Source organism: Agelaius tricolor, unplaced genomic scaffold (genome assembly GCF_023055355.1).
Source record: "Agelaius tricolor isolate 1412-34295 unplaced genomic scaffold, bAgeTri1.0.p SCAF_3, whole genome shotgun sequence".
Classification (NCBI taxonomy): Eukaryota; Metazoa; Chordata; class Aves; order Passeriformes; family Icteridae; genus Agelaius; species Agelaius tricolor.
In genome coordinates, this window is record NW_027269263.1 from 1,901,892 (window position 1) to 2,408,589 (window position 506,698).

Sequence of the window (506,698 nt, forward strand, 5' to 3'; positions counted from 1 at the left end):
AGGACCACTCCAACAGAGTTTTTGTGGAGCTGGCAGTCGGCATTTGATGGAATCTGGTAAGGCACATTTCCCAGATTGAGCACGTACCCCGCCCAGATGCACAGATGGTATTTGTGGGAGCAAAAGGAAAATAAAATATAGGTTTAAAATAAATGCAAGAGAAACACAGAATAATATTGAATCACTCTAGGTATTTCTAAGGGTTTCCAGTTATCTTTTCTACTTCTTAGCACATACGAGTGTATGTTCTGGGCTTTGCAACCACTGAGCAAATGGAAGGGATTTAAAACCAGTTTTGTTTCAAATATAAGATCACAAAATTAAAGACATTCTCCAGGAATGAGATTTCTGTACAGAAGCTTGATGCAAAAGGAGCTGAAAATGCTGCTCCTGCATATGCCTGGCATTGATAACCAAGCTTGTCTGAAGAGCCTTTTCCATGCTGAATGAGAGGACTTTGCTGCTGAATTTCAATCAGGGCCCTCTGCAGGGTGGCTACATTTCCTTTGTTTGAAATGGATGAAAAGACACACAGCTAGGAGGAAGAGGCAAGCCATGAAGTAGTGAGGAAAGAGTTTTAGAAGCTGTTATGATGATATAAGGAAGCCAGAGTAGCCACAGACTGATGAGAGCTGGCAGGCTGTGACCATGACTGGGTTGGGACACAGATCCAGGTGGCAGCCTCACTCCTTCACCCTCCATCGCTGCTCCTTCCCAAACCAGAAGAGCTGCTGGCCTCTGTTACAACAATACCAAGGTAGCTGCTCTCAAGATCTCATAAAACCCAGCAGAGGAAGAAGGAACAGGAGAAAAACAGCACAGGTTGGAAGTGGTGGAGAGAGGTGTGAGAAGAAACACAAAAGCCCACATTTCCTGTTGGAGCCTCTGCTAACCCAGAGGTGCTGATGTGTGCTTATTCTGCCATGGCAACTATTGAAGCTCCCCAATGTTCAACTTTTAGTCATCTCCTCTCATCCTCCTTCTAGAGGATCCAGCTCTATGTTATTTTACTGATTAGTTAGATTTAACTTTTGGTAAATCAATATTAACTTCTCGATTTCAAGTTCCACCTTCTCCTCTTTGGTAGACATGATTCAAATACATCCAACTACTTACCTACTACACTTAAATTGCAATAAAAACCCTCTTTCTTTGGATTAATCCAGTCTCTCTGAAGTCTTCCCCATTCCTCCTGCCACCCTTCTGAGTTGCAGCCTAACACAACAGTGTACCAACCTCCACCTCACAACTGTGGGTAGGTAGGAAAGCCCTCCAGTGTTATTTCTTGCAGTACTACAACTACTGCTCCCATGCAAAAAGCAGAACAAAAATCTTTGATATGAGGAAGCAGCAGTGAGAACTCTCCATCTCCTCTCTGGAACTCTCAGTCTCCCTTATGGGCACAGCTTCTGGGGTAGGAAAGGAAACCAAATGTTTGTGCTCTGACTTCTGCCATTTAAAACTTCTCAATGACCAGCACACTGCATATAAAGACACTTGAAATCTCTGTCACTTGAGTGACAGAGACTCAAAATCTGGGTCACTTGAAGTCTCCTGCTATTATTTAATCCAGAGCTACTAAAGAACCCCAAAAATAACCAACCAAACAAAAAGAAGCCAAGGAAAGTCTTTAAAGAATGTATTTCAAATTAACACATCATAGAAAAGATGTAAGCAAAGAGCAAAACTTCCTATCAGAAACATATTTATGACAGTATGACACATAAACTAATTATATATGTACATCTGGATTACTTGATAGCTACATTTGCAAGTGTCATTCATTTTATGCTGAATTTATTCAAAAATGAAAAAAAAAATCCTCTAACAAAGGGTCTACACTTCATCCAGTCACAAAATGAACATTTGCAGGAACTCCAGCAAAAATAATTACTTAAAATTTTTACTAGTTTCTCCAAAGAATTTAGCACAAGTATGTTTTTCTTTTTAATCTATTCAACTGAAAGAAATGGAGCTGCAATGGTTTAGGTTTTTTAATCCCAAAGTGGATTATACAAACATTTTCATCAAAGATTTTTTTACAACAAGACTAGCATTACTGGTTATATCTTATTATTAAGGTAAGCTCTCTTCAAAGAACTGTATGATTGGAATCTCTTCCTGATACATAGTGACATGCTATTTGCTGGCTGCAGTGAGAAGAGTCAAAATGAAAACAAAAATACAAACAGGCTTTTTTTTTAATCTTGTCTTTATTGATTTAGACTTCAGAGCTACAGCCAAAAATAGTGCATCTGTAGAAAATTATCAAACACTCTATCAATACAGCATCATGGCATGTTTAGAATTGTAAGCACTTGACAAATCGCAAAGGGAACATCCAATCTAGTATTTGGCAGTGCAACCCATGCACAGGGAATACAGGGAGAAGGATTCTTTTTTTTCCCTCCAAAAAATAAACACTTCTGAACAGGAACAAAAAGCTTTTGTTCAAAAGAAGAATTCCAGTTACCACGGAAGACTCATTGGCTCACTCAAGACATGATGGTACAGTGCCGGGAACTTTGTGCGGAATGTTGAAGGGGACACGGAAGCTACAGCTCTGCTACAGGAGCCACGCTGTCTTCAGGACTCTGTAGGCCATGGAGAAGGTCACTGAGTAGCCAACTGCCCAAGACAAACCTCTGCCAGGCTGGGGAAGAGGGATCAAGTATGCAAAAGTGTGAAAGATCCTAGCCCCTACAAAGATCCTGAAGTGCAGCAGGGCCGTGGACAGCTCAGGGCCACTAAGAGCATACAGCAGTCCAATGCCAACAAATGGGACAATGTTCTCCAGGTCATTCAGGTGGCCTCTGGAGAAAGAAGCAAAGTTAAAGTGTTGTATTTTGTTGAATAAACCACTTCAAGCCTCATTATTTTTCAGCACCTTCAGAGCATGCCACTATTCAACAACTCTTGGCTTCCTCTGCAGAGGGGACCTGATTCATTACTGAAATGATTTTGGCATGTTCGCCTGACATCACTCTGGTCTCTCCTGCTGCACCCCACATTTTCAAGCTTCTGATCTTCTGTGTGAAAGGTATTAGTTTTTCCCCAGGATCTTGGTAATACTAAGGACTTACAAGAGGTGTCTGAGTGCACCTGGGTGTGCAAGAATGCAGTCAGGGAAGAAAAGAGGTAGCTGTTTTCTTGGAGCTTCTCTCAATTAACATCAATTAACTGGAGAGCTGTGACTGAAGCTATTACAGTTCATGGCCTGGATGGACTATTCTAATCCCATAAATCCAGTTTGTGGTGTCCATAAGAAAATATGAAATATCCTACATAGGAGCTGCTATGTTCATCAAATGTTCATGAAGTTCCATCATCTTGAAGAAGGTTATTTTTGAACATCTAACAGGTGTGACAGTTACGCTTTTCGTTCATTTTCTTCACTTTGAACACTAAAATAGCTGAAAAAATGTTTCAAATTTTGAAACCTTAATTTACTAAAAATGTGTTGAGAATGAACTCATATATCTTGAAGTGTTCTTTCACACCCCTTCCTAAACCTTCCCAGCTCCCTTCACCTCTTTAGATAAATTATACTTCCAGCCCAATTTACTATTGAAACAATGTCTAAGCCTAACTAATGATGTCAAATTTCAGAGCCAACTGGAATTAGGTCATGGCACTGTCTTGCAGTTGCTTTTAGAATATATTTATAATTACAAAGAAACATAGCCTTCCAGATTTTTTTATTCTCATTCCCCATAAAAGTACTCTGAAGAAAGTAATTCTTTTTCTTGAAAAAAAAAAATCTCTTTTTCTCCACAAACTGAACACATTCCAATCACTTATACAAAAGAGAAGCCATGCTAAATTTATGTGGCATTATCTATTGCCATGAAGCTTGTAGGAGAAAACATATTAAACTTCTACTAAGAACCACAATTGGGGGGATAATAAGGATGCTGCAACACCAACATAGTAACTAGAACCAAGCTTACTTACTAGGTCTAGAGATGTCTGAGAAACTACACAAAACAGGATTTGAAAATTTAGTGTTTTAAAAATCTATTCTGTGAAAATTACATGCTGGTTGTCATTTATCTACCACAACAATTTGAGTTAAATGAGTGATAAAGTTAGTCTCAACTTAGCTGGCCTCTTACAATTTACGAAGAGAAAGGAATTACCCCTCACCATAAAAGTTCCCACTTTTATGTAACACCCATGAAATTAAGCAACAGCTTCCCTGAACTACTCAGGGGCACAAAAAGAAGAAGCAGAACATTTTTACAGCCCACTTAGATTAGGCTCTTCTTTCTGAGATTTTAATCCATAAGAGGCATACAGAAATATGCTTTGTGAAACAACAGCCATTATTTGCAAGGATGCAGTGTTCTTAAAACAGCACTGGTACATATTTTCAAGGTCTTCCCTAATGGAGGTTTAAATGAGAAGAGTTCACTGACATTCAAGTTTTTGCTATAGAAATAAACTTAGCTTCATCAAGGAATAATCCTATAGAAAGCATTCAATTAAAACTTTCATTGTTAGTATAGGTGTATCAAACAGCATGTCAAAATTTAGGATTTTGGAAAATTTTGCCATGAGCTACATCAACTTATGGTTATATTTTACAGTGTACTGTACTCACCACTTTGCCCATCAGACAGGACAGCACCCAAGAGTCAGCTATTATAACTAGACAGAGGCTTATTGTTTTTAGAATGCACAATGACCATTTGAGCGTGGAATGGTTTATTCATTTAAACTAATTAATGTATTAGATTGCTACATACAGCACCATGAAACACACAAAAGCTTGACCGAGAATGGGGTGAAATTAACTCCTTGATTTAATATTATTCTGTTATTTAAAATAACTTTTTCAGGTTCCTATGTATTACCTGCGTACACGTTCAACATCTGGATCAGTCCTCAGGAATTTCTTAGCACTCTCCCCTTTTCCAAATGATGCTGTATCTTCTGGGTTGACAAATGCCTGTTTCAAACACAAGCACACAAGTGACATTAGTAGCCAAAATGTTTTATCCAGTCAAAGCAGCTTGCTATAAAGGTCACTCTTTTTGCCAATGCCTCAATATCCTCACTTAACTTACCTGAAGTTAAAAGCACAGGGAATAATACAATGTTTGCTGCTTTCTTGAGCCCAGCCTGTACATTTGTGTGCTGACAAATTAATGCAATGCAATTTATGCACTTAGATAAAGCCTTCTTGTGAGATGAACAAGCCTGCAGTAACCCCAGTAGTCTGACAGAACATAGGCACCTACAAGGTGGAAGCTCTCAAGTCTCTTTTTCACCATTCCTGACAAATTATCTGAAAGTCCTTTTGGATCCCTTCCTTCTGCAGAAGCCTACACAGCAACAGCATCAACAGCCTTATTCCCATTCTCATTTATGACCAAGGAAGTGTCTCCCTTTCCTCTTAGGTACAAATTCTTACAATTACATGACCCATCATTACCTCATAATACTGCAAGATACTACTTGAAAAGAACATTTAATTCAGGCAGTGCAGACTCAACGTACAGTTGATTTCTCCCTGCTGACACATGTAGTAACAGATGCATTCTGTGGACTGCTAAGGCAGATACAAGTCAAGAAAATATTTTGATTTTAGGAGAGCTACATGATTGCTTTCCAAGGCAGCCTTGATCCCGATTTGTGAAATATCCTCAGCCTCAGAATTCTAGAGATGCATATATATATACATGAGATCTCTGTATTTCAATATAAACGTCAGTCTGTTCTCCCAGCCAGTATTTCCAAAAGATTACCTTCCTTGTGATCCTGAAGTATGCTGTTATCAGACTCATTAGCATCATCTTCAGAAGAACAATGGCTGTGTAAGTAGCGTAAGCCCGGAAGACTTCATTGTCAATTAACTGAGTCGATTTGGCCATTTCTCCCCCTTCTCACTGATGACCTCTAAAAAACATTAAAAGTTAGTTAAAAAAAAAAGACATCGTTGCAATCCAAAGTTCTGACAAAAACATTCTGCTAATAGCCTTGTTTTTTTAGCATCACTGCAATTACAGCATGATTCTGCCACTGTGGAAAGTTTCTTTTTAAGCAATTTTCTACCCTTTTTTTTTTTTCACAATAGCATAATATAATACCTTAAGATGATAAATTATAATATTTTGCTTCCATTATAAGTGCTTATTAAACTGTCAAAGTACAAACTACCAAAATATTTAATGTAATTGCAGAAACAACACTTAGTCACAGAAATTAGTACTCTTCTGAAATAACACAAGGATTTAGACCAATTTTAGACCAATTCATTTGAATTAGCAAATTTCCCTAAGCAGTTACCAGGATAGGAGGAGTATGTGACAATACTATGAACTATGAAATGTAAAGAAGAAAATTAGTATTGCCTACCCTTTTTTGTGTGTAAAATGACACGATTATAATTGCACTTCAGCTTTCAAACTAACCAGTATCTTCCTACCCAGCAGTAACTTGTGATCAAACCGAGTTAAACATGCATTTTTCCCCTTTGAGACCTTGTTCTTAAAAATTGCTTTTAGCATGACTCACAGGCAAAGATTAAGTTGTAATGACAAAAAGGAGAGGACTATTTCTGCTTTTATCATGGGAGGTTTAAACTAATGAAGTCTCTTTCCAATGAGACCGTACCAAATCCACAATCCTTTTATCAACACCAGGAAGTTAAGAGGTGCTGAGGAGTGAATGCAGGTGGAAAAAAAAGCACATCCCTGAGCACATTTAATTTTTGCACTGCCCAGACCCAGGCTTTTTCCTCACCAAGTGCTTCAACATGCATTTAGTGACTAGGAATCCATACAACTAGGATGTCTTAGCTTCACTAGAGACCCAAATAAATGATTTTTTTTTTTTTTTTGTTACAGCTAACTCACTTCCTGTGATATAATTTTAACAATAGTAATAAAAATGTTAATATTCACTTGATTACACTTTTAACAACCTCTCATCTCCCTTTCAGCACAGTCAGCTATTGCCAAACAAGGGGAACTTGATGAGCAAAGAGCACGATGGAAGACATGCTTTGAAGGCGTGTCCTCGTTGAGGAAGCGGGCAGGATGGAGGTAAGCAGCTGTTTGCTCAGTGAAAACAAAGCTCAAACAAGCCTTGCCTGGACCTGCCTGCTGTGGTGATGGGACTCTGCTCCCTCTTTTATCCTTGGGTCACTGGGCCCAGCACAGGGTCTGCAGACCCTGGGAAATTAATTCAATGTAACTCTCCCTCCTCTCTCACTACAGTCCAGCTCCCAAGATAAACAGCGGCTTGGCGAAGGCCCCTCTCAGAAACGGACAGTAACTGTTCCCATTCATTTTAACAATCTCGTTAACATGTTACAACAGAACTGTCCCGCTACTCTTAACTTTGTATCACAGCAAAAAGCACACAGTGCTCCACACAACAAAAAATAAAGTAAATCCAGGTCGCCAGAGCATTTTCCCCTAAACTATGCTGTAAATGCAGCCAAGGATGATGCCAAGTCATTGGCATGGGACAGTGTTCAGCAGCACTTTGGGAGCTTCACCACATTTATCCATCTCCCCTCGCTGCCCTCCGAGCTCCCGGCATGCCCAGCCCAGGCCCTGCCTTCAGCACAAAATGGAAGGGCACCGAAAAACCCGGGATTTCAGCGCCAGCGGAAACCGCAAAAACAAACCCCAAGTACACAAACAGCGCGGGGTTTGAAGGGATATGCCCATTACGGTCACAAACAGCCTGATGTACAGGGGTAGTAGTAATAATAATAATGGTATGGCTCCGCAGCCGCCGTGCTCAGACCCTCCCGCCGCCCCCGCCACGCGTGTCCCGGGGCCGCGGGCGGCCACGGGCCCACGGGGGCCGCTTTTTGTGCGTGTTTCAAACGCGACTTCTCCAAGCGCCGTGTGGCCGCTGGCTCCGCTCCCAATCCAGCTGCAGATTTCCGGCCCGGCCCCCGGCAGATGCCGCCTTCCCGGGTCGCCCCTCACGCCGCGCTCCCCGCACCGCCCTCCCGCACCCGGGCGGGCTCGGACCCCGCCGCCCCCGCAGCGCCCGCACCCCGGCCGTGCCCGCACCTCGGCCGTGCCCGCGGCGATCCGAGCCCCGCTGCTCCCCGGCGGACACTGAGGCTCGGCCCGGCCCGGCCCGGCCCCGCCTCGCCGGCCGCGGAGGCGGGTCCCGCCCGGGCCGCCCTCACGGAGCCCCACGGGCTCGGGGCGGGAGCGGCGGGTCAGGCCCGGAGCACGGCAAAGCTGGGAGGAAGAGAGGGAAAACGTGTGAGAACGAGCGAGGGAAAGCTCTGCTGTCTGAACACCCTTGGGCAGAGGGAAGCAAAGGCTGTCACCCAGATAGGCACTCGTAGTGACAGCCAAGTCCAGCGATTGTGCAAATTCCCAAGAGGGCTCAAACCTTACCTAAAATCTCAGTATTTCGTCCCTCCCTTGTTCTGGTGGGCCTTAACTTTTACCAAAGGGCAAGGAAATGAAACTTGTATTGCCAAGCTGCTTGTATTGCCAAGCCATCAGCACTGTTCCAATAGATATGCATCGTGTTGCTTTGCAAAGTGAAACAGAAAATAAAGGAATTCTGAAGCTGACCACAGAGTTCTCATACCAATGTGCTACAGTGTGATGAATGGAGGCAGCCTGGTGTCCGAGCTTCCCCGTAGTTCTTCAGGGAGAATTATGCTATCCCCACAGCACTCCTCTTCAACAGGAGCAATGCTTGTGACTAGGCAGCTCATGATAAGCAAGACTGAAAAAAATAGACATTAATGTACTCAGATGCCTAGAAAGGGTCCAAAGCTAATCCTAAAGATGTGTACACCATAGGAAAGGGATTCAAATTTTAAATCTGCGTTCTTATGAAAAAATCTCTAAGGTACATACATTCAGTGCTCACTGATGTTGTTTCTGTGCTTCATGCCATGTACTGTCATGTCATGTCAAATTCCTGTGTAACTCTTCTCTAAAATCATAAACCACAGTAAAACTCATTTGAGCAAGATCTCAAATTTTAACAATCTTGTTAACATGTTATAACAGAACTGTCCTGCTAGTCTTAAATTTGTATCACAGTTCTGTAGCATCAGAACTGTTTTGAAATTCTTGTAGGGGTTGGGTTCAACAACCTTCGTTCTCACTAAGAACACGGCAAACCGTGTTTCTGCTGAAATCAACCAAAAAACTCACAGGAGCGTGGGTCCATCCCAGGGAATGGATTTATTTCAAAAACATGGAAGAATTTCTGCAGCTCATGCCTTAATTCAATGCAGGAATTGTGTCTTCATAGTTTTTTTACCACGCCTAACACATATCATGATCACATGGTGTGACTGAAATGAAACTAATTATCTTCTCTTGCCACCTTTTTGTTTGTTTGGCATTCTAATCCTTACTCACAGTCAGTTTAAAAAGCAGATAAACCTATTAAGTTAACAATAAAACTAAACACACATTATTACACTTGAGAAGAAAAGCTGGTAATTGATTTACACAAGTTCTCATAACTACACCTGGAAACAACAGAATACCAGAAAAAAAGGTGATTTTCATTCTTTGTAGATAGGATATAAACAGAAGCAAAAATGCATGTAGAAATTCTACTATTTGCATGCTTTCCTTTGGATTTTGCATTCCAGTTTTTCAGATTCTGGAAATTCTGATTGATTTATGTGACTTTAAAAAAGCCCTTCTGAAACTGAGAAAGCTGCTGTACTCACAGTCTTTGAATTTTGAGGCAAACATCTTGTTAATTTTTTCCTACCCTCTTTGAATACCTCTAATTCTGAGAAAGAAGATTAGGAGGAAGGGCGAAGGACAGAAAGGGATGAAAAAGAAGAAAGGTGAAAAGAGAAAGAATTTTTAAAACAAAGCAGGGTAGGGAAAAATATGAAAGAGAGAAAAATATAAACAAAATGAGAAGGAGAAGGCAACAGAAGATAAGAGAAAGAATAAAAAGAAAAGATAAAAGGAGACTAAAAAATAAAAGGAAATGTTAACAAAGGGAAATTTTAAAGATTTAAAAAGAAGAAATAAAAAAAAATTAAAGTAAGACTGAAACAAAGGGGGGGAAAAAGAAAGGTAGAGAGGGAAAAAAGAAAGAAAGAAAGAAACAAGAGAAGCCAAGATTTCTTGCAGACCCTGAACCACTTAAAAGGTTCAGGTTCTTAGAAGGAAGGCTCTTTGAGGGCAGAGAATAAGAAGAGTCCCAAAGTGGGGCCATAGCCTGTAAAGCAGAAGTGAACTTGTGCCCAAGGTCTATTTTCTCCTCTGCAGCATAAAGTGCCTGCAGAACATTTGGACAGGTCTGTGAGGCAGGATCTGAGTGAGGCTGGATGCATAACTGTGCTGGTAGTTGCTCCTGAGGGGCCCATTCCCACAGTTCTTACTCCTGTGAATTGTCCCTCGGATGCTAATGGGATGACTCCTGTAAATCAGGGATGCCACATCAGCCCAGAGCCCAGGGTTGTAGTGATCATGAAGGGTTTGATCTTGCAAGCCTCATTCATGTCAGCAACCCTTTTTCATGACAATTTTCCCATCGGCTTGAAGAACTATCCGTGTAGCCAGAGACAGGAGAATCAGGACATGAGTTTAGGGTCAGCATAAAAGTAGGAATAAAAGAGTTTTTCATTTAACCTCCAGCAAGGAATGGATACTCCCCTAGAAGGCCAGATAAGTGCAGTCATTCTCTTTTAACTGCAGGGAGGGCAAAAGAGAGGCAAGTATTGATCAGACTTTTTCTGTCCTGTCTCCTTCTCCTGCTCCATCTATTCACCATAATTAGAGTGGTAAAGAAGGTAGCAGCAGTACATTTTCACCACACCTCAAGCTTTTGTTCACCACCCCCTTGCTTATATAGATCAGTTTTTTCTTCAAATAAAACTGGCAAATTATGCCTGCTTCATTAAATAAACCAGTGCTTTGCAGAGCATGGTGAACACTAATCAGATCATGAATAAGATCCAATCCATATTTTAACTTAAAATCTGAAATGCTGTTTAAATACTACAAGAAAATTGTTACAAAAATGTTTAGTGTGAGGGACTAGAGTAATTTTTTGTGCTACCCTATTAAAACCTGCACCTTCTGGTTAGCAAGAATTTTCACTATATTAAATGTTGACACCTATGTAATTTCACTGTGATTCACACACTTCCTCTTCCACATGAGATCTCAAGCTGCTGTCTGGTTTCTTTGGGGAACTGCTTCAAAAACAGCAAGAATGGATCCTTTGGGAATTCTTCCTGCTGGGTATAGCTCAGTGAAGGCTTCTCTGGCATAAGCTGCCTTTTGGTAGAGCTTCTAGCACCAAAACAGCAGTGTCCATCCTATCTTTTATCCATGCCACTGTTTAGAGGACATTCTCAGTATTGGAATTTGCCATTTTTTTCAGAATTCCAGATGCTCACTAGTGAGACAAAAACAGTAGAAAATTATTGAAGTGACCACTCACAATGGGTGGTGACCAACAGGCAGTGAGAGAAAAAGGTACAAACTCCCCAAAGCACAGGAATGGTTACATCTACTGGTTATATGTATATGATATATACATCATTTATCATTGTGCAGAGACCCCACAAAGCTCATTTACTGATCATTATCAAGTTATCATCTAAAGTTGCTTAAAAACTTCCAGATCAAAAGTCAGGTGCAGAGCAATCATAACAAATAGTACAACACAGGAAAATGATCTGTAATCTGTAATTCCTACCAGCTTGATGTCCCACTTGAGGAACAACTCAGAAAGGGATTGGGGGGCATATAGGAAAATCTTTTCAGTAGGTCTAAACATGGAAACATGGACCTTTTTCTTTTGCCTTGATTCCTTTTTCACTGCATAAGAACACTGCAACAGCCCTGTTGCTCCTGAAAATCAGTCTGCAGCATAGACTTTGCATTACTTTGCAGCTGGCAGTAATGTGGTGAGGTGAGGTGTTTAAAGCCCCATGCTGAACTGGAGGGGAAAGCTTCACTCAGTTTTGTGATGCTATTTGAGCTGTACAGTTGTTTTGGTTGGGAAAGCAAGATATTATTACCATTAAAGGACATAAGAAAGATGATACATGCTCATAAAACAGATTTTGCAGCCACCACAGTAACTTTCTTTTAAACTAATGCAATGAGAGAGTTATTTGTTAAACATTATTACATACAGCTCACAGAACAAAATCTGATCCTTTAAAATAACACTGAAGTGGCAGAAGGAGAAAATATTCACTATGAAAGCAGAATGCTTTTCAAATCTCACTTCACAGATTGAAATTACAGAGTGTAGAGAGCAAAAGGATTTTTAAGACACTGAGGTTTTGATCATTTATGTAAGAGTCCAGTGGGTTTTACTTGTTATTGTACTGCTTCTCTACTCCAGAGACACATGGAAATTATAAAGCTGGAGACCAGACTGGAAGATTTCTTGCCACAGTGACATTCCAACTGCACACAGAAGGCTTGAGGGAGCTACTGAGAAGACAGAGATGATAAAAAGTATCTAGAAGAAATTGCTAACTTATCTCTGCAGACAAGATATTTCTATAAGTAAACAAGCAAAAGCTTTACAGTTATTGGAAATACCTGCAAACAGACAGGCCTAGTATGTCTGTGGATAAATTAGTAGAGTTATAAAGTTGATTTCTGAAGCTCTCCCAGATCCTACATTGTACTGCTTGTGTAGATGTACCTATTTATGTAAGACAGTGAAAGAGCTCAGCCCTGGGGATTGCAGCAAGCTCATTTTCTCATGAGGTTTCTATGCCACTGTAGGATGGTTTGAACCCTTGGTTTCTTTTAATCTTAACTGAATTTATATCACAGTTGAATGTTAATAGGCTAAATGATCCTTGTGTGTTATTCATCATCTAAAATTGGAGTTTGTTAACACTTTATTTGGACATACATATATCACTAATGGGATGTGAACCATGCTTAGCTAACAGAGCAGCTTCTGCCTGGCATTTTGGTGATGATTGTGAGAAGAAGGCAGGGAAGGAGAGGGATATTATTGCCCAGATGGTTATTTTTGAGGAGTAACCATCTGAAAGATTTAAATGTTCCATGTAAGTAAAATACTGATCAGTAGTAATCACTTGTCCTTACAACAGGCAGGTCTCACTACCTTGTGGATTTCACATAGGATTCAGCAGAAGTTCTACATCAGAGGATGTGGGTAGAAGAAACAGCCCCCCCCAAATTTGGGGTGTCTATTTTCATCCCGCAGGAATGGAAGACAGGAGATTTCTGCCTCCAACCTTTCAGCCGAGTCCAGCTCCAGGACTGAAAGGAGCTGTGTAAAGAATGCAAAGTGAGTAGATTTTGCTAAGTTAGAAAAGAGTGCCCAGAGACTGCTTGTCTGGGAGTTACATTTGTGTGTGAGTTGTTCCTACAGAAGGGTTAAGAGGCAGGCTGTTAGGCAGTGTGAGGCAAATGTCACTGTTTTAAAAAATCAATTATCTGCAACTGTAGGGCCTAGTCTAACAGTACCTTTGCAGTATGCAGAGCTTCCCCAGGTAGCACAGCTATCTTTATTAGTAATCCCCCCTCCTCCAGCTCTCTGTACAGAGCCAAGTTTAGAGTCAGCAAAATTACTTGGAACCAGCTCATTTTATCCCCAACAGCCCAACCAACCACAATTAAACTGTATTACCATACTTTAGGCTTTAAAGGGTTCCTTTAGTGCAGTGTATAAATGGCTTTAAGGAGAGACAGAGAGGAAGAGGGGAAGACAAACATTCCACGTGTAACAGGTTAAAGTCCTTCTCCATGTCTGTCCATTGGCTACAGTTGGCCAGGGATGAATACAGACAATTCAATATTTAGCAATCAGCAGCTTTGCTTAGTCAGCAAGAAAAGAAACAATTTAAGGTCCAGAGCCTTCCCTGTGCTCCTTCTGTTTCCCTGAACCTCCACTCAGTTGCAGCAGCTCTCTCCTAACAGAAATGACACTCTGCAGGGTTGGCTCTTGGATATTTTCTGCTGTGGTGCAAGATTGCTCCTCGTGGTTTTATGGGGCAGCAGCAGACTTTAATAGTCACTTGAGACAATTATTCAGATACTGTATTGTGCAGTCAGATTGCTTCTGAACAGCTGCAGAAATACTTAGCAGAAATACACTCCCTAAAGCCCTGGGATGGGAAATAAAAACAAACAAGCCACTGTAGCAAGACAAGAGTCTGTGTCTTACTGCATCTTTTAGCTGGTAGAAAAATGGAGTTGTGTAATTGATTTAAAAGTTAATTGGGACAGGGACCATATTTCATTTAGTGGTCCCTATAATGTCCAGTAATAATAGGCTACAAATACATCCTCAGTCACTACTCAGACATAAATCCTCTTTGGGCAGTGTTGTGACCCAGTGTATGGTTCTTTGCCAGGCAATTCTCATTAAAAAGATAAAAAGGTGATAAGATAGGGGTAGAATTATTCTCTTCAGTAGTGATGATCTTCTTTGGTGCAATCCTATTTACAAAGAACATCACAAAATCATACATTCCTTTGATAAATATGGGCAATTTCTTTTCTTAAAGCTTCAGCCTTGCTATTCTGAAGAATACCATGTCTTAACAAAAATACCATTCATATTTTTTCCCCTCCAAATCACTATAAACACTCTGCTGCAACTAATTAATTTCCTTGCCATAGAAATTCTAACTAGTCCTGGTGAAAATCTTTTGACTGTTACAGCATGTTGTGGCTTGATGCTCTCTGTTGTTTTAACTATTAAAATACAAAGGTATTTTCAGCTGCACTGTCAATTTTACTTGAATAAAGAGTGCTCATAAACACATAAAATTTTATGAATCTCTTAACAGGTATCTGGTCATCAAAACCTGCCTCCAGCTCGGGACTCAGGAGGATCTGAAGTACAGCAGGGGAAGAGAAGTACACTTGCTTAGTTTGGACTCTGAGAGGCTCCCTGTTTCTTTTTAATTCAGCTGGGCAGTTGGTGGGGGCTCAGAGGGCTCTGCTAACCCACTCCTCTGCTGCTTCATAACTGCTTTTCTCTTAAGACACACTTTGAATATATCCTCACCATTTTGTCCCGGGATGGCCATGCAGGCAATGTTAAGCTGGGACAATGTTTTGCACAAAACACAGCGCATGATATGTTGGGAATTTAGTGGCTGAAAGACTGCTTGTTCACTTTTTACTCGTGTGTGCTTCAGTGAAGTTGCTCTTGATTTATAGCTGGATCAGCAAAATCAGAATCAGACCCTTGCTGCTCATTTTTGTGGGAGCAGGGCTGGGCCTCCTGTGCTCTTGTGCTCATTATATATCTCAGCACCAAGTCTCTCAGCTTTGATTCATAGAGCTCTCTTTAATTTGGTACATGCAGCCTTCCAGACTAGATCACATAGCAGCAGGATAACAATCCTCAGGAGAGCATTTCAGTTTGAGAAATTCATGAAGAGGGTGACTTTGCTGCTTACCTTCAATGACACTTGTGGAATAGGAAAGAGAAGAGTGAATGAAATGGAATTGCCAGCCTGTTTCAAAATGTATGCTCTGTTATCCAGCAGATGACAAATAGCATCCTCAATAACGTAATTCTGGGAGCTGTGCAAGTTTTTGTTGGGTTGTTGTTTTTTCTTCACTATAATCTGTCTTTTCACACGTAGGCCAGGGTTTTCTTACCTGTGTGCACTGCACACAGGAGCTCTGAAATACTCCCTTGTGCCTTTCTGCAGGGAAGGCATCCACAGGCCTTGCCTGGGGTGAAGGCAAGCAGGAGGAGCAGAGAATTTTTACCATGCAGCTGGGAAAGACCTTGAATTTATCTCTTCTCTATTCCCATCTCCAGCACTCTGACAAGAAGTGTTGAATTCAGAGCTGGAGAGAAGTCATACACAGATCTGTAACAGCAGATGTTACAGATCTGAGGCAGGTCACTTCCTCTTGGTGCAAAACACACTGCTCTTCTGAGCCTTGAAAAGCCATGTCTGTGCCTCCTTACATGGCAGGGATGGCAGAGCAGCAACCTTGCATTGTTCCAGCAGGAATGAGCCACTTTCCTGCAGGAGAGGTCATTTTACTACATATTTGGGTGTGCTGAAACTGAGGGGAAAATGTGTCCTTGACAGTAGCTCTAGTGAATCATCAATATATGCATATGTATAGAATGAGTGTTGGAGCTGTGCAGCAAGAGAGAATGAGAAAGGGTTCCTAAAACAAAAGTGAGCATCTTCCCACTTTAAGAACAGTAGGATTTTTCTCCTTTCTGTGGAAGATTGGCTTCTCTCCCTGGTAGTTGCACTAAAACTATTTGGAATTGAGCTCTTGGTGCTTTTCACCCTATCCTAACTTCCACACAGGTCCCTATTGCAAAAGGCAAACTTGGCCTCCAATGGTAGCATTAACTGCCTTTGTACAAGAATAATTACTTTCTTGTGAAGCAGAATAAAGGATTTTCATGGTGTTTCAAGTTGAAGAGAGTTGGAGAAATGTGCTTGACAAGAAAAGATCAAAGCAAAGATCCCTGACATGCCACCTCCTCCCAGTCCATGCCATATTGCCCTGGCAATAGTCTCCCAGAGTGTGCAGATCACAACCTGGACTCTACCTCAGTCATGACCTGAATGATCTACAAGAAGAGGTGAGAGAAGCCTTGAAGAGGAAGCTTCAGGTGAAGGATGGAAGCCAAGTTCTGTCTTTTCCCTTGTGCTGGAGCTGACTGTTCCTCCTGGACAAGACTACAGGATTTGCCCCTTAACTTTGTAATGTACTTAGTTAACTTTTAACAGAGTTAAGTGTTTATTCTTGGTTAGTGTAGATTTTTTTCCATCTTTTTGTCATTTTTTTCCGACTGTTAACATTGCACTGCATGATACACTCAGACATGGCATTGCCTTCCCAGCCCAGAGCAGCCAAAACAAAGAGCTGCTCATAAATGAGCCCCTTTAGCTGCCCTGCATAACCTTCCAAGCCAAGGGCAAATTCTAGCCACACATTCTTAGATTTTATATAAGGTCACCAATACATTTCATTCATGTTTTCTTTAATTTTTGGTGAAGTTACTTCAGTCATTTAGTTCTGAAATTTCAGGTACACCATCTCAGTTTTAGCCTCTGAAAAGCCTCTCTGAAATTGTGCCTCCTCTACTTTGGAAACCAGTTCAGGGACTCTTATCACTCATTCTTGCCACTCAGTATTCCCTCTACTCTTCCCTTGACAAGGCAAATAAATTGATATTAATGCTACATCAGGAAGGTCAAGGGCACATCAGAGTGGCCAGATTTGCCTGAATGCAATTTTTCTGCTACTGGCTTTCCACAGAAGGTGCTGTTAAAATCTGTGGGCATTCCATTAATTCCATGAGGAGGAGTGCAAGTTTCCTTCCTTCTCTAAATTTTATTGAATAAACAAGCCACCTACAAGGTTTCATGACCTTTTACAATATGTTCAGAAACACCTAAAATATAACTATTGCTTGATGAGCTCTGCTGACTTGAATTCAAGTTTTTTGACTGCTATTCTTGCAGAAATAAATGTAGTTGATTTGTTTCTTCCACTGCAATAGACCCAATCCAAGTCCTATGAAACCCAACAGATGTTTTTTCTTAATTTTTGGGACATGGCTCACATCCAGCTTCAGTGACACACAAAGGATTTCACTAATTTTCACAGCTTTGAAAAATAACCACAGTTACAAGTAGTGGCACCTCTTTTAAACCTGAATTTTTTTGGTGATGAAGAAGATTAAGAGTAGATGTTGAATCAGTACAGCCTATGTGCAGCTCACCTCTCTCAAGTGCAGAGAGCAACAGCAATGGCATCTATTTTCTGAGAATTTTACTCTGCAACAGCTGGAGATAACTTACCAGAATAAACACTGATGGGCCAAAGTTTCCAGCTAGCTAGTCCATGCCAGCCAGTAAATTTGGCACCTCTGATAAAGCAGTGAACTAGATTTTTCACTTCTGTGCTTCTGAGCAATAGTTTTAACAAAGAATAGTGGGTGGCACCCTGTACAAATTCCATAGAGAATCAAAGTTCATTGTGTAGCACTGCAAGGAAGGAAAATAGTATTTTATTGTGTTGTATTGTATTGTATTGTACTGTACTGTATTGTAATGTCTTTCTACAGAATGAATGGTTGAACCAGAATTTCTGCATTTCTCCAGAATCGTGGTTAAAATGTGCTAGCCAAAAGTTTTTTTTAATGTTTTGTCAGTTTGATTTATGCATTGGGAATGTTGGAGGTTTAAGACTGGTTGTAAAGAAACAAGTTTGATTTCTCTATTTTTTTGGTGGTATCAATGCTCAAAGCATCGCATGCTGTATTAAAATAATACGAGTGCTGTTGTTTGATTTTTTTTTATTTGGAACAGTAGCTACAGGTTCCAGTCTAGCTACATGCTTCAAAAGCATAAAATAAAAGTCAGACCTGTCACAACACCTAGAAATGGATATATATGCTTAACTGTGCAATTGCATTAATGTCAGTAATGTGTACATTGCACAAAAATTTAGACACGAACATAACTCACTGCCACACTCAGGCTTATTGGAGCAGTAATAATTTTTTAATTTTATTTTTTCTACTTGTTTAACAAACAATAAGAGAGGGTGACAGGAAGATTTAGAAGTTATACCTGGTAAAGTCTGATTATATATTGCACAACCTAGTGATGATTCCTGCTAGATTTGTGGAAATACATGAATGAAACTGCAGAGGGATTTGAATAGAAGGAGCTGAGGTGTTTATGGAAGCTCCCTGTGTTGGCCCTGTGGGGGCTGAGTGAGGTGAACTTTTCCTTAACTTCTTCCTTGTAACCTGCAGGTGTTGTCCCATGCAACTCAGCATTGCTGATGTTTGTGATCATGTTGCAAGTCCTTTGATACTCTATGTTTTTCCTGAAATCTGAGTCTTGCAGGCAGGTGAATCTCTGAGAATTTCTCTTGGTAATCCTTTGTGCTAGTAGGGGAGGAAGGAGTTAAAAACTGTGGCTGAGCACAGCCCTAAAGGTCAAACAATAACACAGGCAACACTGAGAAACATAATCCTCATTCAGAAAGGGAAAATTATAAATATTTTCATTTAATTGATTTAAATGAAATTAATTTATTTTTTTTCATTACAAATATTTTCACTTAAAGACTTTGCTTTTTCTAGACCTGATTTTTTTTAAAACATTGGTTTACTTCCTGAATCAGTTCCTTTGGTTTTAACTTGGGTCAAAGGTTTGGCAACTGTTTCCCCCTATTTTTATTTTAATGAGACTCTCCCTGATTTTTATATTGTCTATTAAAACAGTATTTAAAAACTGCAAAGTCTGCAAGGCCTACTTTTCTGGTCACTACAGAGTGCCCTCACATCACATTGCTCTTAATGGAAATTAATTGTATCATGCCTATAGACCTTGGAGCAGTTTAGCAGATATTAGATTCTTAGACATCTGTGGTGTTTTATTATTGATTAAAGAACGAGAGGAAATCTCATGGTTTAAGACCTTGTGGTGGGATTTATGAATTAGTCCTTTTCCTATGTGACCCTTGGCAGGTCATTGAATCTGTCTTTCAGTTTTCCATCCGTGAAGCAGGGAATAATGATGATTTTCTGCTGCTGCTCTTTGTCCATCATGCCTGCTTAAATAGCGCACTCTTTGGAACAGGCCTTGCTGCTGGGTAGTGCAGAGAAATTTCATTCTGAGATCTGCAGCTGTAATACAAATAATTAATACCAGCATTAAACAGTCAAAGGTATTACATCCAAGATGCATTTGGCCTGAGGCCTGCATAGTTCTTAAAATGATGGATTTTTAATTGATTATTTGGAATGAGACCTTTCCTCAGACTAGCTAAACTGCTTAGGACCCACGCACACCAGCTATATTTAGAGGTGAGGAGGTGGCAGAGTAATTCTTAAAGTGCTCTGTTTCTAATAACCCAGGTGAGTGACAGTCTGGGAGTGCTGCCTCTCTTAAAGCAAACATGACTCACAGCCCCCAGGCTGCAAGCATGTGCAGGTTAGAAATTGTGTTGAACTGTCCCCATTCAAGGAGCCAGGAAATGCAGCCAAATTCATCAACATGTAATTTAATAATTTCAGGTTAGTACAACAGGGTAGTCACACTAATGGCTTAGCATCTCTCACAGCAAAATGCAAAAGGACTGTGTAAAACTGGGGCAAGGTTAAGGTGAGTCTGGAGTAAATAAGGCAATATCTTCATCCCACAGCTCATGTTGATGCTTTCAGAAAACATTCTGCAGAAATTACATTTTTATAAGAATATCTCCAGAGTCCAAATCAAAGGTAGAATGGGAATGGCCATTAATTCTTGTTGAAATGGACACACATACACACACCACTGGCTGTTTCCAAGGCATTCCTTGTCCCAAGCAATTCCCAGCACCCATGAATGGTCCCTCTGTCCCTCAGGGAGTGTACATGGTGAAATGAAACCATGCCATGAGAAACTGCCAGGAATGAGCATCACCTCATGCCTTTTCACATTTCTGATCAAAGCTAAAATAAGCAGCAAAACACAGCAAAACTGGTTTCCCAGTGGGAGAAGAATATTCTAGTTTCTTGAAAGATGCTTTATGTCACTTGGACTCCTGGAGACAATGGACCCAGTAAATTCTTATTTTGTGTCCTAAGCTTGTCACTGACCTTGGCACCCAGCCACATTGCAGTGTTTCTTTTTCTGTGAGATTACCCAAGGCAAGCTCTTCTCTGGGAAACTGAATCTTGCCAGGAACTCCCTCTGATGCAACCAATCTCTTTCATCACAAGCTGCAAAGTTAAAAGCACACTCTCTCAGTTTTAAATGCAATAACAGTCTTCAGCCAGGCTCTGGAATAGCTGCAGCTTTGTTCCAGCAGATTCTCATTTAAGAAGTTAATGGCTACATTAAAAATTAAGCTAGTTTTAACTACTTTTCTTCTAAAGGGAGTTTCAGTAGAAATCAGATGTGGTCCCTTCTTCCCTCAGTCATTGCCTCTCTTTTAATAGTTGAATAGTAACAATTTAGTGTTTCATTGCCAAATAGTTGCATTTAGTAAGTGTGAAGATATGTGGAAGGCACAATGCAGGGGTTTTGGTTGAGTTTCCTCACCTCTTTTCTTCCTTTAGAGCAAGCACAATATTGACTTTGTAGCTGCCTCCCAGTTCTGCTCCTAGGCACTGAACCCAGTGACAGGTGAGAGAAAGGCACAATATTTGCTAAACAGCCAGTGCACACCCAGCTCTGCCAATTTCCCATGTCAAAAAGCCAGGGAACCATTACTAAGACTAGGAATCTCTGCATTCTCCTTCTTGTGGACCTGAGGGAACCTGACAGGTCTGAAAAATGAAGACCAGCACCATGCTTCAAGAATCTGGTAATGAAGGATGCTCAGTGCCCTCCCACCTGCTTGCAAACACACCCTCAACTCTGACCCTCTTTGCTGGGTGCTGTCTCGTGTATTCCTTCACCTTTTTAAGATTTGTGTGTGTAAATAAAGGAATAATACTTAGATATATACATCTTTCATCATTGTAAAGAGGCTGCCAAGTTCTGAAGCTACCAGGGTATACTAGATGAAAGGTTCATCTGGTTCCTGTAAAAGCTGGATGTTGTAAAAGCTAAGATCAACTTAATAAAAGGACAGGGAAGGCTGAGAACCAGTAAGAACTGCAATGGTTAGTGTTTTGTGTAACTTCTCTTAACTGGAAGTATTTTCATGCAAATTATTGCCAAAGATTCTGATTTTTTGTACTACTTTCAGAAGTTCCTTTATGTCCACAACACTACAGTTAACTATTTATTTGGGGGAACCTAGTCAAGTACTCTTTGTCAGCTTAAGCTGCTCAGTTTATAGTTGCCAAATATCTGAAGCATAAAATTTAATATATTTTCCTAACATTTGTTCCTCAAAATCAATAATCCTATAATTTTCATTGTCTGCACAAATATCCAGTTTTTTGTTGTACATTGTCAAGTTCTTGGCTTCCAAGAGCAATTAATGGCAAAGTCCAATTATAAGCTGAGTAAAAAGTATTGTTTTCTCAGGGTTGGATTTCCTAATAGTGTTGAGCTGAATCTTTTTTCTGATTCTGTGTTATGAGACAGTGAGAAAATAAGCTCCCTGTATCTTTGTTACTGAAACTCACTTTCAGGATTAGCCTTTTTATAAAGGGCAGGCTCATTATCCTCATTTAACCAAGAGACAACAGTTTCAGGGATAGATGGAGTGATTAGCAGCTGAATCATACTTATGTTTCAGGCTAATATTCTCAGGTTTTTCCTTCCTTAATATTTGCTTCTATCACAACCAACTTCAAAGAAAGGTTTTCCATGTGCTTCCTGTGCCCCCCTGGCAATAGTTAACACTTTGTCTTCCAAGCACTCTGCCTCTAAAGCCCAAAAGAAATAGTGGAAGGTCCCTATTGATTGCAAAATGCCTGTAATCAGGTGATTACAGGGGAAGTGAGGTGTTAAAGGGAAAGTTTTCTCGATTATTTTTCTCTTCTGACTTGGCCTGGGAAGATGTGGCACCATTTCCAGACTGTTTCAGTCTCACTGAGAGAGGATTAGGAGTTTTGTTGGTTTATATAGAAAAATTTTAATACATAAGCTGACCTTTTCTCCTAAACCCAGGATTCTTTTGGTGTGTGTTTTTTCCCTTTAATGTTCTACTTAATGGGTTGTTGCCTTGAGTTGTAGGTTCTGTTTACTACAAGATCTAACTTGCTTCATTTGTCTGCCTCCACGATGCAGGACTTTAATGTGGAAATCATATCCCCTATAAGCCATTAGTCTAATCAGTCCAGCTCTTGAGGAAGCTGATAAATCAACAGTAATCTCAACCCCAGGTTCCCTTCAAGGACCCTGTGTCAAAGGACTTTGGTGTTCATGTCCTTCTGTGTAATGAGCTCTGCCCTGGAAGGACAGAGAAAATATGGCTTGATAGCTGATGAATGTTTGAGATTCCTTCTCCTGTGATCCTCCTGCATTTCAGTAAAATACTTACAAGCTAATTTAGTCAGTGTGTTGGTGGTGGTTAGATGTGGATGCTTGACCACTAAAAACTGAACTGGCAAGCTACATGCTCCTTTCTGCTTAAAGTCACTTAAGAGAAGGGGAAGTGATTATCTAGAGTGAGCTGTCAACCTTTATGCCAGCTTTCCTCCTGATATGATTTATAAAACAGCTAAGATAACCTCTGGGGGGGAGCTTTGCAATGGAAATAGCAAGCGATTTTTATTCTAATGAACATAACACTGTCACAAGTTTAAAGTTCAAATCTGAGGTACGAAGGTTGGGGGGAAAAAAAGAGGCCGTAAAATATGAATGTGACAGCATATGTGTTCCTTCCCTGCACAGTGCATGAAACAGGAGAAATAGGCAAACTTTATTTTTCTAATGAGGTTTAAAATATTTTTTCAGTCTTTATCAGGCAGAAAGTCCTCAATACCAGTTGTTTTTTGGTGGCTGAGGTTTTTTTCCTTCACAAGCTTCCCGATTAAGATGAGGCATTTTTCTCGTAGCACGTTGTGCTGTGCCCTTTGGTCCTTCAGCATTGCAAAATGTCCTGTCACAATTGGCACTCAGTAAATAACCCTTGGTTGGCAGCTGTGGCCAACAGGCAGAAGGCTGAATGGACTACAGGAATTTAAACTGCTGGAGGACACTTGTCCTGACCAGCATTTAAAACCACCAAATGACAATTTATTGCAGAACTTATTTCTTCCCATATAAGCATCAATTACTGGGCATTTGACAGTTTTCATTGCTATCTAGCTTACTTCAGAGCTGCTTTAAAAATAAAATCAAACCCTTTTCTAGAAACAGTTACATGCAAAACAAAAACAACAACTAATTAGAAAGTTTATACATCAATGGCAGGTTACCCTACCCCTGAATTTAGCCAGCAAATTTCTTATGATGAGAGCTGTATGGATGGAATTTAGGCAGTGAACCATAATGTCTGCAGGCTTGCTGAGGCTGATAGCTTTTCACTTTCTAGTCAGTACCTTTCTGTCTCAAGGCTAGAGTTGCACTACATCCTTGCTATCAGCCAAAGCAGAATCAGCTGACTAAAAATGGAAAGAGAACTAAAACTTCAACAAAGCTCTAAAAACGCCTAAATTCTTTTTATTAGTCTTACTTCCTGAAGACATATCTCACCTTGAAACCTGGTATTAACAGGAAGCTCCTTTGTTGTGCCAGCTTTGGAGCACATGCCTGGTTGGAAATGAGGTGGTTTTGACTCCTGGGATTCACAATTTCCATGCTGGTCTTTGCCTTGGTGGCCCAGCCACCCCCATCCAGGTGGAGAAAGGGACAACAGGCATGTGGCAAACTCCTGCTCAGTGGAAACCTGGAACTTTTCAGTGGGACATCAGTGGAATGATTATGACCTGGAAGAAGCAATATTGAATGTATCAGGAATTGAAAAAAAAAATTCCTTCTGCTGGTTTGGTAAAGTTGGTGTGAGTTGTGCAGAAGTGTTCACAGCCAGCAGGAATAGGTGCCACTGGCATGCATTTGCTTTCTCTGGAGTCCTGCCCTGCTGAACTTCCATAATTAGCAGAAATATTAATTTGATCCCCTTATTTCTCTTTCTAAATGCAAGCTGTACACTTATAAAAAGGTACTGAGTAGCTTGAAGACACAAGGAGTTAAAAAAGAGGAAGCATAGCTGTGCTTTCCAATATGTCACATGATTTCAGCTCACTTTTCTTAGTGAAAAACAGAACAGAGGCTAAATTGCTTTCAAAAAACAAAAAATCCCATTCTTGGGCAGTATTTTCTTAAACTTTGTCTGTTTAAGTAACTAACTGCTCGGACAGATGGTAGATAAAAGAAAATGAATCTCCAGGAAACCCCCAAATCCCCTTTGAATTTTTGAAAAAGAAGAAAAAAACCAGGGAAAATTAAGATACCTTTTCATACTCCAGCTGTCTCCAGATGATAGACACTATCACACCCTTGGGAAGTTTGCATTTACTTTGGGAACCTGACTGCTTGAGGCACCTACCTGACACTCGGGGAGGAGTAGCCAGGTGACAAATATTCTATGTCTCAGTGGCAAAAAATTGTCCCCCCACTGAGTGGGGACAATGCAGCTCAATTTTCTTCCCCACATTAATGTCTCCTGAGATATGGTCAGCACAGAGTTGGGTTAGGGAATATAAAAGCTCAATATCACAGCTTGTTTAAAAAAAACAGGAAATCATTAGGAGTTTTTTCTTTCTATTTCAGCAAAGTTCAAATTTCCACAGTGGGAATAAAATCAGTAATTTCTGATACATCCAAAGCTTAGTATCACAAAAACTTTGAAGGTAATAAAAATAAGCAGCCTCTCTATTTTCCATTAGCAGGTGTCTGAGGCTTTGCTGAGACTCCTACTGGCACAGAGAGATGCTAAATGCAGTATTTTGCCACCGTCAAGGGGTGATTTATCTGTGGAGTATAATTTTTTATGCAGCTGTTATACCTCAAGTGGTAAATAAGGCTTTGTCTGCGCTCCAAAATTGTGCCACTTTAAATATACCGCTGTAATTAAAGTGCTACAAGCCATTGGCTGTTGTTAGAGCCCTGTTAAACATCATTCTGTCATGTACTTGTCCCTGTACAGCAAGGGGAGCAGGGTGATTTTGTACTGTATTGCACACTGAAGCTTTTTATTGATGTTACGGTTACATCCAAAAGAAAAAAAAAAGCTACTAAAATGTTATGCTGGGAGAGATTTTGAGTGTAGATAAAGTCTAAATCAGAGGGATTGTGAGCAGTTTCAGGTACAAACTACATTTTTCAGTGGTCAGGGATAATGGTAGCACATTATAGTCTACATTAAATACCATTAACAATGAAAAGAGTGTGGCAAAAATATTTCACCAAGATAGAAAAACACCAAGTTTGTGGCAGTAGCATCAGCAGCCTTACCAATGAGTGCAGAAGGATTTCTTAGCATCCAACTCATGTGCAGAATTAAAGCCATTTTATGTTCTCAATCAGCAGTCACATTGTCACCATGTTACAAAGTAGAACTGAAGTCTGGGCCATGGTAAAAAATTGCGAAATAACTTAAAATACTTGGAGTACAGTATTTGTTTTCTGATTTCAAATAAGCAGTGAAAAACAACTCTTGCCAAGGGTTTCCAATAAAGGATTGCAGCTGGGTAAATTTTATTTTAATGCCTGATTTCAAAAAATCAGATTCACTTAAATTAATTGCCTCTTTGCAATGCAGAGCAATTTAGAGACTATCTGAAATATTATATCTAGAAAATCTAGAATAAATATTCAATCTAGAATACCTAGAAAATTTCTGTGGGTTCTGTGGGTTATTCTCTCAGCAAGACAAATATCAACATAATGTTCAGTATCATGACAGAAAAGCTTTAAAAGGTATGCCCCACACGTAAAGCCCATTGTCTGATTGTCACAGTGTTGGATATTTTGAAAATTCTTTTGAATTTTGAAGAATATTTTGAATATTCTTTTTTTTTCCTCTCCCATGTAAAATTTGGAGTGGCTTTGATTCAACCTTATGTAAGTAAGGTCATTATTTAAGATCTTAGTTTTTCCTCCGATTCTTTTTAGGATTCTTCATTTCTATATTTGGCCCTGCTGTTAATTTGCAAGGGAGCCATAGTTTCTCTGTACCACAACTGACCCATCTCTAGCATGGCAAACATTCCTTGCCTATCTGACAGAAACGTGCCAGACTTAATTAGCAGCAGACAATGTTTTCAGAAGTGACTGGTTAGAGACATCCTGTGAAAATTGACGCTCTTCAAGACTATCAAGTTGAGCCTCTGGATACACATTCACACTGAAAATTCACAAATGACTCGGAAAACAGTTGGTGCACTGATAAGATGCATTTTAAACACATTACTGCATATCACAGCAAATATATTAATGGATACTTTCGGGCACATATTTTGAAACCTAATTTTTTCCCTTATTCAGTGCCAAAGACTTGAACTCCTGCCTAGTCTTGGTTGGTGTATTCCATTTTGTCCAGCAGAGAAGGGCAAACTCTGCCCATCACACCTGCAAATTCCAGAGGTGAAGCACACTATGGACCATGAGAAAAAACAATTTTAAAACTTCGAATTTAAGCTTGGATCTGCTCAGGATTTTAGAGCTCCATCAGGATTTTACAACTCCATGAAAGTGTGCTTGTGTGACTGCCAAAATCCTCCACTGTGAAAAATGTGTATTGTGATTTCTTCACCAAACTGGGGGCAGCAGCCACTCACACAGCACACACAGGTGCTGTGCAGCTGTTCATGATGGATCTCCTGCTTGCTGGCCTGATTTCCACTGGTGTTAACTCAACACAACACTGTAAACCTCTCTGGATGATTAGAAAACATTCCTCCAAAGGATGTGAACAAACATGAGCTACGAGCACTGTGCTGGAGATTATCTTATAAATGTAACATCTCTGCAGTGGGACAAAATAACTCTGCTGGTTTTTTCTCCTGACAGCTGCCTGGATTTTAACAGTTAGTTGCAATCACATTAAACGTCTCCCTGCCATTTTTTTTTTTTAGCAGGAAGTATGATTCTTTTCTCTTGGAAGGAGCCAGACCAATTTGTGTGCTCTGTCATCCATAAGTAAGTGTGAGAACTGATCTGAATTCAATGTTTATTTTCAGGTAGTGCAATGTGATAATCTGAGAGACATAAACTCACTGAAAGTCTTCCATGGAATGGGAACTTGAAATTGTGAGAAGACACTGGAACCAAAGGTGTCTTCCTCATCCCTTGGAACACTTGCCAGACTTTTTTTTTTTTGTTAAAACTTGAGGTCTTCTCTCTGAAATTGATACCCACTGTTACACATGGAGAAAGGCAAATATTTTGGTGATGTGGCTGTACCACTGTGAAACCCTGCAGCCCATGTGGTCTCCTTGTGCATCACTTGGCACATAGGCTTCTCCTCCACCATTCCAGCTCAGCCAGGGCAGCTGGGGGAGGAAAGTAGGGTGTCCTTGTGTTTTTCTTTTCCTGTCAGATCCTAGTGTGATAGCCAAAACTTGGTTTGCATTCCTCCACCTTCATCTCTTCTGCCACAAATACAATTACTTGATGCTCATCTCACTAAGAGATTTCATATCTAAGATCTTCAAAAAGTCTGTCAAGGAGAAAGCAATAGGGAGAAAAGCTGAGAAACTCAAATGTAGGTTTAGGTCAATGTGCATTATGAATGTGACTAAACTACTGATGTACAAATACTTATGCATCTAACTGTAAAATGGAAGCACCTAATGCCAAATTTATTTCTCTATTATTCCCTTTCTTTCTTTTTGAGTTTAGGCTCTCTTCCTGTAACAGTATCAATTATTTTTCAATAGTGTCTCACATCCCATTCTTTCTCATCTCTTTTTCAGTACGTCCCTTTTCTCTGCTAAATCATCAAAGATATTTTTGTTCTTTTATTGTGGCAGAGTCTGTAAACACGACCTTAGAAAGAGAATTTCTAAGTGCAAGCATTTGTGATGCATTTGCACTAAAAGCTTTGAATTGCTATCTTTGATAAAGCTATTTGGTCTGATTATATTGTTTTGGAACCATGCATTCAGGTGCACCTCTCTAAAAAAAAAAAGAATTTTTCAAAATGTATTATATTGCATGTCTCAAAATGGAGGAGGATTATTTTTAAACTCAGTATATTCCATGTAAATAATTGTATTTCTGTCCTGAAATTCACACACCAGCATTTAAACTGAAATTTAAAGTCCAGTGTTTAAAAGCCAATAACTCCAAATCTTAAAGATGTATCAAATATAAATAAAGGTAATAATTTTTGTAGTTATATTTCTCTTACATTGCTTCCATGCTTTCAAAACTGCCTGGGCAGATGTTGCAGACATCTCTTGCATTGAACATGACAAATATTCTGTGTGAGCACTGAATAGCAGGTGGAAGAGCCACTGATGGCTGTAAGTGGGATTTTTAAGTGGAAATTGAAAACAGCATTTCCAAATACAAATTCAGATCTCATAGACTGCGATCCAAGTGGCAGCAACTGTGCTTTGGGAAATTCAGTGATGTCTTTAAAGAGCCAAATGCAGTTAGCAAAGGGTGTACTCACATCATCAAATAGCAGAGGCCCAGAGGTGCAGCCAGCTATAGAGTTGGGTGATGTGTTGTTATCAGTGTTTGAGGCAGGGGAAAACCTCCCCTTCCTTCATAAACCTCTGCAGCTGAAAGCACCCAGCACCCACCCATTCCATCAGTGGAAAGGATTGTGTGAACCTTCTGTCATCTGTTTTGGTCCAAATCAGCCAGGTTTAACAGTAAATGGAGTTGAAAAAGTTAATCTGGTGTATGTCAGTTGAAGCTAATTTTGTAACAGTTCTGCTGTACATATCCCCAGATTAAGAGTGTAACTTCAGTTTCTCTCATTTTAGCTAAATTGCTGGCAATAAAGGACATTGTACCTGAAAGCATCACCTCCTTTTACCTGCTGACCATGCTGACACCTGTCATGAAGATCAAAACCTCGATCAAAAATCAGTTTTAATGAGAAAATATTGGCCATTACAAGAGAAACATTTTAAATCTTGCCAGCTTCTCCCTAAATCAAGCAACACAAGGCACTGTAGACAGGGTCTGTAGTGATTAAGAGTTCTCAGCTTGTGGACATTCAAGTTTGCAGATGGATAAATAAAATTATGTTACACTTCTTTCTGTGTAGAAGAAAGGCAGCTTACAAGGCAGAAATGTGTATGAACATATAAGGGAAATAGAAAATATTTAAAGAGACTGTCTGAAACTTCCTGCCATGAATCTTTATGTGGTCACCTGTGTGACTTTATATGGGCAGACAATCTGGGGTTCATCCAACCATTGACACATCCCATGCAAATTTTTGAGATTCCAGATATTATTTTGTGGATAAAACTGAAAACTTTGGGTACTTTTTAAAATACTTTTTCCTTTGTTAAAGGATGTACTGCTGGGTCCAGCCCTCAGCTCTCATTTTCTACCATTCTTGGGCCAAAACTTTACTTTACTCAGAGGGTGCTTTTCCCTCTCCTGTCTGTTGAAGAATTTCTCTTCTGCAGACATAATTAACTATTCATTGACATGGAGCCTTGTATTTGCCTCTTCCCAAATTCCAGGAGGGCAGCCCTAATCTCTGGGTTAAGAAAATCAGCTCCCATACATCTCACAAATCTTGACACAATGTGAAGCAGGAGAGATAAAAGACTACCTGGGCACTGCAGTTGTTGGAAATCTCTTCACTGAGGTGGGAGATCTGCTGTCAATCCCCTGGTCTGATGGAGATTTGCTTCTAAAAAAGATGCTGACACCTTTTCCTGGCTCCTCTGAAACCAGTTCTGTTGGATCAGGGATGAATTTAGAGCAGAAACTCCACCACCACATAGCACTTATATATGTATTTTAGAATACTAACCACAGTCTACTAAATGGACTTGAATATAAATGAACTGTCACTATGCGAGAATAGTTGAAATCATCTTGGATGTACAGATAATATTGTCTCAACTGTGAGCTCTACTTTAGAATCTCATTTCAGCCTCTACCTAAAAATCTATATGTCAAAGAAAATATCCTGGGTGCCATCTACAAACTATAACATGACACAAAAAAGCCATCTTTCTATATGATAGAGCTACTTCTAATTTTCCCATTAGACCAAACGACACCATAAAGAATATCTGCCAACAACATGATATAAAACCACACCATGCATCATGAAAAATAATTGCAATTCAATTACTCCTGAATTATAAAACCGTCAGCTAGGTGCAATAAAGACAAAAGCTTTAGAACATATGATAAACTGCTTAGCATAGATAATTAGATATGTTTGAACAAAAACCCCAAAATAAAACATGTACAGTTTGAAGGAACAAGGTAATCATGCCAAAATAATTCTCATTTAAAGGTTTGAGGATCAGCAATTTTAAAACATCTCCCTGAAAAAAAATTATCAAAATAAATTAGCACTCATAGAGTGTAAAGTAAATCCCTCACTCAGAGAGGTCATGACCTGCAACTGGGCAAGAAACTTTTTTCTTCTTGCTTTTTTCATCTTGCTTAGAGTCTACTTTGCCAAAGTATTTGGTGGTGCTGCTCAGCATCACAGAAGGCTGAGGAAGGAACCTCTGGTTGGTTTGAAGGAACCTCCGGCAATTTTCTGCTCTACCCCACCTGCTCAGAGCAGAGTCACTGCAGCAGCTGCCATGGAAAAAGCCATGGAATTCCTGCTTCATGCCAGTTCTGGGCTTTTGCCACACTCCCTGCTTAAATAAGAAAGAGAGAGGGACAAAAATTGCACTGGGGGGAAAGTGGGATTCAGGGAGAAAGCTTTTGCAAGACAGGCAGAGAAAATAAAGGTTCTAGCAGAAGATGTCCTGTCTACACTCTCCATCAGGACCTCTTGGGAGAGGGATTTAATTCTCTTTCTTGGTCTGCTGCATTTCAGCAGAATAAAGAAAATGGCATTCCCACACTATTTTTGGTTATTACTATATTAGGAAAAAGCAAATATACCTCTTAAAATACAGCTTTTCCATAAATTTAAAGTCTCAACTTGATCTTGCACTTTCACAGACAAAAGTGGCCATGGAAAAAGACATAACATCCCTCCTGCAGCAAGGCAGAACTGGGTGAGGTTTCCAGTTAACATCTGGCTAAAGTGTTGAAACTTTTGCCAAAATACTTACCAGAGAGAAAATAAAATCATTCAAAGTTGATGTGGTACCATAGTTCCAGAACTTCTCAGAGAATTTCTCATATAATTAATAATTTTTAGAACTGGTTATTTTATATCTGCCATTTTTCAGCCTTCAAAGTGTCCTTTTAAAAAAATGAGAGATCTTTATAAAATATAAAACAATTTTATTTTTAGTAGATTTGCTGACATAACATTTCATAAATTGGCTTTCTCAAACTCATGATGACTACATTTCAGTTTCTTAATTGACCTTTTACATGCTCCACAAGCACTTGAGGTTTGCAGTATTCATTCTTCGGGTATGTAGTCAGAAAAAAACTAGGCAGCATTTTTACTGATGCTGATGAAGTTTCTCTGAAGCATCAGATATGGGATTGAAATTGTGGAAACTCTGAAAGAAGTAGTACCAAAATTGGTCACTGTTCTCTCTCAGGCCAGAGTACTCTGAGACTCCAGTGACAGGCAGTGCAGAAATCACTGAAATAGTCTTCTGAGTAACACTTCCAACAAAAGAAGTTTCATTATTCACCTGTGAAAGAAATAGGAGATGTAGGGCATAGGAATTAACACATTGTCCAACATGACACCTAAAGATTAAAAAAAAGGGATCAAAAAAAAACCCCAAAAAATTAATAGAAAAAGATAAAGTTCAGCCTAGAAGCTAAATTGTTTTGTTTGAGTTTTTTTGTTGGTTTTTTTGGGGGGTTTTTTTTGGTTGGTTTTTGTTTTGTTTTGTTTTTGTTTTGTTTTTTAAACTATGAACCTTTTGCTCTGCATTTCTTCTGTGTTTTAAGTCAGTGGTCATTGAGCCAGCTTCTCAAACCATGCAAGTTAATGGGAATCCTGGTGCTGACTAAAAAGATTTGACCCACGTAATGTTTTATTTACAAGTGTCAAAATTCTTGTGTTGCATTGTCAGCCTTGTCCATACCAATTGTTTCCACCCCGAATATTTAGCAGGAACCACAGCCACTACTATGATGACGGATAACACCTCTCACATGCTCTTTAAAAAAGAATAAAGAGGAATTAAATTTACTAAAAAAATTAGAGAGACTGACATTTCTAGACCACAAACAGAGGTCTAAGGCCACTATTACTTTTTAGCTAGAACTGTTGTGCTGGATACTGAAGTTCTGCCTCTTCAATTTCAGTAAATTACACCTCTACAAAAAAAACACTGACAATTATCCTTTGTCCAAGAAAATCAGTAGAAAATTTCAGTCCAACCTGAGCAGCTTAATTCACTTGCTTAATGTTAATGCGTAGGTTCCAGTATGAGAAGAAGTAACCTTTAACCTTGGGTGGAAAGGCACCAAAGAGCAACTCTTTTATTACCAGACAGATCTCTCCTGGGCTGACACCTCCATGTGAGAAATAAGTATTTTTATAAACCTCTCTCCAAGATGTGACTGCCACATTTTCAGATCTTTAAAGAAGATTTGTTTAAAAAACACACCAAGTCCTTATTGGCAGACAGAAGTACTGCCAGAAGGGCTAGATTTTGAAATAGGAGTTATTTTATGTGTCCAGTTTCTAGGAGCTTCAGTAGATATAAATCTCTACATATGTTAATGCAAATAATAGAGGTTTTTCATCAGGCTTTATGCAGTTTTATTACCTTGGGTAAGAATAAGCCAACTGAATGCCAGATGATTCAACTAGAATTCACTAGAAAACATGTCAAGTTAATAGACTGACCACCTATAATTGCTGCAGGAGTGATTAAAAAAGTAAATCAATAAAGATCCTATTGTTACATGAAGCTGTACATTCTCTTAGCACTGCACATGGTAATCATGTACTGATTGATCTGGGACTGTCAGCACCACACCCTTATTGATCACATGCAAGGGCAATTCAAAAGTAATCATGAAAATCACCCAATTCCTGCTTTCTAGGGTATTTATAAGGCTTGGTCAATTATGCCTTTTTCCCAGCTTGCCACCCCAAATTTGGGTAAGTGAAGCCACATGGGGACTAAGAGCCATCCCAGCTAGGAGCCCTGCTCTCTGTGCTGCTTCCCTGATGTGATTCACTGTGAGCTGCCAGCACCCATGAGAACAGGTAAACTTGGCACTCTGAAGGAAAACAGAGTATTTTACATCCAAATGTCTATTATAGCAAGGGTTTATTTGTCCTTATGTTTTCTATCTGATGTTAAAATACAGTTGTATTTGCTTAAGGAAAAATTATTTTCCTTATGAACAGTTAGATAAAAGTAGCTTCATGAAACAGAAGTTATGTGCACCTCTGAGTTAAAATATTTTATCTGTCCTGTGTTAATTTGAGATTGGCTTCTTTAGGCTTTGATGAAGAAACTAAGCTGAGTTCTACTTTTAACTTCTCTGGCTGGTTTGCTCAAAGGAGGATCATTTTAGCTATCATGGATCAGAAAACAAAAGTAGTTCTTGGCATAAGTCGCAGCTGTTTTCATCCCCAATTGAATGTCTCTGAAAACTGTGAGGTTTTTGCTGTCTGAGTTCTTGTTTTAGACTTGTAATAGGTTAAAAGTATATTTAATTTTAGGAAACAACCTATTACTACTTAGATTTAAACTTTAGAGTTTTTAGGCTTTGCATTGGAATCACTGTTGGGTTTTTTTTTGGTTTTTTTTTTTTTTTTAGGTAACCTTGGAATCTTTACTCATGCTGCTTATATACTATTGTGCTTCTGGTTTGTGATGTAGTAGGCCTCATATTCTAAACAGATCTGAAGAGGCCAAATTTGAGTAGCTATAAAGACAGATGGAAGCAAAGAGTAGAACCCATATCTCAAAAAATGCCATCAGAAACGCTGAGAGCTCTGTTCAGAGAATCTGACCTGGTGTTCCACTTCCTTGTAACTTGTGCATGCACTTATATTTGCACAAGACAGATGTGGGATGCTTCCAGTTGTAGGTGGGAGCATTTTGATTAGATGTTAGTGATCTTTATGAGCTCCACAAAATGGAGAAGCTGACCTGGGAAATCAGCAGACTTTGTTGTGGATAAAGTAGCAGGAACATTATAAAGCACTGTAAGTTTCGCTCTTCCTAATTCCCTTTCAAGGCTGTAGTAGATTTTGTTTGATATGAAAGAAAATATCAAATATTGCCTGTGCCCCTGCCCCTTCTGGTGCATGGTACCTACAGGGCAGAATCTGCCTTAAGAAACAGTTTTGGACTAGGCTGTTTTTAGGTTCCCCTTTTTTCTTTTGATTATAAATCCAACTTGCTTTATTTCAAAACTTGCTTTTTAACTTAAACCTAGTAGCATTGCTTATTTTTATAATTACCTTTATCTGAATTTCAACCAGAAATAGAAAGAAATAGCACAATCATTTGATAATGTTAACCTTAAAAAAAAATCCCTGTGTTTATCTACTTGCTGTTTTTCGCTTGTCGCCTAATTAAAGTATTGGATGGTTTTAACCAAATTATTTTCTCAATCTGTTATTTGAATTCTGCTGAAAATGTTAGCTTTCATGTGTGTTTAAACCTTTATCTTTAACATACAGATTGAGTTTAGCATACAGTATTGGATTCACATAATTTAATAGGTAATATAATTCTGGGGGAAAAAAAATCTCTTTCACCCCCAAGTGAACCAATTAAATCAACTACTTAACTTCCTAGTGTTGCTGTATTCAGAAACTGAAATGTTCATGTAGTTCTTTGATTTGTTGTTGTTTTTGGGGGTTTTTTTTAACTATTCTTTGATCCTCTGTGTAATATCTCAAAAGTGACAGGTGCTCTAAGAAATTGTAGTAGCAGAGTGTGGAATTCAAAGCGAGACTCTTACCAGTGTGCTAATGACAGTGAAGGAGCACAGAGGTGTACCTGTAACTCAAGCTGATCTACTCAAAAAAAATTAAAAAAAAAAGAAAGACAGGCATGCCTGACGCAGACATGCAGGAGAAGGGATTTGTGAACCACATGGCTGACAAGGAGCAACGAGCTGGGGGAAGCAGCCGTGCTGGGAAGCAGCTGCCTGAAGGTGAGAAGAAGCTGCACGAGGCCGTGTGCGTGCTGCTGGTGGAGCTGTGCGAGAGGTTCACCTTCTTCGGCATTGTCTGCAACATGATCCTCTTCTGCACTGCCAGGCTGGGCTACCCCAGCCACCAGGCAGCCATGGTCAACATGTGCTTCGTGGGCACCTCCATGCTCACCCCAGTGCTGGTGGGCTGGCTGGCAGAGTACCTGGTGGGGAGGACCAAGCTGGTGTGCATCTGCATGTTCCTGCACTTCCTAGGTAGGTGACAGCGCCGTGTTTTACCGGTTCTCTTGTAGAAATGTGCTCTTGAGCATGTGTTTGGCATCTCCATTCCCCAAGCTTCTCTAACAGCTGGTTACACAGCTCCTCCTCTGCAAAATGCACTGCAGTGTTTTCACCTTTGCAGCTTTCAGTGAGACAAAGCAGAGTTTGTGTGTGCATCTTGTGTAGCTGGTGCACAACTTGGCTCCTCTGAAGTGGGGTCAGCTGCTGGCAGCAAGGATGCTCACTCAACTCTTAAAGTTGGTCCCTAAGGTTATTAGTGTTTGGCACTAATGCCAGGCTTCAGTCAGAGAGAAAATTCTAACTCCTAACTGCTTTCCTGCTGTTAGGAGTAAGATAATATGTAAAGGTACAAAGGACTTTTGTACTTGGACAAGAGGAAAATTATTTAAGAACACACCAGTATAAACAAACTTTGCCTTAAGTATCCTAATACCTGCACTGAGGGCCTGCCTGCTGTTGGCATGTTCTGAACCTTCCTTGAATGTTATTTTGAGCACTTTTTACAGAAAAAGCACTGCTCAAACAAAATCCACCTGCTCTGTAGCAGGTAGGGAATCTCCCATGTGCTATTTTGGCCTCCTGCTGTAGGGTATCTCCCAGCACAACCTGCTGGTTACTCTGGCAAATTAAACCAAGTTGATAGAAATGCTTTTTGCTTGGACCAGTTGTTGAGCAAGAGTGATTTCTACAACAGCCAGACAGTTATTGTTATTTAGATACACAATAAAGCAAGTTAAAAAAAATCAGAACATTCCTGAAATGTTCTTGAGCTGATTGCAAAACCATTATTCAAGCAGTCTGGAAAAATGTTTGCTGTTGTGTTCCACTGTTTCTCCTTTGGTGTTCTGGTTTAAATCTCTTTCTGCCACTTGTCCTTTCAGTGCTTTTCTTAAAGTAGAAGATTGGAGACGCAAACACAATTTGATGCATTTGGGTATTGTTTTAACTAGAGCACTTCTTCCTTTGGAGATAAATCATTAAACATTCCTGATATATTAAAGTTTAATACACAGTCATAGTAGTGGCTAATAGTGGTGTTGTTGAAACAGCAGTGTATTATAAGCTTAGTCTCCATTAAGACTTGAAAAATCTACAGCTGACTAAATCTGAAAGACTTGCTTTGCAGACTAGAAGTGGCAAATACAATTTGTGGCAATGCTTCTATAGTTAAATTTTCTAAAAATCATATTTTCTATGAAGCTGCTACAGAAAGAAGAATTTTTCCAAAAAAAGTTTTGAGAATTTATTTCTTAAATTATGATTCCTATTACTATTCTGTGATTTTAGAAGAAAAAAATCTGCATTCCACTGTGGGATGTTTTGTGGGTGTTTTTGGTTAATTGTTGATTCAGTTGATAGAAGAACCTGAATCCTTGCAAGCACTTCAGAGGAAATTTGGTTTCTCAGAGGTCCAGAGTGGTATTGCTTTACATAACATCCAAAAATTTCTGCCTCTCTACAGAATTCTGCCTCTATGCTTTTCTGTTGTTTATCTTTGATTTTCCATCTGTCTTTTCATACCTGCATAGAACATACATGCTCTAAAAAATGCAAATCTTATTCATCTGGTTCTACTTCTTTTCCAATGACCATTTCCTTTCCATTCCAGGCACGGCACTGTTACCTGTGGTGTCATTCCCCTTTGAAGACGTTCACATCGACAGACGACACGTCCTCCTCACCCTGCCCAAAAGGGAGCAGAAAATTGTGTTCTACTTTGCACTCCTCACAGCCAGCCTGGGAATAGGAGGAATAAGAGCCATTGTGTGCCCTCTGAGTGCCTACAGCCTCGAGGACTGCGGGCCAAAGGAGCTGCTTTCATTTTTCAACTGGTTGGTAATTTAATGTTGGCTAAATGTCTGTTGGGAGTGGTAGAGCATTGCCTTGAAATACAAAGGTTCTGTGCATGGTGGGTTTCATGTTTTGTTTTTAACAGCAAAACTGAGATTTTTGGAAGAGTTTCCAAGAGTTAAAACTCTTCCTGACTTCTTCCTTTTGCTCATAGATGATAATCTATTTTGGACACCTACAGAAGTGCTCAGTCAGAGTTTTTAGGATTAAAAAAATTTACCAAATACTCAAAAGATTGGCTAACCTTTTTGCTGTTGGAACAACATACTACATTTGGTTTTCTGCCTTTGACATGGCTATGCCTTTAGGATATTTTGCTGTTGCTCCCTAACAGTGTCAAGATTCAATAATATATTGAGATTTACATCAGGGTAAATTTTTAGTAGTAGAGTACTGGTTTGCTGGAAGTCAGGGTTGTGAGTTGTCTCATACTAAATTCAGTGGTAGGGGTCTGCTGTATTATTTCAGCTTTGCTGCTGCCAAGTTCTGGCATCTGATAAACCTCTTGGCATTTGTATTTTGGTTGATATTTTTCCCCCCCATTCATAGGAGTAATTGCTCTTAAAATGGTTCTTAAAATCAGGGTTTGGATTTTTTAAAATTTTTTTTTGTATGAATTATTTCTTTCTCAATGCATCAGGGAGGTAATTTTTGATGGTTAGTTTGCCCTTATTTTCCCCTTCTGTAGCCCTATAGAGAGTGCTATATTTTCTGGTTAAACCATGCAGTGGGACTCCCCATATTTCTGCTTCAAGGCAGGGTGAAAGAAAGCCCTAAACTGCCCTTTTTTTCTCCTTTACATGCGTGGTTATTAAAATAAAAACTGAGCACATTTGCATATTAACAATACAATGCTGAAGAATCAATGAAGATCTTGGTGAATCAGGTCTCTCTTCCTTTGGGGATGGCTTTCCTGGCTATTCTTTTTTCCTCCAATTATGTTAATATCAAGGAGTTTTGAATTAAATCCAAACTTCAGTGAATAAAGTAGCTTTACCAAAGGTGGATGAGACTGTTTAGTTCCGTAGAGCAGATTCTGCCTCCTTGACCTGCCCATAGCAGAGAAGAGGGAAAAAAAATCCTTCCTTTTTACTTTATTCTGAGTTTTAATCCTTAATTAGCAACATCATTTTGATTAAATAAGACTCTGGGGGATTAAGACTGGAGAGCAATCAGTTGTTCTGAAGGATAGCTCTGGAGAGTTTATTGTACTGTGGTCTTAGCCATTCAAAATTGTGTTTAATCAAAGTGACATTTTTCAGTGTTGATTACAAAGGAGATATAACATGAATAAAAAGTTCCTTGGGGGAATCCAAATGGGTCATTTCTTGGAACTTTGGAAATATCAAGAAAGGCACATGTGCAATTCAAAAAAATTAATTTTTGCACTGGCACCCAAGGAGGGGCTATGGAATGCAGTCTCAAAATTTAGAAAAATGGGGGGTTCAGTCTGAGCATTTTTTATCTAATTAAACCCTTCAGAATATGATCACTTTTTCTTGATAGCCTGTTCTCTCTTGGTGGGTGTTTGTCATGGGATTGAATTTTAAAATTATATAAAATGGGATGACATACTCTTGATGAGTTTGAGTCTGGTCTTATCCAAGTTCTGTTTAAATAATCAGAATTACTGAATTAAAGATTGGGTTAAAAGTCCTGGTAGTTACCTGTTTTCTAATTCAATCCTTCAAGAAGATTGATTGGCATATCTTACAGCTTGGTTCTAAGCTGCAGTATGTACTGTGGCTCTGACCTTATAAATAAGTAGAATATACCAATCCTAAGTGAAGAAGCAACTTGGATTCTGTTGGATTCATTTTTTCTAGGTCCTTCTGAATTTCCAGGATGAAGGTTATGGACTGGTTCTGTTTTGCACAAGGATAAATATGTTCTCTCTGTGGGGGCAGAGAATGAGAGCAAAGGGTACAGTGAGAATGGGCAGAGCTGTATCTCGTCTTACAAACTTGTAAAAAAATGCAGAGAATGTGGGACCAATGGTGTTTTCCACCCTCACTCTCTCTGTTTTGTTTCCACATATTGCAGATCAATTTCTGCCATTTCCTCAATACACTTTATTTTGACTTTTTAAAAACCTGTTCTAACCTCCTTGGGACTTTTTTCCCCCATTTTGTTTTTGCAGGGAGCTCCATAGTCATTCTGAGAAAACTGACCCCCTCCTGCCAAGCTGTATAAACATAAACAATACTTTTCAATAAGAACCACCTGGATGTTACTTCAACGTTTTCACCACAAATGCATTTCTGTAAAGTGTTTTAAGAAGAGTATTAGGTTTACGTGGGATTGTAGCATTTAAGTTTGTATCTGAGCTGCAGTCTTGACACGAACCTCTTAAGTTGGCTTTTGGTTCTCACTGTGAAGAGGCTTTTCAGGAAGGAGCTCTTCCCTGGCAAACTAGACAGAATATTCAGCTTGATGTATCTAACTAATCTGCCATGCCCTGGTGTGAGGTCTGGGACTCTTTATGTAATAAAGGCCTGAACTTTGTTCTGCTGCTGTCAGTACAATATGAGCACAGCCCAGAATTCTGGTATGGGTGTTGAGGTTAGTTTATCTTTCTTGCTTTGGCCATAGGGATTGCTGAACACATTGGATGGGGTTTTTTTATTCTCTATTTTGTAAAAGGACAGGAACTTTACATTTCTGTCATAAAGTATGTTGCTATGCAGCAGTGAAAAATGAAAGTGCTCTCCTGTTTTTTCTGCTCTTCAGGGTTTTCTTTGGATGCTCCTATTTCCAGCCAAACACTCATAGAATCATGAAAAATGTCAGGACCTTGGGTAGCTCAGGCACAACTCTAAAAAGTTTGGAAAACAGCCACTGAAGCTTCTGACTTAATAATTGTCAGTTAAGAATTGATTCAAAACTTTTACATAAGTTCTAGCCAAATGAGTCATGTAATTATATCTTTTTAAAAGCTTTAGTTGAATGGGTCAATATTTTTATGTACGAAATCCCTCCAACTGTATCATCATTGAGTAACATAATTCCAAATCTTTTGTCACTGAGAAGATAGTTCCAGATTCATTAGCCCAAACACTCAAGTTCAAACAGCATGCATGATGCAGAAGTGGCACTGAACAAGAAAATGAGCTTTTCTTCTTCCAGTAATATGTATTAAGCTTTATAATTGTGTATTTCACCTTTAAAGTAAACAATTTTGCTATGGTTCCAGCAAAGGCAGAGGAATCTCTTGCAGTTGCTTCCAGACTGTAATCTTTGACACATTGGGACAGCAGTGCTCAATAATTGTGCTCTTTTCAGGGGTTCCAAGCTGCAGAAGGCCTGGCACTAGTGGTATGCCATCTGCTTCCAGGAGTGTGTGATTTATCCTTTGGATATCTTCTGTGCTTAGGAGGGGCCCAGTACTTACTTGGGAAGCACCTCTACTACAAATTACAATCTCAGAGAAAATTATGGTGGGGAAACTCCTTATCAAGATATTCCAGAAGCCAACAAAAATTCAAGCTGAGCCTTGCAGCTAATAACTGATAAATCAAATTTCAATATTTCTTGCATTTTTTTAACATTTAATATTTCTTAACCAAAGGGTGGTGGCATTAAGACATTTCTCTTAATCTTGAAGCATATGATTGGATGATATTTCATATGAAAAACTTGTTACCAGATATTAAATGTGTAAATGGTAAATGTTGATGTATTTAATTAATGTCACCCACAAGAATATTTCCAGTACCAGACTGATAATTTGTTCAGCTCTGCTGCCTTAGTACACTTACTTTAATCATATACCTCTTGGAGCTGAGACATTTGAGTGAAAATCTGTTTTAATTGCTGTGCTAATGTGTGCATGGTACTGATGCTGTCCATGATTACTATACTTAACCATGCCTTTAATTGGATGTTTTAATCTTCTGTAAAAGCTTTTATATTATTCAGCCTCTCCACTTTTCTCTCTCTTGTCTGTGTGCTCCAGGTTTCACTGGCTGGTTAACTTGAATTCAGCAGTGGTCTTTGTCAGCATTTCTTACATCCAGCAGTCTGTGGCCAGGAACCTTGGCTTTCTTATCCCATTTGTGTCTGGGCTTATGGCTATGATCACAATTCACATGGTTCGGGGTGAAATGATTTACAAACCCAAAACAGGTAAGGGGCAGCTCTGTCTCAGGAAACATCTTCAGAGAGTACTTTCACAGAAGAAATCAATATCTAAACTATTTCTTCTCTAACTCTGCCCTGTTTGGTGGTAGATCCTTGGGGTTTAGCCCTCCAAAATCTGCCTGTGAGAAATTCTGTCCATCCTCTGGAGATTCTGGGTAGACTGTAAAAGTGGGAAGCAGTCTCTGGTAAACTCTGGTTTTCTGTCATGTCAGGGCATGTCACAGCCTTTGCCTGTGCAGGAAGAGATGTAACATGCCTGCTGCTGGTGGAATTGAACTTGTCATGTTTTGTTCAACCTTTTATCTGCCCAACCCCTTCCATTCCAAAGGAAAGGAGAGGGCCATGACTGCTTTGGAGATCAGGTCAGATGAGCCAGGACACAGCTGTGTTGCTGCTTTATTGACTCTCTGCTGGGCTTGTCAAGGGCCCCTCGGTGCATCTTCTGATTTCAAACCTGACTGAGTTCAAACCCTTGCAGAGCAGTAGCACCCCATTAGTGCTTCTTATTCTCTTTTTGTGTATGCCCAATCTCCAGTCTAGAGCAAAGCAAAACAACATTTCTCTAACTTGAAGCATCTCATTACAAGCTCTGTCAATTAATTGAGCTAATACCAAATTTCCTGTTATCTTTTATTTACTTCTGAAACTAACTCTGCTTTGAGTAGAGCCCCAAGTCCCACTTATTTTGTGGTTAGCTTCTTAGTCAATTCACTCTGGAATTCTGAACTTTTTTTTCTTTTAGTCCTCAGATTTGCTCTTAAAATAATCTAGGTCTGAAACTTAAACATCACTTGCAATGAGTGGTGAGAATAGTTGCCAAGTACAGTCCTACAGAGCAATAAAAACTCTACCAACTCTCTGTTTTTGGGTTTTGATATGCTATTTCAGATTTTATTTTATAAAGACAACATTCTGCAAGTTAATTCCATACAGCCAGGGAGTTATAAATATTAGTTTATCTTATAATATGTCCTTACTTAGTACTTTAAAGAAAGTGCTTCCACTAGGTGCCAATGGATATTTCTAGAAAATAATTTCCACACCAGAGATAGTAGGGAGACATTTTCATTCTGCAATCTTAGTTCATTTTGGGTTTTGGGAAGTATTTATTTATAGATACTCAAATTATTGTAGTGCTTTAGCACTCAGAAAAACATAAAGTGCCACAACCCCCATTTGTATGGATGGCAATTTGCCAAAGGTAAATGAACCTGCATTCCCAAGCCTGAAGCTAACAGTTTTGTGCTCATTCTACTTTTATTTCATCTGAAAAACAAGTTGGCAATTCCTGAACCCACTAACGAGTCAATAAGTTTTAATATGTCAAGTACTAGACTGGAAACTCCTCTTTTGTCCTGTGTGCTGCTTGGAAGACCTGAGATGATAATTCTGGCCTTGAAATTCATCCATGAAAATTCTCTTAAGCCTTGAACTCTTTTTTTAAACTCCTTTTCCTTCTCACTTCACTACTGCCCTTCCCTTGCTACCAAATTTCAGCAGGCATTCAATAAATGGAAAGAAAGTATGAATTTCCTTTGTTTTTTACCTGCTCAACCAGAGAAACACATGGTGGTGTGTTAAATAAGTGGTAATAAAGGAGGTCTTCTCCATGGCTGTTGGACAGGATTGCTTCTGTAACTGGGTTGTGAACCAACTGGGTTCAAAAGAGAATTTTTTAAAACAAATCCAGAGTTATTACCTTTCCTCTTCCTAAAAAGACATAAAGGTGAATATACCAGCTTGTACTTTCGCTCCCAAAGTGTTTTGTCTTGGCTGATGTTTATCTTGACAGCAGGTAAAAACATATCAATGTTCAGACATGTCTAACTTCTCTGATTGCTTGCAGACAGTTCCCTGCTGACAATTTTTGGGGTGATTTTCAGCGCCCTGAAGATGTGCTGCGTGCGCCACCGCTACCTCAGCACAGCCATGCCCAGCTGGCTGGACCACGCCAAGGAGCACCACGGTGGCCACTACAGTGAGACTCAGGTGGAGGGCACAAAGTCACTGGCCAGACTCTTCCCCTTGTTCACCTTCCAGATTCTCTACAGAACGTGCATCATGCAGGTGGGTACACAGCTTTTAAACAAAAGTCTTGAAATAGGCTCTGGCGCGTGTTTAGCACCATCTCTCTAGGTGTGTTCCTTCTGACTGTTGCTTTGCCGGCTGAGCAGCCTTGCAAAGTAGCTCTAATTGCCTAAGAATACACCTTGCTGTAGCCTCTGATCCCCTCAAATAATGAGAATTGACTTGGTCTAGACTCATTAAGAAGCTTGTGTGAGTGCTTGCTGCTATCTTGGAACCTTTCTACTGGCTGAACCATCTTGTGTGAGTCCTGATCTCCTCGTGATGTAATCACAGTTACCAACACTGAGACTAAGGCTCTGTGTTCCTGAAAAATGCAATTTTCCAATATGTTCCCTCACTTTTGGGGGGAGGTAGCAAATCTTTATTTGCTGTTTTGGTTGCATGTTTCTCCTACAGCTTTGACAGGCTTGTGTGGCTGCTGTACCTACAGTGGAAGTTTTGGGTGGGTTTCCAGTCCTTTCACAGCCCCTCTGTCAGGCTGTCCTGGGCGCGTGTGTGTGATATAGATGTAAATGTGTCAAGAAGCTCCTTAAGCTGACACAATTCCTTCAGATTCCTTTCTGTCTGGATGATCCTGGAGTTGGAGGCAACTGGAATGATGAGTTTATGAGCCAGCTCGGAAATTAATTTTTAGTCATTGGTGTTAAAATGCTGCTTAAGGAAATTCTTACAAGTGTGTGGCATATACTGCTTCACAGACACTTCTTCATGCCATCACTCCATGTTCCATCCATCTCACTCTTTCTTCTTTTCCCTCCGCAATTCCTCCCTTTCCTGCAAAAGTATTGGAATTGGAGAGTTGGGGAAGATTTTGAGAGGGTTAGAGAATCCAAATTTATTGTGAAGTACAAATACTTATATAGTATTTTAGGAAGGCTGGTAATGTTTTACTACAATGGTTGGGTTAATCATCCCATAAACTTATACATATTACAACATCTCTTGCTTGCATAAGTTGATGTAATTTTCTTTTTCTGGTAAGTCAGTCTGATTTAATCTTCTTGCAATCTTTAAAGCTGTTTGTTCTTGCCAAGACTTCCTGTTATCAAACCTCTTATGCTAACCAGGTCCAAAGTCCATCCTCTGTCTTGTGCGTCCCAATACAAAAGCACAAAAAATCCCATGCAAACCAAAAAAAAAAACCTCAAACCCAAGAAACACACATACATGACCAAGGTTATGCATTAGTGACCACAGGAAAATTAAAGAGATATTATAACTTATCAAGTTGATTATAAAGCATTTATCTAGAAAATACAGATGTCTTTCCACTGCTGAAAGAAGTTAATCTTTTGGCAGAATTTCCTACAAGTTTAAGACTCTTCCTCAAACTCAAAGATAGATCAGTATCTTTTTTGTAAAGATTAATAGTATTTTTTTCATATTATTAAGTTAACAGCTTTCAGTGCTTGTGATTCATATTGATGATATTTTAATTCCTATTCAGAATTCAATTCTTATTTGCAATAGGCATTGGAAAAAAGGAACCAATGAAATTTGACTCCATTCTAAACATACATAGTTCTGTTACTGTTTATTCTCCCTTTTACAATTTATATTTCCTTTTGGAGGTGGAATGTAGGTGAAAAATATTTTTGTGAAGAGCTAGCATTTGAATAATTCTTGAGCACTGAACAGACTCAGAGTGGGTAGGATTGGCTATAACCATTGATGAGAAACCCTACATGAGCTCAGTTAACAACTATACATTGATTTTTGGACACCTATAAAGCAGCAATATTCTCCGTGGGTTTGAAATCAGTGATCATATTGATCAGAGTGTGCAGGATGCTGCAGGAATCCAGAACTTGGAGACAGAGTAAAGAACCCAATTCTAGGTTGAGTTCTGTCATGACTATACTCTGTGAATTACTCAAGTTGGAATTTCCCAGTCTGTGTGAAATACAGTGGATTATGGCTCCCTTCTGCACATGAAATTAATTAATCAAGCTTCCTCAAAAAAACCCAAACAAACAAAAAACCCCACTGAAAAATCTGTAAATCTGTTGGTAGAAGCCATCAGGATTTCAATTTTACACTTTTTGGTAAACACAACAGCTCTTCTGTATAGCCTCCCATAGGCCGGAGAAATAATTTGCTTTTTTAGTGAGAGAGTCTTACAAATCTACTTAATTTTGTACTCAGTTGGCTGCATCTGGGTTCCTCATTTTCTTTTTGTCTCTGCTTTTCAGTTCCCCCAGGTAAAAGGAATTCCTCTATGGGTGCCCTGACTGTGAGTTGCACTAAGCTGATTCTAAGGCTGTACCCAAATTTTTGTCCCCTGGAGCTTTTCAAGTGCTCTTACCCTGAGCACAGAATTGTAACCCTGTGCCTTGCAATTCTAAAATTAAATCACTCTGCATTTTGCAATTTCAAGATTCTGATCTGTTAAACACTGTCTGGGTGAAGTGACTGAAGTTTTGGGTGGAATTCAGCATTGCTGCTGATGGCTCTAAATAGGGCTGATCAAACAAACTTTTAGACTGTTGCTTAATTTGTTAAATGTAGGAGAAAATCTCATAAAAGGGAAATGTTATGTTCTGGCAGAGAGCAATCTTGTCATTATCTAAAAGGCTTTCTTCATGAATGCTCATTCCTTTTTTGCCAGCAGGTATTTTGTTTAATGTGACTTCTTCAGAAGGAAAAACTTGGAGAGGTTTCCAAATACAGTGAAAATCTTATCCATGGACTGTGGTTTTATCCTTCAATACAGATTCCTTCAGGATATTATCTCCAAACCATGAATTCCAACCTGCACTTTGGTGGATTTGTCTTGCCAGTTGCAGCAATGAACGTGATCAGCATCGTGCCCCTACTGATTCTTGTTCCTATTTTGGAGTGCATAAACTCCTGGCTCTTTAGCTCCAAGGACACTGGGCATTCTCCAACAATTTACATTGGTATGTGAAAAACACACGTGTTTATACAGCTTTAATATATTTTCTGGTTTTGAAAGAGAAATTTCAGTGTGATGGATGATCCTAAACAATTATATCTGACTATAAATGTTAACATGGATTTGTTTGGGATGATGCTCAGAAGTAAATATGTTTCAAAGAAATTATTGAAAAATTCCCAATCCTTAAGCTTAAAACTATTCCCTTCCATAGATACTCTCATTAAACTTCCTACATTTTTTATCTTCCAGTCTGCATTGCAAACCTCAGATGAAAATATTTATAAACTGCTATTTTCTCAGTGTGCTGCTATTAATTCAGTGCCCCATGGCAGGCAGCACAGTGAGTACTGACACACACAGAGGTATTAATCTGACTAAATTAGCCTAATTAAGAGTGTTATTAAGTTTTATACAAACCAGAAGCATATAACACAGCAGGTTGCAATTAGCCTAGTTTTTAAAATAACATCTGCATTAAAGCACAAAAAGCACATTCAGATAATCTTTTTCCTTTAAACCATGGAAATTTCAAGTTAGTATTAATGTTCTATCCTGTTATGTTGAACAGCAGTAGAATATATGCAGTGGTTTGTTCTTAATAGGTTCATTTATCAAAATAGCCTCCTGTTAGGGGTGATAAACTACCTGAGGCATAAAAATACCTGTGAGTACAGGCAATGGCTTTAGATATCCAAGAATATGACTGCACCTGCAAGTATGGTAGACCTCTAAGTGCCAATATTTTTGCCAACAGTTAATTAGGTTCTCAATTATTTTCAGCAACAAAATTGGAAGTATAAATAGGCAGTTGGTGTTAAGCCAGCCTATAACTATATTTTAATTCAACTCTTGTAAGAAGAAGAAGAAATTTAAATAGTTTTCTGGAAATAGTCAGCACATTAAGAATAGCAGTTTTCAAGGATGAACCATACAGACAACTGAAATACCTGGTTGCTCAGTATTAAGGATCTGCATAAAAACTGTAATCTGCTACATTCTCTATAGTTGTTGGTTTATTCATGAAGGTCCAATACGGTTTCTAGATATTATAAATTAACCTTGTCCCCTAAATATTACTAAAACACCCCTAAATATCACCCCTAAATGTTACTAAAACAACTTGTTCTCCTGTAAAACCCAAGCCCCAGGGAAGTCTCTTGTTTTATAGAGGACTGAAGGGAGAAAAGATGAAAACTGTACCTCCAAGGCCCTTGGTTTCTTCCTCTGCCTCTTAAAGTCTTTGGAAAAAAAAAAAAAAGCTGAAACTTTTGGGCACCTGGAGGTTCCTTTTTCTGAAATGTATTGGCTTTTAGTAAAGGAAAATGCTTCAAGTTTGTTTCACTGTTAGGAATACTGAACTGCTGGAGGTTTCTTCAGTACCAACATAATTTTTCGCTAGGAGAACTCTTGCTTTGGATCACTACAAGAAGCTCCTTGAGGGCTTCATACTTGCTTTGATAAGGTGCATTGGCCAGAAAATGCTGTTGAATTCCCTCCTGTCATCAATTTTCAAGAAATAATTCACTGATATTCTCAGTAAGCACTAGAGGAGCCTAAACAGCTTCCAAGGCTCGGGTTAGGCGGGGGGGGGTAGGATTTTTAAAGCTGTGAACATACAGGAAATTGTGCTGGAATAAGGGTGTGAGAGTTTGGTGCTGAGGAAGAAAGACAGAGGCCTGCAAAAAACACAGCAAGGCTAAGGCCACTTAACTATTTGAGTTTTTTATTCTTTTCTAAAAAACACTGACACTAAAAAAGACAAAGTGTATATATGTTTAAATTTAATATGAAACAAAAGCTGTTGATGTCCAATCTAATAAGTGAAGCACTTGCTAGTCATGAAGGCTTGGTAAGAAAAATATAGTCTAAGCATTTGAGCCAAAACTGTCAAAAGCAACCAAATTCTACTCACATTATAGCTTAAAAATGCTGGCAAATCAGAATTTTAGTCAAAAAATCAATGGGAGCTCAAACCACAAGAAGTATAGATAATTCAGGTTCAGAGACTTGGAAACCTTGCTTTCTTTGTATTTTTCTTTTCTGAGAGGATACAACCATTTCGTACTGCCAAGATCAAGAAATAGAAAATAATATATTTTAAGATTATTAAAATATTTACTATCCCACACTTTACCCTCTATGCAATGGGTAAATTGTGGGGTAGTTATAACACATCTGAGTTTTGGAAAAATTTCCTGCTGCCTTTTGGTTTTGTTCTTACCATTTCTCTTGTATTATCTGGAAGGACATTTGCCTCTTCTTTTCTCCTTCCTTTTCCCCCTCAATCTTCAAAAAAAAAAAAAAGGTCAAAAGTTCTCCTTGGTACTTTGATTTCCAGAGAAGTTTTTCCTCTCTCATTTATTCTGAACTCTGAAATTGTGTGTGTGCTGAGCTGGTGTCCTTTTGCCACATACACATAGCAAGCACTCTTTATTTGTGTTGAGGTGTCCAGAAAAACTATTTGGGGTGGGGGTAGGAAGCTTCTTTTGCATTTCTTAGGAGTTTTCTGCACTCTAAAGCCAGGATGGTCCTGTAAGTGTGGCCTTGGTGAATGTTCTGTGCCCTTCACCCAGTTGTAGGTCATTTATCTGCTGCCCTTTCCGTGATGGCTGCTGGCTTCTCCGAGATCCACCGCAAGCACTTCCCCCAGGTGGAGCAGACTCTGTCTGAGGAGCTTCTCCTGGTCTCCTCCATGCCTTGCTTCCACCTGGCTCCTCAGTACGTCCTGCTTGGAGTGGCTGAAGCCTTGGTGACTCCCTCCTGTGAGTAAAATCGAATGGGCTAAAGGAAGGGTGTCCTGGTTCTCAGAGAACTGTATCAGCTTCCTAAAAATAATTACTGTCAGCTGATATTTTATCCCTGGCTCTCTTCCACGGGTTTAATGAGCAGATCTGTGCTTTACCTGCTTCAGAGAAGCATAATTTGTGTTGCTGGCTGTAGCTCAGGATGAGCAGTGATGCTCCAGATCCAGGGGAAGGGAGCACAGCCCAGTCAGGTCCCTGGGGAACACAATTCCCTGTTTGGTCCTGGACCTGAACCTGCTGCAGGCAGGGGCTGGACTGGTGAGCTCCTGAGACCCCTTCTGAGCTAGAGTCTCCTGTGATGACTTTATTGGGTTGGAATAAAAACACATCTGAGAGCTGAGCTGCGGTTGTGCTCTGAGACCACCTAAAAGGCCACAGTCAGAGCAAGGTGAAGCAAATTTGATTTTTGGGCCCAGCTAATGGAATTATCATGTGTTTTTCACTGGCACAGAGCATATGTGGGCAGGTTAACCTGGAGAAGGGTGTAGGCAGCTGCAAGGCTTTTGTTAGTGCTCCAATCAGGAGTCATGAGAACATCCCTCCCCAGATCCTCATGTCTTAGCTTGTGACATGGAGACAGAGATAAACACTCCTGTTTTTCAGAGCTCAGTTTGTGCCTGCCATCCACACATTATGTAGTCATACTCTTGATTGTGAGTCTGAACCTTTTCTGCTTTCCATAATTTACTTTTCTGTGTCTACACTGACATTTTTGAGGCTTGTTTTCTTCTGAGGAGCATGCAGCGTGCTTACCAGTGTTTTACCTTGCAGAGCTTTTAAAATAAAAAAAAAATTAGTATTATAAAAATCTCAGCAACATTCATTTAGAGACACAGGTAAAGTAATTGAATGGCTGGTCTCTGCAGGCATTTAATTCTCTGGGTTGAGTGTCTCTTGTTCCAGTACAACCCCAGAAATGTTCAGGTTTGTGTTTAAGAGCAGGAAATAACTTCAGTGTCTCAGCTTCATTCTTATAGTCTGAGACTACCGAGAGCTGTGGGTCACAGTCTGTCATTAAAAAGGTAATTTTCCCTAGTTTTAAATACTTAGCACTTTCATAATGCCTCTTCATCTGATAGCTCTCAAGTACTTAACTGAGACAGGTTTCTAGGCAGGTAATTTGGTTTCTAGGTTACAGGCTAAGTGTAACTGAAAACTGTGACCTTCTCTGTTTAGCTTAACAAAAAAAAAGGTTAGGAGGTGACTTGCTTACAGTCTTCTCATGCAAAAGCAGGAGAAGAATATTGCTGGTAGAATAAGGCCTTTTAATCTGGCACACTGGGACACAACTGGAGTCCAGTGACCAGAAGATTACATTAGCCTTTAGAAAAGAAATAAAACTCCTTCTTAGGGCTTGTCTTCCTTTTTTTTTCTTTTTAAGACCTTTTTTAAAGGATTGTGGTTATAATTTCTTAGGAAGAAAAGCTTTCCTTCCCTATTTAAATAGGGATTAAGCATTGTGCTTAGAGCTGTAGTGAGAGGTGTGACTTAAGAACCCAGCTAAATGGGACTAAGTCTAAAGAGTTGCAGATAAAAAGCTAAAGGGAGGTGCCTAAAATAAGATATTGCTGTAGCTGATGGGGAAGGAGGTCTGCATTCATGGTAAAAATTGGTGCCTGTCCCTGTTTGTCACGGAGTGTCTTGGCTCTCTGCAGTCTGAGAACTCCAGCTGCTGCTGGAGAGGAGCCTGACTTTCCCCCGGGTCCTGCACTGGCTGAGGTCCACTGAGTCATCTCCAGCCTCTGCATTCAGGCTTCTGACCTTAGCTCTGGCTTTCCACTTCAGTTTGGTTCCTGAACAGCAATTCAGCTCATCCAGTCACTCTCCATGGATGTCAGTGACAGCCTAGACCCTCACTAGAACCGTCCCACCTTTCCTGACATTTTACTGCCGTTCTTATGCAGATGGTCAAATTCAGTCATTATTATAATTTACTGGACCTGAAAGTGCATGATCCAAGCTGAGGAGGGGAATGTTCACTTTCTTAAGCAGAGGGAAGAAAGGAGATAGCTCATTTCTGAAAAGCTTGGTTAAAGATGTTAGGTTTGGCACACTGAGCTCTTTATTTTCATTAGTCCCTCTCTTATTGAGGTCGTTCAGCCTGGGGAAGAGAAGGCTTCAAGGTGACTTAATTGTGTCATTTCAGTACTTGACAAGAGCCTACAAGAGAGATGGGGATTATTTACAAGGGCATGGAGTGACAGGAAAGAGGGGAGCAGGGACAGGCTGAGAGTAGGTTCAATTAGATATCAGGAGGAAATTCTTTGCTGTGAGGGTGCTGAGGCTTTGGCACAGGCTACCCAGAGAAGATGTGACTCTCCCACCCCTGGCAGCGTCCAAGGCCAGGTTGGGCTCTCAGTAGCCCTGTTTAATGGAAGGTGTCCTTGCCCAGAGCAGTGGGGTTTGGAACTGGAGGACCTTTAAAGTCCCTCCCAACTTAATCTATTTAGAATTTGGTCCCTGATACTTAGAACTGTATTTATACAATATTTTTTATTATCTTGTTGACAGAAGTTTTGAATAATCATCTGCTTTGGGTGGCATGAGCATCTCTTAGAATAATATCTGCCACTAAGCAAGTCTGAAAAATAAAATCAAACAATGGTATTGTTCTCCTCAACAGTGCTGCAAAGTTCTCACAAGCCTTTGACAGGCTGAATTTGTAACCCCAGCTTGGTTTAAAGCAGGAAGCCACAGCTCTGTTAGTTAGAGGATATATTGGGGATGGCTTTGCCCACCAATAAATTGCAATAGTCTCCAGGGGGAAATGCAGCAGCTGTTTAAGAGCTCCCAGCAGCACTGTGGGGAAAGGGAGGAGGGGAGCAGGCTATTGAAACAGCAGGGGTAATTTAGGTAAGTAGGATGCAATTACCCAGGCTGAATTTGACCAAGATGCATGTTTTGCACCCCTGCTTTTAGAAAGGAGGAACAAGCAGAAACTTTTAAGTCTTTTAGGGTCTCCAGTTAGCTGTACAATGCTTCAGGCTGTTGCCTCTACAGATGGTGACCCAGGCTCACCTGCTTTCTCTTGCCCTCAGGCTTCTGGTTCCTATTGTGAGTTAGGAAGAAAACACTATCCATGGTATTTTTTTTCTTTCATATGTTTTCAAAGCTCTCATTTGGACATCCGAATTAAGAATGGTGAAAGACAGTGATTGCAAAGTTTCATTTGTATTCAGAAGGGCTTCAGGCAACTCAGCATCCAAATAGGACCCTCTGCTGGCAAGTTTTTCAAGCTGGAGGTCATTCTAATTCAACAAATAAAGCAGGCGGGGACACTCCAGGGTTGGGAGAAAAAGTGTGGAGGAGAACTCAAGGAATGAAATCAGGAAAGAAAAGTTTTTGGTGTTAGTGAAAATTGCACAAAGAGAACAGCTATCATAAAGTCTTGCTGTTATAGCCAAATTAAAGCTGGTGGGATTATTTATAGTCATCCATGCTACAGCAGCATGCTGCAGCTTCCCCTCTCCACCAAAGCTGCTGCTGCTTCTGGTTCAGCCTTCTGGCAAGAAAGTGAGAAATGAGGTCTTAAAAATGAGCCAGCGATCCTGGGGATTGCACTCCAGGGAAGAGGAGCATTGTCCAGCCTTAAGGTAAAGCAGGCTAACTGTCCAAATTAAGGCAGAGCTCTAGATTTTGGAAGTGTTTACAAGTGGCTGTGCTGCACTGGCTCTGAGACAGGAGGTCCTGCTGTTCTGCAGTTAAATATCACATCCTTTGTCTTCATTCTTTACTGGCTGTGGTGGTGTTTCTCTGCTCTTGCTCATGGCTGAGGTTTTGAAAGGTGCAAGCAAATGTCTGGGTGAAAGATCTTTCTGCACTTGTGGAATATAGATAGCTGTGTGTGGGCAGTTTATTACAGATATTCATTTAAGTTTAGATAATGTGTTGTTACAGGGTACATATTAACATGTTATAGGGTACATCTGATTGCCCCTTTGCAGAAAGTACATTCTCTGCATAAAATATGGATATTTACTGATAGAGATGCTTTGAAATTTTTGTATTATCTATGCTCTACCATAATTTAACTCTTTTGTTGTTTTGGTTTTTTTTTAACTTGTAACTGTATTTTCTTCCTTCCTAAGGTTCCTTACTTTCATTCTGGCTTGTGCCTGAAAGAATGAGAGGGATTTCCATGCATTTTTTAGCTCTCTTTAATGGAGCTGGCTGCTTCATGGGAGCTCTCATTGTTCAGACAGCCCATGCAGGCACTCAAGGTAAGAGTATGCTCATGGTGAGTGCTCCTGAGCAGTTTTCTAATATTATTGATTTGGAGAATCAGGCAGCAGAATTAAAAGGGATGCCAAAGTTTTATTGATTTGCTCTCACAATTAAGATGGAATTAAGATAGGAAATAGCCTTCCAGCTGTATTCATCCAATTTTAATGAGTCATCTTAATTTTGGTAGTCGGAGTAATTAGAGGATGGCATCTTGCAGGAAGTCCTCCTGTCCAATCTCTGTACTTCTGTTGTGGAAGACTGAAAATAAATTGGCTAGGAAGCACCTTGTTTGTGTTCATGAAGGAGTACATTCATATTGTTCACACTTACATGGAAGCCTCTGGCCTTGAGAGCAAGATCTGGGCTTTAAGGAATGGGAAATATTCCTGTCTGTCTGTCCCAGTGTGGGACAGGATTGGGGTTTCAGGGCTGAGGGTTTCAAAGCTGTCTGGGAAATTCATTCTCCTGGACCCACTGGTTCCTCTGGCTTTGCCCAGCTTTTGGAACAGCCAGGTTCTGTGACAATGCTGTCTCACTGTGGGCTTGTCCTTTTGCAGATGAATGCTGCAATTCCCACAAATCTTCCAGTTTCAAAAGGAGTTACTGCAGGTTCAGCCTGTTGAGGTGCATTTAGTGGAAGCTCTGAACTTGTTGTTCCTGGGTTACTGACTTTCAAAATCAACCAGCGATGTCTTAAAGTCGGTTTTCCTTTGCTGCTGAATCTTTGTTCAATACAGAAAAGACTTGTTCCACAAGGAACTGAGAGACAGGCATCCCAAATTTGTTCACAAATTTGAAATAGTCCCACTTGCTGAAGGAATATTTCTGAAGATGCCATTGCCAAGCTCTGGTGGAACATTTACAGAGAATTTTCCACTAGAGACCACAACTGCTGGCCCTAATGCATGGCACCACTGCAATTGGTGCAGGATTTTCTAACTGTTTAGGGTTAAAGTTTTGGGTTCTTCTCTTTCCTTCATCATGTAATTTAAAACCAAGAAGAAATGGGTGTTTTGAAAGTGTGACAAGAAATTTTTATTCCTACTCACAAGATCTAAACAAACAAATGATGCTTTGACATGCAGTCCTGTTTTTAAGTTAAAAATTCAATTAAAATTTTATTACAAGGTATAAAACATCACCTGGAGATGGGTAAAAAACAGGAATGTCTGCACAGATGAACCAGGCAAAGAACTACTAAGCCCCAAGCCATCCAGTGTGGAGAACTGAGCTCCTTGAATATCCCCTGGTGGGAAAGGTTGTTTTTCATTATTCTGAGTTCAGTGTAATATGGGGTAAATTATACAAACCTTTTAAGACAGACTGTTGCTGAATTTTTCTCTTCCTCTCTTTGAAGTATGGAAACTATTAATTTTTATGAAACTGAAGTATTTAGTAAAAATGACATTTTACTGTAATTTGATTTTGGAAATAAATAATTGCAAAACAATCAAGCATAATGTCAGCACCAAAATATTTTGCCTGTGTTGTGTCACTATTATGTAATTAATTTCTTTACTGAGTATTTCTGTACTCTGTGATAGAGGAAACCAATTCTTGCATTTGATTTGCAATTCAGTAGATTTTTTATGGTTTTCTATCAAGGTGATTAATCCATTATTTGTGAAATCATTTAATTGATTCATAAAACGTTTTTTCTTGCCAGAAATAGTGTTTTAACAGAGATGGTGAGATGGTGAAACCAAGAAGCCTGAACTCTAAATTCTCCACAGGCTGCAGTTGCCACAATCTATCCCCTTTTGTTCAGGATTCTTGAGCAAACTGAAAAATTTCCTGGCTAAAATATTCCTTACTCTTAGAAAGTTGGGTGGCAAACTTCTCAACTTAGCTTTTTTCTTTTTTTTTTTTTTCTTTTTCCAAAGCTGTCTTTGTTTAACTTTGTCAGACCTGCTGTTCCTGTAGGTGGAATTGAGTGCACCATTATCCTGAGCAAAAGTCACTCTGGAATTTCCAAGGGAATTAGTGACACTCTGTATTCAGATTAAGATGCTGTGATGGGAATGACTACTGCTAAGCAGGAAAAGTCCTCTGCAAAACTTGAAAAGCTTTAGGGAAAATCAAGTGAAAAATGCTTGGTGATTCCTATGTGGCTCTAGTTAGGAGAGTGTTAGAGATTAATTTTCCTATTAATATGTAAACAACATATTACTGGGCTCTTACTTTTTATTTTTAAAAATAATTAGGATCTCACTGGCTATCTCTGTGTTCCTTGAATAAGATTAATAATTCCAAATTACCACACAATTCATAGCTTGCAAGTGATGATGTTCCTGGGAGTTCATTTGTGTTCTAACACTCCTCTGCTCTTCCTGGCTGTTCTCCTGCTGACTCCTGGATCAGAGTAGGTTTAGGATCAGACTTTTGGAGGTGGGGATAGACTACAGCAAAACAAAAATGCATTTTAGACTCCCTTTTGGTTTTCCCCTAGTTTGGTAGGAAATGTTGTACACACAATTTTTACAGTGGACAGCTTCTTACAGGGGACTTTGGTGCTCATTACAATCAGCAAAATAATATTTTTTAATTTATTAAAATCTAGTGGTTGCCTAATGAATGCACTAAAGATGACTGCTATAGGGAACAAATTTGTGGCCTCTCAAGTCAAATTAAATTCCAATGACACAAATTAAGCTTTTTACTTTTTCAGGTCTGTTTAAAGAGCTTGTAAATATTCAGTATCTGGACAATTTATGAAACTGGGAGTAAAGCAAACCAACCAGAACTTTATTTTTTTCTTCCTAAAAAAAGGCTCAGCTAATTTACTAATTTACTTATATTGGAAGAGCAAGTTCTTTCTCTTTTGCAGCAAGAGAGGATAGTGCTGATGAGTGACTCCTGGGCTATGGATGCTTTTGTCTTGTCCCATGATTCTTGTTTCACTGAAACCTGAGCCAAGACTATTTCTGGTTCTCCCATCTCTAGCACTGAGATCATGTTTTTCCATGTTCCTGCAGCAAAGTAGATCCTCCACTGTGTATTTTGAAGTGTTGAAGCACAGAGGGTGTTGACAAAATTTAAACATTTTTATATCCTATTTTATGCCACTAGTTTAGAATTTTATTTGGGTTTTTATTGGCAGAGTTGATCAGATATCAGTCACAGTCAAAGCTGCATTAATCATTTTTAACGCATCTATGGAGGATGGTGTGAATATGATAAAATAAGACTTTTTTTAAAAAATTTGACGAGTGCAAACAGATGATGGGTGACAGTGATATTTTCAGTACAAGCTGGGAAACTGCTTTCTTTTGGATCTCTTACCTCTCCTAACATTTTAACAGAAGAAGATGCAAGACAAAACCTGTCCTCTTATGCCAATCATTTCAGAATACATTTCTCTAAAAATATTAATATAAATATGTAGGAAAGAAATAAAAATAAAAAAAAGGTCAGAGGAAGGAAGCTGTCCCAGACACAGTTTTCCTGCTTGCATTTAGAGAATCATGGGGGGGGGTGTTGTGGTTTGAGTTTGGATTTTTTGGTTCTTTTTATCATTTTAGTCTTGTGTGATTCTAAATACCAAAGATGATAAAGCTAAAGGATATTTCTTGCAGTCCAGATGGTGGTGGCCACTGGTGCCTACTTAGCTAATAGGGATTAGAGGCAGAGTGAGACTTTAATTTGGATACGATCAAACACTAAATATGCGTCCACTAAATTGATGAAATCAAGGAAGGCAATACAAACCTTGTTAAAATGAGAATTAATTTTTTTTATAATCATAGCATAGGTTACAGGATAGCTGCAAAAATGCAGGAATGTTACAGGATAGAATAACTTCTGGCATTTGTTTTTTTCTTCAAGGTTTTCCCCATAATAAAATAGAATAGTGCAAAAAATCCTGGATGCCTCCCTGTGCAACTTTCCCTTGAGCTCTCTGAGGGTGCCACCAGAGCAGCAGAAATGTTGTGTGCACTAACATTTGTCTAAGACTGGCCCTTTTTAGGTTTTGTTCGATGGCTGGTGTTGCCAGCAGCTCCTTGCTGTCAGTCACCCACCAGAAACAGCCCAGGAAAGTTTTTGTCCATGTCCTAATCTCTGCTTCACCTCCATCTCTGCCTGTTTTGGAAGGATCAGTTGTTTCCTCTTGGTATTGTAAATTATCCCTTCTCAGACTGAGTGATTTTTTGGTGCAAAATTGATACAAAAGGACTCAAAAATGTCAGTGAAAATTTACCAGGTGCTTTCTTTACATGATTGCAGAGCAGACTTGAGGAACAGACTCTGCCTAGGCTTCATTTTCCAACTTGTTCTAAATTTGCCATAAAATACATAAGCAATTCACCTCTAACCAGCAGAGAAAATCTATTTAAAATAATGCACCTAAAGGAAACTCTGTTTCTTTGTGGTGATTCATGCTACTAAGTATTTCTATTGTTGGAATAAAAATGGAAATCAGGAGCTTGTTGCAGAAAGTTAATTCCCAGTGAGCAATTATCTGTGTGACAAACCAACCTTGTAATTGCCACTTTTGTTGGCGATCTCCACAGAAAAGAAGTTGCACAGAGCCCAAAGGCAGTATCTTTTGGGGGAAAGTGAATTGTTAGCATGTTGCATGCTGGGGCAAGGATGGGGAAGTGCTGGACTCTTTAGTCACAGCAGTGCCCGTGGTGCCTGATTACAGCAAAACCAAAAAACTGGCCCAGGGAGACGCTGGTGTTCATGGCTGAGGGTGAAATCCTGAGAGGATGAACCCCAAAGGCAGTCAGCCTGCAGAGAGCTTGTGGGAGGTGTTGGTGGGGTCAGGGGTGAGAGCATCTGAAGGGATTCTGGTGCCTGAAACACGTGGGTGAAGTTCTAGCACTGATGACTTTTCTCTCAAGACTTTCTGCAAGCAGAGGAGAGGATTCTCTGTAAAGTGAGTATAAGCAGGTGTAAAATATAGTCCAGGTATATCCCCTATTTCATGGGGGGGGAAAAATTAAAAGGAAAAGTAATGAAAGAGAAAAAAGGAGTGAGAAGTACTTATTTTTTGGCTGTAAGTAGGGGAGGGTTATATTAATTTTTGCTGCATCCACTGATGAAAATGTATACTGGAAGGATTATAGTCTGGGTATCCTTAAGACTACTGCCATCCTTGTTCCCCTGTAGAAGAAGGGACAACAAGGCTTGTTGTCCCTCTCTGTGAGGAAAAGAAAGCCTTGATCCCAGCTCTGATAGGAAAAGAAAACCTTGATCCCAGCTCTTGCTTTGGACAGAGCAGGAAGCTAGAGAAAAATTGTGTGCTGTATGGCAGCTGGAACCTCACCATATCCTGCCTGATTTTGTCCCTGCCTATGCTGTTGATAATTTGGATTTTCCAAAGGCTCTCTGTCATTATCCCGGCCTCACTGTTTAAACACTGGTAACTCCTAAAAGATCAGGGAGGAGAGAAAGCAAAGATCTTTGACCCAGGCCATGGAGAAGTGAGAGTGGAATTCAGTGCTTTTCTTTGGTGTCTTTATCAGTGATAACACAGAGAATGGTGCAAATGGACCTTTGAAACTCAGAAGCTGCAAAATTGTTTTTATCAACTTTTTAAGTACATGTTTTGTCTTCAGGTTCCACTGTAAATGCCATTCCATGAGGAAGCTCCTGCTGCTCCTGCAGTTAGCCCAGCCAAGGTGGATAACCCAGCAGAGAGTGTGAACTCTGCTTTGGCAAGCTGCAGTGCAGACCCCCATGCATGATTTCTCTTTCATCACATCCACATGCTCTGGCTCTGCCTTCCATTGGCCCCTGGGGGATGCAAAATGATGCAAAATGAAAAACTACCTGATTGTGAATGATGACAGTAAAAGTTTATAAGCTACTAAAATGAAGTTACAGCACCTAGGAGCTCAGTCACTTACAGTGTGGGATGATGGGTTTTTAAAACTGGCTCTGAGATAATGCTGCCAAAGGAAGGGAGCAGGCAGAGGTGTGGTGGTGCTGCTCTGTGATGGGCAAAAATGTAACATGGCATGGAGAGAGCTGTGCAGGAGCTTAGGAGAACTGATGGCATTTGTTCTCTGTCAGCCCCAGGAGAACTAAAGGCAACAGCTCTGGAAAGAAATGTATTTATAGCTCTAAGATGTGAAGGGAAGAGAAAAATGTAAATATATCAATGTGTGTTTGGCAGGGTGTAATCCTTTGGTGTTTCTCCCATACTGTGGAACTGCTCTTTGTCTCTAATTAGAAAAATATTTACAATCTAAGGATGGCAATCAATGTGCAAAAGTGGCATTAGTGGCCAAAAGATCTGTTAAGGCCATCAGGTTTTTACAATATAGCTGTGGTAAGAAGTCTGGGTTTCCTTCTTTCCCCATTAGCTCATTCAAGGGGTGGATTGCCACATTATTGAGATGGGCAGGATTTAATACCACTTTCATGCAGGGAAAAGGTGACTTTGGGCACACTGATGCTGCTGTAGTTCAGATCAGGGGTATGCTTTTCATCTAAATCTCCCAATGATCTCTGATTTGCATCGCCTGCTGCAAAGCAAACTAATTCTGCTGCAAATGTCTCCTTCACCAGGCAGCTGGTTCCCACACTTGCTGCATGAAGGTAAATTGGAGAGGTTCTTCTTCTTCTTGGCATCCTTAATGATGGTGAACACCCTGGGGTTCTGGGCCATTGCACACAGGTACGTGTGAGAAAATGAAAACTTGGTGTTTTGTGTGTAGGTGCAGGTAGAAATTCTAATAAAATCTGTGGACTAGTGTGTAATAAAGAATTGGTAGTGATAGATCACATGTGGAGGGGTAAAAAAAACCTAAACTAAACTGATGTAATTAACCTTAAATAGTCAAAGGGTCTTAATTCAAAAAGCCCTAAAGAAAGAAGAGCGTGGTATTCTTACTTTCATCGTATTCTTACTTTCATCATATTCTTTCTGGAAGGGTGTTAATTTTTTGGCAGGGAGTCCAGATGGGAGCACAAAGCTGTACTGGCCATGGAACAGACCTCCACTGGCCTTGGTTTTGTAGCCATTTCCAGAAAGCATTGCTGCTCTCCCAGAGAGCTCACACCTTCAGTGTGGGACACAGGGGTGGGGAACAAGCTGCATTGATGCTTGTGTGCAGCAGTTGCAACACAACAACCCCCAAATATTTTCTGGTACTGTGCTGGGCATGGGAGGAAAGCAACTTCCTGCTGGAGGCAAGAGAGCTCTATGCCACCTGTAGAGCCTGGGTTTAATCCCTGTGTTTTGCCTGTAAAATGCAGGAACTCACAATTCTGGGCATTTAATCCCAGGTGATTTTTCTGTTGTCAGCATTATAAATAAATACATTTTCTGTTGTCAGAATTATAAATATAAAGTCAAGAAGAGCTTTGCAGCTGGTTTACCAACCAACCAAGGTTTAATCTTGTTGATTATCCCAATGTGATTCTCCTTTTTTAAACTGGGCCACAACTAAAAACATTTCTCCTGAGTGTACCTTGTACTCCTCATATGGGATTTTATTCTACTGTAAATTGAAATTTTCATGTGTGGCATTTACTGCTGAAAACTAAGAGGTTTTGGTTGTCAAAATGTTAACATAAAATTGGTTTAAACTAAAAAAAAATGTGCCACAGCTTAACATTTTTATGAAGAAATCTTTTGAGCTCAAGTCTTCCTGAAAATAGGAAACCAAACATTTAAAAAAGTTTATTTTAAATCAGAATTTCACTTCAGAATAAAGGTATCTAATTTTTCAATAATACAAGTTTTGACTTACTAGAAATATGCTTTTTTGAAATCAATTGTTATTATTTCTTTTTTTGAAGAATAAGAATTCTCTGAGCAGGGAGGAAAAAGACTGAGGACTATTCAGATCAACACTGATTTAGGCAGGGGGGGAAACAGACCTTAAAACTTGTAAGAAGAAAAAATACACTAAAATTTCTCTGAGGGAACACAGAATGTTAATTATTAGTTATTTTTTTAAAGGACATAGTACAGGTATTAACATCTGCACCTAGTTTGATTCTTCCAATACTGAAGTTCTGAAAGGCACTAGGAAAATGCATATTTGCATTTTCCTGGGGTTTTTTTACTGCCTTGAAGCCCAGGACTTGGAAGGCACTTTAACTTAAAAAGTATCATATAGGTATTTATATATTATATAAAAAGTTATATATAAACAATGGGTGAAGCCAATACCTTAAAGTGTGATTATTTTGTTATTTTCCTTCTATATCTCCCCCAGATACAACAATCTTCATGAGGATTGCACCAATGGGTTCAGAGGAAGTCTTCCTGGAGAAAAACTTTTGAAGCATGAAAAAGCCATCAAGCATTATAATTCTGTCCTGGAAAGTTCTCCCCTTTTGTCTCCTGTGGAGAAAACCTGATAAATTTTCACCCTGATGAAATTTCAACCCTAAATTTTGGTTTTTATCTAAGGATAAAGTACCCAGCACACTTAAGTGGAACAATGTTCTGGTATTTATGAATTATTTGGTGAATAATAATGTTCTTTAGAAGTTAATAACATAGCAATATTCATAGGATTTGGCCTTGAAGGAGGCTGCACTGTCATAATTCACATGGAGGCCAAGGAGAGCTCAGTGCCTGCCACAGTTGGAGAGAGGCTTTTAATCTTTATATGGAAATGGGTATCCACATCTATTTGTATTTAGGAGTGGTGAAAAATGAATAAACATGCTAATTTGTTTGTTAAGCAAATTACTTTGTGACAGTATAATTTACAAGTGATTTTGAAATCTGCTATTGGCTGGTTGATGTTTGCAATGGTGGGAGTTTTGTGTACTGCTCTTGGCTCTTGCTGCTTTAGTTTCTCTGTCAGTGAAATGGACACAAACATTATTTACAAATTGCTTTGAAATCTACCAAAAATAAAACTTAGAAACTTGACACCAGCCATCAGTCCATAATGTGTGCCATGAAACACTGATGTTGGGGCATCCAGTCTCACTTGGCAGCAGCACTGTGAGATTTTCCATTCCTGAAGGATGATGTGAAGAAAATTGCTAATAGGAGAATGGGAGACTGGAATATATTAGCACCAAAATTACTAATTGCAGCCCACCTGAAGGGGGTGAAGGGAATTAGGAGAAGAAGATTGGGAAAAGGTAGATGCAGCTGGAGATGTGGGGAAATAATTATTAGTCAAATGCTTTCCAGTTAAGGATCTACACAGTGTTAAACACTCCCAATACTGGCTGATTTTGTAATTGTGAGAGTTAATCTAACCCTTAATATTTCTATTCAAAAGTCATAGAACTAAAAATAGTGATGAGAGAAGTGGGGTCCTTGTGTGATAAAGAAACATCTCAAACCCAAAAAAGCTAAAGGCTAGTTCTTTATACTTTGATATCAAGGTGTTCATAACATAAGGGGCAGTGAAGTCGGAATGCTTGCTGGATATGAGGAATGCTCTGCCACAGGAGAAGCTACATGAAAAGGATGGAATTGTGAGTTGAAATTGTGCAAGAGTTGGTAAAAAAAAAAATCTGAAAAAAAAAATCTGAAATCTCTTCTGCACCATTAACCACACTTGATGCTGTAACTTTAGGGTGAGCATTGTGGGAGTGGGAGAAAAATGTAATGAGGACACCCCTTCCCAGCAAGGGACAGATTATTTCTGCAAAAGTGGCTGCATGAGCTGGGGCTGTGAGAGGAGAGGCAGCAAAAGGCTGAAGGATCTCTTCTCTGAGGGCACTGGAAAGTGTGAGACAGGCTAATTTCCACGTATTTGGGTAAGTTTATCCATGACACCTGGCAGTTATTAGCTTGTAAGGTGTTACTTTCTAAATCATGTTTGCACTGCAATAGACCCAGGTTTAAGCCATGAAAAATATTAGTTTCTTTCCTGAGAAATTCTTGAATACTTGATCTCTGTCCTTGCACAGAAAAGCTACAAAAATGCTGGTTGGAGTCTGCTGATAGGAGGGGTGTGATTGCACTCAATGTATTTGAGAGTTATACACAATGGAACTCTGTAGTAGAAGGGTAAAATTTAAATTTTGGTCAGATTAATATGATTGGACTGTAGATGTTTTATTAACTAATGTAATTTTTTTTAACTGCAAAAGTAACAGCAGTTTGGAACCATTTACACCAAGAACAAGACAACAAGAAACTTAATTGTATGTTAAGGTAAAATGTTTTGTCTGCTGTACTCTCAGGCTGGATGGCCTCAAACTTCCCAAGACCACTTTCTTTTTTTCTCTCCTCATAAATTGAAACATGAGATTAGATGACAGCAGATAACAGAATGCAGCCATTTGAGTTGAATTGCCTGATGAAGATTCTGCAAAAAAAGAGCATTAGTTAACTCCCTGGATAGGAATTCCTTAGAATGGGCTTTGGGCTGAAGAGTTGAATATTGACTATACTCACATGGACAGGAGAAATATTTTTTCTATCAGATTTAATAAAGTATTTGGCCTTTCAGATGGATGGCAGAAGAAAAGGGGGCACTGGATGCTGAATTTGGCTTTAGTTCATTTGGTGGAGCAGAGGAAACTACATGCAAAAATCAATCAATCAATCAATCTCACTGTTATGACAGAGCAATTTAGCACTCCAAACCAACAGACAGGAATTTTTCTTGAACTGCAGCATCCAGGACTCCATTCAAAGTGATGGAATCCTTTGTGCATACAGGGCACTGCCTAAATTGTATAAATCTTGTGCCAGCACACAATATAAATCAATATAAAAGACTCCAAAAGTTTGGTCTTTGAAGGAAGCTGCTTTCCACTTGTGAAAAATATAGTGAGTTTTTACACTAAAAAAAATTGGAGGACAGAAAAAATGATGTGTGTGTGCATACAAAATGATGCAATAAGCAGCTGGGAAATGTTAGGAGAACCTGCTTTCATTCAGCCTTTTGTTGATCTGCGGCAGTTTTCAGCAAGCACTCAGATCTGACTGCTTGGGTTTGAGGTCACCTGTTGCCAGTCTGGATTGCTTTGCACAAAGTAAATTTAGGATACTCATGTTTTAATCCTCATCATAAAGGTTTATAGTTCTGAAATGTATTGTGGAAAAAGTTGCCTCCTAGATGAGATTAGGAGCGGCCAGAAACATCCCAGTTCAGTTTTCTGTTTGATTACTGCCTTAATTTTCTAACTGTAAATAATTTTCTCACTGTAATTTTCCCTTGTAACCAGTATGAAGGACTCTAGATTCAGACTTGACTTGGGAAGAAGTTGCTTTTGTGCAGGTTTTAACTGAGTGCTCGTCAGAAGTCATTACTGGCCTTGCACAGCCAGATGGATTTCTGATTTCTGCTGGTACAGTTTGGGGGTGTCTTTTTAATGGTTAAATGTGTGTTTTGTACTGTATTCATGGACACCCTTACAAAAAAAAAAAGCAAATTCTGTCCTAGACAATTCATAGACCCATAGACCTCCACAGTTAAGTCTAAATGCATGGGACACCTTTTTTTTTTTTTTTTTTTTGGGGGGGGGGCAGAAGAAAACTTGATGGAGAGGATTAAGATCTCCATCTGTTAAGTTTGCACTGATTATAAAACACATGCTCCCAGTTGGAACAAGATGCATTAAAAGAGCAATTTCACTTCTACTGCCTAGCACAATGTCACTGAGCACCTGCAATAGTTTAAACATTAAGCATAATTGGCTTTGCTTGACATAAATCTGTAGTTTTGTAAATAAGAGCAGTTGAGTTTCTGTGTAATACCAATTAGCTATAAGGAATGCTTTGTTTGCTGAAGCCTGCAGCTTTGTGGAGGAAAGAGGGAGTTGTTAAGGCTCAGCAGTGGTAGTCAGAAGGTAGAACCTAGATTAGACAATTACACAGGCTTTGAATACCCTTGTGCAAGTTACTTCATTTGTTTCAATCAGTTTCCCTAGAGTAGGGAAGAAAGAATAACTTTTATAATTTTTAATTTATTTTTTTTAAAGGACTCTGAGAATGTCTGATCAAAGTACCCTGAAGGTAATTTCACAGCACTAAACTGAGATGTCTTGTTCTATGTTGGATTTCTTTTCCCCTCTTTTAGTGGAAGCATCTTGAAAATTCTTGTAAATTTTCTTGAATCACTTGTTTCCTGCCAGGGATGGAGGAAAGAGGTGCATGATCCACTAGACATGGAAACCAGCCTTGTTCAGTTCCTGTGGGAGCTGTGAGTTGGAAAGGTCAGGTAGGAGAATCCCTTCCCTGTGGCATTACAGGGTGGGACTGCAGAGCAGAACTAAAGCTTTTAACTCGAGCTTGGAGTCTGTTTGTTATAACATGTATCAGATTTGTCTTGGCAAGGGCAAATGCAGCTGCCTTCCAGAGGATGTTTTGAAAGTCTCCTTTTTTTTTAATCTGGAAAAGAAAAGGAAATTCACAAGTCTCCTCATGATTTCTCTGTTCTGAATAGAATAAAAATTACCTTTTCCTTTCTATCTACCTGGTCTCCAGAAAGTGTCACCATAGAAGTTGCATTCTGGTGATGTGGTACTTTAAATTATTCTAGTTTCAATCTCTGTCAGTAACTTCAAATATAGATTTCCGTGAATCAGAGAGGGTTGGCATCTAAACCTTATGAAATCTACTAGTATTGGTGTTAGCTCTTTAATCAATTGTAATACTCAGTGGTAATAAGAGTGAAAGAAACTGCTCTGCTGGAGATTTTTTCAGTGTTTTGGAGATATTTCATCTCTAGAGTACTGGATATTGCACCCTAAGACTACCAAGTTGTAAATACAGTCTATAGATTTATTTTTTAATTCCAAAAATAAAATTGGCCGAAGCTTTTTTTAAAATACTGTACGACAAACATCTTTTCCTACTTTGATTTTGTTTGTTTATTTTGTTTTGAGGCTGAATATTTTTTGTTTGTTGTCCATAGCTTAAATAAAGGAATAGGAGTCTGTACATCTACAATTGACTTGGGGGTAGTCCACAACCTTACCACAATTTTATGTAGAGCCAAAATGTCCTCATTCCTGTCTTGCTTCCAAGAAAATGCTTAAGTCTAGGAAATATTGCAGATGTTAGCTTTGCATTTTTGTGGGTTAAGCCTCTTTCCTGTTAATATGGGAAACTTCTGTTCAAGAGGTTGCACTGTCACAGCTTAGCTCTGAGCAGAGGTTTTGAAACTGAATTTTCATTTTGAATACCCAGCAGAGTGTGCTGACCAGTCGGACCTGAATGCAGATTATGCATATTTTCTGGATTCTCCTTTTATTATTTAAAAATATATATTCTTTTTCCTTTGAGATCAGAGGAAACGTTTTGAAAGCTGAAACTCTTAGCAAACAATCCAAAAAACCCAATCACCCAGGAGAAATCAGTGGGGACATCAACAGAAAAACAAACCTTAAAGCGGTGGATGTTTGTCCTATCTGCTTTGTAGCCTGGTAAAAAGCATCTTTTGAAAGCAGATCCCAAATGCTTTTATTGCCATGTTGTGTGAAGTTCAGAAGCAAGATTGCCATGAGGTTGGGGGTAGTAGTCACTTAATAAAAAGGCACAGTGAGTTTTCTCAGTTTCATTTTTTGCATGGTCAATGGCTGAGATATGAAGATACTGCCTGTTTACCTGGCAGGATGGAGCAATCTTTGATAACAAGCAAAATTGTTAATTCAAAACTACTGTTGAATAGTAAACCAAAGGTTGCAAGAGCATGCTGCTTGAAAGCAAATCCAGCATTACATGCAATTCTGAATTTCTTCACCTTAGTTCACAGAGTTTTGCTGTTGTCTTGAAATTGTTCCCTTTTAAAGTATTCAGGGGAAAAGCCTGAGAGATTTTAACATCATGCTGACAGAAGATAACCCCCTCAACAAGCTGTGTCACTGGTTATAAAGAGCTGTCATTTAATGGAAATGCTCTTTAAACTTAAGCTGTTTGTAAACTAAACTTTAAAGGTGAGAATATTGTGTAAAATCTTAACAGCAAAAATATTATGCAGCCTTACATATTCTGTAAAAAAGAACCAGAGAATGTCTGTGACTTCAGGGAAAAAAATTCATTGCAGAGATACAAGTACAGAAATTATGCAGGCCTTGCAAAAATAAGCAAACAGTTTCAAGAATAGAGAACAGCAAACTGTATGAAGAGGGGAAGCAGGTGATTATTATCCATTTGAAAATGGTGTTACTTTATTCCTTGAAGATTTTGATTGCTGCTCCTTGGGATAGGAAATTCATGTTTATGAGATTATGTGAGAGTGGAGGAAGGTCTTGTCTGTTAGATTGCACAGGTGCTAAAAAACCTAAATACAGTGGCAGTAAGGGCACACCTAAATTAATCTGTTTGTTTATTATTATTCTAAAAAAAAATTACCAGAAAACGCTGCTTTTGTAGTTCTGGCTTAAGTAGCTGAAGGGTATAACTTAGTAAATCCAGGGCTGTTTCTCCTGACAGTTCAAGTGTGAATTGGCAGTCAATTGATTCTTGCCTTTGCAAAGTTTGTTCATCTGATTAATGGCTGCAATGAACTATTCTCTGTTCAATTATTTAAAACAACAGCCCCGGTTGTAGCAGGGGTTAACTAAAGCAAGGTGATTTGGGGTTTGTTCTTCTCCCCCAGTTAGCATTTTCAAGCTCTCTTCCTATGCACTCAGTGATTGTTACACCTACCTTTCAACATTCTTCAGTAAATGGCATTTTCACTTTCTTCAAGCCTTTTTAAGATGCAGTGAGTTCCAAACAATCACTTGCACAGATGTTCATGAGTGTTTTGGGGTGGGCTTGTTGGTTTGTTTGTTTGTTTGCTTTTCAGGGGGGGTTGTTGAGGTTTTTTTAGATATTTGCGCAGTTCTGACACAGGCTCAGGCATGTAGATCCTTCAGAAATGCTCAGAGAGAGTGGCCCAATTTAAATTATCTATTGAATGCTGAAACACAAATTGCACATGAAATCCCCAAGCTTCAAGGGTCTCTGGCAGGTCACATCCTACCAGTCAGTCAAACATTTAGTCAGTGCTACCCCCATGCACCTATGAAACTGAGGCTGTTTGACACCTCTGAGAATATTTCTCGTGTTAGATCTGTTGTAAATGAGCACATGGTCCAGAATAATTAATGGTAACACTTCAGTCCTTTTTTGACAGAGTTGTGTTTCTCGTGCAGTTTGTGCTGGTCTGTCTATTTAGCTGCAATCAGCCATGCCTGAAAGACAGGAAAGAACAAGACGGACAAGTGTGTCAGTGAGTGAACCTCTTTGCTGTAATTAGAAATGCACAGGGAATAAATTATTCTCTAATTCAAGCTGTCCAGCTCACACTAATAATAACAACTCAAGGAGCAATCTGTTTACAAAAATCAAAACTGAATTTGTGAGACTCCTTAGTGCAAGACAGGATTTACTGTGCAGCCTTGTTCTGGTTTATCAGGGCTCTAGGAAGGCAGTGTGAGGGTTTGAGGCTGGACTACATTTCAGACACAAATTATATTTATATATATCACAGATGATTAGCTAAAACATTCATCAGAGATCAATGTAGCAACTCTGGACCAAATTTTTATCTGCTAAATTAATGACTGATAAGGAAAAAATGCCACAGAATAAAGGTATGACTAAACTTGGTCAAAATCTTGTCTTTATTTTTCTTCTGTGGACATCTTTTAATACTTTTCCATTCAATTGTCTTTGGCTTGCAGGGGCAAAATCTTTCCTGTGGAGGCACTGAGAGGATCCTTAGCAATGCCCCAATAATCCCTGTTTTTCTTACATGAGTGTAATTAAACTCTTCCTTCTCTGGGCTGTAGCCCAAGAGACTGGATGTGATCTTGAACTTTTGTGTCCAAAATATTTGGCTCAAGGGATTTTAACTATTTGTTGCAATTAAGCTTTTACTACTATTTTCTTCTAAATTTACAGGTTAGCCATAATTAAGGCCTATGCAATTGTAGCACTTGATTAAGATGCAAAAAACTGAGCACTGAAGAGTGCTGGGCCCTCTTACTTGACTTCAACTTGGAGTCAAGTGGATCTGTGATGTTTTGAGAGTGGAGGAGGTGCCAGCTTTCCAACAGTGAGTCTGAAAATGAGAGTGCACAGTCTCCCTTTCACACCTGGGAAAGCAATCAGGTCTCAGGATTAGATATGTTACTTATCCTCTCTGAGAGCCAAAAGCTGTAAAGAAACTGCTCAGAATTTGAGCAGCTTTCATAAAGCATCCCTGACGTTGTTAAGCAATCTCAGATCTTTGGATGAAGAGCCACGATAGTAACTCCACTTTTTGGGAGTCTGAGGTGTACGCAATGAATTCTGTCAGACAACATGCTGCAAAAGAGAGTGGTGACTTCCAGAAGTCAGCCTAACAGGTAACAATATTTTTTACTGTTATTATTGTGAAATCTCAGCAAATCACTTTATCCATTTTATTCTCCCTATGAAGTGTCTGCACTATGGTCAGTCACTGATCTGAAAGTACAAATGAAATCAAGGGGAGGGAACAAAAGCTATGGAGGTTTTCTGGCACATTTGTACATGTGCATCACTTCAAAACAAGTGGAACAAGCTTGAAGACACTGTCCAGTAAGCCTGAGTGCCTAATTAATTTAATTGCAAACCATTAAATCCTCAAATTAGTTTATTATTCAAATATATTCATGTACTTCCCTCCCCCAGGGCTCTCCCCCTAAAAACCCCTGCCTTTTCAGAGCAGCTCTGTTTTGTGAACATCTGAAATCTGAACAAAAGGATATACACAGTGTGTCAGACCAGTCATCCTTTTACTGGGGGGGGGAATAAATGACAAAACACAAAAGCCTTCTGAGTAAAGCCTTTGAGGGACCCAGACTGAAGGAGATCCCTTTATTCTGTGTTTCTGCTGTCCCAAAAGCTTCTGTAACCAATCAGAATACAAACAATAGCTAAACAAAATCCTAATTACCAGTTTGTCACAATCAAGTTTAATGTTCAATTCAGGTACTTATTTTCAGTTTACATTTGGTTTTGGTATCTTTCTGCCAGTACTTTGGCTCATGGGGTTTTTATGCCTTGCTTTTTGAAGCCCAAGGTGAAACCAGCTGTGGGCCAGACACTTCCCTGATCAGGCTTCTACAAGTAGTAGGAAGGGGATTTTGGATGGAGGAGGGAGAACAAGCCTGCACATCACCTTCACAGAGTGCACTCTCTTCAAATATTATTTTGTCTGAGCCACAGCTGCCCTTCCCATAGCTTTGTAATTCAGCATCTAAAGTCAGGGAGCTGTGCTAATGACAGGAGGTGGGGACAGATCTGGTGCTTTTTGTGGTGTAACCTCTCATTACAACAATGAAATAAGTCATAAGCTATTGGAGCTTGAGTTTTTGAAGTCCACAAAACAGACACGTGGTTGATTTGAAGTTAGCTTTAGAATTCATTTGTAGGAAGTTCCTTCCTTTAAAAACAGGACGAGATCTTTCCTTTTCATCACAGTAAGCAAGGCACTTGGGTCTTCTCTGATGGAAGGACTAGGCCTAGCTTTTTGTCACCTTTGGAAATAAATAAAAATGAGTTGATGCTAACTCCTTGGCTTCTACAGCTTCACATGAACTTAAACCTTTCATGGCCTGACCTCCAAAGAAGGATGTGTGCAAGTAGTCTTCCTGGGTATTTTGGAGTTTGTTTTTGTTTTCCTTTACCTTCTCCAGCTTTCATCCACCAATGCCCTCCAAGCTTTGATATGAAGAGCCCTCCAGGGTGCTACAAATGTTCTCCTTGTTTTTTCAGCTCTTTTGGCTGCTTTTGACAGGCAGCTCTCAGCAGCCCTGTGCTGGCATCCCTGCTCCTGCTCACCTTTTCTCTCACCTGTTGTGGCACAAGGGTCTTTTTTGTCTGCCCCGTGCTCTAATCCAGGCTTCCTTCACATCTCCTCAGAAATAATTCTGCTTTCCTGGCTCCCTCTGAGCATCTGTCACCCAGCCCCACTCAGTGCTGCATTATTAACCATCAAGCAGACACCGAGTGAACCTGGAGGAAGCTGAATTCAAAGAGTGTTTCTGAGTGTGCCCTGCTGTTCCCCTGGTCCTTGCTCTGCTCCCACTGAGTGCGTTGGGAATTGGAATTTCTGTAGGAATCCAGCTGGAATCTGTAGGAATCATCATCATGTGCCTGTGTCCGTGTGTCCTTGCACACTCTTTGCCAGGTGCCCTGGTTTTTTTGGAGCTGCCAGGGAATTGCTGCATTCCAGGAACAGTGGGGACATCCAGTGGTCACACGGGTTATAATTAATTACTCCCGATTCCGTCAGGGAGATCAAATTTCCAAGCTTTCTTGTTTTCCCAGCGTTTGACTTGTTTTTCATCATAGCTCATTATGCTGTAAAGTGTCTGACAGAAGGTTGGGATGACTTGTTTTCTCCCGTCTTTTTCTCCCCCTTATGTGATGTTGCTTCGTATCTATCAGCAACAGAAATCAGGAAGTTGAGTCTCTCGCAGACAAATATCTGGGGATATCTTTTAATTGCTTTTCAAATTGAGGATTTGGAAGAAAGAGTAAAGAAAATATGAGCTATTCTTTTGAATGCATAACACTGGAATAACTGGTAAATAAATGTTATTGCTAGTGGTGACAGGGAATTATTTTTTTTTAAAGTGATGACAAATATCATCACAACTTAAACTTTTTATACAACTTTTTCAAATTACCTCATGCATAATGCATGTGCACCTTGGTTCATCTGGCGTCTGTAATGAGGCTGAGAGGAGCTGTCTCCTTCCCTTTCTGAACTTGGCAGTGATCAGATTCAGTCCCTGCTCATCATGGAAGCAGAGCCTCCCATTTTCCCAACTGAGTATTTTTTTCTGGAATGATTCTGAACAAGATAGAATTTTTAAATATACAAATAAAAATAGACCTGTTCTGTGGTTGTCACAATATAGCATAGCTGTGAATTCCAGACCTTTCCATCAGAGGATGGGAGATGCTTCTTATCCTGTCCTGCTAAATCTGTACTATATGTGTATATATATATTTAATTTGTTAAATTAAGTTGAATCGATTTAAATTAATTGAATATATCTATTTAATTTGTTGTATAGTCATGCAGAAGATCCAACTGTCCTTTGCTCTCTTGGTAGCTCCAAAAATGGCACAAGTTGACCTTAGCACCAGAACAGCAAAATGCCTTTTTGTTCTGCATCAGTGCGGTCAAACCTGCTCCCTCATTTTTTTCAGAAATATTAAAAAAGGGTATGAACCCTCCAGGGATTGAGAGAGCACATAAAAATCTTAACTTATTTTAAAATTAATTTATTCTAATTTTGTGTAATGTTACTACATTTCTCTTAGTCCATCTGATAGAAGGAAGACTGCCTTTATTTTGTTGTCAAATTGCAAATTATTTTAAGCAATATGATTATTCCTTGCTGTTTACCATTTCCACGATGAGATAAAATTTGTGGAAGCCACGTGAGAAACTCTAGTAAAGGTCACTGGCCTAATCATAAAATGCCTTTAAAAGTTTTATGATCTTTTAATGGAGTGCAGTGTGATAATTCCTCCTGGAAAAGCTCTGGAACAAAGCCTTTTGAAGGAGCACTGCAACTTTGGTGGAGCAATTCTTTTCCCCACGTTTGCATGTAGTACCATGGTGGCAGTGACCAGCCAAAATGCTTCAATCATTTGGAAAAAAATACGATGTACAAATGAAGTAAGAAAGAAGTCAATTTTACTTTACACAAATGAAGGAAGAAAGAAGCAATGGATTTTAAATTTTACCTCTGTGAAAGAGGATGAAAACTTCAACAAGGCAAACTCACATAAAGAAAAAAAAAAAAAGCATTTGACATTTAAGCAAATTATATTGAATTACCTCCACTTTATTTGTGAAATAACTGGCTTTTTGCAGTGTACCATGATGGTTAAATTTCAACAAATCCTTATTTTTTTCCTGGGTGATGGAGATGGTGGGAACGCCAGACAGGAAAAGCGAAGGTGTTCTCTCCTTTTCTCCTCTTCCCTGCAAATTCATCTTCCGTACCTACTTCAAAAATATGGACGAACATCATAAGCTAAATAAAGGGTGTGACCGAATTTATGTCAGAAATGAGCATTTACAAAGCCTAATTTTTAAAAACCACTCTGTCTTTAGGCCAAAGCCCTGTGCCTTTCGCTGTCTGGTGGAAAAGGCAAATTATTCTGAGTTTTGAAAGAAATGCATTTCACAGCTCTGAATAAACATTATGCACGTGGCCTTTCCATGCTGCTGACACTGCAGTGGGGGCTGTTATCATTTCCTTAAAATAAAATGGGATTCTGGACATCTGGGGGGTGTCAGGAAAGCTCTGGGCTGCACATCCTGTGCAGCAGCACATTAATCAGCATTGAGTGGAGTGCTGGCTGCTCCCCTGCTTCCTCCTCCATTTCCTTCTGCTGCTGCTCTGTGGCTCCCAACTTTCAGAACCCAGGACATTCCTCTGGCTGCCCTGGAGGACTCCAGACCCTGGCAGGGGCTCAGAGACCTTGGCACAGAGTCACAAACACCTGTGCCTTTGATTTTAGCCCATGGAAATAATTACCAACTTTGTGTGAAGAGTTACAAGCCACAAGGGTTTGAGTAGAATGATAGTGAATTTGTCCCAGGGTGAAAAAGTAGAATTTTGGGGGATTTAGAATGGGGGTTCAAGAGGGAAGGTGGAGGAATCTGGGCGTGCCTTGTCCTTCTCCTTCTTCTTCTTGGCCTCCATCTCCTGCTGTGATGGTGACACTTCTGGACTGGTTTAAAGCAGAGACAGACTGTCTAACATAGGTGATAGGGATTGGAAAATTATTGTAAATAAAGTACAGGTAGTTCTTAGTATAAAAAGCCAACACCACCCCAAGGGCAGTCAGTGGTGGACTGATCTCAGCAGGTCAGAGAAAGAATGTATGAGATGAGGGAAAATAAACAACCTTGAGAGCCAGAGCTGAGGCATCCTGACTTCTTCCTCGATCGTGAGGCTGGGAAAAAAGACTCTTTATTACCTCAGGAGCCATTTCAGCAACACAAAACCCCAGACCAACAACCCTCAGGAATATGCATTTCCAGCCCTGCCAAAGGGAAGTGTGGCAGGGTTTGACAATGGCAGGGGATATAGTAGAGATTGGGATTTTTTTTTTTTTTTTTAATGTTTGTTTTTTTGTTTCTGGAGATGAGCCTTTCCGTTTGCGCTCGAAGTTTTGCTTGATTAATGTATTCATTAGGGAGGAGTGGCGGTGATGATTAAACAAAAACATCTTCAAAATGCAGAGTTCATTTCAACCCATTTGGTTTTGTTGCAGGCAAATTGGATTGGCATTGCATCCTGCACAGCAGGTACTCCACTTGAAATCAAAGACAGATGCTTTTATAGGATTAGAAAGGATATCGTGAGGGGTGGAGGAAGAGATTGAGGTTGGGGGGCTTCTGTTGCCTTTTCTTGTTACTTTTTAGTAATAATGGTGAATGAATAAGGATAATACTGCTGTTTTGTCTGCCTTGAGCACTAATAACACTGTTTGATTACAATTAAAAGGAAATAAAAGCTTCATTGTAACTTGAATTCTGAACAAATCAAGGATACTTAATTGAGATTCTTTCCCTCATAAATAACTAATGGCACCTGAGTCTGTTTGAATTTTAATGCTAAATGGCTCTGAATGAAAATATTTGACTGCTGAGTCATGTCAAGCTGCCACACTTTTTTTGTTTTAATTATCAGACTGTATGTCTTTTAAGAGCTTCACAAATTACTTAAGCCCAGTCTTTGCCCAAATAGAAACCTAATGAGTTGCAGTTTGCAGAGGATTGCAGTTGGTTAAAATAAATGCAATTGAAGCATGTCTTTTCAAAGAGAGATCTCAAAGACTGAGTTGAGCTGCTGAAGGCACTGATCTTCCTTGAATTCACCACAGCCAGCTGACAGCTTCAATGAGAGGGAAAGGTCCAGGATCACTGCCATGGTTCTGGCAGGACCTTCTAGTCAAAATGCCCCTTTGGGGTACCCAAAATGCCCCTTTGGGCTTCCTCGATGAAAATCATGCTCAGGTGAAACATCACCTTTAACACCCAGATCCTGTTTGTCAGCACACAAAAAGCCAGCATTTCCCATAAAAACACTTTCAGATTGCCTTAAAAGTGATCCTATCCTCGTGTAGGTTTTGGGGCTTCTGACTTGGAATACCTTCCTTGCAATCTGCTGTGTTTAGTCATCTGGTATTTCACTGTGGCTTTTCTGAGAGTGGTTACTGTAGCTTGCACTGTTTACTGTTTTCCACATCCCAGCCACATTTATGACTTCACAAAATAATTCTTGTTTAGTCTCTTTTTAAATACATAATTCAGTGTGCTTCTCCTGTCACTCGACACTGCAAAGCATCAAAAAACCTTGGGTTTTCCTAATGGAACTGTAAAATGCTTTTTTTTTTTTTTTTAATAGTGTATTATTTTTAGTCAACACTTCACCTCACCTGTACAGAAGAGAGTTGAAGGGAGGAGCAGCTTGCTACGAATATTCACCTTTTTTTGGTGTCACTGTTGCTTTCCTCAGTGTGCCCAAAGATTCCAGGGTTGGCTTCTCTGTATATTGCTCAAATACAACAGATGGAGAGTGTCTGACCCCAGGAACTTGTCTGTGCCTTCTGAAACAATAAAATCAGAATTCTGAGAAACAAGAGAGAAATATCACGTATCCCAGCCAATTAAAACTCTTCTCCAGCTGATGTTATCCATTTGATAACATCACTCCATGTGATCTGAGTTTCCTCTCAGCTGGTGGTGAATGCTGTCTGGTTTAGATCATGAGAATCATGACTGCACTGGACCCTTGTTTGGGGTTTAATACCTGGTTTTATTCTGCTGCCTGGCTTGAATTGGTCATTTATGAACATCAGGGTGTGCCTGAAGGTTGAACTTGATGGTCTAAGAGGTCTTTTCCACAGTATAATATGATCTATTGAATTTTTCAACCATAAAAAATCCTAACATTGCTTTAAGGTTTTGTTTATTATTTTTATCAGGTCTGGGTTTTTACATTTCCTACATTTTACCTGTCATGTGTATGGTTTACAGAAGGTAGGGCCTAAATTTAGATCTTTATGATCAAACCAAAGTAAGGTCTGGCATTTTGCCATTGATGATTTTACTACAGAAAAAAAAAATCCTGAAGTCTAGGAATCTGCAAATAATAATTACTGCCCTCAACTCTCACCTGACTTTATTTTCAAAACTGATCTCTACTGCAGATTTAAGCTTGTATTTTTCTTTTCAGGTTTGCCTAGCACTAAATTTATCGGTGTTCTGTATTAATTCCTAGGTTGGCAGAGTCAATTCTTGACCGGGGTTGGTTTGGTTTTCAGAATAAAGGATCTTAACCTATTTAGTTCACATAGGCTGGACCAAGGGAATAAATCAATAAGCTTCTCTTGCACATTTGTGGTCCTGCTTAAGAAATAAACTTTACAATTTAATTATAATTATATAATAATTATATCTTTTGTAGTAACTCCCTCGTTCCAGTCTTAACCTACAAATTCCAGAGGAAGACATTTTTAAAATCAATAGACACATGGAAAGTAAAAATACAGGAGAGGATTCAGAGGTACTTTTTCTAGAGGTTCTAGAGGTCAGGATTTAGAGGTACTTTTTCTAATTCAAATACTTTTGCATGAGAGTAACTTTGCCTTTTTTCTGCCTCCAGCATTGGTGTAGAAGCTCTTTAATTGGCTGAGATTTTAAAGAACACTCTAATCAATGTTTGCTTCCCATTGAACTTTTGAGAGAGAGATTTGTGATGCATTCGCTTAAAATCATGAACAGAAAAGCAGTTTGCTTACTCAAAACCAGTATCCCATTGAAGAAAGATGTGGTGTTTATCATTCAGCAATCAACTTAATTGCCTTCCATTATGAAATTGGCTTGGGTTTTTGGGATCCCGCCATAGCAGTTTTTAATAGCACAAATGAATTTTTCATAGAATGAGAATGGAAAAAAGTTCCAAAATGCTGAATTCGAAGATACATTTCTCCACTGTGCATTCTTCCATGCTCCTGCTGGAAATCATCGAGTCATATGTTGTTATTGCTTGTCAGAAGACCCATCCAGATGGGAAGTCCTTCTATTTTATATTAGCAGAGGCTGTAGGAAGCCAGAAATAGGGAAGTGGAGACAGCCTTGCCATCTTCCAAAACTGAATACAGGAGGAATGCAATCAACCTCCCATGAGAAATTGAGAAGTTTTACTTACTCCTCACTTCAGTAGCTCAGTTTTATCTGTAGAGTCCTTCTGCTGTGAGCCTTGATCTGCATTTTATGCTTATTTTCTCCATGGCAGGGGGAGTATCCAGCAGGTCAGGCAGTTCCTCTCATCTTGGAGATGGTGGCCACAGCAGATCCACAGCTAAGGAACTAAATCCACAGCACCCCGATGGTGTGGGTGGCTGTAGGGATGCAGATCAACAGACAGACGTAGGGAGTTCCTTTCTCAAAAACTCTTTTCTCCCTTTCCCCTTGTTCTTTCTGCTTTCCTCTGCTTGAGAACCCCATGGTTCCTCTAATGCTGGTCTGAGCCCTTATTAACTGCAAAAATTACATCTTAGGGGGCAGCAGAAGTGACACAAGCCTCATGGAAGCTTTTCTGGAGGCTCTAGCAAGGTGATGCCACTAAGTATCTGGAAAAAAAAAACCCAAAATCAACAAAATCTCTACTTTTAGGAAGTTGGAGCACTTTTTGAAGACAAAAATGTGTAGCTCTTTCAATATGTCTCACATGAATGCAGTAGGGTCCCTTTCCTATTGGTACAAAGAAAAATCTTCTCTAAAAGGTTTTCCACACTAGAAGATCTACATTGGTTTATTCTGATTTAAGTGTGACCAGCTGATTGTAGCACAGCTATTTAATTTTAAAAAATAATTGAAATAACCCCTTAGCTTTCTGGGCTGGAAATCAAATTTTGGCTAGCTGTTGTATTTTGCTGCAGGATCTGGTCTTCATAAATGGCATTTCTGTGCATATTTCATTGTTGATTTCTGCCTTTCTTGACTCCTAAGGTCTGAATATTAAAATATCACTAAAGTTAATTTTTAGAGAGATTGAGAACACTTTCTAAAAAGAAACATTTTGAGGATGATGTAGGATTTTTTAAAAAAGCAACAATACCACAACTTTTCAGTGCTGCTTCTGCTTTGTGAGCATTGATTTCCTGGTTGGATTTGTTGGTTAGATTGGGTTTTTTAACTAGGTCGTTTTTAATGCAAATTTTTTAAGTACTACTGATTTTCATGGCTGTTATTGTAAGATTACTACAGAGGCATTTTAATACCATTTCTAAGTAAAATTTTAACTTCTTCATCTCTCACATGTAAACTGCAGTGATGAAAGCAAATGTTGCCATTGAATTTCATGTTCTTTCTTCCAGAAGAAGAGAAAAAATTGAGAGTTTTACTGGGAGAAAGTTTTAAGTGGTTTTGCTGGATATTCTCTTTTGGAAGAGGGAAGTTCCCGCAAGAAAGAAGAATATAGATGGACATTTCAGAATCTGTGGTTGTCTAAATTCCTCTAAAAATTAATTCTGAAACTAAAGGACTTTAGGAATCCCATAATCTAGGAAAATCAGACTGGTACCCAACACACATTAGTGGATGCTGACTTCTCCAGTGGTAGCTGCTGTGTGTGCTTGTAGCTGTCAGGAGATCATGTGGATGCATTGTCTGATAATAGCTGTATTTTTTACTCACCTGTCAGATCTGAAAGGCTGAATTGATGGTGTGTGTGGTTTAAACAGGATGGATGTGCATGTGTGCAGTACATGTCTGTCAAGGAAAGCTGGAAATGTATGAGTTAATTGTATATTGTTTTGTAGTAGGGTAAATTTTTAATCCCATTGCATGTATACTTTTTTTTTTGGTGAAGGAAGGAAGTAATTGATATTTGGGACACAGAGGGATATAAATATTTTATTTGGTCTCCTAAAAATAAAAGGAGTCATGTGGGTTTCTTTCATGAACTTATATGTTTATAAGTTTTAAGATGAAGGAATTTATTCATGAATGTTGAGATGCAAAAATATCATCAGCAACAACAGCTGCCTAAATCAGTTGAGACAGTAGTGAGTTACATAGTTTTGTTTTATATCTGCTTTTACTTTTGAGGGCAGGGAGCTTGTAAACACTCACAACTCAGAACAAGTAAAAATCTCTGTAGGTGGTGACACACCTCCTTTCCCTTCATTTCCTAAATCTCATCACCAGTTCCTGCATTCCCATCCCTCCTTGGCACTGGTGGGGTGGTACAGGGTTACTGATAGGAGCTGCAAGAGAATTCTGGATTTTTTGGAAGGAACTTATTTTTTCTGGGACACTAATTGGTCTTTTCTTGACAGAGCAGAAGTGGCTCAAACCAACAGCATCCTACATGGTGCTCTCTTCTCTAAAGCCACATCCACTGGGGCTTTTCTTAGGCTGAGAAACCTTGTTAAGCTGAAATCATGAGTGGGGCTTCAGGACACTGATGTGACAATAGCATTGTGTAGTTAATGTGGCTATAGGTTGTTTTTTTAAAGGTTTTGCATTCAGGTATCCAAAAACATGAAGACATCAAAGTGGCAGTGTAATTTTTAGACACAGAGATGAGAGAGATGTTCCAGGTTAGGTGCAAGTGGTGACCATGAGTGACACTGCTGGACACTGCCTGGGCAGGGAGCTTGGTACCCACCACCAGGCTCTGCCTCAGGGAAAATGGGATTAAAGCAAGCAGTATAGTAAAAAAACCCCATTTGGCTACATTTCCCTTTTTATTTAAAAAATTAGCTATTAATAATCCCCATAATTATCTCAGCATGAGCAAATACAGTGGACAAGTCCCAGTCTGAGCTGGAGAGGAAAGGTGGGATGGGTGCAGGTGTGCTGGAGAGGAGCTGGCATCCTACTGAATGCTGTTAGCTGAGGCTTGCCAGCCCTGTCCTCTGAACTCAAACTCTGCGTGGTTTAATAGATGATAGATCAAGAATTGTTTTGAAAAAACTCACCAAAAGCATGTCTAATAGATTCTCTAAATCTGATCAGCACATTGCATTGTCCTCATTCCCGTTTATCCAACTTTAATAATGCTATAATTGGTCCCTCATGAAAATATTTGTCTTAAAATCTGGTGTTTAGCATCAGGACTTTGGTACTGTGGTTGTTTGGGGCTTTTTCCCCTCTTTCTTTGCTGCTTGCTGCCAGTTGAGAGCAGCATGTTGTTTGCCTGTGAAAATATAGATTGGGTGATCTGTCTCTTTTAGACCATTCAGCGATGAAATTTCTACTGTACCACTTTATTGTGACATTACCTGACTAGATAAAGCCATTTTCTGTCTGAGGAGGGAGAGAAGCTGGCAGTGTCTACATAAATCCTGTTACTCATTTCATGCTGAGACAGGGGTTCCCAAAGGGAGATCCTCTGGGACATGTCCCTCCTCAACAGGAAAACAAACAGAGGCACAGCCTGTTTCTGAAAATGGAGCTGATCAGTTTTATAATGTTGCTGTTATTGCAATAAACAGCTATTGCAGTTTAGTTTAACAGGTAACCCAACAGCTATTAAAAAGTAAAACACATGTGAAAGAAATGCAGCATCCCCCTGCTCCTTCCTTTACCCAGAGCTTCACCCTTGGACTCCAATTGCAGGGGAATGACTGCATATCTTAAAATAATGTAATGTGGGTTTGTTCATGCCAAAATTGCTGCTTTGTCTGGCCCATTTGAATACCATTGTCCAATACTGGAGTCAGGCAGCTCTCAGATCCATTTGTGAAAGCACCAGTTTTTTAACAGCTCTTTATTTTGTGAGCTGCTCGCCCCTAGATCCTAATGTGCTTCATAAAAATAAAGTAAAATTCTTATCCTTGTTTTGCAGATGGAGGACTGTGGTCTTTAGAGATAGATAACTGAATAGGGGAGCTGGACGGGATTTCTGGCAAGAGCTGGTTTTTGTCAGGAAACATTGATTCATTAAAGCTCTTTTGCAGAAGCATATGCTTTGATGAAACTCCTGGCATGAAGTTTTCCTGAAGCGTGGGACAGAATTTAAAGGCAGATTTTCTGTGCTGGCAGAAAAGTGAGCACGGACTCTCCTGCAGGGCTGGGAGGGGCCCTGGGTCACTCAGCTGGGCTCTTCAGCCCCTGCCAGAGCTCCAGTGTCCTCCCCAGCACCATGGGGGTGTCCAGGGGTGCCTTTTGCTGCCTTCCCCAGGTGCTGAGACCTCTCAGAGTGGTAGGGAATGGCAAAAGGGCTGATTTTCCTGCTTTGAAAGATCTGTGGTCTGTCCCTCCCCTGCAGGCGTGGCTTTGTGTTCTTGCTAGGCAAACACCTGTAATATCTCTGGGGTCAAATGCAAAGCAGAACAAAACAGTGTAAAAGTTGGGTAGAGTGAGAAGGTAGAACTCTCAGGAATTTTTTGCTTGACAGAGAAAATTTTTTGGCTTTGTTCTGTCCTGTCTGGTAGTTACTGGGAATGTCACAGTCATATTTTCTGGAAAAATCCCTTTGCCCAGGATTTCTCGCCTGGGAAGCTGAGAAGCCTCAGAGAAAAGGAAAACAATAATTATCTCATTTGCTTCTCCTGCATTTGGCTGCTTTGGAATGTGTTTGGAGATTGTTTACCAACAGGTGATTGTTTCATTGCATTCTGGTGTGAATAATTTTGACTCATTGGCCAATCAGGGCCAAGCTGTGTTGAGGCTCTGGAAAGAGTCAGGAGTTTTCATTATTATCTTTTTAGCCTTCTGTAAGTATCCTTTCTGTATTCTTTAGTATAGTTTAGTATGGCATTATATAATATAATATAGTATCATAAAATAATAAATTAGCCTTCTGAGAACATGGAGTCAGATTCATCATTCCTTCCTGCCACAGGGCACCCCACAAATACAATACTGACAGCATCTTAGAAATCAGCAGCTCATGGTATTTCTGGTGAGGCTGTGGGGACTCCCTTTCTGCTGTTCTCACCCTCTAGAAGGAGCCTGTTACTCCTTGGTGGAGTCCTTGATCTGCAATGAGCAGCCACAACTCTGACAACAATATTCTGCACTTCTTCAGTTACTGCAGCTCAACTCAAAATTCCCTTTCAGAGCCTGCACAAAAGAGGCTGATGTGCCTGAGCAGTGGGTAGGGGAGGCAGTGTTTGTGCAGCTGGGGGAACTGGAGATCTGACAGACTCAGTGATGTGCCCACTGCCACTCGGGAGGGCTCTGTGCACCAGACACTGAGAACAGAAGTGTCTGCTCCTCCAGCATGCAGAGCTCACCTGCTCTCAGCACTGCCTCTCAGGCCTCTCCGTGCTCCCTGCCCTGCCTTGCCCACATTGCCACATCCCCACCTTCCTTCTAGGAAAAAATTAAAATGTGAAAAAAAAATGCTACTTCTTCTATTATAGCTGGTTTGGGGTTCTTTTTTGAACACAGCCCTTTCACAATTTGTTTTTTTTTTCCCTTGTTTTCTGTGTGTGTGCCCACTTTGTTTTCCATCTCTATCCAAAATACCCAGGACTGTGTAGCTGGCTGATTGGTGTCTTCTGGGGTCTTTTCTCCTTTGATAAAATGCTGCTGGCTGTTCTGTACCTGCTACTTTATATCCCTCTCCCTCACATATATAGCTACCTATATCGTATGGAAAGGATCAAACAGTTTTGATTTTTCCCAATGATACTGAGAAATGCAATATTTATCACAGGTTACTTGCAGAGAAGAAGAAAGGAGAATCTAAGAGTGTTCCCTTCAGCTGTTTTTCTGTCAAGGCATGGTGTATGTCCCAGTCCACTTGTTTTGCTCAGTGTGTTAGTTCTGCTCACTACCAGTTGTAATGCAGCAAGACTGATAAAGTTGGTTGCCTATTGGCCATGTGAAGGAGAAAAAACAACCAAAGCTGGTTGTTAGTTATCCCCACTAAAGTGCTAAACAAATCTCCCAGCAGCTAAACTCCCTTCCCTTTTTATTACTTGCTGTACCTTGTAAATCAAATATTTATTAACTGAAAACAGCTTTGCTCACTGACTGATCTTGCAAACATGGGACAAATTCACCACAGCCAGCTAGTGGCCAATTGCTTATTCAGGCTACTAAAGGAAATCAGCCTGGTGGAAAGACAAACTCTGTGATGATTTTCCTTCCCCCATTTCCCACTTCCCAGGAACAAACCTCTCACATCACCACTTTGCCTGCCATATTTACCTTTCATGAAAACCAGTGTGTCTGAAGGAGGTCATTGCTACTCTTTTGAAGAGGACTTTATTTTTGTTTTATTGTGTTTATTTTTTGTTGTGCCTGCGTGGGAAATGAAGCTTTAGTGGTTTGAAAAGGCAGGAGCAGGCGCAGGCATTGTTTCAATTAGCACATTGGGTCTGTCACCCAGTGAAATGAAAAGATCCTTTAAGCAGCTGCTTCTGTGGCTGCTGTCTGATCATCTCTGGCTTCATGTTAATCTGTGGGGGTCCTCAAGAGTCCGACTGCAGCAAGCTTGAAGCCCTTGGATGTTGAGGGATGACAGGATGAGAAGAACAAAACTGAGCTCACACTCGCCTTCTCTTCCTCTGCAAGTGCTGCCGCTAAACTTGAAAGATCTTTGCATCATCCCAGGCTCTGCCTTTGGTTGCTGTAATGAAAGTGATTTGCTGTCCCTTGTCTGATAAATATCCTCTGAAATGACAGCACAGTTGTGCTCTTTCATTGACAGGGAGGAGAGAACAAGCAGGAATTGCAGGCATTTAAGAGAGGCTCTCCAAGGAGCTGTTTGGGGACGCAATTTTCCCTCCCTGCCAAGGCCAGGGTCACCTGCTGCAAGCATGTGTGTTGCAGTAAATGCACTCAGCAGGCTGGGTATCAGCAGTAAGTCCATTTTCAGTGACTATGTTGGGGCCTCAGGACCCACACCTTGTGCCCTTAAGTTTTGCTCAGCAACTCCACACTGATGTTCACCAGCCACAGCTGATGATTGCATTGATCTCACTGGTTATTACCAAAAGGACTTCAGATATCATTAACATTTTGCGTCATTATCTTTGTTCTCTCTCTCTCTTGGACTAATTTGAGGGATTTTACAGCAATTCTGTGCTGGGCAGCAGGGAAGGGGCAGCTGCCCCATGGGTCATGTCTGCTGGATTGAGCCCTTTTCTGACCCAGAGATGGGGCAACTGAGAGGTGTTTTAAGAACTTTTATTCTATTTTCAGTCTCATGAGAAGGGTCAGACAATACAGATGTTATAATTCACACCATCAGACAATCAGAGGCCAACTATTTCCTATTTACAATACACTGTAAATGTTTCTTGGTGTATCAGCTTTAGCCACATCATGCTGTAAATGCCTTACAGCCAATCATCTAAAATTACCCCTTGTGGGTCAGAGCTAGAACAGAGAGCACAGAGCTCTACTACAATGCATCTTTCACAGTTCTATTTCTCCAAAGTATCCAGTCTTATTTACAAAACCATGCTTTGAAACTTGTTTCTAATTCCATTTCTCTCTCAACAATGTCTGTCCTATTCCATGGCATTTCTAAGTCAGCATTTCTTATCTCAAGGTTTGCATACAGATGCCCACTATGTGAGCCTTCTATCAGGCTTTGAGAATTCTCTACAAATTCATTTCCCACATTGTCCACCTCATGAAGGCACTTAGAGCATCCTGGTTCACTGCCACAGGAGGACAGGGTCCTTACTGCATGTTCCTGAAGTCACAGGTGACCAGGACTTTCCAGGCTAGACACATTTATTTTTTTTCCAAATGCTAAAAACTATAATCATATCTGGCTCTTCTGACCTGGTGAATTATTGCTAATATTTTCCCTTTTTCATTTTTATACCTTTGGATAGTTGAAGATGGATATACTCTGCCTTTAATCACTTTGCCAAGCTGGAAATATTTATATATTTATAAAAAAAAGGAAAAAATCTACATTTTATATTTGTGACAAGATGCATGAGCATTGCTGAGCAAGAAGCAGCTGCCAGAACCCACAAATCTCTGGGTTAATTTTACATCCACCAAGCAGGGGTGATATATTTTATAAGTGTGCATTAACAAGATGGTCATCGGGGACTGCTCGTTTGGATAATAAAATAGCCACCAAGTCACTGTTGGGTTTTTGTTGGGTTTTTTTCTTTTTAATTCACTTTTAATGTGTATAAACTATTGTCTTGAAAGGTCTCTGAATACAGAGCAAGAGTGGAGAGGGGAAAGGCAAGGAACCCATGGAAAGCTGCTCACAGAGCCATTGCAAACACCCACCCACACTCAGTTACTGGTTAACTGGGACAGGATGGACTCAGCCTGATGCCAAGCCCCAGAACCTGCCCCATCTGCTGCAGGATGTTTGTCTTGCCACAGGTACCTGATGGATGAGGATGGGATGGGTGTCATGCTGAGCATAACACGAGCACAAAAAAGGTCAAAATGCTACATTTGTTGTTTGCCTTTCCTGTCTGACAGTATCATTCCACAATTCTGAGCTTTCAGGTCTTTCCGCTCTGCCCCAAGACTACTTGGAAAATGTTTTGAGTAGGCTATCTGTAGGCTATTCAGGAAAAGGAAAGGTTTTGAGGAAAATCTTGGACTCCAATGTGTCTCCAGAGCAATCTTATGTTTACAACCCTGGTACACTTAGCTAGAAATGTGCTTTCAAAGCTTTGCTTGCTTGCTCCGGACTAGATACTTCATTCCAGATAAATACAGAAATGGGAGCATTCTTACCCAAACTTTTCTGGTTGCCATGAAGTGCTTTGTCATTTAAAAAAACCCCAAAAAACAAAAGAAGAAGAAGAAAACAACCAGCTCCTTTCTTTGTAATGCATTTCTGGTTAATGAGAATAGGCCCTGTACTGGTACCCTAAGCCAGGTATCAGCTCTAGGTTTACTGCACTTCTCACAAGAGTGTTTATTTGCTGGGTGCTATTCTGAAATTGCATTTTATTCTTTAAGGCTTTCTTCACTTTTTTGATGGTGTTTTGGGTTTGGTTTTTTTTTTTTTAATTTGCATTAAACTGGTCCTGATTTTCCAAATAGACTCTCACACAATAGAAGGCACCAAATGCAGGAGCCCATTTACTTTCACAATGTTTTGGGTAAAAGGATTTAGGCTGAAGCAGAGACAACCTAATTGTTGTAGCTTGGAAGTAACTTTAAACATGAAAAAACAATTTGCTCCCTGAATTTTTCAGCCAATCCATTAAACCTACATGATTCATTCTTTCAAACTCTTCTTTATCTCTGACTAGATTTACTACACAGCCAAGCTATGTCCAGTTTGCACCTGCCTGACCCCAGGGAATTAATCTAATTTTCTGTCTGTAGATAAGGGGATGAAGTTTGCCTGGAGGCTGGGGGAGAGGGGTGAGCAGACGTGTGATGAGGGGTCTGTCACCCATGTAAGTGAGGAGAAACACTCTGGCTGGGTGTCAAAACCACATCAGAGGAAGCAAGCCTTTACCACTAATTGGTTTCTAAGTGCTATTTATTCCTCTTGTCACCAGATTCACTCACACCTCTGGGAGCACAGCACTCCTCAGTCTGACTTGGTGGGGTTCCTTTACACACTGTCACAGCCTGTGGGGTGTGGCAGCTGCTCTGGGGCACCAAACCCCTCTCCCGCAGGTACAGGAGGGTGTGTGCCAGCTCTGCGAAGGAATCAAGGCTCCCAGGGCAGTGAGGAGCTTGTGGGTCACTGAGCCTTGCTGTCCTGCACTGGGGATGCTCAGCAGAGCAGGGAGCAGAGCCGAGTCCTGCCCACCCCCAGCAAACCTGGGAACATTCAGGGTCAGGTCAGATGTGGCTTTGAGCTGCCTGGTCTGGTTGAAGATGTGCCTGCCCATGGTTGGATTATTTGACTTCTAAGGATTCCAGCCCAGTCTGTGATTCTGTGGTTTCTGGGCCCTTCTTTACCAGGAGAGATTGCCAAGGTGGCTTTGGCTGCACGTTCCTGGCCACTTGCAGTAAGTGCGGTTGGCCCTGTGCAGGATTGGGTGAGGGACCCAACCCAAAAAAATTACTCTGGGACATGATGGGAAATTGTTGTTTTAAAAGCAAATTAGCTCCCAAACACATCCAGCTGCATGGGATGAGCCAGGAGGTGAGGAGGTGACCACGTAGTAACCCTGCTCACTTTCCTCCTCCCAGCTGAGCATCAGGGAAACTTCTTGATCCTCTTTCTTCATTCCAGAGGCAGCCAGGCTGTTTTCCTCCCACGAGGAGATGGGAGAAGGAGGGGAAGAATGACAGATTTGTGAAAGGAGCACTGTGCCTCTGACAGCTTGCAGATGCACAGGAAACAAGGTTGGCAAAAGGCAGCATTAGGTGTTCCTGCTGCCATCTAATGGTGTCCAGCCAGGTGGGTTAGCCTAACAGACACAGAGTAATGGATTAGCTGTACCAGAGCAAATGCTTTATTGGCAAGTAACCATTTGCAACCTACTGTGCTCTTCCACCCAGAATTTTCCTACTTTATTTCCTGACAAACCACTGTCCTAGCACCACCTAGTGTCCTGCCTGGCAATTCAGATGTCCTTAACATGGGAATTCCAGGCCTAAAGAAGAAAATCCAGGAGGATTTTCTTGGGTTTTTTAAGCTAACATAGGTTCCTACAGCACCTTCAGAAAAGTCTACTGTTGTACCATCTGAAATAATGCTTTTGTTTCCAAATCCTGCCATTACTTAGCATGATTGTCTTCTCTCAAATGTCTGAAATCTCTCTGCATAGAAAAGGGCAGCAATCAAGAACATTTCCTGACAGGGATGTTGAAATTTTCACTTTCAGAAGGGGTATCTTGGCTGAATAAATGAGGAGCACAGAGGTATTAAGAAACGTGAAAGATGCAGGTTCTTCAGTGCCAGTGGCAAGGCAAGACAGTGGTTAAAATTTTGCTGCTTAAAAGTCCTGGATTATTTCCAAGAGGATGGAGAAATGGAGAGCAGAGTGTGCTGCAAAGAACAGCAAAACGAGACCATAGTGTGCCTGGCAATCTGAGCTGGCATGCAAAGAGGTTGAAATTACTGCAAAGTGTCCCATTTCTCATGAAGTCAGAAGCACAGCAGGAATGTTGGCACTCCCCATTCCAGCCTCCAAGCAGCATGTATCATTATAACTTATTGCCAAACTCTGGTTTATTAGCACTACAGAGCCAGGAGTGTGTGTTTGTATCCCTTCTGTCACATTGCATCCACGGGGTTAAGCCTCACAGTTTGCAAAGTGGAGCAGACTAATTATCATCCATAAGAAGTGACTAAAATCTGACAGTCACATGTCTCCTGGGAAGGACAGCCCAGGGGATGTCAGCAAGGAGGGAGGGGGAAAAAAACACTTTGGGGAAAACTTTCCCGATTTTTCAGCAGTTCTGGTGGTGTGTTTTCCCCTGGTGTCTCACAGAAACCCCAGGCTGCAGAAACAATTTTGATGGATGTGTCTCAAGGACTGTGGTGTGTGTGTGTGAGTGTCACCACCACTGTATGAGTGTCACCACCACTGTGTGAGTGTGGCTGTCACAACCACCACAGTGTGTTATCAACACCACTGTGTGTCACCACTAACACTGTGTGGCCGTCACCACCACTGTGGGTGTGTGACTGTCACCACCATCACCAGAGTGTGACTATCATCACCACTGCTGTGTGAGTGTCCCCACCCCAGTGTGAGTATGGCTGCCTGCTCACGCTCCCTGTTGTGGCCAGCCCCAGCTGCTGACACAAAGGGTCAGCACAGCCGTGGAGAGCCCCACCCTGGCCATGGCCACTGCTCTGAGCACTGCTTCACCTTCTCCAGAGGGCTCTTCCCAAGGTCCCACTTCCTTCCTTGCTGCCCCTTTCCATGCCACAGCTGCAGGAGAGGGGCTGTGCTGCAGGAAACACCAGGGCTGGTGTGGGTTTCAGTGGGTTGCTGAAAGCTTGGGGGCCCTGTCTCAAACCAGGGCTGCTTTTGAAACAGATCAGCAGAATAAATTATTAGAGGAAGCAGAACTAACTTCTGAAAGAGCCCTTTTTTGATAACAATAGATTTTGGAGAGGAAGAGAGTCACATGAATAGCATGTGACAAAGAGAGGAGCTCACTGACAGGGGTTACCTGAACCCCCAGCAGCTGCTGAGCACCCCTGTGCTTGCTGATGTGAGCACACTCCACCTGAAGCTTGTCACTTCACTAATGACATGATTGCTAAGATTTTGGGTGGGGATTTGTCCTAACAGATGTTTTTCATCACTTTCTTTTTTTTTTTTTTTAATTATTCCTGATGCTTTTACCTATCAAATTGCAGACTTCTTCAAAGGAAAAGGAATAGGCAGTTGTCATAACAACAAAGCTCTTCATTACCACAGGAACCTTTGACAGCTTTATTTAAAACATTAAAAAAAAATTAAAAGAAGAATCCAACCAATTATTTTTATCAGTCTGATTCATGTTCTTTTTAAACAGATTACAGTGTGTTCTCTAGCAGTTACACTGTGAAGGGAGTATGGCATGAATATTTATGATAATGTAAACTTTAGGAAAAAAAAAATTAAAAGTGAGTTTGTTGTCTTTATGAGCTTCCTGTGGCAATAGCTCACCTTGCCTTTTAATTAGAGGATATGATGTGAAATTTAAAGGTGGAATTTTTCTTTTTTCCTCACATATGTAAAGCAAAAAAACCAAGTGTGTTCCAGAAAATTATGTCTTCCATTTTTCAAGCCAAAAAAAGGATATTAGCATCCTGAAGCTAGAGGAGGAGTGATTTGTTTGTTGAGAGGTGGAGGCCCTTTGCAAAGTTTAGGACAGGCTCCTGTTTTTAATTCTCAGTTCCCTGAAGCTGAAAGAGAACAAAAACACAAGAATTACTGTCCCATCTCACAGAAGAGGAAGATGCAGGGAGGTGTTGTCCACAGCCCCTCTACTCCCATGAAATAGCCAGTTTATTGGGAAGTGCGACTGGCTGGGGCAGGAGAAGCAGGAGGCAGATCTGGGGACAGAGCCCTGCCTGCCCACAGGAACCAGGAGCCAAAGACTCATTGTATTTCTTCACACAAAAGAGGTAAATAGCTCCAGCTTCTTCCTGTTTAACTTGCACACTCAAATATGAAAGATGCTTTTCTGGATTTCACATTCTAATTCTTAGTCTGAAATAAAGGCTAAATGCCTTTCATCTGTTCAAGTCATTTACAGTACCCTTAGCAAAAGGATTTTTTTACAGCAAAGTGAAGGATAATAGTGGAATTGTTAAACTCCTACCCTTAAAATAAGCCACATTTGTCCTCAGTTTGAACAGTGATGTTTCTTGCTGGGCGTAATCAACAACTTAATTCTCTCCCTAAGCCAAGGAAAGAATGAATATCTGCAGAGACCTATCATTCTGTCTCCCATCCATAAAGGAATATAACAAGCAGCTGTTGCATTTATCTTAAGAAGATGATAACTCTAAATTGCCTCATGTCACAGGCACTTCTCCTGCAGATGTCCCCAATTCCTCCATCAAGAGGATGACCATGAAAAGCAGGGAAAATCCCAAATACATAAGGTCAGACTCCTCTCCCAAAATAATAAATTACTTAACCTCAGATGTGTTGGGACCCTATTTCCTGCCAGTCTGGGGGCAGAGAGGTTTTGATTTACCTTTAAAAACAGGCTGGCCACATACAGCAGGACTTGTTTTCTCCCTGGGTGGAGAGGATGGGGTGCTGTAGGTTTTATTTCCTTATTTCCTTCCTCCTCCACCTACCCACAGCCTGGGTTTGATGGCTTCCCTCCGAGGGGAAATGTGGCCCTGGCTCTCCCCTTCCACGGGCTGATGTTGGGAGTTATTATTTAATGATGACAACTGCACACATACAAGGTACTGCATTAGGAAACACACACACACCATCTGCCAGATCCCAGGATTTAGCTGTGGGTGTACAAGAGAGGAGCCTTATGAGCATTAACTTTATTCCAGGAGACCATAAATGCAGGTCTCCTCGCACAGCACTGCCGAGGGAGGCATCCAGGGGAAGAGCATTCCTCCATGATATAGTCATTACTGCTTCAGCAAGATGTTAATTTTTACAATAAATAAGCTTAATCTTTTTTATGCAGATCGTTTTGGAAAATAAACAGGCCGTTTTTATGAGCTACTTAGACCCAGGGCTGGGATGGGATTTGTGGTAAAGTCCTGCATACACCACAAATAGTAAGCAATTTTGAGTTCCTGGGGAGTTCCTGCAGTTCATTATTTCTTGTGGGTTTTTAAATAACTTATAAGTGCAACATTTTTGCATGTTTCAGAGCATTTAGAAAGCAGAATCATTGCCTGGAGGAGCTCAGTTCCTGATTACCAGAGAAAGAAGGTGACTGCAATCCATGGGCTGAGCTTGTAGTTTTACCACAGCACCTTTCTCTGATTGCTTCTGGAGAACCTGTATGGAAAACAGAGAGTGGGGGAGCTCCTGTGGGAGAGCCTGACCACCTTGGAAGCAGGAAATCCCTTGGGCTTGAGTGTGGTCTCCTCTGCTAGCCATGTTTGTAACTTCAGCAGAGGCTAGCAAACAGCAGGAAACTCAGTTCAGGTGTCTTTAACCACAGACTTCACTTTTAGAAAGAAAGTAATAATGCAGCTTTGGACCCCTGAGGATATCACTATCCTGCCTGACATGGGCTGTGAATAGCAATGTACAATAGATGTGTGATTCTGATGTGAATTGTTGATTAATGTTTGCTGAAGGAATAATGCAGCTGTTGTCTTGAGGATAACAGAGATGTTGTCTTTCTCATGAAGCATTAGAGAAAGAAATGATATTACAAGCCAGAGTTAGGCATTTAATATCTTACATGACTAAATCTCAAGAGGGGACTGATTTTGCCTTCTGGCCAGCCCTGAGATGAATTCATTTGTATGACAGCCTCTGTTATGACACTAGATATGATATCATGTCCTGGCCACAAGGTTTCACAGTTTTGGTGAGATCCTGTGAAGGAGATGAATCATTCCAGCCTGGCTTTCAGAAGACAAATGTGGCAGGTTCAGCTGCTCCTGTTGACCTTGTGGGACATGGCTCAGTTCATAGAATCACAGAATGGTTTGGTTTGGGAGGGACCTTAATGTTTCTCCAGTTCCAACCCCCCTGCCATGGGCATGGACACCTTTCAATAGACCAGGGTGCTCAAAAGCCCCATCCAGCCTGGCCTTGAGCACTTCCAGGGATGGGACATCCACAGCTTCTCTGGGCAATCTGTGCCAGGGCCTCCCCACCCTGACAGTAAACCTGCCTTGTGTCTGCCTGGGAGCCTGGGTAAGGGTGTGCAGCCTGAGCCTTCATTCCTATCTTGTAAACAAGCTGATTTCATATTGTTAGGAAATCTCATTTTCTCTTTATCTGTGGAAATGATGCTCAGGCACTGTGGAAAAGGGGATCACATAACCAGGTTAGTTTTGGCTGCATGCAGGCACACGTTGTGTCACTGCATCACAGAGGCATCATCATTTCAGCAGCTACAAGTTTATGTAAAACACTTCCATTCCCCGTGGCAGGAAGGTTTATTAGCACTGTATTCCTCTTCTTGCTATCCACTGAGCCAAGGAGCTGTGTCTCACAGTTACAGAAAGGAAAATATAATATCTAGGCTGGCTTTCCTAGTGCAGCCTAAGGGGATTGCTGTGGCTTTCACCCACACCTGACACATCCTCTGCAGGACAGGGGATCCCAGTGACACCAGGCAGCAGCCTTGGTCAGGTCTGGATACAACACCAAGGCAACCACAGGGGCCATGCTAACAATCCAAGCCATGAACAAACTGGCAGCCAACTGGAGCTGACCCTAGGGACCCACCTGAATGAACAATGCTCCCTCCACACCCTTGGGCAGGATCACCATGGAGTCTTGAAACTCTGCAGCTGTCAAAGAAACCGTTTATTTTAAAACATTGGCTCTAAATCAAATTCTAGGCAAAACAGCAAGCACAGGAAAACATCAGTAGTTTCATTTGGTAAGGTAGGTACAAGTGTTTGTGTGCATTTTTTTTTCAAACATGTTTTATAATGTAAATACAACCTGGATGAGAAAGAGAAAAATTGCTTTCATCATGAAAGCAACTGTAATTCCCAATTAAACAAGTCCTAATAAATGTTGGTATTGTTCTGTCTCTGTGGAGGCCACCACTAGCATCACACAGTGTGGAGCCCCCCAAAGCTCTTGTTTGTTTCTAAAGCGATCAGGTCACACCACTCTGTTCCCCCCAATTTATTTAAATCTGTTACTTTATTTCAAGTGCTAATTATCTCTCACAACAAACAGAGCCTTGTCAGCTGCAATTACTGGCATTACAATAGATTATCAACAGAAAAGTGTGTCTTGAAGCAAGAAGTGTTGCCTTGGTTACCAACCCAAAACGCTCCTGGATTGCATCTGTAACCACAATTTCCTGATTATACCTGAAATATTTCATGAGCGAGGCCCCTCTTTTCCTCCTAAATTAGTGCAGGGCATCACCAGCCAAATTTTACCCTACAGAACCGTGGATTTAAATCACAACAGAGCGAGTTTGGAGCCAGTGGTACCATACCCTAAAGGCAAAAGGAAGGGGTTCCATTCCGCATGAGCAGAGGGGGATGCATTTTGCTCCTGTAGAATCATCCCTGTGCTTTCCCAAGCCTTGTGCCTGGCTCGTAAATGAAAGCAGGCTGTTGCCCAGGAAAGCAAAGCGAAGCAGGTGTGTTCCACCAGGCCCTTCTCCTCCCTACCAACCACCCTGACACGTGCAGAGAGCTAGCACGGGCTGGGAGCCTTGGGCTGGTTGTGGAGGCAGCTTTCAGGATGGCTGTGGGGGGAGAGAGGGGCTTGGTTTGCCTTGGCAGGAGGAGAAATGTCAGCCACAAAGGAAGCACCAGTGCCGGCGAGGAGCTGGGAGGTTGAGGATGAGGAGCTGGGAAGTTGGGGATAAGGAGTTGGGAAGTTGGGGATGAGGAGCTGGGAGATTGGGGATGAGGAGTTGGGAGGTTGGGGGTGTCCCTCCTCCTGGTGTCACACAGCCAAAAGTTAAAATGCCTCTGCCTGAGAGATGTGTGCTTGTCTTTCATCCCACCTAGGGTGGGTTTAAACAGGAAGGAAACAAAACCAATGTGGAAAAGGTGCTGAAACTTTGTGACCTTGCCAGCTGAGGGAGGTTCCGGCACTGCTCAGGGATATGTCAGTCCCCAAAGGGGATGGATGACAGAAAAAGAGCAGGGATGCCTAAGCTTAATTTCCATTTGTGGGAACCCAGAACCTCCCTCTGGCAGTCCAGGATGGCTATGACTCTTGCTAGGGGTCTCAGAAGCCCTGGCATGGAGCCCAAAACACCTGTGGTTTTGATTATGACCTGTGGAGCAAATTACCAACCTTAGATGAAGACCAGCAAGCCACAACAGTTTAGGTAGAATAATAGTGAAGTTATCACGGGGTGGAAAAGCGGATTTTAGGGTCTTTGGTATGGGGGTACAGGGGGGCAAGATGGAGGGAAGTGGGTGTGTCCAGCCTTTCTCCTTCTTCTTCTTCTTCTTGGCCTCCATCTTCTGCTGTGATGTTGGCACTTTTAGATTGGTTTAGAGTAGAAGCTCACTGTCTAACACAGGTGATAGGTACTGGAAAGTAATTGTAAACATTGTACATGTAGTTTTTAGTATAAAGACATAACAGCACCCCAGGGGCAGGCAGAGTGCCTGGAACTGTCCTGCTGGACAGACCTCAGCAGGACAGGAGAAAGAATTTTATAGATAAGGAACAATAAACAACCTTGAGAGCAAGAAATGAAGAGCCCTGACTCCTTCTTCAAGTGCCGGGCTGGGAAAAGAGACTTTTCTCAGGGTCACTCTGACCAGCAGAGATCCCGACACCATTAAATGTCAGGTCTATCCTAAACTGCAGTCCCACTGTTTATTTGGAGTCTATTTTATGAGGACTTTTTCCCTGCAAAAAGAGTCGTCACATTGCAAAATTGTGAAGCTGCATATAATGGGATGCTGACTGCACAATGCATTACAGCCATGCTCTGCTATTATTTAACAATTTAACTGTTTATTTGGACCCCCAGCTTGTGACTCTTAATCTTTCATGAGCAGCTTTCCCCTTCTGTGCTTCCCAAAACCCTCGTGATCGATTTTAATGCACACACATCATCTCCCTAGCCTTGAAATGGCTGACTAGCCCTTTGCCCATCTTTATGCCTAAGCCTATCAAGATCTCCAAACAATACATTAGCTTACCTTAGAGGAATCTAAAAATTCCTCTAAAAACGTTGGGAATGCTGACCAACTGAGGTAAAATATGGTGGAAGTCTTTGCTTTCCTTTAAGTTCTTTTTAAACTGGGGATTTTCAGGTCCTGTGAGGGGTGTGGTGTCAGGACATTTGGCCAGAGAGGAGAAGAGGAGCCCTGGACCTGTTTCCTCCCCTCTCCTACCACAGTATGGGCCTGCAAGGATGGGGCTGCATTTTCCAACCTCCCTTTGGGTAGCTGTACCATGGCACAGGAGAGATTTATTTAGTGGGTGAGAGGGAGGGAGACCACAGCCAGTTGTGTGCTTGTGGCATTTTGCTTAAAAGATGCTGAGTTCCAGTCCCAGCTCTTTCTGTATTTTATCTGTGTAAAATCCATGCAATGTAAAAAAAAGATCACTCCCAAATATCAAATACTCTTGCATGCATTATGTGTTTCTTGCTTGTGCACCCTCTTTCTCCTCTTTTCCCAGCTCAATTCACTCCTTGGCTTTTCAGAAGAGCTGCTACCTTCACTCGCAGCTCTTATGGCACACAGAGCATTCCCACATCTGTAAGGGCACCGTGCCACCACTGGGCTGTGCCTTGGTGCTAAGGGATGGACACGCAGGTCTGAGTCCTCTTACAGTGAACAAAAACATGTCTGGATGTGCTGAGTCTCCTTAAGAGCTGTAACACTGCAAAACCCAATTGGCAAAGTGAGGGTGAGCCCAATTTTCCTCTCTTGGGTTCCTCAGAAGGGCTGGATCAGTGGGACTGCTGTGAAAAATAAATCACTGCTGATGGAAATATCACCTTGGAACCAGTCAAAAGCCACTCTGAGGAACATGGTTTTATTTCAGCTCTGGAATCACTGTGTAGGAATAAATAAGAGGCTTTGGGGGCATTCTGCAGATCATTGGGGAGCATACTGCAGAGTCTCATCTTCACTCACATTTTTCATCCCCTCAATTTGCACAGCAGGAGCACTGATTTGTACTCACAGCAGAACTGGCTTCTGTTTATCCAAACCCAAATATAAATATTTCCATAAAGATAAAATTTTAATGCAGGGCTTTATGACAAAGGCTGTTATTTGCAGGCTGCCATTAACAAATCCATGCTGCTGTGGTTTAAGTGGGAAAATTTAGAGCTGATTATAAAATGTTGTAATCAGGTGCAGCTAAGAAGATATGATAATACCTGAACTGGAGACAGAAGGTCCTGTTGGGGATAAAAAAGCAGAGTGAAGGACTAAGGCCAAGCCTAAAAGGGCACAGCCAGTGTCTAGCATGGCAGCACCATCAGAAGAGTTGCATGATGAGGTTCTCCCCCAGAACAGATTTCCATGAGTTAGCCCAGGGAGAGAATGGGAGTCAACATAGCTCCTTCACAGATACATTTTGGCTGTTTCAAAAATTTACTCATTAATTCTAAACAAACAGAAATTCAAATAAAAGTTAGTCTGCTTTAAGAAGAAGTAACTAGAGCAGAGGGAAATGGCAAAGCAGCACAGAGAAAAGTCTGGATACCCAGAGAGGGACAGGTTAGTCCATTATGCTCTTACTAAAATGAGACTCTTCCCACTTTTCCCTAACTTTGGTATGTGCATTATTTTTGCTAACAGCCTCTGTGGTATCCTGAACCCATTCTGAGGAAGGAATAGGAGCTGATTGCAGCCAGGCCCTGGTGTTTGCTGAGCCGGGCAGAGGAGGAGGAGGAGAGCAGACTATGGCGCTCGGGATGGCGTGGGCACGAGCAGCTTTCTGTGATTCCTCACATGTGGCACTTGAGTGGCCTTTAATGCGTTTTGTCTGCATGAAGCCAGCCCTGGAATAGGCCTAAAAGGCTCCCCTGCTAGAGTGCAACAGGTTTTGACAACCACCAGTGCTCAGAGGAAGAACAAATGTGTGATTTAGACCATTGTCGAGGACTCTGTCCCTGCAAAGAGAGTTGTCACATTGCAAAATTGTGAAGCTGCATATAATGGGGTGCTGACTGCTCAATGTGTTACAGCCATGCTCTGCTATTATTTAACAATATAACTATGGTTATTTACCAATCTTAGATTGCCAAACCACAGAGGAGCAAAACTACATGAAAAAAACTTAGCATGTCTAAAGCAAAAATTTGTTCTATCTCAGGCCATGTTATTATATTTTAAGATTTTATTAAGAAATAAATTTATTGAGCATTGTTTGCCTTAGAGGTGAGTGGCTCTGAAACTCTATTTCTTGTATCCACATAACCATGCTTCAGTAAATTTTGATGTTTTAACAAGAGTTTGGGGTCAGTTTCCTTAGGCAAGCTGAAGAAATTATTTCTGATGATTTAGTTAGTAGTGGTGGTGTGGTTTTCTGTAATCATACACCAGGCAGCTGGAATGAGGTGGAGAAATTAATCTCTGGTGCACCTTTAGAGTAGATGGATAAATAAACCCAAAAGGAATTGAAAGAAAAACATAACTTTAGACTTATTCTAGAACTACTTTTGTTTTCTGCATACAATAAAAGTTTACATGAAGAAGACTGAGAGTGAGAGGCACTGGGAAAGTTAAAAAACCCAATTCCAATGGATAGTTAATATGAAATTAACAATGTGGCACTGTGCAAGCACAGAAGAGAGGGAGCTACTTCATCCCACAGCCTTTGCTGTAAGGAAAAAAAATAAAAAGCAACTTTAAAATGCAGCCTTCGATTTTCTTATTTTACTCCCTTTCTCTGAATGTCCCTTATTTGTAATGCTTGCTTCTGCCTTTCTGACAAGCCCCAAATTCCTCAGCTCCAGGAGCTGTGGGCACATGAGAGCTGGCAGATCAGGCCTTGGCTTCCCTTCCCTTCCCTTGGAACATGCTCCCTTCTCAGATGGGGTGCTGCTCCAGAATAGAAATAACTAATGGCACTGGGGCTGCTTGAAAGCCACATGGAGGGAGGAAAGAGATGTTATTCACTTCAGCAGTGCAAATAAAGTGAGAGCTTTCTTTCTACAGGCGTGTGTGGGAAGGGCATCAACAGAGCAATTACATGGTGGGTGGGAAAGGGGATTTTGTCACTTTGGCAGTGCTGGCAGACAGAAATAAACTGCTTCTAGGGGAATAGCAGGGTAAGAACTTGCACATCAAGAGCATAAGCAGAATTAAAATGGGCCCTTAAGGGGATTTATTGAGGGCTGGGTTTTTTTGTGTTTTTTTTAAAGTGCCTAAGGCCCCTCCTATTTCATTGTGAGCAAGCCAAGAATCAGGAGCAGGGTGAAAAAGTGAGCAAGTTGTATCAGAACTAGTAAGAAACTCTTCTGACTGCAAGAATTTGACTGCAGCTCTTATGCAGCTGTTACAGAAGGTGCAGAATGGCACATTCAGCATGCAGGGCTGGTGAGAGGAGTAGTGGTCAACAAAGCAGAGTGTAAGAAACCCCCTCCCTTTTTCAAATCAAAAATGGAGTCCATTTCCAGAATAGAAGAGAATAGAATGTAGAATGGAATGGAATGGAATGGGAATAGAATAGAATAGAATAGAATAGAATAGAATAGAATAGAATAGAATGGAATGTGCTGAGTTGGAAGGGAACCCTCAGATCATCAAGTCCAGCCCCTGGCCCTGCACAGGACACCCCAAGAACTGCACTGTGGAACTACTTGTGTTTGTTTCCTGGTTTCTCTGGAATTCCACATTACTCATAGGAAGGCATAAGGCAAAGCCTGCTCCATGTTGACTGGAATAGGGAAAGGAAGCATTGCTGCTCTGCACCCACAACTGCAAGGTGCTGCTGGCCTTTTCTGGGAAATAGAATAAAAATATTTCTAACACAGGTTACAACAACATTGAACCATTGTTAACACATTCAGGTGATGGAGATGGTTTTGCTCCTTTCTCATGTTTTTTCTTGCTAAAAGAAAACCTGTAGTGATGTCCACCAGTGCAGATGAACAGACAGTTGTAACGTGATAGTGATGAATAGGAAATAGCAGATTGCTGCAAAAGAAAGATAAGAAATGTGGTGTGTGGAACAGAGAGGGGTCCCCCCTCACATATAAAACACACACTGCAATTTCATGGGCCCCAGATGCCAACAACCAAATGTGAGTCACTCATTGCTTAGTGGAGCAGCTCATCAGAGTCCTTTGGTGCCCCAGTGCTGCCAGCAGCAGGCTGGGCTGCCATGCAGAGCACTGCAGCTGAGACAGAACAAACCTGCCTTCAGCTAGACAGCCTGCAGATGTTTGAGATGGCAGATGATTGGTGATGTCACATAAAATTGACAGCTCTTCAGACAAAAGGAAGGAGCTTGACTTAATGAGTGCTATGGGTGGGTGTATAAGCAAAGACTTTACTAAGAATTATCATTACCCAGGAAAGGCAATTTTCAGCTGAATTGACATTGCAGTAATTAAGGGCCAACGTAGAGAATCTTGGTCATTATAACTATTTAAATTTCCAAATTGCTTAGTTTAGAATTGCTTATGCTTGAAGTGCTACTGACAGCCCCATCACTTTCTATTCTCAGCCAGCTTGATTGGCAAATTGATGAGGTCTGTACCTCACAGCCACAGTTCCACCTTGGTGCCAAAAGTCACTACCTGGAGCAGAACAGCAAGCAGCAACTATGGTCACATCAAACCACAGTGAATCTAAGTTTTAAGTTCACTCCTTGATAGTGGAAATGCACATCAAAGGGGTCACTGGGTAGCAGATTCTTAAAAACTGTGGTGAAGGATGTCTTCATATTTCAGTTATTTAAGTTTACCTTGCCTGTGAATTATCAGCCTAGTTGGACTGCTTCAGAACCCAATTTTTTTCCTGACTTTTTTCCTCTGTGTTGTCAGCCTCAGGTGGACAATGCTTTTCAAATGGCAAATGTTCTTCTGTGGTCACAGGAACTTTCTTCAGAGATGGATAAAAGAAACATCTAGACCGACTGAGGGGATTGCATTATGTCTTGCAGGAACTCTCCTAATTCTAAAAGTGAATCATTATATGTTGTACCTGCCAGTCGCTTTAATTCCCTTGTCATAGCAAAGTCAGAGAGACTGGGAGACACAAACCATATTTTTATTTTAACAATTTAGAAGACTTTGTGCATTATTCTGCAGGAATGGAGGCACTGGTCTCCTTTAGCTTTGGCATGTTGGCCTCCTTTTTTTCCCCCCTGTAAAAACATATTATTGTGCACTTATTGTGCACTTTGTTCTACCAACTTAAAGAGAGAGAAATTGTTTTTTTAGTCCCTCTTCCTCTGTACTGTCACTTTTGATTCACAGTTGCTAAGCATTGCAAAAGCTCACCAGAGGGACACTCTCATAGTGTGATTTGCAAACTTTGAAATAACACCCACCAGCAGAAGCACCATATGCTACCAAGTTGCACAGTAAACTGACAGCAGTATTTCATTTATAATTTGAATTTCCAAAAATGTCAGCATTTTTCACATCAACAAATGCCTCTCAGCTTGCAGTGCATGACTCTTTCCTCTGAGTGGACATTAAATTGTGCTAATTCTGCTTGAATTTCTGCAGGCTTTATTAATGAAAGACACATTAAAATCAATTCTCTTTTATTATGGTGAATTGTCGTATTGAGACAAAATAAATCTGTGAATTTTCTGAATGTGCAGATAAGTCACTGGGCTTAAATGCTCACCCCAATGTGTGTGGAGTTTATGTCATGTGGACTTTGAGGCCCTTTGTAACACTGATAATCCAGTGCACCCTCTTTGATAATCAAATAAAGTAATATGGAATAGTTTTTTTAATCAATCAAAGGCAAACTTCACATAAAACACAAGCTGTTCCCTTTGTGGTTAATTTTCATCCAGCTGCACTTAAGTACAACAGAGCCAGCAGAGAAAACTACTTGGCAACACTTCCTAATTAGGGGACGTTAATTACAGCTAAATACTATACAATTTCTATCTTATAAGAGTTCACCTAAATCAATGTTATTATGGTACTAAAGGAATTAATAATGATTTCATACGCAGAAGCTGTTGCCAAACTACCCATTAGTTCAGAGTTTAAAAGGACTTTACAATGAAACCTCTAAATCTGCCTCGCAGAAAGCACAGGAGCGCTCGCAGACAATCACACATGGCACTTGCATTGTGCATTAACAACTGTGCCTGATGGCATCCCCTGCTCCTGCTGGGGTGTTGGTGGGCAGGGAGGGAAAGGCTCTGCAGGACAAGGCACACGTCCCCACAGAGCTCTGTCCATGAGTGGAGATCCGTCTGTCCTTCCACGGGCAGGTTTGGGGGCAGGTTTCATGGGGCAGGCAGAGCCTCTGGAAAACCCACAGGGTTGGAGTTCTGGATGCTGAGAATTTCAGACTCTCTGTGCTGACAGACTCTGACTCCCAGGAGAGCACTGCGTTTCACTTGAGGCCGTGGAGAAGCTTCCAGAATTGATTGATAGCACTGGGATTATGGGTGTATAGTTGGTTAGAAGTCTGTAATATCACAGGGCGGAAAACTTAGAGTTTGGGGTTTTAGAATATAGCAATATATGAGGCAAGATGGAGATTTTAGGGCAGAGGTTGGTCCTTCTTCACTTTCTTCTTCACCTTCCTCTCCATGGGTTTGGGTGGTATTATGCAATCAGACAGAAAAGTCCACAGTGCAGACTTGGAGTGATTGGTTATTGGGTTAAAAGGGAAAATTATTTAGGTGTCATTTCTTAATAGGACAGTTTAGCCTTAAAAGACCTTGTAACAAGAGATAGTTGGCCATTTTGTGCCTTGTTAATGAAAGGCTGCAGAACTCCCTGCTGTGAGACTGTAACTGATAAGAAATAATAAACACCTGAGCCTGAACGTGAGCGATAGTCTCAAGTGCCTTCAATCCTGACCTCGACAGAGGTAGAAAAAGGGAGCCAAAAACCAGCAGCACAGACATTTCCCAGGTCAGGTCCCAGTCCTGAAATACAAATTGGGGTGTGTGGGCTGGGATCACAGCCCCTCTGGCTGCCAGGCCAGGGTTCAGACATGATCCTCCACTGAGGATGGAGAACGTCTGGTGGAGCTGATCCATGCTGAAGTGTCCTTCACTGCATCTACTCACATCCATGCTTTAAATGCAACACAAGGATTAAAACACTTTTTCTTGCACCTTGCATTTCTGGCAGCATCTGCCTTGTTAAAATTATGGCTTAGCATTTCTAAGTCAAATCCAAATTATCAAAAAGGGAGGAACCTTTACCTACTATTCAGGCAGAGAATTTCTCCCAGGTTATTTATCCTTAAACAGGGATCTATTAATGTCACAGCAGCCTTGTCAGTAAAGTGGGAAGAGAGATCAAGACTAGCCTGGATGCACAGAGCAAAGACCTGGTCTGCACAGAGCCAGGGAATTGAGTGAGCAGTTCCTCAGCTCAGGCTTTGCACAGAGCAGTCCTGGATGGTTTAAAGCCTTCTTTGTGCTCACTGGGTTTGAGGCAGCTGCACTCCCTCTATTTTCCTTCAGCACAATTTGTACAACTCCCAGGACTCTCCCTCTGTTCCAAAAACTTGTTGGTCTTTTCCCTCACCCTGAGTTATTGCTGCCCTGGGACACACTTAGCTGTACCCTTCATTTCCACGGGGAGCTTCTCCCTCAGAGTCCAGCTCCTCTTTTTCCCATTCTGGCCCTTTTGTTCACTGTGGTGGATGAGGTCTGGTTGGTGCAAAGAGATACCTGAATTTGGTGGATGGCAGAAGGGAGCTGCTTTACAACTTCATTGGTTTATTTCCCAGAAATGGACAGAGAAAGATTTGTGTTGTTGCAGTGAAAAGCTGCTCAATTTGTATGTTTTAGAGTAAATCACGATCAAAGCAAGTTATTGATTTATTAACGGCATGTAATTAACTGGCAATCAGCGAACCATAAATCCAGGGTCAACATCAGCACCACAACAGATAAACCACAATAAGAGATGCTTCCAAAATGTAAATAAATGCTTGTAAATTCAAAAAGAGCCTTCCACATGTAATTGCCAAAAGGCTCCCACCACATTCACCCTGCATGAGGGTGAAGAGGGACCCCACAAGGCTGCATATGCAATTTGGATTCCCTGGACTGTCAATGCACTCAGGGTGTGTGTGGACACACAGGGAGGGGGCACTCCTTGCCTTTTGGGGCTGGGGATGTGAGGAGCTGCCCCCAGAAGGGTGAGAGAACCTGGCAGGAGTTTAATGCCCAGCACAGGAAAAGCCACGTTCAGCAAACACACGCAGAGTTTTGTAAGGCAGCTCCTGAGCTGCCCGGCTTTGAAGAGCCGGCCTCCAACCAAGTTATAAAAGTTGTTTTGCTGCACTGCCCCAGGATGGGAACATCAAAAAGATCAGGAGATAGATGCAAAATTAACCCTTTCTAAGGAGTCAACAGTGAGAACATGTGGAGGAAAGATTTGTGGATCAATACAGGTATCCACAATCACTAAGGAAGGCAGGCAACACTGGGAGATGTACCAGCCTGCACCTGAAACCATTGCCCCGACTTTTTTTTACAGTTTTGATCCCTCTGGGGACAGTAATGACTACGTGGGGTTGCTAACCCAAATTTATTCCAACACTGGGTGCCTGCGCACAGCACCCAGCTGGGACACCCCAGAGGAACAAGAGGCACAAGGCCGAGCAGGGAAGCCGTGCCCAGAGCAGAAGCCAGGCAGGAAAGCTGCAGGGAGATTTGTGTCCATCAGGATATCACTGCCTTGGGACAGGATTACCCAATATTTTTTACATATATTACAGATATTACATATATTACAAATATCCCAGCTTACATTTATTACAGATATCCCAGCTTTCACTCCCACAGCCACTGCTCTTCCTTGAATAACCAAGACAGCACTCTGCCTGCAAACCACAGTGTTTGGCCTTTCACTTTGTAGTGAAAGCACTTTTTGTTTAAGAAAACATATCTGTATCAGCAGGAGAATTGCATTTTAGGGAAACATTCAGCAATATTTACACCAGCAGAGCACTAACAGATAGTGCTGCATCTTTCACGTATGGAGCAAAGGGCTGACTTGCAACAGACTGCTATTTTGATAAGAATACCTTCTGCTTAGGAACTATTCTTAAGTTTATTTTTCAAGTGTTATTCCAAATCCATGTTATAAAATGTTTATACATGCACTTAGGAACATGGTTATGGTATAGATGTAAAAGGAAAAAAAAAAACACCCCACAACTGGTGTCTTTTCTCATACTTAAAATGTCAGAATGGATTTGCAGCTCTCTCACCCTGGGGCTGTGCAAATCCAGCCCTCACAACTCGGGGGATGCTGCTAAAGTGCCCAGATGCCCCCCAGCCCCCAGCACTCTTCTGTGGTGCTCACATCCACAGGGCAGCCCAGGAAATCCAGAAGCAGAGTGGCTCTGTCACCTTAAGGATGTGAAAGGAGATGTTCCCGTGACAATAAAAGCATTCCTAAGTGCACCTCCAATCATAAATCATTTTCAAAATTGCTCCTGGCTTTTTAATTTCTTTCATTTGGAGGATTTATAGCGCTCTGATGTGCCAGAATGTTTATTCCATGGGCTGCCCGTCACGTGGCACCCCACTGGCACAGCACCAGGCTCCAGTCCATGTTAATCTAAACCTCTGCAATGATCATCTGCAGCTTCTAATAAATGACTGATAACTCTGGGTGTAACTCTTGCTGTGATTAAAGTTAACATCAGCACAGAGTGCTTCAGTGTTTCAGCCTCTTCTTGACGGCTATTTGCCATTCTCCCTTTTTAGTATTGCCATCACTGAAACAAAAAGCTTCTTGTTTGAAAATTATTTATGGAGTGTTGCAGTGCTTTATAAGATTTTCATACACCGCTCTGTGAGCTGGGATCCTTTTGGATTAGAGTGTACTCTCAATTTCAGTCCACGGATGAGAACGACTTGATTTCCTTTCATAGATTGCAGCTCCAGAAATGGCCATGAATATGTATTCTGTCTTTTGACACTCCTTTGTGCTGGCTTTTGGGGAAAGCTGTACGAGATCTGAGAAGTTAGAGTGGACCCACAAGACCCATCTGCCTCCCTGTGCAGGCTTGTGCTTTCTGAACCCTCCTGTATTGGGTTGGGTCCCAGCTGAGGGGCTCCTGCTGCCTCCCCAGTGGGCTGCCAAACAATCTTAGACAATGGAGACTTGTTGGCACTCATCCTAAACTCCTCCTTTGTTATTTTTGCCTGGTTGCCCTGATGTAAACCCAGCACCTTGTATCAAACCATTCTTCTCCATTTCTGTCATTCACATTTACCTCCATCAATACTTTTGCACCCATGATGTGCAAAGGCACCAGCCAAGAACCACAACATATCCCAGTAAGGGCTGTGTGAAAACAGGACCAAACAACCAATCCCTGCCTCAATGAGTTAATTGCTCAGATGAATTAAATTTATAATATGTGACAGGAAGTAAGAAATAAACACTGAGGTCTGGAGGGCAAAGCATTTCAGAGTTATAAAAGACTAAACGGCCCATGCAATCATCTCTCAACCTTTGTAAACACCACTTTCAGTGGCAATGTTGTTTCCTGGCCCACCTGTCTGTCTCCCAGCCATTTCCAAAACTAAATTGGTGGGAGATTGATTGTGATCCATTTCCTTTTGGTCCTGGTATTCCTCCTCTCCACATGAGGAATACTCCACATGGTTCTGGCAGGCTCACTTCCACTCTTCCTGGACCCCCTCACTCCTGCTCTGCATCTGGGCTTCTGAGTCATTTCCCCCCCTCCATGCCTTTCCTTCCACTTCACCTGTTCCCTCTGGCATTCTCTGTTTCCTTTACCCCTCTAATCTGTGCCAGTGCCTTTCTCCCCCTCCAGTCTGGCTCTTGCCTGCCAGAATTGCACTCTGGCTGGCTCCATGTGCCACACTGACACCACAAGCAGGATCATTCTCCCCCCTGCCACAGGTTCATGCTCCAAAACACTGGAATTTCATAGGTCTCAACTGCTCCAGTTTCTAAGTGTGGGCTGAAAACTCCCAGCCCACCCCTTATTTTTATTCAGCTTTATCTTCTGACATTCTTTTTGTGAGAAAGTTCAGTCGAGAAAGACACCTACCTAGAAAATTTCAGTCCAAGCAATTAGCTCACCAGTGCCTCAATTGGAGCATAATGGAGAATAAAACGTTTATGACTCCTGTAAGTGGTTGAGACTCCAACTTCTGCCTGGAATAAGTGTAATTTCTGAGGAAGGATTTAAAGCTCTATTTGTGCTTTGCTCATGCACTTCACTCCTGTTCTCTGGAAACATACCCTATTGACCAATTACTCTGTGTTCAAACACACAAGCAGCAATTAACTAACTCATCTGCCTCACCTGTCACACGTGTATTTAAAATTCTCTCTTAGCACCTCAGCATTTCTTAATCTCGTCAGCAAAACCCAAAGCACTGATGTATTCTTAGGCACAGCACTTTTTTTTTCCTGCTCTCTCCGTGTGTTGCACCAGTTTTACACCCCATTGAGTTCAGGAGAGCTATACAGCAGGAAATTAGGCCCAAAGTACATATAGAGGTTTAAATCCCATTCTAAAACACTGTAACACACTGCTCTGAGGCCCTCTAATGGAGACAATGGCAGCCACCATCAGCAAAATTAAATGGAATTAACACTAAACAAAGAAATTTCCACTGGAGGAGGCAGCTCAGGGAACACATGCTCAATGAGGAGTGGATAGATACTTCTCTGCAAAGTAACTTTTATTTATGCATTTATTTGTTTATTCAGAGCAGAAGGTCAAGAGGATTTATTTTTTTAGAGAAGCAGGGGTGGGAAATGAATTAAATTAGATCAGAGGGAAGAGTATAGGAGAGACTCCTTGAAGCCTCTGCCTGCACAGCTTTGATGGGGAGGTCATTGCTGCTGGGGCCATCCCTGCTGTGTCTCCAAGGACAGCCTGTGGGTAGAGGTGATCCAGTGAGTGGCCATGAATACCTGTCCACCCTCTCTGAAAATGCTGTGTGTGATTTGCCTGCAGTCCAACACACACACTGAAACAGCTCTGTGTTGCTAACACCCCCCTTCAGCCCTGACTGGCAGGGTGGAGCTGCTTGGGGCCACATCTGCTCCTTCCTCTCTGGCAAATCTAAGCCAGCCCAATGCCAAGATCCTCCTGCTCATCAGCAGCACTTCTGAGGGATTGTGCACTGGGATCTTACCTGGCATTGTCAGGGCAAGCTTAAGAAATGTTTCAGAAATTACGAAAGATCTTTGCCTTCATTCCACTGGGGAAACCTTTTCCTTCTGCCTCAGCTGCCTCCTCCTCACCTCCTAATCTTAAGTGTTTCAAAGTAATAGCAGTTGTGGGAATTTTCTCAGGGTAATGGTAGACAAAAGCAAAGATATTTTTCTCAATCACTGTAGGAATATACTCGCACTGGATGCCACCAAGTTGTTTGAGTATGTTGGACATCCACCCTGTAAGAGCAGCCAAAGATATCTGTCATTTCTGACTCTTCCTGGAAGCTAGGCATTAATCACAGAACTGTGCCTTTTTCACTTAAGCCTGCATTCCACACTCAGAAATAAAAAAGGAAACCATGTAAAGATTGTTCCCATTTCATTAGCTGACCTGAACAAGCCAAGCAACCCATGCCAGCTCTCCAAGAAATGTAGTGGCTTCCTGTCCACCCTCAGCATGTCTTCACCTATTTATTTAAAGCTCCTTGAGCTTTAAACAGATGCAGAGTAGTTTTTCAGATCAGGAGTTTTTGGGGGCCATTCTGAAGCACATTTAGCAGAAGAGACCTGAGGTGACACTGATTTACAGACTGGCACAGGCATTTTGGGAGTATTTCCTATCTTCAAGGATGGGTGCAGTCTGACTGCCATGTAGGGAAAAAAATAAGTGTCTGTGAAGATGTTCCCCACTCTGCTGTCACCAAACACTGAAATAACCCATTTAAAAGTGCTGAAGAAACTAGAAGTCAGTCCCTGGTGCCTGGATCTATAGTTAGAGGGACATTACCGGATGATGTGATCCTACCAGATTGCAGGGTTTATTTCTTTGCAGCATTAGAGGACTTGTCAACCCTGAAGGGACTAAGGGGGGGAGGATGGAGAGGATGAAACCACCTGGATGTGCAGCACTGCAGGTTTAAAGCTCCAAGTCCCAGGGCTCGGCACACACAGCATCTATTTAACATCCTTGCAGCTTCTGGGCTTCAGCCTGAGAATTGCTCCAGCACCATGAAGCACAGAGCTTCCCCTCTGTGCCTGCATTAGGCTTTTCTTAACATTCAGAGGGAAACAACAAAAGTTCCCCTTTTCCTTTACAGCTCTTTCACTTTCTGCCTAATGAAGGTGGAATATAAAATGTTGAAGGAAAAAGCAGCTTTTCCCCTACAGTAGAATTTCTTTTTCAGCTATTTTTAATCTGACATCTGTTTTAACATGCACTCGCAGGCTGCATTTATTTTAATTTTTTTCCCTCCCTTGTGTTTTATTATTTACCTCCCGTTCCAAAGAGATCACAAAAGATTACTCTTCAGTGAAGCAATAACAGCAGCGGCAATGACCTCCCTTACTTCTCACAACTTTTCTTTATACCCCTCTGTTCTTCCTTTATCTGCATCTTCCCATCCCTGCCATCCCAGAGGCCTCGTTACAGCTGCTATCACACGGGGTGGAGGCATCCATGGGGTTTTTTTGGAATTGGACAGACATGTGCTGAGCAGAACACAAAGCCCTTTGTGGTGGTGCTCGTAGGGGTCTTAGGACGAGGGAAGAGATGAGAATCTCGACTCCATGTTTCAGAAGGTTAATTTATTATTTTATGATATATATTATGTTAAAAGAAAATGGTATATTAAAACAATACTAAAAGAACAGAAGAAAGGATTTCATCAGAAGGTTTGAAAGGAATAGAAAGGAATGGAATGAATAATAAAATCTTGTGACTGCTCACAGCCACGACACAGGTGGCTGTCATTGGCCATCAAGCAAAAACAATTTCACATGCTGGGTAAACAATTCTCTAAATTACATTCCAAAGCAGTAAAACATGGAGAAGCTGAAGTTTCCTGGCTTCTCAGGACAAAAGATCTTAACGAAAGGATTTTTCAGAAAATATGTCTGTGACAGCCCTTCTTGTTCAGAGCCCTGATAGTCGTTCTTAGCTCTGTTTCAATTCGTGCCTTTAAAGAAGTTCCACCAAGAAATCACTCTCTGGGTCAGCCTGTGCTTTGAAGAAAGCCCCAGACTCTGCAGAAGGCAGCAGAAAGCAGCCAGCACTGAGACGTGCCAGCCTTCTGACATGATGCTGGCTGAATGTTTCATTTCCCCTGGAAATGGAGATAACATCCTTAATCATCTTACGTGTAATTAAATTAAATCACGGAGCACACGCCTTCCTCACCTCCTCCTAAGGAGCTGGTTGCTCAGGTCTGAGCTTTAGAGTGGAAAAAAAGAAGAGTTCTCAGTGGATCAGTAATCTACAGAGAGTTTTAGCACTTTGCAGCCCCAGGGCAGCCTCTCAGGCAGTGAGAGCAGGGGCTGGCAGGCTCAGAGGTGCAGCTCACCCACCCAGCTCCTCCACCAGCCCACTTGCTCCCCAGTTTGGGACAGTGGCAGGGCCCCCTAACCCATGGGATTACCAAAAACAGCCTTGGCCCGGGCATAGGGGGGGAACTGGTTGGCTGCTTTGTTCATTTGCTTGTCTTGTTAATTAGTAAAGAGGTCAGGACTCCTTTAAAACTTTGAATAAAAGCAGAGCTCATGCTATTACTGAAATAGAAAAACAGTTTATGAAGCTTTCCCTCATCTTTCTGGGCAGATCATCATTTATCTTAGGGTGTGGTTACTGTGGTGTATTGCACCAGCTGAGCCTGCAAAGGGCCTGTTCAGCTGAGGAAGAGGTGACTGAGAGAAGGCCTCTCCAATGTCTTTAATATGTGAAGGGAGAGTGTCAGAGGATGGACCAGGTGTGCCCAGCAAGAGGACAAGAGGCAACAGGCAGAAACTGATGCTCTGAAAGTTCTGCACGGACACAAGGAACTTTCTGCATGGACACAAGGAAGAACTTTCATGTGCAGTGACCAAGCATGGACCAGATGGCCTAGAGAACATGTGGAGTCTCCCTCACTGGGTATATTCCAGACACAATCCTGTGCTGTGTGCTCTGGGATGGCCCTGCTGGAGATGGGAGCTTAGGCCAGCTGTGCTCCCTTCCAACCCAACCCATTCTGTGATGTCTGTGATTCCTCTTCTCCTTCCACACAGAAAGCAGGGCTTGAAAAAACAAGTGTAGTCATTTCCAGTATGGCTTCCTCAGTTTGTTAACATTGTTTAGGAAGCCCTTTGTTTTCATCTCAGCTAAAGAAGCAATTTTAAATTTATGCTTCCTCAATTCAGTGTTTTCAAACACTCCCTGTGATCTCAGAGATCTGAAACTTTTATGCCTCAGGAAAGCTTTGCTGTATTTTTCTGCACCCATCACCCACTTACTCCTGCTTTTAGGGAGTGCAGGGACTGCAAACGTTCTTGGTGCTTCTTTCTAAGCCTTTTCACCTCTTAATTTAGCATGGTTCTGACTTTCTGTGAGTTTAATAGTAATAGGCAATCAGTAATTTTACCAAAGGTGTCTTTACATAGTAAGAACACTCTGCTCTCTGTTACTGACCAGAAGGACAATTTTCTTTCTCTCCTGGACAGGTTGCATCTAAATAAAAGCAGTTCCCTCCTTTTGCTCCTACCCCACACAATACATATCATCCAGCTGTGATTTCAGCAAAAGCTCACCAAGATTTGAATAAAACTTGCTGTTGTTGTTCGTGGGGCTTTTTTTTCTCCCCAAGAGAGGCAAGGAGCCAAAGTTCCAAGTGAGCAAAATAAAATTAAAAGTAGATCAGTTTTTTCTGTCTCAGTGGCATGTGCTATGGCATATAATGTATGTTCCCTGCTTCACAAAGGAAATGAAAGAATGAACTATATGACTGATGAAATAAAGATATCAAAGTATTACTTGCCCCAGCTGATATGTGCACTTCACATATAATTACTATTTAATATCTTTGTTTCCTACAAACCAGGAAAAAAGCTTACCCTCTCACACAATTCCCTCTTCTAGTAAATAAACTGATGCAGAATATTCTAGATTTGCAGCTTCTACTTTACTTTCTTCTTGAATTTATTCTCTTCTTCACAAAGTAATGTGGTCTACAAAATGAAGCTATTTAAAATCCTAAATGAATAAGTGTTATAAAAATAATAAATTAGTATACAAGACTGACTTGCAGAAAACATATGTTACACTCTGAAATATATTTAGACATGAGTGCATAATTGCCTGTTCCTTTTCTAATGGCCTGAAGCACAGAACTAAATGTGAACTTTTCCCAAACTCTGTGCAGTGATGGAGCACCACCCCCTCCACACTTCCCAGGAGTTCAGGTGCTGCCTGCAGCCTCCACAAACTTCAGCTGAAGGCCACAGCTGAAGAACAGCAGGGAAAAGTTGGGACAGATGGAAAAAAGGGCAGTGAAGGGTTGGGGTGAAGGGCAGCAAGCCTAGGAGCCCACACTGTGAGCACTCCCAGCTCCTTGGGGGCGGCAATGAAGGTCCTGCCACCTCCAACCTCAGCTCAGAAATTAAGGGAGTCCCTGTCCTTGGCTGTCTCAGTGCTGGCACAAGCCCAGGAATGCTCCTGGCCCTGCCCAGCAGCCCCACTGAGCTCAGCTCAGCTGGTCTCCAGCCCAGCCTCACCCCAGGATGGATCCCACCCCTGCTCAGGTGGCAGCAGCCCCCTGGAGGGGCCCCTTGGATAAACCTGGTCCCTTGCTGCTCCTGGTGGCATCCCTGGCCCAGGTTCAACCCCTGACACCCCCAGGGCTGCCAGCAGGGTAATTGTTGGCTGGTACCAGCAGCTGCTGCAGGAGGGGTGAGAGACAAGGCTCTGGGTCGTGTTGGTGGCCCACAGATAATGTGAATATAACTTCAATCACCATGGAGTTAAACAAAAACAAGCAATTGCTCTGAAACACTGAGCCTTCTGCTCATTCCTCAAAAAAGAACAACCTCCAAACCAGAATCATCTTTATTTGGATGTGTTTACAGAATCTGTTGCTTTTTTTCTTTTTTGACAAAAAGTTTCAACAGAAAAAATGTACAAACTACATTCCAGTCCAGCTTCTGTGAAAACAGAGAAGTTTGGAGTTGCACAGTATTTCACATAGGTGTGTTTTAATGTTCATGGAGAAGAGAAGTGGTTATCCTCAACTCTTCAGGAACCTCTCCCTCTGCAAACAGAGCTGTCACCCCTGGAGTCACCAGCAGCAGCCCACGTGCACACCAAAACTGCTGACAGAATTTCTGCTGGCAACTTCTTTCATCAGCACCGCTCCCATGGAGACAGTGAGGCTGCTCTCAGAGACTCACCTCACACAGTGAGGTGGCAAAGTTGGACCTCCATTCATTTTAAGGCACTACACAGAGTCTTCTACCTGCAAACTAAAGCATCTCCAAAAAATTAGTTTTTATCGTCTCCCTAATTGTCCTAAAGACAAGTGACAACATAAAAAGTGTGGTTTGCAAGTGGCCTTACTTCCCACTATGAAAGTATGGACATTTATAACATTTAATAACATTTATAGAGCAGCAAAACAGCAGCAAAATCCAGTGTGTGGTGGCTGGGAGGGCACAGCAGAGGGTCAGACTGGCAAAAGCCTGGTGGGAGCTGACTTCTTGTAACAGGCTCTGTATTTCTGAAAGCTCACAGCAGAATTTTCCCCTCCATGTGCAGACAGGCACTTGGATTTTTCCTTGATGAAATTGGCAATGAAATCAGAAGGAAAACTCATGGTAAAAGTGGGCTATTTTCAGGAAAACCAACGTGAAAACAGAGTCACAGCTCAGCCTCACTTTCTGTGTTGAGACCTAAAGCAGAAAAAGACTGAAAGCCTTGGATGAACTATTTCCTGAGAAATTAAGGCCCATTTTTAATCTTGAGCACTTCATATAGGATTTTGCTTTCTGCATATGTTGTTTTTCTTGATTTTTTTCCCCCTAATCAGCTTTCCTATCTGTCCAAGGTTTTTTGTAGCACTCTAGTGGTTCAGGTGGTACAGCCAGATAAATAACAGAGTTATTATCTTTATAATAAATCTCTTTGTAATAAATGCACCTTGTAGCTTGATTTACAGCAAAATCCTCCTCCTCCTCCTCTCACTTCCATGATGAGACCTACTTAAGTCAGTGAGACTAGTCATGATGATAAGATAATTAAGTTTTTAGTACAACTCTGGTTAGTGAGCAGAATGCAGTTCTGATAAAATGAATCTACCAGCTCCAGTCTGATATTCAAAAGATGTTGTTGATTTGGGTATTGTTCTTAATGTGCTCTGAAAAAAGCACTTTTTTTTTTTACATTAAAGCATTAAATGCCATACAGGACACAATTCAGATCATCTTTTAAATTCATGTATTTCTTTTGGAATGGCAAAGTTGAAGTTCAGCCAGCCTAGCAGTGACACCTGCAAACTGACAGTCAACCCCCCTACATTAAAATGGAAAGATTTGCATGAATGTGTTTTAAAATGACAGGAGACAGGAATTGGAGCTTCTAAGCAAGTTAGACTAAAATTTTAAGAGTGAAATGCCTAAAAATAGGCCCCTGAATGCATAGTTAGGCACCTATATAGAGACTGCTTGATTTTCAGTTGTTCTGATCACCCAGAGCTCCCATTAACTTCAGGAGCAACTGTGGATACTCAGCTGTTCTAGAAATCAAGCCACTTTTATTCAAGGGTCTAAATATGGATGTCTGTGCCCAAGTTTGGGGGGGAAAATAGAAAAAATAAAAAAGAGGTCTGGTTGCCTTTTTTTTTTTTTTGTACAGAAGACATTTGATAAAAGAGAAATAATAGCCAAGTTTCATTCTTCTTTCCCCTTACAATGCCTGAGACTGAATCAACAGAAGAATTAATAGTGCAACACATCTGTGCCAGAAGATTTTGTCTGAGGTGAATGGAAATCTATTCCAAGATCAGTAGCTCTTAATTAGCAATCTGAAACATTCCATACATATTTCATATTCTGAGAATGCAAAGTGTTACCAGGCCACCTAAATCTTTTTCATAGTATTTCAGTGTTGCCATTAATAAGCTTTTCAGGCTGGTCTGAGGAACTTTGCAAGATTAACTTTGCAAATCTGTATGTATTAACTATTTAACTATATCAGAAATGCCACTTTTTTCTGCTTTTGGATCAAGTACAACCAGCAGACTTGAGCATATTTTTTAAATACCATGAACTATGAAGAAGGGAGAATTAGGCCTTTAATTCTATCATATGCACTTGGTTGTCAGAAGACTTCTGAATGCTGTTTGCTTAAAGTCCTCTTTTGTAAAAGTAATCCTGAGTTGGTTTTGTGTTTAAGCCATTGCCAGTTCATGCTGAAGTGGATAAGAGCCAGTCACATGATAGAAAATCTGCAAGAAAAAAAGAAAATTTATGATGGAATTATATATTACTATAAAGCTGCAAGTGTCAAGGAAGTAACAAATTAAAGGCATGCCAGATGAGGATGATAGATATTTGTTTGTGTGTGTGCATAAAATATGATGTAATACCCCTTAATATATTTTTGTTTGTAGAATATGAACTAAGGGTTCTTGCTGCTGTGTTTGGAAAGAAAAAGCAAAAAGCAAAGACTCTTGCTGCTTTTAACTAAGATTTTAAAAAGAGACAGGTAGAAGCCAATGCTTTCTCCTGGCACCTGGTTTTGACTCTTTCAGTATGTTTGTTTTATTGATTATAATGACTGGGACATTTTATCTTCCATGTTTTCAGACAGCATAGAACAGCAAGAGCTTTGGTCATGGCTGGGGCATTTATGCAATCCCTGGCAGATAAAAGATAAAACCCTTAAGGAATCAGAACAAATGGTGCAACACAATCACTGGCTGTGTTCTAACACCCAGCAGTGATGGCAGTGGCAAAGAGAAAGCTCATGCTGCTCTGTCATAACCAGGGACATAATTTTAGGTCAAGAGTGAGGCAGAGGGAGCAAGACAATATTATTATCATTGCAGGAGTGAGCCAGAGGTTTTCAGCAGTCATGAATATTAATCTGACATATCTAAGCTGTTCTTAGAACATTTCTTAAAACATGTCAGTATTTCAATTGCTAGGAAATGTGAGGAAAGGGAAAAGACTGGTGGTTTTGTCGTCCCCCAAAGCCCCTATACCTCATGTTTTCCCAGCAGCAGCAACAGGATAATGACTCTCAGATATTTTTCTTGGTAAAAGGTAATATCACCTCCTCTCCTGGGCTTAATGAACATGAACGTCAGGACCAAAAGCCTTCATGTTTTGGTAGTTCCAATGACACTACACTGTTCCCTGGGGCATCCTTTGGGGCTGCTACCCTGTGCCACTGATGTAGGTCATGGATACATAGGTCAGAATCTTTCTTCCCACTGGGAACTTCTTCCCCAGGAAACAGCCAATACGTAAAAAATTCTCTGTCAGCAGCACCCATCCATTGGATGAGATGTGACTTTCTCCACAGGATGGAAACACACCATGAGGAGTTGTGGCACAGTGACACAAGGGGTCTGTGAGGCTCAGTCACAGCTGGGAGTGAAGAGCAGAACACTGCCATGTGTGGCATTCACACTCTCTGAACTGAGAGAGAGACACAATTCTCTCTCTCCCAGGATTTTTCCTGGGAAGGCAGTGAGAAGCACAGAGAGAAGAAGAGAAAACAATTCTCATCTCTATTCAGTGCTCCTGTTGTTTTGCACATGTAGAACGTGTTATGGAGATCATTTACCCAAAGTGATTTGGTTAATTGGACACAGGTGAAAGTTGTTTTGAGTGACTAGCCAATCACTCAAAGCTGTATCCTGACCGTCTCAGTCACAGGTTTTTCTTTAGTATAGTATAGTTTCTCTTTAGTATGTAATTTAGTATAGTATTAGTGTAATATAGTATAGTTTTAATAAAGCAATTGTTCAGCCTTCTGAATTATGGAGTCAGAGCACATTATTCCCACTATAGGGGGCTCCCAGCATCAATAGCCATGCATTTGAAAAGACTCTATACATGCCCAAACCGAGCCCTTTTTGCCCAAATTTTGTAAAATTTTACACTGCCAACATGGCCTAGACCATGGTCACTGCCCCAACACCAGAGCCCAAGATGTCTGTAAGGACAGCTCCAACTTGAATAAACACTGAGCTGGAAGTGAACCTGTCATTAATAATGAATTAGAGGGATGCTCCATTTCTGCAGAGGCAGTAAGCCAGCACTTTTAGAAAGAATACTTTTGTTCTTCAGGAGTTGTGAAGCTGCCAACAACCAACCTGCTGCTCAATGTCTCCCAGTAAACTACTGGCACCCAGGCGGAAGAGCTCTGGGGTCAGCCACTCCACTCCCAGCTCCTCCTTCACCAGCATGAGCCAGGTAATAGCTTCCTTGGCTGTCCTAATGCCCCCTGCAGGTTTAAATCCAACCTTTAGAGAGAGAGAAGAGAAAAAAAAAGAAAAGTTCAACACACATTTTCATCCATCAGCAACCCTAGAAGAGCAATCAATGTTTGTAGAGTTCCAGTTCTCAAAGTGCCTGTGATGTAACAGCTCTACATGGGAAGCACCTGAGTAAGAGCCTGGAGGGAGATGAAGGACTTCAGGTGGCTCTTCAAAATGCAGTTTATTGTATCCAAGATGTTACAGCAGTCCAGGGTCATGGGTGACAGAGCCTGTGCCTGCAGCTGTCAGCTCCAGCTGCAGGCAGGCCTGAAACCCTCTAATTCTGGTTACAATGGATTATATACTTTGCTGAGCATCAAGAACCAATCTATACCTTTACTTTTACCTATAGCTATGATAACTACAATCATTACCATCTTATTGCTAATACTATCCAATCACATGAGTTTGTATGTTACAGTTTAAGCTTAAAGTTGTTTTTCAGTTTTCTTGCAGTGGAAAATTCTTAGACCTTTTTTCTACTCGCCACATTGACATGTCTTATTTGCCTGTGGAATCTTTCTGCTTGGTAAAGACATCTTTTGTTTGTGGTCAGCTTATCCTTTGCTCTAAATCATCAAATCTCTTTCCAACTTGACTTAACATTTGCTTTCTTAGTTGTCCAGCAAGACTGAGGGAGCAATACTTTTGACCCCTGTGCACTTCCTCAGGAGCTGGGCTTGAGGTCTAAGGGGAGTAGTTTGCCTATAGTACAAGGGATTTAGGCAGGACTGGGATATCTGCATAATCACATAGTGCACATCTCACCATCACCTACTGCCAATCTAATTCCAAACACAGAACAATAAATATACAACAATAACACAACTCCAAAGATGCTGCATGTGGCGTGGCTGACTCGTGGGCAGCAGTGAGAACTGGCTGTGTGTTATAAAAAGCCTGTGCAGCGCAGTTACACATGATTTGGCTGTGCATTCAAACCTATCAGAGGTTTGATTTTCACTAAAATTTTCCAAATGGGAGTTAAATTATGTCTATCTTTATCAAAAATTTAAAGGTCTGTCCCCCACCACAGGCTGGATGTGCTTTCAGTCCCTCTGTGTGGGATGTGGGTCATACCTGAAGGTGAACTGCTATATTTGCAAAGGCACAAACCCCAAGTAAAACTTATCTTTGAGGTAAAGCATGTCTGGAATCCCATGATGGACCTGCTGTGCACTTGGCATACACCCCTAATGCCAGTCCTTTGGTTACGTGCCATTTAAACACAAGACAGAGCTTGTGACACTCAGATATCAAATCCCTCATCAAAAATGCCAAAATGTTGGCCTGTAGAAGCTACCTAAACTCTTGAAAAGCAAGGGGAATCATGAAAAATTCTTCCTGTATAAAAAAAGAGGTAAATCTGAACAACACAGTGATTCTTCCTCTGTTTCCTTCTGCCTTTACGTTCTGCAATAATTATCATTTTGTTTTTGTATTCAAGCTCCCAAAACCTCACTGCACTGAGGATTTCTTTGTGCCTTATGGACATAATAGTGGAATCAGAAAGTATCTTTTTTATATAGTGATTTCAGGACCAACAAACACAGAATAAATCCTTCTCTCATGCCGGAGCATTGTGATAATGGCATATTTCCAATAAGATTAAAAGGAACAAAAGCAGGAAAAGCTTGATAAATCCAAGCCATGAAAACTGTGGTTTTGTGGATGGACAAATAGATGTGTGAGTGTATGCATACATCTGTTAATGTTAGACTTCCAAAAAGAATTTAAAGCCCAGCAACTGGAAAAGCATCTTCTAGATAATAAACAAAACCAGCTGGAATGTGCTCTCCCTCAGGAAGAGAAATTCTAATGAAATTTGAATTTAGACTTCTTCCTAGAAATACGACTACTCTTTGAGATAATCTGTGGCAAAAACAAGTGAAACAGAGTTAATAAGAGAATTAAAACCGTCATTCAGAACTCCTTCCCCTTTCAGCAGATTCTGAAAGCTCTTTTCTTTGCAAAAAAGCTGACAAAGACAAGCCTGTCCTCTCCTCCATTTACCAGCTTTCCAAACAGCACATCTGACTGCCATAAAAACGTAAAAAGGAAGGGGGGGTTGGAATTTAATTCAAGAGCAGTACAAAGTCCAGCTACCACTTTCCTGCTGTTTCACAGTATTTCATTATTTTGCTTAATAAGTTCATCTCCTCAAGAATTTTCTCTTCACCTTACATTATTAAAAGTAATAAGTTTTTCTGGATTGGGGGTTTTCCCAACAGAAAAACCAATTTATGTATGTCCTTCAATAATGACAGGAAAAGATTATTTCCCATTATATTGCACACTTTTCATATCACCACCACAGCTTATCAGTCAATAAATGTTACTCTGCAACTTGTTCCTTTCCTTGAAGAAGTTTAATTTCTGTATTAACCTGCTTTTCCCAGGCAACGCCTTGCTAGAAAGCATCCCTACAGCAGCAAAATTAGTTTGTTAAAGAAACCATTTAGAAATTTCTTGTCACTGATAATATTGTCTTCAGTTAATAAAAGTACATGAAGTCAGTTTACATCTAATTCACTGGCACACACATGCACACGGAGAGAAGCACTTACTCTTAATAACACATTTCATACCTTGAATGCCTCCTTTGAAAGCAAAAGGTGAATTCAACATTTATATCCAATTATGGGGACAAAGCTGGGCTAATGCAGCTTGTGGCACCCAGCACTGGTGCCCAGGGGGGTCTGCCCCAGGGATCTGCCTCACATTGGGGCAGTGATGGTGCTCCCACAAAAACAAGACTATTGGAGCTCTCAAATTATTGTGTGGCAGAGAGAGAGGCAGGAGGGGAAAGGAGGAGTGGGGACTGTTGGGAAGGATGAAAGTTTAACAAGAAAGTCTCACAGATATATATGTTTGGCAGAAAGATTTCTGAATGAAGAGTCTGATGAAGGAATAGAGATGGAAGCAAGTTTTGATACAGAAGAAAAGAATTGCTGAGACAGTTTTACTGGATAACCAAGGAGGCAAAGGGTGTGTTAGTTAGAAGGGGTTTTTATGGCTTAGAGCAAAGGATAAACCCGCCTCAAACAAGAAGATGTTTTTACCAAGCAGAAAGATGGCACAGGCAAACAAGTCAGCAGATGCTGCAAGTAGAAGAAAGGTCTCAGAGTTTTCCACTGCAAGAAAACTGAAAAACAATTTTAAGCTTAAACTGTAATGTCCTAACTTTTAGTGACTGGAGAATAGTAACATGAATATGGTAATTATAGTAGTTGTGATAGGCTATAGATTAAAGTTAAGGTATAGGTTGGTCCTACTGTATTAAGATGCTCAGCAAAGAAAAGTATATAATGCATTGTAACCTAAACTAAGGGTCTCCAGGCCTGCCTGCAGCTGGAGCTGACAGCTGTAGGCACAGGCTCTGTCACCCACAATCCTGGACTGCTGTAACGCCTTAGATACAATAAACTGCATTTTGGATACAATAAACTGATTTTGGAGAGCCCCTGGAGCCCCACATCCCTCATTTCAGGTCTTACAGAGACAGCCCAGGGATCCATGCTGGCCTCATCTAGATGGCTGCAGAGAGTGGATGGACACACCTCCAACCTGGTGTCACACATTCCTCAGGCCCTGACAGCCCCTGAAGCCTTCTCAGCCCCCCTCCCACTGCTCATCCCATGTGCTGACACTGACACCACCTGCAGAAGGGACAGAAGGAGAAGCTGGAGAGGAGGGAAGGGTGGCCAGAAATGGGGGGAGGCTCTTAGCTGAAGATATGGTTTCTACCTTGGTGCTGAAGGTGAGGGACAAAGCCCACTGCTGAACACCAGCACCAGATCCAGCTGGCAGCCCCCACCTGCCCATGGGAAAAGGAAGGGAGAGGTGGCTTAAACCCTCCTGGGAATCTCCTCCTTTCTCAGTGTTGCAGCAAAAGGATGAATGCACAGACAGTTCATCACTGGCTTTGATGTACATTCCCCTTTTCTCCACTGACCTCACCTGACGGTGACCTGATCAATAAATATAATGTTCTTTCAACCCCTGTTTCCCCTGTCCTTCCTTCCATCCCAGGCAATGGGATACAGCTGGATCTGCCTCCCTGTCCCCTTGGAAAGCCTCTCTGGCAAGGGAGGAAAGAGCAGAATGTATCCTTTGGGTTGCCAGGACAAAGTCAGAAAACACAGTTCTGTACATTGGACAGACTCGATGGCTCTACATTTGTATAGCCTGCTGATGTTTTTGGGAGCATGTCAGGCACTATCAGCCCTGTTAGTAATGGACATGACTACTTAAATGGTGAAAAAAAAATTCAAATCCAGATGCAGCAGGGACGGCTTTGATTGCATGAGATTTTATGGAATGAAGTCACAGCTCTTCAAGGGAGGAAACACAAAAGTAAAAAAGAAAATACAAATATTAGCAAATCAATCCTATTACACTCTTATTTCTTTGGTTAATTTTTACAGAGGAAATGAGAATTACCTTGTAGCCAGTTTTCCAGTAGTACTCCTTAATGGCTCGCATCATGACTATGCCAACGGGAAAGGTGGCGTTTTCCACCTCCTTTCCTGTAGATGTCTTTATAAAATCAGAACCTGAAAGGAAATAAAATGTTTTATAACAGTTTTAGAACAAGTTTTGAACATACAAGTTCACAGCCTCAAAGATGCCCTCCTGCTTCACAGCAATTCTGAAGCATTCCTTTACACGTATGTCCCTGTGGTGTATATAAATCAACACTTCAGTATTTCCACAAGGATCTTTGAGAATAGAAATTATTTGCATCAGGTTTTTTCATTTAACTTTGCATCTACTTGGTCTCAGGTCTGACAGTCTGCTATTGTATCTCCTGCAGCTGTTTTTAAGAGAAGGGAAAGATATCTCATATGTGTTTACTAAACCAGCTGAGTAACACTGTAAACCAAGGGAAAACTCCCCTTTTATGCATTTAGCAATTGTAACATTGCAAGTTACTATACTTAAATCCACAGTCTTATTTAATGCAGCAACAAGGTCAAAACATCTATGTTCTTTAAAGAACAAGAGTTAGCCTTGGCTTATTTTTTTTTCCTGTTTTCTTACTAGTGAATAATATTCTCTACTGCCTGTCTTAATACTTGTGTAACATTCTTGTGTATTCTTGCTGTTTTGCCTTGGCTTGAAAGAAATCCTGAAGCACAGTGTAACAAAAAGCTAAGAAACTAACAAGAAATAATGTGCCTTGCAGGGCATAATCTAGCATTGACAGAACACAATGACAAAACTTCTTTAATTTCATTAGGACGCACTTCACCCCTAGGAACCTACTTCTTAGAAAAGGTGTACTGTGGGATCATTAATTATCAAAAGTAATTGGGAGAAGAAGAGGGATAATTCAAACATCATGTAGTAGTGCATCATCCACTTAAGTCAATTGGAACTGCATCTGCTTCCACTTCAAATTTGGCTTGGGGTCCGTTTTGTCTCTTATGTGAATGATGATGCCTCTACAACATCCCCTGGAGGAGGGAAGGGAAGTTTCAGCACTGGCTCCAAGCAAGGAGTTGCCTTGACTACGTGGTGTGAGCTGCAGCACACTGCAGAGAGAGCCTCCCCGATGGCACAGCTGATGGGCACACAGCTGGGGCTCAGCCTGAGGGCAAGGCAGCACAAAGCCAGGCGAGTTCCTCTGGCTTTAAACACAACCAAATGGCACCACCAACTCTGGGGTTTCTGAGACCACACAGTTTTCCCTGTAGGCTTCCTGAGCAGGCACCACGTCAGCCCAGCGGTGGTTCAATTGCACCCTCCTGTGACAGCTCCCATTCTGGAGAGAAACAGCAATTTGCAAGAAAGGTCCTAACTCCACAGAACGTGCAATGTGCAAAAGAGGCAATTAATAGTTGATAGGGCTTTGCAGAGAATGGAGCACACAGGAGAGACAATTGACTTGCACATTTCAGAGCTGCTCCCTTCCAGAGAGACACCACGGACATCTGATAGTCACATTAAAACAAGGAGCAGTGCAAGTGTAACTTCAACATCACCAAATTATATTTTTAATTTCCCTTTCGAAATGTGGCACTTAAAGTCCTTCAGTGCAATACTTCTCATTTTTTCTGCTATAAGGTAAGTCAAAGCTTTTATAAGTCTTATAATTACAAGTCTCTATGGTACAGTTTCATTAAAAACTTTCATTAAACAACAGCTGCCCTTGTATATGGTCCTCTAATCAATTTGGTCAAACAGAATGACTTCTAATCAGCTGTTGATAAAAATAGAAGATGAAATTTTAATTCTAATAGATTAACCACAAACTCAAGATAGTCTTCAAAATCCATCTAGTTCTATTCTCCAGTGGATTTAACGACTATTCAGCAACTCATTACTAAATAGAACAAGATGAACATTTTCCAGTTCATTAAAGAAATGTACTATGTATTTTTGCATTGTCCTCATGATTCGTTACAGGGAGTCTTAATTACAAGATAATGGATAATGGTTATTAAATGCAGACTCCAGTAATGAAGCTCTATTCATTTGCGAGCCTCAGAGACTGCAAAGAGGGGAAAATAAAATTACTAGCTTCAAAAGATTAACGGATCAAATTATTATTCAATTTTGAAAATCTCATTCAGACTTCATAGAAACAAGAAGAGATTAAAAACTAGTATTAGTACAAAAGTTGTGCATTTATATATTTATTTTTAAATAATATCTTAAGGCTATTATGAGAATAATCAGCTTTAGATGTGATTATTAGACAAACATACAGCCAATTAAGTAGCATCCTCTAACAATGAAAACAATACATTTTTATTTGCTGAACAAATTCTTTTCATGGCACAAGAGCTTGCTAGCAGGACTGCAGGCAGCCTCTTGCAAAAGACAGAGGACACACACTAGCACAGAGAGCCACAATGGAAGGTGCTGTTAATGTTTGGATTTCAGCAATGAAAAGGGGCATTTAAAAATCAAGTGCTGACATAAAAGGCACCTCATTAAGCAAACTTTGTGATAATATGAGAGTTTCACCCAGTCTATTTCTTATTCAAGTTTCCAAAATCAAGTTTAAGGAATTAAGTTTAGAAGGAGTTTCACCAGGAAATTTAGGTGATGATTTAGAAGCCTGAGTTTTATCACCCATCTTCTCATCTTCCTATGAATAGATACACTCAAAAAAATCAAGGCTAAGGCTAAAATACACACTGCATGCTTTCCCCTTCCTTAGAGTAGATTACATGATTCAATGAAGCATTAAATCCAAGATTTCACAAAATCAGTAATTCCGGGTGGATTTCTAGGCCTGGTGAGCCTGGAAAAGACCACACTTTCTACTTTTATTTTCCAGTGTGAAGCCACAAGAGTACATTTCCTTTCAAGGCTCCAAGTCAGGTGAGACTCACTGAACCAGGGAGATGGGATGGGCTCAGCTCAGAACATGGTGCAGCAACACCAAGGTTGTGGGTTCAACACAAGCAGTCCATTCACTTCAGAGAAAATCCATTATATTTTTTCTGTTCTAGATACACAGCCCCGTTTATGAATGCTCTGGTCTCCCAAAAGGTCAGCAGAGCTTCCAGAACTGGCTTGCCCTGTGGCTATCCTGTACATCTACAGAGATTTCCAGCCCACTGGAGCAGAGCATGAGAAGTGGAGAATCTTATTCAGATGACAGCATCCAGGAAACACACTCTGATTCCATAATTAAGCAATAAGGAATAATAAGCAGTATAGCAATTCTGGAGTAATCACAACCTTTTGGTTGTGAAGTGTTTCAAATGCCCTTGGGGAATGATTATCTCCTGATACCTACAGACTCTGTGTTGCTGCCTTAGTCTTAATAAAGAACAAAGATGTGGCTGGCAGTTTGAAACAATAGTTTAGAGAGAGATGCTTGCAGAGGGACAATTATGCTGTGCTACTCTGTAAGTATTTGCAATGAGCACAAATACATCTTCATTGCTGCAACTGAGTTGTAACAATATGCAGTGGCACAGGGAGAACACAAATCCTTCCAGGACTTCCAGGACTGGTGGCAAAAAGTGGCATTCTGCTCAGAGAACCTGCAAACCCACCTGCTGTTTTTGCTGACAAGGCAGCAGTGACAAAATAGTACCCTATCAGATGAGCATGAAGTCCCATTAGCAAGTCATCTTTCTATTTTATGAGCACCCAAACTAAGGGTCTCCAGATTCACACACAAATTAGCCTTACTAGGGGTGACCAGGTTAACAACCCTCTGAAAATAAGAGGCAGGGCAAGATATAAAAGGCTAATATAGCAGCTTATTCTTGTCAGTTGAGTCATCCTTAATTGTCCCACTTACATGTCTTCATCCTGCTCCAGCAGAGAGATAAAATACATTCCCCCTTAGCTTAACTTTGCCATGCAGGAGAAGAGAATACAAAGCTGTGACAACTCACTCTAGCAGCAGCTCAGCAGGTAGCTTTAGCTCCATGACACGAGGCTACACTGCCAGACCACTTGGTTGGGTGCCAATGCATCTTTTCACATGGCTGTGCCTCAGCTGCCATTGAAAAATGCTGGTTTATAACTTGGTCTGTTGAGAACTGCCCGTTTTTTGCAACTCTTTTTGAAAAAGTGCCTGCACAGAGGGGAAAAAAACTAAAAATCCCATCATAGGGGTCCATGTTTAGTGTCTGTTTACAAGGAGGACAACCTTCTGAAAACCCATCCTACCATCCAAGCTTGGTTTCTAAGACTCAGAATGGATGCTCCCTTTCTTGAACAGCACCTCCAGTAACAGGGGCTCTGCAGGCCAAACGATGCCCTCAGGAACACTTACACATGCACACAAAGGGACAAATTATCAAGTCCATACTTGTGCAAAATTCCCTGCAGATGAGGTCTGAAAGAATTCAGCCTTGCTGAATTATGCATGGCTTGCTAATGCACTGTTGCAGCCTCTACCACAGGTCTCCACAGAATACTATTATTAATTAGTATTAGTTTCTTGTGTGTTCATTTAAAATGTTTCTTTAGAAGGTTCAGCAGGAAGAGCCATGGCACCTTCTGTTGCTCAGCTGCACAGCATAGGCACTTGCTATTTTTAGAGCATTCCTTCCAATCCAATCCAATCCAATCCCTGTGTGGCATGGAGCAAGAGATAAATAATTGACATGTGCTACAGGTACAGAGGACAGCTGGAATCCCTGTCACTGGTGGCTCCTGGCTTGGAGCCACACTGAATCCCAGAAGGGAACATGCTCCCAGTCACTTCCCTGCATTGCCATGCAGCAGCAGGGCTGGGATATGCCAGGGTGCAGGAGTTCAGGCAATTGTGTGCTGCTGGAACAGCCATTCCTCTTCCTCTCCAAAGAGGAAGCAGCAGGAGTGACTTGTTATGGGACAACAAGGAAGTTTAAGGAATTCCTGCATTCTTATCTGCTTGTTAAATCTCATGCTTTACCAGGATTCCATTTTCCTTCGTTAAAAGGGTGTGCCACATACTGCACTCAGTATATGACCTACATTGACCTTATTTCTTTTTGCAGATGGCACTACTGGAACTGCTGAAGCAGTTTGCCTAATGACACATGACAAGCCAAAGGCAGAAAGAAGAACTAAATCAAGGAATCCCAACAACTAATCCTAACCTTACTATCACTGGGAAAAACCAGATCTTTCTCTCAGCTTAACCACTTGCAGTGCTGATTTCCCCTACAAGCCATTCTGTGGGCTATTTTTTGCCACTCAAAATACAAGAGACATCAGTGGAAAACTCCCTCTCTAGCACAGTGCACCCAGGGCAGGAGGCAGTGCTGGTGGCACAGCTCTGGCCCCAAATTCCCAAATCCATCCACTCCTCCAGCAGTTACTGAAGAAGAAACATAAAGCTTGGCCTCTCCTTTCAGACTGAGTGCCAGCACTCTAAGCACTGAGCCACGTGCTCTGGCTAGGATGGGTGAAAAACCAAAATACTGTGGAAGAAACTTGATTTTAAAATCTCCCCCTTTAGGCTTCCTTTACCAACACTGAAATTCATTGCATCATTTCCTTGTTCACACTTAAATTAACCTAAACAATGATAAACTAGCTGAAACTGTGATATAATTAAAACAGCACTGGTCTAGGTCAGGCTTTTTCCCTCTTGGCATTCTTGGTTTTGGATCAATACATCTCAGCCTCTCAAAATGTTGTCCTGCACATGACATATTACAGACTGAGGCTAAACCCCTGATATATCTACCAGTAAGCACTGCAATTTGGAAGAAAATAATAAATATGCATGATGGCTTAGAATCACAGCACTACGTGGCATATTGCATTCCATGCTTTAGCAACCACATTTAGCTTTGTGCTTTTTAACGTTGATAACAACTTTGAAACAAATATGTTAACATTAAAGCTCAGGTACATTTACGTATGGTCTATTAGCTTGTAACAAAATTACTCAAATTGAAGAAATAGCTGTTTAAAATCAATTTGGAAATACTCCACACTGAATACAGCAAGTAGAAAATCAGTCTACTTTATCAAGAAGGTGCTATGAATGTTAAAGATTTAAAAAAATCCACCATCCATAATGCAGCCAAAATCATGACACTTCAATGTCATTTTGAGTGTTTTTCAACACTTGATGTTAAAAGCAGTTTAAGATTCTGTTCCTACGCTAACCCAGAGAAAGGCAGGATTGATTTTTGAGATTTAAAAGTCCATGTCTTAATGCTGCAGTCAGAATCCATCCAGCATGCAGCCTCTTTGTCATGCAGAGGACAAACAGCAGCACCAGCCCCTCTTCCCCGTGTCCCCTACAACCAAAGGCAGCTGGCACAGATGAAAGCTCCAGTACCAGGGGGATTTCGAGGATCAAAGGTCTTTTCCTTGAGCAATTGGAAGGGTCAATGTTTTGGCTTCTGGCTTTGCCTGAAAACCAAAAAAATATAAGGAGCCAGATCTCACCAGACTCATCTGCGATCTGTTTGTTTCCACCTGCCTTTTACAAATCAGGCAGAACAGATTTCTTGAGGGCTTGCACAGAGGGATAAATATTCCACTTTGGTGATCACTTGATTATCAGGAAAATGTGAGGCACTTTTAGCTTATTTTTTATGACACTTGAACACCTTCAACACCAACAAGTTTTAAACACGTAGATTTTATAATGGACTTACTGGATTCTCCTAGTGCAACAAATATCCAAAGGACCTTAAATCACCCTGGATGGCCTTACCTATACATGTAAGGCTTCACAATGCTTGTTTTTAAAGGGCATCAATCTTACTTAAAGCTGCCACTTTCCAAGAAATTTTGCTCCTCAAAGTGTTACCTTTTTCCTTCTCCACCTTGATAATTTGGCATGCAACAAAACTGCAAAAGCCCACATGTGCAGGCTGCAGTGTAGATGAGAACTTCCAGATGCTTTCACTACTGTCAGTAGGGTTGTTCTGCAATGCTTCCATCTCTTCAGGCTGCCTGAATACCAAAAACCTGCCAGCTCCCTTCAATGAAAAGAACAACCAAAACCCCTGACTGTGCAGCCACACTCCAAGCAGGAGGCACCTCTCTGCTGGTGTCCAGAGAAAGACACTCCTGGTTTTTTAAGAAATCCTTTTTCCCTCCCATTGCATTATTAACAATGCTTACATGGCAAAACTAACAATTTTATTTCAAAGGGATGCTTTATGAAGGTGTGTTGCTGATAAATTCAGTCAGACTTTTCTGGCATAAGCTCATACTGAACACTACTTGAATGAAGGAAATAAAAAAGACCAGTAAGCACCATCACAAAAAAGGGAGCAACTCTTAAAAAGGTATTTAATGTGCCAGGGGATGGTTTTTTCACCTCCCTTTATCAACAGCCTGTGTGCTGATCTTACCACAGACTGCAATTATGGTGAGTATCTCAAACCAAAAGCATCAACAACCTGATTAAACAACTGCATGGGTGTTGGTTATTAAAAAAAAAAAATATTGAAACCGATAGAGAAATGCTGATTTCACCTGTCCACTGGGCAAACAAAGATGATATTCCAGTCTTCAAGTCTACATTTTATATATAGGTTTTACATTTTTAAAAACTTACACTAAATACATATGATCATTTTGAACTTTGGCATTCCAGTCTTTTTACTGAAATACTGTGAATCAAAGAAATTGAATATCAAACTCTCTTTGTGCTAGATGTATATACATCCTCATAGGTATTTAGTGGCAAATTATTAAGTGTCACTATTCATTGAGACAGCACATTTTAGATCTTTCTTACAGGGAAAAAAATTAAAATAAAGCAAACCTATCTGTGTAAAATTTGCAGCAACATTTCAGAGCCTCACTCTGGTATCAATGTGTCCTGGATTGTAAGATAAGTGTGTATTCTATTTGCCATCTGTTAGAGGTAGGGAAGTTATCTTCTATTCACTGGGCAGTTTTTTCTTTATCTCTTCCATAACCAATCCTCCCTCCAGGAAATCTCTTCCGTTCATGGGCCATTAATTATTAATTATCTTCTGTCCATGGCCAGTGAATGTCCCTGCATGGCTGATCAAATTCCATCATCCCATGGGGAGATGCTCTGCCCAGGGGAGGAACCAACCATTCCTACCTGGATACAATCTGAGGTTTGGGACACCACAGCAGCCTTTGCCCAGTGCATTGCCAGAGGAGCAGCTTTCTGCTGCCCTGCATTGCCAGAGGGAGCCCAGGCCCATCTCCAGCAGCCCTGGAGCTGCAGAGGAAAACTCCCCCCTTGTGCAGGATCCCTGCTCCAGCAGAACCACAGCTGGCACTGCAGGAGGGCTGAGCCCCCATGGGATGGGGCTGTGCCACCACCCTCACCCACAAGGGGTGAGCTCCTATTCTGACTCTGGCAGTAGTTTTTTTTTGTTTGTACTATTGCATTGGTATTTTTAGTTTACCTAGTAAAGAACTCTTATTCCTATTCCCATATTTTGCCTGAGAGCCTTTTAATTTCAAAATTATAATAATTCAGAGGAAGGGGGATTCTCATTTTCCATTTCAGGGGAGATTCCTGCCTTCAAACACCTGTCTTTTCAGACCAAGACACAATGACTTCACTCAGATGTTCAGAAACAGAGGTGGTCAAGCAGAACATCCCCTGTGCTGTGCTGAGTTGTCACGTGCCAAACTGCAGAGACAGGGACGGCATCAGCATTGCGACCACCCCGCCTGCACCTTTCCTTCTGGCATAAACAGCAAGAAAAGCCAGGAGGAATTCTGTGTTCAGCATTTCCCAACATCAAATCACACACAAAGGTGTCTGATAAGTATTTACATTGGAAGATGCTGTTCTGGGGTGAAGTACAGCGGTGTTACATATCCCTTATCTACGAACTAAGCACTGTATTCACTTCCATGAGGGCTTTAAGGCCCCCAGACATTAGCCCAAAGCAAAACCACATTGTCTCCATTTAATTACCTATCTTTTCATACTGACTGTGATCCAAATGACTGAGTTAAACAAAATGGTTGCTAGTAACAGGAGACCATTGATAACCAGCAAGCTGAGGTGGGTGTACGTGCACAGAGTTCAAAAGAAAATGATGCTGCTGCTTGCTGTTTACTTCTCCAGCATGAATTTATAAAGTGAATTAGCAAGAATTAAAAGGATTAAAGTCCCAGGAACCGATGAAGTCAAAGAGAAATAGAAAATGGATTCACTCCTAAAAAGATAAAATTATTTAACAACTTATTAAAACAGTTCATCACTGTAATTAAAATCCAAGTGCTTAGAAAAAAGTGCCAAAAGAAAGGTAATTATTTATGAGGAGACTTTAAAAAGCCATTCACAGTGAATTTGGGAGAGAATCAGCCTGAAAGAGTTGGTAGTAAAAGGAAATTGTTTGTTTATTCATAAAACTTATTTTGGTCTAGCCTACCACTAAGAATCCCTAACATCTGCTCAATGGCAGCTGTAAGTAACATTAGGAACACTCAGCCAATTTATATCTTTCCTTTTTATTAAAAAGTAAACAGGTCTTTTTAAATTATTCACTAGTAAATTAACATAAAAATCAGTGCTCTATCTAACCACATTTTGTGGAAAGGCATCTACAAGCTTTGCCCGATCGTGATGATCTCAATCTTTCTACATTTCACTGACTACTTTACTCTTTATGTGGTGTCCCACCTAATTTAGCAAATGAAAACCTAGAAAACTTACAAGCCATACAGGAGTCACTGCCATGAGTAGTACAAAATGCATCACTGATACCTCAAATTAGTTGCCTCCTTCTGACTTTAACTGATTCTGTTCTTATCTTTCCTTTGAACAAAAGTCCCCCTCAAATAATCTCAGATCTCTCCTGCTTCTTTCATGAACAAGGCATTCATTAAACAGCAACAAAATACAGTGGTGTTACTGATTAATAATTATTTGTTCTTATCTGCAGCACTTTTATACTTAGATGACAAAGTGCTCTGCATGTTCCCATGTTTCACTCCAAAACTGAGTTCTTAAGACACTAAAAAAGGCACAGGAACACTCTAAACCTAAAAGCTTCTCTTTACCTCTCACTAACTTTTTTTTACTCAATCTCTTCAACATTTTAGAAGAAAAATATATTAATTTCTTCTTGAGTTTCTCTCCCAGCTTCAGTTCTTTATAATAGAAGCAAGTGCCTGCAAATTAACTCACCAAGACATTGTTGAAGGGCATAGAAGCAGCTCTGCTTATTTTACTAGGATCTTTTTGTTTTACTTCTAGGGAAAAAACAAGCATTTCTGCAGTGCTCTCTGGAGACACTGAGTTTAAAGCTGAGCTGTAATTCTAACCCAGGCACTGGAAATGGCATCATTACAATAGCACAGGGTCCACCCAGCTGAAGTTCCTGGAGGATTCTGCCTTGAAGCTGCAACTGGAGAGCTGCTGAGAAGCTGAATGTGCTGAGATCCAGAGCAGCTGCAAACACAGTGCCTGATTACAACATAAACCTAGTTTATGATTACAACATAAACTCTAGTTAGCTACCAACAGCATGGCCATGGTGTCAGGGTAGCAGAGAACCAGCTGAGAAATGCCACCCCTCCTCTCCCTGGGGACTAGGATTGCCAAGAAACACAGCATCCCTCTCCATCATGCCCCAATGAGCTGCTTCCACAGCCTGGGGTCAGCTCTGTTCCAAAGCTCCATTTATGAGGAAGGCTTTGTGCTTTGTGAGTTCTCCACAAATTCACTTTCCAGGACTAGTGGGAAGGAGGCTTTTGAAGATACATGACTCACAATTTTGTATTCCATAACTGAAGTTCAGTGTGATGCATGGAATATGGAGCATCATGCCTTGTTTCCTTTTTGGTCCATCACAGATGAATGAACAGTGACAAACTACAAGATTTCACTCCCAAGATGTTTGGGATAGGCTGGTAAATTGGACATTGGACTGGCAGCATGACTGCAAAGGTGATGGAAAAAAGATGTGATACTCAAGAAGAGCTCTGGTATCACCAAGGGGGAATCTTTTCTACATCTTAGATTTGGGGAGAACTCAACTTTAGGAATCAGCTGCAGCTGTACACTGCAGAGAAATCACTTTATAGCCCAAATAGCTAGCAGGAAAGAAACATCAAAGGTACAAAAGACAATCAAATGTCAGATCCCTGTTGACTTGCCATGAAGACTATGGCCTTTGCTGTCAATTCAGTCTTTGAAAAATTCTCTCAGAAGGACTACTACAGACACCTCTGGGCAAGCTATTGTCTTTAGTAACTATAAAATACAGGCAGAAATCTTAAATTGTCTTATCTGAGAGACACTGAATTTTAAAACTACAATTTCTGAAAAGGAGTTGGAAAAAAAAAAAAAAACCCACACCAACAACAACAAAACCAAATCAGGAACATTTCCCAGGGGATGAAATTCCCAAGTATAGTGTCAAAGAAGGGAATATATTCCATTTTTTTCAATTTTTCACAATCTGAGCTCTAACCAGAGGAACACAGAAAGGCTGGGAGACAGACTCCAAGTAACCCAGGTACCTGCCAAGGAAATTCAAGTTCCTTGTGTAACTCATCAAAAACACTGCCAGTAACCACAGGGGCAAGCTGGAAGAGTCTGTTCCCAAACACCACTGAAATGAGCATATTCTCTGATAAATGCTTTTGCATTTGACCAGCCCTGTGTAGCTCAGTGAGGAATGTGTTCATGCACCCCAGCAGGCAGCTGGGGTGTTCAGTGTTTCCTGCACTTCATGATGTAACACTTAAAAAAAACCAAATGCAGCATCAGCACCATTAGGACATGATTTGTTAAAGGCTCATGGATGTCTTTATATTGATATCAGTGTGTTTTAACATGCAGCTTTAACACTCAGGTAAGGAAAAAAATCCATGCTCTCCTTATGGGAAACTTCTTGGTTTTGTGCTACTTTTATGGCTCAAGTGGTATTTCACTTCTGTTTGTGCTCATCTCTTGTTATGCCTCTTTGCTTTTCCCTGTGTCCTTATGATTAAATGGTATATTCAAGTGAGTATCCATAGTTTTTTAAAATAACCTAATGATGTTCAAGAGCACATATTCCTGATGTATTTTTCCACTCAACACATTTCTCTTTAAAAGTCTAAATCCACATTGCTGCTGCCATAAGCATGTCTTCAAATTAGACAGGAACAACCAGTAGGCCCTGATACCTTAAAAAGCAACAACAACAAAAAAATCCAGGACCTACAACCCTAAAATCATGCTTAGTGTATTTCTACATCTATATTAGGTTTCTGTTAAGGAACTGGGTTTTCTAACTAGGGTTCCTACATGCAATCTCTTTTAATATTTCATAAGCCAATTTTATATAATTGATAGGTACAGTAAATTAAATATTTATTTCTATTTTTCACTGGTTTAGTAGAATTTAACACCTGCTACTGACAGAATAAAAAAACCTAACGTGAAATATCAAAGAAATAAATAGTACCCAATACATCTGTTGATTTTACATAATATTTCCATGTTTTAAAATTGCATTTTCTCAAACCATTACCTTCAATAGTGGAGCTTCACAGATGCAAAGTTTTTTGCCAGGAAGCCCTGTTATTTTGCTGGCATGTTTGACTGGAGCTATTCACTGTGCAACAATTTCTGAGTCTGAGGTGATATGAAACTTCAGAAGTTTTAGCTCGAATCCTAACAAGTTATTTAACATAGAAACAAGGTTTCATTCATGGGGAAAATTAACCCAACAGGGGTGCTTTCTCACCTCTTTGCATCAGCTGTTATAAATTGAAAGTATACCATTTAGATATTCCTTAATTAACACGTTTTGGAAAGATCTTGAATATCAGCAACGGTAAAGTGCTATGCAGGCACTGAGGATAATTTGTTAATAGAAAGTTGATCCCTCTCAACAGTGTGTTACTCTGTCTGTAGCTGCTATTTCACAACCAAAGGATGGAGCATCAAGAACAGCCCCTTTCCTAAAGGTTGGGAAGCAGAAATCAGCATCCAAACCCTTGTCCTGAGAGAGAAGGACAAGCCTGGGATTTCTGAGGAGAAACAGCCAGAGCAGGGGCACAGGAACACACAGAACTCTCGCCTTTGGAAGGACATTTTGGGCAGAGTGCAGTGAGAACAGCAGGAGGAAAGGGACCTCCCTGCTGCTCCTGTGTGCTGCAGTGCACAAAGCATCACCTGGGAGCTCTGCTGGCTCCCACCACTACTCCCAGGACTGGCTGTACCAGGAAATCACAGCCAGCAGCTCCTACCAGAAACTTTCCAGACCTTCTCTTGCTCCATTTCCCAATTTGAATCGGGACCAAGAGTGTTCCATCTTCATGCACAGGCACAAAAATTTCTACCTTCTAACATTTCTGTTTATATCTTAATTTACTAAGCCTCACAGAGGTTCTATAAAACATGCAAATGTTAATTTTTCAGACAGAAAACCAGAGAGGCAAGTAGATTTGTCAAAAGTGATGCTGCAAGTCATTCTGCAACCTCAAACCCACCTTCTGGCTTCCTGACTTGGTGTTCTGGTGAGAAGTGCTTGAAATAGCATTGTTCCTGTTTGTAAGGGGAGATGGTGGAAGGAGAAACTCAGGTGGTGGTGTGGGTAACACAAAATCAAACAAACAGGTACAGAGCTGACAAGTTTTACACTGTTTTACACTGGTATTTCTTCTTGGACTTCATTGGAGGGTACATATTCTTATTTTCTGATTACAGGAGAAGACCATCAATAGAACAGACTTTGCACAAAATTAGCGGAGTTGCCAGGCATCCTGCTCTGACAAATATGAATGGCCCCAAATAAAGATCTCCCCTCAGATATGGCTGTGTAGGCAGGCACACAGCTCAGTAAGCACATAAATAAATGCATAACAAAATGTGCCATTGCATGCACGTCTGGGTTTTTAACAAACTGCAAACAAATGAGGCTTCACTCTATGCACTCTAACTCTGTTCTCACTTCACAGACTCTTTGCATCTTTATTTTTCCCCCAACATCTTTGTTTCTCTCAAGTGTTACTTCTGTCCTCTACTTACCCATGCAGGGTTCTGTTGACTCAACTGGAAAGACTTTTCATGAAAGCCTGCCCTAGCCTGTCTCAACCACTTTCCATCATTCCTTCACTTCTGATTCCCTGCACACATATTCCTGAGTTCCAGACAGATTTTTAAGTCTCATTTCACATTCCTTCAAGGTCTGCTTTACTTAAGCCCCACTATTTTTTATTTTATTTCTTTTTCTTTTTTGCTACTAGTCTTTGTATGGCCTCTCATCAGCAATTCAAACCTGAGGATATTGTGATTGCATTGTTGGAACTTTTCAACTCCAAGCTTATCTATCACGCCTACATTATTTCTAGTGATTAGCTGCAGTATCACTGTTAAGCTTGTAGGCAATTACCTCATTTGAGGCAGCATCCTTGTAGTGCCTCACTGAACATGCTGTTATCAGCATTTTCATACTGCTGGCTTTTTTTTATTTCTCCCCATTCTGTACCAGAACAAATGAAGTCACTTGTTTCTGTTCCAGCCTCTTTGAGGCTGATTGTATTTAAAGATACTCCATCTTTTGATCTTACACTTAATTCAAAAACTTTTTAGTCCATGATATCATTCAAAACTTTGAGACACACTGCCACGCTGCATCTTGGTTTTCCACAGTGTGTTTTGAGCTTGTTCTTTGCACTAAACTTTCAGTGATGTTAACTAGAGCACAACAATGATGTTGTGATGTTGAAGATGCAGAACAACCACAGACTATGCAGAATGCTGCAGCAGGCAGGGAAGTGATCAACTCCCAGTATAATTCCAGTATAATTAATAATTAATTAACTATAAGCAATAATTACTGTCCTGATAACCCCCTTTAAGCAGTCAACTACAACCACCTCTACACTCAGATAATGGCCAAGAAAGCCTCAGCCACCAGTCAGTGCCAAGTACTCTTCCCACACACTCCTGAGAGTAAGGACTCCCTGACCTGCCCCCAGCCCCATACTGGACCTCCAGACCAGAGCTGAACATCATCTGCCACCCTGGAGAGCATTCAGAGACAGATCACAGCCATAGAAAGGAGCTATTTCAGATTTCTGATGGATGTTTTACAGGTAGAGTGTGCCCTTTACAGACACACCATAAACCCAACACGGTTGTATTTCAGACAAATAAAAAGACACAAAGTGAAATTTTGTTTATGTGTTACCAAGTCTCCTTTCATTTGCAAATGCTCTGAGCTCTAAAAACTGACTTGGTATCAAATTACAGCTGAAGTTGTAGACTCATAATCAAATCAACACATAATACAACTCACATGCTACTGAGTGGGGACCCTTATTTTTGTATTGAGCATGAGACTTAAAGCCAGAAACTCACAACTGATCTCAGTTTGACTTTTGCTTTGTCTGTTATTATCTTTGTCTCATATTTCGTTTTGTTTCTTTTTAATTACTTTACTCTCTGTCCCCAAAGCAGAGTGAAAAATGCAGTCAGTTTTCTTGAGAAGCTCATGCACTCAAATCACCACCAGGACTTGAAGAAGCACAAGAAATGGCAGTGGAGGCCATAAACCCAAAATTCCCTGATGCAGTGCTAGGGGTTTGTCTCAGGCAGCTTTCCAAAATCGAGGTGCTCCCTTGGCAGTGGGACAGAAGCACTGCTGTGCAGAGCTCCCTGCCACCCTGCCCTCCTCAGCACTGCTCAGGTTATTCTTGCCAGGTGAGTCACTGGCCTTACAGGCATGTCAGCCGCCTTCACTCAGAAATAGCTTCTCAAATATTCCAGAAGAATTTATGCTGTGTCAGTCAAGTTGGTAAAGGTATGGTTAAAAGAATTTAAGACACCTGTGAGCTTCCTCCCTCCCATTCTGATGTCTTTCCCCTTGTGGACTTTACTAGAGAGGAAAAAGTAGCCATGGAGAACTATTTCAGAGAAAACAGGAGTCAGGAGCCATCAGCTTACATAGAGGAAAATTATATATAATATACTAGTTTATATAAAATTAAATATTTTTATATTTTTATTTATTTACTTATTTATTTTATATTTTTATATTTATATATAACTTTAATTATATTATATTAATAATATTTATACTATATAGTTAAATTATATCTTATTATATTTTATGTTCTTGTAGATATTACATAACATATTATATATAGTATATTATATAATATATAATTTACATATAGTATATATGTTATAATATATAATATATTTGATCTATAATATGATATATTAATAAATAACAATTATAGATATTCTATATTATATTATTAAATATTGTTACTATAATATTAATAATTACTATTACTGTAATGATTCTGTATTATATATTATATTTTATATAATATAATATAATTTATATTATATAGAATATATTATACCCCTGGTGGCTTTGTGCTTCAGGACCCTGGTGAATGTATACATGCTCATCAAGGCACTTCAAACCTCTGTAACCCCAGGATTTTGTGCTCCCCATATGACAGGCTGGCATCATGGACAGTGAAGCAAGAACAGTTTGAGGACTGCACATCCCCAATTGACCTGATACAACTGCATACAAAGCAAGGCTGAAAACCAGATACTGAGGCTGTGACCATTTAAAAAACACCCTAAAACACTGCCAACCAATCAAAAACCCCACACCTAACTAGCTAACCCTTTTTTGGAATAATTTTCAATTGGAATTCTTTGAAAACTCAGCTCACAATGACACATGAGAAGCACTTCTAACAGCACAGCTGAAGGAACTTTATTTTGCTGTAAAGGACAAGAGGAACTGGTCAGAGGCAGCAAAAACTTCTAAAGCCACTTTTTCAGTTGAATCCACCCTACTATGGATTCACTTTCTCCCCAAAATGATACAAAGATACAAATAAAACAAAATTCAACTGGAATTTTAGGCTCTCAGCAGTTCTGCCAAGTTGGAGTCTGAAAGCCTGGCCCTCAATGGATGTATGTAGAGTGCAAATAAATTCTTATTTTTATGCCTACCCACACAGAAAGAGCAAAAGACTGAAATAAGGAAATTACTGGATATATTCAGATGGATAAGTATCTTGTAAAATGAATAACTAGGCAAGGAAAATCATTAACAATAGAGCCATCTGCTGTATTTCAAAAAAACTACACCAGCAAAATTCTGAAAATGCTAAAATGCTTTACAGGCTGAATTTCTCACTACTCAGTGGTAAAAAAAGAGTGATCACAATGATTAGTGCATCAGTTTAAATAAGAGGAAATGTGTATTTCTTACACCTCTTCTAATTAAAAGCAATATTTAGTGGCATAATACTGATCCTCTGTGTTTAATGATACTAATTGACATTGTAGCTGGGCTTGTTAGAAGCCTGAAATGCTCTCCATTCCACTTGAATCAAAGAAGCACAGAATTGTGTATGGTAACAGTGAGGTCAGCAGCAAGCTGAATATTTGTTTAAATACTGACAGGACACTTGATTATGTTTTTCTTGCTTTAATGTAAGAATTTCAAGTCTGAAGGAAGAAAAAAGGAGGAAAAAAATTAACATAAAACTGAGGGAAAGTTTAGAAGACCGACTAACCCAAGTGGTTCTCAGTCTATCTTTACACTTCTAGAAATAAATTTGAGGAGCCCACTTTCAAGCACAGTGGGAAAAGCAAGCGCCAGGGAGCCAATTCCCAATTTTGCATCGCTGACATAGCACTAAAACACAGACCTATAATCCTGGTTCAGCTAGGAAAAGTTGTACCAAAGCTGCAAAGAGAGAATGTACTGCTGAAAATCTGGGATCAAATGGGTGCTAAACTAAGAAAAATGTAACAAAGTATGCACAGGCCCTGGGAACTCTGTCCTGTTCTGGAAGGTTGGTTTCCTGAGCTGCCCTCTCAGAGGTGGTTAGAAGTGATCACAAACCAAAACTGAGAGCTTTTGGCACGAACCTGTGCTGGGAAGTTCCCCTTGCATTTAAAACAAGCTTGTGAGCCACCTACCCACATCCCAGCTGTACGTGACCACTCCACAAGTGTGTCTGCCCCACATGCCTTTATTGAATATTCTGATCCGATCAGATGTTTGACAATGAATTTTACTTGTTCCTACAACCCTTGCCATTCAGCAGTTTCATACTTGACATTTCATGCAGTTTTTTGTAGGTTACATAAAACAAGTGACACTTCATTACTCCACCTGCAGCTTCTGTAATTGCTACACAAATTTTTTCCACCATCGACAAAACCAAACTTCCACGACTGGAATTTCTTAAAGCCTCATAAATAATAGCAAAGACATTCTTAGCTTAAAAGGAGAACCAAGGGTATTTACCTGCCATCATAGCTATCATACTGGCTTTGTAGACATTGGCAAAGGAGCCCAGTTCACCTGTGGCCAAGATTGTTTTCATGTGAGCTTCTCCACAGGCTGCACGGCACAGACGGATCTCCTCGTACAGACCTGGGGATAAAAGCATGTGGGAATGATCAAAGTTGCCTGAGAGATATTTTCAAGTATGGCTGTAATTTCCACTTCTGGATTAATTTCCAATCTTATAATTAGTCGTAGCACTCAGGAACTTAAGTTTTGTAAGTTCAATAAATTACATGACTGGAGGTAATTAACAATGCCGTGCAGTTTCAGACTTTACCTAATAGCTATTAATGTCTGTTCTCTCAAAATACAAATGTACTAAATACCCATGAATACATCAGCAGTAAAAAATGCTGTGATAGTAAAGATTGATCTTAAACCAGCCTTCCCAGCAATAAATATGGTAGTACATTGAATCAATACTCAGAATAGCTATGTTTTCCTCTGCACCTGGCCAGTGGAACCCTCCCTTCTACCCTTCCTGGTAAAATTCAGCAGTGCTCCCACAAAAGTTTACACAGAGGGAGACTAAAAGAGCCAGAAACTAATGAAGCATTGCTGTCAGAAGTTGGCTGCTTGGGGTGTTTAAGATTGCTATTGTGCGGGGAGAAAAGCAGCTCTTACAGTGCACAGCCACCATTTCTGGATTTTGAATTTAAAAAAACCTAAGATGCAAAATAAACAAACAGGATGCTTTGCAAGAGGGTCCTTTTGACAAACTATACTCAATCTTCAATCACATAATCAAGAAGTTCTTTGACAGAAGGCTAAAACACAGCTTTAAATAGGTCTTGCTAAAACAGTCCAGGCTAGAAACACTTTTGGTTTTTTTTCAGCAATGCTAAACTTCTTTTCCCCTCAGCCTTTAAGTGAGACCTGGAAGCATGGGGCAGGATTTGGCAGCTGTGGCAGGGCCCTCATCCCTCTGATGCCATGGGCACACCAGGGTGTCCAGAGCTGGAATTGCTGGGCTGGCCTTCTGAGACACGCTGCACACATTAGCAGACAACTGGCTGACGCACTTAGCAAGTCCCTTTATAGACACCAGGCTTCACCTTGTTTCTCGCTGTGTACCAAAGGTGTGAATTAATCAGAACTAGCATGCCGTCTAACATGTTTTATTGATCAATTGGTGATGCTCCAGAAACCTACATCAAATCGAGGCTCAAAAAGGAAACACAAAGGACCTGTGCTATTTTTTTTTTTTCTGCATTTAATAACCCTGCTCATGTTAGATCCAAATGAAATCTCTTTTTGTGGAGCAACTCTTTTCCTGAAGCTTTTGAAAACCCAGAGAAAGCAGCTTTCTTCTTCTTCTAGTTTCGGTAACAAGAGGAAAAAGTTTTCCCTACCTTCGAGATACGCCACCAGAAATGTCAAAACAAAACCAACAAAATGTACATTTAGGTTGGATTCCATGAAAAGAAATTCCATCCTCACAGCTGTTGTTCCCTGGCACTGCAGCTCCAGCAGCCTCCCTTGCAGTTGGAAGGTGCTTTTACATGCAATTAACGTCAGGCTGGTTCGAGCAGCCTCGCTGCCTGCCAGCACTCATCATCCCACGGCCAGGAACCACTCAGGATCCTCAATCACCCGTGTCTGGCAGCTTAGCTGGGGTGGAGGAAAAGTGGGCACACTTCAGTGGGGCAGGTGTGTAGGTAAGAAATGCTGTTCTTTATTCAGAGACCAATTATTGCAGACAACAGCTGACATTCACAGGGCATTTTCAATAAAAGTACAGAGAGAAATGCAACTACATTTGGGGCAGAGCATCCCAGTCCCAGTGCAAGCTGGGACTGCTTTGATGCAGAACAAGTGTAAAAACTCCTGCTCCTTTCAAAAATAAAAAAAGTTTCAGTACTCAGTCAGATTTAAACCAAGGCACAAATAACAGGATTATCCTGAAAATCTTGGGCAAATGTCTAAATGTCTAGTCAGTCACACTTCAAAATGTACTCAGTGTTTCAAGGAGTGCTGGGCTTCCTGTGGGACAGCCTGGGCTGCCAAAAAGTCCAGCACTTAAGGACTCAGTTCCACCAGGCTGAACAGCAGCAGGATCAAAGCTGGGTGCTACAAATGCAGGAATATCTGTGAGCTGTGCAGAACACCAGCAACTGCCACAGCACACACAGCACCTCTGGTTAGCAGCAGCGAGTGGCACAAAGATTTTGGTCAAAAATCTCTCTCACAGGAAACCCTGCAGGCATATTTTCAACTAATGAGCTAAGAACACCATGGAGAGGCTGCAAGGGAATTTATTTTTGACTCCTAAAAACAAGGAAAAAGCAAAAGCTCTCAAAGCAAATGGCCAGTGCTCTTCAGCATATTAACCAATATTATCCATTCTAAAAGCAGTCTAAATCTTAAGCCAGGGAAAAAAAAAAAAAAAAAAAAAAAAAGAAAAAAGCCAAGAAAATCCAAACCAATAAACCCATAAAAAAAAACCCCAAAGCAAGCCAACCTATATAGAATGTACCTGGAGCCAGCTGCTCACAAATACAGTGTGCAGTATCTCTACTGACCCAGCTGTTAAAATGGATGTGACATAAGAACTCTTCTACTTTTCAGCACTTGAGATACCTGACAGTTTTCATGAACTTTAGATCTGCTTTTACTAGATGCATTTATAGAAGTCAGAAAAAATCCTGTTTTGTAGGGAAAAAAAAATGCTTTTGTAGCTGTGTTTTTAATTCCACTGTTATAAAACACAAGAGTTGTGTCCTTGTCATGTTGCTAACACTGTAAATGAACATTAGTACATTATATTGAATTTTAGCAACTATTAAATACAGCAGAGAAAATGTTCCTTCCATGTACATTTCCCAAGCAAACATCCCTGATAATTTCTGCTAGCTGTAATCTGCACTAGGTTGTCTAGATGGTCTGTTACTTTGGTATAGTACATTAGTCCTAAAAATAACAATATAAAGGGGATAATCCAGATCTCTTACAAAGGAAATGAAAATATTAAAGAAGGGAAGAAACCACACTGCTTAAATATTTTTATGGAATAGCTCTTCTTCAAAAATGTGGTGATAAAATCACTTTTCTTTTAAAAAATTCAATTTTTTTGGTGTTTTTATCTAGTCAATGACAACAAATAGAAATTGAGATGAGAAGATATTTTGACTTCTGTTAGCCCAAAAGATCAAGGTGATTGTGACGGGCTGGAAACTGGAAAATGAGCTGGAGCCCCTTGTGTCTGGCATGTTAATGGCAGGTTTGTTAACAAAATGACAAGCACGAGGCTATCAGCACAACACAACCCCCTCACATATGTGCAGCTCCAGGGATTCACGTTCTGGAGACAGAGCTGGGCTTCAGGAGCCTGAGCTGCTGCTCCTGCCAGCACCAGACAGAATTTGTGCAGTGTCACTGATATTTTCTGGAAAAATCCCTTTGCCAGGATTTCTACTCCTGGGAAGCTGAGAAGCCGCAGAGAAAAAGGAAAACAATATTACCTCATTTGCTTCTCCTGTGTTTTTGCTGCTTTGGAATGTGATTGGAAATTGTTTATCCAACATGTGAATTGGTTTTACCTCATGACCAACCACGGTCAGGCTGTGTTGGACTCAGGAGAGAGTCACAAGTTTTTGATTAGTATCTTGTTAAGCCTTCTGTAAGTATCCTTTCTCTATTCTTTAGTATAGCTTTAGTATAGCATAATATATAATATAATATAATATATCATATACTATACACTATATACTGTATAATATATATATAATATATAATACACAATAGATATATAATTAATATAATTTATATAATTTATGTAATATAATATATAATTAACATAATAATAAATAGAATATAATAATAAATTAGCCTTCTAAGAACATGGAGTCAGATTCTCAATTCCTCCTTCATCCCGGGAACCCAGCAAATACTGCAGTGCAGCAGGGCAGTCTGCACATCTAGAAATGGTAAATCCAGCTACAACCCTCCTGAACGATGTGGAGAGGCTTCTCCAAGGCTCTGGAGCAGGGAGTGTCTTCTGCCTGTGCTGTTTATGAAGTATGTAGCACAAAATAAGGTCCCAATCCCTGATCAAAGCCTCTAAACCCACACCTAAAATATCATCAGCAGTGAAAAGCACTTTCCATAATGGGGTTATACCATGGATGCAGCCATGCTCAAGTTTCTCAGAGTATAACTGGGCTGGGTTTTTTTCCCTTTTCTTACAGGAAAATTCAACTGCCACAGAGCAAATGATGGGTGAACAATGCTCCTGCAGCCACTGACAGTGTAGCATGTCCAGGTGTTTGCTAACAGCTGTGGAATTAGGAATTAGCACTGACATTGCTGCACCCCACACAACTTCAGGAGGTACAGCAAATGCTGATGACGGGGGGGAAAATTAATAATAAATAGATCCAATCTATTTTAACAATTTGTTGGTCAACTTGATCACTCCTCACATAAAGGCTCCACATTCTGTGTCTAAAGGAAGCGTCCAAACTGGTAATTTATGTTTAATCCATACTTTGTCAAGTAATACAAGGCAAAAGCTGAGTAAACTACTTTAAAGTAGTATTGCTTTAAAAGCTAAAAGCTTATGAAAGGTATGTAAATTCATAAACTTTATCTCATTTCATGTTATTTTCTGAGGTAATTTAACTGTCCAATGAAGCTGCTTTCATACTCAGCATTATTTAAAAGATCTTAACAATTACTTCACAAAGATCTGGAAAATGCATATTGAGTGTCATAAAGAGCTCCAGCAATATTCAAGAACTTCTTTAAAATAACTTGACATAATTGGACATACACTAAAATATTTAATAACCAAACAAGCCTTTGAAGCAAATCACAAAGCAACACTATTCTATTGTGGTGACCCCAATTATTGCACAGGCTAGAAGAAAAGCTAGAAATGAACTAAAAAGCACTCCACCACATAGATTTTTTTTCAATAACTTCTGAGGTTGTGAAGACTGTCAGCATAAGAAAATACCTATTGAAGCATATTATTATTATTATTGTTGTTTTTATTATTATTATTATAATGACTACTACTATTAGCATAAGTTATAATTGCAAGGCAGCTTTAGTTGATGAAGCACCTAAAACACAGGCACAGGTACTGCTCTACTTAATTTTATGTAATATAGGGATTTAGCCTAAAAAATCCTTTTTTGTCTCTTCTTTTAGATTCCTTATATGTATTTTATAGATTATTCTAAATTATTCCTAATCACACAGGTAACATATCTACTGAAAGCTAAACAGGAAGACAGAACACTAGATTTTCACCAAAATATCCAGATCACCTGATGAAATACCTTTATTTTTATATAGAAAAGTTAAATATTGTAATTTTTCACCTTGTGGCATCTCTATGGCAAGTAAATTCTGCCTCTGCAGTAGCATTTTTTCAAGATCACATAAACATGTGTCACAAACAGATTCAGATTCATAAATAAACTTAGGAAATCATTTGGAAATAATTTGAATTCTGCCATTGGTGAAAAAAATTATATTATTTATATTTATATTTAATATAAATAGTATATTGATATATTATATGAACATACTAATATATTATATAATATATTTTATAGTCTATAAATTATATATAATTATTTTATACTTTATATAAAATATACACTAATGTATATTTAATATATATTTATATGTATATATATAAATATATCTTTTTTATATATATATATAAAATAAGGCTGTCTTTCAACCTTGTCAAGACTTCAGCTCTGGATAAAAGAACATGCATACCAAATTAAAAGCTGTCCCTAATTTACTTATTTAGTAAAGTGACAGCTTTATATCACATCTATCATTGCTGTGTCTGTGTACTCCTCCCTTGTAATTTGTGACCACAAAGAGTAATTCATATCCCATTCATTTCAGTCATGATCCAAACTCTCTCTCTGAATCCAAGGCCTGTATTTCTCCTCTGAATTCTCCCTCATATTAAAAAAAAAATTATTAATCCTTAAATAATTAAGACCAAAAGAATGGAGATTTCAAATACTACAAAAGAGGCCAAGATATTACAGCAAGGAACCAGTCTTGAAGACACAGATGCAGAAACATGTGGGGGTTTTTGTTCAATTCTAACTGTTAATTGCAAGAAGACTAGTAAACATGATCTATTACCATTATTTCTGTTATTTCCTTAAATAAAGTCAGGTACCAGGGCTTTATTATAAAGTCTGCCAAGCAAATAGGACATTCTGGCACTGCATTATACAGCTAAATGGAAAATTCATTCCAAGACAATGATGTGTCCACCTTCACATGGAGATTAGTTACAGGAGCACTGTCAGCACTTAAGGCAAGCCATTCACAGTACATTAAGGATGCAATTAGAGCAAAAACCATCTTCAGCATTATTGTTCCTACTAATTAGTAGTAGTCTACAGATGCCAGAACATCAATAATAATATGAACAGTCAATTTGTTCCCTCAATTTTCAGCAAAAAGAAAACAACTAAAATACGTGTTTTCGTCAAGAAATGAAACATGTATATTTTAAAAGGTATCATCTACATTAGCAGCCCCTTGGGCTTTCTAACAAAACTCTTCAAATAATTAGTCTTTTACTTGCTATTTTTTTTAATGCTGTACACAAAATCCTCTGAAGGCACGGAGGGAATAGATAGGAATTTTCAAACCACAAAGTCATTCTGCCAGCCCAGCCTGCCACAACTTCCAATAGGATTCCTCTCAAAAAATGCAACCCTTTGTTATAATTTTATTAAATAGTTTTTATTTAGCTCAGAGTCCCAGATTACTGTGAGGGGAAAGATCAAATACTTCAAGAACTGATGGAGAGATTTGGGGAAGAGACAAAGACAGACCCTGCATGTGCATATAGAAAGGTTTAGGTTCTTTGCCATAGGAACTTTTTTTTACTTACCTTCCCACTGGCCAGTCAGCACCAGACTCCTGCTAATGACAATGTCAATCTCTCGGGCCCCATATTCCACTGCCAGCCTTATTTCAGCCAGTTTGGTCTCCAGAGGAGTTTGTCCAGATGGAAACCCAGCAGCCACTAGCATGAAAGGGGTGCAGATAGAAGGAAGAAATGTTTCATGAATGTGTTACAGTTTTAGAAATCGACCATAAAATTGAAAATACCAGTAATGCACCAAGAAGTTTGAATGTTATTCTTTTTGTTTAATGGTTGCCACGATTTAAAAATTTTACAGGCACCTCATCCTACCGTCTCTTCATCCACAAGAAACATTGGCTCTACCCTCAAAAACCCATGTCCAGCAAGGCAAGTGCATCTTGTGAAAAGATCTTTCACATGCCTTGATGTTTTCCAGAACACCCTAGATAAAAGCACAATACCTATTGCTTCCAGCAGATTGAACAAACGAGGAGTGAGCTCAGATATGAAGCAATATATAAATTTTTAATTTTCTCCAATTCTTTTAAGTAGTATCTTGACTTAAATCATAATAATGTTGTTTAATGGTTAAATCACAATACAGCAAAAATTGCTTTCAATGGGTTCCATTTAAGATTATGTTTATGATGGTTAAGTAAAAAAAACAAAGATAACTTTGGAAATGGAAAAAATAATGGCTTTGTCAGAGATTGTCTTTCTCTCTGACATATAAATGCATTTAGTACATATTTTTCCCCTACACAACAATGAAACAAGAACAGAAATCTCACATGTTTCTTAGCATTAAATACCTCATCTAACTTCAAAGTCAGCCCCTGCTTTGAGCAGGGGTTTGGACCAGATCACATCCAGGGCTGCCTTCCAACCTGAGCAATTCTTTGATTGTACTTCTTGCTTCCTGCACATTCAGGACTTGTCCCTCATGTGTGATGACTGGAGAAGAGCTGACCATGTTAGATTTTGGGTGTGAAAGTCCTGAACCTATGGCTGCTCAGCAGGCAACAGCCCCTGGCTCTGCTCACAGCTTCCCTGGAGTCAGCCTGCAGGATGTGCTGCTTTTGGCTGGGATAGTTATCCCCATTGTGGCTGGGCTGGTTTGGGTTTGTGCAGGAAACAGCCTTGGCTCTCCAGGGATGGTTTGGTAAGTGCAGAGTAGTGCCAGCACAGAGTCAAGGCCTTTTCTTGGTGAGTGGGCTGGGAGTGCACAAAAAGGCAGCTCTTATCTGAAAACACAAATTTTCTCACTTTTACTCTTCCAATTCTCTTTTCCCCTCCATCGTGGAAATGGCTGTATGAGTGAGTGTGTGGCACACAGTTGCTGCCTTGGGCTAAACCTTGACACAGGATTGCACTTAGAAGCCAAACATGATAGGGAAAATAAACCTTTATTAGAACTCACATCATCACCATCATCATCTACTTAGTGTATACTGATACTTGTCCAGCACTCTATCTTAATTTCTTCTGTCCAGGTGAGAAAAACACTGATATATTTTAAAGGCCTCTTTGAAGAGCTTCCAGCAAAAAGACTTGGCATTCCTGATAAGCTTGAAGTTGGAAGACAAAACAAAAGATTATACCAGAAGAAAATCCTCCTTCCATTCCTTTCCTTTCCTTCCACCTGTTACCTTTTCACCTTACTCCCTGACACAAAAGCAAGTCCAAACTTCTGGATTTCTCTATGTATTTCATAGCATCAGATTATTTAATGGGATATTTTTAAATAACGCTTACCTGAAGCCACTGGTATGGTACAACCAGCAGCTTTGAGGGTGCCCACAGCATCAGAGACTCTTGCAGAATACACACAAACTGCTGCAGCAGTGATACCTGCAAAAGCAAAAGCCACAGTTCCCTTTTTCATACAGAGAATTCCACCTTCTCCATGAGCACATGTGCATTGTCCTCACCTCCCACTCCTATGTTCTCACAAGGATTTAAGCAGCACACCAGGGATGTCTGTTATATTGCTCCAATGGTCCAGGTAATTCTGGTGCTGTTTCCTCCCTCACATCCCTTCACCAGACCCTGGGAGCAAGTCTGCATTAGCAGGAGTTAAAACTCCAAAGTTTTTATTGACAGACTCACAGTTTAATGCCAACACACTCAGTTAAGACTTGATCACAGTTATGCTTGATCAGCAAATTGCTGCAAGAGAAACTGCACTGCCAAGTTCTGCTCTTACTTGTGGAGCCAGACTGAGCCCAGCAGCAACTGAGCAGTCTTTATGTTAATGCAGCCCTCCTGCATTTCTAGCTAAAGTGCTCTTCTCTCCAACTCTCAGATAATTGACCTCATATTTTATACTTCAGCTGTCTGAAGAGTCCATAAATCCAAGTTTTTAAAAAAAGACTGATCTTTGATTTTTTTATGTGTAAGGCTTCAATCAGAGGCCTGATCTCTCTTTGGTCCACACCACTTCAAGCAGTGGACCAAGGTCCTTTCTGAAAAGTGAGAAAATAATAAGGAAACACAGACATTTCCTCTAGAAAATACACACCCCAAAAGCCACCATACCTTTATCATGCATGTCCAAGGCTTTGAGGAGATCTTCTCTGATAGGGTGCTTTGCTTTAAAACACAGCCTTTGAACATTTGAAGGAGTATCATCACCTGAGAGAGTGGTGAGGTCTATGCAGGTGACAGCTTTCAGCAGCCAGGCTGCCTGCAAAGGGAACAAAGCAAGGAATGGAGCATTTCTCTTTGCACTTCCAAGGCCAAACCGCCTTAGAAGTGCAGGAATCAGAAGCCTGGCTCTCACTCTGACAGTGGGGAAATGTATAGGATGTAACATATAAGCAAATAATAGCTTAGGATAGAGAGGCTGGCTGATATTTGTTCATTCCTTCAGCAGTATTTAATGATACAGAGGATACTTCCTCAAAAGGATCTCAAAAGGATCCACTTCTTTTTGTGTGAACCAGGAATAACAAACATCTGTAATTTTGGTGCAAAAAAAAGCCCCAAAAGCAAGAGGTAAGAGACAAGGTTAAAGCACTCTTTAGATAGAAATGCTTCAGAATTTTAAAAGACTTATTAATCAAAGATTGGAACAGAAGCATAACTAAAAATTTTATGGTTTTTCTTTTTTGCTGAACAAAAATTGAGCTTAAGACATTATTTTGAATTATCTGTTGAAGGTCTTCCAGAAAATGCTCATTTACAGCAATGGCTTCACTCTAAGCTGACTTCTCTTACAGGACAATTGTACAGGGGGACAGTTTGCAATGGCAATGGGGTAATGAACCATCACTGGCCTCAGTTAATCTAAGCCTGACTGATTGTTTCTGCTTCCTCCTTTCATCCTATAATTATTTGAAACTAGAAATAGTTTTATGTTACTTTTACTTGGATGTTTTTATCCTCTGTTTGAGGGAATTTTGGGAATTTTTATCTCTTCTCCTATGCCATGAATCACGGTCATAAAAGACAGATGTAGTCAGGGGGTTTCAAGAACTGGTATAAACGTCAGGCTTTTTAAAAGGGTTTTCCAATTGAGTATTTTGGGAAACAGGCTACAGGATTTGGATCTGTGATGCTGCTCACATTCAAACATGTACAGGTTCAAAATCAGCTCTGTTAAGAAAACAGCACATGACCGCCCTGCTGTGACAATGTTCAAACAGAGGAGAGATGCTTCTGACACCCTTCAAAGTAAAGCCTTGCTTGGGTTTCTGTGTTTCTCAGTTTGTTTCTTTGGTTTTCTTTCCTGTATTTCTACATAGGAGAGGGGAGAAGTGTTAGGAATAAACATCTGTTTTCCAGCTGTGTTGTGGGAGTGACACAAAATCCCTTTCTTCCCAATGAGTCCCTGTAATCAAAGCCTATAGCTCTCTGTATTTGTTATTTATGGCATCCTCAGTCAAAAGAAGACTTTGTTTTTACATTACTGCACCTGTGGTACTCCAGAGGATAGCCATGGTTATCCATCTGGAGCTGCTCACTGATGCTATTTCCCAAATCAGTGCTGATAAACCTGGTATCAAGTAACTTTTTATGAATAAGTGATGCCTCAGGTTTTGGCTTTTATATTTTTCAGATTCTGTGCTGCTTTAGTATGGAGCTCTGAGCTTCACAGTACGGGATGGTGAGCTCTGTGCACAGAGCAGGGAGACAAAACAATTCCTGCTCCAGCTGGGCACCAAGGACAAATGATCCAAATCTCAGCCCAGGAGCACAAACACCATGGGCTGGAGAGAGAAAAACAAGCAGGATGGGACTGAATGGGCTAAAGCTGGAATTGGGCTAAAGCTTCACGGGCTGAAGCTGCAATTGGACAATGAACTCCAAGATGCAAATGGAGCAGAAATTATAAAAGTGAGAGACCCCATGACCATTCGTGCATTTTGGGACCATTTTGGGTGCAGCTCTGGCTGGGCTCTTGTGCTGCCCAAGGTGGATCCATTGAGGCCTTTTAATAAATCCCTGCTTTATTCTTTAATTCTGTCCAGTCTCTGTCCTAGTTCAGCCTTCACAAGGCATCATAAGAAACTCTAAGGAAATGCTGAGCTGGTGTCTAAATCTCCTCTGTTTATCTCCATTTTTTAAAATTTAATCATAACACACAAAGCACAAACTTTCAGGAAGGAAAAGCTGGCAGGAAACTTTTTTTCTATCACCTTCCAGCAGCACCTTACTCCTACATGAAATTATCCCCAAACTGTAATCCCAAAATCTGTGCTCGTTGTGAACACAGGTTCAGCCACCTCAGAATGGCTGCACAATGTTCAACTATTTTGAACAACTTTTTAAAGAATTGAGTATAATTAAATGATTCTGGCTTTGTTCTGTTACATTCCACTCTTAAGATTCATCCTTCGTCATCTCCTTCCTCTTGCTTTTCAGCTACTCTTGCATATAAACAAGTTGTTCAGTGTGCAGAGAGGAGGCATCCCAAGCATTGTTTGCAGAACAGCTGCTTGGTGAATGGAGAAAAAGTTTGTCTTTTTATACTAAGATGGACAATAACCAACCATTTACCTTATCTCAGCAGCTGAAAATCAGTTTCCTAACATTAGTGGGCTCCTTCCCCCCACCAAATGCCACAGCCAGTCAGGATTTTTGATTTTTAGCTAAAAAAACTCGTTAAGCAATGAAATCACACACGTTGAGAATGTTTAAGCAAAGAAAAATCATCCAGGTAGGTCAAATTTGACAGGGACCATGATCATATCTTACAGCTTTAAAATTAAAAAATAAGAAGGCAGCATGCAGAGAAGTCTGTCTGGAAAACAGAATAAATGTGGAGGGATAGTAATACACAATTTAATCCACTCATGAATAAAGATGACTTAAATCCATTTGCAGTTTTGCCAGTCATGAGTTATATGGTTTTTAACTTGTTTGGATAAATGCATCACCTTATTCCATCCCATCATCATCAAATACAAATTACTAAAATAAGACATGGACAAGCACATCTTTTAAGTTTACATGTATCTTGAAAAAAATTCAATATTACAGCCTGGAGAGGGAGAGTGACTGCTTTAAAAATACAGGAACAGAATGCATAAGAAGAGCACTTACTTGCCAATTACCTTTCAGAGTTTTCCATTTTTTAATTTGTTCTGCATGCCTCACCACTGCAGGTCGATTCACATACACTTTTGAGATCCAGCCAAGTTCTGGGGAGAGATAAAAAAACAAACAAAAAATAAAGCCTCATCTATTTCTGTGTTCCTTTAATATATGGTGGGGTACTTCAGAAGAAAGCTGTAGAAAGTTTGGAGCCTCTGAAGAGAGTGTTGTGCTATCATGTCCTTCTAATGGCTTGTGTGCTTATCACCAGTCCAAAATAACCTCAGCTTCTGCTAGGGGATGATCTGTGAACTGGATATTTCACACAGCATATTCTGTGTGCCATTACAAGTGGATTAACTGAGTGCTGATGAGACAGAGACACTGTCTTGTAGACTTAAATATAAATTTATTACACATGTAGCATGAAAAAAAAAAAAAAACCTACAAAACAGCCTTCTGCCACTGCTTGATGGCTTATTTCTAGATTCCAGAATTCCCAAAGAGCAGCAGATGCACAGCTTGTACTAAAATAATGAAACTGTCCAGAGCCACAAGAACCAATTATTTGCCACTGCTTAACAAAGGGTAACTGACTGAAAAAGGAGAACTGAGGGTTCAGGCTCTTGAATCTTTACATTTCTGCTTAGTATGGTAAATCTAGTGTGTAAATTTTAATATGAGAGTACACAGGAAACCTGGAGCATCTTTAAAATCTCTCACATCTCAAAATGTAAATAATTCTTCAAATACCGATCCTACAAGCATTCCATGAAAACACTCTGAAAATAACATCAACAATCATTAACCACCAATCATCAGCAAATCACCACCATCAATCATCAAATATCACCCCCAGCTAAGGTCAGAATATGGACATGGGCATAGACAGGTACTAGGAGATAATAATTCTGGGTGACTGAATTTATTAAGAGCAGTCACTCTATGAATCTTCTTTACTACGGTGGTAAATTGCATTTCCCTTGAGCATATTGATTAAAAAAATGTTTAAAACTTAAAAAAAAAAAAAAGCTGGTAGACAAAATCACTAATTTTGTACAGAAATCTTATACTTTTTTTTTTGCCTACTGACTAGCTTTAATAGCCAAAAAAATGTAAAAAACTAATATACTAGCCAAAGTAAGTGTAAATAAAAGCTTGTTTTCCTAGACTTTCAAAAACCAATTCAGGATAAAGATGACTCAGAGGAAATGCAGGACAACATGAAACAGCTGAAGAAAATCTTGTTTTGAGGATAAATAAGCTACCACTGTCCTATTACCACATACAAACTATTAGTGACTGATACCCACAAAGTGTTAGCTAAAAGCAGAACAAATAAATCAGAGAAGGAATTTCAAAGGGATCCTAAGGAATTTATGGATTTTTTTTTAAGATTGCGTTTATGGATTTTTTTTTTTTTAGCATCAGACTCACTGCATGGCAACAAGGAAAAGGGGGAGCTTGGAAAGTTGCAAGCAAGTCAAACAACAAACCCTTGTTATTCTTTCCAAGTTCAAAACCACAGGTTTATCCATTCTGTCCCCAAAACAAGGAGCTCAGCTCAGCTGATTTGTAGAAAGCAGGTGAGAAAAAATTTCTAAAAAAACCATGGCTACAACTTTCTTCCTTTTTTGCTTATCAGGATATATTTGACAAAATCCTCGTGGAAGGAAAACACACATAAATCAATACATAGAGGAGGGACACACAATCCCTGCGTTATGATTCTTCCGCCACGTGTGCCAAGCGCTGAGGTAGCATCATTTAATCATAATCCCACTTATTATAATAACTTTTGAACCCTTCTGGGTGCATGGTGACCTTTCAGCCCCTTTGGAAAATGTTCTAAAACCAAAGGAAGTAGTTTAGGTGAGGAACTCAGCTTCTCCCTCTCTAATAAGGATTCTTTCAGCTGGTCTGCTCTAACCTATTCTTCCTACACTTTTGAAACAACCAGGAAAAGCAAGTAGTAAATTATTTATAAAAACAATTATTTGGGAGAAGACGACAGTGAAGAAGTGAAGACAGTGAAGACAGTGTCCAGTCTGTTAGGGAAAATTCAAGTTTGAGATGAAAATTTAAATGAAAGGACACAATTTTTTCCCATGAGTAGGTTAATTCTTCATTAACCATTGTTGGTAGAGGATTCAGTCTGATAAAGCTGTTGTATCTACCCAACCTGACTCTTGAGCATCCTGACTCAGGTCTAAGCAATTTTTTTAAGATGTTAGAGCCCTGCACACTAAATCAGCTTAAAGGAAATAATCAACTATAAATCCATTTGGAGGAAAAAAAAAATGGGAGAAAAGGTGTGGAAGGAGAGTGGAAGTGGAAATGAGCTACTACTTTTGCTTTGCCCAAAATCACCTGTGAAAGTCACCAAATATCAGCTGATCAGCAATAGCTCACTGGTTGTTCTTTGCAAATATGACAAAATCCATTGGTTTAAGTCCTTTTCACTGTCTGACACATTTTCCCCTCTGTTCTCAGGGACTCAAGGCTAGTCACAAAAGTACACATGGCAACTCAGTAATGTCTAATATCTAATTTTTCTGCATGGGATGCAAGTCCCTGCAAGACCACAGAATGTGGATCTCCAAGTATTTTTTTGAGTGTGGAAACTCAAACCACAGTGCACAGGCAGAAAATTAAAAAAAAAAAGGAATAATTTAACAAAAAATCAGAACTCCATCCTTTCTGTACAACTTAATGTGAGACATCATGCAGCTTTTACTACAGGAAATAAAATGGTGCAATAAAAATGGCACGGCAAGGAAGGACAAAGGTTCTGGTAATGTGCAGCAGCAGATGGAGACTTCCATATAACACAGACCTTTTATTCAAACCCATTCCTACATTAATTAAAGCAATGGGTAAGTGAAAACAAATATGTCTCAGCATAATTGTCTCTAAATAGACTTTCAAATTTTGCCATGTGAGGTCTCATCAAATCTTTAGATCTAAGCGCCTTTATTCAGAAAAATCCCCCATAATTCCAGCTTTTCTCTTTTTTTCATTAAATATCAGAATAAAACCATTTTTTGAAATAGAATTGACTGCCTTTGGATTCTCCCCCTCCCTCACTCCCCCAAGCTTTATGATTTAGTATCTGGCTAAGGAAAACTATATTTAATTAGGCTCATTAACCTTGCAGTGTGAACATGTCTTTTTTTTTTTTTAAATAAGTCATCTGCTAGTCATCTGCACAGTCATGTGGCTTCAGGGATAAAAGTAATTAAAGCAGTTACACTACAGCTAATTAGCCAATATTCTGTAATCACTCTTCTAGTTCACTTTTTTCTCTGAAGACATCTGAAAAAATCATATTCAATTCCTTAACAGGAAATTCATCTCCTCTCTTTGAAGAACACGAATCCAAAAATACCGAGCATTTCCTCAGAAAACAATAAATAAAACCACTTCATTAGGATAATTACATAAATATCTAAGCTTCCTAACACATTCCTCATAAAACAGACTAAGCTTTAGAGAAGTTTTAAAAAAAACGTGTTGATGGCATCCCTTCAGATGGTGAAACAGAAAGCTCAAGAATGCCTGAGGCAATAGTTTCACAAGCATTTTAAGGCAGCACTGTTCCCAAAAGGAGCTGCCCCCCTCAAGTGGTTATTTCATTTTGTGTGCCAGAGACAGCATGTGTGCTCCTGCTCTTACCATGAGCACACCATCAAACGGGGAAGGGAAGTGATGAAAGCTGTTATTTCGGGAGGAGAGACTCAAACTGTGTCCTGAACCTTCCCTGGAGAAGGGAGGAGCTCAGCTGGATGCAGGCTGACCCCAGCTGGCCACACAGAGCTGAGCAAAGCCACTGAAAGGGGAGAAAAGGCTTTGGGATCAGGTCTTGTTACAGCTGTCTTACCATGTAAGATGTTTAGAGATTTGGGGGCTTTCAGCTTTGTCAAGGCAGAAGTTAATATTATTTTTCCAGAACGACACTTGATATGGACCAAGAGATCCTCAATTTCATTTAAGTCTTTCTTTTATATGACATAAGTTCAGTCTCCAAGTTATCAGCATCCAGATACTCAAAGCATGAGCCCTGAACTAGAAATCAGCTCTTCTGCCTCGTGCCATCGGTGAAATCACACAGGGCTGTCCATGGATCACACAAAATGGATCATGGTGTCCTCCTCCAAAGCACTTTGGGAACCACCAACTTCTCAGGAAGTGAGAGGCAGAACATCAGGACCTGGTTTCCTGCAGGCCCAAGTCCCCTGTTGTTCCCTCTCTTCTTGAGATACCTCCTCACCCCAAAAAGCCAGCTGTCCTCATGTGGTCCTTACACCCATGAGTAAAACAGGACTCCTTTACTGCCATAAAGGCCAAAATAAAACAGTAGCAATGAAAATTCATGTAATTTCTGATCTGTACCTGCTTTTCCCTCAACAAAAGAACTGATTTGGTCACTCCACCCAGGGCCTTATTTTCAAGACAATCTACTTGTCCTTCACATTTGATTAAAATTACCAACCAGCTTCAAAAGGTGTTAGAACAGTGAAGAACCAGAGCCACAGTACAGACTAAAACCAGCTATTAATATATTAGAACAGAATTATGCTGTTTTGAAAAGGGATGTAACACTTCATTATCTAAATGCCACTTACCAACAAGCTAGCTCTCACATGTAGATGGCTCAGAAATACCAGCTATAATTAAAAATATATAAATTGAAACATAATGAATGTATTTTTGGCCCTTCAGCTAGAGGGTCAGAGCAACACAGATAGATAATGGGGGTTTTTAAGAATCTAAGAACATTGCAAAACAACTGTAATTAATCACTCATTGCTCAGAATACATACATAAATGTGTGTGTATATATAAATATATATATTCAGACATACATAGACACACAGAGGTAATAAAGCATATAATTGTAGAATAATTTGGAAGACCTTCAAAGATCAATTATCCAACCTCCTGTGCAATACAGCATCAGTTCTGAGGTCAGACCAGGCTGCTAAGAGCTTTATTCAGGTGGGTTTTGAGAGTCCCAAGGATGGAGATTGTACAGCCTCTCTGAGCCCAACCTGTCCCAGCACCTGACTGTTCTGCCCCAAGTTTTCCCTCATATCCAGTATGAACTCCTCTCCCTCATTTTCCTGGGCTAAACCAGGAAATATTTCAGCCTTTCTTCACAGGGCAAGCACTCCAGCCCCAGCCCCATTGTGCTGTGCCTCTGCTGAAGCTGTGACAGTTTTATCAATCTCTCTTTCCTGTTGGAAAGTATTGTATTTGCTGGGAATGCCTCAATGAAGACAGGAATGATACATCTGACTCCATGTTCTCAGAAGGCTGATTTATTATTTTATAATACTATATTATATTAAAGGATACTATACTAAAGAATACAGAAAGGATACTTAATGAATGCTAAAAAGCTAATAATGAAAACTCGTGACTCTCTCCAGAGTCCCGACACAGCTTGGCCCTGATTGGCCAAAGAGTGAAAACAACTCACACCAGAATCCAATGAAACAATCACCTGTGGGTAAACAATCTCCAAACACATTCCACATGAGCACAACACAGGAGAAACAAATGAGAATTTGTTTTCCTTTTCTCTGAGGCTTCTCAGCTTCTCAGGAGAAAAATCCTGGGTGAAGGGATTTTTTCAGAGAATGTGAATGCCACAGGAAAGAGAAACTGGACCAAATATTCCATGTACATTCCAAGTGCTGGGCAGAGGGGACGGTCCCTGTGTCCCCAGGTGTCTGCACCCCACAGTTAAACCAAAGCAGCTTCCCTTCCAAAACAGATACTCACTATATGTTCCAATATTTCATTGTGAAGTGACATTAAAAGTTGCAGCTGATACTCTTCTGAAGCATGACAAAACATTAAACATCTGGGCTGTTATAACCCAGGGCCCTGCAGAGCAGAGCAGGAGAGGCAGATTCATTCCCATCCCTGCAGGCATCGTGGTGAGCCCCAGCACACAAGCTGTGCAAACAGTCCTTGTGGAATGGAAAACTTGTAAAACTCTTTGTCCAGCTTCTTTGCACCACTCTTGGATGGCAAATGTATCAGTGTATGAGGCTGGTGAGCCTCTGACTGCGCACATCAGGGTCTTTTCATCTGTGGAACATACACCTGTTCTTTAGTTCTTCTTCTACTAAGGCACAGTGATGGGTACGAGGAAAGGAGATAAGGAGGGAAGAATCAAGGAATTTTACAAAAATGTATTTATTTTTTAAAAAATCACACAGGAAAGCACTACATGCAATGATTTGTGAAGAGTTTGGCTTGTCAGTGATAAACAAATAGACCCTCTCTAATGGCAACATCAGACACCTCCTGCTTTGATACCGACATTATGTAGCAAGCAAGAAACAGAAAAGGACACAAACAATGCATTTTTAAGTAAAATACATTTTACCACTAGATGTCCCTGTTAGAAAACTCTAATTTTGCACAAAACTGTGTGGGAAACAGGGCAAATCACCTGAATTAAAGCTGCTGGCACAGGTTTGTAAAACCTTCAAAAGCTGAAGTGACAAAAGCAGTGAGTATTGCTAGCAACCATGAAAGATAAAGGTAAGGGTTTGCCCTGTTCTTTCTGAGTACTGCTACCAGCTAAGGCACAGCACTAAGATATGTTAAGTGCTGAATTTAGTATGCTGCTGTATTTCAGATATGTACTGAGTGGGAGAGCAAACGGCAGGCAGGTGCAGTTCTCTCTTTAAAGCAGCCAGCATAAGGCAGAGGCTAGAAGCTGCCACTTAAACATGGTGACAGCCGCACCATTGCCTTTCCTCCACCTGCCCTGAACATCTAACCCAGCTCGTTTTGACCACAACTGGTTTAAACAAAGATCCCTGGGAAGGGATGGCAGCAAGTATCAGAACTGAGCTGACTTCACCTTCAAGCTTCTGGATTCCCCACACATCAACGAATTTTAAGCTTGAATTTATAAGAAAAAGCATGACACACCCCGAGTTTAAAGTAACTGGAGTGTATTTGCAGAGTTTTGTGCTAGCTGTTTTTCCTAACACTGATGTTTTGTCAACTACATTATTAATGCTTGTTTCAGCTCTTCGGATGGCTGCAGTTGAAGCTCACCTGTACCTACAAGCAGCCCCTGAATGAGGACATCTGAGAGCAATTACACAGCTCACTTTTGAAAGCTGCAACATTTCCACAACTTCAGTGAATGGAAACATAGCTCTCATTTGTCCATCCACAGGCTAATAATTTAAAAGTGCCTGTGCTTGTTGTCATAACAGGCACGTGACACCACAATCTCCTGAACTCTGCTCATGCCAGCTTTGAGACCTGCCTGTTCCACACCAGCTGGCCTTTGCTCCCCCTCTTCCATGAGGCCACCCCTGTGTCTCCTCTATTTCATTGTCTACCTACTCACATCATGACCAAATTATCACATCTTGGAGGAAGTCTCACCGCTTCAATTCATCCCACTGCTGCAGCTGGGTTTTGCTGAGGAAGCTGTAGCACCTTCCCCTTCCCCAGCAATGAGGAGAAAGGCAGCTCCAGCCAGGAAAAGGCAGAGAAAGTCTTTCTCTGCCTTATCTCAGGCACAGCCACCTTTCAGGCCCAGAGACCAGCTGCAAACACCTGGAAAATCCTTACCACTCCCCAGAGAGCAACAAGAACAATCAGAAGAGGTGGAGCCTCGAGTTTGCAAATCAGAGCCCAAATTCAGTGGTTTTAATTTCGGTGAGAAAGAGGGGAGGAAGAATCCTGTGAGAACCAGAACAGCATGCAAGAGAGAACCAGGTCCAGCTTTGTGACAGGACCAAGGCTCAGAGCTGTCCTACAGCCTCTGACCCTGCAGGTCCGGCTTTGTGACAGAACCAGGGCTCAGAGCTGTCCTACAACCTCTGACCCTACTCGGAACCCTGAAGCCAAAGCCGTGTGTGACACAGAACTCGTGTTTAACCCGCAGTCCCAAAGCCTCTTCCCGGTTACCCGTCACGGGATGTGTCAGAACACGCAAAGAACCCCAGTGCTGTTCCTATTTCGGCTTTTCAGAGGAACGCGGTCCCGCAGCCGCCCGGGGGAGGCTCGGCCGGGAACGGGGAGCCGTGGCCCGGCACGGCCCCGCACAGCCCCGCCGGTCCCGGGGCCCTGCAGCGCCCCCCGGGGATCCCCGGCCCCGCCGCTCCCTTACCCAGCTCGGTGCCCGGGTTCCGGCCGGCCATGGCCCCGCTCTCCGCCCCCGGAGCTCCGGCTGCGGGCCCGCCCCGCTCGGGCAGGAAGCGGCGGGGCCGGGCCGGCTCGGCCGCACCTCGGCCCTGCCGCGGGCATGTTCCTTTCCTCAGCAGGAACGGGGATATTCCGCTCCTTTGGAAAGGCTGAACCTGCTGTTGGGGATGAGTCAAGGCACTGTCCAGTGTCTTCGTGTTGATTCAAGGAGGAGCTGCTGCCGCACATACACATGGGGTTAATAAACATGCCAACCTGTAAAACTTCTAGTGGTACCTGCAGAATGAAATTCTGGTAACAAAGCCACTGAAAACTTCATGGCCTTTACATTTTTTTTCCAGATCTGGAAAAAATACACAAAGTTTCATGAAAAATACATTGTTTATATTGTACATTGTTAATATTGACGTTTAGATTAAACAGTTTCCAACTTAAAGAAACCTCAAACTCACAACGGCATCGGGTAAAGCAGGAAAGGGCCATAGCTATGAAACATGAGAACACTTCTTTTTCGCTTTTCTCATACCAAAACTGCACGTGTGCTTTCAGAAGCAATGGTTTATAAGACAACAGTCACTCTAGATGTATAGATACCATTTGCACTGTGTATTTAAACAGTCCAAAAATTACAAGCTTTCAAGTACTTGTGGCATTGCATCCTCCTCCTCCCCCTTTTCCAGGCCACACTGTCATCTAAGAAATACTTGTGATGCCTTGGCCTTGACAAACAGCACTGAGCTCGGCTCCTCCTGAGCTCATCAGAAACACTGTCTGCTTCCAGGAACTGCTGCTGTCTAGGGAGCTCTTGTTTTCTTTAGGAACAGCCTTGGAAATTATTTTTCTAGCCCTAACAGCACAACGTCCCTGTTCCCACACTTTCACGCTTTCTAACTGTGTCTGGGATGAAATACTGTTACCTTAGGTGTCCAAGTAAATTAGGCTTGTAAGTAAGGTTAAGTCCTAAATTAGGTTAAATGCTGTTAAGTATTATTCCTCTGTTAAATTGTTACAGTAAATTTCTAAGTTAGGTGGCTTATGTTAAGTGCTGTTCCTCTGCTAAATTGTTAGGTTTAAGGTAGACGTTAACACTACTGTTGAGTGCTGGTAAAGCCTAAAAGCTTATTTCTTTTATCCTCACCCTTACTATCCTTTTGCCACTTGAACACAGACACATCCCTCTAAACAGTACTCTGTTAATTTCTGTTTTGATTGCCTGGATTTTGTTTGGTTTTGTTGTTGCTTGTTTTTCCTTGGCGTACCTTAACTGTCCTGTAAGTAGTAGAGGGAATCTTGCCAACAAACTTCGTTGTCCTGTCACTTAATATTAAATCTGGGTTTTGCTGGTACCCTTACTGGTGATTTTTCAAACACTTGTTCATACCAGTATTTTAGTTTTGTTGGGTTTTTTTTCAATTTTCCAGTATTTTAGTAGCCATTACTAAGTATTAGGTTTCTATAACTATTACCTGTTTCATTTTTATGCATCCCAGAGCAAGCCGTAAATGCAGAATAAGGGACACGGTTTTCTGGTGAACTTGGGAACAACTAGGTTCACAGCTGAACTTGAGGTTAAAGGTTTTCTTCCTCAGTTAAATGGTTCTGAGATTCTATTCCAGACCTCTCTATGAAATGCTATAGAACCTACTGCAAATATGGAATAAAACCCACAGCATGCAAGAAGTCCCACCATGGAGCAAGGTGTTCAAAATCCTGTATTTTAAATACATCCAATTTCTAAATTAAAATTTTTATGCTCAAATACTAGACATGGAGCCCTCATAAGTCTTAGTGGAATTAGCAAGACTGAACCATTTAACTGTAAAGCAGAGTTGTTTGTTTTTAGAATAAAATTCAAATAGGTAATTGCAAATAGGTACAGTCTGCAAAAACAGGACAATAAGGACAAGTATGAATACGAAAAAATAAAAAGGTGTGTGAATAAATATACCTCTTACCATACAGAATGCATTATGTAAAGCTTTCAGCATAACATTAAAGGAAATGACAAGTGGAAGAATGGCAATTATTTTCTTTAATGAAGAAAATATGATTTGTAACCTTGAAAGAGTAACTTTTTTATCCAGTCTGGAGGACTAAACCCAAGCTTTACACAGATTTGCAGCCAGCCTCTGATATTTTCATGTACAACCAAATACTTCAGGCAGCACGTTTAATTTAGGAATTTTCACTGTTTTTCTTTTTAGAGACTCATGTTTACATTCAAACTTGAAAGAATAAAAAAGATACAAAGCTTACAGATCAAAGAACTTGCCACCCTCTGTACCAACACTAAAACATTCTTTTGCTTTCTCTCTGTATAGTACAAACCCAAGATGCCAAGGATTACGTGATTAATGCAGTTGCTTTTCCATTTCATGAACCCAATGCTCAAAAGTAATGTACGAGTTTGGAGAGGCTTTTTATTTAGACAACTGAAAACAGTTAAACATTCAGAAGCAGCATACAATGAAACAAAACCCGAACCAAATACTTTTAAGTACATAATCCCTTCTTTTCAACTAAAGCCAATTTTTCCAACTTCCAAGAAAAAAAAAAGGTAAAAGCCATTGTATCTCTTCTTTGTAATAATGAAAACACACTACAATGAGTCTAATTGAGATTGGAGAGACTGGATCTTGGCTTGCACACTTCTTTGAAAAGACAGTAGGCAGTTATGCCAAAAAGCCAGCAGAACTCTACTACTTGTCTTTTGGGTTTTTATTTGGATGCTGAGTTCTCTTACAGACAACACCTAGCCAGTTCCACTGCATTCTCATCAATTACTGCCCATCTTTGCCCCACGGAGGGAGCGCACTCTGGAAGGCTGCTGTCTGTCACTGCTCACTTGATTTAGTCTCGCATGTCCACGTGTCACATAACAGCTGCAGTAATCAGGCTTTCACTTCAGGAGTTGAGCTGTACACTGTATCTGAGTTTTCAGAGGCAATCTCTTCTGCAACTAAATAAAAAGGGTGTTATTTAATTCCACTTTAGATGTAGAAACCAAAGAAATGTTGCAAGGATTGCTTAAAGAGACCAGTTCCGTTTGTTTTCCCATTCAACCTGACCCAGCTGTTCTACCCCATCTGTTCTGCCTGCACAGCTCCTGTCTGACACTTACCACATAATCAATGTCAGGCAAATGCATTCAAAGATCTTTAGAAAAATGCCAGAAAGCACTTGAGGGAAAGTACTTCTTTCATACTAAGGAATGCTATCATCTTGATTATCTTTTAACACTGAAGTAGTTGAAGCTGACAGTTCAGGTCATTACCTATTTCCTCCTCTGCAGTTCCTGGAAGGGTAGTCCTTGCTTTTGCTGCTTCTGCATTCTCCTCTTCTGTAGGGAAAGAGCAGAAAAACAAACAGTCAATACCTTCAGTTTCACCCACAAACCTTAATTAATAAAAAGTCATTTCTATGTAATTCAGTGTTGAGGAGAAACACTTAAGCAAGCAATTCTATTAATGAATATCCACATGTAGTTATTGCCTTCCTCTCCCTAAGCTGAAAGAACCAGAGTACAATATAAATTAGAACTACCATCCACACTTCTAGAGAGTCCCTCTTTCAGAATTACAGAAGTGGTATCACATCTTTCTCACTCTTTCACACAGAAATACATCAGGCTCTTGGTTTAAATACCCACAAAATGTCTATATTCAAAAACCTTATGGGTGTAATGTTAACTGCTTACATGACAGCTACAGAAGTACATCCTTCAATCTAACAAATATGAGTAGATCAGAAACCCTCAGAAGAGAGGAGTTACTGTACGAAACTCAGTGTTCACCACTAATGATGGATATCACTTCAAAAGTGCACACAAAGTAGCCAAGTTTCCCCAGGACCCAGCACACACTTACCAGGAACTACACACTTCCAAAGGCCATAGGTTTTCCCTACTGTTGTCTGCCACAGCCTTAGTGTTCCATCCTCAGAGCCACTTGCATATAACTCTCCATCGGGGCTAAATCTCACGCAGTGAATGGGACCAAAGTGCCCTTTGTAAGATTCTGAAGGGAACATGTCAACACCGTCAATTTCAACTTTCAGCCAACAACTGAAATTTAAGTACAAACTGATCAGTTTCTGATACAAAACAGAGTTTCCATGAATGGGTGTGTCAGCAATGGCTACTTTAGGCATTTAATAAATAAGATATTAATGTTTCATTAACTGCAAGGAAAAAGGTGCTTAGTTATTCTAGACAAAACTGCACAGCAAGCCAGCAGCACAGGGTAGACATACTCTGGTCCTTTAACCACTCCTTTCACAAACAATTTTAAATGAGGACTGGATCAGTAAGAAAATGTGCTTTTTTAGAAACAAATTTGGCCAACACATCGTATTTTTCATAAAATCTTGTAACTGACATATCTAATGAACAGTATGAAAATTTAGCATACAGCTATTATAGCAATACAAAATGAGGATTTTTTTTAAATAGGTGCAGAATTGTTGAATGGGTATTTTAATTAGGGATACTGAGATAGCAAAAAATGTTTAACTGATTATATACCTTTTTATCATCCTCCTTAGCACAGCATGCTATGCTAAGACCTCATTTGAGTACAACAGTTTCATTTACTGGTCATTATTTTATTAATACCTATTTCAGAACTCCTTTATGATTATAGGAGACAAACATACCTAATTCTTCTCCTGTATTATAGTCATATTTATAGAGTTTAAAATCTTCACCACCTGCAACCAAACATTCTTTCGCAGGGTGAAGAGATGCAGAATTGATTGTAGCAGGTGCTTCAAATGATTTAATCTGCTCTAGACTGAGGGAGAAAAGTTTGTTAACAAAGTTCAGAGTAAAAAAAAAAAAAAAAAAAACAAACAAAATCCTGAGAGCAAAGAAACTGGATTCTACTAATCTCAACTACTTTTCCCAGATACAAAATACAGCCCCACAGAGTTTCTCAAACAAGTTTTGATACTTGCTAATCATGCTTGTCAAGTTAGAAATGAGTTTAGATTAAGCAAAACAAAAGTTCACACATACAGAACTACTTTCTGGAATATGTTTAAGCATGTAACTTCCTTTCTTGAAACATCATAGAGATGCCAGTTTTGACATCTTGGTGACTCTGGCCTTGTACAGCCAGTTTTTACCCACAAGAAGCCCATGACTCCACCTGTGAAACCTGGGAGTTGTGGACTCACGTTTCTGCACTATGAAAAGCAATAGTCTTCCCATAGGTTATCACCAGTATCTGTCCTTCTGGAACATACTCCATGCTGCTCACTGACATTGCCACGTTTAGTGATTTCACCTCAGTCATGGTACTCCGGTCCCAGAGGCTAAAAAGGAAACAAAAAGGGAAAAAAAAGACTCAAACTTCTGCAAATCAAACAATTTCCACCTCACATCCATGGCAAGACCTGCATTAGGTTCTTCAGATTCTCAGCGGCTTTATCTGCATTCTCACCTAGGCAAGGCTTAAGACACATTCCCTTTTTTAAAATACTTTTACCTTTGCAGCTTAATGCCACAACATTAAATGTTATATACACACCATTTAACTACTCAGTGTTTCTCCTGGAGATTAAAAATCTTGATTAAAGTCTTCGAAGCAACAGACCTTGAAGCAAGGCTTGAAGATTCTATTCTTTTTACTTCAAAAGACAAAGAGGTACTAATCCCAGTTTACAGAGGTTCATTGAGGATAATAAAGTTTTATATCTAGCAGTGCAAGAAGTATCTAAGCAGAAATTAAATCGTGCTGCTGTGACAAACAAAAATCTTTATTCATTAGCTGACTGCTGCATTTCTATTCCTACAATTTGGAGGAAAACAAATAGTACTAGGCTCTTGCCTATCTTTAACACTAGGAAACTGAAGAAGACAAAGCAGCTCAGGACAGTATGCATGCAAGAGACCTCATCTATAAATTCATCTTCTTCAGGATTACAAAAGGCATAAATTGATTTTATGCAGTTCTCATCTCTTCTTATCAAGGAGAACACATCTGTGAGGAGCACACATTTATGGGGAAATGAGAACTATTACCAAAATGATCTCTGACAGCACAACAGAGCTGTATCAGGCATGCAGCTAGAATAATCTAGAATCAGGTAATTTGTGTTACTCATATCCTTTTCCAAAATAACATAACTTCATCCTCACATAGAGCAGGACAATACAGAAAGCTCAAAGTTACTTTTTCTTACCGGACAGTTTTATCATCAGCTGAAAGAATCTGTTTGTCATCACTGCTCCACAAGGCCTTTTTAATGCCAGAAGTATGTCCACTGACAACATCAGGTTCTTAAAAGAAAGCAGAGTATTTTAATACATGTAATAAAATGAAATAACATCGTGCAGCAGTTTGGGGGCTTCCTTAAGCTACACAGATTTCCCTCTACTAGAGACTGTAGAGGGAAGCACTTAGGACTCTATTTGGAGATCTTATTCCAGGAACAGGATAAATGCAAACTGGGTATCTGATTGCCTAGCTTTTAAAAATTTCACTAGGTGAACATCTGTGTTCTCTGGCTTCCTATCAACCATCAACAGGTCAGTATCAACATGAATTCAAACCCTCTTAAATATTTGAGTTGTTTTTTTCTCTCAGAGGACTAAATTCTAATTAATTAGATCAATTTCTAGTGTGTCTGCACTGAACTGAAACATGTCCTGCTTGATGTCTCATTCCTGGAAGTGTGCAAGACCAGGTTGGATGGGGCTTTAATCAGTCCATAGAAGAGGGTTTGGAACCAGGTGATCTCCAACACAAGCAATTCTGGGACCCTTATATACCAAAAGCTCATAAACATTACATTTGTAAAACAACCCTCAACATTGTTCTTAGTGATTCATAACAGAAAGCAGCCCCTTAATTTCAGAAGTTTTATTTAACTCAAAAAAGCCCCCAAGAGTCAGTTTTAAAAGCAGACTCACCTGCTTCTGGCTTGCTCAAGTCATAGATACGCAAGAGCTTATCTTGTCCACCTGTTAACAGATAATTGCTATCCTGAAACAGAAGTTATAGAGAGTCAACTCTACTTTGAATCAAAATACAGCCTTTGCCTGTGAGTTAAAATCACAGCTTTTTCTCTCAGACAGCCTCTAACACACTTGTTACGTTAACCCTACAGTCCTAAAAACGGGCAGTGGTATTTTACATTATTTACCTGTTAAGATTTACAACAAAAAAAGCAAAAAAGTAACTAATAGCAAAACATACTCAAGAGCTTATTTCCCTGGTGAATAAGGTATAAAGGTTTCTCATACCTGTGTAAAATCCACACTTTTGACAATGTGTTTGTGAGCCAGTGTGATTAGTTCATCGCCTGACACAGCATCCCACACTTTGCTAAACAACAAGAGGAAATATTCATATTTTAGAAGCACCAGCTCAAATCAACCTGGACAGTCAGATGAATTTGTAAGCAATCTTTCCTGATGCCATCACAACATTTTATCCTAAGTGCTACATTCTTATAAGTTATAACCTAGTTATTCATTAAGAATGTTTTTTATATTTATACAAGAGCTTTTTTATGCTCTTCTTCAGGACCATGCAAACCAATTAACATTTTAGTTTGAAGACAAAAGTGGCTCCTATCTGCAACTTCATTAATAGAATTTGCCCTCTACTGACAAGATTCAACTTGCAAAATATTCATTAATACTGTAAACAGCACAAACAACATAAAACATGGAAGAATTAATTCACTAGAAGTTTCATGTAATAAAAAGAGGTTGACTGCTAGATGAAAACTAAAAATCCCTCTTTCAGCTCTTCTATAACTACAGTGCCAGAGATTAGAGCTGCACAGAAAAGTTGAGTAAACCAGTATAATTAAGCACATCAAGAAGCAATCATAGTTGTTCAGCATGACACAATTAACTGCAGCTACTTTCAAGAAGGTAAAAATCTACGTTTTAATTTGGCTGGCCAAAAGTAAGCTAATAGTTACTAAAGGGAAACAAATGAATCAGTAATTTAGTCCAGATTGCTGTCACCAAAGAGCTACAGAATAAAAATCAAAACACAGATCAAGAAAACAGTGCATCACTTACGCTGTGAAATCTGCTGCTGCTGTAGCTGCTTTAGTGGCATCTGTGTTCAGGGTGGCACCCCAAACAGCCCCTTTGTGACCCAGAAATGTGCCAATCCAGTCTCCTGTGTCCCCCTGGCGCAGCATGGGCTTGCCATCTTTACAGAAACAAAACCAGTAGTCAGGTAACATGGTAAAAGAAGGCAGCAGTTTTTTAGAAGAAAAAATATTCCCTTGCACCAGCACGTGGAAATACCCCATACTTTACAAAGCCACTCTTTGCAGAGGGGTTCAGCATTTAGATGAGTTTAGATGTGCAGCTGTACTTGCTGCATGCATCTAAACTGTACCAACATTCAAATGCTACTGCAAATGAGATAAAAGTTTTCTGGTAAAAGACTGTAACCTTGTGCTAAGATGGTAGAAAGGAACATTTCATTTAGGTTTGATTTTTACTAAAGTTTTCTTCAAGCAGGACAGATTTGGTTTGTTCATTTTTTTACACTGGAACAATATTATGAAGTCATCAGTATGCAGAAACAAGCAGTGAGATATGATTAAAACATACAGCAATACAAAAATGAAGTAGTAATAGAAAGCCTTTCCTATCATCAGTTTTTTCTGGAAGGCTATCAAAGAGTTGTTCACACAAGATGTAGAGCTGAACTGGAAGCACTTTAAGGCAGAAAAGGAATGCCCTTTAAAACCTATGCACGCAAAAGATTAAAATATACATGCACTAGGATAAAACGCTATTCCCACAGTGAGCACAGAGTTCTCACCATGCCGTGTCCAGCAGGGCAAGGCAGCTGGTCAAACAGGAGCTCGCTTTAAATCCACAGCCGATGGAAGCAGGAACTTTTACAAACAAACCATTCTGGAGACCTCCCACCCCTTCAGCAGCCGGGATCCCGACCAGGCGCATGCGGGCTCCGGCACCCCCGGGCTAACCCGGCAATGAAGCACCCGGAGAGAGAACCGGCTGTCCGCTCCCTTCGCCATTCCAGAGCACACCGAGGCGGTGTCACCGCCCCGAGTGGCCAGGACAGCCCCCGAGCCCCTCCCGCCCCACCGCCACCCCTCGGCTCGGCGATGCGCGGCCTACGACCGGCGGGGTGCCCCGCGCCCACCCCCGGGGCGGGAGATCCCGAACAAAGCGGCCCGTCCCGCTCACCCTTGCAGGCGCTGATGAGGAAATATCCGTAGGGGGTGACGCCGCTGAAGGCCAGGTCCACCACGGGCCGCGTGTGGCCGGAGCAGGTGAGCGGGGTCTGCCTCATGGCCATGGCGGCGGCAGGAGCAGGGGCCTGGGCAGGGGCACGAGTCCGGCGGCCCGGCGGGAGCGGCGGTGGCGGCAGCGGGGGAAGTGACGGGCAGGAAGCGCTTCCCGGCGGACGCGCGTCACGGGCTGGGGCGCGGCCGCAGCGGCGCCGCCCCGCCAGGGGGACGGGCCCGAGCTGCCCCTCTCGTCCCATCCGTGAGAGAACCGTGCGTCTCTCGTCCCGCTCTATGAGGGAACAGAGGGCTGCTCGACGTCCCATTCATCCCTCATCCCGCTCTCTGAGGGAACAGCGGGCTGCTCGCTGTGCCGTTCATCTCTCATCCCGCTCCTTCAGGGAACAGCGAGCTCTTCCCCGTCCTCTTCATCCCTCATTCCGCTCCATGATGGAACAGCCAGTTTTTCCCTGTCCCGTTCATCCCTCATCTCCGCTCCATGAGGGAACAGCGAGCTCATCCCCGTCCCATTCATCTGTCATCCCGCTCCATGAGGGAACAGCGAGCTCCTCGCAGTCCTCTGCATCCCTCATCCATCTCCTTGAAGGAACAGCGGCGACTTCCCCGTCCCATTCAGCCACCATCTCTCTCCATGAGGGAATGGCAAGCTCCTCACTGTCCCGTCAATCCCCTCATCCTGCTCCTTCAGGGAATAGCGACCTCATCGCTGTCCCGTTCGTCCTGTCAGAAAAATTAATCCATATACACCAGAGGTTTATGTCCAAAGAGGAGTCCTTTAACTGTATTCAAATAAAGAGAGAGGTCATGGGCATTTCCCATGGGGTGTCTCAAATTGTTAAAGGATGCAGCCTCCTTTTTATCCTAATTTCCAGGCTGTGTTTCCCTCTCTCTTGCCCCGTTGGCTGAGGTACTTGAGAAGTACAGATTTCCCGAATCACTTAATATAGACACCTTTCTAATATGCAGCCCCCCCTTTTTGTTTTTTTCCTTGTGTTCTTTTTCTCTAAATCCAGAGGTTTAGCACAGGCTTGAATGAGTAACAGTCTCTGTCAATAGTGAAATTTATGTTTCCCCCCCATTGCTTCTTTCACCTCTCAGTATCTGGCCTTGTCTACCATCAGGCCTGCAGTTTGTTTGTAAAGACAACTCCTCATTCCTTTCACAGAATTCACAGAATGACCAGGTTGGAAGAGACCTTCAAGACACATAGAGTCCAACCCAGCCCCAACACCTCAACTAAACCTTGGCACCCAGTGCCACATCCAGGCTTTGTTAAACACTGTGTTAATGGTGACTCCACCACCTCCCCGGGCAGCCATTCCAGAACTTTATCACTCTTTCTGTGAAAAACTTTTTCCTAATATCCAACCTACATTTCCCTTGGTGCAGCTTGAGGCTGTGTGCTCTGGTTCTGTCAGTGCTGCCTGGAGAAAGAGCCCAACGCCACCTGAGCACAGGTACCTTTCAGGAGTTATACAGAGATATGGTCACCCCTGAGTCTCCTTTTCTCCAGGCTGAGCACCCCCAGCTCCCTCAGTGGTTCCTCACAGGGTTTGTGTTCCCATCCCCTCTCCGGCCTCGTTGCCTCCTCTGGATGCACTTGAGCCTCTCAACGCCCTTCCCAAACTGAGGGGCCAGAACTGCACACAGCACTCAAGGTGTGCCCTCACCAGGGACAGGGACAGGGGCAGAGTGACCTCCCTGCTCCTGCTGGCCACACCATTCCTGATCCAGGCCAGGAGTCATTGGCCTTCTTGGCCACCAGGGCACTCTGCTGGCTCATGTCCAGCCAGCTGTCAACCATTACCCCCAGGTCCCTTTCTGCCTGGGCACTGTCCAGCCACACTGTCCCCAGCCCACAGCATTGCAGGGGTTATTGTGGCCAAAATGCAGGACTGGGCACTTGGGTTTATTAAACTTCATCGTGTTAGACTCTGCCCATTCATTCAACTGTTCCAAGTCTCTCTGCAGAACCCTCCAACAGATGGACACACGATCCCAGCTTAGCATCATCCACAAATTTACTGATGAAAGACTCAATCCCCTCATCCATGTCCTCAATAAAAATACTGAACAGAACTGGCCCCTCATCCTGCTCCCTGAGGGAACAGTGACCTCATTGCCATCCCGTCCACCCCCTCCTCCCATTCCCTGAGGGAACAGCGACCCCTCACCATTCCATCCATCCACAGGCGGCCAAGGTCCCTCGGTGCCCTGCCCTCTGATAAACCAGCTGCAAGTGACTCCTGCCAAAAGGCAGCCCAGCCCTTCCTGCAGGCTCCCCTTCTGGCCCACTGATCAGCCTTTCCAGCTGGGAAGGCGATGGGAAAGCTCTGAAGGATGTGGGGATTCCTGGGATAGCAGCACCCACCTGTTTGGGCATTTTTATGCCAAAGACAAGCTGATGGTGCTGTCTGGACTTGCCCTCAGAAGCGTCTAAGGATGGCACTTGGAAATGTGTCACTGCCCTTGCTCAAAGCTGTGGGGAGTGGTGTTTCTCTTAACCTGGAATCAGAATGACTGGCAGTTAATCATCTCCCTTAAGCCTTACAACTAGGAAAAGTATTTAAATCATTAACCAAAAACTGAAACTGGAGCTAACTGCAGACTTCCACAGTGTTTTTTATTTAAAAGATAGGCACAGTGTTTCACGTTCTTCTAGTATTTTATTTCTCACCCTAGGGTTCTCAGAAGTAACTCCTAAAGATTTTGTAACTTCATGACTCATTTTCAGACATAATGACACTGTATCATAGATCAACAGTTTTTCCATTCAGAGCCACAGGTTGAATCGTGGACCTTTCCAGTGTCTTTAACATTTGGATTTTTCCAAACAAAATTTTATTGCTTCTACATTGACATTTTACAAAATCTTGCCTAAGCATAGCCTCCTTGCTAGAAATACTGTTTAGGTTTACATTTTTTTAAAACTCGCCTGGTAACTTGTGTTGGCAAATTTTGCAGTGCAAAAAAAAAATTATCCTAAGGGTCAGCACAAGGGAAAATTTTGTATTAAGTTTAAATTAGCTGCTTAGGATTCAGGGTTGAGAAACAGAAATAATGGGTAGATTGTATTTGGGGAAGTTTACTTTTAATGATTTCATAGCTTTGATTGATTTTTCTTCTCTTAAATGGAGCAAGATTTTCCACCTGCACAAAGCTTATGCCATCCACTTAGAACAGCACAAAATCCATAACAGGCAGAGAAAAGCAAAAGTATTTCAAATTTGCCAGTAAGTAGCTGAAAAACAGAAAAAGAAAAAAATGATGGACATGGGAAACCTATAAAATCTAGACATCCCACTAGGCCAAGCAGAACTACAGGGTATTGGAAAATATGACTAAGAACATATGGAATTAATTCTGAAAATAAACCTGTCTACATTTTTTCTTAACATCTCCAAAGCTGGTGCTAAGCCTAACTCATGATTCAATCAGACTGTTTCTTAAGCAGTTTCTGTCTGACTTTCTCCCTGGTAGCACCTCCACTTAAATAGTTTATTCTCCACAGTCTGAAAATATTTGCTTTAAAAATAAAATTCTTAAAAAATAAAACTAATTCTGTGCCCTCAGAGGGCACAACCCTCTGTAGCTGCTTTGCTTAATACAGAATTTTTTACAGGGGGAACTGTGAAATAGGCTTTCAGTTTTTTAGGAACTGTGAAATAGGCTTCAGATTTTCAAGAAAGTCTAGACATGGTACAAGAAAAAGAAGGGAAGATGAAAAAAAGTTATTACCTACAAATGGAAGTTTAGCAAGCTTAAAATAAAAAAAAAATATGAGGTATTACTGAGGTTTATTGTTTTAAAAAGGGCAACTATGTATCATGTTCCAGGGATTGAATTCTGTCAGCAATGTTGCTGACAATAAATAAAGCTGTCTTAGTGAAACGTTATGATTCTACTGCTATGATTACAATGAATAATGCAGAGAGTCAATTAAATAGATGTGTTAATTATACGTATTTACATTTTCAAAGACTCCTTTCTCCTCTTGCATTTATCAGAGTTGGAAATACATTGTCTCGCCACTGAGTGGAGCTCCTCACGTATTTATTGGTACAGTGAAGCTCTGACACAGTTCCTACTGTGAGGTGACCTAGGGATGGTTATTTCAGCTTGAGCCTGGCAGCTGTGTGGACACAGCACTCAAGAAGTTACTAAATGCTTAATTCTCTAAAATTAATTAGCTATATAGGTAACTGGAAATCTCCATGACACAGTGGCAGGGCAGACCTCAAATATGAGTTATTTTAATGAATGGTGAAACATTCAGTGTAGTCTGTGTTCACTGATTCACTGATATTCTCTTTTTTTTTCTTTTTCTTTTGAGAAATGCCCTGCACTAATCTGTATAGCTAATTTAGAGGGGGAAAAAAAGAAGTAAAGAAAAAGAAGAGGACTTGTTGTTAGCTGAAGGATGATCTGTTACAGATGCTGCATGTAGATATGTGAGAGCAATTGCAGAGCATGTTGCTGGGTTTCCACCGGGGGATAATTAAAAATGAGTGCCAGCCTTGAGCAGTCAATTATCACTGAGTAACAAGATGAAAGATAAAAGGCAGATGTAATCATATTTCACAAATAATACATCAGTGTGCCTCTAGTCAAAGAGTCCTTTCTACATCAGCTTTTCACAGCAATTGAACATATTTTTTCTAGTTTCCGGCAGCTTCTTTTTAGCATTCATCTAGGGAATGTGAGTGCTGGACCACAGATACTCACTCTTCTGGTGGGTGTCCATGGTAGGACAGTCTACTGCAGGTATCCTGAGAACAGTTGGGTAGAAACTGGGGATCCATTTCCTTTTCTTGGCTAGTGCAAGTTTGGTAGTACAGTTTATGTGTGTGAGAGAGGCCAAGGGGATTAGATAAGGAAATGGGATGTAGAGGAATAGGGAAGAGTGTGAAGAGGAGTTTCAGGCAGCAGCAAGGAGGAGAAGTGGTTTAGCAGGAGAAATGGAAGCTGGACAGGAGGGGAAATGGGAGATTTATCAATTGTGTACCTCACAGTTGCATTTGTACATTTTCTCCTGTCTCTTCTGGTGAGGTCACATAAGATCACTAATTAACCACCATGTTAGTGCCAGGATCTCAAAACAATTTGCTCTTATGAGGAGAACATTGTTCCTAACATTGTCAGGAGCCTTTCTATCTCTCTGGAGAGCAGGGATCCAGCACATTCACCAACCATGGAATTATAAAACCAATAAGGGATATTTTAAATCGTTTTATCTCTGCCATAATAGTTTCTCTGTTCCTCAGTCTTCAGTCCCTTTCTATCTTTTGAGAGGTAACAGTTGGTCCTTTTGGCCAACAGAGAGGAGAGATGAAAAGGAAATGATTCCTCAGTTTTATCCAAATGTCTTCAGAACATAGTGTTGCTAAAGGAAATAAAGGAATGTAAAGTAAAAACATAAATAATATTATTTTGCTGCTTCTTTTCCAGCCTCATACTGGACCCACTTGATATCTCCAGCTAGCTAAATAAACATTTACCTCTGCAAAAAGAATTTCAATTCGTAATAAAACCAAATCCAATTGTAAAGCTCTGCTCAAGGAGAATTAAAATTGCCTGTCAGTTTACTTGCTTTCCAGGAAACAGCTTAGCAAAATTCTTATTCTCTAAGGATCATCACAACTGTAATACCTCTCTGTGAACTTACTGTACTTTAAGAAACAGCAAGACAAATTTACAGGAACAAGCTTTAGCTGAGCTGGTTCATAATTGTAGGCTGCTTTGATGTTTTCACTAGGAAGATTTTTTTCACGGTGCAAGATGTTTATGCTTGCTGTTCTAAAAGACTAATTCAAACATGAGGCTCTGAAAATCAGCCATAGCAGACAGTCCTGCTATCCCAGGAGCACTTGAACTGATCTGACATAGAAAGGGCATTGGGATTTTTCCTTCTTTTCAGGGGTAAAAGCTTTGCTGAAAAGACAGAAGCTAATCCAGGTAACATCAGTCAAGCTTGTTGATAAACCTTTTCTAATCACTTTTTGAAAAATCCTGCAGATTTTCTTCATATTCTGTTTTTAGCAGTCACTTGCAAGTACAGTTTTTGTACCAATAATATTAGTGGTGTAAAATACTCTAATTTCTAATAAATAACACTTAGTTTGTAATTTGACTGTGAGCCTCTCTTCACCAGGCAATGTGATATTTGCTGGTTTATGAAAGCAAGTCTGGCACTGCAGAGACCAGGAACACAATAATGTTTTTCTGCTACTACTTGCACAATAATATAATTTTGAAAAAATAGAAACTTTTTTTTTTCACTATGGAAATTACTATGTACTAGATTGTGTGTCCCTTTTAGGGCACACCAGAAAAAATAGGTGAGCTTGAAAATAGAGGATAGCAAGAAAAAGATAAGGAAGACTACTCATATGTGACATATATTTGTGTTATTTGGAAAAAATACTAGATTCTATAAAATTTCTTTGCCTAAACAGCAATTCATATCATTCTCTCCATCCTCTGGCCTTAAAAATCTCAACTTTTAAAGAAATATTGTTGCTCTTCTGAGATTTGAAAATATGTTCCATTTCAAAACAACTTTAAGCTACATTTGTCTCTGGACTGAGTCCACCAATGTCATCACTATTAGATCATGGATTAATTTGGCTCATGGTATTATGCTTGGAGTAACTACAGTTGTGGGATTTTGGTCTTTTGCCATAATCAAACTTTGAAAGAAATTAATAGCACCGATGGTAGATGATGGTGGCCATGTTTTTACACATAGGAGACAGAAGACAAAGATTTGCAAAGGTTTTTTTTATTATTACTGAGATTTTGGGGAACAAAGATTATTGTCCCAAGATGCATAACAATTATATACCTGCAAGGAACTGAACATATTTAATGGTGGAGTGAGTCAAAAAGATAGGAAGTACCCTCATTAGTCTTGAATAGAACTTCACTCACAATGCTTATACAAATATTGGGAAATTCAGTAGTGCAATGACATTATTTGCGAGTTGTGCTGCACATGCATGTCGCTGTGATATGTAACATACAGACTAGGATTCCCAAGAGTGTGTTTCATGTTTCTTTCCTTTTGGTTCTTGATGATGACACAGGAACAGCTTGGCAAGGTGGAAGGAAGCTTTAGTTCATCTCACAGCCTTGTCCAATCCAGTCTATAATAGTAATGGGTCATCTGCCATTTCGGATGCTAAAAACAAGGACCTTATTTACGTGTGAATGTCAGTGTGCCTCAGGTTTTATACAACATTTAATATAGGTATATAAATAGCTTCATATAACAGAGCAGTTTAGGTTTGGGCTAGAAATGGCTGGCTCTCAGACCTGGTAAAAATAGAAAAAGAAATAATCTGTGGACACCCCTACTGCTTGATTCCAGGTGAAAATACCATCTTTGCTTATAGTTAGAGGTTCATCAGCTGGCTGAGCGTGAAGCGTGAGGGAGAAATCAACAAGTTCACAAGGCAGCTTCAGACCCATCAAGAGCCTTTGAAGTTCAGCAACAAAGCCTGACTCTAAGGGCATAAGTATCGGCTGCGTAAGGAAAAGTCATTAAGCAGTTAATCTTAGCCCTTATCTCAAAGTGCTGCATTTCTATGGAAACTGAGTACTTGGCTCTGAACACCGGAGCATATCCTAGGAATTCATTGTGAGAGTATTGGAGCGGAGATATCCAGTTCTGGTTCAGCCAGGATAACATTCTCTTATTCTGCTTGTCATCTCTCTCCCCACCCCGGTTTTACAACTAATCCTTTACCTCGCTTTTTGTCCTCGTGATTTACATCTTTGAGAGCACAGTAAATCCAAAGGAAGCAGTGTATTCCCGCGTCTCAGAGACGTTCCCTGAGATACTTGGGGCACTCTTGATTTTCTAAAGAAGACCTGTGTGGGAGTTTTATCAAGCGCAGGCTTTTGGGTAGGAATTTTTCTGGCAAAGAAAAAAAGTCGTTCTGCAGAGCCAGTATCACTCTACAGCTCCTGCAAATCCCTTGAACATTGTGACCACTTAAGAGTTGACAGCTGCAAACAGGTTGCAGGCAAGCCTCTGTATCACAGTAGCATATCTGGGATTTTCAGCTTTATATTTTTTATACAAATAATATGCCTAAAAATAATTAATGTGAATATAACACTATAATCAAAAATATGCTTCTAGTATCTCACTTATTCGAGGCACTGAACAAGCAATCATATGTGAAGTGGGAAATGGGAGCAAAGTTTGGAAAGTAATGGCTGGCAACCTACTGAAACGATATGAGTAATTTAACTGCATGTTGTATTCTAGTGTAGCAGTCAAAAAAAGAAATTATCCATTAAAAATCAGCCCAGCACCTGGAAATGGGCTATTACTACAGCTGGCAAGAGCTATAGAGATTTCCATCTGTAGATCATTAGACAAATATGTGCCAACTTGAAAGACCAAAACCTGCTATCAGTTATTTTGTCAAATCCCTCCTATGGCAGCATCACAGGAGAGGCCAAACACAATTGAATCTCATCCTCTGCACAACCTTCCTTTTCTTGTGAGAGTTAAAATACATTGGCAGAAAGTTTTGAAGTTATGTATTAGTACATTCATTTCGTTCTACTGAAAAAAAGAATAGTTTTATTCTACACGTTCCATTAAACAGCTGTCAGATCAACATCTTATCTGTCAGATCCCCAGCACTTGCAGCACTGCTGACTGCAGCTGAGTGGATGGCTGGAAGTGAAATATTTTGGTCACCGTAGCAACTGCAGTAACCCTACCTTCCAGAAGGACTTTAGGCTTTTGCCCCGGGACTCCTAACCAGGCTTTGATACCTCCCTTGGCTTTTTCTGTTCTGTCTTTCTGTCTTTCCTGACTCTTATCAGCTCCTCCATGACAGCCACAGCTGGTTTGCTGGACATCATCCTTATTGCTTTGCAAATGCTTTGCTAACTAAATTCATGTGTTCCCTTGCCCCTTTTCTCCGGCAGAAGTTGATGATAATACAGAAGAGTCAGATGAAAGCTGTGTTTTGGCTTTCTGTGCAAGCTTTCAATTCACTGAGTCTCTTGGTCTCAGGAGTGGCAGCTGCTGGTTTGATTCCATTTGTGAAACGCGGAGTACTCAAAGGGAGGTGAGTCTGAAGCGAAACGCAGTTACTGGATGTATGTTCAGAGCTATAATGAGATTGAGTAGATAAAAACAAACATAATGCTTTCATAGGCTCTTGATCTTACTGCAAGTATCGTGGAAATCAGCGATAGGAAGCTCAAAGGTTTCAAGATGAAACGTCTATTAATTCCTTTGCTGAGAATCTTCATACTTCTACAAAAAAACAAAAACAAAAAACAGTGCTGTGCTTTTATCTTAAAGGATGTTCCTGAAAGTAGCTCAGATTCCACATCCAGATACCACGATTGGCATTAAGCTTGTAGTTGCAAAATGTTTTACAAGTTGATCTCTACTTTAATAATGCATTAAGCCAAAAGCCAAACTTCCAACTCTTCAAGTCTATATTTGGATTGTTTTCACAAAACAAGTTAAATGGGTCTAAGATTACTTCTAAAATATTTTCCAGAAAACTAAAGTTAGCTTTTAAACCCCATTTCCACTAGAAAATGAAGGTTAAATATTTTTACTTTGAGATCTGGGTTCATTGAACTCTCCCAAGTCCTAACACAGTCACAAGCCAAAAAACCCATGAACCAACAGTTCATACAGACTCCTGAGAGCCAAATCAGCTGACTCTGGCAGAGCACAAATGTTTTTAAACTAATTTCAGCTTCTTTTATGAAGATAATCCAAGCAGTACCAAGTTGCTTTTTCCACCAGCATCTTCTTTGCTTCTCCCAGAACAAAATGATAACATTGGAGTCAAAGATTTGCAGTGTCACAGAGTCATGGCCTAGATTTTCTGTGCTGTAGCAACAGATCTGCAAGAGAGCAGATACTTGTTTTATAATATAGAAAGCAAAATAACAGAAACCATGATCCACAGTATTTTAGAGAAAGCTGCAATGCCCTGTCTCTCATGTAAATGTACAGTACTCCATTTAACATACTTCTTTTATTTATTCTCTCTTGGTAATCAACTGCTGCCTTTGAGAGGACGATAAAATTACTTTTTATTCCCACACACAAACACACACATACAATGTAATGTATCGTGACCGATTTACTCTCTTTAGAGAAGCTAAAAAAGGAGAAATGCACAAGAGCACCCTTGTTTGAATAAATACTGGGCTGTCTGTATGGAATAACAATTATATGCTCAAGCTAGAGCAGATGTATGGGTGTGAATCACATAAGGGTAGGTTGGGGAATTATAATCAGCTAAACAGACCTAGGAATCAATCAGCAGTGGAAATTTTTCTCTGGTTAAACAGCAGATTTTTCTAACTATTATAGGGGAGGATGGGGAAAGTGATTTTTCAGCCCATGTTTTGCATGTGGAGTGTGAGAGTTCCCGAAGTGTAGGACTTACATTTGTGGCACAGAAATGCAAAATCAAATGAGATCTGGCACTGCCATTGGCAGCCACTGTTACAACTGATGAAGAAAAGTTTGTGGATCTCTTTTTTAGTACTCTGCAAGAAGAACAACTCTGGAGTGAGGACGAGATATGAATGCTATTTTTTCCTGGATTTTGCCATACCCTCTGACCTAGCTCAGATTTGGACTGGTTTGTATCACTGCCAGGTATCCAAGTGTTAGTACAGTCAGTAGAAGGAGGCAATAAAAGTCACTTTCTTTAAAAGATGAGGTCAGCTTCTGTGGCACAAATGATGCAATACAATGATGTGTCTTCATGGGCATTTCTGATGCTCCTTTGATATTTTCATATAGAGGGTCATCCCAAATGTCCTTTGCCTACTTTTCTCCATCCTTTCTGCATTATCATACAAAAAAAAATTCATTCGGTCATTCAGTGGTTTTCCCAGCACTGTGTTTGTGACCTGCTTACCCTCTTACTCATTAAACAGCTTTTCCTGAACCACCAACACAGACGCACTCCCGAGAGAAGAGACCGGAAACGTCAGGGTGCAAATTTTGTCTTCCTTTAGGTCCTTTTTTCTTTTCTCTTCTTGTTGGTTTTGCATTTCACAGGTGCCGTTGGAAATGAGCAAAAGCATCTGTAAGCTCGGGGTTCTGAAGCAGCCTCCAACAACCTGCGAGAAGCGTCTTCCATCAGCTCCAGTGAGGAAGCAAATGGGCTGAGAAGAACGGGCCATTTGCGGTGATTGCACAAGCTGACCTCTTTGATTGGGCGGCATTTATTCAGTGAGTCAGCGAGCCTTTTTTTGTTCACCTCCCTCGTTTTATCTGGGTGTTTTGTGGGCAATCTCAGCTGAGAGTTAAGACAGAAAGGCAGAGAAACAGGATTAAAATCATTGCTGAGGCACTGCGGGGAAATGTGGGCTCTTGCAGTGCTGCTCTTGCTGCTCTGATACCTCTTCTGAGTGGAGATTTGATAGTAATGTTTGTAATTTCATCACAGACCCATTACTCTACCAGAAGATTGTATTGTATTATACTCTATCCAGGATTGAAAAAAGTTTCTATGCTTTTATCCCTTCTATAGATATTCCATGTGCATTATGTGCTTCCCAATAGACATGTAGCTGCTCCTGGCAGTTAAATGATTTCTAATTAAAATTAGAATTGAATTAATTAAAATAATTACAAATAATTTGGAAAATGTATGGTATTCCAGGTTTTTAAACAACTTATAAAAGACGCATGAGTCTTGGATATGATTATTGAGCAGTGACTAAAAAAAAAGTCTATTTCTAGTGGCAACTGAAATTAACACTTGTTTCCAGTTAATCCACTGAGCATTTGTAAAGTCATATCTTAGAGAAAGTAGATTGGGCACTTACTTCTAGTTCCACAATCTTAATTAGCTAGATTTAAACTCTCAGATTTACTCACATAAATTTACTCATAAACACATAAATTATTCATTCATACACATAAATCACATGGATTTACTCACATAAAACACAGTTAATTGAAGAAATGGTGCAATAAAAGCAGAAACCAAACCTGCTGCAATCCAACCCCAGCAGCTATATGCAGGTTGCCTGCTGTATCCTGTTTTACAGGCAATATTTCCACTCCCAGGGACAGGGGATTCCCACCTCTCTGAATTACTTTTATACATACAACAAACCTGTCACATTTGGGCCCCAGAACATGACAATCTGCAATCAGCTGGAGTGGCTTCTGACTGCCAAAGAAGCATAAATTTATTAATGGAAATCACAAGCTTCCTTCAGAGAAATAAGTCCACCATGAATTTCATGGAAGCAATAGGAGCCTAAAGATGACAGTGTATACTGGAAGCCTCCCCATTTATCACACTATTTCATCCTCCTGTTTTTAGACAAAAATCATTCTCAGGAAATAGTAAGGCTTGCAAATATTTCTGCTGCTGGATCAACTGGATATTATCAAGACACAGAGAGCAATGATGCAAAGAAAGGACAAGACTTTCCTGTGGCACAGGATAGAAACTGTATGTGAATACTCAAACTTTTGATGGAATTTCTAACCATTGATGCAGAAAACCCACTTACAGCACAAAGTGGAACAGGCTAATGAGCAATTTGGCCACTCAGTGCTACATGGGAGTCAGGCACTTCCTCTGTCATGGTTTAAACCCAGGCAGGCACCAAGCACCACACAGCCTTGGCTCTGTGCTAGCCCTGCTCAGCAATAACAAAAACATCTCTCTGTTATCAACAGTTTCCAGCACAAATCCAAAACACAGCCCCACACCAGCCACTGGGAAGAAAATTAACTCTACCCCAGCCAAAACCAGCAGGCCCTATCTAAAGCATTGTGAGATCAGTAAGGAGCAAGAATTCCTTTCCTGCCAAGTTGCCCTGGACAGAAATCCCGCTTCAGTAGTTACATGATACCACTTGGGGAAAATGGAGTGATACCAACTATACATCAAGTATAATTGTTTGGATATGTAATTTTCCACAGAAGGATTCAGCATCAAAAATTCCACAGTATTTAATGCTTGAATGAAGAACCAGTTATTCAGATTAATGGTGTGCCGTGCCAAAATAACAGTAGCTGCCTCCCAGAGCTATCTGTGCAGTTAGAATATATTTTCTTCCTTCCATCCAGATGTTGATGTGATCAGAAATATCAGCCAATTTATTAAGTTCAGAAGCAGCATGGCCAAAGCTCATCCTTAATCTCTATCCCATTTCCTGGTATCCTGCCAGAAGAGATCCTGACTGCAGCAGCCCATCAGTTACTGTGGATGTCCAAAGGTGAAGACAATACCAGGGTTTGCTGCTGAAGAACGCAATGTCTTATTTTCAGGGGGATTAAGAGCTGCAGATATTTTGTGTCTGATCTTTTTAGCTTCAGGTCTACTCTGTCTGCCAATTTGAGGGTCAGATCTTAATCTTCAAAGCCATCAGCAAGTTTTAATCTCTTTAATATTGGCAGAGCATCACTATCTGCACTATAGCTAAAGAGCTGCATCCTCTCAGAAAAGCAGCTCAGAGTGTCCAGGACAAAGTACACTGAGGCTGAGGACAGATGGTTTTGGCAGAGGGGCTTCACTGCTGGGTAATCTCCTCAAGGAGGTCACACACTCATTAGTCCTGAGCCATAAAACCTTGTCTCCTTTCCAAAGTTACCTGTTTTCCATGTGGAATGTTCTACTCATCTTTCTGCTACAATTTTTAATTTTTTTCTTTTTAATATCAGAAACTTAGAACTGTGAGCTTACTCAGATTTATTTACAATCTAGAATGAGCAAACCTGCTGTCATTGAAAAGTATTTGCACAATAATTAAAAAATAAATTATGTTGCTTATTTTGAGATACTTTTAACTGACATGATAGAAATAAATGCAGTTAGTTCCCAGATTTAAGTGATTTTTGATACATCTGCAGACCTTTCTTGTGAAAAGCTTCTTTTCCAGTAGAACTGAGTTGATTTGAATTATAAAGTAAATTTTTCATTACAGACAAAGATTTATGTTACATATTCAGATCCCTTAAGAAATGGCCTCTTCTTCCTTTGCACATATTCTGATGGAGATAATCCCCTGCAGCTGGTGATTCATGCTGAGATTGCTCAAGCAAGTGTTTGATGCAAGATTTACATTTGCAGTAGAGTGCCTACATTGTGTGAAGGGACTCTTGCAGAAAAATAGATTTATTTTTCCTTTATAAGCAATCAGCAGTGTTCCAAGTGGTGAGGCAATGCTGGGAGTCAGGTACCAGCATGAAAATCATCTGATCCATACAGCAGCCTCCAGTTTGCTCCATTTTTTTTAATGAGGAGGAAGAAATAAAGGGGAAATGTTAAGCAAAATAACCAAATACTGACCCCACAACTATTGCTGCATTTATTTTGCAGTTATTTTTCTACCTTGGAGTAGGCCAACAGGGGAACTTTGCCTGTTGATATTTCTATGATTGTTTAGGAGAAAAAACAGAGATTGTCCTTGTCCCAGTGGTGCTTGCCTTCATAGCCACCCTCCTATCTGGCCAGAAACATTGAAATAATGAAATCAGCACCACTAATTGCTGCAGCTTCATTTTCAAACTTTCAGCATTTAATGGTTTTATTTGATACTTCAGGCCCTGAAGAATCTCAGTCTTCACTTTTGTAAAATCATTAGGTCTCACTGAGAAAAAAAAAAAAAGAATCCAAGTGCACCTTAAGGGCTCAGAGTTACAGCAAAACTAAAAATGTCTTCATTTATTATTTAGCTAGATTGCATAATTTGTGATATTTATATAATATAACAATTATATATCTATATATATAATTATTAATTATATATTTAAATTGTATATGTCTATAACAATTTTGCCAAAGATTCTGTTCTAGATATCAGATTTTTTTCTGAGAGAACTTTCTTCTAATTTAAATATGAAATGGTCTCCCCTCAAAGACACTTTGCAGATTCCAGTTTTGTGATTCACTGATGAAGGGAGTTATTTTCAATCTTTCCCATGATCTCAGTGTCATGGGATTTTTGTTCTCTGGGATCCATGATGACACAAATAACGTTAGCAATAACAAATGATTTATCCATATTGAATTTGTGATAAGAAATCAACTCATGACTCCTGATAATTTCTTACTGGGCAGGAGGTTTTGCTTCCAGCTGCCAGAACAAACCCAGCTGTTATCAGCTGGGGAAGGCTGCATAGACTCAACCAGAATTCAGCAGAACTGCCATTTATTTACACCTTTTCCTTGTGCTTTCTGTGTAATTTGTCAAATTACACCCTCTCTGCTTCATACAGTATCTGGAAAATGGGATCCTTTAAATTTCCTTCTATTTGACTATAAACAGGTTGTTACAGTTTGTGTCATCTCTGCCCTTGTAGCACAGCACTTCACAAAGTAAAATAATAGGAGTGAGAATGAATATTGAGTGTTTATCACAAGGGGAGCCTGATTTTGAAGCCTGTAAATGTATTCATGTAACTGCATATAATGAATAAAGTTATTAATAAAGTGATAAAACTTTTAAATGATGAGGAGACTTATCCAGTGTGCAAATTCCTGATACTGCAGGATGGGTTACCACATCTAGCTGGTGATTTCTCAACTACTCAGTGCAAATAGAAAGAGAAATCCCTATCCCTCCAACACATTTCCTTCACTTCAGGCAGACTCTGTGTCCAGTCTGTTTCTGTTCTGTGCTTAAATTAAGGACATCAATTTCTTGGAATGTTTCATACTAAACTGATACAGAAAAATAAACAACATTTCAAAAGAACTGCAAAAGCAGTAGCAATGTGCCTGAACATTGGGCAATTGTCCATCCTCCTGTGTTTTCTCCCCTCCTTGGCTCAGCGTGCTTGGTCCAGCTGCTGGAAGAAGATGTTCTGGTGAAGCTGCTGCCTGTGCCACAGCATCAGAGAGAGCTGCAAGGTCACTCTGAACCTCCAGCTTCTTGGTCTGCAACTAAAAATACCATTCTCATGTGCAGGCTTCTGGGTCAGTGTTATCTCCCTGGAATTTGGTATCAAATGGCCCTGCCTGTTCCAGCTAGGTCACATCCTGTGCTTGGGAGCCACCAGCCTGTGCTAGGTCGGGTTAAGTTCTCACTGTGCCTCATCAATGGCTTGCTTGTGCTGAAAGATTAATGAGGAAAATGTGGCAGTATAGATTGATATTCATGCTGTGTTTTGGCAAAGTTTATAAAATTAATAGGGGAATTTAACTCCAAAATCTGTCATAGCAAGTACCTGAAATACAGACACGACACCAGAAAGGAATTTTGCATATGGTATTTTCATTTTTTTTTTATAGCAGGAATAAGTATCTTAGGAAAGTGTGTTATCTGTTTCTCTATTTTCTACAATGAATATAGTTTTGAATATAATTAAATTATATTTGTGAGACTCTGCAAGGTACATTGTATGAGGACAACATAGAATTGTTTTATTTTTTTAAATCTACATTTGTTGCAAATACATTTGATTTTTTATCTAGACAAGGGAACAGAGTCATACCTTACCTATCTACACTATTTTGGTTGTCTTGAAACATTTTTTATTGTTTCAATATGTGGCCAAATGAAGTTTATAATTCTTTATGAGATCCAGGAAATGTTTAGACTGAACAATTTAAATAGTATGGTCTGAAGCATCTATAGATGGAATTAGTAATTTTATTTTGGAGACTGTTCTGATTCACACTCAGCACGGTCCAAGATGATAAATCCTGTTGCAAAAATGTGTAACGTTTCTAATGTGGGTAAGAATATATGTTTGTAGATTGGTTTAAGGGGAGGGCTGTTTCAAATCCTTGCAAATGAGGAGGAAGAGGGAAGCTTTCTTGTAACATTGCTTTGCTTTTGTTTTCAGTCTCTCAGCAATCGGATGCAGAACTGGTATTGTCTCTCAGGCCTCTGTTGCTTTGCTGCCAAGGTCAGCTGTGCAAGCAAACTTCATATTTGACACGTGGCTGTTCCATGCCTCAGCTATTTCTCTGGGGTATTAAAAACAATTTTTAATTAATTTAAAAGAGGCTCCTGTCCAACATCAAATGTTTGTGTCTTTGGTTTGTTTCTCTGTCTCCTTTTTAACCCTCACGTGTGTTAAAGCCCTAGGAAGGGGCTGCCATCCTCTTACCCCAACCCATCCTCAGCTGCCCCTTCTCCACCTCTGCTGCCCTCAGCAGGAGCTGAAGCTCTGCCTGGGACACATTAGGCTAGGAAGTTGATAAGCAGGAATTATTATCACTGCTTTTAATGAAGGGATGGAACCACAGTCAGGCTAAAAGCAATTTATTGCTCAGATAAACATCAATCACAGAGGCTGTGAGATTCAAGAGAGCAAGCAGTCAGCCATAGCTCTAAACGGTCACAAGTTCTCCATTGCAAGACAATATAGAACTTTCTAATCCAGTGGGCAGTTGCCACAAAGTTTATTTTGCTTTTCTAACCTATCACCTTTACTTACTTCTGCTGCAATGTGTATATTTTTATCCAATGGACTGCTATCACACATATACACAAATGCTTCTGTTACAACTTCTAAACTCTTAACTTACTCTATAAAACCACACCCCTACATTATAAACCCTTCATCATCTTATCAATACAGTTTCTCACTTATTTAAGGTATAGTCTTACTGATAACTATAGAAACATAAGTTTATAGTTTTTCTGGTTAATGTCTGTGTACTTAATTTTTACATCAATCCAAGCTTCTTCTGAGGCTGCAAATCATACCTTCCTGTGTGTGTGTAAGTTTCTATCTTTCCATTTCCCACAGAGGAACTCTTTGCAGATCCCAAAGTGGCCATGAGTAAGGTCAGGGGTGCATAAGGATTTGTTCCTCTGAACAGCTGGGGTCCAGAACTGCTTAGAAGGTGGTGGTAACACTTGTAGAAGAGTGGTAGGATTTTGAGTGGCTTGTCTCAGAGCATCCTTTTGTAGCTACAGTATCCCTGTCTCAGGTGTAGGATCCACATATTAAGTATGTGTTGGTGGGTGTTCAGAATTACCTGGAAATTGCATTGTACCATTCAATTGCAAAACACTAGTTAAGCTTTCATGTTTTGGCTATTGCACTCTGAGTGCTGTGGGAGTTAAAGTTTGGGTTTTGGTCTTGAGTGAGTTTGGGTTTAAGTGTTCACAGGTTTGAGACACAGATCTAGTGAGCAGTATCTATGTACTTACACCCACTGATAACTAATGCACATGATCCTCTTATACTCATAAAATTGAACCAACTGAACCAACTGAAAAAAGCACTCTGAGTAAAATTTGCCATCATTTCTAAAATGAAAAAATAAATCTTGACTTGTAAGTGCCTGTGTTTCTTGCTTCTATATCATATTTTCAGGATTCTGTGCTACACAGGGAAGTCTGTGAGCAGTCAGGAAAACTTTCTGACACTGACAGGACTCTGCTGCAGAGGTGCTGCTCTCCTTCTAAACTCCCTTTGCAAGATGCCCAAAAAGTGCTTAAAGAGTTTGGAAAAGAAATGCCCTGTCCAGGAGCTGTAATGCTGATGTAGATGGATATGACAGGCAGCCTCAGCAGCCTCGCTATAGCAGCCATAAAAGCAGCTATACATTATCTATATGGTATTGGAAGTGAAGAGGGTAGCTTTGAAAAATACAAAACAGCTGAGCTCCTTGTGAGAGCATCCTCTGGACTGCTCAGTATCCAAATTTCTCAACTTCACTGCTCTGTGCTCATAGTGCCCTAAAAGTACAGATAATATTTCAGTTTGGAAGCCTGATACTTTCTGGCTTTATAACTCTGCAAGCTAAATAAATCCTTTTCTGCTTTATATCTGTAACTTAATGACAAACTTCCTTTTGTAATAAGTGCAGCTGGGACAACACAGCCCTAGAACCCACAGAATGCAAGAGCTGAGCTAATGAAGTGTTGGCTGCTGGTAAAAAAATGAAAGTATCTGCAGCTTTTCATATGAGTCCAAAAGTTGTCTCATTGGTAAAAAAGATAATTCTAATTTACCCCCCTGTTATGACCCATAAAACATATCTGACAGCCAACATTTTCTATTCCCAAATATCAATACAGAGATGCAAATAAAACAAACCAAAACCAAACCTGAGAATGAGTCCCAACAAGGTGAAATAAACCATACTAAAGTTTATGGAACTTAATGAGAAATCAAATGCAATTTCTTTGGCATATTCCCACAGTTTAAGTTAATGCAAGCAGTAATGCTATAAATAGTCAGGTATTATTGCTCTCCTCATGGGACCCAGGAGGAGACCTGTACTTCATTTTTATTCCTATATGGTCAAAACTGCCTATAAGTGAGAAATAATTTAAAATGTGGGTCATTAAAAATCTCATTCCTCTAGGAGAAAATAATAAATCCTCTGAAGAGAAAGGTCTACTGCAATAACTTTAAAGATTTACTATCCTTAAATACCCTAAAGATAGAAATTGATGACTAGAACCAGGATAAGGTCAATATAACATTGTAAACTCCATGATATACATCAATAAGGACGAGAAATATAAGAAATCATTTGCTGACAAATGATGATAGGGCACTGTGAGCTTTTTATTTCCAATGCATTGTGAAATCCACATCAAAAACTTCAATTTTGCCATCAGTTAATCAAGTTCTGTCTTACTTTACTCCAACCCTTAGCCCATAAAACCTTGTTTAATAGCAGCAGTGACATCTTCCTAATATGAAAATAAAACTTTATGAAAAGATGTTGATAAGAGGAAAGCCTTCCTGTTGAAGAACAGGTCTCCTGTTAAAAAAGACTATCATTCTGTTGTAGCTGTTATTCAGACATATGGGTTGTTTGGTTTTTTTTCACTAGGATAAACACACTTTGAACAATATTTCTGTGTCGGTCAACAAAAGAATTTTATTCATACCCAGAGAATCATTCTATACTATGCAATTAATCCTTTATATTCCTTAAGAAGACAGTGACACTCCTATAGGTAGAAAAGCTGGAATGAATGCAATAGTCAGTGAAACCCAAATGCAAAAGAGTTTACATTGATACGAATCCTTTCATTTCCCCCAGATTTCTGTGACCTGATTTCTTACACTGCTGGGGTCTTTATTAGGATTATAGGTTCTATAAAATAGAACTACTTTATTATAGCAATAATAATAATAATAATAATAATAATAATAATAATAATACACTGCATAATCAATAATCACTTTATAATAATAACTAAATGCAAAGATTAAAGTACGCTACTATCTGTAGCAGAGTAAACAAGAATCAGGTCCATCAAATCTCAGCTTTGGCCATGAGTGGCCATCAGCTGGAGCTACTGGCCTGGGCAAGCTGCTGTCTGGAGGAAGGAGCCCACAGCCTGAGCTGCACAAGTTCATATCTGCCTGAAACAGGAAAGGTCCCTCCACTCATGCCCACTGCCTGTCATGTCAGTGACCAATGGGAGTTAAACCTGTTAAAGGGAAAATTCACTCATAACAACATTTTCTTTAAAACTTCCCACTTTTTTGGTCAGTACCTCCTTGGGGGAGCTGCACACGGAGTTGAAATGAAAATCCTTGAAATGAAAATTCTTGAAATGAAAATTCTCGTGTCCTTGTTAGGACAACCTGATCTATTGTGTGTGTTCATTTGTGAGTAAATGGAGAATGCTGACAACACTGAGGAACAAAATGTGTCTGTCTGTCTGTCCCCTAACAAAATAAGCTCTCAAACTGTCTCTGCTTGTGCTTCCTGGGAGAAGCACGTTAAATGAAGCACACCAGAGAATTTTTCATTTACCACAAAGCTTTTGGACTCCTTCACAAGTGCTCTAGCATCTACCTCACAAATGAGGGAAATTAATGGAAAGTTGTTCTCAGCACGGAGAGCCTGACACTGGGGGAGCATTGTCTCTGTGCTGTAGTGATTTGATTGGGGCTGCTGTCACATGTTATATATGTTATGTTCAACTCAGCACTGAAAAACAGCCTGTGCCATTTGCCCTGCTCTCACAGACAGGGAAGCTCAAACCATTGTTCCTGGTTTGTTTTCAGTTGTTGCAGTCTCTGTGCTAATAATTTAACAGCCTATAACTTAGACAGGGATAACAGGAATATATCTTTGAAATAATACAATGCAAAGGCACATGAAAGGATAATTAATTCTGGTTTCACAGTACTGTGCACACCCTGAGTTATCCTTTGCCACAGCCATTTACTCTGTAAAGTTCAGTAGTAATTTTGCAGTATATATGGGCTTGCTCCATTGTCCCATAAATTAGAGATATCCTTCTGGGCTTCAAAGGACTTTGGATTCAGTTTTAGCACACTTGTTATCTCGGGATCTCAGTGTTTTGTAATTATACCTAAATAAATCTTCACCGTGTCTCACTCTCCTGTAAGTAACAATTCACTTCTCCAGAAGGAGGGTAGAATTTGGAGGCAGACAATAAGAGAGGAATGCAAAGCTGGCTGTAGTCGTCTCTGGTGGGTGTATGTGCTAAATCTCATTTGTGTTTGCTTTGCTTTTGCTCTCAGACTGAGGAGGAAGAGGAGGGATGTTTCAGACATCTGAAGTTTACTTTTCTCACCTCCAACAAAACAATAGAAATACACCCACAAGTTTTAAGTGCAAGGAAAAATCAGTCACAAACCTGCGACATTTCCTTCAGATCCCAGAAATCTACAAATACTGGGGATTTACAAATCTTTGAAATACACTCCTGATAGATCAGGTAGGCTATCAATGCCTGCTGTGTACATTCCTGGCATCTACCCCTGTTTTACAGTTGGAATCTGAAAGCTCTTCAGTCCTCCTGGGCATTTTCCAGATTATCTATTCTGTTATTTCCAGTAACTGTTAGTTTGTTTATTTTACTTGGCGATTCCTTCTCTTCCTGCTTTTCTTACAGTCCAGAAATATCTGCATCATGAGTGGGTTCCCAGTGCTTAGCTTGTTCATTCTGGGGGTTAAATCATCCGTGTCATTCTATACGAGTTTCAGTCCTTCTCAGTTTTTTCCTTTTGTCTCCATACAGCTGCACCAGCCACAAGCACCGCCTGATCGAGACCATTCAAGCCCCCTCTTTGAAATTCAACAGCAGTCCGGGTGCTCTTTGGAGTGGTGAATTCTGCTGGCTGACACCACTCCAAAGGAAGAAGAAATTCTTCTCTTGGCCAAGGACTTGCTTGTAGAATTTGCAGGCAGCCCCGACGAGGGGAGAGAAGGATGTATCTGACTCCATCTTATCAGAAGGCTAATTAATTACTTTATTATACTATGTTATTCTATATTATATTACTCTATGTTGCATTACATCTAAACTGAATCTGCCAAGCACTCAACTCTGCACACAACTGCCCAGAATCTCGTGACTGTCAGCCCACAGTCCTGACACACACACACACACACTTGGCCCTGACAGGCCAAGGAAACAAAACCCCATCACTCTGGGTAAACAATCTCCATATTGCATTCTACTTTTGCACAACACTGGCACAGCAAATGAGATAAGAATTGTTTTTCCTTTCTCTGAGGTTCAGAGAATGTGAAACGGAGAAATATTCTTGGGAAGATGCGCCTTGCATTTTTCTGTGAAGAGAAATGTGGCTACACTTGCTTATGTAAAAAGGAAGGGCTGACATTATTTTTGTCACAGTTTTGCCTGGTTTGGTAGGATACAGAGGCTTTTCTCAGCACAGAGCCCTGGCTGTGCTAGGCACTGGACACCTATATATGCCTGAGGACAAGTCCCAGCCTTGAGAAACTCCCCCTTATTAAAACTCAATCCACAGAAGGTGTGGGAAAATGTTTCTGTAAGCAAACAGGGTGACTATCATTGTGTGTAAGCTCAATTTCTTCCTTCAGCTCATTGAAAAGCAGCCCTGGCAGGGGTCAGGAGGGGAGGGCAGCTCAGGTTTCTCCAGTTTTCCGTGGTGGTTGGGTGCAGAGGCACCGATGGAGCGGGACACAGGAGATGCTCCATGGGACCCTTTCTGCTGATGTGCCTGTCACCTGCAATGTGGCATGGGGGCTTTTCCCCACCTGGTACCCCTTCCCCTCATCACCCCCTTGTGTGTAGGCTTGTGGAGGGAAGGAAAAGGGCTGGTGTTCCCTGGATTCACAGGGGAATGGAGGGGAGCTGAGCTCTCATGTGCACAGTATGCCAGTGATGGGCACAGCGAGGGCAGGGCTGTCTGTCTTGAAGAATATAGATCTTTGATCTTGTGGGGGTCTTGATCTTGGTCGCAGTTGATCTTTGGGGGTCACACTTGATCTTTGGGGGCCAAAGGGCCTCTTACTGCCCCTAGACAGGGCAAAAATTATTTGGGCCCATCACTGTCAGTGAGTGCACTTACTCACAAAGGAGTAGGAAAAGTTTTAGGAAAAGTTTTTAGCCCCTAGAAAGGACAAAAATTATTTGGACCCATCACTGTGTCACTGAGTGCCCTTACTCGCAAAGGAGTAGGAAAAGTTTTAGGGCATCACAGTCTAAAGGAAAGGAAGAACATGAAGGACTGATGGAGAGAGATTTATGTGCAAAATCTTGTTGTTGGAGAAGGAGGAACACACAAGCCAAGATTTTTTTTTTGTCTAATTAAAATCTTAACATGTTAACTAATACACAACACACAGTTAATTAGTTGTAGTACAGTGACAATACACAAATATTCACACTCCAAATTATCTAATTAATATAAAATAAGCTCTGCCTAGCTCATTCACTGGGTGAATGGTTTATCACCCTGAAATCTTTGGTACCATTCTGTGCCTGTACTTCACTGGACTGCTCTGGAGGCTACTGCTGTCCTCCTGCATCATTACAGCAGGGCTATAAATATGTCAGAATACACAGAGTGTGAGCTTGTTGCTGCTATCTGTGTAAAAATCACTATGCCATATGGCTGTAACATATGATTCTGCCATGTGATTTTGCTCAGCTCTAGAACTAAGGGAAAATTAGGTTCAGCTAAACAAGCTGATGGTAGGATAGCCCTTAAAGCACAGTGCTCTCAAAGACCTCTCAATCATCCAGCTCTGCTAAAAAGCAGTCACCTCCAGACTGGAGTTTTCCCAAGTACTTTTTCCATGTCCCTTTCCATTTCTGTCCAAGAAAGCAGAAGGTGTGCTGTGCTAGGCAGCTTCTTGTCTCAGAATATCTGAGATGAGGAAATAGTTGTGACCACCTCAGTATGAAACCCATCACTGGCTGACTAATGATCACAACCACCATAGAGTTTAATCTCCCTTTTATTTATTGTTAGCTGTTTCTTACTTGTAACAAGCTCAGGGAATGCCCTCTTTGATTTGGTAGAATGTATTTTTCAAATGCTGATATTGCCACAGGGATTGGGGTGCCTTAAGGCAAAATGAAGTCAGGCAGCTGTAGACCTGCCACATCTGTCATAGGCTGAAGCAATTAGGAACTTGGCCATTACATATTTTTATCTGAAAACTGGATGGAAATTAATCTATCTCATGGGTGCCTTCTGTAGGAAAGAAAAAGCTTGATGGAGTTGGTGAGGTCTGTGGCAAGAACTATGTAACCAAAAGATTGATATTCTGAGGTCTGTGGCAAGAGCTGTGTAACCAAAAAATCAATATCAGCATTATTAATTAGTGCCCTTGACTAATGAAATAATTATTCAATCAGAACTAAGCAAGTGTATGAAAATGCAGGATTTCAGGTGACCAGCACATTCTCTAATCAATATGGACAGTTGAACAAAGCCCTTCAGTCTTTAAAAACAGGAACCAGGATGACTATTTGCAAAATAAAAGTTCAGCACAATTAACAATTTTAAAAAGAAGTTTACAAAGCGGTTCTGTTCAATCTAATGATTTTATTATAATATTTGATGTTTCTCAGAAGCTTAACTTCATCTTGTGAATGCCTCAAATCCTTCTCATTTGTTACAAGAAGAAAGCCTCTCCCTCTGACATTTCTGCTAGGAGACATGAAATCTGTGAACCCCAAATTCAAATAAAAATGTCAGCATCTTTTTTTTCAACATCTTGTGATTATTATTGGAATGTATTGATCTTAAATGCTTGACTCAAGAACTCTGAAGGCTTTGGGATGAGCCACATGGTTAAGACTGTTCCCCCTCCAACACAGAAATAGAATTCTAAATCCCAGAAGAGAAACTAAAAACCAGAAACTTCTATAAATTCTGGCAAAACAAATGATTTTGTTTCTAGTAGTTACATATATTTTTTTTGTGCCTGCCCTCTTTTTTTTTCTTATGAATATGAAATACAAGGAAAAAGAAATATCTAAGGTTTAATGCTCTAGCTCTCTGTCAATAAACATCCAATTGTAATAAAACACACCTGTCATGCTTCCCTATAAAAAGCAGAGCATGGATATAAAATGACTGATTGTCTGTGTCTTGTTTCTTTTTTGTCTCTGTAAGATAGGAACACGGAAGCATCAAAATGTGCAAGAACATTTCAGTTTGCTTTGTAACCTGCAATTTATTTGCATGAATTCAATTAGAGTCTCATTCATCAAACACAGTGTAGCTCTTGAGAGGTGACAGATCAAACTCTAGCAATCACAAACGTGCTGAGCTTTGCCCAAATTATTGCAAAGGTTTCTTGCACCTCCAGTTTCTTTCAGGAGTCTTTGACTTCCAATCCAAGTGTCAGCCAACCAGCTCTCAGTACAGAGATTAAGTAATGGACAAATTAAGGGTTTGGGTTTGATTCTGTTCCTTCTGAAATAAATGGCAGCACTCCCCATGGCTCCAGAGGGAGAAAGGTCCTCTGCTTTACTTCACTGGCTGATTGCAATCCTCCCAGGATGGTGCAGAGAGAACTGCCAGAGAATTCATAACGTCACAGAGCCCTTGTCTTATTGCAAGGCTTTTCATCATCACACATTCAGCCTCAGCCCTAGTCATAAATTACATGGTTTGTAATTGATGCATTAGTAGTGGGAACAGCTGGATGGGAAGTTTGTAACTCATCAGAGGAGGCAGCTTCAGGCTGGAGAGTTTTGTGCTCAGGATGAAGAGTTGGTTCATTTATCTCAGTCAGCTCAGTCAAATAATCTCCCTCATGGCTGTAACAATAATTAGGAACAAGGAATAAAAATCTGTAAATCCCTAGCAGCTAGACTAAGGGACAAATATGGAAGGTGTGCATTTACTGATGCAAACTCCAAATAACATCAAACAGAGAGCAGAACACCCAGGAGATGTAACTCCATGTTCCCTGACTTGGGAATGCAGGCACCATAAGGACCACAAGCAAACAGTTGAGGGTTTTCTTTCTGAAACAACACCAAACTTTTCTGCTCTGCAGAGTGGTCCCTCATCACAACAGGCAAAGTGACTCATGACAGCTCTTGGAGGCAGTTTTATCTGTCACAGTCACTGGGAGCCTCCATGGAGTTCCATGCCATGACAGACACCTCAATCTCACCTGATACATTCCCTGCCATATCCCTGAGCTCTTCTCAAGAGTAATTTCTTGCATGGAAATGAGACTTCTGGGAATTCTCTGTGCTGCTTTGGCTCTGTAGCTGGAATAGAGTGTATGAGTCAGCCAGGAGCAGTCCAGACATTTTCCCTCTGGTTCAGAACTGAGTCTGGAGTTCAGTTTCTGTGAGTATTTCAGACACACCGAGTTCCTCCTTCTTTTTCACATTTGGATTGTTGGTAGCTCTCTAGTCTGCTTTATTTTGTTTGCCTGAACCAACCTCCTTAGAAAGGAGATTCTGCAAGAAACTGCAAGTAGGTTCTGTAATGTCATATTAATCAACTAATCACAAGCTTTTCAGTAAAGGAATCAGCTAATGAGGAGAGAAGAGTATTTTAATAATCCTTTTATATCCCTTTTTTTTTTCTTCTTCTGGGCAGGGGGGATCAAACCCAAACACATTAGAAGGTTTATCCAAAGGTAATTTTTTGGGTAGCAGACCCCAGCCTCTTAGTTTCTTAGTTAATTTAGAAGTGTTTAGAATGTCCTGAACATGTTTAGACCTCACAAATTTTGAGGTCATTATGTTATTCATAGATAAATAGTAAATCTGAATTTAGAACAATTAATCACATTCACTTAGTGTCTTCCATAAATGGTCTAAATATGTGTACACATATATTTATGTACACACACACATGTATATACATGTACACATCTAGTTATGTATGTACATGTACACATCTAGTTATGTATGTACACATATGTACACATATATTTATGGCACAAAGGATGACATATTTAAGCAGAATACTTTAAAACCAGACCTACCCAAAAGAAACTCTCAATCAAACTACAAATTACTTTGGGATGAGAAGAACCTCTATGGTTGTTCTTCAAATCCTCTTACCTGCATAGTTTTATAGATAGTACTATGTTTTGCCATGATGCAAAATATATTCTATAATTTTTAAGCAGCAAATAAATATTTTTTAAGCAGAAAATAGATGTTTTCTGTACTTGTAATTTTTTGGTTTTTTTTTTTTTTCATAGCATAAAAAATGGAGTAGCATGGATGAAAAGCCAGTCTCTTCTGTTTCTCTCGTTTTCTGTTGATTCTTCTGGGTTTATCTCGCATTTTTATGACCTAAATCTGGAACAATTCTGCCATTTCTCACTGAGCTGCACGTGCCTTAAAATCAATAGAAGACTCGGGCTCGCTTTGTATATTTTTTCTTCTGAAAACCCTATGGATACAGCGGTGTCTGTTTTCAAGGAGAGTGGAACCTCCAGCATCAGCAGCTAATCCTCAGTCTCTGGGCTCGCTGCAGCTAATGCCACACAAACGGAGCCCTTGTTTCCAGGAGGGGCTGAGCAGAGGAGCTCCCCGGGAAGCTGCAGGTGTGCTGCCCCCGCCGTGCCTGCCTGCCCTGGGTGCGCACCTGCGGAGCGGAGGGACCGCGCCTGGCTGGGGCTGCCGAGCCTGGCCGCGTTCCAGCCAGGAAAGGAAGGGGCTGGCGGCAAACAGCCTCTGATGGAGCTGCCAGAACGTCCGTGGTGTGTAAACCATCCTGCAGGTTCCCAGCCCAGAAAATCTCTTCAGGCTGATCTCCAACAGAAGGGAATTCTTTGGCGTATTTTGTCTTTTCCCCAAGGAGACAAACGTTGGTGAAGTGCCTTCTTCATCCCCTGTTTTACAATGTTCTGGCTTCCTTTCTGCAGCAATATTAACTTTATACTCATGTGAAATAATTCTATAAATGCCCATACATACTGTACACATCTCAAAGAATAGGCATAGAATTTATTCTTCCCCAAATCTTTCTCCCATTTATCCTTCTGGTTTCCCTTCCCTCATTCTCTCATCCCACTTTCTTTCCTCTTTTTCTCTGTTCCTTTAAAATGTTTTCTTTCCAAGTGAAACCAAACAAAATTATCAGTCCACAATGGTCTTCTGCATTTGTGTTCTGTCCTTTGTTAAGGGGAATTGGAGCAGGGGGTGGGCTTGGGCTTCTATCCAGGAAAAAGGGGGAAGAGAGGCACTGAGGATCGTTGCCAAGGACTGAAGCCGTCCCCAGCCTTTTATTTAAGAGAATCTCTCGAATTTCTTTCTACCTCTCATGGGGTAAGCACTTTTAGGTATCAATTACTGTTATTATTTACCTAGGGAGTGTGTGTATGGCATTGGCATAGTTTGGAAATGTCAGTGTTCCTGTAAGTTTCATTCACAGGAATTACCTAGGTAGCCTCTCCATAATCAGATTCTTTAAGATTTGAAGGTTTGTTGGAAACCAACTAGGGAACCATATGGTATCTGCACATTTCAATGCTTGTTTGGGTACTCAGAAGTGGATTTATTTCACTTTTTTTTGTGTGTGCTTTCCTCTTTTGTGGAGGACTTTCTGGACCAGAAAAATAGCAAAGACAGAGCTGGTAGAAGATGCAGCACGACAAGGGGCTCTGCCAGCTCCGAGCCAGGAAGGGGAAGTTGGCTGAACTGCTTTTTTTTTCTCTCTCTCTTTTTCCTTTTAAGCAGGGTTAAGGTGAACTCCCAAGCAATTGTGGAGAGAGGCCCCACCTCTCCCAGCCTGATCTGCAGGCTCGGGTTACTTTCTCCTGCCTGGTTCTCAGGAGCCCACAGAGAGGTTCATGCCTGCTGCTGCCCCTGCCTTCAGCCCGAACCTGGCAAAATAACTCCCTCTGTAGAGTTCAGACCTTATTTCGGGAAGATTTGCTGGCAAGCACCAGGTGAAGGATGGAGTAGCACCACTTGAGAAGAGATTCAGCAACCAGACTGCTGCGAGCAGTAGCTGAGCGATATCACCCTCTCCACTTTTTTTTTTTTTTTTTTTTTTTAATCGGGAAAATCCGTGTCTTCCCTGGAGGAGCCGTCAGGGGCAGGACTCTGGCAGTGATGGCTCTGACTTCACCTGCTTCTGCAAATGAGTCACGGAGTGTTATAAAAAACAAGGACCTGCCAAGTCTCATTTCTTGGAACTGAGTGGGAATTTCAGCAAGCAGCTGCTCTTTCCTTAGTTTATACTTTTCCCCTGCAGGTTTCTTGGAGAGGGCCTGGAATCACAGAAACTTTGTGGCAGAAAGGACCTGTTGCTCCATTTTGATAGCCGTGGCTCGGTGGAATTAGCTGTTTGGTCCAGATATGATTCTAATCTTCCTAAGGGATCTTGGTGAAGCCTGGAAGGAGCCTCGGGAACGTAATTAAGCAGGTGTGTAATTCTTTCTGGATTGGCAATTGAATCCTATCAAAAATCAGGAACAGAACCTCAAAAATCAGGAACAGAACCTCAAAAATCAGATTAGCTCTCCTATGCACTACATGAATAGAGGTTCTTTTTCATATGTCTGATGCTGTCAAAAGATTTTTATGCTTTCTAGCTTTTCTCTGGAGTCACATAAGGCAAAAACTTATTTGAAAGAGAAATCAGTGAGAACAGATTCTCGCGGAACAGCCGGGTTTTAGGAGGGGAAGCGGCTCATTATAGCAATCCCAGCTGTGCTAACAGTGTAGCTGCGAGGACTTTGGCTACCTGCGAGCGATCCGATAGGGACCATTCCCCTGCGCTGAGAGCAAAAGCCACGTGTAAATTGTCAGAGCGGGGCGGAACGCGGTGCCAGATGGAAACAACATAAACAGCTGGGAGATTTCATCCGGCATTTCAAGCGAAGACGGGGAGGAGGGGACTTCTGTTCTCGTAGACCACTCTTTCCAAAGGTGCTTTGGCTACACCTACTCCTCCGGGGAAGGGATGTTGCTTTGGAGCCGTGGTACGTTTTGTGTGTGGCCTTCTATTTAATTTTTTTTTTTTTAACCATGACTTTAAACTCGCACGGGGCGCTGCTCTCAGCCCCTTTGCATGGCGTGAGCCGTGCCGGGAGCAGGAGGAGGGAGGCGGCGAGCAGAGCTCTCAGGGCTCCGTGCGGCCGCTCCGCCGGCGCGGGAGCTCAGCGCTGCGCTCCGCGGGCCCGCCCCGGCCGCGGGCTGGGGTTGGAGCTGGGGCCGGGGCGGGGCGGGTGCCCGGCAGAGGGAGCTCGGCTCCGCTCGGCTCCGCTCGCCGCGGCTGCTCCGCTGCCCGCCCCGCTCCCGCACTTTGTTGGCGGCGCGGAGCGGAGCCCCCGCGCCCGCCCGGAGCCCCGCGGCCACCGCCGCCCCCGGCCCGGCAGGAGGATTCGGGGCAAGGTAAGGAAGGGGCTGGCGGGGCGGGCTGGGATTTCCCCCTGGCGTCGAGCCCCCCTTTGGGTTGTTCCGCGACCCCAAAGCCGGCGGGGCAGCCGGAGCAGGGCGGATTGAGGGGCGCTGCCCCGGCCTGTCCCCGCTGCCGCCGCTGCCCTGCGCTCGGACAGGGGGCTGAGAAGTCCCTGCCGGGCCCCCCGGGGATGGTGGTGGGTGCTGCAGCTTTTTCCCAGCCTGGCTGTACACCCGCGAAGCCCCCGGTGTGTGTGTGTATGTGTGTGTATGTGTAGGTGTGCGTGTGCTCTCCTGCTGCCGCCGCGGTACCGCCACACCTGCCCGCACCTCGCCCGCCGGGCTCGCACCGGGCTGGGCATCCCCGCCGGGGGCACCAGCCGTGCCCTCCTCCTCCTGCCTCACCTTCTACCTGGTGACCCCCCCTCCCAGTCCTCACTGGGGTATTTTTTCCCCCTCCCAGTCCTCACTGGGGTATTTTTTCCCCCTCCCAGTCCTCACTGGGGTATTTTTTCCCCCTTTCAGTCCTCACTGGGGTATTTTTTCCCCCTCCCAGTCCTCACTGGGGTATTTTTTCCCCCTTTCAGTCCTTGCTGGGGTTTTTTTCCCCCGGTGGTTCAGCTGGTTTTCCGTCTCTGTGGCTGGTAGCGGGCGCAGAGCAGCTTTGGGTGGGATAATCCTGTTGAATGCGTTCGTTTGGTGCTCTCCCCTGCTGTCTCTCATGTCCCCCCGCTGTTCAGCCCTTTCATTCTCTCCGGTAACTTTCCCCGGTGTCTTTGCTCCTTCTGCCCCTCTCATGGCCATGACACGCACTCCCTAAGGCACTGCCAGCGTGCGAGTGACCTGGGCACACCTTGGAAATAGGTTAAGGGCATTTTGAGGAATAATTTAAGGTGCTCCTGGCCCCCACCGTGACCTCAGAAGGGCTGCATTGTATCCACGAAAAGCGAGATGTTGCGGCTTCCACTAAAGCATAATAATTTCAAGCTAGCTAGTAGCAGGCAATGGAAGAAAGGGTGGAACAGGTTTTTCTTAAGGATGTTGTTTGAGAAGCAATCCTCCCACTCAGAAATTGTGCTTTGCTTTGGCTGGTAAATCTTGTACCCTCCAGAGTGGTGTGACCTTTGGTGGAGTCTGCTTTGTTTACTTGAGGTGAAGTGCTGAAGGTAAAAGTATTGCTCCTCTTCATTGTGTCTGCTGAAATATTAACCAAGTGATGGATCTTGCATGCCTTCCCAGCATGGATCATATTTTAATTACTCTTCTCCTTGATCATCAAAAAAGTGTCCTCCTCCCTTCCTATTGACTGCCTTCCTTCTCGTTTGTGATTGTGCAATGTCTATATGTCAGCTACAAAAGTTGCTTGCATGGGAGAACATAAAAATTACCATTTTTTGTTGTTAGCAACTGGAACTACTTAATCAGCATGGTGTGGCCGGGTCTCCTTTCCCTGGAATACCCATGGAAACGCTGCAACCCCTGCCCTGTGAGGAGGAGAAACCTCTCCTGGGCCAGGCTTGCAGTGAGTTGGTGATTCCCTCTCAGGGAGTTCTGGGGTCTCTAGCTGGTCAGAGTGACTCTGAGATAAGTTGGAAAGTCTCATTTCTCACCTCGGTGGTCGAAGAAGGAGTCAGGACTCTTCATTTCTCGGTCTCAAGGCTGTTTATTGTATCTTATCTATAAAATTCTTTCTCCTGTCCAGCTGAAGTCCATTCAGCAGGACAGTCAGAGGCACTCTGCCTGCCCCCAGGGCAGTGTTATCTTTTTATACTAAAAAATACACGTACAATATTTACAATTACTTTCTAATACTTATCATCTATGTTAGACAGTGAGCTTCTACTCTAAACTAATCTAAAAGTGCCAGCATCACAGCAGAAGATGGAGGCCAAGAAGAAGAAGGAGAAAGGCTGGACACGCTTAGATTCTTCTATCTTGCTTCTTGAACCCCCATTCTAAAAACTCTAAAAAATTTATTTTTCACTTTCTGAGAAATTCACTATCATTCTACTTAAATTGTTGTGGCTTGTAATTCTTCATACAAGGTTGGTAATTGTTTTTTCTAAGGGCTGAATCAAAGGCACAGGGGTCTTGGGCTCTGTGCTAAGCTCTCTGAGGAATTTCTTGGGTTCTGACAAGGGAGAGGGCGGTGGGGACTGCAAAGAGCTCGCAGAGTTTCCGAGGTGTAAGGGAGACGCCCCATATCTCCTCCTGATTCACAGTTCACAGGAAGTGTGCCATTATTAGCTCTCAGGTAAGGAGATACTGTGCTCAAGGCTCCACGGGAGCAGCCTGTGCCTGCTCCCTGCTTTTACTGGGGAGCCAAAGGAAATGGAAATGGCTTTGGATTTGAGTTGTCCAGCTGGCTTGTGCTGGCACGCACTCATGGAGGCTGTGGTGTTGAGTTATGCCTTCTCCTACCTCTGAGTGCTGGTTTCTGAGTGATTCTGTGATTTTGAAAGCAGACAAAGCGTCCCATTAGATTTATTTGGAGGGAGGTAACACCCCAGGAGCAGCAACACCCAGTAATGATTAGGTGCTAGTTATATACAGCAGTAATGGAGAGGGCAAGATTAATCTGAAGTTACTTCTGCTGTGAAATGCACAGATGGAAAAAGTACTGAAGTTTTCCACTTGGTGACAACTGAATTCTTGAAATAGGGTTGATTTTTTTTTCTGTCTATAGTCCAGCTGTAAATGGTGAATCAGTCACATTAACTACTGCATTTTTTTCCCCTGTGGGTGACAGCTTATTAAAATCTAACATCTGAAGTCAAATAGTTGAAGCCCCAAGGGTCAAAATAGATTAAATATATAAGAATTCTTCTGTTACTGTGGGGAGATAAGAGAAAACTTGAAGTCCGCATGACAAAGATTGCACCACTAAAGCACTTGCTAACTTTGGGTTCAGTGTCTACCACTTGTTGCTCTTACATTCCTGGTTACAGCTCCTGCATCTCTTCTCATACAGTGAATGACTGCTCAATGCACATGATTTTTTCAAAGACAGCTTTTGGCTGTGCCAGGCAGAAGAAGGAAGCCCTTTGTGACCCCTCCAGACTCCTCTCTCTGCTGTGGGGCTGGTGGCAAGGAAGAAAAGACATTTAACACTTTGGAGTTGTTGCTTACAGTGCAGCCTGATCCTTGTGTCTCTATTCCAAGTACATTTTTCAATGTGAAAATTCGGTATATAAGAGGCTCATTTCTTGTATTCAGTGCTAGTTCTCCAGTTTTTCCATTACTAAATGCTTCAAACCAGAAGAAACTAGAATTCCTGCTTTTGGGGAGGGGCTGTAACTGGTGCCATTTTATCTTAACTCCAGACTTGGACTCTGATTCATCTGCCAATTTATTCATCCAAAACAATGACATTCTGCCTTGTACAGCTTTATTTTCTGATTTAACCTAGGATTTTCAGTTTTCTGCCCTGAATTCCAAGTTAGATGGTGAACTTTGTTTTGCCACGAACTTCACCTGCCAGTGCAGTCCTGAGTGACCATTCCTCCCTGCTGTGCCCATAGAGGAATTTAGGTATAAAGTCATTGAAAGTTTCACCCAAGTCAGTGACGCTGGTTTGGGCGTGTGTAGAAAACATTTGCAAAGCTGTTTATAAAACAATGCTCTGCAGTCACTGCAGGGGATTGTTAAGACAAGGTGTCTTTTACAGCTATTGACTCTGGGACAGTCACAGCCTTCTTGGAAGGACCATGATAGTGTGGGAGGAAGCAACCTCCACATCTGTTTTGTGAGGAGGGACTCTTTTTTTTCTTTCTTTTTTTTTATTCCCCTCTTAATTTTGTGTCATTGACACTGGGGGATAAGAAATGAATCACAAATGGAAATGTTGTTAGCATTAGCTTTTAAAGATCTGTTTCATTTTGAGCTGTGGCCGTGAGCCTGCAATCACAAACACATGGCTTTGATTGTAACGTCAGTTTTAGTAACATTTTAAAATTTTAGCCAACTCAGGGCCTTGAATTGCTACTAGTTGAACGCTTCCAGTCCTTTCTTCCCTTCCCCTGTCTCGGTAATTAAAGTTAGGCATGCTGTGAATCTCCACAGGGTTAAGATCTGACATGGAAATAGCAAATTACAAATTACTTTCTTTGCATTTATTACCTTTGTCTTTTGGTGAATAGACTCCAGCAACCTCGATCAGACAAAGTTAGCAGATGTCTCTAGCCTCAAAGGTGCAGAGTTAGCGTTTTCCACGAAGTTGTCCATTTCTGTGGGATTTTTCTGTTGTATAGTTTTCTGATGCATGACAGGCGTCTTCATTACTGTGGTGGTGTGACAGGGGATTCTACTTGCCTTTGTTCTCAAAGCCTCACTCCTGTTGTCACTTTGACCAACCATGGAAATTGTTAGCTTCTCCATAAAGCTACAGAGGAAAAAAGAATGGCAAAAACACCAACATAAACACAGAAATGATTAAACCATTCTCCTGAAATACCGTGAAAACTTAGTGTTTGAACAGAATAATTAGTAGAAATTAATGATTTTAAGAATGGCATCTGTTGAGTGAAGGTAGGTGTTATGGATGTCCAGTAACTTTAAAAAGGTTTCATACAGATAATGTGGCTGTTTGGGGTTTTTTGGTCTTTTTGTTGTTTTGTTTCAATATTGATTTTATTGTGTTTTGGGTTTTTTGTTTGTTTTCTTTTCAAGAATGCATTGGTTTTACACGAAAGAGAGGATTTGTCTTTTAATAATCCAAAATGTTACAGTTCATGGATTTTCTGGATTTTATAGATTACCCCTGAAGATAGGGAACACCTGATTCCTTTCAAGCTTTCCATGAGTGTAGGGGAGCTGCATTCAGCCGAGTTAATTGTGAAACTGCCAGAGCTGGTTCTTGGGGCTGGAGTTTGCTGCATGCTTCAGACTAAATGTAGTACAGGTGTTTCTCTTATTATCTGTAGCTCAGCAATGTTTATAACTGGAAAATAAAGAAGTGACTCCTGGCGGATTTGTATTTATTACTTTGATTTCTGCTCCTGCATGTAAAAAACATTTTTAAAGATTTGACCAAGTAGAAAATCAGGCACTAGGATTGCTGCTTCTCCCATCAGCTCTCCCTTCTCCTCCCCCTCACCCTTCAGAAATTGTCTCAAGAGCAAAGAGGAGCTGAAAGTGAGGTGTTAGCAGCCCCTGCTTGTTGTCCATTAGATAAACCCACACCCATTAGCAAATGGCTTTTAACAGCCCCCCCCCAAAACAGCTGCATCAAACTTGTTCCAAAAACACGAGAAATACCTGAACTCACAGAAGTTCGTTTCCTCCTCAATACTTGCAGATACCTGGTGAGATACAAGATTATCCCAATTTTGTCAATGTTTTGCCTTTAGGTAGACTTTGATCTTGCTCTGCCTTGTTCCGTTAAAGGTCCTAGTGAATTTTCTTTCACCTGAAATGTGAACTTTGGTTAATGAGCACGTTCTTTCAGTCTGGGGTGGTTGAGAGCTCAATTCATCCTTCTGAATGCTCCTTTCATGAAAGCTGAGGACTTTGCTCTTCCTTCTAATGTGCTCTTCCTTCTTCCGAGGCCACTGATCTTTTTGTTTGTTTCCACAGTGTGTCTGAGGTGTAGTCTTCTCTGTTTCCTTAGACAAAGATCTCTTTGTTTCCAGTGTAAAATATAATTTGAAGTAATTAGCCTGAAGAAAACTTTTTGTTCCCTGCTCTCTAAGGAATTAGAAAGACACTTGATGTTTCTGGGTGTTAGGTGTCTGGTTAATGCATGGATTTGCTTCAGAGTTTAATGCATGTGAGAGTCCCAGTGTACATCATAAAAATATTTCTGAATGAGCTGTTCTATTACTCAGAGCATGTGAATGTGAGACCTTTGTAGAAGGAGTGAGACATTCATCTTATACATTGTCTTATGCACTCAGGTATATGGAGAACTCAATGATCTGCAAAGATAATGCAAGGAAATTGAGTTACATCAGGAGGAGTTTGTGTTATCATGTGGCAATAATATTTAGCTTGATGATCTTCTGTGCCATTTAAAAAATGGTGTGGAAAAGTAAACTAGTTATTCTTGTGCCTCTAAAGTAATTTTCAGCTTTGCACAACATGTCTTGAGAAGGCAATGAGTGCATTGTACTGCCTTCAATGGAGATAAAAATATACATCTGTGTTTCACATTCAGAACAGGCTGCATATGAAATACATGTGTTTTCCTCTTTCCCTTCAATCTCATCTCAGACTCGCTTTTCCCAAAGTGGAATTATTTATTCTCTGCTCCACTTCCAGCATTATTTATTACTTTGCAATTCTTCCTGGGCTCTCGCAGCCCTTAATGTAATGTTTCAACTTTCCATTTCCTTCTCTTGCTGTGCTCAGGGATAAAGCCTTGTCCAGGGCAGAGGGCTGGGAGCTAGAGGATGGGATCTGTTTCTGTTTTAGCAGCAAACTTCGTTAAGGCTAATAAATCTGGGCTAACTGGTAATTAGCCTCTTGGTGCTATCTCACGCAGAGAGGGCAGGACATTGTGAGGAATCTGGACTTTGTACCTTGGTGTCTCTTAGGTAAGTCACCCCTGGGTGACAAATGTCCTGCCCCTGCCAAGAAACAGGCACGGCTTCTCTACTGCAGTCACAGTGTCCCTTCCCGTGGCTGCTAAAGGGCTGCTGCACTGAGAGCCTTGTCCTCAGCTTGGCTTTGCCTCTCCCTGCTCAGCCTGGCCCTGGGTGAACTCTGCAGGTTTTCCTTCCCTCCCTGCCTGCCTCAGCCATGTTTCTCCACCATCTTCCTTATCCTACTGTTGACTCTTGATATAACTTTAACTCTCCTGTTCTTTGGGGTTTTTTCTACTGTTTCTTTATTTAACCCCTATTTTCCCTCCCCTTTTTGTTTTACATCACTCTTTAATGGCACATAGTGCTCCATGTTCAGCTTCATGAACACTTCTTGCAGTAAAGCTTTCTCATACTCAAACCCCAATTCTTTCTCTCCTTTTGTGTCCTTTATTCCAATGTCTTCTCTAAAGCATTTCAGATCCACTGTTCTCAGTGGGAAATGTGATATGTGAAATTGTAAGGATAGTCAAGTCTTTCTGGGTTAAGTCATGTCTTCCCTACAATGTGTGTGCTTTGTCAAGGCAGTAATTTTAAGCTCTCATCACACAGTTCTACAACTCCAGACCTTGCAGGGAGGCGTTAGAGCGTGTGTAGGCACTTGTTTTCCCTGTGTGAGTGAGGTGTCTAATACACATTCAAAAAGTCTCTTCAATAAAGAGTTTTACTGAATATGACATTAAGATGTTCTCAGAAGTGCCTTGGATATGTGGTGGAACAAGTTCTACTCAGAATTTACAGTTTTTCTCACTTTTTATATGAAAGATGAATGTTGACATGCAAGTGGCTTAGGGCAGCTGGCAGCAGGGAGCTGTGTCCTCCCAGGGACAGCACTGATTATTTTTTTTTTGGAGGAGGAGGTGGATGTTTAGACCATGAGAGTTTGTCCCAGTGGGTTCTTTGAGTATTTTAAACTGTCCTTTTATAACTCTGAAAGTTATTGTCCGGACATCTCCATTCCTTTTTTTAAAAATAATCTAAAAATCTCAATTTTGGAAACAGCTGTTTTGTCTCTGTCTCAGTTTTCCTATTTATAAACAAAAGACATATCTGGCTCTCAGGAGTTTTGTGAGGCTTAATTAACAAATATTTATACAGGCTTTTGAAGATATAAAGCAGCATATAAATGCTAAGCAGTGTTATTATTACCACCAGCTGCTTTGTTGTAATTGAAGTAATAAAAGTTTTAGTGCCAGTGGTTGTGTTGCTGTTGCCTAAATAGAGTTTTTGTGAACTCAGGAGACATTGAGGATGGGGAGACAGTGATGGTGTGGACCATACTGAAATACAGTGTGTGGGACAGCTCTGAAACCTTTGTGAAGGACTTAAAATAATTTTAATAAAGAAGTAAAAGTCCATAACTGGAAAAGAGTAAACCCTGTTCTGCAGTATGTTTAGAGGTCCCAGGACTAACTGGGGGTTGTCTGTGCTGTGCAGTGTGTCCCTGATTAGAAATGAGCTGGCAGCATTTGTATTTATGACTCTGGCATAAAAAAGAAGGGATCTTTTAGAGATGATTGATAATGGGTAGTATAGGAAAAGTAACATGGTATAAATCACAATTAGCCTTTGAAATTTATTTTTTTTTAAGGTCTACTTTTGTAAAACGTTCATGACTTAAAGCAGAGTTATTTTTATTAATGTTCTTGTGCTTATCTCACATAACCAGCTTGTTAAAAGCGGATATGAACACTTTTTAAGCCTCTGGCTTATAAATTGTGAGAAAGAGAAAGGAAGATTGATTCCAACAGGCTTGAAGGCAGATTCATTTCTCTTCTAGTTAGCAAAATGAGAGAGAGGGAAGAATTAAACTGGAGACTTAGTGAGCCAATCAGTTTCAGCCAGGTTGAAAATCATTAGATTTAGCTCCAATGTAAAATTTAATTGTAAAAGTCTAACTTGAAAGAAAATGAATTCAGGGGAATTCTGTTTTGGTAAATTGATGATAATATCTCTAAGTTATTTCTGCCTGACGTAACAAGAGTGTGGAAAAAATAAAGTAATAACAAAGGAGCAGTGAGGGGGAACAGTTATTTTGCAAACATCTCCTGAGGTTCAGAGGGGGTTACTTGGTCACATTAGAAGAAGAATATTGTGCTGCTTGAATGTTGGAGAGAATTGATAAAAACTGTGGCTTGAAGAAAGCGTCTCTGTTCTTTTTACTGTAAACATTTGAGATAAGATGGAAAAGCTTGGAAGAATGCAACATCTTCTGCAAGTTCTTTCAGCATTCTTAATTGTTTGTTATGAGGTCTTGGTTTAACATTGGCAGTTATTTTTGGTGGGTTTAGGGGGTTCTAATTTGTTAAGCTGGGCTGTCAAACTACCAATAGCAAGTAATCTGTCTCTAATAATATTTTAATATTTAGTAAAATGCTGGTTTTACTTGTAAGGGATGTTCCCTAATAGCTTCTGGGTCAGTTCTACTTATGAAGACCTGAGTTAGTTAAGGTGTTAGAGGGATCACACAAATGTGGATCATGGGTCTTGATTTCATAGTGGCTGTCCTGCAAGGACTTTGAAAACAGAGAGGATGCAAAGAAGGGAACTTTCTCAGTCCTTTATGATTATAGGTAAGCAAATTTTCAGACAACTTTGAACATTATTAAACACTAAGAAGAAAAGTCCCAAGCCCTTTTTTTTTTCCAGTTTTAGGCAAATCTTACTTTAAAAACTACCATAAAAATGTACAACCACAAAGCTGTTCTCCATAGAAATAGAAGCACTTTAAACACACAGAGACAGGCAATATAGCCCTGAGGCACATATGGAGGCAACCCAAATGATGAATGGTAGGTTCAGAAAAGGTTACTGCTCAAAATATTTTCAGTAACCAAGTGGAGGACAATTCATAGCATTGTATTAGAGCTGTTCCTTCTTTGTGAGAGACTGGTGACACCTCATTGTGAATGAAAGTCTGGAGATTTTTGACAGCTGTGGGAAAGAGCAACTATTTTATGCTCCCTGTATACAGAGGTAGAACAATTAGATAGGAATTTGTTTTTCTGTTACCCCAGACTGTAACACAGAGTAGTATGATAACTGTCTTTTGAAGTACAAAAAAAATCTGCCTCAGGGGCTATAATTTTAAAGCATCATATGAAATGCTGATTTAATAAGGTCTGCTCCTTGCACATTTTAAGTGCAAGGGAATGTGTGTGTTGAGACCTTGCTAATCCTTCATTTGCACGAAGTCTTTGGCTTGTTCCCTAACTGTCAAGGAATTAATGGTGTGCTTCAACGAGATCCTGCATTACTGGGCTGTAATTATTTCCATAAGATATCCTGCACTGCATTTGGTGGTGCTTTATGAATTATCATAGTAAATAGAATGAAATTGCTGTTGTCAAAACTTATGAGCAAAGTAATCTGATTCCCATTGTTGGTGTACTCAGTGGCTCGTGGAATTAAGTGATACCCAGTGGACTTCCAGGCACTTCATGCAGGTTGGTGAGAGGTTTGCTGAGCTGGGTTGCTGTGCTTGTTAACAGGGCTTGTGCAAGTTAAACAGGGGTGTAGGTGACAAGGAACAATTCCACTGAGCCAGAAAAGGCTCCAATTGCATGGGACACTTTTGTGTCTCCTGGCTGAGGATGGAGGTCCTTGTGCTGTGGTGTTGCCCAAACCTGGGTTTGGTTCTGCACTACAGACACATCCTCCATCTGCATGATTTTGTGGAAATCTGCATCTAGCTAAAGCAGGCTGTACAGAAGGTAGCATATATCACCTGTTTTTCAGGTGGAGAGAGTCAGCAGCATTCAATTTTGGAGTATCTACCTAGGATTTTCCCTTTGGTTTATTACAAGTCTTTGTATGGTTGTAGTCCCTCCAGATCTTAGCTAGTGACTGGAGGCTTGCTGTACCAGGCACTCAGTTTCAGGAGAATGTTATTATTTAAACATTGTGTCTATTTTTAAGTCAGATAATCTATAAAACCTGTTGAAAACCACAAGAGATCATTACATCATCTAGTTTGACCTCTAGAGTGTACGAAGGAGGAGGGTTTCTGCCCTTCTATTTCTGCTAGAAAAATATTAATCAAGTTTCCTTGGCTTTCCTCTCAGAGGAAGATAGACACAGTTATTTAAACTACCTGCCCCTGGCAAACACTGGCATTTTTCTCTAAGTACATTGGTGAATTTTTAGTGGTTCTTTGGGTGTGGATCATGTGAATGCCAGAACGTGGTGCAACCCTCTGGATGCTGTTGTTTATGTATGTGTGTATATACATATATATATATATATATATATAAATTTTATATAGATACACATATATATACACCTTGTGTATATGTATATCTACTTCGTATATATATACTTTTTTGTATATATATATACTTTATATATATATATACACACTTTGTATCTATACATAGCTATGTATATAGCTATCTATCTATCTATATATATATATATATATATATAGCTATATGTATATATCTACTTTGGCATGATGTAGCAGATGCAGTCCAGGTTTCTTCCTCTAGATACACACACCTTTTCCCCAAAAGCTTCACAGGCTAAAAGCAGGTGATCCTGGAGTCTCTACTTCTGTCCTTCGTGCTTCACTGGATAAATTGTGTAAACTCACATCACTTTCTGAACCACTGTGTGCTTGTCTGTGTAATCACTTTTTGCTCACATGGCAGACTGAGGCACTTGTTTGCACAGCAGTTTTTAGGAGTTTAAGGCCATGTTAGCCTGTGTGGGGAATCAATGGGAGTGTTGGGGATGTTCTTGTATAGGTTCACTTGATTTTTGAGAGATTTGTGGCCTTCCTGCCTCCTAGAGCATGGAACTGGTGCTGTACAGACTCTGGGATGCCCAAATATGTGCTGTGCTAGTATTTCCAGTAATGCCGGTGATGCCTCAGGTTTAGCTTTTATATTTTTCAGATTCTGTGCTGCTTTAGTGTGTGGGTCTGGGCTTCACATTATGGGATGGTGAGCTCTCTGCAGAGCAGGGAGACAAAACAATTCCTTCTCCAGCTGGGGACCAAGGACAAATGATCCAAATCTCAGCCCAAGAGCACAAACCCCATGGGCTGGAGAGAGAAAAACAAGCAGGGTGGGACTGCAGGGGCTAAAGCTGGAATTGGACAATGAACTGCAAGATGCAAATGGAGCAGAACTGATCACAGTGAGAGACCCCGGGAGCGCTGGTGCATTTTGGGGCCATTTTGGTTCATCTTGGGTGCAGCCCTGGCTGGGCTCTTGTTCTGCCCAAGGTGGATCCATGGGGGAGATCCTTTTAATAAATCCCTAATTTATTTTTTAACTCCATCTAGCCTCTGTCCTAGCTGAGCCTTCCCAAGGCATCACCAGCAGTAACATTTTTTTCAATATTGGCACATCTTCCTCATGGCTTCTATCAAACAAGATTTACAGATGTCACTACAGGCAATTTAGTAAATGGAGTCCAAAAATTGGGTTTCTGTGGGAATGTGTCACAAGCAATGTGAGTCCTCCTTGGTTTTAAAACCTCCATTGTAGAGCTTCAGTGCAGTCACTTCTTTAGGATGTAAAGAAAAAATGTGGCAATTTTACAGATGACCTTGCTCTTTATGCTCTCCCTGCATGGGACTCTTGCTTCCAGTAATGAGGAAATGTTCTGAGGCAGTGTTCTTGCCACGGTGACATAAAATAACAGAGACTTCCAGTTATTCCCCTGTTCTTGCCCTGTAATAGACACATGCCTTCAGGGACCAGCTGACCTTAGAAATGATGCATATCTGGAGCTCAGGGTCATTTCTGTCCTACAGATTTTATTTTTTTTTTAATAGGCGTTGGGATTATGATACTGCACTCACTGATTAGAAACCATATATGATTAGTATTTTTGATCCAAGTGTGCACTCTCCACTCTGGGCACACATTCCCCCTAGAGCTCCTAGAAATGCACTCAGTTGTTGCTCTGACAGAAAGAAAAAAAGCAGGAAAAAAGACCCAAAATTGCCTAAAATTTACCTTTATGAGTTTGAAGGTGTTTTTCAGACCAGGCATGTTGGTAGTGATGCTCATGAGTTGTTCAGCTGTGGGTGAGAGGGTTTCTGCAGCATCAGAACCTTGATCTCTAAGTACTTGTTTGTTCCACTGATATTAATAGAACAAATTGTCTGCCTGTTTAATGATTTTGAGGTTGAGGCTCAAAAATCTCAAACAACAACCCACGACAAAAAAACAAAGCAAACCCCAAGATAATTTGTGTGCTTGTTTTGTTAAAGGAAACTTAGATCATTTGGAAACAATTTAAAAGAATTTGTCACCATTCTTGTTATTTTTTTCTGTCCTCATCTTATTGTGAGACACATCTTTTATTTGAAGTGTGTACTATTTTAAACAGGCATTATGTTTTCATGAAAACTCTGCTGGGCAATGTCTTAATCCAGACATAAAAGCAAATAAACTAAGAAAAATCCTCTGTTTATCTGAGATGAGAGGACTTTTTTAAGAAAATGAGAGAGAGGGGATCGAAAACAACTTAATGTTCTCTTTTGTCTCCCTTTATGTTCCTTAATGTTCTTCTACAGTCCTCAGGAATTACATTATCTCACTGGTATGTTACTGGGGTAGTACTACAAAGAAATCTCAAAATGCTACTGTCTTTGGAGTGTACAGTGAGGAGAGGCAGCAAGTGCTGCATTGCACTCTTTGATCTAGGCTGATTCTGATTTTACTTTGAATTCAGAATTGATGTGCATGTTTAATGATGGATAACATCTTTAGGATGCTCCCTGCACCTCAGTGAGGTAAACCGGAGGGTTTACATCTTTCTTTTGGGGCTGTTAATTTTACATACAGCTGAGATCTCTCGTGTGCAAGGTTGGCTATTTGGGATTTCTAATGAATTACATTTGACAGCTCCTCCTCAGTTTTACTTCTTGGTGTTGCCTCAAACAAAGCTGAGCAAGCTTACTGTAAGTTTCCCGAGCTCCTTTCTAGTGAAATCTGTCACAATTTCCTGTCATTTGCACGGCTGTGGAACAAGCTGTCACACAAGTGAGTACTGGAATTCTGGAGGTGGGTGTAGCAGCAGTGCCAAGTGAAGTGGAGATGAAGAACTGGGGGCTGTGGACTGGGAAATGAGCAGGACGGTGTAGTGTGGGGCTCACTTCATCTCCACTGTAATCTTCAGGATCTGTCTGTTGGGAGCTAGGAGAGCTGCCAGGGTTCCTGGCCAGGAGGCTCTTTGGTTTGTTTTCAATTCCATTTCATGGGAAATGAAATTAGCATCTCTAATTTTCTTCCTTGTGACCCCTGTGTTTTTCAAAGCACCCACTGCATGGATGGAGGGCTTGTTTCCATATATTTCCATATACCTCATTGCAGGTACTAGTCAAAAAAGCCAAAACTGCTGCCCCAAAACCCCCTGATAATTCAAATTCAAATCCCCAGTGATGATACCTGGTGAGCCTATGGCAGTGGTACAGAATAGAGTCTGGAGTGGGGAATATCAATGCTGCCACATCCCTCTTTTGCAAAGCCCTGGGATTCTTCCTTTATCTTGGTTCAGTCTGCTAAGTCTTGTGAAAACAATAAACTGGCTCACCTCCGGTACTGTGATTTTTATCTTGAATTAATAACAAGTTGTCTTTTCTCACAAAGATAAGTACTTTTCTTTGAAAGAAAAATTGCTTTATCTTCTTGAGGATTCTACCATGTTAGCTAACACATTAAATATGGTGGTTTTTTTCTTTTTCCTAATAATCCTTGTGCTATCAGGACCTTTGCTTTGCCCTGGATTTTAATGAGTCGTTTAAAAGCAGAATTCTGTTTTGGCCATTTGACTGTGATACTCCCTCTCAAATCAGTTACCATTTTGAGAATGACATCTGAGTCTGCCTATGTTTCTGCATGACTGGAAGCTGTCACTACTTATTGAAACTTATTAGTGCTGGAAATGGATATGCTGCTTCATCTGCTGGGGATGAAACCTGAGGCACCAGCATTCTAATTTAAATGTTGTTCCCATGGGGAAAGGAGGAGAGCTTGGATAGTGAGGGGTGAGAGCTGCCTTGCAGCTCCAAGAGGCTTTGGGAGCTTTGCCTACAGGTTGCTAAAAGCAGGTTGTGGCATTTTTTTGATGATTCAAGACAATACTGTGCTTTAAAATCAAAGTTTAATGGGAGGTTACAATGCTTTAGCTGAAGATTGTATTGCAGAAGACACAAAAATTTTCTTTAAGAGGAACCAAGGTTGGGAATCCTCTTTTTGGGGAGGGGGGATGAGCACTTGAGGAATTAGACTCTAAAGAGGGCAGGCACAAAGTTTGACTCAAAGCCAAGCTTCTGTGATGGCTCCTGGGAGTCCACACGTTCACCCAAAGTATGCAAAATGATTCTTAAAAATGGGGGCAGTGGAGGCCATGAGTCTCCATCTATCCTTATTGTCACTTTTCTCACCTGAAAGGGCTGTGAGCCAAAAGAGCAGAAAGGCAGGAGGAGTCCCTGGGTGACCCCAGCTGTACCTGGCCCTCACCACATCACTGATCCTTGTTTTACAAGGCTGCCCTGGGAGCTCCTGTATATTGTAATTTCTTCATTGTTTTTTCACGTCATTATATCTAAGTACATTCCCAGTACAGAGATTATTTTCCCCCACCCTCTCTCCCCTTCCCATGCCTCAGCACAAGCCCAGAGCTTACTTGAGACAGGAGTCTTTGATTGACAGTGCCTTCACCATTTGAGACTGGTGGTGTGCTAAAATGTACAACTGGCATTTTAGAAACTGTAAAGCTGACCTGACAAAGTGTGATTTTCTATTTTTTTTCTTTTATATTTTTTACTCTCCCCTTCTCTCAGCAAATGGTAGATGTGTCTTGATTCTGATCTGTCACGTTCTTGTGTCACTGCAACTTGTAGAGAACTATAGAACACTGAAATTGGTACATTCTGAAATTCATAAACAGAATTGAAACAATGTAGTCATAAATTAATCTTGATTCAACTTTTTTTCTTAAATAGAGTTCAGTTTACAGCAGGAATTCAGCAGTCTGAAGCTGACAGAGTGCAAAGGTGACCTTCAAGGTGATGGGAATGGTTAGGACAGACCAGATTTTACTAATGGATTTGTGACTTCCAGAGTGCCTCTGAATAACCCATTTATTTCTCTGAAACAAACTAAGAGTTGTTGCTCTTTGCCTGAAGGCCAGTGTTTTTAAAGCAAGCTTACAGTTCTCTCACCCTCCCATGCAACAGCTTGGAGGCTTTTCCTTGACAGATAATATTATTGTGAGGAAAAGGAAGTTTTGCAACCCTTAAACTTCCTGAAGAAAAAAGTGCTGCTAAGATTCCTTGGAAAAAATTTTAATAACACAACAGAATCTTCAGTGAGTCATCATTTACAGGAACATCAGTTTTCTGAGATGGTAACAAGATATAATTTTTCTCCATTTATCCCAAAGGCAGGCAAATTTTGCCAGCTTTTTTGCTGGTGTTACACTTCAGCATTGCAATCATATTTAAAGGAATAGTACCCAATTTCATCCATCAGTAAAACCAGGATGCTTCTGAATTAATGACAGAAACTCTCCACATCAGGTTTGAACATTGAATAAAAGGAAATGAGGAATCAGTTGACTAAAAGGATAAGAAATTTCTAAAAGACATAGATAAAATAATGAAGCTGAACATTTGCAGAAATGCTTATTAAGGAAAGCCATTCCCGTTGCAACAATTAGTCTGCAGCTTAGTGTTTGTGCAAGAGAATGCTGCTTCAATTAACAAAAGTAATTTCTATAGCACAGTGGTGAGACTGGCTCAGACAAAACTGAAATGTTCTCTTACTAAGGTACTAATGCTAATTAGTGAATGAAAGATCTCTTCCAATTAAAATCACTTTTCCTGTATGAACTAATGACCCAGTTTTAAAGAAGGCTCTTACCTGATCAACCTTTGAGGTTATTGCACTGGGCATTACAGTTTTACAACTCCTATGCTAAATAACATTTCTGAAGGATGTGTTTTCATACAATGAGGGTGCTGGATGTCTGATTTTAATCTCATGGGGACTTGTTCTCCTTGATGACTTTTCCCCCCCATATCTCATTGTGCTTCTGAATGTCTGTTGTGCACAAGGTTTTCTCTTCACCTCCTAGAGAAAAACATTGGGTTTATGATCCTAAGTGAAGTATTTTTCCTTACTTTTTTTTTTTTTCCTGGTATTTAAAACAGCAATGTATCAATAGTGGTGTTTGTCCATGTTGTTCCCGCAGCTGCAGTAGTGTGGAGCATCAGAAATTTGGGTTGTCCTGGACCTTGAAAGTTGCTATGGCAACTGTACATCCCATTGGGGAACCTGAGTTAGGTGTGCACACCTCATTTAACTTTCCAGCATTTCTCTGCAAATGTGTTAGGTCTGGGAACTCCATTGAAACACCATCTCTGGTATGCTAAGGGAAAGGAATCCCTGCTCCTGTCTCTGCCTCCCTTTGCTGCAGTCTGTGATTTCCTCCTCACTCTGTGTTGAGTGAGGAGCTGCAGATGCTCACCTGGAGCTCCCTGATGGGCACTGAGGGAGGGTCTGGACCAAGCTGTTGGTCTCCATCAGTGCCCTGGCTGTGGGCAGGGGACACTTGAGGAGCTGAGCATGGCATGTGGGCACCTCTTGGGTTTCTGTGGTTGAGATGACCCTGAGGTGTTAGAAAGTCTCTTTTTGCCAGCCCCACAACCAAAGAAGAAGTTGAGATTTGTTGATTCTGCTTTCAAGGTTGTTTATTTTCCCTTATCCATTACATTCTTTTTTTGACCTGCTGAGATCTGTCTGGGAAGGTCGGGTTGTGGCACCATCCTTTGGGGTGGTGTTGGCTTTTTATACTAAAAATGATGTGTACTTTATTTACAATAATTTTCCAATACCTATCACCTATGTTAGACAGTCTGTCTCTACTCTAAACCAATCCAAAAGTGCCACCATCACAGCAGAAGATGGAGGACAAGAAGAAGGACAGGACATACCCAGATTTCTCCATCTTGCCTCTTGAACCCCCATTCTAAATCTCCAAAATTCTACTTTTTCACCCTGTGACAAATTTACTATCATTCTACTCAAACCCTTGTGGCTTGTAACTCTTCACACAAAGTTGGTAATTGTTTCCATGGGTTAAAATCAAAGGCACAGGTGTTTGTGACTCCGTGCCAAGGTCTCTGAGCCCCCTGCCAGGGTCTGGAGTCCTCCAGGGCAGCCAGAGGAATGTCCTGGGTTCTGACAGGCACCCAGCTGAGTCACTGCAGGGGCTGCTGCTCTCTGCACGCTGGTTTGGGCTCCTGGAAGTCACTTTCTTACCCAAAAGCAGCTGGCATCCTGTGCCCTGCCTGGACATTGCTCCCTTCTGAAGCACCTCACAGGTAAGAGCTGACCTTCAGAGTCAGTGCTGTGGGGGCTGGACCTCACCCAGGGCAGTTCAAACATCTCTATTCATCACCCCCTTCCTAAGAATATAACAGGAGCTGTGTATGGATTTAAAGAAGGGAATCTTCATGGGGATGAAATATAAGCAACCATTGTGTAAATATTTTTTACATTATATAGTGAGAATCATACCCTCTTCTATGATTTTTACAGGGTTTTTTTGCCAAACTCTCATCTAAAGGGATTTTTTACGAAGCCAGCATCTCCCACACCCAAGAATGTGCTGGCTCCTCTCTTTCTCCTTCTGTGTAAGATATTCTCTTTTATTTTGGGTGCTGTTTTACCACTCATTCTGTGGTAGGACACTGAGCCAACCCTGTTGGTGCCCCCACGCAGTCAGTGGAGCAGAGCACAGGCTGAGTGCCTCCCTGAGCTTGCAGCTGGATTGAATTATGTTTGGGTTTCTGTTCAGTCTGAAGGTTTAGCACCATCTGGGAGATGTTTGCAGAGAGCAGCAGGTCTCATGTTCTGGAGTGCATTTGGGTGAGAGAGAAGAGGGGCTGGGAGGGGTGGAAATCTCTGGTTTTGGTGAACTTTGTGTGCATGTGTGGTTGAGATCTGCCTGGACTGACTGCCAAAAAAATCTTCAAAGGGTCTTTCTCACCATGGTAAATCCTGCTAGCTTGCTACATTTGACTTTTGTAGGTTTTCTGGTATTTTTGGTACCTTTTTTTTGCTACTTATGCAGTTCCACCCATTGGCTTCCTGTTGCCTACATCTCATCATTGAGTGATGCCACTGAGTGATGGCTCTGGCACCTTTGGGGTAAAAAATAAAGAAAAATGGATCTTTCTTTGGGCCTTGCTTGTGCTGGTGTTCCCTTGACTTTTTGATAAGCAGAAGTCCATTTTCCTGGTTCAGGAGGTAGAAAACTCCATATCTTCCATTTGCCTGGATATTGTGAGGTGGGGATTCTTCCTCCCTCCCCAAGAAGCACAAGAGAGAATCTGATCCTCAACTAATCCTGCCAATTCTTCTTTGCCCTTGGAGAATATTCCTCTATAGATTTTGTGGGTTATTTTTTGGTTTGTTTTGTTGTGGGTTTGGTGAGGTTTTTTTTGAGCCAGTTTTGGTAAACAAGTCGAACTTGCCTAAGGCTAGAGATACAAAGAAATTTAGAATGGTGACCTGAACCTTTATGCTGAGATATTTTTGCAGAGCAGCTCTGTTACCAGTTTGCAAAGCCCCAGGTAATTTGTTTCCTCTGTAAATCTCCCTGAAGAGGAGGCAAGTGTAAAGTATTAAAAAAAAAAATAAAAAATGAGGTTGTAGTCAATTTTCTGCCTTTCCTGAAGGTGGAGGACAGAGCTATTATGCATGACCACAGTTCTTTTTTTAAATTTTTCTTCTCTTTCCTGATGTTTGATACCTGGGAGCAGGATGATATTTTGCATAATTATAACTAGAAATCTGTTGTTGATGCTTTGCATCTCAGTCCTGGCTGGAATGCAAATAACCACCCAGTTTGGTAGGACAGCTATAGTTTATACACCCAGGACACTGCTGAGGATAACTGTGCAAGGCCACAGATATTTGCCTTCCCTCTTGCAAATTCAGTGGGAAACATTTGCCCAAACTCCTTCCTTGTTCTTTTTTTTTTTTTTTTTTTTTTTAGCTGGAACAGAATTCAGTGGAATGTGTGGAAAAATAAGTAAAAACACTTTAATATCAATATTTTCTTTCTTGATGAGCACAAGGTAACCAGAGAGCTCCTGTATTGCTGCTGTGTCCCAGTGCTTGTCCTAGGAAATGCTCAGCTGGGGCAAAAATTTCTCCTTTAGGCCATGACAGAAGAATATAATTTTCAGCACTGATTTTGCTAGGCAATTCACTGTGGAAATAGTACTAGAGGCTGTCAAATTGAAAGGATTTGCAGATTTTTGAAAAAATGAACAATATGTCAAGCTGAAGTTAGGGTTTTAGGAACAGTCTAAGCATTGTTATATGGGGAAATAATTATTTTCTTGCCTGGCTAGAGGACTGCCAGCTCTCATGCTGTCAAGAAGAATGCACATGTAACCTGAATAACACATAATCATGTCTCACTGGAACTTAAAGATATGATTTACAGGACTGACAGGCTCTTTGTTGTATCAGCATTGAGTGGTTGCAGCCCAAAGAAAAATCCACTTCAAGTACCTAGATAAGAATTAGGCTGAAAAATATGTCATGTTTTTAATTCTGTGAATTGTTGTGTCTCTGAGTTAGCCTTGTATGCAAAACATTTTTACTTCTCTCATGAACATTAAACATAATATTCTCATTTTCCTCTTACTGCAGCATTTTTGCAGTTTGGTAATAGGTATTTCTTTTTCTAATCTGTCTGTGCCCACTGTGTTTGTTTTTGCCCGCTGCATGCAACCTTCATTACTGGCATTTCCAAGGAAATCTGTAGCATTCTGGGGACTAAGCTTTGCCATGGTGTTGAAACTCACTGCAGGAGGAGGTATTTAAATCCAGTTTCATGTTGACAGCACTGTGCTGAGAACTTTCTGTCGTGGTCCCTTCTGCAGCCATCCCATGATTGCCAGGATCAGTATAAATAATGAGTGGCTGAAAAGAAAGGGAACCAAGTGACTTTAACTCCCCTTTCTATAAATACCTCATCTTCCTGCCTAATTTTCCCCAGGGAATTTTCTCCAATGTTGTTTGTTCTGCAGGCTGGGGGTGTGTTCATCTCCCTGCTTTCACAAGGGTCTATCTTGTGAAGCCACTGGCCCAGCATCACTACTAAGCAAATATTTACTGAGTTAATTGATGGATGCTATAGATGACAAAACTTAGAGCTACTACAGACAAGTTTTGGCATTGTAGGTGGATTTTTCCTCTCTCAGGGAAGGGCTGCCTCAGTCTCCAGCAGAAGGTGACAGGCACAAACTGAATTCTTCAGCTTTGTTCTGCAGCTGTACTCGAAGCCATCCTGCATCCACACTAATTTCCTCCAAGGAGAGATTTAGAACTTGGAGATCCTGGCCTGGGTGTCATTCTTCTGAAGGAACTTCAGAAATGGGCACAGAGCCTTGCCATGTCATGGTTGGTTGGGGTCCTGAGGCAATATTTAGTGTAACAGAATAAGCAGTGCTCCAGTTAGCACAGTCATCTCTTATGCAGGGAGATGCATTTATGCCTTCCAAGACAAAGAACCTTTTCACTATATGTCCAGTTATTATTCCGTTAGTTCTTTGTGGGGAATTAGCACATCTTTGTTTTCCTTTGGGCAGGGAAAGAGTTTTGCAAGTTCTCACTGAAAAGCCCAGTGTTTGAAGACACAACACTTAACATGAGGATTAACTTTTTAAAAGACTTGAAGGTCCCTGTGGAGTTGCCTGAGCCCATTAATAAAAGTTTAAATTTTCAGCCTAATGTATTAATTATGTTTGTCCAATTCCTAGAGGACCAGTAGATCAAATTAATCTTAATTAAATTTCAGGCTGTGATAGGAGGGGAAAAAAAAATATTGTAGAGTTTAAAGCTTGAAAGAGTCACTAGGCGAGCAGACTGTTACTTTTTCTGATTAAAATGTAAATACATTTTAAATTAAATTCCAGTAAATACATTTTAGCTTACTCATGTTTAGACTGGAGCTAGACCTTCAGTAATATGGTGACTACTGTGCTTTTGTCTTCATGGAAAGATTGTTTTTCAGACCAATAGGTTGAAAGTTCTTTTGATAAAAGCATGGCCTGTCATGCTAGGCCTGTAAATTATTTTGATGAAATTTGTGACTCTAATAATAATATTAAACACTAGAAACAAAATTTCTATGGTGGATGTTTCCATATACTCAAAAGAGAAAAAGCTGAAAGTGATAAAGATGGAAGCCACTCATATTTGTGTGCTCAAGTTGAGTTAAATCTTCCATTCAAATCCTGATCTAGCAATCCTTAGATGTGTGAGACCATGCAGAATTACTTAATCTCCTGAGGATGCCTGCATTTTAATAAAACAGATGTCAGTTTTGCATCTTGAGGTCTATTTCTTGTTTCTGAGGAAAATTTTTCATTTGATTTAAATCCAACAGAAAGGGGGTTTTTAAAATATTTCTCTTTATCTGGCTAATATCACCCTCTTGTAAAGCAACAAAACATCTCTCCATTTCTTATTCTATGTGAGTGTATTTAGTGCTCTTTCCTATCTCTTCTTGTCTCTTAACAGAATTTGTGTACACATAGGCATCACCAGAATTTTTTTCCCCATTATATTATTTTTCCCCCCCATTATATTAATTTTCAGTGGTTCAGGGCTCTAAAAGACAGTATTGGCTTTGGTCTTCTAGAAACATTCTTGTTAAGAGCTATCATTTACTACTTCCTTTGGGCTGTTTTTTCATCCATCTTGTTTTAAAACAATTCCTAGAAGCTTGCAGGAAGTTTAGCACAAGATGTTCTTGGTGTAATCCACTGACATAATTGATATATTCTATGCATTTATGCCCTAGGTGGGCAACATGAAGTGTCTGGTTTATGTTTGGGGGTGGTTTTGGCATGGCAAGACACTGACAGCAGTGTTTTGAATCCCCAGGGAAGTGAAAATATTTTCCCTGGAGTGTGATTTTGATGTATCAAAAGTTTTCTCTGTCTTCTTTTTCTAATGTGTCTGTTGTGTACATACTTCCTTTATTTTAGCAAAAAAGAATAATTCTTTAATAATATAATAAATAATTTTAAATAAACAATAACTTTAATAAATAATTTAATAATTTAATAAATTTAATAAATAATTCTTTATTTCACCCTTGCAAACAGAGGGGAAACTGTGGATTTATTATTAAAGTCTAATAAGGGTGCACAAATTGTTTTGAAGTGCAAGACAAATGACCCTGCTTGGGCAATGTAAATAATGCATGGGTTACCTGACAGACTGGAGGCACTTCTAGAGTTTCTCACCTCATCCCATCTCCTGCAAACTGTTGGAAAAGGTTAAATTCCAGTTAGGCTGGGAACTGTTGCTTTCTTCATTAGGCTTAAAAAGATTGTCCCCATTTTCAGTTTTTCTCCTTTTTCTTCTAAGCCTGATAATACACATGTGTAAGATTTATTTTGCTTTTCCATTATAACCTTTTAAGTTTTGTGATTTGGCCCCAAATTTATTCCTACATACAAAGATGTGGAATAGCCTCTTTCAGCCTGCAAGGAACAGAGTTTTATTCACTTTTTTCTTGAATTTGTTTAACAATTTGAAGTTTTTCTTTTCGTTCATCACCATGAGTTGATTTTCTATGGCCAGAATTGCAAGTCTGAAAGTAGCTTTAAATGCATAAAATAACAATGTAATGAATGTTGTTTAAAACAAGAGCAGATTTCTGATTTATTTTCCCCAGAAAAATTCTGGTGGTGTGATTAAAATGATGAAACATTGGATTAGGAATTGTTTGTTCAGAGGGGTTTTATGTTTGAGTGTGTTCAGCATTGGTAATCACTCTATGCAGTGAACAAAACCAAACACAATTGAAATACTTTGTTGATAGCAGCAAGACAAAATTGTAGGCATTCTTGGGAAACTTAAAGACTTTTTCTTTTTTTTCCTTCTGGTTGGGATGCACAAAAGTCCTTTTTGGTCATGAAGATTTTTAATGTCCTCACTTTGTTGTCTAGCAACGTTGATTTAGAGTTACTCTGTTTTGATCATAATTGCCAGGCAAAAATAGTGTGGAAATATGAGAGATGTGCAGAATGGTCAATACAGAGCCGAGAAAAAGTAGCCCTGTAACCATGGTGGGGTTTTTTTTTGTTTTTCCAGTCGAGCATTTCTGTGTTTGTTTTTCTGTATGATCTGTTTGGTCAGGATTAGGCTCTTTTGTTTGTGGTGTAAATCCTGTTCTTGGCCTACAATGAATATTAATTAACTTCTGTACTTATACCTGCCCTGTTGCTGAACCAGCTCCTTATTAGTAAGGCAATAAAAGCAGAAATGAGATGATACGAGGAAGTCAAAGAGAATCTGGGATCAGATCTAGGGCAAACACCCTTGTTCTAAAATTATAAAACAGACGAAGAGAGATAATTAGAAAAGTTGGAAGGTATTTAAGCATGAGGATTTCCTTTTTATGCACCCTTAACTTTTAGAGGGGCATTACTGCGAGGCATTATTGAAAGCATTACTCTTTAATAGACCTCAATAAAAGAAACATTAGCAAGAAAACCTTTATAGAGGTAAGTGGTGGTTTTTGTCATTCCTCTGGGTTTTTTCTTTATAAAGTGGAACCTTTTAGAAAGCTGACTCCTAGCTCAGACTTGATTAAAGGAATATTATGTTGCAGTTGACCTTTGCAGGGTTCCTGATGAGTATTTGGCCATTGTTGGTACCTTTCATCACCTAGAGGAAACTGAGGGAGGGACCTTGTCCTACAGCAAAGGGGCTGTCCTGTTTGTTTTTCTCATGTAGGATCTGAGGAGAATATCTAGGCCAAGGTCTCCAGAAATCCTTGCCTTTCAGAGTGTCCTGAGCTCTGTCCTGGCAAGAGTCCTGCTCCAGGCTGGATTGCCCTGTTTTTTAACACCCAACCAACCAAATGAAAAAAAAAAAAAAAAACCAACCAAAAAAACCCCCAACCCTCCTCCCCAAAATCCCACATTTAAACAATAAACTACATTTTTAGAGTTCTTATCACTACCACTTTATATGTGACTTATTCCCATTGCAACAGGAATTAGAAGTTCTGGTCTCTTGGGAACATTGCAGATTCTTTAGAAGGAACAGAGCATTCTAAGAAAACTGCCACCTTGTCCTTGTTGTACACTATTAGGTTCTTGATTCTTCAAAATAACATGTCACTCTTTTTGTTAGACCCCATAGTTGGCTTGAAAACAGGTTTGTTCTCTTTTCTTTTCCCCTTTTTCCCCAACATGCATTACTAGACTAAAAAAGGCTATTGCAAACCTGGCTTTTCACAGTTGCATTGATTTTTTTTAAAGGTAGATTTAACTTGACACGTGATTTAACGTGTCTCATTACATTATAATAAACTATTAATTTGTGAAGTAGGGGTCAATTATAAGGAGTTCAGGGGCTGTGGTCAGCAGCAATGATGGAGCAGAAGAAAAAAGGTCACAAGTGCTGAATTTTGTCACAGGTTGCTTTGAGTCAGAGCACAAGGTTTCTGATTTTGATGGGCACTATCAGAAGAGACTGGAAAACATCCCCAAGAGTGCAGGGCTTTGATCCCAGGGCTGGTCAGTGATTCTAACTGGGGAGAAGTGCAAAAGCAAAGGGAAGAAATGGCATTTGAGGAAATGAAGAGATGGACTGAAAATTCTGGCACCCAGATGCCTCAATACTGTGACTCTTTTGTGATTCCCAGGTAAAGGATAGCATGAACTGCTGAAGACTGTCTGGTTTTACAATTGTCTATAAAGTGGTTCACAAAAATCAAATTGATTTGATGTGCAGGAGTATAGGAAAAAAAATTAAGAGGTTGGCAGAAGTTTTTAGGTGTTTCAGTGTCCATGGTGTGCTCTGTCTTCTCTTGGGATAAAAATTTAATGAATTCAAATTTTGATACGGCTTCAAAGTAATTCCTGATTACATCATGATGGGGAAACCCCTCCTCCTCAGCTACAAAGAGAAAATTATTGGCACTAAAAGTAGTTTATTACTACAGACCATGCTTAAAATAGCTTTTATGACCACAGTGGCTGTAATGTGGTAGATGTCTGGAGGTGTATTGATGTGAAAACCCCTCTGCTTTCCTTTGAGGAAGGGATTTCAAAGAGCTGCCTGAATTTTTACTTTCCTTAATAAACAGAAAAGATTCAAGATCGTCCTGATGATACAGTTCTCCAGTGCTAGGAAGGGCCAGGTTCCTAATCTGTGCAGAGTGTTAAATTTACCCCAGTCTGAACCAAATGTTCTGTCATTTGCCTTTTGGCCCTGAGTTTCTTAACTCTGGAGTTACTCACTGTTCCTTTGTGCTGCTTCCCCACCCTTCTTTTAAAGGGATTCCTGTTTTCTGCCTTCCTTCTTCCACATCTTGAGAAGTTTCACACAACAAATGAGCTACAATAAATTTACACAAGGCAAAATTACCATACTTTTTAAACAAGCTTCTCGATTTGTTAAATTTTCACATGAATACTGGGTGTTTTTTATGGTGTGCTTTGCCCTTCTGAAAAAGTAAAGAGAGCCTGACTTTTCACGCTACAGCAGGACAGTGGCCTGGATTATTTCAGCTCTCATTTTACAAGAGGGCCAGCAAAGGAAGGACTTGATAGCAGGCAGCTGGGAAATTCAGTTACTTTGCTACTGAGCACAGTGAACATTTTGGTAATCTCTAGTGCTGAGATATGCCAAGGATGGATGTTGTTTTATGCTAGTCTGTCCATGTTCTCTGTTTTGCTGTTTCTGTGCGGTGTCATGTGTTTTTTGATGGTTTTCTTTATTTCTCCTTTGCTGAACAGGAAAATTGAACAAAAAAGGTCAGCTAGAAGAACAAGCAGAGTTACTTTCCACAGCTTTGTTTCTACTGCTCTGAGCACCTGTGGCGAAAAAACACCTGAAATAAGTGCAGTGGTGCAGAGGGAGTGCAAAGGGTGAACAGGGATATGATGGGTGTTTTTGCCACAAGGCAGTATCTAGAAATTGATATTTAGAACGTTCCTCAAGTCCCACCAAATGTGCTAAGCCTGAGAATCGAGGGCTGAGCATTTCTGCTCACATTTCACAGTGAGAAACCAACCCCTTCTTGCACTCTCCTGCTCCTTTCCAAAACCCAAATGATTTTTCTCACTGTTTTTTCTGAAACCACGTGTGATGCTTTCCACACATCTCTTAAGCTACACCAGCCCTTGTCAAAGGTGTGGGAATTGATGCAGTTTTTGAGAGAATTCCCAGTCTTACGTTTTCCATTTCTGGGTGGTGAATTTAATCACACCAGTAACACCCTGTGTCTGTTTCCCATTGCTGTGCTCTCTGTGCTCATCCTTTCAGTCTGTAGTGGTATTTGAAGACAATAATTTAATCTTCCTAAATAATAACCTGTTCTCAGTTTTGTTTACCCCATGTGAGTATCTAGAGAGACAGGTTTGTCTTTTGTCGTGCTAGCAAGAAATCCCAGGTCTGTTGAGATGTAAGACCAACTGTGTATTGACTTCAGGAAAGCAGAAACTTAGCCTCTGCAGGTTTTTTCTATTAATAATCTCTCTTTGGTTGAATTGAAAAAATAATAATTGTAGGGTTTCTACTAAGATATGCCTCTAGCAGGTAGAATAAAGGTTTCCATATGAATACATTTGACAGTGTAACTTTAATGCACTGAGGTTCAGAAGTGGATCCAAGCAGAATATATGAAAAGAATTTTTATAATACCTGAGACTAATATAATTTGTTTCCTATTTCAAAATAAAAATAGTACTGATTGATTTTCAATTTATTAAACCTGATCCTTGCAGAGTTTGAAAATCAAACACTGTGGCAGGAGGAATCTAAAAGTAAAACCAGGTTTCATTGCCTACCCTGTAAGGAGCTGAAGCTGAAAAAAATGCAGAAGTAAACAAGGAAACAGCTTGTGACAATAGCCACTGAAATCTAATATCTGGCTGTGAATAAACCAAGTGTGACATTGATGTAGGGAACCAAGGAAAGTATAAACACTCAAAAGGTGGCCACAACAACAACAATAATAATAATAATATTTATCATAAGTTTGAACTCCTATGGCAATGAAGGTGGACAACTTTTAGACATCAAACTAGATTTACAAAGCTTTGCATCAGCAACATGAAATATTTTTTGCAGTTCTGTTGCCTTCCCCTTCAGATTTCTGTTTCTCTTTATATCCATCCCACTCTTGGGTGGTATTTTATTCATCTCTTTAGGATAACTATCCTATAGTGGAATTATAGTGCAGCATTTTGGAATTATACTCTTGAATATAATCTTTTAAGTGTCTGACTTGTACATAGGTGGTGTGGAGGCTTCCTTTTCTTTTGGCATTCTGACAAAATGATACAGCACTTTACCCATCAGAGAGAAGGGATGGGCATTTGTGTGGGAAATGTGACCAATCTGTCTGTGGTACATTGGGAAAAACTGTTCTTCTAGGGATGCTGGATTTTGCATTGTGTATCTGGTGAAATGAGAATTTTTGTTAGCCAAGAAACTTTCACAAACGTTCATGTAAGCAGACCTGCTGCAGGGTTAGGCACTGAGATGTTTCTGGGGGTTTCAGTATCTCCCTGTAGGGTAGAGGGTGTGTTATATATGTTAATTTTAAATTCATTAGTACTTCTAAAACAGGGATTACAGGTGCATCACACTAAGGGATCTGTTGTCTCCTTTGACCTTACCAGTAATGCTTTTATCTTTGCCTTGCAAAAAGGCTTTTCCCTGTGCACTTACCCATCAGCTTCTGAAAGGCCAAGAGAGGTAAAAGCTGAATTTGGAGGAGGTTTTTTGTTAGTTTTGGATTTCTTTTGGTTTTTTTTGTTTTGTTTTGTTTTGTTTTTTGTTGTTTTTTTTTTTCCCCTAGATTACATAAGTGGCTGATTTAGGAACAAAATATGATGTTAAATAAATTGATGTGTGATGATTTAAAGTTCTTTTTCCTGAGTGCTGCATTGCCATCTCCACACACTGCCCCTCTCTTTTCCACATCCTCAAACCCTGCTGGTGTGCATCAAGAGACTGGCGTTAAAAACAGGAAAAAAATAAACAAAAATGAAGAGAGTTAATTACAGCTATTTATAATGCTGTGGAAGAAATGTTTAAAACAATAGTGAAAAAGGCCCTTTCCCTATTATTAGTAATTTCCCAGAGAAGTAGTGGTTCTAGGTCTGTTCAGGTGGCCACTTCCCCTCCCTTTGAAGCATGTGATTTTACTTTTCCAAGACAAGGTTATGCCAAGCTAATTGATTCTTTTCTTTCCCATTCTTATTAAATAAGTTTGGCTGAGCCACATTTACTTGGATTAAATGCAAGCAAAAAGAAAACTCACATTGGTTCAGGAAGTTTGTTTTGTGGTTCTTTAGAAAAGAACATTCTGTCCACTCTTTGTAAAACCAATACAAACAGTCTTTTGGCACAGACACTATTCTTTGTAGATACCTTGCTTTAAATTATCTCTCTGTTATTTTGCAAGATTAAGTATCACAGTCCATATTTCCTGGATAAATCCTGCCTTGTGTAATTGTGCTTTCACTTTAGAAGTCACACCTCCAGTGGTAGTTGGTAGTTAATTATGATTAAATCTTCTAAACACTATTTGAGATCTGCTGATGAAAGATACTGAATAATGAAATGGTGATTATAAATTTTAGGACAGTAAATGTGGTTTATGTAATAGCTCTTATTTAGAAGTGGTTACATCTCATTGCAGAAATGATCACGTAAATATGATGTTAAGGAAAAAAGAGCTGTAGAGGCACAGAGTAAAACTACAAGAGGTTTTTATTTTGTAATTGGGGAATTGTGTGTGAGTTTTGTGGAGAAATGTCCTTTTCCCTTTTAAGTTTTTAAAGGATATTTTTATAAGGGTTTTTATCATTATATCAATTAAAGGTACTCTGTGCTACTAAAGGAGTAGAGGGATAATGCATTTCATGTGCTTGTAGCAGGCATTTCTCACATGTGAGAACCTGGCAGGAGCTGCCAGAATTGGGAGTAACAGCAGAGAAGGAAATGTGCACTGTGCAACCTTAGTCAAACAGGGAGCAATCTCTGGTGCCCTCTTTTGATAATATATTTGGTGGAACCAGTTAGGGGAGGATCTTAAGCGATGTTAATAAATTATTGGACTGAGTCTTCAAGTGTCTGTATCTTCTGCTGGCTTGGGCTCTTACTGGAAGGGAAAAAAAAGATGTCCTGTACCTTGTAAGAGGCAGTCCTACATGTAGTAAATAATATTCCTAGAGAGTGATAAAAGCAAATCACATCTGTCCTGTAACAGCTTGGAATTGAGCTGAGGGTTTGCACACACATCTGGATGTAAGTTTTGAGAGCTATGTTTTTTAACATCAAAGGAAAACACAATGAAGAACCCCAACCTTTTGAACTTTCTATTTCCATACATTTAAATCCAAAGACTAAAGTATTCTGAATGTCATGCCTGTCTTATCTTTCTAGCAAAGCCTTTTCCTATAATTAAAAAGGCATCAATTTTTCTAATTGTTGCCAAATCCAATCTGAGCCTCCCACACAATCATTTCACCCTTCCCTCCCCCTCCCATCATTGTCTGATATTTTGTTTGCACAGTCATTATTCATTAACTGTGCTCATGTCCAGGGCAGCAAACAGAGGAATCACATCAGCAAGGAGGAGATCAGAAACTCATCAGTAAAATCTGTTTTTTTCCTTTTCTATTTTACATTGGCTTTCAGATAAGAATCCCAAAACTTGTTACAAATTTCAGAGATAAGGAGCCTGGAAACAATGACTATGCTGTTTGCTGCTTCCTTTCCTTAGCAGAATTCTTTAGTCTTCCATTCTACTGAGAAGAATTCATTTCTATGTAAGAAGCTACTGAGATTATAAGTCACTATTGGAAAGGAAAGAGGCGTAGTCTGTCCTTTTTTAAAAAAAAAATTCTTACAGAATCACACACAGTCATTAGTTGGAGTTGGAAGGGACCTCTGGAGATAATCTCATCCAACCCCCTTGCCAAGGCAGGGGTCACCTAGAGCAGGTTACACAAGAACAGGTGGGTTGTGGAATCTCCAGGAAAGGGAGATTCCACTGCCTCCCTGGGCAGCTGTTCCAGTCTGAAGTTCTTCCTTAGGTTGAAGTTCTTCCTTATGTTAAGGTGGAACTTACTGTGTTTCAGTTTATGGCCCCTGCTCCTTTTCCTGTTACTGGACACCACAAAAAGGAGCCTGGCACCATCCTCATGGCACCCCTTTGAGATGTTTATATGTATTGATGAGATCCCCTCTCAGTTTTCTCTTCCCTGGACTAACCAAGCCCTGCTCCCACAGTCTCCTCTTGAGAGAGGCACTCCAGACCCCTCAGCATTATTATGTCCCTCTGCTGCTCCAGTGGCTTCTTTTCTTTTCCTTCTTCTATTTCCCTTCTTCTTTTCCTTCTTCTATTTCCCTTCTTCTTTTCCAACTTTATCCATGTTTTGAAGGGAATAAAATGGGCATGGAAGGCTGGAGAGCCTTTCCTGAGGTCACTGAGCTAGGAAAAGCTGAGGCTCATGAATGAAAAGCCTTAAGATGTGCCCATGTGTTGTCCTTTCCTCTGTGAGGCTTTCCTGGTCAGAAAAAAACCCATTAATTGTTTATCTCCCTTCAAATATGAAAATGTTATGTTTTCAGCAGAAATAGGTGGTTAACAGATAAACCACCAGTAGAATCTGGTCATATTAGTAAGCAGATTGAAAAGGTTTAGTATAAAAACTAATACAATATACTGCTTCATTTTTACATTAATGTGCAACCGCTGGATCAATTCATATTGACTGAATTGACCCATTGTCACTTGTCCCAGCTCACTGGAGTTGACTTGGTACTGCTTCTTCTAGTTCTCTTGCTATATCAAATTGATCTGTGTGTTTTAATTAATTTTAATTGGATTTATTGTAAATGGCCTTGTAAGGGAGAGGAAATGGAAGACACAGGATTGGGATAATGCCAAAATGAAGGCCTAAAGAGAGTAATTCATAAGAAAATTCTGCTGTAAATTGGTCAGATTTGCTAAAATTTGAAGAGCTGGTCAGTGCCTGGAATAGTGCAGTTATGAAGCTGGCAGTGACTCCTATTACAGCTAAGTTAGAATGAAGTATTGGATATGAATAAAGACACGAAATAAAAGAGGATGAATGTCTTGAATGTCAGATTCAAATTGAGGGGTAACAAAATTTGAAGGGTTTATGGTGGAGGCTGTTCCTTTATCCTGACCATGAGGTTCCTTTTAGCTCTACAGAGCAGTTCTTTTTGGCATTACTGGTATTTAGGAAACTCACACTGACAGTAGTGGATGAACTCTAACCAGAACTGCATTTCTCCCTGTCATGCACTGAGGGGAAATCACATTTTAAGAAGTCAGGGATTAGCAAGCTGAACTCATTGTGTAACGTGCAGTGGAATTGCAAAGCTGAACCTGTTTCTTTTCTGGTTTTCAGTGATTTGTCCTGTTGGGCAGCTGCCTTCTGAGTGCCTCTGGAGAAATGCCAGCCAGCCGAATTAAGCAGTAGCAGGGACAGCATCTACCCAGGCTGAAGTTCTAAGCCCAGGCACGTGGCATTTGCACAAGTGATCACTGGTGAGTTGTACACGGGCACAGCTTCTCTCCTTGCTCTCTGTCTCTTCAGCCACTGGCATCTGTTGCAGCCTCTGAGTTCTGGATGCACAGTCTGGCCTGCCTCGCTTGTTTTTCCCAGAGTGTGACTGATGGGCTTAGAGAATGTGAAAAACACCAATCGCTTGTTTTTAAAATTTTAAAAGTTTAGTAGAAATAAAATGGTTATAAAAATAGTAGTATAATTAGAGTAATAAAAATTTGGACAATTAGGGTTTAGGACAATATGAGACAATAGAAACGAAGAGTTATGGACAGTTCAGGGCAAAATAAGCCCAAAAAAGGAGCCACGTTAACCCTAAAAAACAATAGCCTGTTGCATATTCATACACCTCATACATGATGCATAAATTCCATTCAAACACAGGATTCTCTCTGGTCAGTGTCAGCTTCTTCCTCTTAATCCTGATGGCATCTTCAGGGCTGAGTGAGGCAGGAAGAAGTTTGTTTCTTCTGATAAGTGAGCAATAAATTCTTTTTCTCTGAAATATTTGGGTGTCCTGTAGCTGCTATCTGGTCTGAGTAGCTCATTCCTTTCTTTAAAAGGAAAATCTCACATACATAGTTTCTATTTTAACATTATATTGTAACCTAAAACTATATTTAACACTCAAGTAAATTAATACAGCATAACTTTCTAACACAACACATATAATATTCATTTTAATATTTGTGAAAAGCCAATCATAAAATATGCATTTTTCACAGAGAATATGAGAGTGGTCCAGGTTACCAGCTAATCTTAGGAAATCCTTACTGTTTGTTTGTATGTTTATGGATTATTTTCCCCCTCTCCCTCTGCTGAATGAGTAATGTCCTGGTGAGGCCAAACTTCAATTCTATATCATTTATGTGTTATACTAGATGATATCACTGTGCTTTTTTTTAACCAGAGGAGATTTTGTACCCTCTTCCTTAGTGCTTCATAGCCTGGAAATCCAAGCTGTGGGGGTCTGATAACAGAAGTACTGACTGGCTGCTGTCAGCACGAGGGTGATTAAAAATGTGTGTGTGCATGCTGCTTCACTCCCTTTCCAGCTGAATAGAAAATGAAACTGCCCAAAGCCTTTTATGTAAGTGCATGGATTTGGGGTTTTTTTTCCCTGTTTAAATCTCTGTGTGGCTGTGTGCAGACAAACTTCAGCCCCAGCTTCCTTTTGAAGATGCTGTGTAGAGTGAGCTTGTTCTGACCTCTGAGGAGTGATCCTGTTTCCAGCTCAATACCAGACATAACCTCTCCACAAAAAGTAATAGCTAACCATTATTTTTTTTTAGGGGAAGGTGGTTTCTAGTCAGTTTTTCCAATCTGTGATTTTCCTTGATAAAACAAGAGCAATCTGCTTCTTGCAGCAGCTGAAATGCTGTGATTCTTTGACAGCAAATGTGTGGAGAGCTGCCTTACACCTTGTAACCCCCTGCTTTCTTTAAGACTGCCATGCTGGGCTGACTGCTGTTTTCCTGGGAGTGTGGCACCAAGGAATTATTGATGAGATGCAGCCTGCTCTGTAAAACACACGTTTGCTATTAAAAACAACATATGTGTCCTTAGCTATAGCTAATAAATTAAAAATCTCTGTGGAATTTGGGGAGATAGCTCCTCTAGACATGGAAAGAATCCCATTAAAGCATCAGCATGGCACAGCTCAGCATCAGGTGCTGAATTGTCCTATGAATATCAGAGTAGGGGCTTTGTGCTTTAGGCAGAACTACCTGAAGGTCTCTTCTGGAGCAGCAGGAGGAGCCCCCTGTAAGGATGGGTGCAGGAAGGGTGAAATGCATCCAGGGCACTTGTCTCTGGCTCTTTCAGGTTCTTGCCATATTATTAGAAAGGCAGGTTGGAATATTTGGACAAAGACCTGAAGGTCAGTGCTGTCCTGAGCTGTCCGTGCTACCTTGATCAGCAACAGAGTTAGAAAATCACCCCGGCCTGAAAAATTATGAGGGTAATTCTGCTTTCTGCTGGAGGGGGCAAAGGCAGAGCAAGGAATACAGGCACATTATTTCAAGGTCCAGTAGCCTATTAAGCCAGACTAAAATAAGTAGGCTTTAATTAGTGGAAAGTTTACGAAAACACATCTGGTGTTATTGTCACATAACAAGTTGGAACATACCTGTCCTTAAGTTCCTTTCCTTTTTATTGCTGCTGCTCTTCCTGCTCCAGTTCAAGCATAGCAGCTTCTGTCTTGGGAACTGAAGGTAGATGCAGTTCCTTTCTGCTTCTTGAGAACTCTGAACCCCAGCACTTAAATAATACAGCAACTTCAGTGCTAACAGCAGCATCTTTGGAGGAGAGAGGTTTTCAAATTGTTGCAGTTGATTTTCAGGGTGTGTAGAAATAGAGAATGGAAGGTAGTTATTGAAACACTGTTTTTTTTAAATTTAAAATTATTGTCACTTGGGTAGGTGCACTTTATTTTTGCTTGTCAATATTTTCAGTTATTAAAATTTAGAGATCATAGATTTTTCTAGAAGGCAGAGAATTCCAGCAGAAGGACCTCTGTGTCTTGGTCAGGGGGACACCAGTTTATGACAAATGTCTGTGTGCTGTGTCTGAGGTGTCAGCCTGACTCACAGGATGGAATGCCTGCATGGGGAAAAGGCAAAAACCTTTGCTCCCTTGTGACAGGGGTGGGAAGCCATCTCCACGTGGAGAGGTTCCTTTTGGAACTGCACATCACCAGGAAGGTGCATTGAAAATTCACTTTATTCACAAATAAAGACTGAGTCAAGCCAGTGCCTGCTTATCAGGTCAGGTGGTGACTGTGCTGTGCCATCAATCACAGTGCCCTGAGCACAGCCAGTTCCATGGCTGCACTTAAGAAATGCGTGTGAACTCCAATGCAGGTTTTTAGTTTGTTGTTTCAGTTGTTTTTTGTGGGTTTTTTTGGTTTTTTTCCTATTTCTGAGAGCACTATAGAGCACAGAACTTCAGGTGCAGGGTGTCTGGGGAGTGTCCTGCCCTTGGGTTTGAGTGGTGTTTTGCACTTTGCCTGCAATTCTGCTCCATTGCTGTTTGCTAAGTGCAGTGCAGACTTTTGAAAGTCTGGAAGCTTTCTGGAAGCTGAATTTTCTTCAACATTTTTCTTATTTTCTTTAAATTAATTTCTAGCTCTTCTTAATTAGAGTGTCAGAACAGTATTATCATAGAATCATAAAATATTTTACATTGGGGGGGATCTTTAAAGACCATCTAGTACAGCCCCCCTGCTATGGGAAGGGACATGTTCAAGTAGCCCAGGTTTCTCAGAGCCCCATGAATATTTCCAGGGATGGGACATCCACCACCCCTCTGGGTAACTTCTTTTACCACCTTCACTGTAAAAAGCATCCTTGTATCCATTCTAATTCAACCTTCTTTTACTTTAAAACCATTAACTCTTCTTGTCCTATTGCAGTGGGCCCTGATGAAAGCCTGTCCTCGTCTTTCCTGTAGGCTCCCTTGAGGTACCAAATCACTGAAGTGATTGGCTATTAGAAATATTGCAGAATCAGGTAAATGAACCTCCTGCCTCAGGTGGCTGGGTGCTGAAACACACTGACAGGAATTGTAAACCATCATAAGCCTGCAAAAGATTAATGGTTAGCTACCAATGACTGTTTTGAAACTCAAGAAAAATGATAGCTTAAGCCATTGGTATAAATCAAACCACCCTTTTGTTAACATAAATTTTGCTTAGATCCAAAACCACTGAAGCTGGATAGATATTCCTGATGATTTTACTCCAGCAAAAATTAACTTCTACTTCTTGACAGGAGTAAATGAGAGATAATGAGATTTTATTATCTGCTCCAATCACCTGTGGCTTTGATTTAAAAACCAAAATTCCTCAGAACCATTGGATTTTTTTTTTTTAAATCCCGTAATCCAAAACAAATGGTTACCTTATCTTTTAAATCCTGGCTGCTCAGGTGGGGGATGTGCTTTAGGACAGGTAGAGACATCTGGGCATTTTCAGGGCTGTCATTGCATGTGGTGAGGGCTGCTGGTGCCCACGAGCCTGGCTCTGCAGGGGAAATCTCAGTGTCACAAGCCAGAGCCTCGCTGCTCGCCGCGTGTTGACAGCTTGTCATTACAGACTGTGCTTTTTCCTCCTGCCTGGTGGTTGGAAAGGTTCAGAAATGATCATAATCTCTTTCCTCCAGTGACTGGGGAAGTATCAGGGTTTGTTCTTTCCAGATTTAGGGGAAAAAACCCCAAAAACCCACTCTGCTTTTCATTTGTGCTGAGTTTGCAATTGTTTTATTGTCTCGGTTGGATTTTCGTAGCATATCCAAAATCGTTAATCTCCCGTGGAGCGAGAGAGGATGTGAGGAAAAGAAGTGGAGAAGGGAGAGGAAGGACAGAATGGTAGCTAAACACACTGGGGTTTTCTTGGCTTTAGGTGGGGTGTTTATTTTACAGCAGCTATTCCTGGTCCCTGGGGGAGAGGGTGGGGTGACAGTGCTGTGTCATGGAACATGGCACTGGCTCACTGCGGGGCAAGAAGGAATTGGGGATCTTCTCTCTCCTTTATCTGGGAGATACATAGAAGAATTTTATTGCTTAATGCATCAGTGTGGCCAGTCTCTGCTCTGGGCATGCAGGCTGGGGTGCTCAAAGTGGAATTGTGAGATCCAGCGACATAAAAAGAAACCCAAGCAATTAAACTCCCCTGTAGGGCGCAGGTGGAGAGCACCTTTGCCCTCTGTCATCAGAGGGACAGGGCTGGGTGAAGCCAGTCAGTCTGACTTGGCTCCCACCTTTGTTTGGAGGTTGCTGTGGTGATGAATAACCTTTGCAGAGGGTGTGTGAGCCTGTGTGGCTCTGGCAGATCAAACAAAGCCCGGGGTTTCTCACCCCCACATCGGAGCGAGTACCCTGGTGGTGGATTGGGCTCCCAAAATAAGTTAAACCTGTCTGGCAAAGGTACTCTGTGGAAGGAAAGAGGGAAATATTATAATCCAAAAGTCCTCTCTTTTATTTTTTTTTTCCTACTGTTGCAAAAAACTGCATTTTCTATGCTGAGGAAACTTTTGTTTCGTTTTACTCCCCATTTATCAATAAGTGTTTCAACAAATTATTGTTAAATTCTCTGCATCTCAAAATAGAAGTGTGTTTTTCATACTAAGACACAAAAATCTGACCTAACAACTGCATAGTGATACAAAAGTGTGTGAAATTTGGAATTCTCCATAAGCATTACATGCTTTTCTCATTAATTCACACAAGTACAAGTACACTTGGATGACACAGGTGTCTGAAGATGCTGCAAGTATCACTTCTAGATAAGAATTGCCTTCAAAAAGGTCTTGGAAACTTGTTTTCTCCCCCTCCTAGAAAACCCTAGCAGGAATTGGCAAGAATGAATTGCCACCTGAGGCAACTCATGGAGAATTTTCCTCCCTACATGTCATCCTTCTTCCCAACATCTGTGAAGCTGCCCTGTGCAAAACTCATAGGAAGTGCTCTGTGAAAAACTGAGTCACTCAGAGATGATCCAGTGGCCATGACAAACACTGTGATGTTTAAAATGTCTATTTTTGCTGCATAATTCCTGAAATTAAAAGAAAAAAAGAAAAAGTGAATTACTCAGCTCTGTGTCAGCTCTCCATCTCCTCACAGACCTTTAAAATGGGTGGTTTCATTTGTCAGACTGTGCCTTGTTCTTGGCACTGAAGGACCAAAGAGGAAGTTGAAAACTTTTAAAAAGCAGTGAGGCCTCTCACAACATTTAAGATGAAGGTGGCAAAGGCAGGTCCATGTCCCTGCATTGCACCACTGATAGATCTTCTTTCTGAGTTAGAACACTGAGGAAATAACCTCCTCTCCTTCCAGCAGCTGTTTGAGGGTTGACATCTCCAAGTTGTCAGCTCCTTTTAGTGACTGACTTAGTTAAAATCACCTTCAGTAAGGAGTATTTAATTACATCTTCTAATACCTTATTCAGGCTGCCCTCCTGGATTTTGGAGAATCTGGAGAATGCTGCTAACAGAGTGGAGCCAGCATTTACAGGAATGAATTAATGGCAGTGCCATAGCTGTGATTTTTACATCTGACACATTCTCCAAGGCTAGCACAGTACCTCCCATACTCCTTCAAATTCATTTGTTCCATTTCAGCTCAGCCTTTTGAAATATTTTGTGATGAATGAGTGTGCTGTACAAGCTGGTGATCAAGAGCAGCTGTTCAGACTCATACATTAAATTGAATCCATCTGTCAGTGGGCTCTTTAAAGTGTGAGTTTCACATTGTCAGGAGACCTTATTGCACCAGAGCAGTATCTGGGTGCTGTTTGCCAAAAATAAAAGGACAAATCTAAATGAAGAGTGCTTGGATGGGCTCTGGGATACCCCTGTGGCCTCATCTGCAGAGCTGTGATTTAGCCTGCTGTGATGAGAGCAAAGTGGTTACAAGCAGCACTTCTGCACTGACATGCAGAGTTGTTCAGATGTGGACTGAAATTAGGAGCTGACTTGCAGTGAGCTTTGTAGAACTCATGTGGGCTGGTTGCTGCTTGGTTTTTAATCCTGACCCTTTGACCTCATCACCAGTTCTTTAAAGTTTTTGGTTGCAGAGTTTTTCTTCAGAGGATGAGCTGAAGAGGAAGTGTTTTATTCAAATCAGCAAAAGGAGACCACACTGCTTTTTTGATTGTTTGTTTGTTTCTTTACCCCCAGTATGTATACATCATTTTTATATTCATTTACAAGTAGGGATGAGCAAAATAAATCTCTTGAAGCTGTTTAGCAAACTGCATTTAAGGCAACATTTCAGCCCAACAAATGGTTGTTTCCTGATTGCAATAATTGTTCTCATAATTTTAAGTGAAATCTTCAGTCTGTAATATTCTCTGTAAATGACACACTGGATATGGAAGCCAGCTGATTCATGGCCTGAAATATGTTGATCTTATCCAGGAGTAACTTCTCTTGGCTTCCTTCTCCCAGTTTGCTCCTCACCAAGACTTTTGTGGTGAGGACTGTGTTCGTGCTGGCTTGTGTGCACAGCTCCAGGGAAAAGCATTCCTTATTACCAGAAGCTTATTCACCCACTAATATAATCTTCATTACACCACTTCACTTTAGGACAGGCAGCTTCTCTTGGAGGAGCAGAGCTTCCTTTGCCACTGTAAATCTTTTATTGGAGTTGCAGGATGGCCATGATTTTTTTTCTGGGCTCTGCAATGGTCTCCAGAGCTGCAGAGCCCACCCTTTGCTGGAGATCACATCCTGTCACTGCTGCTTCATTCCTGGTGCAGGGCTGAGCCAGCACTTTTCAATTAACACTAAATTCAGTGCTGGCAGAAACACAGAGAGGATAAAAAAAAAAAAAGTAATACACCAGAACAGAACACCCACACTGGCTTTGTGAGCTTGTATTTTGTGTCTGTTATCCTATGGTAAGAGAAGAACTTTTTGCTTTTCTTTAACACAGAGAAAGGAAGGCTGAAGCCTGTTGTTTCTGTGTACCTGGTAAATAGAGATGTTTTTTTTTAAGTGGAAACTCATTAACGTGTTCCACATGGAGAGGTGAGAATTGCACTTAGAATGAAGAGATTGATTGATTGATGTTGGCTTGTATTAAGAAAATATGGCTAACAGAAGGAGACAATACATGCTCTTTTTAAACTTTTTTCCTATGGAGTACATTGTTTTTCTTGCATGTGTTTAATGAGGGAACTTAGCAGGGGAATGCTATTGCTTAACAGTATCTTGTTATCTTCCTTTAAAACACTTAAGAGTGTTAAAATGCAGTTATTAAGATCTGGCACTCATTTGAGCACCCACTTGGGACTCTGGATTATGAGCATGCAGCATCTGCAAATGAGCTGCAGATGCAGAGTGAGCATTCAGTCCTTCACCATCCAACCTCAGCTGTGCAGCAGTGCAGTGTGTGGAGCCACAGAGCTCTGCAAACCCATGGACAAACCTGGGAATGAGTGCTCAGACCTCTGAGAACTGCTTGGTTCTCATCCCTCTCTGGGCAGATTGCTCCAGTTCTCTGCCCACCCTCACAAGTCAGAAAGCTTCTCCTCATATTCAGGTAGAATGTGCTGCAGCTCTGATATGTCAGGGAATTAGGAATTAAATTCTTGATACCTTCTCTAGACTGTACTGATCATTAAGGATGAAATTATGTGGTTTTAAATCCAAGTTCTTCTCCTTTGGCCTTTACAACCTGTTTTGAATATGACTTTTGGCACCATTGTGTGCTGCAAGCAGAAAAACTGATTATTTTGGACAAAAGAGGAGGCTGCTGTGCTAATTTCTTGATAGACTTAATTGCTGATAAACAGGGATCTGTTTCAAGATTCAGCTTAGACAGTACTGAAATATTCCTATGAATGGGGTGTGCTCCCCAAAGAGTTTCAGGAAACCAGGAACTTTGGCCCCTTTAGAGGAAGGTGCAGCTGCTTGCAGCTAATAATTCCTGTAAGAGAGGTGAAGTGCAGGAAAATACACTGTACAACAAAGGAAATGCACATTCCTTCTGTGAGAAGGAAAAGTTCAGGATACTGGCAAGGCATTCATACACATGTACAGTTTTATAACATTGAACTGCAAGCACCAGTTCAAGGCTTCAAAGAGGAGTTGTTGTTGTTATTGTTGCTGTTATTATTATTATTATTATTATTATTATTATTATTATTATTATTATTATTATTATTATTATTATTATTATTATTATTATTCCCTACCTCAAACGAGCAAGTTATCACATCTGCTTTTTGTTGTGGCTGTCCATGGAGCATTGGCTGTTAGCAGATCCAAAATAAGAAAGCAAATGGATCAAACATGAGTCATTATGGTTATGTGTTGCAAAGATGGACTCATTTTTCCTTGTTTCCCATAATTTTTGTCATTCACATAAAACTGTGGCTTCTCCTTCTTGTGTAAATGAATTATTCTTATAGGTCTTGCAAATCTTTTCTGGATACCTAAGGAAAAAAAAGTAGAATATTCCTTCTAGAGGTTCATGTTTCTCATGCTTCTTACTTTTGTTTGGAGAAGTCAATTCAGACCAGAACTCTTTCTATGTCTTTATAATCATTACTTATCTAAAAAAACCCCCATAAATTAAAACAAACACAAAACAACCAAAAAAACCTCGAAAAAATCATTCTACCATGTGACCATTTTGAAAAGCAGTGTCTCACTTAGATATTTAGAGTTAAGCATGCTTTACAAAGTCATTATCAATGTGAAAAATACAATTAGCCAAGGAGCTGTAAGCCACATGCTGCTTCCCTCTCCTCTCTTTCCCCAGTCATTTCCTGATTTCTGTTCTTCCTGGTGCTCCTTGTGCACCTGTGAGTGGGAATTGCTTTCTCTGCCCTCCTTTCACTTTTGGGCTTATGTCCATTCCTTACAGTTAAACAAAACCTTGCTGTTGAAACAGCAAAACCTTCCAGGTGCCATTTATAATTTACTTTAAAGATTAGGTGATAGTAAGTGGGAGGAGTTCCTGAAACCTATTGCTATTCTGACATTCCAGCTCTGGTGTGAGCAGCTGTGGTCTGCTCTGGGCTTTTTCTCAAAACTACACAGGTGAGCTCAGCTCCCAGGTGTTTTTAACCTTCACTCTCCTGCCTTGGTACCCAAGGCCTGGCTGACCTGGCAAAGCAAAGCTTTGGGGAGGTTGTGTCCTGTCTGATGTTGTGTTATATCCAGAATACACCCAGCCTGTCACCTGCTGTTCTGAATTTCCCCATGCTCAAGTGTCAGGTGCTACATTTGCTGTTGAAATAATAGAGCATGACATTATGTGTCCTGTACATTGTCTCCTGTATTTTTTAAAGTTTTTTATATGACATTATTATATGACATTTTTATTTATGACATTATATCTCCTGTAGACCTCTGCAGATTCCATACCTCTGGACAAGTTTGGTAGGGATTGAATAGGTGTAGTTAAAATGTTATGATCTTGCAAATAGGACATGATAATCTTTTTATGTGCTTGGTTTTCATTGTAAACAGAGTTTCAAAATATATTCAGTGAGGTTTGGATTGGTAAGCAAAACACTGCAAGTAGCATTTGTGTTGCTAGAAATTCTCACTGTTTCTGCACTACTTTGTAAATTTAGAATTTGTTTTTCTTTCTTTCAAGTTACATGTTTTAAAATTTACAATAAGTAGACAAGTATACCTTTGAAAAGTCCTTATCTCCTGTGGTATTACAGCACAATAAAATTGACCTTGGTCCTGGGGGCTTTGAAAAGACTGCAGTAAAAGTGCAGATGTTTACCTTGCAAAACTACCTTCTCTGCTTTGAAATATTTGGTGTTTTAGTGCTTTGTTGATGGCGACTTCGATGCCTTCAGTTAAACCCCTCTGAGCAGCCCGGGTCTGATTCTCCTCTTCCCTTTTATGATGGTACCCACCCCTGTAAAATGCTAATGAAATGGATGGGTGCTCCACAGGAACAAGGTCACCATTGACTTCATAAAGGGAAGAAATCTCCTTTAACGCCCTGGGAAAACTCTGCAAGGAACTCAGACAATACTTGACTCACAAGGGGGATGGCATCTCTTTGCTGATATGCTAAGTCATTTGCCATTTAGGGAAGAGGTAAAGCAGCATCTCCACTGTCAGTAGTGCCTGGCTGTGTCTTAAAGCATTTTTTTTTTTTGAGCTGGAGGATTGAAAGAATGTGTTACAAACTGCGAAAGAATGTGTTGTTTGCTGTTTGAGGATTTTAATTATTTTAATTGTCGTTTGTCAGAGTAGATACTGGAGTTAGGCAGGGTGGACCTTCTGATTCTGATAGCTCTGGGATGATAAAACTGTGATTATCACAAGTGTCCTGGGCTTCATTTGAAGTTATTTTACTGATACTGAACTACAAAGTTAACACACTTCTGTTTCAATTTGTTAATAGAGTCCAGGTTGATTCTATATGTGAGAACACAATCTCAAGGATTTCCTTCCTAAATGTTAGGATTTTGTGCCAAAAGTTAAGAAGGGTGCTGATTCTAACTACCTTCAGCATTTGGTTAAGGCTTAGGGGCAATGTAGATTTGAAAGCAGATGCTTCAGTAGAACAGCTAAACTTTGTATTTAAGTAAAAAAATACTTGGCTTAAATGCAACCTAGATTTTTTTTTTTTTTTTGGGCTGGTGGATATACAATTTGTAATCAAACTGAAATTGGTTTCAAATGGTGAAGAATCACCTGTTTTGTGTGCTGTTCTAAAATAAAATGATGTTTCCATGCTAATTTTGCTCTGAATTGCCCTAACCATTGAGAGAAGGTATGATGAGGGCAGACAAGCTTGTTCCTAGCTTTAAGGCTTGTGAAGAAGAGTTATTGAGTTAAGGAGGAGAATGAGACATGTCTTAGAGTTATGTGGTTCCCACCATCTGGAATCAGCCCACTGGAAATTACCAGAGACACGTTGAACTGAACTCCACTATTACTCCACTACTTTGTTTTATTTGGTTTTCTGGATTTTTTTAAAATACTTTTTTCCCCAGGCACAAGGTCCTGCCCTTTGTCCAATTTGACTTCTAAGTTCTTTTGCAAGATGCATCCTTTGGATGTCAGCGTCCTGTTCTTCATGTTTGACCTTCAGAATCAGTCATCTAATTGTGGAATGGGCTGACCCACGTAGCCTGTATTTGACCAAATTGCCAAGAAATAACTGAGAGTACTAATGATGCTAAATATGGAGCACTCAACATCCCAGTGCTTCCCTTCCCATGTTCAGGCAGCCCTAGGAATGAACAGTGTGATTCTGCAGAAGTGGCTTTTTACTCAAACTCCTTACACCCAAAAACCTGCTTCAAACTACATTTGAAAAGCCTCCTCCCATTTATTTCATAATGTGCTTTTCATGATCTATGTTGTTTTTTTAATATTGATATAATATTTCAAAAAATATTGCTATAGAATGATTTATTCAGGAGACCCCACATTGGCATTTGGACAGTATTATTGAAGTTTGAATTCTGAATTAAAAATAATACAGAAGTTTGGGGGTTTGATAAAGGAGGTGAAGTTGATAGCAGTAGGAAATATTTTAAAGTTATAAATTTTACTTTCCATTTAAGGTTACAATAAGTTATAGTAGGATTTAACCTGAAGTTTTTCTTCAAGTCTGTAAGTTGGCCTGAATGTCCCCCCAGTTTTTGGAGAGATAACTGTTCTTAGTCCCCTTACCCTGATATAGTTACTTTTGATTTATTTTTCACAATTAAGTATGCTTAATATTGATACCTTAATACTTTATTTTACATCATTTGTGCTAAATAAAGTGTTAATACTTTCTCATCAGCAAAACTGTGAAATTGCAAACAACCCAACTTGATGTGTGTGAGAGGATTTTTAGAATTTTTCTATGTATTTTTAAAACACCCTGAATTTGGGCTGTGCATACTGAGCCACCTTAAAGGATTCCCTGGTGCAGCTTCCCAGGGTCTGAGTGCCTTTTAATATGATTTCAGTTTCAGTGGTGCACAGGCCCCAGCAGCCTGGTGAGCAGTGATGACTGCTTCAGATGCAGCACTGATGGCTGCCCTACTTTTGGGTTTATTCTATCCCTCAGTTGCCTTCTCCACAGCACCCAGCCTCCCTCTCCTCCTGTCCTGAAAAAGGCACTGTCAACTCCTTTATATTTAAAAAAACCAAAACATTTCTCTAGTGTGAATGAATAATACTACTCAGAGTTCATCAGACTTTTTACAGCAGTGTTTGTAATTATTTTGCTTTAGAAAGAGAACTTTCATTCATTTTCGTTTGTGTGTTTATTTATTTATTTAAGCTCTTGCTGAGCTTCCAAAGGCAAGTTCTGACCATGGGCTAAGTGGATGTTTTCAAGTAGCTGAATAATAATTGAGGACCTCAACATGTGGGAAAACTGACTCTTTTCTCTTTATTTTTCTTTTTTTTCCCTTCTTTCTGAGGGTTAATTTTTTCCCCTTCTTGTTACCACACTTTGTATGCTGGGCTTTACACTGATATTTGGCACATCAAACTCATCCAGTCAGAATGCCCTTCAATACATAATCCAAGAGAGCAAAACAGGAAGGGCTAGATTTAAAAATTTCATCCCTTTCAGTTTTATTTTTCTTTTTCAGTCCCAAGGGATGCAAAGCCATGAAATGAGTCTCTGCCTCTTCCCCAGGAGCCAGCACTCCCAGCTGGGGCCAGGCTGGACTCTTTCCTTCAGTGTTCATAAACCCTTCTCTGTTGTCCTTCTGTTTTGGTGTTTTACTGATAATTTCAGGAGTGTGATGGGAATGGAAACCACGTGAATGAAAGTGCAACAATACAGCCATGAAAAAAGCACTGAGAAGCTCTGACTTGTAGCAGCCTCTGAGGGAGTAGAATTAGGTAGACAGTGTATGAATAAATTTTTAACCTCTTTTATTTTTTTTTATTTTATATAACAGTGTAGTGGTTTTCCAGTCACCCCTTCTCCTCTCAGGAAAAGTCAGGTATGCAAATTCAAGTTGTGAAGAAAGAGGCATGCAGAAACAAAACTGAAAGCACCTTTTCTCCTTCCATCCGTTTCTCCTTGGGGTTTTTTTTCCCCCTTTGCTTGTAAAAAGAAACAGGAGGTCTGTCTTTGCTTCAGAAGGAGAGATCTTTCAGCACTGTATCAAAGTGCAGGGGGCTGTTAATCACTTACACATTTTCAGCTGGAAATAGAAAATCAGCCTGGTTATTCACTTGTGTGATCAGCCAAGGAGATAACTCAGAGCTGCAAGGCACTATTTTGTTCCTGTTTTTATCTGCATCAGGAGCAAGGGAAAAGAATTGTAATTTTGTGACAGTTTGCATGCACAGATGTGAATACTTTAGTAACCATCATGTCACATAAATCCTGGACAACTGTCCAAACATCAGGGTTAGCCTAGAAAAAATATCCCTATTTATTTTGCTACCTGAGTTGTTAGAGTCTACTAAAATCTCTGTTTACAGCTGAGCTTAAATGTGGTTTAATTCTGTTTGTAGTAAAAAATGCTTGACAAATCCAAACTATCATACTGCTTATGAGTTAGAACACACAGTTTTTAAAACTTTTTAAACAGCAATACAAAATGAGAACATTGCAGCATATCAGTGGGTGTGATAAATGGAGAAGCTGCTTATCCAGAGCCAAAGCTCCTTGAGAATCAGTTTGCAGTGGTGTGGGGTGAGGGGGCCTGTATATATTCAGCAATAATTTCCCTAAAACAGGACTTTACTGTTCAGATTTACTAAAGGATTGTGTAGAGTAGAAAAGGGCAAAGCTTCTGAAGTGTTTGTTAAAACACAGAACTTTGTGATTTCAGAAAGCAAAAATCAGCTGAGGATTGGAAATTAAGGTGACAGAATGCCTTATAGTCCAGAGAGGTGGCCCTGAAGGGATGATTATTGGATGTGTAATGATGTGTAATGCCTTTCTTCATCACCTGTTTGTCCATGGCAAGTGGGGAAAAAGGTGATGATGGAGGGAGCTCTTGAGGGAGTGGTACAGAAGATGCTGGCCAGGAGCTAGAAGGGACTGTGGAAGCAGAAGTGCTGATGTCCTTGATGTTTTTAACAAGCTGGATCAGCTGTGTGCGAGGTTTGTCCAACAATTTGATTTCCTGATCTGTGTTTTCTGTGTAAGCTCTTTGTAACAAAAGCTTTGACACCAATGCCCTCTGGTAAGCACCTGTCCAGTGAGAATCCATCTGCTCCTGCACTGGGTGGTGTTTGTTTGCAGAGTTGGAGGCAGGTCCCTTTTCAAGGGGATTCTGTGTTTCATTTGTGTACAGCAGCCACAGGCTAAGAGCTTCACCAGCACAAGCAGCAATGCAACAGTGCCCAGACATTGCTGCTTTTAGGACTGGAACAAAAAATTCTCACTGGGGATGGACAGGCTGATGTGAGAGGTTTCTGATGTATTTCTCCATTAAATCGTGTGTGTTTGTGATCCAAATGACAGCCATGCACAAACACAAGAGCTAATTGTACAGCAGGTTCCTTGAGCAGGTAAAAGAAATGCCAGCACTGATCAGGTTCCTCTCCTCAGGCCCAAACAAGGAAATAGTTCATAAATTTGAAGGAACATCTGCTGATAAACTCTGAAAGTTTGCCCATCTTCCCCCTGGGTCATAAGAACTGGCACAAAATTATAAATCTTGGTGATTCTTTGTGACACAGGAGCAGAGTGTGCTGCTCTTGGGCTATCAGGGACACAAAGGGACAGTTCCTGAGACCAGCCTGATGCTTACCTGCTGTGCTAGGGTGATGCTATGATGCTTGTGTCCCCATTTGTGTGTTCTGTTTATGCTGGATATTATGTTCTGTGCCTTCAAGACTGGCTCTGAAGAGTGAAAGTTTTGTTTTGGTTTCTTATCAGCCGCTCCCCCATGGCTGGCAGGACACAGAGACAGGGCAGTGCATGGTGCTGCTTTTGCTGTTTGCTTGGCTCTTTGCTTTGCTCTTGCTCTTACTTTGCTCCTGCTTTGCTCTTGCTTTTTGCTTCTGCTTAGTAGTTAGTTTAGCTGAGCAGCCCGAATTTTTCCCTGGACTGTTTTTCCATTCCCTTTTTTGGACCTACTCGAACCTGCTCTGGACTGGGGCCTGGGAACACCGAGAGTTTGCACCTTGTGGCTGCAGCACCAGAGAGACTGATAACAGAGAGACCACCACCAAGAGAGACTTTCTGAATTTGTCATCTTTTTTCAGAGCAGTGAAAGAGTGGTGTCATCTGGTATCATTCATTTTGTGTGCTGGGGAGTGCTGTGCCTGTTAAATAAACAGGTTCTTTCCACTTCTCTCCAAGGAATCCTTCCCAAACCAATTAGGAGGAGGGGCTGTGTGAGTTTGCTTTCTGGAAGAGCCCTCTTTGGAGGTTTTCTCCCAAATTTACCCTAAACCAGGACACCTGCTGACTGAGAGCACGTGCTTGCAAAGCCTTGTGTGAGAGGAAGTAAAGCATGGAGAGAAATAATCTGTCTCATGTGGTGAAAGATGTGCTGCCCTTCCTGATTGAGGAGGTGTAAAAGAAGCCAGATGTGAAATGTTTCAGAGGGGGAGGATGTGGCACCCAGACTAACAAAGCTGCAGTTGGTGTGCGGTCTGAGAGGAGCAGGGATAACCCCAAGCCTGCCTTGGGAGGCATAGCTAGAAATGGTTTTCTCACCTTTGAAATCGTAGAATAAAGATACATTTTGCTTGCATGGCAGTTTCTCACCAAAAAGCGCATTTATTTTTAAACCAAGCCTCACCATATGAAATGCATGGAAATAAGTTGCTATAACTGTTTCTGGTGTGCAAATGTTTGGAACACATGTAAGCAAATATTCCACCAAAAGCCAGAATTTCTCCTGTGCATCCCAGGCCAGTGATGGGATTGAGATGCTTTGCAAGCCTCTCAGTGCCTTCCCTGGGGCACAGCCTCACTCTGCACATCTCTGAGCAGCCCAAACAGCTCAGAGTGATACTGGGGTAAAGAAGAACATAGCACTAGTGATAAAGAAGTGCAGGAAGGTGAGCCAGTGGGAGAGGCCCCCCCTGTGCTCCCCAGAGCTGCCCTGGCTTGCAGGTGAGCATTGGCAGGGCTCAGTCCTGGCCCAGAGACAGCTCCTGTGAGCCTCAGGCCCTGGCAGCTCTGCTGATGTTCACCTGATAAGGACTCAGCCTTTTATGCTGGGTTAACTTGAGCAGTATTTAATCCTTGCAGAAACTTGGCATAACTAAAAGGCTTGGCAGCTTGGGTTATAAACCGCCAGGAATTTGAGAGAAGTTGATTTAGTTTATTTTATGGCGTGCCAAAAACTCTATTTAAAGTGTCTGACCTCAAGATGCAACAAAAAAAGAAAGTTCTTCTCATCTTCTTTGGCACCATTTTCAGAGTCTTTCAATGTAAAGAAAATATTTTGTTGATGTCTACTGTCCTCTTAAATCTGAAATATGCAAGGAACGAAAAGCTCTGATTATCAGTAACAGCATGAAACTTTTAGTGGATTTGTTTCTGTTCCCTGACCTAAGTTCTTGACTTGTTCTTTCATGTCATGAAATGAAATGTCTCTGACGTATCAACAGCACGTACAGAGTTACTGGCACAAATGGGGTGGTTTTAGTAAAGCTTTTTTAGAATAGGCATTGCCCACTAATTCAGTCTCTGTTCATTAAGACAAGCAGCTTATTAAAGCCTTTACTACTTCATTGAGGCAGAACTTCTTAGCCAGAAGAGAAAAATACTGCTTGGCTTTTAATGAGAATTTTCAGGCTTGCTATAATGATTTTTGTGTGGGCTTTGTGGAAAAAAAAAAAGCCAGTGTGACATGAAATAGCATCTTACATGATGCTTACTGAGATGCTAAGATAGATGCAAGCACTTCCAGATGGAAATATGATGTATGCTATACTTGATTTAAGAGAAGTAGTTAGTTTTCAGGAACTTCAAGTCAGATAATGGTAAAAAAATTGTGGTGATGTATTTTTTTCATGAGCCCTGGGCAGCTCTGAGAGCAGTTCTTTTCCTATCTGTTTCTTCTTTCAGAAGCATCCTTATCTCTATGACTTTGAAGTTCTAAAGAGCAGACTCTATTGCTGTTTATTTTAAGTATTATGAAAATATACTCCAAAATATTTTAGACCCTCACTTTCAAGCATCTTTCCTAATAGTTTCTAAAAGGTTTGCAAGTTTTAATGCTGTGAATTTGCTTCTTTTCTATCACTTAAACCAACCACTCCTGTAAATTAAAATTTAGTCATATTATGGTAGCATGGTAAATTCAAATAGGTTTTTCTGGCCTATATTCTTCCTTGAAATAGAGCTGGTGCTCATGTACAGATTTTGTTTATTTCATCTACTATACCCACAGCCTACACACGTGACCTTGAACGTTGGCAGTGAAAATTGCTCGATTTATCTTTTACGCCAACTTGCCGATTTTTCTTTTGTTTGATTTCATTCTACAAAGAGAAGCTGCAGCTCTTGAATCTGGAAAGTGCTTGTTTAAAAGCAGCTTTATGAGGCAGGAATTTCTGCTTGGCTCTTCATGAAGCATTTCCCAATCTCTCAGACCCATCTCCCTTCCTGAGCATTTTCGCATCATAAGGTGCGTGCAGAGCGAATCGTGCTCTGATGTTGTCTCTGTATCCCATTGCCTGTTCCTGAGTGAGGCAGCAAGAAGTGTCCAGATACGTAATTGAAAATTAATGAGGAACTTAGCTTTTTATGGAAGACATTAGCATTCAGTTTGCTGCACAACAATAGCACTGATATCCTGCCTCAAACAAGCATGAGAGCAGTGGAGCCTTGTTTATCTCACTAGTCAGCAGCAATCACTCCTGACTGCACACCAGCAGCAGATCTGCTGAGTGCAAAGGTACCATTTTTATGTTGCTATTTATCAGACCAGAACTACTGGCTTTACTCTCAAAGCATTTACTTTATTTATTTTGGAGATTGGTGCTCTTCCAGGAGAAAAGTAGAAACCTATTTGAGGAGAATCAGCATCCGGGAAAAGTGCTTCAAGCCTGCTTTTAGAAGTTACTTCCTTTATTTCCTCCATTATTTCAATGTTTATCAGACAGCTTCAAAGAAACTTTTTGTTTAAGTCACCTTTATGCCACCCTAGAGCTGCTGATAAAGTAACTGTGCTAAAATACCCATCAGCCTGCTTAGAAGTGAAGCAAGGTGGAGAGTAGCACAAGACCTGCAGAGAGTTTTCAGACATTTCATTTAGTCCTAGCTTTGCTATTTTTTGTGCATGTTAATTTTCTTTGCTTTATTTTTATCATTTAGCCAGTGGCCAGAGGTACAAGAAGGCTGTTATGGTACTGTTGGCAAGCACATGAGAAGTTGCAACTCAGCTGTAAACAGGCAGTGAGTTATGATGGAGAGAGGAAATAGAGGGAATTAATTACACTACAGTAATATTTTCTCTGGATGCTGTAAGAGGCCTGGGATTTGAGGTTGATTGTTGGAAAGCATAATTGCTACCATTTCTAAATATATGTTTTAACATGAGGATAGCTGTGGGGGCAGAGAGAGGGAGAAAAAGGTCCAGGAGTAATGAGGGGAGCTGAGGTGGGCATGGGATGTTGCAGAGGTTTTCCTGGGAGGCTGCTTCAGCCCCTCTGAGTACTGTGATTGCAGTGTCTGGGGCAAATATTCCTTTAATTTAATGTATATTCTGTAGCTTTTGGCCCAGCTTCTCATTTTAAGACACCCCAAGTCTAGATGGCATAAGTGGCATACAGTAAACTTTGGCTTAAAATTAATCTGAGATTGTTTCTCTTAGTAGTAAAGCAGTCAATGTAAAGGTAAGGATGCTTGTCTGTCAAAAAAGAAAAGAATGCTGAGGCCTGACTATGCAGAAGTTTGCAAGCCACCTCTCCAAGGTCTGGAGAAACTGTCTGAACTCACTTCCATACTATTGACAATTTTTGCTTCTTGGAGGACAGGAGACAAAAAGAACACAAAGACAAGTAAAGCAAATCCTAAGAGTGATCTGCAAAAGCTTGAAGTGATTTATGTTACTGTTTAATATACAGGACAAAGTGAGGAGGTTTGTGAATTTAGAAGCAAAATCTTCATCACATTCCTTCCCCCTTTCCTTTTATGGGCTGTTTGGTTGGTTTGTTTGTTTTTTGTTTCACTAATTTGATGTTTTTGAGGTAGTTCATGCTGTTGCTTCCTTGACTTTGCAGGAAGGGATTGTTGGGGGGCCAGGGAGTCTCAAATAGTTGTTCTTGGAACTATTGCAACTTCTTTTAAGTTGCAAGACTTAAATGTTTTTAATTAAGTTGGCTTTGTCTTCAAAATGTGAATTTAGTACTTAAAATCAAACAGTGTTTTTAAAGACTCTTTTCTCGTCTACTCTGACCTCCTCCCACCACCAAGGTCACTCAGCTGTGCTGCGGAGAGGAAGCGTGGAAGGAAAAATGTTTTCAGTTTGCCAGGAACCACTACAACCTCAAGGGATTTTGAGCAGTGGGTCATTTTAAGAACTGTGATTTGTTAAAGTACCTGGAATTTGTTCAGAACATTTTTGTTGATGCTGTTGCTGGTGGAGAAGCAGTTATTCAATTTTCCAGTATGGTCAAAGTGTGAACAGCAAAACTTGTTCCTCTCTTTTGGACACACCTTGTAACACAGACCGCTTTCAGCACTATCCAGAGTGACCATTTTCAAGCTTGTTAACTTAAGAGGGCTTGTTTCTGCACGTGACAAACTATGCTGTAGGATGGTCAAACCATTAAATGATCTACAGCCTGTTGCATTTGGCACAGCTCCTTGTTGCAGCCTGGATGTGTGTGTCAAATCTAAAGAGACAAAATCAGACTCCTTGGGGCACACTGAGGTGCCACAGCTCCTATTTAGGTCTGTATGTATGTGTATGTGAATTAGGCTAATGCCAAGCAATTCTGTCAATTCTCAGCTTGACATACTGGGTAGGAAATGTTCACCTCAAAAAGATCAAATTAGTGAAACAAAAAACAAACCAACCAACCAACCCATAGAAGGAAAGGGAGAAGGAATGGGATGAGGATTTTGCTTCTAAATTCACAAACCTCCTGGCTTTGTCCTGTATATTAAACACTGACATAAACCACTTCAAGCTTTTGCAGATCACTCTTAGGATTTGCTTTATTTGCATTTGTGTTCTTTCCCAGTGTCTTCTTGTCTCCTGTCCTCCAAAAAGCAAAAATTGTCAATAGTATGGAAGTGAGTTCAGACAGTTTCTCCAGACCTTGGAGAGGTGGCTTGCAAACTTCTGCATAGTCAGGCCTCAGCATTCTTTTCTTTTTTGACAGACAAGCATCCTTACCTTTACATTGACTGCTTTACCACTCAGAGAAACAATCTCAAATTAATTTTAAGCTAAAGTTTACTGCTCTAGAGGATGGAGCTTGTTGTAACTCTATCTCATCTTCTCCCCGTGGCCCCACAGTGAGGCCTTGGTGAAGGGAAATGTATAAACAGCTGCAGCAAGGCTGCTCCCAGTACAGATGTGTCTTCCTGCAGTGAGATCTCTGGGTCACCAGGTGTCCTGGTTTCAGCTGGGATAGAGCTCATTTTCCTCCTAGTAGCCAGCAAAGAGCTGTGTTTTAGAGCTGGGTTCAGAATAATGTTGATAACACGCTGGTGTTTTGGCTGTTGCTAAGTAGTGCTAGCCCTGAGTCAAGGACTTTGCAGTGTCTCATGCTCTGCCAGCCAGGAGAGGCACCAGAAGCTGGGAGGGAGCTTGGCCAGGGCAGCTGACCTGAGCTGCCCAAAGGGATATTCCATACCACAGCACGTCATGGCCAGTATATAAACTGGGGGGAGCTGGCTGGGAGGTGCCCAGGGCTGCTTGGGGACAGGCTGAGCATCTGTCAGCAGTGGGTGAGCAATTGCATTGTGCAGCACTTGTCTTTCTTGAGCTTTATTTCTTTGCCTCTTAACTTTCCAATACAAAAATATCATAATTTTTATCATTATCGTTATTATTAGTAGTACTAGTAGCAGTGTCAATTTTATTTATTTATTTATTTATTACTACTACTGCTATTCTTTGTTTCAGTTATTAAGCTGTTCTTATCTCTATCTATGTGTTTTACCTTTTTTTCTGGTTGCCCTCCCCATCCCACCAGGAGCAGGGAGGGATGAAGGGAACAGCTCTGTGGTACCTGTTTGTGACCTGGAACTAAACCACAACTCCAGGGACCATGCAAGCCATACTAAATGGGTTTCAGGAACCTCTCCATGGGTTAGCCAGTTGAGCTGTTCCTCTTTCCTCCAGAGAAATGCTCTGCTGCCTTCCACCCATCCCGCTGTCCTCCTTGCTCCTCTGGGTTCCGGCAGCTTTCTGTCCTTGATGTGCTGCCCCTCCTTAGCCTGGTTGTCTCAACACCATGTTTCTTAAAATGCTGCTGAGCTGCCTTTCAGTCACAGGTTGGCAGCTGTTGTCCTGCCAAGACATTTCCTTGTGTTCTTGATCCTGTTCAGATGTAACAGGACATGAGCATGGGACCAGAATGGGAGAATTTATTGTACTTGTGGTCAGGAGCTGTTTGTGCTGCATTTCTGGTGGCTTGAGAAGTCATTGTGATTATTGTACATGATTATAGATTCTATCTCAGTCAGGCTTCCAAGTTGTTTTGATCAGATGACCTCCAGAGTTCACTCCCAACCAAAATTGTTCTGCAATTTATACTGCTATTTAACCATAGTACAGATAAGGAGCAGATGGTGCAGTAAAAGAGCTGGTGAGCATAGCTCAGAATTCGGAAACAAAAGGTGATTCATGGGCTAAAAAAATAGAGAGGAGTCCAGTGTCTATCTCTCTTTTCCAAGTCCACATATTTGCATAGGCTGGTATTTAAATATTGGCTGGTCCTGACAATCCACTATCTAATTGATAGATCACAGAAATAAAGGTCTGACATGTATTTTTTTATGAATGGTGTTTAAACTTAGTTTTAACTCTCCTTAAAAGAGAGCTAGACATGAAATGTTTACTGCTAAGGCTACACAAGTTGCAGGGGAATCAGCTTACAAAAGCAGGATTAACTTGTAGATTTTCCCACCTCTGATAGGTTATTAACACACTTTTATTTATTTATACCCTTTTGAGAACAGCTCAGGATCCCAGCTGTTCACCAAAATAAAACTTCCTGCAACAATAGGTTTTATTAGTGATGCATTTGTATATATTAATTTTGCAGATGACTTGTTACATTACTGAATCATTGATCCTTCATTCCTCATATAACTAAGCATTTGTATTGCTACTGCAAGCATTCACACAAGTATAAACACCATTGCTCAGCTATAATGATATGTGCCCTCCCAAAGTGTTTATTCTACAGCTGGTGATTTGTGCTCCAATGTGCTTTTACTCCTAGTGCATAGAGTTGGTTTTTTTTTTTTCCTTGAAGAAGAATCATATGCTTTTGGAACAATAATTCATCTTAAATGGTACCAATACCTGCTTGAAAGTCAGATCAGCACAGGAATAAATGCTTGCTTTATATCTTGTAATTTCAATCTTAGTTAGCTGAAGCTGTCAATATTTTCAGAAGGCAGGGACTGAAAATTTTGCTCTTTTGCCTTGTATGATTAATAACTATACTGTAAAGTTACAGCCTCCCAAATCACCTGGGCTTTTTTTTTAATCCAGGATCCTCTTTGCAAGTTATTCCAGTCACCATCAGCCTTGGGAGTCTGTGAAAGTGCTGGCCCCATGCCATGCCTCCTACATGCAGTGAGAGTCCCCTTTAGGGCCATGATGGTTGCTGCAATAAAGATGCAAGTGTGGAGGTTCCTGGGATGAGAGATGAGACTTGACTCCATGTTCTCAGAAGGCTATTATATTATATTATATTATATTATATTATATTATATTATATTATATTATATTATATTATATTATATTATATTATATTTATAAAACTATACTAAACTATAGAGAAATTAACACATCAGAAAGCTAGAAAGGAATGAATTATAAAAAAACAGTGACTGACCAGAGAGTCAGACACAGCTGGACTGGGATTGGTCATTAAGTAAAAACAGTTCACATGGAACCAATCAAAGGTGCACCTGTTGGCAAGCAACCTCCAGACCACATTCCAAGCAATCTGATAATTGTTGTTTACATTTCTTTTCTGAGGCTTCTCTGCTTCTCAGGAGAAAAATCCTGGCAAAGGGATTTTTCAGAAAATATCATAGTGACAGTCTAGTCCAATCTGTGGAGTATAACCTTCATTTTTTGGTTCCCGTGGCACAGAGGTCCTTCTGCACTGCTGGGTGCACTGACCACCTGTGGCCAACACCCCTCCCACTTCTGGGGATTGTTTTGGTCCAAAACTGGGGATTTTGTTTTGGGTTTTTTCCTGGGGATTGTTTTGTTGGTCCAAAAGCTGCTGCCAGCCCACCTTGCAGTGCCTGCTCCCAGGTGCATTGCTTCTGAACTCTTTGTATTTGCTTGGCTTACAGGGTGTGTGCTCTTCCTGCTCTTCCCTGCTTCTTGAGCAGATATATTTACCCTCTGTCATGTTTTTCACTCATAAAGTCTGTCCTGTAGGGTTATTTAAGGGTGGATGTCTTGTCTTACCTTATAGCTCTTTTTCAGTGCTGGTGATTACACTACAAAAATAGAAACCAGTAATTTATGTTCATTCCTGGTAATAAATGACCTTGGGACCAGGTCTCTTAGGACCTAAACTGTAAATAATTAAGCTTTACCTCTGTGGAACCCTCACTCAACCCAGGCTGGTTTTAGCTGTACTTTTATAGCAGTTACCTTTTAATTTCTTTTCCAGGCACTGGGGTCATGTAGCATGGTCAAAAAAAGGCCAAAAATTAAAAGCTATGCACACCTTGTTTTTATGTGCATGAGATAATAAATGCTGTGCAGTCAAAAACCCAAAAGCTGATGTAACTGTAGAGCAGCCATGTGTTAATTCCAACTTGGCCTAGCAATTCCAACAGGAGCAGGCTCTCAAGCTCATTGATTCTCTGGGTTTTTTTTCCTCAAATTTATCAAGTTATGAGCTTTGGACATCTGACTTTTACTCTTGACCAACCTGATATTGGTGATTTGAGATTTTTTTAACTTCATATCCAAATAAAGGAGAGTATGAAGGAAACAGGGGAAAATGGAATTTTTTAATATTAGCTGGTGAAGTGGATGATCGTAAATTTCTGAAAAGATTAAATATAGTTTCTAATTTTATGAATTTTCTTTATTTACTTTTTTTAGTTAGGGCAATTTAACAAGTGCCAGTTGTCTGTCATAGTTTAGGATTTTTAGCCAGGAAAGGCTAATTTATATTCTGGGCATTCTGAGTGGACTATTCTGTGAACAGCAATGCTCAAATAAAAATGTGAGATTTAGTCCTGCAAGTATATTGTGGTGAAATAAATTGTTGAATGAGGCATTTGGAAGTCAATGTTAAAGATTACAAAAATATCCAGCTACTGCACACCCAAATATTACTTTTTCTTCTGAGAATCATCTAGGTGCATGGGAGAACCTTGATTTTCAGGGCATAAGATTTTCCAAAATCAGTATTTAAAAGAAACTAATGGAAGCTGGGCAATTGACTGCTCTGTGGTTCCTTCAACCCCTCCCCCTGAAAATCTCTGCAACAAAGGAAAAAAAAATGGAAAACTGTAGCTTTTGTTTGGAGACAGGCTGGTCTGCATGTCATGATGCTCTTTTAGAGTTTTCTTTCCCTTCTAATCCATGCTGTGAGTTTATTTCATGGTTGACTTGTACTAATTATCTGTGCTCAGTAACTTTTTCAGTGTCCATGAAGTCCCATACTGAATACACTGTTGTGGCTTTATCCCTTCCACCCTTCTTCCAAATAATTCTTAGAAGAAGAATTCATTTCCATCATCTGACAGGGTTCTGTGTCCTGCAAATCACATGGACTTCTTTTTCTGTTTTACAATTTGATTTTAAATGTAGACCTGTTGATCCAAATACTTCTTGTATTAACAATCACTATTCAAGTGTCTGTTTTCTATGTGCAACAAGATGGGGATTAAAATTCATCAGGGATCTAAAAAAAAGCGGAAATGAAAAATAAAATGGAAGCAAAATTTCTTCCCATCCTTACTCCTGTGTTTGTTAGAGAACAGCACAGCTGACTTGAAGTCTGTGGGATGTGGACAGTAGGCAAAATATATTGTAGAGATACAGTTCCCTCTGGATAATTCAAAAATACACAAAATAATCATTATGCTGCACACAATTTCCTTTGTTACTCTTGTGGCTTGAAACATACCCCAGATTCCTCGGGTTTTGTGCAATCTTTTTTCTTCTTCCATAAATCTGGAGCTGTGGATGCTTCCTCCCTCCTCTGCTGTACTTTACTCCTGGGGAGGAGGGAGTGTCCAAATGCCATTTCTGAGTAACAAACTGTTGTCTTCAGGCCAGCAGTGTGAGTCAGGAGTGAGAGAGTTCTTCCACTCCTTGCTTCTGCTCAGACAGGTTTGGAAATCTCTGGAAAATCATTTGTGGTCAGTTTGGCATTAGTTTGTATATTGCATGTGGCTATTCATACTGCAAGTCTTCTACATCTTGTTGTTATCCTCTTGGATAATATCCCCCCGGAGTGCACTAAAACACGAGAGTGAGAGGAGCACTAGATAAGAGCAACCTCATCTTAGGAAAATGCAAATTACACAACATCACAGTTTACATATTTCCATTTCTGGAGCAATCCAAGAGGGTATCATGTCCATCATTAAAGAAGTTCTACTAATTTTATGTACTCAGGACAATTTGCAGTGGTCACAGTCTTGTTTGGTAACCATTGGAAGCGAGTGCTACCTGCTGCAGCTCTTTCTGTTAAGATTTCATTACTGTGTGCTGTACAATATATGCCCCAAATTTTGCAGGAGAACCACTGCTGCCACTGGTTTCATGTCACCTGAGCACTTTGTCCTTCTTGTCACCTGCCAGAGCTGTCTGATCACTGTGCTAGGGCTGCAATGCCTCTTCTAATCACAATTGGAAGGAAAGGCCATGTTCATAATTGAATGGAAAGGGATGTTCACAATTGAAAGAAAAGGGGATGTTCACAACTGAAAAGTAAGGGGATGTTTAGCATCTCTGGAGCTTCCAGACTGCACCAAGCCTGAGCCAGAGAGGGAGGCCATGCTGTTGCTTGGAAAGCAGCACCTGTGCTTCTGATGTGAAACCATCCAGTGCCAGGCAGGGGAAAGCCCCAAGCACACTGAGAAGTAGCCATCTGCTAAATAAGGCTAAAATTTGGCAGGAGTGAGCTACACAGGAGCCCCTGGTGCTCACCAATCGATCTGGGCAGCAGGAAAAACGTTAGGACAGCTGCTGGGATTTCCCTGCTTGTAGAGTAATGGATCCCCTCCCTTACAGAAATCTATGGTTTTCTGTTTCAAGCAGAAGCATTCAAATCATCTGGGAACTTTTAGAAAAAGATCTGTACATGCCCTTCACTGGGGAAAGAGTCAATGAGGAAGGCGTGGGCAGCAGGGCTCGACCTTTCAGAAACAATGAGGGTGTTTGGGACTATTGACCACAAATGTCCTTTTTGGAACCTGAAGCTGTGTGAGTTTTCTCCCTATCCTGAGATAACAAGCTCTCAGTATATTCCAGATAAGCATGGGTTTTGGCAAGCCTCAAAGCTGTCAGCTGAAAGCTGTCTTTGGTTTAGCTGGGTGGGAGAATCCAGGTGTGAGGACTCCTCAAAAAGTTCCAGAGGAACTCCTGGGTGACAGGAATGTTGTGCAAGTGTGACAGGAGGGGAAATGCAGTGTTGTTGTGCCCTCAGCACTGCATTTCTAATGGCAGAAGAAATCCTGTGTCTAACCTTTTTGGGGTTTTTTTGGGTTTTGTTGTTTTTTTTTTTTTTGGGGGGGGTGGGTCTTTTTGTTCTGTTTTGGTTTATTTTTTTGGTTTGTTTGGTTTTTTGTTTTTGTTTGGTTTTTAAGATTTTCAAGAGGTGCTGCTCCAGCAGTAAAACTGGAAAGCTTGTGTTTAGGAGGATGGTTTTGTAGCAGGAGAAGGGCTGAATCCAATGGCTTCCTCACTCTCTAATTTCTGTAAATCTTGACCCACCGATGTGATTAGAGCTGTGATCTTATTTCATATTTAGTTCAGAGAAAACAGATGGGAATATCTCCCATTAACATCACCTGAGAGCCTGGCACTGGCTGTGCTTTAAAGAACTGACTCACAAAGCTGAATAACGCCAAAGGAAGCAAATTTTTTTTGGATGTGTAGTTTGCCCAAATGTCACCTTCAGTGCTCTGGGCTGCAGCTGTGCTGTTTTCCCTTCAACAAAGGACATGAAGTTGGCTTGGCCAGCTTGACTAGATATTAATTGTGCAGATGCCTTTGGGGAGAAGTACTGACCTCATGCACGGGCAGGGAATGATTTGGTGACTGCTCTGCTCCCACCATGCAATGCCACATCCCTGTTTGTGGGTTGGCTCCCTCCAGCCCTCCTGTGTGGCTGAGGAGGAAACAACCATGGCATCCCTGGAGCAGGTGAAGTGGTTGGTCCATGGGGCTGTTCCTGGAGGAGGTGGCTCAGTGTGACCCAGAGCCAGACCCAGTGGGGGCAGTGTGGGTGTTGGAACCCAGGACATTCCTCTGGCTGCCCTGGAGGACTCCAGACCCTGGCAGGGGGCTCAGAGACCTTGGCACAGAGTCACAAACACCTGTGCCTTTGATTTTAGCCCATGGAAACAATTCCCAACTTTGTGTGAGGAGTTACAAGCCACAAGGGTTTGAGTAGAATGATAGGGAATTTGTCACAGGGTGAAAAAGTAGAATTTTGGGGGATTTAGAATGGGGGTTCAAGAGGCAAGATGGAGGAATCTGGGTGTGTCCTGTCCTTCTTCTTCTTGTCCTCCATCCTCTGCTGTGATGGTGACACTTCTGGACTGGTTTAGAGTAGAGACAGATGGTCTAACATAGGTGATAGGTATTGGAAAATTATTGTAAATAAAGTACAGGTAGTTCTTAGTATAAAAAGCCAACACCACCCCAAGGGCAGGGACTGTACCACAAACCAACCTGCTGGACAGATCTCAGCAGGTCAGAGAAAGAATGTTATAGAAAAGGGAAAATAAACAGCCTTGAAAACTGGAACTGACGAATCCTGACTTCTTCTTCAATTGAGGGGCTGTGGAAAAAGACTCTTTAATACCTCGGGGTCATCTCAACCACAGAAAACCCAAGATGTGGGGAACTGTTTAAGCTCTTTGTGAATGGAGAAAGGTGGGACATCTGACAACCTTCCAGCTGTCTTACTAAAATCCCTTATCTTTGTGCTGGATCTTATTTGGGCCATAACCTCAGCTGCTGCAAGTTGCAGCTTGCTCCTCTTCCCTGGATTTCACACTGGCACCTACAAAGAAGTTGGGATTTCTACATAAATGTTTTTGCATCCATGGAAAGGCAGGAAGAGGTCACAGCCAATTAGAGCAGTAATTGCTTCTGCCATTTCACCTAAACTGTCTGTGAATGAGTTTTCAGAAAGCTTAATGCAATGGCGGGGAAATGTAAAAAAAAAAAAAAAAAATCCTACCTCTAATTCTTTTGGTGTCTCTGTTGGGAAAGGCAATATTTATAATTGTCAGTGTTAATTTTCTAAGTGATCATCCAACCCAATTTACAGGAGATGTAGGATAGTCATAGGGTGGATGGCAAGCTGAGTCCCCATCTTAAAGTCTTTGTACAATGTCAGGAACTATTTTTGAGTCTGCACTTGAATTATTTTTTCTTGAATAACTTTATTTCTTTTCCAGACAGTCTGCTGTAAATGTGCATGAAAAAAAGGAAAAGGAGGAGAAAAGTATAAGGCTGCATTAAACAATATGAGGAAAGAGTAGAGGTTATGCAAAGTTCAAGAAGCAAAGGGATATGGCTTAGAAAAACACTGAGATAATGAAAGATAATATATAGATGAAGTAACTGCAATATTGTTCCCCCTGAAACTTGCCTCGTGGGCTCCTGAGGGAAAATAGAAGTTGACATCTGCTTACTTTGGATTGCCTAGCTGGAAAAACATATGAGATGATACACATGAGACAAAGTCCTTGTGGGCCCATTGCAGTGCTGATGTGAGTGAGAAGTTCTAGAGGAGAGGGGAGGTAGCAGCAAGCCAAATATTCCTGATCAAACAAGACAGAGGAATAGGATATTTTTATAAGCCTGGTTTAACACTGATTTCATGCATGTTGTTACCTTTTATTCCCCCCTAAAATTAGGAATCTAGTGTAGTTCTTGGGTGTGTTGAAGGTAGAAGCAGTGTCAGGTGAGTTGAAACTAAACATGGATTTAGATTATTTATTAAGAAGAACCTTGGGTTTAGATTATTTATTGAAAAGAAACCCAGGGCCTCAATAGCCTTTTTCAGAATAAGGTTAATGAGACCCTGGGTTTCCCCAGGCTAGGTTGACAGCCTCCCTTATCAGAGGCCCAAGGAAGAGCTTGGGAAGTACTACTTTTTGGGAATTACCTTGGCACAGTTGCTCCTGCCTTAAGGTTGTGAGATGACTTCCTTCCTTTTCAGCCCCATTTCTGTGATTGTTTTGGAAACTGTTTCAAAAAGCACTGAGTTTTGGGGAAGCACCTATGAACAGGCAATTACTTTATCCTGAATAACTTCCCAATAATTTGGTCAAAGCTCTTTTTTACCCTGAGTCTGTCACAGACCTGCCTTAGTTCAACAGCAAGTTCATTGATCAGATTCCTTAATGAAAGCATAGAAATCTAAGTATTTATATCAGTATGCTCCTTAATTCTTCATATGTTTCATGTCTAAAATGTGAATATACTTTAGCCTCTCTAGTAGTTTCTGAACAGCATGGAGTTCAGAACAGTGCATGCTTAACATTTGAAACATTGTATGAAAATATCTGAAAGCTCTTTTTTGTACAAGGGCTTCTTTAAAGCCTTGGGTTTATTCTTTAGTCTTATTTTTTTTTTCTTTCAGTTGCTTCTCACAGTAACATAAAGGCAAATGTAATGGAAACAAGTACTAAGTTCTGGGAATGGCAAATAGAAAAAGGATAAGTAGAGAAAGAAAAAGTTCTGCTTTTCATAGGACTTCAGAAGTCCTTGGGAGCTTGCTAGAAGTGCTGGCTCTGGTCCAATGTGCTTTTATTGGCATACATGAACAAATTACCCAGGGCACAGCTATTTTTCTTACTGTAGTAAAAACAGGGACACTGAATAGAGGCTTTGTGTAGGACAAATATTTTTCCTTTGAAACTGGCTATGAGTTTAAAGTTTATCTAGTGTGCCTTCTGGAAAGGGGGAAAATACACTTCTTAATCTCACAGAATAGAAAATGTATTCTAGTTTAGGCAACTCAGAGCTCAATAAGCAAAATTTACTCATTGGTGAGGAGCTGGTATAGTTTTATAATAAGCAGCATCATTTCTTAGTTGCCTAGAATGTGGGATGAAGCTCTGTTTTTATTGTTTGTAGCTGTGTCCCTCAAAAATTTTCTATGGCTTTCTTCCCTCTAGCACCTCCCAGGGCTCTGATGTTTTCTGGCCACATGGGTGTAGCCAGGAGGATAAGGGTGTTATGGAAAATAGTTTTTAAGATAACATTCATTGCTCTAAAGACTGTCTCTATGGGTAATTCTAATTCCAGTTGGAGCTGTAGCTCACTGTGCTGTTGTGTCATTGCCCTTCAAAACCTGGCATCATCCTGGAGCAGCAGGGTCTCAGGTTAATTATAAGGTTGATTATTATTAATTTAATATTTATATTATTAATAAGGTTTATTATGATATTATTAACAAAGGTTAATTATTTAACCTTTCTGAGGTCCATAGGAGGGTAACCTGAAGGAAGATTTTAGATGACTGCTTCTTAAATAATGGGTAAAATCACAAGAATCACATCTAGAACAATTTTTGTAGCGGTTGGAAGTGAATGGAGCAGTCAAATTTCCCCAGGCTCACCTGTCATTCCTCCAGCCAGGAAAGGATCAAAAGGCATTACCTCATATGGCTTTTTAGCTCCTTCCCTTTCTCCTTCCCACCCACACTTACTTCACACACATTTATTTCTAATAAAAGCCATTGCAGAACAAAAAATTCATGTTCAGAAAGATTTTTGAAAATTGTCCTCCTTCAAAAACTGTGGGAGCTTTCCAAACAGTCCAGTAGCTCCACTGAGGTTTCCTGGGGGCAAGGTATCTTGGGCTTCTCTCCCACACTATCTGACATTAGTTTTAAGAAAATTTGACATTAAAAATGCCTCAGCAAATGCTTTCATTTGAATGAATAAGCAAATTGCAATAAAATACCTGTTGTAACATTTCAGAATCCATTTCTAGTGAGAGTTTGTTAAATTTGGCTTGGTAACCATCAATGACAAATTCCTGAGGAAAATTTTCTTGTGAAATTCAAACTTATTTGAGGTAATTGCAGAAAAATACATTTTGTGGTGATCATAATTTGTCTCTTATAAAGGTTTCTAATTTTGTCATCCTTAATCACTGGATGTTTGCTGGAAACCAAATATGTGATTGTAAAGGCATTAAAATTTTCAAAAGTATATATATTTTTTCTTCTGGAAGTCAAGCCTGTAAACTTGCCAAGCCTGGGCATTCAGAGACTGCTTTTGAAAATGTGAATCTGTGAATTGAGTTGGAAAATAATCATATTTATGCATTTGATTCAGGTACTTTAAAACAAAACAAAACATCAAAAATATGGTATTTGCTGAGTTTATGTACGTGGAATGGAAATGCACCTAGAGAAAGGGCTTGGCCCAGGTTAATGGATGAGAAAATTGTATCTGTACAGCAAAACATAAATGATTGCAACCAGAAAACCAGAGGCATGGAACACCAAAAGTTTAAATCCTATTTCCTTCCCACAAATGGTGGGATCTGCTATTGTTCAGCCTATTTTCATCCAGGAAACAATTGCTGAGTTGCATAAGTGCACTGTAAATACTGTGGCAGGGTGTGACTTCAGTCAGCTGTGACCTCAGCTCCGTGAGTTCTTTTTACACTTGACTCACTTTGTGCTGAATAATTGGAATAATAATTGCAGCCCTGATGTGGACAAAGGCACAAGGTAGTGCCTTTAGTTTACTTGCTGAATTGCAATATAGTGGGGTTTTGGGGTTTTTTTGGGGTTATATGTGTGTAAACACAAACAAAAAAGTCAATGATCAAGTCTTCTGGCGACCCCCAACAAACCTCTCTAGCTGATGCTGGTGATGCCCTGTGAAAGGTGACCTAGAACAGAGGCTGGATGGAGTTAAAGAATAAAGCAGGGATTTATTAAAAGGATCTCCTCAATGGATCCACTTTGGGCAGCACAAGAGCCCAGCCAGGGCTGCACCCAAGATGAACCAAAATGGCCCCAAAATGCACGAGCGGGCACGGGGTCTGTCCCTGGGATCAGTTCTGCTCCATTTGCATCTTGCAGTTCATTGTCCCGTTCCAGCTTTAGCCCCTGCAGTCCCACCCTGCTTGTTTTTCTCTCTCCAGCCCACGGTGTTTGTGCTCTTGGGGCTGAGATTTGGATCATTTGTCCTTGGTCCCCAGCTGGAGCAGGAATTGTTTTGTCTCCCTGCTCTGTGCACAGAGCTCACCATCCCCTGATATGAAGCTCAGAATTACACGCTAAAGCAGCACAGAATCTGAAAAATATAAAAGCTAAAACCTGAGGCATCACTGGGGTGCAGGTGAGTTATTGCATGTCTGAAAGTGCTGAGAGCTGCTCAGACCACAGTGAAGGTCATACACCCCACTGCAGTCATATGCCTGTTTTTAACCTCAGGTGAGGGGGAGCTGTCCTTGAAGTTTATTGTTTCAGATTCATGCTTCAGAAGGAAAAACCATCAAGGAAATGCTGCATGATAGAGTCTGTTTGACTTCACTCTTCTGTGTGAGCAAACAAGTCACACAGCTCTTCTCATGTCTCTACTTTATTCTGCTGTGGAGTAGGAAATGATTTTGGGTTTCCTGATTGGTGGCAAAAAGGCATTTCAAGCAGAAGGAAAAAAAAATAAAGCAATATTCCCTTGAAAAATATTTTTCCCAGTGCAAATTTTTCAGTGAAAACAAAATAATTGCATTTTTCGACTGCATTCAATCATTCAATTGAATATCTCAGTTGGTCTGGTGATGGTATTATGGGTTCTTTTTTTTCATAGATGGGAAAATTGAACAAATTTGTTGTTTGTAAAAGTCAGTGACTGCTCCTGCTAGGGTTTAAAATAGCTTATAGTGCAACTTATCCTCCAACTTTATTGAAAAATTTATTGGCTTTCCCTGCATTTTCTCTCTTCTGCCTCATTTTCAGAGTCTCTATGGACTTGTTACCATGTGGACACTGTGCATCCAGGCCCCTTCTCATGGTGTCTCCTCTTAGTAATGAAAAATACAACAGGTACTGACCTGGATGGCAACTCAGGAGGAGCAGTTTCCCCCATAGATTCAAGACAAAACAGTTTTTATAGGCCCCAGAGTTTGAAAAAAAAAATAAGATTCCTGTAACAGAGGGGAAGTTTTAAAGAAAACACCCATTTCTCTGCCAAAAGAGTCTATGAACCAGCTTCAGTCAAACCTCTGTGCTGAAGTAGGGCTCAGGTTTGACTCCCAGCTATTGCCATTGTTGCTGCTGTTCACTGCAGCTTCACAACCACGTCTTTGAGAATAAATTCCTCTCCTTATGTGCTTTATGTGTGTATGACAAGTGAAAAGCTCATCCCTTTTAGGAGGCTTGCTGACTAGGTTTGCAATTAATTCAAATACTTTCCAGGAATCATGTGTTAATTTAATACTTGAATATACACATGATGTTGCAACTACTTTGACAATATTAGGGGAATATTTAAAATTAATTCTGAGAATATGAATACTCTGCTGCCTTTTCTGGCCTTAAAAAATGTTTAATCCCCAAAACTTTTATTGGTGATGTTTGGTTTAGATTGCCTTACCTAAAGTCATGAGGATTTGCATATCAGTCTTGTGAAACCTTGTTTGCACATTATTTGAGTCAGGGAAGTTTGAAGAGTTAGTCAGCATCGTTAGAATAGTATGTGCTTATTTATTAAGTTTTAAAATTAAACTTTTAGATTTGCTGTTGAGTTCTACTGTGAGCTTACCCTTATGCTCAGCATTGCTGATTTGTTGTGGTTTGATCAATAACTTCTAAATTTTTCAATTGCACCTATTTGTTCAACTTTATTAAACAGTGCCTTTTCTCTTTTCACTGGCATGCAAACTGCCATTTTAATGTTTTTGGGGTACCATATAGAAAATCTAAATCTTCCAGTAAAACAAGGAGCATGGACCCTTGCCATATTAAAGTTTGAGGCCTTCCAGATACATGTTAGTTTGCATTCAGAGCACTTTACTGGTGAAAGAGCTGAAGATTCAATAAACAAAGTGAAATCATCAAGGAAAGCCATCAGTGGGTGGTCCAAAATGGTTTGGAGCATGAGTGTTCAAGATCATCAGGGAGCCAGTGGATGTTCCTTCTACTCAGCTTTGTCTTGTTTAATTCAGAATTGTAACCTGCTACAGACACAGAAATCGGTTTTCTATGTCAGTAACTGATGGACTTCAATAACTTCACCAAGGCTGAAGAAAGCAAATTTGTGAAAACAAAAATGAAATCTTGCCACATTTCTATTCAACCAAATTAGAGAGGTGTTGAAGAGTGTTCCTGCCTTTTTTTCCCCTCCTCCTCCTTCATGTTAATTTTTACAGTCTGGTTGGAGTATATCATTATAAGGTTTCAGTTCAGCTTTTGTTATGAACTGTACCACGCCAGTTTTAATATTGTCATGGCACAGTTATTAACTGGCTAATAAATGTGGGTAGGTGGTTAAACCAGTTTCATTTGGGCAAATTGAAGCAGCTCTTAAACTTTTTTAACTTTTTAACTGTTGGAAGTTCTTTCATTTTTTGAACAGAATGAGAGGAAAACTTTATCTAAAACAACACCTAAAGACATTATCATATTAACCTTTAAATACTTTAGAAGTTTTAGATTTCCATTTCTAAAGTGGTGGCTTTAAAGTTGGATGTATACTGCAAACTGAGTTTCAAAGTAGTGTCTGGAGTGCCATCTTTTGAAATCTAATGATCTCATTTGAAGTAGGATGTATCAAAGAATAAAAAGAAATAAGGAAAAAAAAATCAGGAAGTATGAAGAAGGGAGATACAGCTGCGGTTTCTGTGCTGGGTCAGAAGAATTCACCAGTCAGCAGTTTCAAGGCCGGTTTTGTTTCATTAAAAAAATTAAAATTTTAATAAAACAAAACACAAAAAAACCCCAAAAAAACCAAAACCCAACCAAAAAACCAACCAAACAAAACAAAACCCTACAAAAAACAAACCCACCAAAATCCCAAACCAGGACAAGTTTTTGTACATCACTTCAAGTGAAGATACTGAGTGTGTTGTAGGCACATTGGAATTGGGATTTATGAGTAAAAATGGTGTCTTTTGTCAGTTCACTACTCTACTTGACATAGGCTGACCAAAAATACTGATTTTGATGGTACATTATAATCCCTTTTTTCTACTTTCCTCTACAAATTCCTTCATGTGCCATAAACCCCTTCCTCTTTGGACTGCTCTGTATGTGTGAAAGGTTTTTTGTTTGGATTTTTGGGTTGTTTTTTTTTATTCTTTCTTTTATACAAGATATTCCAGCTGTGGTGATACATTCTGCAAGGACTGCATAATGATCTTGATCTTGGTAATTAATACTAACATTGCTTTAGATGAGGTGGTTAATTCTCTAATTAAAAATAGCAGTGAGTGGTGGCTTCAGTGCTTGGCATATTTATTAATGTTCCTTTGTTGCAATGGGGATTTTAAGTCTTTGAAGCTTTTGTATCTGTAGAGCTGTTTTATTTTCTTTCAATATGGTTAATTATAAATCATGGCCCAGACCTGAAAGGGATGGAAATAAGTTGCCATGCCAGAATAAGAACCTGTTTTCAAGCAGGGTCTTTATTAGTGTGGCAATAATAAGGGCAAAGTCTATGAACATGGTCTGAGGTTTATTCATTCAGTTCTTCCTGTTGCTCTCCATATTTCTTTCCTTTCCCAAAATAAAAGATAGCCATCTTAATTGTATTGTTAGAATATTTCTTTAACAGTGAATCACTGGGAAATATCATAGTAGGAAAAATAAGACTTCTAGGGCTTTTTTTAATCTTAGTTTGTCCAATGGAAATCTTTTCTTTTAGATAAGAATTTGTGTTCTGAAGACAAGCCTTTATCTACTTTGGCTGGTAATTATGATCACAGATTTTCTCTAATAAATTTATCCCCTCCCTCCTGCTGAAAGGAATGCTGCTAATGAATTTAGCATACTCCTTTTCAGTGAGGGACTCGGGGAAGAGTATTAGATTTCAGAAAGTGTCAGTGGAAATCAAAACACTTTCTGAAGCTGGCAAAAGCAGCACTGATGGAGCTTGTCTGCTGCACTGCACTGTGGAGAGGGATGTGAATACATTTACAAATCCCCCCTGGGCACTCTGTGTGCCCTGTCCCCTGCCCAGACAGAGTGGTGTTTTTTGTCTGTCACTGTCTTTATTTGCCCCTGTGACCCCTTACACAAACAGGTAAATAATATTTATTATTGCTGAATATTTATTATTTATTTAAATTTATTTATTTATTTATTAAAATTATTTAAATTCATTTTAGTTATTTAAAATATTTATTATTTACTCCTTATAGGAAGCTGAAGCTCAGCTTTCTATAAGGAGTAAAATTCAGGCAGGAGAGGGAGACACATCCAGCCCTTTCCATCCCACCTCCAGGTTTCTTTAGCAGGAACCCCAGCTAGTTAACACTGCATCCAGCACTAAAACCTAAAACCAGGATGCAAAGAAGTGCAGATTTGCATAAACTCAAATGCACTGTAATTAGTGCTAAGGGTCATGCTGGACAACTGCTCTGAATGCAGAGACATCCTGACGGTAGCAGCATTTTCAAAATTTATTTATGAACAAATTTTCTGGTGCTTGGACACAGGAGTGAATACTGGAGTATATACAGCTCAGAGAGCTTCAAAAATAAATATAAATAAATATAGAGTGGTTTGAGAGAGGCAAAGGGGACAACAGTCACAGTGGTGGGGAATCAAGTTAATTTATTTTGTGTTCAAACTGCAGCACTTGTAAGTCCTGGCTTTCAATTTTCTGCATTGGTTTTTTGCTGTCATCTTGTCTACCAGCTTTTGGATGCTCCAACCTGCTTAACAGGAAACTGAAAACATTGCAGAGCAAAGCTGCTGCCAGCTCAAGCAAAGGCAGTTTTTCTCAGAGAAATTCTGCTATCAGTGCACTGAAGCTGGAAAATCCCCAGGGATCATTTCAGAAGTATCACTTACTCATGCATTCATGTGCATTTTGGTGTTTATCTCCAGGCAAGGTGTCCAACAAGCAGCAGAACTCGTGTTTGCTCTTGGTTGTGCTCTGAAGCAAGTCCCAAAGCAGAGGGCAGCAGCAGCCACATTCCAACTGGCTCCACGGGATGTATTTCTGCCAGGAGATTCCCATTTGTAAAATCTGTGGCTGCAGTGAAGATACAAATAGAAGAGTAATGGGTCAGAATAGCAAGGTAGACATCAGGAGATGCTGTTTGAAAATTTAGCACCAGGAGGGAAAGTTGTGTGTGGGTGAACAGGGTGAGGTTTGAGAAGAAACAGATGAAAAATGGCAAGTCACACAGCAAGCTAAACAGTTTTTTGTACATTCTGCAGGTCAGCAGTGCTGAAAGCTGTGGGATAGCAGTGAGAGGCATTTTTACTGAATGCACAGTGAGCCATGAGTACGTGGATTTTTTAAAATTTTTTTCTTCCTGTTGTTTTTTTCTTCCATAATACTTTTGAAAGGGGAAGGGTGGAGAGAGAGTGTCCTTATCTGACATTGCTGCACTCACCAGGGAATGGTGTTACCTTGTAATGTCCATTGCTTTTGTTTAGGCTGCAGTTACAGCCTGGGCTCTGCCTGCCTGGGGAGTATTTTGGTGGGTTTGGGGGATACATGATAGCAATAACATTTTCTAATCAGTAGACAATAATTATTCCAGCCATTATTGGCTTTCCTGTGCATCCTTTTCTCCTTAGCCCTTCCCCCTCCATAATTTCTATGATATCTGCATCACTAAGTTGTTTCTCTTTTGGTTTCCATATGATATTGTGATCTGCCTCTGGGTGGGACTGATGGCTTCAGGATGAGTGGAAAAGCACCAGGCTCTGGAATATCTAATTTGCTCTAATGATGCAGCTCTGCCTTTCTGGGAAAAATATATATATATATTTTTTAATAACCTGGGGGATTTTGTTATGTTCAAACTTTTATTAGGAAATGACATGGCAGGACATGTGAGCTGTTGATGTGCCACATAAATTGCATTGTTTTCACAAGGCTGCCATGCTACAAGATGGGGAAGACAAAGAGTAATTTTTTTAAAAACAGTGCTCTTGACTGATATAATCATGTTGTACACTGGCATGATTCTCCCCATGCTTGGAATTACCACCTGTAACTGCTGAAGAACAAAAGCACGTCTGTCTCAGAAATGGTTTCTCTGTTTTAAAGGCTGGAACCTTGTCATTTACAGAGCTCCTGATTACCAATATCTCTTCAAAAATAAAGCTGATGGTAGCAGGGAAGTCCTAGGTGGATTTTTTTGTTGTTGTTGAGATAATTTTTTGGATTTTTTTTGTTTGTTTTTCAAAATAAAATGTTTGTAAATATTTTGTAAAAATAATATTTATAAATATTTTAAACTTATTTTAATAATATATTATTTTAACATAGGTAAGGAGAAATACTACTATATTTTTCTTCTTCTTATTATTTTATCTGTTTTCTTATTATTATTTTCTTTTTGAAATCTTACTTAGCTTTCCTGGTTTAAATATTTCTTTTTCTGAGCAGGCATGAGTATTTTTTTTTTTTTTCAGGATCCTGAGATATGACCATTTTTGGTCACATTCACAATTAAACTGTTGATACTTGAGCTCTAATTGAAGAGGGATTTCACAGTTAATTGTGAAGGATGTTTATTTTAAAGTCTGGGACACTAGTGGAGGTTGCTGTGAACTGCTGGGCTGGGGTGAAAGGGAAGATTAAAGAGGAAGTGGAGTTTATTAATAGACTCCTGGTTGACAATGGCTTTGCAGTGTGCAGGGGGTGACTTTTGCTGCAGGACTGACTGGTTATAAGAGATGAAAGAGCATTTGAGATGAGAAACACAGCAGAGAAAGCTGTACAAGGCAATAATAAAGCCCTGCACATACTGTTACCCTTTTGTGGTTTTTCACTTTTCTTCATCATGCACTTAATTAAAAAAAAATTAAAGCATTTTCCTGAATTTTTTAATGAAACGTTTAGGTTGAATGAGATCCAATTGTGTGATAATTCTGGGGAGTCACAAGTAGCTTTTTGATGCTGTTATAAATATTTGAACTAATTATAAATAATTACAATAAAGGGTTTGTTTGTATTCACATTCTGGAAGTTTCTTGAACCAAGTGACAGAAGCATTGCATGAAATTGTAATAACATTGAAAGTGTCATGTCAAGGTAGATGTGCTGGAATTTCAGAAGCACTGGAAAATTGCACGAAGGACAGGAAATATTGCTGGCTTTATTCAACTATCTAATAGTAAGTGGTGTTTTGTTTGCATATCAGCTAAAGCTGACTAAAATTTTTGTGTTTACTTGGCAGAAGAAGCTGCTTGTTCTTTATTTTGTATTTTAATAGTCAAACTGTTTTACTTCAGATTTTCAGTATGTCTTCATCCAAAACATAATTCTGAAGCTTTTTGCATTTAAGTGGTGTTGTGCCTTACAGTGGGCAAGTATTTAGTCATGAGAGATGGTTTCTTTCCCCAATGTGAAAATCTGCTGCTCAGCTGTCTTGCTGCTTTCAAACTCAGTGTGTCACACTGACTTCAAAGGCTGAAGCTTGAAATTCTAATACATTACATTCTAATATATTACATTCCTTCTACTTAAAATATCTGCTTCACTACCTCCATAAAATTGAGTGAATACAAATACAAACCAAGCATTTGTCAGATTAGGATGGAATTATTCTGACAAAGTCTTCAGCCAAGGGTTTTTTTTCCCCCCCCCAGATCTCACTTTAAGACAGATAGTTGCAGAGTTTCTTACAAATAGGCCTAGGAAAAAGACTACAAATCAAAAAAGATTATGACAAATAGAATTATTCAATGAGTGCTATCTTAAACAATGTGCGGATGGAAAGTAAAGCGGGGATACCAAACAGCAGCAGTGATAATTTGTGTGTTTTGGATGTGGAAGCTAATCACAGGGGAAACTGCTAAGCAGGGCAGCAAATTGAGCGTGGTTGCAGATGATGATAAGAATTAACAGCTGATAGAAAGTGGTGGAGAGCTCAGGGGCAGCCTGGGCTGGAGAGGGGCACTCTGAGCTGAAGCAGGGAGTGCACAGTGAGCTGGCAAATTCTGCTGAGAAAATGAACAGTTGTATCCTTTCAAGTCATGGGATGATTTCAGGATGCTTCCCAAAGGTTGTAATTGCTAATGAATTGAGCAGCACTCAGCATAGGTAGTAATTTATTGGAGACAGCTGTTAAGGACTTCACTCTCTATAAAGTCTTAGAGCAGCCAAACTGGCTACCAGCTTGGATATGTGGTATATTTGTGGAGCAAAATGTGCTTGTGTCATTACAGAGATTTCAAAGAAAATTAAATAACCTTTAAAAAATAGTAATAAAAAAATACATATATATATATATATATATATATATATATATATATATATATATATATATATATATATATATATATATACACACACACACACACACTAAGTCAAACTAGCAAGTATGTACCCACTAAAAGCAACACTACCCTTGTACATGATTTCACTTGGTGTGTCAAATCCACCTCAAATACAAATACATAATTTCACTTGGCATGTCTAATACACCAACAAATGCATTGTTCTAGTTAGTTTTGCTGACTGCATCTGGGGTTTGTTCCTCAGAAATGTATAAAAACTGTGCCCTCAGCACCAAAGGCCACCAAAGCTTGTTTGTCTCTTGAACTGACTGATGGATTTACAGCTCAGAACAGATTTTGGTTTTCTTTTTGCATGGGAGAAGGAAGTAGCTGAATACATGTGGGCACTCAATGGGCACTGGCAGGTCAAAGAGCTGCTGCTTCTTTGTAAAACAAGAAGAGAACAGTGAATGTGGGGCAGTGAGATAAATTAGAGCCTCAGAAGAGAAGCTGCTGCAAGGCAGCTCTAGTGCAAACAGAGCAGGCTGTGCTTACTTTGGAAACAGAGATTTTGTAGGTACAAATTTGATCTGGTACACTTCTGACTGCTCTGCAGTGTGACTGAAATGTAGAGAAATATTCAAATTTATATTATTCATGTATATATGTAAATGAAAGAGTATTTGCCCATGGTAAATTTGAATATGAAAGGGTTATGAAAGTCACTTTCCAGAGCTAGTTTTAACTTCAATGGACATGTTATTAAAGGGAGAATTTTTTAAACTGTTTTATCATGGCCTGTTCAGCACTGCTTTTATAGGAAAGGTTTCATTGGGCACGCCAAACTTTCAGGATGTTAAGCACTGCTTAACAAAAAAGAAAAAAAAAAAAAGAGTTTTCTTAAGTACCAAAATATCTAACCAAGTTTCCTTTTGTGCTAACAATTGTGTTTTAATTTGATAATGCATCTTTTCTAACAATTCAGCTGATATGTTTCATAGAATATGTATCAAAAGGTCATTTCAAGAGTTGCATTTGAAAGAAATGAATCGAGGGCTGAAATCAAGCATGCTTGAGCAATAAAGTTACCATTTGGAACATCTTGTTCACATTTGCAGTAGATCTTGTTCTTTATTTAGTGAGCCTTTTATTTCTACAGCTATTCCTAAAGACCATTGTATCAAAAATAATAGCTTTGTTCATGAAATTATAAATTATTTGAAGCTATAACTATCAAATTGCTACTGGGAGAAGTTCCATAGCAGCATCACCAGGATGCAGTTAATAACAATTGAATTTGTTGATGCAATTTCGTTCCCATTTCAACCATAATTTCCTCATTAGGTTTGTATTACACCTGTGTTCAGCCTTCATCTTTTAGGAGACTTCAGTTCATGTGCTGTTTTTCCTTTTCCCAGGTGGTTTCTCCCAGTGAGTGGCAGTGAGAATGAATGGACACATATCCAACACCCCTCCAGGTGGATATGGAAGTTACTTCCCTCAAATGAAGTAAGGTTTTGCCTTTGACTTGCCTTTTATGGACAAAATAGTGTTGTACCTCCTTCTTCAGGCTTCCATTTCAGATAGAGCTGTAATTAGTAGGTCCCACTGGAATTATAAAAAGGCTTTTTCTGTAGAGGAAATAACTGTGGAACCAAAGCGACAGATATTTTTGTGTTCACGTAAGGGAAAACTGTGTTACTGCATGGACTCATCTGGAAGAGCAAAATAAATTGCTGTAGCCGTAACATCCTTATTATGTTACTCAGAGAGGCCTTTGTGTGCCTGAGATGTTTAAGGTTAGCTCTGAGTGAATGCATTTTTATGCATAAAAGATGAGGCTGCCTCTCCCTCCCATCTGTGAGAACAGACTGTTTCCCAGGAAAGAGAACTGAGCAACTGCTACCTGAAAGTGTTACCTTGCCTCAGATAAGAGGGTGATCCCTGTATCAGGGGCATGGTATAGACTCACTCACAGCACTGATGAGAATTTACCCATCTGATGCCAAGGAACAAGTATTCCTGTATGGAGCAGGATATCTGTGGTGTCTTTTTTTTCTCATTAAGGTGAACTCATATATCACTCATTTTTGAAACACTTGTAATCATAGTGCCTTTTCGTTTGTGTAAGACAATGACAGTCATTTTAAGTTTTTCATTAAAAGCTGTTAAAATTGTTAAAAGCAATAAACACTTGTGTATGCAGGTAAAAAACCCCAAATCCTACCCAATTCTTTGGCATAGTCATGATTATTATTGTTATTTTTTATTATTATAAAATTATTATATTTATTATAGATATAATAATATAAAAATATATTTACATAATTTATTAATATATAACATATAACACATTATATATTATATAACATATATAATATTATATATTATAGACATTAATATATTATATAATATATATTATAAAATAGATATTATTATTATTATTATTACTACTACTACTACTACTACTACTACTACTACTATTATTATTACTACTACTACTACTAATGTGAAGTTTGTTACTGGAGTTAAGGTGGTATTTATTTGTATACCACATTCCAGTTGTGCACAAAGTTGTATTAATGCAACAAAAGAGAGCTCAGAAGAACCTGCAGCCCGAGTGAAACATTCTCCCTCATATTCATGGTGTGGAACAAATATCTGGTATCATTCCCTCTGTTACTAATGCTGTAGGTATGTGTAGTAAGGGGAGGGGGTTTTTTTTCAGTGCCTGCCAAATATATCTATACAGAAGTTAACCAGAAATGTTTTCTTCCAGTGGCTATGGCTCCCCAACGTTTGCTCAGGCAGAGAGGGAGCAGAATTCAAGAACAAGTGCAAAAGCTCTCTATGGTAAGGTGGCAAAAACTCTCTAAACTTCTGTGCTAAGTTGTTGTTTAAATAGTGATTGTGATGTGGTGGTGGAAATATTTTACACATATTAATCTGAAAGTGTATGTACATACACAAGGGTGTGTCTGTCAACTGAACTGAAAAACAAAGTGGTTTATTCCTACTAAAGCTAACTAGAAAATGCTCAGTTTACTAGGCAGAGGACTCCCACCTGCTCATTTTCCAGGCAGCATTCATCACAAAACTCAGAGTGATCCTATAGCTAAGTTATGCACCAGGGAGAAGGCATTCAAGTGTTTAGCTGTGCTTAAACCCTTGTGGGGTTTTATTTCTCCTGTACCTCCCTCCCTCCCCAGCTTCATCCCCTGCTAGCAGACAAAGCACTTACAATATTTTTTCTTCTTTGACACAAGGATTCCTAATATTCAACCTAAACATTGAATCAATCTAAGTTCAAATTTACTTTGTTTTAGTGCTGTGCTACAAAAGTCAGTTTCTTGACATAGTGCTGAAGGCAGGAACCGAAACTGAGGAAAATTCTGAGCTGATCATTTTAAAGAGTGATTTCTGCATCCTGTGTGGCTCACTCAGCAAACTGATTGCAAGTGTTGACAAAAATAGTAGGTGGCAACAGAGACCAGCAAGAGGCATTGCAAAAAACTCTTAGCAGATTATTATTTCTTTATGAGAGTTGTGATTTCTTTTTCATTTTATGTCATCATCATAATTTTTCAGGAGTATATGGTTTGAACAGCATGGCAGTACCTGTGTCCTTTAATCTTTGTGAGCTTTTAAAATATCTCTCTGAGCTTTTTCATATCAAACATTGTGGGGTGGTCATGTGTCAGGAGAAGATGGGGACAAGTGAGTAAATTTGATGTGTGTAATGGTATTTTTCACTTCCAAAGTACTTAACTGAATTCAGGTACTAAGGAAAATGCTTGCCATGGAACTGCTAGGTGGTGGCTCCTGTAAAGGGAAATGTTGTCCTTGGTTCACTTTTGTGGCTGGTAGTTGTATCACAGAATGATAGTTGCAGTTGCCAGGAGCTGAATGAAGTAGAGGAATCAGTTATTTTGGAGCTCCAAGTGGATATGTATTGGCACAGCTTTTCAGAGTTTGCAGATTTTACTACTTCTGCTCTGGTTTTTTTTATACATAAAGAAGTAGGGTGTTGCTATCACCACATATATGAGCTGGAGAAAACAAGGAAAGCACCTAAAATCTTTCTCAAATTCAGGGTAATTTTTTTAATTTTTAGCAACAAAGTTACTATTCTGCTGCATCCCATGTCCCTCTTCTTCCTTTGTGATGTTAAAATTTTTGTGCATACTCTCCCAAATGGGCTGAAAAGCAGCTGAGTGATATTGGAATTGTTAAACAGTTTTGAAAATGCTCATAACAAAGTACTATATTTATAATTAATAACTAACGAAATTATTTTATTTGAGAATATGGAGACTGAAATCCTATCAAGCAGGAGGAAGCTGTCTTAGCTTTCTTTTTATATTTGTTGTGCACATATATTTTAAATGTATGTATACTATTTAAGTTAATACAGAAAGCTCATGTGTTTAATAGATTCACTTTTACTGGAAGAAATATATGTAATTTTACTGTAAAAGTCAAATGACTGTGGATTTTTTTTCTTTTACTAAAATGTGAAAACATGAGGTCAGCACCAAATTTTCCATTAAAATGTTCCTTTTCTTGGAAAACTTGAGAGTCAATTGGAGTGAGCCACCTATCCCTGACTATCAAGTAAAATGATGCCTGGGCTTCTAAGTGACCACTTGATATTGAACTCAATTTCTTCCAAGCACTGTAAAGACTAGATAAAAATAAAAATAAAATTAAGAAAATTAAAAGTAATAATAAAAGTAATAATAACAACAACAGCAACAACGATTATTACTGTGATTATTACTTGTTTTTATATATGTGTATGTTTCTGTCCTGGCATATATGTAGGCATGTTTATGTCCTGGCATGAATTTTATGCCTTTGATGCCATTGCTGAGGAGATTCATGAATATTCAGCCCTTGAGCCACCACACAGAAGGTTGGCTATGGTGCTGTGGGAAAGGAGGCTGGAATATTATTGGTGTTACCAATTATTGGTGTTCAGCTATTAATTATTGTTATTATTGGTGTTCAGCTCAAAGCCAGACCGGAGCCATCACTATCTCTAATGTGCCTGTCTGATAGTGAAAACTTCCTTGCAATTGCCTTTTTTCCTGTGCAATAATCCCTTTGTTTTCACTCATTTCCTTCCTGAAATGAGCTGTTTTCTATTTGCATGACAAATCTCTCTCTGAGGCGAGGGAAGGTGCTCTCTGCACATTTTTATGGGGTTTATTTCATCGTTTGCTTCCTGCTCTCTCCATCTGAGATGGGTTTTGGCTCCTGCTGTCATCTGTTGTTCTAGCATTGGCTCCTCCATCTGTCTTGAGCAGTTCTGCCTGTGAGGAGAGGAGCAGCAGTCTCAGGGCTGTGCTGGGGCTTTGCCAGCCCCTGACACAGTGAGGAGCAGCCTCATTCCTCAGGAGGGATGGACCAGGATTTTGGTCCTTGAATTTGGATCACTCTAAATTGTCAGATTATTGTGCAGAGCTGAAAGATGTTGCTAAAATTGTCTTCTCACAGAACATTAGAAAAGACTGAGTATTTTGTGCACTGAGTTTATACTCTGGTGGCTGTGATTTGGAGCTGGAAGTGAAATTGCCTCTGTATTGTATTTGTAGGGACCATTGTGGCAGGGAGGAATGATGAATCTGACTCCATGTTCTCAGAAGGCTAATTTATTATTTTATAATACTATATTCAATTAAAGAATACTATATTAAACTATATTAAAGAATACAGAAAGGATACTTACAAAAGGTTAAAAAGATAATAATGAAAACTTGTGACTCCAGAGTCTTGACACAGCTTGGCACTGATTGGCCAATACGTCAAAACAATTCACATGAAACCAATGACCAACCACCTGTGGCTAAACAATCTCCAAACACATTCCACATGAGCACAACACAAGAGAAGCAAATGAGATAAGAATTATTCTCCTTTTCTCTGAGGCTTCTCAGCTTCCCAGGAGAAAAATCCTGGGCAAAGGGATTTTTCAGAGAATGTGAATGCCACACCTGGGTACTTTTGCTTTGCTCATATGCCTCCTTCAGAGCAAGAACTGCAGTGTAATAAATTCAATGAAACCTCAAGCAGCTTGTGAAAAATGCCAATCACTTTTTTTTTTTTTAATTTTAAAAGTTTAATAGTAATAAAATAGTTATAAAAATAGTAATATAAATAAAAATTTGGACAATTAGGATTTAGGACAATATGAGACAATAAAAACAAAGAGTTATGGACAGTCTGGGTACCTCTTTCTGGGCAAAATAAGCCCAAAAAAGGACACACGTTAACAGAGGATTAACCCTTAAAAGAAATAGCCTGTTGTATATTCATACACCTCATACATGATGCATAAATTCCATTCAAACACAGGATTATCTCTGGGCAGTGTCAGCTTCTTCCTCTTAATCCTAATGGTGTCTTCAGGGCTGAGTGAGGCAGGAAGAAATTTGTTTTTTCTGATAAGTGAGCAATAAATTCTTTTTCTCTGAAAGATTTAGGTGTCCTGTGGCTGCTCAGTGTGAGTTCTTTCTTTAAAAAAAGTATCTTACATAGCATAGTTTCTATTTTAAGTTTCTATTATGTTATAACCTAAAACTATGTTTAACACACTACTTAGGAAAATTAATACAACATAACTTTCTCACATAACACAGATAATATTCATTTGAATAATAAAATACACATTTTTCACAAGCTCACAGGCAGGTAAATGAGTGCACTGAAAGAAGCCATCCATGTTAACATCCTTGCAGTATTTTGGTTCTCAGATTAATTTGACAATTGGCTGCTAAACAACACACTTCCTTTTACAGCCACTTCCACACAGCCATCAGAGAGAAGCTCCTGGCATTAATCTCTGAAAGTGATAGTGCTTGCTCCTCTGAAGAGGAAATTTGTTTTGAACTCAAGTTCTGACCTTTGGGTCACTTCTCCTGCACTTTGCCCTGCCTCAAGCTGAGGTGTTTTTTTTGTTTTTTGTTTTCAGTTTATTGTTAAAGGGTATCAACCATCAGCCCAATGCAGATAGATGGTAGTAAATTAAGTATTGGGCTTTTCTGCTTGATGATGTGTGGAAATATTTTATGCTGTCACTCCAGGATTCTTGGGACAGATTTTGAAGGACACTCTCAATCCATATCCATGTGGATTGCCATCAGATTTCAGAGCAATCTGCAGTCCTGTTGTTTTGTGTCATGGACTGGCTGGTAGAATTTTTGACTTGGCTGAAAGTCTTTGGTTAAGAGGTTGCTTTTTGATTTCTGGTGTTTTGGATGCTTTCAAAAATGAAAATAAAATCAGTAGTTTTCAATCTCTGTTTGAAAACAGAAACATGGTCTGTTCCTGATGATTGGTGAATTCAATAATTTCACACAACATGAATTGCTATAATATCTGTCTACATCAGACATCAGGAAGAGTACTAGTTTCTGTGGATCAATGTTCCTGTTCCTCTGGAAGCTTCAGTAGCTAGTAGATCTTACATTCAGGACCTATAAGTGAAATGTGTTGCTTTTCATTTTATTGCCTTATTTTAATCATATTTTTCTGGGTTACATTTGCTATAGATTGTGGTTAAGAATTTAACTTAAGTGTATTCTGCCATGATCCTCTCTTATTTTTTTTTATTATACCAAATGAAAAATCCTTTATCTAAATAGTGTGCAGCATATCAGCAGAGTTTGAGCTAACCTGTTATTAGGGCTGAACTGTACTTTAGGTGGTGGATGTAAGAGCTGCAATGAGCAGAGTATACAGGAAAAAAACTGAATAATTTTGATAGGTTTTTTTTAATGTTTTGATAGTTTTCTTCTTCTTTTGATAGTTTTATGCATCATATCTGGAAGTCTCTATTGTAGTATTTCACTTCAGCCTCAATAGGGTCTTCCTGCATGAAGGGACCTGTGAGAGGGTAAGATTGATGGGGAGGATGAGGAGAGTGAAACAGAGCATACAAAACATTATTTTGTTTTCAGTGTCAGGGGTTGACCCCAGCCAGCAACTGAGGACCTCCCCTTTTGCTTCCTCATTCCCTCTGTCTCCTCTCTGCAGCAGAACAGGGGGGGAGAATTGGAAGAGAAAAAAGCAAGAAGAAAACCCTGATGGATCAAAATAAAGATGGCTTAAGGGGTGAAGGAAAGAACAGGGAGGAAAAAGGACTGAATAGCACAAAGGGATTTATTCACAGCCCTCTACAAGCAGAGCAAAGGCCAAACTAACCGGGCAAAGAATCTTTGGAAAGACTACCTGCCAGTTTTATTGCTGAGCAAGGATATTAAACAGTATGGAATATCCTTTGGGTCAGCTGTCCCAGCTGTGTCAGCCTCTTGTGCACCCCTAGCCCACTCACTGGGGCAGCAGAATAAGAAATATAGACAAGACTTTGACACCATTCAGCCACAGCTAAAATATCCCCATGTTATCCGGTCCAAAATCATCTCCATCCTAGCCAGACCCACTGCATTCAGCACATCAGCAAATTCTGTTGCTCCTTTTCAATAGTAGAGCTTGTGTTACCTGCACTTGAAGTTAGTGTGATAAGGTTTCTGTAAAAGCAGTCAGATTAATACTGATGGGTAATAATCTGTAACTTTGATACGTGAAAGGGTTGAGAGATGGTAACTGCATTTCCTGAAGAATGGCAATGGGCATCTCTGTAGGAAAAGAAAAAGTTTTATACAGATGAAAGAAGCTGTGAGAATCACCAGCTGAGATCTCTCTGACTGGGACATGGAAACACAGAGGTGCTGCAGGAAGGAGCAGCAGTCCCTTGTGTCTTCTGTGGAGGACAGAGAACAGATTTGCAGGCTTTTATCAGCTTTTCCAGGAGCTCAAGGAGTGGAGCACTTCAGCAGGAGGGGGTGAAAAAGGGTTTGTGTCCTTTCTGATGGCAAGGGGAGAACTTTTGGAGGGTTGTAGGTGGAATCTGGGACAGGAGCCAAGCACTAGGAGAAAGCAGAGCTTGAAGATTTGTTGTGAGGTGCTGGCAAAAGCCATGGGACAGGGAATGCATTTTAGCTGCCAGTCTTTTCATTTCCTTTGCTTTTTCTTTTTTTCTTCCTCTTTCTTTGTGTTATGTTCATATCATCATGGGGGGACTGTTCTTCCTTCAGTGTGACTCATGCCAGGCAGCCAAGAAAACCATTTCTCAGGGAGCTGTAAGAGAAAGGAGACCCACTTATGAACCATTGGATTGTAAAAGCTTTGAAAAACAAAGGCTGAAGACAAGTCCTTCCAACAATGGAAGAATTTTGCCTGATGCCAGGATATGTGTTAGAAGATGTATTTTGATGGGTGAATAATTTCAGGGTGCAGCTGTAGAATCCACCTCCAGATCCTCTATAGTTGTGTTTCAGTCCCAGCTGAAATGTTCTGCTCTGCTCTAAATGATAACTTGGGTCTCCAGCAGGTTCGAATTCTCATTCCACCTGCCTTAAAGAAATAAATTTGTAAATGTGAATTGTTCCCAGTGTGGAATCTCAGTTCTTGTGTCCCTACTTTTTGTTTGTTAACACAAACACTGATTGACTTTAGTTAAATGTAAATTTTATCAAAGTTGTTGTTAATTACAACGTAATAGCAACAAGAACTTTAATAAAATTCACATTTAATCTCACCATGGCAGTATGTGTTGAACACTTTCCATCCTGTCTGGCTGGGAGTGTTGTACTGCTCTGTGGAAGAGGATCTGTTAATCCATGCTGCAAATGGTTTTGAAATTCCTGCCTGAACACAGAAGCAGAATAAGGAGCCTTCTGCAAATTTACTCTCTGCTTTTTAATTCCTTTGGAGCCTTTATATATATATCAGACTTTCTTTGTTTATTTAAAGCAGCTCCAACTGTTACTGTTTGCAGCATTTACAAATTATACAGTGGATGTAAACTTTCTGATGCTTGCTTAATTCAATAGCGCAAAACTTACATTTTTTTGTAAGACAACACTCAAAATTGAGTATTTGGTGCATTGTTATTGAAACAAGTAATTTTTTTGTTTGTTTTGTTTTGTTTAAAACATATATTCTTTCTTACTGGACAGTGTTTAAGTATCATTTACAGTCCACAGCAGAAGGCTGCTAACTGATCCCCTTAGAGATGCAAATAATTCTATGGGATTAAACTAGATACTGGTTTTTAATCCCCTTGTTTTATTAGGAACAGATGGACTTTACTTCTTCAGATCATCATCCAAACAAAAAAAGAAAGGTAGCAAACCAGACAGCATTGCTTTACTGACTGTGTTGTTGGGGTGTGCATGTGTGTGTGTGCTGTGGTTAAAGAGACAATCAGCTGAAAAAATCATTTCAGCAACACGCTGCAAAAGCAGAAATAGTAGATACAGATGGAATGATCAAAGCTGATCCTCTGCCCTGGGATTTCAGAATGATGCATAATGAAAGCAAGATATCTATATTGAAATATTCACACACCTGGCTAAAATTTCTGATAATTTGTGGTATCCTTGCATTTGACTGTTTGCTCTGCACACTTCCCCTGCTGAAGCAAGGTGAGCAGCTGCTGTACAGGATTAGGATGGCTCTGCTGCCTCAGTGGCATTTGTCACCGTGGGAGGGGGGCTTCAAGCCAGTGCTGCATCTCAGAAATTTGGTTTTTTTGTGAAAATCACTGAGAAGGGAAGAGAGAATGCTGTGTTTATAAAATGTGACAAATGCTTCCACAAGTGGCGTCTGAAAGTGAGGGCACTGCTGTCTTTGCACCTGGAATTCCTGCATGAAGGAGCCCTGGCCACAGAAGGGACCTTTGTAGGGGGGCTTTTATGGACTCCTCACTGCAGATCTCTAAATGTCACAGATCATATGGTTCATAGTATTTAGAATATTTTTTTATTTTGCAAAAGTAACTTAACCTTCCTGTCACCAAAATCACTTTTATTTTGCTTCCACCTACTCCAAGTGTGATGAAATTGATGTATTTCATATGTATGTTTTGTATATTCATCATATGAAAAGAAATCAAACCACCTATTTTACCTGATGATCAGAAATTGAGATTTTTAATGAAATACAGAAAAAAAATTTATCAATTTCCAGAGTTTCCCTAGACCTCTCTTGGCCATGTCACCTACTGACTTTTTCACAACAAAGCTCCTGGTCTTCCAGATCAGGCACTTAAGCGGTTTTAGTGAAAAAAACCCAAAACTTTCAAATGTTGCATTCAATTTTTTTCCACTAGAGTTGAAAAGTGTTCTTCAGTGTTCATCTAAATTCATTATTTTGTGGTGTGGGTGTGTGTTGTGTCTTCATCTTGCTTTTCCCCTTCCTTCCTTTCCTGGTTTAATGTCAATATACTGTACAGAGTAAAATGCACATAATGTTTCTGGTTTTGCAGCATTGTGTTTTGTTAGCTGAAAAATATTCCTGTTTTGAGATATTTTGGTGTGTTTATGTCTATTTCCATGCCTATTTCTACATTAGCAATTCAATGAATTGAATACTTCATGAAGAAATAAAGGATGAGTCAGGTCTTTTATTGTGTGTGTGCCTCTGTCCTCTTGCAGATTTAGCATGAGAATTATTTGTATGTATCAGAAAATACTTTTGCTTTCAAGGATGCTCATACAGATACAGTGAGCCCGTGCTAGTTATCATACTGCTGCTACAGTGGCAAGGCAAAGATTTTAATAATCAGCCCTCCCAAGGCAGTGTTTGCAGTCAGAGCACTGCTCCCCTCCAGTGTCCTACCCCACTGGATGAGATAAGTGGCTTTTTTGGGTACCCACCAGCTCCCTGCTAGCATTGCTGACGTAAAAATGGTCCTTGTGCTGGGCCGTGTGGGGGTGGAGGTCATTTCAGCTGAAATACAGAAATTAACCACAGCTTATCTCCTCTTCTCATGTATACAACTTGTCCAAAGTGTCTCTGAGAGGCAGTCAAGACACCAGGATAAGGCACTGAATGAATAATTATTCTTTCTTTTCCTCCCATCTGCAGAACAAAGGAAGAATTATGCACGAGACAGTGTCAGCAGCATATCTGAAACATCACAGTACCACGTGGAGGTGAGATGAGAGGGATACACCAATTACAGCTCTCAATTACATGTGGTTATTTTTGCCTACATGTTTTTTTTTTGAGGATATATAAGCTTGAAGGCACATTCGTCTTCCAAAATATCCCTCCAGCCTGGGGTCACTTCAGAGCAGATTACACTGAAATGTCTCAAATTCAGAGCAGATTACACTGAAATGTCTCAAATTCTCTAGCTTTGCCACAATGAGCTGAAATCTAGATGTGGAAGGATGTGTGCAAAGTTGTGTGTGGTTTGGCAAGCAGACAGGACTCCTCAACAGGGCATCAATTCCACACCTTGTGCTGCCCTGTCTCTGAACCTGGCTCCTTGCAAAGATGAGGCAGAGCTCAACAACCCTGTGCTGCTGGCAAGGCACACTGGGTGGTATTTAAAACTAATACTCTGATCAGATCTAATCAGCAGAAGTATCAGAATATTCATAAAGTGCTGAGCATTAAGCCCTCAGTGTCCCAGTGGGTGGAGTACAGGGTGGTTAAATACAGAATTAAATACTCTGCCTGCACTGAGTCTTCCCCAGTGTGAAGAGCAGAGTGTGTGCCTTGCTGTCTTAAGCTGCTTTGCAGAATTACTGCGTGCTGCTCTCATATTTAAAATATTCAGCAGGGTAAGCCTGAGTGCCTGTGTGTAGCCTGCTAAGCACTTTTGAATGCAATGCCTCCCTTTGGAGCCTTACTTTGGCTTTAACTTTCTCCTGCTGCCATCAGACCACTGCCATGGGTTTAAGTCAAGTCTTGCAAACACCACAGATCCTGGGCTCCATTTTGCTGGGTTTTAAATCATCTGTGAATTGTGAGATCATATGCAGAAGACTCCTAATTTCAAGTGCTTCAGTCCTACAATCAGCTTGCAGATGAATACCTGTCTTGGTTCTAATTGCCTGTGTATTATGTGTGCTTTCTTCATAACTGTTTTGGTCCTGTACTGGCATAACAATTAGTACTTGCATTTAAAATCTAAGCATTCCTGGGTAAGCAGCCAGTGCAGAGTTTGTTTCACTTTACTTTTAAATACTTTGATTAAATGCAGCTTACACCTACTTTCTTCTCTGTAATTACCATGTGCTGTTATCCTGTAATAGACGAAAGCACAGTAAATCCTTTGGTATTATTTTTGTTTTTTAAAGTTATTTAGAAGACAGATATGCAGGCATACATTAAATGTGGTTCAGCTTGAATGAGTGTTACCAGATCTTCAATTAGAATGTGAAGGTGGATTTATGCCTGAACAAAACGAAATAATTTTGTGGGTTTTCTTGCACAATTGGCATGCTGAAGGAGAAATTGCCACAGCCATAATGACAGGGAAGCTAGCTGAGGTGAAGTTTGTGAGGCACTGTTTAGTTTCCAGGCCATTAACTGAGTCTGGAGAATACTCCAAACTGTTGGTGAGCAAAAATTGTTACAATTTTCTTCTGTGCTGCACAAAAAAGTGACCAGCCCATCCATAAGGTATCCCTGTCAGATCCAAGCCCATCCTGGTTGCCACCAGCAGGCTGCTGGCAGCTCTGGAAGAGATGAGGACACTCCAGGTCAGGGTGGTGGTGGAGCTACATTGGCAGGGAGCTTCTGGGAAGCCTCTGCTGGCACCTCCTGAATTCAGCTTGCCAAGAGAGAGACAGGTTTTCACTCCTGAAAAAGCTAATTAAAATTTGTGGTTTAATTCTAGCTTTGATACCTGGAGGATGTCAGAATGTGCCTTCAAATCTGACTGCTTACAGTAGTGAGGAAATGACAGTGGGTGTTAAAAAGCAAGCTACAAAAATAAGTTGACTTAAAATGACATTTTGGACTAAACATCCTTCCTCATGTCCTAGAGGAGGGCTCTGCCATATACAAAGGCACTTTTACTCATGAATAATTTGCATTGCTACTTGCTGATTTAAATATTAATTTAAATACTGGCACTCCTGAACAATAGGGAAAATTGCAATAGTAATTTCTTTTAAATGTACATTTTACTCGCCAGCACTTGACCACCTTTGTTCTGGACCGAAAAGAGGCGATGATCACAGTGGATGATGGAATAAGGAAGCTGAAATTGTTGGATGCCAAAGGCAAAGTGTGGACTCAAGACATGATTCTTCAAGTGGATGACAAAGCTGTCAGCTTGGTGGACTTGGAATCAAAGGTAGGATCTGTGAGTGACAGTCTCATTTTCAGAGAGAGAGGAAAAGGGAGCGAGCAGAAAAACGATGTATGTGAGACTGAGGATTTTAATTAGCTTATTATCACTTTCCCTTTTTTGCTCATGCAGTTTTTCAGAGATCAGGACACTGTATAGTAAAGTGGCATTTTGTGTTTTCTTCTTTTTTTTCCCCTCTTCTGACAGAATGAACTGGAGAATTTTCCTTTAAGCACAATTCAGCATTGCCAAGCTGTGATGAATGCATGCAACTACAACTCAATTCTTGCATTAATATGTAAAGAACCAACCCAAAACAAGCCTGATTTGCATCTTTTCCAGTGTGATGAAATTAAGGTAAGATAATAGTGGAGATCTGCTTGAACTTATTTGAATAGGGGAGATTGTATGATTTGACCAGCACAGTGGATAAAGATAAATGAGTTAATAGAAAATAATTCTTTACTTTTATTCTTGTAAATATGCTGTAAGTTTAATCCACTTATGATATCAGCACTACTTACAGTTAGTAAATGTAGTGTAGCATGTATTGCAAAGGAGTAATCTAATATTTAAGCTGACTCCTTAGTGCATGTTCAAATATATCTTTACTGTAAATATTGGTACTTGGACTCTACAGCTGCTAATTTGAGTTTGCAAATGTATAAAGCTCTGGAAAATGTCTATGGTTTACCTTCACACTTCTGAAAAAAGTGTTGTAAAATAATTTGACTTATCTCAAGTTTATTTTATAATCTGCAAAAAGCTCATCTGAGCCCTGAGTCTTACCTACTCTTTCTTCTCTTTTTGTTACTGAGCAATTAAACATTCTCTACATTCTCACCTTTCTGCATCTCTGCTCTGCTGGAGAGATCTTGAAAGGGAAAATATTCCTTGCAGGAGGGGCAAAACAAGGAAAGAGATTGCTTGTCTCTGGTGAAAATATTGCCTTCAAGTGTAAATTATTTTTTATTGTATTCTGCAATATTTCTTTATTTCTGAGGTTATAAATTTTAATTCTGTTAGTTACTCTCTGTAATTCCAGTTGATAATTTCAAGGGGATTTCTTAATTCCTTTGTAGTAGTTTGTATTACTGTCTTGAAACAACAGATTGTTAAATCACACTGTGGAACAATTTTGGAATTAGCATGGTGAGAGCAGTGTGAGGATGATCAGTTACTGTGTGATTTGTTGCACAGAATTTGCTGTTTTCAAGGAAAAGTGGGATCCTGTCAGAAGTTCAGGGATTATTGTGTTAAATAATGCAGGGATCCCTTTTGAGGAGTGTTTGGACCCAGCTTCTCATGTGTAGAGTTGGTCTCCCTTCATTTTTGAAGTTGTTCTTCTGTGTAGATATAAAAATGTAGAGTAGCTAAGCATGACTTGGAAGTCCAGTATCTCCCTTTGTTCTGAAGTATAGTGTGATTCTGTGGCCATACCCTGGGCTCTTTCCTTACTCATGAAACTTTTCTGGTTTTGAAAGTTTAGGTCTTTCTCTGTTGGCTTTTTCCTGCTTTTATTTGAAGTTACAAGCAACTCCAGGAGCCTCTGCAATAAAAAATACTTAAAATCAATAATATTTCAGGCATTCTAACATTTTATAGGCAAGAAAAAAATTAAATAGTAAATACCAAGAGTGTTGGATTAATGGACTTCTTTTGGTTTTAAGTTCCTCTGGTCCCCTAAAGTATTTTCTATTGATTCTGCAAACTTGAAATATCCTATCTATTCTATAGTGCAATCCATTATAGCCTGAAAAGTCCTGTAATCCCCTGTAATCCTAAATTCAACAATGTCTTCTGGTCCTAGCAGAAGTCACATATTCCTCCCAAAAAGGTACACACTTCTGCATGGTGAGGGTGCTAGGAAAGACATGATCCTTGCAGAGTGAGCTAGACACTGACAGATTTGGGCTGTGACAGCCTTTGCAGGAAATTAATTTGTCAGCTGAAGACATGTAACAGAGCATTCTAAATCCTGTGAGAAGCCATGACCTATTTAATGCAAGATCTATTAAAATAATACTTTAGACATGCATCAAAATTTCACTTGTGGGGCCACTGGTAGAGGCAGGCTGCACTTGTGGAGTGTCAGGAAGGTACAGATTAGGGAATCTTGTGAAAAATTCATCTTCTGTCACATCAAAGAGAAATTGGAGGCTGTCATTATTTCTAAAAGGAAATTGAATCATGACAAGTTACTCTCTTAATGCTTATGCTGCTGCCATCTATAGTAGTTTTGCTGCTTCTATATTTAGTAGATTTTCTTTTTATAGTCCGAGACAAACAAAATACTTGAGACAACCAAAAATTATGTATGCAGAGGGAAAAAGTAGCTTATGCAATAGTGGTTGACTTGAGATAATTACAGCTGTTCAGACAAATTTGGTGTCTAGATGATGTTCTTGTGTGATGATAATGCTTGATGCTGGAGTAGTGACAAAAATACCAACTCCCAGATTTTATTCTGTTCTTTTTTGTGGTTTATGCAAAAAATAATTTGTCCCAGTGCTTTTAAATAAATGAGATTTGATCAGGTATTCTCTGTCTAAAGGTGAGATATTTATTTCAAAGAGTAGCTGATTCCTGATGTTTCCTGCTCCTGTCTCCTTAGGCTACCCTTATTCATGAAGATATTGAAAGTGCAATCAGTGACAGCAAAAGTGGGAAGCAAAAGAAGAGGCTTGAGACACTGAGGTAAGAATCCAACTTCTTGGCAGTGTATAGGATTATCAGTGTCACAGCATTCAGAAGCTCTCCAGGTCTGCCTGCTGTCTTTTGGGGTTTTGTGGGGGGCTTGAGCTTTTTTCCTTCTAGCTAATAATATACTTCCAAAGCCATGTGTATTAAAGCCATCTCTTGCTTTAATAATTTTCTTATGTTCTGTTCAATTTATAGTGTCAGTTTTACCTTTCCCAGTTCCACCTTTGTGATAGGAACAGCTGAGAGCAATTCCACTTGCCAGAGAATGGCATTGCATGTCTCAGCTCTGCATATGGGTCAAGTAGTTCAGAATTTAAATTAAAAACCAGAAATTCCCCATATCTCTAAGTAAATAATATTATGCTAAAAGGTTTTGGGATCTGAAGATGTTAAATAAAACAGCAACTGAAGATTGAATAATCTTCCTGCCTGTTTAATGATGCTGAAGACTTCTTGTTTCCCTGGTAGCAAAATCTTCTCTGCCAGTTGGAAAATGTGAGGGAAAGAATCTGTTGGGTTCAGAGAAGATTAATACAGAAATGAGAGGTAGCGAACAGAGGCATAAAAGCAAAGGCACAAATATATCAGAAACTGAATGGTGATGGTAGTAGCTTGTTAGAAATTCATTGTAACTGATGCTGATAGTATCTCTCAATAATAATTGTGCTCAGATAGATAACTCTCTGCTGGACAAAAATTAGAATGAATGTATAATGGTTCTGGATACCTGTTAAATTCTCATGTACAACGTACAAAGATTTCCTATAGCAAGGGGCACTCCTAGAAAAACAAAAGAGACCCTGAACTGTGTCTAATTCTATTTGCAGGTTTAAAATTAAATAAATAGACTTTACCATTTATGGGACTGTTGCAAGCCAGGTAGAAGCACTGAGAGGCAATCCAGAGGGACTCAAACACATTCGATGTGCTGGGAAACTAATGAGATTTAATTGGCAAAAGAATGTAGGTCAATACATCTGTTGGGACAAATAATCTGAGATATCAATCTCTGAGGGCTCTGAGGCCCAGAGGTCAAACGTGGGTGGCAGCTGAGTGCTGGCTCCTCCTTGTTGGCTCATGTGCCTGCAGGGTTTGGGTCACAGGGAGGGACCCTCCTGCCTCACTGAGCCTCTGAGGCATCATTGAGGCGCTGCAAGGTTGTTGAGGAGTGAAAGGGGACTGGAGGAAGGAAAGGCAAAAGAAATTTATATATTTATTTATTTATTTAATTTTAAACTTAAAAATGATTATTTATAATTATTTATTATGATCGTTTATTATAATTATTATTATTGTTATTATATTACTATTATTGTTATTACTACTACTGCTGCTACTACTACTATTTGCTGTTCAAAGTCCAAACAACATTTGATGTTTTGTGGTCTTGTTGAATGCTGTGAACAAGATGAGTTTATAAAAGGTGAATTTAAGGTGAAGAACTAGTTTTTGAATAGAGCTCTGGGAAAGGAATGGGGGATATGTATGACAGGAGCCACTGCGATTTTTTTTGTCTGTTGTTATCAACAGACTGAAGAATGAATTCAAACACCCCTTTCCTTACAGCATTTAAAACTACAGTAAGAACTGGAAAATTGCAGGTAGTGCAGTCCATGATATTGATGTGTTTGTATTGAGAGAGGATGAACAGGCCCCTGTTAGAGAACAAATCAGCCAGTGAACTTGGTTTTGTTGGCAGGGTTTTAAGCAAAAGGTGGTTGACAACTGGCCAGACTTAGGGGACCAGATACTTGATTTGTCATGGCTGAAAGGTAGCTCCAAACCTTCCAATTTCCTCTCATACAAGAGACAAGTCCCACCCTTACAACTGCACAGGCTGGTAAAAATGCCACTCAATAATGCCAAGGCACTGAATTTATCCATGTGAGCTGGCAGGTCTCCTCACGTTCTTTGGCACTGCTTGGGGACTTCCCAGGAGACAAAGGTTTGCTCACTCCCTGGTGGAGTGAGTTTCCTGGAGTGGGTTTGTGCTGTGTTTAACTTATTTACACATCATGGTCTGGAGTTTAACATATTTACACATCTGGCTTGCTTACTTGGCAAGCCCATATCGTGCTGTGCAGTCCTTGTGAAGCCTCCTCGATTCCTCTGACCCAGCACTGGAGAACAGAACTTTTATCCTTCCAGTGTCACTCGTGGGCTTTCTCCTGTCCCTCTAGGATGATCTCCAAAGCTGACAGTGCCATTCCCCCACCCCCTCGGGCCCCTGCCCCCGTGCCCCCGGGGACCATCACCCAGGTGGACGTGCGGAGCCGCGTGGCAGCGTGGTCGGCGTGGGCCTCGGAGCAGGGGGACTGTGAGTATTCCTGGGGCTGTGCCACACACAGCGGGGCCTGGAGTGGATTTTTATGGTGCTTGCTAGCAACAGAAGGAGTTTGGAAAGGCCACGTTCACGATGGCAGAAGTGGTTGGGCAAGGTCAGCCCTCTGCCCTCGCTGCAAGCAGATTTTCCCAGTCAAGTTTGAGATGCCCCAAGCCGCTGCTGCCTGATCTGGGGACAAAGATCTGCCATAATCTGATTTGTCATTTCCTTGCATTTACCCATTTTCTGGATCTCTGTTTAGGGCTGCTTTTACTTGTGCTGGGTGAGGGTTCCAGATTTTGATCTGGGCTATTTAGTGAAGACTTTAAAATACTTGTGCAATAAACTTCATTTATGCGGTTAAGTAGACTGAAAGCAGGTACAGAAGATTTTTTTTGTGAGCCTGGACAGGATCAGGCATTAAGGTGCAAAATTTTCAGCCTGTATGGAGTCCTTGCAAAGGGAATGGCAGAGTTTTGTCCATCTTTTTCTTACAGTAGTGTAATTCAAAGCATAAACTGTATAGAAATTGTTATGTACTAATATATTAATCCCATATATATGCATGTCTTATTCTCTTCTCCCCTCTTTGCAGATGAAAAGCACAGACAATACCATGAGCAGGAAGAAACAGCAGAGATGATAGCAGCCAGGATTGACAGAGATGTTGTAAGTGAGGAGCTACAAATGATGCTGCTTCATGTCTGTGAGATTTTGCAGCTCTCCTTTGTGGGAAAACTTTTCTCCATATGGGAAATTCAGTTCTGGAGAAAAGCTTTCCAAACAGCCTCTGCTTGTTGTGGTAGTTTTCTTTTCTTTTCTTAATATTCACTTTTAAAAGGAAAGAAAAATATACTGAATGTTGATTACAAGTTTTCTGCTGTGAAGAGATGGAAGTATAAATTATAATTTTTGAAGTAGACTAACTTCAGCAAACTATGTAAGGATAAAAAATTCCATCAATTTAGCAGGACTTGGGTATGTGTAACATCTCTAAAAGAAACATGGTCATTTCAGAAGACAGGTGGACCCTTTTTATTTTCAACTTAAAGCATTCCTGTATATAACCAACAATATTTGGCATGTTCTATGGTATATGCAGGATCAAATATTGCCCCATGTGTCATTTGTAACTTTCTACTTCTCCACTCTGCTGTTGCCCTCAGCAACACCAGAGAGTCCTGAGAAAAGCATGTTGGGACCTGCTGGGTTGGTGTCTTTGTGTTTTCCTCTGGGGTTCATTCATTCTTCTCCAGTCACTCTTTGCAATCAATTCTTCAAAGAGCACTTCTCCACAAACAGCTTAATTTGTAGACAGCTTCACCAAATAGTTTAATACTTAGTACAAAAGGAGATTATGAAGTTATATTCTTTATGAAAATGCTGTCCATTCAAATAATTTCAATTTTTTTGTGTGCTCTCAGCAAAAATGTAATATGGAAGTGTAATTGCAATCAGAGCTGAACTATTTTGCTACACATAATTAAAAAACTTCCAGTGGGCCTATGTTTTTAAAAAAATTAAAATTTAAAATACTTTACAGGTATTTAAAAACTGTATTTAAAAATTTTAAAAACACAAGGAACCTAAATATGGAATGTTCCAGCATGGACTTTGTTACAAGGAAGCTGTTGGTGTCTGGGAGTCTGGACATTTCAATTTCTGGAGTATTTCTGCTATAGATTCTCTAGAGTGCCAGTTACCTTTCTTTTCTCCCACAGCAAATTCTGAACCATATTTTGGATGACATAGAATATTTTGTTACCAAACTGCAAAAAGCTGCTGAAGCATTTGCTGAACTTTCAAAGAGGAAGAAAACTAAGAAAAGTAAAAAGAAAGGACCTGGAGGTAAGAGTTGATACTGCACATACTTCTGTTTCTCTCAGGACCATTGAAAGAACTAGGAAATGTCTTTTTGTGTAGTTTTTCTTAATCAGTGTAGCAATTTTCTCTCAATTTGAGCACAAAAGTTCCTGTGCAGGATATGCTTAGAGGGAAATCTATTAAAATTAATTGCTTGAAATGAGTGGGGAATGACTAATTAGAGATGTGACCACAGAAACGCTCCTGCCTTGATTCTATATTTACAAAATTCTGTAAGATGGCAAATTTATTATGTATTTTGTTGTTTGCTATATCTGGAATGTTTCTGGAAGCTATAGACATATAAATGGGTGTATAAAAATTTCATCTTTTTCACCAGAGGGTGTTCTTACTCTCCGTGCAAAGCCACCTCCTCCAGATGAATTTGTTGACTGCTTCCAAAAATTCAAGCATGGCTTCAATCTCCTGGTAAGTGATAGCAGCTAGTCTGAGATGTGAGATTAGACCAGGGCTGGCCACCTCTGGGCTAGCTTGGCCTCTGAGCTTTGGGATGCTGCTGCTCGGGTTCTCCACACATTGACTAGACGAGCATGTTTGGTGTTCAGCATCATTGTGTTTCTTGCTTTCCTGGTTCTTGAAAGCCTTTGACTTGGGAAATTTGATTTTGAGTCATGAAAGGATTCCTAGGAAGGTCTGTGGGGCCTCACAGCTCTGTTGTGTGTTTGCCAGCATCACCAGCTGTGGCCTTTGATTTTATTCAGCCATGCCCATCAGACTTGCTGTGCTGGTTGCCATCATTACCCAGGACCTTCCAGCCTCAGAACGTTCCATCCAACAAATTTCTCTCTCTTTAGAGGTTCTCAATAAGCAGAGATGATAATTCAAGAGCTTTCTGCTGGCATCTCCTCCTCTGCAAGTGGCAGTGTCCTGTTCAAGGGAGGCAGCACGTGGGGCACCCTCACAGTGTTAAAGTTCTGACCTTAAGGGATTGCTGGATTGAGGGAGGATACGTATCCTGGAACCTGCTCATCCTTCTCAGTAAAAGATGTAATGTCCAGGGTTTTTTCCATTCTTTTTGCTACATTCTGCATTTAATTAGTTTTTTTACTCAAGAACAATTTGTGCATCTTTGAATCTTTTCTGTGCAGAAGAAGTCACAGCTCTTGTTTTGATGCTCAGCGACCTGGGACCTGGTTCTGGTGTTTCTTTTGAGGAGTTGTGCTGTGCCAATGCTTTAACAATGCTTTAACAATTCTTTACTTCAGCATCTTTGCAGAAACAACAAAAGCCTGAAATTTGTACTTTGTGGCAGTCAAGGAGAACTGTATAAAATGAAGAATCTGCTTTAAAAAGAAAAGGAGTAGCTAGAAGAATAAAATTTTCAAGTAGAATGGAAATTGTTTTAAAACCTCATGCTGGAAGCTTCTAGAAATTCCTACCATCTGTCAAAAAGCTTTAGATAGACTGGGACTGGGTTGTTATGGCTGAGGAACAATGTTTAGGAAGTTATTAGAAGCAAAATCACATCCTCCTCCTTTCTTCATTTGGAGGGACAGTTGGATGTAAAAGCAGAACAAGGGCAGCCAAAAGCAGTTTGAGGAACAGATGGCAAGATGCAACAAAAACTACTACAACTCTTTAAAGCACATTTGGGCTTCTTATTTCTGGAGCTCACAAAGCCAATGGGTGATCAGTATATAAAAGAAATTCTCCAAGAAGGTCTATCAGTGAATTTAAATGGTATGGGGGTTTTAGAATTTTTTTTTTTTTAATGGTGGTGTTTGGTCATAGCTGGATTTGATGATCTCAGAGGTTTTTCATAGGAATATCTTATTATAACAGATAAAGTGATAGAGGAAGTTCACTATTGATAATGTGATAGTGATGGACTGGCATGGAAAAATCTCATATATAAAACAAATCAGAACAAAATGTTGATGTAATGGAGATTCCTGGGAGACGGACATCTGTATTCATTGTGATCAACCAAGCAAATGGTAAAAGCCATCGGGGAAAAAAGACAACAGAACATTAACAAAGAGCATCAATATGCCATTATGCTACCTGGCCCGATATTTTTGGCAGTGTAGCAAAATTGAAGAAGTTCCAGAGTGGACAAGAATGCTTGGAGGAATTACTTCAGCTTGGAAAAGACCAGATTCAGGAACAATGTAATAAGTCTGCAGATGGTTATGAGCATTGCTAGAAAAAGTGAGCTGAGAAGGACAATTTAGTTTTATTTGGAAAGTTTGCAGAACACTACTGAAAGTAAGAGGTGTCAGATTTCCAAAGGAGGTGCCTCTTCACAAAACATGTCATTTGGTTGTGGAACTTCTTGTTTTGCACAATAGGTGCTAAAATATGCATGGAGTCAGGAGCAATGGGATGGATGAACACTTGCACTTAGTGGGTGTTGCAGGCCAAGCACTGGGCTTAGGAGGACCATGACCATTCTAATATGAAGCATTTATTGTCTTAACAGTCAAATGGTTTTTAAAATGTACTATTTGATTCTTTCAGGCCAAGTTGAAGTTCCATATCCAGAATCCCAGTGCAGCTGATCTGGTCCATTTTCTCTTTACCCCACTACATATGGTAAGGTTTTACAGTTTTCTAAGTGCTTCCCTTCAGAGCTCTTGTATTTATATGCTCTGCAGCCTTTTCAATGATAACAACATTGAAATGTTTTGTCCTTGGACAATAAGTAAGGAGAAATGTTTGTATCTCAGGATGAGGTTTCCTTTAGAAAATAATTTATATTATTTTCTGCACATTTTCCCTTCTATTAAATGTATTTATTTAAATAATCTATAGCCTCATGTTACACTTTGCCATTATAATCTTTAATTAACAATAAAAAATTGAGGTTCTCTACATAATGCAGGAGGAGAGTTGGAACCATATTTAATGGTAGTATGTGATGCTTTGATCAGTAAAGCAAAAATAACATTGACCAGAGTGTGTCTGAACAAAAAATGGTTGGTGACCAGAACAACAGCTCTCCAGCAATAAATAGTTTATTTAATTTATGTGACATCAAGGCACACTGTTAGATTCTCAGAGGGGATTTTACTTCTGGGGGGTGTTTTTATGAGTAATGACTGTTTCCTAGCAGCACTGTAGGTAACATAAATTCACAGTTACCTCCTTACTGACAATGTGTGTTTTCCTGGCATGATTTTAATCCTTGGGTTTAGGTGGTGCAGACAACAGGAGGGCCAGAGCTTGCCAGCACAGTGCTCAGCCCCCTGCTGACAAAAGACACCATAGACTTCCTGCGATACACTGTCACCAGTGAGGAGGGACAGCTGTGGATGTCCCTGGGGGATTCGTGGACCAAAGCCAGGTGAGGAAAAAATCTTCAGGTTTTAGAGAATCTTCAGGCTTTTTAGAATTTTCTCTAAATTTTTTAGAATTTTTTAGATTTTTTTTTCTAATTTTTTAGAATTTTCTCTTAATTTTCTCTAAATGTTTATCGACAGGGTCTTAACCAGGTTATCCAGTCCCCCAATAAATTCAATAATACTTTGGTAGGATTTGGACTCTTGAGAACTGTTCTTTAAGGGTTTTGGAAAGGAACTCTCTAGCTTTGCTGGGATTTGGGATCCCAAGGAGAGACAAAATGCATAAAGAATTTTTTTTTTTTTGTCAGTGGTATCCAGAACCTCTTGACATAATCTTCTGTAGTATCTTTTTTCTGAACTGTCCCTTGCATGTTTCCAGTTATTTTCACCATTATTTTTCCAGCCCATATATCTGGACTTCATTAAAAAACAATTTGGAGATGCAATAAAGAGTGAGACAATATTAAATAATAGCTACAAATGTCTGTTTTCAATTTTCAATAATTATGAAAAGGTAAAAATTTGAAATGTCTTTAGTTCTTGAAATGCATCATAATGCTATGAAAATGTTTGTAATTATAACACAAATATTTGTTGACTGAACTGTGCCACATGTGCATACCTTATGCATTGCATTTAATGGATTCACTGTTATGATTTATCTCAGCTGAAAGTTAACTTCTTTATTTGAAGAAATAAAAGTTAATTTTTTATTTGTTGGGTTAAAATTCTGTAGTTTGAAATTCGGTGAATTGAACATGCATAAGAAAAATATTAAATTAACTAAGTGCATTTTGACTATAATATGTGGCAGATAAGTACATTTGATGATGATGAAGTATGCAATCACTTGGGCTGGAAATGCAGCATGTTTTTTGTTTCTTTTCATCTTTGCTCTTAAATTTCAAATTAGAACACAAATGTCTACCAGATGGATATTTTTTTACTAATTATTTTATTAATTATTTGGTTGATTGAAATCTGTAGAATGTAAGGAAGGCTGCATGGAAATGGCAAAGCAATGGGCTCCTTGTCTTGGGAACTACTCCATTTGTTTAGTCCATCCTGAAAAGAGGGAAATGGAGAGAGAAATGGCTGGTGTTTGGTAGTGAAGAATGAAGCACTTAATGTAGTTGGCTGATCTGTGCACATTAGAATTGATGGTGAGATTGATCTCAGTATCCAGAGGTACCCTGGGGTGGGATGTAGCAGGAGAGGGGAATGATAAAATCAGGGATTACTGACCAGCCCTAACAGGCTAGGAATTGCACACTGCTCATGTGACTGGCACATTTGTCCCTTGATTTTGGGCAGTGTCAGCAACGAGCCTGTTAAAAGACTGTGATGTACATTTCTGTTTCTGCTTCTACTGTGAAGACACAGCAATTTATATTGTGGGAGAGATATGCATGGTGCAAAAGCAGAGTAGGACAGCGTTAATTTAGGTATTTGGTATTACAACAGAGATTATCTCAGAGGTGTTTCATAGTGGAACTCTGAAAAGTAGTACAGTATTTTATAAATATTAATCTGGACCATAAAACGCCAATGTGATGATAATTCTTGTGCCCTGGAGCATGTGGGGTTTATGTCTGTAAATTTATTGTTTGGTTTTTTTTGGTTTTGGTGTAGCTAGGCCCCCTAGGCTTCCATGTTTCATACCTGCTTTCAGGTGTTCTTGCAATGCTGGCTGTTTCTCTGGAGTCTTCTGTTTGTGCTTTCACAGAAATAATGCATTGCAATATTTCCCCCACGTCTCAACATTAAAACAAGTCCTAGATTTGTTTTGATTGATTCTTCTAGTACCCATCTTTGCTATAAGACAGAAGTTTGCTGTGTTTAAGCACTGATGTGTCCTTACAGAAGCAGCAAACTCCTTCTGCAGGGCACTGCAGGGAGGATAGCTGAGGTAAATAAATGTGTTCTGCTGATCCTCCCTGTTCTAGCATGATTCTGCCTCTACTACAATCCCAGCCTCTCCTCTATGCTAATAAAAATACTGAAGCATTTCAATTTCTATAAATTGGACCTTATTAAACCAGCATTTGTGTGGCCCTTGACACAGACTTGTGATTTGCTTTTCCCACAGAGCTGAATGGCCAAAAGACCATTTTATCCCCCCATACGTGCCCCGTTTCAGAAATGGTTGGGAGCCTCCTTTGCTGAACTTCATGGGAGCTCCAAAGGAGCAGGAGCTCAACCATTTGGCTGAGTCTGTGGCAAACGTGGCAGAGCAACAGAGGAAGCAAGAGATGAAAAGACTGTCCAGTGAGGTAAGTTACTGCAGAAGTGTGTATCACATCACATATGTGCTTGTGATAAAGTATGACTATTTTCCCTAGTTAAAATCCATAATGATATTAACTATTACGCATTTTTGGCACTTTTTCATGGACTGTAGCCATATTCAGTGAAGGTATGACATGCATGAGCTCTTGCAATAGAGTGATAATTTTCCTCCATTACTGTTGGCTGGCCTAGAGCTTTGTGGCTTGAGTTGTACATCCAGAACAGAAGCTCTGAGCAGTTTTTCTGTGCAGGGTATTTTAAAGCAGCTCAGCCATTGTTTATAAGTTGTGTTGCTGTGGTGACAGCTGAGCGATGACACAGCCCTTGCCCCAGAGATCTGCTTTTCTCCAGAGCATCCACTACAATATTAATGCAGTGGCACGACTCGGGATAGAAATTCTTTTATTCTCATCCTTTTGATCTCCGCGTTTACCAACTTGAAACGCAGAAGCTATTAACTTTTCATGGCAGAACTGTGAGCACCTGAGGATGGGGGTGTGGTATTTGCTGAGTCCCCAGGACAAAGGAGGAAATTATTGAATCTGACTCCATGTTCTTAGAAGACTAATTTATTATTTTATGATATTATATTATATTAAAGAATGCTATACTAAACATTACTAAAGAATGCAGAAAGGATACAGACAGAAGGCTTAACAAGAATGATAATGAAAAACTCGTGATTCCTTCCAGCGTCCCAACACGTGATTGGTCATTAAGGTAAAACATTTACATGAAGCAAATCAAATAATGACCGCTTGGTAAACAATGTCCAAACCACATTCCAAAGCAGCAAAACACAGGAGAAGCAAATCAGATAATATTGTTTTCATTTTTCTCTGAGGCTTCTCAGCTTCCCAGGAGAAGAAATCCTGGCAAAGAGGATTTTTCAGAAAATATGATGGTGACATGAGGGAATGCTGACAGAGCCCCTGGAGGGGGGCTGGATGGAGCTTAGGGGAGGATGGCACTAATCCATTCTCTTTTTGTTCCCTTTGTGTCTTGCAGCCTCCTGGCATTCCCGACTACCCCCCGGCGGATGGGTATGCATTCAGTAACACGGTGTACAAGAGAGGGCCTCTGCTGGACCAGGGGGCAGCTGTGGCTGCCTTTAAGCAAACTGTTAGCCGACATGTAGATAGGTAACCCTGCCCGTGGTGCTGTGGAAAACTGTCCCCACTTCTTGGCTCTTGGGGTGGCAGGGTCTGCGACTGCCTCTGGTCGTGGCATTGTGTCTGCTGGGGAAGTGATTCTGTTTAGCAGTGCTTTTCCTTACCTGAAGTGTGTCTTTTGGACTCTTTTTGTATAATTTCTATGAGATATCCTGGTTTTCTGTGACGTTAAATTGCTGCTTTTGTCAAAAATGATGCAGTGGAGTTCCAACCCAAACTGCAAGCACAGAATCCACCCACTTCGGTTCAAATTTTAGTTCTGATTTGTTTCATGTTTAAATACACTCTTTGCTCTTTTCAGAATTACAAAGAATGACAAGTCTGCTCTGAGATTCACCTGTCCTTGGTTTGACTGATTGTTTGATTTTCTTAGTTGCTCGCTTGGTGTTCCATCATCTCCTGCTTTTTATTTTTCTGGGCTGGTGTAGAAATACCCACTTTCAGAACAGTGACACCTTGTCTCTTCCATCCTCTTCCAAATCTTACAGAAAATACTCTGAAATGTTTGCATAGCAAACAGTGTCTTTTTGCACATCCTCTTTCACCCCCTTCATTTTATCCTAAAACTGAATAACTTGACAAGATGATATGCAGTGATCCTTGGCCCTTGTCTCTGGGGAGAATTTATACCAGCACAGACTGTGGAGGCACATCAGTAAAGAAGCATTGAAATTGCTCTCCTGTACCAAATCATATTCCATATGTACTATATGAAATGTATTTTGTTTTATGAGCCATGGAAGATGTTTAAGCTAAATTTTGGGGATCAACTTGCTGGTTAAAGCATCCTCTATATATACATACATATATATATATATATATATATATACACACACATATCCATATCCTCAATATATATATAACTCTTTTGATGAAAACCTTTCCAGAATCCCTAGTTTCGAGCCATGTGCTAAAAGATCCTGTTTTTAATCTGCATGCAAGCAACTTCCCATGTGGTGTGCAGTGTTGTGCAGGTTGAAGACACAATTAATTTCTCTGAACTTTGGATTTATTCTTCATGGCAACAGCAGCAGAGTAGTCATCTCTTAATTGTTTTCTCAAAGTTGATTGCCTGTTGCAATCTTGTCTCGGGACCATTTATTTTGAAATCTAGATGATCTGCACTCTAAATTCCTTTCCCTTACCTGTAATGTGGTAAGACCTGCTTTGTCCTTCCAGAGTAAGAATATTCCATGCAAAGGTTTTTGACTCCACTCCAGTTTTAGAGACAGAATCTTACTGCATTGAGCGGTTGATGATATCAGGGTGTCTGGAACAGAAAGAGTTATCCAAACCTCCTTTGTGTCAGTAAAGAGGAATGGGTGATCCTAAGAAGCAGTTCATGAAAGGTCAAATTAAGTCTGGAATGCTGTGGAATGAGACCTGCTGTAGTGGTGCCTGCTTCTCACCACTGATGTAAGGCATGCCTCCCTTGGGTGATGCAAATAAAGTGTCAGAGTCTTAGACTTTCAGTGGATATTAGGTATTTCAGGGACTCTGATGCCACAAGAGCACTGAATAATTTTCAGCAAGTTTTGTGCTGTTTAAAAGCAGCAGTTTGTTGCTGTGGAGTTTGGCCTTCACTGTCATTTGAAGAAAAGCTCTCTAAAAGTCTGTGCAACCCTCTAGGCTCTTGAGCAGGGTACAGTGAAGAGCTGAGGCCTGAAATTATGGTATGTCTGATAGACAGTGAGAAACACAGAGGAGGATGGATGGAGGGAAATGATCAGAATATTTGTGCCCAGAGTAAACTGACTCATTAAGCTGGGTTTGAAGAATTAGGCTCTCTTCAGAAGCATTCATCCATTGTCTGGCCCATGTTCTGGGCATGTTGCTGAGTTGAGTAAAACTAAAATGTGGACATTTTTAAAAGTTCTTCCTGAGTTACATTTTTGAAGTATTCAGGATAGTTAGGTGTGTACAAAACAGGAAGACACTGTAATCGAATAGAATAGTGTAATGATTTTTTAAAGGCTGCCTGTAAGTAAAATTACTGTCAGAGCTACATTAGTCATATCTCTGAGAAAGAAAATAAAAATTATATTAATTTTAGGGGGGTAGAAGGAAAAATTGGTATTACACATTGTTCAGCCTCATAAAAGCTATTCTGCAGGCTGGGGGTCATCCCCTGCTTTTCACTCTCTCCTTAAATACTGCAAGTGTTTTCTCTTTCTTTCAAAATAATCTTTCGATCTAAATATGATTTTCCTTGGTTCTGCTCTTTAAGTCAAGTGAGACAGTTCTCCACAGCCATGCAGTAGCCAGGTAGCTGCTGGATTGCTCAGGCACACCTGGAACCCAGAGTTACACAGCAGCAGCAGCAACCACCTTGTGACCCTGTACCCAGCATTTCAAGCCATGGATTGCTTCATGTTTTAATTAGCTGTTTGGATTTGTTTATTTTTCTATGTATTTATTTGTCTGTTCATGTGGGATTTTTTCATGTGGGATTTTTTGTTTGTTTGATTACTTTACTGTCCAGTATGGGTTTATGTTGTTGGGTATAATTTGCAGCATAAAGTTACTGGACTGTGGAAGTGTATAAAGTGTGCAAGTGTATAAAGTTATTGGGGGGGGGGGTTTGGAGCTGTTTGGAGTGGGCTGGGGACTTCTCAATTGAAAAGTGTTTTGTAAAGAAAGCAGTAGCTCCATAACCAAAGGCACTCTGGAGAGCTTTTCCTCATGGAAACAGAGAGATACAGAGCTTACTGTGATGTGCCTTGTTCTACAATGAGTCCTGTGTGTAAGAAGTTACTTCTCATTCTTAATTGATAAAGTAACTTGAAGTTGTTAGAGTTGATGGCATCTTATGGTCAATTAAGAAAACTGATCAACAATAGGTGAACATGTTTTAGAGTTTAACTCCATTAGTATTGATGGCAACAATTTATTCATCTATTATGTATTTGAAACAATCTGTGATGAACACTAGAAATACAATTTCACACAAAGCCCAAGCTATCAATTATATCCTAAGTATAGTCATTTGTTTATATAGCAAATGGCTGTTTAACCTTCTGTAGGAAAACAAACTAAATATAGAGTACATGTTTATTTTGAAACAATAGCACCTGCTAATCTAGGTTGTTATCATACATCTTGCAAGCAGTGAGCTAATAAAGATTAGCAGTTCTTGAGGTCTGTGTATTTCAGCCACCTCTTTATTTTGTTTATTTGTACTTTTTTTTTTTTTGGCACTTGAATCAGTGTATTATGAATAGATAGTCCTGCAGCAGCACCATATTATGGCTGAGGTTTTTGTTTTAAAAAATGTTTTGCAGGTTATTCGAAGAGGACATTTTGAGTTTTTAGTTGCTTGACTGTCTCACTGAACAATAGCCTGATCTTTGCTTTGCAGAAACTATGAAGCACACAATAAAGCACAGAGCAAGAAATATGCCAAATGCAAGTACGAATTCGTGGCAAGAAACAACAGTGAGCTTTCTGTCATGAAAGAGGAGATTGTGGAGGTAATTTTGTTTGCAAAGACAACACACAAATTTCTGGTGATACTACTCAAAGCTGAGGGTACCTTTCCTGTGGACAGTGTGGCTTTCCTTAATATTTGCTTCAGTGTGTTTGACCTGTCTGCCTCAGTATGGAAAGTCCAGTTAATTTGTTTTGCATCAATTTTGCTGACTTAGGAAGGGTGCTTTAGAGATCCGTGCTCGAAATACATTTGTGTGTTCCTTCCACCTTCTCTAGTGTTGCTTTTAAATATTACATAGTGTTTAAATAACTATCTGTGTACACATAGAGCATATTGAAGGACTGTTCTTTCCAAGAGGATGTGGCACCAGAAAAGTGAGATACGTTTGGAAGGGAGGGAGCAACAAAGAGAGAAAATGCTGAGTGTGAGAGTGTGGGGCAGGCAGGCAGACTTCTGACTGCTCCAGGCCATCCTTCTCCCATTCACTGTTTACTAAGTGTTGTGTCCCCAAATTTGTGCTCCCCCAGAGCTGCCTTTACTTGGATTATTAGTAATTATTTATTCCTTTTGTCAACAGCATGTGGGTTGTGGAGATGGCAGCATCTCTGTGCAAGTATTTGTGTTTTGTTCCACAGTCTGATCCAGCACATTCCTGACTTTTACAGAACTCCATTACACACTTATATAGTCTTTCTTGAGAGCCCCATTTTGAAAAGTGCAGTAGAACCATGTGGAGTTAATGATGGTGGGAATCAGGGAAGGTACAGGGGTTTCTCAGGGACACATCTGTGCAAGATCTGCTGGCAGACTCAGAACCTGGCAAAACCGTGGTTTTGTTTTGAAATGATTCACAGCCTAAGCACTGGCAGTAGGAAAGTCAGAAAAGATATGTAATTAATTTACCAAATTATTTCAGATCCTGGATGACAGAAAGCAGTGGTGGAAGGTTCAGAACAAAAGTGGCAGCACAGGCTTTGTGCCAAACAACATTTTGGACCCTCTGAGGAACACAGAAGGCGGTCAGGGATGGCCAGAGCCTGCCTACACCCGCACTATCCAGGTACTGTCCATGCTGGGAGCAAAACCTCCAGTGGAAGGGTCATTGTGTGCACAAAACATTTACATTTCTTGTAGAGGCTGAAGATGAGGTGAGGAGTCTTTGCTTCTTTTTTGCCAGGGTTGGGATTAAATCACAATATTTCTAGAGAGACAGTTTCTAGAGACAATATTTCTAGTTGGAACTCAGATGTTTATTAGTTCTTATCAATGCCACAGTCTCACAAACTCTTGAGTTCTACAGCACTTCATTCTAACAAACTAGAAATTGAGCCCTATCTCTCTCTACAAGGCTTTCTTAGGGATAAATTATCCAATTAAGAAATGACACCTAAATTATTTTCACTTTTAACTCAATAACCACCCACCTGTTCCCTGCAATGGGGGCTTTTTTATCCAATTACACAAAACCACCCAAACCCATGGAGAAGGAGAAGAAGGAAAATAGGAAGGTGAAGAAGAAGGACCAGCCTCCACCCTAGAACCTCCATCTTCCTTTATATATATTGCTGCATTCTAAACCCTTAAACTCTAAGTTTTCCACCCTGTGATATTATACACTTCTATTCAAATTCCACACCCATAATCCCAGTGTTATCTATAAATTTTGGAAGCTTTCTCCACAACCTCAGGTCAAATGCAGTGCTCTCCTGGGGGTCAGTGTCTGTCAGCACAGAAAGTCTGAAATTCTCAGGAGCCAGGGTTCCAACAGTGATGTCTGTATTTCACAGAGAATACAGTTGATAGAGATACAGCAAAAATGTTTTACCTCAGGGGTTTTTTTTACCTCATTATTTGCTTAGAGGTGGTAACTTCAGTCCTAGTGGATGTGTATGCATTTATTTTAATTGCAAATATCCTTTGTGAATTGATAGCTGTTGATGCCAAAGAAGGAGTTTGAATTATTTAAGGTAGGGTCATCTTTGTTTTTCCTAGAAGAGTGAGCTCCAGCTTTTTCTTTTATTTTCTGTCTTTGTGTGTCTCTATCCTAGTCCTGAATTTATTTAATTATTGTAATTTTGGAGTCATAAAAAGGAGGTATATTTGCCTTTGAATTCACAAAGCAGGTATTTTTCAATTACTATGTCTGTGCATCAATAGCACACTATTATCCTGACCTAATTTTAATTTTCTTTCTTTTATGTAGTGGTGTGGAACTAATATTTTGTTGCTGTTATTTCTTTTATATGTTGAACAGAATTAGAGAGAATTACTTAAAAAAAATTCTTACGTCAGCACAATTATCCACCCAAGTAAGGATATATAGCATAAAGTTGTAATATGTATTTTTAGACAAAAGTTAAGGGGGTTAGAGGCTGCTAAAAGAAGTTGTTCTATTTTCCAAGACCTCTTTCTTTCCTCTTTTTTTTTTTTCCTAATGATCTTGAAGGTTTAGGCAAACAAGTTTGAATTAAGCAGAAATTCCAGGCCTGCCTCTAAATCAGAATTTTAGACCAAACTTCTGTTGAAGCTTGAAGTTTAATAATTTAATCTAATCTAATTTGTTGTGTCCGCACCTCCCAGCTGATGACTGAAAACCAAGAAATGCCACAATGTTTTGCAAAACAATGTAGTAGACCTGCCTTGATCTTGGTGGGCTTGAATCAGACCATTTCTGAGCTTTCCTGTCCCAAATTGTTTGCCTGTAACATCTTGGCTCATTCTGCATTGCTTGTGGATTTGCCTGCCTGTGAAGTGAAGCATGCATCCAGAGTGCTTTTCAAATCCTGATTTAAAGATCTGGCTTGTTTTTTTTTTTTTTTTTTCCTTTTTTTTTTCTTCCTGTGCATGTTATTTTGTGTGTTTGGAATTTGCCACCAAGTCCTGAGCAGGCTGAGTAAGTTTTGAGTAGATGTTCTCACATTATTCTTCTGTAATGCACTGCAAGGTTTGAAGTTTCTGTTTGAAATAATGACAAGATATGGCACATAATAAAATAATCATTTCCACAAAGCATTCTCCATGGACCAATGAAAATTAGGGTCAGGGAACACCATTTAAGATAAGTTTGTTACTTTGCCCTCTGGCAGGTTATTCTATAGCTTGATCATATTCAAATGTGAGCTTGAATCACTGTGAAATTATTTATGAATATAATGAATTGCACAGGATAAATGAAGTCTTTACCAAGCCATGTCAGTAATGCTGTTTAAACTTGGCAGTGATTATTATAATTTTAGCACTCCTGAGCACTCTCATTTGTCTGTTTTCCTGTGATGGACACATGGTTCATTTGGGAAGTGTTTGCATAACTCCATTTATTTTCCCAACAGCACTATGAGGCATTGCTGCTGTTTTCAGAGAGAACTGATTTAATAATTAAATAAATCAATGCCTTGCCCAAAGTCAGACAGGACAATTTGTGGGAAGAGCAGGAAATCAAGGTGGTTCCTATCAGCACTTTTGCCAGACCCTGAACAGGAGCAGTGCCTGGTGCTGTGCAGCTTTTGCTGCTCTCCCAAGTAATTTTCAGCTTTTAAAAAGCTGCTTTCACAGTGGCCTGGCTGCTGTGGCCAGCTGCAGATAAGTGTCATGAGCAAGGGCAGTGTGTTCCTTTACAGACTAAAAACCTTCAGTGCACTGCTCACCAAAGGGTGTTCATAGATTGTTAGGAAGAATTAAGGATTCCACTGAAAAAGAGGATTTTTTTCACTTGATTGTGCTACAGACACCCCTTCTCTGAGAGATGGATACCTCATTATCACAGTTCTTCTCAGAGCTGCAAAGGTTTTTTTGCTCTAACTCTGTCCCCCTGCCTAGTGACCTCTAAGGCCACACATTACTTTCAATCCTGATTTTTCACTCAATTGCTTTCAGGATCCAGGTATCATAAAGTCACTTGAGAGCACTGAGGTGATACTTGCAGGACATTGCCAGCAATATCCCAGTTATTTAATTATCTTTGTGAGTCAGAGGCTGTAACACTGTTTGTCTTCAGGTCAGTTGAATTAGTTCCAGGAAAAATATTTTTGCTTGTTTGGTACTCTTGTACTTTTAGGAGAGCATTTTGCTAAATTCTTCTATTTTCTACTATTCTTAATTATTGGTTATCAGAGTTTTCTGGGGTGTTGCTCATTTAATCTGTTAATTTTATTTTGACCCATCACTGGTATTTCACTATCCTATTATATATGAACATAAAGGGTTTCCCAAGCACTCTGATTTCTTATTTTGTAGAAGTATTGCTGGTGAACCTATGAAATAACTCATCATAGTATTTCCTATTTTCTGTGCATTTTATTAACTTTCTTTTAATGCTCTTGAAAATGAAGTTTGAAGAACATAATTAGGATAGAATTGTGTATCTTGGTGGGCATGTTAATTAATCTCCTGACACCCTTTTGAAGGTGAGACAGTTATATTATCAGTGATGTGTACAAAATCCTTTAGGCAGAGAGTAAATGTTTAATAAGGTGGAGTTTTTCTTCTGTTTTTTTTCTTCTTCTTCTTTTTTTTCTTCTTTTTCCTTTTTTTCTTTCAAAATGGGCACTAATCCTAGCTAATAACAATTTGAATAAGTAAATTCTGTCTAAATTTCCTGTCAATTCAGTAAAATCACAAATGTGGTATACCCTGCAAAGAACTGCTTAGGGATTTAAATGGGATTTTAGTGGGCAGCTGTTTGCATAATAGCTGAACCCACCAAAGTAAACTCTGGCAAAACACCCTGCTTGAAATTTCCTCTCCCAGTCTTGGGTAGCTCACTGGCCCTTTTGGCTGAAGATGAGTGGTTCATTCTCTCTTGTCCCTTCAGTGGAGTCCCAGGACAGGATCCAAACCTCAGAGCTGTTGACAAAGCTGAGGCTGAATGCTCTGCAGCCCTCTTGGTGGGCTGGTGTCACTGGGCAAACAGGAATGTGGCACTGAAACCTTCAGAAAGAGAGTAAACTGAAAGCTCTGTGCCTGCATTAACCTAATGAGAACATTTCCCACTGGTTTTGGATGTTTCCAATGCCTCTTTGTCTTTTTTTCCCATAGTTTGAATATATATATTCCCTTTTTTTAATGCCAAAATATATCTGAAAATGTGTTGTTCCCACTCTTTTACACTGATCAAGAATTAGGGTTGGAACCATTAGCATTTTTACTCAAACCTTAGAAGAATTATTTTTGTTCATTAAAAATAGATTGAATCATACTCAATCTTGGTTTTTCACCAGATGCAGCCTGTAGCGTGTTGCAAACAGCTTTGGGACTTAATTTTTTCCCTGTAAAAACAAAGATTTTTCTGGCAAGAAATAAGAAAACAAAATTTAGCCCCAGTAAACTTTTATGATATATCCAGATTTTTAATGAGAGTGTGTGTGTACCATCACCATTCCAAACAGTTTAAATTTGTTCCAATTTATGTGAATTGAGGTGATCAGAGGGATGAAACACCTTCCTATGAGGAAAGGCTGAGAGAGTTGGGATCATTCAGCTCTGGGGAGACTTTCCAAAGGCCCCTAAAGGGGGCCAGCAAGAGAGCTGGAGAGGGACTTTTACAAGGGCATGGAGTGACAGTCCAGAGGGCAATGGCTTTAATTTTAACGAGGAAAGGTTTAGATTGGATATTGGGAAGAAATTCTTTACTGTGGGGGTGGTGAGGCCCTGGCACAGGTTGCCCAGAGAAGTTTTGGATGCTCCATCCCTGGAAGTGTGTAAGGCCAGGTTGGATGGGTGTTTGAGCAATCTGGGATAATGGAAGGTGTCCCTGCCTGTGGCAGGGGGTTGGGATTAGATGGAATCATCAGGTCCCTCCCAACCCAAACCCTTCTGTGAGCAGCACCTTTACCTCATTTGCTGAGCTAGGCAACATTTCTTGAGCTAGAAAAATGAAGCACTTTTTTAATAGCTGCTGTGACTTAAATCTTATTTTTCTCCAGTTACAAGTGTTCTTTACATTCACATGACAATCTTGAATCCTTTGGCACTCTTTTCCTTGGCTTTTGTTTTCTATTAAGCCTGTTTCTCTCTGGGTAGGTGCAGTGAAAAGAGCTGATTGCTTATATGGCATCAGATGTGTATGTTTTGTAGCCAGCACTCTGTTCCCTATTCAAAATAAGAATATTAGAATATTCTTATTCTTACATGTTGTTAGAACTATTAGTTTCCTAGTGATTAAGAAGAGGTAATTACTAAGACTGATGTTTTTTTTAGTTTAAATTGCTAATGTGTATGAAATTTCAGGAGTGATGTGTGAGACAGTTACTTTTCACCTTTCTAACAATACTATTTGATGTGATTTACTCCATTTTCCTCACAGCAATTACTGGGAGAGCTTTCAGAGGTAACTGAATTACTCTTCTGATATTGAATCTCAAAATTTCCCCTCTTGGACTATATAGTCACCAAATTCCATAGTGCATGCTTCTTTTTATAGCAGTGAATAGAAGTGATGGGATGAACGTGTGGATGTCCTCAAAAGATCTGGAGTTAAAAAAAGAAGTGTTAAAAAAAGAAGCATTAAATGGGATTCAAATGTATAATTGGTTTTTGGGCACTGTTTAGCAAAATGCAAAGTGTATTTTAATGTGGTTGCATTTGCAAATTTAGAGTTTGAGTGACGCTTCCAGATTAATTTTTGTTTTCACTGCAGCAAGTTATTTTGATGAGGCTGATGATTGCAGTACAACATGTTTTTGCAGCTTCTCCAGTAACATCCATTGAAAGTTACATGGAGTTTTTAGCTCTCTCTTTTTCTGGATTATGATTGTGGCAGTGTGCAGTGGATGTCTTGGCTTGTAACAAATCCTCTCTATCATGAAAATTTTTACTTTTTCTTTGTGTTTTTTTTTAAGAAGGTCAAAACACACATGAAAATATACATTTTGGAGATAACAGTCTAGTAATTGGAATCTGTCAACAAGATAAAAGGATATGAATATCATTGGAACCTTTTAGTAGCTGTGAAATTTTTAAATTCTTTGTCAAGATTTTGAGCCTATACAGTACATCTATATATAATAAATAATGATACACCTAGTGGGGCACTCTCTTTCCACCAAAGGGCAAGTTTCATACATATATTTATTCTGCTTGTTCACTTTTATATTATGCATTTCATGTTCCTTGTCATTTGACAATTAAAGAAGCGTTCATTTCCTTAACTGTAGCATTAAAATACAGAAAAGTCATTCATGATTTTTTTTTTAATCTCCCCACATTGCACAAAGCAGTTAAGTTGTTCAAAGGAGGCCTTTGAACAGCTAAATGCTGAGATAGAAACAAATGAACAAACAAAAGACTTTAAAGGGAGATGTTTTGCAGGGATATATGCTTGATTTATTAGCTGACTATTATGGTTTAAGGGAAAAATCATCTAAGGGAAGTAAGGTTCCTTTCTCAGGCTTAATTGATTGGCTGGAGAAGCTGATGGCATAAATTTTCTGCTGGTGTAAATCAGTATTGCTGAAATGGTTCACACTCACTAATAAATCCTTGTCCATCAGCTGGACTTCTCTGAGCTGGGGATTCCTGTACAAGGGCATTTGCTGACATTTAAGGAAAGTTTGATTGTTGTCAGGCCAGTGATCTGCTGCTCAAATTCTAACATATGGCTCCTACAAATATTTCCCTGCTTGATCTGCTGTAAAACCCTCTGCCTCCAAGGGAATAGGGAAAGGTATTTCAGGAAGGAGCAATGAATCTGGAGAATGCATTCATCTCTCTTCATACCAAAGTAAGCAGATTCTCATGACTACGAGATGAGGCATCTCTATTGAGCAAACAAACCTGAATATTGAACCTTCAAGCTGTGTTAGTCCAAAATTGTGGAGAGGGAACACTGTTAAACAGTGAGATATGGAGCTTGAACTGCCTGAGAGAAAGGGGTAGCATAGGTGGCTTATGGATTTGTCTGTCTTTATGATTGCTCTGGGAAAATAGAGCAGTGTTTTCTTACATAACTGGTCCCCTTCTAAAGGCAAAGAAGAAATAACTTCCCAAGTTTTTCTTGAGACACCTGCTAGTTAGTTATTAGCAGCATGATAGCTTACATGTTGTTAGAACGTGCATGATGTGGGGGAGAAAGAAATGACAGCCCTGTTCCAAGAATTGTGCAGTCTGGGGCTTGTTTTTAAATCAGATTATTCCCTTGAGATGGCTTGTAGTGATCATGTCAATAGCTGAAAAGGCATAGATGAATGGATGGGAGGAGCAGGAACCTCTTAAATGCTGTCTGCAGTTCAAGAAACAATGCATTTTGCTATCCTCAGTGACATTTATAAGTTAAAACATTAGTTGAGTTTAGGTGTGGCTGGACGTGTTCATTGTTCAGGTTTTTTTTTTTAAATAACATCTCTGAAATATACATTTTTACACTGATAAAATTCAATAAGTCAAAAGTTTTAAAAGCTTTAAAAAAGTGCCAGTTAACAGAAGTTGAGATTTAAAAACTATCTCATTGATAGAATTCATCTCCTTGAAAGAAAGAAACATGTTTCAGAGGATTTCCTTGCTGTGAGTGTTGCATCCAGCAGAGAAACCTGTTACTGTGATATTTTATGAAAAATCCCTTTGCCAGGATTTCTTCTCCTGGGAAGATGAGAAGCCTCAGCTTCCCCATGTTTTGCTCCTCTGGAATGTGGTCTGTAGATTGCTTATCCAAACATGTGAATTGTTTTTAATTAATAGCCAATCACAGCCAGCTGTGTCGGACTCTCTGAGTCAGTCACAGGTTTTTGTTATCATTCCTTTCTAGCCTTCTGAGGTATCTTTTCTCTATTCTTTTTAGTATAGTTTTAGTATAGCATTTTCTTTTAATATAATAGCATAATATAATAAATCAGCTTTCTGAGAACACAGAGTCAAATTCTCATCACTCACTTCGTCCCAGGGACCTCTCAACACAACAGAAACCGATGCCAAACTTTGATGCCAGATTAACTTCTGGCAAAATTTGGAATGATACGTGGCAAGTGAGATGCCTTAGTGGAATAAAAGGCACCATTTGGTGCAAAATCTGGGTTTGTCTGACGTGGTGCCCAAATGTTGTTTCCTGACTGAGCCTCTCTGCCTCCCGCAGAAGCAAAGGACGGACTATGTCGCGAAGCAGCCCGAGCCGGCTCCTGCCACGCCCTCGCCGCCCCCCACGCCCGCTCCTGTCCCCGTGCCTGTCCCCGTGCCTGTCCCCCTGCCCCCCAGTGCCCCAGCTCCCATCCCAGTGCCCGTGCCCAAGGCGCCGGCCGCCGTCAGCCGCCAGAGCAGCACCTCCAGCGACAGCGGTGGCAGCGTGGCCCGCGACACGCAACGGCAGAAGCAGATCCCTGTGGATCGTAAGTGTGCCCTAAGATGCAAGATAAAAGGCTTTCCTCCCCTTTCTGTGTGCTTGGCTTAATCCTGAAGTCCCCTAAAGTTGTGTTTCCGATGAATCTTGGTGGAAAAATTTGGTTTTAACCTTATGTTTAAAATACGGGTTTGCTATAGATGTGTTCTGACCCTCGTTATAATTACTATAATGGTAATTAGGGAAAAACACTTTACACTTGTCCTATTCTAAATCACAGAATTCCCAGAATGACCAGGTTGGAAGAGACCTTCAAGACCTTTAAGATCATTGAGTGCAACCCATGCCCAAACACCACCTCAACCAAACCATGGCACCGAGTGCCGCCCTCGTTATAATTACCATAATGGCAATTAGGGAAAAACACTTTACACTTGTCCCATCCTAAATCACAGAATTTCCAGAATGACCAGGTTGGAAGAGACCTTTAAGATCATTGAGTCCAACCCAGCCCCAACACCTCAACTTGACCATGGCACCCAGTGCCACATCCAGGCTTTGTTAAACACATCCAGGGATGGTGACTCCACCACCTCCCTGAGCAGAACCATTCCAGAACTTTATCACTCTTTCCATGAAAAACTTTTTTCTAACATCTAACCCAAATTTCCCATGTCTGGGATCTCTAGTCAGTGTTTTCAACACTAGAATGCCCATGCTGTTATGCTGGCTAATGCAGCTTTTCCACCTGAACTTGCTGCCACATTACAACCTAAATTGCTTGTAAAATCAGTTACGTTGTTTTCACACTTCAATTAATGATCATCCATATTTCTAGGTCGTTTGCACCATTCTGAAACATGTATTCAGGGCTTCAAGAACACTTGTAGGTCTGGCTGATACACAGGAACCACGTTGTAATAGTTTTGTAGAGTTACTTTATAGCTGGGGCACCTTGGCTTGGTAAAAGCAGCAGCAACCGGCAGGCCATGGAGCTGACTTTGGTGTCCTTGTCCCAGGAGGACACAGAAACCTATTCCATACTTCCGTGGCTGGAAAAACTTGGGAATGTACATCCAACAGTGTGTGGCTGCCTTGAGAAGTTCTGATTAAGGCCACCTTATAAATATGCCAATTGAGGCATGCTGAGGCTGCTAACTGGTATTGACTGAAAAGCAGGTAGCATTAGAAAAGCTTGTTTAGTCCGTAATTTCTGTCCTAAATGCACTTTAGGCAGTGTGATTGCTTGGTTTAGAAATAACTGAAACATGTAGGCAAGCATTTGCTACAGCTTTTAAAGTAATAGCTGTAAAAATAATGAGCTTTTTGTAGTGCAAGAGTTGACAGCTTTTCATACTCACTGCCTTACCAGCAAATCCTGCTTCCACCTAAGGTCAGGAACTGGCACTGAGCATAATCCTTTCTGGGGAAGGGCTTCTTTGCCTCCTGTCCCCAGTGGATGGGAATAATCCTGTGGTGGTGTCTGTGGTGACATTGCCTGGTGGAGGACAAGCTCCTGCCTAAGCTCTGAGCTCAGGAAGGCTCTGGGAACGTTTCCTTATATTCACCTAATGGACTGTCTGGCTGGAAATCATAACTGGAGACCAGCCTGCCTGGAGGAACAGGCTTCACTGCTGCTTCCCAAAGAAAGAGTTAAATAAAAGCAGACAAATAATCACTTACAAAAGATGTGGAAAGAGAGGGTGATTTCCCCCACACACATGCACAAAAACGATAGTTTTATTTCTGTGGAAGTACTTTGTCATAGCATGGCTGTGTCCTTGAATCCAGCATGGCCTTCTCTATCCATTCTAGATGGAAAATGAGAGGACCATCTTCAGGTACAGGGCGTGTGTGAAGTGGGAAGAGTTACTGTAGAGGCTGTGGGTCACACACAGGAGATCCTGCTCACCCAAGCCCAGTTAATGAGCTTCAGGCACCTCAAAACCCACACAGAATAGGTTCCTCTGCAAAGGTGGTGGGAAACCTGCTGGCCAAGTACCCACCTGAACCCTGCAGAGAACACTGCAGAACCTGCCCCACACCCTGCTTATTTCTGATAACACATCTAACAAAGGGAAGGGTCTCTTACCTAACAGCTAAATATTTGTCTCTTGATACAGTCTCGGTCTAGATTAAGCATAAGTCTTTCAAAATCTGTGTAAATAGAAGGAAGATAGCAATGTTCTGTGTCTCTTCCTGCTTGGGAAAGCAGCAGGTGCAAGATTTGATAACACTGCCTAAAGGTTTTCCTTGTATAACCCCTGTCAGATTTGCACAAATCACTGACCTTGTTTCATTGGGCTTCTGACTCACACTCAGAGTGGGCAGAGAGGAGAAAACCCTACACAACAGGGCCTGAATGCCTCAAATATTATAGTAGAGATACTTTTTCCACTTTCTACCTGAGGCTATTTTGTAAAAGAAAAAAGGAAATGGTTAAAACCAACATTTTTTCTCTTTTTGCTCTGGTGATTAAAGAAATAATCCTAGAGGCCTAGGTAAAGCTTGTTTTTATTTGTTTAACTGGCTAGAGATATTGATCCCTGGAGAGGTTTTGAGAGAACCCCTGGAGAGGTTTTGAGAGAATTTAAAAGGAAAGTAGAGAAGGCAAAAATGTTTCTATCTTACAGGTTTTTTTTTTTTTTTTTTCATATTGGAGTTGTTTTCATCTGTTCCTATCAGTGTAATGGGAGAAAAGGAATAGGTTTTGCCATCTGAGTGCATTGAGAGGGTGGTGTAGTTACTCTTTGTGTATCAAAGTGGGAAGGTTGAATAAAGATCACTAAAAATATCTTGGCAAGGAAATCCTGAGAATTTTTGAGATAATTGGAGTTGTTTGTCAGAGGATTTTTATACTTTATGGCACAGAGAGTTTAACTGTGAAATCAGTATCTTCTATGAACCCAAAAGGTTCGTATATATTTATTTTATATTTATTTATAAATATTTTATATTTATTTATTTATATATATAAATATATATATTTATACCTTATTGAATTCTACCTATTTTTGTGAAGTTATCCACAGAAATTTTTATAGTCATTTAAAACAATTCTCACTGTCATTATAATTGATCTTGTTGAAATGACTGAAAAGCATTTCAGTTTGTTGCCTGCTAATGAACAGCAAATGGGTTCTGGGGGATAATGAATTCTTACAGTTTTGTTTAAAACTAAAAAATAAATAAGCAAATCTTGCCCAATTTTTGAGTCTTTGGTGAGAGCAGCTACCCCTTGTTTTTATTATGCCTTTTTTAATGCAAAGTGTGACAATGTTTCAGCTAAGCAGCCACTCCAGGCTTGGAGTGAATTCACATTTCTCAAAACCCTGTCAAAAATTGCTACAATAGCTCATTAGATATAAGTTGATATATGTCAGCAGCTGTGAAAATCTTTTGCCTATTTTGATTTGCACTAAAAAGTTGAACTTTCAACTAAAGAACTGTTTGTGGAAAGTACTACCTTCCCACAGTGTGAGCAATCTTACAACCTTCCTCATTATTTTCTTGTTTTCATTTTTAAACCCTCAATTCTGTTTGGAAAAAAAAAGCAGACTATGACAATTGAATAACCCTCTATTCCCATTTTATTCTACATCTTGGGTGCTGTCACACTGCTCTGCCCCTCTATGTGACATCCAGTCATCTCTCCTCTCTGGGGTCTTAGTTGAATTCTGTCTGGGTTTTTTTGTTTGTTTATTTTTGCTTTGTTTTGCAAAGGGAGGATTTGGAATATTGAAATATTCCATGGGGGAAAAAGAGAGTAATAATTCAATCAGATCTAATGAATGAATTTAAAAAAAAAAAGTTGACGATTTAAAGTGACATAAAAGAAATGACTTGGCTTTGAAAAACAGAATAATTTCTGTGAGATATCTGTCTCTCTAGGCAGGAAATCCCAGATGGAGGAAGTGCAGGATGAACTGGTGCACAGGCTCACCATCGGCCGGAATGCTGCCCAGAGGAAATTCCACGTGCCACGGCCAAACATCCCCGTGGTGAACATCACCTACGACTCCTCCCCTGAGGATGTCAAAGCCTGGCTGCAGTCCAAAGGATTCAACCCTGTGTAAGTCCCAGGGCAAGTGCAGCAAAACTTCTTGAAATATAAAAGGAATTGTTTTCCTGTCAGGATGTGGTCCAACCACTTGTTAAAATCAGGCAGCCTCCTGAAAATCAAGATGATTTCTTGCTCAAGAGATGTCAGTTGCACTCTTAGAAAAATTGATTTGTTTTTACACATATATATGCATATACACATACATATATGTATATATATAAATATATATATGTGTGTGTATATATATATATATTTATATATATAAATATACATATATATACATATATATACACGTATATATGTATATATACATATATACGTGTATATATATGTATGTATATATATAATATACAATAATACATATATATACATCTGTTTATACATATATGCATCTTGTATACACACATATATACATCTATATATACATATATAAACATGTATATTCATCTATAAACACATATATATTCATCTATAGATACACACATATATATGTGTGTATAAGTGCACCTAATACATATATAAAATATATGTCAATGTGGTTACAGAGCTACAGAACATCTCTCTATTTTATATGTATAGATTCTGTATACAGTATATATATTTTAGCCTCTACAAGAGATCTGCTTATACACCCAATTGACTTCAGTAGTCCTGCTGCACCAAGTTTGCTCTGAATTTAGCAGCCCTAGCTAATGCAATGTGGGATGGAGACAACCTTGGCCAGTGTGGTTTTGCTGATTTCCTGTTTGCTCCCTTGCCGTGTCCCAGGACTGTGAACAGCCTCGGTGTGCTGACAGGAGCTCAGCTTTTCTCCCTCAATAAAGAGGAACTGAGGACTGTCTGCCCAGAAGGGTCAAGAGTCTACAACCAAATTACGGTACAGAAATCTGCCTTGGAGGTATGGACAATTCTTCTCACCTAACCTGTAGAATTAAATAACTCCTTCTGTGAGGCAGGTGGATTTTCCTTAGTTCCCATCACATTGATCAACATTCTTTTCACCCGAGTTATTCGGTACTAATTCATTGGGACAGCATTCATCAAAACACCATTTTTGAAGGGGTCCAAAACATTAGAAATAGCACTCAGGTTTAAGGTGTTTTGTCATGTAACCAGAGTGCAAGACAAAATCAGCCAAAAAAAGCTTTGGGGAAAACAATAAGGGAGTAAAATGCCCCTTTTCCTGCTTCTTGCTTTGCCTGGTGCTTGGACAAACACATACTCCTGACAATTTTGGTGGTGATAAGTGTGTTTGGCTTTATCTTTGTACAGGAGATTTGATTTATAGGGTGTGAGAAATTGGTAGGGTGAGCCCACTGCTGTTTGCCTTTCAGGTCAAACACTGGGGCACTTGCACTGAAGGGAAAACACATTGGACACACACACTAGCAGAATTTCTGAGCCAAGGATCAAGTACTTATTGCTCTGCAGCACTTTGCTTTAAGAAAAAATGTTTTATCTCCTAAACACCATAAGCTTGTATCCAGAGCTGTGCTAAGGGCAATTCTTGCCAATTTTAAACCAGTAAAATTGAAGATGCTACTTTTTTTTTTTTTTTAACTTGCTGTGGCAAGTGGAGAAATGATCTAGATGTGAGATCAACCCAACAGAGAAGTTATATTCTCCACATCCTATTTAGAAGAAAATCTTGAAGAGGTTTAAAATATTTTCCTCTCCTTAAACTGAGACTGTCTCACTTAAACGATTTCAAGCATTCACTACCAGGAATATTTTTAAAGACAGGCTTATGATGGTGCATATTTTACACTTTTTACATGATCAGTGTGTATCAGAGAGCATAATTTTCTAACACTGTCAAAATTGCTTTATACCCTTCTTCAGGCCCTATTTTCCAGTTAAAGGAAAGGAGAAATATTTCACCTTTACTCTTAGGAATAGAAGTCACTACAGTCCAGGGCAATCCATCATTTCCTAGTGAAGATATATTTGTATTCTTTAACTTTTTTGCATGTCAGTCATCTTATTTCAGTGTCCTGAGATGAAAGTACTTTTGCAGTGGAATTTGGTCTGAAAACTAGAAATGCACTGGATTGGAGGGGTCTTTTCCCCTCCATGCTGTTACTCTGCTTGCTCCAGTTAGGCCTCACTCTGCAGGAAACTCAAAAGTCCAAACTTGTCTAATAAATGCCCTACAAGAGTTAATTAGCAGCTACTCAGAGTCTAACAAGGTCATTGTTTTTTTGTTGGGGAAAAGGTAATTGAAATATTTATTTCTGCCTTGGTTATTTGAGGTTGAATTTCAGAATTTATGCAATTCCTGATGGCTTTAGCCTGTTTGCTGAATTATGTCATCAAAGGAAGTGGCACCATCTTTTCTCTCCCTATAATAATATTATAATATAATGCATTTCAGGCTCATCAGTCCTGTTGTCATTGATGCTATCAGGAAGGCAAATTCTTTCAGCTTGGGCTGCTCAGTTATACTCAGAAAAATATTTGTACATGATCTCTGATGAAGTGCATTGTCGGGTATCTGCTGATGGTTTTTTTATGCATGAACTCAGTAATGGGTGCTGCACTTGGGTATCTGAAATCCAGAGGGCAAGGACAAGAAGAATTAAGACAAATAAATCTTCTCCCTCAATTTCAGTCCCTTCTAGGCTCCCTGCCTTGCCCTTCCACTCTGGGAGAGGAGAGCATTGGTATTTTAAGTAGGAGGAGCACTGTGGTTAATTTAGAAACTGTCTCACTCTTTGTGGCACCAGGTTATGCATTTTAATGGATATAATGGGATAAATTTATATGAAATTTTATTAAATCATTAGGATGCATTTTCAGAGTTCACAATCAACTGCAGGATTTTCCCCTTAACAATCCTGGAATTTCTTTTATGAATTTCAAAACCAGTTTCTGCTTCCTTATTCAGAGGGTATTTTAGAAGCTGATTTTGAAGTTTTGGAGGTCAAGTCATGGCCAGATAGTACAGTAGCTCTTGGTTTATAATCCCCTCATTTATTCATGCACACTTTGGGAAGTTCTGCTCTAGTGAATAGATGTTCTGGCCTTGCTAATAATTTCATTTATGTTGAAAAAGCAGTGTTGGCAGCTGGTTCAGCAGACCTAGTTTTCACTCTTAAAAGGTGAAATAAAGCCTTGTCCTCACAATACTTCACTGTTGCTAATAATATAATATGGTCCAATTCTATGAGTGTGCTCTAAATTTGAAAGCTGTGTTTCTGAGCTGCAAATGCCTCATGGTGAATTCTGTGAGAGCTTGAGACTGAATCCTTACTTAGGTTGTGCCTGTGCAATCCCATGTGCATGTGTGAGCTTTTAAACCCATCAAAGATTTATTTTCGGGTTTTTAATTTCTAAATATTATTGCCCCAATTTTAAAGTGTGGAATCCTAACAAACTCATTGAGCTTTAACTCTGCTTTTACTGAAGCCATATTTTATGAACCCCCTAAATATCCAACATTTCCAGGACCTTGTGTGGGAATCAAAGATGCTCAGCAATGATGAAATATGCTTTTAATAGTCCGCAGATTATTTTCTGGTCTATATTTAAGGACAGTGTAAATACTTTCCTATTGGAGCTGCAAGCTGCAAACAAAGTAAATGCTGGCAGAGGAATTTCAGCACCTCTCAAACTCTTTGTTACAAGTAAACTCTTCTCTTTTGTTTATAGGCTAGCAGTGGTAGTTCAGAACTGCAAGAAATTATGAGAAGACGACAAGAAAAAATCAGTGCAGCTGCCACAGATTCAGGTGTGGAGTCCTTTGATGAAGGAAGCAGCCACTAAATGTGTTTCCTCTTTTCTTTAATTCCATTGTCCATAGCATTAAACCATCCAGCTTTGCTTTAGGAAGCAGTGAAGGGGAATGTCTTATTGTATTGTAAACGTAGCCAACATGAAGAAAATTTACAGTAGTCTCCACAGAAGTACCTGCTGCTGGCTCCTCATCATGAGAAATGAACAGGTGAGAAACGCAGTGGAGATTCCTGACAGGTGAAAATATTGGTACATAATTCATTTACACCCAGAGATGAGTCTTGGCTTTATGGAATCAACATGACAGATAAATTGGAGCACGTCTTTGTTGGTGATTCATCTGAGGGAAGCTGAGCCAGCAATAAAAAAGCACTTGAACCCTTCAGTAATAATAAGATTCTGAATCCCATCTCTTGCTGTAGTGTGCAATTATGTCCTTTTTGGCTCAGTCTTTCTTGTCAGGCATTTGGCTGCAGGATGTTTACTTAAGTTGTCGACTCCAGCAAATGTGGAGGAAATGTTTAGGGAATGAACAGCAGCCCAACACAGACTGAATCTTTCCTGCATCACTCCCAAGATGTTTTATTACTAATGATGCTGTTTATAGCAAAATAATATTCTGTACATTGATTTTATCCGTATTTCACCTGTGATGAACTATAATATTGCACAAGAAAGAGTAACTAGAAAATAGTAACACAACCCAGCTCAAAGAGGTGATGAGATCTGCTGTAGCCATGCAACAACTCACAGTATATTTTTCTTTAAAACATAATTGCATTTTTTTGTCTGTAACTTAACCCATCAAAAAGAGCAGTGTATAATCTAGACTTCTCTGTGTGTTGATCCCAGATATCAGTTTTTCCTCATGCAAAAAGCCTTTGTAATTGCCTTTATAAATGTAATCTTTTGGAAAAGTGGATTCCTGAAGGTAAAACAGGGGAAAAAAGAAAAGAGAAACATCCCTTACAGAAAATGTTATTTTTTGGAGATGCAATGCTTTTTGTCACAAAATGTTCTGTTTCACATGGTCATGTGATTTTATATATAATATATGTATTATATATAATATATAATATCACTTAATTTAGACAAATTTAATCATCTAGTTTGATTAAGTTTCATAGTGCCTTTTTCACATGAATCAGCTTAAAGTCTGCAATAAACAGTATTTCTTGTCTGTTAAATTATTGTATCTTTGTGGCTACAAAGTATTGAAATAAGAAAGTAATCTTGATTTTTGCCATTAGTTTGCTTTTCCTCTGCATACAAGGGAAAAAAAAATCTATTCATTTTTTCACAAATGAAAAGTTAAAATATTAATAAAGGTGTTAGTGCCATTTATTGTAAATGTCCTTGCAAATACTACTTCTGTGTGGTTGGTTGTGTGACCATGTATGTTTTTACATTTGTTTTTATATTTGCTATATATTCTTTATGCCTGTCTGCATAAACATGGCCTTATTCAGAAAGGTCAAGAAGTGATAGATCCCATTACTTGTAAGTGCAGCAGGAGGAACCTTTTTAAAAGGTGTTTGAAACTCTAATTTAAAACTTAGAGTCACTGCCTTTTCTCATGGGAGGATGTTTGATTCTATAAAAAGCACTCTGGTGGTAACCAGCACCTCCACTCCCCTGATAATTACCAAAAGATGAAGCCAATATTGATGTTTTCTGCTGGTTTTTATTTCAGCATTCAGCACATGGTTTGCTTTTGCCCAGAAAGAGGCACCAGCTCTTGGACATCCCAGAATTTGTGAAGTTTGGCACTCTGAGGTGTTGGAGGGAGAACTCATATTTAACCTATGAGAGAAAAGAGGTCTCTTCACAACAGTTTGGAGGTTTTTTTGGGGCTGGGTGTCTGTGGAGCTGATGTTTAGAAAGTGCCAGACAAGTCTGGACATGGTCAGTGTGCTCAGAGGAACCTTGGGAGATACTTGGGGGGAAAAGAGGAAACCTCTTCCACACACTGAATAAGCAGAACCATCTTGGGGTTGGTGGGTTGGTTTGTGTCTTTTTTTTCACAGTTTCTGAACTACTAGTGAATTAACAACCAGGTGCTCCTTGAGTTGCATTTACCCTTTAAACTTTGCTGAACTAACCAACATGATTTCTGTGTTACAGTCTGGGAAATCTGAATGGGGTTGAGGCAAATATTTCCCCATTTGCTGGAATTTCCTTGGTGCTTTAAAGCACTGCAGGGAGCTTCACCCTTATGCTGCCGTGCAGTTTTTGACTTTTCATTTTGTTGGCACTCATAAGAAATCAGAAGGACATCTCATTTGAGGTTCCTCAAATGAAAATGAAATGTTTTCTTCAAAATATTCCATGGTTAAAATGAAACCAGTAGTAAAATGCAGTGTTTCATTCAAAATGTTTTCTCTAGGATTTGAGCAGTATTTTTTCAATACTAATATTTTAGAAGGATGTGATATGTCTTTGAGAAGGAGAGAAAGCAGTTTTTTAAATGCCAAAATCAGTGCCTTATTAGACATTTGATAAGTGGGAGTAATTTACTATTTTTCTGCCATCAATCTGCCTTTTTAACTGGGTGGAGAGAGGGAGTTTTAGCAGCCTGTGTTCACTCAGCAGTTCTGTGCTTTCAAAGCACAAACCTTTCAACATCAGCAAGGCACTTCTTCCCACTTCTTCAGGCTGCTTGTTCCCTTGGGACACCATGGGGAGAGCAAACCACTGTGAAACCACACAGAATTAATTCAGAAAGAACACTTCTAGCCAATATTATTGGGTGGAGCACTTTACTTACCATCCAGAAATTCAAATGTTAAATAGGGCTTTGCTCAGACAAACTGTGATCTGTGTGATTTTATACAAACTTTCATTGCTCCAAAGCATTGAACTGTATAAAAATTGATATTTTTTGTTTGTTAGGTTTTTGTTTTGAGTGGGGTTGGGAAATAAGTGCATATATCCATGACTGATGTGTGCAGAAATAAATGGTTTATGAAGCAGTAGAGATGTCATATCCAAAATTATAATGATAGTCTGAAATGTGCAGAGCTCTCAGTGTGTTCATCAGTGTTTGTGAACTTCAAATTTTGATAATTTAAGGGAACAAACCAAAGAATCCATTAATATCTGTACGATGTAAATTCTTTCTAATTGGGAAACCTGTCAGTCACAGAATTTTTATTTTAATGTGGGAGTGAAGGCATTTTGAATTTTCTGGTCATAGACAGAAGCAAGCTATAGGTAGAACACCAGACCTTGTTCAAGCAGGTATGACCACTCATTTCCTGCATTTGAAGCATAAAGGATACACAATCATGAATACATACTCAACTTTTTGGCCAAATTACCCTTTCATAGGAGCCCAGTTTTTTCTACAATGTTGAGTCTAGTGTCTAAACCAGCCCTGTTTAAGGTTCTGATGGATCAAAAGTATTTGAGGGAATGATTTTGAGATCAATCTCCCACCTCTACATAAAAACATCAACATTATATATGCAAAGGAGAGGGGATCTGCATTGGTTCTGTGTTTAAATATTTCACAGACTTTAAATTTCTACTGCATCTATGACAACTTTTTGCTAATAAGTGCCTTTGGCTTGGCTTTATCTTTTTTTTAGTTTCTGAGTTGCTTAGGTTGTAACTTTGGCCTCTTAACTACTTCCTAAGTTTTCAGACCAACATGAGAATCAGGATATGAGTCTGTGCTTCTACTCATTGGTAATATTTGCAGATTAAAAGAGGAGATGAGTGAAAATAGGGAGCCTTCCTTGAAGATTCCCAGTCCCCACTGGTGCCTGTCACAGCCAGCAACAAAGCTCAACCCATCCTGCTCCCATCCATGCCAAGAGCACTAAAAATATTATTCTCTCACAAGAAATGGCTGAAATAACAGCTTTGCCTGCCTCAATGAAATTACAGTTTTGATACAAACCCTTAAAAATTAGAAGTGAGAGGCAGGTGGTGTGACTGTGGTTAAAGGAGGAAGGGAAGGACCATTTTAGAGCATAAGATGATGATGTTGATTATTTGACAGGGGAGATTTAACCTAGTTTGGTGTAGGGAAAAAGCCCCAAAACATTAAACTGAAATAAAGCACAAGTAAGGCTTCCTGGCCTGTTCTTCACCTTTTGGTGAGGTTTGAAGAAAACACTTCTGAAGACCCAAGGCCCACTGCAGAGGATGTGCTTGGAGAGGCCACACTTCCACACACTCTTCTCACCACTTCTAACTACTTAATTTTACCTATTTTTTGCTTCCATAGCAGCACACACAGCATGAGACAAGGAGAAAACCTGCCCTGGTTTCAGATTATGGTCACTCACTGCAGAGAGCTGCTATTACAGGCATCTGGAAGAGCAGCAGATCAATAAAGAGCATAAATAGTGTCAGCAGAGCTTTGGACATGAAGCCCATAATTCCAAATATCTATTACCAAACCTGAATCTTCAGACAGCTTTACAGCTGGAGGGTTTTACTTTAGCAGATGCTGGAAATAACATTAACATGAAGCATGAGTCCAAAGCATTGTTCTTTTGGACTTACACTGAAGGTATATGATGAGATAAAGCCAAAATTGTGATGTGTCTATTCAGACTAAAAGGCTCTGCATGAGCTTCTGAACCACAGTGTCTTCCAGGCTCATTCATTGCTTTACTCATGCCCTGAATGCTGGGAGAGGTGGTTTCCATTGCCATCCCACATGTCCACTTACAGTTTTGCACACTGTGGGGTAGGAAAAGGTATTATTCTGATGGAGTTTTCATTGTAATTGACTTTGTGATTAAGTAGCTATTAAAGGAAAAATACACACCTGCTGCTATGCAAATGGAGAAATTTCTGACATGCATTCAAAACTGTCTAGTAAATTCAGGCTGCTCAGTGCCCTTTGCAATAATGTCATTTTGGCATCTTTGCAGCAATTTTGGACCCTGCCACGTTCAGCCAAGCTTCTGTTACAGCCAGCTCACACTGTGACACTTTGTGGCACAGGGAATGGTTTAGCAGTAACCTGCTTACCCTGCTCTGTGATACAGAATAAGTATTGGCTCAATAGGCAATGGCCAGCAGGAGGGAAGAGACAGTAGATGAGAAAGAATTTGTGGGTTGGTTTTTTTTCCCCCAGACAGCTGTCTAGAGGGATAAAAACACATTTTCTGAGTAAGCATGTCATGAAACTCAGAAATGCATTTTTTAAAAAAAGCATAGAGGTAAGGTCTAAATGGTCAAGTGCTCATTTATAGTCCTGTTTTCTGTTCAGTTTAGGCTCTTTGCTGTTCCAACTGGAATGGCAGGCCCTCCAGCTGAGGCACACAGTGAAATAAGGGAGGGAATGTGCACCATTGGAGCCTTTCTTGTTACCAACTGGCTCCCTGAAACAGGGGGCTCTTCCCTTCTGCATCCACCTTGTGCTTGGAGAAACAGCACCCCTGCTCTAGGACTGGGATTAATGGGAGCAGTGGAAATAGCATTAGGTGCCTGGAAACAGAAGGGAAATGCATATCACACCCATTTAGTAATCAGCTGTTATTTCCTGTTTGCTTAGTACCCCTCACAAGGACCTGTTTGATCTGGGAATTAGGTTAAGTTTATGCAGTTTTGCATAATATACAGTTTTAAAGAAGTTTTCTGCTGTAACCTATGCCACGATGAAGTAGTCATCAAGTAAATATGCACCTATTTATCTGCCAGAAGAAAGGAAAAAAAAAGAAAATCAGCTGGAAGAGATTATCAAGTTCCTGAGGGAAGCTGAGCTACTGCCCTACACCCTGGTGCCCTGCAAGGTGATAGCAGAGCCAGAGTAAATGAAATAAAAAGCTTGTGCAGGTGCATTTTGCTGTTTTGCTGACAGTGACTTCTCCACAGGTAAGCAATCCAGTGTGTTTACTTCCAGTTCAAGCCTGCTTTGTTTACATTGAGTACCATTGCTGCTAACTTCCAATGAGGTGACACAAAGCAACAGGTTACAAAAAATGCCATCAAACATCCATTCTGACAGCATCCATGTCACAATACACAATGATGTACTGGCATTATACAAAGACCAGAAAAAAAAAATATATATATAGCTAATTATTTTGACTAGAACTGAAATGGACAGCGAAAAAGAAAAGAGCCCCCCACCCTGCCCCCAAAGGCCCTGCAGGAATCCATACTGACACTTTGGCAGCCTTGTAGCAACAAATTGAAAACCAGCCCTTCACATGCCAAAACCTTGTATTTGTAACATTGGAAATTCCTGGTTCAGGAAAAATAGTTATGTCTATTAAAGCACTTTTTGTGTTTTTTTTTTCTTTCCACCCCTCCAACCTGAACCAGCTTCACGTTTTTACACAGGGTTAATAATTACTAAAAATAATACATGAGTGAGGGGTATAGGCACCATAGACTGCTCCAACAGTTAAATGCTATATATGCTAAGACATCCCAGCTGGAAACTCAGCTGCCTTGTGATTAGATCCATCTGAAAAAGGAGCCTGATCAGTGGCATTACTGCAAAAAGGTTGGCAAAAAGAGCAATCCCTCTGCTTAATGAGTGGCAGCCCAGTCAAGAACCAACCCCACCCCTTCTCTCAGCTGCCTGTTTCAGCTTCACAGCTTGGATTTCTGCTCGTCAGTCTGTTCCTTGTGCTCCCCCCTGGCCCCACATCCATCAGTGCTGTAAGGGAACAGTCAAATCCATCAAATCCATGGACCCAGCAACCCCCCCTGCCCTCCCAGCCCCCTTTCACAATCTCCAGGTTTCTTCATGTATGTTCATGCCTCGCTATTCACTAATGAGGTATTATTAGATACTAACAATGCCTGCTCTCCTAGGGACAGACCAGTGACACATGAAGAAAGCTCTCCAGTCAATCATTAAAAAAATATTGCACTTACTTTAACCTTAAGCCCAACCTGCACAGAAAAACCAAAAATATTATGAAAGAAATTAACCAAAAGTACCAAACAAAACCCCAACGCTCTGGGAGCAATCTGTCTTATGCACATATAGTGTCTTTTCCTTCATGTTGTTTAGCTGAATTTGGTCCAGTATTTAAAAAAAATGTCCAGAAATTAAACAGTTCAAAAGACACCGCAGGCTCGTTAAGGCTTTGTCTCCCCAGTGCTTCAGAAAAGTAAAAGTTTCTTTCCCTCATTGTCCATGCACTGCAGAGCAGTGGTCTCTCGTGGCACAGCACCTGCCCCTTCAAACCATCAACAGAAAATAAATCAGAAGCAAGGGAAGATGGGTGTGCTTCATGGTCTCACCTGCAACCAAACAAACAGAATGCTTTAGAGAGAAGAAAAGGAGATAAATGCAGTTTTTAGCATTTGTTTTACTGACCCTCCACTCAGGCTGAGACTGCAGGTCAGCAGTACAGGGTGCTGGGACTCAGATTAGACAGCAACCCTCAATCCAAAGGACAGTGAGGCAAACTGGGGTTCCTTTTGGCACAGAATGCAAACAGGGGTTAATAAATGCACATGACACACAGCAGACACAGCTGGAGGTGCTGCCCTCAGCCCAGCCTTCCACCAGCTGCTAGAAAAGCAGTTTGTGTCAAAATCTGCAGCTTCCTTGTAGGAACCCAGGAAATTCCTCTGGCTGCCCTGGGGGACTCAAGCCCCTGCCCAGGGGGCTCAGAGACCTTGGCACAGAGCCCAAGACCCCTGTGCCTTTGATTTAGCCCTTGGAAAAAACAATTACCAACCTTGTATGTAGAATTACAAGCCACAAAAGTTTAAGTAGAATGATAGTGAATTTATCACAGGGTGAAAAGTAGATTTTTTTGGGTTTTTAGAATAGGGGTTCAAGGGGCAAGATGGAGGAATCTGGGTGTGTCCAGCCTTTCTCCTTTTTGGCCTCCATCTTCTGCTGTGATGGTGGCACTTTTGGGTCAGTTTAGAGTAGAAGCTCACTGTCTAACATAAGTATTGGAAAGTAATTGTAAATATTGTACATGCAGTTTTTAGTATAAAAAGATAACACCACCCCAGGGGCAGGCAGAGTGCCTCTGACTGACCTGCTGGATGGACCTCAGCAGGTCAGGAGAAAAAATTTTATAGATGAGATACAATAAACAACCTTGAGACAGAGAAAGGAAGAGCTCTGACTCCTTCTTCAACAGCTGGGCTGGGAAAAGAGACTTTCTAACACATCTTGGGGTCACTCTGAGCAGAAGAGATCCTGAGACTTCCTGCTCCACCCAAAAAGAGAGTGTTAAGGTTATGGCTGGGTTATTGCTGCCACCTAATGAGCCAAAGCTTGGTAGCTTAAGGAGCAGTGACACATGTCCCCACAGCTTGTCCCCAGCAGCAAACCTCGTGGTCACAGCCACTTGTTTTGCTCAGGCACAGGGGTCAGTGGGAAAGTGACACCAACCCTTCAGTTATGCTCCTGGTGGTACCAATTTGAGAGCCTGCTGGTTCTGTGATTTTAGATTTAGGAAAACGTTTCCCACTGTTTCATGCCAGAGCTTTTTGGTTACCAACTCACCCTCCAGCAGAGCATCCCCAAGCCCCTGCTGGCCTTGGTAACCAGGCAAAATTCCTGTTTGAGAACAATTGGAGCAATTGAAGTTCTCCCTGCCTTTAAGCTTTGCATGTCAGGAAGAGTGGCAGGGTAGCTCATCAGAAGTTTGGATTCTCTTTTCTTTTTCTTTAAACATGAGTGAGCCCATCTATTCTTACAGTGCCATGGAAAGGGTAGGGGGTTATTTACTGTGAGAGGCTGGATTATTTACTGGGTATTTACTGTGAGAGATGGATTTTTCCCTCACTCTCCATGTGAACAGGGAAGAGGAATAAGAAAAGCCCCAAACTGGCAGCAGGGATGTGAGGCTTTGGGCATGGCACAGGGCCAGGCTTGACTGACTTACCACCTGTGACTCTGAACTAGGACTTGCTGACGTTCTCATATATGACATCACTGATGCAGAACTGCTGCTTCTTCTTTTGCCACATCAGCTGCACACACTGGTGGATAAAAATGTACTGCTCCTAGAAGAAAAGACCAAAGAAAAGGGCATTTTTTGCACCCCAGAAAGCATGACAAAAAGACAGCCAGATTGGTGGGTCACAGTTACAGCCTGCAGAGCTCCATGTCTCCCAGCGCAGCTCCACACAATACACAATCAGCTCTCAAAATAATAGTCCACAATTGCTACAGATAGAAGGATAATCCATGAAATCCACCTGACACCATAATCACTTATTAATAACCTGAATGATGACAGAAGAGTTGAATCTGAGTCAAAGTCAGTCTATTTTACATTGCCTAAAAATAAATCAATTCCAAAAAAGGTATCTGGATACTTTATGTGCAACAAATTGCACCCATACCACATATGCATCTGAAATATTTTAATGATATTCAGGCTCCTCAGTGTTTGATTTCTTGATCAATAAGAAGAAAACCCCCATTTTATTCACAGAGCAGTTAATTTGGAGAGCTTGGTTTCAATTCAGGATATTCCCCATTCTAAACCCTTTTTTGGGCCCATGCCATTTGTTTTTTTTAAACTGCTCATTGAGACACTGCCAAGTTTCCAGCATACCAGACAATGTGAACTCAGGTGAGCTATCAGTGGTTTCATATTTTGTAAGGAAAAACTGTTTGGTGGCCTCTGTGACTGAGTGTCAGTGTCACTTGGTGACCTCTGAGGCCAGGCTTGGCCACTGCCTGTAGCAGCAGGAGCTCAGTAACTGCCCTTAACATCAGCCCCAGGCATGCAATGAGGTCCTACATGAACAAAAAATGAAATATTTAAAGGAAAAAAACCCCACATCACCTCTGGAGTGGTAACAGTTGCAGCTGAACTCAATCAACCATCAGGATTTTTTCCTCTGGTGGAAAGGATCTGCCTTTGAATTACTACAGTGAATTGTGATGAAAAGTGGCAGTTTGATAGGAATGATCCAGAACAGACTGAAAATTACTTTTTTTTTTTTTCATTTCCAGATCCTAGTTTTTGTCACTGCAGGTTTTCTTCTTCCTCTCCTCTCCCTGCTACAAGTTTTTTCTTTGCCCTCAATTCAAGAAACTTTGGCAATAAACAATCTAGCCGGAAAACAGTGATGGTGGCACTTCCAGCTGCATGGAGCTTGCTCACTTATACTGTGTGTCTAACCAAGGAAGAGTACAACAGGCATGAAATATGAAATATTTCCCTCATTACCAGGGGAACTGGGAAGGTTTAGATGCATAAAATCTTCTGCTTTGAAGAATGAGGTTGTGATTTTTTTTTTTTTTTACCCCAGTATATATCATCTATACATTTTTTTCTTAAAAACAGAAAAAGAACTACCCAGTGGATATTTGGGTAGGGAGAGGGGCAAGGAGGGAGTCTGGCAGACTCACAATCCTTTTGTCTGTTTTGCTTGTCTGAAATTCCATTGTGTGGTGAGCTGGATAATATCAACATGATACGTGAACAAGGCTGCCTGATACTGATATCATTTCATGAGCCATTAATCCCCTCAGCAAGCCCAGCTCTTTACAGTGTGGCTTGAAAATTTCATATGTTAATCTCTTCTTATGCATTGTTTGCATATTCATTTCACAGAAGGTGAGAATAACTCATTTTCTCTGGCAGACAGTGAGAGTGCAGATCTATCATCAAACCCACCTATGCAGCAGATTAATAATGTGACAACATCACAATGCAGATGAAAACTTGATAATATTGATTCACAGTGATTTTATCAAGTGTTCAAGGTGTTGAATTTGCAGGCAACCTCGACGAGTTCTTAGAAGGCTAATTTATTATTTTATGATCTATATTAATCTATACTAAAGAATAGAGAAAGGATACTTACAGAAGGCTTAACAAGAATGATAATGAAAACTTGTGACTCCTTCCAGAGTCTGACACTGCCTGACTGTGACTGGCCATTAAGTTCAAAAAATTCACATGAAACCAATGAAATAATGACCAGTTGGTAAACTCTGTCCAAACCACATTCCAAAGCAGCAAAACACAGGAGAAGCAAATCAGATAATTATTGTTTTCGTTTTTCTCTGAGGCTTCTCAGCTTCCCAGGAGAAGAATCCTGGATAAAGGATTTTTCAGAAAATATGATGGTGACATTCAGGGGGAACAAGAGTCATGAGCATGCTGCAGAGGGTTATGAAATGGGCACAACAATACTGTCACAGTGCTGAAGTGAACAGACCTTACCTCTGTCTGCACCATGGACATTCTGTAGGACCTCATGTCCGACACCAGGCCCAAAATATCCACGAACTCGTGGTCACGGATGTGCTGCAGGAGCCGGTCCAGGGCGATGAACGTTCCCGTCCGCCCCACACCAGCGCTGCAACACACACAGACATGCAGTTCACTCACACAGCAAAACCAGAGGCACTGCAAAGGGCAGGAGTGCTGCAGCTGTAGCTATCAGATATAACTCATCTGAGGCCAGGCAGGCTGGTTGACCTCATTTAGTGGCACACAACCCTTTGGTTGGGCAGAGTGGATGCACTCACACACAAAATGTGCACACACAGCCTCACCCACCCTTAGCTCCCTGCTTTTCCTGCAGTCACTGCTCCCCTCACTGACTTCTTGAGTCCCCTGTAACTCCAGGGGCTGGAGCAAGAACTATAGAGACCTGCTCAGGAGCAATGGATGCCCAGAGAGAGTGGGGGTCACACCTGTAGGACTCAGTTCCACAGCACTCCACAATGCAAAGCCCTTGGCTTGCAAAGACACTGAACTTCAGCAGTTTGTCCCCAAAGGACAAACCCCCCAGTGATGCCTTCTGAAGGCTGACCTAGAACAGAGGCTGGACAGAGCTAAAGAATAAAGCAGGGATTTATTCAAAGGATTTCCTCCATGGATGCACCTTGGGCAGCACAAAAGCCCAGCCAAGTCTGCACCCAAGATGAACCAAAATGGCCCCAAAATGCACGAGCGCTCCCGGGGTCTCTCCCTGGGATCAGTTCTGCTCCATTTGCATCTTGCAGTTCATTGTCCCATCCCAGCTTTAGCCCCTGCAGTCCCACCCTGCTTGTTTTTCTCTCTCCAGCCCATGGTGTTTGAGCTCTTGGGGCTGAGATTTGGATCATTTGTCCTTGGTGCCCAGCTGGAGCAGGAATTGTTTTGTCTCCCTGCTCTGTGCAGAGAGCTCACCATCCCATAATGCGAAGCCCAAACCCACATAGTAAAGCAGCACAGAACGTGAAAAATACAAGAGCTAAAACCTGAGGCATCACCAGAAGAGTCTGCACTCCAGGACTTCTGCCTTAGGAGCATGAGACAAAAATAGCTACTACTCAGCTGAAAATCTCCATTTTCCCCAAAGGGAAGCTTAGCAACTAGAAAAAACACACACTGCCTTCATTTAGAGATTCTCATGTGCGTGCAATTCTTTGCACTGTAACTTCGCGTGTGGTGTTTAAGTCAGATTTCACAGATGTTTTACAGAGTTTCACACAGAATCCCAATACCTTACCTACTGCTAAGGGTGTGTGTACCTTGGCAAAAGTTCGTTCTTCTGTTTTGTCATGCTTTTTCTGAAAAGCCTTGAAAGTGTTTGCAGTAATGATTAACAGCTCGTCTCAACACAGTTCAACATAAGTGTCACAAAACAGGTCTCTAGCTTGGTTTCTGTTGTGTTAATTTCTCAAATAGGATGAATACAATGGAACTTCTGATGTGTTAATTGGACAGATTAACTGATAAATTCATTCTGTGCCTTCTTTAAAGTCTGAGAACCACTACTGCAGGAGTTGATCGATACACTAATTCTCTGCCCCTCCAACTAATTTTGTAGCATTTTTATTTTTAATCTATGTGGTCTAAGATGTATAGATGTATAGACAGTATAGTCTAAAAGTACTACCTGAAAATACCCTCTTTGCTGCTAGAAGAATCCTCACTGAAAAAAAGAAAATACTACAGCTTTTGCCCAGCTCTCTGATACTTGCTTCTTGTTCCTCCCTAGAACAATTAAGCAGTAAATACAGGGTCTGATTTCATAATTTAACATATAAATCTCTCCCCTGGCTTATTGAGCACTTTTTTGGCACTTAGACTCACAGAACAATGTCCTGTATGAATTTCTCCATGGGAGAGAACCACCTTCAGCCAACAGGTGAGCAGAACCCCAAAACATCTACTTCTCATGATCTCCCAACCTATTTATTGTCACACCTTGTTCTTCTGCTATTCCTTGAAGCATTTACCTGCAGTGTATGACCATGGGGCCTTTAGTCTTGGCTGATTTCTGCCTGACCATCTGTACAAACTGCAGGATGCTCTCGGCAGCGTTGGTGGTGGGCACGCCGTGGTCTGGCCAGGCAGTGAAGTTAAAATGCATCACGTCCTGCACCTCATCAGCCTGGTGGGACAAGCAGAACAGCAGCATGTCATTACACTCAATCACACTGAGGGCTTCTTTGTCATTTTTTGTTTTTCTTTTTTTGCCCACATACAGCCTGAAAGACTGAAGCCAATCAAAAAAAATTGGCAAAGAACAAACAAACTAGTTAATTACAAAGTGGGGGGATATCAAGCCATCATTATCAAAACAACATGAATTTCCTGTTTCTGGGTTTGGGATTTGCTTTTTGCTTTGGTCCCTGTAGTAGTTCCATCTTATTTTTCTTTTAAATCAAGAACTGTTGCATTTTTCAACTCTGGGTTTTTTCCCCTTTTTATTCCATTCCTGCTCCTTTCTCATTTTGCCATAGATAAAGAACAACACTGTTGGTAAACAGTCAAACCTGGACTCTTGCGAGATTTTCTTTTCAAGTTTTAAAGAAAAAACCAAAAGGACAAAAAAACCCCAAAACCCAAAAAAACCGAAAAAAAACCCAAACAAAACAAACAACAATCCAAAGGGAAGAAATACCCATTACCAGAGGAAACATTTAGGAAAAAAGCTCATTATAAAAAACCCCACATTTACAGTGCTAAAAATTCTAGTGGCTTTAGATGAAATAAGATCCTCAACACAAGACATAAGGTCCTGGGTGAGTGGTGAATTGCCAGTGCACAGCTTTTTCCACATTCCTTCCTTATCCCTAAACTTTCCTTCATGAGATGGTGCTGGCAATGAGCTGATGCAGGAAACAAAGGTGGGAGGAAAGTCTGGGGAGCTTTAATTTGGACACCACATACTCTCACTTTTGTTTAAATATTTTATAGGTAGATATGATTATTGCAGAATTGCCCTTTTGAGAATTATTTTCAATTCTTCCATTGGTATTTTCAAGTTTTGAATAATTTATAGCAAAAAGGTGTGCCTGAGATATAGAAAGGAAGAAATTCACACATTTGTTGTCAGTAATTATTGGTACCACAAAAGTATCCAGACCTCTGGTACTACTTTTGTTTCAGCCTTGCGTTTTGCTGAGAAATGCAGAGATGACAATTTTAGGGGAAAGTTTTGTGATTTCATCATTTGCCTGTGTGAAGTGAGGGTAAGGACATAGATCTCTATTAGGTGTTTCCTGCTGAATGCCAGAAATGGACAAGAGTTAGAGAAAAGGCTGGGCTGCAATCACTCCTTTGGCAGAGGGTTTCACTCACGTAGCTGATTCGGAAGCTGCGGTACACCCAGTCCGTGTGCTCCTCCTCACTCAGCATCTCCACTGTGATATCCCCATAAGCAACAGGATCTTCTGTGAAAGGCCAGTAGTGGTCACATTTCACCTGAAATGTGGGGAAATCCAGGCATTTTTGTATTTATATGAAGATACACATATGGAAAGAAGCACACACAAAAGGAGGCAAAACCTCAGGTTTAGCAATGCCTACAGCACTGTTCACTTGCTGCTGCAAAAAGAGGAAATTTATCCTGCAATGACTTCCAGTCTGACCATTCCCATTTAATTGTGGCCATCAGCTGTTTATCAGTTTTCAGAAGGGCAGCTTTAGTGCAGTGAAGAATAGACAAAGAGGGCCTTTTATTATTCTTCCTGCTATAATAGGTCTAAATGGAGCAAAACACTGGGAAAGAGAATGTCCATATAAACCCCCCAAATTATATTCCAAATGTTTTTATTATGATATCAAAGGAAAATGTAAAGATAGAACTTGTATTTTATAATTATTTAAAAATAAGAGTGCAGAATCACAGAAGGCCTGAGGTTGGAAGGGACCCCTGGAAGTCATCCTGTTCAAGCCCCTCCTCTCTCAAGCAGTGTCACCTAGAGCCAGCTCTAGACCATGTCCAGGTGACTTTGGAATATCTCCAAGGATGGAGATGCCACAAGCTCTGGGAACCCTGTCCCAGTGCTCAGTCCCCCTCACAGTAAATAAATGTTTCCTGACCTCAGAAGGAATTTAATGTGTTTTTTTAATTTGTGCACATCACCTCTTGACCTGTCACTGGGCAAGTCACCACTAAGAGTCCCTTGTCTCCATTCCCTCCCATCAAGTATTGTACACAGTGACAAGACCCCTGGAGCTTCCTCTTCTCCAGGATGAAGAGTCCCAGCTCTCTCAGTATCTCATGTAAGAGGAGAGGCTCCATAATAAGGTCAGAGGAGGTAAAAGGGCAGAAAAGGTTGAAGAACATCAGGGGTCGTCAAAGAAGTTCAAAGAGGGTGGAGGAAGGTTAAAGAAAGTCAGGGAAAGTCAACATCAAAGCAGGTCAGGGAAGGTCAAGGAAAGGTCAAGGTTCAAGAGAAGGTCAGAGAAAGACAAAGTCAGAAAAAGTCAGAGAAGGTCAAGGAAAATCAGGGAAGGTTGAAAAAGGTCAGGGAAAGTCAAAGAATGTCAAAGAAGTTCAGGAAAAGTCAAAGCAGGTCAAAGAAGATCAAAGAAGGTCAGAAAAGGTGAGAAGGGGACAAAGAAGATCAGGATAGGTCAGAGAAAGTTGAAGAAGGTCAGGAAAAGTCAATGAAGGTGCAGCAAGTCAGGGAAGGTCCAAGAAGGTCGATAAAGGACAAAGAAGTTCAAGAAAGGTCAAAAGAGGTCAAAGGAGATCAGGGAACATCAGGGAATGTCGAAGAAGGTCCTGAAGTGGGAAGATAGATGCCATTCCAGGGCTGGTTGTGATGCTGCCTTATGATCAGAAACAATGGAAAGACATTGACTCAGCATAAAAAAAGCTCTTTTTCAGAGTGATTTCTTTAACACCGCACACAAGACTTTGTTACATACCCGTCTTTTCTCATTGCACTGAGTGAGCATAACGATAATTTGTGATTTTTGCTGGAGAACCATCTTCCAAAAATCATTCCTAGTTTCTGGCAGTGGTCCTTGGGTAGCAATGTATTCCTGGGGTGAATTATAACCCTAAAAGACAAAGACATAAGTCCTGCTTACTAATATGCTTCAGAATATTAGTACTTTTCATTTTTTTAGCTTGCCCAAGTTCAATTTGTACTTCTAAAAGTGATTTTTAATATAAAGAAATTATTTTTTTGTATTTATTTTGTGATGACAGCTTTTGCTAGATTTTGATGCTCCCAAGGTATAAGCAATCTAAAATGTAAGAGATTAAGCTGTTACCACAGGAGCCATTTGTCCAGAGAGCAAAACAGGCAACATGAAAAAAAGCAGGTAATAAGAACCCTAAGAGAAAGTTGCAGCTTGTTCCAGATTATGTAATTTTAGGGTTTGTTTAGTTATAGGCACAAAACCAGTTACAGACACCCAGTCTGCCCATCCCAAGCAGTGTCTGTGGTGATTTTTAGTCACCGGTGTCAATGGAACAGGATTATAGACATGTGTTTATGTCACGAGGCCTTAAATTAATAAAATATTAATTAGATTTCTGATTAAAATAATAGAGAAGATGATGAGTCAATGCCTTAACAGATGCTAAGATGCTTCATTTGCATGTATTCCCTTTACCTATCAACATGATTTTAGTTGGAAAAATTCCTTTCTCCTCTCCAAAATCAAAAGACTGTTATTAGGACTATAATGAAAGACCACAGAATGACCCTTTTGGCATCTCCTATAACCATATTTGCTGAGATTGTATAATCAAAACTGCATTTGGAAAGTAACTTTATATTCCTAGCAAGAGCAAAAAATACATCCAAAACACAGCATGATCCCATGCAAATTGGGCAATATCTGTGCCACCACTGTACATGGATCATAAAATTATTTGTGATTTGGGAGCACTTTCCACAAATGCCTTCCTCCAGACATCTCTGCAAACGAGCTCAATCCTAGTTTTTTTTGCACTACACAGAATTTGCTGCCTGTTCTGCATGGGCTGTGTCTGACCCAAGTGACAAATCCCTGTTAGCACAGGGGTAGATCACCCCTGGTTTCTGTGTTTGGAGGCAGTGGAACACTGATTATCAGAAAAAGAACAGCATTACCATCATGTGTTTATCCCAGTTTCCATGGTCAGCACTGTGCTAGAAGCAGAACTAAAGATATGCAAAGCAGAACTGAACATCTGAGAGGGGCTGCTGCTTAAGATCCTGTTATCCACTACCCCCTGTGACAGAAGTTTCCTGTGCTCTGCATCCTAGGAGGTTTTTTGTTCCTGATTTTTGCAGTGTGAGTGCCCAGGTTCATGTCCTGGACACAGAGAAGCCAAGCACAGACACTTGGCTCAACACCGCACACTTGGGCAATGCCAAAGTGACAGAGAAGTGGCTCCAGTGACTCATCCAAGGGCTCCTCCTTTCTCCATAACGCTGGCTCAGCTCTCTCCAGCACAGCCACGGTCAGCTCTAGCTACAGCCAGACTGCAAAAATGCTCATTTCTCTGTGAAAGGTCTCTTCCTAAAGGGCTGCAGTGGTTCCCTGCCTCCTCTCCACGCAGAGCAGCCCAGGGAATTCCTGCTCTCCAGCCCTCACTGAGCCACAGCACAGAGGTACCAGAGGGGCAAACCCTTGTGCCATGGCAGGGATAAGCCTGAGTGACTGCACAAGCTCAGGGGAGAGTGGAGAGAGCTGATGAGCTTTCAGCCAACCCCCAGTGTCAAAATATTTGCCTACAGCTCTGTGTACACTGTAATTATCCTGGAACCGTGGGTGCTACCCCTGGTAAGTGGCTGCTCTCTGCCAGGTGGAGGGAGGAGCAGGGGAAGCACCAGGGAGGAGGCAGAAAGCAGAAGTTATCTCCACACACCATCTGGGCTGTGTGCATTTTGTGCATTTGGAGCGTCTGCCTCAGCCCTTTTCTTCCATGTGCAGTAGAAATCTAGAAAAATTCCTCACAGAGATTCACAGCTACTGCAGCAAAATTTGCCAAAACCCTTCCCCTACACCCCTTTTTTTTTTTTTTTTTTTTCTTTTGGTGCCTGTTCCCTGTAGGCAAAATATTTGGAAGCTGAAGGAGATGCTGAGAACATGACTGAGCTTCCAGGAAATGCTGTGCTATTTTCAAGGGGCCCAGCTGTGCCTGGTGTGCAGGACACTGAGCTCTGTACTCACAGGGATGTAGTTGGCATTGATGTAGTCAGAGCCCTCCTCTTCATTCATTGAGACTAAGCGGACACGACTGAAATCATCTGTAAAAGGAAACAGAAATTAGGAAAAAAATCACCTCTCAAATATGGCACTCATCTCCAACTAGGCAAAATTTAAATTAGTCCTATAGGAATGGCCAAAAATAATCTATTAAAAAATAGAAAATTCTTGTATTGACTAAGAGAGCTATGTTTGCTTCAGCAAACATGGACACAGCATCACTAGTGTTCTGCAAACAACCCCTCCAAGTGCTGTCTCTTTGGGCTCCCTTAGGCTTCATTAAAATCATAAGAGAAATACAGTAACACTACTCAGCAGCATAAAAAACCTTGTGTTTCTCACCTCCAAGCTCTTGCCATGATAAACATTTCCAGGAAGCTACATCTATTCAAAGCTAACATAAAAACATCCCTGGTTCTGTGTGAGAGCAGGATTGTAGAACAGGCTTTTATGAGCCTTAGAAAAATCTCCTGATTCTCCAATTTTCTTATTGGAGCTCTTCTTTCCCTCTCCAGGGATTTCAGCAGGATTTAGTGTGTTGTACTTACATGGCAGGATATTTGTGTAGCGATTCTTGCAGCGATTCATGGGGAGATCAGCAGCAAAGTGGGGGATGTCCAGCCCAATCAGCTTTAGCTCCTGAGACAACAGAAAGGAAAATGCCAAAGTCAGCCTCAAAACCACTCAGAGAATAACCCCTCGTGATCACTTGCGGCAGGTAGCAGACAGAAAACGCTCATAAATCACTTTATAAGTTGACAGCAGGATGACAGATTGCCTTTCTTTGATGAGTTGGGCTCCAAGCAGCTGGAGAGCAGTGCTGGGGGGATTTCTCCTCCTGATGTTGCCAACCCACTGCTGCCATCCCAAAGCTGGGACTCAGCATTGCTCCTCTCTACCCACACTGGCTGTCAAACCAAAAATCCTGCCAAACCAGGGGCTGGCTAAGTTATTTCTGTGGTGGTCATCTGCCCCCCTTACAGAGGCTTCTTGAAATCCTCAAGTGGCTTTTAGTCCTGGGGAAAAGCTTGGAAGATCTTTTTAGTCATCATCTTCAGTAGTCACATGTAATACATGGTGAATCAGGGGAATTTGCTGTCAAGAAGGAATCATGGAAACACCCTGAGAGTCCTCCCCACTGCTTTCCATATTAAATCTTTGAGAAACAGCCCCAGGATAGGGATGGGGTTTAGTTTTATACTACTAAACTGACTTTAAATTTTGAGTAATTAAGACACTGCACCTGAACTTGTCATAGAGAAATCTCCTTGCTCTTATAGAGATTTCTGATGCCACTTCCTGATTTCAGTGCTTCCTCTCAAATTAAGGACATTAAACAAATAAAATAAAGCCATTAAAATCCAAAATTCAATTCAGGTTGCCAGCATGCCATAAACTTAAAGCAAGTGTGTTTTTTCTGACAGTTAACTCAGATTGAATGTGAGAAGCCACTCCAATCAGCTCAATAAATGCAGGATTTAACAACACCAAGCTCCACTTCTAAATTCTGCAGAGGAGGAAGTGAAGCTGGCCCACCCAGCAACAGCTCAGATCAACCAACACAGAGCACACAGGAGCACACCATGCAGCCTTAACATCTTGAAAAAGCTGCTCTGGGCAAGTAGCAGAGGGCAGAATCCTCAGAGATTTACCTCAAATTGCAGAGAAAATTTATAATCTGAGTCTTTGGCCATATCCTTGATGTATCCATCAAAATCATCCAGCTGGACAGGGCTTTAAAAGAAAAATACAGAGAAATTAGGTTAAAAACAAATCTGATTTTTGTAGCACTTTTCATTTCTTTCCCCCAGAATACTTTCAAGTCATAAATATCTATTTGCAGCTGTTAATGCTAGAGAGAAATAAGGACAAACCTTGTGATTCAGGGCCACAAAATGTATTACATTTTTTGTATTACATTTTGGATGCCACTGCCCTGACTGCTTTCTCTGCTGGCTTTGACAACTACACACATTTGTAATTATGAGTCCAACCCTCTTCCCAGAGAGATGGTGGCTAAAAAAAGGTGGTCTATAACTACACAAAACCATGGAGAGCTTCAGTAAGTAGGAATTTGCCTTGATTTAATGTCTCCCCTCTTTCCACACTTTTTTTTTCCAGGTGAGATCTATCTGTTAGTCAGGCACAGCCCCTGAACATAACACAGAAATAATTAGGCTGATGCTGTGAGTAACAAAACACAGGTAAACAGCTCCCCTCACCTAATTATCATACTCTAATTTACAAGCTACTGGAGCATGTACACAGTAATCTTCTCATTTACTTGGAGGCAATATGCCCAAAGGAACCTGTCTTATCACCACTTAATTACTCCTGTTTACCCGCTAGCATTAATGATCTGATGTTCTAGCAACAACTGTAATGAGAGTCCCATGTCAACAGGGAAATGTCACTGCAAACAAATGCATCCCAGATTTTTCACCATTTGCAGTTTTTAACTAAGGATAAGCTCTGCTGAAATCACTAAGTTGGATAATTGATCTTTTCCCTGCTGACTAATTTTGTATGTTTTACTACAATCTGTTGAGCAGAATTGCTTTTGTCCAATTTGTGTTTGTTTTCTGCTCTCAGGTATCTCCCTTGGGATATGTCTATCAAGAAGTTTTCTGTATTTGTAAATGAAATACCACTATGCCATATACTCCATAATGCCTATTTAGTCTAAGACTTATTCCTTCAAATATCAAAGAAGTTACATACTTGGTCAGCTTTCTCTTCTTTAATCCATTTTTACTCCTGGAAAAAAAAAAAAAAAAGGAAGTGTTTTTAATTCATACTTGTGAATTAAGCAGTTCATTAAACACTTGTACAACATTTATTCAAAGACAGCACTGATTTTAAAATGTGTATTTTTTCATCATACTTGGGAGGAGACTGGGGACAATAACTTAAAATAATTTTAAGCTGATAGCAAGATTTCTGTTGAGTCCAGTGGGATGCACATCCCATTCTGTGGCTCTGAGAATGACCTGCCATTGGAAAGGAAAATCTGTGCCCAGAAAAAGGCATGGGTCCCCTACAAATCCTGACCCATTGGCTCTGGGTGGGCTGGGGCTGAGTCCCCAGGATCTGAGCCTAGCTATGCTTGGAAAATTGGATGTCAACACTGGAGAGCACCTGGGAATGAGAAGCATCTGTGGGGTAAAGGGACAAGAATACCACTGGCAAATTCAGGAAAAGGTGAAGGAAAAAAGAAAGGGCCTGTCTCATAACCTGCTTATGATGATACATGAAGACAATGGCAAATATCCTACTGACCTCAGCGGGACTCAAGCTTAAACCTTCGATCATTTAATTGACTTTAAACAGCTGGAGATAATTGTGCCAGTCATGTTCAACAATGATTTATGGCTGATGTAATTCACTAGCCACAGTTGTGAGTAGGTTTCTGAGTATGCTAAGCAGTAAAACCCAAAGGATTGGACTTAAGCACTGCCCTACACCAGCTACCATGGGGTGGATTTTTGGAGGGGGGTGTGTGTTCATTTTGTTGTTGCCAAAAAGAAGTTAAGCAACAATAAAATTAAATAGACAAAGCAAGCAGCCTGGAAGTACTTGGCTAGAGGTCTAAAAACACTGATCTTCATTCAATCATCCACAGAACTCAAATAGATTCTTGCTCACTCAGAAGGAATTTTAGTAGTGTCAGTTTTTAATTCCTGAGCATTAAACAATATCAGTTCTTTTTTCACATTATAAGGATGCTATTTTTAATTTCATGGTGATATGAAAATTATGTCTAGATCATTTTGTTCACTGCTTCAATTAGTAAATTAAAGGACAAGACTTTTAAATTCTAAATAATGAAATTATACAGAGTATATTTATTTTTCTACCTTGTTAAGTTTAGAAGCTACATTAAAAACAAATAAAGAGCTACTTTCCAAAATTAAATTTTACAAAATATTCAGTTTCTGGAGCAGCCACAACCTGTAGTGATTTTGTTATTGTGTCAAAGTACATTTCCATTTAGATGAGGAGCTTTGCCTGCAGAATTAGCAAGAGCTATGGCAATACCAGCTTTGTATTAATGTGGAGATTAAATATTATAAACCTCTTCAGCCTATCATGTTATCTTTACATTCATATGTACTGAACACCTAAACTAGTAGTATTTATTTTCCATCTTCAAAGATTTTTTTTCCAGTGAACTCTTAACATTAATTCCACTAAATTATTCAACACACCTCTATCCCCTGTGACTATTGCAAACCTTTTAATGTCAGGCACATAAGAATTAATTTGAAAATAAAAAAAAATAGCTAAATGCTCTTTATTATGGGAATGCTTCTAAGAACGCTTCTCCAAGGAACACTTCAAGAGGCAATAAAACAAATGATTGACAAACATTTCTCAGCAAGACTTTTGTGTGCTTTGATAGTCTCAAGAGGCCTTTGTTTCTTAGCACTGCAATTGTTTCCTGAATGTTCATAAATGTTTTAAACCAGCTTATGTGCAAAACAAAAACATTTGAAACGTTAGCTGGTGTTTCATCTGTTATTCCATTTAGTCTACATATTAAAGTACAAAGAGAGGGATTAATCTCATCTCATTCCATTTCAGCTCCTGTAAACTTAATCATCTAGACTGAAACAGGTAGATTGATTGAAGGGGAAACCTCTGAAGAAAGATAGGCATCTGGAGAGGTGAATGAATGAATAATAAAAGAAAAAAGGCGGTGGGACAAAAGATGATAACATTTCTGCAGCAGTGCCATTCACAGTGGCCGCTCCGGGCTTTCTGACCAACTAAGAGAGCTCAGTGTGACTTCCAAAATAATCACCTGCTTGCCTGACCTGATGCCTCAGGTTTTAGCTCTTATGTTTTTCAGATTCTGTGCTACTTTAGTATGCAGTTCTGAGCTTCAAATTATGGGATGCTGAGCTCTGTGCACAGAGCAGGGAGACAAAACAATTCCTGCTCCAGCTGGGCACCAAGGACAAATGATCCAAATCTCAGCCCCAAGAGCACAAACACCGTGGGCTGGAGAGAGAAAAACAAGCAGGGTGGGACTGCATGGGCTAAAGCTGGGATGGGACAATGAACTGCAAGATGCAAATGGAGCAGAACTGATCCCAGGGACAGACCCTGGGAGCGCTCGTGCATTTTGGGGGCATTTTGGTTCATCTTGGGTGCAGCCCTGGCTGGGCTCTTGTGCTGCCCAAGGTGCATCCATGGAGGAAATCCTTTGAATAAATCCCTGCTTTATTCTTTAGCTCTGTCCAGCCTCTGCTCTAGGGCAGCCTGCACAAGGCATCAGACCCTCCACCTCTGCAGCTTGAGAGTTAGCTGAGTTTACACCACACGAGCTCCAAGAATATAATATAACATAACATAATATATAATAACCTTGGAGAGGTAGGGAATACCCTCACGTGGCTCCTCAGTAAGGTGTGTGTGGAGAACAGACTTTTGCTTTCCTGACAGAAGAAATGGACCTTTCTTTACTTACATTTCAAGGCCCACTGAAAATTTGGATGGGTTTTTCTACAGACCCACTCAAGGAAAATCAATCTCAAAATTCCCTCTGCTGAAGATGTTGATGTCTGCCTACCAGGGCTTTGGTGCCTCATGGTAAGACCAGAAAAATGCTAGGGAAATAAAATCTTATCCTCAGGACCACCTTTTTTGTAAAACCCTAAAACTTGGACCCGAGAGCATCAGGAACTTAAGTTTCTTAAGTTTATATTAATTAAGCAATTTTGGGTCATAGTCAATTATAATTATTTGTTAAATGGTTTGTAAAACAATTCTGGTTCTAAGAAGAGGAATGGCTTTGTTAGGTATTTTCAAGAAAACAATCAGGTGTTTACTAAGTCCTTTTAAATTATTTACAGACTAAATATTAAATATACCCACATACACAATGAGACGTGCACACAGGGAACCTATTTTTACTCTTTGGGACTTCTAGTTGTATTCATTCTCAGCTTTTTTCAAAAACAAAACTTTTACTGACATCAGGAGGGCATAAGAGCACCTCTAAAAAACAAATATATTTGACATCACACACCAAACAGGTGGGGCACAGTCAAGCAGTTTTAGTAATAGAACAGCAGCAGCAGAAGTCAGTGCCAGGCAATGAACATGTAAATAACCAGGACAGAAGAAGCCAGGACTTATCACGAAGCAGCAAAAATTGCAAAGACAGCAATGAGATGGATATGATGACCACTGTCAGATTAGCTTTTTAATACCAAAATGGGTTGGAGAATAAGCAGACAAACCGATGAAGCAGGGTAGCAAATACTTTGATACCCACATCCTCGCCAGTCCATGTTCCAGTGCAAAATTTTATCTCCAAAAGATTTGACCCATTTGAGAACAAAGGTACCACACATTTTTCATGTCATAGAAATTCACATTGCTTACACATTGCATATGGAAAAACAAGTAAATCACTTACCAAGGATTAACATAAAATGCCAAAAGATAATCAGTCCAAAGGCATGAGGGTAGCAGAGTTAGGAAAGCAAATACACTTCTACGCCTGTGAGCATTAATAAATAACATACATAAAGATGAAAAAGTGAGGAGAGTTAGTAAGACAAACAGAAATCAGGAGATCAGCAAATTCTATTTTAAAAATCAACTAAACTCATCAATCCTACTTCTTACTTACTTCCTAAAAAATTATTAGCATCCCTAGAATTTTTCCTCCTCAACCTGAAGGACTTTCAGCTCCAACACAAAATTCTATGTGGTTAAAATAATTATGTCTTATCATATTGATTCAGGGCTGCTATTCCTAATTTTCAGAGAGTAAAGTGGGTAGGAAAACATCATTAACAGATTTCCAGCCATTGCATTGGTAGTATTAAGCCTACTTTCAATGTTTTGAGATATTCAGTACTGATATGATTTGTTTTTATCACATACTTTATCTCCCATGTTTGTTCCTGCAAGTGATCCTGTGGATAGCAGATCTATATCAGAGATAAATTCAGATACTTCCAACATCTCTTAATACCCTCTATTGAGTCAGATTTCTCAAGGCATCCCTATAATACTTTGCAGAGTACTTTAAATTATTTCCTATGTTTTCATCTAAACATTTCTTGAACAGTTCTTCTAATTCTGCTTTCTATGAATAACTATCTACAGCAGATTTTACTATGGCTAAAGGAAATATGAGTACAAAATCATTCTAAACTTCTGTACTTGCAAGCTGTTTACCAGGTTCTGTATGCATTAATTCAGGAAACCCTGTTCTATCTATTGGTGAAATGGGCTTCAGGTATTTTGCAAATAAGAAAAACTCATAGAACTTAAAAAAACTTGACTCCAGTAAAAGGTTTGGTTTTTTTTTTTTTAGTCAAGTACACCCTTCATGGTGTTTTTTCCCCATCAGAAAATCTGTTGCCTTAAAAGTGATACCACCCTTCTGCAGCTGTTCTAAAGAGGAAACACAAAGTTAAATTTCCTTGTTCAGTACCCTTGGCTCTTATGAAGTTGGTAGACACTCTGTTTTCCCTGATAAATAAGTCATGTCAAATTGAATCATCTCTAATCTCAATCTTCCAGCCAGTGAGGAAATCTTCTGCCCATGCAGTGAAAACTCCAAGTTATGCCTTAATGAGTTTTGCTGCTGCAGAGGAAATGGGCAGTGCAGTTTCTGCAGGGCACCTGCCCCAGGCTTTGTAGGATTTGTGTGGCTCAGCCAGAGGCAGGAGCCCTTCCTGGTCAATCATGCACCACAACAACTGCAGAATCAGACTGTGGCATTCACATCCTCTGAACAGAGAGAGAGATAATTCTCTCTCCCAGTTTTTTTCCTGGAGAAGCACAGAGAGAAGAAGAGAAAACAATTCTTATCTCTACTTGCTGCTCCTGTTCTTTTTGCACATGTAGAATGTGTTAGGAAGATTTTGTGCCTGAAGGGATTTGGCAATTGGATTGTAGTGATGGTTATTTATATTAATTAACCAATCACTCAAAGCTGTGTCCTGACTCTCAGGAGACAGTCAAGAATTTTCTTTACTATGTAATTTAGTATAGTATAGTATAATGTAATATAATATAGTTTTAATAAAGCATTTTTCCAGAATTCTGAGTCAATAGAGTCAGATGCCAATCATTCACTGTGTTGGGGTCACCCTGATTTGATATTAGACCCTTAAGGCTTATTTGTTGTTTGAGTTTCTATGGGGCTGGACTGAGGATGAAATTTGGTTTTCCATGTACAGATCTCTGGTGCCACAGAGGTTTCCATTAGGCTCTGGAGAGAGAAGTGATGATGTTGCTGGAATACTTCTCCTTCCTTTGAGTAACTCCACATAAGGCTTTTACTTCCTCTTGCCTGCAGAGGCAGAGGAATTATTCAAGCCTGGGTTTATTTTATTGCCAATCCTCACAAGAATTTTCCACACTTTATCAAATCACTGGCTAACATACTGGCAAACTGATTTATATTCACAAACTAGGAGCTCTGACAGCTAAAGCAATTTGTTTTATTCAACATATGAAAAATGTGTAATTGCCTAATAAATACAATACTGTTTTTTTCTGCAATCATGTAGTCCTTCACATCCTGCTCAGGCATACGGAACAACTTAATTAAAAGGAGGAGATGCAGAGATTGCTGAAACCCTGAAAAGTCAGCTGAGCTTCCCTTAGGAATTAGTGGATATGCCCATGGCTCCCTGACTGGACCCCTGGGATGAGCCAATCCTTCTCTCTGTTTTTAGGGCTGCATTTCCCACCTGGCTGCCTTCATGGATTGTGAATCTGCTCTTGACATTAGACAACAGAGGCACACAAAACAACTCTCAGAGAAATAAGGACTGTAAGATAAGGACACACTGCCTTCAATTACAAAAAGTTTGTGGAGATATTGAGCAGGAATGCTTTCCTCAGTTTATATTTTATAACTTAATTTATGTATACATATATGCATATACACACACACACACATATATATATATGCTAAATCAAGCAAGAACCCTCACTTTCACATCCAAACCTATTAATTCCCTTCCCATTAAAAAAGAAAAAAGAGCCTTTTATGGTTTTATTAACATCTGTTGCTAGTTCAGTAATTTCATTCAAGCTTGGCTATTTAATTAACATGAGTGTTTGATCTTCTGACTTTTTTTGCCATTAATATAGCCCAAGCAAGAGAAGCTGAGGGATGGTTTCATTTGTACTGCACACAGCTGGCTGCTATTAAAGCTAAACCAAGCAAGTGAAGCTTGTTTAATATCCAGTTAATTAGCAGCACAGTGAGATATTGACAAGATTTGCTGGGCTTGTTAGTTCAGTTTGCAGCTTATTAGCAAAAGGCTTGTGGTGGTGCAGTGTCAATCCAGTTAATCCCAGCCTGGCTGGCAGGCTGTGTCCTGTGAGGTCATGGAAAGCAGTTCCCTGTGCACCAACTTTTCTTTCCAACTTCTCAGCTGTCAGCAGAGCTGACCATGGGTGTAAAGGCACGTTTTTTCTCCTGATCTACTGGAATGGGGCTGATGTCATCCTTTTAAGTGTCTGTGCTTGGACTTGCCTTGGAAGAGAAGAGGTTTTTGCAGAGCTTGCTAACAACAGAACAGAAAACCTTGGCTCTGTCATTACCATTTATTTGATTATCAAAATAGGGATGATTATGAAAATAGGGGTGGCAGATTCACACTGCCATTCAGGTGGTTCTCAGAGCCTTTTACTTCTATAAAAGCTAATCTTACAGATTTTCTTTGTTCAAATACTTCTCTTCAGCTGATGGTGACAGAGATGATTTACAGTCCATATCAGTGCCTGCAATTCTTGCAGGTGATTTTCTAGACTAGCAAGATATATTTAGGTGGGTTTCTTTGTTGTTTTTTTCCAAGCACTGAACATTAAGCTACAGTATATATTTGAGTTGGCTTGTCCTCGTCTTGTAACATAAGGAAATATTTATTAAAGGCACTGTACGAAGACAATTGGTAATTAGTTATCTACAAATAAGCTTACTCCTGGATGCAAATACATGGAAGTGCTAATGAATTTATATATCAAGTTTCTACAGTAGTGTTATTTTAGGAAATAGGTCTGTAAGGGAAAGGGAAAAAAAATCCTCCCCAAACACATCTATGCAACTCGGCTGACATACAGATACATCATTGCCTACTAAAAATAGCAGGTGACAGAATGCATGTCTTCAGTGATCATTCAAGAAATAAAATACTTTCAAGGGATAAAATACAAAATTAACAAGCTAGCAGTTTTATCCTAAAGAGGGACAGCAATGACATAAAAAATAAGCACTATAGGATTACAGATAACATTTGCCAAAAAACAGAGATGGGGAAGAAAACATAATCTTTGCTTCAAACACTCACCAGTTATAGGGGAGCTTTCCATCTCTCTCCAAAGATGCAAAATTCACAAAGGTCCCAGCCCCACACTCCCTGTTCCAGGAAGACCATTAGGGAAAAAGTTACTATTTTTGGATTCACAACACTTGCAAAGAACTTGATTTAACAGAGATTTAACTCTTGGAGTTGCAGGGAAGTGCTGAACACTCACATCTGTGACTAGGTCTGAGATAATCTGTAATGAGCATAACTAGAACCCCTTAATGTGATTGTCTAAAACAAATAAATGTTTAACACCATCTGAGATCAAATTGCCTCAAAATGCTTCAAAAGAATGAAATTCTCAAATAGACCTTATCTTCTGTCCAGATTTGTGCTTTCCATAGCATGGCACTGGCCTCAGTGCACAGGTTCAATATTTACCTTTCTATACTAAATAGTCATTGTTCCTACTCTAAGGAGAAGTTGTTTAATTTTATCCTTTTATAGGATAATTATAGGTAATTTTGAGTCATGAAAATAGCTGTAGGGAAAAGAAAAAAAAATCCTGAATAACATTCTAGTAGTGTTTTTATCACAAGCCCATTATTTTCAGCTATGAATTATAAACTAACTCGATTATTTTCTTGATTTAAGCAAACAATTGCTTGCAGCTTCTTTCTGGATTTATTTTTTTAAAATTTCCTTCTGGGGTGTTTATCTTCTGTGGCTAGAAGCAGTGATGAAGAGAAAAAGCTTTGGGCTGGCTGCTCAGTAATTAAATAGAAAAGAATTAATTTAGCTGGGAATTTCAGAGCAAATTACATGCAAAAGGAACAAACTATATAATGTTTTCTTAAAAAGATAACTTGAAACATATGTGTGATGTGGTCATCTATTGCATGGAATGCATAGACAAGACACAACACACAAAATGCAGCATCTACTAGGTAGTTAAGCACAAGATTTTTTACATAAGTTTTTTTTACATGAAATAATTTCCTTTCTTGACACAGTACAGTAAATTAATATAAAATATATTATATAGATTATAAAAGGACAAAGACTCTGTGGCACCTTCAAAACTAGCAGGTAAACCAATTTTATAAATATATATATATATATATATACACACATAGAATATATAGGGTTTGGGGAAACTTCCACAGCTCAGAAGAGGCCAGAACAACCCCCTTTAGAGTGAACTGTTATCTTACTGCAGGTAAGATTGCCTTGAAAAGGAAATTGAATTTCAATATTCAGGAACAGATGATTGGTGCAGACTGGCACATGGTGAGAGAGAGACCTTCTAGAAAATGTTATCTTTTGGTATGGAAAAAAATCTCCTGTTCCAAACCATATCAAAGACTTGCAAAGAACCTTGAGGTCCTGCTCATGCCCATTTGCCTCAGATCCTAATTATCATTAATGTCCCTGACACAACCCTTTTGTAATATGGGATTGCACTTATGGACTCAATCCTGCATAGCTCAAAAATAAGACAAATCTTGAGTCTTGTCAGTCAGGTCAGGAGTGAAAATAGATACAAGGAGAGGATGTTTTCAACAGCAGCAAAACAACTCTTTTGGAGATACCTTGTTCACAAGCACCTCAAGCAGCACCCACACAAAAGCATTCTCAGCTGAAACTATTGTCATTATTGTCATGATGTTACTGAGTGTCTGGTTAGAGTTTTTCTTTGGGTTTTTTGGGTTTTTTTGTTTGGTTTGGTTTTGGGGTTGTTTGGTGGTTATTTGGTTTTGGGGTTTTTTTTTGGTTGGGTTTTTCTTGGGATTTTTTAGTTTTTTGGCTTTTTTTTGGGTTTTTGTTTTTGGTGGTTTTTTTTGTAATTAGCATAAATCTGGACTTACCTTGCCATTTGTAGGTGTTTTCTCCTGAGGACAACAAGAGTGACCAGCAGCAGCCCAATCAGGAGGATGCTGAGGATGGCCAGCACAGAGATTACCACGACATTGGGGTTCATCTCAGTGACTGTACATACAGAAAATTGCTCTCAGTTATTCAGTTCAGAAGCATTGACATTTTTCCCTGGTTTTGTTTTTCACTGAGTTTTGATAATACTATTTTCTTAAACTTATCTCAAAGAACCTGGAGTGTTAGAGAGAAAAATCTACCACAGGAGATAAGGGGAGAGTTTGAGTAGCTATTGCTCTTAGAAAATTTCTTTGGGGAAATGCCTTCACCCTGGCATTTTTGTTAAACTTTAACATGTTCTGATTTATTATTTTTTTCCTCTTCAGCTGACATTTATAACACAAGGGAAAATGGTGAATGTAATGCAAAATACAGATATTCATCATCATCTATGTCTCCAAAGCACATTTCCACTCTGAAGTTGTTCTTCAACAATAATCAATGCTTTTTCTGACCCAGAAGCAAAATAATAAACTGAGAATTTGCAACATACTGGGTGGAAATTGCTTAATTATTCTGGAAAATGACATGCCCAGGGATCCTCCCTCAGGAGCCTTTTGGCTGTGACTGCTAAGGATCCTGCAGAGACCTTTCTTCTCTCTTGCTTCTTTACTGAATGCAGGAAGCTTGAACAGCTTATGAATGTGATTTTCCTCTCATTTGGGCTTGGCTGAGAAAACATTTTTCTCCATAAATATCATCAAGCAGTTGATGTTAGTACTGACACCACAGACTCCATCCCTGATTTCTAAAACCCAGTCCAGAACTGAGCCCCTAGTTTATATTTTCCAAGTGGGGCCTTTTCTAAGGGCTTCCCAAAGCTTCTCCCCCATCCCATCAACACCTGGCACCCTTTTGATGACACAAACAACCCCTGGGGCCAGCATTAAAAAGCAAGGGGAAATGTGGTATTCACACTCTCTGAAAAATCCCTTTGCCCAGGGTTTTTCTCCTGGGAAGCTAAGAAGCCTCAGAGAAAAATGAAAAAAAAATTATCTCATTTGCTTCTCCTCTGTTTTGCTCATGTGGAATGTGTTTGGAGATTGTTTCATTGGTTTCATGTGAATTGTTTTGATTCTTTGGCCAATCAGTGCCGAGCTGTGTCGGGGCTCTGAAGAGAGTCAGAAGTTTTCATTATTATCTTTTTAGCCTTCTGTCTGTATCCTTTCTGTATTCTTTAGTACAGTTTAGTATGGCATTCTTTAATATAATATAATATCATAAAATAATAAATTAGCCTTCTGAGAACATGGAGTCAGATTCATCATTCCTTCCTTTATCTGGGGGAATGCAAATACAACAGGGGAACAGATGTAGCTGGATGAGGAAGAAGAAGAAAGCAGGGAAGTGCTGCTTACCCATGGTGGAAACTGCAATGAAGGTGGGGATGCTGGGGCTGTTGTGGCTGAAGGTGGTCACGCTGCAGTTGTAGGAAGTGGCAGGGGTCAGGCTGGAAATGGTCACAACGTGTGAGGAGACAGTGACAGGTTCCTGCAGACACAAGGAAAATCACACAGGAGTTTGTCTCTCCCATAAATGCCAGAGCACAAATCAGTGTTTCGTGTATCTGACAGGTAAAGCCAGATCTGGTGGAAGAAATCAGAGCTTTGAAACACAGCAAAGGGAACCAGGGACTGCCCTTGACAGCAGGCAGATAGCCTGGCAGAAAAGGGGAGGAACAGGGGTGAATGCAGCTGCAAGAACACCCCAGAGCACTCCAGGGACCTCAGAGCCTTTTGGGGAGAAGGACACGTGCCCAGAGTGGGTTAATCAGGCATATGAGTGGTAGGGGAAAGCACCGAGACGTCCAGGACATCCCAGAGGTGGAGACAGCTCCTGAGTTCTGGTTTCTAAGCCACACAGGTAGGAGGAAAACCAAGTTATTTTTATTCAAAGAACAACCAAGGCAGTCACAGCCTCTGCCATGACTGAAATCACAATTCTGGTTTGAATGCATGCAATCTCTGCCTCTGAGGCACTTCCTCTGGGTGTGGAGACCTGTGAGCACTTTTGAGTAGCCAAGGTATAAAATAAGGCTAGAGCAAAGTCTTTGGTAATAATTATAATCAAACACCCTACACCTCAGTTTTTCTAGCTGGCAGAAACTACATAACACATTTATACAATGTGTTAATTACTATGACCCTTGTGAACCCTTTTGTGGACTTTAAATGCTGATAGAGCAAGAGAAAACAAATACAGCAAGAACAAAACATGAGTTAAAGAAAGAGTTCCTTAAGGCCCTCTGTTTTCTGGACTGTCCAGCAGAACCATGGGTGGGTAACACTTGTAAAAACAGGGACACTGAGCCAGTGGTTTAGAAGGGAGAGAAGGAGAAGTTTTATGAATGAACCCCCTCCAGATGGGGAATGCAAGGTGCTATAACAGGTCCCAAGCACTGGATATTTCCAAGAGCTTGTTGTAGCCATGGCTAATCCTAAACTCCTATTGCAGAGCAATTCTGAGGTACATTGTGCAGATGAAATTACATGAGTGTAAAAGGAGGAGACTTTTATTGCCTGAGCTGAAAGGAGGAGCCACACTTTGGCAATTGGACTTGGTTGCATGTTTCCATTTTCCCCTCTGGGAAATTTAAATTAGTCAACTCAAGTCCAAGATGTTCGAAATCAGAAAGCTGCTGCTTTTCATTTCACTGATTTAAAGATGTAGGGAAGGGACAAAAATGCTCATGTAACTAGCATGGAAAATCACAAAGAATTTTCACCAGCCTACTTGGAAAGCATCCCTTTTTACAGTTCAGAAAGGAGCCCTTCCCAGTTTTTCATGGAGACAGAAAAGAGAGTGATGAATCTAATGAGGAGTGAGCTGACAATCTCTGCATTATCCAGTGCCAGATGTTCCTGTCAACAATGAGACACCCACTGAAGCATCTGCCAGATGAAGCAGTCTTTTCCTCATGTTCTTAAAACAGATCTGCTCTGAACTGAAGTTGCAAATCCTCTGGTACTTTCCTTGCCTGATCCCATCACTATTTTGAATCTCTGGTAAGTGATGATAATGACTTTACTGCCACCGTCATATTTTCTGAAAAATCTCTTTGCTCAGGATTTTCTCCTGAGAAGCTGAGAAGTCTCAGACAAAAAGGAAAACAATATTATCTCATTTGCTTCTCCTGTGTTTGGATGCTTTGGAATGTGTTTGGACATTGTTTCATTGGTTTCATGTGAATTCTTTTCACTCAATGGCCAACTGGGGCCAAGCTGTGTTGGGACTCTGGAAGGAGTCACAAGTTTTCATTATTTTTTAGCTTTCTGTAAGTATCCTTTCTGTATTCTTCAGTATAGTTTACTGTAGTATTCTTTAATATAATATTGTATCTTAAAATAATAAATCAGCCTTGTGAGAACATGGAGTCAGATTCATCATTCCTCCCTTCATCTGGGAACACAAATACGAGACTTCAGGACTTTGCTATTTAGCATGAAAAAGCAGAAATCTAGAGGTGGAATCTAAATGATCCAAAAGATTAAAGTGCATATAAGCATTTTTTCTTCCTCTAGTCATTGTCTGTCTCAATTTTAAAGAATATTAAATAATTCAGGCTGATCTTCCATAGGATTTAAGAGTGTACAGGTCTTTTCCATGTGTTAATCAGTAGTTTAAGTAGGTAATTTTTCACTTCTTTCTCAATGATTCCCCATTATGTGTCACAGTGCACGTGAGAATAATGTTTTGTGGCATGTAATCACAGTGATTCATTATACCATCAGCTCAAGCACAAAGTAAACCTCACATGATGCACAGCATTGAATGCCAAGGAATTAAAACTACTACTGCTCTCTGTATTTCACTGAACAGCATTACCCATTTAAATACTTTATATTTAAATTGGCTGCTGAGCACAGGTACCTGACTGGACAGAGAGAAAAGGAGGTTCATATGTGAGGCTCAGGAGGGGGGTCTTGAAGAATATACCCTGAGGTGAAAATAATTTAAAATGCATGAGGAGCAGCCACATTTGCATAAAGGTACTCTTGGAATAGCAAGGAAGCTCTGTGAACTTCAGTTAACACATCTCAAAACCAGGAATAAAGTATTCCAGAAATAATTACATAATGTATCAGAAATCTTATGGCATTTAATATGTCTATTTTCCCCATTCCTTATGAAGCTACCTGACCAATTTTCCCTTCTTGTTCATTGGCATTCCCTTAGTTTTGTGGCCTTAGTTTTGTTAGGTTTCCCTTAGTTTTGTTAGGTTTTGCACAGTGCATCAGAGCCATTTCCACATGAAGCCAATTCCACTGGCACTGTTGGATGCACGCAATTTCTCTCCAACCAGTCACATAACCTCATCAATAAGACAGAGGCCAACCTTCATGTTGCAAAAACAATGAAAATATTTTAGTATTTGAAGCATAGCTTTAGTAGTTTAACTTTTAAAAGTTTAATTCTGGGATGAAGAGTGGACACCAAAGAAGAGACATGTACCTGGGCTTTTGTTTCCTGGCCAGATCCAGCCTGCTGGCAGTAAACTTCAAAGAAATCAGCTACTCCTTCTTCCACCCACAGCAGAGTCACAGAGGTCTGAGTCTTGTTGACAGCAAACAGTGATTTTGGAGGGGCTGGTTCTGGTGTAAGAGAAAAATCTCCTTTCATTAAGCTTATCTTAAAGTTTCCAGACAACTGAGAAAAATGAAAAAATTGAAAGCAATGCCTGATGCCCTGCTATCTTTCATTTCCTTCAGATAAAGTCTACCAATGTAAATCCTCTCATGGTGACAAACTACCCCTGTAAAATGGGAAGATGATGAAGTGTGTTGGTTTTTCTTCTCTATTTAAACTGTTCTCTATTTGTACAGATGGATAATTACTTCACTTCCCTTTTCAGCAGAGGCCTTGTTTGAGGATGATCTGTGGATTCTATTAATAGAACAATGTTAGCAGGAACTCTTTCAGAGAAGATCACTGTCCACCTGTTAGCAACACATTTGGCCTGAGAAGGCTTTTCTTCACATGGCCTGACCAGGAGATTATAAAGAAGCACCTTCCCACAAGCAAAGGCTGCCTAGGTTCCTTTAATTGCAGCAGAGAAAATATTTAGCAAATTACCAGTGTAAAAAAAAAAAACAACAAACATGTAGGGTTATTTTTTTGTTCAGCTTTTTTTGTTTGTTTTTTGGGGTGTTTTTGGTTTTTTAGGTGTTTGTTTTTTGGGTTTTTTTTGTTTGGTTGGTTGGTTTTTGTTTGTTTGTTTTTGGTGGGGTTTTTTGGGTATTTTTTCCCTCTGGCTATCATTTAAGGGCTACTGGATCTGTGTTGACTTCCATGAGTTTTGTAAGAATGCAGAGGTCCAGATCTCCAGAGGTCCTCAATGAATTACTTTGATTTTAATTCCTTTTGTGCTGGATGAAGTGAGAATAGGCAAACAAATACAAGAGTCTCTCGAGCAGGGGACAACCCTATAGCAAGAGTGATAGATGGAGGGCCTCCTGGCATTAGAAATATTGTGAAACATGGATGGGGGTCTGCACTCCCCTGTCCCCATGTCCAGTGGCCTTGGCTGCTGCCTCCAGGGCCACCTCCCTGCCCATGGACCCCTGTGGAGGTCACCCCTCACTGTACCCACACCCAAACCAACCTGGGGAATGGAAAGCACAGAACAGTAGGGAAAATCTTGAGGACCAGGAGAGGAGCAAACAGCTTAAGCATAGTGCTAATATACTCATTAGTGCTAATATACTCATATATTTAAACACCAATGCTTAATCCTGATATTCATCCTGATGGCTTCAGGAATGGGATACTGGAAATCCCTAGTTTTCCACACCTCAGGCCTCCTGGGCTCTTCTACTTTGCCTTCAGAGACTGTAAAATTTGTGCTGTACATTTCTGAGTTGTTCTGCACAGCTTTCAGATCTCCTATTCTGTGGATGTTTAATTAAAGCTGTAATTCTCAAACAATGACCCAATTTTGGGATTCTGACACACTGCATACAATGATGCACAAGAACATTCTGGGTTGATTCTTTTTCCTTTCACAAATAATTTGTTATCCTCATTCTGTGAGATGCTGTCACAGGAACCTTGGCACAAGGGACTTGCTCAAGTAGTTATAGACATTTTGGAGACTTATCTGATCCTGAAACAATCAGATCTGTGTTCTGGGGTTGGAGTCTGCCCAAGCCATATTGGCATTATGGAAAGAGTTGGACATTCACGTGTGTCACGGGGCTTGCAGTGCACATATTGTCCCAGAGCTACACAGGAAAGTGTCCCTCTCCCATAATTGCACACATATATCTGCTCTTGGACTCAGAAACACATTCCATCCCTCACTCCAGGTAAAAAAAAATGGCCTCAATTAAAATACGAGTTTTGCATTTGGGCAGCGTCCCAGGCAAATCCTCCTTTTGCTTCCAGCAAATGGCTTGATTTTTCTGCAGGTGGAAAGCTGCCAGGATGAAGCAAACATCGAGGAGGGAAGAACATTTGGCAGGAATGCTTAAGTGACTGCCAAGTGCTGAGTCGTCTATCACTTAGAGTCAGTTTCCACTACTGCTAATTACAACTCCCATTGCTCCCTTCAGAAAGAGAAAGAGGGAAAACCTCTGGCAAAATATCCTCACTTTTGTCTATTCAAAGTTCAAACATCATAAAGGGGAAAAAAAAATCAAACTCAATCCAACAAAAAAACACCCACACTCAAAAATCTAGAAGGGATTAACTGAAATGGAATTCATTCCACATTCTCTTTGTTGACACTGAAGGGCAAAATTCCCACCCAATTTCAGTAAGAGTGCCCATCCACAAGGAAAGAAGAGGAAGATACAACTGTGCTGCAGGGTGTCCAATATGAATAAGGCTTGTGGATCTGTCTGAAAGATAAAGCTAGCTGGTGTCTTGAAAATACCACCCTAAAACATTTGGACAGTGGTAGCAGGGGGAAATACTCACCCCACACATTGACCCACTCAGTGGGTGAACAAATACACACAGGTGACTGCACAGGCACGAGGCATGGGGAAAACAGTGGATGTGGTTTGCACAGGGAAAACAAAACTCATGGAATTTGCCTACTTCTTTCAAATATTGCCTTTGGTAAGAAGAGCTGCAAGAACTTCAGATTGTTGTGTCTCTGTGTTTGCCTCAGCACTGTGAGTAAGAATTCTGAGAAACATAAATGGAAGATGGCTGGTTTTTAGACCTCTAATCCCATTAGAAATTATACAGTCCCTTAAATTTGCTTCTCTTGCAGTGACTCATAAAAGGATTATTATTCATGTAGAGAAGATAATCCTCTCTGAAATTACAAACTCTTCCTTACCCACCTTCTCAGCAGAGGTAACACCTGTAAAAACAGTTTGGAAATTGGCACACTTGGAAATTTCAGTGTTTTAGGTAGCTAGGGCTCAACAACTCCACATATATTCAAAAGAGAACAAAAATTTCTTAAGGTACAATGGTGTAGTGTCCAGTCTTCCTCTCACATAAACAAACATATTAGGTAGAAAGTTATATTTGAAACTCTTATATTAAGGATCAAACTCTCAGATTAAGGATCAAACTCTCAAGTTTTCTTTTGTTTCTATGAGTATATTACATATATTTCTCTTAAAATGAAGCTGGCTTCCACATTCACAAATCTGACTATTTTTATAAAGAGTGCTATCATTAATTAGTATTTAAGGGTAAGTTTTTGGTGTTGAAAGACTGCAGATGTCCAGGGAGAGAGGAGGGGAGACAGGAAAGCAGACCAAGTGGCAGAGAGGTGTAGAAATAGGCTTGTCAGAAACAGAAAGGTAGAAAGGAAGGTTCTGCTTTTTATTGAAAAGTTCATCTGTGAAGCCTGAGTTGCCATCCTCAAACCCTACATGTGTTCAAGACCTTAGGCAAGCACCTATGAAGCTGACTTGTTCTCTCAGCAAGGCACTAAGTGATTTCCACTCTCCTACTTCCACTTAAAGTCAAATTCTGCCACTCTTGCTCCTCTTGAGCAAAACCATTCTAGGAGATTAGCTTCACACACAGGCATGAGACAATCTTCACAGCAAGGTGAGGTGAAAATTACAGCTTTGCAAAAGAAATGGTCTCAGAGGTACAGAATTGAAATAAGGAAGGTGCTGCCAGAGTCACTTTACAGTCAAACGAGTGGGGTGAGTTAATAATGTACCAACAAGCACTTCTTACCCAATTTCACAAGTTGGGGCATGGAAGTATTGCTGCCTCTTTCAGTACAAGCAGTCACTGACAGGTTGTAAATGTCCCCTGGAGGCAAGCTCAGCACTGCAGTCATCACATTGCGCGTTACCTGGACAATCAAGAGACTCCAGCTTAAACACAGCACAAACCACACAACTCTCTTGTAAAATTGACCTGGTCACTCAAAATACTACAGAGAAATTCCTGTGCACCACAGCAGATGTCTTCTGTGTGCTCCAGACTGGTGACTGTCACTACGGGGCACCAAATAACACGGCACGCACACGCAGCTCTCTCAAGGTAAAAAGAGAACTTTTAATTTCTGACTCCAACATTTATGGATGTCCAAAAGTGACAATGGATTGGAGTATGACAGTGCCACCTCTCCAATGACACTGGATAAACCAACAGTCTATCAGATTTCTCCTCCTCCATGAAAGAATGCAAAACAATAAGTTATTTACATGAAGTGTGTGAAAAAGTTCGTTACAAGAATGTAAACATCAGAAGGCTTAGAAAAACTTAAAAAATCAGGGTGACAGGTGACATCAACCAGTTCCCACTGATATCAACCACAAAACCAGATTAGCACAATGCAAAAAATAAGACAGTTTTAGGCTGCACTTTCTATGTAACCAGTGGAAATGTAAGGAAAAAAGAAATTCTCCCTCACACCACTGAGAGCATCTAGAGTTCTCCAGTTGTGCAAAATGCTAAACAAGCCATGGACTTGAGTCCATTGCAATTTTAGAGGAATTTAAATCAGGTCAGACACCTCAAAGAAGAGCACAGAGGCCATGTGTAGGCAAGCCTTTATGCATCCTACAGACCTGAAAATTAAATCCATCTGGGCAAGGCTAACACCTCTTGGAGACCTGTTAACTTGACAAGAGGTCTCAGGGTCTGACTTCAATCATCTGCAAGTCTGAAACCAGATCCTAAACTGAGCTGAGTCTCAAGAGACTGAGAATAACTTCTTCCTTTTATTTTTGGGTAATCTTCCCATTTCTCCAGAGTCATGGAGAAGGATGCAGAACTCAGAACTGTTTTCAGCCCACTTCTGGACTATCTATAAAGGGCCCATTCAGGAATCTCATGCTGGTTTCCAAAGTCACTTAATTTTCAGGCTGAAGCTTTCAGATGGAAGAGAAACTGACATTTCTGAATAAAAACTGATAGGGTTTTGCACATAATTTTCATCACTTCTCTAAAATCTGACCAACTTCTGTGGAGACTCGGGAAACACACAGGGAGCAGGAAGAAAAAGTCAGCATCATCTGACAGTGTTACCTATTTATTTCAATAATGCCACAAGAAAAACAACCATATTAGCAATCATAATAAAATCATATTATGATCTTACAATATAGTATGAGTTTTAAAGGAAACAGTTCCTGGAAGTGACTAACAGAGCTTGGGGGAATAGGTGCCCTGATGCCTGCAAGCAGGTACCCATATTTATCCATATGAACAGAACCATACAAGTTAGCTATAAACAGGTAAGTTTTTGCAGGATTTTCGTAAAGAATACCCTCTAGGTTCCCTTGTCTTACAAGGAATATAAAGACAAACATTTGTAAAGACATCACTAAAGCTTTAAAGTTTTATTTATAGATATTCTATATTGTGGATACCCTCTACTTTTAATATCTTGTTTAATCTAAAATTACATATTCAATTTTGGGTTTAATTTATTTAAATTTTCATATTAAACGTTTGTTTTATATTTATTTAATCTACATTTTTCTCATTCAGTGAAGTTGGATGGTAGAGAAATCAGATTTTTCCTGAAAGAATAATAAGCTTACAGAAAACATGACTTTTTGAAGGAAGAGAAGAGAGGGATATAATTGTGGGGTTTTTTTTAGTTCAATTATAGAATATTTTATTTTTAGGACAAAAAATTTAAATCTAGTTTTCTTCCTCGTTTGAAGTAAGGATCCAAATCCTAAAAGCTCCTCCTGCTCAGAAAGTTTATCAATTCTCCTCATCATATAATCAGATTCATGCTGCAACAGGCTGCAGATGGGTGCACTCTTGCAGCCACAAGGAATCTGAGGAAAGCTAGGATGTTCCACACAAAACCACATGAAAATCAGTGATCAATTTGCACTTCTGTTGAAAATACATTTCCAATTTTCCAAATGTTCAAGAGAATGTACCAAGAGCACAGCTTAGTATCTAGCAAATTTTTTAAGCGCACAAATTCTGGGTGAAATCCTCATCCCTTCAATTTGTGGAACTTATATACAAACATAAAATAAAGAAAATAAAGAATTTATGAAGATAAAGTCAGAAAATGGGAAGCGACAGTACTATAACAAACAAAAAACCCCTCAGCCATTAGGTTACTCTGTTTATTAATAAATAAAAATAGAAAATACCATACCTGTAAGTAAGAATAATCTTTAAGCTTTACTATCTGAAGTTGAGAAGTTTTTAAGCTCTTTTTAAATTACATAAATTATCAACACCTTCACTAGATCACTACAGAAATACTTTGTCCACTGGATATTTTGAGAGCTCAAGTCTTTCAAAGTGATCTAACACTGGGAATAACTTTTACTGGCTTCCACCAAACTAGCTGGAACTTAGTAATCAAAGTAACATAACTAAGTTCTATATATACTAAGTCATATCTAACTTAGTAATACAAAGTTATCAGAGTTGTCAAAGTTTTTCTGAGTTACCAACTCAGGAAAACAAACCAATCAAACAAAAGCCCATCCAAAAAAAGAAAAAAAAAAGGAAAAAAAAGAAAAAAAAAAGCCCTCAAAGAAATGAACACCACCCACTTTCCACACTGGTACTTACACTCTTCTTGATTTTTTTCTTTCCTTCTGCAACAACCATCCAGTGCAGCATCCTGGAATGAGAAAGGTCGGGGCCATCTCCTCCATAGGTCCACGTGACATACAGAAGGTGGTTGTAATACTCCACAGAGGTAATTTTGGGTGCCACAGGTGCTGAAGGAAGAAGGCAAGTGTGTTACAGACAGGGTCTAACATGGCTGATTAACAAATCCAGTGATAAACTTGTGCTAAAGGATGCTGTTAGGAGGAGAATATCACAAAGCTGGCAGGAAAGCATCATTAAAACCACTTGGGCACTAGCTGAAATATATGAAAACCATTGTTTAACCTGGGAGATAATCAGAACAAAAATACACTTATTTTTGCAATCTTTCAGTTAAAAAAAAATCACGGCAGATAAAAATAATTTTTTGAGTCACATTTGTAAGTCAAATTCAAGTTAAAAGTCTCAGATGTTGCTTCACTGTGTCACTGAACTGAAAATAAATAATAAATTGTTACATTGATAGGTTTTCCATAGGAAAAAAAAAAATCTTTTCACTGAGCTTGCATCTTTCTAGGAGGAAAAGCTCAAACCCTCCAGATATCCAAAGAACAACTTTTGCATGAGAAGTTATGACCACCCTTGTTCCCTGGGTGGAAGGGAGGAAGAAAGGGCCCCATCACAACCCTGTTAGGAGGGACTTTTTTGTTCTGGAGCTGCCAGGAAATCCTTGTCTCTCTTTGCAGCCCACATAACACGGAGTCACTCCTGCTGGAAAGGATCTTTAACACTGAGACCAATCCTTCAACCAGCACTGCCACATCCACTACCAAACTCGTCCCTCAACTCCACATCCACATGGACTTTTAACATCCCCAGGAACTGGGATTCAGTCACCTTCCCTAGCTGGCTCTTTCACCAGCTGTGACCTGCAGAAAGACAGCAACCTCCAGAATAACCCTAAAACCACAAAAATAACACTAAAATTGGGGTTTCAGATGAGGATTCCCTCTCAGAGGGAGGTGCCTCTCCATTAACTGGAGAGGGTGCACAGCTCACCTTGATTGCCTGATTCAAATGTGCAGGACTCCAGAAAAGATTTAAATTAATGGTGAGTGGAGATCCAAAAGTGAAAATCTCAATGAGTGAAGATCTCAACCCCTTCCCAAGGAGATATGAGTAGGATAATTTGGATACTACAGGGGATTTTTGAGGAGCACAGTGGGGAAAATGGTGTGAACTGCCTGGTCTTCCCCTGGACAAGCCCTGTTGTGTTCAGGTGAGAGGAGCAGAGCCCTTGGTGCCAGGGAATGCAGGATGGCCTCAGAGCTGAGGTCTCTTGGAAAGGGCCACAAGATGTCACTGCTGCTTTCACGAAGGCTCCTTCCACTTTGGCACTGAGAGCAACCACTGAGGCAGGCAGCAAATGCAATGCACAGAAAATTTAGGACCGTTTAGAAATGTTTAGTTAGCCTATTCTCCCGAATTAATCTTGAAAATGTCCTTTTATGCTCTTGAGGAGATTTAGTATAAAATCCTTGAAGCAGTGTTGTTTTAATTTTTAAAGTTCCCAGCCCATCCTTGTGCAAGGATTGTGTACTCCTTGCAGTTTAAGGCCATGAATCTCATACATAAATAATGATTTCCCCCTGCACCTTTTCATTGATGGCATGCTTTCATGACAGGGAATGTCCAGGATATGTCACATGAGACCAAGGGCCAGGGCTGGTGTGACCCAGCACAGGGTTCTGGGGAGCACAAGGAGGCTGTGGGAAGTCACACCCTGATGCTGACCTGGACCAGAATGACATCTGGAAGCACCCATGGGACCAACAGGCAGTCAGCAGCACCCAGAGTCTGTCTTTCTCACTCCTTCTGCTCCTCCAAAGATAAAAGCATCCTCACTGCAAATAGCAAATGCTCGTGGCCCAAAGAGCCTTTGCTCGTGGTTGTTTTAAATCCAGTTGTTTACAGCAGGTGGCATTAAAAACTCATTAGTCACCACAGCAACCCTGGCAGCGCCACCACCCCTGCCTGAGTAAAACAGGAGCTGAGAGGACAAATGCTGCTTCTGAAAAGTCTCTTGGATCCCCCAAATCTCCTCTCTGCAGCTGTGGGAGAGAGTTCCATCTCATCACCCCAAGTTCTGAGGTCTGTACAGCCCCAGGCTCCCCAGGAGCAGTGGGATCCTGCACTAGGGAATGTCTGCTCTGAGCTCCCTGCAAGCTGCATCCTCAAACTCCCAGCTGAGCTTTCTACTCTGTTTTTGGTACTCAAGTTTATGCTCCAGGTGTGGAGCTTGGCTCTCCAGTTATACACAGAAGAGCTGACAGATGGTGCACTGTCAAGCCTACAAAACCTCCACTCCAGTATTTTTAAAATACAGGTTTTTTTGGTGTTTTTGCTTTTCTTCTGTTTGTTTGTTCGTTTTAATTTCTGGCAACCTGTGCAGGGGAGGTGGCATTGTTCAAAATGGTGCAGAAATGGACCAAGTGCTCCATAAAACCATCTGCTCCCTCTCTGGGAGGAAAGAGGCTGGGAAAGAACTCTCAGTCTCCTGGTAGATTAAAGCTGTGAAAAGGCAGCACCTACTGGGGACAAACTTTTCAAACCTGCAGATATGACAAACTGGCAAGCCTCACAAGCCAGCCTGGCTGCAGTTCCTGGGCAAAGCTGAAGAGATTGCAAGTAATAAGGCAATCAGAAGACAGGAGTGCATTCAATGCTCACATTCAGTGCTGACCATGTATTGGTAAGTGCTTGCAATTTGACCAAATCAGCTTGCTTTGTTAGGGCTCTCACAGTGTGATTTTAATACCTCATTGCTATTCAACATTTTCATCAATACCCTGAAAGGAAAAGCAGGGCTGATGAACCATGCAAGGAGCATGGAACTGGCAGAGGAGGGCAGGATTTGGACAGGGCTGAGCTTTGAAATATTGCCCCCTGTGCTGGGCCTGCTCAAACAAAGGGAATTTCGAAGTGCCAGGTCTGTTGGAAAAACAGCATGTAGACAACAAATGATCAATTCTGTTAGGAGCCATAAAATAGAAGTAAATCAACACAGACCTCCAGTGTGATGATGCAGGAAATGCAATCATTTAGATGCACACATAAGAGAGTTTTGAACAGGGAGATGATTGTGCCTCTAGAGGAGTATTCAGCAGGTTGATATTACACTTTCAGCTTTTATCTACTTTAGTAAAGACAGTAAAAATTAGAGAGGCAGAGTGGGGGAAAAAACTAACATGGGAAAACACCTAAAAGTGAGAGAACCTGCAGAGTTCAACAGAAACAATTTATTAACAGAAAAAACAATCTAAATTCTGTATATAGAGACCAAAAAATAAAAAAAGGCTTTGTGCCTCTTCAGTCAGTAAGATAAAAGTGCAATAATTATCTTGGACCGGATATTAAAACCAGAAAAATTCAGAAACACAGGGTATAAACCCTTGATAATAAGAGAAATTAACCATTGATACAACATTCCAGCTGGATATTTTCATTGAAGACGAGATGACCTTCTCTAAGAGAGATTTTGCCAATCACAAAGGGATGATATTTAGAGGTTCATCCATTTCTGATTTTGTCTGCATCTGCTGGTTAAGAAGCTGATAAATTTTTCATTTAGCAGCAGTAGCAGTCTTTCCTGTCATCACACAGAGATCCAGATTGGTACTAGTGACAGATTACCTTTTAGAAGGCCCTTGATCTCCCTCATTTCTGCTGCAGGTTTCTGGAGATGCAATACTGAAGTGAGTGTCCCACTGGAACACTTCCACTCTAAAACGCTGAACCTGGTACCCAAATCAGTTGGAAAAGACATTTTTTTCCCTCATACAGCAACCAACCAGCTGGAAAATTGCTTCCTTACAGTGCTGCAGAAAAGCTGATTGATGCCAAAGGACAAGGAATGTCCCTGGAGACCCTTCAGGAGGCTCCAGCTCTGATACACTGGAGAAGTGCCAGAATTTGTCAGCAGAGTAACCTGGGATCAGGTATCTCAGCATGGGAGGGTTTCTGTTGACTTCAGTGGAGCCACAGCTTTAATGCTGCTGGCTTTTCTCTCGTGGCTCTCTGGGGCACAGGCTCTGTGTAAATCATCATTACAAACTGGTCTTATTCAGTAACTCTTCCAGGTACATTCTCTGACTCTCACCAAAAAGAAAATCTGGGACTAGGCTAATGTCTGCTTTGGGTTGAGTGGCTGGGACATTATACCCTGATTTTCCTTCTCATTGGATTCCTACAGATGGAAAAGAACAAGTGTACTTCATTGCAACTCACAGTAAAACTGAATTATTTACTGCTTCCAGTCACCTCAACTTCAGCAATGTGAACTAAACAGTGACACTTAAAAGCAAAATGATTCAATGGAGAATTCTGATTTTGGCCTAATCATCCTGCGTGCATGGCAAGGTGCTAACAGGGCCTTTCTCATGCTGCTCCCTCTGAGTGGCTGATCTGTTGGGCATATTGAAAATCCAAATCCAAAGAATCTGCCAAGAGATGCCAGAGTGTGTTAAATCCAGGGCTGGTCCCAAGTGGAAAAGGGAAATCCCTGTGGTTGTATCAGCTCATTCATCTCAGTGCTGCACAAGTCATGCTCTGACCTGGGGATTACTGGGAGGGTGATAAAGAAGGAAAAAACACTTGGAAATATTGCAGATAAATGAAAAAGTGTTTGATAATATCAAGAAACATATGAATTCAGGTTTAACTAATTTACCTATTAACTTCTCCATGTGTCAAATGTATGGTGTGGCAAAAGTGGAGCAGGACCATTGGCTATCAATGGAGCCATGCACTCAGCTGATGGAGGACTGCAAGACAGCAATCAAGCACCGTGCTTGGCATAGGAAAAAATCATTTACATGTTCATTTCAAGCAGTCCTCAGAGACTTAAAAAGAAAAAAATAGAAAACCAAACACCAAAACCAACCAAAAAAAAACCCCCAAAAAACGCAAAATAAAAAACCAAAACAAACAAAACACAAAATCATAAAAAAACAAAACCCCAAACAAACAAAAAATCAAAAAATACTTAAACGAGAAATATCCTAACTTGCAACTATCTGTAGGTGAAACACAGCACCCAGGTCAGACTTCCTCAGTGCCTCTGCCCCCAGGAGCACTCCCACAGGGTTTTCAGCTGGCTGGTTACCTGTTATGAAGCTGATGGTGGAGCTGTCACAGCAGCTCAGCTCTGGGTCCCCCCAGGTGACCATGGTGACACGGAAATTGTAGTACCAAGCTGGCAGCAGGTTGGCTATTCTCTGTAAAGGGACAAAAAACAAACAGCAGCTCAGGAGAGAACTGACCAGCATGAGGACTTCTGAAACACGACAGTATTTATAAACCTAGTGCCCACACTCATTTTTCTGAGCTCCCATTCCTTCCTTCAGTGGAAATTGTCACTATCATATTTTCTGAAAAATCCCTTTGCCAGGATTTCTTCTCCTGGGAAGCTGAGAAGCCTCAGAGAGAAATGAAAACAATAATTATCTGATTTGCTTCTCCTTGGTTTTGCTGCTTTGGAATGTGGTTTGGACATTGTTTATCCAACATGTGAATTGTTTTGACTTAATGACCAATCACACCCAAGCTGTGTCGAGGCTCTGGAGAGAGTCACAAGTTTTCCATTAGTATCTTGTTAAGCCTTCTGTAAGTATCCTTTCTCTATTCTTTAGTATAGTTTAGTATAGCATTCTTTAATATAATATCATAAAATAATAAATTAGCCTTCTAAGAACATGGAGTAAGATTCATCTTTCCTCCGCACGATGGGGGACCCTGAAAATACCACAGGAAATCTCTGAAATTTGGCCTTTCAATTTCCTAAAAACCCTGTGCAGAGGGAGCAAACACAACTGTGATGGCTCTGCTGCTCATCCACATCCACCTGGTCACAGGTTCTGTCCACCACGGGAAGCTCAAAGGATTTCCAGGGTGGTCAGAACCATTCACACAGAGCAATCTTCCATCACAATTTCAGTTTGATGAAGGCAAAATATTTAACTGGAAAATGTAGGTGTTTCTAGTTTGATTAAATGGGGTTTGAGGATAAATTAGAACGGATGTTTTTGTCTCAGATATTGTCACTTTAAGAGACGTATTTTTTTCCAATTTTCCATGTGTATTTCACTTTCTATTATCATTTATTATAAATGGAATAGGAATGAAACATAAATGACTTATGAGACATAAATTATATATGTAAATATAAATGAGATATAAATGAAGTATAAAAAGCAATATGTTTTATATTATATCATTGCATGTAATATTTAAGTTAAAATTCTAATTCTTCCACTGACAGCACAGGACATTTAAGATATTGATGTTTAGGTGAAAAGCCTCTTGATATTTTTAAAATTCAAAATAAAAGCAAATTGAAAAAAAAATGAACAACTTCAACAATGTAGAAATTGCTATTTTTACAGATCTCTGTTGTTTGCAGTGGCCTTTTTTTCTCCAGATACTACAAGACAGTGCAAACATAGCTGGTGTGATCTTTTCTTTTCATTATTATTGGAAAAAGTTATATCCACATTGACACCAAATCCTTGAATATGATTGGACTTCTTCTGACATGCCCCCGGTGTCGTATTGGAAATACCAACATCACTTCGACAATTTTCAAATTGCAGAGCACAAAATGAATGAAGCAGCTAAAGAAAGTGAAAAGACAAATCCAGTTCCAAAGGTTCTTATCAAATGTTAGCCCTCCAGGAAATAAGGCTTGATTATTTCATGCTGTTGGAGACATTGATTTTTGATTCTTCTCATTGTTGCTTCAGAATACACCACTCAGAGGTGTCAGCAGGGATCAGTGGGATTCTGAAGCACCAGTGGAGAACCCAAACAAAAGTTCACCAGTCCCTACCTGTACATTAAATGCCACAACAGAATAACAGGGAAACATTCTTTTCCTAATTCAGGATTAGTCTTTAAAATTATCCTTGAAGAAATGCTCACTTTAGCTGCCATGCAGCACTGTTGCATTTCAGATTGAAATCCAGACAAAGCAATTCCAACTTGGCTTCCATGAGCAGGATTTGCAACAGTAAGGGACAATATGATGTCCTTTCCTAATGAACCACATTAACTCTGCATGATAGCTTTATTTCTTCGATCACTTAGATCACTCAGCTATTCATCTATTTGTGCTGAGTCACGATTACAAGATATTAATTACCAGTTTGGTAAGTTATTTTTGTTTTTAATTTCCCTGGAGACTTACGTGTTAGATTTATAGTCACATACCCAATTACAGTAAAGCTGCTGGAGCCAAAATGACTCCACAAATGGTATTATGCAAATCAATTACAGTAAATCACAATGGCTCTCACCAGCAGCAGAAGTTATTGCTATCTTTTTTGCATACTCATAACTTTCTTGAACAACTAATTTCAGCTGGAATTGCTTTCTGTCTCGCATTACAGCAAAGCTGGAGTAAAATCTTTTCCCTTTCTCCAGGAAATAATGGAAAAGAGGAGGAAAATTTCACTTTATATCTGCAAGGGCACCTGTGAATCTATGTGTGAGTGTGTTCTTACAGAGATCAGCATTCACCTAGTAAAAACCCTGGCCAAAGATTTGACAGCTTCAGAAACATGAAGGCATTTTTTCACAAAAGCCATAGCTAAGCCTTCCACATGGCACACTGAGAGACCAGCCTGCAAGCCCCAAATCCATACCATCAATATTAATTATGTAGATAAGCCCTTGCACTGCACCCCCCGAGGAGATGATGGAACTTTTAAAGCCTTGACTGACAAACTGACCCACAAACTGAAGCTGCCTCTGGGCTTGCTAAACAACAGCAACAGCAAAAAAAAAAGAGGCTAAACTCCTGTCTCATTGCTCTGCTTGAAATTTAGCATGGTTCAGCTGGCAGTGCCTTACTTTAGAACAGAAAATGCCTCCAGCACCCTTGGTCATTTTCTCTGCTTTGCTGGGGAAAAAATGCGCCAGGCTTAAAGGCATATATATCTACATATACATATCTACATATTCATGGGGAAAAGGCTGGGAAAAAAAAAGTGTCACAAGGTGCCAGGGCCACACAGGCATGGGAAAGCAAGGCAGGAATGGTCACTGTACCACTGAGGCAGTCAAGGAGACAGTGGCAGCTATTTCATAGTAGGTTGTCCACTCCGAGGTCATGGTCGATGGGTTGAAGTAAAACATTTCTACCACGTATTTCCTGAACACCCCCAGGAAAGGTCTGTTCCAGCTCAGAACCACAGCAGTAGGTCCCAAAGGGTAAAGAGTCAGATCCTTTATTCCAGTGGGCACTGTAAAGCAGAAATTATGGTTAGTAACATGCATGTGTTATCAGTTCCACTTTATTTTAAAATAATAATACCTTTCCTTAATCATGTTCTACCTATTTCTGGTTTTCTCATGACTTTAATCCCCAAGAACTTCCTGGTCACAAGCAGCTGAATACCATTTTTTAAGCATTTGTCCTCGAGTTTAAAACTACTTTTTCAGAAGTGGCTACAGACCACTTTGTGTTGGCTGCTTAGCTTGAGATCAAGTACACATCTCACTTTCTCAAAAAGGGAGGGTTCTATTCTACTTTGAAAATCAGGATGCTCAGGAGATATTTCAAGATGCTCAAAACCAAAAGCATCAAAAGCCAGAGCACTGTAAGAAAGGAAAGTTTTCATCTCCCGCCTTCCTTCCCTGGGGAACCCAAAGGTTCTGTCATGTACTGCTATTCTTGCCTCACAGACAGCGACACTGAGAAAGAGTCAAGTGTTTTGAAGAATGTCACGTTAAGGGTCAACTTCTGCAGCCTGGATGGTCTGGAAAACAATTATTCTCCATGATTTCACTGAGGCTATTTAAATAAGGACGTAGAGATACCATTTGCCAGGGCTGCAGAGCCCCAGCTATAGCACACCGGGTCAGAACCCAGATCAGCACCCCGGCTACTTCAGCCCATGTTGGCACAGGGCTGCCTTTTACCTTTATAAACCATTTACCACATCTTTGCTTTGCTTTCTCTGAACTGCTGATACTCACCCTGTGAAAATGAGCCTTAGGATAAATGTGGGGAGAATGGAATACTTTTTAAAGTGCATTTTATTTTATTTGAGTTTCATTCGTCGTTAGCCACCACTGGTAAGTTCACAGGACAATTTGTTTTTCAGTTCTTTCATTTTAGTATCATATTCAATAAACTGTTGTGAAATGAAAACTCATACAGATGTTGTTTTACTGCATAAAAACAGCCCCTTTGTAATATGAAAGTTATGAAATGTTCTATTTAGAAACTGATTGCCATTTTCAGTTTTGTAGAAACTTTCATGTAAGGCCATAAAAAAGTGGAGAAAAGGAAGTAACTTATTTACTTTGGGTATACATGATTTTACTTTTGCAAATTTGCAGATTTTTGAATTACAGTGAGAAAGAAAATCAAAAGTGTTTGTGAAAACTGTCTAATGATAGAAACATTAAAGTATATATAAATATTTACATAGTAATTTTTCCTTTTCTGAAATATAGCATACTTTACAAATTTTTATTCAGACCAAATTTATGAAAATATATAAGAAGATTGACTAGAATGAAAAGGCTCTCACCATAATCACTAAGCCACATGTTGGCTTTTATTTAAGGATTAAATTCTTAACAGGATAACATTTTTTTCTGTTTCACTTTCTTCCCTACATCACAGAGAAGAAGCAGCATTAAAAATACCAAAGATCTCTAAGTTTCACCCACTTGCTGTCCCAGTGAGCAGACATTTTGTCAAAAGGAGAAGCTGGGTGAGACAGGTTGAATATTTCTCTGCAAATGTAACTCTGTACACTGAATCTCTTTCTCTTTTCCCTCTCTCTACGTAATACATTTTAAGTGGTAATCTTAACAAAATAAATTACACTGAAACTAAAAGTTAGTGAATTCTTTCTTAAATGATCTTTTCTAGGAGCCTGGTGAAATCCTGAATTACAGGTATGGGGGCAGGAGCTCTGCCTGTTGGACATAAAACATTCTTGAAAATGTCAGTGTCAGTCTCAGAGGGCTCTTCTCATTTTCAAATCCCAAAGCAGAGAAGATTGAGATTCACTCTTAAACTTGAGATAATCAAGACGTGGTCTACAGGACTTAATGAACATACTATATATATTTGAAAAGAAAAAAAAAAAAAAAAGAAAAAAAAAACCCTAAAAAGAAATAAAGAAATAAAAGTATTTCAATCAATAGGTTCAGGGGTTACCAATGGAAAATGTGACAGGATCAGAGGGAGGTCCAACCAAAGGTCCTTTCCGTAGGTAAACTACAACTTGGTACTGGGCACCAGGAACAAGATTCTCAATGAGGCTGCTGCTTGAATTCACCTAGGAGGAGAGGAACTCATCAGATATGAAGCATTTACTTGATTAATAAAAGAGTATTGAGACTGTACTTGAATGCTCCATTACAAAAGGCATGAATCCAAACACATTGGCAGCAAGAACTTCATTCATTAAGCCCCACGTGGCAAAACTGGCAGTGGTCAGGACTGGCCTCACAAATGATCTGAGTCAGAGAATTGCACTTGCCTGGCTGCATAAGGTCAGCTACCTCACTGCAGACCCACTCTCTCCTACTGTCAAAGTCTATTACAATATTCAGGCTACATTATTCATTTTCAGGTGGTGTTATTCAGGCTGGAGTATTTAGACCACATGTTTTCAATTAGAGCCTGAGGTTTTCCATCAGTCATTGATGCAGCTTTGTGAGCTGAAGGCAGCAGCATTTTGGGGAATCTGTCCTCTGACTGCAGCTACTGAGTGACTCCACAGTGAAATCAGAGAGGAAATATTCTCTGTCACCTCCCCTCTACAGCACCACAAACTGTAACTAAAGGGCATTGTGATTTTTCTTTTCAGCTTGAAAACATCACCGTTAAAATTCCTGCTGTGCCACACCAGGTTTCAGTCAGAGCTGGAGGCAGAATTCCTGACCAAGTGATTCCTGGTTTGATACAGCAGGAAAAGGTTCATCTCCTGAAGACTCCACCAACAGCAAATGTACAGAGCAGCTTTGATGAAAAGCCTTCACACATCCTTTCTAGAGCTGCAGGCTGGTATTTCCTACTAATATTTTCTTCACAACCTTCCCAAAGTCTGTATCACAGCCACCCCTGCACTGGTGGCTTTTTGCAATGCACATGAGTGTATCACTGCCAAGCACAGATTTAGTGAGGAACAGAAATTGTCTCTACCAGCTGCTCTGGAAAGCTAAATCAATTTTATCGTGCACCATGTTAGAAATGGATAGAACTCTGCACTGAATTGCTCTTTCAGGTCATTATGGAGAAGTCAAACCAACAACTATTAACAATTCCAGGTATATAGTAGGTTGTTAAAATTTGATACATATATATATAATGACAGAAAGAAACAAATAACTGCATTTAGACTTTTCGACCTACTTGCAGTAAATACACATTTACTTTTACAGATATCTTGTTTATTCACAGATTAACTATAGATACTTGTTTTTGAGTTTGCAGATGAATCCTGCAGTATTTGTGGAAATTATAAAAGCAAATGTTTGGGATCTGTGTTTATAATCACCTACTGGACTTTGTTTCCCATTTAAATGACTGCACTTCTAAGAAATACAAATAACAATAAAATAACAAGTTGATTCTGAAAAACAATTCTCAAATTGTCACAACAAGACGCTTCCAAACATTTAAGTTCAAAGCCATTGTTGAACTGAAACTCAAAACTTCTTCAGGGATTAATTTTAAGAGGTGTTTTAAGGGTTGCAAATTATTATTAATTCACTGGCAAGGCTGATCATGAAGTTGAAGGAGGTGATTTACAAGGATGCCAGTAGTCCCCTCCATTCCCATGGGTGGGCTGAGGGTGCAGCAGGGCAGCTCTGCAGTGCTTTGCAGCCTCCTCCATCACACACATTTCAGGGAGCCAGACAGAAGCCATGGCCCTGCTCAGAAAAAGGCTGTATCAGCATCCTGGTGAGGTCACTGAGATGTGGGCTAGAATCTTTCTAGCTGAAGCCACTGACCTACCACAGGCACAGAGTCTGCACTCACTAAGGGTTGCAAGCAGCAGAAAACTGTCAGGTTTTGGGGTTCAGGACTCTTGATGGTTATAAACACATCCCATTAAGGACTTGTCCAAACACATCCCATAAAGGATTTGTCCATACAAATCACTGGTGGTCTGAATTGCTGTTTGCTTCCCAGTGCTGACACCTTTTCCTATGGATGAAAAGACAAGCTGGCTTCTGATCATCTCCAAACCTCCAGAAGATTTACAGTCGGGCTCTGTACTCAAATGTGGGACAGCTAAGAAATATTTTATGCTGCTTTGATGATAACCATGCATGTGAGCACTTTGCTTTTTACAGATGCACTGCAGCACATGCCTGAGTGAAGCCACAGCAAGTCCAGCAGAAGCAGCACTTTAACAAGCCTGTGGTGAACTGCACATTCTCACTCCTGGCTCCTGGGCCCTCCCCTCCGCTCAGCATCAGCCACATCCCTCCCTCTGGACTGCAGGAGGGAGCAGCTGCCACTGTCCCCTGCAGCCTGACAGAGCCCTGGGGCACAGGGATTCTAAACAGCAGAGTGATTATTTTTACTAGATTGGAAAATGCTCCAGCTTCTGCTCCTTACCTCGGTGCAGTAGTGTTTTTCCAGCCTTTGGCTTTCCTTTTGCTTCTGGCAGGTGAGGGAGAGCACAGACACGATGGTGCTGTTGCCACTGCTCTCGTGTGATGCTGTCCAGGAGGTCAGGGCAGTCGTGGAGCTCAGCACTGTCACTGTCACATGCTGGGGCTTCTCAGTGAGCTCCTCTATCCACTCACCTGTGGGGCCTGGGACATGGCCCAAAAGCACAGGTGAGCAAGCCACTCCATCCATTTGAGGCACACAGGTTAAAACACCCTTCTTTCAGGGAATTATTTATTCGCTTTAATAATTATTTATTCCCTTTATTCCCTCTATAATTATTTAATTATTATTTATTATTAATAACATATAATATATTAAATAATAATAATAAAAAATATTATTTATTATTTATTCCCTTTCAGGTGAGGGAGGCTAGAATGGCAGATGTCCATCCCCACAGCCCCCAGCTAGCAGAGGTGGCAGCCCCTGGGATAACCTGCAGCAGAGCCCATGACAAGAGGAACGTGCCTGTCTGGAAATTCAGAGGGCAGTATTCTCTGCTGCTTACCAGAAACCACCCAGCAGGATCAGATTTGCTCCAAGGGAATGCCTAAAAGCACTGGCAGCCAATAATGTACAGATCATTGACCAATATTAAAGGATAAGCACACAGATTTTTTCACCTCTCCACACACTAACACACCCTCCAAGCACACCATAGCCTCAAAGCATAAAATCAAGTTCACAGAGGTCACCATAGTGAAGAATCTCATTCTTTTTGGAGCACTTGGTTGAGAACACAGCTTTAAATATAGATAAAAGAACAGTTTGGAAAATAACTTCAGCTAGACTTGGTCAAAATTTTGTATTTAATGAAAATAGCCCATTTTTCTTGTCACTTTTAAGCAATACTTGTGACCTCTGTCTCCTTGACATTCCTGCTCCATGCAACTCTAATGGTAATTTACATTTATTGATAAAATAAAACAAATGCCAGAGCAAGAATGTGGTTTAAGATCAGGCTATCAGATTTGACTGCTATCTGGAAGTAACAAAAATATGTAACCTAAAGCCAGTAATTTGACAGGATGATTCATGAACCAAGCATTACAAGGAAAATAGGACTGATACTGTGGGCAAAATTTATTCACAGCAGCAGACCCACACCCACACAGGTAAAAAAGAGGAATTTGATCACTAGATTATTCTCTGGAGACAGAGGATGTACATGTAGGTCTCAATATTCAGAAACTGTTTCAGCACTGGCATTAAGGCAGCAGAGATGCCTTGTGTCATAACCCAGAGTTGTAGTCCCCACACAAAAAGCCTTCTTGATCAGACTCAGAAAGAGGAATGGAAAAGCAATTTCAACCTAAGAGCATTTGTTCATATCTCCAGTTTGGCATTCTACCAGAAATACATATAAAACCTATCTAAAATATTAAGGACCTTGCATTTGACAGAATAACTAAAATGACTGCCAAGAACCCTCAATTTTGTAGTAAAAGCCTGCAAAACTAACTGACAAAACCCAAAGTTTCTTATGTGTTACGTGTAAAATTAAAATGCCATTGCCTTCCTCTAACACCTTAATACTTTATCCAAAATAAGGTTCATCCTTAATCTGGCCATCCACACCCCTTTACTTTGGGTTAACCTGTTCTCATTTCTCTCAGGTCCACAGTTAGCATGGTGGACACTTTAAGTATTAAATACTGCTCAATGAAAATAAAATATGTCACACCTTGCAAAGTGGAACAACATTTGGTACTAATAGCAATGCTACATATTTCTTTATCTACTTTAATGCTTTTCATATAATAAAGCTGTCCAACTATTCCTAAAGAAAAACAGAAGACAGTGACATGACAACAGCAGAGACCTTCTCTCTCATGTGCTGTTTTCTGGATGTTTTCCAATTATTGTTTCTTTCCAGTATAAAGTTGTTAAAAATGGAGCAATAGTGGATTTGCTACATGCAGTCTAGCATTATGATGAATTAAAGTTTAAATACCTAGTACTTGTAAAAGTTATGAGCTACTAAAGGCACAATTTCTATTCATTATATACTGAAGTGCTTGACTACATTTCCTTTTAATAGGATTTTTTCTGCCAGCTTTGGCTACTGTGTCTTGTTGCAGCATTCATGGTTTGGGAAGGCATTATCTTTTCAGATGCAAAATTGTGCAGTGCTGCAAGTATTCCATGGGTATTCTGTAGGGTATATCTATTTCCTTTTGCAGAAAAAGGTACAAAGGTGACCACAGCCATTAGAAGGATAATGATCTGAATTCACCAACACCTGTCTCACTTGCTGATCCAATTGTCAGTCATGGTATTAGTTTACACAGTAGTGTATTATTATTTTGTCTTTTACTAAATCTCCAGTTAAGAAAGTCTGGGATTCTACAGGGAAATAATAAATTACTTTTTCTCCTTTGAATTTAGCAGGCTGAACCACTTCATCTGCTGCAATTTGCTCTGTGTTCTCTCAGAGACCATTCAATTTCAGAGTTCAGTGTTTAATTGTGCAATTCCCATACTCTCAGCCTGGGCTGCCCTTCATCCCTAACACAGTACATACTCCAGGAGTAGGAAAGTTAAATATTTCCACAGCTCTCTACAACCAGTAAATTAATTCTTGGAATTAAATCCTCACTGTGAGAAAAGGGAAACTCAATTCACTTCTGAGCACTGACTCCATCACATCACTTGCTTTCCCAAAACTGCCAAGATGGTACAACCAAGGCTGATCCAGGCAGGTTGCAATACATTAACATATTTGCACTGCATTTCCTTCTCTGGCACAGGGAATTCCAAAAGACCAGACCCCAGTGATCCATCAGCAGGTGCCAGAAATACCCCAGTGGTCAAACTCTGTATATTACAGCTGTGTTGCTCAGGGAGAAAAAGCTGAGTTTGATGAGATACTTACTGATATAAAAGCTGAGTGTTTTTGCTGATTGACTTCCCCGAACTTCACAAGAGCCAGAGGAGCTGAATGTTGTTACAGACAACTTGTATTTTCCTGGTTCTTTCAGTTCAGCAACAAATTTGTGAGTGTCCTCACTCACTGTCAAAAACTCTGTGGAATTCTCTAAATCAGGAGGGAAAAAAAAGTGTGGATTAATTGAAATTTGAAAGGTTCCAGCCACCAAGAGAATTATTTATATCAGAAATGCTAATCCTGTTTCAGCTGTGGGATTAAAAGGTATCCAAAAGGATTTATTCAAACAGTGTGGCAATATGTACAACAGTAAAAATCCTGTTTAACAAAAGAGAACTGAAAAGTGTGGTTTACACCTGCCCAGCCAGAAGTAGATGCTGCTCAATGCAAAACTCCTCAAGAAATACATGGGATCTAACAAAGCCCTCTGTGTGGGAACTTATAAAATCAGAGGGTTTTGGGAAAGCTGCAAAAGGCAGGCTTTTAAGGACAGCAGAACTGTGATTAGAGCTAAGCAATAGTCACGAGATAGGTCAGTAGAAAAAAGATGTAAAAAGTAGAAAAGTAAGGATAATAGCTGCAGAAAAGTATATCTAGTGAGATATTAGGAAGTTTTAAGCTTAATAATGGAGCTCTGTGCATTGTGTTTTAAGGCTTACAAGCAGGTATTGTATTTGAAATAAGCAACAATTGTTTTAACCAAAGGTGCATGTGCTTATAGTGGTTGGATGGAACTACTGTCAATGTGCTCTTGCTTTGTGTGATTAGTCAAAAAACTTATAAAGTAAGCTGTAACATTAAGTTCTTGGTCTGCTGCCTGGGATGTGGGCTGATGGCATCTTCCCATTGTCATAACCATGTAATGAGACTGATGCTGGAAAATAAAACAGCTCAAAACACGTTCCTAGCTGTTTTTGATTTGTACATAGAGCCCAGCCAGCAATACTCTGAAGCACAGTACCAGATAATTAATAATTCATGGAGGAGACAATCATCAATGGAATTACAGAAAAGGAGGACGAGAAGGGCACAAGGCTCTGGTTTACCTTCCCTTTCAATATTGATGTGGAAACCATCAAAGGCAGTAGGGGGCTTTGGGGGCAACCAGGTCAGCACCATCTGCACAGGAAGGAAGGGAGGGGGTTCTGCTGTGGGTCTGCCAGACCCCGTGTTGGCATCAGTGGCTTCATAATCCCTGGAACCTGCACGGACAAACTCCTCCTCCCCCTCGGAGGACTCAGCCTCACTGGACCACCAGGAGGGCTGCGAGCTGGCTCCATCCTCGGTGCTGTTGGAGTGCTCATCCAGCCAGGCTGCAGAGGAGTTTGCTGCTGGGGTTTCAGTGGGGCTCTCTGAAGGATGGCTGGATTTCTCTTTCCTCATGATTTCCTGCGGTCCGATGAAGGATTCTTCCGCGAAATTCCCGCTGTGCTCCTCCCAGTTGTTCCTGTTGATTGGTACGATCTGGACAGAAATGTTTCGGGGTGGGTAAGGAACTAGAAGAGAAGCAAGGGATAGGCTTTTAATGGGTATGTTCTGTGCACCTTTAAATGTATTAATTCCCCAGACAAATACCATTCTTCTAGGGATTGCTTGCACCTTTAAATGTATTAATTCCCCAAACAAATTGCATTCTCCTAGGGATTGCTTGAAATAACTTCTTCTCACAAAGATCCTCCCTTCTCTTGCTTATTCTCATACATACAGCAGAAGTGACTGTAGAGGGATCAAGATGAGTAAATTCACAGATAAATTCACAGCATAATCACAATAAAGAATGCCAGGAAAATTTCAGTGCTATTGTAACAGCAAGGCTACTCCAGTGTGAATTTTTAACAGTGAATCTTTATTGTGTCTTCCAGGAAGTTCTTGATTGTGGAAAAAAAGCCCACCTCTGTAGAAATTAATTGAAACATATGCAAAATGAATACATGGCATAGCTCATATTTAAAAAAATAACCTTGCTGTAGGGCTTTTCATATGCTTTTAGCAGCCACCTTTTCACAAGCATTAAACATCAGTTTAAAATTTAATATTTGTGAAAGCTTGATCTTAAGATTTGGGTCTCCACAAGACAAGAGTCTGGCACGCAAAGAAGTTACTTCAGCTGATGCCAGGAGGTGAACACACAGCATTTTGTCTGTCTCACTGTAATGGCTTGTCTGCCTCTCCTGACACACTCTAAGTGTGAGTATCCTCTGCAAATAAGTTTGCCTGGCACCTTTTAAGCTGGCACTTTACAGCACACTAATTTGTTCAACTCCCATCCCAGTCACAGCCACTAATAGAAAACCTCATTCTCATTGCAGTTCATGTGAAAAATGAGGCATGGGAGGGCAGCAGCAAAAAAAAAAAAAAAAAAAAAAAGGGATCCTGTTGGTTCAATATCTCAACAACTATATTTAGGATCTTCAGGACAGAACTCAGCTGGCATCAGTTGGCTTAGTTCTGTCCAAGGCAATGGACCAGCACCAGTGTATTCATCTGAAGATTTGGCCTTTTGATTTTATTGCTGGTACATTTCACTTTGGACCCTGATAAATGTCTGCGGTCCAAGAGATTAACAAAAAAGGTTTGGGCACCATCTCAGGACCAAATTAAATTAGTTCTGGACCCTGAACAAATGCAATTTTCAGTCTTTGCAACATTGCTGTCTTGGAAATTAAAAGTTCATGCTTCAGGGCACAGAGTGGCCGCCAAGTCAGGGAGCTATGACATTCTTCTCCGTGATGGAAAAGTGCACAGTGAGGAAGGTCTTCTCGAGCAGTTCAGCTGTGACTCACTGCACAAGGAGACAGAGCAACAGAGACAGATCAATAGTCTGCTCAGTGCAGCTATTCCTGTGGCATAAAAATTCATTCCTCGCATGTGGAGGTGTTTGAGGGCCCCCCAGGACGAGGGAAGAGATGAGAATCTTGATTCCATGTTTCAGAAGGCTGATTTCTTATTTTATGATATTTATATTATATTAAAAGAAAATGATATATTAAAACTATACTAAAGAAAGGGAAAGGAGGGAGACATCAGAAAGCTAGAAAAGAATGAATAATAAAGTCTTGTGACTGACCAGAGTCCTGACACAGCTGGACTGTGATTGGTCATCAAGTAAAAAAATCCACATGGAAGCCATCAAAGATGCACCTGTTGGTAAGCAACCTCCAAACCACACTCCAAGCAATCAGATAATTACTGCTTACTTTTATTTTCTGAGGCTTCTCAGGAGAAAAATCCTGGCAAAAGGGTTTTTCAGCAAATGGGTCTGTGATACTCGCACAAGGCCTAGGATACCTCATGTGAAGGAGAAGTTATTTTTTAAGAAGCAAGCTGTATAACAGAAACACTCAAATTTCCCTCTGCACTGTTTGCATCACAAGCCTATGGAAGAGCCACAACATCCTCCCTCCCCTCCTGTGCTCCCAGGGGTGCTCCCACACAGACCCTGCTCTCTGTGGGATCAGCCCCCTCCCCACAGCAGCAAGAAAAGCAGCAATACAGACTTGGAAGAAATGGTGTGTAGGAATTTTCATCACCTGTTCTGTGCTGCTTGGGCTCGTGCTGGACCCCACTGTATTCCACCAGCGTGCTCTTGTTGAAGGTTGCTTCTGATACCAACTGAAAGGTGATGTTACTGTAGCATATACCTGGCAGCCAGTGATTGAAAACTGTTTTACCTTTGAAGAAATCTGCAGAAGGTTTAAGGAGAAAAGAAGGAAGGAAAAAAAAAAGTGGATAATGTATCAAATGTTCACTTTCTGATAATGTGACTGCACATGGTAAATGGGCAATGCTTTAGATGTTTAAACATTTTTTCAGCCTGCTCTGAGACATGAAATTGTAATAATTCAGTTTGCCAACACTTTTCCTGGCTGTCAAAGCCACTTTGCTACCAGAAAAAGAAAGACCAAAAAAAAAAAACCAACAGCAACAAAAAAGAAAAAGCCCAGCACAAGAAACACGAGCTGCTTTTCACTGGCAAGGGAAGTGAATCTGGCAAGCTGCTCCATGTGACAGGGAATGTCTCAAAGAGCATCTGACAGTTCCTGCAGACCTTTAACTGCTGCACGCAAAACCTCTTTGGTGTTTTGCTGACTGAGGCCCAGAGTTTGTGGGAGATGTTCAAAGGAACAATTGAGTGGTGCTGAGGGCTCAGCTCACATCCACCACACATGAGGGCTGAGGAGAACTTGCTCAGGGCTATCTGGCTGTGTGCAAGCTGATTAGTGAATCTCCTAATTTAGGCTGACTCTTTTATTTATCAGCAGTTTTAGTATTACAGCCCCCAGAGCCATCTATTAGCTGTGGATGAGACAAATTACTGTCCCTTTTGTTCTCTGCAAAGAGGTCACCTGTATTTTCTGCCATGATCCAGACTTTATCCTTCCTAACTTCTGGCACTTTACAGCACTGAGGAGAGGATTTCTAGCCCCACTTTGTATTGAAGCAAAGAGACTCCCAAATACTCTGACCTCCCTCTGGAGGTGTGTATCTTCCTCTGCTAACTTTAAAGAGAGTTTACAGTGACCAGTCAGAAGACTGGGATCCTTAATCCAGTGCCTAAAATTCAATTCAGCACTTACAGGATTGCCCAAAGATTTTGATTTTGGATTTAATTTTTATTTGATTTTGGATTTTACTGCCATTATGTGATGTTAAACCACTGGAGTTTCAGGGTCCACAAGGTACGTAGGTGGATTCCCCACCTCTTAGGGTGCTTCCCACAGGACATTTATAGCCCCATTTATATCTCTGAGACAGATACTGTGCTTAAGCTATACTGCAGGGCAAAAGTTGTAAAAAAATATATGAAAGAGCTCAGTTACAAACAAATAAAAAAAGAAAGCAGAATTTGCTCTTGTTCAGATCATTCAGGTTGGTTGTTTGCTCAGGCTGACTGTCTAGACTGTTAGATTGATTGTCCTTGATTAGATTTCTTTAGGAGCATTGAAATTTCTATTTTGCATCAGGGTTTATTAGCTCAGGGACACACTGAATGCTGCATTGATGTACTGTACAGCATAGCACTGTGTCACTGCAGGGTGACACAGAACCACCAGGTTTGATCCTGTGCCAACAATCAGGTCTATTGAATGGGTTTTCCTCCTCTGGGACATCCCAGAGCTTTCCTATCATCCACAGACCAAAGAGGGAATTTTGGCCAGAGGGAAGAGCCTGGGAGCTTTTGTATTGCTTTGAACTGACGCACAAGCACCAGGGACTGGGGATGCCTTCCCTGGCTAATTTCAGTCTGAATACAAGAATCCAGAGTCTTCCTCTAAAATCCAAAAGAAGGGGAACATCACTAGAACAAAGATTCTAGCAATTTAAAAATCCCAAGTGAACCACCAGCTCAATTCAAAGACCCATCCCTTACTTCACAATATATAAGCACATTACCAGAAGCACAAATCATTGTATAAATACATGTCAAAACCCCATCTAAGGCCACTGTTTTGGATGTTTCCAGCAAAGTTAGCATTAAATTTTGGTGAAATAGTTTCCACTTACCTTTGTAGAGCATTGTTCTGTAGTCTTTTCCTTCCCAATAGCTTATATTGACCCTGGTAAAAACATTGTACTTCTCTGGGTACTGAATTTCAAACAACACTCCTGTTTCTGGAGATGGCTTGTAATCATAGATAGAAACATTGCTCACAGGAAGTGGTTCTAAAGGATATACAAACAAAAGGGGAAAAAAAAGGAAGAAAGGGGCAGATTAATAGGCAAACCGAGTTCTTTGCACATATACAATATCAATGAAAATAAGTGTTTTTGAAGGTATGGTATGGTATATATTGTAGATACCATATATATGGTATATACACAATATAAATGAAAATAAATGCTCTTGTAGGTATGGCACAGGCACTCTTAAATCTACCAGATGATATTTAGGGTTTCACTGAGGTGTGGGGCAAAGCTACCTGGGACATTGTCAAAGCCAGTATTTCTATATTTCTCTCCCTTCAAAGAAGGTATCTTCTTAACACTTATGCTTTAACAGCAAAATGTCCATATTTGACATTAAAAAAAGTTATTATTTAAGCATTCACAGTCATGACCTCAGAAATATTTTCATCTTTAACACTTGTCAATCATGTAGAAGTGCCCAGACAAAACCAACACAACACTTGAAGCTGTTTGTGACTTCAGCATAAATGCAGAGCTTTCAAGATGAGCTGAGAAAATAATCAGTGTAATGGCCAAAGGAAGCTACATGAATAAAGATTTCCTATTTTGGTACCCATACATTTCTTTGTTTCATGGGTAGTTATACAGTCCCCATTCCCAGCATGTGAGAGGCCCACCATCCTTATCTGTTTATCCACACCAAACTTCTACAAAATAAACAGGACCACTACCATTATTTTACAGATGAATAACTGAGGTACAGAGAAGAAAAGTGATTTATTGGAGGGTACTGGGAAAGCCTGTGCACAGGAAGGAGATAAGTCAGGAATTGCTGCTCTCTGAACTCAGAGTCAGGTAGCCCAGAAAAAGTAAGAAAATTATCCTGTGTCCTGGGATCTGAAATCCAGACCAGTGCAGCTCCATCAGCTGAGGAAAGCCATGTCAGTTCACTGCTGCATTGCTGCTGACAATAAGAGTCACATTTTTATTCAGCCTTCTCTATTCATTAAAAAAACCCCAAGAAAAACTAAAAGAAAGAACACCTTTTGTTCAATGCTCTCCTCAGCAAGAAAAAAATGACAGCAACCCAATTATCCTGTGGTTAAGAGGTCCAAGCAAGGTTATACTGTTAGCTGAAATTTGTCATAGTAACATATTTTAATAGAGATAGTTAATACAATTACGCCTACATCCTTATAAAGATTAGCATGTTGATTTACTTCTTGCACACTACAGGGATCAGATTGCAAAATTCAGGCTGTTGATTAGCACAGCCTTACAGGACCGTTTGAGTTCAAAATTCTGCTGCTCTAGGCCCTGGAGAAAAACTAATAAAATATTTTTTCCCAAAGAGCATAGTCACAATGGAAAGGAGAAAGAGCAGATGAAATAGGAAGATCAGTATCACGATCAAAAGTGGTATTATCCCACAGGAGGTGGAGATGGAGTAGGTTAATCAAAGATGAAAAAGACCATAGTAAAAAAGGAAACTAAATCCCAATGACCAGCAGAGTATTTTCACTACCGCTTTAAGTTTCTAGATGTGATGAGAAACAGAGAAGAAAAAGCAACAGGGAATAAAACCATAGATGCAAACAAAATCTCTCACCAGAACCAGTGTCTCATCATTTCTAACTTTACCAGAGCATGGAAATGCAATAGTGTGGGATTATTAAACTGTTTCTCATGGCATTATCTCCATCAGATATATATCAGTATATTTGTACACTAACCACTTACAAAGAGAAACTCCCCATCCCTCAGATACCAACAGGCACTTCAGTGACGGGATCTGTGAAAATTCTGCTGACATTTCATGATAGCCCAGAAATAAACAGGAGTAGAGCAGAGCACAGGAAACAAAGCCTACCCTCTTCTTTCTGCCAATGCTCTTCCAGTCGCTTATTCCAAAATAAAGAGTGGAAATGACTCTCCACATGGCCAGAGGGTTCATATCACAGCTCACACAGCACACCAGAGTGGTTTAAATGTCAATAACAATCTCTAAATAGCACAGAGCTTATGTTCAGGCATCTCCCACACTGGTGGGTGTGCCTTGGGCTTTCTCCTGCTATCTCATTCATATCTGAGGTCTCCTCTTTTTTGAAAGAATTACTGAAACTTTCTTGTGCCAGTGATTCAATTACCCCTATTTATTCCTTCCTACAACAAATCAAATAAAGGATGGAAGCTATATTCATTTTTAATCCAGATGATTTTTCCTCCTGATGCTTTGATTTAATTAAGCAACAATTGAATTAAGTGGTAATCACCACAGACTCTCTTTTGCGTCGCTATCTTCCTCTCACTATCCTCTCCTTGCTCGTGGCTGATGTTAACAGAGCTGCATGAGTGGCATAATGCAATTTAAAGATCCTCCCATTATCTTACTTCCTTCAGCACCAAATCGTCACATCAAAAGCTATTTGCACACTGTGAAATTAAAAGAACGCTCAGCAGATCATGTTCTGTCTTCCACTTACTAACTGCTCCTAGGGCTATTAAAATTACAGAATATGTAAAATGCCACTCTTTACTATCTATATTTATAATTCAGAGCATAAACAGTCTGGTCTTTTTAATTTTACTATTTTCAGTGTTTAGGATGCAGCTTGTCACAGATTTCAATGGCTGTCAAGAAATAGCCTAAATTGAGTGGAATCACAGAAATTTAATACTTAGAGCTTTATAAAAGCCCTGTACTATGGTGAAGTCATATTACAGAAGGGATTTAGAGCATTTCACTGTCCCTTTTAATAGTTTAAACTACCTCATCACTTACAATCTCTTTATTTTTAGACTTGGAGATTATATTATATACACATAGACAAGACTGCAGGATCAAGACCTGAATTTGCCATTTTTCTTAGTGTCTCAGAATCTGCTGCTCCTGTAGCAGCTGCTTTCCCATTTTATCTGTTTACAGGAAACTCAACTTCCCTGTTTATCCTGGACTTTCCAGCATTTTGCATTTAGCACATAACTTGCATTACACAAGCATCAAGACAGCATAATAAACGTGCCTAGCATCTTTCTCCAATGCCCTGGAAAATTCTGAATGCGAAATCCTCCATTAATGCATTCAGTTTGTGTCAGACACATTAATATTTGCAATTCAGGAGGGGAAAAAAATGTGCTATGAAAATAAGTACCATATTTCAATCCAAATTAATTTGTTTGTAATATGTGCAGATTGGGTCACTCTACAAATTGAATTGATTATTGCTGTGGCTTTGAATACAGCATTACATGTGGGACTGAGATCTTTTGCGTCTCACATTGGACCCAGATTAATAATTTTTTACCTCCATATTGTGACTTTTATAAAAAAGATGCCCCATTAATGGAGTGACCTAACCCCCATGGGTAATTCCCTTTATTTACATGAAGAAGTTGTGAATTATGTGATTTTCTCCCCAGGATGACACTAGTTATGTAGCTGTATCATTACTGGGAGTAAGCCACAGCCAGGGTAAATCTTCCATTATGCTGTAAACTTTAGGATGGTTTATCTCTTGTTAAAAAGAAACCATCTTTGACATTAAAGAAGATCTTGTTCAGTACTTTGGGAACACAATGTTCAAGTTTATGATAGGTAATAGTGATATTGTGCTATTGCTTATGAAGGGGGAATGCAAGTGAAAATAGCACTTGAGCAATGATGACATATAGTGCAATTTCTACATGGTCACATAAGGTGATAAATAAAAAGATGACACAACCTAAAAAATAATGTTGTCACAAGAACAAAGGCATATCTATTGTTCTTGAACAGATTTAGGCCAATTGTTTAGATCCTCCTTACAATGCAAATTACAGCAGGCTGCAGTTCTTTCTGTTTCTTTGATTCTGATGGAGAAGTTTTTTCACCCTAAAAAGAGGATAACATGGTTTATTTGCTGGAAGAAGATGAGCCCTAATGGACTTAGATGCTCTTGTGAGTTACATTTCAAAGTTAGGGCTGCCATGGATAACCAGCCTTTCTAAAGGTGTTTCACGTCATCCTTTAAGAAAGAAAAAAAAAACATGAAGGGCTAAAGTTTCACATTTCATTAAGGGGAAAAATCCTCTGAAGCTCAGAGTTAAAGAACCCTGATCCATTAACAAGCCAGAGGAAAGGACTGGACCTGCTGAATCACTTCCTGCAGCATCTGGCACAATGACAACAGAGCATTAACTGGGTGTAATGACAATTACTTTCTGAGGGCTGGAGATCAGAGTCCCAGGCAGCAGCTGTTGGCCTCTCCAGGAGAATATTTTTATAGGAGACACAGAGGCAGAACTCCCCCTAAAGGGAATATATTTCACAGTCATGTATGCAGGGAACCATCAGCTTTTGAAACAATGAGACATTTTACCACTCAGAATTCCTAATCATCAGTTAAAATAAAAGCCAGGCAGAGCTGCTCTTAATTACCATCACAGATCCTCAGATCCAGATTTCTCCAATTCCCAGCAGAGACACATTTTTTCCTGCAGCACACAGTATCTTTGCAATGTACAGCTTTTCCCATTCCTACAAATGTATAAACATTTTTTTCCTTCACAACGTAAAGCTGACAGTGCACATGGAAAAAAAAAAAGAAGAAGATGATGCTATATGGGTATGAGTCACCCTGAGAAGGATAAAATAAGGCTTCAAGCTGGGAAAATGTAGGGTGAGTGAGTGAGTGATCAGTGATCAATCACTGATTTTACAGATGTGCTCTTCATTTATTTCATAAACTATTTTAAAATCAATTAGTAATAAGGAGGAATTTTCAGTCAAGTATGTCAAACATTAAATAAATTATACAAATTCCAGAGTTACTTCATCCCCATTGAAAAGCCAAAGCTCCAAGAGCAGAGGAAAGCAAGCCTGAAACAGTTGTGTGAGATACCAGAACTGCTTCAACATTGCCCAGACTGGAACAGGTGACTTTGACAGGCACAGCACAATTTCACTTATAGGAAATTCTCACAATTATTCTTCTCAAAACCATTGCAAGGATCTTTAAAAAGCAGTCAGGGTTTCCATTTTTCTCCTTCAGAGATACACTGAGCCAAATTTGCTGAACACAACTTTGCTACAGAATCAGAAGCAAAAAGGGTTATTTTGTGCTAAAATTCAATGTTACAGGTTTCTTATCTAAGAGTTTTCAAATAGCTCATCCTTTTTACTGCAACAATCTGGACCACAGACCCTAAATGAGGAAATTCTACAGCTTGTGGTATTTTTGATTAACATGAGAAAACCCTGAAATTCTTCAAATCAGAGACAAGGAGAACTGTGCAGTCTTGTAGAAAAGAACCAAATGAACAATGGAATGCTCAGAAGGAACATATACACATGAATATGTGCATGGATGACATGCTCACATGCAATACAAGGAGGTGACCCAAGACAGACAGCACGGCTTTGTTAAGGACAAATGGTGCCTGACAAATCTGAAGCTTTACATTGAATATGAAAAAAAACTTCACTGAAAAGGTGGTCAGGCATTGGAATAGGCTGCCCAGGGAAGTGGCTGAGTTGCTATCCCTGGAAATGTTCAAAGAATATGTGGAGGTGGCACCTGGGGACATGATCTGGTAAGGAACTTTACAGTTTTGGGTTAACAGTTGAACTTGATTATCTTAGAAGTCTTTTCCAGCCTAAATGATACTATGATTCTATGTTACAGGTATATTTATATGACATGATTTTGTATTTTTATGTGTACATATTTATGCCCATATATTTATATGAAGAGTTACACATATATATGCCTATATATAATGTATAAAATATATATTTTGTTAGATTTTCAGTGCTTTTCTGGTCAGAAACCCTTTAAGGGATAAAACAAAAGTCTTCTCTTAAATGTGTTATTCTCCTGCTTTTTCTTGCCAGTTCCCTTGGAGGTAGCATATTATGGGAGACATGAACAGGAGAAAGGAAATGTCATAAGGATTTACCACCAGAAAGCAGAGGTCTTTCATGACTCTCACTGAATTTCTAAGTAGGCAATGCCTTTGAGGCACCTTGGTCTTGTTTTGATGAGCACTTTTTGGGTACACACAGCTCTTTGTGAAACTCAGACCTCCAGCACACATTGAAAATCTGGATCTCCTTTGCAGTCTCCAGGAGATCCCTAAAAAACTCTTGTGAGCACTGCCTTGGGAATAACCACATTGGCATCACCGGCTATCCTGCTTGATTTATTTTGTGGCAGCCTAATGAATGGGGTCAATCTGCCACTGGTAAAGCTCTCCTGACACCAATGGAGTTAGAACAGGAATTAATTTGGTACTGGAAGTTAATTGCAATGTGCCATTCTTTCATGTCTAAGATATAGCTGGAATAATTTAGATAGTTACATGTCTTTGCATGATTAAATAAACCAAGAATATTAAACACTCAGAGAGCACAGGGCAAAAAGAAAAATATAGATCTATCTTAATTATTATCTGCCAAAAAAAATCAAGTTATTGATAGTCATAAAATTATGAAAAACAGGAAGTGGACAATACCAATGAGAGGGGGAAAAAAACCAACAACAAACCAAATACCACCTCATGCATTTTTGTAGGAGAAACCAGTGGTCACAAAAGGAGTTTTAAGAACTCTTCTCAAAACCTGAAGGGTATTGAAACCCCTTAAAACTCCCACCCCAGCACCCTGCCTTTTCATTCCAAATTTACTTTCAGTTCTGTAGTCTTGTGCCCCAAAAGATGAACTCAGGAGCAAAGGCTGCTACAAGAGAGCCAGCACTCATCAGTCTGCCTGACAGAAAATATCACGGAGGAGATTGGATCCTTTCCCTTCCAAAGCTCACAATTTGCAGCCTACTTTGGGAGTTCAGTGCAGCATCCTTCAGTGCTGCCTGCAGGACTGCCCTTTCTTTGCCATGAACGTGGTTGTCTCTCTGTTGAGGCAAAACCAGAGAAATCCCCAGGTCTCTCTCTGTTACACGTGTCCCATTGGCAGCACTGGCTGAGGGCCAGGATCCCTGGTCCTTCCAAGGTCTGGGGGAGCAGCAGGACACCCCAAGATGCTGCCAGCACACCCCATCAGACCGGTGCTGTGTTGGAACCCAGGACATTCCTCTGGCTGCCTTGGAGGACTCCAGACCCTGGCAGGGGGCTCAGAGACCTTGGCACGGAGTCACAAACACCTGTGCCTTTGATTTTAACCCATGGAAACAATTACCAACTTTGTGTGAAGAGTTACAAGCCACAAGGGTTTGAGTAGAATGATAGTGAATTAGTCACAGGGTGGAAAAGTAGAATTCTGGGGTTTTTCAGAATGGGGGCTCAAGAGGCAAGATGGAGGAATCTGGGCATGTCCTGGCCTTCTTCTTCTTGTCCTCCATCTTCTGCTGTGATGGTGACACTTCTGGATTAGTTTAGAGACAGACTGTCTAACATAGGTGATAGGTATTGGAAAATTATAATTTTCCAATTTACAATACTGTAAATAAAGTACAGGTAGTTTTTAGTGTAAAAAGCCAACACCACCCCAAGGGTGGTCAGTGTGCCACAGCCTGACCTGCTGGACAGATCTCAGCAGCTCAGAGAAAGAAAAGGGAAAATAAACAACTTTGAAAACCAGAGCTGAGGAATCTCAACTTCTTCTTTGGTCGCAGGGCTGGGAAAAAAGGCTCTTTAATACCTTGGGAGCCATTCCAGCAACACAAAACCCAAAAAACCCAAGAGTGGTGAAATCATCGAGCCTTGGAGGAGGGAGAGTGACATAGGACATGCCCTTGGAGTCCCCAGCCTCGTGCTTTCTCAGGAACACCTTGTGGAAACCCCCTGAGCCAAAAATGGGAAGCCTGGGGCTGGCTTTGGTGGGCTGAGTGATTCTGGCTTCCTTCTTCCTTCAGAGATTCCCTGCACAGGAGTGTGTGCACCATCTGCCAGCCTGGATTACACCTTCCCTGCTACCAGAGACCCTCGTGGGCTCTGGAAATCAAAGAGCAATGAGCTCTGCTGCACAACTGCAAGTGCAGCACCCAAAACCTGCTAAAAATGCATAATGAAGCATTTTTCTTCCAGTTGTATATGACAACAGATACTTTAATTATTTTCTTTGAAAACAAACATAAAATAGAAAATTGGATTAAAATTACTACTTTGCTTACAAAGTTAAAGCAGTCAAAGGAAAGGAAATTCAGGCTGCCTGTGAACCCTGAAATTGTTCAGTTCTTGCATTACCCAACAACATGATACTTTTCCCATGGGACCCTTCATGGTTTTCTTCATCAGGGCACAACTTGAGCACACAAGGGAAGGCTGAAGAAAGTATAGACGATGCAAAATCTTGTTACTCCTGAATTTTAGGCTCCTCACTCAATAACACATGAACCTACTTGAACATGCTTTGAATGTTATTACTGCGGATGGTGTTTCCTCATTGACACAATAACGCAGGTACAAAAAATTCCTCAGATGTAATACAACTAAAACTACACATACAATCCAATGTGCCATTTAGGGAAACAAAAAAAAAAAAAATCTGAAAAATTAGTCTGGCTCTATCCAAACAGATTTTTTGTCATGTTCCAGATGAAGAAAAAATTTTCTATTCTACAAATTGTTTTCAGTCTCCAGGCTGGCACACGGAACCTCAGAGCCAGAAGCACAGCTGGAAATCTGTGGTACTTTGTACAGTGACAGAGCAAACAAAATCACACATCCTCCCCACGATCAATGCACCTGGAAATAGTAAGAGACAGGCTACTACAAATGTGTTCTCCATCACAAACACCTTCAGCTATACTGGCAAGAACACATGGTTTTGGTGACTGGTGTCTGTTTTCCAAGTTTGGTATTGCTTCCACATATTAGCAGTAAAAGAACAATGTTATAACATTTAAAACAGAATAAAACTCATGAAATAAGAGGAGCACTTACACTGAAATGTCAGTCAACACTTGTCCCCTTTACTCGATGTTTGGAACTCCTGGTTTGAAGGGTTTAGGATGACCATCTGAGAAGGGGGGGTTCATTCATCACACTGTTTTAGTATATTACACCTCAGTGTTCAGGAAGGGCCAGCCAGGGGAAACCTACAGCCTTTCCTTTCTTTCTGCCTACACCTCATGAATTTTCACTCACACCTTGTCAAGACTTCTTCCCCACTGTTCTCACACAGGGATGCATCCTACACAAAACCAGGACCCATTAAAAAAAAACCAAACCAAACCCAACCGTCTTCACAAAAACAACTTCTGGGGGAAAAAAAGCCACACACACAGACACAAAACAGAAGAAAAGAAGAACAAGATGTTACTTACTGGTTAACACAGTGATTGATCTCGCTGACTTGGAAACCATATTTGAGTTGACCACCAAGAGAGTCACTATGTAATACAGGCCATGGTATTTGGCATTGAAAACCACAGGGGCAGGTAAAGTGCTATTGAATTCGTCGAACTGGAAAAAGTAGTTCTTGGATTCTCCAGCTATCTTCACAACATAGACAGAGGATGAGCTCACCACGTCTGATGCCTCCAGGGACACAATGATACAATTGTCCTCTCTGACAGCAACTTGGAAAGGCTCTGCACTCTACGAGACAAGAATAAAGAGTTTCTTGAGGTAAAATCTAGTATTTTACTTTCACCTATTTCCCATGTTATTCATAAGATCCTCATATTTGCAATAAAGTTACGTCTTATATTCTACTGGAGAGTTAACATCAATCAGGAGCAATTATTTCAGGCTGCAATTCCCAGTCAGCCAAAGCCCGCAGGTTTCTGATTATCAGAGGCCAGTCTCTCTGCAGCAGAGGATGGATCCTGCTGTGTGTTTTCTGATACTCCAGATACTCCACTCCTTACACCCTGAGGAATAAAGCCTCTGTCATCTTTTCATGAGGAAAGGTGAAGTAGAGCAGAAGAAGGATGAGATTGTAAAGGGTATCAGGGCAAGAGGATTTCCAAAAAAGCCTCAACATCATTTAAATCCCCCCAAAAAAGAGGTGATTAAATCAAAATTCTTTTATCTTGCAGAAACAGGATCATATATTCCTCTAACAGATATATTCTGCCAGCCTACAACTGAAGAATAATTTTGGATCCTTCCTAAGCTTTTCCAAATGGGTATTGCATTAACCATACTTGCCCATTTCAGCAAGTACCAAGTGATAAGCAGCCCTTACCACAATGTCTGTAGTTTTGTCTAGCACTTTTTTATTTCCTAAGCTACAGCATTTAATTTTCAATATTCCTTTTATTAGTAGTAGAGAGAAAGGAGCAATTTAACCTTGTTTTCATGTATCATGAGTGTGTTAAGCCTCTGCCAGCTGAAAACACTTTCCTTTTTATTAATTTCAAACCAGCTGTCAGGAGAAGCACTTGTTCTCTACAGGAATTTCAAAACAGATTCATGCTAATTAATGAAAAGGAAAAGTTCAAGCTTACTTTAAGAGTTTCCTTTTTGCTTACTAGACCACACCACAGTTTATAATTATTTTACCCCCCATGATAACTGTAATATCTGGTATTTTCAGTTCCCAACTCCACAGTATTTTTTTCCTTCACGTTTCACAGGCTGAGAGCTCTCAGGGAAAGGTGGAAAAGCAAGGCTAGTTTGCAACTTTGATCAAGTTGTTCCTGTACCAGAGAGAGCTAGAGATCTCCTTCAGAGATTAATTCTAGCAGCCTGACTACCTCCTATTTTCTTGTGGTTTTGTTTAGTGCTTGTTCTTCCATGAAAACAATATTTCTGGGATTTATGCTGCAAGAACCAGGATCCCTATTTGAAATTCACACATCTGGTGTTGCCAGCTCCTGGCATTCAAAAAAACACCTAAAAAAATAAAAAAACAAGAAAAATAAACACATAAAAATAACAATAACAACAGAAATAAACTAGCCAAGAATAAATAATTAGTTCTAGGAGTGTAAAATTTAAACCAGCAGCAGTTTGTCTTTCCATGTATTGATGGTATTATCATTGGGCTTTGACATTTACAGTGTACCTAAGGCTATACCACCCTAGAGGCAAAGCCACGGGCTTGAGACAGAGCCCCTAAGCAAACCCTCCCATCTGATCCAAGAGGAGAACAAGGCACAAAGCACATAATCAGCCCAACCCAAAGAGGATAACCTGTCTAGACAGCTCCAAGCCTGAGATTAAAAACAGAGGCAATGCAACTTCAGCTGCTGACTTGAGGCTTGCTTTAGTTAGTCTTTTAAAAAATTACTTTTAAGTTGTTAAAATTGTATCTGCCAATGTTATCAGTGGGAGAATATTTTGGTATGGAAGTCTGGGTAATTTTTCACAGATGGCAAAGCAATTGCTCCAAAAGGTTTATAATGGTTTATAATGTAAGACTACAACTACAAAAAAGCTTCCATGTGTTTTCCCCAGCCTGAGCTGAATTCAACAGTTACCCTTGAGTAGATCAAAATTCTACATTTCAAGTGGTTGTATTTTGCCTTAAATCCCAGTCAAGCATTTGGATTCACACAGACTCAAATATTTAACTGGGGATTAGGCTTAGATCTGGTCAAAACCAAGTAGAGGTTCTCTTATTCTTCTTCCTCCCTACTTTCTTTTCACTAAGAAAATGTGGAATCAATTCTACTTCAGCCCTCCTGGTGTGGGAAGACAGGAGAAGGAAGGCACAGGTGTCCTGGCTTTCCAGAGGCACATGCACTATTCTATCACAGAAGCCATGGTTGCCTTCAAAGACCAAGCAAGGACTCAGCAAGGTTAGTTCTATACACTAAGCTTGCAGTTCATGTGCAATCCCACAGAAATCTGTGGGTTTTGACCCTCCACAGGCTTGCATTTGACTGCTTCACTGAGGAAAAATAATGGTGTGGTCTCTGAAATTATTCTGGCCTTGGCACTAAATTCCACAGCTCCAACTCCACGTGCCTACCTGGCTACAAAGAACCAGCCCAAAGTGCCAAATGAATTTATATGTGCCAACAAACAGTTCCAAGCAAGTTCCTTATAGCTGGATGCTATAAATGAATTGCAATGCTAATCAAGTACAGCTGGAAATTAAGCATATAATTGCAGAGTCATGGACATTCCTAGGATATAATTAGATATCAGGCAATGCTCATATGGGTTGTGATTTTACTCTTTGATTCTTCCATGGATATTGTATTAATCATGATGAGACCATGCTTTTATTTTTCCCCCTCAATATTTTCCTGAATCCACAGCAAGCACCATCCAGGAAATAGTTCACAAGCCCTCTTCAACAGCTCCCACAGAATTAGCATGGAATGCTTCTGCCAGCTAAATAAAACTCTCAGACATTTCCTATTGTTACCTATGACACCTGTCTGGGGTAAATAGCTTTTTTTTTGAGTGCTCCATCACCTTAAGCACGTGGGGATTATGAAATGACAGCTTCCCTCATCCATGTCCAGACGCTTTGGAAGCTCTGCTGCCATGGTGCATTTTTTGAGGGCCACCTCCTTAGCAGCCCTGTGCCCCATCCAGCCCATCACTGCAGGATGCATCCCTCTCTAGAGTGGCCCCTTTCCAGTGATTATGTGTCTCTCTGTGTGCTTTCCAACTGATGCATGCAGGGAACACATGGTATGGGGGACACATATGCTCTTTATTATCCACTGGCTCTTGAAGTAACTTTTAGCCTTTAATTTCTAAGACTGGAGTGGCAGATCAGAGATCAATAAAAAGAATTGGCAATTAACATGTCATGAGATGAAATAATTTATCTCCTTTGGAATATGTTATCTCCTTTGGAATATGTTTTAAAAAGTACAGACTGTTCTGGCCATCCTTCCTCCAAGTTGTACAAGGTCAGGGTTACCAGCCAGCACTGGGCTTATGATTTTGAAAAGAAGGCTAAGAAAAAAGCTGAGTATTTTCTCTAAGCACCACTGGAAGTGACAAACGTGCCCCACTTAACTAGATTGTAAAGTCAGTGTGTCTTAAGACTGACAGCATCAGTATGGTAAATACACATTTCATTACTTCTGGTCAGCTACCTCCAGGATTTAATTTGCTGGTGTCACAGCTTGAGCGGCTGTTTCATGCCTGTGGGGAAATTTGGCAGGGCTTGTGCATTCAGAAACAAATGATTAGCTCCAACTTCCTTCCTAGTTTATTATTACAAGCTCGTGCCACGATAAAGCACTTAGAAGAAGAAAAAAAGAAGGAGGGGGGGAAGTAAATCCCACAATGTGATGCCTGTTCACAGTCATTTCCAGTGCAGGGATGAGTCATGTTAGTGGAATTTCCAGCCAATAACCAGGTCCCAATTAAAATAAAAAGGAAGGGGAGACAAGGAGATATACAACATGTCAAATAAACAATATCCAAAGAGTAATAGGAAAATAAATGGTGTGCAGCAGAGCTCAGAGTCCTCTTTTCAGAAGTTTATATCCTCGGTTTATTTCCATATAACAGAATGAGTTTTACACATGAGGAAGAGATCAAAGCTGCAAAACAACTACTGATTTTAAGTACTCTAGCTTCTGAATGTCTCATTCTGAAACACATTGTGCCAGAACCCAATTACCAGAAGTGCAAGCAGTTACAAGTTCTGCTGACTTTAAGAGGAGCTGTGGCCACTCATCAGCTCTGTAAAATTAAAGTGCTGGTAACTGCATCTCATTATCTAATGCCAGACAGCTGGAACTAAAATCCCAAACAAATCTGACTCTTGTCAGCTCTTACAGAGTAAATCCTGCAGCATTCACAGAATTTTCAAAGTAAGCAGGAGCAAATTTTAAAGCTATGAGGATCTACTTCTCAGGCACCATACTGATCACCTACTGCTTGATGCTGGACAAAAATAACATCCATGCAAGTATAAGAAAATATTGAACACTACTACATCCAGACCTATTGGGTGAAATACTGGCTATTTAGTGAGTGATTCTACTACACTCTGATATATTTTGTCCTGGTGGCCAATAATGCTAATTTCATTCTAAATCATATGATGACTCATTCTCACCACGATTCATCTTACTTAATCTTAGGTACTTAAAAGGAATGACTAAGCCAGGATGACCTTTTCAGACAGAACACCTGTGGATTCACCTAAGACTGGAATTAATTGTGAAAAAGCACTAAACAGCCAAAGGGCTGATGGTCCCAGCTTGGCAATATTCCTGCAGCCCTCTGTCACTCGGTGCACTGAGTCCAAGCCTTACATAAAAGACACCATTGGGATCCAGATTTCAGGTTCCTGGCCTTTGCTACAACCACAGAAAGCAGGTAAGAAATAAATACTATTGCAAAACGTGCTTCCTTGGAATTGCTAGCTACCATTATTAGCTCCTAGAGTTTAAACAAAATAGGTAAAGACATTCTTAAAGAACTTAGGGAAGCACATCCTAAGCTTTCCATGTGTTCCAGTGAATTCTGGAGCAGCACAGACTTCAGTGGTGACTGGAAGAGGAAAGAATTGTTTGACATGATCTTCAAAAGTGTGAACAAAAAGTGTTACAGCCTTCTGACAGAAATGTAAAGACTTCTGGAAAATAAGGATATTTATTTCTGAGGCTTTTGTTTTTATCTACACTTTCCCACAGGTTGTGTAAAGATCATCCCTTAATAAACACTCCTCAGAAGAAATACTCCATGGGAAAAAAAATGCAAATCTCTATAGTTAAGATTTTCCATGCAAAAAGGAATATTTTAACATGTAAAAAGATAGCAAAAGCTGCAGTTCTCAATAATTTATGGTTTGTGATTCAGGTTAACACATCATTTCTGGCATTCTGCTCTATGAATAGTGTCCTCAGCCCTGTTGCTATTCTGAGTCTCAAAAAGCCAGTAACAACAATCCTCTGGTCATATTTTATAAATGAGCCCCCACATTTCTTTGCTCTAGGAGACAGCTCTAAAGGGATAAGTATTTTTTCCCATCTCTGCCCACAAATGCAGAACATGGGGGTGGATTTTTTTTTTAAGCAAACATCATTATGGTATGTACAGCCCACCATGTTTTGCTGCCATTCTGAAGTTAATAACCTGGAAGGAAATATTTCTTCACACAATCAACTGCTACTACAACAGCATTAAGTAGATTCCAGAATGCTAATTTCAGTAAGACTACTATCTAATGTATCCCACTGCTAACATGTCCAACACTTGATAAATTATTGCTAAATTTATATTTCTAGCCCATCTTTCTAGTGCAGAGGGCAACAACCAAGCACAGTGATTCAGAGGCCTCGATGTTAACAAGGTTTAAAACTAAGTTAGGGCTTCTAGGATGGCATTTCTCCCTGCACAGGTGCACCCCAAATACAACAGGAATTCACACCCAGGCAGATACAGTTTGGTTTCTCTCCACTCTAGATTTTTAGCTTTCCCCTAGTACTAAAATTATGTCAAAAAAGCATAATTCTGCTGAAAGAAAATATGATTTTGATAGAAAAGAAAATATGATTTCTCTTCTCCAACTCAGATCTTTATGGAGCCTCTGCAATTAAAGTTTAGGCATCCCTTGTGGATGTAGCCAAACACATGCCAGATGAACCTTGTGCTTTAATTAAAATGCATCTTCCCTCTTGAGCCTGTATGTGAATAACAGAAAATGAAAAAGGGCCCAGGAAACATTTCACATTGCCTCAAATCCCTTAATTCCACCAAAAGGGCCCTTCTCCAGTCAATTCTTGCTCTCTGGGACAAGAATGAGAGCAAACTTCTGCCTCAACCAATGGTAAAACGAGCAGAGCTGAACACATGCCAGGTGGTAGGTGTTGGTTGGATCCCCTGCTAAATTCCAAAAAGAACAAGTAGGGGGAAAGGATGGGAAAGAAACTCCATGTACACATTATCCTAAGAACACACCCACCACCCAGCAATTAATAAGGATGGTGTGTAATTAAGCACAGCTTCCACCTGCAACTGCAGCTCACTGCCCATCCCAGGAGCAAGGAGGAACAGATCACCTCGTGACAAGGCAGGAGAAGGCAGTGTGAACAAATGGGAATAAATTCAGGTAGATTTTGAAGAATTTGCTGATTAGAAAGAAGTCTCTCCTTGCATGGTGAGAAACAATCTCTGTGGTGTTGCAAAGTGCCCTGTTGGGAGATGAGGGAGCACACAGGGGATGTGGGTTTGGGTGATGAAGGACCAATTCATTCATGTCCAGTCCTTCAGCTCCAAAACTGTGGCTTCACCTCTGCCAATAATGGAAGTCTGTAACAGAAACTTCTGATGCTGAAACAGCTTCTGAACAGCTACTGATGCTGAAAGGTGACACTAGGAAGTTACACAGAAAATTCCTGGTGTTCAACAGAACGGGAGGGCTGATGTTGCATCATGAGAAAACAATTCCAGCAATGCTGTGCAGCTGAGATGAACTGGACTGGAGGCAGCTGAATTTCATACTGCATGCTGAGAGTATGACACAGGGGTAGAGACTGACCTGGGGGGTGCTGAAAGAGTGGAAAATGCCTCAATTTTGAATAAATAGGGTGCATATATACCCTTCATAGGTGCACAAGTGAGCTAGTTCTTAAAGGCAGAATGCAATGCTTTGCTACTTGCATTATCTATAAAGAGCACAGCTGGGAGGGAGTTAAGAGTTCTCACTTGTCAGAAAAAAATTGGAGACCAAAGTGGTCATGAAATTAATTTGTAATCACAAAGCAATGTAAGGGAAAATGGTGGAGGAGAACCAGACTTTCTCTTCTCCCCCATGTTTATCTATAATAAGAGAACAATTAATTTACTTGTAGATAGGGGCTATTCCAGAATCCTAATTCTTTGTTCCATATCTCCAAATGTTTTTAAAGGGGATTAGGCACCAAAGTGCCTTTAAGTATTTTCAAAATTCTGAGACTACTAGAGAGATTTGAAATTGGTATGGATTCGTGAAAAAAAACCAAAAACAACAAACAACAAAACCAACAACAACAACAAAAAAACAAAACAAAACAACCCCAAACAACAACAACAAAAAACAACCTTAAAAAACCCTAAAAAAACCCCAAACCAAAAGCTGTTCCAAATCTGGTTTTTCACATTGGTCTGGTGCTCACCTTAAACAAGTGGTCTGCCTTATTGGTGGTCATTTTTCTATCACCCCCTGCCTCTCAGCCCCCCAGAAAAAAAGCTGCAGACACCCACCACCCTTTCTTCACTGGTCACAGGAGTCATGGCATGTCCAGAAAACTCAAGTCTAAACCCAGATCAGCAGTTTTCATACTCTATGCTTACTGCCCTTCTTCCCTGAGCCATAACGGTAATGTGGCTGTGCCTATTACATGTGAAAGATTGTTCACTCAGGTTCAAGTACAGCTTTATTTTGTTTTCAGATCCAAGTGGAACCTGATGCTCTGCACTTTGATTACCCTGTGGTGCCCCTGTGCTCTCTAAACAGGCAAGAGATGAACAGACAAGCTGCTGAGATTTCCTCTTGTTATTAATATATAGTTTCTGCAGATGAATGGTATTCTTGCTAAAGTATTTGCTGTGGTAAAGTGTGTGTGTGTGTGTATGAGTGTGATTGATTGTTTTGCTTGGTAAGGGTTTTTTTTGCTTTTTTCTGACCTGTGCTCAAAGGAAAGCAAGCTGACAGTGCCATTTCCCTGATTACTATCAAGAGATGAGCTCTGTAACTCTTTGTACAGCACAGGGTCAATTGCAAATCCACACAGAACATTTCAATTGCAGCTCCAGCCTGATTGTCAATTCATTTCTAGCGTGGCTTTAGGCCCAGTTCAGCCATTTGTAGCAATCTGCTAAGTTCATACCCACAGAAGAATGCTCTGTCACACTGGCAGTGCGCTGCTCAGAAGTCATAAATACCCCCAAACTCCAATGCTGCAAAAGCTCAGAAGTTGTCACTGCCACCCTGCCCTGCAGGGACGGCTCCAGCAGGATTTATTTGGTCATAGTGTATCAAGAATTTTGTTTTTAGCACAACTGCCAGAAGCTGACTTGAAGTAAGAGAAAGAGAGGAGTGAATACAAAGAGTTCAGGAAATGGAGCCAGGACTCTCAGCTGCTGGAAACTCCTTCCAGATGTAAAAGTGCCCAGAGGAGGAGACCAGGGGACAATGACTGCTGTTGCCTAAATGAGGACACCTCAAAGATTTTCTGGCCAGAACTTTTGTGATGAGACTTCTGCATTTAGTGTGGGATTAATCTGGCTTCAATTTATCATAATAAAAATTGGGTGTGTAGTCAAATCTTATCATCTAGGTTCCCTCTCTACTCTGTAGGGAGAGAGGGATCTGAAGAATTTGATTTACCCACTTAACCTTAAACAAGCTGCCTCCTGCAGATGTTTGTGTCTGTGCACCTTCCATTTAAACACCAAGAGCCAGATGAGAGCAGAAACAGCTGTGTATGGTTTGATGGCAGCTGCAACTCAGATTTTTAAAGCCATTTTTATGTATTATGGCTCCTAGTCTTTTTTTCTTGTCCAAATTGATATTATAAGGTTTCAATTTTGTTTAGCTATTCTCTTTTTCAGCAGTATAAAAGTGCATGATGGCTGTGACTGAGCAAGGCAAATAACTTTAAGCACATGGAAGGTCCTAGTCAGCAAAAGATGCAAGCATGTCCATAAATCCTTTGCCTCTGTGACACAGGCAGGCCCTGAGTACACAGAATCAATCAGGAGATCAAGGACTCTTTTCTGGAGCTGCCAAAGAGTGATAACCCCTGGAACTTCCTTCTAATTTGTTTTGAGTCTTTTACGAAGTAAGGTTGCTAAAAAGTCATTCAAGGAACAATAAAAGTCTTGGTCCCTTAGGTGATGCTGAGCCTTCTGCTCTGCAGGTTTTGTGTTCTCCTCACAGAAATTATTATTCCTTGCTGTGGTCATGTGGGTTTTACACTTGGCAGCTATTCAGTGGCCAACAGGGATGCAGTCAAGCCACTACAAATACATTCATCAGCCCAATATCTCAGGCTGAGGTAGCCCAGCAGTAATGGCATGGAGAGCAGACACATTAAATTTCTGTCTGGTTTGGCAGCTACAGACCCTGAGAGTGCAGAACTGAAAGAATTTAACTTTTGCCATTAACTTTCTTTTATATATTTCTCTTTTAATACCTGACAGAGCTTTTCCCCAGGCATGACAATGGCTAGCCAGGCAAGAGAAGGCTTAACAAACTGAGAGATGAAATCAGCTGAGAAAAGGCTGTGTGGAAATGGGCAATGAGAAGTCTGTTCCCTACAGTAGAATTGACTGTAAAACAAAAATATAAATTTTCTGAATGCTGTTTCCTCATTTTAACTCAGGATGCTCTGTAGTGTCTTCTGAAAGGGATGAATTTATAAACAGCGTGGCCTTAAATGAGTCAACATGACCTTTCCCAGACATACACCACACTAAATATTTACTGAGCTTTATTTCATAGGCATTAACTCACTGCTAATATAAAAAGCTTTCAGGCTGCTAAACAATGCAATATGTAATCCTATCATTCTGACATTTAAGAAAATGCACATTTTAAAAGTGATAATGATTTTCTTTCCTAGTTACTTTCTAGATATTAGATCACCATGTATTTTTTTATGCTGTAATTTTCTTCTTCCATTTTATGAAGTATTTTTGTTGCCAGTGAAAGGGAAGGATAAGGATGAAGGATAATGACATGGATCTCTTTTCTTTTGTCTTGAATTTAACTCACAGTATGTGTGTTTATTGTGTATTTAACTCACATGTATGAAGTGGTGCTTCCATACATAAGCACTGGTCATTATATATTTAATATTATATCTAGAACAATTATATAATTATAATATTATTATATATATAATAATATTTAATATAGTAATTATGTATATATAAAATCCAAGCAAAAATACATTTAGCCTTGTTGTCTGGCTGTCATTTGCAGGACTTAGTGTGACAATTTCTCAATAACTGCAGGGTAAATATACAAATCTCTTATCTCATCAACTCCTGCACTTCAAATTCAAGCAATACATACATTGCCTAAGGTCTTACCCAACTCTTTGACTGAAACCAAAATATTTTCATGATCTTCCTGGGAGCACACCTGCCCGTACTTTAGAATTACCAAACTGACATGGCTCTTTTTTCCTAAATTTGACTACAAAAAGTCACAAGGAAAGTTTTGCAAATGTATATGGCGTCTTATAATGCAAATAAATATCTACAATATCCTTCAAAAAAACCAGAACTGGACACCAAGGTATTTTTTGTGTTAAGTTAAATGTGCACCCTTAAACCTTTCCACCTTCCCAGCCTGGCTCTTCACGTACAACAGAAAGATGTAAGAAAAGGCACACTGGCAGCACTGAGCCCCTGTGGTAACAGAGGCAGCTTCATCTCCAAGCCAAATGAGTGGTTTCTCTTAGTTATTTATAGCCCTTTTAAATTTTAATCACTTTATTTACTTATTCCCTGCCAGGTCCCTACTGACCACACTCAGTTTTCTCTCTTCTTCCACTCCAGTGTGCTCATAGAGCAGTGAAAGCTCTTTATTTCCAGTATCAGTCTACAATGTTGTTTCTCAGCTCAGGTTTACTCTGGATGCAATTTTTGCCTCCTAACTCAGGCACCAGAGAGCCAATGGACAGAAGTATGGTCCTTCCCAGCTGTTTCCCACCAGTCTTTGGAAGTTTAAAGCAGCAGAGAAAGAAGAAGGCTGGTGTTTCTTTGGGGTTCTGCTTTTGTGGCTGACAATAGGTTACATCAAGTATTGCAGCTCTGGGCATGTTTCTGTGATGATTTCTCAAAGAAGAAACCTCAGGCTTAGTGAGTCATGGAGTTTTCTGTCCACCAGAACTCCAGAGGAGAAACTCATCACCCAACAGCACCCTAACCTCCCTGCAATTCACAGCACCAAAAATCATTTCCAAGCAACAGCTTCTCCACAGCTTAATGAAACACCAGTAATAGGCTCTGCACTGAGCTCAAGAACCAGGCAAAACTGACTGACTTAAATTACCACAAGGATTAGGGACCATAAACACAATCAGCTATAAACAAAATCAGTCTATAAACAAAAAAAGGTATTTACCTATGGCAACAAAATGAGCCATGCTGTCCTTATCTCTGCTGCTGCAAGCACTTAAAGCGTGCATGTGAAAGTGAACATCCATGCTTGCACTCAGTATCTGCATGTTTATGAATAAACTGCAATCAGTTTGACAGTATTCTTCTTTCTTGCCTTATTAGCCCTGTGAGCTCTTCACTCAGTCTTTGCATGCCAAAAAGGCAGACAGGGAAAAAACATCAACATCCTTGTGAAGCTGCACACAAGCACAGAATGTCTACATAAATAAGAAAATTAGACCCAAAGACTAGAGACCATGCTCCAAAGAGCAGCAATGTCTTAGAATTGGCCACAGTAAAAAGAGAAGCTGGGGAAATCTTGGAATTTTTTCCCCCATTTGTCTGTACTTGAAAGAGAGGAAAAAAGAGACATGCATGACTGATGGTAATGGAAAACCTATTTGTGTCCAATTCACTGGAGAAAGAGCACAAGGACATATCATCCTTGTGAAATAATTTGTCTTGTATTCCTTGAGCCAGATGAAAGTCCCATTATGTACAAAACAACACGTGCAGATGAATACAGATTTGGGAGATCTATTATTCTCTCAATACACTGCCTTGGTGTAACCTCTGTCACGAAAAAGGCTCTTTCCAAGTGCCTCACACTGTCATAAAGTGTGACTTTTTCCACTAACCCAGAATAGATTTGAAAGTGCACAGCAGCACCGAGGAGTCATTCATGATTAGGGCTCTTGCTGTGAAACAAAACTGGCACATGCTCCTGGAACCCACAGCAATTAATGAGTGTGAAATCAAACAGTCACACCACACCGACTGTTCCCAGAGCAAAAATAGAAGGAAACAGCCACATCTCTATAGCCCTGGATGGCTTTGCAATTCAGAGAGACCTTTGTGAGCACATAACAGCTTCATTGCCTCAGATGAGGCTGGTGCTGATGTATTTCAACTCCTCAAAATCTTCCTCTTCACCCCGCTAGGAGACACGAGGTACTCTTATCTCAGACACTGCTCATTACTGATTCCCTAACCTGACAAGGGGTTTGTGCAGGAACAGAAGATTTTTGAGATCTAAAGAATGATTATGAGGTGACACAGGTAAGATCTTAGCAAATCTAAGTTTTTTTTTTCCTCTTGCAGTGCTAAGGATAAAACCCAAAAACCCCACAAAAAACAGGCCCAGTAGTCTGCCCAGTGCAGCACAGAGCACTGGAGCCTCTTCAGCCTGCAAGGCATTGTGCTGTCTCTAAATTTTCAGGGCTTACAGAACAACTCCATCTTCTACATCAAACTGAGTAATAAAAGAAAATTAAAAAAAGAAAAAAAAAACACCAGAAAAAGCAGAAAAAAAAAACAAACCCAGAAAATCCCCCCAAAAAAACCCCAAAAATGCCCCCCGAAAAAAAGAGAAAAACAGAAAAAAAACCCCATGAAACCCCAACCTCCACCCCCAGAAAAAAAAATTAAAAACCAGAAAAAACCCATAAAACCCAAAAACAACCCTAAAAAGGTCCCCAAAAAAACAGAAAAAAAACCCCAGGAAACCCCTGCCCCCCCCCCCCCCCAAAAAAAAAAGGCAGAAAAAAATCGCAGGAAACCCCTGACCAGAAAAAGGAAAAAATACAGAAAAAAAACACATTAAAAAGGGGGGGAAAAAAAGGAGAAAAAAAGAAAAAAAGCTTTGAGTCACCATTCTTTGTTGAAATCTGCTACACTCACATTACAAATAATCAATTCCAAACACAAAAAATGATAGCTCTGACAGGAAAAAAAGCAGTCTGCATCAACACATGGTAAAAGAGAAGCTAGAAGGTAAAGAGCATGCTAGTTTACTAAGCAGTCCTGGAAAAGCCAGTAGCTCTCATTCAGATGCAGTTCAGAAAAACACAATTGCCCAACCTGGCCTGAATATAGCTGATGTTAATGTATTTATGTTTGTTAAGACACCTCAAGTATTTAACCTGAAGCTGAAAATCTTGCATGTTATTTTATTCACACTTAAATTTTGAAAAATTATTATGAATATATTTGATGTCTACATCTTACATGGATGGTTTTGGTTTGTTTCATGGTAAATATTTCATCCGAGGTATTCCTAGAAATTTCAGAATGTTCTAGCAAAAGGAGCTCAAGAATGAGGAGCTAGGGAGAAAGACCAAGAGCACAGATAGAATAATGATTATAATTCAAACAAAACTCCTCAGAGGGCAGAAGAAGCTACAACTGTGAGAACTAGTTGATTTGATTCTACGTACACAAAAGTGATAAGAAGGATTTTATACTGGTAAGACATTTATTTTTTAAGAGAGATTTAATTAAATGCCTCTCAGATTTTTTTTTTTCTTTGAAATTTTAACTGTCAGGCATCATATCCAAAAGAAAAAGCCAATACCATCCAGGAAGTAATTATCTGCATTAAATGTGCTGTTTGACTTCTTTCCTGCTACAGTGATCTCTGCCAGAAGGAGAAGCCAAGGAAGTTGGGGGAGGAGGGGAAAAAAAATTGATTCAGCAATTTGAGAAGTTAAATACATTTCTCTGTGTCTCAATTAACAGAGGGAGGGCTTGTTCTGCAGGGGGAGCAGCACCAGGTGGGGAGCAGCAAGGTTTATTTTAGTGAATTTGTGTCATGATGGAAACTGGAGGAGCAGAAGGGGCTTGACACAGCATTATCTGCTGTGAATAACAACCCCTGCAGCCACCACCCATCAGAGCTGTTCTTGCAGCTTGGGTGATCAAATCTGGGGCTTGCCCAGCTCCAGCCACTCTGGTTCTGCCCTCCTCTGTAGGCTCCAGTTCAACACCTCATCTTTGTTTGTCAGTTTTCAAGGTGGATGCAATCCTTACATTACAAGAGCCCTGTTTATCAATATTTTATTTCTCCTGACTTTGGTTTAGCCCAGCTCCTGTTATCTTAGATAATTAAGAGTTGAAGTGAACACTTAATATTTAAAACATATTTCCTGTGTGTTTTGATGACGTCAGCTTTCATGTTCAATCCTTTCACTGGTTTGTCACTCTAGGACACCAAACAACACGACATGCACACACTGCTGTTCCCATGGTGAAAAAAGGGAAGTTTATTTTCTGACTCCAACATTTATAGATTTCTAAAAGTGACAGTGGATTGGAGGGTCAAAGTGACACCTCTCCAATGACACTGGACAAACCAACAGTCCATCAAATTTCTCCTCCTCCATAAAAGAATGTAAACTAATAAGTTATTTACAGAAAATGTGTGAGAAAATTCATTACAAGAATATAAAAATCAGAAGGATTAGAAAATCTTAAAAAATCAGGGCAACACTGGTTTTCCTGCACAGACTAAGGTTTTGTCCTTTTCCACTCAATACTTTTGCTACCATTATTTGATGCAACGCTTTCCCATTACCTGCCTCCTATTCTGCCAGTAGCAGGAAACACAAATGCCTATTTCTGCTTCTACCTCTACTGCTCCCTGTAAATGATATTGTCTTGCCATCAATAATCAAGAATGCCTTCTTTATACAGAGGTTTGTGATAAATCTCAACAGCTTCTGTCGATTCGCTTCATGCATATATTTTAAAATTATATAAATAGGAAGCATATTTCATATAAAACTTGCATATGGTTTGCACTTATGTTCCTCACTTTTAGAATGAATTTTTAAAAACCAGAAACAGAAGTGTTTTGTGCCTCCAACAATTTGACTGTGTTAAATTCCTCAGTCTCTCTCTCTTTCTTCTGTATTGATAGTTTGTTTTTTTTTTCCTGCACCTGCCTGATGTGGATTGATGCTGTTCCTGTGGAGATGAAGCTGGTTACCTCATCCAGCCCAACAGGTTTCCAGCCCTACCAGGAGCAGTCACTGCTCCTTCAGCCTGCATTGCAGCCATCCAGCGTGGCTATGGGATAATAATAAATCTCTTTTAATTTTCATTTTCTGCTCTCCAAAAGGATAAGGGTTCTGCATCTCCTCTGTTCTGTGTGAAGGACATCATCATCCTTTACACACAAGAGCCTGACCCAAAGCAACGTGAGAACCCCACCAATAATTTTGTTTGAAAAGCCTTCAGTTGTGAACTATTTTCTAGTGTCATTCATGGCAGCCCAGAAAATTCCTCTGCTAAGTTTGCTCTGGTTTTGTGCACAGAAGTAGTGCTTTCTGACAAGAGCCCAAGAAAAGCCAGCCTGAAATAATGGTGTATTCCTCTGTGCACAACCACTGCAGTGACTAATCCCAATGTGCTCCCTTAACTCTGCCTCTCTCCCTTTCACAAGGCAGCTCACTCCTGAAAACAAATGAGAGTGGAGAAAAAAAAGCAATTTGTCCTCACATTATCTCCCCCACCATGTTTCCTCCCACTCCAAATTCAGCAGCAAAAGATAATGTTTTGGTTCACTAGCTGAGCCTACGTTCCCAACTACTACATTAACCAACAGCAATGAAAGAATGGTTCTGGTTAATTATGTGGCTCTGCTGACTGGAGAAGATGAGAAAACCTGTGTGGGTTATGGTACAAATGTAATGTGGGAAGTGCCCAGTCCATAGATTTGTGGGGCCATCACTGAGTTTCCCAGGAAGTTGGGGAGCACTTCAGTCTTAAACTGAAGAATTGACTGAAGCTGCTATCACGATTGGGAAATGCTCTGTATTTCTGTGATATGGTATCTTTCGCTACAGAATATCAAAGTACTTTTCTAATACATGCTAATGAGCCCTTCCAAGATTGCTATAAATACAGTATCATGTGTATATGACTCATGTGGCTTATTAATTTTACATCAGCTACCCTGCTGCTTGAGCAAGAGTGACAGACCAGCATTCAGGCAAATTCCTCTGTGAAAACTTTGCCAAAATAGCAGTACCTGTGTCTTCAGGGGTCAATCTGCCTCAAGGCTGATCCTGGTTAGCAAGATTCGGTCTGAGAGAAATGTTCCCTTCTTACCACAGCCCTCCCAGTACAGTTCTCTTGACAAAAATTTAGAGTGTTCTTCTAATAAGAAAATAAAGTCTAAAGCAACATATAACATCTCCTATATTAAACATTCCATACTATGCCTACGGTGAGCAGCAGGGTGCAAGGAAGAACAGGAACTTTGCTGGGGGATGGATATGGATCCAAAAGGCATATAGATCCTCAATGGGACTTGATTTTAATTAAAAAAGCAGGAGGGAAAAGCAATATTTAATCTCCTAAACTTACCTATGCCCTTAACCGAATGACATTTTTACTTTGCTTAATTAACTATTAACACTGAGTTCCAGAAAAGCCCTTTGTAATTTCAAAGTGCTCACTCTGTCCCTGTGGCAATTAGCCCATTAAGAGGTTCCACAGGCAGAGCCATGATGAAGACATGTGAAGGATTTGTTTGCTTGGTACTTTACAGGGCTGTGAGCCAGACAAATGATTTTTAATTGAGATAAACAGGACTCTGTGCTCATAGAGGTTGATGAGAGGTCAAGTTTATTAGCATGGGGTTAGCACTAGACAATGTAGCTTCCTGCTAGCTTAGAGGATGGGAAGGTAAAATAATGCCTGGCTGTAAACCACCACAAGTTAAACAAATGGTTAAAGGCCCCACGGAGGGTAAATAATAGGGCTGAAACCACAACAACTAGATTTCTTTAGCCCAGTCTCAGTGGAATCAAGAAAGGTGGCTCAAACCACCCATTTCACAGTGATTTCCTTCTTTCCTGCACGCAGGATGATTGATGTGGTGGAAATCAACCCAAACAAGGCAGGCAAATTTCACCAGCAGCAGCCACACAGGGGAGAGAACTGAGACAGGGTGGAGGGAAAGGAGAAACCCCCAGGAGCTGCATTGCTCTCTCACAGCAAAGATAAAAACAAGGAGAAAGTGGAGAGAAAGATGGTTCCTCCTGTGCTCCAAATGGGAGGAAGAACAGAGCAAGCAGCCTCCTAGGTGTCACTTAAACCCAGCAGCTCCCACCCTTCCCACACTGAAACCCACACCCATTTCTTGTCTTTGTTAATGGTTCCCCTCCATCCTGAAGCCAAATAACTCCAAACTTCTCAATATTCAAATCCAAGAGCAGCTTCTGTAGCTGGAGTGTACCCCTGAACTCTGAGCCATCCATATCCACTACAAGTTTCATTCTGTAGTTGCTATAATTATTTAGAATCCAAGCCTGCAAATTGAGATTTAAATAGAAAAATGTCAATTCTCTGCCTTTGTCAATTCAAAAAATACACTGAAGTTTAAACCTATTTAAGCCTTTCTTCTAGTAATTTAAGATTGAATTAAGAACTTTGCCATTTAAAAGGTTTCTATCTCAGCTTGGTACTGCAAGTAGTGTACATGGATGTGTTCTGTTTGTCAGTACAAAAATGCTCTGACATTCCAAGAATTTCATCTGAAACAGAGGGAGAAACATGAGAAAATTCAAGTACATCTGCTTGCACTTGAATTGCCCTCACCCCAATGGCCTTTGAATTGCCAAGGATGATCAATCCATGAAAAGCTAAGAAAAAAAATTGGTGACAAAACACGTGTAGTCACCAAGAGAGAACCTGAGAGAAACTGCTGTGCACTGGGATCAGTCAGTCATGGACTGGCTGGGGACAGCTGCTTCCACAGCCTGAAAAGGATTTATCACCATTTCTAGTAGGGCACAATTTGGAAAAATCAGTGCTCTTGTGAAACACCTGATGGAGTTAAAATGGAAGTGGCCCCTGTCCACAAGAGTTAATAACTTTGGGGAGGGGGAAAAATGACCTTAGGAGCCAGCTTGTATTTCAGGGGTAGGAGAAAAAGACAGCTGGGGGTTAAGGAGGTCAAGAAAGGAGGTGAAAATCTCATGCAGGGGGGAGAGTAACTTATTTCTTTGACCAGCAGAAGGTTGGGTGAAGCTGTGCAGCAATTTGGCAAATGAGTCTACCAGTTTTTGAGATAAGGCCCCCATCTTCAAGACCAAAAGCTCCAAATTTGGTACTTTCCACTAAGTATATCTGTCAGGGGGTTGTATTATTTATATGTATTTTAAATTGGCTGGTGACCTGAGCTGTATCTATTACAGTCCAAATGCAGTTTGCATATCATTCATTATATAAATGAGGTTAGAAATGAACATAACTGTTTACTCAGAAGACATCCATTTAGTGAGCTGGCATTTCTTCATTACCTAAAATATATGATAATTGTCCATGTAATTCCTTCAGCAATTTAATTGCACACAGTCCTGCTCCTCCATGGAAATTATCTGTCAACTCCACACAATAATTATGTATCAGCCTCAGTTAATATTCAATCACACATACACATATCGTTGGATTGAAACTGGATTCAATTCACAGCAAGGTGAGCACTTTTTCTTAAAAACCTACAACAATTAGGTTTTTATAACATAATAAAAACAATCAAATGATTGAAGAGCTGCCATGGCACATGGTTTTAGCATATCAGAAAAAATACAGCTTTTCCAGGATGAAAAGTAATGGTAAATCAGGGTAGTCACATTCTGCCCTGAAAGGAAAGATTCCCCCTGCAGGAAGGGTGGGGGAGGCATTTCTGCAGCTGGAAACAGATTTTGCATTTTGCACTAAACTGTTGCAATTTATTCTACTTCCACTGGAAACTTGACTCATTTCTAATGTAAGTTAGCTGCAAGGCTGTCTGTAAGTTTTATGGTGCAGAGGGATTGGGTTCTGACAGGAAGCATTTCTCAGCCCTGGCACATCTGAGGCTGAGGTTCAGATCTTGAGGGAAATCCCTGAAAGATGGAATCGACATTGCCCTCAGATCACGTACGAGATACCAAAGTCAGGCTCCTTGTTTACTGTCACCTCCAATTTATCCTCTCTGAGACAGCCCCAAACAACATGTACCACAAAACAGAAGGAAAAGCATGAAACAGTGTATGTGATACAACCCAGCAAATCTGTCAAAAACATCTTAAATGTGTGTGTGTGTGTGCCTATCCCCATAAAACCACAAAGTATTCAGATGACTTGCTCAAAATAAATGCAAATCCCCAAGCCCCAAAAAATCTGACAGAAGAAGGTCTCAGCAGCTAAAAATGTAAGTTTGAAAACCGAAAAGGATAAACTGAAAATCTAGGTCAGGTTTTGTGATCTGTTGGTGACTGGTCTCAGCTTTTCTGAACCTTTTTGTTCCTGATCCTTACACATCCTCACGTTACAACTTAAAAAAAAACGAAAAAGAAAAAAAAATCTGTCTCCAGATCCCAAACCTTTTGGTTAGCTAAATAAAGGGCTTTGCCCATCAAGGCTTTAGAATATTCTATTTTTCTTTAGACATTTATAGAGGAAAATACCCTGCAATGGAGTCTGTATTCAGAAGGGAACATAAATCCCCAGAATACAGACCCAACTCAGAAGGGAACATAAAGCCTTTATGATCATTTGGGCATCCAACAGTGATACAGAATATGAAGCAACCTGAACAAGTTTGCATTCTGCAGAGCCCACAGCCTTTTATTCTCTGTGCAGAGAGTAAACAGGAAAATCTAAATTAATTGTCTGTATTGAGGTTAGCATAAATCACTATGCTGGATCCCTGTCATACTCCTCACAGCCTTAAAAACAAAACCTCCCTACCAATTTCACCTCTTCTTGTAGACACCAAATTTCTGTAACTGTGGTGGAGAGCAAGATACAACCAGGTTGCAACAAATTTTGTCAAATATTTTTTCTTTTTTTAGGATTAAAAAAAGCAGGCAACCAACATTTTTTTGACAAGAATGTTCAGCACTTGGCAACAAAGTGAATCACAGCAGAGCCCCCATGGATCAGGTAGAGATCAGCATTAACTACAACCTCAAAACCCAGCTCCTTTCTCACAGAAAGTCAATTAAGTTACAAAAGAAAGTTTCAAAGAAGAAAAAAATTAACACAGAGAAATGCTTACCTCTCCCAAAATCAACCAAGAGAGACTCCCTGTTCCCCCAGGATCTTCCCAGCCCTCCAGCAGGAGGAGGGAGCGTGTGGGTTTCCATTTTAATTGCTTTAATTTCATGCAGGTGGGGAACATTTCTTACTCATTCCCCACCCCTATCAAGATGCAGAGCCAAAAGACAGCAAAAGGGAGTTTGCAGCAGCAGTGCAGCATTAAAGGAGTTTATATGTCCCAAAAGTAGAAAACTTTAGAACAAACTTTCTCTAGATGATCATAAAACCCTCTTCTTCCAACCCAGGTCTCTGTGCCAGCCTTATCTCCACAGATTGCATTTATTTTGGAGGGGAAGTCTGACCATGTACAAAAATCAGAGAGAATTTTCTATTGAGTTCTGGCACACTGTGTGCCTCAGAGTGGACCTCAGTGCACCTCCAAGGGTCAAGGGTGGCTCTTAAAGTTGCCAGTGATATTCTGAAAACTCTCCTGCTGACTTTAGAGGGGCTTCTGCTCCTTAGACTCTGGGGAGGGGAAGAACTGTGAATTTGTTATCATTTTTAATATCCATAAAGCAAGACCTGAGATGCACAGCTCAAGATGACTCAGAAATGCAAATTTTAGTATTAAAAAAGTTTTTTTTTCATGTCAAGATCACAAAAAACCTCCCCCAGAGCCAAAGAAATGCATCAGTCTATTTTTAATGTGCCATATATATGTATAACAAGCACTTAAAGATTCTGTCTATTCAAACAGAGTTCTATACATCTGAGTAGGCTCAGGATCAAAAGTCAGGCTCCAATTTATGCAATTTGAGCTTACTATGGTAAATAAAGAATCTTCAGCTGGTGATCTCATATTTTTTCTGCTATTACACTCCTTCATCCAATTTTCCTGTTGCATTTCTGATACTTCCACTTCCTGTACTGAATGGATATCAAGCATGGAATACAACATGGCTAAAAATTCACAGTCTAGAAAAAGTTCTGATTTTAGATGCCGCAAAGATTATTTGCAGGACTAAAGAGAAAAAACCCTTAATTTTTTTGAAAATGCTTAGCTCAGCCTTAGTTATAGGACCTCAGAAAAAAAAAGACAATGACACAACAATGCTGCAACATCAACTCCCATATTATTATTATTATTATTATTCTCTAAGCAAGTTCAAGGAAACACCTAATGTGCTTTTTTACACTAACTCAGGATCCTATTTCACAACAGAATTTCTTTAAAGTGGTCTAATTTTACTTTACAGGAAAAGCATAATTTTCAGGGTTTTTTCTTTATGGCCCAAGAGGCAGTTCCCTGAAGATCTAAAAACCTGCAGCTTTTTAAATAATCACTAATTTTATGAAAGAGAGATCTGTCATCTGAGTAAGTGATGTCTGAAAGAATAAGCAAATGGAAAAAATGATGGTATTTTTGCAGTTTGAATTAAAGAAATAAAATGTCTGGAAGGAAATTAGTTAGATAAGATATTAAGATGATGAAGCATTCTTTGATGCCCACTGAAAAGGGAACATCACTTTCTTGCCAGAGATATCTTACACATTTCAGCCAGTATAACCAAATAATAATTAGCTTTCCATGGCACTCAACAGAAATATAAAATAAAGAAACACAGCTTCAAAAATGGTTGCTGAATAATGTCATTCAACAGTTTTTGTCTTTGAAGACATGTGAAGGGCAGGTTTTCACACCTCAGGGAAAAAGGTTTTGCTTTTAAAAGTAAAGCACATAATTTATGCCTTTAAAAAAAAACCCCATCTTTAAATAAACGAAGGTTGTATTTTTCTAAGGCTATTGAACTAAAGGTGATTGTTGAAAACCAAAAATATATTGACAGTTGAACTTTCTTCCTCAAAAATATTTGTAGGAAAAAAAAGTAAAAATTAGCACTAAAAAATAGTTTGAAAGTTTCAGCTAAAAGTACAGCAGTCGACACATCTCAACTCTAAGGCAACCAGAAATACAAAAACCTTGTTTCTTCAATAGTTTATTTTTGCAACTATGTGCAAATAATTCCTCTCAAAATCTCTTTATAGCAAGGGCCAAATCATGGATTTCATGTGAAAGCTCTACAGCAGAATGAATAATAAAACCAGCGTTGCCCAAATTACTTGGAGCCATCGTCTCTTTTGAGCTGCTCCCACCAGACAAAGGGCAGGGGAAATTACAGGATTTTCTGGCTAACCCAGAGCCAGCACAGGGAGCTTGATCTGCCCATCCTGCAGCTGCCACCACATCCAGGGAGGGAGCCAGGGACTGATGATGCCCTAAGCTTTAGATTTCAAATTTTTCAGATTCTTTACTGCCTTAGTGTGTAAATCTGAACTTCATATAAAGTGTTAGCAAGTTCTCTTCACACCTTAGTCAGACAAAACAATCCTTTTCCAGCCTGAGAACCAAGGACAAGGTTTGGGTCCAAAAGTGTGAACCATGGTGAATTGATGAGAGCAATCTGGGAGGATGGGACTTCACAACCTGAAGATGTAATTGGACAATTAACCCCAATATGGAAATGGAACAAAACGTATAAAAGTGTGAAAAATCGTGTCCTGTCCTCCATCTTGGGTCCGTCCATCTTGGGTGTAGCCCTGGCTGGGCTCTTGTTCTGCCCAAGGTGTAACCTTTGAAGGCTTTTTAAATAAATTCCCCTGTTTGTTCCTTTAACTCTGTCTAGCCTCTGTTCCAGGCAGCCTCTCCAGGCATCACAAGGACATGGCAATGCTGTCTCTTTGAATGCTGTGGGTGGAAAAGGTAGGAGGCGTCCAAGGAAGCCTGGGAGCCATCCTGGCCTCCAGGGAAGGATTTCCATGCTGCACAGACTCAAGGAGCTCATTCCAGTGCACTTTGTCACACGTTCTCCTCTCATTAACCAAGAAGGTTGGCCTGGAAATCTGACCCTAAAGTTTGGGAAAAGCACAAGAGGCCCAAAATGACAGGTACTGGACAGAGTCTGGAGCCACTGGTCCTTGGAGCGCAGATGGACTGACCTACGTCCTGCTCTTCTGACCAAGCTCTTTTTTCCTCTTTTAGGAGAAAACAAGCCTTTCCATCATTCCTTATCTTTCCTATAATCTCATCCTGCTGCTGAGCCCACAACAGCAGGTGACAGATTGTGGAGAGGGCTTTCAGAGATATTGTAAATGCTTATCTGCTGTAAATCACAGCTTCACCCCCTCCAGTGGAATCTGCTGAGCTGTCCCAGCCCAGGGCCTGACTGCACATGAGCTGCCCCATGTTCCACCTGTAATTTAAATTAATGAGGAATGAATGTTATTATTTCTGGCACAGAAAAGGAGCTCCCCACACAGCAAGGGAAAATAATGATGGCAAGCTCGCTCTTCAGCCGTAACTCTTCAATGGGTTTACAAAGGAAGAAAGCAGCATTACCCTGTTCCACAAATTAAGGCACAAAAAGGAACATGTAGCCAGCAGAGCTGGTAGCAAATCCAGGGATAGGCTCTCAAAAGGCAGGGAAAAAAGACATCCACAAGGATTTAGGGTAGATTGGAAACCTACAGAAAAATGACTCAGAAAACCCAGGAACTGAGAAGCCTCATGTCCAAATAAAGCAAAGCTGGTCTAATGGTGAAATAAGAGATCAGTCTACACATTTTCAAACATTTTCCAGTGGAGCAGGGGTTCCTTTGACTCTGAGCTAAAATCTTTCCTGCCTTTCTCAATCTGTATTCAGCTGCAAGTGAATAAACCAGCCTTGCTTTTGACAAGGTAGACCAGGACAAGAAAAAACCCACCACATGAAGTTATGACCCTATTTCAGAAAATGGGTAAAGTGCAGCAGCCAAGAGCCAGCAGGTACATTTGTCCAAAGTGTGACAGTGGTCACAGGAGTTCTTCAATGAGGGGAGAGACGAGAATGTTGACTCCATGTTCAGAAGGCTTGATTTATTATTTTATTTTATATATATATATTACATTATAACTATACTAAAAAGAAATAGAAGAAAAGGTTTCCTCAGAAGCTAGCTAAGAATAGAAAAGAAAGATAACAAAAGGCAGCTCTCTCAGACTCTGTCCGAGATAGCTCTGTCTTGATTGGCCATTAATTATAAACATTCAAGATGGCCCAATCAAAAATCCACCTGTTGCATTCCACAGCAGCAGGTAACCATTGTTTACATCTTGTTTCTGAGGCCCCAGCTTCTCAGAAGGGAGAAAAATCCCAAGAAAAGATTTTTCACAAAAGATGTCTGCGACACCAAAGCTTGATAAAGATCCATACAAAGACCCTTAATAAAATTGCTCCAAGGAGCTACAGCACAAACGGTCACCTCCAGCTTGGCACAAGTTCAAGGGAGATTCACCTCAGCTCTGAACTTGACCCACCCTCTCAGTTCTGATGGGCACTGCCAAACTCTACCCTGGTCCAAATCTCTAATTTAATGGGAACATGAGGGCTCAACATCCTAGGCATAGGTAAAAGTTAACTTTCTGAATTTTAGGTCTATGTGTATTTTTTTTTCCTGACCTGAAAGGAAGCCATCTGGATGAAAATCTTCTGGCTGTAGCTGCCAATGAAGGTTAATTAACAGAATTAATGTGTGACAGGTTGTCCCTGCAGATCCAGCCCTTTCCAGTGACAAATGACAACATGTGCATTTATGGCCGCAGGAGAATTCCGGGTGAAACTTTTATCATTTAGCTGTCCAATTATTAAGACAATCTGCATGATCAAGCTGGGGAAGTTTATCCCACATAAAAAAAAAAAACCCAAGCTAAACCCAGATTCAACCAAACCCCCTAAAATACTTTGGTACGATGCTTAAAATGGCAAAACGAGAGCCTATATTTGGGTTGTAAATAGAGATTTTTGTGGCAATGCTTGTCAGTTTATCTCATAATCACTGAAGTGGAATGATTTACTAAAGACCTTAAAATAATACTATAATCCCTATTTGGGGAACTAGATTACTGTATAAATTCATCCAGGGAGTTAATTTAGGAAATTCCTAGCAGAGTTGTGAAGACACTCTCGACATCCTAATTTCTTATTCTACACTTAAACCTAGCAGTTTGTCTAAACTTTTACTGCCAAACCCTACCCTGCTGAATTCTCCATCTCAATCTTCCACAAGCTTAACTAGTCCTTATGTTAAATACACCCAGAAATTGAGTGTTTTCAAACAGCTGTCCTCAAATATTCACAGTCTTGGGGCAGGTGCCAAAAGCATGCCAGGCATCACTGGCAGCCTCACCACATGTCTCTGGAAGCTGGCCCTTTGCACTTCACCTGACACAGTTTTGAAAAGCCTCATTTCTCTCCTCCTCCTCAGCCTCAGTTTGTTACTTCTGTTCTGTGTTTTAACCAGGCCTCTGAAATACAGCATTGAATTCATCCACATCCCCATTACTTCCCTGTGCACTCATCAGAGCTTTTGAGCTGGGAATCCAAGCATTGCTCTGGCCCAGGAAAACACACATCTATTGAAGTCTCAAAGAGGAATTGTTTTTAAAAACGTGAGGATTCCAAATGCCAGCTTATTTATCCACCTCCAATTGCAGCTCACCCTGCAGCACCCTGCACTAACAGAGCTTCACTAATTATCCTTTGGAGGTGAGCTGGGCTACTCCAGCTTTGATGCTCTGCAATTAAATGTATTCCAGCAACCACATGGGGGAGAGGGGAAAAAAATACAGCTTCCAGTTCTGCAATGACCTACTTACAGCATTAAAGCACTGAGGGGAAGGGGGAGGGCTGGGAGAGGTCTAACTACAGCTTAATGCAAGCTGACACTGATCTGGGCTTTGGAATATACAGCAATCAATATCAGATATGACTTCACATCCTACAGAAAATATTGGTGAGATGGGCAAAGTTAATGACAGGAAGAAATTAATACAACACCTTGCTTCTCAAAACCTGCAGTAGTTTTAGTATCCACAAGCCCTTTGTGCCTCCCCTGCCGTGCCCCATACCACAGCACTGCTAAAGTTTGTGTTAAATTCACATTATTCAAGCTAGGGAACTTTAGCACTCTCTCCCTGTCTAGGAATATCTTCCACTCAGGCAAGGAAAGGAAGAGAATCTGATTTATTTAGCATCACTAAGCTAAGTCAATGCCACAGATTGATTCCAGACCTTTTCATTCATGTTTTAAGCCTGTCCCTTCCCCCAGTTTTCCCCCACCTCAGATTGTCTTTAGTCTTTAAGACATTTAAGCAGAATCATTAGAGAAAGGTGATCGTGGGAACATTTTAAATTCTGTCAGTGATCCCAGAACACTGGATTTTTAGGTATGGGATGTATTTTGGGATATGGTTTCTCTTTTCAATATTCCACTATCCTGACACATGCAATTTAATTTCTGGACTTCATACTAAGCACAGTGTTTATTGGTGACAAATTCAAATGGCAAGCACACACTTAACAGTGTTATTAAACTAGACTCTCCCAAAAAGACATATACTTGCAGCACGTTGAAATGCCCATTGTTTAAGTATCAGAGAAAATGGTTTGAAAGCCTAACTGCAAAAAATAAGCTGAGCAACACATGAGTAAGAATTTAAAAGCCTTTCTAAAAGTTCCTTGGAACCTTTTGTATAACATAAAGCAAAGAAAACCCCTATAACGGTCTGAGAAAATAATCTGCCTTTTTTTTTCTTTTTTTCTTTTTTTGTTTTTTTTTGGAGTCAGATGAAATATTAACCTTCAGTTATGTTCCCAAAACTTCACAAATATATTGGAAATATCAATTGTATAAGTGTATAATGGCTATCCTGAACTAAGTATCTAAGGATCAAGAAAACAGAAAGAAAAGTGAAGGTGAATGTGATATTTTATCCTTACAGCCCCCACCCAGATAAGGAGCAACATCCAGCAGCACCACTTGCCCCAGCCAGAGGATTTTTCAGCCTGCATTATTAGCTTCCTTCAGTATTCTCTAGCTCAGTAGTTGCATTGCTGGAAGGAATCATTCACATCTGTGGAATTTACTAATCCTCTTCTACAGCTGTCACAGAAATTGGCTGTTCTGCCTTTCCCCAACTATTTCTGAGTCACACTACCTGGGGCTGAGAGCTTGTCATATCTGATAACTGAGGCAGGGCCAGACACAGTCAGTACTTGAACAAGAGACAGCCAGAGAGAGGAGATGATGCTGCTTAATCAATGGACAGCAAATTACACTTTGCATGATCCTGCACAGAGCATTATTCCCTCAGCACAGCCAGTTGTGATACAACTGACACAGCTGGAAACAAAGAGAAGTACTGCTCCTGCCTGAAATGACAGTCAGAATATAATCATTTCATGAACACCTCTAAATTAGACAAAATAGCTATGATCTATTGCATCTGAATTAATGTCCTGCAAGAAAGTGGGCAGGAAAGTCCCTCCATTCAAACCACAGCAAAAATCCCATTGCTCAGCCAGAGGTTTCATTTAACACCATGTCCATCACTGCAGTGCCATGGAATGGAGAAGCTCTAATCTCAAATTTACTCAGCCTGCAGCAGAGCATCAGATAAACCAGAGCTTCCTGCAGCCAGTCAGCTGCACCTATTTATAAACCTTGGTGCCTCCAAAACCCAGGCAAAGTTAAAGTGAGCAGGCAAATGAGAAGGTGGGGCAAAAGGTGATGGTTTGCTGCTTTCCTCAAGTCTCTCTCCCTTCTGGTAATCCTCTGTAAATGTTAATAAAACTGCTTTTCTACAGCTTGGAGAGAAGGAAGCATTCCCTGGAGAGGAAGACCATAATTTTCTTCTTTCCTTGCTGTGCACCTGAGATCCTGTAAGGGCCTCTTTATTGGGCGAATGTATCAAGGACCAGTGAAAACATTTGAGCAACTGAAGTTATTTGAGCCATTATACAAGACAGCAGTGTCTCACTTTATCCATCAGTGCTGTAAATTATGTACTTTGCCTTGCAGTGACATTAAGCCTCCACAGTTGTAAAAACTTTGCCACGCTTGGATGAAAAACATCATCTAAAGTATACTGTATAATTAATGTGACTGCACAGACTCTTCCTTCTTTTTAAGCAGCTTCTTCAAAAGCATTCTAAGCATCTAAGGCCTTTTTTCTTTTCATATGAAAATGACTGATTGCATATTTAAAAGTATTAATTGGTTCTATGATAAAGTTTTTTTTTTTTTAAAAATCCTCAACACTTCCAAGATATGAGGAAGAAACATTGTAATTGCTCAAATAACTTAAAATGCTCAGACATTTTCAGTGGTCCTTGATATAATCAACCAATGAAGACACTCATTGGCAAAGGTGGATGGTATTTATTTAGAAAAGGCTGCTTGAAAGTAATGGACTAATAATAAATAATTTGTAGAACATTGTGCACAAATTATAAAAAGCATTCCAAACAACTGATCTCATTCCTTGGTTTAATTATTCAGTTCTTTTTAGGCTAGAGCTATGTGTCTGGTATATTTGCCTCAGATCTCAAGAGGGTATTGACCAGGTTTTCTGAAGTCTTCTGCATTATTTATCTCTTCCTACCATAAGGGGTCTGATAGGCATACTGTTTCAATAATTAAATGTCAACAATTCATGCTGTTGGCCAAAACCCAAAGGACCTTCATAAATAAATAATAACATCTTGCATTTTTATAGCTTCTTTCATTCAAGGGTCTCAAAGTGCTCTGCAAATATTCATTAAGACCCCCCTAAACAGCCTTGCAAGGTAATTCAGAATTATTCTACTACAGGTTTTTCTCAACAGGAAGGGAGAAGGATCAGCTATTCCAAGGTCAAGGCTCAAGCCAGGGTCTGAGGTGGGGCCAGAGCCCAGATCAGCAGCTCCTTCTGCCAGCTGCCCTCACCAACTCTGCACTGGCAGCAGCAGGAAGCACATGTGGCTCCAGGGAACTCACTGCCTTGCAAGAGCCACAAAAGTGGGACAGGATGGGGGGAAATCACTGATGGCTCCACTCTTGACTTCTGCTTTAAACATGTCTCATTGTCACCACATTTCTCTTCACAGAGAAAAGCAAGGCACAATTCTTCCCAAGAAATTTCTGGATTTCACATTCTGTGAACCTCAGAGGAAGGAAAAACAATTCTTGTCTCATTTGCTGCACTTTTGTTTGTTCACAAGTGTAATGCAGTGTGGAAAATTGTTCACCTGAAGGGAATTGGTAATTGGATTCTGGTGTGAGAGTTTTGATTCACTGACCAATTGAATCCGGGTGTGTGAGTGTGTCAGGACAGTCACGAGATTCTGGTCAGTGGAGTGCTTGGCAGATTCAGCTTAAATGTAATGTAAAATATGTGCAATATAGTATAGAATAATATAGTATAATAAATGAATTAATTAGCCTTCTGATAAGACGCAGTCCTCCTCATCATTCCTCTTTTGTCAGGGGCAAAAATATCACAATAGCTCATTATCATGTTTCCAAAGACGAGAGAAAACAATGCTGCACGTGGACCCAGCATTGACATTTCTCTCTTACTGTTTGTGCTGTTCTGGTCAGCAGTGATTTCAGTCAGAGCAGGGACTGAAATATCCTGTTTCCAATCTAATCCATCAAAATGTTCATTAGAAGTCAAATAGCTGCATTTCATTCGCCTTTCTGCAGTCATTTTTGTTAGCATCATTCTCCATGACCTCTTTTTCACTCCATACTGAGGAAAACAAGAATGATCATAATGATCTGACATTTCTATAGTGGCTTTCATCACAGTGACATGTTGAGAGCAATGATGAGCCTAGAAATAACATAAGAAGCCTTTTCAGGCATCCTCTTCTCAATTTAAAACTGAGTTTCTGAGGAGAGAAAGCCCGAATCTGAAAGCTGAGTGCTGCTGCTCATTCAGGTAGCTTTCAGACATTAATTCTACCTCCAGTCCTGCAAAGCTGTGAGAGATTCCACACATAAATGACCCCAACAACTAAAACCTCCCATTCTGGTTCTCAGAACAAACACCAAGTTCAAAAAACTCCATTGGAGCTCATTTCTGGTTTGAATGCAGTACCTAGATAAATATAACACCATAATATCTATTTTTAAACAAATGGAACAACATTCAAAAGTGCTTTCCCTCACATATAGCACTTTAGGGGCCCCTAATCTCCATTGCTTTCACAGGAATGCTCACATTTTGCACCCCTTGCCCAGCTGTCAGTATATACAGATATACACATACACCTGACACACAAAGTCGTTTCAGACTGGTTTTAGTCTGGTTTTAGACTGACTAAACCTGAGTACAAGTTATCCCTTGAATTTTCAGGAATTAGAACCATTTTTCAGATACTTGAATGTATATACCTGTTCCTGATCAGCTTCCTGAAAATCTGCACCTGAACATCTCTCTGTTATTACAGCCAGGAATATTTACTAATTTTCAAGAACTGTAAACTCCATGTCCATTTTTTAAAGACATAAACCATCAATGCCTTTTTTAATTCTTTTTTTTTTTTTTAAATTCAAATAAATGGACCAATTCACTCTGTGGGAAAAGTTATGGGATCTGATGATGAAGATGAAATGAAGGAGCATTCACAAATATTTTCGTGGGTCAAAACACACACACTGTCCTATCTGAACTTGATCAGTGCTCATTACCAGTAAGAAAAATATAAAAATATGAAATATTATTGAAAGGATATAAGATATAAGGATACAAGGATATAAGAACATACTTAAGCATTTAAGGCTATGCCATTAGATGAATAAAAGTAAACCAGATTTAATACACTGTGAAAATCAGTAAAAAATGGAAAATGGGATACATTATGCTGTAATAGCCGTAATTCAGCTCTTTCTCCTGCAGGTTCTTTTCTCCATGCATGTGCTATTACTCTGCTTCCTGAATTTCCCTTTCACCAAGCTTCATGTTTGCTTCCAGTTCCCTACAGCTTGCTTTGGAGCAATTTAGGGAAGGTATAAGTTCTTTTAATCACCTCATTTCTGTATCTGCTGCATAGTCTAAGTCATCCTTTCCCACATTTTTTCATTAAGTCATCCCACCCAGAAATTAACTTTATTGGCAGTTTTGCCCTCAGTGAGACACTGAGCTGTGGAGCACAATTAGGAGAAGACACAAGGCCATAAGAAATCACTTGTTTGGTAGAGATGCTGCCAACGTGGTGGATGTCTAAAGATATTTTTCTGTGCAACAACCAGTTGATTTATGGATTCACTGGACCTATTTTCCCCCATGTGATGTGAGAGTGTCTTTCCACTGAATTAAGGCTGACCATGTGCTCCTGTGCCAGAACAGCTCCAGTTCTGTTGACTGCCTGGAACTCTTTCTCAGTTTTCTCCCTGCATGCACGTCCAGCAAACAGGTAAATAATTCATTTAGGTAGACTTAAGCCTGTCTCAGAAGGTTAGGACGTTGTCTCAGGACAGCAAACTCCCCAGTGTTAGATATTTCAATACTACTGCTGAAACAGTTTTATTCACTTTTTTTTTTTATTACCCTGAATACTTTCTGCTTTATTTGTGATCTCCTGAAGATCCAGCAAGCAGCACAAGACAAATACAATTAATTTTCAGAGAAGGTACTATTGATCCCATGTCACTGCCCTATTAAAATGACATTTTGCACGATGCAGAATGACTGATGCAGAAGTTATTTAACCTGACAGATGCTGAGAGCAAGAAGGCAATAGTTGCTCACTGCATCATTATTCAATAGATAATAATTTAACTTGGCTTTGCAAAGGCCAGTCTCATTTATGAGGTGCTACTGAACTAACATTTTATTACAGTTTAAGATTACATCATCCACTTCTAACATTCCCTCCCTTCCAGTAAAATGATCTTAAATCCAGTCAATGCAATAGTGAGCAAAACAGTGCTAAATTCTATTATTTTAATCTGATTAAGTTACAAAGCTGGCATCAATAATCTGTATTCTACAATCTGTTTTCTTAGCTGTCCTCCCAGTTTCTTTACTGTAGAACTTTCAAATAACCAATCAACCAAACCCCACCCACCACCACCTCCACACCAAAATCCTGTATATGAAGTGAGGAGGAGTCAGTCTCAAATTTGACTCTCAAGATTTTTGCCTTCTGTGTGCAAAATTCTGTATATACACAAGCCAAAAGTTTGTAGTTTGAGTCTAGACGAATTTTCTACAGGGAGATTTCGTACAGCCTGACATACAAAAGTAATCAGTTATTAAGCTATGATACTCATTCCAGCTTTCAGAAAATTCTGCTGTCTTTTGTCCTGTTCCTTCCTCCTAATGCATAATCTGGAAACTCTTCTGGAAGAGCCAAACAGAATTCCTAAATTAGGAGAAAAGATGGATCAAATTTCAAGCCTTATACCACACAAACCCTTTCAGTGGTGACAGCAGCATTATCTGCATGAATGGGAACTGCTTACACAGGGTTTTATTTCCTGCTCTGTGCTCCAAGAAGCAGCAGGAAGACAGGAGGAAGCTTTGGGAGCCACAGCAGCGCAGCCATGCCAGAGCAGCATTTCCAGAGCAGCATTTCATTTAAATCTATTTCAGGCATCTCCCAGGTACTGCACATGGACCTGCCTTCAACCCCAGCCAAAGCTCACTGAAACAACGGGCTAATTGCTAACCCCAATTATTTTTTTTAATTGAAAGAGCTTGAGTTACTCAGGGGCTGTCCACAGAGGGTTTTTGCAGACAGATGGGAAATGGTTTGCCCAGGCTCTGGGCTGCCTTGCTCCATCCAAGAGCCACAGAGACACAAGTGACATGACCCCGTGCTTAAGCTAATCAAGCTCTGCCAAGAACTTTCCCCATCTGACAAGTTATCAGCCCACATGAAGACTGATGATTTCACTTCTGCTATTTCCTTCTGCTCTAAAAAGGTATAAAAAAAAAAAGCAGGGAAATGGGATTCCAGCACATGAACTTCTCAGAAGAAGACTTGATCTTCACCTTCCATCAGACAAGAGCAGAGACAAAACCACATGAAGTGTGTGTAGAAGGTGAAGGGTAAAGAAAGCACAAGAGGCAGCCTTGCTGCAGAGATGGCAGACATGCAGGCAAGTCCCTTTTGTCCCCCTCTGCACTGCCAACAGCTGTGGCATGCTGCTGGAAAGCTTCCTGCTGTAGCACCACATTTCTCTTCACAGAGAAAAGCAAGGCACAATTCTTCACAAGAACCTTTCTGGGATTCACATTCTCTGAGTCTCAGAGAAAGAAAACACAATTCTTATCTCATTTGCTGTGCCTGTGTTGTGCCAAAGAAGAATGCAATGTGGAGATTGTTTACCCAGAGTGATGGGGTTTTGTTTCCTTGGCCTGCCTGGGCCAGGTGTGTGTGTGAGTTGGGACTGTTGGGTGACAGTCACGAGATTCAGGCAGTTGTGTGCAGAGTTGAGTGCTTGGCAGATTCAGTTTTAGATGTACAGAACGATACAGTATGATAAAGTAATTAATTAGCCTTCTGATATCCACGGAGTGAGATACAAAATTCTTTCCCCTTGTGGGGGCCCTCACAGTGTTGCAATATCCTGCCATCAGTACAGAAAGCTCCTTCCTTTCTTCTCTGCCATGCCAGAAATGAGTTTGTAAAAGAAATTTGCACCATGAAGTCGTGTAAAACTCTTGTCTTGGGAAACAAGCTGTCACTGACAGGGCACCTCAGTTTATTTAGGTCATTTATAGGAGAGCTTCTCACCTGCTGACTGCTTTATAGGGAGAGATGGGTTATCAGTGCTGGGCCACTGATCCCTGGCAGCCCTCCTGCTGCAGCCAGTGCTTTTGACTTGCAGAGTAAATTTGATGAGATAGGTAACATGGGGACCTCTGCTTGTACCTGGGTGCTGATGAGCAGCAATATTAAGCTTAAGAAGCAGAGCTTTACTGTCTCCTTTGATGGCAAGTCAAACAGACCAGATGAAGGTTCCAAGGGACCACACCAGTAGCAGCAAAATATTTCTAACACAAACAGCTGTCTATTTAAAGAACCACTCTCTGGTGAGGCTCCCATGTGATAAATACACCCAGGGGAACCCAAGCCTTGTGGTGGTTATCTTAAAAGTTCCCAGAGGCCTGATTATTTTGCAGTGCTGTTGCAAGCCTTGTCAGGATGCATTGCTTAATCAATCCCTGCAGAATCACTGGGCTGGCCTTTCCCTGACAGGGTAACCAGCACCAGCCTGGGAGATTTGCTCCTGCACAACTCTTGATGTTAACAGAGACAATAAAGCACAACTGGCTATTACTGGTTCAATTACAGCAGTCATTCCAATTGACAGGGTTTGCTAAGACAGAAGGAAACAAGGCAGAAACATCCTTATCTGGTCATTTCTCTCCCAATGTATGTGGTTACTGCCTTTTTTTTTTTTTTTTTTTTTTTTTTTTTGCTTAGCAGCATCCCTTGATTTGTAACAGCTCATTTACTTACTAATCATATGCTCAGATTTATTTTTTTTAAGGAAAGAAGGCAGCATTCTCTCCTCTATTATGATCTTTTTACACAACTCAGGCCAGAGAACACTGACCAATTTCTCTTAAGCCTAAAGCCTAAACCTCTGCCTGAGCTAAAACAGTTTTACACAGATTCCTGACATCATGTGTACCAACTTTCCTTTGCCTTATTAAAGAAAAACATGTATGAAAGAGGTAGGTATTACTGAGGAAGAATGCACTACTTCCCCAAGTATCTACAGAGATTAGTTATCCATAATGTGATTTTTTTTTGCATGTTAAACTCAGCATCAAATCCTTAGATCTGACAGAATAGGAAATATGGAGATCAAAACACTATTGAGTATCAGAAGTCTCTTATCAATGTTGGTTATTCTAGACTCTAACCAAAGTGAGTCCTTCCCTTCCCATGGATAAACTAACTAGATGAAGCTTCTTTAATCTCCACTCTAAGTCACATTCCCCAAGCATCACTCTCATACCTTTCCCCTAAGCCTTTTTCAAATTTGTGGCATTCTGTTTCAAGTTACATAAAAAACACAGCTTAGAAGCAGCCTGCAGAATCATAACAGGCAGTTGGATGTCATTATAAAATCCAGCAGAAGCTGGTTCTTATTAGTCCAGAAGAAAAAATTATTGGTGAAATTGCATGCTTGTAATGAAGAAACCATACAACCTAGAATGGAGATCTGTGATTGAAATGAACCTAACCTACCCAAAGACAGCAGAAAGAGATCTAGGAAGAAGTAGAGATATTAAGAAAAGAAAGTTTATTTTGTATAATATTATCTTTTTACCACATTTTGCTGAAGGGTGAAAATCCATCTCTAGAGAAATTCAGAATTAACAAGAGCCAGTTTGTTCAAACCACTTACCAACTCTTGCTGAGGAAGGAAAATTGCCTCTTTCTATGCTGCCTTTGGTGAGGAACCCTCATTCTTTTACACAACTGTTAAATGTAAATGTTTCTTGCTCACATCAATGATTCAAGGCTGGTTTGCTGGAAATGGAACAAGGAAAATGGAAAGAAGGAAGGAAAGGGAAGGGGAAAGGGAAGGGGAAAGGTCCAAAGGCACCTTCCATTTTTTTATTAAAGCAATTGTTTAAAATCCTTTTTCCCCTCCATATCCTCTAAAATAAACTTTCTGATGGACTACAGCAAGCTGTTATGGCCCAGGACACATCAAGATGTTGGCTACTGTTATTTAATTGTAGTAAGAGTTAAACCTTTGATAAGAAGAGACAAAAAAAGAAAATATTTTATAAACTCTCCTGATCAGGAAATAGTTGAGAATGTGTCTTGGAAAAAAAACCCCAAGAATTTATGCAGTACAAGCTGAGTCTGCAGAGACACTGAAATGACAAATCTCATGGCAATATTTAACCTATTGATCTGGAAGAATTTCATCAGCATCATCTTGTGCCCTCCTGTCTAATCAAAGCATTTCCTATCCTCACACCACTGCCAGCCTCACTGGATGCCACAGGAAACATCATCTTACACTGCACTAAAAATTTTAGATAATTTTCAGATAACTATGCCAGACTCCAGTAAACAGCATCTCCATGAGCTTTTCATCACACAATGCAGAACTGCATTCTTATTTTATCAGCAAAGATTCCTCCATGATGAAGATGCAAAGTCTGCTGTGATAACTGCAGATATAATCCTAGTTATTCTGCTGCAAGTGTTTTGCTCTCTTAAGAAGCCAATTTCCAGCAGTTTTGGACAACTCTGTACTTGAGCCAGTTAGATTCAACATTGGAAACAATGCAGACTTGTAGAGAAAATATTTTCTATGTCAAAAAAAAAGCCAGGGGAGCACCAGGTAACTGCTTTGTGACCAAGAAAACACATCTGAGAGCAGCTCACTAGAGCTGGTTATAAAAAGCTCCATGGTTTTGAGCTGTAGGTTTGGGGTCTTATTGGTTGGTTGGTTGGGGTTTTTTAGTTTTTTGTGTTTTTTCTTTTTTTTTTTTTTTTTTTTGTTAGTTTGTTTGGGTTTTTGTTTCTTTGGGTTTTTGTTGTTGCTTTGTTGGTTTTTTTTTGTTTTTTTTTTCTAAAGCAGGGGGTTGAGTGTAAGAACATAAAAGAAACTAAGGTTTTTCACATGACAGAGCAAATCTTCCTGCCTGAAGACCTCAGAAATAATGTTACAATTTTAACATGGCAGGCAGAGCTAGATTAATAATTTAGGATGTGAAGCAGACTTCCCTTATCCTCAGTGCCACTTTCTGAGAATGCAGCTGGGGCTCCCTTGCTCAGGCAGGATGCTCATCACTGCCATGTCTACAGCAGCAGACTCAAAATTCGGACCATCAGGAATAAAATGACCTTCTTTGCTTTCATTGTGACTCTTGTTTAGGTCATGATAAAGCAGCACTTTTCCTTAGGAAAAGTGGAAATTACTCTCTGTGAAAAGTTCATGCACCAAGAATAAATTATTTAATTCTTTGTGATTTATTTGGCTACAGAGAAAAAAATTATTTTACACTTGTATCTATACGTGAAAAATTTTGCATATTTTTTTGTTGCAGCATTCAAGTCAGCATTCTTTTCCCTGAGCCTATAAAATTTTAGTGTTGGTTTTTAGGTTTTGGGGGAAGTTTGACAGATACCACCAAGCAAGCATTTCATTAGCTTATTATTTTCTCTACATTTATGTGCGTTCTTCACATGGAAAAAATACCCTTCTAAGGCATCACAAAATGGCACAAAAGAAAGGCACAAAAAATGCCCTTCTAAGGCTGTTCTCCCTGCATTACTGGTGAAAAGATTTTAGCAGCTTTTCAGATACAGAAGTAGAATGTCACCATCTCCGTTCTCTGGTCATACCTTAAGCACATTCTTGAGAAGTATAAATCCCTCTAGGAATTTGTCCCCAGTCTGATGTGGTGTCTTTGAAGACTTACCCTCCTTTTCCTTTACACCTCCATGTGATAAAAGAGGATGAACAATGTACAAATGTGACCTCCTTGGTCTAAAGCCCTCAACTTTATCTACAGATAGCAACTACAAATTCATTTCCTGTGTGTTTTACCTAGAAGTGTTTTGCTGTGTGATGCTTTTCAAGGCTAATTTGATTTACCCAGGTATGGATGAAGCACCTGCCATGGTACCAGCACATTATTATTACTTTCCCTTTTAATTTAGATGCACCTGATTATTCTACTTGCAGGGATGCCTCAATAAAGGCAGGAATGATGCATCTGACTCCATGTTCTCAGAAAGCTAATTTATTACTTTATAATACTATATTATACTAAAGAATACTATACTATAGTAAAGAATACAGACAGGATACTTACTGAATGCTAAAAAGATAATAATGAAAATAATGAAATAATGAAAACTCGTGACTTTCTCCAGAATCCCGACACAGCTTGGCCCCAATTGGCCAAAGAGTGAAAACAACTCACACCAGAAACCAATGAAACAATAACCTGTGGGTAAACGATCTCCAAACACATTCCACAAGAGCACAACACAGGAGAAGCAAATGAGATAAGAATTGTTCCCTTTTGTCTGAGGGCCTCTCAGCTTTCCAGGAGAAAAATCCTGGGCAAAGGGATTTTTTCAGAGAATGTGAATGCCACACCTGATCACCTCAGTTTGCAGACTGAAAACCTGTGGAGCTCCAGGGGTTGTTTCTGCTTCCTCCCTTCCTGCTCAGGAAAGCAGCATCTGTTCTCTGGGCTGGGGAGGCAGAGCACTGCCTGGTGTCTTGCTGAGCACCCTTTCACAAGCAGCTGGTCTCCTTTAGCAGCAGTTAATTTGCTGAATTTGTATGATTTTCATGCAAAACATCAAGAAGGTAGCTTCAGGTCAGTGGTCACAGTTGGTGAGAAAACCCAGCCCAGAGCTCATCACCTTTTCACACGATCTGGGAGGCTACACTGCCTTGCTTTGCAGGAAAAGGAACACTCATTGCACATGCCCACAAGCACCATGAATTTCTCCATCCAACCAATCTGTGCCTTGATTATCCCAGGAATGTAAACACCAGAGGGACAGGCTGTGCCTGAACTGCCACGCTGAAGGGAAGTGATGGTGTGGCACAGCAGCCCTGGCCCTGGAGTCCCTCCCCAGGAGGTGACCTGCCAGACCACCACCCTGCTGCCAGTGGACACACAGAACCACAGAGAGAGGTCCTGACTTCCAAATTAATCCTCACAGACAGGGACTGTCATTGCTGACACAGGTGGCCTTTGCTCTCAGCTGTGCCAGCAGCTCCTCATGGGCAAGGATGCCCTGCCTGTGAATGATCTTGGAAGGGAACAGAGCTGCTGTCATGTCCCTGACTCTGTCAAGGGATGGGGATGGAAAGGAGGGGAGGAGAAAAAGGAAAAAGAAAAAGCCCACCCCTCCTGGTAGTGGGTGCAGAGCTGTCCCCATAAAGCACAGGGAGAAGGGCTGGGGATGTAACAGATGAAGGCATGGCATGGCAGATACCAAATGAGAATTTAAGTTCAAACTTAAAACAGATGAAATGCCAAAGCCAAAAGGCCACAAGAGACACAAGAGAGCTTCTGGTAACTAACAGCATCCATCACTGAAATGCTGGAGTTCCCCAGCCTCCCTCACAGGACCAGCCCTGCAGCACAGGGCCAGTGTCACAGACATATTTTATGAAAAATCCTTTTGCTAGGATTTTTTTTCTTGAGAAGCTGAGAGGCCTCAGAAACAAAATGTAAACAATGATTATCTGCTGCTGTGCAATGCAACAGGTGCATCTGTGATTGGTCTCATGTGGTTGTTTCTAATTAATGGCCAATCACAGTCCAGCTGTCTCAGACTCTCTGGTCAATCACAAAATTTTATGATTCCATTCCTTTTTTTTTTTTTGCTAGCCTTCTGCTGAAATACTTTCTTCTATTCTTTTAGTATAATTTTAATATAATATATATCACAATAAATCAGCCTTCTGAAATATGGAGTCAAGATTTTCATCTCTTCCCCCATCCTGGGACCCCTGTGAACCCCACCACAGGCCAGCAGAGTCCCCAGGCAAGGGACACCCAGCCCTGCACAGCTTGGCTGCAGTTTGGAGCACCAAGGCAGAGGCTACTGGTGCTCCCACCCAGCTGCACAGAGATGGCCACTGCATGTCAGAAAACCCCACGTGGAAATAAATTCTGAAGGTTTTCCGAGATTCCTCTGTGTGCTGCCATTCTGCTGTGATATTATATTAGCACTGTTAAAGCAAAGGCAGAACAGAAGCATACAGACACAAACAAAGTATTTTAATTTCTTTCAGAAATCCAACTCTCTGGTTCTCCTTCCATTTCTTACTCCCTCTCTCAAGAGGGAGCGGAGCATTTGTTAAATTTGGCTTTGAACACGGGAAAACATTGGTTTGTAATAGCCCTCCTAATTTGCTTTTCTTGGCAAGCACCCTGCACCAGCCCTCCTTGGTTCTGTTGTGAGGGGATGACTGTGAAGCTAGGAAAACACACACACACACAAATTCTTGAGTGATTGTACGTGCAGCTCCTGCTTTTTAATGCACTGTAGTGTAATTACCTTTTTGTCAGCTCAACCTCATTCTGTGCAGAGCAGCTGAAATCCCTAATTACCAACTGCAGCAGCCAAAGTCTCCAATTTGCTCCCAAGGAAGTGGTATCATTAACCCAACTCATTATGTGCTGCTTGTCAGGTGAGGCCCATGGAAATTTCACCTGCATTTATTGGTTTCCTTCCATGGAAGCACAAACATCACATTCTGGATAAAACCCCGGGGGGAAAAAAAACACGCTATTCCCCAAGGGGAAAACTCAAAAGGCAGAGCCAGGAGAAGGTTTTAAAAAGGTGGGGCTCAGTTTCTTCTCACAAGCCACAAGACAAGAGATCATTAACTCCATTTGCACCAGGGGAGAATTTGTTTGGATATTTGAAAAACTTCTTCCCAGAGAGGCTTGTCAAGCACTGGAACAGGCTGCCCAAGGAAGTGGTTCAGCCACCACCATCCCTGGAAGCATTTAAAAAGATTTGTAGATGTGGCTCTTACAGACATGGTTTAGTGGTGGCCTTGGCAGATTCATGGCATTCCCTAGCACCCAGTGGGGAATAGATCACTGGAACAGCCAGGGATTAGGGTCATGCTCCTCAGTTTTTACAGTCCTGCTTTAAACTGCTGAACAGCAAGTGCATTTTCAAAGTCTCTATGTGGATTCAGATGTGACACACACAGATCCTAAGAATTCAAAGAATTCCTGCATTTACTATGCAGAAGCTCAAAAAAAACTTAAAGCCTTTGTGACTCAACCATTTCTCTGCCAGGAATCTACCCTGCAACATCAGCCTGTTAGATACCTACAAAGACACGAAAGAACACAAGCACACCACCATTCTCAAAGTGAAGGAAAAAAGGGAAGTTTATTTTCTGACTCTATAGTTTTACAAAAGTGACAGCCACCTCTCCAATGACCCTGGTCAAACTAACAGTCTATCAACTTTCTCTTCCTTTATAAAGGAATGCAAAACAATGAGTTATTTACAGAAAGTGTGTGAGAAAGTTCACTACAAGAATGTCAAATCAGAAGGCTTAGAAAATCTTAAAAAACTAAGGTGACAACAAAGGATGATAACAATAATTTATTTTTATGTGAACATACCCGCTTCCTCCCCTCTTTCCAGAAACTAAATGGTGAAATACAACAAGTGACAAAATTTTAGCAACTTCTGAGCAGATTTAATTAAGGAAACTCCATTTCATTGCAGACAGGCTGTCCTATTTAATCTCCCACTCACAGGTTTTCTTCTCACTGCATTTTTGTGCAATTAAAACAAGGCAAACTGGAATGCCAATTAAATGCCTCTTGAAACAACAGCCACCCTTCCTGACACCTGTTTAAAAATGCATGAACTGACACATTTGCAAACTGATTCTGGCATTTCTGCACTGGCCCTTGTTGCCTGCATTCTGGGCTGATGCATTTTATGCCTCAGGAAAGCAGAGAACATCAGCCACTCATGGGCTCTGTCAGGCAAGAGAAGAGAGGGGGTTCCTAAAGCTGCTGCTGAGGCAAGGAGGAATTTTGGCTTGGGGACAGAGAGGAGACAGTCCTTCTATCTCTTAACGCTTCAGGGATCTTCTTTGTTATTAATTTCTATTGATCTACACCAGAAGGAACCCCCTGAGGGCCCTGCTGCCCCTCTGCCAACCTTCTCGCTGCTTTCACCATCCTCAGACCAAGAGGAGAATTCAGTTTTCCTCCTCCCCATGGGGCTTCCCTTCTGCACTGGAGACAGAGAAGCTTTCAGCTTCATGGGAGTGGGATAGATGATGAATTTAAACTGAATAGTCAGTTACTGGATGTATCTGAGGTTTCAGGGTAAGATAAAGCCAGACACTCCTAGAAACAAATCTAATATTCTTTGGGGAAATGTTCATTTAGAAACCTTGTAATGGAGCCCTTCAAAGTCTGGGCCAGGTGGTGGCTCTAGGGATGTGATACTCAGCCACTTGGAGAAGGACAAAGGTTGGAGAATAATGAGACACTCTCTCTTGTGGCACAAATTACAATTACACCAGGAATAATCATAAATAAGGAGCCTGTACTGTTGCTTGATTCTTCCAGAATCAGTGTTTCTTCAAAAGTAAAATCATTTTGGGTCAGTAACTTTTTTCAGTGAGAGTCTGCTTGAAACTGATATATGTCTAAGTAAAGTTCTGACTGATCAGCAAAAAGCTAGCCCAAGAGATTATTGTTAAAATAAAGCTAGATTTGAGGCACATATACACACAGCTTGAGTAGGAAGATGAGGAACTGTGCTGTGTCTTCAATCTGAACCAAAAAAAACAGCCCAACAAATCCCACTCTCACACAGATGAGAGGTGGCTCTGTATTTCTGGGTTCTGCATCTTACTTTTTGCTAGCCTTTTTTGCTGCCAGCCAGTTTTTCTGAGAGTGATGTTTGTGTTGGTGGTAGGTACTGCTCTCCCCCTGCATGCAGTAATGAAGCCACACTGCACATCTGCTTAGTCCTGTCAGCTCCTATCACAGCATCACTCCATCTTCAGCCACCTGCAGCTGCAAGATTGCTGATCAAGCTGCCTGGATTTGTCTTTCCTAGGTAAATGTCAGGTGTGGAACCTGCCTGTCTGTTTGTGTTTGAGCAGCACCCAAACTTCATGGGTGTAAAAATGTCTCAAAGTCTGGAAATATGGAAACTGTGGTATTTTCTGTGGTCCTCCATGGCAGGAAGGAATGAATCTGACTCCATGTTCTTAGAAGGCTAATTTATTATTTTATGATCTATATTATATTAAAGAATGCTATACTAAATTATACTAAAGAATAGAGAAAAGATACAGACAGAAGGTTTAACAAGATACTAATGAAAAACCCATGACTCCTTCCAGAGTCCCAACCCAGCCTGACCATGATTGGTCATTAAGTCAAAACAATTCACATGTTGGATAAACAATCTCCAACCACATTCCAAAGCAGCAAAACACAGGAGAAGCAAATGAGATAAAATTTGTTTTCCTTTTCCTCTGAGGCTTCTCGGCTTCCCAGGAGAAGAATCCTGGGCAAGGGGATTTTCCCAGAAAATATGACAGTGACATGAAACACAGAGAGATTCCAAAGTATTATTTTTTTAAATTAGGAAGTCAAAACCTATTTTTTCTGCTGTAGTCAGAGCCTTAAAAAGATCTTAGCCTAGCTAGTTCACACATTAACCTCTGTGCTACACAGTAGTCCAAAGCAGAAGTAATTTCAGAGAACAGAAATAAAACTACACCAAAACAAAAGCTCACATATGGCATTAGTGATCCATGCCAGACAGTATCAACCAAAACAGTTCACAGTCCTTGACCCTGAGCCTTCAGACTGCTCTGATGGTTAGGACTGCTTCAAAGGTCATTTGCAACCCCCTTGGCATTGTCAATTTATTCTGTAAACCTTCAATGTATAGAAAAGACCAACCCAGTAAAGAGCCCAGCTGAACTTCCAGACATGAGGGTGACCCCACAGGGCCGGGATATTCAATTTCTGCCAAATTTGGGATGTGCTGGCTGAAGCACAACAGACCTGCAGCACCAAATCCTCTTCTGCCTGGGGGCCTGGATGTGCCCTTCTCCCTCCTGGAGGGAAGACAAGCCTGGACCAAGAGACCTCCTGGTCCACAGAGCAATTTGTGGGAGTCCCTGCTTTGCCAAGGAACCAGGCCAGCAGCTGGTGAACACTGCAATTACAAACACTTGCTTATTAAAAAAAAATCTTGTTTGAACTTGTTTATGTTTAAGGGGGTTTTACCTCAGCCTGACAAGCTATCTGCAGTTGCTTTGGCACACAATTTTCATTTAAGTGTTCCACATAGGCAGGGACCCAATATGTCCCATACCTTCTTTCTCTTTTCATGTAACACCACCACAACACAGTAATGGACCTCTGATGTGTGGCAAATAAGCCTCTAAGAGCAGAGTTATTTTGTACCATTTTGTATTTTGTTATTGAGGCAAACAGGACCATTTTTGAAGCAAACAACATAAATTTCTTTCCATAAACGCATCCTGGGGTCATTATTCACTACGATGATTAACATTCATTTTCTTTTATGCACAAGACACAGTGGTGAGTATTTATCCCCAGTGTTCATTTATTCAATAAAGAACATTTTATGATGGATGTTGGACATCCTGTACTACAGCCCTGTCACAGAAAATTAGAATCTAGCATCCCTACAAAAAGCCTGTCTGCAGGTGGTGGTGTCATCTTTTTTTAAAGAGTGTTGTTACTATAATCTAGCCACAATCAAAATTCATATGTACTAGATGCTGGACAGAGTAACAACTAGTCCTTTCCCTAAAGGGCTATGATTATTACCAAAAAATAGACCAAGTGCAGGAAAAGGAAGCATTAGCTGAGCAAAGTAGCAAGAACAGCATAAAAAGATCTAAACAACAAAAGTATCTGCAGGATTTTTACTAAGAATAAAAATATAGAGATTGTTGCAAGAAACCTAAGGACAAGAAGAAAAGTCAGTGCACATCTTCAAAATTCTCTGTTTTTTAACCAAAAGTTGATTTTTTTTTACAAAATAGATTCACAGCTTTAAAAGGGGGAGGGTTTCACCTGATGACCACCAGAGACTCCTTCTGTTTTAATTGCTCTATAGCCCTCTAACTCCATTGATGAACAACAAGGGATTCCCTTATTGTCAATCAAGGCTAAAAGTAACTGCATAGAGAAATCTAGAAAATAAATTTATTTCCCATCATCTCTGGTCTCAGGAATTGTTTTTGAACAGCATGCCTAACCACCACAAAAGGATCTGGCCAAACACTTTGTCTCTTTGCTACAGCACTCAGAATATAAAGAAAGCAAGACAGAAAGGCAGCACTTAACAAAGGTCCATCAAAACTACATAGGCAGAGTGACACAGAGTTAGCAAAATAAATACATCAAATAACAGCCTGAGATTTTGTGATGCTCTCCACTGTTCAAGTACCCCTTCAGGAATAAGCTCTGCAAAGAGGAGCTCCAGCTTCAGTCTGGGCAATCCTGAACTCAGTGCTAGGACTGCACAGACTGGACATCTTTGAGGCACTCTGACCTCTTCAGCCAACATCCCTTGATGCCTCAGGTTTAGCTTTCATATTTTTCAGATTCTTTGCTGCTTTAGTGTGTGGGTCTGGGTTACTATTAGGGGATGGTGAGCTCTCTGCACAGAGCAGGGAGACAAAACAATTCCTGCTCCAGCTGGGCACCAAGGACAAATGATCCAAATCTCAGCCCCAAGAGCACAAACACCATGGGCTGGAGAGAGAAAAAGCAGGATGGGACTGCATGGGCTAAAGCTGGAATGGGACAATGAACTGCAAGATGCAAATGGAGCAGAACTGATCCCAGGGAGAGACCCCAGGAGCGCTCGTGCATTTTGGGGCCATTTTGGTTCATCTTGGGTGCAGCCCTGGCTGGGCTTGGCTGCCCAAGGTGGATCCATTGAGGAAATCCTTTTAATAAATCCCTGCTTTATTCTTTAACTCTGTCCAGCCTCTGCTCTAGGTCAGCCTTCACAAGGCATCACTCTCACAACACAGGCCACAAATTTCAACCCACCAATTTCTGGGCCTGGCAACCCCCAGTTGAGCTGGGAGGTGTCACCTCAGGTGACAGAGCATCTCTGGGTGAGCAGGGCAGGTCACACCCCACAGGGCCAGCCCTTTGGGAGGGGAAAGCCAGCAGCAGCAGCAGCATGTCCCAGCTGTGCCATGTGAAACACCAGTGTGATGGAACGATGTGGAGGAGAGGGTAATTCATCACTGAGGATGGACTGGGAGGATGGAGGAGGATGGATTGCAAACTCCTGAGGAATGCAGGGACAGCAGAATGCAAATGGAAGCAGCCTGGCAAAAATGTACTGACATTGCAGAGACACAGACTCAACTCAATGTACTGAATTTCATAGACACAAACACAGACCCAACTTGGATTTCCACCATCCCTCCACCAACGAAATGCAATCTTGATGCAGAGGGAAAATTACTCTCCTTCCCAGCTCCCCAGCAGCTTTATTATACCTACAGCAGCACTTATCCTGCATGTTCAGTCTCATTAGCTTCACTAGGGCTCTGCTTACTGCAAGATCAAAGGAGTCTTTTCCTGGAGGGTTTGTGCCATTGATAATTTGGATATCTGCAGTAAACTTAATCTATCTGTGCTACACTACAGAGATTTGAGGCAGGGGAAGATTAAAGTGATTTGCCTAAGACAACAGGCACAGTTTGAAGGAATTGAATGCAGGTTTCCACAAAGCCCAGGCTTAAAGAGGAGAAGTCTCTTCACACATTAAGCACCCCCAAATACACATCTGCAGAATTAGGATTTTGCTATCACCATATTGGATATCTAAAGGGGAAGGATTTGGAAATAGGCTTATGTTTGTCTTTTTGCTGCTTTTTTTAGCCTTTTCTTCCTCCCTAGCCTATCTTAATTTGGCCTCTGAAAGGCCCAATCAAGTAAGTCACACAAGTCTTTTGCATACATATCTTATCAGCAGACAGCAGCTCTGGGAAAACACTCTTCCAACATGCTCAGCTGTGCTAAAAATCCTTCCCCATTTTTGCAGTTATTTCAGGAAAAGTCACTCTGAGAGAAGGTTCAGGTGGCCACTGCCACTCATGGGGGTCCAGCTCTGGCTCTGAAGGGTGGCACTGGGAGAGGCAGGGGGCACAGAGAGAAAAAACCAGGGTTATTCCAACACCCCCTGGAAAGCACTTGCAGGTATTGCCTTTCTTCAAAAGGTTTAAGAGAGAGATATAGGTGTGACAGCAAACATCACCCTGGCTTTGATAATGACATTATGCACAGCTAGCCTGTTCTTTGGCTTGTTAAACTCCAAGTTTCCTGTGGGTAAGAAATTAACATTACTCTGTCACTGTTTTCAGGGCTTTCTGCCATGTTAATCTGATTATCTATGACAGTTTCTGTCAGTTTGTTAGCGAAGATCCAATTATTCTGCTTGGCTTTTAAGTTTTCACATATTTCTGGCTAAGGGCCTGATTCTGGGTGCTTCTTTGTCCTCATGTCTTTAATACAAATATTAATGTAAAAAAACAATCCCACAGAACTGATAGACTAGTGGTGGATATGCATTTCTTTAAAAATGGATGCATTCTTCATCTCCAGCAAGAATAAATAAAAAAAGCTGCAGAACTGACAGCTGAAGGAAATAAATAGCTCTGCACTTGATCTGACTACATTTCTGTAATGAAAATTTACAGTGTTGGTATAGAAGGGAAGTGGCTTTTGGAGATTTTCTTCCCCTCCTTTAAACTCTTGTTTAGATTTTGGATTTTCTTCTGCATCAAGAAAAGGGAAAATACAGCATAATTCTATAAATAAATGGGACACATCTTAGACATAGAAATTAAAATAGAATCAGGTGGGATCCTTTCCCAAGGCATTTGACATTAGAGGCAGCACAGTTGGTCTGTTATTTTTTCTCTTACACATGGTTTTTCTCAGATATGAGTTTGCATGGCATAGACCTGTAGGACTGGAAAGTGGCAAGGGTGTAGTGAGCTATAAACAGAAAAATATATATGCCCACACCATTAGAAGGTGTTCAGTGCCTAATACTTGCATGTCACTAGCTTTTAACTCATCTCTGTTTCTCATTCTAGTCTGTTATAAAAGTAATTTTTTCCCCTCAATGATGTCCACAAATAGCATATATCTACTCAAGAGTTTTCTTTTATAAAGGACTGCCCACTATTTCCTGCAATGATACAGCTCCACTGAGAACATCAGCAGGAGCTTGGCATGACAAACTCCTGCAGGTACCTGATATAATTATCTAAAACTCTATGAAACAATTATCAAGATTCTGGAAGATGTTAGTCTTTCTTGCTTGGGCTCCATGGATTTATTACTGCCAATAATCAACATTAGTGATACCTGCAGTAGTCAGCATTTCCCCTCTCCAAATCCTCAAAAAAAAAAAAAAAAAAAAAGAAAAAAAGAAAAAAAGAAAAAAAGAAAAGACCTGTCCCAGGTAATGCTTTACAATCAACATTTTGGGAGCAAGCAGTGCTCTCTTGTGCTCTCTTCCCACCTCTCCACTTCTCTTTGGGAGGTTATATAGCTTAAGTGGGGCCACAGACAGCTCATCAACTGCAAAAAGCATGACAGCAATGCCTTGTATTTGTTTATAATATCTAGTATTTATTATCCCATAAAAACCCTGCATCCCACCAACCAAATCAGGAACTGAAGGCAGCAGCCATGAGAATAAGAAAAGTATTATCAAATTCAAACATTATAAAGTGGCCATAAGTTTCCATCACAGCAAAGGTCATACTCAGCAAGAGCACTGCAAATCAAGCCAAATTCCACTGCTAAATACTAGGTGCAACTTTCTGCACCATCACAAATTCCAACATCTCCCTCCATGATCATTTCCTTACACAGTTCCTTCCAAAATGATCCTGGGTGTAACTCGGCAGAGATTCCTCACAGTTAAAATACCACCAGCCCCTATGAGACAAGGATTTCTGCACATCTTAGAAATGACAGATGAAAAAACAGGCAATAAAAACCCCCAGCATTTTCATCTCTGGGGAATTTTAAAGCTTGAAAAAGTCTTCTCTTTTAAGTGCAAGCATAAAATACCTGCTTGGATAACAGCAAGGTTGGGTGTTCAGAAGGAAAAGTATTGAGTGCTCCTGCCCCCCTCCAAGGATGTTGTGCTGAAGAGAAGCTGAGGAAAAATTCTGTGTGTGTTTGTCTGTGTTTTAGATGAAGAGGGGGGAACATGGCAATCAAATCTCACAGCTTCAAAGCCTAGGTCTATCACTAACAAGGGTTAGCAAGAAATCCTGCAGACATCCCTGCTCTGCCTGCTATGGTTCAGCCAAACTCGTGCTCCAGGGAGTTTTGTGGGGTTTTGCATCATTGTCTCAGGTTGCTTGAGCCAGCCTGCTGATCTAAATGGGCCAATTACCTACACCAGCAGCCAGGTGCAGTGCTAGGAAACCATTTGTAAAACTAATTCACCCCACTGATAGTCACTGATAAACAGGTTTCGTACAGAAACACCTCACAAGGTCTCTGAAGCTGTGTAAATTAAATTTCCTCCCTGTTACATCTGTCTGACACCACTGGAAGTGATTATGCTGTGAGAAAAAGGTGGGAACAGAATACAGACCACACTCCTGGGTCTGGGAGATACGATTATAGGAATTATGAACTGAATAGCAAAACCTCCAGAGCACTGTACCAAACAGAAATTTATAAGCCTATAGCACAAGCAAATGAGCAGGAAGGACAGGAGGACTGCTCAGTGGGCATCTTAAACCATCCAGATTAAAAATATAAATCTTGTTCATTGCACTGTCTGGGCTTTTCTGAAAACCATTTTAGAGAGGGACAACAAGGAAAAAAAAGGGCTTCAAAGTTTTAGTGGCAGCAGGGAACAGCACAGAAGCAGAAAGGCAAAGACAGGACACAGGCAAGAGATATTTACTGTGCATTCCCCTCAGAGGAGGTGCTCCTGCTAATGCCTCAGCTTCCTTCCTAGGCACAAGTCTTGATTTTCTCTACTGAAAATATCTAAAACTTTCTCCACTGGGTTAATCAGAAATATGGCACCTCATAGGTAAAGTAAGGAGCTTGGGTGGGGAAGTAAAACAAACAAACAAAAAGAAAATCAAAAGGAAATTCTCTCTCTTTCTGCTTTATTTTACCTTTAGGCTTCAATCTTCAGGAAATTTAAGATCAGCCTTCACAAGTGTCTTTAATTTGAGTGCAGCAGCAAATAGTTAGGAAAAGAGAAATCCTGAAAGTGTCAGGGATCATTGGCCTCCCTGATCTGTCACTGGGGCACAGCACCACTCACATGGTCCACACACATAACATGCCCCCTTCTCCTTCAAGGGTTATTGCTGTAAACCACAGAGTCAGCAGCCACAGCCTGAGGCTGCAACAGAGAAAATATCATGATAATTCCTCCATATTCCCTCAGAGAGATGAGAGCAGTTCAATTCAGCCCTAACTTTTATAAAGCCCATGAAGATCTTTAAATGAAAAGTGCAAAACAGCCTAAGCCAGGCAATAATTACAAGTACAGAATGAAGAGAATAAGTCAAACCATGAAGTTCAGGGAGAACATGGCACTATCTGCTGCTTGCTCTATTATTAAATACAGTGGAATTTTAGATGTAGCGCTTGGATATTATATTGCTTGAAGCTGTGCATAGGACCACCTAGAAAACTGAATGACAGATGGGAGGAAAAAACTTTTCCTTTATATGATTTTATATATATATTATATATATAAAAATATATATTATTTTTATACATATATATATATGTGTATATATATATTTTTTTTTTTTCTGTAGAGGCCATTCCTTTTCTTCAGAAATCACTTTCACACAAAAGTAAGGGATAAAAATCAGGCAGGTAAGAAGGAAATCCATCTGCATAAAATCACCACCAAGCATGGGTAGATTTACAGGCTCGTAAAGATTTTGAAATGCCTGTAAATATTTAAATTTTGCTCAGTAGGTTTTAAAACTACTCTTTGCTGCCCTGCATGCAGCCTTTCCTGCCAAGATGCTTGGGCAGTGTACAGCCAAGACACTGAAAATGCTTGGAGCTATTTCCATAGCAACAGACAGTGGTGAGGTAATACACCTGAGCTACTAATGACCTCAGCGTGCAGTCTGGATGCTAAAAGAGAAATTAAATGAGATGGATGAATATTTTTTACATTTCAATGGGCTTTTTAAGGAACAGAAAAACCAGCCCATAACAAGGATTTCCTGATAAAAAAAATAATCTTTTCTTTGTGTCACTCCCAGGACATACATTCTTGTTAGAGGGAAGAAAAAAAATTTAAAAAAAAGAGGAAGCCAAAGCCATGCATGTATCTTCAGAAGGAGCAGAGCTGACACAAGCAGATTGTTCACCTCTTTTTTGCTTCTGCTTGTACAAATGCACTTCCTGACTGAACATTTTTAAGTCCATAGAGAGCTTTTATTTACTTCAGCAGATTTTACCTTAGGATTTAGCACAAAGATCCAGTTTCCCTCCTGGGTCACCTTCCCTGTTTTACTCCCCCTAGGAGATTCCCCAGCTAATTCTTGCCAAGAGGCACAAGAGCTAAAAGATTCTCTTCAAATTTGTATCACTCATTTGGGAGTGCATGGAAGACAGCTGGTAATATTTAAATTTAACATCCTAAAGTTCCTCTGTTTGATGCAGTAGAACTGTCAGCCAGATCCTGCCATGCTCTGATGGCTGGATTGTGAAACAAAAATGCACCTGTGCTCAAAAAGTGAGGTAGGTATGACCAGTCCCATGGAAAGTAAAAAGGAATGAAACCAAAAAATAATGCCAAAATTGGTCTATTTCCTGGTGTATCCAGGAAGTAATTTTCTCTCAGTTATTCTCTCTTCTTGCTGGTTTCATCAAGATGTTATACTCCCCAAGAAATAAAAAATGTGTATCATTTGTAGATCATCTTGTTATCTCTGTCAGCCTCATGTTCCTACAGCTGTCCCTGCTCCAGGACTCCATACAAGTTCCTTCTGAAAGCCAGGATCTAACACAGAGTAAGTGATTTTGACAAACCACCCAACAAACACTGAGAATATGCCTTTAACTCCTAACTGCACCACACCAGTGGTTACATCACTGGTGATTTATAGGAGAGAAGTTCACTCTGGTTTAGTGCTGATTTCCATAATGAAATTATAAAAGTGCAGGGTCCCCACCTCACCAAAGAAGAGGCACTGGGCAGCAGGGATGTGGTCTGCAAGATATCAGGGCTGCAGAATAACCAGGCACTTGGGAAGTGGACTGAGCACGCCTGAGATTATCCAGCATCTGGATCAAAAAGGGCCAAAAGCTCCCAGACAACCTTGGCAGCATGGGGCTGTCAGAAGAGGATCTCCTGCAAGCAGCAGTGCCAATGCTCTGTAAACATGGGCATGATCAGACAAGAGCTTCTCTTCCTAATGACTTGACTTTTCCTCTTTTTTCTCATAAATTCCAATTAGTCCCAGGCAACCAGTGTTTTTCCTTTTCCTGTAGCTGCCCTTGAAAATGCTTTTAATCAAGATACAGAAAAAGCTTTGATAAGGTTGCAACCAGATCTTTTCCAATTTGCAAGTTATTAAACACTGCCAAGGCCCCTTTCCATCACCTCTTTGGAAGTGAGAAGGTACTAACTACAGGGAAAACAAAATTACATTCATCACAGTCAGAGTCACCAACTCTGCTCCAGTTTTTCCATGAGCATCCTTCAGTACAACCATCACAGTTTCCATCTGGAAAAAGTCATTACCATGTAATTTAGAGGTGTGATCATCATGGCATCAGAGGAAGTCAAGCTGGGGACCAGGATTTGCACTTTGGAACCTCTGACAGTGGGATTGAATCCCACTCCAGGTGTGCCATGGAAATGGGCAATGTGGTCATTTGTGTGGGGATTGTTATATCTGTGTGTGAGGCTGTCTGCCCCCAAAAGAGAAAATAAAACCCTGCAGCAGAATTCCTAAATGGGGTAAAAATACCCCACAGAGACCTAGGGCTGCTGCTGCACAGGTTGGTGATTGCTGGGTGAAGGAAGTGCTGAGCCTTTAGGCAGAAATTACATGAGAAGGGCCAAGGAAGCAGAACAACCAACAGCAATTTTGGACCATTCCTTCTTAGGAATAACTCAGGAGTCAATTCTCTTTATCTATCTCACAATCTCACATCCCAGGGTTGGCATATAACTGCTAATTTTCAGCTGCCTGATTTCACTTCCTTAGAAATTCCACCAATTTGTTTTTGTTTGTTTTGTGCATGAGAAATCAGCCTGTGCAGGTAATACACTTATCTTAAGTCTAAGATAAATGTGCATAACAGAAAACAAGAAACAAGCTACAAAAAACAAACCCACACCCAAAAAAACCCATCACAACACTTTGCAAGTGGCTTGAAAATTAAAATATACAAAACATACTAACTAGCTAATTCTGAGCACGTAAGGAGTGGAGCACAGGCTTGAACTGTTGCAAACACATCACTCACTCTGAGGGAAAGGAATCTTCTGAAGAGAGAACTGGGTCAGTAGAACTGCAGTCCAGGCTTGTCACTTCAGCAATTTAAACACAAGTCAAGTTAGTGTTTAAACCCCAGGCTCTGACTCAAGGAATGAGAACAGATGCCATACTGAGAGAAATCAGACAAACCCATCTTGGATGAGTTTATTTACTCCTTTTTTTAGTCTTACCTTAACTGAATTTTCCCAGAATTTGATGCAAAAATTCAACAGAACAACCCAGTTCCAGTATGTGCCACAGAAACGAAGCTTTTCCTCATGAATATTTATAGGCTGTAAATTATAGTCATTGGCATTGTTCACTTCATGCCAAAAAAAGCAAGTGTCACATTCCTTTCACTTAACTTACTTGCTATTTCTGTTGATAGGTCTACCTGGCTTTGAGGGCAAACAGGATCTAGCTTCCATAGGTACATGATTTCAGGAATGTTATATTGACAGAACTCAATATCCTACTTCTACCCTGGAAAGATTCAAGCTGAATACAAAGGAGACAGGATAACACAACCTGGAACTGTCTTTTACTGTAATTAAAAGTGCCCAATAACGTTTATGATCCTTTCCCCTTAGCAGCTGCTGCCAGATTTAATGCTAATAAAAAAAGCACATTTTGGAACAATGCTATTTTATTGCAGTCCTCTTCATATTCCTGACCTTCACAAGAGGCTGAAGGCTGTTTAGTGGACTGAAAAAGGACAGACTGGTGTAACTCAAAGAACCAACTGCAATGTAAAGAGAAGGAGTACTCAGTCCCTGAAGTATAAGAGTGAAGGTCAAGGAGTCCACAAGCTAACCCCAGAAATATGCAAGACATAAAATCCACTCCTGAATATTGATGAAATTCTCATCTACACCATAGAACTATTGTTTGATGATACCTCATCCACCAGGCCGGTTTTTTGTTGGTTTTGGGGATTTTTTTTCCTTAATTACTTCATGAATCATTTCATCTGAAGCCATTTTACACCTTTACTGTGCCAGCTTCTAAAGGAAATCAGAGAGGAGTCCCTGGAGAGCACTCATCTCCTTGAGATTGCCAACGCTCCTTTGTCACAGTGAAATCAGAAATACACTGAGTATTTTGTGGCTTGAGGCATTTGGTATTTTCATTTCTGGGATGAGAGATTTATGCAAATTTGTACACAATAACAGAGAACTTTGAAGCTTCTAAGATGTCCTTTCACAGCCAGAGGGTTGATGGGAATTTAGCATTTCCATTCAGCAGCTTTCCCTTTCCTGTGTAAAGCATTACTTTCTCTCTCCCAAAATTTCATTTTGTGGAATTACTATTAAAATCACATCCTTAAATAATAATAAAGACCATTGTTACATCCCTGTTGGTGCTGTTGGTTCAAACCACAGTTTCTCTTAGGGCAGAGCAGAGAGCTCAGCATGCTGAACACAGGGATGTGTTACCTGGGGGATGTTGCTTTTGGCCCTCTCTGGCTGTGTCCTTCATAGAAAATGAGATTTGCAGAGGAGGAAATTAGACAGCTGTCTCCAATTGAATTGCAATGAGATCTGAGGACCAATTTCCCACAAACCTGGAAAGCTGCAGTCAGGATCATGCCCTGGCACACAGGTAAATGAGAAATGCTATTCTGGCTGCTTCCTGCTACCCAGTGGTGTGCAAATGTGTTGGTTTTTTACTGTCTCACCTTGACAGGCTAAACTGTTTCATTTTTGAGTTTGTTTTGGGGTATTTTATTCAATTTTATTCCAAGCTGAAATGACCAACCTCTTCATGGTTAAAATTGGCTTTGGGCAATTGGTTACTGAATTAAGCTGCTTTTCTTTAGCCTATTTCTAATCTTTAAAGCCTTTCTTCTACTTCATTTACCTCTTCCCTTTTAAAGCAGCATTCAAATTTATACATTTGCCTTTTTTGTCCTTTTTTTCCCCTTTGGAATGGTTAATATTTACAATAGTATTGAGACAATCAGCCAGGAAAATTTCTCCAGACAGAAGACCACAGAAAATTGCTTCTGTACACTTATGTGAATATCCAATTTGTGTGAAAAGAAAGAGCTAAAAAAATGGTAATGTTGGAGTGGAGAAGGTGACTTTAGCACACCAATTGGTCCTGAAAGAGCCTGCTCCACCAAGCCATACCTGTGCTGTAAATTATGGATAATCAGGAAGAGCAGAAATGGCCAGAAGTGGTTGGAGAGATGCACAAAAACTACCTTTCAGTCTCAGAGACCATCTCCAGCAGGGCACATTTGATACCAGCAAGGTGGTAAATGAATCTCCTTCCTTCACAGGTGAAACCCAAACTGATAATTCCACTCAGAAGCCTGTCTTACTCTTTGAAAGATTTTTTTTTTAAATGAAGCCCAATTGAACAAAATGGAAGCACTTTAAGAAATTTAACTGGGAACTCAATTTCGAAAAAAAGAAATTTTTCAGATCATGATGTACTACTAACATGTTAAATGTCTTCCTGTATTCTGTTAAGAAAAGCCCCAAATCTCTCAATATCTATTAGAAGCAAGATCTTGTTCCCAGTGCCTGGAGAAGCAGTAGGTAATTACAAAACAAACAGAATAGCTGGAGGAAGATAAGAAAAATCATTATGTCACACAACCTTGAATTACATTGATTGCACACTGAAAACTACAGCTTTCAGTCTTCCCTCTTGTGAGGTCACTGCTAATGCTGCCATCCACTGCACTTGGGAAAAGTTTTGTACAAAGGTTTACTTATGTGACACTTGGGTCATCCTAAAGTACTTGTTAACGTTACAGTAGTTATTAATGAGATTTCTAATTAACATTTATATGGTCTCTATATAATCCTTTCTAACTTACAGTAGTGCTGGAGAAATTCACTGAAAATTATGATTTCGCTCCCCCCAAATTATAGTTGGGGCAGGGAGAGGAGAGATATTTTTGTATCTATTCATGCATTAGATCTTTGCCTTGAAATTTGGAAGGTGCATAAAAATTTCAAGGCAAAAGCACGAAAATGACAAAGGGAAAGGTTAATTAGACCCTTCCCTCCTTTCCTCCTCTGCAAATATCTTCACGCCTCTCCTGTCTCAGATTTTGGAGGACTTTTCACACTTAGCAAGGCTAAAATTTTCTGCCTAATTTTTTTTTTTTTTTTAAGACATCAGAAAGAAGAGAGGGGCCAAAACCAGACTTCAGTCCTATTACTGTTGGAAAAGAAAAATAGATTTACTGATTTTACTTATATACACCATAAACAATTTATGCAGCAACATAATGCAGTCCCTGACCCTGAGAGCACTCCAGTGGTTACAGCAGGAGGAAGCTGAGCATCTTAGCATGGACACAAAGTACAGACTGACCCCAAAAAAGTTCCTCTGGGAAAGAACTGCAACAGGTGGAGCTGGCATTGCTTTCGCTGGCATCTTTTGTGTGGATAAGCACTGCGATTTTGCTTCCAGAATTAACAATTTGGCAGCTTCATTACGCAGAAAATTTAGTTAGGAATAAAGAATTTGCCATATGTTGGTTCTTTTAGGCAAGTGAAAATGGGCCAGCTGCAACGGTAAGAGCTGGTGTCTCCTAAATTCTTCCTCCTTTGTGGGGGTACCTAAGTGGAATCTGGTTCACAGGTTGGGAAGGATGTGCAAATAACTGAACACAAAACTCAGAAGTGTCACTGTCATATTTTCTGGAAAAATCCCTTCGCCCAGGATTCTCCTCCTGGGAAGCTGAGAAGCCTCAGAGAAAAAGGAAAACAATAATTATCTCATTTGCTTCTCCTGTGTTTTGCTGCTTTGGAATGTGTTTGGAGAGTGTTTATCCAATAGGTGATTGTGTCATTGGTTTCATGTGAATTGTTTTAACTTAATGACCAATCATGGTCAGGCTGTGCCAAGACTCTGGAAGGAGTCACGAGTTTCCATTATTATCTTTTCAGCCTTCTGCAGTATCCTTTCTGTATTCTTTACTATAGTTTAGTATAGTATTTTTTTTATATAATATAGTATCATAAAATAACAAATTAGCCTTCTAAGAACATGGAGTCAGATTCATCATTCCTTCCTTCATCTGGGAACCCCACAAATACAATACTCAGGTTCATCTCCAGGCAGTCTCCAGAAAGCCCTGCAGTAATTTCCCCTCACCACCAGGTAAATAATAGACTCCCAGGGGGATGGAACTTATATCCAACTTGTCATGTAAGTAGAGAATAATTAATTACACTCTTATTTACAGTTTGTCTGATAAGAGCATTAAATGGCAAGTAACTAGAAGAATTCCAAGGTGCTGAAATGTTTGCTCTCACCCACTCAACACATAAACACAAGGGGAATGAAATTAATTTGGCACTGACTTACAGTATGATCCCTCACAGTACCGGGGCTTAAGTTTTGCAAAATAGGAATCACAGATGCTTCCCTCCTGAAGCTGAAATCAAATTTTGTTGGTGCTCCACAAAGCAATAAAGTGCTCTAAATACATCAGCAGTCTTAGAAGTCATGAAACTCCAATTATCTCCTCTGAGATCTTATAGGACTCCCATACATTATTCAGATGACAATCTAAGGTATGTCCTTGATTTTATTTATTTTTTTCAATTCAGAAAGTGTTACCAAATACAAAGCTCTGCTTGTATTTACAAACCCCAGCACTTACATCTGCTAGAAATCAGGAGGTTAAATATTTACGTGCTCAGCTAATTACAAACCTTTTATGACCTCTGAAGAAAGAGAGGAAAGAACTTCAAGGTGAAGTAGGAAAAAAAAGGGGTACTAACCAGGCATAAAACAATTACAATACCCATGTCATATTCACTTGCACCCTGCTTAAAATTTCTGACTTCTGAAGAAAGAGGGCAAATAACTTTGAGAGCAAGTAGGAAAAAAAAGTAAATAAAAAGGGTATAACCCAGGGATAAACCAGTTACAATACCCATGTCATGTTCACTTGCACCCTGCTTAAAATTTTGTTCTGGTAGAACCAGAACATCTGTCACAAGCCTCCTAATACCCCTGTGACAAGGTGAAGATAAAGTTACATTAAGACCTCTGGATGTGCCAGTGAAACGTGTAAGCTGTTCTCACGCTCAGCAAAAATGAGGGCCTAAGATTTCAAATTGCAGTCATAAAAGTGAAATAAAAAGCAGAAAGGCAGAGAGAGAAAGAGAAGGAAGATGCTTTTATTTGAGCCATGAAAAAGTAATTCCCTGGGATTAGCATATTTTTATTTCCTTTGCATATTCTTTTCTGAATTAATTTCGCTGCATTTTGATAGTGATCTTAGAGAGTGAAAATAAATTGATGCCAAAAAAAGTTATGCTAATAGGAATAAATGGCTTGAAGGTAGTGGAAAGGGATATATGGCCTCTTTTATAGGTTCCTACTTAATCCAGCTCCAAGGGCATTAGAGAGCAAATGTTGCTGCCTTCCTGTGGCAAGCAGATAAGCCTGGCTGTGAGGCTCATCCCTAAAATCCAGGGGGGCTGTAAGAGGAGCAGCAGCCCCAGTGAGAAGGTCAGAGGAAGTGTTTTGCACACACCTGCCAAGGAAAATCCAGGTTTCACTGGCCCAAATAAACCAAATAAAGCTGTGTCTGATGGTCCAGGGCAGAGGCATAGTGCAGGAGGGAAATTCTGCTTTTCCATAGAAAAGAGACTTTGGTTTGGTTACCCACTTCTTGATTTTTTTTTTTTTTTAATGTTAACAAAGGGAAGAGCAACATAAGTGAGAAGGATTCCCATGGGCTAAATTATGATCAGGCTCAATTGAGTGACAGCTCTGGAAATCATAACCATCTGTGAGGTGTGTGTGGTACAGCAAACTCCTTCCCATAAACCCAGTGAGAAAAGCTACTTACACTTCTGTGTAAAGCAGGGGCAGATTGGCAGCTCAAATGGAAATATTCATGTGGGTATTAACTACTATCATGTAAGTGCTGGTGTTATTCAGTTTTGCAAAGAGAAAAACCACTCCTAGCCACACAGTTTATTCAAAAATATTTGTTTAAAATCATATTATCATAGGATTCAGTTATTACTTTAAGAAATTCCACAGTTTATGGGTTTTGATGTGTGCCTAATTATCAGTGTGTGAGTTTTTTTCCCCCTATTCATCCTATTTTATGTATGTCTTACACCACATTATGAATAATAGAAACACCTATAATAAGAACAACTTGAAATAAAAGCCATGTATTATTCTGATTTGAAAAGGAATAGGACACCTGAACCAAAAATCTAGATTATAAAATTGCCTGTGACAAAAAGCAAGAGAAGAAACACAAATGTGAGCCACCCTCAAAAACCAGAGCAAGCAAACAATCCTAACCACATATTGCATCCACCAGCACAATCTGCTGACCCACTTCTCTGAAACTCAGGCACCAGAAGTGGGTTGTATCCAGGAGGATTTCTGCCATCCACATCTCCAGCCTTGCCTGTTTCAAAGAGCTGTCGAGTCCGTATCACACTACACTTCAAAGACAAATTTCAGCCTTTCAAAGGGTGCATAGCAATTTGGTTTTTTTTGTAAAACATTAATAACAAAGAGATAAGGAAAAATATTATGGAGCCTGATGTGAACGCAAATATTTTAGGAATATTACATTTAAAGAACACACAATAAACATGACAAAAAAGAAAAAAAAATAAAATAAAAATATATTCAAATAACCAAAGAAATCTCCAAAATCCCACCTTTTTCTTTTGTTTAAAAGAACAAACAACACCATATTAGATCATCAGAATCAAGTAAAACTCTCTAAACTAGTAAATGGAACCCAGCAAAGTACACAAAGTGAAGCAATGTGGGATCACTGTGTACTGATAGAAGCATCTAGATAGATATATCAATGAAAAAGAAAGCACCTTAAGGCTGATTTTACTGCTGGTGTTACTATTTCAGCTTGTGGGGAAGATGTTTTGCAAATGAATCTCATATGAATTCAAATCAGATTTAGTAAGCAATTAAGTGTAAAAGGAAACAATTCTATTGTGTCTCCTTCAGCTTTATATGAGATGTCTGTGCCACTTCCTACAGCACTTTTCATGGATTGGATAACACAAAACAAAAGATTTCCAAGAAATATGACCAAGTGCTTGCCAAAATTAGTGACCTTTTCTTAGCTACCTGTATGGAAGTTAACAAAAGAGTAGGAGTCTACAGACAAAAATACAATAACCAACACAAACAATTTGGAAAACCTCTGTAGTCTCAGGAAACCCAAAGGTTGGAGGCTGATGGAATAAATTACCTCATTAGGTAATTATGGACTGTGCTTCAAGCCTTATGGCTTACTGAGGATCCAACACAGGTGATATTTCCTGTACTCAGAGCTGGATAATCACATGGCTTTGTGTGTACCCTAAAAGCCAAACTTTCTCTCCAAAAAAGCAAGTGAAAGGCCTCTCATAAATATTTCACTATTTCATCCATGCTTTCTTGGCTTAGCCTGCACCATGACAAAGGGAAAGAGCACTGACTAGGTTTCAGGCTAGTTTCATCACTATGACTTCGGGGTGAAACCCTAACTCTGTGATGGCAGCTGAAATCAATTCTGGGCTTAAAACATAGGACTAGTGCTTTAATATTCTCCTCCCATCAATGGTCTTCTAAATGTCTCTCAGAGCTTTGAAAACTGTAGTCTGAATTACTTCATTCAAAACTGCTGAAATTACCCAGAAGCTTTCATGAGCAAGAGATACTGAAATTCTTCTGATTTTTGCACCTTAAAATCGTATGCAGCCCGACAGGTGCATTTAAGAGATATGAACTTCAGTTATAGCATCCAAAGAGCCTAATGGGAGTTTCAAAATTATAGTGGAACCAGAGGCCAAGCAGGTTTCACTGTGCTGTCTAATAATGATTAGAAATACTGCTTGTAATAGCTGTGAAAGTTTAAAGTTGTCAGTTCTCAAAACATCACGATTTTCTCAAGCACAAAACCCCCACAAAGGATCTTACCATGTACTGCTAGAAAGACTGTACCCCTCAATTTTCCATGTCATTTACAAACAACTTTTAAATGAAATTTCATTTGAATCTTAATATTCAAGGATGACAATGCTACATTTTGTTTGGTGTCTGCTCTCTCCAAATCCCTCTGCCTGTGCTGTCACACAGACAAGAAAAACCATCACAGGACAACCTGAGCTGTGAAGGAAGAGACTCCTGGGCATAGGGGCTGGCTGCTGCCAGAAAACCTAGATTTATTTCATTCTCAGCTGAAACTCTTCAAAAATGGGGCACCTGATCTGAGCAATTTGGAACCATGCTGTCTGGATGGAGATGACCAAGTGTGGAGTGCGAGTTACCCCACCTTAGCACCAATGTGAAGCATCTGGGATGGATAATCCCCTCCCCCTGAGTATACAGCAAAACACACAGCTCGTGCCCAGGCTATACCCATCTTTTTAAAGGATAATGTGAGGTAAATCTCACCCCAGACAGATCTCAGCTGCAATGGCCAAGCCTCGAGAGCAGTTTGTCCTTCTGGGAGGTGCCAGCATGGGCTGGTTATCCATCACTCCCAGGGCTCTGCTGCAAGTGCAGCTGCCCGGCAGTGCCAAACCCTTTCAAACCCAGCACAGTCTGATTCTGCACAGTCTGATTGTGCTGCTGTGCTCTCGTGGAAGAGGTGCTGTAGGAGCAATGGGGGGGTAGGATGGTTGGGACAGACGGAGATGAGAGATCTCTGAAACCAGGTCATGGAAACTGGGGTTTATTGCAAAGGGCCTGGGTGCAGGGCCCTGCTGGGAGCTGCCAGCCACTGCTGGAGCAGGCCCCAAAGAGAAGTAAAGAGAGTGGTACAGAGGATGACAGAGAGAGAGAGGATGAGAGGACAAGAGGGTAAGAGAGCAAGATTCCCCTTACAGTACAATAAATCTTCTTCTGTGTTGAATATTCTAATTCTCACTAACCAATCTAGTACAATATACAAATCCTATAGCATTTCCATACAGCCTATAAGAATCATTACATTACCATACTGTGTTAAATTTTAAACCCTAAAAACTCCTCTTTGGGCCCCTTCTGCCAAGCTAGCAGGGTCTGCTCTGACCCTTGGAGCTGTCTGCAAGCAGAGGGTATTGTTTGATCAAAAGGGGATTACCTTCTGCTGGCAACACCATTGTTTTCCCGTTGTTCAGTAACTAAGGTATCTCAAAGCTTGCTTTCATTTCAATCTAGCTTATAGTTTCTATATTCTCAAAATCCTTTGCCAGGCAATCATATTTATAAGGCTTTCCTGTTTCATCTTCCCCGGCAGGGTTCCACTCAGTGTAACAGGATTGCACACGTGGCAGGAGTTTGGCCCTGCTGGCTGTGGGGCCATGGAAACATCAGTAGAGGCTGCAGCCCAGCTGTGAGCTCAGCAGCTGAAGGACCACATCCCCACAGCTCTGCTGCTCAGGGCAGCCGACCTGAGTAGGCTGAAAGCAGTTTATGCACAAGCACCTGAGGTGGAATCACTGCTCTGCCCTGCAGCCCCACCCAGCCAAAGGGCTGGGGAGCTCCTGCTGCCAGCAAAGCACAGGGGAGCAGCCCCAGACCTGCTCCCTCACCTGGGTGACCTCTGGCCATCATCACCATCACTGGGCCACTCTGGTGCTGCTCTGTTAACTCTGCACTGACACCACCGCTGCAGGGCAGAAATCCCCACTGAGCAGCATGAGCACTGCTCAGCCAGGCAGATCTGAGCTGAGCCCACTGGTGCCCATCAGTTTCCTCTTAAAATAAAAAAAATGGAAACTAATCCAGAGTTTGGATCTGAAGGCATGCCTCTTGTGCTCCATACGTAAGAGACCAGTTTATTATTTTTTTCTGTCACTTTGTGTGATTGGAACAGATTAAACAATGCAAAGGCATGATCCTGAGGGGGTTAGGCTGGTCACTAATTTAGGGGACTACCCAAGCAAGGAAGGGTTATTTCACCTAATTAAGACAGAGCAGGGTACTTAAAGACAGAGCATTTGCATTAAAACAGACAATTCAGAATTTTAAATACTGTTGAGTCTGAAATTATGATTGTTAATCTCTCCTCACATAACAATGTTCTACTGACAGACATTGTAAATCACTTCCTTTTGCTTGCATTAGATGAACCCATCACTCAAAGTGCTCAATTATAAATCTGAATACAATTTAAAAGGTGAACTTTCTTTAATTTTACTAAGGGCAGAAGGGCAATGCTGATGGTGTAATACCAATGTTAATGCATTACTTATGACTGAAATTTAGTTAGTATTCAGTAAATTGCTCATTCCTGTGATCAGAACAGGCAGCAATTTGCTTTCCTGGATCTTATTTCCTCCCCTGCAAGTGCACTAGGTGTGTCATGGGCAGCAGGATACCCAGCTGTAAACTGTCTGAAAGGGACATGTTAATCTATAATTAAAAACCACAACAAAATAGAAAATAAACTCAGAATATTCATTGCATAATCATGACAGGTTTACAACCTGCAGGTTTACAAACTGCAATTAAACACAGATATGGAATCATTAAAACACTGCATCGTTAATTTTCATTTCCCTTTGGAAATGAGATAGACATGAGCAAATATGTGAACACCACTGTGAATACTCTCTGCCCCTCAGCTTCTTTAGGTGCCAGGATTTAATTATCCTTTGTCCCATGCTAATCTGCTGAGATGCTTCCACTTCAGCAGAGACTCCTATTGAAGTAAAATCCTAAAAATAGCCATCTCCAGTGCAGAACTGCAGTTTACCAAAACAAAGTCAAGCAGGGTTTTACAGTAGTAATTGGTTTGCTGACCAAGTGGATGCTTCCATTTCAGGTCACTTCATCTACTTAATAATGGGAAATGCTTTGAATGTACTTCAATTCCAGACCCTATTTCAAGTGACAGCTGAGATGTAGAGTCTCACTTAATGACAAATCATTTCTAGAGGTGGCCAGAAGGCAACTGAACTCCCATGGTTAAATGTGCTCTGGTCTTCACCAAAACTTTGGCCATTTTTACTGTCTGCCCTCATCCCCCATTAACAAAGATGATCCAGGAAATGTGTTACAGGACACAAAAGGCGGCAGTCCCAGCATCCTTTCCTCACAAATTTCTTGGCTCCTGCCTCCCTGCTCCACCTCTGATTATGTTCGTGTGACATTAAGGAAACCAAACTGCTGGGTTTGTACAGAAACACACAGGCAGATGTCTCTGAAGGCATTTGCAGCTCTCCCTAACACCTTCAGAAGCATAAAGGCAACAATTCTCTCTTAGCTCTGAGCCATTCTGCATGTGCACTGCAATTTCAGCACTCTCAGCAGGTTGGTGTGGGAATCCATAAAATCAGAGGGTTTTGGGAAAGCTGCAATAGGCAGGCCTCAGAGACAGCAGAACTGTGATTAGAGCTAAGCAGTAGCCATGAGATAGGTCAGCAGAAAAATTATGTAAAAAGTAGAAAAGTAAGGACAAATAGAACAATGGTCTAGAATAGTGAACACTTGTCTAGAATAACTCCCTAAGCTGCAGAAAAGTTTATCTAGCAAGATATTAGGAAGTTCTAAGCTTAATAATGGAGCTCTGTGCATTGTGTTTTAAGGCTTACAAGGAGGTATTTTATTCAAAATAAGCAAGCATTGTTTCAACCAGTAGTACCCGGGCTTACAGTGGTTGGATGGAACTACTGTCAATGTGCTTTCGCTTTGTGTGACTGGTCAAAAAACTTTTAAAGTAAGTTGTAACATTAAGTTCTTGGTCTGCTGCCTGGGATGTGGGCTGCTGGCATCTTCCCATTGCCATAACCATGTAATGAGACTGATGCTGGAAAATAAAAGAGCTCAAAGCATGTTCTGAGCGGTCCTGTCCTGTTTGTGATTTGCACATATACCCTGGCCAGCAATATTTGGCCCCATGGCTCAGTAGCTCCTACGAGCAGTCCCCAGCCTGCTCTGGCTATCAGACATCCAGAAGCTGAGAAAGGCTTCTGAAGTCATGTAAATGTGCCCTAACAGAATTCCTGCAAGGAAGAAGAGGACACATCTGCAGAGCCACCTGAGCCTTGCTGCTTTGCCCTAACATCTGTCCCTGCTTCACCTCCACAGCTCAGCCCTCCCTGCTGCTCCATGTGCCACCTCCCCTCCCACCCAGAGCCACCGGCCCAGCTGCACCTCCTGCTCAAGGAGCAGCACACCAGAAACCACAGCAATTGTGCCCTTAACAGGACACCTCTCCTGCAGGGGTCTCACACCACCCCCAGCTGCAGCTCAATTTCTTGGATTTCGGAGCCTGCACCTGTCACTGACATATTTTCTGAAAAATTCCTTTGCTAGGATTTTTCTCCTGAGAAAATTGTTTCTCCTCAGAAATGAAATGTAAACAATAACTATCTGCTGGCTGTGGAATGTGGTCTGGAGATGGTTTACCAACAGGTTCATCTTTGATTGGTCTCACGTGAATTGTTTTTAATAATGACCAATGACAGCCAGCTGTGTCAAGGCTGTGAGCAGTCACAAGATTTTATTGTTCATTTCTTCCTAGCCTTCTCCTTTCTCTTTTCTTTAGTATATTTTTAGTCTATCATTTTCTTTTAATATAATTTATATCATAAAATAATAAATCAGCCTTCTGAAATATGGAGTCAAGATTGTCATCTCCTCCCTCATCCTGGGGACCCTCAAACACCACCACATGCACCCAGCCACGGGCTTTCCACTCATGGATGGAACTCTGAAGATAACCCTCACAAAGTCTGCTTCTGCAATTTTAGTCCACTATTTATTGCTTTCACAAGCTGACAGAGTGACTGGTTTTCTAGCAAAAACTGTAAGAACTTAAAACAGTGATATTCACAAGCAAGGTCATTCACCTTCCAGGGAAAGCATTCCAGCCTGCTAATAAATGGAATTAATTAAATTCCTCTGTATTGTGGGGAAACCCCACTACTATTGGTAATGGTGGGTTTAGAACTTAGGAAGGGCCTTGGTATAAACCACATAACCACAGCAACAGTCCTAGAAAATCTAATTTATTGGCCATCAACCTGTCCTGGTGTAGAGTAGGACCAATTTATCTACCAGAAAACTTAGGGCATGATAAATGGAAGAAAAATATATAATTCAGACAGGCAAAAGTACCCAAACAAACTTGCATTAAATGTCTCACATGAAAAGGTGAAGGTAGTGGGAGGAGAATAAAAATCAATTTAAAGTCTTCACAAAGGCTTGGAGCTCCCAGTCTTAGAAGTATAGTGTATATTAAGCTGTAAGTGTATATAAGCTATATAAGTGTATATAAGCTATATACACTATGAGCTATATACAGCTATAAGTGTATATAAGTCTTCTAAGAATATAGCACAATTATTTCTAAGACAATTGAGCACGTATTTCTAAGGAAGTAATAATTTTTAATTTGAGGGGAGGGAAGGTTCATTAATAGATGTATTTCTATTTTACAGTAGTGTATATGAGGCTGTATATATAATTCAGACAAAAGTACCCAAAGAAACTTGCATTAAATATCTCACATAAAAAGGTGGTGGGGGGAGAATAAAAATCAATTTTAGGGAAAGGTTCATTAATAGCTGTATTTATATTTTACAGCAGTGTATATCAAGCTGTGTGTTGATACTGTGCAGGTGTCCCAGAGCCAGCTGCTGGTGGTGCAGCCCAGCCCACAGAGGTTATGGAGACACCTCCTGAGGGACATTCCCAAGCTGTCTGCACCCAGCTCTGGTGACCTCCAGAGAGCCTTTCCAACCTCAGCCCTGCTGTGATTCTGTGAGCTGGAACCATTACAAGGCTCTGGAACCCAGCATAGCCACGACCAGCTGAGCTGAAAGTCACAGGGTTTAGTTACTTTTGCTAAAAATCAGTGTAACAAAGCTGCTTTGGATGAAATTCATTTGAATTCACAGTGTAGGTGACAAAGCTCAGTAATTGGCCTTTTTTTTTTTTTTCCCTGAGAAATATGATCTCTATTTGAATAACAGCTATCTTCACTAAAATAGTCTTTTCATGTAATCACAGTCTTTTTGTGACTATTTAGCATTCCTCTGGAAGTTAAATGACTGCAAATGGTGCGTGCAGAGGAGCCTTTGCTTTGATTGTTACAAAGCTGCAATCCCAAAATGTTTGCTGGAGAAACAGCGCTTCACAGGGAAGCTAAAAGCAAAATAGGGTTGTTTTTTTTCTGGAGAAATGAGGTTACACAGGGTAGGTGAGCAGGGTGGGTGAGAGCCAAAGGGACTTGAGCAGGGTTAAGCGCAGATGGAGGAGATGCAGGGATGGCAAATGAAGCAGAAAGGGAAGAAGTGGGCTGGAGAGGAAGGAGGCCAAGGAAACAATAGCAAGGGGACAAACACTGGAGAGGATAAATGGGGAAAACGGGATAGCATTTTATTCTTGGAAAAATACAGATCTCAGTCAATTGCAATTATTTGCAGATAACTTCAAGTGGTTGTTAGTTGTTGAATTTTCCTTGACTGACTGCCCCTGCCTCCTTTTTTCTTTAGAGAGGGCTGAAAGCTTAGAACTGAAGTGTTCTTTCTGGAGAATTCAAATATTTGCTGGGAAGCCTCTTAGGCTTCCCTATCATAGCAAAAACTATAAAAATAATGTTTGTCAGTCAATGCAAATTATTATTTTGCTTCTAAAACCTTCTGAATACCCCACCTCTACAGTATTTTTTGCACAGGATTAATAAATAAAACATTCACACACTGCCCATTAAAAAAAAATAATCTAGTATTTAAGCCCTGAGGGGAAAGAAGAGGAAAAGATTAATCTTAGACATTTCTTTAAACTCTCCAACAAGCTGCAGCCTCAGAGGTGTTCCTCCTCTCTCCCTCAAGTACATTTTCACAAACTGGAAATCAGATTAGCCTGCAGTTTATCCATGGGTGGACAAATGGGTGCAGCTACAAAGCAAAGCCAGGTGAGTTACCCTGCCCTCTCCTTTCCCCCTGCAGGAGCTGCTGCAGGGGGTCAGGATGGAACACGGACATCCCCAGGTTCAGTCCTGCAGGAATTGCTTCTGGTCTTTCAGCAGGGCTGCCTGAAGGGCAAGGGAACAACCCACTGCGCCACTGCCATCCTGTTTGCATGCTACATGTTAGCAAAATCTGGCCCTTTCTGCATAAAACAGCATCCACAGAGACTCCTCCATCACTGTCACAAAACTGGGGTTTATTATTTTAAATAAAAATCCATATTTGCTTAATCCCTCACGGTCAGAGTAGCAATATTTAAATTTATGAATTAGTACTGGGCAAGGGAAGAACCCACTGCCATGCTGTTTCCATTGTCCTCATGCTACAGGTTCCCAAAATCTGGCCCTTTCTGCATAAAACAGCATCCACAGAGACGGTTTTTAAATGGGACCTATATCATTATTTCTATATTTATTATCCCATATCATACCTTCATCACTGTCACAAAACTGGGTTATATTATTTTAAATAAAAACCCATATTTGCTTAATCCCTCACAGTCAGAGTAGCAATATTTAAATTTATGAATTAGTACTGGCCAGGGAACACATATTCAAAGTGTATCCTTATCTTGCCTCTCAAACATGATGATTTATAGATTGATCTGACTGGTTGCTTTGACACAGTTCCTTTAACCATAACATCTTTCTGTTCCTCTAGTAGCTGAGATTTAGCATTTCAGGCTGTGTACATATGTTGGATAAGAACATAATCCTCAGCTCTGGGCATAGGAGCTCATGGTAAGAGGATGGCTCTGCATACAAATTGAGAGCACTGAGATGCAGAAAAAGAAAAATACATTAAACCCTAATATGCATATTACGAAGGCCTTCTGGCATCAGAAGAAATCATCAGTTATTTAGCTTGACATCTTTAGAAACAGAGGGACTAGAGAGAAAAAAATAAAGGAGAGAAAAAGAGAAAAAAAATGATATGACCTTTAGTCCAACACTCCAAGTAAAGACTTTGGATAAATAGGCACACAGAAAGAATGTGCCAATATGCAAACAGGCAAAGAGATAAACGTGACTAGACCATTTCTGCAGAGAAAAATCACAGCACTCCCATTTCACAGCCGTTTCTGACAGCACAGAGATGGATTTAGCAGGGGGCAGAAGGGGACCCTCCTCCTCTTCCCCTCTATTAGCCTCTTTAACTCAGCACGTGCATCCCTGGGTGCAGGATGCAGCACATCTCTGCAGTCCATCTGCTTCCCCTCACACAGGCTGGGGCTCCTCTCCTCAGGCAAAAATTACATTCCATTACCATTGCAAAAATTCACCCTGGGCACCCAGCAATTCTCAGCCATCCCTCTCACAGTACTGAAGGGTGTAGTGCTCTGGACAAAACCAGAAAAGCTTTGTCCAACCCCAATTAAAAAACAGAAATCTGTATTCTAGCATGGACAAGTAAACAGTTAAAAATATGAACTGACATAACTTCAAGGCAAAAATCTGTGAAAAAAAAAATAAAATTCCTGAACTCATCCTCCCCTCCAAAGTTATAAAATCATTAGGAATAAAATGCAGAGTACAATGCAGAGTCAGGCAACAGAAGCTGTAATCACAGCCCTAACTGTTCCTTTGGAGCTCATTAAGTGCATTGAGTCCCTGTAATCTTTTATTGATTTTAGAAGCACTGCTTCTATTATCAATACAAAAAGTTTAAGAGAAATTTTCAGAAAGGATTCCACATATTCCCTTGAGATATGGATCTCACCACCCCGATTTACACAAATGTTGGTAGCTGGGTGCAGTGATGACAGATTCCTCTGCTCCAGCACTTCCAGGACAGAGGCCAGTCCTACACCAAGAGCCTTTGACTCATATTGTTCCCAAAAATCCCCTCGAGGAGGTTTTAATGGTTTCCTGCATGCCCAAGACCTAAGCTTGTAAAATATATAAAGTCATAGTTCTCCTCCCAGAAATGTAACTCAGAAGAGGAGGGGGAAAAATAAAAGAAAAAAAAGAAAAAAGGGAAAAAATAAATCCAAAAACCTCCTTGAGAATTCTGAAGCTGGGAAGTGAATGTGCAGTGATAGCAGATACCTGTCTGACTCTGCAGAAAGCTTAAGTGATAATTAAGGTACATTCTAACACTGGCAGCTCTAAAAATTTTATCCTTGATATAATATTTAAAGCTCAAGCTTCAAGGCACTGATAAATGCAAGAAAACAAGCAGAGTTCAGCATAAAGCTGAGTGGAACCCAGAGTTTGAAATTCTACAAAGGAATGTGGCCCAAATTATTTTAAAATGAATTTGCAAACCAGAACAGTCAGGTTAATAAAAATGTCATACTCTTTTGTGTCCCAATTCATGATCTTTAATTGGCTGCCATTCCTCTCCTGCAGGCTCCTAAGAAGCTGTCCAGAGAGGTGATGGAATCTCCATCCTCACAAATGCTCAGAACTGATCAGGACACAGAGAGAGCAGAGGCTCAGAGCAGATGCTCTCCAGACATCCCTTCCAGCCTAAATCATTGCACAACCCTAAACTGTTCCACGTGTCCCTGACCCTCTGAGATGCACACAGCACCTCCTCCCCACCACATTCTTTGCTTTTTTGATGACAACCAGGGGACAATCCTGAAGAGCCTCCTTTCTCAACACCCCCCCCTGCAATCTCTTGCCTGCCCCTTTCCCCACATGCTGCATTTGCCTTCTACATCCTTCCAGCTATGCCATGGAGTGAGAAATACCAGCTTAAAGCCAGCTAGAAGGATTAAAAAATCGTGGGGTATTCCCCTCAAAATCTTGGGAGTTTTCCCTTTAAAATCCTGAGGTTTTCCCTCAAAAGCTTGGGGCTTTACCCTTAAAATCTTGGGGTTTTTGCTTTCAGATCTTGGGATTTTGCCCTCAAAATTCTGGGGTTTTCCCCTAAAAATTCTGGGTTTTTTCCTTTGCAAGTCTTGGGGGTTTTCACTCAAAAAATCTGTGGTTTTCTGGCTATCCTGTATTCTGTGATAGCCCAGTAGCTCTCATATGCTCTAATCACATCACCAGCACTCATAATGGAAATAAATCCCTCCCTCCAGGGAGGGGAGAAAGAAATAAAAATGTTTCAGGTAAAAAATGGAAATGCTCTGATCAGTAGATGATTTTTACTCACAGCACATATTGACAACAAGCAGTTGATTCCATGCAATCATTACAAGGTATCATTACTAAAAGCCAATCTTCCAAACAGGTCACGTCTTCATTAAAGATTAGCTACCAAATGCAGAAGGGATGCAAAAATAACCTTGTGTCTAACTGGAACAGACAAAGCTGGCTAGATATGCTCTGGCACATTCCAAAATGCTTCTGCTTCTTTTCCATTTTATCTCCTAACCTCATCATGTCCACAAACAGGTTTTATTTGTGCTTGAAATAATGTCACCTGCAACTATTCCAGTCACAGCATCCTCCTGGTGAGGCCACGGAAGGCACTGTGGCTCTGCTCCAGGCTGAGCACTCATACAACACAGATTCCAGAATTTGTTTCCTCCACCTGGACACCTACTGACATCCTGATTTGGGCTGTCCATCACCTGGTGCAGTAATGTCCACCAGGAAAAGCTGTTGTCTGACAGTTAGGCTGTGACTCAATGCACAGAGCTCAGTGGCCATACAGCAGCTTCTCTTATCTCAATCCACACTTTTTTTTCTGATTCTCCTCCCCATCCCACCAGTCAGGGGGTACCAGTGGCTGCATGGTATTTGGTTGCCACAATACTTTGCAAAAACTGCCCTGCAAAGTTCAGTTCATTGATGACTAAATATTTTTAAAAACCACCAAAACCTAAATATCTTATTTTAAAAGAATATTTACAATATGAAGTAAATAATTATATACATTCCACTTAAAACTGTTGTGAAGCACTATAGTCAAAGGGCCAAAACTCTTTCTTTATTGCTATTGTCAATTCCTTTTGACAATGCAGCCCTCTAATCCTAAAGTTTTAAACAGAAATATGTCCATGCAGAAACAGGCAGTGCTCAGTTAATCTCTGCAATCACTCTGCATGGACATCTAAGAACACATCCACTTTTCTTCATGGAAAGAATTCAAAGGGTTTGACTTCCCCATGAGTTCCTCCAAGCTCTCCTACTCAATATGGAACTTGGAATCACTGGCTGTGCATTTGCCCATTAGAGAAGGATTATTCCAGACACCAATCTTAAATGAATTCTCAAATCTTTGTTCATTTCTGCATTTGAAATAAGTATATTTTGAACTGTTATTTCCATCTGTTTTATCACACCTATGGCAGTTTGTTGGTCTCTAGTTAGCTACAAAGATGTAAGTGGAAGGGTCTAGGAAAGAATAGCTGTGTTCTGATTGCACCTGAGCTGAGCAGGATGAGAGTTTATCTTCTGAAATTCAAAGGCCTCAGATGGCCACTGGGCTTTGGTCTCATGAGTAAAGAAGCAGGGACCAGCCAGATTTTTCAGATCCAGATAAAGTATCTGATATTGACGCAGAATTTGGTTTCCACACATCCATGTATCTGTACTAATGCTGCAATGCCTGCAACAGGAGCTGTAGCTTGAAATGTCCTTAAATGTGAGCTGTAATTTGAGCAGAGGGAGAAGCAAGGAGAGGAAGAGAAAGAGGAGATTTGTTGTCAACTTACTGCAAAAGTTCCATACCTTCTCAGTGATTTCTCATGGACAGCTCCTCACAGCACTGACTCCTTTTTCTTCTTCACAGCACAGCCAACAAACTCCAACTCTCTCCACCACCAGCTAACAGACTGCAGCTCCCCTCACAGCACAACCAAACTCCAGCTCTCTCCTCACCCAGCTAACCCACTCTTTTGTAGCACTCTTCTTCTTATTGGGCACAGCTGTGGCCTATTAAGGGCAGGGCTGTTCCTAATCTTTGGTGATCAGTACAGCTGCAACTCCTCAGGTGTGAGACTGCCTCCTACACTATTCTCTTACATTCTATCCCTCCACAGAGACTGATGGCTCTGTCTGCAGAGAAAAGCACCCCAGAGCAGAATTAGTAAATTCCTACACTGGCTTCAGCCGTGGATTACAACACCCCACCTCCTGCCAACACAGCTACCCCCTAAACAAGAAGATTCCTCAAGATTGATCTGATGGGGAGTCTCTTCAAGCTATCAGAGTCTCAGATTCTAAAAATCAAACCCACCCAGTTCGTGCTGCTGGCACCGCAGCGAGCCCAGGGCCACCACGGCGTCACCGCTGGCTCTGTGCTGAGTGTCAGAGCCACATCATCCCCCGGCTGGGACTGCAGCCTGCCCACTGCAGCCTGCTCCAAAGCCCATTTAAAGCAGCATAAAAACATCCATTGACTTCACTTGGGCTTTGGAGCCGTTCCCAGAAGCACAGTAGACTCTCTGATAGCTCCTCAGAATTAGAGGAAACCCGTCAGTTCTGGTTCCAGCTAACAGACACTGATGCTGCACATAAACAACAGGTGAGCTGGCAAAGTTATTGTCCCAGAGTGCCCCAATTCCAGTGAAATGCTGGTGACATCATTCTGTAGTTTTCATTATTTCCCCCCATGCTGCTTAAGGAAACCTGATGGGGGGCTTCATAGCCCATGGAGTCCTGAGTAAGTTTTCAAAAGGTTTGAAAATTAAAAAGCTTTTTCAGCTTTTTTAACATATTATTTTGCAATGCAACTGAGAAGTAATTTTATATCAGAGATCATTTTGAAATACACTTAAATATTCACTATGTATTCATTTCAGAAAACATCATAATTTTTCTTGTTGTATTTAATAACTGCTAGCTAATTATGTAAAATCCCATCCCATCTGCTTAGTCCTTCACACAGCAAAATTAGAGGGCTTCATTCTACACTCATTACTCACAGAAGGAGAGGCATTGATTTAATGGACTTCCCTGAAAAGGGATTACAGTATAGGATCCTCTGATATTGATTTTGTGACATCATCATCTTTTCCTCAGAAGCAGACACTGATGACTCAAGAAAATACCAGTACAAGATCAGGCAGGCAACTTAGAGAAAGAAAATTATTTTTAAAACCTCCTAATTTACAGTAAGTTGACTACAATAAAATATTAGCTATGTTCTCTGTTTCAAATGCAAGTTCTCTTTGAAAAAGGAAAACATCTGAGTGATGTTTCTCTCTTTCATCTCTTGCCCTGCTTACAGTCACTTTCATGAAACTATTGTGAGCTAGACCATTTTTTGTAGGTTAATGGGTTCTCTTTGAAGGGATTAAAGCCACATTGATTATTAATTATTTTTGATGTTTTAAACTGATGTAAACGACCAGAAGCTCTGAAGAACAACATCCTGTAGAAATCAATACTGAATTTAAAAAAAGAACAAGTAACAAACAACAACAACAACCACCAAGACCCCTCTGCTCAGCTCCTGGGGGAAACAATTGTGACTTCTGTTTGGAAGGTATACCAGCCCTTGGAGAATACCAGCACTGGCATATATGATAATCATTTCTAAGTTATCTAGAGCATCCTTATTTTGATGTGTCTATCTTCCAGACTCCAGGCAGAGTCTGCAGGTATTTTGCATACAGAACAAAGCTAGGCACAGCAGTGCTAAGCAAATAATAAATAAATTCATTTCATTGCTCTGGGAAAATGATCATTTTTTTTTCCTTAAATCTGCCTTGCAGTGCTTTAGGAAAACACTAATTAGCATTCTTTCCATGTGTTTTTTTCTCCCCAATTCTTTCTACTGTTCTTCACCACATGTAAGAGATCTTGGGGTTTTGGGTGTGTGTGGGTTTTTCCAGTGTTTTGTTGGCTTTTTTTCCCTTGCTCAAATTTAACATTTCTTCAATGTTTGTAAGTGGAATGAAGCCATTCCTTCCCATTTAATAGATCAGTGAGGAATGAAGATTTCCCATGTTCAAATGACTTCCATATGAACAAATAGGAAATGATCCAGAATAGCTCTGCTGCAGATAAAAGACAGAAAGCAAATTACACAAAGGGAACTACACAATTGGGACTGTCTGCCTGCTTTGGGGGCTCCTCCCAGCATTGAAGAACAGCCCCTCCATGGCTGATTCTAGGGGGTGTGACGAGGAAATTACTGAAAACCCTTAAACTTGAAGGAGTTGCTGATCAGATTCACAAATTAATGACTGGGACCTACCTCTCTTACCCCAAAGGCTTGGCCTTCATGTGATACAGCTGGAAATCAACACAGCTAACCTGAGGACCTGCAGGTTTATAACACACAAAGGAGCTGCAGTTGTTCAAACCCTTCTGACAAGACAAGAAGGCCCTTGTCTCAACAACAGAGGAAAGTGCTGAGGCCAAATCACTTCAAAATCACAACTGCATAGATTGACAGGCAACCTTATCTGTTTTTACAGAGAACTTAGAAAGGAATTTAGGATTTTTATCCCCCAAGAGGTTCATATCTACCAAACAGCTACCTCATGTTAAATCTCTGACTGACATAGAATAATAGCTCAGAGTTGTTTACTTCCATTATCTCCGTTCAGCTTCTCTGAAGTGCTCAATGCTTGTGCTTAAATACCATGCTCACATTTTGCCACCTCCAATGTTATGTTTTCTGTCCAAATATCCCACATATTCTCATGTCCATGCTATCACCTCAAGACCAGCATACTTAAAGCTTAAATTTTTCCTGCTCCCTGTTGCTGTGACACCAACTTTTGCATCACCCACACTTACTGTAAAGCATCTCTTCCCTAAATACCTGCATTCAACCAGAAGGGTACTGCAGAGCTTGCCACGCTCATTCCAGCACAGCCCTGATGCAAAGTGTTATCTTTCTGGTAAGCCAGACACCATGCATATCATTTTATTTCTGGAACTCCCTCTAAAAGCCACTGTAATTTCCCAGCACAGGAATGAGGGGGTTCCAGAAATGGAATGCATCATGTCTGGCTTGCTGCAAAGATGGCAAACTCCTTTCCTAGGAGTTGCTCCCTTCACTGGCTGCCATTCATTTGAGATTGCAGAGTGCTGAGAAACGCAAGGTAACCTTTCTGTTTCCAGTATTTCCCATTCTCTGTTCATCTGTTATACTCCATATGTGGCAGCTAGCATATGTTGCCACATTTGTCTCAAAGATTTTCCCCTTTTCCACTCTATCTACATTGATAGAAATTTAATAAGAAAAAAAAGAAAGTTACAATTTCATGTGCAAAACATTTAATAAACAAGTCTCTTAATTTATATCAGTGCACTCGTAGGTACTTGAGTCTGTGTAAAGATTTTAATTTCAGAATATTCTTAATATTTATTAAGTTTTTTTTTCTTCAGGTTGCAACCAACTCAGTTTTGTATATAGAATAGAATTTTTAAAACCTTGAGTAACAAAAATGGAATCACTAATTTACTAGAAGCTAAGAAGAAATTAATAGAAGAGTGCTCAGGATAACAATGTATACTTTTCCAATGAAAAAGGCAAATAATTTAAAAGAACACTTAGATTCAAAGTTAGCTATGAGTCTTTTAAGTTCTTCAGCAAATAGACCTCTTCCCAAAGGTTTATTTTCTGACATTTATTGTCCTGACTCATATGCCTAAGTAAAAACACGCTCCCTTCCCCAGAGCTGAGGCTGTCTGGTAAAATAAGTCTCAAGGTGGATTTACACAAGGCTCTGTTCAGTTTAGCATTCATTCTGAAGCTCTGTAAGGTCATTTCATTATCTGCCTGGATTGCTCTGTGTGGTGACAGCAGAAATGCAGAGATTAGTGGGATTCTCAGGTTCAGCCAGCACTGTCTGGGAGCCCTTTAATGAATTGCCACGGGATCAGCACAGGTAAAGTCTGCATCCATCCCAGGCTGGATGAGGGATCACCCTTGAGTGCAGCTTCTGACCCAGGTGATACAACCTAGAAATTGCCTTACTGACCCTGTGCAATCTGAGCCTGGGGCTCATAAGTCCTGCAGGCATGAAGGATCTTTTCTCAACGCTCCACTGTCATTTCATCACGAGGAAATCTGCCAGAGGGTAATGGCAGACTCTTATTTCACTGGCAGAGAGGGGTTTGCGAGTGCCTGCTGCAGTTCCGTAAACATGACGTGGCACAAGCAGCCTCTTCTTTGGCTTTGCCCTCCAGAATCACCCTGATCCACATATTATCCATGAAAATGAAGAAATTAAAGAGAATTATTAGGATCCTACACCTGACTTGTAGAAATTTAGAGCTGAGGGTGACTATTCATAATTAGCTTTTTTAAAAAGAAAAGTCCTTGCTTTTCCTGGGAGGATGCTTTTTTCTCCCATACAGTCCAAGAGGAGTGGTAAGAAAAGACTTTTACCTCTGGGCCTGAAACCCTCATGAGGAAGCCTTTCATTTGTTTTGCAAACAAAAAAGAGCTGGCAAGGTAAGTTTGGGTCTTGCTTTATTTTATTTTGACACTAGTGGAACACAGCCATGAGGAAAGAAGACAAAACTTGTCTCAACAAGAGCTTCAGCCGCCATCTCTTGGAGAGAGAAGGGTTGCCAAAAGGACTCCATAGCAAAATTCAAATTATTCATTCATTGCTTTTCCCAGCAGGAGGAAACAGCAGTGACACACTGGGGCTCTCAGCTGTGAAATCAGCCTCTCTCTTAAAAAGGTTTTTCCTGCAGGAAAAGGCAGCACCCTAATGGTAAGGGTTTTGCTTCAGATTATTAACTGAAGATGTAGATATTACTGAAAATTACACCAGTAGAAACAGATTTACTTTGCTGGGTAAAGTTGAGTAAAGTCTTACAGAACCTCAGTCTCTTTGAATGTCTTGATCCATGTAAACCTGAGTTGAGTTCACTATGATGCCAAACTACAAAACCTGATGTAGCATTGGACAAAATTCTGCCCTGCTGGACACAAAAAGTTGTCCTTGCTAAGAGAAAGAAAGAGGATGTTGTTGATTTTAATTAAGAGCATATATAAGACTGATATTCAAAGATCTCAGTCTCCTGGAAATAAGAGATGTATTATTTTACTTATAGAGAATTTTCCTGAAGAGTGTCATCACTCCTATTTAGCCCAGACATGGAAGCACTGAGACAACCAGTCTTCTCTATTATTTTTCTACTGACACCCTTGCTCAGAACATCTTGGAGGTGGAACAGATTGCAAACAATGTCCCAGCACCAGGTTTGGCTTGTCCAAGATGTTTTTCTCTTCCAACTAAGCTTTACCTTCTCCCCCAGAAATAATTTAACAAAGCAACCTTAAAGCTCCCAGGTGCAAGCTACCAGCAGCATGGAACATCTGATACACCAGGGACATCATCCAGAGCAGAACTTCAGCTGGCCAGAGCTCAGAGCAGTCATGACTAAGGGAAGGCTGCTTGGTTGCAGTTAAAAAAGATGATAAACATAACATCAGTCCCTGGAATGAGGGAATGTGTCTACTTTTTATTCCTATTTATTAAGCTGAAGTACAGCTTTTCCTTTGGGCTGTGCTCAGCCCTGCCTTTGCCATGCCAAAATGAGATGATTACAGAGCAAGCTGCTGAAGACTCTGCCTTCCAGCCATTCTGAGTGAAACAAACTAACAGAGAACACAGACCAGCTGCAAAAATGGCAATATTTTAAGAGATTCCTACAGCAGCATGGTTGGAGTCTTCTCTGAAGCAAAACCCACAGCCCTGCTCCTCTCACAAGTACTGTGAATCCATCCTGGTGTCTGAGCTCACACACAATGCCTTCCTCCTGCCAATTCCTAAATTAGCCACCACATAAAAAAAAAAAAACTGCTAAAGAAGGAGAATGGTAAAGGTTCAAGATCACATTGCTGTATTTCCAAAAATAATACGATGCTCCTACCCTGGGGCACAGAAAGCATGCACATCACACTGTGAAAGAAGGAGCCACACCTTACTAGCCCATGGGCAACCATATCTGGCACATGGCATGCAGTGGGCAATGTCCCATGTGTCACTGACCCTTCAGCAGCCCCAGAGAGCATCAGGAGTTGGAATAAGCTGGCACTATCGCTTTGCACCCTGAAATAATGACAATTGGAAGACAAGAGAAGAGAGGAGAAAACGTGCTTTGAGCAGCTTTATCGCTTTGCAAAGTCTGCTGATGATTTTACAAATTGCCAGATGGGCATCAAGGCCACATCAAGCAGATTCAGCTTAGCAAGTGACATTTGGGCTGCTAGCACTGAAACAGCAAGCACACAGACATCAGTTTTGCCTGTCTTCAGATTCATCAGTTCAATGCCACTGCTTTCTCAACAAGATTAACTTCCAGGTGAAGCACCAATTTAATAAATCGTGTCTGCTAAATCTTAGCATTACTTCAACAGGTTGGTAGAACTAAACAGAGCCAAACTGGGAAAAAGCCTTGTTTTGAAATGGGATCTTTTCAATTATTTGTCACTGAAAAAAAAGAAAAATACACAGATCTTGAAGAATATTCAGTGAATTTCAGGCGCAGGAAAATGGTCCTATTGTCATGATCTGAAACAAGCACTGTTCTTGCTTCCCCAACTTCTCTCCTGTAATCACTTTGACTATCTCCTCAAGTCTCACTTCTTTTATTGTAGTGTTCAATACCAATACAAAGATAACTAATTATAGTGGGCTTGCCATCCAACCAAAGTCATAATCCAGTCACACAGGGAGATACTGATGCACCTCTATCTGAAGCTGCAGCTTTACCTTCTATTACTCTAAAATTCTGCTAATGCTCATCAGCTTTCTTTGTCCCTCCAGTCCCAGGTTTATTCAGCTGAAAAGTGATGGTTATTTTCCAACAGAATGAAAACCTGGGCCCTTGGCTACCTTCAAACCTTACACAATTAGTTCAGATTTATTATTCATTTCATACAAATTTAAACTACCTATTTTCTGTCTTGCTTTACCACAGCAATGCTTGTTAAAAAAAAAAAAAAAAAAACAAAAAAAAAACCAAACAACAAAATACAGCACATGAACATTTTTTTTTTAAAGCTAGGACATAGAGTAATGTACATTCTCTAATTGTGGGATAAAACAGCTACTTAAAACTGTGTGCAGTTCTATGTTCATGAAAAAACTAGAAACTTAATCTTTCTACTGGGCCAGAACATCCACAGACTTACTGTCCTTTTTATTTTCTTTTTTTTAACTACCACATTCCATGGAACAACATTTTGTCTGTATATTAGCATTTTATCTTGCATAAATGTATGTTTCAGCAGTTATGAAAATGAGACAGCTGACAGTTGACTACTATATGTGAACAGATGCTGTGAAAGCTTCCCTTTAAATAGTTCTGTCAATGCAATGTCAATTTTAGAAGCGACACCACTGCTGTTCCAGGACATGATCCTGCAAACTCTTATTCACACAGGGAGCCCTGATGATTTCCACAGAACATTTACATTTATAAGCCTCTGAAAGGTCAGGTCCTTAGTTGCAGAGCTCTGCTTAACAGTGACTGACAAATATACAACAAAGTTTTCAGCAGTGCTGAGCTCTGCTCTTCAGGGCAATGACATTTGCAGTATTCACCTGGGCAGCACATTCATTTTCTTTTAGAAGTTACACGAGGCATATAAAATACACTTAAGAAACCATGAAACAAGCTAAAGTGCAAAGATGAAAACACCATGTGAAAACCGAGCTCGCGGCACGAAGCAGAACTTTGAAAAATTAATCTGCCGAGAAGACAGGCTGAGCTTGAAACACAAAAAGAACTGCTCAGCTGTGCCACGACAAACCCAGCACGATCCAGCCCCTTTGTTAGCGGCATCCTCATCAGCGGAGTGTGCCGGGGGGGAAAGGTGCGAGCTCTGAAGGGAGCGGTGCTGAAGGACAGCGCTCCCCAAAACCACCCAAACCCGGCCGGTCCCTCCGGGGCGGGCAGGGGATGGGGCTCAGAGCCAGCCCGATCCCTCGGGGCGATGTGGGGATGTGGGGGACGGAGGGAGGGAGCGCATCTCTGCCCGGGGCACGGCGGCCGGGGCTGCTCCCCGCGCAGCACAAAGCGGGCACAGCGCGGAGCGGGCTCGGCGGGCAGGGCAGGCACACAAAGGCGGCGCGGAGGATGCTCCAGCCCCGCATCCCTCCCCTCCCCTTCCCGGCACTTACCTTCAGCAACACAAAGAGCCAGAGGAGACAGGAGCGGGCCCCCGGGGCCCCCCGCCGGCGGCGGTCGGGCATGGGGGAGGTGCGGGGGAGGCCGGGCAGGGGGGGCTGCAGCTCCGGTGCCCCCGGGAGCCCCGGCTCTGCCCCCCGCCTGCCTCCGCTCGGCTCCGAGCCGTGCCCGGCAATGGCGAATTGCGGCAGCATCAGGCGGCCGGCGGCGGCGCCGACCTCCCCTCCGAGCGGCGCATCCTGCCGCCCCCCGCCCCTTTTATTTGGGGTTTGCGGCGGGGAGGGGATGAGGAGGAGGAGGAGGAGGAGAAGGAGAAGGAAGAGGAGGCGACGGCGGGTGGTGTCTCCCCTCCCTGGAGTTTGGGCGATCGCGCCGCTCACCGGCTCCGGGAGCGCCGGCTCCTGCAGCCCCCGGCGGAAGGCGAGGGATGGGAGGTGATGGAGATGATGGAGATGGGAGCCGCCCCCGGCCCCCCTGTCCCCCAGCAGCTGCTCCCCGCGGGCAGAAACGCAGCCTCACCGCCGCTCACCACCAAGCCCTCCCCGATGTCTTTTTTCCTGCCCCGCCGCGATCGGGGGACAGAAATGCCCCCAGCATCCGGGGGCATCTGGTGGGGCAGGGAAAGGAGCGGCCGGAGTGGCCCTGGGAGGTGGCTGGAGCTGCAGGGGCAGGAGCTGGTACACAAGGCAGCTGGTACCCAGCTGGTATACACAAGGCAGAACGTCCCTGTGGCTGTGCTCGTGTGTACAGCTCTCCAAATGTTCACCCTGCAAGGGATGGAGAGCTCATTCTGTCCCACAAGATACTCGGGCCCAGGGGTACACTGAGAGAGAACTCAGGGCACCTCCCCTGCCCTCTCTTCCCCCCACATCCCACCCAGAGATCCTGCAGGGATCTCCAAACACCTCAGCAAGAGTCTTGCTTAAGATGATGTCCCCAGAAAAAAAACAAAACCAAAACCGAACACTTTGAGGAACCTAAACAAAGTCCCAAAGTACTTAAACAGCCTCCCCATTCAACCACACTGATGAAAACAGTCTTTCCAAAATGAGAAACTACCTCAGAATCTGGTTTGTCACAGACCACACTCTCACACAGGTATAAATCAGGATGCATCCTTGGTAACACTACCAGAGTTATAGAAAAGGTAAATTCAAACAAAATAGGGTTGCAAGTGTAATAAACAGCTGTGTCTGGGGTGTTAAACTTCAGAGCAACTTTGGGTTTAAGTGTAGTGCCCTTACTTAGAGTAATGGGCCACCACATCACTCTTGCTTCAAAAAATAAAGTAGTGGCTAAAAGTGGATTCTGGGATGGTTTTCAGATTTTTAAAATCATTTAGGCAAGATGAGCTCCACCACAGTCTCACGGGAATGTCCTTTAAACCAAACAATTACAAAGCTGTTTTCTACCAGCACTGCAAAATTGGACAATAATGAATCTGTGTTTCAGAGCCCTGCTCAGCTTATATATGGCATATTTTTGATTTTCCTTATAATTTGGACACTCAGTCAACAAAAGCTTGATTCCAAAGTGGCCAAAGCCAGAGAGGGATGTGCTTATTTTGTACTGAAATAGGCCCTTGAGCAAAGATTTGCCACACTTGATGTGGATTAATCCAGAAAGCAAAGGAGAAATTCAGGCCCCATGTAGATATTGGCACAAAGCCTAAATTTAGAAATCCAAAAGGCAAATGCTACCCACATGTTCATTTATAAGAAGCTGGGGACATTACAGACATATTCAATGCTACCAGTAAAGGACACAGACTTCTCTTGGGTGCTCACTACTCTGTTAGTGCTTGAAACTTATCTGAAATTGGTATGCAACGGGTTAACCATAAATTTCCTTCAGTATTCAGGTTTACAATTAAGAGAGGTTATCTGAAAGACAAAGATGTGAATTTCCTTAGGAAACTAAAATTTTGCCAGTATTTGAAAGCTGTAGGTGGAATTTTTGGCTGGGAACCTCTTATTTATTAAGTAAATTGGACTTAAATGATTTTTGTCCTTAGGACTGTATTTTATGCTTCTTTCTTCTCCAGTATTCCACTTATTTACAAACATTTAGACATTAAAATGATGATGGCATAAGCAAGGCTAAAGATCAAAGATATTTAAAAGGAAAAAAGAAGTATAAAATTCTAGTAGCATTTTAGCCTCAGGACAACACTATTGGAATCAAAGAGAGTGAACAATAGCTGAAAGAAGTGAGAAACATTTTTGCAATGAAACCTTCAATAAAGTACCAAGGTAATAAAGTTTTCTGATCTAGCTGTTGAAGCTGAGGAAAATGCAGCCAAGAGAATTCAAGGATTGCATCTTCTTTAAGTTATGGGAGTATGGAATTATTCAACTTTTTCAAAAAGGGCCAGTGCTTTGGAAGATTCCAGTTTGTGAATAGAACCTAATCCTTCAGAAAAAAATACAGAGCAGAGGGGAAAAAAGAAGAGGATCTATGAAAACAGAATCACCCTTATTTGTTTCTAGAGTCTAAACAATAAAAACAGCCAGACTATTAATACACCAGGAAAGCTGTAAAAATAGAGACAATGAGATAACTTTTATGCACTCATGGAAGAAGAAACAGGGTAATTTGTGAGTGGTCAGTTAGAAAAAGATACTGATGCTCTATAACCCTCTGCATGGGCCCAGGGGGAAAGGAAGTGCTCAGCAGGATACCTCACAAACTGGAATTTCATTTATTTGGATGAAAAACCCACAAGCATTTGAGAAAAAATTTTTAAATAAAAATCAGGAAAAATGAGGAACATTTGTTCTGGCATCAAACAGCGGCTTTTTCTGAATCAGATACTGGGATGTTGGCAATTTGAACTAATTTTTTTCTCCTCCTCTTTTCTTTACATTCCAGAAACCTGAAAAAACTCTTCTTGTCAGAGTAGAGGGTGGAACATGTTCCCAATTGCTAAGACAGCCCTGTGCAAGGAGTCAGTGAAAGCCCTGACCTTGGCTCTTGTGGAGCTCCTGCAACACAGAGCAGCTCACTGGCCACAGAGTCCCTCACTCCATGTAAAACTCCCCTTCACTCACATAAAACTGACACTTGTGGAGCTCTGCCACCTTTGCCCAGAACTCATCAAAGGTCATTTAGGGCACTGCAGACCATCCTGAGTTGGAAGGGACCCACAAGGATCATGGAAACCCAACTCCTCCAATACAGCATGGACTCATGGCAAGACCTCGTTGCACTAAGAACAACTCTCATTTTTCCTCCAGGATCTGTTCTACTTGGAAAATATCCTAATTTTTTCTTGGTCTATGACAAACTCTGGGCTGCAGTGGACACCTGTCTATTCTATTTGGGTTGCCCCCAGATGTAGGAGGGAATGATGAATCTGACTCTATGTTCTCAGAAGACTAATTTATTGTTTATGATACTATATTATATTAAAGAATGCTATACTAAACTATACTAAAGAATACAGAAAGGATACTTATAGAAGGCTAAAAAGATAATAATGAAAACTTGTGACTCTCTTCAGAGTCCTGACACAGCTTGGCACTGATTGGCCAAGAAATCAGTGAAAACCAATGACACAATCACCTGTGGTAAACAATCTCCAAACACATGCCACATGAGCAAAACAGAGGAAAAGCAAATGAAATAATATTGTTTTCATTTTTCTCTGAGGCTTCTCAGCTTCCTAGGAGAAAAATCCTGGGCGAAGGGATTTTTCAGAAAATGTGAATGTGGCTTAAGGGACTTTGGCTCTCTCTGAATGCAGCTGCCAGAATCACAGTGAAGCAGAGAACTTAGATCCTGACAGAGAGGTGCACAATGTGGTATTTTGATACAAAGTCCTGTCTCTACTCACTAGATTTACTGTAAAAGCTGGGCAGGAATTATTTTTTCTGATAATGATAATTATTTATTATTTATTCTGACATGCAGAATGCAGGAACATGATAAAGTATGTCAAGGCATTATTAGGACACAGCCCTAGAAGACAAAAATGGTTTAAGGAAAATCCTCTTGCATTTTGAGAACACCACCCCCAAGGAGGACTCCACATCAAACACAGTTTCAAGAACTTCTCAGGTAGCTATCACCCCCTTGAAGGTTGTGTTAGTTACAGTGCTAGAGCTTTACCTTTATTTAATGGCCTGATGAATTAAAACACTGTTGTGTGCTTTAATCAGCTATTTAATTAATGTATCATTCTAACTAAACCAGTGTTAGTTACCATATATCACCCTAGATTATCAGAGAAAAATAGAAATATAATGTTTCATGGTTTCAAATGTTTCTATGAATGTTCCTGCTGATAGCTTATGTGGACTTGATTTAAGGTTTATGGTAAATTCTTCCCTTATCCCTGAAAACCCCAAAGCAACACTCTGTCAGATCTACCAACTTTGCCTGGCCTAAGGAAAAAAGCTGTAAATTAGCATTTATTCCTAGCTGCAGTATAAACCCAGATTTCTGTGAAGATTTACAGGCCTCAGCAAGTCTGGATAAGCATGACATGAAAGGAGGTTTATAAAAAAAAAAACCACTCTAAGTAAAAGTCATCTTGGTCCATGAAGTTTTTGAAGCAAAGTTATTTTTCAGTGAGAAATGCTCTTATGAAAATAAAGTGTGGATCCTTCTTAAATGTATTCTCACCTAAAGTCCTTTCATTTCAATGACAGCAGTGGATGAAACAATAACAAAAACAAGTGCAAAGGGTGGCTAGAATAATGTACATGGGTTGGCACTTAGTGTTCAAGTGCAAATTTATCTTGGATTTCAGTTTGATAAGTACAGGCCCTGTGACTTCTAAAAGTGTGCCCCCCTAACAAACAAGTTGTCAGTTTTTTAAAACAATCTGTCTTTTCATAACAAGAATGATTGACACACTTCAGATGTGCAAGCTGATCAACTTCCAGACACTTATTAGTCTTTCAGTGCAGGAGAAGCAGTGAACTACCCTGCAAAAGGTCATTTCCCTTTTTAAAGCAGTCAGAAATCTGTTCTTGACATTGAATCTTTTCCTCATAAATAAGCACATGAAGGATTTTTGTCTGATGTTTCTTTCCTTTAGCACTGAAATGGGGTATGGAGAGGCACCGAGTTGGTTTTTGTGGGTATCTTTTTTTTTTTCAGAAGGGAAGGAATAAACATACCCACAAGGCTGATAAGATTATTTAACATTTAAACAGTGTATTCCACTTTCATTTATCTGTCCCAGGGTATCTGGATGCTACAGGATGCCTGAGAAACAGATTGAGTTCTGTGAACATAATTCTAGATAAAAAATATTCATATATTTACCTTTCAAGCAAGTTATTAAGTATTTGGCCAGCCCTGTCTGTTATCAAAATGTCCCTTTTACTCTTACAGCACTCTCTCCAGTCTCAGCAGATATGGTTGAAAAAAATAAAAATAAATCACTGCACTTTCTAACTGTTCTTATTTTGTATTTCAACCTCAGTGTTTCCTTCCAGATGGGACCTGCTTCTCCATTTTTGTCTATGATCTAAGCAGGCCAAAGGCTGGGGAAAGAGGCAGGCTGGGAATTTCTCACTGTCTTCAGCAACTTCTAAAGCCATAGAAGTTGAAAAAAGTGAAAAAAAAAAAAAAAGAAAAGTTATTTTATTTCTGCTTAAGATGGGTATTTCTTTCTGCTTTCTTGGGGGTAATTCTCAGTAATTCCACTGTACTTTACATTGCAGAACCATCCAGCCTTTTTATAAAAAAAAAAAAAAAAAAATTTGAGTTCCAGTCAGCCAGAGACTTTTATCACCTTTCACCTCTGAAATATACTGACTTCCTCTGACCCTCACAGGCTCTATTGATTCACAGAAACCTGACTCATAGTTGCAGGAAACATTTCTCTCCCCAGAAATTTACAGCAGGAGCTGAAATTTTGCGCAGATAACATCCTTTTCTTCCCTGGCATCTGTGCTGATATTTTTTTCACTCACTCCATGGTTTGGGGGTACCATATCCCAGTATAAAAATGCATGCCTTAAACCAGTGCCTTTTCACTGCCATTTCCCAAATGGCATCACTAAGCAGGCCTTTTCACTTCAGATATATTTCTATAGTTTCAGAAAACCCCAGCTGATCAATCAGGCAACAAGAGCTGACTAAAGCAATCGGTCACAACGTTTGATTAATTGTGCCAATTACTGGGCACTCAGAGTAAACAATTTCAAAAGCAGCCCCGTGTGGAAAGTGGGCCTGCAGCTATGTGAGAATGGGGAAAATGGCCTAGAATCATAAATGTATTCATAAAAATCCCATTTCATTCACTAACAATTTACTTCCTAGGGGGTGGATTTCATTCAAAGAAGAGAGAGAAAAGAGAAGATTCAGCAAATATGTTATTGGCACAGTCAGGTATTCTAATCACCAAGGAAAGTGGGTTGGTAGGATTTAAGAGAATTTTACCTATTATATGGAAATAGCAAGAAAATCTGTAGATTTACCAGCTACGGCAAAAATATTTGTTATTAAACTTCAATCTTTAGCATTTCAAAATCTCAGGGGTCAAAAACACTGTTAAACACAAAGAACACAACGATGCATGATTTTTTTTTTCATTTGTGCCTTCCTGTACATTATATGTGGGCTCATTCCAGAGTACTTGAAAGATAGCCAAGAGTAGGTAGGGAAAAAAAAAATCTTTTTGAAACTTAAGTGTTAGAACATCTCCATAAAATTTCCCCTCCATTTTTAGACCCACTACACAGCTATTTGGATGATGTTAATTAAAAATAGCCCACTTTCCTTCTCCATGATCATCTTTCACAGACTACCCAGTTTACATAAATTAGCACACTAATATGTCAAACACATCAATTATGAGCTAACACACTCTCACACTAATAGGATTTGCATGTTTTACTTCAGCAGACATAGGATGCCTTGTTTTTTGGAATGCAATTTAATATGATTGGGCAGCCAACTGTGTCTTCTAACAAACACAACTTCCACCTCCAGGAATGATCCTTCAGAGCCCATATAGGAAGAGCTGGGTGTGAAAACATGCCAGGACTGGGGTTTGCTCTGCCTGCCCTGATACCTTGAGCAAGCCCTTAAATGGGAAGAGAGCCAGCAGAGCAGAGCAAGGCAGCCAGGTTGTGGAAACCCAGGGCACTGGGAATATTTCTCTGTCTACTCTGGGGTGCCCTGACCCCCAGGGCAGCACTGACTCTGACCCTCATCCATGGAGAAAGTTTCCTGGACTTCAAGATAGACTGGAATCCACCAAAGTGTGAAATAGATTATAGAGAGTAGTGTAGGTGTATCACTTGGTGAGAAATTTAGGTTTTGGGATTTTTAGTGGGTTGTGGATGGAAGCAAGATGGAGGGCACAGGGTGTTGTCCTGGCTTTCTTCTTCATGCTGCTTCTTCCTCCTTCATGGGTTTGGGTGGCACTCTGTAATTGGGCAGAAAAGTCCCCATTGCAGCTCTTTGGGATCAGTTATTGGGTTAAAAGAGAAAATAATCTAAGTGTCAGTTCTTAATTGGACAGTTTAGTCTTAAAAGACCTTGGAACAAGAGACTGTTGGCCATTTTGTGCCTCGCTGCAGAACTCACAGCAGTGAGACTGTTTTACTGATACGAAATAATAAACACCTGAGTCCCAACATGAATTAGTGTCTCAAGTGCCTTCAATCCAGACCCAGAGAAACCAACAGCTGGTACCGTCACACAGGTAGCTGTGCTGTCAGGGGGAGTTAGCAAAAGCTGAGCCCTCAGCTGATACCTTCAGCTCCTGTGTCTTAAAGGAAACCATCTGATGCTCCAAGTTCACTACAAGGCAGAATGGATTTTACAAGTAAAAACTCCCATTGGTTCTGAAGAGAACCCAAAGTTTGAGCTGACAAAGGCTAACTAACATGCTGTCTTCTGCCCTGACCCACATGGTCCTTACAGGGTGGCATTGAATTCTACTGAAAGGGTGTGGGGAAATATTGTACTTCAGAGGCACTTCAGAGCCTCGAGGCTATCAGGCGCCAAGGTGGAGGTGACAAAAAAAAAAAAATTAGAAAATCCATCACTGCTAGCAATGTGCAAAAGAGTGCCCACATTAGCTTAGCCAAGGTTATCAAACCCATGACAAATATGGGGTTCACTTTCTTATGCTTCCAGACAACCCACAAATCTCAAAGTGCCAAATGCACTAAATTGCTATGAAATTAGAGTCACACAAAACTCCACGCAACAATGAAACCCAGAACAATCTTCATTTCCATGGCATTTTTGTCGTAATTAAAAATATTCATAGAGCTTTACAAAGCATGAAATTACCTTGGCATTTCCATATCACAGAGTAGAAGCTTGGCATTAGCTCGGGGTGAAACCCTGGAACACATCAAACACATCCACAGAGCTGCTCAAACGCCTGCCCAGCACCTTGGAAACTGCTGGAGTGGCCCAGTGCCTTTGGACAAGACAGCTCTGACATTCTCTGTCAGCTCAGGAAAGCTGCACAAAGCAGGAGGTAGATCAATAGCACAGAAAACATCAGAATGACATTATGGGGACTTTGAGAGAGGTAATGTGTTTCCAAGCATCATAGCTTCAGCTGCAATAATTAAATGTGGAGCTTTGCTCAGACTGCTGGCTGATGTGACCCAAATACATACAGAGGGCTAAAAAAAAAACCCACCAAAACCAAAGGCAACTAGGTGCATTTACTCCCAAATTTTGGTATAACCAGAAGCAGCTAACAAAGGGTCCATGAGGTTTGATGTACCTTACACTTCTATCCAGAAAAGGAAGTGAAAATGAAGTTAACCAATAGAAATGTGGGAAGTGCTGTGACTGCTCCCTGACAATGGCTTGCTCTGTTAGAGCATCACATTCCTGTAACAAATGTCCACTCAAGTCAGTGGATTAGTTTACAGGAGAAAACACCTTTTATTCAGAGTAAAATCTTCAGAACTCGCTCCCTGGAATTCATGGGCTGACACTGAAAATAATTCATATACATCTCAAGAATACTTCAGCTTTTGGGATTTGTTGTAATTAGTCACCTAACTCCATTTTCTTCATGCAGGAAAAACCAATTCTTTATTCACACAACTCATTTTATACAGTTTTTAGAGGCCTTCTGTGCAACTTTAATTGGTTAGCAGCTTTCTTGCCGTTGATCAGTAAGAGATATTTTACTTCTCTGTCAAATCTCTCTATTCTTGAATTGTTTACATATTTTCTTCACTGATTCTCATGGGACAGATTTCATGTTTATGCAGGTGCTAGTTGTTTTTCTCCCCTAGAATTGGTTGTTGTGTTAACAACCTACTCATACCAAGATTGTTTTTGCATGGGAACTTCCAAAGTACTCAGCTGCACCTAGAAGTGACAGGCCAACTATTAATTTAGCAGAGCAGGCCTGATCTTATGAGGCCTTTCTTTTATAATTTCCCTACCTGTCTGCTACAGGGATTCCCACCAATTTTGAACCATCCTGATGCAGCCAGCACAATACACCCTCCTCCTAATCTCCTTAGATACTTGCTCCCAGGAATTCCACTCAGATCTGCTCCTAACTTGAGGAGCTTTCTGAACTTGGACAGCTTGAAATTAAGATGGCTCCATTATTCCAGCAGCACACACAAATAGCAGAAAGGCACAGGTACATGCTGGGGCTCTGATTACCAAGGCACAAATTTAAGCAGCATTGTTGCAAATGTCTGACCATGACAGCCCGTGTTAAAAAAAGAAACAAGTCTTCAGTTCCTGTCCCATCACTGAGTGAAACAACTATGATTGTAATATCAAGGTGGGTTTGAATGCATTGCCATCAGAGTAATTCTATTTGACAGAGATGAGAAATGGGATCCTGTTATATACGGCAACACACTTTATTACAGAAATCAGACTGTGCTACAAGAAAAAACTAACACAACATATTGAGGTCAACTGAAATTACTGCAGAAAAGAGGACGAAACTAAAATGATAGACAACACCCAGATGAAAACACAGATTTTCAGGGTAATTTTCAGTGCATTCTAAGCCTCAGAGGCTTATCTGCAAGATTTCTGTCAATCATCCTCAAAGCACTGATCCATCCATCCCGAATCAAGGTATTTTATCATTTTAAGGTACAATATTGATTCAAGTATTCACCATGACAGTAATCAGAAAGGTGAAGTTGGTTACTCTGCCAGGAACAAGGTTTATTGTTGCAATTCCAGGAATAAACATTGCTGGACAAAGGCTGAATATATCTGTTTCTTCCAGAGCAGAGTAGACATCAAAGAGACACAAGACAGCAATGTTCTTATCACTGAGATGGAATGAATAATGTTGGAAAATGTATTTTTAAGAAAGGAGATAGCAATGGAAGTGAAAGTAAATTGAAAACTTCCTGCTAAGATCATCATCCATACACTGGATATTTAAGGTGATGCTTACTCTGAGCAAGCCCTCATGCAAGAAACATGATCAAGCAGGAGTCTGGCAGAGAGCCTGAGGAGCAAGCAGAGCCCTTGTTGAGCAGCAGGGCATGCAGCCCCCAGAATTCAGAGGAGACAGGAGCTGCACTAGCCTGGCGTGGCACAGAGCAATTTGAGGCTCACATCAATCATCTTTTGCTCTTCCCCTCCTTCCCATGCCCAGTGCTGTAGGAATCCAGCACATGGATCTCAAACACCCTATTTTTCCAGACTGTTTTACATTAAAACCTCCCCTTTTGCCTCTACCTGGGCACACCTGTACAAGTATTGCTGTCTTTGATGGATTTAATGCTTTCTACCCATTTAAACTTCTGTTTTAACCTTATTTTTATTCCCTATTCTTTAAGGAAGCTGACCTACTTAATCACTTTTTCGGCTCCCCTAAGTACCACTTATTAGTGTCTGTTAATGTCAAAACACACTGCAAGTTTTTATTTTTCTGGCACGTTCTCTGCACCCATAAAGCAAAATAAAATCATCAGATGAGAACAGGATCAGTAACCAGCTATTCTTAGCCCTTTACACGCAAATCTGTAAACTATTATTGCACTCATTTTTAGTACAAGCTCTCCAATAACTCTGATGTGGAGGGTTATCCTCTGATGGGGATGTTAGCATCAATATAATCAAGTCAGCATAATTTTCAGTCAAAATGCATAAAATTAAAGCACTATCAGATTACACTTTGTTTCCATACAATTTAACCTACAGCAAGCAATATTTTGACTTTCCTTTTAGCACGGCAAAGAGCTCCACAAAATTAATTAATTAAGCCTTAAAATCCCTCTCCCCAACAGGAAAGTCTTATTATCTCCATTAAACAGATAGGTAAGCTGGACTCAAACTGTGTCTAATGACTTGCCTGACTCAATGACAAATGCAGGAATAGAGCCAAGAAGTTCACTTTCCCAATTTCTCCTGCTTTATCACTGAAAACCATTCTCTGATTCAGGGTAAGCACTCATGAGCTGCCTCAATATGTGTAGTTAGTTAGGCACATAAACAAATTTCACTGTATTTGTCTTTTGGTCTTCTGTAAGAAAAGCCTCCGTCAAGTCATGTTCTAATTAATACAGGAAGATGGTCAATAGAATATGTTGACATCAAAGCTCACATTTGCTGATAGTATAAGCCATCTCATTAAATGGAAAGAATTAATTATAACAGTTTATCAGTGTCAAGTTCTGAACTACAGGCTCCCAGAGCAGTGAATGCATCATTGTACCATGTTTGAACTAATTTTCCTTTGCTGACAAAGTCAAATATGAATGTGACAATGTTTATGAACTATAAAGCTTTTCCAAATCCATGCATTATTGTCTGACTCAATTTTGCCGTGGTAAAAAAACCAATATAAGTGCAGCACCCTAAATTAGACTGGCTGTGAGCAATACAGTGTGCATGTAATATCCATGGTAGCCTTCTGAATACATTAGTGTCTTGCAGCAGAATTAATTAAATTGGTATCAAAGATAACTCTATTGCTTCATATTTTCCAGTGAGTAAGGAAAACCCTTCAATGAGTTTAAGATCCCCTCAGGAAAAGGAATGTCATTGGGAACTAATTGCTGTTAAAGCAGGCCTGTGCAGAACTCAGTGAGATTTAGAAAGAGCATCACTGAATTGGTGGGACATGGTTATTAATTCCTGGTGCTCAGGTTGTTCCTTGTGCTGAGAGGGACACTCAGAGTTATTCCTCTGAAATGAGAGGAGTGGGGCAAGGGGAGACATTAAAGATTGAGAAGGAACTCACACACACCAGGGTATTGATGTGCAACACACTCACCAAGCGCCACACAAATTGACACTGACAGTAAAATTCTCCTCACAGCAGCACCAGCCATAATGTCCCCCTGGACCTTGTTTGTGGGTGAAAATAAAGCTAAACATTGAGCATCATCTTCCACAGCACACAAAACCAGTTTGAATGGCTTTGCCTGATGGAGTCTGGGCAGAGCAGATGCATTTGCAGAGCCCTCAGGCTTCACCTCAAGATTAGGCAAAAGAAGAAGGAAAAGAGAAAAGCTACCTTTGATTTTACACAATTACAGGGCATAATCTCAAGACATAACGAAAACCCAACAAATTAATTTTTTCCCCATGCAAATATTTAAATGGGAATAATTCTGTAAGGAAATATGGGCACTGAGAAAATATAGAGCTAGCTGCCTCAGCTACAAGACTCTGACTAAGCTTGAAACGAGCTGGATCCAGGGTTTGGGCAGTGTCCTATCTCTGGCCCTTGTAAAATATGGCTAATTTGAGAAATTAGATTGACATTTACCCCTTCACAGGCATTTATTGGAGTAAAGCTTCCAACAAGCACAAGTGCCAATGCATTGAGAGGTTAAAACAGGATCTGTGTGAACATGGGTTACTTCACATTATGAAAAAAAACCCAATAATGTGGAAGGTGGTAAACAACCTAATTGCAATTCAGAACCTTAATGATATGTTATTTTCACATTACAGAATATTTGGAAACAAATATGTAAGAAACAGTCAAGTATGCAACTCTGCTCAGTGTTTCGTTTCAAAAAAATCACAGTTTTGATTTTTCCTACAGAAAAATAAATTACTTGAGTAGGATGTAGGGGTGGGGGGGGGGGGGAAATAATAGGAAGTGAACATGAAGAGCTCAGAGACCAGCAATGCTGGTCTCTCCCACACAAATTAAAAATAAGATGAAATTTTAAAAAAATATCATTAAATCCCTGTACCCTATCCTCACCCCAATCACTGCAATTCTCTATTACAGCATCTCAGTGCATTCCTCCTCCCTCTTTTACGCTGGAGCTTGTCACTGCCACACTGAATTATTCTGCAGAGTACAGAGAAGGTTACAGGGAAATGCTCCACCACCAGCCCAGTGCTGGGCTCACCAATACTGTCAGCAGACTTGAACAAAATTCTCTGAAACATCGCCACGCTGTGGCAACTCAAAGTATAAGATTTTCAATTCTCTATTGAACAGGTAAGCAGTTTTCTACTGCTGGAAAATCTGGTTTTAAACTTTATGGAAGATAATCTTAAAAAGAGAAAGATTTCTGGCAAAGAAATAGCTTCACTTATGATATAGGAGAAAAAAAAAAAACAAAACCCAAAACCCCTGAGAAGCAGCATTACATCAGTGTACACAGCTTTAAATTCAGTGATTCCTGATTTCAGCCTGCATCATCTCTCAGTCTTAATATTATCATAATGTAGTGCTTTCTATAGGAGAGAAAAGAGAAACCACAGCTATAGAAAGAGACCTCATGAGATTTCAAACAGTGAGGATGATGAGATCCTCCCTCAGCCCTTCCCAGAAAATAGCTATGCTTTTCCATGCTTCAAAAACAAAATACCAAAAAAAAAAACAAAAACAAAAAACCCCCCAAACCTAAATGCAGTGTAACATTAAGCAGCTGAAAATGGAGTTGGTCCAGTGTCACCCTTCAGAAAACCCATTACAGTTCTGGTTTATTTATTAATCTGTCCCCACATTTATCTGTAGGATCACAACCAAAGAACATCCTGGGGCAGGTTTATTGCCCTGAGCCACAAAAATAATGAATGAATCGGCTCTGGCTGCATTCAGAGCTGTGTTGGAAAACCTGATTCCTGCAGGTTTCAAATTTAATTAAATGGCACCACCACCCTCACTTGACACTAACCAGTCCAACTGCTGCATTTTGCATTTGTGCAAAGCACTTCTGTGCACAAGGAAAACACAGCACAGCCTTCACCTCATTTGCTGTAATTTCAAACAACTTATTTATTAAAATGGAAGGCATCGAGGACACAATTCCTGCTGGGGAAATTCTTCAAGTATAATGGATTTCTCTGAAGCATTTTGAAGCATCAGAGAGATCCTAGAATGGTTTTATAATTCTGTTTTGATTCCACTGGCTCTTATACACAATACACATCCTGTATACTTGACACTTGTCATTAAGGGATCCCCATTCTTCCTGAGTCTGCATTACAATTAATCCTCTTCTAAGCAAATCACCACAGGCCAGATGTCCTCAGCAAAGCTTAAAAACATTCAAATGCTTCCTACCCTTCCTTTCCCTTTTATGACCTGCATTCATTCTGACAAGACTGGGGATTTCTGGCCAGCAGAGGTTTACATATCACAGCTCACAGGAGGCAGAAGCGGCAAAACTCTAAAGCCGAGGCTGAAGCCACAGCCTGGCCCCATTCACTTCTCCTTGGCCTGGGGTGGGGTAACGAGGCTGTGAACACAATCAGGGCCTTCCAAGGGGGAAGACAGAGTCAAGAGAGAGAAGTTTCAGCCCAATTCTAAAAAACCCTAAAATCTGATAGGAACCTTCAAATGATACAGCCTAAGTCAATCTGATGTCTTTGCCCTACAACTAGACAAGAAATATATCAAGTCCCAAAGAGAATCCAAATGTCATAATTGTAAAACAAGCCAGAGAGAATAGAAAGAGGAACATCAGATAATTCTGAGGTTCTTCATTATTTTAGAAGGATTATTTCGGTAATAATCAGTAATATAATAAAATATTGTATAGTAATAGAATAAAATAATTCAGTAATAATTCTGAGGGTCTCAATTATTTTCAGTTCATTCTTATTTTGTCCCACACAGTTATATTCCATGTGAAGTACATGTTTTTCACAACAAATTGCAATGGATAGCTTAAACAGCAGCTATTTCCTTTAGCATAACCTACAAACTCTATGTTCTGTGAGCAATGAGGTGTTAAAAAAACCCAAAATTCAAGCTTCTGAAGGTGGAGAAACCCACATGAAAACATGAAAAGTCCTGCTTTCATTTTTCCCAGAAGAGCAGTGTGTGTGCAATGCTGCAAGGTTTTTTTGGGGTTGTTTTTGCAGAGATGCTCCCTGGCAGAGATGGCATCGGTCACCTTCCCACCCCAGCAGCTCTCCTGCTGCAGCTGACCACTTGAAAGCTCTGCAAGCTCTCCATCTGCTCCATTTGCTCCTTCCAGAAGAAAAACCTGGTCAGGAAAACGCTTGCCAAGCAGCATGATGGATTTTTATGCCAGGTACCAGATCATCAGTTGGAAGTTGTACAATCATAGAGCGCTCTGGGATGGAAGGGACCTTAAAGGTCGTGTTGTTCCAACACCTTTGCCATGGGCAGGGATACTTTCCACACTTTCCAGGTTGCTGAGGGCCCCATCAGACCTTGCCTTGAACACTTCCAGAGATGAGGAGTCCACAATTTCTCTGGAACCCTGTGCCAGTGCCTCACCACTGTCACAGTAAAGAATTTCTCCCTTATATCTCATCTAACACTACCCTCCACAATTCAAAGCCATCATCAGTTTATATTGCTCAATCACCCCTCTTGCCCTCTCCAGCTTTCCTGTAGGTCCTTTATAAATATATAAATTTCCTATTTCCAATAGGAAGGTGTTGTAAACTCTCCCCAGAAGCTTCTCAGGAAAAAACTCCAACTCTCTCAGCCCATCTCCAGAGAATGCACAGACCCAGTGAAATCAGCACATTATTAATTTCTCTGCAATCCCTATAGAGGGAAGGGAATCTTCTGGAAAGAAGCAGGATATTACAGATGGCATCATCTAGTGCCTCTCTTTCTAAGCCAGCACCTGCATAAACAGGACCCTGAACAAGATAATTCAATTATTCCTTGGAGAATTTAAATGCATCATTATCCTCCGACTTTGGCCTTTTTGTAGGCATGAACACATACATAACAAGTCTTTTACTTGTATATATAGTATACACCAGTATATACTTATATATATAGTATATACCACTTTCTTTTGGTTTATAACAATTTTATTTCACTGTTTGCTGTTTTATTTCATTTCTAAGCACGAAGGCGTAAAACTGATGTAAACTAATGTAAAACTACAATCAGAATGTGTGATTAGTGAATGAAACTATAAAGAAACTGAAATATTTATTTGAAATTTGCATAAATACAGTACTACTAAATAAATATATATCAGCTAAATTCACCCTTTGCTGAAATAAAGGGTCCCCTTGAATATAATTTTTACCAATGGTCAGTGACTGCACTCAACCAGAAACCTGCCAGTAATTGACAAATTATTTTGTGGTGTGACTCACCTGAAGCCAAAATTCCCTGCAAGTATAACCCAGGGAAGTTGATGGAGCTACTGAGAAACCTACATTGTAAAAGAGATTCATGTGTGACTCCAAATACAAAATTTAGCTGGATTGCCAGTGCTGTTATATGGCCTAAGGAGGGAAATGAAGAGAAAAGGAGACTCAGGGAAGACCTTCTTGCTCTCCCAAACCATCTTAAAGGATGTTGTAGCCAGGTGGGGGCCAATCTTTTCTCCCAAGTAGTAAGCCTCATGTCCAGGGGAAAAGAGGAAACAGCCTCAAGTTGTGCCAGGGGAGATTTAGATTGGGGGTGAGGAAAAATTCTGTCATGTAAAGGTTGTCCAGCCCTGCAACAGGCTGCCCAGAGAAGAGGGATTTAAAGGCCACATAGATGAGGCACCTGGACATGGTTTACTGGTGGGCTTGACAGTGCTGGGCTAATGCAGTCAATGATCCTAAAGGTCTCTTCCAGCCTAACTCAACGATTCCACAATTTTGTGATTAATGACTCCCATCTCTTAAATCAGTGAAAGTGGTGTTTTACAAGGGGAAGAGTGTTTCAGTAACCAGTGTCTCACAGCAGCACTACATTTTGTATATTTTGTGTTGGAAGAGCAGAATCACTCCCCTGTGCTGGCCAGTGCCCTTCCCAAAGGCTCACTGCTCACATTCCCACCCTCCTCTGGCTCTGTGCCCCCACTTCCCAGCACATGGCTCAGACCTCACACGGCTGAGGGGGCACTGCAGATTAAATAATTAATGCTCCTGGGCACTGCTTTAGCTCTGAACTACACTCTGTCACACAGGAACAAAACCCTTAAAGAGGATGGGTTTCTCTTGCTGGCACAGGAAGAGGAGAAATCTGACAGGAATATTCTTCGTCATTCTGCCCAGGCTTGGTCAAACACTCCAGCTCCTGCACTTGGAGAAATAACAAGTGGCCTGTAAGAAGTGACTTTGATGCCAGTGAGTATGTTATTATGGATTAATCTCACACTAGAAAGCAGTCTTCACACCCTACTGCCCTTTGCATCACACTAAGAGTTTGGAGGCTTTTGCCTGACGAGCTCTTGAGTTGTATCTTCCTTGTCAATCTTATCTGCCCCTTGTTTAATTGTAAAAACTTAAATAAAATGCAGCAAGCATTGGCCCAGGGTCTCAGGACTTGCATATCTCTTCCAAAGAAAGGGAAAAAGGAGTGTTTCTCCCAAGCCACAGAGTCAAAACGTTCATGTTATCTACATATATTTTTAAAGGGAAAAGAGGAAGAGTCAAATATCCACTACTGTGCCAGTGGTGCTCCAGTCTATTTCTGTTCCCTTCTCATAGCACCTCCAAGAATGGCCCCTCTATTTCTGTTCCCTTCTTTCACCTGTAGCCTCTCCAAGAATGGCCCCTCCAGCTCCTCACCAAAGCCACCCGCAGGTGGCAATGTTGGACCTGTTTTCAAGGATGCTGTTCCACAGAGTGGCCCCAGGATGTAGCACAGTTGCCTTCTCCTATGTTCCATTCCCTACCCCATCACCTGTCATTTATTTTCATCCTACACTGGGCACTCACCATGAGATGCATTCCAGTGCTGAATTCACTTCTAGTTTGTTGATATTCGTGCTTAATCTCCCATCATTTACAGGTTTCCTAGGTGGGTTTTTTGGAGTGATAGGATTTGGGAAGAATTAGATTTCGTTGAATTCTCTACCTGATGCTTTCTGTAGGCAATACTTGGCCGACCTTGGCAGGCTCTAAGGAGGTGTAAATTACCCCTCCGTGCTCAGTACATTTAAGACTCCTTTGGGCCAAGGATTTATTCCAGGAGTAAGTACTGCTACAAGGAAGAGGGAGTATAATTTATCTTCCTTTTCTTTTCTCTCCACAGACACAAAGCTGACAGATGCTAAGTCCCCCTAGTACCTCATTACCAAGGACTCTGAGGACAGCAGCAAGGGAAGGTGATAACAGCGGGAACTCCAGAATGAATTTTGGCAGCCTATTGTAATGAGGAATACACAGGCAGGAGGGGGAAAGGAGCTTTTGCTCAGCTGTAGCATCTCCTCTGGAAGCCACAAGGATCACACACACATCTCAGTGCCCAGCTCTCTCACTCAGCCAGATGAGAGAAAGAAACTCTCACCTTCTTCAGCAGAAGCACTAGAGAGAAACCAGTGCTCACAGATCATGATTAACTACTGCAGGGAGCAAAAGATTATTTTAAATTCTTAGTCCCTTTTATAATCCCCTTAAACCTAATATTGTATCTGTAGTGAAGATCATCAGTTCATATTGCTCAATTATCCTGCACATGTTGTGGGGCTGGTAAAAGGCTGCAACTCCTGTATTTTGGTTATTTTGAATCTATTTAAAACTGTCTGAAACATACACTTTTTTGATAGTCTCCCATTTTACCAGAGCACCACAGGAAGGTCCATGTCCTTCAAAACAGGGTGAGAAAGAAAAAGAAACTAATTATATTTCTATCACAGATTTCAAAACTCTTGAGGAACAGAAGCAAGCCCCAGAAGGTGCCAGCAGTTGCGAGTGGAATAACTAAACCTATCCAAATTTAAGTATTGAATTTAAGAACTAGGCACAGGAGGATTCTTCTTTTGTCACTGGATAGAATCAGCATTTTTGGAGGAAATTCAGCTGTTAAACTTTCTACAAAGACTGTATCAGAGCTGAAAAATGACTATGCTTCTAATTCAGGCATCTGAGGGAGTAGGAATTCCCGATTTCTCAATTCTTGATAATCTTGATTGTTTTTACAGAAAAACAATCACATAGCTACTATGATTTTTTTTCTTTTTACAATAATTTGCATGAGCATGGGAAAAGGAGTACAGAAGCATTAATAACTAGACTAGAAATCACTGATTATGCTTCAACTGGGTGCAGCAGCTGAAAAAAAATATCATTTTCTGGAAATTATCAACTGTGAGTGTTGCTATCCCACAGGAGAATATGCCAACATTTGAACTTTTGTTTCACACGCTTTACTACCAGCAGGACTGTGATCAAGGAAAAAAAAAACCTTAACAGTAATCCCACCCTCAGAAACCCTCTGGAGAACTTGCTGCTGAGAAACCCTGTCCTGGAAGCTGCCAGCAGCTCTAATCAGCTCATATATCAAAGCTGGAGTGCAGCCTGTCTGCTCCCCTGATCCCAGCAAGAGTTAAAATAATTCTCATGGGTCAAGCTACAAATCTAAGAATAAGCAAGAAAATATGCATTACTACACCCTGCAAGATTGTGAATGGATGATGGTGATCAAGACAATGCTTTGATGCTGCATCCAATACATTCCTAGACATATTCCAAATCCTGCGTTTCTGTGGATTTAGTGAGCCAGGGGTGAACAGAGGCATGTGGTTTACTTCCATGCTTTATGCCAGGCAGGCACGCTCACATTTTTTGCCTTTGTTGGCATTAAAACAGGGTGAACTGTCACTTTAACAGAGCAGTTAATTCATCACAGGCTGAAAGGGTAAAGCAGGCTTTTGCAGTCAGGAGACATTTCTTCCTCTTTCCATTACAAGCCTTTAAAAGGTCACACGGTCCCAGCCAAGGAGCCACTATCAGCCCCAGACTTCAGGAGCACATGTGACTGTGGCTCTACAGCTCCTTCCCACTGGTTTTACACAGTTTCTCAGATGTGGGCATGGATTAAACCCCTAATTGCACTTTCATCTTCCTAAGTCCATCCATTTTCAGTCAACTTTCTCAAAACATTAAGTTAACATCAGAAAGAAACAAGAAAAACCAACCAACCAGCAAAGCTGAGATAACACCTTTCTTTTTTGTGACTTGTGCAGTGTGAATAGCAATTTCAAACCTGGACACCCAAGAGGCCACCCCTTTTCACTGCAGAGTAGGTGATGAACCCCAGTTTGCCCAAAGCCACCAGAGCACTGGGAGGCAGCCGCTCCTGGGGCACAGCAAGCACTGCACCCCAGTGGCTTGAGGAGCCTCCCCCATCCTGAAAAACAGGTAAAAATTATAGCATGACCTATGTGAATCCTGCAGTCTTCTTAAGCTCTATAAAAACCCCTCAGATTTTCAGATAAGTGCAGATCTTTTTTAGGAATGCTGTTAATGATACTGGCTCTGATGGGGGATTTTATTATTTTATTTTATTTTTTACCAGCTGTAGAGCAAGTGTCTTTATCAAGGAGGCAGCACTATCAGTTCAACTTTGGTACTTTCACATAGTAAAAATGACTCTCCTAAACAAGTAGCCAGCCCTACAAGTTTCACTGGGGCTACTTTTAGAAAATATTATTGCTCAACTGAGCTAAAGCAACCCTGGAATATCCTGTGTGAACAAGTGGGACTAGAGGTCAATAACCTTGGATGTATTTTATTCAACAGATCAAATAGCTGTAAATTATCTCTGAGGTGGGCAAGATTAAGTCAGATAAGAGCTAAACTCTCGTGGTCATGCAGAGTTTCAAGACTCTGTTCCAAGTCCAGGCTTTCTGGAAGCCAGTGATTAAATGCTGTGGAAAATAAAGTGAAATGTTTCAGATAATTAGAACCATTTACTCAGTGGGAAAGGGCATGAACTGCATTTTCTTAAGGACAAACAAATGTAGAAGGACCACTACCAGCCTGGTTGAACTCCAAAAGCGCATCTTCCACGTTAAGGTTAGAGGATTCCCATGTGGGGTGGTAGGCAAAAGAACTCTTGTTGAATTTTTCTATTTTTATTTACCACATATAATGAAGTGTGGCAAAAAGGAAAATGTGGCAGGATATGTAGAAATTTTCTTCATAGGCATTTGGGTGGTCAAAGCCTTGGTGGGGGGCTCACAGTAAAAGTGAATTCTGGGGCAACCCTTGCTTTGTACAATGAGAATTTAAACAGCTGGAGGCCTCTGGGAGATCTGGATGTGGTACTCCAGCAGCTTGGGGACCATCTGCAGTCACTTTCATTCCTGTCTTCCTCTTAACCATCTAAATTATTAGCCAGTAAACCATCCAGTGGAAATGACAAAATGCCGTAAGCCATAGATACTCAATCAGGAACTCCCGCATCACATCAGTAATTTATAATTGGTTTATAGCAGCACTTTAAAAAAATCTGTTTAGAAAGAGGTTCAGTTTAAATTAAGATATAAAGGAGATGGTCTGTTTAAATAATTTGGAAATTATTTCAAATCTCTGTCCAAATACAACTGAACATGAATGCTGAGAAATTTAGTGACTTTACTCCCCATTTCTCTTCTTCTATTTGTGTTCGTAACTACAGACAGCTCAGATTAAATCTACATTTAAACTATGTCTGGATGTGAATATCTTCTCAAGTGGTACAAACCACAGTCCTAGATCCAAACATCCAAGAAAATAAAAAGAAAAAACAAAACAAGAAACAAATATTGGGTGCTGATGCAAATCTTGAGAAGCATGAGGTGCTCTAAACCAGCTTGCTGTAAGCCAGTAAGTGTGAGCTCAAAATTGAAGCTGAACTCTGAGCCACATATGAGCTATGGATTCCTGGGTTATTTGCACAAATCACTCCTTATAAAGAAATGTTTTATCACATTTACTTTGAAAAGGAACACGCAGAACCCAAACCACAGCAGCCCCACAGTGAGGTCCAGACATGACTGACCCTGCAGGACCTGAAACCTCTGAGATCCCAGCCCAGGAGCCTCTGCCAGCACCTCTGTCCCAGGCTGAGGGGACACAGACTCTGCTGCCCTGGCTGAAACACAGCCTGGCCCTGGAGAAGGGACACCACAGGCAGGTTGGGGTCCCAGCTGCACATCCAGGCTGCCGAGGCACTGTCACCCCTGCAGGCAGGCTGGCCAGCTCTGGGCTGCCCTCCCACCTCAGCTAACCCACACTCAGTGCCAAAAGTTATCTGCAATCTATTCCCATCTCCACTGATGTTGTTATCTGCAATCTGTTTCCATCTCCACCATTTTATTGCATGTTGGTGGGCAAAATCTGCTCTGTCCCTGCCTTCCCAAAAGGATGCAGAACGAGTGATGCAATCTCTTGAATTCCATGGAGTTTCTCTCCATACTTGCCTTATGAAAAGAAATTCACCATTCAGACTCTGCCTTCCCCCCCCCCCCCCCAGCCAAAATCCTGCTCTTTTGTCTACCTGAAGAATGGGAACAAACATTATTTTAAATGGTTCAGTAAAGATTTTGGTTTAAGGAGCAGCAATCTGCAAAGAAATGGGTAATGGTATAGGCTGCATCAGTATGCTGATAGCAAATAATAGGAATACATTAAATATACCATTTATACACATGTATCACTGAACTGTGCAAAAACAAGAGTGGTATCAAATAACCAGATGAATAGCAGAGACATTTATGGGAGAAGAAATCCAAGCAACAACCTCCACATCCAGAGAACAAAGCTGGAGACGTTCTAACAAGCCTGAATTCTGATTCTCAATTCTGACCTAACAAATTTGGACAGCGGGTTTGAGGACAAAAAAAAAGAAAAAAATTGCCACAACAAAAAAAATCAGTTCTCAAAAAACATTGCATTATTTCAAAACCTATTTTGAAATTATTTTATTGAGAAAAAAAAGAGAAGGTTTAAAATGTTTAAATAATAGTAAAGCTATTTCTTTCAGTAGGTTGTGCTCCAACTTCTGTGCTAATCCTCACTCAACTTTACAACCCCCTGATATGCCCACAGCCAGCTCCTTCCATCTCTTACAAGTTCAGCTCCTTATCACTTGACCAAGATCATTTCTTTGAGGGCTTAGTCTTGCAAATTACTGATATTCTGCCCCCAGTCTCCAAAGCACTTGGACAGACATTAGTCTTCAGGGAAACTGCTGATGGAGTTAGAGTTAAGACTTGTTTTGGATCAGGGCCAAAGCAGGTTTTTCTTCCCAGGATTAAGTCCTAAATCTCCCTGCAGAAATGGTTCAGTTCCATTTTTTTACCCATTGTTTTGTTCTCTGAAATTCTTCATTTGCTTTCATCTTTTGGAGGAAAATCAAGGCCTAAGGCCTGGCTCACCCACATATTGTTGCTCTTTTACATGAACATAACAACTTCAATGGAGTGTCTTAAATCAAATCTGGGAAAATGATTATCTGGGTGAATGGATGTGTTTATGCACTACTGCTTTCAGACAGCTGGTCACCAGGAAAAAACTTTTCCCCACTGTACACTTGCATAAAACTGTAACAAAGTATGATTTTTCTCCTCTTTGTGATAAGAATGAAATAAGCACAGCGTCTTTGCCAACAAGATAATCACAAGCTCTTCCTGATAACAAACATCAGCCAAGAGGGCCTGAACAAGGAAGAGAGCAAGGGAATTAAAATCCAGTATTCCAATAAGGTTTGGAGGCCTGCGTGTTTAAGGGTGGTAATTAATTTTTAGATGTAGCTAGTTTAAAAAACAAATTTTCAGCACTTCTGGTAAAAAATCACTGAGGCAGAAATCTGTGGCAAGCCAGGGAATAAATTCTCATTTTTGTGGGTGAGGTGTTGGAAAATTTTGGTTTCCTTTGTTCTAATTGATTTCAAAACATATCAGAGTGAGCCCTTCACATTGCATGGGAGTGGAAGTCTAAAGCAATTTCACTGTGGGGTTTTTTTTTTTTTTCAGTTTAAAATTATTTGACAGAATTTTCTGAGTAATATCATTGACACCATTTTATTGCATGTTCATGGGCAAAATCTGCTCAGTCCCTGCCTTGCCAAGAGTGATGCAATGAATGAGTGATGCAACCTCTTGATTTCCATGGAGCATCTCTCCATAGCTCTGATGAAAGTTCAGTCCAAACTCCTGCATGTGAGTGGATTTTCAGCTCACAGCAATTTTTGCAGTTAAATAGAGCAGTAGAAAGTAATCACATCTTGTGGCAAAGCTGGTCAAAGCTCATCTCAGACTGGCTGTGTAACAGAAAAACTGCACAACAAGCCAAGAAAGTCCTTTCAAAATCAATCATGATTTAGGGGAAATGAATAATCTGGCAAAAGCTCCATTCCTTATTTATCAGCTGAAATGCATCTTGTCTAATCTAGTAAATAACAATACCAGCTCAAGTTCACTTTAAGTCATATCATTCTAAGCAGATTGCTCCTACTTTCATCTCAATAAAAGTGCTAGAATTTTCAATATTTGGTGTTTTTATTAAAGATACAACTGCTTTGAATGTAGCAAACAATTAATGAATCCTGATTTTCTTCAATATTAGGAGCTCTTAGTTGCTCTTTTTCAAAGAATTATTATTTGACCATCCCTACCAAAGCCCAGGTGGCTATTGAGCAAGTGTATCTAGGCACATATTTCTGTGAGGAAAGAATGCTTCTGGCTAAAGCTAATATAATTAAGGACTGCTACACATGATCCCTCAAACAAAATCTGCTTTGGTAGAAATCAATGCCAGGATGCATGTTAATTCTTTAATGTCAATATTAATGCAATCTTGTGTGAGCTGTTCCTTCAAGGTATGTTTTAACTCAGACATGCAGTGAGGCTGCCTTCAGCAAGAACAGCAAGCTGGGCTGGTCAGGGAATAGGTGTATCTTGAGAGCATCTCATGGCAGATCAGTACAATAATAATAGATCCTGAATATATAATCATTATTACCCTGAATAATTGGATCGGTTCCACTGCCAGCACAAGTCCCTGCTAGAGGCAGGGCCCAGATAAGCTACATTTATATTCCTGGGGGAGATAGGAGGAGATACCCTTAGTGTCGCTGCCAGATGGCTCCCAGATGCTTTTTGGGGGAAAGCAAGGCAGACTTTGACTCCTGGTGCACACTGGGCTCTCAACTTGGCTTGTGCCAAAACACATCTAGACCTAAAGACTATTCCCAGGTTCTGGAGTCTGGGTGTAGCATAATTTAAGCAGAAAGCAAAGAATGGATTTTAAAAAAAAAAAAAAAAAGTAGAAATCAGAAATTCTATTCATATCTTTTTAAGTACCGTAAATAAAAATCTATTTGTCTTTATGTCCCTTCCTATAGGTGAAGGTTACAGAACATTGTTGTGGCACCTTCACTAGATTCAACTCCTACAAGGAAAGCTGCTGCCTTTCACAACAGCTGCAGCACCCAAACCCACTTGAATTATCTGTTTATAAGGCATTGCAATATTAGTCTCTTCTGTACAGTTTCAGATCAAATATCCATCTTGTGAGTTTAAGTACATTACATGAAAAAAACAAACAAACAACACAAGAAGAGCACACATAATATGAAATACCAGGTTTAATCTACCCAAAAGCCTCCATAATTCACTTTCAGTGACACATTCCTTAATTATATGATGCAAATGATTATTTTCCCCCTGGAACTCAGCCTTTTCCACCAAGCCTCACCCTGAAGGATAATGTTGCAGATAATCCACCTAAGGAGCACCTTCCTCCCAACAGCTGGCTCCTGAAGCCTTTAGGACTAATTAAGGCTATAAGTAACCAGCAAAACTTGCCTATTGCAAAGAGCACAGCTCCAGGACTGCATTTCATATTCCTTGCCAAAGTGAGCTCTAGATGAAGCTCTAAGGAGCAGCACAGCTGTAAAATACCTGAATCCAGGTCAAAATTCAGTCTGTCTTTAAACCCAACCTCTCTGTGTGCCCACAGCTCTTCCCTTTCCCAAATCCAGGTCAAAATTCATCACATCTGCCTTCAAGCCTTCCCAGCAAGCTGCTTTGCCCAAGATCTGCAGCTTGTGCAGGGAAAATTCTCCATGCAGCAAGAACTCCCAGGCACACACAAGATAAAATACCATGTGCTCATGCTCAACAAGATGAGGTAAAGAAAAGCCAGAAATCCCATGGGTTATGAAGTCATAGACCTAAAAATACTACAGGCTTTTGACACTTTAGAGAAGCCATTTTCAGCACATTTCTGCAGTCTGTCTGAGCCTGGTTATACAAGAAAAAGAGGTTTGTAACTGATGGACCCACACACTCCTGGCCCTTAGGAACACAGAACTCCTCAGACAGTTCTTCCTTGGTCAAGCTTTAACCTTAAAAAATTTCCTTGAAAAGTTGAGATTTTTCATAGAGGAAAAAATACAGTTCATTCATTTTTATAACAGACATTGATTCTACATAGTAAAAGTCAAAGCAAGAAATATTGGAGCGATAAATTTCATCACTGAATAAAACCACCTTCCATCTTTTCCACTTTGCCATGATTTACCAGTAATCCCAATAAATAAATTAACTCAACCTTCAACATGAATAAAATCTATTTTTGCAATAGTATTACAAAAAGTTTAAAAATATTCACTTATATTCAGTCACTGAAAGAGTCTCCCTGCTATTTCTCTTGTTGAAGAATTTCAAAACTGCAACAATCCTTTCTGCAATGTAAAAAAGTATATTCTTCTAATCTTTCAAAAAAACCCAAAAAAAAAACCATTGGACTCTCCACATGTTCAAAGCTTCATTTCTGCCATTCAGGTCTTCAGAACAGCCACAGGAACAATGAATTTGTTATTTTTCAACAAAGGAGAAATGGAAACATTTGAGTAATTACCTGTTCTGAAGGATCAGTGGCCAAAACTGAAAACACATCCTTTTAAAATGGCAGGAATTGTTCTTCCATCTGAAAGAAAAATTAAAATATTGTTACATAAACAAGAAGCTTTAAGCTCAACATGACTCAACAAGTGGGTGAATGTTGGAAAGCAGAACTTTTATGTGATATCTTAATTATGTAGTTCCTACTCCAACCTACTCTTCTTCTGTAACAAATATACCCCTGGTTTTCTACTTCTTCAAGAGGAAAAATTTTTAAAAGCCTTTTAGTCTAAGTAACTATGCTGCAATTATTTTAATTATTTTTTATGATTTATTTTTTACTCCATTTATAGGCTCTTATCTTAGTCTGCCATTAGCAATTGGTGGAAAAATTTTCCTACGCATAAACAAAGCAGGCCTTATGGCAATAAGTGCTATCTTTAGGAATCTATAAAAAATGTTTTTGTCTATTCCTGCCAGAAAGCATGACCTCTTTTTAATGATACAATTATCATAATTATTGAATATTGCCATTACAGTCAACTCATGCAAGCACGCTGCTTTATAAAAAAGAATTACATAAAGGCATTGAAATACACAAAATTCAAGCTCAGACCACAGAACCCTAGAATAATTCAGGTTGGATGCCACCTCTAGCTCAGCCTCCTGCTAGAAGCGGGCTCAGCCCTGGATGCAGACCTGTCTGCCCACAGCTTCTTCAGCTGGGGGTTAAAAGTTTGCAAAACAGAGTCCACAGCCTCTCTGGCAGCCCTTTCCAAGGTCTGATTGTCCTCTGGGTGATCTTTTCCCCCTTTATGTCAAGCCAGAAGCCCGCAGCACCCAGTGCTGACTTCGGGGGTCCAACCCTGCTGAGCTCCAGGGTCAGACAAGTTCCACTGTGTTCAGGGCTAGGAGGACACACATGATGTGGAATCACTCATAAATTAGGTTGTCATCCTTGCACAGGACCCTGGTTTTAAAGGTGCTGCTTAAATGTAAAAGTTACTGTTTGAGAACAAAAGCATCAAACAGAGAGATGTCTTTAGTAAATATTATTCAAACCCAATCACTCAAACTCTATTGTAAACAAATGTTTCCAGCACTTTTTTCAGATATTCACAATTAACTGATAAAGCTTTTCAGAATTCAGATATTAAACTGGGCAGACATAAGAGCTGAAGATTCTCCACCTGTTCTTTTTGGAAATGCTCACTCAGGCAGTGTCACTGTCTTATATAACAGAGATAAAACATTTCTTATTATCATTTGGCTACAGAGCTCCAATGCTATTCTACTGTCTCTTTGAAACCCAACACCTTACAAAGAAGCCACTAATGGTCCATTTTTGAGGGTTTTTTTTGGTTTTTGTTTTTTGGTTGGGTGGTTTTCCATTGTTTTATTTTTTTGGTTGGTTGGATTTTTTAGTTTTTGGGTTTTTTTAGTTTTGTCTTTTTTTGTTCTGTTTCTCCTATGTATTAAATAAAAATATTCCAAGAGTTTTGGTAAGGTCCCTTTCTAGAAGTTTCCTCCCTGTGCCAGAAACTGGCTGGTTATCACATTTCAAAGCCTCACACCATACAGAGCACACAATGAACCTTTCCCAATAAATTCAGAGCTCGTGTGTAACAACAATTTGTGGTTGATGTAGCTATTAATAAATGTTTCTACAAGTCAGAATCCCTACATTCCATCTCCTTACCTGGCACAGGACTGGGAAGACACCTAAGGGAGTTATGAGTCTCAACAGGCAAAGGCATTAATTCCAAATTACATGGAGAGGCTAAACATCTTTGCTCCCTTTATAAGCAGAGATCAGGATTTGCTGCTGTTAAGCCAGAAATCAGGCTCTGCAGGTGTCCTGAGTTACCTGCAGGACCCCTCCCTTTTCTCCACTGACAACAGAGTAGCACTCAGATGAGTCTCCTTTCCTTAAATGAAAGCCCTCCAACATCATGAAACCACATCCCCAGTTTTTTGGTTGTTTACAGGGTAGTTAAAATGTGTCTTTTCAAGCTGGAATACACAGAAAGCAGGATTTAATGAACAGTCCTGCTGCTAGTGGTAGTTTAGCTCTGCAGATTTTTGATCTCTTAACGCACCCTTCCAATTGGTCATGTGAAAAATGAACAAAATCAGGAAAATACTTCAAAATATAGGATGAGTGTTCAACACTTGGTACAAATGAAAGATAAATTTGCACACCATTAGGGAAATTTCTATGCATAAACAGTCTAATCTTAAGAGCTATGTTTCTTCCATAGACATTAACCTAACAGCATTTTAATAGGTCAAAGCAGCACCTACACCAGGTTTCTCTAATTATCATTCAGAAGAAGCTTGCAAGTAATTAGTAGCTTTAAATTTCTTGGTACCATCTGTAACCAGTAACTTAATCAGAGTTTTAACGCAGTAGAAGGGTTGTAAAGAATAAATTGCTTTCTCTCTTGAAGGCAAACATTTTTACACTGGATTATTTTCAGAGGTTATTTTTAGTTTGGCTGGATAGTTAGCAGAGTTTTGGTGCTTGTAAGATTTCCATAAATCATGGAAGAAGGTGGCTTGATGATGCAGATGGCACAGGGTCACGGAATGCACACGCTGCCTGTCTTAAAAAAAAAGACATAAAACACGTTCCTCTCCCCATGGCATGCCTTGAAAAGCTAAAAGGGTTTTTTATCTTTGTTTCACTTGAAAGTCGGCCTAGTAATTCAACTTTCTAAATGCAGCTTGTGCCTTTTAAGAGGTGCCACCCTGAGCCCCATATTAAATAGCTGTGTGCCTCTGGGGATGGTCATTTCAGCGAAAGGGTTGTGGTTGTCAGGGGGATAACAGGGGACCAAGCTGTCTGTCCCATTCAGGCTCAAGAGAAAGTGCAATCAAGCCCTTTATTTAGCTGCAGGTGATGATGGTGATTGCCTCAGATCTTATAATAAAGCCAGACAGACCATAGTTCACAATTAAAGTGGTTGTAAAAGGCCTTGGTTGTAAAAGTGGGAGGAAGACAAAACCAGGAGTGGAGACAAAGTTTGTTGAGTGAAAAACTCTTAGGAGTGACACATAAGAAGCTTTTCAGAATGCTTCTGTTGTGGTCTGGAGAGCAAAAAATTATCCATGGAGCAAAACTGCATACAAGATTGAACCATAATATATGTAATTTTAATGGATTTCTAATCTTCTGTAAAAACAAGGATGAAAGCCACAAACTTTCCTGATAGGTTACATCACAGGGAATAGGAATGCCAAATTTTGAACTCCTGGAGGGGAGTCCCACGCCTCCAGCTACAGGACTGTCACTTCTTGGGAAATTGGGATGGACCTTGAGAATGAAACCTTCAACACTTCAGCTTCAGTTAAACACTTCAGCTGGAAATAGGACTTATTTGATCAATAGTAAATGGTTCCATCTAACCTATGTAACTAAAAAAAAGAAAAAAAAACCACAGAAGTGTGCTAAACTCAATTCATCTCACCAAAATAGGTGACTTTGACTCTAAGCAGAGGTAGGATGCCTGTGACCAGTCTCTAGCTGGGGGAGAAGGCTTGTTGGGTCAGCAGCAAATTGTTAGGTTTCACCAAAACACTGGAGCCTCCAAGATGCCTTCAGAGCCAGAGAAGATGAAGTTGGAGGTAATCCATGGGCTGCAGAAAATGAGAACAGCAGCTTGGAGTGGGTGTGCATTAAATGACTTTTTTAAAAGGTAAATGAAATAACCAAGCCAGCCCTGGCTGTTTTGAACAGTCACACCCAGCATGGGGACACCACTTACAAACATTCTCCGCGTGATGATCTTGTACTCAGGCTGGCCTCTCAGTTTTCTGACTGAATCAGGAAACGAACAACATGAAGCAGCCTGGACACAGACCCACATCCACCCCCCAGGCAGGATGGATGGGATGGGGCCCCCCAGTTTGGCTGCCTGTTGGAAGTCTCTAACACAGAACCAATATTTACAAAATACTCGATCTGAATATCAGCCTCCTAGGAGAGATGTCAGATTCCACATCCATTCATTAAACCACTCACAAGATGAATACTGATCCAATTAACAGTACTTTTAGGCAAGAGTTGGTGCTCTCAAAAGCAACAGAGAACTCAGAAAATGTGCTCAAGAATTCTTCATTAATATCATGACCTCTTAAAGACTTTCTAAACAGACATCAAAAAATTTGGAATGCAAATACCTTTCAAATACCTTTCAAATATTAAAGTTCATCCATTGCTAACACAAAAATCTTGGATTTTTGTGTTAG

At 40.4% G+C, this 506,698-nt stretch overlaps 6 protein-coding genes across 12 annotated transcripts; 2 read left to right on the plus strand and 4 right to left on the minus strand.

The window, feature by feature from the left end:
* Nucleotides 1-1,623: 1,623 nt before the first annotated feature.
* MGST1 (microsomal glutathione S-transferase 1) lies at nt 1,624-8,211 on the minus strand. Of its 2 annotated transcripts, none has more exons than XM_071422110.1 (4): nt 8,020-8,211; nt 5,751-5,901; nt 4,857-4,951; nt 1,624-2,813 (listed from the first exon to the last, which is right to left on the minus strand). In XM_071422110.1, the coding sequence occupies exons 2-4, from the start codon at nt 5,874-5,876 to the stop codon at nt 2,567-2,569; spliced, it is 468 nt and encodes a 155-aa protein (XP_071278211.1). In that variant the 5' UTR covers nt 5,877-5,901; nt 8,020-8,211; the 3' UTR covers nt 1,624-2,566. The 2 variants fall into 2 exon arrangements, with proteins under 2 accessions (XP_071278211.1, XP_071278210.1); XM_071422109.1 differs by having other exon boundaries at nt 8,037-8,207.
* A 27,123-nt stretch (nt 8,212-35,334) lies between these two features.
* Nucleotides 35,335-63,783, plus strand: SLC15A5 (solute carrier family 15 member 5). The gene is made up of 9 exons (XM_071424263.1): nt 35,335-35,845; nt 37,482-37,704; nt 41,679-41,848; nt 43,710-43,930; nt 46,665-46,851; nt 49,424-49,612; nt 53,743-53,874; nt 60,395-60,503; nt 62,053-63,783. Exons 1-9 carry the CDS (start codon nt 35,488-35,490, stop codon nt 62,195-62,197), a joined length of 1,734 nt encoding a protein of 577 aa, XP_071280364.1. The 5' UTR covers nt 35,335-35,487; the 3' UTR covers nt 62,198-63,783.
* Nucleotides 63,784-112,903: 49,120 nt separating this feature from the next.
* DERA (deoxyribose-phosphate aldolase) lies at nt 112,904-162,514 on the minus strand. The gene is made up of 9 exons (XM_071422113.1): nt 160,612-162,514; nt 152,469-152,566; nt 149,460-149,607; nt 148,677-148,772; nt 146,946-147,080; nt 140,021-140,149; nt 121,800-121,912; nt 117,192-117,341; nt 112,904-115,313 (listed from the first exon to the last, which is right to left on the minus strand). Exons 1-9 carry the CDS (start codon nt 160,640-160,642, stop codon nt 115,257-115,259), a joined length of 957 nt encoding a protein of 318 aa, XP_071278214.1. The 5' UTR covers nt 160,643-162,514; the 3' UTR covers nt 112,904-115,256.
* A 146-nt stretch (nt 162,515-162,660) lies between these two features.
* STRAP (serine/threonine kinase receptor associated protein) lies at nt 162,661-170,050 on the minus strand. The gene is made up of 10 exons (XM_071422112.1): nt 169,837-170,050; nt 168,685-168,820; nt 167,893-167,974; nt 167,560-167,632; nt 166,830-166,926; nt 165,822-165,959; nt 165,300-165,436; nt 164,513-164,662; nt 163,921-163,986; nt 162,661-163,605 (listed from the first exon to the last, which is right to left on the minus strand). The coding sequence occupies exons 1-10, from the start codon at nt 169,946-169,948 to the stop codon at nt 163,538-163,540; spliced, it is 1,059 nt and encodes a 352-aa protein (XP_071278213.1). The 5' UTR covers nt 169,949-170,050; the 3' UTR covers nt 162,661-163,537.
* Nucleotides 170,051-198,812: 28,762 nt separating this feature from the next.
* Nucleotides 198,813-323,512, plus strand: EPS8 (EGFR pathway substrate 8, signaling adaptor). 5 transcript variants are annotated; one of them, XM_071422116.1, is made up of 22 exons: nt 198,813-199,467; nt 232,488-232,627; nt 275,263-275,353; nt 276,624-276,697; nt 285,779-285,846; nt 287,844-288,005; nt 288,207-288,356; nt 290,614-290,696; nt 292,883-293,019; nt 293,621-293,694; nt 294,747-294,873; nt 295,229-295,317; nt 297,370-297,444; nt 298,047-298,195; nt 300,283-300,466; nt 301,491-301,624; nt 305,013-305,124; nt 306,001-306,144; nt 314,146-314,395; nt 318,238-318,418; nt 319,178-319,307; nt 322,061-323,512. In XM_071422116.1, the coding sequence occupies exons 3-22, from the start codon at nt 275,292-275,294 to the stop codon at nt 322,172-322,174; spliced, it is 2,499 nt and encodes an 832-aa protein (XP_071278217.1). In that variant the 5' UTR covers nt 198,813-199,467; nt 232,488-232,627; nt 275,263-275,291; the 3' UTR covers nt 322,175-323,512. The 5 variants fall into 5 exon arrangements, with proteins under 5 accessions (XP_071278217.1, XP_071278220.1, XP_071278219.1 ...); XM_071422118.1 differs by lacking the exon at nt 198,813-199,467 and adding an exon at nt 199,559-200,026; XM_071422117.1 differs by lacking the exon at nt 198,813-199,467 and adding an exon at nt 200,092-200,438.
* A 4,468-nt stretch (nt 323,513-327,980) lies between these two features.
* On the minus strand, nt 327,981-475,923 carry PTPRO (protein tyrosine phosphatase receptor type O). 2 transcript variants are annotated; one of them, XM_071422114.1, is made up of 27 exons: nt 475,493-475,923; nt 394,153-394,426; nt 384,770-384,928; nt 382,795-382,947; nt 380,311-380,760; nt 379,253-379,414; nt 376,321-376,520; nt 373,906-374,026; nt 371,778-371,971; nt 368,836-368,947; nt 363,690-363,841; nt 360,864-360,984; nt 357,165-357,304; nt 354,071-354,203; nt 352,649-352,769; nt 350,823-350,891; nt 346,919-347,002; nt 343,213-343,248; nt 342,144-342,225; nt 341,040-341,130; nt 340,456-340,532; nt 338,212-338,346; nt 336,634-336,756; nt 335,286-335,440; nt 333,277-333,412; nt 330,976-331,096; nt 327,981-329,365 (listed from the first exon to the last, which is right to left on the minus strand). In XM_071422114.1, exons 1-26 carry the CDS (start codon nt 475,691-475,693, stop codon nt 330,992-330,994), a joined length of 3,786 nt encoding a protein of 1,261 aa, XP_071278215.1. In that variant the 5' UTR covers nt 475,694-475,923; the 3' UTR covers nt 327,981-329,365; nt 330,976-330,991. The 2 variants fall into 2 exon arrangements, with proteins under 2 accessions (XP_071278215.1, XP_071278216.1); XM_071422115.1 differs by lacking the exon at nt 346,919-347,002.
* Between the last annotated feature and the right edge of the window lie 30,775 nt (nt 475,924-506,698).

Bases quoted from the DNA above. Each gene is read 5' to 3' on its own strand.
- MGST1 (XM_071422110.1), bottom strand. From the start codon at position 5,876: ATGGCCAAATCGACTCAGTTAATTGACAATGAAGTCTTCCGGGCTTAC. The intron at 4,952-5,750 runs GTAATCTTTTGG...TGTTTGAAACAG, and splicing joins ACTTCAGGATCACAAGGAAG to GCATTTGTCAACCCAGAAGA. The intron at 2,814-4,856 runs GTAATACATAGG...TTCTTTCTCCAG, and splicing joins GATGTTGAACGTGTACGCAG to AGGCCACCTGAATGACCTGG.
- SLC15A5 (XM_071424263.1), top strand. From the start codon at position 35,488: ATGCCTGACGCAGACATGCAGGAGAAGGGATTTGTGAACCACATGGCT. The intron at 41,849-43,709 runs GTAAGGGGCAGC...GATTGCTTGCAG, and splicing joins GATTTACAAACCCAAAACAG to ACAGTTCCCTGCTGACAATT. The intron at 43,931-46,664 runs GTGGGTACACAG...CCTTCAATACAG, and splicing joins ACAGAACGTGCATCATGCAG to ATTCCTTCAGGATATTATCT.
- DERA (XM_071422113.1), bottom strand. From the start codon at position 160,642: ATGGCCGGCCGGAACCCGGGCACCGAGCTGG. The intron at 149,608-152,468 runs GTAAGTGCTCTT...TTCCCTTTGCAG, and splicing joins CTCTGAAAGGTAATTGGCAA to GCAGCCTGGCTGCTGAAAGC. The intron at 121,913-140,020 runs GTAAATACCCTT...ATTTCCTTTCAG, and splicing joins TATGATAGCTATGATGGCAG to GTTCTGATTTTATAAAGACA.
- STRAP (XM_071422112.1), bottom strand. From the start codon at position 169,948: ATGGCCATGAGGCAGACCCCGCTCACCTGCTCCGGCCACACGCGGCCC. The intron at 167,633-167,892 runs GTATGAGAAACC...CTTCTGTTTCAG, and splicing joins AAAGTGTGGATTTTACACAG to GATAGCAATTATCTGTTAAC. The intron at 165,960-166,829 runs GTAAGAAAAAGT...TTTCCTTTTTAG, and splicing joins GCTGATGATAAAACTGTCCG to CCTCTGGGACCGGAGTACCA.
- EPS8 (XM_071422116.1), top strand. From the start codon at position 275,292: ATGAATGGACACATATCCAACACCCCTCCAGGTGGATATGGAAGTTAC. The intron at 295,318-297,369 runs GTAAGTGATAGC...TGATTCTTTCAG, and splicing joins AGCATGGCTTCAATCTCCTG to GCCAAGTTGAAGTTCCATAT. The intron at 306,145-314,145 runs GTACTGTCCATG...TGCCTCCCGCAG, and splicing joins CCTACACCCGCACTATCCAG to AAGCAAAGGACGGACTATGT.
- PTPRO (XM_071422114.1), bottom strand. From the start codon at position 475,693: ATGCTGCCGCAATTCGCCATTGCCGGGCACGGCTCGGAGCCGAGCGGA. The intron at 382,948-384,769 runs GTAAGTGGAAAC...AACCTTCTGCAG, and splicing joins CAGAACAATGCTCTACAAAG to ATTTCTTCAAAGGTAAAACA. The intron at 360,985-363,689 runs GTAAGTACCAGT...TTGATTGTCCAG, and splicing joins AGAAAAAAATCAAGAAGAGT to GTAACGCGCAATGTGATGAC.